Below are 545,187 nucleotides of genomic sequence, written 5' to 3'. Positions count from 1 at the left end.
TTGTATCCTTCAATTTGTTAATATGGTGTATCACATTGATTGATTTGCATATATTGAAGAATCCTTGCATTCCTGGGGTAAACCCCACTTGATCATGGTGTAGATCCTTTTAATGTGTTGTCAGATTCTATTTGTTAGTATTTTGTTGAGGATTTTTGCATCTATGTTCATCAGTGATATTGGCCTGTGGTATTCTTTTTTTGTGACATCTTTGTCTGGTTTTGATATCAGGGTGATGGTGGCCTCATAGAATGAGTTTGGGAGTGTTCCCCCCTTTGCTATATTTTAGAAGACTTTGAGAAGGATAGGTGTTAGCTCTTCTCTAAATGTTTGATATAATTCGCCTTTGAAGCCATCTGGTCCTGGGCTTTTTTTTGTTGGAAGAATTTTAATCATAGTGTAAATTTCAGTGCTTGTGTTTGTCTGTTTATATTTTCTATTTCTTCCTGGTTCAGTCTCAGAAAGTTGTGCTTTTCTAAGACTTTGTCCATTTCTTCCAGGTTGTCCATTTTATTGGCATATAGTTGCTTGTAATAATCTCTCATGATCCTTTGTTTCTCTGCAGTGTCAGAAAGTTCTCATTTTTCATTTCTAATTCTGTTGATTTGAGTCTTCTCCCTTTTCTTCTTGATGTGTCTGGCTAATGGTTTATCAATTTTTTTTATCTTCTCAGAGAACCACCTTTTAGTTTTATTGATCTTTGCTATTGTTTTCTTTACTTCTTTTTATTTCTTTCTGCTCTGATCTTTATGATTTCTTTCCTTCTGCTAGGTTTGGATTTTTTTTCTTCTTCTTCTTTCCCTAATTGCTTTAGGTATAAGGTTAGGTTGCTTATTTGAGATTTTTTTTGTTTCTTGAGGTAGGATTCTATAGCTATAAACTTACCCCTTAGAACTGCTTTTGCTGCATCTCACAGGTTTTGTGTCATCGTGTTTTCATTGTCATTTGTTTCTAGGTATTTTTTTGATTTCCTCTTTGATTTATTCAGTGATTTCTCAGTTATTCAGGAGAGTATTGTTTAGCCTCCATGTGTTTGTATTTTTTACATTTTTTTCCTTTAATTGAGATCTAGTCTGATAGCATTGTGGTCAGGAAAGCTCGTTGATATGAGTTCAATTTTCTTAAATTTACCAAGGCTTGATTTGTGACCCAAGATATGATCTATACTGGAGAATGTTCTATGAGCACTTGAGAAGAAAGTGTATTCTGTTGTTTTTGGATGGAATGTCCTATAGATATCAATTAAGTCTACCTTGTTTAATGTGTCATTTAATGCTGTGTTTCCTTATTTACTTTCATTTTTGTAGATCTGTCCATTGGTGAGTGTGGGGTGTTAACATCCCCTACTATTATTGCGATAGTTTGATTTCCCCTTTTGTGGTCGTTTGCATTTGCCTTATGTAATGAGGTGCTCCTATGTTGGGTGCATAAATATTTACAATTGTTGTATCTTCTTCTTGGATGATCCCTTGATCATTTTGTAGTGTCCTTCTTTGTCTCTTGTAGTAGTCATTATTTTAATGTCTATTTTGTCTGATATGAGAATTGCTGCTCCAGCTTTCTTTTGGTTTCCAAAAGAAATGGAATATCTATCCCATCACTTTCAGTCTCTATGTGTCCCTAGGCCTGAGGTTCGTCTCTTGTAGACAGCATGTATATGGGTCTTGTTTTTGTATCCATTCAGACAGTCTATGTCTTTTGGTGGGAACATTTCATTCATTTATATCTAAGGTAATTATCAATATGTATCTTCCTATTACCATTTTCTTAATTGTTTTGGGTTTGTTTTCATAGGCCTTTTCCTTCTCTTGTTTTTCCTTCCTAGAGAAATTCCTTTAGCTTTTGTTGTAAAGCTGGTTTGGTGGTGCTGAGTTGTCTTAACTTTTTCTTCTCTGTAAAGGTATTCATTTCTCCATATAATCTAAATGAGATCCTTGCTGGATAGAATAATCTTGGTTTAGGTTTTTCCCTTTCATCACTTTAAATATTTCTTGCCACTCCCTTCTGGCTTGCAGAGTTTCTGCTGAAAATTTAGCTGTTAACCTAATGCGGATTCCCTTGTATGTTATTTGTTGCTTTTCCTTTGCTGCTTTTAATATATTTTCTGTATATTTAATTTTTGATAGTTTGATTAATATGTATCTTGTCATGTTCCTCCTTGGATTTATCCTATATGGGAGTCTCTGTGCTTCCTAGACTTGATTGACTATTTCTTTTCCCATGTTAGGGAAGTTTTCAAACTACTTTAAATATTTTCTCAGACACTTTCTTTTTCTCCTTTTCTTCTGGGACCCCTATAACTTGATTGTTGGTGTGTTTAATGTTGTCCCAGAAGTCTCTTAGACTGTTCTCAGTTTTTCCATTCTTTTTTCTTTATTCTACTCTGCAGTAGTTATTTCCACTATTTTGTCTTAAGGTCACTTATATGTTTTTCTGCCTCAGTTATTCTGCTATTGATTCCTTCTAGAGAATATTTAATTTCATTTATTTTGTTGTTCATCATTGTTTGTTTGCTCTTTATTTCTTCTAGGTCCCTGTTAAACATTTCTTCTATTTACGCCATTCTATTTCCAAGATTTTGGATGATCTTTACTATCATTACTCTGAATTCTTTTTCAGGTAGACTGCCTATTTCCTCTTCATTTGTTTGTCTGGTGGGTTTTTACCTTGCTCCTTCATCAGTTGCATATTTCTCTGTCTCCTCATTTTTTTTAACATACTGTGTTTGGGGTCTGCTTTTCACAGGCTGCAGGTCCATAGTTTGCATTGTTTATGGTGTCTCCCACCAGTGGGTAAGATTTGTTCAGTTGCTTGTGTAGGCTTCCCAGTGGAGGGGACTGGTGCCTGTGTTCTGGTGAGTTGTTCTGGATCTTGTCTTTCTGGTGGGCAGGGCTGCATCCTGTGGTGTGTTTGGGGTGTCTGTTAGCTTAGTATGATTTTTGGCAGCCTCTCCACTAATCAGTGGTGTTGCGTTCCTGTCTTGCTAGTTATTTGGCATGGGGAATCCAGCACTGGAGCCTGCTGACCACTGAGTGGAGCAGGGTCTTAATGTTGAGATGGAGATCTCTGGGAGAGCTCTCACTGATTGGTATTACTTTGGGCTGGGAGGTCCTTGGTGGTGCAATGTTCTGAACTTGGCTCTCCCACCTCAGAGGCTCAGGCCTGGCACCAGGCCAGATCACCAAGACCTTGTCAACCACATGGCTCAGAAGAAAAGGGAGAAAAAAAAGAAAGAGAAAAATATAATGGAACTTTAAAAAAAATACAATAAAATTTTTAAAATAAAAAATATTAAAATAAAAGAGTAATAAAAAAAAGAAGAGGGCTTCCAAACCAATAAACAAATTCACTAATGATAACAAGCACTAACAACTATACTAAGATAAACATAAAAAATCAGAAACAAGTCAGCCACAGACAGCAAACCCCAAGTCTGTAGTTGCTCCCAAAGTCTACCACCTCATTTTGGGTTGCTTCGTTGTCTATTCAGGTATTCCACAGATGCAAAGTACCTCAACTTGACTCTGGAGATTTAATCTGCTGCTCATGAGGCTGCTGGGAGAAATTTTCCTTTCTCTTCTTTGTTCGCACAGCTTCTGGGGTTCAACTTTAGATTTGACCCCGCCTCTGTATGTAGGTCGCCTGAGGGCATCTGTTCTTCACCCAGACAGGACGGATTTAAAGTAGCAGATGATTAGTGGGCTCTGGATCACTCAGGCCGGGGGGTGGGAGGGGTATGGAATGCAGGGTGAGCCTGCAGTGGCAGAGGTCGCCATGATGTTGCAACAGCCTGAAGTGCACTGTATATTCTCCCAGGGAAGTTGTCCTTGGATCACGGGACCCTGGCAGTGATGGGCTGCACAGTCAGCCTAAGCTCAAGCCCATCTCTGGAGCTCCTTTAAGTGGTGCTCTGAATCCCCTCTACTTGCTCACCCTGAAACAATTGTCTTTTGCCTCATAGGCAGGTCCAGAATTTTCCCGGACTCCCTCTCAGCTAGCTCTGGTGCACTAGCCCGCTTCAGGCTGTGTTCACGCAGCCAGCACTATTCCTCTCCCTGGGATCTGTCCTTCGAAGCCTGAGCCTCAGCTCCTAGCCCCCACGTGCCCCAGTGGGTGAGCAGACAAGCCTCTTGTGCTGGTGAGTGCTGGTCGGCACCAATTCTCTGTGCGGTGATCTTTCTGCTTTGCCGTCTGCACCTCTGTTGCTGTGCTCTCCTCTGTGGTTCTGAAGCTTCCCCCCACACACTCTTTTGTCTCCACCAGTGAAGGGACTTCCTAGTGTGTGGAAACTTTTCCTCCTTCACAGCTCTCTCCCATAGATGCAGGTTCCATCCCTATTCTTTTGTCTCTGTTTTTCCTTTTTATCTTTTGCCCTACCCAGGTAGGTGGGGAGTTTCTTGCCTTTTGGGAAGTACGAGGTCTCCTGCCATTGTTCAGTAGGTGGTCTGTAGGAGTTGTTCCACACGTAAATGTATTTTTGATGCATTTGTTGGGAAGAAGGTGATCTCCACGTTTTACTCCTCTGTCATCTTTAAGGTCCCGTTCTACACTATTATCGTTTTTACCAGCTTTATAATTCTAAAAATTGCCTAACATTATAAAAACTGAAGCTAATGTTCACATTTGTGTATAGACTTGGAGGGCTGCAAAATAGTTGAATTTTGTGACACAAAGGAAAAATTCTTAAAGGGATTGTTTGAAATGATCCACTTTGTTCAATTGTTACCAAAAAAGTAGTCATCACACACATCATGCACACTTTACAAAACCCAAAGTAAAGAACGTGACAATACACCAGTTTGGATCCTCAGTACTCTGAGTATTTTCAATTTGGGATTTTGTTTTCCAGGCTATTAGCTTGGAAAGTTTAGATATCAGAAATCAGAATTTTTATGAAATTATACTAAAAAAATCCCTTTGGAACCTTGTTTTAAATGGGACATGATGTTACGTGAAAAGTATTAAACTCTTGACATACACCAGATTTTCTGATATATTTACAATTTCTACTCTAAATCCTTTATATTTCTTTGTTTTTATCATTTGATATGTATGTAGCTTAAGAAGACTTGAGTCTCTCACATTCCTCAGTTTTGTGTGAGCTTGTAATGAGCATTTGGAATTTTCTTAGAAGGAAATCATAGGCAGTTCAATGTTGGGCTCATAGCTTGATTGTTGAGTCTTTACTTTCCTATATATGACTCATGTGTTTTTGAGCAATTTGTGTAACTGTTCTGAGCTTCAACTTTCTTTATCTTTAGAATTCAGGTCATAACTTTCCTTTACATAACTCTTCGCAAGATTAAAGTTATCTATTAGTGTCTAGTTAGGATTTTGCAGTACAAAGGGAGTGTAGTACATCAAAGAGTGGTGACTCAATGCAGAAGATACTGAGTTTGTATTTTTTTTGTCTGAATGACACTGAGAGAGGCAGTTTAATTAGGACATTGACACTCTATGTTTAAATTTGGTTTCTATCACCTACTATTTGTAAGAAATCTGTTGGCCCAGTCTCCTCACTTGTAAAATAGATTACTTATAGTACCTTCCTTATAAGATTATTGTCAATATTAATTATTTAATATATAGGAAGATCCTAGAACACAGTTTCTCACATATAAAAAAGCTATATAAGTCTATATTCATTCTGGCACATTCTAGGTACTCAATAAATGTATTACTATATAATTGTCTTATTGTCAGAGACAGCTCTGACTCTTGAGTGGAAGTGACAGTTTGGGGGAAAGTAAAAAAAGACATTTGAATTTCCCTAGGATACCAAAATATATTGGGTAATGAGAAGCCAAAAAAATGGATTGGAAGGGTGAGTAAGTGTTATCAAAATTATGGAAATAATCCAACTTTCATTTTCCATAAATGTACATAAAATGTACATAAAATGCATTTTGTATCTATTTTATGAGTTTTTTCTTATAAAACTTGCAAGATATTCAGGACAGACATTACTCTCCCTCTTTTAAAAGTGAGAAAACTGGAGTCAAAGGTTTTGGTGACCAATGAGGGACCTAGAGCAAACTTCTCTTCTTCACCTGAACTCTGCAAGCATCCAGAGCTTGGTACTAGCAGAGGCCTTAGTGTCCATCTGTCTCTTTGGAAAGTTCAGATGAATTTGGATGAGTCTCTCCTGGCTCTCAGATCTCCTGTTATTGACTGATGATCCTAAGTTTTATTCAGTGATGTTAAACTTCTCCCTGGAGGAGTAGGTTTTCCTTGAAACTTAGTTTCAAGAAGAGGTATATGTGGAATATCTTCAGTTGAAAGACATGGGAAGATTTTGCTCAGTTTACACACTGGGTGGGTTATCCTCAGTTGAAAAACTGGGAAGGCTTTGCTCAGTTGAAAGGCACTGAGTAAGGTTGGACTTGGTAATTGGGTGGAAGATTAGCCTGTCATTTTTCCTTGAATTTCCCACTTTAATAGAGTTTGTTAGAATAAAAGTGAAGATACCTCATGAGAACTTTCAGCTCCAAAGAAGGGACATCTTCTCCTCATCAGCAACAGATTTCTCAGGTAACTGAGAAACTTGCAGGAGTGGTGGAGGCAAGTCCTCACACTGTGCAGCCATCCCTATAGGGAAACCTATTCATTTTAATCAAAAACTTGCTCTGCTAGGGACACGCATAAGAGCTGGCCACTCTATGATCCAACCATCCATGTTAGTCTTAGGCCATCAAAGGGAGAAACTGAGACATGTAAGATGGCTGAAACAACTCTAGGGTGAAACCTAGAGGAGTTAAGTTCACAAACAGCACATTGGCCTACCACACAATCATCACAAGAAATTTTCTCTCAACAAACCAACCTCAGAATGGGAAACAAAGCTTTCAAAGCAAAAGAAAAAGGAACAACAGATTGACAGCCTCCAACTAATACCCTAGCCAGATTTATGTACGTACAAAACTTATACTTACAAGTACTTACTTAATTGGGAATTAAAGGAAATCTCACCCTGAAAATAACTTTAAAAAGTGAGAAAAGTGAACTGTGAAGAAGTTGAATTGACTTGCCCAGAAATATGGAACAGAAAAGAGCCACAAAATTTGTGTCTTTACCTCCTAATTTTGGTTATTTTTATCATTACATCACATTATCTCCATATGAAATGATGTTGGTAAACGACCATAAGTATTTTCTGGGTTTTCTGAAATGTTTATTTAACTTCACTGTTTAATTCTTTCCCAAAGGAATTTTCTTCAGGTGAAATTAACATTTTAATATGTACAACCTACATTAGTTCTTCAAAGTCATAGCTTTAAATTTTGAAGAACTTAGGAGCATTTTTATCACATGAAGTTTTTTGGAAGCAAAGCTCATGAATATGTGTTTTTTAAATATATATAATCTTAAGATAACGGGAATATTAGTGCATTCTAGATGTTTCTAAAAATCTGTTTTAAATTACAATGGTTATTGTGTCCTCTGAAGCAACATTGGCTTCAAGGATAATGATGTTTTTCTTTTGTATAGCATTGAGAATGGCTTAGTTTTCACCTTTATTTGAGAATGTTAGGTATGCACAAATTGTATTAGTATTCTCACCTTCATGGAGAAAGTCATTAAACAATTTTATTGATAGGATTCCCTCTTTAAGTTTCAAGATCTTTAGACTTATACTCTTTCAGTGTACATAATATCTTAAAATCAGATATTTAGTAGATTGCCTGTGTAGTGTTCTAATTTGGGCATAATTTCAGAATATTGTTGAATTTATTTTATTTACTTTAAGTTTCTTTAGTTATCAGTATCTATATCATAAAATATTTGACTGCTTTAATCTGAACTCTCAACGTCTGTCCTGTGTACAGTCAGACAGCAGGAGTTCCCTGAACTTTTTTTGCTATTTGAGTTAGAAATAAGGTCTTGTCTCATACAAACAGCAGTTTATAATTTGTTAAAAGGATGCACTTCAGTTGATAAGTCATTGCTCAGAAAACACATGAGCACAGAAACACTGGGGACTTGGGTAAACGGATTTTCAAATAACCCAGATTCTATTTCCTACAATTTAGAGTTATTTCAGTTTAATCACATCTGCTGCTTTCCCCTACATGCTTCTTCAGGAGATGGGTAAGCCCATCTTTACAGAAGGTTTAAGAGTCTTCCTATTAATCCTTTCTGTTTATTGCTAAATGGATCATACAGTTATTTTTGGACCCAGAAAATCAAGTTTTTGGTTTAGAAAAGCCTTAGGGTTAAGGCCAGTTATTTTATCCAATGTGGCTCTTTGCAGTTCAGCCTGTTACTTGAACAAAACAAAAGCATGTGATGTTTTTGTTGGAGCCCATTTTAATTCACTGTAAATTTTAAGGCCACGCAAAGAATGCTCATCAGTCTTTCAATGCAGGTGTCACAACGCAAATGCTTATGGGGCAGGGCTGCTAAAATAAACAAGTAGATTGAGTGGTGGGGACTGTGGCTAACTGGAGAGTAAACACTTCTGTCAAGGATAGGAGGATGGAGTGGGCCAGGAAGACTGTTTTCATGAATGGGATACAATATCAGTTATTTTTATTATTCTTTTAGGCATATGAGTTTCTCATTTTTTCTGAATGTCACCAGTCTCCAGAACCTTATTACTTTTCCTAGGTATGTTCCCACCTGGGAACAAATGGCTCTGTTACTGATCTTTGGTGTTTTTGTTGATATGGTGCAGAGATGTTGAAAAATCAATCCACCTGGTTGTTCTCACTGAAGTATCCACCTAGTCACTCTGTTGCTGGCCCCAGAGCTCAGTATATAACTGATTTATGTTCAGGACATGCTTAGAGACATTTCCACTTTTTGCAAGAGATTTCTACTGTGTTCTTTCTTGTTTAGTCAAATACCTCTGCTTTCTCTCTTTCTAGGATTCTCTTTGGTTGACATTGAAGAGTACCTCTTGTAGTTTTCCAATTGATAAACTGAATTTTATTAAAAAAATCTTTTTTTAATGTTTAGAGACTTGAGGTGGGAGATAGAGTTTGCAGGAAGTGTGACATTTTGAATTAAAGCTCACCTACTTTTCATAACTTTTAATTTCATATAGGAGTATAGTTGATTAGCAATGTTGTGATAGTTTCAGGTGTACAGCAAAGTCAGTTATACATATACATGTATCTACTCTTTTTCAAATTCTTTTCCCATTTAGGTTGTTACATAATATTGAACAGAGTTCCCTGTGCTGTACAGTACTCTTGTTGGTTATACATTTTAGATATAGCAGTGTATACATGTCAATCTTGAAAATATTTGCAAATGATGTGACTGACAAGGGATTAGTCTCCAAAATTTACAAACAGCTCATATGGCTTAGTATCATCAAAACAAACAACCAAATCAAGAAATGGGCAGAAGAACTAAATAGACATTTCTCCAAAGAAGACATACAGATGGCCAAGAGGTAAATGAAAAGATGTTCATCATTGCTAATTATTAGAGAACTGCAAATCCAAACTACAATGCAATATCACCTCACAGTCAGAATAGCTGCCATCAAAATATCTACAAACAATAAATGCTGGAGAGGGTGTGGAGAGAAGGGAACCCTCCTACACTGTTGGTGGGAATGTAAATTGGTACAGCCACTATGGAGAACAGTATGGAGGTTCCTTAAAAAACTAAAAATAGAGCTACCACATGATCCAGCAATCCCACTCTTGGGCCTATATCCAGAGAAAAACATGGTCTGAAAGAATACATGTTCCCCAATGTTCATTGCAACACTGTTTACAATAGCCATGATGTGGAAACAATCTAAATGTCCATCAACAGAGGAATGGATAAAGAAGTTGTGGTACATATATACAATGGAATATTACTCAACTATTAAAAAGGATGAAATAATGCCATTTGCAGCAACATGGATGGACCTAGAGATTGTCATACTGAGTGAAGTAAGTCAGATAGAGAAAGAGAAATATGTGAAACCACTTATATGCAGAGTATAAAAAGAAATGATACACATGAACTTATTTACAAAACAGAAACAGATTTGCAGAGTTAGGAAAGCTCATCTATTTTTATTTTATAGAAGATAGTCAAATTATAAAAGAATAAAATGTGCTGAGTATGGAGCTAGCCTCTGTTTTGTTTTCTGTTTTTAAATAATCATTAGTACTTTTTCTTAGATAATGCCTATAGAACATTTTGCTTTGGTATAGCACACCAAAAAATTTACTTATAAGAAGTATTTTTCTAATGACCTTTTCCTTTAATTCATCTGTCTAGCATTGCATATCTTACAATGTCTCTTGGCAATTTATTTTTAATTTTTTTCCCCTTAAGCTTATTCTAGTGGGACTTCCAGTGGGACTTACCAGGAGCCATCAGAAGCTAAGATAAGGCAAGGAAGGATTTCTCCCAGAGCCTTCAAAGAAAACATTGCCCTGCCGACATCTTGATTTCAGACTTCTGGCCTCCAGAACTCATCATGTAAGACAGTTCAACTGGTTGGTAGTAGCAGCCCTCACAAAGGCAGAGTGGAATTTTTCCATGATGACCAGTGGAAAATGCATGGTGGACTGGTCACCTGTAGGAATTTGGGATACCAAGGTGTTCAAAATGTGCATAAGGGAGTTTACTTTGGACAAGGTACTGGTCCAATGTGGCTGAATGAAGTATTTTGTTTTGGGAGACAATCATCTATTGAAGAGTGTAAAATCAGACAGTGGGGTGTGAGAGTCTGTTCAAATGCTGAAGATGCTGGGGTCACTTGCACTACATAATGTATCATATTTTCATTCACATTTATAAAATTGTTGCAAAATGATTTTTATTACTTTTCTCCATTAAAATCAGTTTAATGGATTTTTTTTAAACCTGAGGTCTGTTAGCAGTAGAATGTGAGACTAATATTTTTAAATTAATTTATGCCTACATGCTGATGCAAAAGAGTTGAGTGACTAATCTGAAAACTCATATATACAAAAAAAGTAGAGATTAAGAGGGTAGCATACAAGCAAAATTCAAAAGTTGTATGAAGGAAGGTGACAAATCAGTACACAGAGCAGCTCTAGCTATTTGCCTTTCTTTAATTATCACCTTTAGAACTCTAAGATCATGAAGAACATAGATATAATCATCTGATGTTCACAGTTCACTATTTTATTTTTTTGATGCAGACCATATTTAAAGTCTTTATTGAATTTGTTACACTATTGTTTGTGTTTTATGTTTTGGTTTTTTGGACCTGAGGCATGTGGGAATCTTAGCTCCCCGACCAGGGATCAAAACCACACCCTCTGCATTGGAAGGCAAAGTCTTAACCCCTGGACTGCCAAGGAAGTCCCTACAGTTCACTCTTTGTCTTATTTTTATTTGTTCTCCCAGAGTTCATTACAGCTGCTGGTATGCAGTTGGTGCTCAAATAACGGTCATGGAAAAAGTGATGATGGACTATCACCTCTTTCACAGATTTAAATGATTTGAACATAGGGAAGCCTACAAATAAATATAATTATTAGAATAGCTGATATTTATTGAGCACTGAATGTGCCATGCATGGTTAATTGCTTTTCTGTATTATCTTTCTTTCATTCTCACCGTGACCTCATTTTACAGATAAGGACTAACTGATGCATAGAGAAGTGAGGACAAAAAAGTAATAAGTGGCAGAGCAAGGATTTGAATCCAGGGCTGCTTGACTCTGGGATACATACTTGTAACCAGTCTACTTTTCAGCCAGATGGAGGAATTCAAAGCCAAACTTGTCAACATACAAGCCAACAAATAACAAAGTTGTTCACCTAGGTAAAATATCTGGTTTCCTCGGAAATACCCATTTTAGTTTTATACATTAGAGAAGAATTCTAAGCTTAGGAAGCACTGGCTGTTTTAACACAATGAATAGTTCCTTTCCATTCCTTGTTTTTCAAATTTTTATAAAAGTAATATATGAGTATAATAATAAAAGTCAAAATTGTATACATTTGCTAAAATTAATAGATAAAAGGTTATCCTCCTTACCTCTAGCCTCCCTCTGCTAAGGGAGGCACTTTTTAAACATTTCTGCTTGTATTTCAAGTGATTGTTTTCATACCACTAGAAAATATTTTTGTAAAGTGCTTCTTCAGTACTAGGCTCTATTCTATGTGTGAATTATATAGGAATAACCAATAATTAAAGTCATTCTCCTTGTGGAGATGAATTTCTAGTGAGACAGTCAATAGACAAATGAATAAGCAAGCTGGGCAATTTGAGAGTGGTAAGTGCCTTGAAGAGAATGATATGGAGTAATGTATGAAATTGTGTGGAAAGAAAGAGAAGGAAATTCAATCGATTTCCTTGTTCATCTTGGCATTATAGGTCTCCTCCTTCTTATTGTTAGATTCTCTCAAATATCTTGTGACATTTTCATGACTTATTTATGAATGAAGGATCAGCTGGATTATTAGAGATGTCCTCCTCTATTTCTCTCTGAGAGGATCAGACCTGGGCTTTGGGAATATTGGTAGGACAGGTCAACAGACAGGTAGGCCAGCTTCACTTTAGGGTCTGCTGTTGCCAAGCAGGAGTCAGCTGTCCTCTCCTCACCATCAGGCCAAAATGGGGAGGGATTTTCTCTGAGGTGGCTGTCAAAAGAAGAAATACCCTTAAGGGGCTATATGAGACTTGCAGGTAAGACAAATAAGTAAAACTTCCTGGTAAGAAAATTTTGCCTCTAATCAGCTCCACTGGATTGTTTCTAGAATAGAATGTGGCTATAATATGAATAGATATTCTTTTTTATTCCAAGAACAATGCAAAATCCAGATATTTATATACAATTTCCTGATTACAAAACAGTGAGTCAATCTTTTAAAAATTCTTCATAGTGAAATGAAACATGCTTTAGGGCCATGAGTATGTGACTTCTACTTTAACACAGTGCCCCATATATATTGGCATAACACATGTAGAAAATAATACTTGCTGGCACATTGTGGTAAACAGACTGAGACTACTCAGCCTGGCCTGAGGCCTTTGGCCCCACTCAGCTTCCCCAAGAGCTGAGAGGATCAGTATCTCAAGACACACATAGCTAGAGTGACTGTATTCATGGGTTTGTCCTCAATAGTCCCAGTTTATACCTATTGTCCCAGTGATCTGTTTTGAATGATAGTCATATTGTTACCCTACCCATAACCCAATCAAGGCACACAATGGTTGGGGAATCCTGAGAGTTTGTTTCCTGGGGGCTAGTTCCATTTCTTTAGAGAGAAGTTCTATGTTGGCTTTGTGTAAACTCTGTTGCTGAACATGAAGGGAAAATGGGGCAGGCACAGCTAAAATTGAGTGACTTTTTCATGAACTGTTCTTAATTAAATAGTTTGATTTCTGTTCCACCACACTTCTCCATTTCCATAACTGCCTACCCTGAGATTAAATTGCTAAGAACTCAGCCAGAAGAAAATCTCTCAACCCTACTGCATCATTTTTCTGTGTACTTTCTGGGTGATACCTTCCTTAACTCCGATCATTCACAAATAAAATCCCATCTGCTTTCTCTATCACATAAATGTTTTAAATCATGAGCTTGCTGATCTGTTACTCATGTCTCAGCACCTATAGTGAATAGATTTCTTCTTGAATTTTTTACTGTAATTTTAATGGAATTTGAGTATGGAGGGAAGAGAAATGTGGATGCTCAATTCAACCTCTTGATCCTAAAGCTTTTACTACTCTTTCTTATTGACCCAATTGAAATTGGAAAAATAGTCCCTGTATTCTCTTTTCTGCCTTGTTCTTTTGGTACTATTTTGCATGTTTAATAAAGGCAGAACTTCTGACTGTATAGTTGTTATCTGTTTGAAATTGAGCCAAGCTTTATCAAGATTATGTTCAAATGCAGTCAGAGATCTCATCTGATCTTGTCATGTGGCAGAGAAGTTATCCTGCCAGTCAGATCCAAAGAGTTGCCAGGCTATCCAGATAAATTAGATAACAGCAGAAGTCACATATCTATCATCTGTGTAATGTAACTTCTATGCTGTTTAATGTCAGTTCTCTCCTTGAATCCTGGCCAGAGATAATTTTGAGACTGTGTAACTGAGTAGGACCCTATGGAGCCTTCCTGGGACAGACTCTTTCCCTCATGTCTTCTGCTTTAGCTCCTCTCTGAAGTACCTAGATAACAGTATATGATGCACATTTCCTAAGTTGTTTTATAGATGCTAAAACCCCCACCAAATAGAAGAAGTTAACTACTTGATGACCACGAGCACACAGCCTCCAGACATATAGGACCCTGAGGACTGATAATGTTAACCCCTGTGACACCACATTGTTACCTCACCATCAACCAATCAGACTTTTGCACGAGCTGATCACACACCCCTCATCTTCTCTCCCTCACCTGGCCTTTAAAAATACCTCCCTGAAACCCACCAAGGAGTATGGGTCTTTTGAGTATTAGCTGTCCGAGACTCCTTGTCTGGCACCTTACAATAAATGCTGTGCTTTCCCCTTCACCACAACATGGTGTCAGTAGATTGGCTTTACTGTGAGCGGGCAAGCAAACCCAAGTTTGGTTTAGAGTACCAACTAGATCTATTAATTAGCCTGCTCTTTTTATTTGCCTTTCAAGGTAGATTTTAAATAAAATATTTTTTTATGAAACTTATATAAGGAATTTACTGCCTTATAAAGTAATCTCAAAAACAACAACAAAAAAGGAAGAATATTAAAGTATATATGGCAAAACAAAATATTAAAAGCTCTATATCAATTGAGACTATTTTTAAAAGTTAGTAGTGCCCCTACCCTGAAATGCTTTAAAGTGGGAGGCCTAAATAGACATTATTGAATAGATTAACAGCAAAGTGTCAGTGATATTTTATAATCAGTGCTTGCCAGTGCTTTTGAAATTAGGAGTGAGACAAGAGGAAAGGCTTAGAAAACTCTAATTTAAGCAACAAGCCTTTGCCCATCTCTAATAAGCTGCTTCCTTTCTTGCCTGGGAGTTTCCTAGGAAATAAGCTGCCTGTGACGCAGTCCGGGCAACATCAGTGGCTTTATCTTTTTGCCTCCTGCTTCAGTGAACAGGCAGCACACAAACCTGTGATACTAGTCAATAATTTAATTTTGTTATCTAGATTGGGGAGTTTACCCTGTGAAACTAAACTAAATCCTTTAAAAGACCATATCATTAATCACCTACAGACACTGCAGAACAACCAAGTGCATGGCCAGGGGAAAATCAGACTTAGGGGGTAAAGCAGGAAGAGTACATTTTGTTTCAATTTTTAGAGGACAGTTACTATGGAGGTGATTTTAAGTGTCTTCTTGCTCAGCTGTTGAAAGATATATTTTTATTGTTCCTTCCCTGAATCAAAATTATCACTGGGTTTAACACTGCAGCATCACACACTATATATAATTGTGTCTTCTGTGAATGGATGGAAAGTGATGCCACGCAAAGGGGAGGAAGATGCCCAGAAGGACTTTGTATTTTTGGTTACTATTTAATCTTTTATTTTTTAATTAAGAAAGATGATTGAACCCTGGATATAACACATTATTCAAAGACATAAAGCAAGGCACACATATGAGTGGATATTAAAAGACATATTCTCAACAAATCATTTTTGGGAATTTACTCAGAGGGAATCAGTTGGAGTCCCACCTCTGCATTTTACTGATAGCATGAACTTGGCTCTGTCAACCCTTGTTGGGTTTAGACTTCCCATATGCAGACAGGGATGGTGATACCAGCCCTGCCAAGTCACAGACTTCCTGTGAGCAACTCATAAGAAAATAAATTTTAAAATCCTCTGGAAATCACTGAGGTACCATTGAATATGAGACAGTAGTATTAATAATTTTATACATTTTGTCTTAAAACTTGACAGCTAAAAAGTGTGTTAATCCTGTGTCAGATAAGCTGTTAACGTATGGGTGTTTTCCTTTGCAATTTAAGCTGGTTGATCTGTTATCTCAGCTGAAACTGAACACAGATGTCTGTAAGAAATTGATTCTCTAATCCAAATTTCTTCTATAATTGATCAGTTGGATTGCATAAGATTAGTGGAGCTGGGAAATATTTAATAATAGAATTCTGATATTGGTAGGAGTTGAGTTCTTTGGTTATATCATATTTTAGTCTGAAAAGTCTTGGTTTTTTTTTTTTTTTTTTTACTTGCATGTGGTTTTTTTCCTTATAGATGGTTTTCTGGCTCAAAGGAAATTACAAACTAATTTTCTGTCTTCTACCAACATTCTGGTCCCCTTTTAGTTTGACTCCTACACTTTGAACTTGTGAAGCTATAGTTTGCATCATATGATGAGAAAGCAATTGGCCTCGAGTTATCTGCTGTGTCCAGTTATGACAAATGTGTAGTGTTGCATCAAGCTTCTAGGTAATTTAGGTTTCCTGTGACTAACCAATACAACTACTGCAACTAACTTTAAAACGTTTCTCCCAATTTATTACTACATTTATTACTAAGAAAAAAATTTAGGTAACTATCACAACATCTCGAGTCATGAGGTATGTGTCTCATTAGAAGTCCTTGAATTTCAAAGGAAACTTCAGGGTAAATCCATACATACAATTCTTCCTGAAGCTTATCAGGCTGAAAAAGTAAAAACCACTTACTCAGCTTTTGAGTTTTGCATTTCCACTTCCACAGTCTACACACAATTGGTATGAGGTTAACTGTAGAAATCATAAAGAGGAATACAGTGGGACTCCTGTCCAGCCTCTTTGCTGATTTAATGAGAAGATGGAGCTCTGGAGAGATAAACTGGCTTTCTTAAAGTTACACAGCTGGCCCTTGGGTGCAGAGCTGGGGTCAGAATGCAGGTCTTCAGTACAGAGAAATGCCTTTTCCACTACTTCATGGAGCCTACCTAAATTCTTTACTGCTTCATGTACCTCACTATAAGAAAGCTCAGAAAATGCAAGAATTTTGCCTGTTTGAGTACTTCATTTCCTGAAAAAGTCTGTTTGACTACTATGGAAATGATCAGTGGAGATGTAACAAAATATGCTTCCTGCTGTAAAATTTAGGCTTTCTTTGAAGTCCAAACACAAATGGAAAATCATAATGAAACTTTTCTAACTGTTACCAAATTGAATTATAGGAAAAGAAAACTTTTCCACCTCAATGAACAACTATGTGGAAGTGTCAGCTTGAAAATAAATTTGTTAATTTTTGAAAAGCAAATTAATTTTTCCTGCTTCTCAGAACTGACTTCTTTAACCTCTGTGTTAAGTGCCTCTTATTGTTGGGTAGAATAAAGAATGTGATGATTTGTTTAAGAGTAAGGAGAATTACCCATGACCTTGCTTAGTACATAAGTTCTTGCTTAGAACTAATGAGGTTTTGGCTAACAAGGACTTTTTTCCTTTCTAATTAATATATTTACAATTATGAGAGCAAAATAGACCTCAGTCAGTGGAAAGTGGTGAATAACTCCTGAGCAGTGAAGTCTTTAATAGTCCTCAGCTTTTTATTTACCATTTAGTTATGGATCAGGCCCACAGAAATTTGGGCATAAGAATTTTTCTAAATATATTGAAGGATTATTTGGAAGGTAATTTTTACTTCTAATTCTCTAGAAAGGATAGATTAATAATGTGGGAATGCTTTTCTAGTTTAAAGATTAATATTAAGAGGTTACTTGAAGCTAACTGCAATAAATTTGAAATCACAGAATAATCTCATGTGATGAAAGCATCATAGTACAGTGGAAAGAGTAATGAATTTGGAATCAAAGCAACTGATTCAACCTCTCATTGATTGAGAGATCAAGGGAAAGTTATATAAGGTTCTCATTTGTTCAAACTGAGGTAAAAATTCTTATCTGCTGAGTTGTTCAGACAATTGCATAGAGTTTTTTTTATGAAAAGAAATAACAGGGCCTAGTGCATAGGCAATCAATAAATGAAAAATTATTCTAATATAAAAAATTTAATTAAATGTAAGATAAATTAAGGAAAGATCAAGGGTTAAGATAAAGTATGTAGTGATGACAAACATTCAACTTTATTTTTTATTCCTCAGGATATTTTAACATTCTGTTTTAATGAAGTTCTACTAGGGTTAAAACTAATAATGTGATTATTTTTCATTAACCAACTTAGTGTCTATTAAATTTTGTCTTTAATTAATGTTCTAGCCTGTAGGAGTGCTATAAGAGTGCTGACTCAAGCAGATCAAAAGGAAAAGATTCAGAGCTGAAGTAAGAAATGAAGGTCATTTAACCTATGTCATGTTCAGGTATACATAATTGGTAACAATGATCAAATGTCTAAAATCTTTCTTCAAAAGAAACCTAAAATAGTTATCTAGAAATAAAATGTCAAAAAATTCTTCTTTAAAAAATATGAAAATTAAAGCTCAGAAAATTAAGAGAAATTTAAAAGAAAATTAAGCTCAGAAAAAATAAAACCAACATTGGTACAACTCAGTTAACATCAAAAACTGATCTGCCATTATCCAAGGTGCCTTTTGGGCAGAGTTCCTTTGCAACAAAAGCATGTTGAATGCAGTGAACCTGATAGCTGACCCCATATGGGTTGCATATGCTCCAGCAGTAGAATTTGTAATGGCCTCTGTCCTTAATAGATCAATTCTAAACATGTATGCTTAAATACCACACCTCCAATACAAATTTACCTTTTATTATTTCCAGCATAAATTCTTTACTCCTATCAAGACTGCCTTCTGGCATGAATCTCATTCATTCCTACCTGTTCCTCTTTGCACAATTCTCTTTGTTACCTGTCTACCTAAGAACATTTATACTTTCCAGCTCTTCTATGATATTTTTTGGCTTACTCCAGGTTTTTCTAATCTTCTCTTTTAGCCCCAGTCCTATAGCACTTTCTATCTGTTACAGACATTTTGGTACATGATTATCTTCTGACCAAACAATTTAATATTTGTGTGTGTGTGTATATATATATATATATATATATATAATCTTTACTCACCATCAAACACATTGAGGGCAGGAATCCATTTCATATATTTTACCAATACTTACTAAATTATTTTTATTGAACTGAATAAACAATTGTATCTCAAAAGGTTGTATATTTATTATTATTATTATTATTAATTTATTTACTTAGGCTGCTCCGGGTCCTCGTTGCAGCATGTGGGATCTTTGTTATGGCATGAGGGTATCTTTTTTTGTCTCTGAATCTATATACAAAGGAGATATGCAGATTCGATGATTTCGGAATGCTGGCCCTCTTGTTCAAATATTAGGAACATCGCCATGACTCATGCTTTCCCAGCAGCAGAATTATTGGAGGTGTATCACTTGTAACCAAACATTCCTTTTAACCCCTTTCACTGCAAGGGTCAAATGGGTATGTTTGACCAGTTGTCACAACTTTTGTCTCAATACTGCATGAGGGCTAAATGCTGCATGGCTTAGAGCATATAACATACCATTTTCACTGTGATCTTTTGCCAGTCTCTCTTTTCCCATATTGCAGGTTTTTATACCAATACTGCTTCAGAGAACTAGTAAGAATATATGACAAGAAAGATCTTCATATTTTAGGACCTTGTGTTTCAGTAGGATGCTATTAATGTCATTAAGATCACAGAAACTATGATTTAGTTATGTATAATCAAATCCACACCTAATTCATTTATTCCAGGTATTTAACACAGTGATAGAGAGTGAGGAGTTAGTATGAAGATTAGCTGAATGGCAACTTCAGAAAAGTACAACAGTTGGGGAGACTGAACATATACTAAGAAAATAAAATACTAAACTACAGGCAATAGGATTAAGTACCAGAGGGAATAGTAAATCTTTGTATGTTTAGCAAATGATTTTGAAAGAAGCTTTGCTGAATGTAAAGATATTTCTTTTCACTTGAGATGAGTACTCCCCAACTCAGAAAGATGGCAACCATAAGCTATTTTCAATTGCCCTATAATTGCTACTATCCTAGCAGTAGAATTACTTAGAACACTTGCTACATGGATTAGTTCTCTATTGCTGGCATAACAAATTACCACAAATTTAGTGGCTGAAAAACAAACACAAATTTATCTTACAGTTTTCTGTATGTTAGAAATCTCACATGGCATGAGGCTCATTGGGATTAAAAACCAAGGTTTTGGCAGAACTGTGTTCCTTTCTAGCTTCCAAATACTTACCCACATTTCATGGCTCATGGCCCCTTTTGTCCATCTTCAAAGACAGTGATGTTGCATCTGTCTCTGACTCTTCTTGCATTTTCACATCTTTCTGAACACAGCTGGGAAATGTTCACTCCTTTTAAGGAGCATATCATTACATTGGACTCACCTGGATAATTCAGGCTAATCTTCCTATCACAAGGTCCTTAATTTTAATCACATTTGCAAAGTCCCTTTTGACATAATCACAAATTCCAAGGATTAGGATATGGACAATTTGGGGGACTGTTATTATTCCTACCTCTTCATGACCCCAATTTTTATTACTATCTGGTCTTTTTTTTTTTTTTGCTAATATTTAGATTCAGTTGACTTCCTCCTTACTTTAGTACCAAATTGTGCACAAATCTATTCTCACCCAAATTATTACATTTTGGACTTGATCATTTTTGCAGAACCCCTCCTCAGTCTTTTCCTACTAACTTTCTTACACATCAAGGTCTCTGGATTTCATAAGATTCCATCCTAATGTAAGTATGGCTGTATAGGAAGTATTGCATTACTTTATTTCCTTTCAAACAAATCAATTATGTTTCTTAATCCCCATCCTAACAATCCCAGGTGGAAAATCTTTCTCAGTCATTACTAGAATACTCTTTACTTTTTGTGTGATAGAAAAATCTTAATAGTCTTAGGCAGAGAAGGGTTATTTGAGGAAGACCTTCTAATCTTTGTTTTCTGCTGCAATGCAAGCCCAATTGTTGAAGTCCAATGTCTGCCTGAACTCTGGTCTTTTAGGTTTTTTCTTTGCATGCATGTAGGTGATCTTTGCAGAGCTTAGGAACCATGGATTCTACAAATCCAGATAGCCTGCTGAGGTGCTCCACATACCTATTTCCCTTCAAAAGTCCTTTCTCCTCTCTAGGGTACCGTTAGAGCATGGTTCAAAAGCAAAGCACCAAATCTCTGTCCCTTTCCCAGTGCTTTTAAAATTAGTACCTCCTAGTACGCAAACACCTCTTTCTCTTACCCTTTCACATAATTTCCTTAAAAGGAAAGGAAAGAGATGTCTGGAGGCAAAACTTGGAAATAAATTTGCTGAAAACTACTGCTTTTCAGAAAGCCTTCATAAACATCTGTTTAAATATTAGAGACATCTTGAAACATCCTGAAACAACACAGAGAAAAATATTGCTAGAATGAAACATAAGTAAGTAACTTGATTCCTCCATGCTACACTTTACATGTTATCATAAATCTCTGTCATTCCAGGGTTGATCTTATTAGTTGTTTAGCTAGATGTGCACATAAATGCCTTGAAATTAGACACCAAAATTTTAGGCTAAACAAATAAACATAAGGTCATACTAGGAATGTTGAGACTATACTTAAAGTGTCTAAATTATACAAGGAGAACATGTAAAATAGAAAATATTTTTATTTCATATGAAGTAATATCAGTTAGTAGTCTTTATTATTAATATAAATATTGGTAATGTTTATTAGTAACAATACATAATTAAAATATTAAGTAAGAATAATATAAAAGACCTATAATTTATAATAATAATATATATATAACCATTTAATTCTCACAACATACCAATGAAATAAGAATTACTATTAATTTTAAAATCTGTTAAACATTTCTATTGTGTTGCACAGTGTTCTAAGGTTTGGTAATGATCTTAGAACAATGAAATAAGGAAAACGTTTTGCTGTCACAAAGCTTATAAAAAATTGCTATTCCCATCTTTCAGATGAAGAAACTGAAGCTCCTTGCTCAAAGTCACAGGGTTAGAAAACGACAGCGCCAGGATTTGAGCCCAGGTCTATCTGATTCCAGCTCTGAGTTCTTTTACCACCATGCTATGCTGCTTGTAGTGAAAATGCACACACCAGACAATTTCTCTCCAGAGGTCCAAGCTGAGCAGGACTGTCGCATAGCAGGAAGAGTTTAGGTTCGAAGCTGGCCCTAGAAACTGAGTTTTCACCTCTGATTGGAGTTTGTTTGACAGAATTCAATCCAAGCAGGCAGACAGGTACACATAACTATGTCAGTCTTGCTCATTTCTATAATTTCTTGTCAGTTTAAAAATCTCTTAAATTCATTGCCATTTTACTCAAATAATACAGAAGATTAGAAAACAGGACAAAAAGGCAAATCCTTTACGTACCTTCCTTTGTATTATAGTAACTATTATTGGATTAATATTCCATATAGCCCAAGGCATAGAAAAAATTTTAAATTGAAGAGAAATGTTTTCCTTCAAGATTAGATAAAATGATAAAAATTGCTAGATTTAAAAAATAGAACCTTCTTTTTACAAGTGCTTTGAGAGTCTCTCCTTACAAAGTATATTTTTAAATAACCTTTCTGAGTTATTCTCCTACTTTTTTAGAAAGAATTTATTTACTTATTTTGGGCTGTGTTGGGTCTTCACTGCTGCATGCAGGCTTTATCTAGTTGCAGTGAGCAGGGGCTACTCTTTGTTGTGGTGCTGGGCTTCTCATTGCAGTGGCTTCTCTTGTTGCAGAGTACAGGCTCTAGGCACACAGAATTCAGTAGTTGTGGTGCACAGGCTCAGTAGTTGTGGCTTGTGGGCTCTAGAGCACAGGCTCAGTAGTTGTGGCGCATGGGCCTAGTTGCTCTGCGACATATGGGATCTTCCTGGACCAAGGCTTGAACCCATGTCCCTTGCATTGGCAGGTGGATTCTCAATTACTGCACCACCAGGGAAGCCTCTCTCCTACTTTTTAAATTTCAGATTTTATGCAGCAAATTTTTCTTTATTGATCTTCAATTATGTAATCCAAATATACTTCAGAGATAAGTATTCTTTGTCAGTTGATATACTATGACAAAAATATGTATTTGGCAGGTGCCTACAGGGTACTATTATTGATTAGGTACATCTCTTTCAGCTATGAAAGAAATGGATAAAGTTTCAGTTATATAAAATATACAAGTTTAATGATCTGCTCTACAACATAGTGCCTGTAGTTAACAATACTATATTGTGCCCTTAAGAAATTTTTAAAAATATTTATTTATTTATTTATTTTTGGCTGTGTCAGGTCTTAGTTGTGGCATGCAGAATCTTTCGTTGCAGTATATGGGCTCTTTGTTGCAGCCCACGGGTTTCTCTCTAGTTGTGATGTGCAAGCTCCAGAGTGCATGTGCTCTGTAGTTGTGGTGCCTGAGCTCTCTAGTTGTGGCACTTGGGCTCAGTAGTTGCAGCACATGGGCTTAGTTTCCCCACGTCATGTGGGATCTTAGTTCCCTGACCAGAGGTCAAACCCGTGTCCCCTGCATTGGAAGGCAGATTCTTAAGTACTGGACAACCAGGGAAGTCCTAAGAAATTTTTTTAAGAAGATAAATCTCATGTTAACTGTTCTCACCAAAAAAGGACATGAGAAAACTTTCAGAGGTGATGGATATGTTTGATTGTGGTGATGATTTTACATGCATATGTCCAAAGTCATCAAATTGTATGCTTTAGATACTGCAGTTTTTTTATTTATCAATTATACCTCAATAAAGTTGTTTAAAAAAAGAAATGAAAAAACAGAATATGGTGGCATAATACTTCCTGTGAACAGCTTTTAGAAAACAAGGCTTAATCTCCAGTTCCTGCTCTACAAAAACTCAACTCTGACTCTATAATATTTGTTTCAACAGTTTAATGAACTTGGAGGGAAGAGTCCCTTTCTGTCCTGATCTCCCCTTTCCAGAAAGCTTGACTTTCTACATTAGTTTGTGAAAGCTTTCCTTCTGCCTACATGCAGAGACAAAGACTTTTAAAGAAGGTAGAGAATATTAGCAGTACCTAGTATTTTTCCTACTTAGCTATGACAATGCCTAAATTTTCTTACATAATTGTAAAGTCTTCTGTTTTCTAAAAATCTTCAGGAAGAAAGTCATTATTTGGTTTGGTAACTTTTCCTTATACTTAACAAACTTTTTATACTTTAAACCTATGTCCTCTTGTTCAATTTTTTTGTAGAAATGGTATGTAATTTCCTAGTTATGCTTTGTATGAAAATCCTTTATAGTCTTGATTAAGGATCTATTGCTAGCTATTATGCACAGTACAAGATACTAGACAACCACCATCTGCTCTATTTGTCCATGGGGTCCCTACAAAGCTCACAGTTGTGCTGAAGGTGACCAACATGTAAGCATAAAGTCAAGTACAATCAGACACTTCCAGGTAATTATAACAAAATTCTGTAGCTTTCTACATCCAGAATTACCCATCCCCAGTAATTAATAAAATTGGGGGAAACTGTAAAAACCAAAACAAAGAAGGAAAGAAAATTCAGTCTTAGGCCATTAACTTCAAAGTTGACAGAGGATGTGCTAGCTTAGAGTTTCTAGAAAACAGAGACTGAGGCAAAATTTATCTGGTAAAAATGCTTTTTTGGGGAGTGGGAAGGGGAAGCAGTACTGAGGCAGGAAGGGTAAGGAAAAAAAAGGGAAATGAGTCAGGGAAAGAAAGAAAGTAAATGCAAGGCAGTATTTGACCAGAGCTTCACAAGAAAACACAATCAGTTGCTCAGTCGTCATAATTTTTGCCAATCTGGTCAGTGTAAAATGTCAATTCATTATGTATTTACTTTACATATCTCTGGGGTTATGCAATTTTCATCTCCATTGTATTTTCAGGTTTTATTGATCTCTTCAATGATTTGGTTAACCTTATTTCTAGTTTGTCTGCATTTTTCTTACTATTTTAAACTCTTTAAACATTTCTTTTGTATTCGTTGCTGATTCATAGAATGTAACTGGTCAAGTTTTGTATCTTGATTTTTATCCAGAAAACTATACTATGCTGTCATATTAATTCTTATAATTTATCCTTTTATTCTTTAGGATTTTCTATGTAGACATTCACATCATGTATGAATTATGCATAGCATTGGTTCTAATCTTTTCACCTTTGTTCTATTTTTCTTGCCTTATTACGCTGGGTAATAATTCCAGGACAGAACTGAACAGAGTTGGTAATAGTTGACACCCTTCTTATTCCCAATCTCAATGAAATGTTTTTTACTTTTTTCCCAGCTGATCCCACCCCTGACCCCACCTTCCCCCCTTGGTGTCCATACATTTTTTCTCTACATCTGTGTCTCTATTTCTCCCTTGCAAATAATTTCATCTCCACTATTTTTCTAAATTCCACATATAAGCAATATTTTACAATATTTATTTTTCTCTTTCTGACTTACTTCAATCTGTATGGCAATCTCGAGCTCCATCCACATCTCTGCAAATGGCACTATTTTGTTCCTTTTTTATGGCTGAGTAATATTCCATTGTATATATGTACCACATCCTCCTTATCCATTCCTCTGTCAATGGACACTTGTGTTGCTCCCATGTCCTGGCTATTGTAAATAGTGTTGCAATGAATATTGGGGTGTATGTATCCTTTCAAATTATGGTTTTCTCTGGATATATGCCTAGGAGTGGGATTGCTGGGTCATATTATAGCTCTGTTTTTAGTTTTTTAAGGATCAATGAAATTTTTTTAATATTTCAGAATTATGTATGAATTTGACTATAGGTATTTTTGTAGACTATCTTAATAAGGTTAAGGAAGTTTCATTTTATTACTATTTTACTGAGAAATTTTGTCATGAATGAAGTTGAATTTTATCAAACACTTTTAAAACATCTGTTGAGATTATTATTTGCTTCTTTTTTTAATATATTAATATGTGAATTATATTGATTGATTTTTTAATATTAAGTTAACTTTGTACTCTGAGACAAATCCAATTTAGTCTTGATATTAATACCCACCTGTGTCTCATAAATTCAAAATACTATTAAATTTTTCTTATGTAATTGTAACACTGTTGTCACTAATGAAAAGAACTTTAATGTTCTCAAGAAGCTCATAGACTAGCAGGGGCAGCCTATATGTAAAAAAGACAAACAAATTACAATAAGGATATTTAAACTATGCTAGGAATGTATATTTATTCTATTTCATCCTTAGATATCACAGGTGGACCTTTGGCTGAGAAAATGTTATGCCCCAATTCCAAGATTTATCTGAGATATCATTATGATACACATTCCTTGTTTGGCTGGTCACTAGCAAAACTTACTTTCTCTTGAATAATTTGTAAACTCTTGAAATGTTTGTTAATAAACAGAAATTATTACTGAAGTATACATTAAGAAATAGGAAAAAATCTGTTTAAGCTAGATGTTACATGCTAATATTTTTAAAGTAATATTCTTCTTCTAAGGTTTTATCTTGCTGATTTATTATTTTTATTAAATGTTCTCATTAATTTTACAAATATTTTTAACAACCTTTTGCAGTAGCACAAAAGCAGATCAGAATGGCCTTAGCAGAAGCATAAAAACTTGTCTAAGACAACTACAGCTAAAATCTTTGATGTCAGATAAATGTAAACTATTTGGGGACAATTTTACAATGCAGGAAGTAGTTTTTAATAAACTCTACAGTTTTTAGGGGGCATTGTACTAATACTGCCTTTACTTTATTATCACCTTTAAATAGAGCCATTTTAAGACTGGTTAAATATAGTAAATAAAGTCCTTACCATGTTTTTGGTTTTTGTTTTTGCTTTTGTTTTTGTTCCTCTAGATGAGGGTTTGCTGTGTTACACCATTTCTCTCTTTTCCTGTGTGTGTCTACTAGAAGACTCTCCTAGACTGCATTCATAGAATCAGGTTCATGGATTCAGATATAGAACACTGCATTACCATTTATTGCATCACTATCTGTCTAAAGCAGGTTTTCACTTTAATTTGGGTTTATTATAGTACTTTCACAATTTTTTTCATAAATATGGGCAAAATATATATGACTCTTATAGAGTCAGCTTCTTTGATTTATCTGTGTAAAGTGAACTCTCAGAAATACTGTTTTTAATATATGAGGATCAAGAGAGAACTGATTATTTTGGTCATATACAAACAAATTCTATTTTTATGTTTTGAAACACAGCCATTTTCCTAGAGCTATGAGTTCAAAGAACTTAATGAAATTTGTTTGGTGAACATGATAGAGAATTATAGAGCTGAAGAAGAACATAAGTGTAATTTAACCAGGGTCTCTCTTACCTACTCCTGAAAAATATTTAGGTCTTGATTTGACTGAAAATGTAATGAATAAACATATAGTGAACTTGATAGACAATGTTCTGAATATGTATTTTTAAAATATGGCTAATTAAGTATATATGCCAATAAATTATTATTGACTAATAAGAAAGAAGTAACCTTTAAACAGCAATACTTAAAAACAAAAAAGAATCATATGTCACTGATATAAAACAGGAATAGGCTAAGTGGCTTACAACTATTTGAGATTTATTTATCCTATTTTAATAAGCCATTTCAAATTTCTATTGAAAAGGCAAGGAATCAGTTCTTTAGATTTTAGAATGTACCACTCACACCTAGGTTATCCAAGAAACTGCTAAATGTGTTTAACTCAGAAAAGAATTTAGGCAAGAAAATAATTAGGAAGAAGGAGGAGGAAGAGAAGGAAAATAAAAATTAAACCTATATTCCTCTTAGGTGTTAAAAATTATATTTCTGAAAACTTTTCATATCTCAGGAATAAAATGAACATGCCTTCCAAATTCTGAACTTAATGAAATTCAAACAATAAAAATTACTTCCCAGAAGGCATAAAAGTAGTTTTAAGTGGCAGCATTAACAAGATTCACCTCAGTAAGACATAAAGAGTGTTTACTGAATATATTATTAGAACTTCTGTCATTCAAGTTAACCTATCAATTCAATTTTCTTTCCCCTCATTATTTTACTTACCCCTGAGAGGCAAAATTATTAGTCCTGAAGTTCTAGGTGAATAATGGCTAAAACTGAGATTCAAGATGTCTAACTAAGGTGAAGCAAATCTGGGGAGGTAACTACTAGGCACAGTTTACAAAGTGCAGGAAGGAAATGAGCCTTACCAAGCATTTATGTGCTAGCTGTTGTGAGAGATACTATGTATTTAAAAAAAATTTTTTTTTTACTTAAATGTTACAGCACTGTGGGGTTAAGCATTATTAGCCCCATTTTATAGTAGTTAAGTTACGTACTCAAAGTTACATATACATTTGGCCCTTGAACAACACGGGTTTGAAATGCCTGGGCTCACTTATAATGGGATTTTTTCAGTAAATATACAGTTAGCCCTCTTTATCAGTGAGTTCCACATCTGCAGATTCAACCAAACCCGGATCATATATTGTGTTTACGATCTATGTTTGGTTGAATCTGTGGATGTGAAATTAACTGATACAGAAGGCCGTCTATGGAAATTGAGCATCTGCAGATTTTGGTATCCACTTCAGGTGGTGGAATCAATCCCCTGAGGATACTGAAGGATGAATGTCAGAGTTTAAACTAGATCTGTTTGATAGCAATACTTATTTCAATTAATTCTTAATTTATAGGTTTCATTTAAAGATGGTTAAAAATGTAAGTTAAATTTAAACAAAAGAATAACCAAAGCAAAATCTTATAATAATGTTGCTAAAAATCTACACAAATATTTTTTCATATACATGTAAGGTTTTATTAAGGAAATATAATCAATTTTTCAAAAAAATTACTGGCATTTTCAACATTAATATAAAAGCTATCATAGCCGTATATTAGAATCTATTTAAAGCTCTCAGAATTTTCTAATGTACAGCCATGAGAAACCCTGCACTATCTTCACTATATGGTGGACCCTTGAACAAGGGGGAGGTGAGGGACACTGACTTTCTGTGCAGTGGAAAATCGCATATAACTTTACCGTTAGTGCTCTGGATCCCTAGTTCCAAATCTGCAGATTCAAGCAACCACATCATGTAGTACAGAAGTACATATTTATTGAAAAACATCTGTGTGCAGGTGGACAAGTGCAGTTCAAACTCATGTTGTTCAATGATCAACTGTAGTATAATTCATGAGAAGACTTTGGTTTAAGAAAATTTGACTTGTATGTTTAGCATTGGATTTAACATTTTTTTCATGAAATGTATAAAATAGTTTTATATACAATAATTTCTATTTTTTCTTCATTCTTTCCATTTCATGTTCACATAGGTTTATACTTTTGACAGAATACTTTAGTTATGTGAATTGGGAATTGTTCATATACTTTAATATCATGTGGATTTTTTGGGTGGGAAGAATCTTTTTAGAATAATACTAAAGAAAGTTGTTTTTATTTATGTTTACCCTAATGTTTCTCAGAATGCTACAAGAAAGTAAACATTTGTTTTGAGTCCTTCAACAGTTTTTGGAAGCAGGAAATACACTGGCGATTGGCTGGGTGACAACTTTTCACATTGGAGAGATATGCATATATCAATCATTGGAATGCTAAAATTTAACCTCGGGAATTCCATATGCAACTTTTAAAATTGAACAATTAATTATATTAAAGCCTATATGTCAATCACTATTATCTGAGAGTGCAAAACCTAGTTCTATGTAGATAAAACACAGTTGACTTGTTTTCAGAACATTAAAAATAATATACGTAGCCACTATAGAGTTGTCTTCAACCTATGCAGATCTCAAGAGAACCACATATTTCTTAATTATTATTTTTTTCTCTTTGTTTTATGTCTCTAACATACTTGGTCATGGTAAAGCTGGAGTAGTTTATTGCCTCTGTCATTTACCTCTACCCTTATTCCATCCACAACTCTTCTACAACCTATTATTATGAGCTTTACAGATAAGGGGGAGAAAAGAAAGGACAGACAATTTGGAATAAGGGATAGAAAGTTCACTCAGAGAGGTGTCTGTATCATTTGTGGAGGGAGGAAGTGAAATGAAAACAGCAAAATACTCCAAACAGAAGCAAAATATTTCCTCTTATCTGAGCCCTAGTTATAAAGAAAAAAAAAAAGCTGTTAAAGAATGTGCTGCTGTGTTAACAATTTCTAAAGTTTTATTGTAGTAAATTCTCCATATCCCAAGGACTTTTTATGAGAAAAAAATAGAGACCATTATTTGTCTTATTTGCACATAAAATTGCTGTAAACTCTCAAATTTAGTGAGAATTGCATTTGTTGTTCAGTGATGGATTAGGTACTTTCAAAGAAGAATTGCTAAATAAATATTGAAAAGGAAGTGTAGCTTCAAGTTTTGTCTGCACCAGAAACTGAGTCAAAATTTATAACATAAGCAGGCTCGGAGAGGAAGGGAGCATAACTTGGTCTCTCTCCACCAAAGATTTTATAATTTTAGGAGAGTATAGAGCACAACCTCCATGGTTTGGAAAACTAACATTTTTATTACAACTGTCACATTTTATGAGCCCATGCTTTAATTCTTCATGACATTTTGACCTACAAACTTTGAAATTAATTGAAGTTTGGGGGTTAAAGATTATATTTCTGAGAGAACAAGAGGGACTCTAGAATAAAACAATTTGAAGACTGAGCAAGTCCTTCATTAGATGTCAGGAATCAAAGTATCTAATTTTATATGATAAAAAAGGAAAGCATAGTCAGGTGCAATAATCTTGGGGCATTTTTTCCAGCCTTAGTGGTTAGCAATTAAGGCTCTTGGATTAGCTAAATGTTCTGTGTCATTAACTTCTCATATTGCAGCAGAAAATTTACAGACTGCACTTGAAAAAAAAATTCTAAGATATATTGGATTACTCAAAAGACCCCTTGCTTACACTATGGTAACTCATAGTTTTCATTTAATCAAGACTGTACATGAGGGACTGGTCACTATTTTATTTCACATGCTCTCTTCAAATAGCATTTTTATACTTCCAGATCCCTCAGCATGCAAATATTATTTTTGTGGTCTTAAACATGTTTGACATTAAAAATAATGTAACCTGAAATTTTTCAGTGAAGATTTTATGGCAAAATCAATGTGAAATATTTTGAAATCATGAAAATATTTCCCAGATTGGAGTTGATATATATGGGTTTAATGAAGAGACAACTTAGGAACTGTGATGGCATTGGATGCAAGTTGGGGTTTTTTACCCCTTTTGCAGAAACCATAATTCAATCCGTAATAAGGTGCATGAGAATTAACTAAAAATGATAACTGCATTATTCAGTATTAACCTGTAAATATGAACTACATATAATATATATATATAATGATAAATACATAAATCAAAAATCACACTGTTTTTAAAAATAGCTGTGAAAATATGTGACTGGGTCTTTGAAAATTTTACATGGTATAAATTTTATTAAGAACTGTGAGGGAATTACCAGAAATAAATGTTGGAGAAATAGCTTTTCTAAAATTGCTCTTGAAAATAAATTGTTCATGAGCTGCAGCCAAGATGGTGAAGTAGGAAGACCTGAATTTACCTCCTTCCAAGGGCATACTAAAATTACAAATATTTACAGAGCAACTCTCTATAAGAGTGATCTGAAAACTAGCAGAAGATTTTCCACAACTAAAGATATAAAGAAGGAACTACAATAAGACAAGTAGGAGGGACAGAGACATGGTAAAGTCAAGATCAACAGCTCTGTGTAGGAGACCCACAAGTGGGAAAATAATCACAACTGCAGAGATTTTCCCCAAGGAGCAAGGGGTCTGAATGCCACATTGGACTCCCCAGCCTGGGGATCCTTCACAAGGAAGATTAGACCTGTCTTTAATGGTTAGTGGAGCTTATGTACTGCAGAACTGGAGAGCTGTAGGAAAGAAAGACTCTACTCTTAAAGGGCATGCACAAATCCTCACACAGTACATGTCCCAGTGCAGAGACAGTAATTTAAAAGGAACCTGAGTCAGACGTGCAGAGGCAGTAATTTAAAAGGAACCTGAGTCAGACACATTTGCTGAGCTTGGAGAGCATCTTGGAGAGGCAGGAGACAACTGGGACTCCCCTTTGGGACATCATAGATATAAGTAGAATTTATTTTTGAGTATTAATTCCACCACAAGAACACTGGAGCTGGCAGACACCATTTTGGAGTCTTCCCTATAGCTTATTAGCACCAGGTGCTTACTCACCCACCAGCAGGCTGGCACCAGCCTTGGGAAACACAGGGACCCACAGGCAGTCAGCCTGGAACCCATCCCCTCCCACCAGGGACCACCTAAGCCATGCTGTCAACCATGCCAGGACCCAAGAACATGTACCACTGGGCTGGCTGCAACTCACAAGTCAGGATCTGGTAGCCAACTGGGCCAGAGACCAGCTCACCTACCAGTGTACCCACAGTAGTTGTCAAAACACAGCAGAAGAGCCCACACAGACCACATAGCGGCACCTCTAGAACATATAGTTCTGGTAACCAGAGTGAAGGGTGTTTCTGGGCTCCATAGTATGTCTTCTACATAAGATCAATTATCCAAGATTGGGAAACATAACTGACCTACCTAACACATAAAAATAAACACAGAGAATTAGGCAAAATGAGGAGAGGGAGGAACAAGACAAAACCTCAGAAAAAGAATTAAACAAAGTGGAGATAAGCAATGTACCCAATAAGGAGTTCAATGTAATAATCATAAGCAAGATCAATGAACTCAGAAAAGAAAGAACAAGCACAATGAGAAATTTAACAAAGAGTTAAAAACATAAAGAAGAACCAAACAGACTTTCAGAACACAATAACTGAAATTTAAAAATACACTAAGAGGTATCAACAGTAGATTAGATGATACAGATGAATGGAGCAGTGAACTACAAGATAGAGTAGTAGGAGTCACACAAGATAAAATGAAAAAAATTTTTAATGGGGATAGTTTAAGAGGCCTCTGGGACAACATCAAGTGTACTAATATTTGCAGTATAGGGGTCTAAGAAGGAGAAAAGGGAGATAAAGGGCAGATAACTTATTTGAAGAAATAAAAGCTAAATAATTCCCTAACTAGGGAAAGAAAACAGACATTCAGCTCTAGAAAACAAAGGGATACCAAACAAGATAAACTCAAAGAAGATCACAAAAAGACACACTATAATTAAAATGGTAAAAAATAAAGACAGAGAGAGAATCTTAAAGGTGCCAAAGGAAAATCAACTAGTTATGTACAAGGCAACTGCCATAAGACTATAAGCTGAATTTTCAGCAGAAATATTGCAAGTCAGAAGGGAGTGGCATGAATACTCAAAGCGATGAAAGGAAAAAAACTCCAACTAAGAATACTCTACTCAAAAGGCTATCATTCAGATTTAAAGGTCAGATAAATAATTTTACAGACAAGAAAATGTTGAAGGTGTTCAGCACCACTAAACAATCTTTATGAGAAATGTTAAAGGGATTTCTCTAAGTGGAAAAGAAAATACCACAACCAGAAATATGAAAATTATGAAAGAAAAAATGTCATTGGTAATGGTGAACATACAGTAAAGATAGTAGATCAACCACTTATAAAGTTAGTAGGGAGTTTAAACAAAAGTAGTAAAAGTATCTTTATCCACAATAAGTAGGTAATGAACACAAAAACAGAAAGATGTAACATATGATATTAGAAATATTAAACATGGGGTAGGGGGAAATAAATATGCAAGGTTGTTAGAATGTGTTCAAACTTAAGAGATCATCTACTTAAAATAACCGTGTGTGTGTGTGTGTGTGTGTGTGTGTGTGTGTTCTTATATATGAACTTTATATTTAAGAACCAAAATTCTATAATGGATACACACAAAAAAGGAGAAAGGAATACAAACATGACACTAAGGATATTTTTCAAATCAGAAGAGAGAAAAAGAAGGAAGAAACAATAAACCACCATAAAATAATCCAAAAAATTAAATTGCAACACTGGTGGTGATCGGCCAAGACGGCTGAGTAGAAAGACCCTGACCTTACCTTCTCTCAGGAGCACACCAAAATCAAAACTATATGCAGAACAACCATTAATGAAAAAGACTGGAACTTACCAGAAAAGATCTTCTATAACCAAAGACATAAATAAGGAACTAAGGTAAGATGGGCAGGAGGGGTGGAGAACTCTCAATATAATCATGTCACATACCCCTGTGGTGAGCAATCCACAAACAAAATAATAATTATATTGCAGAGGTTTTCCTACAAGAGTGAGAGTTCTGAGCTCAATGTCAGTATCCCCAGCCTAGGGGTCTTGCACAGGGAAGATGAGCTCCTGGAGTGTTTGGCCTTGAAGTTCAGAGGGGCATAATTTTACAAGTCCCAAAGGACTAGGGGAAATAGAGACTTCGCTCTTAAAGGTCGTACACAAAATCTCACATGCACCAGGATCCAGGGCAAAATCATTAATTTGATAGGAGCTCTGGACCAGACCTACTTGCTAGTCTTGGAGTTTCCAGGAACAGCAGGGTGTGTGTGTGTGGGGGGGGGCGTGGCTGTGACTCACCCTGGGGAAATAGAAAGTTAGCAAGCATTCTTGGGAGTTCCTTCTACTGTATATACACTGGTTGTGGGGAGCACCTTTGTGAAATCCTCCCTCTAGCTCATTAGCACCAAGACCTGGACCCACCCAATAGCCTGTGGGCAACAGTGCTGGGAATCCTCAGGCCAAGCAATTAACTGGGTGGGGGCACAGCCTCACACATCAGCAGAGAGCCTGGCTAGAGACTTCCTGAGCACATAGTTGCCTCTAGACATTCCTCTAGAAGTGGCCTTGCCCACCAAAGAGCACAGGACCCTGCTTCACCCACCTGTAGGGATCCACTGACTCCACATTCCAGTAAGCCTACTCTAGCCCCTGGACAAAGCTTATACCCCAGCAAGCAGACACCAGAGGTTAGAAAATTAAAATCCTGTAGCCTGCCAACATGGCTTGCTCACAGCAGGCCAGAAACTGCCCTGGGACAGCTGGGCTCTGGCCCTGCCACTAGCAGGCCAACACAAGCTTCAGGACATCCTAGATCCTAAATCTAACTAAGTAGGAAACTGCTTCCAAGCACCAGTGATCTGACACCAGCTATGGGATCCCAGAGCCCTGCAGCCAGACTTCAGGACATGGTTATGCTGGCCAGTAGTCCAGCACCAATCCCAGAAACTGGTTTCATCCAACAGTGGGTGGGCAAAAGACCCAGAATCTTCTGAACACTGACTCCACCTACCAGTGAGTCAGCACTAACCACAATGCCTCCTGGAGCTCTGCAGTCAGCCACCTCATGACCAGGCCTTGCCAACCAGCAGCCAACAGTCTCCACACAAGGCAGGACCTGGCAGTCAACTGGAACAGGAACAAAACAAGTCTATCATACTGCCCACATAGTCAGCTTGCCCAACAGAAAGACCTATGCAGCTCTCTTAGTGGGAACCCCTAGAGCACACAGCTTGGGTGACAAAAGAGGAGTGTGCTGCTGGGATACATAGGCCATCTCCTACAAATAGGTCACTTCACCAAGGTCAGGAAATATTACTAAGCTACTAGATACATAAAAAATACAAACAGCAACTTGGGAAAAATGAGGCAACAGAGGAATATGTTCAAGATGAAGTAACAAGATAAAACCCCAGAAGTAGAACTAAGTAAAGTGGAGATAGGAAATCTACCTGAGAAACAGTTCAGGGTATGATCATAAAGATGATCAAGGAACTTGGGAGAAGAATGGCTGAAAAGAGTGAGAAGTTAAAAGTTTTTAACAAAGTGTTAGAAAACATAAAGAATAACCAAAGAGAAGTGAAGTATACAATAACTAAAATGAAAAATATATTAGAAGGAGTAAACAGTAGACAAAATGATGTAAAGGAATGAATCAACAAACTGAAAGATGGGTAGTTAATAACTCCGATGCAGAAAAGAAAAAGAAAAAAGAATGAAAAGAAAGGACAGCTTAAGAGACCTCTGGGACAACATTAAGCACACTATTATTTGCATTATAGATGTCCCAGAAGGAGAAGAGAGAGAGAAAGAGGCTGAGAACATATATGAAGATATAATAGCTGAAAACTTCCCTAACCTGGGAAAGGAAAGAGTTACCCAAATCCAGGAAGCTCAGAGAGTCCCATACAGGATGAACCCAAAGAGAAACACAACAAGATACACTGTAATTAAAATGAACGTTAAAATCAACAAGGGAAAAGCAACAAATAACATACAAAAGAACTCCCATAAGGCTATCAGCTGATTACTCAGGCCAGAAGGGAGTGACATGATGTATTTTAGGTGATGAAAGAGAAAAGCCTATGATCAATAATACTCTACATCAAAACTCTTGTTCAGATTTGATGGAGACATCAAAAGCTTTATGGCCAAGCAAAAGCTAAAAGAGATCGGCACCATGAAACCAGCTTTACAACAAATGTTAAAGGAACTTCTCTAGGTGAAAAAGAAAAAGCCATGAAATCAAGAAATTATGAAATTAAAAAATCTTATCAGTAAAGGCAAACATACAATAAAGGTAGGATATCATCCACAAACAAAACTAGTAGGAAGGTTAAAAGAAAAAATTAGTAAAATCCTCTATATCCACAATAAGCAATTAAGGTATACAAAAAAATTAGGTGTAAAATATGATATCAAAAACAGTCATTGTGAGGGGAGGAGAGTACAAAGGCAAGGTTTTTAAATGCATTTGAAATTAAGACCACAGCAACTTAATACAATAATGTACATAGATAGATAAATTCCCATATAAAAAGCCATAGTAAACAAAAACAAAAAACATAACAAATACACACAAAAAAAGAAAAAGGAATTCAAACATAACAGTAAAAATGTTCATCAAATCAGAAGAAAAGAGTGAAAAAAAAGAAAAGAAAGGAAAAGACTTACAAAAACAATGCCCCAAATAATTAGCAAAATGGAAACAAGAACATATATATAAATGATTGCCTTAAATGTAAATGCATTTGAGGTTCAAATTAAAAAGCATAGAATAGCTGAATAGCTAAAAAAGCAAGACCTGTATATATGCTGTCTACAAGAGGCTCACTTCAGGTCTGGAGACACACAAAGACTAAAAGTGAGGAAATGAGAAAACTTATTCCATGCAAATGGAAATCAAAAGAATCCCAAATTAGCAATATTTATATCAGACACAATAAACTTTTAAATAGACTGTTATAGAAGACAAAGAAAGACACTACATAATGACCAAGGGAACAACTGAAGAAGATATAACAATTTTAAATATATATGCACCTAACATTGGCAAACCCAAATATATAAGGGAAATGTTAATGAACATAAAAGGAGAAATTAGTAACACAATAATATTTGGGGACTTTAACCCTGAACTTACATCAGTGGACAGATCATCCAGACAGAAATTCAACAAATGACAATTAGATCTAATGGACTTAATTGATATATATGGGGCATTCCGTCTGAAAGCAGGAGAATACACATTCTTTTCAGGTGCACGTGGAATATCCCCCAGGATACACCACAGACTAGGTCACAAAACAAACCTCAGTAAATTTAGTAAGATTGAAATCATATCAATTATCTTTTTTGGCCACAACACTATGAGACTAGAAATGTTCTAGTTTTTTACAAGAAAAAAATTGCAAAACACATACACATGGAGGTTAAATGATATACTACTAAACAACCAATGAATCACTGAGGAAGTTAAAAACCTAAAGACAACTCAGAACAAAAATACAATACAAAACATATGGGAATAAGCAAAAGCTCTTCTAAAATAAAGCTTATATTGATACAGGCTTACCTCAGGAAACAAGAAGGGTCTCAAACAACCTAATATTGCACCTAAAAGAACCAAAGAATGAGAAACAAACAAAACCCGAAGTTATGAGAAGGAAAAAACTAAACAAAATCTGAGTAGAAATAAATGAAATAAAGACTAATAAAAGAAAAATAGAGAAGATCAAAGAAACTAAAATCTGGTTCTTTGAAAAGCTTTTAAAAATTGATAAACTTTTAGACAGACTCATCAAGAGAACAATGGAGAGGGCCCACATACATAAAAACAGAAATGAAAGAGAAGTTACAACTGACACCACAAATATACAAAGAATCATAAAAGATGACCACGAACAACTATATGCCAATAAAATGGACAAACTAGAAGAAATGGTCAAATTCCTAGAAGAAATCTACAATCTCTGAATGCTGAACAAGGAAGAAAGAGAAAACATGAACAGACCAACTACCAGTAATGAAATTGAATCAGTAATAGAAAAACTCCCAATAAACAAAAGTCCAATGCCAGGTGGCTTCACAGGCATATTCTACCAAACATTTACAGAAGAGTTAAAACCCATACTCCTCAAACTCTTCCAAGAAATTGCAGAGGAAGGAACACTTCCAAACTCATCCTACAAGGCCAGCATCACCCTCATACCAAAAGCAGAGAAAGAAATCACACAAAAAAGAAATTTACATGTCAATATCACTGATGAACAGATGCAAAGATCTTTAACAAAATGTTAGCAAACGAAACCCAACAATACATCAGAAGAATCATAAACCATGATCAAGTGGGATTTATTAGAGAGATGCAAGAACTTTTCAATATCTGCAAATCACTCAGTCTGAAATTGAAGAATAACAAATTGAAGTAACAAATTGAAAAATAAAAACCATATGGTTGGGCTTCCCTGCTGGCGCAGTGGTTGAGAGTCCACCTGCCAATGCAGGGGATACGGGTTCGTGCCTCGGTCCGGGAAGATCCCACATGCCATGGAGTGGCTGGGCCTGTGAGCCATGGCTGCTGAGCCTGCGCATCCAGAGCCTGTGCTCCGCAATGGGAGAGGCCACAGCAGTGAGAGGCCCGCGTACCGCAAAAAAAAACCCCAACAAACAATAAGGTCATCTCAATAGATACAGAAAAAGCTTTTGACCAAATTCAACATCGATTTATGATAAAAACTCTCCTAAAAATGGACATAGAGAAAGCATACCTCAACATAATAAAGGCCAGATGTGACAAACCCACAGCTAACATCATACTTAATTCTGAAAAACTTAAATTATTCCCTCTAAGACCAGAAACAGGACAAGGATGCCCACTCTCATGACTTTCATCAACATAGTTTTGGAAGTCCTAGCCACAGCAATCAGATAAGAAAAATAAATTAAAGGAATCCTAATTTGAATGGAAGAAGTAAAACTATTATTATTTGCAGATGACCTGATATTTTATGTAGAAAACCCTAAACTCTTCATCCCAAAATTTTTAGAACTAATAAATGAACTTAGCAAAGTTATAGGATCCAAGAGCAATATACAGAAATCTGTTGCATTTTATACACTAATAATGAACTCTCAGAAAGAGAAAATAAAAAACAATCCCATTTAAAATCACATCAAAAAGCATAAACGAGGAGGTGAAAGACCTATATAATGAAAGCTATAAAATGTTGCTGAAGGAAATCAAAGATGATACAAAGAAATGTAATGATATCCCATGCTCTTGGATTGGAAGAATTAATATTGTTAAAATGACCATACTGCCCAAAGCAATCAACAGATTTAATGTGATCCCTATCATAATAAACATGACATTTTTCACAGAATTTGAACATATAATCCTAAAATTCATATGAACCACAAAAGACCCTGAATCACCAAAGCAATCTTGAAAACAAAGAACAAAGCTGGAGGTATAAAGTGCCCAGTCTTCAGACTATACTGCAAAGCTGGAGTAATCAAAACAACATGGTACTGACACAATTACAAATACATAGATCAATGGAACAGAATAGAGAGCCCAGAAGAAAACTCATGCACCTATGGTCAATTAATCTATGAAAGAGGAAGCAAGGATATGCAATGGAGAAAAGACAGCCCCTTCAATAAGTGGACAGCCACGTGTAAAACAATGAAATTAGAACATTTCCTCACACAATATACAAAAGTATACTCAAAATGAATTAAAGACTTAAATGTAAGACCTGAAACCATAAAACTCTTAGAAGAGAACATAGGCAGAACACTCTTTGACATAAATTGCAGCAATATTTTTTTTGGATCTGTCTCATAATGCAAAAGAAAAAAAGGCAAAAGTAAGCAAATGCGACTTATTTAAACTTAAAAGATTTTGCACAGTAAAGGAAACCATCTAGAAAACGAAAAGACAACCTATGGAATGGGAGAAAATATTTGCAAATAATATGACCCTAACCCTAACACTAAGGGGTTAATAGCCAAAATATATAAACAGCTCACAGAGCTCAATATCAAAAATAAATAAATAAATAAATAAAAACAGCCCAATCAAAAATGTGCAGAAGACCTGAATAGACATTTTTCCAAAGAAAACATACAGATGGCTAACAGGTGCATGAAAAGATGCTCAACATCACTAATTACTAGAGAAATGCAAATTAAAACACCAATGAGGTATCGCCTCACACTTGCCAAACCACTATTATCAAAACATCTACAAATAACAGTTTTTGGAGAGGATGTGGAGAAAAGGGAGCAATTGTACTCTGTTGGCGGAAATATAAATTTATGCAGCCACTATGGAGTATACTATGGAGGTCCCTAAGAAAACTAAAAATAGAACTACCATATGATCCATCAGTTCCACTCCTGGGTATTTATCTGGAAAAAAATGAAAACACTAATTTGAAAAGATACACGCACCCTAGTGTTTATAGCAGCACTATTTACAATACCCAAGATATGGAAGCAACCCACATTCCCATCAACAGGTGAATGGATAAAGAAGATGTGTCATATATATATATACACACACACACACACACACAGTGGAATATTATTCAGCTATAAAAAAGAAGGAATTCTGCCATTTGCAGCAATCTGGATGGACCTAGAGAATATTATGCTTAGTAAATAACAGAGAAAGACAAATGCTATATGATATCACTTATATGTGTATTTAAAAAAAGAATACAAATAAGTATATATGCAGAACAGAAACATACTCACAGATATAGAAAACAAACTAGTGTTTACTGAAGGTGATAAAAAAGGGAGGGGACAAATTAGGAGTATGGGGTTGAGAGACATAAACTTCTATGTAAACAATAGATAAGCAACAAGGATATATTGAATATCACAGGGAATTATAGCCATTTTCTTGTAATATCTTTTAATGAAGTGTAATCTGTAAAAATACTGAATCATTATGCTGTATACCTGAAACTAACATAGTATTGTAAATCAACTAGACTTCATAAAAAACATAAATCATACCGTTGTACACCTGAAACTAATATAATATTGTAAGTCAATTATACTTTAATAATAAATAAATAAATATAATTTTAAAAAGGAAAACACATTACTTATAATTCTAAAAGAGAAAGAGCACATTGCATCATTTAAAATACCTGTTAAAAGTTTTGCCTTTAAAAAGTTAGCAGCAGACAAACTTATGATATATTTAGTTATTTTTCCTTAGTAGCTCAGTAATTACCAAATGTCAAGTTTTTGTTTTGATGTTAGGCAGATATTATATTATGATTTGATATAAGATTCTCTCTTCAGTCGGAAGGCAAAAATCATTCCTCAGTGAAATGGCTGTGAATTTTCCCTCTCTCTTAAGGAGAAGGTCTGGTAATGATCTTTCATCTAGAAGATTTGAAACTTTGCTCTTAGTTGGGTATATAAACTATATACTACACAGTATAATATGTAAACTTTATAGAGTGTATTTAATTGAGAAACAACTCTGCAATAATCTGGCGAAAGGCTTTCAGGTATAAAGAAATAATATTTTTAAATGTTCTGCTTCTCTCTAACCCCCCCAAGAGAAAAAAAATAACACTCCCAACTCAGGTCTATTGAAATGTTTGTGTTTTATAGGAATAAGACCCTGGAGCATTTGGAGAAGAGTTTGCTGCAATTTTCTGTTCTGCCTTAAGGAATGGATATTTATTTCTGCCTTACTTATATACCCTCTTCTACTATTCTCAGGTCACTGGAAATACAGTATTCTAAGGATTTATGCATGAGTAAATAACTTTTAATAATGATTCTAGTCTTCATTTTCTACCAAAGAGATCATGGAAGCCTGGATTCTCCTAGTAAGGCAATTATTTGGGGGATTAAAAAAGAAGAAAACTTGTTTTCCCCATCTGACGGTGATTAGAAATAATTTACAAGTTTGAAGAATTAAGAAAACACTTTCAATCAATTAACAAAGAGCAAAGGCTGAGTATTTCTGTCTAAATAGTATGGAGTATAGAAAAAGAATGAAGCATGGTCTCTGCCCACACAGTACTGGGAAGATCACAACTAACAGATTTGAAACTGTAACGTAGAACATGATATATTTGTATCCTGATTGTGTGGCATAGGCTATAAAGTGCTGTAAAAATTCAAAGAAAGGCAAATCATTGTGAAATGAAATGGAAACAGCTTTGTGAATTAGGTAAGTTTGATGCTGTATCCTTGAAGGCTGTTTAGAATGCAAAAAGGAAAAACAACAAAAACTCAAGACAATTTAATTACTTGGCACTATTTTGACCTTAGCTTTAATATTCATTTATCTTTTCATCAGGAAATAAAACTGATCCAATTGCTTCATTTGAGGGTTAAATTTTTATTCCTAAACACATAAGCATATTATACCCTAAACTGTATTCCGTTTTAATCTTTTTGGTTTTCTGGGTGTTGATCACCATGAATCTGAGGTGGTTGAGTAAGACTAGTTATTTATACAAAGATGTTCACTTGATTAAATTAATGGTTTTCCATCCTAAAAATCTAGATTTACATTAGATCCTCAGGCTCATGAAATTGATAGAGCATTCTTTTGGGGTCAGCTTTCATGATTGCTCCATTTCTTGAAGAGGTAAGTACTAGATTTTTATATCAGTACAATACAGTTGTTTACAGCAGTTTAAATTGGTACGATTTGATACTTGCAACCAATCCGGGCTTGCCATAATCTCCTATTTTTCTTACATCGTTTTCATTCTTATATTTGAAAACAGTGTATTTATATGTTAATTTTACCTTACATAAATTACACCTTATGCTAAGTAAATCAGAACAAAACTAAAATATATTTCTGCTACTCAGAAATTCTGAAATCAGTCTCAAAATAATTTGCATATGTATGCTATAGATCCCCCCAATATATACTATAATAAAAAGAACAAAGTTCTTTTTTCACATATGTCAATGTAATAGAAAGGAAGTGTATTCTGAGAACATCAGTTGCTTCATTAGCTTTTTGTAAAAGAAAAAAAAACCAAATTCCTTATTCAAATATATTTTTCCTTTACCTCAGGATTCCAGATAGCAGTCTTACCCATATTTTATTCACAAGTGGAAAGAATAATATGAATATAATCTGGGAGAACTGGGGGTGAAAGCTACTCATGCAGGCAAGTGGGCATGATGGATGTCATGAGGATGATTTACCAACAAATTTGTATTTACTTCCAGGACAAAATATTACAATTTCCAGAGGTAGGAAAAAAACTTTCAAGGTTTCCTATTTATTATGTCAAATTTCTCTAGCTTTGGTGAACTTCTCACAGCTACACATGAACTGAAATTGGGCCTATATGGATTCTTCAAAGCAAATATTTTCTATATTTCTGGATGCTATTGACCTCGCCACAGGATTAACATATATATATATATATATATATATATATATATATATATATATATACACATACACATAAATGGCCTGAACTTAGTAAGAACTCAAAAAAATTTTTAAATAAAAAATAAATGTTTAATATATTACATTTTTCATAACTATATGACAATGGCTATTGAGTTAAAATGATACAAAGTAATTGCATAGTTAATAATAGAATATATGTACATTTTAGTAAGACATTAATATTTTAAAATACAGCAAACCCAATTAGACTATTTAGAAAACATGAACAGTGAAAACTGAAATTCCATAATGTAGATGTGAAATATATTTTCTGATAGGTCATGCATGTTTCATGAAGATTCTCTAGCTCTACTGCATAGTCATGTATAAGCTGACTAGCACGTGGTATTAATGATAAATAATATGGGATTCAATATCCAGAGAGTCAAATCTTATTTAACTGGAATAAGTTAACTAAACAAAATATTTTGAAAAGTCAAATGTTTTCTTTTTTCCAAAGGGAAAAACATCTTGTATGTGTATTTTCCTGAAGCATCCTGTTTCAATTTTATCCAGTAAAATGTGTAGAACAGATAACATAAATCCATAACTCAAAGATTTATATGGTATTTTTTTCACTGTTTCTATATGACTTCTAGAGTCTTGGACAATATTATTCTGGCTTGATTCCTTGTGAAAGCCTTTGTTTAGAATTGTTTGCTCTTCTCAAAATAGTAGAATTGGGTCATACATACATTGGTAAATATTTAAGGTGAGATAAATTTTTATTTTTAGAAGCAGAATAGACTTATTTTATGCAGACATTTAAATTCTTTAAAGCAAACGATTCTCAACGATGATGTTTCTATATAGCAGAATGTCATAGAGATTATAATTCATGAATCAGGTACTTTTTCTTGCAAGGAATCCAGTCAAGTTAGCTCAAGTATGGGGTTTATTATAGGGATGCACATGAACTGACAAAGGAAATCTAATGGAAATCTGAGCACAGCAAATTTAATAGCTCTGAATTTCGTGGAGAACTCAGGATTCAGTTGCAAAAGTTTGTGAAATTTCAGCACAGTGTGCCATTATCATGGCTCAGCATTCCATGGGACCATTTTTTTCCAACAACTGTCTTCCAAAGGGCCTCAGCTTGTAATGGGCTCTTTGGCCTCAGCAAGAGACATATTTTTTATACATCCTTTGTGTTTCTGTGACCAGTGGTGAGCTCTTTTCATGTTTTATAGTTCAGTTTCCTAAGAAATATAATATCATTGATCTAACTCATGTTTTCCATCCAGCCACATCTAGTCTCCTAGGCAGCGAGAGCGTTGGTTTCAATGGTGGGGGAGATTGGTAAAATATGAGGGGAACCAATGTGACAGCTCTACTAGAGCTGAATTCACTTCTCCCATTCTTCCAGTATGTTTTGATGAGCATTGGCTAATCTTGCTCCATTTTCAAGAAATCCTTATGGGAATAAATTTTGACTAATTCCCAACTAGAAAAAAGAATATGCAATCTATTTTTAAATTATGTTAGCTCTGATTGGGAAGTGTTATTAAAAATTCTCCATTCTTGTGGTCAGATAATTATACGGTATTAAACAATTAAATCAATGATTTTCAAACTATATTCAGTAGAGGTACTTCATAAATTTCTGTAAATATTTGCCTTAAATTTCATGTCTTAATAAAATCAAACTTTTAAAAAGAGTATAATAAAAATGCTCACAAAAAGTGTTATTATATCAAATTTTAACACTTTAGAACCCAACGTCATCATCTTAACTTGTATTATTTTGTTTGACATTTTAGTAAGCAAATGTGGTTACAAAATTGAACTTCTGAAATAAATATATACTAAAGAATTCTGCTTTTATGCATTTTACAAATTGATCCTTGTGCACTTTTTTCTTTTATTAACACTGAATTAGGCATTTAATTCACCCTTCTTGTTACTGAATTCAACAGATGTTTTGTTGAATTTAAATGGAAGTTTGGATTTCAACTTCCTGTGTCTCCTGAATGTTACTTGTTCCCAGTTACATAACTGGAGTGATTAACTCTGGCTTTTTCTGTGCTAGAGGAGTCAAGTACCACCTTCCTGGCAGAAGTTTGTTGAAATTCCTGTTCCACAGGATATAATTACTCTTTTCATTCGTGGAGGATATATTCTGCCAACAGAGTTTTCAGACAGAAAAACAGTGTTGAGGTAACAGGCACTTCCTCCCAGGAGACTGAGCTAGGAACTCGGTCTTCTTGTTATGGTCAAGTTTCCTGCTTGGGGAGTATCTGAGGAGGGTTGTTTGTGAGTAGGAAGGCAGCTAATTCTCACCAATATACCACCAATACTCTTTTTGAGTAGGATGGTGAGATGTGATAGGAGAGTAACTCAGTCAGTGTGCAATTACTGGTCTACATGTATGTTTGTATATTTGCATGTGTGTGTCAGTGTGTGTGTGTGTATGTGTGTGTATGTGTATGTGTATGACAGAGGGAGGTAGCAGAGAGGGAGGAAGGGAAAAAAGAGAAGGAAGGGAAGAAAAAGGAGTGAAAGAGATTAGTAGATGATATTATGCTTGAGCATTTGAGCCAGTTCCAAGATATCCTGCCATAAATATTTTCCTATTATTGTTTTTAAGACAGCTAATGATTTCTGGTTCACAAATTTCCTCCTAGGTTTTAGATGAAGGGTCAGAGCCCTCAGAGCCCTCAAGCTTTTATCAATTTAGATTATATTTAATTAGTCATTTTTCTCCACAGACATCATGTAATCAAAGATCTTGTTTAGCAGAGAAAGAGGTTTTTAAGCAGTAATAATTAGTTTATATTTCTATTTTACATCAAAGATTCATAATAACAAATCAAAATTTTTAATAAAAATTAAGATCAGCTACTGTGTGAACACCAGATTAAACCCCCATGACTGGCTTGGTTATCTCAGCTCCTGCAGAACATCTGAATGGACAACAAGTGCTCCTGCAACTGAGATGGGTCTAGCTTTGGCAGCTATGGACTTTGTGGCACACACATATGGGGGTTGAGCCAGGACAGAGTCTGAGTTGTCCCCATAGCACCCACAGTGGGTCCAGATCCATGATTACTGCAATCCTGGAACCTGCTTTCAGTGGATTTACACTGGTGGCCTGGTGAAAGCAATGCCTGAGAGACACCAGGGACAACTGCCAGCATACCCATGGTTAAGGTGGGGCCAAGAGCAGTGCCAACAAGAGAGTAACTTGTGAGCTCACACAACAGGTAAAAGGTGACACAACAGAGCATGCTCACAGGTGAAAACTCCAGAGGAGGAATACTCAGTGGCTTCTCTCCCAGGGGGAGCACTCCAAACCTGCCTACCTCACATGGCAGATCAGAAACACAGCTAAGAAACAGATCTGGTGGTGTCTACTCCAACAACTAGGGAGAAGACCCCACCCCTGACATGGCAGAGACAACCAAAGAACAAAGGGGAGGCCAAGCTCAATATCCAGGGCACACTCTGGCCACCACAACACTAGTCTAACCCCCTATCAAGGTGATAACAGACCAATAGACACTGAGGAAAGAAGTGGCAGACATCTATACTAAAAACAGCTGTCATAACACAATAATAATAATACTATAAAATCCATGCAGGCTACACAGGGATGTTCCAACATAAAAATAATCCTCCAAGACAGTCTAAGTGTCTGGCATCAGGAGGAAGAGCCCCCAGAACATCTGACTTTGAAGGTCAATGGGGCTTGAGTGTAGGAGCTCCAAAGAGCTGGGGGAAACAGAGTCTCCACTCTTGGAGGGTACACCCAAGGTCTCACATGAACTGGGACACTGCAAATACAGTACCTCCATAGAAACCTGGGCTAGAACTATCTAGGGGTATTGGAGGATCTCCTGGAAAGATGGGGGTTGGCTGTAGCTCACCATGATGTCAAGGAGTCTGGTAGCAGAGACCCCAGGGAATATTAATTGGGTGAGCTCTCCCAAAGGTCCCCATTTTGCACCAAGACCTGGCCCCACCCAACAGCTTGCAGGCTCCAGTACTGGAATGCCTCAGGCCAAACAACTAACAAGACAGTAACATAGCATGACCTATCAGCAGATAAGCTGCCTAAAGTCATACAAAGATCACATCCACACCAAAACAGACCCCCTAACATGGCTCTGCCAACCAGAGGAACAAGACCAGCTCCACCCACCAGAGGGCAGAAACCAATCCTGCCCACCAGGAAGCCTGCACAAGCCCCTGGACCAACCTCACCAAACATGGGGCAGACAACAGAAGCAGGAGGAATTACGAGCCTGCAGTCTGTGGAAAAGAGACCACAAACACAGTAAGTTAGACAAAATGAGATGACAGAGAAATATGTTGCAGTTGAAGGAGGAAGATAAAATCCTACAAAAAAAACTAAATGAAGAGGATATAGGCAATCTACATGAAAAAAGAATTCATAGTAATGATAGTAAAGAAGATCCAAAATCTTAGAAAAAGAATGGAGGCACACATTGAGAAGATACAAGACATGTTTAGCAAAGACCTAGAAGAACTAAGAACAAACAGAGAAGAACAATACAATAACTGAAATGAAAAATACCCTAGCAGGAATCAATAGCAGAATAACTGTGTCAGAAGAACTGATAAGTGATCTGGAAAACAGAATGGTGGGAATCACTACCACAGAACAGAATAAAGAAAAAGAATGAAAATAAATCAGGCAGTCTCAGAGACTGCTGGGACAATATTAAATGCAACAATATTCACATTATAGGAGTCCTAGAAGGAGACGAGAAAGAGAAAGGACTACAGAAAATATTTGAAGAGATAATAGCTGAAAACTTCCCTGTCATGGGAAAGGAACCATTTACCCAAGTACAGGAAGTGCAGAGATTCACAGGCGGGATAAACACAAGGAGGAAAACACCGAGACACATAGTAATCAAATTGAGAAAAATTAAAGATAAAGAAAAATATTAAAGTAACACGGGAAAATGAACAAATAACATACAAGGGAACTCTCATAAAGTTATCAGCTGATTTATCAGTCGAAACCCTGCAGGCCAGAAGGCAGTGGCACAATATATTTAAATTGAGGAAAGGGAAGAACCTACAACCAAGAAGCTCTACACAGCAAGGCTCTCATTCAGATTCAATGGAGAAATCAAAAGCTTTAGAGACAAGCAAAAGCTAAGAGAATGCAACACCAACAAACCAGCTTTACAACAAATACTAAAGGAAATTCTCTAGGCAGGGAAAACAAATTAGGCCAAAACTAGAAACAAAAAAATGAGAAATGGGAAACTTCTAAAGGAAAAGCTACAGTAAAAGCAGGAAATCATCCACACAAAAATATAATATCAAAACTAGCAACCATGAGAAGAGAAGAGTACAAATGCAGGAACTGAGAATCACATTTAAAATTAAGAGACCAGGAGTAGTGAGGAAGATGGTGGAAGAGTAAGACATGGAGATCACCTTCCTCCCCACAGATACATCAGAAATATATCTAAACGTGGAACAACTCCTACAGAACACCTACTGAACGATGGCAGAAGACCTCAGACCTCTCAAAGGCAAGAAAGTCCCCCCGTACCTGGGTAGGGCAAAAGAAAAAAGAATAAACAGAGACAAAAGAATAGGGGTGGGACCTGCACCAGTGGGAGGGAGCTGTGAAGGAGGAAAGGTTTCCACACACTAGGAAGCCCCTTCAAGGGTGGAGATTGTGGGTGGCGGAGGGGGTAAGTTTTGGAGCCATGGAGGAGAGCACAGCAACAGGGGTGCGGAGGGCAAAGCAGAGAGATTCCCACACAGAGGCTTGGTGCCAAACGGCACTCACCAGCCCGAGAGGTTTGTCTGCTCACCAGCCAGGGCGGGTGGGGCTGGGAGCTGAGGCTCGGGTCGGTTGGAGCGCAGGGAGAGGACTGGGGTTGGCGGCGTGAACACAGCCTGCAGGGGGTTAGTGCACCACGGCTAGCCGGGATGGAGTCCGGGAAAAAGTCTGGAGCTGCCGAAGAGGCAGGAGACTTCTTCTTCCCTCTTTGTTTCCTGGTGCTCGAGGAGAGGGGATTAAGAACACTACTAAAAGGAGCTCCAGAGACGGGCGCAAGCTGCGGCTAAAACATGGACCCCAAAGACGGGCAGGAGACGCTAAGGCTGCTGCTGCCATCACCAGGAAGCCTGTGTGCGAGCACAGGTCACTATCCACACCCCCCTTCCAGGGAGCCTGTGCAGCCCTTCACTGCCAGGGTCCCGAGATCCAGGGACAACTTCCCCAGGAGAATGCACGGCGCGCCTCAGGGTGGTGCAACGTCATGCTGGCCTCTGCCACCTCAGGCTGGCCCCGCATTCCGTACCCCTCCTTACCTCCGGCCTGAGTGAGCCAGAGTCCCCGAAGCAGCTGCTCCTTTAACCCTGTCCTGTCTGAGCGAAGAAGAGACACCCTCTGGTGACCTACACGCAGAGACAGGGTCAAATCCAAAGCTGAGCTCCGGGAGCTGTGAGAACAAAGAAGAGAAAGGGAAATCTCTCCCAGCAGCCTCAGAAGCAGCAGATTAAAACTCCACAATCAACTTGATGTACCCTGCATCTATGGAATACATGAACAGACAACGAACCATCCCAAATTGAGGAGGTGGACTTTGAGAGCAAGATTTAGGATTTTTACACATTTTCCTCTTTTTGTAAGTGTGTATGTGTATGCTTCTGTGTGAGATTTTGTCTGTATAGCTTTGCTTCCACCATTTGTCCTAGGGTTCTACCCATCCGTTTTCTTTTTCTTTTTTTTTCCTTTTGTTTTTTTCTTTTTCTTAAAAAATTTTTTTTCTTAATAATTATTTTTTATTTTAATAACTTTATTTTATTTTATCTTTATTTTATCTTCTTTCCTTCCCTCCTTCCCGCCTTCCTTCCTTCCTTCCTACCTTTCTTTCTTTCTTTCTTTCCTTCTTTCTTTCTTTCTTCCTTTCTTCCTTTCTACATTTTCTCCCTTTTATTCTGAGACATGTGAATGAAAGCCTCCTGGTGCTACAGCCAGGAGTCAGTGCTGTGCCTCTGAAGAGGAGGAGCCAACTTCAGGACACTGGTCAACAAGAGACCTCCCAGCTCCACATAATATCAAATGGTGAAAATCTCCCAGAGATCTCCATCTCAATGCCAGCACCCAGCTTCACTCAACGACCAGCAAGCTACACTGCTGGACACCCTATGCCAAACAACTAGCAAAACAGGAACACAACCCGACCAATTAGCAGAGAGGCTGCCTAAAATCATAAGAAGTTCACAGACACCCCAAAACACACCACCAGATGTGGACCTGCCCACCAGACAGACAAGATCCAGCCTCATCCACCAGAACACAGGCACTAGTCTCCTCCACCACGAAGCCTACACAACCCACTGAAAAAACTTTAGCCACTGGGGACAGACACCAAAAACAATGGGAACTACGAACCTGCAGCCTGCAAAAAGGAGGCCCCAAACAGAGTAAGATAAGCAAAATGAGAAGACAGAAAAACACACAGCAGATGAAGGAGCAAGATAAAAACCCACCAGACCTAACAAATGAAGAGGAAATAGGCAGTCTACCTGAAAAAGAATTCAGAATAATGATAGTAAAGATGATCCAAAATCTTGGAAATAAAATAGACAAAATGCAAGAAACATTTAACAAGGCCCTAGAAGACCTAAAGATGAAACAAGGAACAATGAACAACACAATAAATGAAATTAAAAATACTCTAGATGGGATCAATAACTGAGGCAGAAAAATGGATAAGTGACCTGGAAGACAAAACAGTGGAAATAGCTACTGCAGAGCAGAATAAAGAAAAAAGAATGAAAAGAACTGAGGACAGTCTCAGAGCCCTCTGGGACAACATTAAGGGCACCAACATTCGAATTATAGGGGTTCCAGAAGCAGAAGAGAAAAGGAAAGGGACTGAGAAAATATTTGAAGAGATTAAAGTTGAAAACTTCCCTAATATGGGAAAGGGAATAGTTAATCAAGTCCAGGAAGCACAGAGAGTCCCATACAGGATAAATCCAAGGAGAAATACCCCAAGACACATATTAATCAAACTGTCAAAAATTAAATACAAAGAAAACATATTAAAAGCAGCAAGGGAAAAACAACAAATAACACACAAGGGAATCCCCATAAGGTTAACAGCTGATATTTCAGCAGAAACTCTGCAAGGGACCAGCAGGACATATTTAAAGTGATGAAAGGGAAAAACCTACAATCAAGATTACTCTACCAAGCCAGGATCCCATTCAGATTTGATGGAGAAATTAAAACATTTACAGACAAACAAGAGCTGAGCAAGTTCAGCACCAGGAAACCAGCTTTTCAACAAATGCTAAAAGAACATCTCTAGGAAGGAAACACAAGAGAAGGAAAAGACCTACAGTAACGAACCCAAAACAATTAAGAAAATGGGAATAGGAACATACATATCGATAATTACCTTAAATGTAAATGGACTAAATGCTCCCACCAAAAGACACAAACTGGTCGAATGGGTACAAAAACAAGATCCATACATATGCTGTCTACAAGAGACCCACTTCAGACCTAGAGACACATACAGACTGAAAGTAAGGGGATGGAAAAAGATATTCCATGCAAATGGAACCCAAAAGAAAGCTGGAGTAGCAATTCTCATATCAGACAAAATAGACTTTAAAATAAAGACTATTAGAAGAGACAAAGAAGGACACTACATAATGATCAAGGGATTGATCCAAGAAGAAGATATAACAATTGTAAATATTTATGCACCCAACATAGGAGCACCCCAATATATAAGGCCAGTACTAACAGCCATAAAAGGGGAAATAAAAAGTAACACTTTCATAGTAGGGGACTTCACACCCCACTTTCACCAATGGAAGGATCAAGCAAATGAAAATAAATAAGGAAACACAAGCTTTAAATGATACATTAAACAAGATGGACTTAATTGATATTTATAGAACATTCCATCCAAAAACAACAGAATACACATTTTTCTCAAGTGCTAATGGAAAATTCTACACGATAGATCATATCTTGGGTCACAAAGCAAGCCTTGGTAAATTTAAGAGAATTGAAATTGTATCAGGTATCTTTCCCGACCAAAATGCTATGAGCCTAGATATCAATTACAGAAAAAGATCTGTAAAAAATACAAACACATGGAGGCTAGACAATACACTACTAAATAACGAAGTGATCACTGAAGAAATCAAAGAGCAAATTAAAAAAACCTAGAAACAAATGACAATGGAGACATGATGACCCAAAATCTATGGGATGCAGCAAAAGCAGTTCTAAGAGAGAAGTTTATAGCAATACAATCCTACCTTAAGAAACAGGAAACATCTCAAATAAACAACCTAATCTTCACTTAAAGCAATTAGAGAAAGAAGAACCAAAAACTCCCAATGTTAGCAGAAGGAAAGAAATCATAAAAATCAGATCAGAAATAAATGAAAAAGAAATGAAAGCAAAGATCAGTAAAACTAAAAGCTGATTCTTTGAGAAGATAAACAAAATTGATAAACCATTAGCCAGACTCATCAAGAAAAAAAGGGAGAAGTCTCAAATCAGTAGAATTAGAAATGAAAAAGGAGAAGTAACAACTGACACTGCAGAAATACAAAAGATCATGAGAGATCACTACAAGCAACTCTATGCCAATAAAATGGACAACCTGGAAGAAATGGACAAATGCTTAGAAATGCACAACATGCCAAGACTGAATAAGGAAGAAATAGAAAATATGAATAGACCAATCTCAAGCACTGAAATTGAAACTGTGATTAAAAATCTTCCAACAAACCAAAGCCCAGGACCAGATTGCTTCATAGGCGAATTCTATCAAACATTTAGAGAAGAGTTAACACCTATGCTTTTCAAACTCTTGCAAAATATAGCAGAGGGAGGAACACTCCCAAACTTATTCTATGAGGCCACCATCACCTTGATACCAAAACCAGACAAGGATGTCACAAAGAAAGAAAACTACAGGCCAATATCACTGATGAACATAGATGCAAAAATCCTCAACAAAATACTAGCAAACAGAATCCAACTGCACATTAAAATGATCATACACCATGATCAAGTGGGGTTTATTCCAGAAATGCAAGGATTCTTCAATATACGCAAATCAATCAATGTGATATACCATATTAACAAATTGAAGGAGAAAAACAATATGATCATCTCAATAGATGCAGAGAAAACTCTCAGCAAAATTCAACACCCATTTATGATAAAAACCATCCAGAAAGTTGGCATATAGGGAACTTTCCTCAACATAATAAAGGCCATAAATGACAAACCCACAGCCAACATCGTCCTCAACAGTGAAAAATTGAAAGCGTTTCCACTAAGATCAGGAACAAGACAAGGTTGCCCACTCTCACCACTCTTATTCAACATAGTTTTGGAAGTTTTAGCCACAGCAATCAGAGAAGAAGAGTAAAGGAAAGGAATCCAAATTGGAAAAGAAGAAGTAAAGTTGTCACTGTTTGCAGATGACATGATACTATACATAGGGAATCCTAAAGATGCTACCAGAAAACTGCTAGAGCTAATCAATGGATTTGTTAAAGTAGCAGGATACAAAATTAATGCACAGAAATCTCTGGCATTCCTATACACTAATGATGAAAAATCTGAAAGTGAAATCAAGAAAACACTCCCATTTATCATTGCAACAAAAAGAATAAAATATCTAGGAATAAACCTACCTAAGGAGACCTAAGACCTGTATGCAGAAAATTATAAGACACTGATGAAAGCAATTAAAGATGATACAAATAGATGGAGAGATATACCATGTTCTTGGATTGGAAGAATCAACATTGTGAAAATGACTCTACTACCCAAAGCAATCTACAGGTTCAATGCAATCCCTATCAAACTACCACTGGCATTTTTCACAGAACTAGAACAAAAAATTTCACAATTTGTATGGAAACACAAAAGACCCCGAATAGCCAAAGCAATCTTGAGAATGAAAAATGGAGCTGGAGGAATCAGGGTCCCTGACTTCAGACTATACTACAAAACTACAGTAATCAAGACAGTATGGTACTGGCATGGAAATAGAAAGATAGATCAATGGAACAGGATAGAAAGCCCAGAGATAAACGCACACACATACGGTCACCTTATCTTTGATAAGGGAGGCAGGAATGTACAGTGGAGAAAGGACAGCCTCTTCAATAAGTGGTGCTGGGAAAACTGGACAGGTACATGTAAAAGTATGAGATTAGATCACACCTTAACACCATACACAAAAATAAACTCAAAATCGATTAAAGACCTTAATGTAAGGCTAGAAACTATCAAACCCTGAGAGGAAAACATTGGCAGGACACTCTATGACATAAATCACAGCAAGATCCTTTTTGACCCACCTCCTAGAGAAATGGAAATAAAAATAAACAAATGGGACCTAATGAAATTTCAAAGCTTTTGCACAGCAAAGGAAACCATAAACAAGACCAAAAGACAACCCTCAGAATGGGAGAAAATATTTGCAAATGAAGCAACTGACAAAGGATTAATTTCCATAATTTATAAGCAGCTCATGCAGCTCAGTAACAAAAAACAAACAACCCAATCCAAAAATGGGCAGAAGACCTAAATAGACATTTCTCCAAAGAAGATACACAGACTGCCAACAAACACATGAAAGAATGCTCAACATCATTAATCATTACAGAAACGCCAATCAAAACTCCAATGAGATATCATCTCACACCAGTCAGAATGGCCATCATCAAAAAATCTAGAAACAGTAAATGCTGGAGAGGTTGTGGAGAAAAGGGAACACTCCTGCACTGCTGGTGGGAATGTGAATTGGTACAGCCACTATGGAGAACAGTATGGAGGTTCCTTAAAAGACTAAAAATAGAACTACCATAAGACCCAGCAATCCCACTACTGGGCATATACCCTGAGAAAACCACAATTCAAAAAGAATCATGTACCAAATGTTTATTGCTGCTCTTTTTACAATAGCCCAGAGATGGAAGCCACCTAAGTGTCCATCATCGGATGAATGGATAAAGAAGATGTGGCACATATATACAATGGAATATTACTCAGCTATAAAAAGAAACGAAATTGAGCTATTTGTAACGAGGTGGATGGACCTAGAGTCTGTCATACAGAGTGAAGTTAGTCAGCAATAGAAAGACAATTACTGTATGCTAACACATATATATGGAATTTTAGCAAAAAAATGTCATGAAGATCCTAGGGGTAAGACAGTAATAAAGACACAGAGCTACTAGAGAATGGACTTGATGATATGGGGAGGGGGAAGGGTAAGCTGTGACAAAGTGAGAGCGCGCCATGGACATATATACACTACCAAACGTAAAATCGATAGCTAGTGGGAAGTAGCTGCATAGCACAGGGAGATCAGCTCAGTGGTTTGTGACCACCTAGAGGGGTGGGATAGGGAGGGTGGGAGGGAGGGAGATGCAAGAGGGAAGAGATATGGGAACATATATATATGTATAACTGATTCTCTTTGTTTTAAAGCAGAAACTAACACACCATTGTTAAGCAATTATTCTCCAATAAAGATGTAAAATAAATATAAATAAAACTGCCTCGAACAAATGAAAAAAAAATAAAAACATAAAGTAAAATTAAGAGACCAGAAACTTAAAATAACCTGTATGTATATGGACTGCTATATCAAAACATCATGGGAAATGCAAACCAAAGAACTAGATAGATACACACACACAAAAGGAAAAGCAAACCAAATACAACACTAAATATGGTCATCAAACCACAAGAGAAGAGAAGAGAAGAGGAAAGGGAGAAAAAAGACGTACAAAACAGACAGAAAACAATTAAGAAAATGGGAATGAGAGCATACATATCAATAATTACCTTAGGAATTTCCGTTATGGTCCAGTGGTTAAGAATCCTCCTACCAATGCAGGGGACATGGGTTCGAGCCCTGGTCTGGGAAGATCCCACATGCCACACAGCAACTAGGCCCATGGCCCATAACTACTAAGCCTGTGTGCTGCAACTACTGAAGCCCACGCACCTAGAGCCCATGCTCTACAACAAGAGCAGCCACTGCAATGAGAAGCCCATGCACCATAATGAAGAGTAGCCCACACTTGCCGTAACTAGAGGAAGCCTGCGCACAGCAGCAAAGACTGAACACAGCCAAAAAATAATTAATTCATTTAAAAAATAATTACCTGAAATGTAAATGGATTGAATGCTCCAACCAAAAGACACAGACTGGCTGAATGGATACAAAAATAAGATGCATATATATGCGGTCTACAAGAAACCCATTTCAGACCTAAGGACACATACAAACTGAAAGTGAGGGGATGTAAAAAGATATTCCAGGCAAAAGAAATCTGGAATAGCAATATTCATATAAGACAAAATAGACTTTAAAATAAAGACTATTACAAGAGACAAGGAAGCACATTACATAATGATCAAGGGATCAATCCATGAAGAACTTATAACAATTGTAAATATTTATGTACCCAACATAGGAACACCTCAATATATAAGGCAAATACTAACATCCATACAAGGAGAAATTGACAGTAATACAATAATAATGGGGGACTTTAACACCCCACTTACATTAATTGACAGATCTTCCAGACAGAAAATAAATAAGGAAAAACTAGCCTTAAAAGACATATTATACCAGATATACTTAATTGATAGCTATAGGACATTCTATCCGAAAGCAGCAGAATACACTTTCTTCTCAAGTGCACACAGAGGTTTCTCCAGAATAGATCACATCTTAGGTCACAAATCAAGCCTTGGTAAATTTAAGAAAATTGAAATCATAACAAGCACCTTTTCCAACCACAATGCTATGAGATTAGAAACCAATTATAGGAAAGAACCCACAAATATATGAAGGGTAAACAATATGATACTAAACAACCAATGGATCACTGAAGAACTCAAAGGGGAAACTACAAAATTCCTAGACACAAATGACAATGAAAACACAAAAATCCAAAACCTATGAGACACAGCAAAGGCAGTTCTAAGAGGGAAGTTTATAGCAATACAATCTTACCTCAGAAAACAAGAAAAATCTCATATAAACAACATAAAATTACACCTAAAGCAATTAGAGAAAGAAGAACAAACAAAAGCCAAAGTTAGCAGATGGAAAGAAATTATAATGATCAAAGCAGAAATAAATGAAATAGAGATGATGAAAACATTAGCAAAGATCAATGAAACTAAAAGCTGGTTCATTGAGAAGATAAACAAAATTGATAAACCTTTAGCCAGACTCATCAAGAAAAAAAAAGGGAGAGGACTCACATCAATAAAATTAGAAATGAAAAAGGAGAAGTTACCATTGACGTCGCACAAATTCAAAGGATCATAAGAGACTACTACCGGCAACTATATGACAATAAAATGGATAACCTAGAAGAAGTAGTTATTGTTAGAAAGGTACAATTCTTCCAAGACGGAACCAGAAAGAAATAGAAAATATGAAAAGACTAATCACAAGTACTGAAATTGAAACTGTGATTTAAAACATCCAACAAACAAAAGTCTAGGACAAGATGACATCACAGGGAAATTCTAACAAATTCTATCAAACATTTAGAGAAGAGTTAACACTTGTCCTTCTGAAACTCTTACAAAAAATTGCATAAAAAGGAACATTCCCAAGCTAATTCTACAAGGCCACCATCAACTTAATACCAAAACCAGACAAAGATATTACAAAAAAGAAAATTACAGGCCAATATAACTGATAAACATAAATGCAAAAATCCTCAACAAAATAATAGCAAACTGAATCCAACAACACAGTAAAAGGATCATACGCCATTGTCTAGTAGATTTATCCCAGAGATGCAAGGTTTCTTCAATACATGCAAATCAATCAATGTGATACACCACATTAACAAACTGAAGAATAAAAACCATATGATCATCTCAATCGATGCAGAAAAAGCTTTAGACAAAATTCAACACCCATTTATGATAAAAACTCTCCAGAAAGTGGGCATATAGGGAACCTACCTCAACATAATAAAGGCCATATACGACAAAGCCACAGCAAACATCATTCTCAATGGTGAAAAAGTGGAAGTATCCTTTAAGATCAGGAACAAGACAAGGATGTCCACTCTCTCCACTTTTATCCAACATAGTTTTGGAAGTCCTAAACACAGCAATCAGAGAAGAAATTTGAAAAAAGGAATCCAAATTGGAAAATAAGAAGTAAAACTTCAGTTTGCAGATGACATGATACTATACATAGAAAATCCTAAAGATGCTGCAATAAAACTACTAGAGCTCATCAATGAATTTGGTAAAATTGCTGGATACAAAATTAATACACAGAAATCTCTTGCATTCCTATGCACTAATAATGAAAAATCACTAAGAGAAATTATGGAAACAATGCCATATACAACTGCATCAAAAAATAATAAAATATCTAGGAATAAACATACCTAAATAGGCAAAATACTTGTACTCAGAAATCTATGATTCTGTTGAAAGAAATCAAAGATGACACAAACAGATGGAGAGATATACCATGTTCTTGGGTTGGAAGAATCAATATTGTGAAAATGTCTATACTACAGAAAGCAATCTGCAGATTCAATGCACTCCCTATCCAATTAGCAATGGCATTTTTCACAGAATTAGAACAAAAAATTTTATGATTTGTATGGAAATACAAAAGACCATGAAGAGCTAAAGCAATCTTGAGAAAGAAAAGAAGAGCTGGAGTAATCAGGCTCCCTGACTTCAGACTATACTACAAAGCTACAGTAATCAAGACAATATGGTACTGGCACCAAAACAGAAATATAGATCAATGGAACAGGATGGAAAGTCCAGAGGTAAAACCATACACCTATGGTCACCTAATCTATGACAAAGGAGGCAAGAATTTACAATGGAGAAAAGACTGTCTCTTCAATAAGTGGTGCTGGGGAAACTGGACAGCTACATGTAAAGGAATGAAATTAGAACACTCCCTAACACCATACACAAAAATAAACTCAAAATGGATTGAAGACTGAAATGTAAGGCTGGACACCGTAAAACTCTTAGAGGAAAACATAGGCAGAACACGCTCTGACATAAATTGCAGCAAGACCTTTTTTTTTTAAAAACATCTTTATTGGAGTATAATTGCTTTACAATGGTGTGTTAGTTTCTGTTTTATAACAAAGTGAATCAGCTATACATATACATATATCTCAATACCTCTTCTCTCTTGCATCTCCCTCCCACCGTCCCTATCCCACCTCTCTAGGTGGTCACAAAGCACCATGCTGATCTCCTTGTTCTATGTGGCTTCCTCCCACTAGCTATCTATTTTACATTTGGTGGTATATATAAGTCCATGCCACTCTCTCACTTTGTCCCAGCTTACCTTTCCCCCTCCCTGTGTCCTCAAGTCCATTCTCTACGTCTGCATCTTTATTCCTGTCCTGCCCCTAGGTTCTTCAGAACATTTTATTTATTTATATTTTAGATTCCATATATATGTGTTAGCATACAGTATCTGTTTTTCTCTTTCTGACTTACTTCACTCTGTATGACAGACTCTAGGTCCATCCACCTCACAGCAAGACCTATTATGATCTACCTCCTAGAATAGTGAAAATAAAAACAAAATAAACAGGTGGAACCTAATGAAATTTAAAAGCTTTTGCACAACAAAGGAAACCAAAAACAAAATGAAAAGACAACCCACAGAATGGGAGAAAACATTTGTAAATGAAGTGACTGACAAGGGGTTAGTCTCCAAAATATACAATCAGCTCATGCAGCTCAATGTCAAAAAACAATGAAACCAATCAAAAAATGGGCAGAAGACCCAAACAAACATCTCTGTGGAGAAGACATACAGATGGCCAAAAAGCACATGAAAAGATGCTCAACATCACTAATTATTAGAGAAATGCAAATCAAAACTTCAATGAAGTATCACCTCACACCAGTCAGAATGGCCAGCATCAAAAAATCTACAAACAGTATAATGCTGGAGAGGGTGTGGAGAAAAGGGAACACTCTTAAAACTGTTGGTGGGAATGTAAGTTGGCACAGGCCCTTTGGAGAACAGTATGGAGGTTCCTTCAAAAACTAAAATTAGAGCTACCATATGATCCTGCAATTTTACTCCTGGGCATATATCCAGAGAAAACCATAATTCAAAGCAATACATGCACCCACATATTCATTGCAGCACTATTTACAATAAGCAGGACATGGAAGCATCCTAAATGTCCATCAACAGAGGAATGAATAAAGAAGATATGGTAAATATATACAATGGAATATTACTCAGCCATAAAAAAGTAATGAAATAATTACATTTTGCAGCAACATGGATGGACCTAGAGATTGTCATACTGAGTCAGACAGAAAGATAAATATCATATAATATCGCATATGTGGATTTTTTAAAAAAATAGTACAAATGAATTTATTTACAAAACAGAAATAGAGTCACAGATGTAGAAAACAACTTATGGTTACCAGGGGGGAAAGCGGTGGGCGGGGGGGTGTGCAGGGATAAATTGGGAGATTGGGATTGACATATATACAACACTATATATAAAATAGATAACTAATAAGGACTTAATTTATAGCACAGTGAACTCTTCTGAAAACTTGTAATGACCTATATGGAAAAGAATCTAAAAAGGGTGGGTATATGTATATATATAAATGATTCATTTTCCTGTATGGCAAAAATGAAAACAACATTGTAAATCCACTATAGTGCAATCAAAATCTAAAAACAAAGAATTAAAATCAGCTAAAATATAAAGTAAAATCAGCTAAAATATACATCATTATCAGAGAGAAGTTTTAACTGGACATTTCTGAAACATTGAAAAGTACCTGAGGACCCCATCAACCTAGATTCTAGATCCATACTTTCCAAACACTAACTTGAATAATAGCTCTAGTCGAATTTCTAGTTAGTGTATTGTTCATTGCCATGAATGAAGAGAGGATCTCATGCCTAACTTTTCATTTCAAATAGAAAAATTTAATGAAAAAAGTGTATTTCATATGAAGCCAAAATATTTCCCTTAAAGAAATTCTCACTAATTCAACTGCAAAAGTAAGTTTATCACTTACATTGTGTAGTTCTTTTTTTGTTAAGCAATTTTCTCTTGTCGAGTGATTAGAATCAAATCTTTGAGTCCTGTCTCCACAGTGGAATCACAAAAATGGAGCACATGGATTCTGTCATCCTTGCTCCTGAGATATTAATACAATTTCCAGTGTAGAGCAGACTCTCCAAATTACTGTTCAAGCTTCATTTTCCTGGAATCCCATTGGTCATACTTTGACATCAGCTTCCAGGTTTCCAGACCCAATGACTTTGGCAATTTTGTCATAACATTCTCTTGGTTGTAGATAAGCCAAAGAAACTGAGAGGTGCATCTTCAATTAGAAAGGAATAATAATTATTTTATAACGTTACTAATTATGAAAACCTTCACATTTTTCTCCAGTGGAAGGCAGTTGAGAGGTCTGTGCTATTGCTATCATTTTTCCCCCCTAAATTGAGCTGTTGAGAGTAGAAATAGTTTGCTTAAGGATGTTTAAATTTTCCTGATATTGGAGGTATCCAAGGATAAACAAAGTGGACATTTGGCAAAGATGATTAAGAAAGGATTTAACATTTTTCTAGATAGTTCTATTAAATGGTCAGAGTTAGATCCTTCTAACTCTGAAAATGCAATTTTACATTTTTTCTATAGCCATCTGAATCCTTTTGGCCTCATAATTGCTCTAGATGAACAGGGCTCCTTTTTCTGGGGTGATGGTGACACTGTTGGTAAGTAGACCAATGACAGTTGAAATGTTCTAGATTTCAATGTGACTTTACTTAAAATTAAAGACTGGAGACATAGACCAACAAACTAAGTATGATATAATAGACACCGTGGCAAGATTCTGTTTTCCCCAATATTACTGTCCAGGAATCTGAAATTTTCCTTATATCTGGATACTCTTATGGGTTAAGAAACAGATTAGATCATTATCTCCGGAAAGGTGTTAACAAAATACATTATATTTATATATTATCTTCAGGAGGGTGTTAATAGAATACACTACAGTTAACTGAGGGAGGAGGGCATTTATTTTGTCAGTATGCTAAAAGATCTTTTTCTTATTAATTTATTCCCACTTTAGAAGGAATATAGATTCCAGTTTTAAGGAATCAAACTTTCAAAGGAAATTTGTAAGAAACTGGCTGTATGGAATAGTTGTAGGCCAGAGGAAGGAAAAACCACTGAGATTCTCTTGTGAGGAGAAATAGATCATAGTTTGAAGAATGATATATAGCAGAGGAGGAGGCATAGCTTGAACTAAGAAAACAGTTCAAGACGTAGCTGGCTGAGGTACAATATGAATGGCTTTGTTCATTCATTTTTCTCTTATTATACTCATTTTATCCTTCAGTCAGATCTCATAGATCAGCAAACTATAGAAAAATCTTTCCTTAGAACAATAGAAATGACTTCTATGTTAAGAAGATAAATATTCACTATATGCACTGATAAATATATTCAAAGCAGCCACATTTTAAAAATCAAAAATGGGTATTCAAGAAACAGACACTATACCATAGATGCCTGTGAGGTTACTGCTAAGAACATTTCTTCTGTCCCCATATTAGTTGACTTTATATTTTCACTCCTTGACCCTCTTTCATAAAGAAGAGAGTTAAGAGGGTGAATCATTTTCATAAGAAAGATGAAGAGGTAGAAAAAGAGAATGTGAAAAAGAGAATGTATAGGGAGATACACTTCCAATCTTACATATGGACAATAGGGCTCGTTGCTTCTGTGGTAGATCTTAAGAGAAGATACAGAAGTTTCCAATGCCTATATTTTCATAATAACCAGAATTCTTTTCTGTCCTTTTTCATTTTTTTTTCAGTGAATTACCTCAGGAGACACTAATTAAATATCTCACACTTGAAAGAAATTGGTTTTAAAATTTAAAGACCACGGATTGAAATCAATATAATATTGGGACTCAGGGAAAAAGATAAATAATGTCCATCTGTGATTGTGTGTTTGTGTATATAGATAATAAGACAAATGTGGGAAATGATTGTCTACAAAGTTATTACGCTATATCCCTCTTTACTCAATTAAATTCTTGAAAACATGTCTAAAACAAAGATCCTTCCTCTCTATTTTTCCATGTAAGGTAAGAATGGAAAATGAGGGAAAAGTAGGAAGCATGGGAAGAAGATGAGGCATACTTCATCAAGTTACCTGTTTTTTTATTTTCCAAATAGCATCATGAAAAATGTAAGTTGAAGCCAATGATTATTCAATTATTTTTTGCCCAGTAATTGCTAGGTAATTTAGAGGATTCTAAGTACAAGGCTTAGGCCAAGAACTTGTGAACTTGGAGCTTAGTTGGTCAGAATTTAAATTAACAAAGGAACTTATCTACAAAACAGAAATAGAGTCACAGACTTATGGTTACCAAGGGGGAAAAGGGAGAAGGGATAAATTGGGAGATTGGGATTGACATATACACACTACTATATATAAAATAGATAACTAATAAGAACCTACTGTATAGCACAGGGAACTCTACTCAATACTCTGTAATGACCTATATGGCAAAAGAATCTAAAAAAGAGTGGAGATATATATATATATATATATATATATATATAAACACATATATATTTATGTATACACACATATATATATATAACAAACTCACTTTGCTGTAGAGCAGGAACTAACACAACATTGTAAATAACTATACTCCAGTAAAAATTAATTTAAAAAATATTTTAAAAAGTAAAAGATGAAATTGAAGCATATGTTAATGCTTATTTTGCAGATTCTGTTGAAAGGGAAGAGTATTCTATGTCAAATTCAAATTCAGTAAAATTTTAAAAATATTTATTTAAATTACTTTAAAAATATTTTTAAAATTAACATAATTTTACTGACTTGTTATCAATAATGATAATGTAAGATCCTCTCTGACAATTGAGAAATTTTCTTACTTTGCAACACTTATTAAATTAGCTAGAAAAAAAAGTAAAACTGAAAAGTATTTTCAGTGCCACAGGAAGTATAAGCAAAGTTATGATGTTTCATTTTAGAAAAGATTCATTCAGATCAGAGTAAATTAAAGTATGTTAATATTCTCATTCCAACCCAGTAATTCAAATTAGTTCATATTTATAAATATCTGATTTATTTTTCTCCTTTTTTGACTGGTGGTTGATTTTACGGCTCAAACTTTTAGCAATTATGTCAATATTAGTCATAATAAATGACTCAAATTGTATAAAATTTTAGTTATTTGTAATCATTATAGAAAATATATGACTTTTTTTTTTTTTGCCACACTGCACAGCATGTGGAATTTTAGTTCCCCTACCAGGGGTCGAACCTGGCCCTCTCAGTGAAAGCGTTGAATCCTAACCACTGGACTGCCAGGAAATTCCCAAGACATTTCTATTTTGAAATGAGAGTAATACTGTCATAGTTTTGTGTTTATAATAAATAAAATTGGAGTAACCTAAGTATCTAATAAATCATTAAGGAAAATGTGAGATAAATATATGTAATTTATATATATGGTATTAACTTTTACTTAATAATATTAAATACTTCAATTATATGTAGTGAATAGCAACTTTTCTAAAATATTGCTTTTACATAATCTCATGAATATTTTTTATATTATTTCTTTTAAAAAAGTATATTCTATTTACAGTCATTATGAAATAATGGCTATATTCCCTGTGTTGTATAATATATCCTTGTAGTTTATTTATTTTTTACATAGTAGTTTGTACTTTTTAATCTACCCTATCTTTGACCTCCCATCTTCCTTCTACCCATTGGTAACCAGTAGTTTGCTTTCTATATCTGTGAGTCTCTTTTCTCTTGTATTCACTAATTTCATTTTTTAGATTTCACATATAACTAATATCATACAGAATTTCTTTCTCTGTCTTATTTGACTTAGCATAATACTTGCCAAGTTCATCCACTTTGTTGCAAATGGCAAAATTGCACTCCTTTTATGGCTAAGTAGTATTCCATTGTATATACATAGCACTTCTATATCCTTCAATTTTTTTTTTTTGGTGGTACGCAGGCCTCTCACTGCTGTGGCCTCTCCCATTGCGGAGCACAGGCTCTGGATGTGCAGGCGCAGCAGCCATGGCTCACGGGCCCAGCCGCTCCGCGGCACGTGGGATCCTCCCGGACTGGGGCACAAACCCGCGTCCCCTGCATCGGCAGGCGGACTCTCAACCACTGTGCCACCAGGGAAGCCCCTCCTTCAATTTTTTGATGGACAATTAAGTTGCTTCCATATCTTGGCTACTGTAAATAATGCTACTGTGAACACTGGGGTGCATGTAACTTTTTGAATTAATGTTTTTGTTTTTTCCAGATATATATCCAGGAGTGGAATGGAAGGGTCATATGGTGATTCTGTTTTTCGTTTTCTGAGGAATCTCCACTGTTTTCCATGGTGGCTTCACCAACTTAAATTCCCACCAACAGTGTATAAGGGTTTCCTTTTCTCCACATCTTCACCCACAGATGTTATTTGCAGTCTTTATGATGATAACCATTCTGACAGGTGTGCAGTAATATCTCATTGAGGTTTTGATTTGCATTTCTTTGATGATTAACAATGTTGACCATATTTTCATGTGCCTATGGGACACCTGTACGTCTTCTTTGGAAAAATGTCTATTCAAATCTTCTGCTCAATTTTAATTGGTTTTTTGTTTGTTTGTTTGGCATTGAGTTGTAGGAGCTCTTCTTATATTTTGAATATTAACCCTTTATTGATCATATCATTTGCAAATATTCCTCCCATTCCATAGTGTGTCGTTTTGTTTTGTTGATGGTTTCCTTTGTTGTGAAAAAGGTTGTAAGTTTAATTAGGTCTCATTTGTTTATTTTTGCTTTTGTTTCCTTTCCCTTGGGAGACAGATCCAAAAAAAGTGTTGCAGCAATTTATGTCAAAGGTTGTTCTGCCTATGTTTTCTTCTAAGAGTTTTTTGGTTTGCAATTTTAAATTTAGATCTTTAATCCATTTTCTGTTTATTTTTGTAGAGAATTTCATTTCTTTATGTGTAGCTGTACAGTTTTCCCAGCACCATTTATTGAAGAGATTGTCTTTTCTCTACTGTATATTGTTGCCTCCTTTGTTGTAGATTAATTGATCATAAGTACATGGGTTTATTCCTGAATTCTCTCTCTTTATTGATCTATGTGACTTTATTGTGTCAGTATTGTACTCTTTTGATGACCAGCTTTGCATTATAGTTTGAAGTCAGGTAGTGTAATTCCTCCACCTCTGTTCTTATTTCTAAAGATTATTTTGGCTCTTCAGGGTCTTTTTTGTCTCCATACAATTTTTAAAATTATTTGTTCTAGTTCAGTGAAAAATACCATTGGTATTTTGAAAGGAACTGCATTGAATCTGTAGATTTCCTTTGGTAGTATGGTCATTTTAACAATATTTAATTCTTCCAACCCATGAACATGGTATACATTTCCATCTATTTGTGTTGTCTTCAGTTTATTTCATGTATCTTATAGTTTTCTCAGTACAGGTCTTTAACTTCCTTTAGGTAGGTTTATTCCTGGGTATTTTATTCTTTTTGCTGTGATTGTAAATAAGATTGCTTTCTTAATACTCTTTTTGATAGTTTGTTGTTAGTGTATAGAAATGCAACTGACTTCTGTATATTAATTTTGTATCCTGCAACTCTACCAAATTCACTGGAAGAGGTCTAGTAGTTTTTTGGTCGTTTCTTTATGATTTTCTATGTATGGTATTATGTCATCTGCACACAGTAACAGTTTTACTTCTTCTTTTCGTCTTTGGATTCTTTTTATTTCTTTTTCTTGTCTGATTGTTGTAGCTAGGACCTCCAATACTGTGTTAAATAAAAGTGGTGAGTGAATATCCTCATGTTGTTCTTGATCTTAGAGGAAATGCTTTCAGCTTTTCACCATTGAGTATGATGTTACCTGTGGGTTTGTCACATCTGGCCTTTATTATAAGTTATATTCCCTCTATGCCCACATTCTGGACAGTTTTCACTATAAACAGGTGTTGAATTTTATCAAAAGCTTTTCCTCCATCTATTAAGATGATTTATCACTTAAATTTGTTATTCTTTAATTACACTTTGATTGATTTGCAGATATTGAAAAATTCTTGTCTCCCCCTGTAATAAATCTCACTTGATTACACTTGATCACGGTGTATGACCCTTCTGATGCATTGTTAGGTTTGGTTTGCTAGTATTTTGTTAAGGATTTTTGCATCTCTGTTCATCAGTGATATTGATATGTAATTTTCTTTTTTTGTGATAACTTTGTCTGATTTTGATATCAGGGTGATGCTGGCCTTGTAGAATCAGTTTGGAAGTGTTTCTTCCTGTTCAATTTCTTGGAAGAGTTTGAGGGGGATAAGGATTAACTCTTCTCTAAATGTTTAGTAGAACTCACCTGTGGAGCCATTTGGTCTGGGACTTTTGTTTATTGAGAGTTTTTCTATTACTGATTCAATTTCATTACTGGTAGTTGGTCTGTTCATATTTTCTATTTCTTCATGGTTCAGTATTGGGAGATTGTACATTTCTAGGAAATTGACCATTTCTTCTAGTTTGTCTATTATTGGCATATAGCTGTTTGTATTGGTCTTTTATGATCCTTGTATTTTTGTGGTGTTTGTTGCAACTTCTCCTTTTTCATTTCTGCTTTTATCGATTTGCATCCTCACCCTTTATTTGCTGATAAGTTTGGATACAAGTTTATTAATTTTGTTTATATTTTCCAAGAACCAGCTCTTAGTTTCATTGATGTTTTCAATTATTTTTTCAGTCTCCATTTCTTTTTTTTTTTTTTTCCTGCTTTGATCTTTATAAATTCTTTCCTTGTTCTAACTCTGGGTTTGGTTTGTTCTTCTTTTTCTAGTTCCTTCAAGTGTAAATTTAGGTTGTTTATTTGAGATTTTTCTTGTTTCCTGAGGTAAGCTGTATCACTCTAAACTTCCCTCTTAGAACTACTTTTGATGCATCACATAGATTTTTGCTTCATTGTGTTTCTGTTTTCCTTGCCTCCAAGTGTTTTTTTTTATTTCCTGTTTGATTTCTTCAGTTTGCCATTTCAATTACAAGGCATCTGTTGTGTTCCCTTTAGGGTTATTCTTGTATGGGATTCTCTGCACTCCCTGGACTTGGCTGTCCATTTCCTTTACCAGGTTAGGGAAGTTTTCAGGTATTATATCTTCAATTATGTTCTCAGCCCCTTTCTCTCTCCTCCTTCTGCAACCCTTATAGTGTCCTTGATGGTGTCCCCAATGTCTCTTAAACTATCCTCATTTCTTTTTTTCCCCTTTTTTTCTGGTCAGCATCAGTAATTTCCACTACCATGTTCCAGCTCACTGATCTGTTCTTCTGTATCATTTAGTGCAGTGTTGATTCCTTCTAGTGTATTTTGCATTTCTGTTATTCATCTATACTTGTTCTTCTTTATATTTTCTAACTCTTTGTGAAAAACTTCTAATTTCTTGCTCTGTGCATTGATTCTTCTCCTGAGTTCTTTTATCATCTTTACAATCACTATCCTGAACTATTTATCAGGTAGATTGTCTATATCTACTTCAATAAGTTCTTCTGTTGCTTTATCTTTTGCCTTCATTTGGAAAATATTTCTCTATTGACTTATTTTGCCAAACTTGTTGTTTCTATTTTTATGTATCTAGTAGGTTGGTTATCCTTATGCATTTTGGAGAAGTGACCTTTTGTAGGAGACATTCTATATGTCCCAGCAGTGCACTCCCTTCTTGTCATCAGAGCTATATGCTCTATAAATTGCTCCTACAAGGGCTGCTTGGGTCTTTCTGTTGTGGTGTGCTGACTATGTGGGTGTTTTTTTCTTTTTTTGGCCTTGTTGACTCCCAGTTCAGTTGGTTGCCATGTCATGCTTTGTGTGGAGACTGTCAGCTGCTGGTTAGGGGTACTGGGTCATGAGACAGCTGATTATGGGGCCCTGGGAGTCCCTCAGGCTATTTCTGGATTACTGGTTGGTGACATCAAGTCCAAGAGACCCCAGGGCTCTTACCCACCCACAGGTGAAGCCAGGTTTTGGGACTGGTGCCAACCTACAGTTGGGCAGAGCTGGATCCTGGGATCTGGTTGCAAGGCCCAGGGATCTCAGAGTTGGTGTCAGATTGCTTATGGGTGGAGCTGGTTACTAACCAGTTGGCTTTGGGACCAAGTTGTTTTGAAGCTTGTGGTGACATGCTAATGAGTGGGCCCAAAGCTCAGCTAGTCCTAGGGCAGGATCTAGCCTGCTTGTGGGTGGGCCAGTATCACAGGTCATGGTGCTGTGGTTTTCTTGTGGCTTGTATCTGCCCCCTGGTGGGTGAGGCTCCTCCAGAGGCTACAGTAGCCTCACTGATGGATGTGGCTGTGGCCCAAGTGGCCTCTGAGTCTGATCTGCTGGTAGGCAGGCCAGTTCCTCAGGCTGTGGGACTGCAGTTTTTTGCAACTGGCTTCTATCTGCTCATGGGTGAAGCTGGGCCTGAGGTTAGAGAAGACTTGCTGTTGAGTGAGACTAGGGCCCAGTCAGTCCCAGTGTACCATCTGGCCTGCTGGTCAATGGACTGGATCTGTAGAATATGGGTCTGCAGTTTTCTTGCTGCTGGTTTTCTTCCCCTGGTAGGTGGGGCTGGGCCAAATGTTAAAGCAGTCACCCTGGATGGGAGAAAAAGGGCCCAGAGTATTCTGGGGTTGGTGTCTACCCACTGGTGGGTGCAGCTGGGTTCAAGGGTTTCCAGCTGAATGGTTCTGGGGGGTCTCATGTCTAAGGCCCACATACTCATGTGTGGAGCTGGGTCTTGGCTCTCTAATGGGCAGATGCAACTGTGCGCTCAGGAATTCTAATGGCAGCCTGTCTGCTGGTGAGTGGGACTGTGTCCCTGCCTAGTTAGTTTCCTGACTTGATGCATCCCAGCAAGGAGCTTGCCAGCACCAGTGCCCATGTGGTAGAAGGAGCTCCCAAAAATGTCTGCCACCATTGTCTATGTCCCCAAGGTGAGCTACAGTTGCTTCCTGCCTCTCTGGAAGAGTCTTCAAGATTAGCAGGTAGGTCTGACCCAGGCGCCTATGAAATTACTTCTTGGTCCTGGTGTCCCAGACTGTGTGAGATTTTGTGTGCACCCTTTAAGAGTGAAGTCTCTATTTCCTCCAACTCTCTCGGACTCTCAAAAGTAAGACCTACTGGTCTTCAAAGCCAAAAGTCCTGTCACTCCTTTGGGTGAACCTCTGCAATCGAAATTGTTCTCCCACTTGTAAGTGGTCCACCCAGGGGTATAGGACTTGACTATATAGTGACTCCACCACTCCTATGCATCTTGTTAAATCTCTTCTTTATACCTTTGGTTGTAGAAGATCTTTTCTGGTAGGTTCTGGTCTTTTCCATTGATGGCTGTTCTGCAAATAGTTGTAATTTTGGTGGCCTGTGAGAATAGGTGAGCTCAGGGCCTTTCTACTCCACCATCTTGGCCAATCCACCTCAGTAATATAAGTTTAAACATCTAGTAATTCTTATGTCATGATACTTCATTTTTATGAAGTAAATGTGTCCCAAGGGATTTTTTTAAAATAAGAAGTATTTCAAAGTATTGGAAATTCTGAAAAGCACAAACTTCCATGTACTGCTATCATTGTTTAATTTTTTTTCTCTCCTCCATAACAACAGAGTCTTCTGAAAGCAACTGTGATTAAAAACGGCTACCATGGAATTGCTACTGTGGCATATGGCACTATACAGATCCTTGATTTCACTTAAAACCCAAATGTTATTTTTATGAATGAGAAGCCATCCCAAGCAACAGAATACAGTATAATTACACTAGGGCAAGGTTTAAGTACTATTGACTTAAAAGGCAAATTTTCCTTTGTTATATCTCAAGTGCAATTAATTGAATTTTCCCGGAATCTTGCTTCCTTGAAAAAATCACAGGTAACATTCTTAAAATAACAGCCTGCTTGGTTTGGAAGCATGAGGAAGAAAAATTAGCATAGAGTTATATTTCTACATAAAAACATGTCCATGTCATTGCTGGGAACTTTGTTGGATTACATGTCACAGATCCTATCATCTACTGCTATTGTTTTTCTGGGCAAAAGTAACATAAAGGAAGAATAATTGGGTGGCTAAAAAAGTGAGAATAAAGTTTATAGGAAAATGGAAGTGGAAGGTACTGGTGATATTCTATTACTTTTCTTCTATTTGACATGAGAAAATTGGGTGTCAAAGGAGGTGAAGTTGCTTATCAAAGTCATGTACTTTAATAATTGACAAAACCAAGTCTTGACCTTGAAACACTTGACATTTGACAAATCCCTCCTTCTACTGTGTTCCATTTAAAATTAAAACCTTTATTTATTAAGCTCCTCATAACAGCTTAAAAGTGTGTATTTGCTACAAAAACATGGTTATGGATATAAGACATGATCCACCCCTGAAGAATTTAAAGCAGTTGGGGTAGACAGCAAAGCACTACAATAAAAGGAAGGATCTAAAGACTTCAGAGTCACTGAAGCCCTCACCTCATTTTTAATAACTTATCACAAAATACAACATAATTGACTTTTATTTTCTATTGATTTACAAAAGTTACAATACTTTGCTAGACTCAGATATAAAAGAGTGATTCAATATATTAACAGATTATAAATTAAAAGTAATTACAAAATAAAGACTATATTCCACAATGCTATAGAATATATCATTGTTGTATATATATGTACAATTACATATATTTTATATTATGATATATATATCATATATGGTATACAATATATATTATAATCTATAACTGCATATCATATATATTATATTAATTAAAATGGTTTATAATAAATATATTTTTAAATAATATAAAATTATAATAATTAATTACATTATATTATAATATAATTATATATAATATAATAATTATATATAACATATACTTAACATGATTATGTAATTATATGAGCAATTAATTATATTATATAATATAATAATAAGAAATACATATTATTATGTTACATTATATATGATATTTTATATTATATGTATTAAGTATATCACATATTATTATATATTAATTATGATTAATATATTATGTGTATTATATATTATATAAAACATAATAGTATAATAATATATTATATTAAAAATATTATATCATATAAACTATATAAATACTATTTTATATAGTATATAATTTATATAACATTATTATTATACAGTTATACTACATTATATAATGTATATATTATTTATATTATATAAATATAAAAATATATATAATATACATTAAATAATTATATATTGTATACTATAAACAAAAATAATATATATTATGATATATAATATATAATGTATACATTACATTATTTATATTCTATTATATAAATATATTAATATATATAAATATGTATACTTATATATAAATACATATAATGATATAAATATTCATATATATTATATACATTATAATATATAATTACTTTATGTTATAATTATACTAATAATATATTATATATACCATGTACATCATAATATATAATATATACTATATATTATATAGTAATATATAATATATAATATGTATTATATTCATTTAATAATATATGTGAATTAACATATGTATTATATATAATATATTAATGTATATATTATATATGTATATTAATAAAATAAACATGATATATAATATACATAATACAATATAATATACACAATATTATATATAGTAATATCATAATATAGTATATAAAATAAACAATACACACTATATTGGTTTGTAATATATAATAATGTATAGAATATATGTTATATGTTCCATTCTATATAATATATTATATAGAATATTTATAATATATGTATAATTATAAATAATATATAAACATATTATATATAATATATAATATATATTATAACGTGATTAATGTATAATTATATCATTATTTTATATATAATATAAAATAAGTATATTACATAGTTTATAATAATATGTAATATTTAACACATTACATACTACATAAATATTTTATATAAATTATATATCAATATATGCTACATTATATATTATAATGTTTATTGTATATTATAATGTATATTATATCTTACAATATAATATATAATATTATATACAAATTTTAATATTATATATACTATTATTACATTTTATATATAAAGTATATAATATATACTGTATTATATATTATATGTATTATATCAATATTTTATATTATATATATGTATCATGTAATATTATATGTATTAATATATAACATAAATATTACATATATTATACATAATATATTAATATATTATAAATAATAAATATACTTCACATAATATATTAAATGTATTATAATATAAAATTATAATAATTTTATAATATATAAAGTATAATTATATGTTATGAATATTTATTTTTATATATAATTACTAATATATAAAATATAATATTTATTATATATATATATGGCACATTTTCTTTATCTGTCAATATGCACTTAGGTTCCTTTCAAATATCCATATATTGGCAATTGTAAATAGTGGTGCTATGAACATTGGGGTGTGTGTATTTTTTGACAATAATGTTTTCATTTTCTTCCAATATATACCCAGCAGTGGAAATTCTGGATCATACTGTAGTTCTATTTTTACTTTTTGAGGAAGGTCCCAATGTTTTGTATAGTGGCTGCATCAATTTACAATGCCACCAAAAATGTACTAGGGATCCCTTTTGTCTACATACTCCACAACAATTTTATATGTAGACTTTTTGATCATACCCATTTGACAGGTGTGAGGTGATGCCTCATTGTTGTTTTGATTTGCATTTATGTGATGATTCACCATGTCTTACATTTTTTCACATTCCTGTTAGCATTCTGTATGTTTTTATTTTTGGGGGGAAAAATAATCTATCAGGTCTTCTGCCCATGTTTAATTTTTTGTTTTCTTTAATTGGAATATAGTTGATTTACAATATTATGTTAGTTTCAAGTGACAGCAGTGATTGAGTTATATATATATATATTTCTCAGTTTATTTTCCATTACAGATTACTACAAGATATGACTATAGTTCCATGTGCTCTACAGTAAATTCTGGTTGTTTAGGAATTTTATATATGGTACTGTGTTTCTGTTAACCCCAAACTCCTAATGTATTCTTCCCTCCCATTCCCCTTTTGTAACTCTAAGTTTGTTTTCTATGTCTGTGAGTCTGTTTCTGTTTTCTAAGTAAATTCATTTGTATTAATCTGTGTATTCCACATATACGTGATATCATACAGTATTTGTCTTTCTCTGTTGGACATACTTCACTTAGTATGATGTTCTCTGGGTCCATCCATGTTGCTGCAAATGCCAGTGTTTCATTCTTTTTATGGCTGAGTAATATTACATTGTATATGTACCACATCTTTATCCATTTATCTGTTGATGAGCACTTAGGTTTCTTCCATGTCTTTGCTATTGTAAATAGTGCTGCTATGAACATTGGGCTGCATGTATCTTTTCTAATTAGAGTTTTCATCTTTTCTGGATATATTCCTTGGAGTGAGATTGCTGGATCCTATGGTAGCTCTGGTTTTAGTTTCTTAAGGAAACTCTATATTGTTTTCCATAGTAGCTGCACTGATTACTTTCCTATCAGCAGCACACAATGGTTTCATTTTCTTCACACCCTTTCCAACATTTATTATTTGTAGACTTTTTGATGATGGTCATTCTGACTGGTTTCAGGTGATACTTCATCGTAGTTTTGATTTGCATTTCTCTAATAATTGGTGGTGTTGAGCATCTTTTCATGTGCCTCTTGGCCATTTGCATCTCTTCTTTGGAGAAATGTCTATTTAGGCCTTCTCTCTCTTTTCTTATTGTTTTTTTTTGGATGTTTGTTATTGAGTTGTATGAGCTGTTTTTATATTTTGGAAATTAAACCTTTGTCAGTCACAGGGCTTGCAAATATTTTCTCCCAGTCCTTAGATAGTATTTTTATTTTGTTTATGATTTCCTTTGCTGTGCAAAGGCTTATACGTTTTATTAGATCTCATTTGTTTATTTTTGCTTTTGTATCTATTTCCTTGGGAGACTGACCTAAGAAAATATTGCTATTATTTATGTCAGAGAATGTTTTGCCTATGTTCTCTACTAGGAGTTTTACGGTGTCTTGTCTTATATTTAAATCTTTAAGCCATTTTGAGTTTTTTGATGTGTGTGGTGCGAGAGAGTCCTCTAACTTCATTGATTTACATGCAGCTGTCCAGCTTCCCCAACACCACTTGCTGAAGAGACTATTTTTTTCTCCATTGTATATTCTTATCTTTTTGAAAAAATTTAATTGACCTTAGGTATGTGGGTTTATTTCTGGGCTCTCTATATTGTTCCATTCCAGCCATTTGTCTGTTTTTGTGCCAATACAATGCTGTTTTGATACTGTAGCTTTGTAGTATTGTCTGAAGTCTGGGAATGTTTTGTCTCCATCTTTGTTCTTTTTCCTCAGGATTGCTTTAGCAATTCTGGGTCTTTAAGTTTCCATATAAATTTTGGGATTATTTTTTCTTGTTCTATGAAAAATGTCATATATAATTTGAAAGGGAATACATTAAATCTGTATATTGCTTTGGGTAGTATGGCCATTTTAACAGTATTAATTCTTCCAGTACTAGAGCATGGAATTTATTTCCATTTCTTTAAGTCATCTTCAGTTTCCTTTATCAGTGTTTTATAGTTCTCAGCATACAACTCTTTCACCTCCTTGTTCAGGTTTATTCCTAAATATTCCTAAATATTTTATTTCTTTGAAATGACTTAAAAAATGATTGTTTTACTCTCCTTTTTGATATTTCATTGTTACTGTAAAGAAATGCAACAGACTTCTGTATGTCAATCTTGCATCCTGTTCCCTTGCTGAATTTATTTATCAGCTCTAAGTAGTTTTTATTTGGACTCTTTAGGATTTTCTACATATAGTATCATGTCATCTACATGTAGTGATGATTTTACCTCTTCCCTTCCAATTTGGATAAATTTTATTCTTTTTCTTGTCTGATTTCTGTGGATGAGACTTCACATACCATGTTGAAAAGACGTGGTGAGAGTGGGCATCATTTTCTTCTTCCTTATTTTAGTGGGAAGGCTTTCAGCTTTTCACCATTGAGTATTACGTTGACTGTGCATTTTTCATAAATAGCTTTCATTATGTTGAACCCTCTATACACAATTTGGTAAGAGTTTTTATCATGAATGAATGTTGAATTTTATCAAATGCTTTTTCTGCATCTATTGAGATGATCATGTGGTCTTTGTCTTTTCTTTTGTTGATGTGGTGTATCACATTGATTGATTTGCATATGGTGAACTCTCCGTGTGACACTGAGATAAATCCAACCTGATCATGATGTATGATCTTTTTTATGTGTTGTTGGATTCAGTTTGCTAATATTTTGTTCAGAATTTACATCTATATTCATGAAAGATATTGGCCTGTAATTTTTTTGGTAGTGTCTTTGTCTGGTTTTGGTATCAGGGTGATGGTGGCTTCATAGAATGAACTTGGAAGTGTTCAATCCTTTCAGTATCTTGGAAGAGTTTGAAAAGGATTAGTATAAGTTCTTCTTTGTATGTTTGGTAGATTTCCCCAGTGAAGCCATTTGATCCTGGACATTTGTTTGCAGAGAATTTTTAAAATTATTATTACAGATTCTATTTCACTTCTAGCGATTGGTCTGTTCAAATTATCGATTTCATCTTGATTCTGTTTTGGTGGGCTGTATGTTTCTAAGATCTTGTCCATTTCTTCTAGGTAGTCCAATTTGTTGCCATATAATTGTTTTTTAGGCTTTTCTTATGGTTTCCTGTACTTCTGTGGTATCCATTGTTATTTTTCCCCTTTTATTTCTTGTTTATTCACATCCTTTCTTTTTCTCTTGATGAGCCTTGTCAGAGGTTTGTCAATTTTGTTTACCCTTTCAAAGAACCAGATCTTGGTTTTATTAATTTGTTCTATTGGTTTTTTTAACCTCTATCTTATGTATTTCCTCTCTAATCTTTATTATTTTCTTCCTTCCACTGAGTTTAGGTTGTATTTGTTCTTTTTCTAATTTATCTATGTGGTAGGTTAGGTTGTTTATTTGAGATTTCTTTTTTCTTTTCTTTTTGAGGAAGGGCTTTATGGCTATCAACTTCCATCTTAGGACTGCTTTTGTGGGCATCCCATAGATTTTGTATGGTTGTGTTTTCATTGTCATTTGTCTCAGGTAATTTTTAATTTCCTTTTTGATTTCATTAGTGACCCATTGGTTTTGCAGTAACATGTTGTTTAGTCTCCATGTAATCTTTTGTTTCCTCATTTCTCTTTCTGTTCTTGATTGCTAGTTTCATGATGTTGTGGTCAGAAAAAGTGCTTGAAATAATTTCTATCTTCTTAAATTTTTTGAGGCTTGTTTTCGTCCTAGTATTTCATCTATCCTAGAGAGTGTCCATGTGCACTTGAAAAGAATATGTATTCTGGTTATTTTGGATGTAATGTCCTGAAAATATCAATTAAGTCTAACTGGTCTATTATGACACTTAGAATCTCTTTTGCTTTCTTGATTTTCTGTCTGGAAGAGCTGTCCATTGATATCTGAGGGGTATTAAAATATCTTACTAGTATTGTATTCCCATCAATTTTTCCCTTTATATCTGTTAGTATTTGTTTTGTGTAGTTAGATGCTCCTACACTGGGTGCATATATATTAATGAGGGTAATATCCTGTTCTTGTATTGATCCTTTTATCATTATATAGTGTCCTTCTTTATCTTTCTTTATTACCTTTGTTTTAAAGTCTATTTTATCTAATATGAGTATTACTTCCCCCACTTTCTTAGCATTTCCTTTTGCATGAAGTATCTTTTTTCATCCCCTCACTTTCAATCTATGTGTGTCTTTGCCCTAAAGTAAGTCTCTTGTATGCATCATATTTTAGGCTCCTCTTTATTATCCAATCTGCCACTGTATGTCTTTTTATTGGAGCATTTAGCCAATTGACATTTAAGGTAATTATTAATAGATATGTATTTATTGCCTTTTTAAACCTTGTTTTCCAGTTGATTTTGTATTTCTTTTTTGTTCCTTTCTTTTACTTTTCGTTTTTCCTTTTGTGGTTTGACAGTTTTCTTTTGTATTTTGTTTGTGTCCTCCTCTTGGTTTTTGTGAATCTATTATATGCTTTTGATTTGTGGTTACCCTATTTGTCAAGTATGTTAACCCATTGCTATATCTACTTTCCTTAGACTGGTAGTCATATAGGATCAAACACATTCTAAGAAAATCTACATTTTCTTACTTCCCTCCCCCAAATTTTATGATTTTGATATCCTCTTTTATATCTCAATGCTTATTCTTTTGCTGTTCATTGTAGTTATCATCACTATCATAAAATTAAAAAAATTTTTTTTCTTAATCTGTGTACTGGCTTATTTAAGTGATTTACTTTCCAAAGAGATAATTTGCTCTTCCCTATAGATTCTTACTTCTTTTCTATTTAAAGAAGACCTTTCAATATTTCTTTTAGGATAGGCTTAGTATTGCTGTATTTTTTTAGTATTTGCTTGCCTGAGAAATTCTTTATCTCTCCTTCTATTCTAAATTATAATCTTGCTGGATAGAGTATTCTAAGTTGCAGGTTTTTCCCTTTCAGGACTTTGAATATATCTTGTCACTCCCTTCTGGCCTATAACATTTTTGTAGAGAAATTAGCTGATAGCCTTGTTGAGGTACCCTTGTAAATAGCTCTTTGTTTTTCTTTTGCTCCCTTTAGAATCCTCTCTTTGTCTTTAACATTTGTCATTTTAAATATTAATTTGTCTTGCTGTAGCTCTGTTTGGGTTCATCATGTTTGGGACCATCTGTGCTTGTTGTGCAGGGATATCTGTTTCCTTCCTTAGGTTTGGGAAGTTTTCAGCCATAATTTCTTCATATATACTTTCAATCCCCTTTTCTCTTTCTTCTCCTTCTGGAATCTCTATTATGCATAGATTGGTGCCCTTGATATTATCCTATGGGTCTTGTATATTGCTTTCATTTTTATTTCTGTCTGCTGTTCTGATTGGGTGATTTCCATTAGTCTGTCTTCCAGATCACTTATTTGTTATTCTACATTATTCAGTTTGCTATTTATTACCTTTAGCTCAGCTTTCTTCTTGGCAAATGAGTTTTATAATTTTATTTGACTATGCTTTATATTTTCTGGTTCATTTTTACAGTAATCTGCATTTGTATAAATAGCCTTTCTTAATTCCTTCAGTAGTTTTATTACTTCGTTTTTGAACTCAGTGTTTAGTAGACTGGAGTGGTCTGTTTCATTGTTTGTTCTTTCAGGGGAATTCTCTTGATCTTTAATTGGGAATGGTTCCTCTTCTTCATTTTACTTATATTTCTCTGTCTCTATGAGTTTAGACAGTTATCTATTGTGGTCTCGAAATGTTGTTTTTATGTAAGAGCAGAGCATCACTGTGTCTCCTGTGTGAGCCTAATTTTTTGGTGTGAGGGCTGTTTTTAATATGGATACCTGCCACATCTTTCCTCAGTGTGTGACGGCTGTTATGTCCTTGATAGGGGGTGTGATTGGTGTTGTGGTAACCAGTGCCTGAGCTAGATATTGAACAGGGTCTCCTCTTTGCTCTGTCATAGTCACAGCACTGTTAGGGGCAGGGTCTTCTCCCCAGTTGTTAGAGTAGAAGCTCCCAGTTCTGTTTCTGAGCTGCAGTGTTAGGTAGGCAGGATTGGATCCCTCCCCCTGAGAGAGGAACCACTAAGTATTCCTTCACAGAAGATGTCCACCAGGAAGTGCACTCTATGGTGTTGCCTGTCACCTGTTGTTCAGGCTCACAAAGTATGCTGTTGTTTACACTGCTCTCTACCTCACCTCATCCATCAGAATGCAGGCAATTGGCCCAGGTCTCCCTCAAGTACTGTGTTCATAAACCACCAGCAAGAGATCTGTAGGCACAGATCCACCAAAGTAGGCACTGGGACTACAGTAGTCACACACTTGGACCCACTGTGCAAGCTACAGAATCAGCCTAGACCCTGGCCCTGACTCTACAAACATGTAGGCAAAGCCTGCAGCTGCTAACCATGGACCCACCCCAACCATGGGAGCACCAGTAATCTGCTGAGATGTCTTTCACTTGCTGAGCTCACAAAGCCACTGTTGACATGTAAATCCATGGATCACACAGCCTCTGGGACATGCCTCAGATTTTAGCCCTAATTCCAAAGTGGCATGGCCCCTGGGGATTGGCTCAGATTTCAGCCCAGCCTCCACATGTGGGCAACACACCAGTGTTTGTATGCTCCCATAGCATATAGAAGCAGAGCTGCACCCTCTATGAGCATGCTGACCGTGAGGTTGCTATAGTAGTACCCGACTCTTCCCTTTGTGCATGTGCCAACAATGGGGCTTTCATGGCAGACCCAGGCTCTGTCATGAGCACAACACCAGCAGTGGCCCAGACCACACTCCAGCCCCTTCAGGCCCTCCTTGCACAGCCAACCTCAGTCCTCTCCCCAGGTCCATCCACTTAACTTTGAGTCTCAGCACCCAGCCCTCGCATGCACCAGCAGATGCACATCTCATGCTGGAGAGTGCAGCTAGGTGGTCAGGACCTTCTGTGCTGGTCTCTGTCAGTTCTGCCCTCTGCAAGCCAGCTGCTGCACTCTCCTCTAAGCCTCCAAATCTCCCACTCTGTACCGGCTGATCTCCCAGTCAGCCAAGTGAGTTACCAGGGTGAGGGAACCTCTCCTCCTCCAAAGCTCCCTCCAAGGTGCACAAGTCCTGTCTTGATCCCCTTCTTTTTTTCTTTCTTCTTACCCAGCCATGGGGTGATCCCTCTGTAACTTTAATTCTATGTGATATTGTGTTGGTGTTCAGCAGGCACCCAGTGAGAACTGTTCCACATGAAGAAGCATCTCTGATGTTTTAGTGGGAGGTGGAATGCTCCATGTCCCCCCACTCTGCCATCTTGATTTCCTCCATTAATGGCCTTTATTATGCTGATATCTGTTCTCTCTATACAAACTTTGATGAGAGTTTTTATTATGAAAAAATGTTGAATTTTTCAACTGCTGTTTCAGAGTCCACTAAGGTGATTATATGATTTTTATCCTTCTTTTTTTCAAAGTGGTGTATCACATTAGTTGATTTGCAAATGTTGTACTATCATTGTATCCTTCAAATAAATCCAGCCTGATCATGGTGTATGATCTTTTTCATATATAATTGACTTCAATTTACTAAAATTTTGTTGAGGATTTTTGCATCTATATTTATCAGAAATATTGGCCCGTAATTTTTTTTGGTAATGTCTTTGTCTGGTTTTGGTATCAGGGTAATGGCAGCACTGGGAAAGAATCTGAGAGTGTTTCATCCTCTTCTATTTTTTCGAATAGTTTGATGATAGGTATTAACTCTTTTTATGTTTGGTTGAAATCCCATGTGAAGCCAACCAGTGTTGAACTATTGTTTGCTGGCAGTTTTTTTTACAAATTCAATTCCACTACTAGTGATCAGTCTGTTCCGATTGTCTGTTTCTTCTTGATTCAGTCTTGGAAGGTTGTATGTTTCTAGAAATTATCAGTTTCTTCTTGGTTGTGCAATTTATTGACATAACCAATAAATAACTGTTCATAGTTTTCCCTTCATGATTTTTTGTATCTGGTATTTCTCCTGTTTTATTTCTTGCCTTATTGATTTTCTGTCTGGATGATCTGTAGATTGATGTAAGTGGGGTGTTAAAGTCCCCTTCTATTATTGTATTGTTTTCAATTTCTCCCTTTATGTTTGTTAATATTTGCTTTATATATTTGGGTGCTCCTTTCCGGGTCCATATATGTTAACCAGTAAAATATTCTCTTCTGGTATTGATCCCTTCATCATTATATAATACCCCTCTTTGTCTTTTGCTAAAGACTTTGTTTTAAAGTCTACTTTGTCTGATATGAGTATTGCTAACCCCAGTTTCTTGTCATTTCCATTTTCACATAATGGCTTTTTCCATTCTCTCACTTTCAGTCTCCGTGAGTCTTTAGTTCTCAGGTGAATCTCTTGTAAGCAACGTATAGATGGATCTTGTTTTTCACCCAATCAGTCATCCTATATCTTTTGCTTGGAGATTTTAGTCCATTGACATTTAAAGTAATTATTGATAGGTATGTACTCATTGCCATTTTATTACTTGTTTTCTGTTTGTTTTGTAGTTCTCTGTTCATTTCTTCTTCATTATGTTTCTTCCCGGTGGTTTGATGATTTTCTTTGGTAGTATGCTTGTATTCCTTTCTTTCTAATTTTTGCATATCTAGTGTGGGGTTTTGATTTGTGATTACCATGCGGTTCATTATGTTGACCTATAACTAGATCTATTTGTTTTAAACACGTAGTCCTTTAGGTTCAAACACATTCCAAAAGATCTACATTTTTACTCCCTTCCCCCACATGTTGTTTTTGCTTTTACATTGTCATGTTTATCCCTTTACTGATTATTGCAGTTATACTTGATTTTACATTTCTTGTCTTTAAACTTCATACCAGTTTAAGTATGAAACTAATCCTCAACCTTTGCTATATATTTGCCTTTCATAGTGAAATTTTTCTTTTCCTGTAGATATTTACTCATTATAGCCTTTTCTATTCCACTTAGAGAAGACCATTTAACATTTCTTTTAAGGTTAGTTTAGTATTTACGACCTCTTAGTTTTTGCTTGTCTGAGATGTTCCCTAGCTCTTCAGTTCTAAGTGGTAATCTTGTTTGGTAGAGTATTCTTAGTCAGAGGTTTCCCCCCCGTCAGCACTTTAAATGTATTATGCCACTCCTTTCTCGCCTGCAGATTTTCTGTGGAAAAATCAGCTGATAGCCTTATGGGGATTCCCTTGTATATGACTCTTTGTTTTTCTCTTGCTGTCTGTAGAAATCTCTATACTTATCATTTGCCATTTTAATTATGATATGTATTAGTGTGGGTCTGTTTGAGTTCACCTTGTTTGGGACCCTCTGTGCTTTCTGTACCTGGATATCTGTTTCCTTCTTCAGGTTTGGGAAGTTTTCAGCCATAATTTCATTACATTTTTTGATTCTCTTCTCTCTCTCCTTCTAGAAGCCCTATAATGCAAATGTTTGTTCACTTCCTGTTATCCCAAATATCCTTTAAACTCTTATCATTTTTTAAATTTGCTTTTCTTTTTTGCTGTTCTGTTTGGGTGATTTCCATTATTCAAACTTCCAGATCATTTGTGTGTTCTTCTGTATCACCTACTCTGCTGTTCATTCCTTTTACTGTGTTTTTCATTTAAGTTACTATATTCTTCAGTTCTGAGTCATTCTTTTTATGTTTGTTTTTCATTTCTTGTTAAAATTCTCACTGTGTTTATATATTCTTTTCCCTAATTCAGTTAGCATTCTTCTTACTAATGCTTTGAATTCTTTAATTTAAATATTGTTTATTTCTGTTTCATTAGTTTTTTTCTTCAGGAATTTTCTCTTGCTCTTTCAGTTGAGAGCAGTTCCTCTCTCTTTTCATTTTGCTTAACATTTTCTGTCTCTGTGAATATAAGTGAAACAGTTACCTTTATCACTATTGAAGGGATTTTCATATGTGGCAGCATCCTTATGCAGTCTGCAGGTGCTCAGTGGTTTTGTTGGGAGAGCTGGATTTTACATGAACAGAAGTCACATCTTTCTTCAGTGTATGCTGGAAGCTATTACCTTTGTGAGAGATAGGACTGGAGATGGAGTGGCTAAATCTGAGTCAGATGTAAGATGGTGCTTCTTCTCAAAACAGTGACAATAATTGCCCTATTAGGGGTGGAATCGAGTTCCAAGGTTTTGGGGCAGAAGCCCTGAAGTTCAGTTTGGAGTTGGCTCATTTCCCTTTAAGGTGTGTTATTCACCCTCCAAGCACCAGCACCCTTGTTCTGAGGGGAGCAATGGTGGAGCAGGAAAGCCTTTGTGGATATTTGGCAATGTTTCAGGCACATGATGTGGCAGTCTGATTGCCATCAATGATCTGGACAGCTTCTGGTGTGCACCTGTGCAATAGCCAGTAATGGCTCCACCCTCCTTGCTAAGATGCAGCTTAGTGTTTGAGCTACCTTTGTGTCTCATGGCCAAGCTTTTTTCTTAGTCAGAAGTCCTTGCTCCAATGTGGCTGGAGCATTTGCTTGGCTCAGGCTGGGGCACACACAGGGCAGTCATGGGAAACAAGTTAGCCACCCACACAGTTTTAATCCACCCTCTCTTCCATACTTCTGGCACAAGGAAGCATTTGTGTATGTCACATGAGTGGAGTCCAGGCTTTCCACAGCCCTCAGTCCCACCAGCCTTCCAATAGAGTGGTCTCATCTTCCTTTTGTCAGACCCCAGTGCTGGAGCACCCAATATGTTGCTCATCATTCACTCCTGAGGGAGGGTCTCTGCCAGTGTAATTCTTTTCTTCTGTGTCACCTCCCAGAGGTACAAGTCCTGACCTGATTGCTTCTCTTCCCTTCATACCCGATTCCATGTGAATTTTCCTTATACCCTTAGTTGTACAGGAGTCTTTCTCCTAGTCTCCAGTTAGTTTTTGGTGAGAAATTTTCCACATGTAGATGCATTTTTGTTGAGTTCATGGTGAGGAGATGAGTTCCACATCCTCCTATTTTCCCATCTTGAATTGAGTCCCACAACATAATGATCTTTAATACAAATATGAAGCAGTGACACAGAGCTCAAGATATTGAACTTTCATTTCCTTTTTAAATAATTGATAAATAATTGACAACAAGGTCATTTGAATAATATCCAATCAAAATTTACCCCTTTCTAATTGAATTAATTTTCTCTCTGGGGAATTTTGTTGAGTAAGTTGTTCGATATCTTAATTATAATAGTGATTCTTTACTTGAATTTTTATCATTTACAAAGCAATTTTAACAACATGATTCTACTTAATTCTCATAACTCTCCTGGGAACAGATCGATATAGTCAATATTATAATCCAGACTTTAGAGAGGAAGAAGCAATCTCTTTGAATAATCTTAGTAAGGAAGTGGTAGAAAACCCAATCTGCCATTACTTTTCCCTGTCTGCTCTTTCTTTTTGCTAAGTTCCTGGATAAACAAAAGTGATAATTAGGTCAAGAAAGCAAAACCACCTTCTTTGGGAAATTAGTTTCACAAATTTTGGTTTCATGTATGTGTGTGGCTGATCTTGAACAAGAGGAGAAAAAACCCAGAAGAACTTGATAAAGCTCTGTAGGATACAAAGATCTCTTTTGAATAAAATATGTTTAATTGGAGGGTTCTACAGAGATATATTGTTAGCCTGTGAATCACTTAGTAATTGTAGATATATTGTTAAACTGTGAATCACTTAGTAATTGTAATTTACTCCAACCTATGTACATATATATGCCTATATATATATGTCTTATGCATATAATATATATTATTACATGTAAATATGTAAAAGTTACCCCCAACACTTGATAATATCTCATTATCTTTCTAGTATCATAAGTTAATTGCAATGACTTCAATTTTAACTAAATTTCTTTACATTGATTTATTTTTGCTAATTTATCTCCTCTCTCATGTGTACAGAAAATCACTTTATAGATCTCTGCAACTCTTTCCCAGGATCTGACTATTCTATTTGAGTACTGAAGAATATTTTTAAAATAACAACCAAAATGACAGTAGTGAAAAGTTATTTACAATAGTTAAAAATTTTTTAACAATATGGAAATTGTAGTTTAATTTGAAGAGTAATATAATTTAAATATTCAATCTTGTGTGTTGTCTGTGCAATACTACTCAAATTTTCTGACAGTGTCTCTTACAAAAGCTGGACAACATACTACATAAAACTTCCTCCACCTTATAAGGACTGATGTATGTTGAAATGATGAGCAGATAAATAAGGTTACATTTGCTGCTCCTCAAAACAAGCCTTTGAAAAACCCATTTTGAAGTCTCTAGTTGAGTAGAAGGTTTGTGGAGCCCAATGAAACTCAGTTTCTAGCAAAAGGTAACTTTTTGTAAATCCTGTCAGCAGAAAAATGTTTGTTTGTTCGTTTTAATTAGGAACATATATTTGATTTCCATTTTAGATTACCTAATTTTTTTCTTAGGAGTAAAATAATAATATAAAATTTTTAGTTTTTCTGACTTGAAGAAATCTCTGTGCACAAATTTACTAGTGGGAGTCGGGTATTTCAAGAAACTAACTTTTCAAAGCACTGGCATAATAATTTATTTAATCAAGTTAATTATTCAGTGGTGACTAGGGTATTGATGTAAGAGTAAACCAAGAGAGAGTGTAAAGTCCCAAGAGTCAAGTGAAGAAAGTCTTTCATGACTCTCATAAAGTATTCCTCTAGATAAAATGTGGGGATAAATTGATTGGGCACTGGGAAGTGACCATTGTGTTGGTCAAGGTGGATGTTGTTGGTTAACATAGCAAGAGGGAATCAGGTGGACTAGAGTAGGTCCAAGAGAGTATGTGAAAGAGGAGTGAGTATACACAAATATTTAGAGAAACTCAGTTGTAAGGGGCAGCCAAGATCAGGCAGCAGTTAGAGGAAATGTGGGTACAGGGTTGTTTTCTTGCTTACTTTTTAATATGGGAGCTTTTCCAGCATAACTGATAAGAAAAATATGATATATAAAATAGACAAAAATTAATAACAAAGATAAAAGAAGGAAAACTTTGGGAGCTAAGTCCTTAAATAAGTGTGAGTAGTTGAAATCTAACAGTCAAGTGGAGAATTTGGAATTAGATAGGAGCACAGAGGGTTCATTCATCCCAATAGGATGGAAGACAGCAAGTGTGTTGGTGGAGATATAGGTTGATTTGTGGATATGGTGGTGAAAAAATATGGAAGTTATTTTTTAATAGTTTCTGTTTTCTCAGTTAAATAAGAAGCATGCCATCAGCTGAGAATGATAGGAAAAGAAGCATTAGAAATTTGAGGAGAGAAGAGAAGGGGGGAGAGAGAGAAACAATAAATTGATGGAGGTATAATTGGATTGCTGCTTATCACTAAGATCCCACTTAAAGTTAGACTAGTCAGCATGGTTGGTGATTCCTCCAGCCAAATTCAGCTTCTTGGATGCAGGTGGGAACTAGCAAGAGAGTAGAATTTAACCGAGGTGGTGACTTTGCCAGGGGAATAAAAATGAGGGAGAGAGGGGCAAAGAAGCTGAAGGATACAAGAGAATGATTATAGTGATGGATCATGGAGTCCAGTTTGGTAAGAAAAGCAATGAGGACATGCAGAATGTGAGGTATAAAAAAAATGAGTAGGGTCAATAGATCAGAAGTCCCAGTGAGCTGGAGGAATTGTCGGAGAGAAGGGGGTTGGGAAGTTGCCAGTGGGAGAGTGGATTCTTGAATTTAACTTTATGTGGGCAGTGTCTATTAAATGAATACTGGTCACAAATCTGCTCTGTATGTGTATTTCTTTGTGTGATTTAAAAATAAACAGTAGACAATAATTTGGTGATGTCTAAAAATCTGTGTTTAGATGTATTCTCTGTTTGAACTTAAGACTGAGTCAAAAACAAATACAAACAACAAAACCCACTACACACCTATTAGAATGGCTAAAATCTTCTAAAAACTGCTAATACGAATTTCTGGTGAGGATACAGAGCAACAAGAACCCTTATTCAGGACTGCAAAGTGGTAAAGCCGCTTTGGAAGACAGTTTAGCATTTTCTTATAAAACTAAACATAGACTTACCATGTGACTCAACACTTATGCTCCCAGATATTTACTCAACTGATTTGAAAATTTCTGTCCACATTAAAAACCTGCATGAAAATATTCATAACAGTTTTATTCACAATCATCAAACTGGAAGCAAGCAATATATTCTTTAGTAGGTGACTATATACAGCAATAACAACCAGGAGCAATGGGCATATCCAAGACTCAGATCTTGGTTTCTAATAATCTTAAATAAAAGGAACAAAGTATCCTTGGAAAAAATAGTTGTTTCTAGGGCTGGGACAGAAAATATACAAGAAAATCTGAAGTATAATATAATGTCAAAACGTAAAGAAGTTCTGAAAAAAGCAACATGATTAGAGTATTTCAGAAAGACATGGAGTCAACTTAAAGAGTTACCAAAGGATGAAGCTGGAACAATTTGAACAAAAAATTAATAACATAGTGCTGGATATTAACCCTTAAAATAAATATCCATAGGTCCATAGTGATATAACTAAATGATTGAATAAATAAATGTTGCAGAAGAAACATATCTCTCAGAGAGAAGGATTCCAGATAACTTATGAGGAAACTTCCCCTCATTTGTGGACTATGCTTAGTGACTTACTTCCAAAGAGTATATTAAGGAAAAGGGAGAAAATGAAAAGGTAACCATCCAAGAAAAAACCTGACAAACACTACCTCAGCCCAGTGATCAAGGTTAATACCATCAGTGATAAGTGATGTTGACAGTATGTTCTCTAGATATCTTGTGTTGAAAATGACACTCTACTCTCTGTTACCTTCCTTCCCCAAACCTTTAATCCCAGTCTAACTATGAGAAAAACCCAACTTGAGAGATATTCTACAAAATACCTGACCAGCACTCTTCAAAAACTGTTAAGATCATTAAAATTAAGAAAAGTCTGAGAAACTGACCCAGTCCAGAAAAAAGAATGATGACAAATGTCATGTGATATGTTGGATAGGCTCCTGGAAGAGAAAAAGATGGTTGGTAAAAACAATGAAATCTGATAATGAATCGAGTCTAGTTATTAACAATGTATCAACATAGATTAATTATGACAAGTGTACCATAGTGATATAATACTCTACCAATAGGAGAAACGGGGTGCAGAATATATGGAAACTGTCTGTAGTATCATTAGGACTTTTCTATAAGACTTTTCTATATAATTATTCTGAAATAAAAAATTTTATGAAAAAGAAAACATATTAAGATTCACAGGAGTTTACATATTTGCTCGAAATTTGATGTCACCTTCCCAGTAGGAGTCACTGTAGTCACTATTAAATTATCTCTTCAGGTTATAACCATTTCAGCTTCCCATTCATTATGACTTCCTCCAATGCTGCTGTGACATCAATATGACATTTGTAACAAAGGAGCTGGTTACCTTAAGTTTGTACACGGTGTACAAAATATATGAAAATATAATTATCTTTTTAAGTTCAGAAGCTTCCAACTATTTACACTATTTTAATAAAACTTTATTGAAATCCAGATTGCTCTAGTATTAAATTTATGTTTTGCCCAGGATTACAAAGATATAATAAATACAGTGTGGATATACTTAATGATAGTTTCTGTCTCTTAGTATTGCCAGCATGGGATAAATCAACTCACTTATTTATGAGGTCTGTGTCATGGGCCTCCTGTGTGACAAGCATTTTGCTAACTGCTAGGGATACAAGGGGGAAAAACATCGTCTCAGACCTCTAGTTTATGACATTTATATCCTCTTTAAGAAACCATGTCAGGGCCTACTAGAAAAGACAGCAAAGACCAAGCATCTTGCCAAATCCTTTAAAAGTCTCAGATGCTGGTACTGAGTCCAGATCCCCAGGTCCAAAGGCCTTGGGACAGAAAAAAATTTCCCAAAGCCCCTTGTAGGGACTCCTGCGTGTCAGGAGAGACAGTGAGGGATTAAAAAAAACTATTCTATCTTTGATGAACAAGGGGAAAACCATCAAATATTTATCATTGTTGAGGAACATTTTACCCTATAAACTTACCCCCAGAGATATTTGAAACTTTCAAGAATAACTTTTAAAGAATTACATTAAACAAATATTTTTCAGAAGAGACAGAGCACACCACCTGGCAGCATGTAACATCCCATCAAAATGTCACATCATGACTGCCTACCTGAACAAGCCTCTTCTGCTGCAAGAATGCTTCAAGTAATTCCACTGAATTCTTAGCAGTTTGAGAACATCAAAGTTCTCTCATGCTACACTTTTCAAAACAAATGTGATTTTACAAAGAGAATAATTTTAAAACATATTGAAATGAATCAATTATTACCTTTAAAATGTTCCTTGAACTGTTCTCTGCCATTTTTTTAAACCAATCTCCCTGAACTTTTAAAAACCTGAGGTCACTTAGAACTAAGTCACAAAATCCTTTATGCACCATCCATTAATAAAGGTTTTTGTGGTTTCTTTGTTTCTACATGGTATATAAGCTTAGTGTATTTATTTTACTAGAAACAAACAACATTAAACAAAAACAAAATTCAATGAAAATATTATGGTTGTCAAGCCTAACCACACCAGGAAACATGGAATTAATTTATTTTCAAACATATTCTCAAGACTAATTACTGCCTATTCCAAACCCACAGAAAATGTGAATTTCAACAAAGCATATGTAATAATATTACCTAGGTCCACCTCCAATCCCAGAACTTGTCATCACATGTGGTGGGCAAGAAATTTATTTGCTAGCAAAACAGGGTCTTCTGCTTATTTTCCTCAGTGAATTTATACAGAAAGCAAACTCACTCTGCTTTTCCACACCAAGGAAAACAAATGATACTGCAATTGGAAGGAAATTAGTACCAATTAAGACAATTGTGCAGCTGTAAAAGAGGGCATGTTTATACTTAGATTACGGCCATGATGGTATAATTAATAATAGCAAATCTAACAGTATGATATATAAATCAGGTTTATAATTTCCAACAAAGTTTTAACTTTTATTTGACAAATGGTGCTATTTTTATTCTGGCTCACAAATTGGAACTGATGTGTGTAAACTATTTTAACTGCATGCTGGAGTGTTCATTGTACTGTCACATTTTTCCACTTACATTCCCCATTCCATCTGTCATTTTTTTCCTCAGAGAATTCTGTACATGTTAAAATAGATCACTTATTGTGGTGTTAATTATGTACAAGAAAAGACCCAACTGTGAATGGATTGGCATCATCAAGGGCTTTATAGTTTTACCTTTTAAGTGTTTTCTTATATGTGGTGGTAAAGTATTCAGAGCTAGGCAGACACAATAATGTCAGTAGCACATTCTACATTCTCAGACAGTTTGTAGATGAATTTGTGGGCAACTTACGGACATACAAGCAGAAAGGATCCCAAACACTGAAAAAAAATATATATACATACACACACACACACGCACACACACACACACAAACACACACACACATATAATTAAATGCTCATATTGCATAGAAGTATAGCATAAACTAGGTTTTTGAGTAAACATGATAGCATTTGTAGGAACCCATATTAAGATAAAGTGGCTCCTCTGGTTGGTAAAAGATTTTGTACATGAGAAAGAATTCAGGTTTCAAAAGAAGAAAGAAAGTGATCTTATTAAACCTGAGGAAGGAATTTGGAGGGAACACAAAGTAGAAGACAGAAAGCACTTTCAAAGTAGAAAATGTTGCAAAGCTTTCTAAAAAGAGGGAAAGTAGCTTACAGGGAAGAAAAAAGACATGAGTGCATCTAGGATATCTTGGAAATGGTTTTAAATCAGATGAAGAAAATGTTATACACCATTTAAAAGAAAACGGGAAAAATTCTAAACTGACAAGTGTGGATGAGTTACATTTCTTGGTTACAAAACACTGTGATGCTGAGCAAGATGAAGGATCATGGAGAACTGAGGTACAGACAGAACGAACACCTCATAATGTAGACAGTTAATAAGCAAAAAAATCATTTTAGGTGGATAAACATCACTATGTATTGCATGTCATTGTTCATGGTCCCAGGATGAATAACTATGTTTGTCTTTGTGTGTATGTAGGGGTGTTGAGATACACAGAAAACAATTCACTTCCCCTCCCACATAGACACATGCAAATGCAGGTATTCAGTGATAAGTCTGGGACTAAATAAATATTGTGTACTTTTAACTTGTGGATTCTCTAAAAAAGAAAATGAAGGTATGAACAAATAAATAAAGCACAAAGAAAAGTATTATGGAATATATAAATTAGGGAGATAACAAAGGTGCCCTCTTGTTATGCTCAAAGCAGCATTTTGGTGAAGAACTATAGCACAGAATAAGTCTATGAATGTAGTAATGTAGTAACGTAGTCATTTGATCCTGATAAATGTTGCCTCTGAGGAGGTTATTTTAAATCAGATTACAATTGCACTGAAGGCATTCCTCTTTACTGAAAGTTAATGAAAAAGAATACTGCATACTTTTGGACATGAGGGGTTACTGGATTTACTCTCCCACCTTTAACAACTGGAAAAAACAGACAAAATATATGAAACAGCAGTTTTCAGGCAGTGGACAACAGACATTTCAGGATGGTGATCCTTGAGAGACAGAAAACAAAGGAGGTAAGCTTTAGGAGTACTCCAGCTTCCTGCCAGGACAGAGCTTCCAGGCCATGGCTCATAGAAGGAACTCAGGCACAGCCCAGATGACTGCCCAACTCAGGAGACAGAGCTTGGAACCCAGAGGCCAAGCAGCTAGAATTTGTAAGGCACAGAACCAAAGAGCCTTATACTTCTATGAAAGGAGTCTAAAATTGTCAAAGAAATCAAATATCATTTTTAAAATTGAGTTCTAACTTACTAATCTATAAATCTAATACACTAATGAGTTCTAATCATATTCTAAAATACTCCCAGTACTATTAAAAGGTACAATTTCTAATCCACAATAGTTTTTCCTAAAATCCAATTCTGTCACACCCTGCAGCTGAACTGGGGTTATAATTTGTTTAATTCTTCACTTCCTTCTTCAACTCTTCCTTCAAACCCCAGCAAGAGGCAGGAGTGGTCCTGGCTTTTGCTCTACTGCTCCCTTCTTCTCCTTCGCCATCACCCAGTCATCTAGATTTTCTCTACCCATTCTTCGTATTCTACATTACCAAAGCCCAGCAGCTGGTTATCTTCTAAAACTCTCCTTTAATGGAGGGGAAGCTGAGTGGGCTAAGATAGACCTGAGCAGTATTTGTAGAGGAGAGAGGGCAGGAAACACCTGCAGGTGAATAAATCCTGTCCCTTTCCTAGAAAGATAAACTGTCATAGATATTTCTCATCCTTTTTTTTTTTTTGCATAGAACTAAACAACCTCTTCAGTGGGCTATATTAAGATCAAAATAACTGAATTTTGGATATTCAGCAGAAAGACCCGTGCTGAATTTGCAGTTCATTATATTTAAGATTGAATGCTGGGCCAAACAATTAACTTAATTCACATATTCCCAGCCTTCCTTTGGGAAAAACAAATTGCTGGAAGGCATTTTTGGACAATTTTCTGGCAAAGCCTAAATATATTGAATTTATTTGAAGGAAACAAATTTAGCAGCTGCAATAACATTTCAAGGTTATATTTTTTCTTGAAAAACAGGTCATTTATATTAATCAGATTCCACACACATATACACAAAGGTGCTAGATTCTTCCCACACAGATTTTATTAGTAAATAGTGAACTTTCAAATAGCTCTCATAACCAATGCTAGCTGAAATGTACAAAGGTGATACTGAGCAGATAGAATTATTGATATGATGATAACTTATGAAAATTTGTTAATCTCTATTGAAAAGATGGATAATCAAGTGAGATAATTGCATGTTCATGTACTCTAGCTGCCAAGTTCTGAGTAAAATTCCTTGATTGCAATATTTGAAGCATAAATTTTAAGCTAAGTGTTATAACTGATGACAACTTAATCAGAATTTTCTTGAGGAAAAAAATTATTAAAAAAGAAATACATGACCACATTCATATTTAAATTCTTTGATTTAAATGATACCAGCCAAAGACTCTCATGGGATCAGAATAATCTATCAGTAAAAACTTTTTCTCTTCAAAGCCTTGATTTTTTTCTTAGCTACAAACAAATTTTGCTGCCACATTTAAGTTTGGATGAACTGCATGAGCAGTATCTTATTGCAGAGATAATAAAGGTAATTTATTTACATCTTCTTAGACAAAATTAGTAACATGACAGAAATAGGACTCGTCAAATGGAGGATGCAAAGATGAACATAAATGGGGACAATCTGCTTACCTATAGCAGTGAACAGTGTATGTCCTAAGCCTCATGTAATGGTTCACATCTGTACTGGGAGAAGTCATGAAAACTTCGGGAGGAAAGGAGGTCAATAAAGGCACTACTGGAACTAAATAGAGACAGGAGAAAGGAGCTGCTAAGGTGTCCAGGATTCACCATGCAGGAACTGTCTATTATCCGCATTCTCTGGTAGTATTCCCAAATGAAAAGAAGGAAAAGAAAATGTGGTCCCATGTTGTAGTCCCTCTGCAAAAGACGCAATGCCATCTTTCTGGCACTATAAACTCCTCCTCATTATTTTCATATCACATAATTATATTCCATGATTACCCTAGAGAATTCTCTGAAAACATTAGGATTACTAGAAATCCATTAGCATGACTAGAAAAGTATGTTGTATATAAATATGCAAAAGTTACCAATTATTCTATGTATCGTAATAACCAGTGAAAACACCTACTCATAAACAACTTAAAACTAAGGATAAGTTAATCACAAAACATCTAGAAATTAATTTAAATTAAGAAAGAGAATTGTACAAAAAAACAAACATTCTTATTACTTGATATGGAAGAAGGATTTAATAAATGAAGAGAAATATGGAACTCTTTGGTGGTATAACTTAATGATACAAATATTTAAATTCTTTCTAAATTAAAGCTTTAATACAACATTTGTCAAATTCCAAAGCAAGAATAAAGTCTCAGAAAAATGAAATGTGAAGCAAGAGGTGAGGAATAAATCATCAAATCATCTAAGAAGAGAGGAAACCCAGGTCTGGGTGGGTTAAAGAGGCATTAGAACAACAACAACAAAAATCCCATAATTCAAAGTGGGTTTAGTTATTTCATTCAAAGTCCATTTATTCTAGCATAATAAAAGTTTAAATTTTGTGTACATTTCTATCACAAAGCAGGTTAATGAATACATTTTTCTCAGATCAACAGATTTTTTCAATAATCCCAGTATTTTAATGTAAGGAATTCAAAGGCAGAGTATTAAATGTTCTTTTTATTATATATGAATATGATATTACCAGCCTAAAATCATGTTAGGAAAAATTCTAATGGGCTGTGGTTTTTGTTATTCAGCACCCACTCCTTCCCTCTCACACTCCCTCATTTTTGGTAATAATACTGTTATTTTCCTTTGGGGACAGACCTCTACTCCATTATCATTCCATGTGTTTTGATGCATTGACTGTTCTCGTGTTCAAGAGTGTGCATGAAATGGGGAGTGGGGACTGGGGAGTGGGGCATGACTAACTAGTAAGAGCCTCACACCCCCTGGCCAATGTGATTGAATCAAGGTTCTGCATGGGTCCCAATCCAACCCAATGAAATATAATGTGGAAGATTTTTACCAGGATCACTGAAAGAGTCAAGTTTTCTTCTCTAGCATAACATTTGCTATTCAAAATTACGTGAGACTACAACTGACAAGGAGTATGATAATGCAGAAAATAGAGGGTAAGGAGAGAACCATGTGAAATCCTGGGTCAAGATCACATTTTAAAATATTATTTAAAATATGATTACTTAGATTTTTCAGTTTTTGATTCCATAAATTATCTTTCTATTCAAATCACTTGACTGAGTGTCCTCTTACTGGCAGTTAAGGAGTCATAATGGATTCAACCAACTATTTAAAAGTGAAAAAGGTCAATACATTATTTTGTAAAGGAAAGGGAAGGATTTTACATGTTGCTGTAACATACAAAATATGAATGTAATACAAAACAACTTCAGTGAGAGTTATGTTTAAAAGCTTTTAAATTCAATTCATAAAATACCTATAGCTTCTGTTCAGAGACAAACAGTCCTCTTTTTTTAACACCTCTATTGGAGTATAATTGCTTTACAACTGTGTGTTAGTTTCTGCTTTATAACAAAGTGAATCAGCTATACGTATACATATATCCTCATATCTCCTCCCTCTTGCGTCTCCCTCCCACCCTCCCTATCCCACCCTTCTAGGTGGTCACAAAGCATCGAGCTGATGTCACTGTGCTATCTGGCTGCTATCCACTAGCTATCTATTTTACATTTGGTAGTGTATATATGTCTCTGCCACTCTCTTACTTCATCCCAACTTACCCTTCCCCCTCCCCGTGTCCTGATGTCCATTCTCTACATCTGCATCTTTATTCCTGTCTTGCCACTAGGTTCGTCAGAACTATTTTCTTTTTTTTTTTTTTAGATTGTACATATATGTGTTAGCATACAGTATTTGTTTTTCTCTTTCTGACTTACTTCACTCTGTATGACAGACTCTAGGCCCATCCACCTCACTACAAATAACTCAATTTCTTTTCTTTTTATGGCTGAGTAATATTCTGTTGTATATATGTGCCACATGTTCTTTACCCATTGATCTGTTGATGGACACATAGGTCGCTTCGATGACCTGGCTATTGTAAATAGTGTTTCAATGAACATTGTGGTACATGACTCTTTTGAATTATGGTTTTCTCAGGGTATATGTCCAGTAGTGGGATTGCTGGGTCATATGGTAGTTCTATTTTTAGGTTTTTAAGGAACCTCCATACTGTTCTCCATAGTGGCTGTACCAAATTACATTCCCACCAACAGTGCAAGAGAGTTCCCTTTTCTTCACACCCTCTCCAGCATTTACTATTTGTAGATTTTTTGAAGATAGCCATTCTGACTGGTGTGAGGTGATAACTCATTGTAGTTTTGATTTGCATTTCTCTAATGATTAGTGATGTTCAGCATCTTTTCTTATGTTTGTTGGCAATCTGCATGTCTTCTTTGGAGAAATGTCTATTTAGGTCTGTTGCCCATTTTTGGATTGGATTATTTGTTTTTTTGATATTGAGCTGCCTGTAAATTTGAGAGATTAATCCTTTGTCAGTTGCTTCACTTGCAAATATTTTCTCCCATTCTGAGTGTGTCTTTCCTTCTTGTTTATGGTTTCCTTTGCTGTGCAAAAGCTTTTAAGTCACATTACGTCCCATTTGTTTATTTTTGTTTTAATTTCCATTTCTCTAGGAGGTGGGTCAAAAAGGATCATGCTGTGATTTACGTCATAGAGTGCTCTGCCTCTGTTTTCCTCAGAGTTTTATAGTGTCTAGTCTTACATCCCAGTCTTTAATCCATTTTGAGTTTATTTTTGTGTATGGTGTTAAGGAGTGCTCTCTTTTCATTCTTTTACATGTAGCTGTCCAGTTTTTCCAGCACCAGTTATTGAAAAGGCAGCCTTTTCTCCATTGTATACTCTTGCCTCCTTTATCAAAGATAAGGTGACCATATGTGCATGGGTTTACCTCTGGGCTTAGTATCCTGTTCCATTGATCTATATTTCTGTTTTTGTGCCAGTACTATCCTGTCTTGACTACTATAGCTTTGTAGTACGGTTGAAGTCTGGAGCCTGATTCCTCCAGCTCCATTGTTCTTTCTCAAGATTGCTTTGGCTATTCGGGGTCTTTTGCTTTTCCATACAAATTGTGAAATTCTGTGTTCTAGTTCTGTGAAAAGTGCCATTGGTAGTTTGATAGGGATTGCAATTAATCTGTAGATTGCTTTGGGTAGTACAGTCATTTTCACAATGTTGATTCTTCCAATCCAAGAACATGGTATATCTCTCCATCTGTTTGTATCCTCTTTAATTTCTTTCATCAGTGTCTTATAGTTTTCTGCATACAGGTCTTTTGTCTCTTTAGGTAGTTTTTTTTTTTTTTAACACCTTTATTGGGGTATAATTGCTTTACAATGGTGTGTTAGTTTCTGCTTTATAACAAAGTGAATCAGTTATACATATACATATGTTCCCATATCTCCTCCCTCTTGTGTCTCCCTCCCTCCCACCATCCCTATCCCACCCCTCCAGGCGGTCACAAAGCACCGAGCTGATCTCCCTGTGCTATGCGGCTGCTTCCCACTAGCTATCTACCTTACGTTTGGTAGTGTATATATGTCCATGCCTCTCTCTCGCTTTATCACAACTCACCTTCCCCCCCCCATATCCTCAAGTCCATTCTCTAGTAGGCCTTTGTCTTTATTCCTGTCATACCCCTAGGTTCTTCATGACATTTTTCTTTCTTAAATTCCATATATATGTGTTAGCATACGGTATTTTTCTTTCTATTCCTGACTTACTTCACTCTGTATGACAGACTCTAGGTCTATCCACCTCATTACAAATAGCTCAATTTCATTTCTTTTGATGGCTGAGTAATATTCCATTGTATATATGTGCCACATCTTCTTTATCCATTCATCCAATGATGGGCAATTAGGTTGTTTCCATCTCCGGGCTATTGTAAATAGAGCTGCAATGAACATTTTGGTACATGACTCTTTTTGAATTATGGTTATCTCAGGGTATATGCCCAGTAGTGGGATTGTTGGGTCATATGGTAGTTTTATCTGTAGTTTATTAAAGAACCTCCATACTGTTCTCCATGGTGGCTGTACCAATTAACAGTCCCACCAGCAGTGCAAGAGTGTTCCCTTTTCTCCACACCCTCTCCAGTATTTATTGTTTCTAGATTTTTAGATGATGGCCATTCTGACCAGTGTGAGATGATATCTCATTGTAGTTTTGATTTGCATTTCTCTAATGATTAATGATGTTGAGCATTCTTTCATGTGCTTGTTGGCAGTCTGTATATCTTCTTTGGAGAAATGTCTATTTAGGTCTTCTGCCCATTTTTGGATTGGGTTGTTTGTTTTTTTTGTTATTGAGCTGCATGAGCTGCCTGTAAATTGTGGACATTAATCCTTTGTCAGTTGCTTCATTTGCAAATATTTTCTCCCATTCTGAGGCTTGTCTTTTGGTCTTGTTTATGGTTTCCTCTGTTGTTCAAAAGCTTTGAAGTTTCATTAGGTCCCATTTGTTTATTTTTGTTTTTATTTCCATTTCTTTTGGAAGTGGGCCATAAAGGATCTTGCTGTGATTTATGTCATAGAGTGTCCTGCCTATGTTTTCCTCTAAGAGTTTGACAGTTTCTGGCCTTACATTTATGTCTTTAATCCATTTTGAGCTTATTTTCGTGTATGGTGTTAGGGAGTGCTCTAATCTCATACTTTTACATATACCTATCCAGTTTTCCTAGCACCACATATTGAAGAGGCTGTCCTTTCTCCACTCTACATTCCTGCCTCCTTTATCAAAGATAAGGTGACCGTATGTGTGTGCGTTTATCTCTGGGATTTCTATCCTGTTCCATTTATCTATATTTCTGTTTTTGTGCCAGTACCATACTGTCTTGATTAGTGTAGCTTTGTAGTATAGTCTGAACTCAGGGAAACTGATTCCTCCAGCTCCGTTTTTCATTCTCAACATTGCTTTGGCAATTCGGGGTCTTTTGTGTTTCCATACAAATTGTGAAATTTTTTGTTCTAGTTCTGTGAAGAATGCCAGTGGTAGTTTGATAGGGATTGCATTGAATCTGTAGATTGCTTTGGGTAGTAGAGTCATTTTCACAATGTTGATTCTTCCAATCCAAGAACATGGTATATCTCTCCATCTATTTGTATCATTTTAAATTTCTTTCATCAGTGTCTTATAATTTTCTGCATACAGGTCTTAGGTCTCCTTAGGTAGGTTTATTCCTAGATATTTTATTCATTTTGTTGCAATGGTAAATGGGAGTGTTTTCTTGATTTCACTTTCAGATTTTTCATCATTAGTGTATAGGAATGTCAGAGATTACTGTGCATTAATTTTGTATCCTGCAACTTTACCAAATTCTTTGATTAGCTATAGTAGTTTTCTGGTAGCATCTTTAGGATTCTCTATGTATAGTATCATGTCATCTGCAAACAGTTACAGCTTTACTTCTTCTTTTCTGATTTGGATTCCTCTTATTTCCTTTTCTTCTCTGATTGCTGTTGCTAAAACTTCCAAAACTATGTTGAATAAGAGTGGTGAGAGTGGGTAACCTTGTCTTGTGCCTGATCTTAGTGGAAATGCTTTCAGTTTTTCACAGTTGAGGACGATGTTGGCTGTGGGTTTGTCATTTATGGCCTTTATTATGTTGAGGTAGGTTCCCTCTATGCCTACTTTCTGGAGGGTTTTTATCATAAATGGGTGTTGAATTTTGTCAAAAGCTTTCTCTGCATCTATTGAGATGATCATATTGTTTTTCTCCTTCAATTTGTTAATATGGTTTATCACATTGATTGATTTGCGTATATTGAAGAATCCTTGCATTCCTGGAATAAACCCCACTTGATCATGGTGTATGATCCTTTTAATGTGCAGTTGGATTCTGTTTGCTAGTATTTTGTTGAGGATTTTTGCATCTATGTTCATCAGTGATATTGGCCTGTAGTTTTCTTTCTTTGTGACATCCTTGTCTGGTTTTGGTATTAAGGTTATGATGGCCTCATAGAATGAATTTGGGAGTGTTCCTCCCTCTCCTATATTTTGGAAGAGTTCGAGAAGGATAGGTGTTAGCTCTTCTCTAAATGTTTGATAGAACTCGTCTGGGTAGCCATCTGGTCGTGGGCTTTTTTTGTTGGAAGATATTTAATCACAGTTTCAAGTTCAGTGCTTGTGATTGGTCTGTTCATATTTTCTATTTCTTCCCGATGCAGTCTTGGCAGGTTGTGCATTTCTAAGCATTTGTCCATTTCTTCCAGGTTGTCCATCTTATTGGCATAGAGTTGCTTGTAGTAATCTCTCGTGTTCTTTTGTATTTCTACACTGTCAGTTGTTACTTCTCCTTTTTCATTTCTAATTCTATTGATTTGAGTCTTCTCCCTTTTTTTCTTGATGAGTCTGGCTAATGGTTTATCTATTTTGTTTATCTTCTCAAAGAATCAGCTTTTAGTTTTACTGATCTTTGCTATCATTTCCTTCATTTCTTTTTCATTCATTTCTGATTTGATTTTTATGATTTCTTTCCCTCGCTAACTTTGGGGTTTTTGTTCTTCTTTCTCTAATTGCTTTAGGTGCAAGGTTAGGTTGTTTATTCGAGTTGTTTCCTGTTTCTTAAGGTGGGCTTGTATTGCTATAAGCTTTCCCCTTAGAACTGCTTTTGCTGCATCCCATAGGTTTGGGTCGTCGTGTTTCCATTGTCATTTGTTTCTAGGTATTTTTTGATTTCCTCTTTGATTTCTTCAGTGATCACTTGGTTATTAAGTAGTGTATTGTTTAGCCTCCATGTGTTTGTATTTTTTACAGATCTTTTCCTGTAATTGATATCTAGTCTCATAGCATTGTTGTCGGAAAAGATACTTGATACAATTTCAATTTTCTTAAATTTACCAAGGCTTGATTTGTGCTCCGAGATATGATCTATCCTGGAGAATGTTCCATGAGCACTTGAGAAAAATGTGTATTCTGTTGTTTTTGGATGGAGTGTCCTATAAATATCTATTAAGTCCATCTTGTTTAATGTATCATTTAAAGCTTGTGTTTCTTTATTTATTTTCATTTTGGATGATGTGTCCATTGGTGAAAGTGGGGTGTTAAATTCCCCTAGTATGAATGTGTTACTGTCGATTTCCCCTTTTATGGCAGTCAGTACTTGCCTTATGTATTGAGGTGCTCCTATGTTGGGTGCATAAATATTTACAATTGTTATATCTTCTTCGGGGATCGATCCATTGATCATTATGTAGTGTCCTTCTTTGTCTCTTCTAATAGTCTTTATTTAAAAGTCTATTTTGTCTGATATGAGAATTGTTACTCCAGCTTTCTTTTGGCTTCCATTTGCATGCAGTATGTTTTTCCATCCCCTTACTTTCAGTCTGTATGTGTCTCTAAGTCTGAAGTGGGTCTCTTTTAGACAGCATATATATGGGTCTTCTCTTTGTATCCATTCATCCAATCTGTGTCTTTTGGTGGTAGCATTTAGTCCATTTACATTTAAGGTAATTATCGATATGTATGTTCCAATTCCCATTTTCTAAATTGCTTTGGTTTCATTATTGTAGGTCTTTTCCTTCTCTTGTGTTTCTTGCCGAGAGAAGTTCCTTTAGCATTTGCTGTAATGCTGGTTTTGTGGTGCTGAACTCTCTCAGCTTTTCCTTGTCTGTAAAGGTTTTAATTTCTCCATCAAATCTGAATGAGATCCTTGCTGGGTAGAGTAATCTTGGTTGCAGCTTTTTCTCCTTCATCACTTTAAATATGTCCTGCCACTCCCTTCTGGCTTGCAGAGGTTCTGCTGAAAGATCAGCTGTTAACCTTATGGGGATTCCCTTGTGTGTTATTTGTTGTTTTTCCCTTGCTGCTTTTAATATGCTTTCTTTGTATTTAATTTTTGACAGTTTGATTAATATGTGTCTTGGCGTATTTCTCCTTGGATTTATCCTGTATGGGACTCTCTGTGATTCCTGGACTTGATTAACTCTTTCCTTTCCCATATTAGGGAAGTTTTCAACTATAATCTCTTCAAATATTTTCTCAGTCCATTTCCTTTTCTCTTCTGCTTCTGGAACCCCTATAATTCAAATGTTGGTGCATTTAATGTTTTCCCAGAGGTCTCTGAGACTGTCTTCAGTTCTTTTCATTCTTTTTTCTTTATTCTGCTCTGCAGTCGTTATTTCCACTATTTTATCTTCCAGGACACTTATCCATTCTTCTTCCTCAGTTATTCTGCTATTGATCCCATCTAGAGTATTTTTAATTTCATTTATTGTGCTGTTCATCATTGCTTGTTTCATCTTTATTTCTTGCAGGTCCTTGTTAAATGTTTCTACCATTTTGTCTATTCTATTTCCAAGATTTTGGATCATCTTTACTATCATTGTTCTGAATTCTTTTTCAGGTAGACTGCCTCTTTCCTCTTCATTTGTTAGGTCTGGTGGGTTTTTATATTGCTCTTTCAACTGCTGTGTCTTCTTCTGTCTTCTCATTTTGCTTATCTTACTGTGTTTGGGGTCTCCTTTTTGCAGGCTGCAGGTTCGTAGTTCCCGTTGTTTTTGGTGTTTGTCCCCAGTGGCTAAAGTTGGTTCAGTGGGTTGTGTAGGCTTCCTGGTGGAGGAGACTAGTGCCTGTGTTCTGGTGGATGAGGCTGGATCTTGTCTTTCTGGTGGGCAAGTCCACGTCTGTTGGTGTGTTTTGGGGTGTCTGTGGACTTATTATGATGTTAAGCAGCCTCTCTGCTAATGGGTGGGTTTGTGTTCTTGTTTTGCTAGTTATTTGGCATAGGGTGTCCAGCACTGTAGCTTGCTTGTCGTTGATTGAAGCTGGCTGCTGGTGTTGAGATGGAGATCTCTGGGAGATTTTCGCCATTTGATATTATGTGGAGCTGGGAGGTCTCTTGTTGACCAGTGTCCTGAAGTTGGCTCTCCCACCTCAGAGGCACAGCACTGACTCCTGGCTGCAGCACCAAGATCCTTTCACCCACATGACTCAGAATAAAAGGGAGAAAAAGTAGAGAGAAAAAATTAGTAGGAAGTAGGAAGAAATAAAGAAAGGAAGGAAGGAAGGAAGGAAGAAAGAAAGAAGGAAAGAAGGAAAGAAGTAAAGAAGGAAAGAAATAAAGAAAGGAGGGAGGGAGGGAGGGATGGTGGGAGGAAGGAGGGAAGGAAGGAAAAAAGAAAGAAAGAGAGAAGATAAAGTAAAATATAATAAAGTTATTAAATTAAAAAATAATTATTAAGAAAAAAATTAAAAACAAAAACAAAAAATGGACGGATAGAACCTTAGGACAAATGGTGGAAGCAAAGCTATACAGACAAAATCTCACACAGAACCATACACATACACACTCACAAAAGAGGAAAAGGGGAAAAAATCTTAAATCTTGCTCTCAAAGTCCACCTCCTCAATTTGGGACAATTCATTGTCTATTCATGTATTCCACAGATGCAGGGTACATCAAGTTGATTGTGGAGCTTTAATCCGCTTCTTCTGAGGCTGCTGGGAGAGGTTTCCCTTTCTCTTCTTCATTCTCACAGCTCCCAGATTTGACCTCGCCTCTGTGTGTAGGTCACCAAAGGGCATCTGTTTTTCGCTCAGACAGGACGGGGTTAAAAGAGCCACTGATTGGGGGGCTCCGGCTCACTCAGGCCGAGGGGAGGGAGGGGCACGGAGTGCAGGGCAAGCCTGCGGCGGCAGAGGCTGGCGTGACGTTGCCCCAGCCTGAGGCTCACCGTGCGTTCTCCCGGGGAAGTTGTCCCTGGATCCCAGGAACCTGGCAGTGGCGGGTTGCACATGCTCCCCGGAAGGGAGGTGTGGATAGTGACCTGTGCTCGCACTCAGGCTTCTTGGTGGATGTAGCAGCAACCTTAGCGTCTCATGCCCGTCTTTGGGGTCCGCGCTTTTAGCCGCGGCTCGTGACCGTCTCTGGAGCTGCTTTAAGCAACGTTCTTAATCCCCTCTCCTCACGCACCAGGAAACAAAGAGGGAAGAAAAAGTCTCTTGCCTCTTCGGCAGCTCCAGACATTTTCTCGGACTCCCTCCCGGCTAGCCGTGGTGCACTAACCCCTTCAGGCTGTGTTCACGCCGCCAACCCCAGTCCTCTCCCTGCACTCCTACCAGCCGTGGGTGGGCGGACAAGCCTCTCGGGCTAGTGAGTGCCGGTCAGCACCGATTCTCTGTGCGGGAATCTCCCCGCTTTGCCCTCCACACCCCTGTTGCTGCGTTCTCTTCCACGGCTCCAAAGCTCCCCACCTCCGCCACCCACAGTCTCCGTACACAAAGGGGCTTCCTAGTGTGTGGAAACATTTCCTCCTTCACAGCTCCCTCCCACTGGTGCAGGTCCCGTCCCTATCCTTTTGTCTCTGTTTATTCTTTTTTCTTTTGCCCTACCCAGGTACGTGGGGAGTTTCTTGCCTTTTGGGAGGTCTGAGGTCTTCTGCCAGCATTCAGTAGGTGTTCTGTAGGAGTTGTTTCACGTGTAGATGTATTTCTGGTGTATCTGTGGGGAGGAAGGTGATCTCTGCGTCTTACTCTTCTGCCATCTTCCCCTCTCCTTAGGTAGTTTTATTCCTAGGTATTTTATTCTTTTTCTTGCAGTTGTAAATGTGAGTGTTTCCTTAATTTCTGTTTCACATTTTTCATCATTAGTGTACAGGAATGCAAGAGATTTCTGTGCATTAATTTTGGATCCTGCTACTTTACCAAATTCATTGATTAGTTCTAGTAGTTTTCTGGTAGCATCTTTAGGCTTCTCTATGTATAGTATCATGTCAACTACAAACAGTGAGAGCTTTACTTCTTTTCCAATTTGGATTCTTTTTATTTCTTTTTCTTCTCTGATTGCTGTGGTTAATACTTCCAAAACGATGTTGAATAATAGTGCTGAGAGTGGACCACCTTGTCTTGTTCCTGATGTTAGAGGAAATGGTTTCAGTTTTTCACCATTGAGAATGATGTGGGCTGTGGGTTTGTCATATGTGGCCTTCATTATATTGAGGTAAGTTCCCTCTATGCCTACTTTCTGGTGAGTTTTTATCATAAATGGGTGCTGAATTTTGTCAAAAGCTTTTCTGCAAAAAGTGAGATGATCAAATGTTTTTTCTCCTTCAGTTTGTTAATATGGTGTATCACATTGATTGATTTGCAAATATTGAAGAATCCTAGCATCCCTGGGATAAACCCCACATGATCACGGTGTACGATCTTCTTAATATGCTGTTGAATTATGTTTGTTAGTATTTTGTTGAGGATTTTTGCATCTATGTTCATCAGTGATATAGGCCTGTAGTTTTCTTTCTTTGTGACATCTTTGTCTGGTTTGGTATCAGGGTGATGGTGTCCTCATAAAATGAATTTGGGAGTGTTCCTCCCTCTGTAATATTTTGAAAGAGTTTGAGAAGGATAAGTGTTAGCTGTCCTATAAATGTTTGATAGAGTTTGCCTGTGAAGCCATCTGGTCCTGGGTTTTTGTTTGTTGGAAGATTTTTAATCAGTGTCTCAATTTCAGTACTTGTGACTGGTCTGTTTATACTTTCTATTTCTTCCTGGTTCAGTCTTGGAAGATTCTACCTTTTAAAGAATTTTTCCCTTTGTTGCAGGTTGTCCATTTTATTGGCATAGAGTTGCTTGTAGGAATCTCTCATGATCCTTTGTATTTCTGCAGTGTCAGTTTTTACTTCTTTTTCATTTCTAATTCTATTGATTTGAGTCTTCTTCCTTTTTTCTTGGTGAGTCTGCCTAATGGTTTATCAATTTTGTTTATCCTCTCAGAGAACCAGCTATTAGTTTTAATGATCTTTGCTATCTTTTCCTTCATTTCTTTTTCATTTATTTCTGGTCTGATCTTTATGATTTCTTTCCTTCTGCTAACTTTGTATTATTTGTGTTCTTCTTTCCCTAATTGCTTTTGGTGTAAGGTTAGGTTGTTAATTTGAGATGTTTCTTGTTTGTTGAGGTAGGATTTTATTGCTATGAACTTCCCTCTTAGAACTGCTTTTGCTACATCCCATAGGTTTTGGAATGTCGTGTTTTCATTGTCATTTGTTTCTATGTATTTTTTGATATCCTCTTGATTTCCTCAGTGATCTCTTGAGTATTTAGTAGCGTATTGTGTAGCCTCAATGTGTTTGTAATTTTTACAGATTTTTTCCAGTAATTGGTATCTAGTCTCATAGCGTTGTGTCAGAAAAGATACTTGATATGAATTCAATTTTCGTATATTTACCAATGCTTGATTTGTGACCCAAGAAATGGTCTATCCTGGAGAGTGTTCCATTAGCACTTGAGAAGAAAGTGTGTTCTGTTTTTTTGGATGTAATGTCCTGTAAATATCAATTAAGTCTGCCTTGTTTAATGTGTCATTTAATGCTTGTGTTTCCTTATATATTTTCATTTTGGTTGATCTGTCCATTGGTGAAAGTGTGGTGTTAAAGTCCCCTACTATGATATTGTTACTGTTAATTTCCCCTTTTAAGGCTGTTAGCATTTGCCTTATGTATGGAGGTGCTCCTATGTTGGGTACATAAATATTTACAATTTTTATATATTCTTCTTGGATTGATCCCTTGATCATTAAGTAGTGTCCTTCCTTGTCTCTTGTAATAGTGTTTATTTTACCTTCTATTTTGTCTGATATGAGAATTGCTACTCCAGCTTTCTTTTGGATTCCATTTGCATGGTATAAGTTTTTCCATCCCCTCACTTTCAGTCTGTATGTGTCACTATGTCTCATGTTGGTCTCTTGTAGACAGCATATATATGGGTCTTGTTTCTGTATCCATTCAGCCAGTCTGTGTCATTTGGTTGGAGCATTTAATCCATTTACATTTAATGTAGTTATCGATATGTATGTTACTATTACCATTTTTTAAATTTTGCGGGGATTGTTATAGTAGGTCTTTTCCTTCTTTTGTGTTTTCTGCCTAGAGAAGTTCCTTTGGCATTTGTTGTAAAGCTGGTTTGGTGGTGCTGAATTCTCTTAGCACTTGCTTGTCTGTAAAGTTTTAATTTCTCTGTCGAATCTGAATGAGATCCTTCCTGGGTCGAGTAATCTTGGTTGTACATTTTTCCCTTTCATCACTTTAAATATGTCCCGCCACTCCCTTCTTGCTTGCAGAGTTTCTGTTGAAAGATCAGCTGTTAACCTTATGGGGCTTCCCTTGTATGTTATTTGCTGTTTTTCCCTTGGTGCTTTTAATAATTTTACCCTGTATTTAATTTTTGATAGTTTGATTAATATGTGTCTTGGCATGTTTCTACTTGGATATTTCCTGTATGGGACTCTGCATTCCTGGACTTGATTGACTATTTCCTCTCTCATATTAGGGAAGATTTCAACTATAATCTCTTCAAATATTTTCTCAGTCCCTTTCTTTTTCTCTTCTCCTTCTGGGACACCTATAAGTTGAATGTTGGTGCATTTAATGTTGTCCCAGAGGTCTCTGAGACTGTCCTCAATTCTTTTCATTCTTTTTTCTTTAGTCTGCTCTGTGATAGTTATTTTCAGTCTTTTATCTTCCAGGTCACTTATCCATTCTTTTATCTCAGTTATTCTGCTATTGTTTCCTTCTAGAGAATTTTTAATTTGATTTATTTTTTTGTTTGTCATTGTTTCTTTGCTCTTGGTTCTTCTAGGTCCTTTTTAAACGTTTCTTTTATTTTCTGCATTTTATTTCCACGATTTTGGTTCATCTTTACTATCATTACTCTGAATTCTTTTTCAGGTAGACTGCCTATTTCCTCTTCATTTGTTTGATCTGGTGGGTTTTTACCTTGCTCTTTCATCTGCTGTGTATTTCTCTATCTTCTGATTTTGCTTAACTTACTATGTTTGGAGTCCCCTTTGCACAGGATGAAGGTTTGTAGTCCTAATTGTTTTTGGTGTCTGTCCCCAGTAGGTAATTGGTTTCAGTGGGTTATTTGGTTCAGTGGGTTGTGTAGGCTTCCTGGTGGAGGGGACTGATGCCTGTGTTCTGGTGGATGAGACTGGATCTTGCCTTTCTTGTGGGTAGGACCACATGATGGTGTGTTTTGGGGTGTCTGTGACCTTATTATGATTTTAGGCAGCCTCTCTGCTAATGGCTGGGGTTCTGTTCCTCTCTTGCTAGTTGTTTAGCGTAGGGTGTCCAGCACTGTAGCTTGCTGGTTTTTGAGTGGAGTTGGGTCTTTGTGTTGAGATGGAGGTCCCTGGGGGAGCTTTCACCGTTTGATATTACATGGAGCTGGGGTGTCTCTGTTGGACCAGTGTCCTGAACTCTGCTCTCCCACCTCACAGGCACAGGCCTGACACCCACTCAGAGCTCTGAGACCCTGTCTGCCACACAGCTCAGAAGAAAAGGGAGAAGAAAAGAAAGAAAGAAAAATAAATAACTTAAAATAAAATAGAGTAAAATAAAATAAAGTTATTAAAATAAAAAATAAAAATTATTATTGAAAATAAAGTTTTAAAGTAAGAAAAGAAAGAAAGAAAAGAGCAACCAACCCAAAAAACAAATCCACCAATGGTAACAAGCCCTAAAAACTATACAAAAAAACAAAAACAAAAACAGACAGAACCCTAGGACAAATGGTAAAAGCAATGCTATACAGACAAGATCACACAAAGGAGAATACACCTACACACTCACAAAAAGAGAAAAAGAAAAACATATATCTATATATAACAAAAAGAAAGAGGGCAACCAAATCAATAAACAAATCTACCAATGATAATAAACTTTAAATACTAAACTAAGGTAAACATAAAACCAGAAACAACTTAGATGCAGAAAGCAAACCCCAAGTCTACAGTTGTTTCCAAAGTCCACCACCCCAATTTTGGGATGATTCATTGTCTATTCAGGTATTCCACATATGCAGCATACATCAAGTTGATTATGGAGATTTAATCTGCTGCTCCTGAGGCTGTTGGGAGAAATTTCTCTCTCTCTTCTTTGTTCACAGAGCTCCTGGGTTTCAGCTTTTGATTTGGCCCCTCTGAATGTAGGTCACATGAGGGCATCCATTCTTCACTCAGACAGGACGGGGTTAAGGTAGCAGCTGATTAGGGGGCTCTGGCTTACTCAGGCCAGTGGGAAGGAGGAGTACAGAATGCGGGGAAAGCCTGTGGCCCCAGAAACTGGCATGACATTGCAACAGCCTGAGGCATGCCGTGTGTTCTCCTGGGGAAGTTGTCCCTGGATCACGGGACCCTGGCAGCGACAGGCTGCACAGGCTCCCAGGAAGGGAGGTGTGGATAGTGACCTCTGCTTGCACACAGGATTCTTGCTGGCTGCAGCAGCAGCCTTAGCGTTTCAAACCCTTCAGTGGTGTCCGTACTGATAGTCATGGCTCGTGCCCATCTCTGGAGCTCATTTAGTCGGTGCTCTGTATCCCCTTTCCTTGCACACCAGTAAATAATGGTCTTTTGCCTCTTAGGCAGTTCCAGACTTTTCCCCCGACTTCCTCCTGGCTAGCTGTGGTGCACTAGCGCCCTTCAGGCTGTGTTCATGCAGCTAACCCCAGTCCTCTCCCTGGGATCTGACCTCCGAAGCCAGAGCCTCAGTTCCCAGCCCCCACCTGCCCCAGTGGGTGAGCAGACAAGCCTCTCAGGCTGGTGAGTGCTGGTCAGTACCAATCCTCTGTGCGGGAATCTCTCCGCTTTGCCCTCTGCACCCCTATTGCTGCACTCTCCTCTGTGGCTCTGAAGCTTCCCCCCTGCCACCCACCATCTCCACTAGTGAAGGGGTTTCCTAGGCTGTGGAAACTTTTCCTCCTTCACAGTTCCCTCCCAGAGATGCAGGTCCTGTCCCTATAATTTTGTCTCTGTTTTCTTTTGCCCTAGCCAGGTACGTGGGGAGTTTCTTGCCTTTTGGGAAGTCTGAGGTCTTCTGCCAGCGTTCAGTAGGTGTTCTGTAGGAAGTGTTCCACATGTAGATGTATTTCTGATGTATTTGTGGGGAGGAAGGTGATCTCCATGTCTTACTCCTCCACCATCTTGAAGGTCTCTCAAGCAGTCCTTTGAGAGTCACTTGCTCTTGTATGAAAATTTCCTTAATGATTAATGCTTAAAGAACTCCATCTGAGGAACTCCATAGGAAGATGTGTAATAAATCATACTCAAGGTAAATATGTACTCATATTTATTAATTCTGAACAAAAGCCTGAATCATTTGTAGGAGGAAAATACAAAGTGTATGAGAGCCAACAAAATTTAGCTTGACTACTAAACTACTGAAACAATAACACACTGAGATATAAAATTCTTCTTCCCTTCTTTATTACTGTCTTTTATATAGTTCCCTGCCACTGTTCACATACCTGATAACTTTTGTCCAGTTTGGGAAACCTCAACATGCCTGTGGTTACCCTTTCAAAACCTGGGTGTTCAGTTCTTGATCTCCTTATTTCCTGCTTGGGATTTTAGACAGTAAATATTCATCAAGCTCCTGGTCTTCACACGCAGTGAACTAAAAATCTTCCACCCTTAAAGAGTTTACATTTCACTGGAAAAGGCTTGAAATATAATAAATAACTATGTAATATAATGTCAGGTATTTAAATGATGTGAAATGAAATATTACAAAGACAAAAAGAATGCTACTTTAGATAGAGTGGTCAGGAAAGGACTCTGAGGAGTGACATTTAAGCAAAGTTTTCAGTGATCTAAGGGGTGATCAACATCTTGGGAGGGAACCAACGGAACAGCAAGAGTATCGTACCTGAAGCAGTACTTGCTTATGTTGTAGAGAGAGCAAGAAGCCCACTCTTGGAACAGAGGGAAAGAGTGACAGAATGAAATTGGAGAGGTAGCCAGAAGACAGATACATATGACCTTACAGGTGGAAGCAATTTTGAACTTATTCTAAGAAGTCTTTGGAGGGTTTTTATCAAGAGACATATAAGATGATTTACATTTTAAAAGGATTACTCTGGTTGAAGTGTAGAATATAGATTATTCTATGATAAGAGGAATAAAGTATTATATGTGTAGAAGTAAGGAGAATAGCTAGAGTGCTTCATTAATCCAGGAGAGAAAAGGTGAAGTTTTAGATGAGATGTGACAGGAGCAGAGGAGTTGGTCCTCTTGTTCACACATTCTTGAAGTCATACTCATTACCTTGTCATCATTAAGACATTTTTTTTTTTCTGTATGAGGGCCTCTCACTGTTGTTTTTCATCTTTGTATCCCCAGAATATTGAACTTTACAGTATTCAATAAATATCGGATAAATGATGAAATGTCCTAGCAGAACTAGAACCACAACTGTTTTTTTTGTTTGTTTTTTGTTTGTTTGTTTGTTTTGCGGTATGCGGGCCTCTCACTGTTGTGGCCTCTCCTGTTGCAGAGCACAGGCTCCGGACGCGCAGGCTCAGCGGCCATGGCTCACTGGCCCAGCCGCTCCGCGGCACGTGGGATCTTCCCAGGCCGGGGCACGAACCCGTGTCCCCTGCATCGGCAGGCAGACTCTCAACAATTGCACCACCAGGGAAGCCCCAAGACTTTTGCTCTTCAAAGAAAGTTCATAGTATTCCAGCTTGCTTGATCAGTTTGTCCAGTTATGATATTTCTTTGGTATCACAAGGGCCTCCAAGCCATTGAGTCCTGAGCTCATTCCTAACCCATCAGCTTTCTCCCTTCTTTTCTGTCTTCCTTATCCAGCTTACATTCCATGGTTCCTAATTAAGTAAGAGTCATGCTAATATCTGTAACATCCTTGTTCTTTAGCTTGTTCAACTCACCAATCTGGCAAAAATGCAAATCTAATTGAGCCCATTATCTGCTTTCTTTATGTTTTTATTGAAGTATAATTTACTTACAACATTACATTAGTTTCAGATGTATAATACAGTGATTTGATATTTTATACATCAAAAATGGTCATTGTGATAAGTTTAGATACCATCTGTCATAGCACAAAAAACTTATTACAATATTTTTGATTATATTCCCTATGCTGTACATTACATCCCCATTACATTTTTACTATATAACAGGACATTTATACCTGTTAATCTCCCTCAACTATTTCACTCATCCCCCACCCGCTCCCTTCTGGCAATAACTAGCTTGTTCTCTGTATCTATTTCTGTTTCGTTATAATTTTTTGTTTTGCTTTCTAGATTTTTTATATAAGTGAAATCATATGGTATTTGTCTTTCTCTGTCTGACTTATTTCACATAGCATAAAATTCTCTAGGTCCATCCATGTTGTTGCAAGTGGAAAGATTTCATTCGTTTTGTATGGCTGAATAATATTGTGTGTGTGTGTGTGTGTGTGTGTGTGTGTGTGTATCACATCTTTTTATCCATTCATCTATCTGTGGGCATTTAGGTTTTTTCCATATCTCAGCTATTGTAAATAATGCTGCAATGAACAGAGAGGTGCATATGTCTTTTTGAATTAGTATTTTTTTTTCTTAAGAAAAATACCCAGAAATAGAATTCCTGGATCATATGGTAGTTCTATTTTTAATTTTTTGAGGAACTTTCATACTTTTTTTTTCTATAGTGGCTGTACCAATTTACATTCCCACCAACATTGCACAAATGTTCCCTTTTCTCCACATCCTTGCCAACACTTGTTATTTGTTGTCTTTTTGATGATAGTCATTCTAACAGATGTGAGATGAAATCTCATTGTGATTTCGATTTGCATTTCCCTGATGATTAGTAAAGTTGAGCATCTTTTCATATGTCTTTTGGCCATCTGTGTGTCTTTTTTGGAAAAATGTCTATGCAGGTCCTCTGCCCATTTTTTAATTGCACTGTTTGTTTTTTTAATGTTGATTTGTATGACTTCTTGGTATATTTAGATATAAACCCTTTTATCAGATATATTGTTTATAAATATCTTCTCCCATTTAATGGGGTGTCTTTTAGTTTTGCTGATAGTTTCCTTGCTGTGGATATAGATGATTTTACTACTTTTGTCTTTTAACATTCCTAATAGCTTTATAAATGGTGAATCTACTACTCTTACTCTATGCTTGCCTTTACTAATGAGATTTTTCCTTTAATAATTTTCATATTTCTACTTGTGGTCTTTTATTTTTCACTTAGAGAAGTCCATTGAACATTTCTTGTAAGTCTGCCTTAATGGTGCTGAACTCTTAGTTTTTGCTTGTCTGTAAAACACTTGCTCTCTCCCTCAAACCTGAATGATAGCCTTTTAAGATAGAGTATTCTTGGTTGTAAGTTTTCCTTTCATCAGTTTGAATATATTGTGACACTTCCTTCTGGCCTACTTACGTATAGGAGTTTCCTCATATGTAACTAGTTACTTTTCTCTTGCTGTTTTTAAGATTCTCTCTTTATCTTTAATTTTTGCCATTTTAATTTTAATGTGTCTTGTTAGGACCTCTTTGGATTCATCTTGTTTGGGAATCTCTGTGCTTCTTGGACCTGAATTTCTGCTTCCTTGTCCAGGTTAGGGAAGTTTCTAGCTATTATTTCTTCAAATAAGTTCTCTGCCCCTTTCTCTTTCTCTTCTCCACCTGGCACCCCTATAATGCAAGTCAGTACATGATGTTTTCCCAGAAGTCTCTTAAATTATCTTTAAATTTTTTTTCTCTTTTTTATTCTGCTTGTGTGATTTCCACTACCCTATCTTCCAGTTCATTGATACATTTATCTGCATCATCTAATCTACTGTTGATTCCTTCTAATGTCTTTTTTTTTAGTTTCATTTATTGTGTTCTTCAGGTCTGTTTGGTTCTTCTTTATATTTTCTAACTCTCTGTTAAACTTCTCACTGTGTTCATCATTCTTCTTCCAAATTTGTTGAGTATCTTTGTGATCATTACTTTCAACTCTTTATCAAGTAGATTGCTTATCTTTGTCTTGCTTAGTTCTTCTTCTGAAGTTTTGTCTTGTTCCTTCATTTGGAACATATTCCTTGTCTCCTCATTTTGCCTAATTCTCTATGTTTATTTCTATATAATTGTTAGGTCAGTTATGTTTCCTAATCTTGGAGAAGTGGCCTAATGTAGGAGGTGTCCTATGGAGCCAGCAGCATACTCTCCTCTAGTATCAGAGCTATATGCTCTAGAGATGCCCCTACATGGGTTGCATGGGCCTTTCTGTTGTGGTGGGGCTGACTACTGGTAGGTGGGGCTGGGCCCTGACCCAGTTGGCTACCAGGCCCTGCCTTGTGTGGTAGCTGCCAGTCCACTTGTGCTTGGGGGCCAGGTTCCAGCATGGCTGGCTGCACAATCTGGGGGACCTGGGGCTGGTGCCCACCTGCAGATGGAGAGTGTGGATGCCAATGTGGCTAACCATGGGACCCAGTTGTTCCCAGGGCTGGTACCAGCCTGCTGGTGGGCAGGTAAGGACCTGGTCTAGGTGGCTACAGGGTGGACTCCTAAATGGCATTTGCCAGCTTTAGTGTTCTCTTGGTAAAATGAATTCCCAAAAATGAATGTTGCCAGTATCTATGTCCAAAGGGAGAGTCCCAGTTGCCTTCTGACTCTCTGGGAAGCTCTCTAAGATCAGCAAATGGGTCTGACTCAGGCTCTTGTCAAATCACTGCCTCTGCACTAGGACTAGGAGTGTGTGAGGTTTTGTGAGTATCCTTTAAAAGCAGAGTCTCTGTTTCTTATAGCCATCCATCTTTCTGGTAGGCAAGCCCTGCTGACTTTCAAAGCCAGGCCTCCTGGGAACTCAACTTCCTGGTGCAGGACCCCATGGCTGGGGAGCCCAATGTGGAGCTTGAATCCCTTGCTCCTTGGTGAGAACCTCTGCAGTTGTGATAATCCTCCTATTTATAGGTCTTCTACCCAGTGGCATGGGTTTTGATTATACCATATCTCTGCTCCTCCTACCCATCTTATTTTGGTTCCTTCTTTGTATCTTTACTTATGGAAAATATTTTCAGCTACTCTTCAGGTAATTCTATTAAATAGTTGCTCTGTAAATAGTTGTAATTTTGGTGTGCCTGTGGGAGGAGGTGAGCTCAGCCTTTTCCTATTCCTCCATCTTGGCCACACTCCTTCTTTATCTATTTTTGTACCACAACTTTGTAGCATCACACAACACACAGAAAAAGAAAACCTGGATATCAATCCTTAATAATGCTTCCACCTTATCTCTGATACCCATTTTCAATATATCACCAATTCTCTCTATCTAGTATCCTAAATATCCCTCAAATCAATCCAGCTCTTTATGTGTAAGCAACCCTTTTGTCAAAGTCATTTTCAACTCTTGCCTGAACTTCTTCAAGAACCACTAACTAGTCCTCCAAAATCTTGTACCCTATACAACACAATCCAATTGTTGAAGCCAGAATGATTTTTTTTTTTTTACAATCAAGTTTGATCATGCTACTTCTTTGGTTAAACATTTTCAGTTGTTCTTGGGATAAATTTTGTAGGATGGCCTATAAATAGGGTAAATAAGGGTACTATATAGCTAATAAGTGTCCAAAATGGGACACTTTTTAAAGTGAAAGGGGGAACTATTAATAGATATGTTAGAAATACATAAACCTGGAATAATCAGTGAAAACTGGGATATATAGTCAGACAACATAATGCCTGATTGATCCTGTCACTCTCTAACTCTCCAGTTTCATCTCATATTCCATCCCATAATTTAAAAATACTCCAGCCACCATCACATGATTCCTTTTTGTGGATCTAGGACTTTTGCCCAGTGTTTTTATGCTCACTGGAATGCACTTTCTGTTCCCTCACCATATTATCTGTTTAACTCATCCGTCATCCTTCAACTCAGATTTTACTTTCTCCTCCCCTTTACAGGAAACTTTTGAAAAGAGATGTTTATTTTTCCTTATTTTCTGTTCACTGCACAACCTGTGCCAATTTGGCTTCCCTCTTATACAAGAAAACAGTCTCTGATCCTCCAGTCTAGGTCAAGTTCTCCAGTATATTCTCTTATAACGTCGTTTGCCTCTCCTTATAATTTAAGGATTATCTCTGTGGTTGTTTGGCTGTTTTACTTTCTAGATTATTAATTTTGTTTATTATTTATGTAAATCTCCTGGCAAAATATCTACTACAATAGTAGACACCCGATACCTGTTTGTTAGGTAAGTTACTGAATAAATAAATGAAAATTTAAAGCAAAAATGAAAAGACAGTAATCATACTTGTCACTCTCTTCTGATGAATGGTAGATCTGATACTCTATGTGTTAATTCCAACATAATTTAATTGGAAGTAATATAATTTATTTTTTTACTAGTATATCCCAAATATTTGTTATTGGTCTTTAGAGGATCTATAACTTTGCTCTGTCCTTCATTGAAGCCACACTGAGATAGACACAGTTGTAGGATATTTTTCTTCCTTTTGTTTTATCTTATTACTTACATTTATTGTTGTGACTGATACACATGGTTTAAAGGGATGTAAGAATAAGCACATACATATGCTTACCACATATTACCACAGGTAATAATTAATTACCTGTGCATCTTTTCTTCCATATAAGACAGAATATACCTGTTCCCCCTGCTCCTACCACCACCCCACCAGCAAATTAGTTTGGGGATAAGCATAAAATTCCTTATACCTAAATAAATGCAAAAAATATTTTTTCTAAAAGAAAAATAACTGTGTGTATGGAGGAATAGAGTGAGAGTGTGGTAATAATATTTTTGGTATTTTAGTGAGATGGATGGAGTTGTTTAGGTTCATCTTGGTTCTACTATTCACACATCTGAGTCATAGATGTTTCCACAGTAAAATGGAGAGACTAGTACTAAGCCGTCAACTTGTGAAAACAAATTTTACAACATAAAACCTTAAATTTTTTCAGGACTGTACATGTCTAAGAGTCTAGGCAGTGAACCTGAATGGAGACTCAGATCGCAAGGTAGACAACAAGAAACTATGTAGCTCCTGATAGCAGCAAGTAATACCATGTATATAGTAATTTTTCCAAACAATTGAATCTGAATCTTATCAAGCCTTTAGGTCTAACCATCAATTTACAGGAAATATAAGGAACAGAGAAGCTTAGTAATTGACACAACAGATATGTCATCAATAAAATTCAGACTGTGGTAAACTTATAAGACAAACAGCATAGTTTCTACCATAAGTAAGTTGCGAGTGTGGGAGGAGGATGATTGAGGGAAGGGAATCTACGTTAAAATAAATTTAATAGATATACCAAAAAACTGCCATCTGTGGTCTTTATTTTGATCTGATTCAATCAAATAAACATAAAAAATTGTGAAAAACAAAATTGTCAGGGAAATGTGAACTCTGATTGGATATTTAATAATAATGAGAGATGTGATTAACTTTTTAGGTGAGATGTTGGTTTTGTGATTATGATTTTATACTTGATTCATCATTTAAATCTACATGCTGAAGTATTTATAGATGCAATGGTATGATGTCTGGGATCTGCTTCAAAATAATCTAGAGGAAGATTGGAAGGGAATTAGATACTAATGAAACAAAATTGGCTTTGAGTAGGTAAATACATAAGATAGGTGATGGGTACGTGGGGTTTTATTATACTATTCTTCATGTATTTTATATTTTAAAATTTTATAATAAACTCCAAATTAAAAAAAAATCTCTAAGGGAAAAAAGCAATTCTTTTTCTTCCTCCTCTTCTTTCTCTTCTTTTTCCTCCTCCCTCTCCTCCTCCTTCTCCTTCTTTTATCTCTCTCTCTGCCTCTCTTTGTTTATCTTACTATTGAGAAAATGGAAGCTAGGAGAAATTAAGTGACTTGTCCAAGGCACAGTAATTTCCATACTAGCAGTTTCTAGAATGGAGATCATTGAACTCATATCTCAGCAAGAAATATCTGTGTGTGTGTGTGTGTGTGTGTGTGTCCCTTTGTATTTTTCTCCTTGGAAAAAAGATATTTTCTTTTCCTTGGACTCTCAAAAGAATCTGATGTGGATGCAGATCTCTTTCAGAGTAAATATGGGCGCAGAGTGCAGAATCTTATGAGGCCATATAACATACTCTATTTCTTTTACTTTCTAATTTTCAGTAAATAATTACTTTTGGGCATCCAGATAATGTTTGATTACTATAAATCATAAAGCATACATCTTCTTCCTTCAGTCCTAGCCAAACTGAAGCTGTAAAATAATTGAAAACTTCATCTCAAAGCAATTTTATCATGAGGAAATATTTCTTTTTCTAATTACTCAAGATGCATACTACTTGTGAAGAAAAAACTCTGTAAGTATAAAGAGCTAAAAAGGAAATCCTACTTCTCCATAAACTATTCTTCTTGGAAATATCCACTGTATACAGTTTAGTGTGTATCCATTCAGATTTTTCTATGGGTTTATATCTATATGAGTATTCACACATATATACACTTTTAAAAAGTACTTAACTGGGAGCATTCTATATATTTTTCCAGTGGCTTGCTTTTTCTCCTTAACAGTAATGATTAGCATATAATTCTCTGCAGGCTGCTATAGATTTCCTTGCTCTATTTAACCACATATTTTAATAAATAGTATGGATGCACTATAATTTAGTTATTCCCTTACTGTCAGATATTTAAGTTGTTTTCAGTGTTTGTATGGCAAACAGTATTATGGTACATATGCTGTACATGTAACTTTGTTGCATGTAGGTTACATGCCTATATCTATAGGATAAATTCCCAAACGTGGAATTATTCAGTCAATGATTTTCTCTAAAGTTGTATTCAGTACTACTATATTTCTCTCAAAAAGGCTATACAAATTACTGTCTCACTGGCAATGAGTTTCAGGGCCCATTTCCCCATATTCATGGTGATAATAGTTATTATCAACCCACTGAATTTAATTCAATTTTATGTATAAAAGGTAATAACTCATTTATTTCTCTACTTCCTAGATAGTCTAAATGTCATTTACAGATTTATGGACCATATCTATTTATTTTGTAATTTGTTCTCTCTATTCTTTTTTTTTTTTTTTTTTTGCAGTACATGGGCCTCTCACTATTGTGGCCTCTCCTGTTGCGGAACACGGGCTCCGGACACGCAGGCTCAGTGGCCATGGCTCACAGGCTTAGCCGTCCACGGCATGTGGGATCTTCCCGGACTGGGGCACAAACCCATGTCCCCTGCATCGGCAGGCAGACTCTCAACCATTGCACCACCAGGGAAGCCCTCTCTCTATTCTTTTATATTTAAAATAAATTTTTTTGTAGACAATATACAACTGATATTATTTTTTCTATTATATTAATTTCAGATATTATCTTTCAGTCATTTGCTTGTCTTTAATTTTGATTATAAAATCCATTGACATAGAGAAGTTTTGATTTTTGTGTAACTTTCTAGTGTATATAATATTGTTTCTTGCTAGGAAAGCCCCCCGAACATCAGCATTAAAAAAATGTATATGTATACTTTGATTTTTAAAATGTTTTCTTCTAGTAGTGTTATACACTTGTTTTATATATTTTGACTTGTAATCCATTTGAAATTTTTTTGAATATGGTGTGAGGTAGGGATTATTTATTCCAACTTGATTGTTAATTCCATTAGGAGCATTTAATAGATAAATTAGATAAACTATGCTTTTCCCATTGATTTGAATTTTCAATTTTATCATAAAGCTGTATTTCCATTAAAACATTTTTTCCTTTTTACTAATTCTTCTGGCAAAACAGTGATATTTTTGTTTGCATTTAATTAGTAAAGACTTTCATATATTTTAACATATATTATTGGTACATATCAAATATATATAATTTGTAATATATGATACAATCATATGTATAATATACATTTTTTGAACAATTTTCCAAAGATTTGGCTATTGATGCACATTTCCTGTTCTTTTAAACTTTAGAATTCCAAGTTCCTGCTGGCATATTACATAGTTGCTTTGAATTTACACAGTAATTTCATAAATTTGGTTTTAATTTATTGGCAAAAGTAAAATATATCTATTTAGTTGAGGTTCCTTTTGTACTTTTCAGTCAAACTCGATAGTTTTACTCCCAGAGCTTTTAGATAGTTTTTATCATGTTTATTCTAGTTCTGGAACAAGGAAATGTATAAGATGAACCTAAAACATCTTTTCATACCACAAAGCAAGAAGCTATCAAAGAGTCATGTGAAAAAAGCACTCAGGAGCCATGTTGAATAGTCTCATAGACCAAAGATGAGAAAAAGTTGTTACCAACAAAAGTAGTATCTTCAAATGGCTTTAAACAAGAATATGTTTAAATCTATATGCTCATAATAGTACCAAAAAATCATTTGTTAACTTTGAGATTACTAAGGAAATCATTGTTTAGAAGCCGACAAAGGGAAAAATGTTATCATGCCTTTCTTATACAAACTGTACCTCAGAGTAACCAAATATTTAATGAGGGAATGAGCCACTAATCTAACTACCAATTTCTAAGAAATACAGGGGATAGAAGATTATGTTAATAGGCAAAACAGAGATGTACTCAGCAAAATAATGACTGAAATAAACTCTTCAGGACAAACAACACAGTTCTTTAAAACACAATAACACCTCTCCAGAAAATAAATCACAAGGAAAAATAGGGAAGAGAAAACTTGAGAATAAAACAGACCTAAGAGGTTTATCAAATAACTAAAATATATGCCTGTTTTGTTTCCTGATCCACTAAAGAAACTAAAGAAAACACTAAAAGACAATGGTTAAATGTAAACTAACTGTATATAAAATAATACAAGATATTTGTTACTTTTTAAATGGTATAACAAAACTGAAGTTATGTTTTAAACTTCACTCTGAGGGAATACCTTTACCTTGTAGTTAATAATGTAATCTTTAGCTACATTTATACTGCTATTATGTCCATTTGCTAAATTTTTAATTTTTTTTTTTTTGTGGTACACGGGCCTCTCACTGTTGTGGCCTCTCCTGTTGAGGAGCACAGGCTCCGGACGTGCAGGCTCAGCGGCCATGGCTCACGGACCCAGCCGCTCCACGGCACGTGGAATCTTCCCAGACCAGGGCACGAACCCGTGCCCCCTGCATCGGCAGATGGACTCTCAACCACTGTGCCACCAGGGAAGCCCTAAATTTTTAATATTTTAACAATCACTTTTTACATTTCCGCAAACTCATTTTCCTGAAATTCCATTAATGTGTTATGGATATAATTTTCTTTCAGTACATTATTTTTAGCTTAATGTGTTTTAAAGTAGTATTCTGCTCATTCTTCCCCATCTCCCAGATGTTATTTGTATTGTTGACTGAATGCAGTGATTTCACAATGTTGATTTTCCCGAAACTTTTACAACTCTTTTTTTTAATATCTTCATATTTTTAAATAAGTGTGATTTCTAAGGTGAAATCTGACATACAGGTGAGAATTAGCTAGATAAGACAAGGAGTATAGCAGAAAGAGTGATTAAATGAGAAAAACTCAGGACTAGTATGAAAATGTACATTGTTTAGTATGGCTGAAATAAAATTGTTAAAGGGGTGTGGTTATGATACAGTAGGCCAGAGAGTTAAAAAAAATGCTTTATATGTAATGCTAAGACATTTTGGACTGTATTCTACAATCAATGGGGAGTAATAACTGTGGCTTACAAAAATTACTTTGAGTAGGTGGTTTTCAAGAAAATGTAATGCATTCCTTTAAGAGAATGAGATTCAAAGATATAGGCTTGGTTTGATAGCTGGCTTCACAACTTACAAACTTCACACAGTAAGGCAAGTTATATTATCAACCTTGCTAAATTTCAGTGCCTTTCAGAAATTGCAGCTAATAATACCCACCTCATGTGTTGTGTAAGAATTAAGTTAGTCTTACATTACACTTACTCAATAATGTAGTAAATGCTCAAGGAATTAGGATTTTTATCATGCTGGTAAATCTTCCTTTAGACATCTTCAGTTGGAATTGCTATAAGTTATTACAGTAAGTCCCCTGCTTTCGAATCTTCAAGTTGTTAACTTTCAAAGATAGGAACATGCATTCGTATGCTCAATTATGTAAGTTAGTTCACATGTCTGGCATACATTGTCATGTGTGTGCATCCTCTACAAGTGGTTGTGCTTTTGTGTACTTTACTGTAGAGTACTGTATAGAGTACATTAGTATAGTATCTTTATTTCAAGCCTAGGATGTCCAGAACAGGTGTAAAAGCAGCAGTGATGTAGCTGGTACTGCTGAGAAGTGCCAAGCAATAACAATAGAAACAAAAATGAAAATAATTGAAAGAGTGGAGCGAGGTGAACACACAGTAGACGTTGCTCATTCTTATAACATAAATAGTTCAACCATCAGCATGATTCAAAAGAATAAGGACAAGATCATGGAACATGTGAAGTCTGCTGTGCAAATGATGTTGACAATAATATCGAAGAAGTGTGGAAAAGTGATGGAGGAAATGGAGAAACTTCTCAGTGTGTGGATGCAGGATCAGCATCAGCATCGAGTCCCCCTCAGCATAATGATGATCCAAGAGAAAGTTAAAAGGCTTTATGAAGACTTGAAGAAGAAACATGGTGAAGAATCAGAGGGTACATCTTTTAATGCCAGACATGGCTGGTTTCATCGGTTCAAGGTAGAGCCAACCTTCACAATGTAATAGTAAGTGGCGAGGCAGCAAGTGCAGATGCGGTAGCTGCCCGGGAATTTCCTGAAACCCTTCGAGAAATTATTGATGAAGGCACGTATTTACCCAACAAGGTTTTTTAATGTGGGTGAGACAGGACTGTACAGAAAGAGGATGCCAGACCGAAGTTATATCAGTAAGGAGGAAACGTTGATGCCAGGCTATAAAGCAGCAAAGGATAGGCTAACTCTGTTGTTTGGTGGCAATGCATCTGGCGATATGAAGCTGAAGTTTCTCTTAGTTTTTCATTCAGAGAACCCAAGAGCCCTTAAAGACATAGCCAAGAGCTCTCTTCCTTTGTATGGAAGAGTAACCCCAAAGCCTGGGTTACACAGGCCATTTTCTAAGACTGGTTTTTCTACTACTCTCTCCTGAAGGTAAAGAAATATTGCTTCAAGAAGGACATCCTATTCAACATTCTTTTGCTGCTTGACAATGTACCGGGTAACCCTCCATTCATGGATGACTTTCATCTCAATGCCACCGAATACTAAGTCACTCATCTAACCTATGAGCCAGGGAGTTATAGGAACTTTCAAGAAATATTATTTACATCATACTTTTTGTCAGACAGTAAAGGTGAGTGATGAGTCAGGAACAACCTTGCAACAATTTTGGAAGAACTATACCATCTATAATGCCATAAAAAACATTGACTTTTCTTGGCATGAGGTTACGGCCATCACCATGAATGGGGTTTGGAAGAACTTTTGCTTGCAGTTTGTTCACAATTTTTATGGATTTGAGAAGGTGGATGAAGAGAGAGTACAAAGAGGTCTTCAGCAACTTCAGAAGCTGGAGCTAGATCTGTGAGGACGACTTCATTGAACTCCTTGCTGTGCAGCATGAGGAGCTTACTAATGAAGACCTGATGGAATTGGAGGCCCAGAGAAAGGATGAAGAGAGACAAGAGGAAAAAGAAGTATCTGAAGAACCGAAGAGATTCATGATGAGGAAACTGCAAGGGGATTGTCTTGAAAGAATGCATGATAATTATTATGTAAGATGTAAAAATATAGTGTTGGAAGAGCTGAGAGTACATTTAAAAGATGTGTTTGTGTCTAGTTCTATATTAGACACTGGGGAAGATATGGAGGAAGTTGCATGTGAGATGGGAGATAAAACAATGATAGGATTTTGATAGATGGACATAGGCAATTCAGGTGAAGGAAATGGTACAAACCAAAGGAGAGTAGAGATAGATATTGAACTTGCACTGAAGGTAATCTAATAGCTAATATTTGTAAAAAATTGCCTACAAGTTTTAGGCAGAAGTTTCCTAAATATAGGTCTCCAGCTTTGATCTTGTCCTCAAGATCCTGTTACAAAGACAAATATTAGGGTTTTTGGTTTCATGTAGATATTCCCATAGTTGAACTTATCTATAATACCTTAGAAATACTTTTCGAAATTGGTAATTTCATGATTAAAGAAGTAATACTTTTTCTGCTAATATTATAGGCTGATTTTTGTCATAAATTTATAATGTTGTAATGGCAAGACAAATTTATTATTTGTTTAGATTTTTTTCCCGTAAATGGATGGATTACTAATTCTTCTTGCTATGACAATTGTTCGATTTTCCTAGCCCTTCCACCAAATAATAGTTTTGGGGACTCTCCTTAGATTCTGAGTCATGAAAGTTCTCTAAGATGTGTTAATTAATGACTTCCAATGGAAACAAAGAGAGAGGTTGTGGAGGAGTGATTGATATTTACATCCTGTGGTACTTGAGTTCATTTATACCATTGAAACCTAGAAAAATGCAATGCTTTAAAGACCAACTTCTTGTATTCTTAAATGTTCTGTGTCTACTTATTCTGGAGAATTGTAGCTGCTTATGGGCTCTGGGGGGAAAACACCTTTGTGTCTTAAGGTAGGTGAGGACTCAGTATTTTGAGTCTATTATTTTTTATGATACCTCATCATCAACAGCTACCCCTATGGCACTTACACAATATTTCTCTAACTCCTGTTTAGTGCATTGCGATAGAAACACATGTTCATGTTTTGACTTAAAAATTAAGTTTAGCTCAATTTCCTCCTTATTTGTTAAATTCCTTGAATCAATTGCATGGAGTCCTCTAGAGCAAGTGTCATAACATGAAATATAATAGGAAATATATTTTTCTAAAGACATATTCTCCATGCAAACCCTCTGTATTAACATTTCCTGCTTTTCAGCTAGAGAAAATGTCCTGTGTTATTTCCTACAATTACTTGGTAGAAACTGTGTAAAAGGGCACAGTGAATAAAACTTTTCAAGTCACCATATTGCAAGAAAAGCAAGTCTTGGAACAAGGCTTTTTCTATCTAATTTTAGGCATAGTTACACAGTGATACTTAATACCAAAAATCAAAGTAAGAAGTAAGGAAGACATGAAGCGAGTGGTCCCTGGCTTCAGAATTTATGGGTCACTTGGGTACCATTTCAGAATACTTGTCTTGTGATATTAGCTTTTTCTGCCAAGTGGCCGATAAGGTTACATTTTCTGGTCTAAATTCCTGACTTAGAACAATGAGTAACTTAGAAACTGAGGAGAAAGGGAGTCTACTGACTTCTAGTTTAATTTTAGAAATGTTCTTAATTGTAGTCAGCTTAATTTTTTCGGAGTAAGTGTTTGTGTGTAAAATAATGGGGGAAATGGAACAGTTCATTACTGTTGACATTGCACAACTAACAGACTCAATCTGCTAATGTATTTCTTCCTTAATTTATTTATTCATTCATTAAGCACTGTTTAGTATTTATTTCTGAGCTAAGTTTACTATCAAAGGTGCTGAGAGGAAATAGAGAAGTGAATAAGACATGGTCCCTTGCCTCCAGAAATTAATTCAGTCTAGTGAGAGTTTAATATTGCCTTTGCACATACAGGGGGAGTTTTAATTGATGATCATTTAAATTTGGCATTTGCAACTGACTAAATATATAAGAGCATGATTGGAGGAGGTTTGTTAAGAAGGTATCATTCTAAACTGCTAATGCAGATAAGGGACAGATTTCTCACTCTATGAGACTCATATCCCCCTCAAACTGAGCTTACTCACAGTCTTAAGTCCCTATTCTAGCCAGTAGTGGAAGACTGTTCTTGAGTTTACCCTTTAGGGTAAGCTCAATCAATGTTTTGTATTCTCCTCCTGTCCTCTCTCCCTAGGTAAGCATTTAATTTTCTTGGGGCTTATATAGCATCATGAGAACACAAGTCCAAGATCCAAAAGTTTGAATTCATTCAGGTTTGATTCCTGTCCCTGTGTCTCTAGCCTCTACTTCATAATAATGAAGATACATTCCTTGGATAGAAACATGTTATATGGTATTCCATGACAGTAATTAAGGTTTAGCTGTGTTAGCACTTAAGGCAAGAATGCTTTCAACTAGTCAACACAGTAATTGTTCTGTTGAATTAGGATCTGTGTCTACCAGCAGGATGGATGATATTATCTTGCTTTTTGAGGCTATTCAGTCAATCAGTATTCATAAGATACATATTTGTGGTGCAATGAGCTGATTTGCCTGGGATTTCCTGGGTTTACCATATACTTTAACACTGAGAAGCAGTTTGTCTTATAAAACTGAGAAAACTCAGTTACGGCTGGGAGTCAAATTCTTATGACGTTGTAGTGCTCTCTTATAGGATGGCTTTAATGCTCTGAATTCATTGAATTATGCATTTTCTTTCATATTCATGGTATTTGCTTCTTATGTATACAACACTGCGCTCTTGTTCACAGGTTTGAATATATCCAGGGAAATTCTTTCATGGAGATACTATAACAGTTCCATTGAACTGAGATTTCTGCCTGGCAATTTTAGGCTCATATTGCCACTTAATGAGAGGTAAAAATACTCAACTGGCTTGGATAATTTAGCCTCTCAAAAGGAAAGAGATTTACTACTACACAAAGGAGACAGAAAGGAGTAGTAGATAGATGCCAGAAGGTCTCTGATACATCCATGTTCATTAAATGGAATAAAGAGCAATACCATAGAGGAAGGACTTCCAGGGTGTGGTTAAGATAAAAAACTTAGACAAAGAACCCAGGCCAGATTAGGTATTAGCTGAAGGATAGGGAATCAGTAAATGGGATGGTTAATGAGATATGGAGGTCATAAATACCAACTATAGCCTTATAACCAGTTGTAGATACAAAGAAGGGTATACTCATATTGTTCTTCTTGCAGGATTACATGTACACACACACACACACACACACACACACACTACAAACTAATTACCATTTTTCTTTCTTTTTCTCTCTCTCTCTGTATCTCTCATATTATTATATGTTAGTCTATATTTTAAAGATTATTGAGACAGAATTATGTTGGAATAAGAAAAGGCATGGGCATCCTCTAGAGATCTTGAAACAAGATGTGATAACTAATAAGTCTTTGTGGTGGTAATGAGTGTGTATTTGATGTGCAAGTCATAGTTGTTTTGTATTATATGTAATTATACATATAGATGTATGTGTCCAAATACATATTTAGAAGTTTTAGTAGGAGAAGAACTTCATTGAATATTTTTGACTGCTCAGTGCTATTATTCCTTTCTATATTTGTATTATTCTCATTTTGTGAGTTTTGGTGGGAAACATAGCTCATTTCTGAATAATGTATGCTCATTTTCCCAGCCTCCCTTTCATCTAGAAAATGAGGTCTTTCTCTTGACCCAGTTTCTCCAAGAAAAAGACAAATATTCTCTCCTTGCTAGTGATGGCAATGGTGTAAGTGGTATAGGTGGTGGTAGCAATGGTGAAGATGTAGCAATAGAGGTGGAAGAATTGCTGATAATGTTAGCAAAGGTAGCAAGTTTGACTATGGTGCTGCATGCAGATCAATTTTCCAGGAACAATAATCGAGCAGTACCAGGGGCAGTATTGATTAGCCTGTCTTAGTAATAGCAACACTACAAGGACAACATCTAATATTTATTGGTAGAAATGGTTTATGGGCATTGTTTCTAACTTCATTGCCTTTGAGACTGGTTCTCTTGTGCTCTTAGTGATTCTGGAAATTACTCAATATCGAACAAGTTAATTAATTTCCTGCTGGAATCAACCAAAGGCAGCTTTGGTTACTTCGAATTAAATAACGTGACATAAGATCTGTCAAGTTAAAGCTTTCCTCTGAGAGAGAAAGTTATGTGAGGCCAGGGAGAGGTTTTGTCAATTGTTCTGACAGCAAGGATTTCTTCATTTTTTCCTGATTGCATTCTTCCTTTGAGTTTGAGCTTTGAAATTTCCCTCCCATATCCAGATTAAACCTACAAAGAACATATCTCCAATAACATTAAGAAAATTATCATTTAGGGGTACTCAAACTTACTTCCCTAAAATGCGATTGGCTTTTTTTCTACCTTAAATATAAATTTTCTTGTATGCTATTTTTTTGGATTTCCTGTTGGAGGTCTTCTCAGTTTTTTGTTTTTTGTCCTAAGTGTGGTATTTTTAATCAAGATTTTGGCTCACTGTGAGAGAGCAAAAAACAAGAAAACTATTTAAATAAAACTGGAAAATAAAACATTTAATTAAATGTTGTGTGCTTAGAAATTTAGAGATAGCTAAATTTAACACCAATTTAAAAAGGTTAATCTACTGTGTATTTGTTACAGGAGACATCAGTAAGAATTACCCAAAGTTGGAAAATGCTAAATACTTCATGTTTCTTTAAATTTACTTGGTTCTAAAATAAAATCATTTAGTGAAAGTTAATAAAAAGTAATATTTTAAAGAAGTACTAGAAGTGTGGAAGAGAAAGTGTCCAAGTTATTTATGTTGATATAAGGATTTACAGTAATTTAAAGAAAATATGTCTATTGCTATATCAATTATTTTTTAGTTTATGTTCTCTTTGTCCTAGAGAATTTAATAATAAAAGTATACCTCTCCTTAGAAAAATCACTGCCCCAAACAATATTTTGTACATAATTTTATAGGATTCATTGACCCACTGAAGTCCATTCTTTCTTAGGGTTCTTGGCTATCAAATTTCTGTTCTATTTAAATAACCTACAAAAAGAAATTCAGTCAATTTTTCGGCAATTAATTTGTCAATTTACATGATCACATTAGAGATTTAACTCTTCTTTAGAATTTAAAATTAACTTGATTCAATTAACTTAATCTTATATGGAATAGTTTTACTATAGAGTTTAGGGAAACATAAAAGAAGGATAAGTATTAATTATTTTTAAAAACAATCTTATTTCTATTTGACTTAAGTAGATTTTAAGTAGAAGAAAGGGGAAAATAGCTTTAGGAAAACAAAAGTAATTTAAAAAGCTGAATCAGATCAGTCACAGCTGTTCACAATAGCAGGAAGAAAAGGCATTGGCAGACAATGTGGCTACTCATTATTTGTGCTCACTAGCAGGTAGGCATGTGCCATCTGCTGATCAGACAGTTTGATCTGGGCATATTCCCATTATGCAACAAGCATGAGTCAGAGCCTGAAAAATGGGAATATATCTTGACAAAGCAAAACCTCTTGGGAGTGGCCAATTTTTGTTTGTTCATTTGTTGGTTTTAGTGCCTTTTTTTCTGTTCTAAAAGGAGGTATTACATTGCATCATAAACCTCAAATCAGACTTTGAATACCTGTTGATTTAATTTGTAAAGCAATAACATGTTACATATTTGAACTGAAATCTACATTCTGCACAGACATAACCTCTAGCTTTGATGTTGTTGTTTTTCCTATTTACTGAATCTCCCTTTCCACCAAGGCAGATATATTAAAGAATTTTCAACTGAGTTATAGAAATAATCCTTGGGAGAAGACTCATCAATTTATCCTTATGGTCCAAGGTGGGATACAGACTAAATGTTCTATCAAGGGCTCTTATGATAATGTTCAAAGAGTTATGGACAACCCCTTGAAATGATAAACCCCTTCATAAAAGAAGTCTTCATAAATTCTAAACTGTTATCATATAATCCATGTCACCTGACAACACAGCAATTAAATTATTAATCAATACTAAAAAGGTTAAAAGAAAAACTCTTTGGAAAAACAAAGATAGGCTCCTAAATAATCAACTGATTATAGATGAATTGAAAATGATGTTTATAAAATATTTATATAATTTATAAAAGTACTATATACCCAAACTTGTGGGATGCAGCCAAAGCAGTGCTAAAGGGAAATGTATAGTTTTAAATAATTTATTATAATACAAAAAAAGATAAATAATAAACTAAGCATTAAAGTCAGAAAAATGTAAACAGAGCAAAGGCAAAAGAATATGACAAAGCACAATAAAAATGAGCATGGAAATTAACAAAATAGTAAACAGATAACATGACACACAAAACATGCAGCATCAGCAGAGCTAAATGATTATGAGCAGCAATGCTATGGGAGTTCAGAGGAGGAACGGATTAACTATGGGGGAAGGGAATATAATGTGCTACAGTGAGAAGAATCCAAACTTTGGAGTTATTTGATTGATGCCATCTGCTACTTACTCTAGATATATGATCTAGGTAAGTTACCGAGCCCCTCTAAGTCTCAACTTTCTTACCTGAAAAAAGGAATAAGTAATACTTATTTTAAATAATACCTACTTCACAAGGTTTTGGTGAAGATTAAATTATGTTAATTATTAACATTATTTAGTGTACCTCAGCTTTGGATCTCATTGCCTAAGGAGTGTTTTGATATAGTAAATTTCACTCAAGACTCTGAATTGCTTAATGTGTACATTCTAAAATGCCATTCAGGGACTTTCCTGGCGGCACAGTGGTTAAGAATCCTCCCACCAGGGCTTCCCTGGTGGCGCAGTGGTTGAGCATCCGTCTGCCGATGCAGGGGACATGGGTTCGTGCCCCGGTCCGGGAAGATCCCACATGCCGCAGAGTGGCTAGGACCGCGAGCCATGGCTGCTGAGCCTGCGCCTCCGGAGCCTGTGCTCCGCAACGGGAGAGGCCACAACAGTGAGAGGCCCGCGTACCACAAAAAAAAAAAAAAAAAAAAAGAAAAAAAAAGAATCCTCCCACCAATGCAGGGGACATGGGTTCGAGCCCTGGTCAGGGAAGATCCCACATGCTACTGAGCAACAAAGCCTCTGTGCCACAACTACTGAGCCTGCACTCTAGAGCCTGCAATCCACAACTACTGAGCCCACGTGCCACAACTACTGAAGTCCATGTGCCTAGAGCCTGTGCTCCACAACAAGAGAAGCCACTACAATGAGAAGCCTGTGCACCTCAATGAAATGTAGCCCCCACCCACCGCAACTAGAGAAAGCCCACATGCAGCAACAAAGACCCAATGCAGACAAAAATAAATAAATAAATAAATTTATAAAAAAATGAAATAAAATGCCACTCAGTAGCCTATAATACACATGTACGAAGGGAAACACACCTTTATGATTAAAATTCTAGATTTTGAAAACTCTCTGGATTAAAATATATTGCTTCCTAGTTTTTTTCCACAACAAAAAATGACCTCTCATTTGTAATTCATTCAATATATTTACCATAAATAATTGTGTGCCAAGTCCTGGGCTTAGCAATCAGATGCTTTGGGTGACTTTCAGCTGACTGATAGGCACAGTCTCTTGAAAACTGGCTTCATTATTTTTTTTGTCATCCATTTTGTTTTGGGTGAAGACATGTTTCATTCTTGCAATAATTGAAGGACAGGATACAGTTCAGTTTTAAAGAATAGGAAGAAGGCTCATTTGAACTTCTAAATGCTTAAAAACAAAATTTTCTCCCACTGGTTTGACTATGTGCATTGGAAAACATACAACTGTTTGCTTCCTTGAATGAATCTATCTATGTGGAATTTTACATGGTTGTTAACCATCTGGAAATTAAGCATTTACTTGCAGATGCTGGAGTCATGGAGACACCACTTGAATGAAAAAAAAAAGCAGGTTTTGAAAAGGGATTCACAATGGAGAAGTATCTAACATTCCCACTATTGCGATTACCTAATATCTTACTCTTTGGGGCTATAGCTATTATACAAACAAAGTGGCAGTTTGAAGTCCTTTGAAGAGAATAAGAAAATTGTGTCCTTCCAACCTGTAATTCTTTAAATGTTAGTACTTTTCTCAAGAAAGAAAATATACAAGAATTGTTAAAAATTTTATAAACCCAATGTAGTTGTCAATCTTAGTAATTAGAATAATTAACTGCCCAGCTAATATAATGAACTGTACTAGAAATGCTTCTCAAAACAAGCACACCAACACTACCACTACTGCCACCATAAACAGAAAACTAAGATTTAATGGAAAATGTTTTTAATGGCCCCTGTTAAAGGTAAGCCATTTTAAATATACATGGAATCAATTACTATACAAATTGAATGTTAATTTTTGTTTTATGTCTGTTGACATTGTTGAGATAAGCATGAATTTACTTGTATTAATTTAAAAATGTCCTAATAGAGATACATAAGGCTCTGCAATCCTATATATACAAGATAGAATAAGTAGGAATAATAGAGTCTCCTATGGAGAGCTACTACTACACCCCAAATAACAGAGTTTCATATGGGCTTTTTAAATTCCTGTGGCATAGAGGGACACTAATAATTTATGAAAAAGAAACAGAAGGAGGCAGAAAGAAAGGAATTGCTAGAAGCGAAGTTAGTGAACACTAACCTCCAAGCAACTTGCTTTTGTGGTCAGTGGAGTTGGAAAGGATGCCAGCCAAGAGTGGAAAATGTATGATAGTTGGTACAATCAATTTGCTTGAATATTTCCCCAAAGATCTAAGAAACATTTATTAAATATTTAAATAAAGAATTAAAAGTTTCAGCTAAATGTGTATATCATAAGAAAGATTTGGGGCTAAAAGCTGTCTTCCTTTAATTGAGTGACAAGGTCCAATAATAGTCATTATATCTAAGTTTTGGAGGATGTAATTTTCTGGTGCCATGAAATCTTCCTCCACTTTACTGAGTTTTGTGTTTTTGTTTGTTTTGTTTTTTTGCAGTACGCGGGCCTCTCACGGTTGTGACCTCTCCCGTTGCGGAGCACAGGCTCCGGAGGCGCAAGCTCAGTGACCATGGCTCACGGGCCTAGCCGCTCCGCCGCATGTGGCATCTTCCCGGACCGGGGCACGAACCCGTGTCCCCTGCATCGGCAGGCGGACTCTCAACCACTGTGCCACCAGGGAAGCCCCTAGCCTAAATCTTCTTGCTGTCTCTCTGTTATTGATGATGTCATTTATCCTCTTGGGTCTGCTATTTTATTTAGCTAGAGGCTATTTACATCAAAAGATTTGCTTAACTAGGTGAAAGTGCACAGGAAAAGTATCGCAAATATTTTTTAAAGCAATGTTAATCAAAGTTCTGCTAATTTTCAGCCCTTTGCATATTAGTAGTGGTATGCAATATAACAAGAAGTAAAATAATTTTAAAGGGAATAAAATGTAATGGCTAGATTGGGCATTATATCAAGGTGGATCTGAAAAAGTAATGAGCAGAATTCAAGGAAAGCCCAGAGAGTATATGGTGAAAAGTCTCTCATGCTTTTGTCTCCAAATCATCTACTTTCTGTGCTAGAGACAAATGACTAGTATCAATTTTATGTGGATCCTTCCATAGATTCTTTTTAAATATAAAAATATATGTACATGCAAATATAGTTTTAATTTTTTAAATACAAAAGTTAGCATGATATACACTGTTCTGCATCTGTTTTTTATTACTTGATATATTACAGATTATTCCATACTAGCAGAAAATGAACTTATTCTTTATTATGCCTTCCTAATATTCAATTGTGAAACATGATTTATCAAGTTCTTTACTGATGAACATTTAATTTGTTTTCAGTCTTTTGGTATTATTAACTATGGTGCAATAAATTACCTTGGGAAAATATAATTTCACACACTTGCAAATATTGCTGTAGAATAGAATGGATTTCTGAATTGGAACTGCCAGTGCAAATGGTATGTGCATTTTTAAAGCAGCTTTATTGAGGTATTTTTGACATACAATAAACTACACATAATTAAAGTGTTCAATTTGATATGTTTTGACATTTATATACAACCATGAAGCCATGACCACAATCAAGATTATGAACATACCCATCTCCTGTCAAAATATTTTTGTGCCCCTTTGAATTCTCTCCTTGTCTGTCCTTATTCCCAACCCATCTCCTGGTTCCTAGGCAACCAGTGATTTGCTGTATTTCACTGTGGGCTAGTTTATGTTTTCTAAAATTTTATATAAATAGAATCATGCAGTATGTAATCTTTTGTTCTGGCTTCTTTCACTAAGCATAATTATTTTGAGACTTATTCGAGTTGTTCCCTGTATCAATAATTCATTGCTTTTATTGTGTGCACCACAGGCTAACAAACAAATACCTTTGGTAACTTCTCAGCCACAATATGAACTAGAGCAAAAGAAAACATTCTGTCATTGGACAAAATCTTAAATAGACCAAAATTTAAAGAAAACAAACACCCAAGTCCAAAGCAATATTAAAGTAAAAACTACTGGGAAGAAAGAATTTCCATCCTATAAGCAACTTGAAATAAAAACTTCAGAATCATAATAGTTACTCTACCATAATTTTCTGTAATAAAACTTCTATTGTAACTGATATGGCAATACAATACAAGTCCTGTTGTTCAGAAAACAGTACTATAAGTGAACCAGGGAAATTAAAGAAATACTTGTGTCAGAATTGCATGTTTAATGGAACCACTGAAAATTATCCTTCCTAGAGTGAAAATAAGTCTTGTGGGTACAGAGGAACTCTTCAGTGACATCTAAAATGGAAAACAAGGTGGGTTTGTTCATATTTTTTGTGGCTGTTGTTGGCTAGTAAGTATCCCACTGTATGGATATACGATAATTTGTTTATTCATTCATCTTTTGTTTCTGATTTTTGGCTATTACAAATAAAGTTGCTATGAACATCACATATACATCTTTGTATGGATATGTGCTGTTTATATCATGGGAATATACCTAGTAGTAGAATGGTATATGGTAAGAGTATGTTTAACTTTAAAAAAAATTGATGGTCAAATTGTTTTTTCTCTATTTTACTATCTTATTAATATTTTTATATTGAAATATAATTGATTCACATAATTATATTAGTTTCAGGTGTACAGCATACTGATTCAATGGTATATAGATTATACTCCCCTTAAAATTCTTAGAAGATAATGGCTATATTTCCCTTTGCTATACAATACATCCTTGTTGCTTATCTATTTTATACACAATAGTTTGTATCCCTTAATCCCATGCCCCTATCTTGCTCCTCCCACCCCACCCCCACCCCATCCCCACTTGTATCTACTTGTTTGTTTTCTATATCTGTGAGTCTTTTTCTGTTTTGTTATATGCATTTGTTTGTTTTATTTTGTAGATTCCACATACAAGTGATAACATACAGTATCCTCTTTCTCTGAGTTATCTCACTAAGCATAATACTCTCTAGGTCCATCCACATTGTTGCAAATGGCAGAATTTCATTCTTTTTCATGGCCAAGTAATATTCCAGTGTGTGTCTGTGTTTGTGTGTGTGTGTGTGTGTGTGTGACATTTTCTTTACCTGTTGATGGGTACTTAGGTTGCTTACATATCTTGGCTATTATAACTAGTGCTACTATGAACACTGGGGTGCATGTATGTCTTTGAAATAGTGTTTTCATTTTCTTCCAATATATTCCCAGCAGTGGAAATGCTGGCTCATATGGTAGTTCTATTTTTAGCTTATCTTCCTATGTTTTCCTTACTGGCTGCACTAATTTATAATCTCACCAACAGTGTACTAGGGAATGCTTTTGTCCCTATTCTCACCAACATTAGTTATTTGTAGACATTTTGGTGCTAGCCATATTCACAGGTGTGAAGTGATACGTCATGGTTGTTTTGATTTGCATGTCTCTGATGATTAGTGATGTTTTACAATTTTCCATGTGCCTGTTAGCCATCTGTATATCTTCTTTGAAGAAATGTCTACTCAGGTCTTCTGCTCATTTCTTAATTGGGTTCTTTGGGGGGTTTTTTGCTATAAAGTTGTACAAGCTGTTAATGTATGTTGACTATTAACCACTTGTTGGTTATATGATTTGCAAATATTTTCTGCCATTCAGTTGGTTGCCTTTTCATTTTGTCAATGCATTCCTTTGATGTGCAAAATATTTTAAGTTTAAATTGGTCCCATTTGTTTATTTTTGCTTTTATTATTTTTTAAAATAAATTTATTTATTTATTTATTTGTGGCTGTGTTGCTGTGCATGGGCTCTCTTTAGTTGTAGCGAGCAGGGGCTACTCTTCCTTGTGGTGCACAGGTTTCTCATTGCAGTGGCTTCTCTTGTTGTGGAGCACAGGCTCTAGGTGCACAGGTTTCAGTAGTTGTGGCATGCAGCCTCAGTAGTTTTGGTGCATGGGCTTAGTTGCTCCATGGCATGTGAGATCTTCCTGGACCAGGGCTTGAACCTGTGTCCCCTGAATTGGCAGGTAGATTCTTAACCACTGTACCACCAGAGAAGTCCCTAATTTTTCTTTTATTTATTTTGCCTTAGGAGACAGATCCAAGAAAATATTGTAATGGTGACCTTATAGAAAGAATTTGAGAGTGTTTCATCCTCTTTATTTTTTTAAATTGTTTGATGATAGGTATTAGCTCTTCTTTATATGTTTGGTTGTATTCCCATGTGAAGCCAACCGGTGTTGAACTTTTGTTTGCTGGGAGTTTTTTGTTACAAATTCAATTCCACTACTAGTGATCAGTCTGTTCAGATTGTCTATTTCCTCCTGATTCAGTCTCGGAAGGTTGTATGTTTCTAGAAATTGTCAGTTTCTTCTTGGTTGTGCAATTTATTGGCATAACAAATAAATAACTGTTCATAGTTTCCCTTCATGATATTTTGTATCTCTCTGGTATTTCTCCTCTTTTATTTCTTGTTTTATTTGTCTGGGTCCCTTCTCTTTTCTTCTTGATGAGCCTGGTTAAGGTTTATCCAATTTGTTTATCTTTTCTAATAACCAGCTCTTAGTTTCATTGATCTTTTCTGTTATATTTTAGTCTCTGTTTTATTTATTCCTCTCTGATCTTTATTTTTTCCTTCCTTCTGCTGACTTTGGGCTTTGATTGTTCTTCTTTTCCTAATTCCTTTTGTTGGAAGGTTAGGTTGTATATTTGATTTTTTTTTGGTTTGAGGTAGGCATGTAATTGCTATAAACTTCCCTCTTTGAACTGCTTTTGCTGCATCCCATTTTCATTTGCTTCGAGGTATTTTCTGATTTTCTCTTCGCGTCTTCATTTGCCCTTTGGTTTTCTAGTAGCATGGTGTTTAGTCTCCATGCATTTGTGCTTTTCCATTTTCCTTCCTGTGATTGATTTCTAGTTTCATACACTGTGGTCAGAATAATTACTGCCCTCTCAAATTTGTTGAGATATGTTTTGTGGCATAACATGTTATCAATCCTGTAGAACGTTCCTTGTGCACTTGAAAAGAATGTGTATTCTGCTGGTTTGGATGGAATGTCCTATAGATATCTATTAAGTCCAACTGATCTATTGTGTCATCTAAGACTGCGGTTGCCTATTGATTTTCTGCCTGGATGATCTGTGGATTGATGTAAGTGGGGTGTTAAATCCCCTTCTATTACTTGTATTGTTTTCAATTTCTCCCTTTGTGTTTGCTAATATTTGCTTTATATATTTGGGTGCTCCTTTCTGGGTCCATATATGTTAACCAGTAAAATATCCTCTTCTGGTATTGATCCCTTTATCATTATATAACACCCCTCTTTGTCTTTTGTTAAAGACTTTGTTTTAAAGTCTACTTTGTCTGATATGAGTATTGCTAATCCCAGTTTCTTATCATTTCCATTTGAACATAATGGCTTTTTCCATTCTCTCCCTTTCAGTCTCTGTGAGTCTTTAGTTCTCACATGAGTCTTATAAGCAACATATAGATGGATTTTGTTTTTCACCCAATCAGTCATCCTATATCTTTTGTTTGGAGATTTTAGTCCATTGACATTTAAAGTAATTATTGATAGGTATGTATTCATTGCCATTTTATTACTTGTTTTCTGTTTGTTTTGTAGTTCTTCTCTGTTCATTTCTTCTTCATTATATTTCTGCCCTGTGGTTTGATGATTTTCTTTGGTAGTATGCTTGTGTTCCTTTCTTTCTAGCTTTTGCGTATACAGTGTAAGTTTTTGATTTGTGATTACCATGGGGTTCATTATGTTGACCTAGAACTAGATCTATTTGTTTTAAACATCCTTTAAAACATCCTAGTCCCTTAGGTTCAAACACATTCCAAAAGATCTATATTTTTACTCCCTTCCCCCACATTTTGTGTTTCTGATTTTACATTGTCATGTTTATCCCTTTACTGATTATTGCAGTTATACTTGATTCTACATTTCTTGTCTTTAAACTTCATACTACCTTAAGTGATCAATCCTCAGCCTTTGCTATATATTTGCCTTTCATAGTGAAAATTTTCTTTTCCTATAGATATTTACTTCTTGTTATAGCCTTTTCTTTTCCACTTAGAGAAGACCATTTAATATTTCTTTTAGGGTTAGCGTAGTATTTATGACCTCTTAGTTTTTGCTTGTCTGAGATGTTCTTTAGCTTTCCTTCAATTCTAAATGATAATCTTGATTGGTAGAATATCCTTAGTTGCAGGTTTTCCCCTGTCAGCACTTTAAATATATTATGCTACCCTCTTCTGGCCTGCAGATTTTCTGTGGAAAAATCAACTGATAGCCTTATGGAGATTCCCTTGTATATGACTCTTTGTTTTTCTCTTGCTGCCTGTAGAAATCTCTATATTTATCATTTGCCATTTTAATTATGATATGTATTAGTGTGGGTCTGTTTGAGTTCACCTTGTTTGGGACCCTCTGTTCTTCCTGTACCTGGATATCTGTTTCCTTCTTCAGGTTTGGGAAGTTTTCAGCCATAATTTCATTAAATACATTTTTGATTCCCTTCTCTCTCTCATTCCTTCTAGAAGCCCTATAATGCAAATGTTTGTTCACTTCCTGTTATCCCAAATATCCTTTAAACTCTTATCATTTTTTAAATTTGCTTTTCTTTTTTGCTGTTCTGTTTGGGTGATTTCCATTATTCAAACTTCCAGATCATTTGTGTGTTCTTCTGTATCACCTACTCTGCTGTTCATTCCTTTTATTGTGTTTTTCATTTAAGTTACTGTATTCTTCAGTTCTGAGTCATTCTTTTTTTGTTTGTTTTTCGTTCCTTGTTAAAATTCTCACTGTGCTTATCTATTCTTTTCCCTAATTCAGTTAGCATTCTTGTTAGTAATGCTTTGAATTCTTTAATTCAAATATTGTTTATTTGTTTCATTAGCTTTTTTTTTTCAGGGATTTTCTCTTGCTCTTTCAGTTGAGAGCAGTTCCCCTCTCTCCATTTTGCTTAACTTTTTCTGTCTCTTTGAATATAAGTAAAACAATTACCTTTATCACTATTGAAAGGATTTTCATATGTGGCAGCATCTCTATACAGTCTGCAGGTGCTCAGTGGCTTTGTTGGGAGAGCTGGATTTGACATGAACAAAAGTCACATCTTTCCTTAGGGCATGCTTGTAGCTATCACCTTGGTAGGGGGTGGGGCTAGAAATTGGCAGCCTAGGTCTAGTTAGATGTGACGTGGGTTTCCACTCCATTCAATGGCCATTACCACCCTCTCGGGGGCAGGTTTGGATACCAAGTTGATGGAACAAAAGCCCTCATTGTTGAGTCTGGGTTGGCTCTGTTCCTTTTAAGTATGTGCTCTTTCATATCATAGCACCAGTACCCTTAACCCAGAGGGTAGCAATGCTGCAGTAAGAGAGGTCCATGTGGGCTCTTGGCTTGTGACAGGGCATGAGCTGTCATGGGCTGGTCTCAGACAGAGGTCTGGTCTGCCTCTGTTGTGCAGCCTGTGCAACCACCAGCAATGCCAGACCCACTGTGTCTGAGTGTCCTTCGTTCCCCACAGTTTATGACCCCTTAGCCTCCACTGCCTCCACCCTTTCATGGAGCTGCTCTCCAGGGCAGGCAGGGCCTGTGTGGGCTCTCATCATGTATGTAGCATGGGCTCTGTCTGTCTGGATGCTATCAAATTGGGATCACCCATGAAACTCTGTCCATGCAAGCATCTGCAATGGCCACCCCCACTATGCTCAGATACTGTGCCAGGTCCAATTCACTTCTGTGTCCCATAGTTGAACTCTCTCTCACTCTGCTCAGATTTGGGCACACACAAGAAAGTCATAGGAAACCAGGTAGCCACTGGAGCAGTCCTCAGTCTTCCCTCTTTTCTCAGCCTTAGTAGCAAGCAAGTGCTTGTATGCTCCTCATGAGCAGAGCTCAGGATTCCCACAGCCCTCTTGTTAGTCCAAGTTGCCCTCTAACCAGCCAATGGGGCTGGTCTTCCCTGTGCCTGACTCCAGAAGTGGGGCACCCAACATGTGGCTTAAATAGCTCACTCCTCAGGGCAGATCTCCACACATGCATTCTCCCTTTTACTCTGAGCCCTCTCTGAAGGACGGAGGTCCCAACCTGACCACTTTTCTTCCTTTATTATCCAATCCTGTGTGGGTATTTCTTACAACCTTAGTTATACAGGAGTCTTTCTGCCAGTTTCCAGTTAGTTTCATTGAGAATTACTCCACACATAGACATAATTTTGATGCGTTCACAGGGGTAGTTGAGTTCTAGGTATGCCTACTCCACCATCTTGATTAACCAATGTATGTCTAACTTTTAAGACACTACCAAACTGTTTCCCAAAGTTATCTGTATCATTTTACATTCCCAGCAGCAGTATATGGTCTGGTTCCAGGTGTCCCAGACCATTGTCAATATTATGTATAGTAAATCCTTTTAATTTCAGCCATCCTAAAAAAGGTGTAGTGGTATCTCACTTTGGTTTTAATTTATACTTTTCTAATAATTAATGATGTTGAGCATTTTTAATGTACTTATTTGCTATTTGTAATCTTATTTGGTGAAGCTGTTAGTTCTTACAGAATTTTGACTGTTTTTTATGTATTCTGTATGCAAGTTATTCATTATATAAATGTTTTATAAAATATTCCCTTCAGTGGGTGCTTTGTCTTCTTCATAATCTTTCAAAGAATAGGACATTTAAATTTTGATGAAGTCCATTGTATCAGTTTGTTCTTTTTAAAAATCTATTTATTCAGTTATTTTTGGCTGCACTGGGTCTTCGTTGCTGCATGTGGGCTTTCACTAGTTGTGGCAAGCAGGGGTTACTCTTCGTTGTGGTGTGCAGGCTTTTTATTGCAGTGGCTTCTCTTGCTGTGGAGCATGGGCTCCAGGCACATGGGCTTCAGTAGATGCAGCACATGGGCTCAGTAGTTTTGGCTCAGGGGCTCTAGAGTGCAGGCTCAGTAGTTGTGGCACACTGGCTTAGTTGCTCTGCGGCATGTGCGATCTTCCCAGACCAGGGCTCAAACATATATCTCCTGCATTGGCAGGCAGAATTCTTAACCACTGCGGCACCAGGGAAGCCCTCAGTTTGTTCTTTCATAGATCATGATTTTGGTGTCATATCTATGAAATCTTTGCCTAAACTAACCTCATAAAAATTATCTCCTATGTTTTCTTCTAAAAGTTTAATAATATTATGCTTTATGTTGTAGTCTATGTTGGGTAATGTTTTATATGGTATAAGGTATGGATTAAAGTTTGTTTTTCAAATAGATATCCAATTGAACAATTTTTAACTTGGATAACTATTACCAGGTTGTCCTCTATAAAAGTCACACCATTTTACATTTCTGACAGAAATGCATGAGGGTGTCTCTCACAGACTTACAATACTTGAATACTAGGAAAAAAGTAGTACCTTCATCTATTGTTAAATTGCTTTTTTAAATTGTAAGTGAGGTTGAGCATGATTTTATATATTTTAGAGCTAATTCATTTCCTTTCTGTATACTGTTTATTTCTGCCCTCTGTTCATTATTTTCTACTGGGATGTTGGTCATTTTTCTTTTTGTTTAGGAAATTAAATTAAAATGCTGAATTCTCAGGCTTCCCTGGTGGTGCAGTTGTTAAGAATACACCTGCAAATGCAGGAGACACAGGTTCTAGCCCTGGTCCAGGAAGATCCCACATGCCATGGAGCAGCAAAGCCCATGTGCCACAACTACTTAGCCTGTGCTCTAGAGCCCATGAGCCACAACTACTGAGCCTGCATGCCTAGAGCCCATGCTCCTCAACCAGAGAAGCCACAGCAATGAGAAGCGCACAAACTGAAATGGAAGAGTAGCCCCCACTCATCACAACTAGAGAAAAAGGCCACATGCAGCAACGAAGACCCAACGCAGCCAAAAATCCATAAATAAAATAAATAAATTTTACAAAAAGATAGCCTCAAAGATGTATTGCACAAACCAGGGAATATAGCCAATATTTTTTTTTAAATGCTGAATTCTATCTGATTGCTTTTGCAAAAATAAAATAACTTTCAGAGTGTAACACATGAACACTGAATTTCTAAAAAGTACTTTTTAAAATTTTTAATTAATTAATTAGTGTCTTTTTTAACACCTTTATTGGAGTGTGATTGCTTTACACTGCAGTGTTAGCTTTTGCTGTAAAACAAAGTGAATCAGCTATATGCATACGTATATCCCCATATGCCCTCCCTCTTGCATCTCCCTTCCACCCTCCTTATCCCACCCTCTAGTAGGTCGCAAAGCACTAAGCTGATCTCCCTGTGCCATGAAGCTGCTTCTCACTAGCTATCTATTTTACACTTGGTAGTGTATATATGTCAATGCTAATCTCTTACTTCATCCCCGCTTACACTTCCACTGCCCTGTGTCCTCAAGTCCATTCTCTATGTCGGTGTCTTTACTCCTGTCCTACCCCTAGGTTCGTCAGAATCTTTTTTTTTTTTTTTTTAGATTCCATATATATGTGTTAGCATATGGTATTTGCTTTTCTCTTTCTGACTTACTTCACTCTGTATGACAGATTCTAGGTCAATCCACCTCACTACAAATAACTCAATTTCATTTCTTTCTACGGCTGCGTAATATTCCATTGTATATATGTGCCACATCTTATGTATCCATTCATCTGTCAATGGACACTTAGGTTGCTTCCACATCCTGGCTATTGTAAATAGTGCTGCAATGAACATTGCGGTCCATGACCCTTTTTCAGTTATGGTTTTCTCAGGGTATATGCCCAGTAGTGGGATTGCTGGGTCTTATGGTAGTTCTATTTTTAGTCTTTTAAGGAACCTCCATACTGTTCTCCATAGTGGCTGTACCGATTTACATTCCCAACAACAGTGCAAGAGGGTTCCCTTTTCTCCACACCCTCTCCAGCATTTACTGTTTGTAGGTTTTTTGATGATGGCCATTTTGATTGGTGTGAGGTGATACCTCATTGTAGTTTTGACTTGCATGTCTCTAATGATTAGTTATGTTGAGCATCTTTTCATGTGTTTGTTGGCAATCTGTATATCTTCTTTAGGAAAATGTCTGTTTAGGTCTTCTTCCCATTTTTGGATTGGGTTGTTTGTTTTTTTGATATTGAGCTGCATGAGCTGCTTGTATATTTTGGAGATTAATCTTTTGTCAGTTGATTCATTTCCAAATATTTTCTCCCATTCTGAGGGTTGCCTTTTTGTCTTGTTTATGGTTTCCTTTGCTGTGCAAAAGATTTAAAATTTCATTAGGTCTCATTTGTTTATTTTCGTTTTTATTTCCATTTCTCTAGGAGGTGGGTCAAAAAGGATCCTGCTGTGATTTATGTCATAGAGTGTTCTGCCTATGTTTTCCTCTAAGAGTCTGATAGTTTCTGGCCTTACATTTAGATCTTTACTCCTTTTTGAGCTTATCTTTGTGTATGGTGTTAGGGAGTGTTCTAATCTCATACTTTTACATGTAGCTGTCCAGTTTTCCCAGCACCACTTATTGAAGAGGCTGTCTTTTCTCCATTGTATACTCTTGCCTTCTTTATCAAAGATAAGGTGACCATATGTGTGTGGGTTTATCTCTGGGATTTCTATCCTGTTCCATTGATCTATCTTTCTGTTTTTGTGCCAGTACCATACTGTCTTGATTACTGTAGCTTTGTAATAAAGGTTGAAGTCTGGGAGCCTGATTCCTCCAGCTCCATTTTTATTTCTCAAGATTGTTTTGGCTATTTGGTGTATTTTGTGTTTCCATACAAATTGTGATTTTTTTGTTCTAGGTCTGTGAAAAATGCCATTGGTAGTTAGATAGGGATTGCATTGAATCTGTAGATTGCTTTGGGTAGTAGACTTATGTTCACAATGTTTATTCTTCCAATCCAAGAACATGGCATATTTCTCCATCTGTTTGTATCATCTTTAATTTCTTTCATCAGTGTCTTCTAGTTTTCTGTATACAGGTCTTTTGTCCCCTTAGGTAGGTTTATTCCTATGTATTTTATTCTTTTACTTGCAATGGTAAATGGGAGTATTTCCTTAATTTCTCTTTCAGATTTTTCATCATTAGCGTATAGGAATGCAAGAAATTTCTGTGCATTAATTTTGTATCCTGCTACTCTACCAAATTCATTGATTAGCTCTAGTAGTTTTCTGGTAGCATTTTTAGGTTTTTCTATATATTGTACCATGTCATCTGCAAACAGTGACAGCTTTACTTCTTTTCCAATTTGGATTCCTTTTATTTATTTTTCATCTCTGATTGCTATGGCTAAAATGTACAAAACTATGTTGAATAAAAGTGGTGAGAGTGGACAACCTTGTCTTGTTCCTGATCTTAGAGGAAATGGTTTCATTTTTTCACCATTGAGAACGATACTGGCTGTGGGTTTTTCATATATGGCCTTTATTATGTTGAGGTAGGTTCCCTCTATGCCTACTTTCTGGGGAGTTTTTATCATAAATGGGTGTTGAATTTTGTCAAAAGCTTTTTCTGCATCTATTGAGATGATCATATGGTTTTTATTCTTCAATTTGTTAATATGGTGCATCACATGGATTAATTTGCTTATTGAAGAATCCTTGCTTTCCTGGGATAAACCCCATTTGACCATGGTGTATGATCCTTTTAATGTGCTGTTGGATTCTGTTTGCTAGTATTTTGTTGAGGATTTTTGCATCGGTGTTCATCAGAGATATTGACCTCTAATTTTCTTTGTTTGTGACATCTTTGTCTGGTTTTGGTATCAGGGTGATGGTGGCCTCATAGAATGAGTTTGGGGGTGTTCCTCCCTCTGCTATATTTTGGAACAGTTTGAGAAAGATAGTTGTTTGCTCTTCTCTAAATGTTGGATAGAATTCGCCTGTGAAGCCATCTGGTCCTGGGCTTTTGTTTGTTGGATGATTTTTAATCACAGTTTCAATTTCAATGCTTGTGATTTGTCTGTTTTTATTTTTTATTTATTCCTGGTTCAGTCTCAGAAGGTTGTAGTTTTCTAAGAATTTGTCCATTTCTTCCAGGCTTTTCATTTTATTGGCATAGAGTTGCTTGTAGTAATCTCTCATGATCCTTTGTAATTCTGCAGTGTCAGTTGTTATTTCTCCATTTTCAATTCTAATTCTGTTGATTTGTATCATCTCCCTTTTTTTCCTGATGAGTCTGGTTAATGGTTTATCAATTTTGTTTATCTTCTCAAAGAAACAGCTTTTAGTTTTATTGACCTTTGCTATTGTATCCTTAATTTCTTTTTCATTTATTTCTGATCTGATCTTTATGACTTCTTTCCTTCTGCTAACCCTTGGGTTTTTATTGTTCTTCTTTCTCTAATTGCTTTAGGTGTAAGGTTAGGTTGTTTATTTGAGATTTTTCTTGTTTACTGAGGTAGGATTGTATTGCTATAAACTTCCCTCTAAGAACTGCTTTAGCTGCATCTCATAGGTTTTGGGTCATCATGTTTTCATTGTCATTTGTTTCTAGGTATATTTTGATTTCCTCAGGGATCTCTTGGTTATCTAGTAATGTATTCTTTAGCCTCCATTTGTTTGTAATTTTTACAGTTTTTTTCCTGTAATTGATATCTAGTCTCATAGTGTTGTGGTTGGAAAAGATACTTGATATGATTTCAATTTTCTTATATTTACCAAAGCTTGATTTGTGACCCAAGATATGGCTTATCCTGGAGAATGTTCCATGAGTACTTGAGAAGAAAGTGAATTCTGCTTTTCTTGGATGGAATGTCCTATAAGTATCAATTAAGTCCATCTTGTTTAATGTGTCATTTAAAGCTTGTGTTTCCTTATTTATTTTCATTTCGGATGATCTGTACATTGGTGAAAGTGGGGTGTTAAAGTTCCCTATTATTATTGTGTTACTGTCAATTTCCCCTTTTATGGCTGTTAATTTTTGCTTTATGTATTAATTTTCTCCTATGTTGGGTGCATAAATATTTACAATGGTTATATCTTCTTCTTGGACTGATCCCTTGATCATTATGTAGAGTCCTTCTTTGTGTCTTTTAATAGTCTTTATTTTAAAGTCTATTTTGTCTGATATGAGATTTGCTACTCCAGCTTTTTTTTGATTTCCATTTGCATGGAATATCATTTCCCATCCTCTCAGTTTTAGTCTGTCTGCGTCCCTAGGTCTGAAGTGGGTCTCTTGTAGACAGCATATGTATGGGTCTTGTTTTTGTGTCCATTCAGCCAGTCTATGTTTTGGTTGGAGCATTTAATCCGTTCATGATTAAGGTAACTATCAATATGTATGTTCCTATTTACATTCTCTTAATTGTTTTGGGTTTGTTATTGTAGGTCTTTTCCATCTCTCATGTTTCCTGCCTAGAGGAGTTCCTTTAGCAGTTGTTTTAAAGCTGGTTTGGTGCTGCTGAATTCTCTTAACTTTTGCTTGTGTGTAAAGGTTTTAATTTCTCTCTAAAATCTTAATGAGATCCTTCCTGGGTAGAGTAATCTTGGTATAGGTCTTTCCCTTTCATCACTTTAAATATGTCCCGCCACTCTCTTCTGGCTTATAGAGGTTGTGCTGAAAAATCAGCTGCTAACGTTATGGGGATTCCCTTGTATATTATTTATTGTTTTCCCCATGCTGCTTTCAATATTTTTTCTTTGTATTTAATTTTTGATAGTTTGATTAATATGTGTCTTGGCGTGTTTATCTTTGGGTTTATCCTGAATGTTACTCTCTGTGCTCCCTGCAGTTTATTGCCTATTTCCTTTCCCATGTTAGGGAACTTTTCCACTATAATCTCTTCAAATATTTTCTCAGACCGTTTCTTTTTTCCTTCTTCTGGGACCCCTGTAATTTGAATGTTCATGTGTTTAATGTTGTCCCAGAGGTCTCTGAGACTGTGCTCAATTATTTTCATTCTTTTTTCTTTATTCTGCTTTTAGTAGTTATTTCCGCCGTTTTATCTTCCAGCTCACTTATCTGTGCTTCTGCCTCAGTTATTCTGTTATTGATTTCTTCTAGAGTATTTTTAATTCCAGTAATTGTGTTGTTCATCACTGTTTGTTTGCTCTTTAGTTTTTCTAGATCCTTGTTAATTGTTTCTTTTATTTTATCCATTCTGTTTCTCAGAATTTGGATCATCTTTACTATCATTACTCTGAATTCTTTTTCAGGTAGGTTGCCTATTTTGTCTTCATTTATTTGGTCTTGTAGATTTTTACCTTGCTTCTTCATCTGTCACAATTTTTTTTGTCATTTCTTTTTTTGATGGGTGGTGCTGTATTCCTGTCCCAGTGGTTTTTTGGCCTGAGACATCCAGCACTGGAGTTTGCAGGCAGTTGGATAGAGCTGGGTCTTGGTGCTGAGATGAGGACATCTGGGAGGCCTCACCCTGATTGGTATTCCCTGGGGTCTGAGTTTCTCTGTTAGTCCAGCAGTTTGAACTTGGAGCTCCCACCACAGGTGCTTGGGCCCAACCTCTAGTCTGGGAACTAAGATGCTGCAAGCATTGTGGTGTGGTTAAAAAAAAAAAAAAGGAAGAAAGAAAAAAAGGAGGAGTACAACATCAAAGAATAGAAAACAAAATAAAATTAGAAAGATAAAAAATATATTAGGAAAAATAAAATATAATTGAAACAACTGCAACAATGTAAAATAAAACCAGAACAGAAAAAAGAAAAAGAAAAAAACGGGGGGATGGGGGTTAGGGGGAACAAGTGAAAAGGAGACATCACTAACAAAGTATAAAGAACAAAAAAAAATTAGAAAAATAAAAGATTTGTTAGGAAAAATAAAAATAGAATCAGCAACAATGAATCAACAAGGTAAAACAAAACCCCAGTCTAAAAGAGAAAAAAAAGAAAAGAAAAGAAAAAAAAGCCTTTGCTCTTGGCGTGTAGTTTAGGCAGGTGTGGGACTTAGGCAGGGGAGGGGTTTCGGGTGGGGTGGGACCTAGGCAGGTAGGGGTGGTGATGTTTGAGAATGGGGTGGGGTCTAGGCAGGGCGAAGTTCAAGCGTGGGGCAGGGCCTGTGCTTAGGACCTATGCAGAAAGGGAGAGGCAGCAGGTGGAAAGGAGGGCCTGTGGAGTGCAGAGCCCCCGAGTTTGGAGGTAGGGCCCTGGGTGAGGTTGTGTGGGTGGTGTTTAGGCCCAGCACATTGGAGGGGGTCTCCAAGTATAGAGGTAGGGCTCTGAGTGGTGGTGTAGGGGCGGGGCTTGGGCTCTGCATGGCAGGAGGGAGGCTCTGAGGGTGCAGGATTAGGCCCAGGAGCCCAACAGGCTTCCCAGTGGCTAAGTGGACAGGTAAAGCACTGGCCCCATTCCCTTCCATTCCTTCGTGCTCCTCCCTCACCGTCTCCTCCAGGATCTCCCCCGTCGCCACTGGACCCCTAACTGTGGGTGGGTCCCGCTGGGTGTATGAACTCCTCCCCTCCCCCAGCCGCCCCTCATGGGTGCCGGTCCCATAGGTCCGGCCTTTTCTTTTGCTCCCCCTTCCCTCCCTGCCACTCCCTCAGGACCCGGGCGGTGGAGGGGGCCTTGGTGGGCAGAAGATCAGGCCTGGGATCTCAGCAGGCTCCTGGGGGTCCAAGTGGGCAGGGGAAACCTGGCCATGCTCCCTTTTGATCCTCTGCCCTCCCAGTAGTTCCCCAATTTCCCCCTTCGGGGGTGGCATCCCTTCCCCTCTCCCAGCTGCCCCTCAGGGGCACCAGTCCTGTCCTGCCTCCACTTCTCCTCCCCCTTCACTCCCCCCAAGCCCCACATCCTACCTGGTTGCTGGGCGTTCCTCCCATCCCCTCAGGTGTCTGTTGCCCCCCCACCGGTGACAGGTGCCCTAGTTGTGAGGAGACGTGAATTCCCTGTCCTCCTAGTATGCCATCTTGACTCCTCAATATTTGAACTTTTAACACCCTAAAATAGTGTTTTTAAAGAAGTCTCAAATTACTTCATTAGTAAACTATTGCTGAGTTAAATGTAGGACTCTAAAATTCAAATCTCCTAATTCACCAAGATAATTTTCAGTGACATGGACTGATCAGAATACCATTTGAAAAGTCCAGAGACACAGTGACGTAAGTGGGCTTATGCTTTATTTTACTGTCTATATTTTCAAAACAAGACCACAAAATACAAAAACTTGACTCCAGTCATTAAGATGTGGGTCTCAACAGAATGCTTTCCTACTATGAATCTCTTTAGCAGCATCAATGCCATTTGGCAAAAGTATCTATGGGGGTTTGGTCCCTCAACGTCAATAGGCAAAAACAGGGACATGTTATGATGTTGAAACTTAAAGATAATTGTTCCTTGGACAGCTCTTGGTAGATGAATTTTAACTAAGGAGGAGCTTAATAAATGCCATAAGTTATCCTTCATTAAAGCAAAAACTAAACTGCAACAGTTTCATAGAATAAATAAAGTCCTTTTTAAAACAAGATTATCACTTTCAGTGTCTGTGGGAACTTTCCCTGAGCATCTAACAACTAAAACCCCATGTTTATTTCTATTAACCTTACAACATTCTAAGAGACTCACTTGAGAAACACGATGATTTAATTATTTGAACTTGAATAGAAAATACTCCATCGACTGTGACAAATCATGGTAAATTTAACAGCAATTATTAAGGTATGAAAAAGAGTTTTGTGAATTACAAAATTCTGACCAAATCTCTTGGGCAGTTAGGGAAAGTTTCAGCAAAATTTTAGCATTGTCTCATTGAAATATCTATTTTAAAATATATCAAAAGGCTGGGTTATCCCCCAAAATGTTAATTTCACTAAGTTATTAAATACTTAAGATTTATATACTTTTCTCTGTGTGTGTCTCTCCAGTTTCCAACAAAACTTTCATTTTTTTTGATGGTTGCACATTCTAATTGTCCATGCAGGAAAGAAACCAGAATAGACTCTGACCACATACTAATTAATGTTTATCTGCCCTGCTCTAGGAAAGGTCTAAATCAGGTTTGAAAATTAGGCATTAGTTCCTTACACATTATGGCCATAAAATGCCATTGTTTCTGTATGAGGTCCTCAGCAATGCAATTGCTTACTAGATACCTAGTTTTTGCACTGATGACTTCTGAAATAGGGTAGGCTTCAAGCTCAAGGCAGTAAAGTAGGGCTAAAGGTGAGCTTCCGGGAGCATTGCAGCTGAAGAGTCTGAAAAACAGACCTGGAATAATAACTGAAAATCTTTAGAGTATTCTGTAATACTGGTAATTGTCCAAGAAAGAGAATGAGGCAAGCCCACAGCCAGAAAAAGAAACAAGGCAGTAATGTGGCCTCTGCAGCACCTGCTGCAATGATCCTGTTGGTCTCTTTCTCCTTGAAAGCCTCTTCTTCCTTTTCCTTAGTATCTTTATCTTGGGTTTTTTTCTCTCCTATTTGTTCAAGTGCTTCTTCCCCACCCATTTCCTTGGTGGGACCCTTCCTTGTTTTCTTTTCTCCAGGGTGGATGCTCATCCTACTTGATTCTTATTTTTATTCCTTTTTCCTTTTTCCCTGGAGTGTCACTCATATGCTTGGCTCCAACTCTAACTCTAAGCTGTTGATTCCAACCTCAACAATCCTGTTTCCTCACCATAGCTCCTAATGCCTGTGGTACATTCCACCTGAGTGCTCAGCTCTCACTTTAACTCAATATATCAAAGCAAATTTTGATACTTTCAACAGTTGCTGGCCACACAGCACCTGACTCACATCAGTCAGTATGCTGGGCAGAGGAGATAATCAATGAAGACGATATGCTCCTTATGCTCTTGAAATCGAAAGTCTAGCAGGGGCAATAGGTATCAAGCAAGTTGTCACACAATAATTATTCTAATTATGATAGTTAAAGGTAAAAGGTATTGTACTACAATCTAGTCTATTTTGGGCATTTAGGAAGGCTCCTGTACAAGCAAAATATTTTAGACTTTATAATCCTTTTATAAGAATGTTTACTTTCCTATATTCTTTGAATAAGCTGGAGAATTCTTTAGGCCTGTCCTTTCTGATACATTCTTGAAAATGGATTTCTTACAGCAGCTTTGAAAAATCAAACTCTGAATTAGCAGATTTAGTGAAAAGCTACTTGAAGAAACTTTAGGTAAATTTGGCAGCTGAAAACATTTATAAAAATAATAATGTGGTTTCCCTGGTGGCGCAGTGGTTGAGAGTCCGCCTGCCGATGCAGGGGACACGGGTTCGTGCCCCGGTCCAGGAAGATCCCACATGCCGCGGAGCAGCTAGGCCCATGAGCCATGGCCGCTGAGCCTGCGTGTCCGGAGCCTGTGCTCCGCAATGGGAGAGGCCACAACAATGAGATGCCCGCGTACCGCAAAAAAATAAATAAATAAATAAATAAATTAATTAATTAAAAATTAAAAAAAACAATAATAATGCTTAGGGTGATAATAATAATTTGGTGATGATGGTTTAAATTCTCTAGCTCTATTTTCTCATGTAAGCTACCCAAAGTAGCATTCCAAGAAGTGCCACTTATCTGCCAAGTAATAATTTTAAATTACTTATATAGCTCATATTACTAAAGGGGATCCACATTCACTATAATTCAATTACATGGCCTTCCCTGAACCATTCTACCCTACTATGCACCTCTCCTCCTTGAAGCTTGAAAAAAAAAAATCAATATATATACACATCTTCTTTATTCCATCATTACTTAAACTCCTATTCATCCCTTATGGTCTATCTAAAATGTCACTTCCTCATGGAAATGTCCAATAAATACTTTGCACTGGTTTCAAATAACTAATCTGACAGGGCAACTTACTTTATGCACAAAGAAGAGTCAAAGATGAAATTCTTTTATCTAACAGGGAAAACGGCAGTTTACAACTCTTCTAGAGTTAGATGTTCATATGAATATGATTATCCAAAGATAACTAGTTAACATTAAGAACTTTCATAGAATAAACCCTACATTCCTTGAAATCCTTTAAATGTCTTTAGGAGAAATGCAAATCAAAACTACAATGAGGTGTCACCTCACACCGGTCAGAATGACCATCATCAAAAAACCTACAAACAGTAAATGCTGGAGAGGGTGTGGAGAAAAGGGAACCCTCTTGCACTGTTGTTGGGAATGTAAATTGGTACAGCCACCATGGAGAACAGTATGGAGGTTCCTTAAAAGACTAAAAATAGAACTACCATAAGACCCAGCAATCCCACTACTGGGCATATACCCTGAGAAAACCATAACTGAAAAAGGGTCATGGACCGCAATGTTCATTGCAGCACTATTTACAATAGCCAGGATGTGGAAGCAACCTAAGTGTCCATTGACAGATGAATGGATACATAAGATGTGGCACATATATACAATGGAATATTACTCAGCCATAAAAAGAAACAAAACTGAGTTATTTGTAGTGAGGTGGATGGACCTAGAGTCTGTCATACAGAGTGAAGTAAGTCAGAAAGAGAAAAACAAATACTGTATGTTAACATATATGGAATCTAAAAAAAAAAAAAAATTGTTCTGACGAACCTAGGGGCAGGACAGGAATAAAGACACAGACATAGAGAATGCACTTGAGGAAACAGGGAGGGGGAAGGGTAAGCTGGGACGAAGTGGGAGAGTGGCATTGACATATATACATTACCAAATGTAAAATAGATAGCTAGTGGGAAGCAGCTGCATCACACAGAGAGATCAGCTCGGTGCTGTGTGTCCACCTAGAGGGGTGGGATAGGGAGGGTGGGAGGGAGATGCACAGAAGGAGGGGATATGGGGGTATATGTATACAAATAGCTGATTCACTTTGTAATACAGCAGAAACTAACACATTGTAAAGCAAGTATACTCCAATAAAGATGTTTTAAAGTCTTTAAAAGGTGCCTTTCTTAAGAATTTTACAAGAACATATTGTAAACCCATCTAACACCTGTCAAGGGCCCCTATTAAGTCTCTTTCAGATACCCCAGAACTGGAAAATTACTGAAGACTGCAAGTCTATTCTCTGAAAAACCACATCCTACAGAGACACAGCCGGCCCGGGTACTGCTGTGGACCAGAATAGACATAAACCCACCCCCTTTTCCTGCACCTTGCCCTGTGAAGCCCAGTAAAAGGCTCAAACCTCCACCCTTCGGTGCCGATTCTACTCTATGAGTCTGGCTCCTTTCCTCCCTTGGAAAGTGAATAAAAACTTTGTTTTCTTCTCTTGCTGATATTTCTGTGAATTCTTTCACAATCCGCGTCGGCTCACCTAACACATATTTTCATGATTACTAGACACAGAATAGATCTTACTTTTATTTCTTCAGTAGGCTTCTATAAAATAAAAGTATGGTTAGCTTAAAAAACATACGTAGGTCTCTTCCCCTAAGCTAGTTTTGGACAGCATAACAGAAATGTCTGGAGTTTTAGGACATTTTCCAATAGGCAAAGGGAAACAGAAAACTCTAGACTAAAGTGTGACAAGTGGTGGGTGGGGAGATCAGGAAAGGAAACCAAGAATGAAACGTGGGAAGGATTTTTGGCAGCGCAAAGCCTCCAGACTGCACCCACACATCCTCACCAGCAACTCTATAGATTCTCTACGCAGGTGGCTCCAATTGTATTAAAATGTTACAACCAACGTAGGGTAGGTCCTCAAATCACGAAAACGGTTCCTCCCTGAGTTAGTCTTGCCAGCGGGCAACTCAGTGCTTTGGCGCTTTAAAGGAAGGTGGATACCCATAACCCTCCGTCCCTCTGTACCCCTTCTCCTGCTTCGCGTTACTCCGCGTCCTGATCTCTGTCTCCCCCTGGTGGTGAGCGTCCGGGGACCCTCAGGCGCTGGGGTGACGCTGGAGGGAAGGTGCCTGTAATAAATGTCGTTGTAATGGAGGGGAGCGGCGGGTACCTCCCGTGGCTTTTGCAGCTTCTGCATCCTGGCACAAGTCTGGCGGCCCCAGAATCCAGTTTCCAACACTGCGCTCACTCCGGCTCAGTTCTGCTTTCATCCGTCCAGGTTCATTCATGTCTTGCCGGGTGGGAGTCGGAGTGAGGGAGGTCGGTTTTGTGGTTGTGATTCAGGTTTTAGAGCGTAACTTCCATGCATTTGGAAACCAGGGGGTGCAGAAGAGCCCCGAAAGTAGAAGGATTGTCACCTTTAGACCCCCATGTTCCGAAGAACTCAAGGAAGAGGGAAACCAGATGGCTCCCTTAAATCCCATATAGTTTTTTCCCCCTCCACCTTAGGTCCACCCTGCTCTCATCTTGTTCCATATATTGATCTGTTACTTTACCACCGCATACATAAGGTTGGAGATCGTCCCCAAGTCCGTCTCATCCTCCCCAATCCTTAAGCGGCAGCGGGCGGACAGTTCAGAAGCGGGGACTCGGCTCGCCTGTCCTATGGCGTAGTGGGGGGGACCTCCGTGGACTCCGAGAGCGAGGTGAGGATCACCGCTGGATGGGAAGGGGTGGGCTTATGATGCGGAATTTAGGAACTGTCGTGGGTGTGAAGAGGCGGAGACAAAACCCTAACCGCGCTCCAAACCGGGCTGGGCTTGCTCTACTAGACGGTTGGGTTCTGGGTCTGCGGCCACCTATCCCGCCAGGCTGCCCGGTGGCTCCGCAGAGCCTGACGCTCAGAGCCGGGAAAGGATCGCGGAGTGTCCTCAGCCGGGGCTGCTGCCTGCAAGGAGGGGGCGGGGAAGCTGAGAGCCCGGTGCGCCACTTCCCCGGCAGCTTCAGCTTGTGCAGGCCTGGCTTGCTGCTGCCTCGTGGCTTTGCACTGAGGTCCGCCTCTCCCCTCCCTCCCACTTCCCGCGAGCTGCCTCTGCCTTCTTCCTCCTCAACCTCCAACCCCGACTGTCGGGAGCTGGGCTAGGAGCTCTCAGTCGGCCGGAGCTCTGGATGTGGGCGCCAGCCAAGCCCACGGCGCCTACCTCCAAGATGGACAGCCGCTACACCAGCACCGCCGGCCTCGGGGATTTAAACCAGCTGAGCGCGGCCATCCCGGCCACACGAGTGGAGGTGTCCGTGTCCTGCAGGTGAGGACGCAGCCCTCCCCCTCCCTCCTTCTGGCTCCCTTCTACCCTCCCATCTACCCGGTCGGTAGCGCTTGGCAAGCGCTCAGGGTACCCCGAGGCTTTGCGCGGGTGTGAAGTTGCGCAGTGAGTGGGAAATAGCCCGACTGTGGGTCTCGAGTCACCGCCGGGTCGAGTGACAGAGCGGAGAGCCGCAACTAGGAGCGAGTGTAGGCTACGGGACTGAGACTTAATTTCCTTTCTGGGAAATGCTGTAAAAGTTGGCTGGGCTGTGACTCAGCGGCGGGAACCCCTGGCCTCCGCCCACATTACAAGCCCTTTTTCACGTCGCACACCCGAGCTGTGGGGTTGGGTGATGACAGGAATCGAAGGGGACAGCATTGCCAAAAGCGCTTGTGAGCAATGCGCGCAGTGGCCCAGGACTCCCTCTGGTAGGCGTGTGCAAACCTGCTGTCTGCAAGGTTGGCTCCAAACCCGGCAGCTTCCTCCCCACCCACTTCCTGGAGCCATCCAGCTTGCTTCCCGCCCCCACCCCGGGCTCTTTGCCTTTGGCCTTCTAGGTGGAGATTTGGGCTGCAGCCTTACCTAAAGTGTGGGAAGTCAAGACATTTTGCCTGCAAGTGGATACATTTGAGTGTGTGTAACAACCTACACTCTGCTGTACGTTTCAGACTCCTTTGAGTGACGTTCTTTGGGTCAGTTTCCTTGTAAATAAAGCAGCATAATTGCTATATTGCAGAAGATTTTGAGAAACAGATGGACAGACTACACTAAATTTGTAATGGCAACAGAAGGAGAGAGAGAACTTGCAAATTATACTACTGACTGGAGCCCACTCCCTTGTTTGCATACTTTGATCTTTCTCAGTGGAAAGCTCTTCTCATCTGTCCACTTTTCGCTTGTTTTTAATGCCCTCAAATCCTCCCCTTCCTTTTTTTAGCAAAAAAAGGAAAAAATCTTGAAGAAATCTAATAAACAGGGGTAATCTTCGGTGTAAATAAGCCCCAAGGCATAAACTGCTATCAACCCAGTGGTGTTTAATTTTGCATTGTCACAAGACTAAGCTTAAAAGCCAAAGGAATGATTTATTATTATTTTTTTGGTGGAAACTCAAGCACCAACACTCCCCTCCCCCAAGGTATTAGGGGATAGGTGATAGATAGCTTTATAGCTTTCCCTGAAACTATATCCCATGATTGCTTGCTTCCTCTTAAGTGACCTCAGACCATAACAGTAATTCTGATAGTGGTTGCTAACATTAAGCTTTTGCCTTATTGTGGTCACTGCTTTAAATGCTGCCTGAGATTTCTGTCAATTGAACAAGTGAATCTGAATGGAAAATTCTCTTTAGACCTTAATTTCTAGGCCTTTTTCTTTTCTCTGAAGCTAGCTTTGCGTGCTAGAGGGAGGTTATTAATGTATACAGATAATGCATAGCCTAAAGTCCTACAATAACAGCATTTTCTAGAGTTCTTACTCTCTGCTGAACATCCTACAAGTCTGAATGGCATGTGGCCTGTACATGGAATGAATGCAAATGTAAATTAAATCTGAATTCCCCATAAGCTCTTTAGGGGTGATGGAGAAATTATACCTTAGCTGGTCTTTCTGCCCATAAGGTCCGTATTTAACTGCTTGTTTTGTTGTTGTTTTTTTCCTCCCTTTGATGCTTGTTTGCTATGGGTGTAGTACTGGGAATCCTGAAGTCAGTTGGCTTTAAGCCAGTTTCTTTCAGCTTGCTACCTCAGAACCTGGAGATCCCCTTGTTTCAGCCTTTTTTAATACCACTGATTTATGTATTGTTTTTAATTTTTAAATGTTCAAATAGAAAAATAAGTTCTGAAAGAGAACCCAAGTACTTTTAGAACTTATACTGTTCATAATTGGATCTTGTAATGGTAGATGGTGGTGTCTTTTGGGCTTTGGCATAAGAGACCTGGTTATATATTCTGGCTTTGTGACTTACTAGTGTTGTTGCCTTGGAGCAAGTCTTTAAGCTTTCTAATGTCTAAAATGAAGATAATTATGGTATTTATGTTATATAGGGTGTTACCAGAGTTTAATAAAATGATATCTGAAAAATACTAACGCGAGGTATGACACAAAAGAATGTTAAAAAATGTTAGTTATTATTATGATATTGGAAATAGTATTTATTGAATAAATGCATTATATATGATTCAGCTATGGAATTCTGTAAATAGTTCTTCTCTTTTGAACTTCAATAAATTGGTTAAAGGATACAAGGATAGAGATGGCCTTGAGATACCTGTTCCCTCTTTCTCTTTCTTCTTTGATATGTATAAAAAGCGTATTTCCTGGTTGCTTGTGGGGATTTTACTTAGCAACAAGGTGCAGCTGTAAGCCACTTAGCCTTACTATGGGCAAGCAGAGCAAGGAATTACCTTGCCTTTTCATATTGAAGACTTCTTATGATTTGCTGACAACCCTTTTGATAACCTCCTTTCACTGTGTCCAATCTAAGACTTTGTAAAAGTTTTATGATGTTTGCATCTTCATTTTGAGGGAGGTGAGAAAATCAGCAATTGAAGCTTTAAGCAAAACACAATTCATGGAAATCATTTCGTCTATTCACTTATGGAAGTGTTTGAGTGTCTTATATGTTTAGCCCTATGCCATGCTCCATGAGAAATGCAAGAGAAGTTCGCTGAAAACATAAAATCTGGTTGGGAGATAAATATAATATTAGATTATATAACACACAATAACATAGGACTAAATCCAAAGATGAGGTTCATGCACAGGTAGGGAGGAGATCATTGTGGAACAGAGTACTTGGAATATGCTGCAAAGAGGAGATGGGGCTCAAGTGGAGACAAGACAGATTGGCATTGTTGGTATGAGAGAAAGGGCAGTATATGTGGAGTTTCCGTAGTAGCTACAAAGTTGGTTGTTAGAGTGACAAGTACACTTTTCTAGCTATATTTATGTAGAGATAAGCTCCTACTCTTTGACCTAAGCTTCTACTCATTATTTAGCTCTTATTGCATTCATTTTAAAAATTATGTTAATTTTTTAACATTTAAGATTTTTAAGTTATTGGGTTACCTAATTAAAGTGTCTATAGCTGAAATGATACAACCTTAGAAACATAAAGTAACATTTATAACATTCCTGTTTTATTCTGAAAACAGATTAACATAGAATAATGTTAAAACCAATGGGAAAAATAATATGCAGTAATTAACTGTTTTCCCTGGAAACTTGGTTTGTTGCACTATTTCTCACACACTGTTTTGATGATTTTTGTCATTTTCTCTGATTGAGAAATTAGCTTATCAAGTATAAAAGCAGGGAGGGCAGTCTATATTTCTAGATTTTGTAGGTTAGGTATCACATGTAAATCCTTTCAAAGCAATAATCCTGTAATGGTGATAAAACTAATTTTAAAATCTAGTGTGGAAGGAAGAATACAAAGTGGAAAAGTAATTCCTACTTTGTACTAGGAATTCTAAAAAGCACTTCCTGACCTGGCCATAACTGTCTTGCCTAATCTCCCACCACTCCTTGCATGAACTCTATGACTGAACATAGTCTAACAAATATGTGCTTACTATATGCGAAAACTAGGGCCAGGTAAATGTGGCTACAGAACACTAATAAGAGGTACAGTCCCAAAGCATGTGCTGTTGTCCTATTGAGCCAAACTCTCTTTGCCTATGTGGCTGTACACATGCTGTTCTCTGCCCTGAACGTCCCTTCCTCTCTTCTCCTTCTTTTCTTGATTAGCTTGTTCTCCTTCTTCAAGGCTCAGGTCAAACATCATTTTCTCTCATGATCCCGACCCCTCTTCCAAGCTGGATTTTGCTGTATTCTCAAAGCAGCTGGTATGTACCAATATTATAGTTATAATTCTTGGTCTCTGTAGTCTCCTTGAGGACAAGTTTTCTCTCTTTCGTATCTACACATTCTGAACTTGGCATAGAATAAGTAGTCAGTAAATGCTGGATGATGTAATTCTCTGAATGAATCATCTGTCATGGGGAGAGGGGTTTGCCTGTTAAAATACAAACCCCTAGGCCCCACACCAGATCTACTGAATGAAAATCTCTGGGACTAAGGTCCAGGAATCTGTACTTTTAAAAAGTTTTCCATGTGCTGGTTATATACATTAAATTAAAAGAAAGATATTGTTGGAATGAACAATCTATGAATAAATCAACTCTGAACCTAGTATGTGAGTGGTAGTCAGAAATTTCTCTTTGCTTTAGATAGGGCCATTGGTGATTCATTCTCAACTTGCTGACAAGATGTTGTTACTCTGTCCTGGCACTGCTGACTTCTCAGACACCTCATATTACACAAGGCTTATGAACTGTCTTTTGGAAATTTTGTACCAGGCTTTTTTTTTTTACCATTTCCCTATACATTAAACATTTTAATTTACTTGTTTGATGAGCTAATGACTCTGACTGTAGTTACTTGGTTTGGATTAACAGTACCTGCCTCAGTGAGGTGCTAGGAGTATACTTTTCAATGGCATGCTGGAACTGGCTTAAATGGGATTGAAATAGGAATTCGTGTGCTAGTGGTTAAATACAGAGATTTTTAAAAATTTAAGTTATGTAAGTCTAAAATTAAATTATATCAAAGACAAAGTTAAGACATACTCAAAAATTATTACTTCCTAATTATTTTAGTAACTACATTTTATTATTATCTGGATTCTTTACTATCATCTATGCTCTGTTTCTTAAATCTGTGAGTTGAAAATATTATGCAATTATGTGCTACTGCTCATCTTATCTCAATCCATGTTCAGTGACATCACATTTGGCAGCTTGAAATTGACTGTGGTGGGAATATTTACATCATGGAAAGTGGCAAACACTACAAATCAGGGTTTGACATATTGTTTTATTGTTGTCTATGCTTAAGACATTCTGTGGGAATCAATTGGCTCTATAGAATTTACAATAAAAATATTATTTGTATATATTTTATTATTTGTAAATTGCTCAGCTACACATACTTTATATCAGTAAAATTTATAATAAATTATGTACATACAACACACACATACATTCAGTTTTTTGGGGGAAATCTGTTCTTAAACATACTTGCACATCACTGTTTATAGGCCTTTTGTAAAAGATAAAGCATGTACAAAGGAAAATTACTGCTGCTGTCAGGTTGTCACTATTAGAAATTGTAGTGTCAAGTTCGGCTCGGTCTCTGGTTTTACTTTTTTACTATAATAAGTGGGGTTGTGTGATCTTTTATAATCCATGAAAGGTTTTGGCAGCCTGCAAAACACTTCTTTTCTTCTTTTCATGTAGTCCTTTCCACATCTTTATTCTTCTTTTACTTTGAAGATTTTTTTTCATTTTTCCATCCACTAGTGGGATGTACTTTGCAAATTTATGTGTTACAGTTCCAACTCATTTAGTGATTAATTGAGCACTGGGGAAAGCAAATTCAATTCCAAGAGACAGAATCTGATTGGTCCAGTGGGAAGTGATACAGTTTGAAACAGATACTGATGCTGTTCCGAATATCTATGGTGAAAGAGAATCAAAGTGTTCGATTGGTGGCTCCACTCCAGTCCACATTGGTTTATCTCTTATACACACTTTACCCTTCTTTTGTCAGACAAAATATTTGACATTAGCCTGTAAATAGGTTTTCAAGTGATACTGATGAATTATAAAGTTACTATAAGCTAGGGAAATTAGAATACCTGTTATCCTGTTAATGAGGCATGTGACAGGCATGGCCATAACAGCCTATTCTCTGGCTCTGCAGTTCCTGAGGCCCTGTGGTTCAGAATTGTATTCACCCAATAGTGCTTTTTTGGGTTTGTCTTAACCCCAGAGTTTCAGGGAAATTTGTCCTAGGGGCATGTTTGGACAGTGCTTTTGAAGTCTCAATGGCGGAGTTGCCCAGGTATGTCTTAGCAGAGAAAAGCTTTACTCATGTTGTTGTTCTATCAATAGTTTGGTATGCCCTGCATTTTTTTTTTTAGCATTTGGAGTGTTTAAAACAGCCTTGTAATGTGGAGAATGTGAGTCTAGAAGCAATTCACAAAGCACGGCCCCATAGGAGAGGATGCTAAAGCTGTGCTCTTTTAGGTATGCTGTTTGTGGCATAATAGTCAGAAGCCTGAATTCCCTATTTGATTTTACTCAAGGCAGAGAAGAAAAACAATCCATCTCAAAGGGGTTTTATTCATTTGTTAGCCTGTTTTATAATAATAACACTTGCTTATTTGAGCCAGTTTGCTTAGCCTTGAGGAGCATGGGTGTGGAAGTAGACCAGTTCTAACACTTGCTAGCTATGAAAACTTGGAAAGTTACTTAATCTCTCTGTTCCTCAATTTTTTCATTTGTAGAGTGGGTATAACAATAGCCCCTACCTCTTATTTTGTTTTGAGGGTTACATAAGCTAATACATTTACATGAGTTAAAACACTGCTTGTCACATTAATTAAGCAATCAGTAATTACAAATAGATATAAGCACAAAATAAAAATCACCCACTGTTTCATCAAACTATATGCATTCAGTTCATTTCTTTATCTTGGGAGTCGGACATATTGAATAATATCCTGCGAACTGAGAAAGAACTTTGAGACTGAAAAATGAAGCAGACAACCCCATAAAGTGCAATTATAAAGTTTATTGTGGGTAACTTACATACAGGTAGGAAAGATCAGGCGAACAGAAGATCCAGAGGCATTCACAGCTGTGCTTTATACTGCCAAAAGGGGTATGGGGGATTTAAAGGTACCAAAGTTAAAAACAGAATCTGACTACCAAGTGAGAAGCACATCCACACAGACTGGAACCAGGGACACCCACCCCACTTCTGGGTCTCATGACCATTAACCATCTACCTCAGCAAAAGGCCCTCTTCCAGCTTTCATTTTAGATGAAGGCAAGGGTAAAAGTTGATAGGGAACTCATCTGGCTTGGGCGCATTCCTTTGTGAACTAGGCTAAAGCTCAGTCACCTGGAAAGGACTGCAGGCCTAAGATAGAGCTGACAAGATGGAGCCAGTATGGTTCAGCTCCACGCTGCACCCCTGACATCTATAAGGCCTGCACGATCTTATCCACCATTCTTCCGAGAATACCCTAGAGCCAGACATCAGGAGTTTACATGCTGGCCCCACCCATTGTCCCCGTGATGTAAGGCTGAAAGACAGTATACCCCTGGCATTACTTCAGAGCTAGACATTGGCAGCAATCTGCATACCCAGAAGTCAGAGTGGTTGTGGATGTCAACATAGGTGGTAGCCCAGGACAAGAATGCATTAGTGAAGGTAGGTGGCACTAATCTTAGAAGGAAAAGGCTAAGGATGATAAGTGTTTTAAAGGTACCAAGAAAGACAAATCTTCATTCAGAAACAACACTGTAGCAGTTTGATCTCCATGTGCCAGGATCACCCTGGGCTTTGATACTTTTCCAATAGGACAATACCAGACATTTTGTGCCTTTACATCGGAACTGGGCAGGGAGATATTATATGTGGGAGCTTCAGTAGGGGCTCATAAAAGAAGCCCTACTTCAGTCCCCCATTTGATTTCTATGGGGGTGATCACCTTGGTTATGGCTGGGCCTTCACTTAGAAAGATTGAGGAAATACTATGCCAGGGCCTAGCCCTTACCCCCAAGGTATAAGGATGCCAAGCCACCTGGGAGGGGTATACCATTTGTCTCCAATCTGTCTCCCCAGGTAGGAGGTTCTGTGACACTCTTAGGATAAGACCCACATCCCATCAGATGGGTCTCAGTGCTCCTTCTAACACTTGTACCTTTAAGGCCCTAGCTGGCAGAGCAGGCAGAGTCAGTCTCTCATAAGCAGACCTGTGGCCTGCTGTGGATTCAGTGTTTAGCAGCCACATGGCTTCTAATAGTGGTGGAGAACATCCTCTTAAAGACCCGTCTGGAGAAAGCTTCTTCAGTGTCTCTTTCAGTAACCTGTTCATTCTTTCTACCAGCCCTGTGGCTGTTGGGTTATATGGCAGATGGAAGGTCCGTAAAATCTTCTGGGCTTCAGCCCATTCTTTTACATCACGACCAGTGATATCGGTCCCTTGGTTGCTGTCTGTATGAATGGGGATCCAGTACATACTTTCCAACTTGGTCAAGCCCCTAATCATGGCTGTCCGATTTGCCCTCTTACTGGGAAAGGCTTGTATCAGTCAGGTACCTGTGTCCACACAGGTCAATGTGTACTTGTGTCCTTCTGATAAGGGCAGGGGGCTGATATAGTCCACTTACCACCTGGTCACTGGACTAGTGCTCGTCCGATGTGACCAGGAGTATGTCTCAGGGGTCGTCACCACAGGCTACAGTGGGGGCAGTCCCTGTCAACTGCCTGCCAGTCAGTGTATTTGATGGAGAGGTGTAACCTCTTGGCTATCTCCCAGGTGGTTGGGGCCTCAGTGTCTGTCCTGGTTTTCAGTGAAGCCACTTTGCCACGTCTGAGGGAGTCTGTAACTCTTCCAGGAGGACAGCTTCCTCCTTGGCTAGGGTGTCTGCTTTGTGGTTCCCAGGCAGTGTAGTTGGAGAATGTGCAGAGACGTGCCTTACCTTGATGGCAGTACTGGGTTGTGTGCACACATCCCAGATGTCCCTCTGTAGGTCAGCTCCCCACAGGTGCCGTCCCAAGATAGTCCAGCTTTCCTGATGACATTGTGACATCCACATGGTCAGTCCTTTTCACACAGCCCACTTGTCTGTGGCTGTATAGAGGGGCGTAGATTGATGAGTGATCTCAAGCTATACTGCCCCCAGTTCAGCCCGCTGACTGCTGTGCTTAGTGCCTTCTTCAAACCAAATGACATTGAAATCCAGGCGAACTGCTGAAGTGGGCCAGGTGGGGATATTGCCTTGACTGCTGCCATTGGTGAACTATGTCTCAGGAGGAATGGTCCCGATTCCGTCTTTGACTTGGCTGAGAGGGGAGCGATGGGTGGTATCTGAGGGGCCATGTCTAGATTCACATAAGACCCTGGCCCAAGGAGAGCATGTAATTTCTCAGACAGCAGGCTTGAATTGTACACATTACCTTGTTGAAGGTATGGGTGCCACTTTTGCAGTGTGCTTACCTGGGCACAGGCACTTTTTGGTTTAAGGAGCATGTTCTTAACCCATTCACTTACTGGGAGGGAAGTTTGAACAGACACTGTTAAGTCCATGGTGAGGCCTTCTGTTTTTGCTGCAGGGCCAGGTAGACTACAAGGAGCTGTTTTTCATTAGGGCTGTACCTCACCTGCTGTCCCTTCTACAACTGAGAATAAAATCCTAGTGGGATGCAATTCCTTTCCTGCCTTTGCCACAGGCCCTAGCCAGAACCTTTCAGGTATGAGTCAACATCTAATTCACAGGCAGCGTCCCACATAAGTACTCCCAGAGCCTGAACCTGTTTTACTACAATTTCAGCCTTTTCAAAAGCTTCCTGAAGGTGGATGTCCTAGTCCCATTTTTGTCCCTTTCTAACCAGAGAGTACTATAGGGGCCGTATTATTTGTGCCAAATGCGGTGTGAAAGGATGACAATAATCTAGTGACCACAGAAAGGATTGTAATTCCTTGACTGACTGGTCTGGCCAAGGCTTGGATTTTATCGATAACCGAGGCTGGGGTAACTTTTGTCTTACCTGACCAGATAACTCCCCAAAACTTTACTGACTGCCCAGGTCCCTGGATCTTGTCAGTGTTTATTACTTCCTATCCTCAGTTCTGTAAATGTGTCTGTAAAGAGGCAGTAGTTCGGGGCAGGAGTGACAAGGCATCAGAGGTCAACATAATGTCATCAATGTAATGAAATAATTCCAGCTCAGGGTGGGGCTTTCACCAGATTTCTAGGTCCTGAGCAACCAAACTATGACAAATGGCAGGACTGTAAATAACCTTGAGGCAAGACCTGAAAGGTCCATTGCCTCCTATCCCAGTTGAAGGCAAATTGATCTTGAGAGCTAGCACACAAAAGAATGTTGTAAAAGGGGTTACAGAGGTCAGTCACACAATAGAAAGTTTTCAGCGCAGAGGAAAGATGTTCTAAAATAGTAGCAATATTGGAGACCTCCACAGGGATGGGAGGAACCACCTTATTTAATTCTCTTTAGTCAACAGTCCCTTTAGGCCATTTTACTGGCTGCAATGGGTTATTTTAGGGGCTATGCATGGATCTAATGACTCCCACATTTTCTAGTTCTTTAAGTGTAGTAGTAATTTCTTCATAGCCCCCAGGCAGCCAATACTCTTTGACATTAACAATCTGGCAGGGTAAATGGACAAGGGTTCACTTTACATGGCCCACCAACATGGGTTTCACCACTCTGATGCGAAGGCAGAACTCTCCAGTAGTGGTGGTCAAATCTAGGTCTTGTGAAACATCAACGCCTAGTATATATTCTGGTATGTGGTCAATGTATATGAGGGACAGGCAGGGGACAAACAGCCAGTTTGGAGATATAAGCTGGTTTGTCTTACTCGAATAGTTTGGCCCCCTTATCTATCTATAGCCCGTATTCTCCCCCAAATTTAAAAAGGTTGTCATGCAGTAAGGTATACTCAGCTGTGGTATCTACCAGTGCTAAGACTGTTCGTGCAGGTCCAATAAATCATCAGTTCCACTTGGGGCTTCCAGTCACCTCCTACAACACAAAGTAGAGGGCAACGTTGTCCCAACCCCTAGTTCTCTGCATGTAGGGGATCCATCCTGGCGTTCTACTTCTAGTGATGGGACACTGGGACCCACTGCCACATGTTTATGGTCAGTAGGCAGAGGAGTGAACTGTCTTGTTAGGGCTTTCCACAAAGATAACAGGACTTAATTAGGTTGCTTATCAATGTCTTCCTTTGGAGTCCTTGCTACTCCTATATCCTGCCAAAGCTGTTTGCATGTCAACTGGGTTGGTCCTTTCTGTGTTTTCTCCATCCTTTCTTTGTTTCACCTTTATTTCTTTATTTTTGTTTGCCTTTCTGTTTCCTTCGTGGTGGACTCTTTCTGTTTCACTGAGATCTGCTATAATTGCAACTACCAGAGCTATTGCTTTACTGACCATAGGTGCCAGAACTGATATTAAGGTGCTATACTAGGCTCCAGGAGCAAGACTGTAAGAAGCAATCCTTCATACCTGTGGTAAATATTTCTTCATGGGTTGCCTGAGTCTTTGTTTGAATGAGTGGATGAGTCCTTGGGTCATCTTTCTCTTCAACAATTATATTTTCCTACTCAGAGGAATCATTACACCTTGGATCCTACCATTTGGGATTCCAGTCTTCCCGTGAGATGATGGTATTCACTTTGTTGGTGAATACAGGTGCCGCCTTTGCATTTTAGCAACTTTAGTCATTTTAGCTTGACCTCCAGGTGTTCTTGTTGTTGTAACTTTTTGGCTAGTAGATCCTAACTAGAGGAACAAGCCACTTGTAGATCTTATTCTAATGCCAGGGCCTCTTTAGATTTTTCTAGTTCCTACCTGAGTTGGAGCTCGTTTTCTGTATCAGTCTCAGGGCCCAATGCAGAGGCCATAGCATACCTATTTTCCCACCTTAGTTTCTTTTTCCTGTTGTTTCAGTTAGAACGTCCAGCAACCCTTTTGGTGTTTTCGGGGTGTCCCCAAACTCACGTGCCTGCCTGAAGCATTCCAAACTTGGCTAGATCTCCCCACGTGGAGGAAGCTGGCCATCCTGGGATTTCCACCACTGACAATGGGCTTTCCCCCAACACAGTTCCTTTACCCATGCCTGTTTCATTTTCTGTCTTCTGGCTAGCTTGCCAATTGTTGGGAGGCAGAGGTATTGAATAATATCCTCCAAAATGAGAAGGAACTTTGAGGCCAAAAAACAAAGTAGGCAGCTCCATAAAGTGCAGTGGATGGAAGGGAAGGGAGTAGGCCTGGGAGCTTAAGAAGGAGCTGACAAAATGGAACCAGTGTGGTTCAGCCACATACTCTCATGTATAACATCACATTTATACTCTCGTTGTCCCTCTATGTGTGTTTTTGTGTGTGTGTGTAAGTTCACACACATTGTATAATGGGATCATACTATATATTCTATACAATTTATCTTCTGCACTTTTCTAGTAATATTATATCATGAAGATGTCATTAGTTTTTGCAAATATAACCTTCCATGTCTCTGCTGTAGTCCATTATTTGGGTATACTATATTTATTTAATTTATCTCTTATTTTCCAAAATTTATTTCAATAAGTTACTGTTCATCTGCTTCATGTGAGCATTCTTATTTGCAAACACTTGAGTACACCTGTGATTCTTTTTTTCCTGGGAATAGTTTTCTAGAGCTGAAGTTATTGATAAGCTATCTTCTCAAGGAGATTTTAATAGCTTGTTTTGGTTATTTCCCCCTATTCCTCTTTAAATAAGCTGAGTGAAGTATAAACTTCTGGCTGCACCTTTCTAAATACTTTCATTCCCATGAGTAAGTTGCATTTAAAGATTAATGAGAATTTGGGGCAGCAAAGTATACCAGCAAGAAAATGGAATTGAGTCAGACGTCTTTAAATCCCATTTTTATCCCTTTTTGTAATGGTATTTTTGGTAACTTATTTCAACTTTTGGAATCTCATTTCCTAATCAGTAAAATGGAAATGACTTAAAAACCAAATTTATAGGATTATTGGGGAAGTAAATGAAGTAAAGGCTATAAAATACCCAGCACCATGCCTGTCACAAAAAAGGAGTTAATAACTGTTAGTCTTATCTCAGTTTATTATCAGTATATTGCCGTGTGGCACAGAAGCAATATAGGAGAGAAGGGTCTTTGTATTCTAATACTTTGGGATAATTACAATCAATTTGGGAAGTCATACAAACATGAAATGCAAAGTTGCAGTTACAAAAGGGAATGTTAAAGACCATACACTGTAGTCCAGGCATATACCTGGAGGAGATATAGAATAAAATAATGGTCACAAGAGTGTAGATTTGGAAATGCATACTCATGTTCTACAGATTTTACCCCACAGCTCCTCCACCGGAACACACATAATCAGACATGTGGACCTAATAGGATTTGACAAATAGGAGGTAGTGTTTAACAACAAAGTTTCAGAATCAAAGCACATTCTTGCATCTGACCAGTAAGATCAATGGGCTGATGTTTATTTAGAGAGGTCTTTTGTGTCAGACATGTGATAAAACAGATATCCAAGTAGATGACAAGACAGGCTGAAAATGGGTAAGCACTTATTGCCAGTGATAAAATGAAGTATATTTAAAAGCTGCCTTGCCTCAATGGCCAATGTTCACTGCCTGACATACAATACCTTAATACTTTCAAACTTGTGACAACTGTTAATGTTAATGTCTCTTCAGCCAGGGTCATTAACTATCAGGCCTTCTTTTTCAAGTTGTTAGACATTTTGTCAAGTTTATTCTGTAAAGAATAATACTCCAAACATTCTGAGGGAATTATCAGATAATTTCCTGAAGCTCTGAAGATACAAAATATCATTGAATAATCCCTGGGTAATATTTCTATTTATTAGACAGTAAAGCTATTCAAATATAAGCTGTACTAATGAGTCCAAGAAACTTGAAAGCTTTGGACATTTACATCGGTGTCCAAATCTAAATCTATGTGAGACAATGTGTAGAGCACTTAATATATGCTAATTTGCTCAATCCTTACAACAGTTATGTAAAACAGGTAATATTATGTCCTATTTTACAGGTGAAGAGATTGAAGTTCAGAGAACGTTCAAGTAATTTGGCCTAAGTTGCACATCTGGGGTGGTGGTGGTGGGGCGGCAAGGTATGTATGGAGATCCTGCTCTATACATATTTAATTCTTAGGTGTATGCTTCTGACCACTAGCCATATTCCGTTACTCTTCTGTAAGTTCTTGTTTTTTTTAAGAGTTTTATACTATTTTTTAAAAATTGAAGTACAGTTGATTTACAATGTTTTGTTAGTTTCAGGTATACAGCAAAGTGATTCAGTTATACATATATATATATATATATATATATATATATTCTTTTTCAGATTATTTTCCGTGATAGGTTATTATAAGAAATTAGGTATAGTTCCCTGTGCTGTACACTAGGTCCTTGCTGTTTATCTGTTTTATATATAGTAGTGTGTATGTGTTAATCCCAAACTCCTAATTTATCTCCCCCCCTTACCCTTTGGTGCCCATAAGTTTGCTTTCTATGTCTGAGACTCTATTTCTGTTTTTAAAGTAAGTTCATTTGTATCATATTTTTTTATTCCACATATAAGTGATATCATATAATATTTGTCTTTGAGTTACTTCACTTACTATGATAGTCTTTTAGTCCATCCATGTTGCTGCAAATGGCAATATTTCATACATTCTTATGGCTGAGTAATATTCCACTGTATATATATACCACATCTTCTTTATCCATTCAGTTGTTGACAGGCATTTAAGTTGCTTCCTTGTCTAGGCTATTGTATCAATAGGTAGTGCTGCTATGAACATTTGGGTGCATGTATCTTTTTGAATTAGAGTTTTCATCTTTTCCTGATATATGCTCAGGAGTGGGAGTGCTGGATCATGTGGTAACTCTATTTTTAGTTTTTTGAGGAACTTTCATATTGTACTCCATACTGGCTGTACTAATTTACATTCCCATCAACAGTGCAGAAGAGTTCCCTTTTCTCCACACCCTCTCCAGGATTTATTATTTGTAGACTTTTTGATGGCCATTCTGACCAGTGAGAGGTAATACCTCATTGTGGTTTTGATGTGCATTTCTCTAATAATTAGCAATGTTGAGCATCTTTTCATGTAGCTGTTGGCCATCTGTATGTCTACTTTGGAGAAATGTCTATTAAGGGTTTCTGCCCTTTTCTTGATTGTTCCTTTTAAAAAAAAATATTGAGCTGTATGAACTGTTTGTATATTTTAGAAAGTACGCCCTTGTCCGTAGCATTGTTTGCAAATATTTTCTCCCATTCCATATGTTCTTTTCATTTTGCTTATGTTTTCCTTTGCTGTGCAAAAGCTTTTAAATTTAATTAGGTTCGATTTGTTCATTTTGCTTTGTTTCCATTACTCTAGGAGATGGTTTTTAAAAAATATTGCTACCATTTATGTCAAAAAGTGTTCTGCCTGTTTTCCTCTTGGAGTTTTATAGTATCTGGTCTTACATTTAGATCTTTAATCCATTTTGAGTTTATTTTTGTATATGATGTTAGAAAATCTTCTAATTTATTTCTTTTACATGTAGGTGTTGAATTTTTGCAGCACCATTTATCAAAGAGACTGTCTTTTCTCCATTGTACATTCTTGCCTCCTTCATCACTGGTTAATTTACCATAGGTTTGTGGGTTTATTTCTGAGCTTTCTATCCTGTTCCATTGACCTATATTTCTGACTTTGCATCAGTACCATACTGTTTTGATTACTACAGCTTTGTAGTATAGTCTGAAGTCAGGGAGCCTGATTCCTCCAGCTCCGTTTTGTTTTCTCAAGATTGTTTTGACTCCTCAGAGTCCTTTCTGTTTCCATACAAATCTTAAATTTTTTTGTTCTAATTCTGTGAAAAATGCCACTGGTATTTTGTTAGGGATTGCATTGAGTCTGTAGATTGCCTTGGGTAGTATGGTCATTTTAACAATATTGATGCTTCCAATCCAAGAACATGGTTTATCTCTCCATTTGTTTTGTTGTCTTCAGTTTATTTCATCAGCATCTTATAGGTTTTGGAGTACAGGTCATTTGCCTCCTTAGATAGGATTTTCCTAGGTATTTTATTCTTTTTGATGCAATGGTAAATGGGATTGTTTCCTTAATTTCCCTTTCTGATATTTTGTTGTTAGTATATAGAAATGCAACAGATTTCTGTATATTAATTTTGTATCCTGCAACTTTACTGAATTTATTGATGAACTGTATTAGTTTTCTGGTGGCATCTTTAGTATTTTCTATGTATAGTATCATGTCATCTGCAAACAGTGACAGGTTTACTTCTTCCTTTCCAATTTGGCTTCATTTTATTTGTTTTTCTTGTCTGATTGCTGTGGCTAGGACTTCCACAACTATGTTGAGTAAATGAGGTGAATAAAAGTTTTCTTGTCTTGTTCCTGATCTTAGAGGGAATGCTTTCAGCTTTTCACCATTGAGTATTGATGTTAGTTGTGGGTTTTTCATATATGGGCTTTATTATGTTGACATGTGTTGTTTTTATTCCCACATTCTGAAGAGTTTTTTTAATCATAAATTGATATTCAATTTTATGAAAACCTTTTTCTGTGTCTATTGAGATGATCATATGGTTTTTATTCAGTTTGTTAATAGGGTGTATCACATTGATTGATTTGTGGACATTGTAAAATCCTTGCATCTCTGGGATAAATCCCATTGATAATGGTGTATAATCCTTTTAATGTATTGTTGGAGTTGGTTTGCTAATATTTGGCTGAGGATTTTTGCATCAATGTTCATCAGTGATATTAATCTGTAAATTTCTTCTTTTGTGATATCTTTGTCTGGTTTTTGCATCAATGTGATGGTGGCCTTATTGAGTGAGTTCTCAAGTATTCCTTTCTCTGCATTTTTTGGGAATTGTTTGAGAAAGATAGGTCATAAGTCTTTTCTAAATGTTTGGTAGAATTCATCTGGTCCTGGACTATTGTTTGTTGGGAGTATTTTTTTTTTTTTTTGTGGTACACGTGCCTCTCACTGTTGTGGCCTCTCCCATTGTGGAGCACAGGCTCCAGACATGCAGACTCAGCGGCCATGGCTCACGGGCCCAGCCGCTCCGCGGCATGTGGGATCTTCCTGGACCGGGGCACGAACCTGTGTCCCCTGCATCAGCAGGCAGACTCTCAACCACTGCGCCACCAGGGAAGCCCCTGTTGGGAATATTTTAATTACTGATTCAATTTCAGTACTGGCAATTGGTCTGCTCATATTTTCTATTTCTTCCTGCTTCAGTCTTGGGAGATTGTACATTTCTAAGAATTTGTCCATTTCTTCTAGGTTGTCCATTTTATTGTTATAGTTGCTAATAGTAGTCTCTTATGACTTTTGTATTTCTGTGGTGTTGGATGTAACTTCTCCTGTTTCATTTCTGATTTTAATGATTTGGACACTCTCCCTTTTTTTTTTCTTGATGAGTCTGGCTGAAGGTTTATTGATTTTGTTTATCTTTTCAGAGAACCAGCTCTTAGTTTCATTGATCTTTTCTAATTTTTTTAAGCCTCTACTTCATTTATTTCTGCTCTGAGCTTTATGATCGATCTCTTTCCTTCTACTATGTTTTTTTTTTTTTTCTCTAGTTGCTTTAGGTGTAAGGTTAGGTTGTTTATTTGAGATTTTTCTTGCTTCCTGTGGTAAGATTGTATTGCTGTAAACTTTCCTCTTAGAATTGCTTTTGCTACATCCCATGTGTTTTAGATTGTCATGTTTTTATTGTCATTTGTCTCTAGGTATTTTTTGATTTCATCTTTGATTTCTTTAGTGATCCATTGGTTGTTTAGTAGCATAATGTTTATTGTCCAAGTGTTTGTGTTTTTTGCATTTCTTTTCTTGTAACTGATTTCTAGTCTCATACTATAATGGTCAGAAAACATGCTTCACATGATTTCAATTTAAATTTACCATGGCTTGTTTTGTGGCCTAGCATATGATCTATACTGGAGAATGTTCCATGTGCACTTGAAAAGAATGTATATTTTGCTGCTTTCAGAGGTAATAGTCTATAAATATCAATTAAGTCCATTTGGTCTAATATGTCATTTAAGGCTTGTTTCCTTATTGATTTGTCTGTCTGGATGATTTGTCCATTGATGTAAGCGGGCTGTTAAAGTCCACTACTATTACTGTGTTACTGTCAATTTCTCCTTTTATGTCTGTTAACATTTTTCTTACATATTGAAGTGTTCCTGTGTTGGGTGCATATATATTTACAATTTTAATATCTTCTTGGATTGAATCCTTGATCATTATGTAGTGTCCTTCTTTGTCTCTTGTAACAATCTTTACTTTACTTTGTCTGATACAAGTATTGCTACTCTGGCTTTCTTTTAATTTCCATTTGTATGGAATATCTTTTGCCATCTCCTCACTTTTAGTCTGTATGTGTTTCTAGATCTGAAGTGAGTTTCTTGTAGGCAGCAAATATATGGGTCTTGCTTTTGTGTCAGTTCAGCCAGTCTGTGTCATTTGGTTGGAGCATTTAGTCCATTTACATTTAAGGCAGTTATCGATATGTATGTTCTTATTGCCATTTTGTTAATTGTTTTGGATTTGTCTTTGTTGGTCATTTTTCTTTTGTTTTCTTGTCTTGTGATTTGATGACTATATTCAGTGTTATGTTTAGAATCCATTTTCTTTTTGTGTGTATGTTTATTATAGATATTTGATTTGATGTTACCATGAGGTTTTCATATAGCAGTCTATATATAAAGGAGATTGTTTTAAGTTGCTGATCTCTTAATTTCAAATTCATTTTATTTATTTTTGCATATACATATTTTATTTATTTATTTATTTTATACAGCAGGTTTTTATTAGTTACCTATTTTATACATATTAGTGTATATATGTCAATCCCAATCTCCCAATTCATCCCATCACCCCCACCACTTATTCCCTTGGTGTCCATACGTTTATCCTCTACATCTGTGTCTCTACTTCTGCCTTGCAAACTGGTTCATCTGTACCATTTTTCTAGATTCCACATATATGTGTTAATATATGATATTTGTTTTTCTCTTTCTGACTTACTTCACTCTGTATGACAGTCTCTAGGCCCATCCAAATCTCTACAAATGACCCAATTTCGTTCCTTTTTATGTCTGAGTAATATTCCATTGTATTATATGTACCACATCTTCTTTATCCATTTGTCTGTTGATGGGCATTTAGGTTGCTTTCATGACCTGGCTATTGTAAATAGTGCTGCAATGAATTTTGAGGTGCATGTGTCTTTTTGATTTATGGTTTTCTCTGGGTACATGCCCAGTAGTTTGGGATTGCTGTGTCATATGGTAATTCTATTTTTAGTTTTTTAAGGAACCTCCATACTGTTCTCCATAGTGGCTGTATCAATTTACTTTCCCACCAATAGTGCAGGAGGGTTCCCTTTTCTTCACACCCTCTCCAACATTTGTTGCTTGTAGATTTTTTTTTCTTTATTTTTTTGCAGTACGCGGGCCTCTCACTGTTGTGGCCTCTCCTGTTGCAGAGCACAGGCTCCAGGTGTGCAGGCTCAGCGGCCATGGCCCGTGGGCCCAGCCGCTCTGCGGCATGTGGGATCTTCCCGGACTGGGGCACGAACCAGTGTCCCCTGTATTGGCAGGCGGACTCTCAACCACTGCGCCACCAGGGAAGCCCATAGATTTTTTTGATGATGGCCATTCTGACTGGTATGAGGTGATACCTCATTGTAGGTTTGACTTGAATTTCTCTAATAATTAGTGATGTTGAGCAGCTTTTCACGTGCCTCTTGGCCATCTATATGTCTTCTTTGGAGTAGTGTCTATTTAGATCTTCTGCCCATTTTTTGATTGGGTTGTTTGGTTTTTTAATATTGAGCTACATGAGCTGTTTATATATTTTGGAGATTAATCCTTTGTCTGTTGATTCATTTGCAAATATTTTCTCCCATTCTGAGGGTTGTCTTTACGTCTTGTTTATAGTTTCCTTTGCTGTGCAAAAGCTTTTAAGTTTCATTAGGTCCCATTTGTTTATTTTTGTTTTTATTTCCATTTCTCTAGGAGGTGGGTCAAAAAAGATGTTGCTGTGATTTATATCAAAGAGTGTTCTTCCTATGTTTTCCTCTAAGGGTTTTATAGTGTCTGGTCTTACATTTAGGTCTTTAATCCATTTTGAATTTATTTTTGTGTATGGTGTTAGGGAGTGTTTGTTTGTTTGTTTGTTTTGTGGTACATGGGCCTCCCACTGCTGTGGCCCCTCCCGCTGTGGAGCACAGGCATGAACCCGCGTCCCCCACATCGGCAGGCAGACTGTCAACCACTGTGCCACCAGGGAAGCCTGGGAGTGTTTTAATTTCATCCTTTTACATGTAGCTGTCTAATTTTTCCAGCACTGCTTATTGAAGAGGCTGTCTTTTCTCAGTTGTAGATCCTTGCGTCCTTTGTCATAGATTAGTTGACCATAGGTGCATGGGTTTATCTCTGGGCTTTCTATCTTGTTCCATTGATCTATATTTCTGTTTTTGTGCCAGTACCATACTGTCTTGATTACTGTAGCTTTGTAGTATAGTCTGCAGTCAGGGAGTCTGATTCCTCTAACTCCATTTTTTTCCCTCAAGATTGCTTTGGCTATTTGGGGTCCTTTGTGTCTCCATACAAATTTTAAGATTTTTTGTTCTACTTCTGTAAAAAATGCCATTGATAATTTGATAGGGATTGCATTGAATCTGTAGATTGCTTTGGGTAGTATAGTCATTTTCATGACATTGATTCTTCCAATCCAAGAACATGGTATATCTCTCCATTTGTGTCATCTTTGATTTCTTTCTTCAGTGTCTTATAGCTTCCTGAGTACAGGCCTCTTGCCTCCTTAGGTAGGTTTATTCCTAGGTATTTTATTTTTTCTGTTGCAACAGCTAATGGGATTGTTTACTTAATTTCTATTGCTTCAAATGCGTTTAAAATATCCTGCTTTGTACTTTCTGTCCCTCATGATTACTGTTTTTGATATATTTTACATCTAATTTTTTGTGTATCCCTTAACTTCTTATTGTGGATATGGGTGTTTTTACGACTTTTGTCTTTAACCTCCCTACTAGTTTAGTGTGTGGGTGATTTCCTACCTTTCTTGTATGTTTGGTTTTACCGGTGAGCTTTTACATTTCATTGTTTGCTTGTTTCTAGTTGTGACCTTTTCTTTTTCACCTGTAGAATTTCCTGTAACATTTCTTGTAAAGCTGGTTTGGTGGTACTGAATTCTTTTAGCTTTAGCTTATCTGTAACGCTTTTGACTTCTGCATCAAATTTGAATGAGAGCCTTTTTGGGTACACCATTCTTTGTTGTAGGTTTTTTTCTTTCTTCATTTAATTTTTTAAAAAAATTATTGAAATATAGTTGATTTATAATGTGTTAGTTTCAGATGTACAGCAAAGTGATTCAGCTTTATATATATTATATATGTATATAATATATATGTGACATAATATGATATTTGTCTTTCTCTGTCTGACTTCAGTTAGTATGATAATCTCTAGGTCCATCCATGTTGCTCAAATGGCATTATTTCATTCTTTTTTATGGCCGAGTAATATTCCATTGTGTATATATACCACATCTCTTAACCATTTATCCATTGATGGACACTTAGGTTGCTTCCATGTCTTGTCTAATGAATGGCCTGCAGAGTCTCTGCTTAAACATCGGTTGGTAGTCTTATGGTAGTTCACCTGTATGTGATTTGTTGCTTTTCCCTTGCTGCTTTTAGTATTCTCTCTTTATCTTTAATTTTTGTCATTTTGATTACAATGTGTCTTGTTGTATTCCTCTTTGAGTTAATCGTTTATGGGACTCTGTGCTTCTTGGACTGGGAGCCTGTTTCTTTTCCCCAGTTAGGGAATTTTTCAGCTATTATTGCTTCAAATATTTTCTTGGGCCATTTCTCTCTTTCTGGGTCCCCTATAATGCAAATATTAGTGTTCTTCATGTTGTTCCAGAGGTCTCTTAAACTTTCCTCATTTCTTTTCATTCTTTTTTATTTTTTCTTTTCAGTGGCAGTGATTACTACTGGTTTGTCTTCCAGCTTACTGATCCATTCTTGTCTACTTGTCTATCATTTAGTCTACTATTAATTCCTTCTAGTGTATTTTTCATTTCAGTTATTGTGTGCCTTATCTCTGTTTGTCCTTTATATTTTCTAACTCTTTGTTGAAAATTTCTAACTTCTAGCTAGAAATTTCTAAATTCTAGCTTCTAGCTAGAAACTTCTAGCTCTGTGCATCTACTCTTCTCCCAAGTTCTTTGAGCATTTTTAGGATCATTACTCTGAATTCTTTCTCAGGTAGACTGACTATTTCCACTTCATTTAGCTCTTTTTCTGAAATTGTATCTTGTTCCTTTGGCTGGAATGTATTCCTCTGCTGCCTATTTTGTCTAAATTGCTATTTTTATTTTTAAGTCTGTGGTATGTTATGTTTCTCGACCTTGGAGAAGTGGCCCTCTAGGAGATGTCTAGTGCGTTCCAGAATGCACTCCTCTCTTGTCACCCAAGCTATATGCTCTAGGGGTTCTCCCTGAGAATGCTATGTGGGTGCTTCTGTTGTGGCAGAATGACTATGTTGGTGGTCTGGTAGGCTTGGTTGGCCCGTAGTGTGGTTGGTTGCCAGGTCCTGCCATGTGTGGATGTTGTTGGCTGATGTTTAGCACAGCATGGTCATGAGGTGGCTGGTTGTGGAACCCTAGGAAGCCTCAGGGCTAGTGCTGGCTCACTGATGGGTGGAGTTAGTGTCACACACACTCTGGGGCTGTTGCCCACTCACTGGCAGTTGAAACCAGATCATGGAGTTAGTGCCAGTCTGCTGGCAGGCAGGGCCAGTTTCTGGAGTCTGGCTGCAGGGCCCAGGGATCCTAGAGCTCATTTCAGATCATTGGTAGGGGAAGGCCAGTTTCTGACACAGTTGGGTATGTGGTCTTGGGTACACCGAAGGTGGTGTTGGCCTGCTAGTGGGCAGGGCCAGGGCCCAGTTGGTCCTAGGCTAGGGTCTGTCTTGTGTTATGGGATTGTAGTTTTCTTGCTTCTTGTGTCTGCCCTTTGGGCTGGTCTAGAGGTTTGTGCAGGCTTCCTTGCAGGAGAGGCCAGTGCCTGCCTGCTGGTGGGTGGAGTTGGGGCTTGGCCCTCATGTAGGCAGGGTGTTGTCTAGGGGCATGTCTGTAGGCAGCTGTGGGCTCAGGAAGACTTTAGGCATCCTGTCTGCTGATGGGTAGGTCTGTGTTCCTGCCCAATGAGTTGTTTGGCCTGAGGTGTCTCAGCACTGGAGCCTACTGGCTATTGGGTGGGGTCAGGACTTGGTACTAATGATGCAATGTCAGCCTCCAGGAGTGTTCACCTGGTTGAATATTCCCCAATATGTGTGCCACCGGTGTCTGTGTCCCCCAATGAGCTGCAGCCACCCACTGCCTCTCTGGGAGACTCTGCAAGACCAGCAGGTAGGTCTGGCCCAGTCTCCTATCAAGATATTGCTTATGCTCTGGGTCCCAGTGCAAGTGAGATTTTGTGTGCACCCTTTAAGTGTGAAGTTTCTATTCCCCCAGTCCTGTGGGGCTTCTGAAATTAAAACCCCACTGGCCTTCAAAGCCAAATGTTCTAGGGCCTCGTCTTCCTGGTACTGGATCCCCAGGCAAGGGAGCCTAATGTGGCGCTCAGAACTCTCACTCCTGTGAGAGACCCTCTGCAACATAATTATTCTCCAGTTTGTGGGTTGCCTACCCATGGGGTATGGGATTTGATTATATCATGAGTCTGCCCCTCAAACCCATTTCGTTGTGTTTCCTTCTTTATGTCTTTAGTTCTAGAAGATCTTTTCTGCTAGTTTCCAGTTTTTTTTTTTAATCAATGTTTGTTCTGCAGGTAGTTGTGATTTTGGTGTGCTTGTGAGAGGAGGTGAGTCAGGGTCTTTCTACTCCACTACCTTGGCCACTCTCCCCATGACTCTTGCTTGATTTTTCATTTAAAAAGGTGTGTCCATAATTTCTTTATTTTAGGATATAAGGGTGGAGGTCTTTCCTATCAGAATCTAGGTGTTGGTGACTGAAGACAAATTACAAAGCTGGGAGAGATCATTAGATGATTACCAATACTATCACAAAGCGGTATATGGAATTCTTTTGTATTTTTTCTGTCACCAGTTGGTGAGACTGTGGGGAGAACAATTCAAATGTGTGACTTAAACTTTGACAATTTAATGTTTATTTTCCAAGTATTGATTCTTACCTTTTTTCACTGCTGAGTTACCTAATGAAGATATGGGAAATTGAGTAAGGAGAGGACTATTTAACTAGAAACCAAAAGGCAAGGTGATATGAAAGCTAAATGCTGGAGAAAGGGTGATGGACTTGGCAAATGAAAGGTGCAGGAAAATTAATTGAATTGTTCTTCAGAATTCTATGTAAATAAAATAATTACTTAGATATTGAAAATGTCACATAGTATTCTGAGTTGTGACATGAATTTATAGTCAATATTTTATACTTTGCTAATTAGCTGCTCTCTTTCTCTCTCTGTGTATATATATACATACACTATATATATATTAATATATATATATAAAAATACGTATATAATAATTAACAAGTGATGCATTAGATTTATTAAGAATGATCTTAGGGCTTCTCTGGTGACGCAGTGGCTGGGAATTTCCACATGCCATGGAGCGACTGAGTCTGTGCGCCACGACTGCTGAGCCAGCATGCCACAACTACTGAAGCCTGCATGCCTAGAGCCCATGCTCCACAACAAGAGAGGCCACCTCAATGAGTAGCCCGCACACTGCAATGAAGAGTAGCCCCTGCTCTCTGCAACTAGAGAAAAGCCTGTGTGCAGCAATGAAGACCCAACACAGCCAAAAATAAAATAAAATAAAATAATTTAAAAAAAGAGAATGATCTTAAATGTTAGAGAGTGTAATGAACCAGATATATTTATAGTTGTCATAACTGGTTAAAACCAACACATTTCTCAGCCTTAGTTAGCATAATAGTGGTTTTAGAATCATTTTGAGAAATTTGTTTCTCAATGTGTATAATTCTGTGGGCATTCTTTCAAACCTTTTTTTTTATGTAAATGAACTCCCATAAAGGGAGTATCATATTATCTGTGGTTTTCTAGGTAGTTGAAAAATCAATCATTCTTCTTTAATGTCTTCAATAGGTTTTCATGCTTCCCGGATATAGAGCAAAGAATATAAGAGAGAGAGAGAGCTAGTAGAGTGAGCACTATGGAGACTAAGTGATACTTGAGAACTGTATCAGAACAATAACTTTGTTTGCTAAGTATTTCTAAATTACCTACTATTTTGGACATAGCTTATTTTCTGATTTACCTTGATATCTCAACTTTCAAATTAATTGTGAAAGCAGAACTATTAAGAAAGTTGATTGCAATTGATTTTTATGCTGGTGGTTTCATCCAAAGGCTTTTGGTAGGCATTGGGAAAAGGAGGCATAATCAATATTAAGTTATTAGTGAATGCTTCTCTTAGTTGGTAAATTAAGTTAGTAAATTAAAAAATATATTTGGAGTGAAGCTTGAAATATACTAGCTAAAAGATTGATTTTCAACTCAATATTTGTCTCATAATTTAAATTAAGTCATTTTGTCATTTGAATGTCATTTATATGACTTCTTTCCTCACGGAATATGTCAGCAAGTATAGTGGAAATCCCTGAGCTTTCATTCTGTTTCTGACACTGGCTCTGTGACCTTTGACAACCTCATCACTTCTCCGGGCATTAGTTCCTATGGAAGGTTGAATCCTTTTTCTAGTTGACCTGGGATGTCACTTGGAACTTGGTAATTCTACGATGTTAGAAGCAGGACCTTGAAATAAAATGTAAACATGCTCTGATTTAAGGAAATGTTGTGATCATCAATGCACATTTGAAAACTTAGGCTCTAATTCTTGTCTGAGTTTTTAGAGGAATATTAAGGTAGACTTAGAATAATGCCAACTACTTCCTACTTCAAAGTCCTCATTACGCTTAATATACTCCCAAAGGGGTGTCAAGTTCTGTTGTTGCTGTTCTAGTTTTTCCTCTCAATAGGGATCTATAGCTAGTTTTCTTCATCCTGAAAATGAACATTTGATATTGTTAGATATCTGTACCTTTCTTGCAATTTACTTTTGTAATATGTTACCCCTCCCCCCACCATTTATATCTCTGTGGCAAATATAGGACTTATGGTGGAGAGGGCAAATGGGTTCAATCTTGTGTTACCTGGTTAGTTGTTAGTAAATGTTGGCTGCCTGAAATAGTACCTAGAAAGATTTTTTGGGAATATCCGGGCTTTGTGGGAAAGAGTGCAATAGTTGACTTCAGAAATATAGTAAATGTGGCATGTAAACTGTTACTTTTTTATTGTGTTAATCTTTGACTTACTGACTGATCAGTCACTGAAACTTGTCTATGCAGCAGTTCAGAGTATTGGTCGCTTCCCTTTCTATTCCTGCTGCCACCATTCTTGTTCAGGAAGCTGTCACTTTACCCCAGACTATTAAAATATTCTCTGAATTATTCTCTGTAACTCCAGAATTCATGACTTTGGTCTATTCTTCCCATGTTGTGTAGTTAGCTTCCCAAATGAAGGTTGAATTGTGTGATTTTCCTTTGCAGAAACTTTCATTGTTTCCCCTTTGCTACAGAATGGGTCCAAGCACATTAACATGGTGCTCAGGATCTTTCCTCATCCTGGCCACATATCTCCTTCCAGTCATGTCTCAGACATGGACTCTAGTCAAAGTGGAGTACTTGCTAATTGCCAAAACTCTTGTGTGTAACTTTCACTTCCCACCATTGTTGGTACTTCCCTTTGGGCTGAAATCTCCCCTTCTCCCCACCAATTTCTGTGCCTGTCCTTGTTTGTGAAGGTATAACAGTAACTCATGATGTTTTACTAGACTCCCACAACTGGAATTAATTGTTCCTTCTTTTGAGTTCCCACACCATGTTTCTTACACTTTTATTTTATTCTGACTTAAGATTGCTTAGGTTTTTGAATGTTCTGTCTCACCTACCAATTTTAAGAGTGCATATTTATTTTATTAGTGATTTTTCATAAAACCTGTGTGCTTTGCACATGGAAGGATTTCAATAAATATCTGCTGCCTGATGGACAGATTGGAAGAATGAATTGACACCGAGGAATTTTTGTGTACCTACACTCTTAAAAATATTAGTTTATATATATATATAAATATATATTATATATATAATATATATATGTTTTATATATATATAAGAACATTAAAATGATTCATTTTACTAGTACGATTTAGGAAAAGCATAATCAATCAATCTTAGTTTATATGAAACATGCTATAACGTTTTAAAGAAATGAGAAAAAAATAATTTCAAATGAACTTACCTTGTCTCCAAGCAGAGCAAAGCTATATAGTTTTAGAACTGGGCACTTAGTACTTTCTAAAGGTGGACAGATGATTTGCTTATTTAAATTGGGATAAAATAATAATAATTAAAAAAACCAGAGAAGTAGTAGAATTCATATGTATGATATTCTGTGTAACATATCTAAATAGGAAAATAAATGAGCATATCTTTGACCAAGGAAGATTTTGTCCTGGGGGAAGATGTTTCTAATACGATACTTGGTGAACCGATAAAGTGCAGTAGGACATAATGGTTTCACTTGGGTGTAATCCAGTGTAAGAACAGCTTTTTGGTGGCCTGGCCTCTTCAAGAAGCAGTAGATTTCCACCAATTTTAATTTTGTGTCAGAAAGTGGTAAAACCAAATTTTAGAAAAGTCTAAATTCAACGTAAAAATGTCGAAAATGTGGAGATGGAAGATGAAACAATGTTTTCTATGGGAAAAGGAAAAAAAAAAAACTAAAACCAGAACTTGTTTTCATGTGCACAAGTAAAAAATAAATGAGTATGTTTACTTAAGTCAAGTTGCTATACATCAATCACATCGTTTCTTACACTTGTCTGGTTATAAAATTTTGTTGGATTTCCTAAGTGCTTGTAACACAGCTGAAGCATCTAAGAGCTCAGTTGAGTATATTTAACCTAAAATGTTTAGGTTCTGCTTTTTTTTTTTACATCTTTATTGGAGTATAATTGCTTTACAGTTGTGTGTTAGTTTCTGCTTTACAACAAAATGAATCAGTTATATGTATACATATGTTCCCATATCGCTTCCCTCTTGCGTCTCCCTCCCTCCCACCCTCCCTATCCCACCCCTCCAGGCGGTCACAAAGCACCGAGCTGATCTCCCTGTGCTATGCGGCTGCTTCCCACTAGCTATCTACCTTACATTTGGTAGTGTATATATGGCCATGCCTCTCTCTCGCTTTGTCACAGCTTACCCTTCCCCCTCCCCATATCCTCAGGTCCATTCTCTAGTAGGTCTGTGTCTTTATTCCTGTCTTACCCCTAGGTTCTTCATGACATATTTTTTTTTTCTTAAAGGTCCTACTTTTTTTTTCAGAGACACTGACTGAGTAGTGGTCCTAAGTATAAATTAAAAAAAAAAATTATATAGCTACTTTATTTCAATGAGGACAATAAATGGATGAAATAGTTTTAACACATGGTGATGATGATGATGATTGATGAATATTTTCAGCACACATATAAAATGCTGTGATTTAAAAAACAAAATTATTATGTGGTTGTATCACTTTCATTTTGGGGGGGCATGGTCTAAACCCGCTATTCTATACGAGGGTTATAATCATCAGAAGTGCTTCAGAGATTTTCCAAATTACATATGGGCACTCCTGAGAATGCCAGTTTCCTTCCCTACAAGGGAATAAGTCCTCCACACCACTTTCTCTATGCCCCACTACCCTAGAAGAATTCCTGCCAGTTGAGCCTCCAGCCCTCACTTCCTGCCCCTTGTGCTTCTACATTATCTCTTTTTTTTTCTTTACATAACTAAACCTAAATTTTCACAACTATAAAATAAGACTGATAATAATACCTTTTTTTTAACATCTTTATTGGAGTATAATTGCTTTACAAAGGTGTGTTAGTTTCTGCTTTATAACAAAGTGATTCAGTTATACATATACATATGTTCCCATATCTCTTCCCTCTTTCATCTCCCTCCCTCCCACCATTCCCTATCCCACCCCTCTATGTGGTCACAAACCACCTAGCTCATCTCCCTGTGCTATGCAGCTACTTCCCACTAGCTATCTATTTTACGTTTGGTAGTGTATATATGTCCATGCCACTCTCTCACTTTGTCACAGCTTACCCTTCCCCCTCCCCATATCCTCAAGTCCATGCTTTTTTTTTTTTCCTTAAATTCCATATATATGTGTTAGCATACGGTATTTGTTTTTCTCTTTCTGACTTACTTCACTCTGTATGACAGACTCCAGGTCCATCCACCTCACTACAAATATCTCAATTTCATTTCTTTTTATGTCTGAGTAATATTCCATTGTATATATGTGCCACATCTTCTTTATCCATTCATCCGATGATGGACACTTAGGTTGCTTCCATGTCCTGGCTATTATCACTTTTACACGGCTGACAACTCTACTTCTGAGCAGTTTCAGGCCTGACTCCTGCACAAGTTCCTTGACTCTTCCAACCTCACACCTTGCTTTGGCCAACCTCCTCCTCCCTGCCGTGAATCCTTTACATTGGGCTGCTAGAGCCCTGTTCAAAATGGGCAGATATCATCATACTCTTACTCTTTTGCTTACAACCCTTTAATTGCCTGGGTAATGAGTACATCTGGATCTTGCAAACACCGACCTAGCTTTTCAGCTTCATTTCTTTCACTCCATGTCCAACCCCGTTCTTTCTCCCCACTTTCCTGTCTAAATTTTCTGCTAAACTCTAAGCCATTTCAGACCACTTGCATTTCCTGAAGGAACCATGATGCTCACACCTTAGTTATTTTGGGAATCATTCTGCCTCACTTTGTTATCTCACTCTATAGACTCTACTGATAGTTCACGCATCACTCTCACTATGAAGACTTTTCCTGATCTTTCAGAGATAATTGACCATTCCTCCTTTTCTATAATCTGTAATGAATATATTATACACATTCCACATTTTATTGCACATACTTGTTTTCAAATCTGTCCCCTCGATGGAATATAAATAACAAGGGCCTTGAGCTCACGTGTTCATATCACAATCTCCAACAACAAATCCTTTTTCTGTCACTTGGTAATTTGGTATTTGTTGAATAAACATTTGAAAGAATATCAGATGATTATTAATTATAAATTACTATAGGACAGGAATGTGTCTTATTCACCTTTTTCTTAGTATCTAGTACAGTGTATTATATATAGAAAGTGCTTGATAATTATTTATTCAATATAAAGTTGAAGAAAGGAAAGTCGAGAATCCCAGATGAATGGGAACCATGATTGGTAGGCACCAATGCAGGAAAGAATGTAACAGCATTTGATTTAAAAAAATCAGTTGTATAAAGTCTAGATGAAGAAGACATGGCTGAATAAGGAGATTTGTGCCTGTTTCACTCAGTTATTTTTAGGAATGGTAGCATGGGTTCATAGGTTACTATTGAGCTTTTCTTTTTTCTTTTCTAGAAGAGAATTTTTGAGTTGGGGCAAATTTCTGGTCTAATTATCTGTGACAAGGGTAACAAATGCATATTAGAAAATGATTTTCAGTCTCCCTATCTCAGCTGGCCATTTATGCTTACAAATAAATTTCCTTTTCAGATTAATTCCTTCTGTTTAAATTCTGATGTTGATTCTGCAAAGCTCAGATTGCTCTTAAAGACATTTGATTTGTTTAATAATCAATGATCCAAAGAAATTACAGAAGATATTACTTAAAATCTGGAGGACAAAACAAAATAAAATACTGCCAACCTAGTCTTACCTTTATAGGAATATTATTTTTCACATTGGAATTAGCCTATGTATTGATTGATAAATCTTAAAGAGAGCTTCCAAAAACAACTTTGCATATAGATAAATATTTTCTTTTGAAGTGTTGAGCCTGAAGACACATTACTTTTTCCCCACATAGAAACAATATATTGCTTAACAGCTAATAGACAAAGAAACAAAGAGTTGGAAAACCTAGGGATGTGACCAACATAATTTGGGAGTGGTTTTTGGAGGGCAGCAACGTCTGAGCTGATATTGGGCAGAGTAATGTTAGTCTACAGCTTTCTACTTGGTGGTGATTTGTGCATCTATCACAGTCATCAGCTCTTATTTTTTGGACAGGTGATTGTTACCTACAAGCATGCCTTGTGCATTGACTCTGGGAAAAGTAATAAACCCTGAAAGACTGCTAATCTAGCTAATTGTTTAAAATATGTTAAGCTCATTGCCCACCTAGCTGTTGGCAAGTGAGCTGAAAGTGGTTACTGCTTTTAGAATAGGCAGCAGGAGAGAGTGAGAAAAATGATGATACACAATCTCAAGTGTTGTAACATAATTAGGGAAATGGTGTAATGTACTGAGCACAGCACAAGTTTAGAGATGGAAAGATCTGGATTTAAACTGCAGGTCCATATATTACCAACCATGAGAGTTCAGATAAATTAGTTAATCTCTCTGTGCTTTGCATTATAAATGAGGATAGACATTCTCCATCTCTTAGCAAGAACTCTCATTTTTATAGTGGCATTCAACAGAAATAGTTGGAAAACAGTGGAACACATCATGAAGATAGTGGAGACTATAAAAACATCTATAATTTTTGAAAAAATGCTCATGCTCATTGTAAAAACACACACACAAAAACTGAATAGCATTGAAAACAACAAAGGAGAATGTACTCATCACCCCATATTTTACCCAGTGATAGTTCATACCAACCAGATATCTCTGTGCATTTCTTTAAATATATACATACATATGTATGACATGTATCCATTAATATCCATGTTATGATCATTTAGACAAGATGGAAGTCCAGTATTTTCCTGGGTTTTTCCACTCAAAATATTAATTCTTGAAACTTGCTTTCTCTCTGCAAGCGTGGTGCCCCCTGCCTGGAGAGGAGGAACTCAAGTGCACCTCTCTGAGTGAATGACCTCAGTTGCCATCCCAGTAAATCTTTCACTGCTGTCTACACAGACCCCTGACCAATATTGTTAAAAAGTTGCTGTTGACATACCCCTGGGAAGGCGCAGTAATATCATTTTTTAAAATACTGAAGTATAGTTGATTTACAGTCTTGTGTTTGTTTCAGGTATAGAGCATAGTCATTCAGTTTTCTTTTTTTTTTTGCAGGTAATATTCCATTGTAGGTCATTACAAGATATTAGGTACAGTTCCCATGCTATACAACAAATCCTTGTTGCTTATCTATTTTATGTATAGTACTCTGTTTCTGTTAATCCCATACTCCTAATTTGTCCCTCCCCCACTCCTTATCCTTTTTGGTAACCATAAGTTTGTTTTCTATGTCTGTGAGTGGATTTCTCTATTGTATAGAGATTCATTTGTATTATTTTTTAGATTCCACATAAAATTATATCAGATAGTATTTGTCTTTCTCTGTCTGACTTATTTCACTAAGTATAATATTCTCTAGGTCCATCTATGTTACTGCAAATGGCAATATTTTATTCTTTTTTATGGCTGAGTATATATATATATTCACATCTTCTTAAGTTAATTGTCTGTTGATGGGCATTTGGACTTGGGTTGCTTCCAAGTCTTGACTATTGGAAATAATGCTGCTGTGAACCCTGGGGTGCGTGTATCTTCTTGAATTAGAGTTTTCATTTTTTTCTGGATATATACCCAGGAGTGGAATTGCTCTATCATATGGTAGTTCTATTTTTAGTTTTTTAAGGAACTTCCATACTGTTCTCCATAGTGGCTCTACCAATTTACATTGCCACCCAACAGTGTATGAGGATTCTCCTCCACATCCTCTCTAGCATTTTTTATTTGTAGACTTTTTGATGATAGCCATTTTGACAGGTGTGAGGTGATACCTCATTAGGGTTTTGATTTGCATTTTTCTGATAATTTGCCATATTAAGCATCTTTTCATGTACCTGTTAGCCATCTGTATGTCTTCTTTGGAAAAATTTATATTTAGGTATTCTGCCCATTTTTTTTAATGAGTTGATGATTTTCTTTGATATTGAATTGTATGAGCTGCTTGTATATTTTGAATATAAATCCCTTGTCACTTGCACATTTGCAAATATTTTATCCCATTGCATAGGTTGTCTTTCTGTTTTGTTGATGGCTTCCTTTACTGTGCAAAAGCTTTTAAATTTGATTAGGTCCCATTTTTTAATTTTTGCTTTTGTTTCTTTTGCCTTAAGAGACAGATCTAAGAAAATAATGCTGTGATTTATGTCAGAGAATATTTTGCCTGTGTTCTCTTCTAAGTGTTATGTGGTGTCATGTCTTAAATTTAGGTCTTTAAACCATTTTGAGTTTACTTTTGTATATGGTATGAGGGAATATTCTAATTTCATTGTTTTAAATGTAGATGTCCAACTTTCCCTACACCACTTGTTGAAGAGACTGTCTTTTCCCTGTATATTCTTACCTCCTTTGTCTTAGATTAATGGATTATAGGTGCGTGGATTTATTTCTGGACTCTGCATTCTCTTCCCTTGATCTATATGTCATTTTTTTTTGCCAGTACCATGCTGTTTGGATTACTGTAGCTTTGTAGTACAATGTGAAGTCTGGAAAGGTTATATCTCCGGCTTTGTTCTTTTTTCTCAGGATTATTTTGGCAATTTGGGGCCTTTTGTAGTTCCATAGAAATTTTAGGATTATTTGTTCTAGTTCTGTGAAAAATGTCATGAGTATTTAGATAGGGACTGCATTAATTTGTAGATTGCTTTAAATTTGTAGTATAGCTATTTCAACAATATTAATTCTTCCAATCTAAGAGCATGGTGTATCTTTCCATTTTTTGAATCATCTCTAATTTCTTTTATCAATGTTTTATAGTTTTTCATGTTAGGTCTTTCAGTTCCTTGGTTAAATTTATTCATAAATTTTTTTGATGCAATTTTAAATGGGATTTTTTTACTTTCTCTTTCTGATATTTCTGTGTATTAATTTTGGATCTTGCTACCTTGCTGAAGTAATTTATTAGTTCTAATTGTTTTTGTGTGGACACTAGGGCTTTCTATATAGAGTATCATGTCATGTAAATAATGACAGTTTTACCTCTCCCCTTCTTATTTTGATACTTTTTTATTTCTTTTTCCTGTCTGATTGATGTGGCTAGGACTTTCAATCCTGTTTTAAATAGAAATGGTGAGAGTGGGCATCCTTGTTTTGTTCCTGAATTTAGTGGGCTTTCAGCTCTTCACTCTTGAGTATGATGTTGACTGTGGGTTTGTCATAAGTGGCATTTATCATGTTGAGATATGTTCCCTCTATAATCACTTTGATGAGAGTTTTTATCATGATTGGATTTTGAATTTTGTCAAATGCCTTTTCCGCATCTGTTGTGATGATCATGTAGTATTTGTCTTTCCTTTTGTTAATGTGGTGTATCATGTTGATTGATCTGCAAATGTAGAACCATCCTTATGATCCTGGAATGAATCCAACTTGATCATGGTGTATGATGCTTTTTATGTATTGTATTCGGTTTGCTAATTTTTTGAGGATTTTTGCATCTATATTCATCAAAAATATTGGCCTGTAATTTTCTTTTTTTGTAGTGGCTTTGTTTTGTTTTGGTGTCATGGTAATGGTGGCCTTGTAGAATAAATTTGGGAGTATACTTTCCTCTTCAATTTTTTGGGATGGTTTGAGAAAGATAGGTATAATCCTTCCTTATATGTTTGGTATAACTCCCCAGTGAAGCTATCTGGTCCTGAATTTTTGTTTGCAGGGAGTTTTGTTTGTTTGTTTTGCTTTGTTTTGTTAACTAAAGATTCTATTTCACTTCTAGTGATTGGTCTGTTCAGATTGTTTCTTTCTTCTTGACTCAGTCTTGGCAGGCTGTATATTTCTAGAAATTTGTCCATTTCTTCTAGGTTGTTCATTTTGTTGGCATATAGCTATTCATAGTGTTCTTGTCTTTTTTTTTTTTTTTGTATTTTTGTGGTATTGGTTACTGTTTTCCTCTTTCATTTCTTATTTTTTTAAATTTTTATTTTTTTAAAATTTGCATCCTCCCTTTTTTTAAAATTTGCATCCTCCCTTTCTTCTTGGTGAGCCTGGCTAGAGATCTGTCAGTTTTGTTTTTTTTTATCTTTTCGAAAAACCAGCTCTTGGTTTTATTGATCTTTTCTATGTTTTTTTTTTTTAATCTCTATTTCATTTATTTCCTCTCTGATCTTTATTATTTCTTTTCTTCTGCTGACTTTGTGCTTGTTCTTCTTTTTCTAATTCTTTTAGGTGGTAGGTTAGGTTGTTTATTTGAGATTTTTCTTGTTTCTTGAAGAAGACCTGTATCACTATGAACTTCCCTCTTAGAACTGCTTTTGCTACATTCCATAGATTTTGTAAAGTAGTGTTTTCATTTCATTTGTCTCTAGGCATTTTCTGATTTCTTTTTTGACTTCATCATTGACCCATTGATTTTTTTTTTAGTAGCATGTTGTTTAGTCTCCATGTGTTTGTTCTTTTCCCATTTTTCTTTCTATAGTTGATATCTAGTTTCATACCATTGTGGTCAGAAATGAGGCTTGATATTTCTATCCTCTTAAACTTGATGAGGCTTGTTTTGTGACCTAGTATATGGTCTGTACTGGAGAATGTTCCATACATGCTTGACAAGAATGTGTGCTCTGCTTTTTTTGGATGTAATATCCTATAGATATCATTAAGTCCAACCAGTCTACTGCATGATTTAGGACCTCTGTTGCCTGACTGATTTTTTGTCTTGATGATCTGTCCGCTGATGTCTGGGGTTAAATCTCCTACTTTTATTGTATTATTGTTGATTTCTCCTTTATGTCTGTTAGTATTTGCTTTATATATTTAGGTGCTCCTGTACTGGGTGCATATATGTTAATGAGTGTCATTTTCTCTTCTTCTATCAATCTTTTTATCATAATATAATGCTTTTTATAATATAATATAATAAATATAATATAATTATAATAATGTCTCTCTTTAGGGTATTTATTTCAAAGTCTTCTTTGTTTGATATAAGTATTGCTATTTCTGCTTTCTTTCATTTCCACTTCATTAAATACCTTTGTCTATCACGTCACTTTCATTCTGTGTGTGTCTTTTGCGCTGAATTGAATTTCTTGTAGGTAGCATATTGCAGGTTCCTTTTAAATTTATTTATCTAATAAGACACTGTGTTTTTTTGTTTGGAGCATTTAGTCCATTGACACTTAAAGTAATTATTGATAGGTATGTACTTATTGCCATTTTTATTTTTTGTTTTCCAGTTGTTTTTGGTTCTTCGTTCATTTCCTCTTCTTTTTGTTTTTCCCATTGTGGTTTCATGATTTTCTTTTGTAGTATGATTGAGTTCCTTTCTTTTTGGTTTTTGTGAATCTGTTGTAGGTTTTTGATTTGTGGTTACCATAGGGTTCATATATCTTGACCTATAATTATATGTATTTGCTTTAAACTGATAATCATTTAAGTTCAAACACATTCTAAAAGATCTACATTTTTTACTCCACTTCTCCATATTTCTTGTTTTTGATGTCATATTTTACATCTTTGCTTATCCCTTTACTGTTTATTGTAGCTATAGTTGCTTTTACAATTTTTATTTTTATTTTTTTTAATCTATGTACTGGTTTATTTTTTTTTCACATCTTTATTGGAGTATAACTGCTTTACAATATTGTGTTAGTTTCTGCTGTATAACAAAGTGAATCAGCTATATGTATACATATATCCCCATATCTCCTCCCTCTTGAGCCTCCCTCCTACCCTCCCTATCCCATCCCTCTAGGTTATCACAAAGCATTGAGTTGATCTCCTTGTGCTATGCAGCAGCTTCTCACTAGCCATCCATTTTACATGTGGTAGTGTATATATGTCAATGCTACTCTCTCACTTCGTCCCAGCTTCCCTTCCCTCCCTGTGCCCTCCAATTCCTATTATGTACTTGCCCCTTCCTGCTGGGATTTTCCCTTTCTTATAGATTCTTAGTTCTTTCCATTTAGAGAAGACCGTTCAACATTTCTTTTAGGGTATGCTTAGTATTGCTGAATTCTTTTAGTTTTTGCTTCTCTGAGAATTCTTTATCTCTCCTTCTTTTCTAAATGATAATCTTGTTGGGTAGAATATCCTAGGTTGCAGGCTTTTCCTTTTCAGGACTTTGACTATATTGTGCCACTCCCTCTTGGCCTGCCACGTTTCTGTAGAGAAATCAGCTGATTGCCTTATGGGGGTTCCCTTGTATATGAGTGGTTTTCTCTTGATTCCTTTATAATTCTCTATTTTAACTTTTGCAATTTTAATTATATGTCTTGGTATGGGTCTGTTTGGGTTCTTCTGGTTTGGGACCTTCTGGTTTGTGACCCTCTGTGGTTCCTGGACCTGGATATCTGTTTCCTTTAGGTTTGGGAAGTTTTCAGCCATAATTAATTCACATACATTTTTGATTGCTTTTGCTCTCTCTTCTCCTTCTGGAACCCCTATTATGTGTAGGTTGGCCTGTTTTATATTATTCCATAGATCTTGTATGTTGCTCTTGATTTTCTTCATTTGTCTATTTTCTGTTCTCATTGTGTGATTTCCATTATTCTGTCTTCCAAATCGCTTTTAAACTCTTCTGTGTCATTTAGTTGGCTATTCATTGCTTCTTATCTCAGAAATTGAAGTATCTATTTTTGATTGAGTCATCTTTATAGTTTCTAGTTCCTTGTTAAAATGATCTTCCTTTACATCAATAATCTTTCTTAATTCAGTTAGCATTTTTATTACTAAGTTTTTGAACTCATTATCTGGTGGACTGATTATCTCTGTTTCATTGTTTTTTTCAGGGGTTTTCTTTTGCTGTTTCAATTGAGAGTAGTTTCTCTGACTTTTCATTTTACTTAACTTTCTCTGTCTCTGTGAATTTAGGAGAAACAGTTATCTATCATGGTCTTGAAAGGGTGTTTTTATGTAGGAGCATCCCTGTGTAGACTGTGTGTGTTCAGTGCCTTTGTTGTGATGCCTGGTTTTATGGATGCCAGCCATGTCTTTCCTCAGGGTGTGCTGGCCACTGTTAACTCTATAGGATGTGTGGCTGGTGTTGGAGGATCTAGAGCCAGTGTAGCATGTGAGGTGGGACTTCTTCTCTGCTTCCTGTCACTGCCCTGTCAGAGGTGGGGTGTGCTCTTCAGTTGTTGGAGTAGAAGCCCTGAGGGTCAGGCTGGTCAGACTTTATTAACCTTGAGTGCCTGTCCTGTAACAAAGGAAGGGATTGCTGAAGCAAGTGAGGCCCATGCACTCACCCTCACCAAGGTCTGATGTGCTATGTAGACATCTGCAGCTCTGCTCAGATGGAACCCAAAGTCATGTCTCTTCTCTTATTGTGTTTTTCCTTGATCTAGTACAAGTCTATAGCATGGAGTGGGTGGGTCTAGAGCATTTGCTGGGCTGGGGTTGGGTGTCAGGGCATTGTGGCTGCAGGAATTGAGGTGGCCACGCTGCTACCAGATATCTGGGCTGCCACTGTGGCAGTCTTCTCCCAGGACTTTTCTGCTAAAGATCCAGTGTGAAGCTGTGGCTTGGAATGGGTAAGGCCATAGCACTGTCTTGGCTTGAAGAAGGACCACAGTGTGAGGGTTGTGGTGTCTCAGCAAGTGCTGACAATGGCCATTGGTACCCCACTAGGACCACACCCTAGGCCCACAGTGGCTGCTGCCACCCCACCAGGACCACACCACACTACACCTAGGCCTCTGGGTTCTTTCTCCATAGCTAGACTGAGTCTTTTCTCAGGGCTGTCTCAGATCTCATGCCAAGCTGTGGTGTGGAATGAGCAGAGCCTGAGTGTTCTTCTCATTTGGATTGGGGAGTATGGCAAGGTGGTGGCCACCAGTGTAAAGCCCTCTCTGCCCTGATCATTGGGCAGTCAGCACAGGTACACTCTTTGTGAGTAGAGTCTAGGCTTTTCTAGCTCTTCTATCTGTCCCAATGTTTCTTCCAGCAGCCAGGGGAGCTTGTCTCCTCCCTGAAGGACCCCAGGACTGGGATAGCTAATTTGTGGCTCGACCTGCTTGCTCCCCAAGTGAGAGTCCACCATGTGGACCTTCTCTTCCTTTCACATTCCTCTCAGGGCCAGAGGTCCCAACTTTATCCTTTTTTCTTCCTACCTTGTTATGTGGAAATCTTTCTTATAGCTTTGGTTGTATAGGAGTTCTGCCAGTTTCCAGTTAGTTTTCCATGTGAATTGTTCCGCATGTAAATGTATTTTTGGTGTGTTTGTGGGGGGTGGTGAGCTTCAGTCCTCCTATTCTTCTATCTTTATCTGCTCAGTAATGCCCTTTTGCTGCAGGGCCTGGCATGTGGTCTTGCTGCCTATTGTCCCTGTAGCCTTGCTTATTACCTTGTGATGCTGGTCTCTGCTGATTTACCAGGTCTTTGGGGGTTTGTCCTTGTTTTAGTTCTTTCCATTGGGTCAGTTATGTTCTTAAGTTACCTCCATAAAACATCTCCATACTTTCATTGTAAATTTCCCTGTTTTGTGTCACTTACAACTAAATGAGTTTTAATTCATGCAGCTAATATTTATCTATGTCACAGGACATTCTTATTTATTTAATTTTCATGTCATTGCTTACTATTGAGGATGAATTTCATGTAATATGTTCAATGACTAACTGTATTGCTTCTCTTGTAAAATGTCTATTCACTTATGTAGCCCATTTTTCTTTTGAAGTATTTATATTTTTCTCATTAATTTAGAGAATGTTTTGTATATTTATAGCTTTAACATTTTATCTATCATCTATTATATATGTAACAATATGTTTTAACTTTTATTATTATACCATTTTTGAATAGACGTTTAAAATGAGTTCATTATCAAATAAGTTAATATTTTCTCTGAGCTTTGTGTAAAGCGTAGAAAGTATTCTTCATGCCAAGGTTTTAAAAATAGTATCTTACATTTTCTTCCATTTTTCCCTAATTGATTCTGTTTGGTATTATATTTTCTATAATTTACTTTAAAATATTTCAATAGAGGCAGTGTGATTTAGATGTTTGTGTTAGATTATAGTGTTAAATCTGAAGTATCTTAATCAGTATCTTACATATTTAGGATGTGCTGTGTTAGTATTTGAAGTCTAACTGAGAGCCCACACTTAAGAAATGCCTACTCTGAAACTATTCTATGATTTTTATCCTTGATCAGCACCAGAGGGTTTTATAATTACTGTGTATGTCAGAAATGACTTTTTTTTTTTACTAGTGATGTGTATGGTGATCAGATATGTTAATTGACCACTTTACACCACTAGATGATTATAATAAAAAAGACAGTAATAAGTACTAGAGAGGATATGGAGAAATTGGAACCTTCATACATTGTTGGTAGGAATGTAACATGGTGCAACTACTTTGAAAAATAGTTTGGCAGTTTCTCAAAATGTTAAAAAGTGTTATTATATGAGCCAGAAATTCCACTTCTAGGTATATATCCAAGAGAACTGAAATTCTATGTTCACACAAAAACCTATATGCAGATGTTTAAGGCAGCATTATGGATGATAGCCAAAAGTGGAAACAACCCAAATGTATATCATTTAATGAACAAAATGGGATATATCCATACAATGGAATATTATTTGGATATAAAAAGTAAAGATACTGATACTTGCCATAACATGGATGAACCTTAAAAACATTATGCTAGGTAAAAGAAACTAGTCACAAAAGGCCATATATTGTGTAATTCCATTTATATGAAATATGCAGAATGGGCAAATGCATAGAGACAGAAAGTATATTGGTGGTTATCAAGGGTTGGAGGAGGTGGAATTGGGAGCGACTACTAATGGGTAGAGTTTTTGTGGGGGGTGGTGTTGGTGGTGGTGAAAATGTTCTAAAATTAGATAGTGGTGATGATTGCATAGCTCTTTGAATATACTATAAACCACTGAATTGTACATTTTTAAAGGGTGAATTGTATGGTCTGGGAATTATATCTGAGTAAAATTGTTATTAAAAATATATATATGCAGATTGGCTAGAAATATTGCACAAATGAACAGGGCATATGAACCTAGAGAATCCTGTGATTATGCCTTTTGGAGTGGTGCCCTAAACCTAGGGACTCCTTGGGTCATGGGCACAGAATGTTTAGAGGATTCTCTACCATGATTTGACCAGAGGTTAGATGAATCTTGTCAGCAGAAGATTGTCACATCTGCCTTAGGCTGCTGTTCTGAATGCCTGAAAGCACAGAGAGTTGGAACTTGATTAAACATAGAGCATATTGTGTGACTGTTTTGAGTCCCACTTATTAATGTATGTGCCTTTGGCAGAATTTGGTCTGAGACTTGCTTTCATGGTAACAGCATTTGGGAGTGAAGTGATAGTGTAAGAGAATTGCACAGCACTCACATACTTCAGCAATTGAAGGCAACAGATAACTACCAAAAAGTCCAAAGTGGATAGGACAGTTGTTAACAATTGGTACTCAGGAATATTACTGACCTTTATGTATTCATCATGCCTCTAACCACTTTACTGAATTATCCTGTTAATTTTGAAAGATTTTATTAATTAATTATCTTACTTTTTTCTGGGTACAAAATTAAATCTTTTGCACATAATGATAATTTTCCTCTTTCCTGTAGTGTGTCTTATTTTCATTTTATAATTTATTTGCTAGAGCTTGGAAAACAATGATGAGTGGTATGATAACACTGTTTGCAGTTCATTTCATTTTATACTTAATAATATGGACAAATAATATAACCAATACAAAAATTGAAAGTCAAAATCAAAATTATAAATCAGTCAAAAATTTACAAAAATGCACCTTAAGCATTTATTATTCTTGCAACTTTTTCCACATTATTTAACCTCTCTGAATTTTACTATCTCACCTGGAAAATGGATTTGGAAAATAATTGCTACTTATTAGGATTATGGTGAAGATTAAATAAAATGATTTATTTAAAGTGCTCATACCATGTTCTTGGATTGGAAGAATCAACATTGTGAAAATGACTCTACTACCCAAAGCAATCTACAGATTCAGTGCAATCCCTATCAAACTACCACTGGCATTTTCCACAGAACTAGAGCAAAAAATTTCACAATTTGTATGGAAATACAAAAGACCCCAAATAGCCAAAGCAATCTTGAGAAAGAAAAATGGAGGTGGAGGAATCAGGCTCCCAGACTTCAGACTATACTACAAAGCTACAGTAATTAAGAGAGTATGGTACTGGCACAAAAACAGAAATATAGATCAATGGAGCAGGATACAAAGCCCAGAGATAAACCTACGCACATATGGTCACCTTATCTTTGATAAAGGAGGCAAGAATATACAGTGGAGAAAAGACAGCCTCTTCAATAAGTGGTTCTTGGGAAACTGGACAGCTACATGTAAAAGAATGAAATTAGAACACTCCCTAACACCATACACAAAAATAAACTCAAAATGGATTAAAAACCTAAATGTAAGGCCAGACACTATAAAACTCTTAGAGGAAAACATAGGCAGAACACTCTATGACATAAATCACAGCAAGATCGTTTTTGACCCAGCTCCTAGAGAAATGGAAATAAAAACAAAAATAAACAAATGGGACCTAATGAAACTTCAAAGCTTTTGCACAGCAAAGGAAACAATAAACAAGATGAAAAGACAACCCTCAGAATGGGAGAAAATATTTGCAAATGAAGCAATGGACAAAGGATTAATCTCCAAAATTTACAAGCAGCTCATGCAGCTCAATAACAAAAAAACAAATAACCCAATCCAAAAATGGGCAGAAGACCTAAATAGACATTTCTCCAAAGATGATATACAGATTGCTAACAAACACATGAAAGAATGCTCAACATCATTAATCATTAGAGAAATGCAAATCAAAAGTACAATGAGATATCATCTCACACCAGTCAGAATGGCAATGTAGATCAAAAAATGTAGATCAAAAAATCTACAAACAATAAATGCTTGTGAGGGTGTGGAGAAAAAGGAATCCTCTTGCACTGTTTGTGGGAATGTAAATTGATACAGCTACTGTATTGAACAGTTGGAGGTTCCTTAAAAAACTAAAAATAGAACTACCACATGACCCATCAATCCCACTACTGGGCATATACCCTGAGAAAACCATAATTCAAAAAGCCATATACCACAATGTTCATTGCAGCTCTCTTTACAATAGCCAGGATATGGAAGCAACCTAAGTGTCCATCAACAGATGAATGGGTAAAGAAGATGTGTCACATATATACAATGGAATATTACTCAGCCATAAAAAGAAGTGAAATTGAGTTATTTGTAGTCAGGTGGGTAGACCTAGAGTATGTCATACAGAGTGAAGTTAGTCAGAAAGAGAAAAACAAATACCGTATGCTAACAGACATATATGGAATCTAAAAAACAACAAAAAAAGTGGTCATGAAGAACCTAGGGGCAAGACAGGAATAAAGACACAGACCTACTAGAGCATGGCCTTGAGGATACGAGGAGGGGAAAGGGTAAGCGGACAGAGTGAGAGAGTGGCATGGACATATATACACTGCTAAATGTAAAATAGATAGATAGTGGGAAGCAACTGCATAGCACAGGGAGATCAGCTCGGTTCTTCGTTACCACCTAGAGTGGTGGGATAGGGAGCGTGGGAGGGAGGGAGACGCAAGAGGGAAGAGATATGGGGATATGTGTATATGTATAACAGATTCACTTTGTTATAAAACAGAAACTAACACACCATTATAAAGCAATTATACTCCAATAAAGTTGTTGAAATAAATAAATAAAGTGCTCAGCACACAAAAAAGAAGCAAGTGGTAGCATTAGCCATGCCCCTATAAGAGGTAAGGCCTGCCAGTTTTTAAGTATGAAGATTGCAAAATTTTGAATACAATTTTAAATATTAAAAAAGATAAACTGTTCAGCACGGTGCCTGGCACCCAGCTAAGTAAATAAATAGTAAGTGAGGAATTTGTGACATAGGTTCATGTTGGGTATGATGGAGTAGACGGAGGGAATAATCATTTCTACCTTCTCAGGGGACACCACTGAGGAAAGGCTGAAAGAGGAATTCACATTTCCCAGCAGAAATGAGGTTGCTGAGGAAATTTTAGAGACAGGGTAAAATAATAGTACAGAAATATGAGGCAATTTTAGACTAAAGGACTGTAAAAAATCTGAAATGTCTGGAACAGAGTCTGTGATATGGAATATGGATAGAAGTGCAGCTAGAGATAAAGCCGGGATCAGAATGTGGCAGGTATGTAGTATTATTTTAAGGAGTTTGGAGTTTCTGTTGGTAATGGGTTTTATGCAGGGGAGCCATTTGGTCAGGTTTTACTGTAGAGAACTTTCTCTTGGAGACATCTTGGTGAATGAACTGGGAGACAGGAGGCAGGAAGACCAGTTAAGAGCTAGCTCTAAGGTCTGGGATGCAGTTGGGACTTGGAAGCAGAAGCCAAGGTGGGGGAAGCATTAGCAGAAGGAGATGGAGGGGAAGGATGATTGGAGTCTTGCTTGGAAGAGAGATGGGTTGAACCCTGTTGCTGTATTAGTTTCCTGTAGCTGTTGTAACAAATTATCACAAACTTGTTGACTTAAAACCACAGAAATTTTTTCTTACAGTTCTGGAAGCCAGAAGTGTAAATAGAGTGTCACTTGGCTGAAACCAAGATGTTGGTAGGGCTGCTTTCCCTCTGGGGGTTCTGGTGGAGAAGCCATTCCTTGCTCTTTTCCAGCTTCTTGTGGCTGCTGGCATGCCTTGGCTTGTGGCTGCATCATTTGGGTCTTCAAGGCTAGAGCCCACACATCTCTCTCTGCTCTGTTCACATCACTCTGTGTCAAATCTCCCTCTGCCTTCTTCTTATTAGGATATGTGATTGATTGCATTTAGGGCCCACCCAGATAATCCAGGATAAATGCCTCATCACAGAATCAATAATTTAGTCACATCTGCACAGACCTTTTTTCCCCTAAATAAGGGTCACATTAATAGGACCCAGAGATTAAGACCTGTTATGTTTGGGGGGCCATAATTCTGCCTTCCATTGTTGCCACTTACTGAGATAGGAAATAAAGAGGCTACAAGACTGCAGAAAATATAATGAAATTAGTTTTGTACATAAGTTTTAGGTTTTTAAGAAGACTCATATTCTGTTCTCAGTTTCTTTTATCCTTCCCATTTTTAACACAAATGTTTCTCTTCTTTGGCTGAAATCAGGGATTGGGTTTTGTAAAACCCATCTTTTTTTCTAAAAGCTTGTATCACCCTGAGTTAACCCTACATATTACTTCAAACCAAAGGGTTCTTCTGTTTACCTTAGCTCAGGCAAACAGAGCTCTGACATGTCAGATTGTGAAAAACCCTGAGTTTCCTTTAAGTAAATTTCAAGAATATCAATCATAGGTGAATACAGAAAAATTTTCACCATTAATTATCTTCCCCTCAAATTCTTTTAGTATATATACCAAATTCAACCCAGGCAAAGGTTGAAACTGTATATTTTATTACTGACCTTTTCAGCTCAACAGTACTAATAAATACTTTAAAACAACCATTTTCAGCAAAAACTGAAAAATAAAGTTTATTTTATTACTAGTTTTCATTGAGTAATATATATCATACACGATAAAGTTCTACTTGTATGCTCAGGCTATGAAAGGTGGCTGCTGCTGAGCTGAAATTTTAGTCTATTTGTACAACTTCAAACCTGAATGTCTATTCTTATTTTCTTGAAAGCTGGTAAACTTGTTAAGTACTTTCCAATGATCCTACCCTTTAGAATTACTTGGTGTCTTAGATTCTAGCTAATTCTGGCTTTTTAGTAAGCTTCAGTTTCAAAATACTTGATTTGTTTCATTTCTAAAGTTTTACTTTTTCAGTACAGTGTTTCTATTTGCCGTAGAAGTTTTAGGTTCAGGAAAAAATTTTTTTCCTTAAATTTGCATGCTAAATTTCCAGCTATAATATTTGTTCAAAGAATAAAAATAATGCATAAATGAGTCATAGAGAATTAAATATTGCATTCAAGTGACTTCCAAAGATTCGATGAATTTCCTTTCAGTTGCTCAAAACAAGTCTTGATTTCCCTGTCATTATTTAAAAAACTCAGAAAACCATTTTGTGTGTTATATGCATTAAATATATAATATATATATATAATATATATATATATGCATGCCAAGAACTTCTTAATTCCAGTCCTTAAGACAATATAATGTCCAAGGTAAGGGCCCTAGACATGACCCAGTGACATGGGGCATGTTTATAATTTCCTCACTCAGGTTTTATTCAGTTAATGAGTTACTTATTAGGGCAAAGGTCTAATATGCCACCTTCCTCTTCTACTCTTTTTTCCATAATAAAACACCTCATCATACCTATAGTGAAAAAGGTGATGCTTTTGATTGGATACTAAAACCGTTCATTCGTACAGACCTTTGCTTATGTGCCAACTAGGTTCTGTGGTTGCCTAAGCAATATTTAGTAAAGACCTTGCAGGCGGTCAGTTGATCCTGAGACTAAGTTGAATAACAGGTAAATAAAAGTCCTCTAATAATTTCCTAAATTTTAATTAAACCCAGAGTCATTCTGTTCATAGATACAGAACAGTTCTCAGAGGCAGTTATATTTATGCAGAGACGTGGTTCTCTGTCCACATGTAGAAAATTTATGCTGGACTGTGTTTGTAAAATGATAAAGCATTGTTTGGCTCTATTCATAGGCTATATTTTTGTTCATATGGAAAATTAAATAGAACAATTTTTTATTTGCCTCTATTATAAGCTATATTTTTGTTCTTATTAAAAATTAGATAGAACAATTCCACTCAGGTACAGCAGTGGAGCCTCGTTACATGTTGTCTAAGTTCTGCTGGCCACAAGTAGCTTTTTGGAATTCACTTCATACCTTCAGTTTGAAGATTTATTCCCTAAAACAAATATATTGTGTGCTTTTTTAAAATTAGCACTTTAAAAATTCACAAATAGTAAAATTGTCTTTACTGTGAAACTATTAACTTTAGAATTCATAATATATACAAGTAGATTTTCTTTTTCAAAATGCATCTGTGTTAGGATAATAATATTTGCTTCCCTTTTAAAGGAATCAAAAAATTCAATATTTACTACACTAAGAACAATACTTATTAGCTTATTTCATTTACTGAGTTGGAAAGAATTAGGAGCAGGCCTACAACTTGTAGGTTAACTCACTTACAAATATCCTTTACCTTAATAGATGGTGTTGTTATGCTCATTTTACATGTGAATAATTAGAAGTTTTAGTTTTCCACTAATAAACTCTCATTATATAATTGTAACAGAAAAGGATACTTAACCTTAAAAAAAAAGGTAATTATTTCAAGATATACATTTGTTTAGACTGTTTTTGTTATATAGACATACCTATAAATTGTTTTTTTTCTAGTATATTTAAAAAAATAATTTGGTTAAGAGCTAACTATTGTACCTGATGTTTTTTATTTGTAGTTGAATTAATTTTACTCTATTTTACTCTTCCTTCTCCCCATAATAAACTGTTATTTTATATACCATCCAATATTGCTATTTATTTCTGAGTTTGTCCTCTTAGTAAAGTTCAGGCATCTTGAGATTTGAGAACATGTTTAATTAGTGCTTAGTTAGGTCTTGGGCATAGAATATTTTCTTGAAAAATACTTGCAGAATTGCTCTGAAGTTTAAATGGAATTGCAATTTTCCTGTTAGAGAAAGATAAGTCTGAGATGTCATTTTAAGAGGTTAACTGGCTGTTCAGTATGGGTCTTGGAATGCCGGTTGAGTATAAAAACTATAATGGTCAAGAAAACTGTAATATTCATCTTGGCCACTAAGCACAGTTCTGTGCTAATAACTATATGAGAAGCCATCTTAAAATTGGAAGGTGGCTTGTTGAGCATAAAATCAGAGTAAGCAGCGTTGTCGGATGCGCTAATTGACTATTGTCATCGAGGGAAGGTAGCTTGATGCATCTGTCTGTTTTAAGAGATTAATATCAATGACGATTGAATTATAAAGGGGGAAGTCAGGGAACCTTTTCTCCTGGATGGTCCTGGAAAGGTGTTACTAACTTCTTCCTTATCTACCCCTATTGCAGGCTTCATGCAAAATATGCCTCTTCCATTAACCTAGTACTTCTTCATACAGGTTAGAGTTTAATTGATTGCGCTTTAGCTTTAGTTATGATATTTCAATCATACTCTTAAGTCCAGACATTTTAATTGGAATTTGAGATGAGTGGTTACTAGAGCAAATCATGCAATTCACAGATTAAATTTTTGGTTAGGTTATTTCTTCAGGTAAGTTTTCTGACTAATGCACTGTATTTCTCCATAATTTCTTTTCAGGAATTTGCTCTCTTCCTTGTTTAGCTACATCAAGGTTTATAGAATAGAAAGACCTGTTCAGGATTTTTATAATGTTCAAGTTCAATATTCCATTATAAAATTGTAGGCATAATGTTAAAGGCATCCTAACTCGAGCAAAAGGCAACCTCATGGAGGGAAGAGTAACCTTCCTATATAAAAGCTGGTGAGGGGTGGTGTGTGTGTGTTTTTTTAAAGTGCTTTATATAGAAAACAAAAATATTTTTCTGTGACTAAGTACAGTTATGTTTGGCCTCCTATCCTAGTTCTCTTTGTTCATAGCATAGGCGGCATCTCTCTTCACATTAGCCTATAAACAAGAATTTATTTTATGTCATACTCTAGTGGCTCAACGAGTAGGTATAATGGGAGGCCTTCTACATTTCCAACAGTCAGGAAAACAAGTTGTTTCTCCCTGACTTCTCCAGACAATGTAGCATTTTGTAAAGAACAGGGCAAAAGGTTGACTTCATTGGAATATTCTGTACTGGGCTGTGTGGTCTTATTCATTTACTCAGTTTCTCTGACCCTCAGCTTATTTTCTTTTTTTTATACAATAGCCTTCACAATAATACCTCTCTTTTAACTTAATGTGAAAGTGCTTTGTTTCTAATGGGATATTAGGGAGGAAAAAATCTTGCATTCCTGTCATCAGTCCTAACTTTATGATGCATTTTGATAATCACTGGTCTTTTGCAGTGATTCTTATCATGTAAGAATATTTGCCTTTTACAAACTTTTAAAATCATATAACTTTGAGTATAGTAGTCTTCGGGGAATTAAATCTAGTCAGAGATAGTTTATTCTATTTTATTCATATGATCAAATTATAGCTGAAATTTATTGTCAAACAGCAATGGGAAAGCTAAACTGCAAAGTTCAGGGACTAAGTTATGAAGAGTTTATGGAGTTTTTTCCCCCTCATATTATAAAGGGTCTAAGGTTTTTTGTTTGTTTTTGACCTTACCTACTGTATGTTATGGATCATAATCGCTAGAAGAAATAATGTGCAAGTAAAGTCTATGATTAAGAATATTTATCTTTATTGTTGATAGAAATCCATTATTTTGTATTTATGGTTAAAGATTGTAAGGTTTTTATTTTTTTTAAGATAAATAAGGCACCGAAATCACATTATTTGCTTTTAAATGTGTATAACATAGTTTTTGAGTCCCAAGCACACTGCAATATTTGCACTGTCATCTCTCCTCGACTTTAGTGAACTCTGAAAGAAAGAGCTGAATTACATTTTTTAGGACACTTAATGAGCAAAACTAGACACATAGGAAAGGCTGGAGAATTTCCATGTGAGCGGAGAGCTACCTTTTTAAATATATAACATAGTATATTCTCAAATGGAAATGTTTTAAATTTACTGTTTGCCAGTCATTGCTGGAGTCATAGTGACTGCTTAGGGGACAGAAGGATTATTTTAATATGATTTCTGACTAGTGGTCTTTGACTTAATTCCAAATATAAACATGTCTGATAGTTTCTTTCCGGGAATATTTGAAGGCGTAATCCCATTTTTTTTTTTTTTGTCTGTGCTGTTCTGTTGACTGTGTTTTTATTTTCTCAGTGTATAGTGATTCCATAGAAGGAGTAACTTTTAAGAACCTGAAATATGAAAGGCTATCAGGTTGATATGAAAAAAAGCCTTTTAAATAACAAGCACGGTACAGATAAATGCACATGAGTGGTAGTCCTGGTGAAAGAATACAACAGGGTAAACATGAGATTTTTATTATAAGTATTAAACATAAAAGTGTAATTTAACTATTATAAATTATTACCAATTAATGGAGGATGAATATGAAGCACAAATGTAACTTTTGGAACTTTCAAGTCATCATTCATGTATATATATATTTATATTTATATAAATATTTTGGTATTATATTTATCTACCATTTTCTCTTTTATTCAACAGAAATCTTCTTGACAGAGACACATTTTCTAAATCTGATCCAAGTAAGTACCTATTACTTGCTTTTTTTTTTTTTTTTTCGGTACACGGGCCTCTCACTGTTGTGGCCTCTCCCGTTGCGGAGCACAGGCTCGGGACGCGCAGGCTCAGCGGCCATGGCTCACGGGCCCAGCTGCTCCGCGGCATGTGGGATCTTCCCGGACCGGGGCACGAACCCGTGTCCCCTGCATCGGCAGGCGGGCTCTCAACCACTGCGCCACCAGGGAAGCCCTATTACTTGCTTTTTGAAATAGTCTACTTATTTTACTTGATTTTTCAAAAAGTTGTTTGAAAATCATAGTTCTTATTTAAATATTTGTTTTGAAGCCTAGAGAGCAAGATGGAGTATAGTCTTAGGCCCTGCATTCTCATCTACCTGGGCAGTACTCTGGCAAAAGAGAGGGAATTGCTTAGCATTTTGAGAATAAGATGACAATGCAGATGACTGCAATGTAGGACAGTTCGCTTTGAAATTAAACCTCATTGTATAGCCATATGGTAGAAATTATCTTTGAAAGACAACTGTAATGGGCCATAATTTTATGATCAAGTCAGAGTAATCATTTTCCTTTTTTTGTGAATAAATGCAGTATATAAAGGCATGTACAACCAAGTGAATTATATAATATCTTGAATGAGCTGAAGTTTTTGATTCCTAATTATATATATTGAAAATTGGAGATAAATTGTAAAATGAGACAGTTTAAATTAGAAAACAACAGAAATAATGTATAAATCAAATAGTGAGTCCAAATCTTGTAATATTTAGAAGCTGATATCCAGCAGCTCTCCATCTCTACAAATGTGTGAACCTGTGTGGTTTAACTACAGGAGAGAGGTTTTGTCAGTTGACAGAAGAATTCTTGAGGTAGTCACTGGAGAAAAGGCATTAAACTCTGTGGGTATTAAAAATTCCTGGGGCCCATTGACAAGTGGGTGGGATATTTTTATAAATTAATCTTTACCCCAAACTCTTAATCTCCCTTTTTTGCAACTTCCTTTTGTGGTTCATAGGATTTCTTACTTGTTTACAAACATTGAGGATAGGAGTTGCAAATATTAAATGTGGCATATGATTTGCTCCAGATATCCTGCCTATGATGGTTTTGAGCATTGTAAGTATCCTAGGAAGAGCTTGACTTATGACTGGTAACATACTGAAATATTTCAAACTGTTTAACCTTAGTTAAAAGATTTTTTTATCTATATCTGTAGCATAATGCAATTGAAGACATTAGCAAATAATTGTTATTTTTTTTTGTGCCTAGCTCTATACATGCTAAGTTCTAAAGACCTGATATTGTTTCTTGCTTTTTTATAAAAAATTTTCATCATGTGATGATTTATTAGCAATTTTCATGCCAGAGTAAGGCTAGGAACTAATTTTAATATAGCTTTTGTACAGCTGAAAAATAAATTGGATACATTTATATCTGATATTTATAAAAAACGTTTAGATATATTTATTTTTTCATCTTTTGTAGTTTGTGTCTTGTATGTACAAGGAGTTGGAAATAAAGAATGGAGAGAGGTAAGAATTTGAATTAAAAAAATTGTGCTGGAAGACATGGTATAAGTTATAATGTGATCAAGATGATACTTTCCTGTTTTTAGTTATTTTAGTAATTTTCTTATAGATTTATTTATTTTTATTTATTTATTTTTGGCTGCATTGTGTCTTTGTTTCTGCTCGCAGGCTTTCTCTAGTTGTGGCGAGCAGGGACTACTCTTTGTTGTGGTGCGTGGGCTTCTCATTGTGGTGGCTTCTCTTGTTGTGGAGCACCGCCTCTAGGCATGTGGGCTTCTGTAGTTGTGGCACACAGGCTCAGTAGTTGTGGCTTGCAGGCTCTAGATCTCAGGCTCAGTATTGTGGTGCATGGGCTTAGTTGCTTCACGGTTTGTGGGATCTTCCCGGACAAGGGCTCAAACCCATGTCCCCTGCATTGGCAGGCAGATTCTCAACCTCTGCACCACCAGGGAAGTCCTTCAACCCAAAGATTGAATTTCTTTTTTATTTTATTTCATTTTAATTTGATGAAAGCAATCTTTGTGTTTTGTTCTTAATAATCCTTAATGTTTAGCTCATTTATGATCTTTCTGTGGAATAATCTAGCCTTGAATTTGTATTTTCCTCAGTCTTACATAAATTTAATGTGATCCAATTCTTACATAATTGAAGTTTGTGGTTTTAGTCTCACTTTTTGAGGTCAACTGCTGATTTTATAAAATATTGCTTTAAAGCGTTTTAAAAGTGATATCAATTATCAACTGCTTTTTGACAGTTAATAACTTGTTATTTGAAAATAAAGTAGAAACTCAGTTTCCTAATACAAATACTTTGTGTAATGGAGTAAGAGCAAGGAGGCAGAATTACTTTTTTCATGGTTAATAATTTTATTTATTTATTTTAATTGCAGTATAGTTGATGTGTAATATGTTTCAGGTGTACAATATACTGATTCACAAATTTTAAGGGTTGTACTCCATTTATAGTTATTATAAAGTATTGGCTATATCCCCTGTGTTGTATAGTATATCTTTCTAGCTTGTTTTATACATAATAGTTTTTACCTCTTAGTCCCCTCCGCCTGTATTGCCCCTCCCCACTTTCCTCTCCCCATTGGGAACCACTAGTTTTGTTCTTTATATCTGTGAGTCTGTTTCCTTTTTGTTATACTCACTAGTTTGTTGTATTTTTTAGATTCCATGTATAAATAATATCATCCAGTATTTGTCGTTCTCTGTCTTATTTCACTTAGCATAATACCCTCCAAGTCCATTCATGTTGTTGCAAATGTAAAATTTCATTCTTTTTTATGGGTAATATGCCATTTTGTATATATGTGTGTGTGTGTATATATATATATTTATATCTCACATCTTCCAGTCCAAGAACATGGTATACCTTTCCATCTGTTTATGTCATCTTCAGTTTCTTTCATCAGCATCTTACAGTTTTTGGGATACAGGTCTTTTGCCTCCTCAGGTAGGTTTATTCCTAGTTATTTTATTCTTATTGATGCAATGATAAATGGGATTATCTTACTGGTATTTCATAGATAGTATAAAGAAATGCAACAGATTTCTGTATATTTGTATCCTGCAAAGTTACCAAATTCATTGATGAGCTCTACTAGTTTTATGGTGGCCGCTTTAGGTTTTTCTGTGGATAATATCATTTCAACTGCAAACAGTGACAGTTTTACTTCTTCCTTACCAATTTGGATTTCTTTTATTTTTTCTTGTGTAATTGCTATGTCTAGGACTTCCAATACAATGTTGAATAAAACTGGTGAGAGTGGGCAGCCTTGTCTTAGAGGAAATTCTTATAGATTTATACTGTTGAGTATGATATTAGCTGTGGGATTTTCATATATGGGATTTTCATATATGCCCTTTATTATGTTGAGGTATGTTTCTTTATGCTCACATTCTAGAGAGTTATAATAAATGGATGTTGAATTTTGGGGACTGTTAAAGGAACTGAGATAAATATCCATAATGTATAGGACCAGGCATCTTGGCCAATGAAAATCCTTAATGATGAGGCTTTCTTATTGCCTAAGCAATGAGATGTAAGTTTCTTATTTAATATACAGTGTTTTTCATAATAATAATGACTCTTGTTCTAAGCCCTTTAGAATACTGACTAATTTAGTTTGCACAACAACCTTAAGAGGTAGATGCCATTTGCATCCTTATTTTACACATGAAGAAATTAAAGAACAGAAAGCTTAAGTGACTTGACCAAAGTTAGCCAGTTGTAAATAATAGAATGGGGATTTCAACCCAGGCCATTTGGCTCTATAGTTCCTAATTTGCAGAATCCTTATCTGACTCCAACCTTGACGTTCTGGTTTTATTAATAGAAATTCTATAAATTGATCTTTGGGTCTTTAATAATCTTCTTCAGCTTGACTTTGGATGAAAAACAAGTAAGAGAAGAAGCCTACTATTTAGGTAAAATGGCATAATATTAAAATAAATCAGAAAACAATATTTTACTTATTTATTTTTTTCTCTTCGAAGGGGTAGAATGTATAAGAGGGAATAATATGCAAAATTGGTATAAAAACAAAGTAGAAATTGAGAATATGATGATAAATAGGACCCAGAATCATATAGAGTGGGTAGGGAAAAGATGGACGAAGATGGGGAGATACCAGTTAAGAGACAATTTCAATAGACAGCATTTCAAAAAAATTAAAAATGTTAAGAACTAGAGAATAGTCTGGAAGAATAGAAAAGGAAGTGTCAGATGCAGAGACAGCATTTTGTAGGTAAAATCCATTGTATATAGCATCTAATTGAACTAGCTGGATAAAGGAAAGGGGTGAAAAAAATGAAATACACTGTATATATTATTAAATCCCCACCAAATCATTTGAGAAAGTCAGTTTCTTTACATTGAGAGCCAGTATGGTATACAGTGGTTAAGGGAGTACACGTGACCTCTTAGTGACTGTTTCCTCATCTGAAATGTGGGGAATTATGCTAATGATTCTAGCTCACACAGTAGTTATGAGGATTAAACTAACCACTGGACCATGACTGGCACATAGTAACATAGTAAACACTATATGATTAAGGCTACCTTGGTTCTCTAAGAGATCAAAATACATTTTTAAGAATAACAAAACTAGTAAGTGACAGGTAAGTAAATTCCTGCATTATAATATTCTGTAAAATTCATTGTACAAGCCTAACAGTTGATGGGAAAATGACCTGTGGGATTTACTTGGCCTCAAACCTAATATGATGGTATGGTGTTGCATAACTGCTAAAAAGCTAATGCAATCTGAGGATGCATTGATGGGTGTGCAATGCTTACATTAAGGAAGATAATGCTGTTATATTGAGCTGTATTAAATTGTCATTTTTGTAGCTCAGAGTGGTTGAGTGTTGGCAATTTTATGTGATTCAATTAAATACTCTTGTATTTTGCTCTCGTAGGAGCAAATCTGGAATGTTTGTTTTCAGTTCTCCATTTGAGATCATTGAAATGCCATATATGAGGAGGGCTACCATCTTGAAGAAAGGGATAGACACTATGTCATATTAATGAAGGAATATTTAACCTGAAAAATGCAAAGACTCTGAGTAGTTATAATAATTGTCTTCAGATTCTTAAAAGTATTTTGATTTAGACATGGGGGTACAGTTACTTGAAGTTGAAACAAGAAAGGAGGAAAGAAAAAATTTGGCTCAAAGGATGAAGAGACAAAGGCATATTTTGTTCACTGTGGGTAAGACCTTTGTAACATTTAGAGTATTCCATGGTAGAATGGGTTTCCTAGAACAGTATCCTGGAGCTAGAACTATAGTGGATGTCCTGTCCTGTATTCAAACAGGGGTTGGACTAATTCATCAGGAAAAAAACTGGACTTAATTAGTTCTAATTACTTGCAACTCTGATTTTATGATGCTATAGAAGTCATAAAGAGTTTTGCACTCATATTATCAATTCTTCCCATTATCTTTTAAGTACTGAGCATATTTTACAAAATAATAACAAGAACCACTCTAATAATTATCCTCAGTGTATTTGGAATTAGACAAGTAAAACAATATTTTAGATATTTTAGTAAAAATTTAAAATATATTCATCCATTTATCAATTTGACCTGTATTTATTGGGTGCCTATCCTGTAGCTGCAGTGGTGGAAAAAATTTTAAATAGACAGTATTTTTACCTCAAGGAGCATAAAATATAGTTGAAGAGTTTTACCAGCAACTTCAGTGTGACTATACAATCCATTTACTGATTGAGGTATCAATACTGTGTCAGTAACATAGTGGTCATGTTTGTATTTGAATTTAGATGTGTTCTGGAAAAGTATGTATTCACTAGCCACATGATTTTATGTTCTGGGATGAATTACTTTTATACAGTAAGGAGAAATTAAAAAAAGAAAAAAAAATGGGCTTCCCTGGTGGCGCAGTGGTTGAGGGTCCACCTGCCGATGCGGGGGATGCCGGTTCGTGCCCTGGCACGGGAGGATCCCACATGCCGCGGAGCGGCTGGTCCCGTGGGCCATGGCCGCTGGGCTTGCGCGTCCGGAGCCTGTGCTCTGCGGCGGGAGAGGCCACAGCAGAGGGAGGCCCGCGTACTGCAAAAAAATAAATAAATAAAAAAAATTTTAAAAAGCTTAAAATATGTGGAAACAAATGCTCCAAATAAAGTGATAAAAAATTATTTAAAACTGTAGTGGTAATCTGCAGTTTAAAAATTATATCTGACACTATTACAATTACCTGCATACAAAAAATTCTATCTAATGATTGTGAATTGTCAAAGTAATTTATCTTTTAAAACTAAAACAATATTTCAGTGCATAATAATTTGGAGCTAGAAATGATAAAGTGCCATGAATTATGAAAATATGAAAACCTCTTAGTGGTGAATGGAAATAGCAAAGTCATGTCCCTAAGGATGCACACATACTTGGCTTTGAGAGGTTCTGAAAATGTTGCAATTAATTTCTTTGAGTTAAATTTTAGTTATCCATAGGTCATCTATTTTGTGAATTACTTTTAAACATTTAAAATTACAGAGTTGGTTCCCGATTCCATATGTTAGTTATATAATGAAATGAAGCAAGCTGAAGTTGTTTATAACTCACAGTGAGTGTACTTTGGAGGCAAATCTACTGCCAAATGCTGATTTCCATAGTTTGACATTGTCTCTGTTCTGCACTGTTCCATTGATATTGAGCTGTTTTAATATTTACTCATGTCCATGCTGAATAATATATGTATAATACGTAAACACACACATATTGAGAAAGGATAAGAAAATTTTTCATAGCTCAGCTTAAATGTTACTTTACGTGTTGACCTTTTCTAACCCTCACAACTAGAATTTCCTCCTTTCATCTTTTTGAAATCCCATGACTTAAATATCTTTCTTATGGTCCTTGTCACCTTCTACTTTATATCATTCAACAAACATTAAAGACTTTTTTGTGAACCTATTTTCTTCTGTGTCTTCACTTCTTAATTCAGTGCTCCTTAAAGGTCAAGCTCCTCCCTACAGCATTTAGGATAGGGCTTTTGTGCTTAGAAGATGCTCAGTTAATATTTGTTAACAGGAGGAATTTGAGGATACCCTCAAATATGGGCACACACTTAATGATTGTGGTTTCAGAATTTATGAGTTGCAAGCCTCCTTGTAGATAATTCGGTACAAAGGTCACATTTTTCATATGAGAACATTCACGTGGCATGCGAAGTACTTATGAGAGCTCAGTGCTTATTCTGCTGCTTTTTATCGTAACTTTTACTACATATTTAGGAAATTGAATTATAGCATTCATTGAAAAACATGCTTTTTACCTCTTAAAGCTTAGGGTGTACTCATTTCATTCTATCTTTTTTGTTCTGTGGAAATAATAGAGTGAAGCATCTATAAAGTTATTGATATAGGAAAGAGGAAACTCCCCATGGCCTTTAGGCAGTCACTGTTGCTAAACCACTGAGGGTCCAACTTGGTTATTGACACTATCTGCACTATTGGGTTCATGCTGCAGAGCAGCTGCGCGTTTTTGTTTGGTTTGGTTTTATTTTCTATTTTATAAAGGAGACTTTAATTACAATATACTGCTGAGAATTCAGTCTGTAGAGATTATATTCCTCTAGTAGACATTTGAAGGATTCTTACTATATGTATCCACTGTGATTGAGGGGATCATAACAGAAGAGAATTGAGGAGAAGTTGTTGTGTGGCATGTGGTTGAAAGAACTTTGTTAAACCAATATCTTCTACAGAAAGTATAGTCATTCTTAAGGCGTTACTGTTTTAGCAAAAATTTGTTGTGTGTCCCTCAGGAAAATACCATATTACACTCATTTGGGTTCCTAACATCAGCCATACCAGTTTTGGAAACAACTGTAGATTGGCTTTGAAATTTTTCTGTTTAGAAAAGGACATAAAATAGTTTTACAGATATTTCTGGTCATAGAGAATTAGATGTTCAGGCTTAATGTAATTGCCTCTGTTTATAAGGCTAAATTGAAGTCTTAGCTCTATCGATATTTTATGTCCAACTGAACAAGAATTATATTCTTTTTTTTTTAAATTTCACTATCATGTTATCTGTTTTTCTTAATAAATTTATTTATATTTTATTTATTTATTTTTGGCTGTGTTGGTTTTCATTGCTGTCCACAGACTTTCTATAGTTGCTGCGAGCGGGGGCTGTGCTTTGTTGCGGTACACGGGCTTCTCATTGCGGTGGCTTCTCTTGTTGTCGAGCACAGGCTCTAGGCACACGGGCTTCAGTAGTTGTGGCACGTGGTCTCAGTAGTTGTGGCTCGCGGGCTCTAGAGCACAGGCTCAGTAGTTGTGGTGCACGGGCTTAGTTGCTCCACGGCATGTGGAATCTTCCTGGACCAGGGATTGAACCCGTGTCCCCTGCATTGGCAGGTGGATTCTTAACCACTGTGCCACTAGGGAAGTCCAAGAATTATACTTCAACAGAACTTTTCTGATTGTTAGCTGAAAAACAAATCCAGAATAATTTTCTTCTCGAACTATTTTTTCCTGTTTGGCTTTTATTTATTTTTTATTTTTCCAGCTTTACTGAAAGGTAGTTGATATAGAACATTGTGTAAGCTTAAGGTGTACAACATACTGATTTGATATATGTGTACAGATATTCTTTCTTTGTGTGATGAGAACTTTTAAAATGTGCAGTATAGTATTGTTAATTATAGTCACTATGCTGTACATTACATCCCCAGAACTTACTTATCTTTATATTATAACTGGAGGTTTTTACCCTTTGACCAACTTCAGACATTTCTCCCACCCCCCATCCTTGGCAACCATCAATCTGTTCTGTTTCTATGACTGGCTTTCTTAGATTCCACACATAAGTGAGATCATACAGTATTTGTCTTTCTTTGTCATATTTCACTAGCCTAATGCCCTCAAGATTTATCCGTGTTATTGCAAATGGCATAATTTCCTACTTTTTAATGGCTGTGTTCCTGTTCTAATTTTAGTATACCTTTTTATTGAAATAAAACATACCCAGATAAAGGGTACACATCATACAGCACAGTGAATTTGTTAGGTGCAAATACATCCACGTGACCACCCCACATCTACAAATAGAATATTGCTAGCATCCAGGAATTCTCTTTGTGCACTTTCTTCCTCCCAGATTAAACTGCATCCTGACTTCTAGCACTATAAAATAATTTTGCCTATTTTTAAGCCTCATATAAGTAAAATCATATATTATATATGTATTTGTCTAGCTTGCTTCACTCAGAATTATGTGTGTGGAATCTATCCATGCATGTGGCAATAGTTTGTTCATATTTGTTGCGGTATGGTTTTCTATTTTATGAATATACCCCAATTTATTTATCCATTCTACTCTGGGTAGATTTTTGGATTGTTCGCAGTTGCTGAATATTATGATTAACTGGTTAGAACATTCCAGTACATGTCTTTTAGATCTTATATTTGTAAATTATTATTGTCTGCACATGTAGGAGTAAAATTTCTGAGGCACAGGGTATGCATATTTTCATATTCAGTAAATACTGATGAACTGTTTTCTAGAATTTTCCACGTGGCAGTACATCTTTGCCAGTGCTTTGTATTGTTAATTAAAAAAGCATATTTCCATTCTGCTTAGTATAAAGATATCTTGTTTGGACTTTAACTTCATGATGATTAATATGGCTGAGCACCCTTTGATAGGCCTAGTGGCCATTTGGCTATCCTCCTATGAAGTGCACATTCAGGTGTTTTGCCTATTTTCTTACTGATTTTTAGGAGTTATTTATGCCTTCAGGATAGGAATTTTTGTTGCTTATATGTCTTGCAAATATCTTCTCTCCTGTTGTAGCATGGCTTTTAACTCTTTGAACCATATATTTTGTTGAACAGAAGTTCGTAATTTTAATTTAGGTTGTAATATCAATTTATTCCTTTCTGATCTGTGCTTTTATTCTGTTCAAGGAATGTTTCTGTTTGAAGGCCACGATGATGTTATATTCTAGAAGTTTTATTGTTTTAACTTTCTTATTTAGACCTACAATTCCTCTGGGATTAATTTTTGTGTATGATTTGAGGTAAAATTTACTTTGATTCCATATGGTATTGAATTGACCCAGGAGCATTTGTTGAAGAGATTTTCTTTCTTTATTGTAAATCATATGACCTTTGACATAAATGAAATGATTAAATATGTGAGGACTTAATGATTAAATCCTTGTTGAGGATTCTATTGTGTTATACTATGCTATCTTAATAACTAGTTGTATGTACTTTGTAGTTGTTTTCTTTTACTTCAAGGTTTTCTAGGTCAGGGGTCAGCAATCTTTTTCTGTAAAGTACAAGATACAAATAGGGGCCAGGGGTAAATATTTTAGACTAGGTGGTCCCTATGTTCTCTGGGGCTATTGTAGCATAAAAGCAGCCATAGACAATACATGAATGGTTAATTAGGGCTATGTCCCAATGAACCTTAATTTACAAAACAAGTGGCAGGCCAGATTTGGCTTATGGACTGTTCTAGGATATTTGTAGCTTTTTACATCACCACAAAATTTTAGAATTTGTCAGTTTATACACATACACTTGCATACATGCATGTGTGCGTGCGCACACACACACACACACACACACACACACACTGTGAGATTTGAGTTTGGTTTGAGTCTGTAGATTAATTTCTGAGAATTGAAGTATGTAAAATCCATGAATATGGATACAATCCATGAATACCGATACTCCTCTATTTATTTAAATTTTCTTTAGTTTCTCTGAATAATATTTTATAGTTTTTGTGTAAGGGTCTTATACATCTTTAATTGTATTTGTCCCTAGTGATTAGATATTTTTTTGATGCCAATATAACTTGTCATGTCTCATTTTTATTTATTATTGTAGTATATAAAATGTCATTTTATTTTTTGGATAATTGAATTGACTTTGCTTAACTTACTAATAATAGTTTGGATTTTTAAAAATTTTCTTCATACACTCTGGTAATCTGCACATAATGTTTTATTTTTCCCTTTCTAATCATGATGTTTATTGTACTGACAACTTCCTCTGCACAGTGTTGAATAAAAGTGGTGATAGGAGACATCCTTGTCTTGTTCCTGATATTAAGACTAAAGTTTTCATATATTTGCATCTATGAGGTGTTTATATGATTTTTCTTTATTTTTGTAAATGTGGTAAATTACTTGATTTTCAGTATTAAAACAAATATATTTCTGGAATGATCCAACTGATTCATGATATATTATCTTTTAAATATATTGCTTACAGTGTTTTCCTAATATTTATTAGAATTTTGCATTATGTTATTTATGAGTGATATTGATCTATAAATTTCCTTCCTTGGCATAAATTCGTTGGTTTTTGTTCTTAAGGTTAAATAGGACTCATTAAATGTGTTTGAAAATATTTCCTCTTTTACTGTTCTCTGAAAGAATATGTGAAAGATTAACATTATGTCTGAGTTAAATGTTTGGAAAAATTTCCTGCTAAAGAATTCTGAGCCTGACTATTTCTTTGTGGGAAGTTTGAATTTCAAATTCATTTTTTTTTCTTTTATTAATTAATTTATTTTTGGTTGTGTTGGGTCTTCGTTTCTGTGTGAGGGCTTTCTCAAGTTGCGGCAAGCAGGGGCCACTCTTCATCGCGGTGCGCAGGCCTCTCAGTATTGTGACCTCTGTTGTTGCGGAGTACAGGCTCCAGACGCGCAGGCTCAGTAGTTGTGGCTCACAGACCTAATTGCTCCATGGCATGTGGGATCTTCCCAGACCAGGGCTCGAACCCATGTCCCCTGCATTGGCAGGCAGATTCTCAACCACTGCACCACCAGGGAAGCCCCACTTTCTTTCTTAACTACCTGTCTACTCACGATTTCGGTTTCCTGTCCTGACAATTTTGCATGCTGTGTTTTTCCAGGAATTTGTTGATTTCGCCCAAATTCTCAAATTTATTGGCATAAAGTTGCTCATAATATACTGTTAAGATATATATTTCTCTAAGATCTATAACGATACCCCGCTTTTTACTTTCAGATGTTGATAATTTGTATTTTTCTATTTTCTTCCTTTATCCATCTCAGCAGAGGTTTATCTGCACGTAGTCTTTTATTTTTTCCTCTCTAATAATGATATTTGTTGCACTGACAATTTTATTAGTCCTTTCTAAGAAGCCACTTTTGCCTTTGTTGGCTATCTCTAGTTTTTTAAGAATTTCATTGATTAGTGCAATTATCTTTATTTTTTCCTACTTTTTTGGTTTTAATTTGCTGTTCTGTTTCTAAGTTCTTGAGATAGATAACTTAATATTTATTTTCAATCATTTTTCTTTTCTACATATGCATTTTAGGCTATAAATTTCTCTTTAAAGGAGCTTTAAGTATATCCAACAAGTATTGTTATGTTATACTTTTATTTACATTCAGATTCAAAGAGTTAAAAAAATTTTTTTTAATTGATCTCAAATTTACTGAAAAGTTGTGAATATAGTGTAAAGATTTTTTTTCCTTTGAGCTATTTGAGAATAAGTTGCCAACATGATGCCCCAGGAGCTTGAATACTCTATTGCATAAAGCCCATTCTCCTAGAAAGCCATAATATAATAATCAGAATCAGGAAATTAGCACTGACATATTTTTACCATTTAATCTTAAGACCCCTTTCAATTTCACTTAATTGTCCCAATAATATCTTTTAGCAAATGGATCCCATTCAGAATTACCTATTCCGTGTACCTGTCTTTTCCTTTACTGTTTTTTTGTTGTTGTTGTCTCTTTGATCTTAGTTTCTCAGTCTTTTCTTAACTTGATGTCCTTGACAATTTTTGTGGATGGAATGCCAGCTACTTTGCAGAATTTGTCTTATTTTGACTTTGAGTGATTTTTTTTTTCTTCATGATGCATCTTTGGGTGGAATACCACAGAAGTGGTATGGTGCTCTTCTTATGCCTGGCATAAGATTTTGATTTGTCGCATTTCTGGATAGGTTAATTTTGATCACTTGATAAAAGTGGTGTCTGCTAGCCTTCTCTATCAAACAGTTACTTTTTCCATTTTGTGGTTAATATTACTTTTGGGACGGGAAGCTGGGAGTTATGATGGGAAGGTAGTTGATGAGTATTTGGGAAGATACTTTGAGAGTATATAAATATCTCTTTCCTCATTAAACGTTTTTTAATTAATTTAATTATTTTGTGAGTGTGGACTTATAGTTTCCTCTGTTTTTCAATGGATTTTCATATTATACTATCATTTATTTTGGTGCTCAAATTGTCCCAGATTTGTCCAATGGGAGCACCTTGAGGCTGGCTTCTGTGTCTGTTAAAAGTTGCCCCTGTCATTCTTTTAGCATGTCCTTATTTCCTAGGACAAGACGTTCAGGGTGTTTATTCTTTTCTGGAAATGTTTCTTGTCTTAAATTCTACTTTGCTTAGAAAGTGAATAGTTAGACTAGTTTACATTTGTTTAATTTTTATATGGTTTATCTTATCTCATGGATTTGCTTTTGACTTTCCTGTGTATTTATATTTGAAGTGTATCTCTTATAAGCAGCAGATAGTTGGGCTTAAAAATAAACTTACATTCTCTTTGTCATTTATATGGAGTGTTTAGATCATTTACAATTAACTTAATTATCAATATGTTTGGGTAAAACTTACCATTTCTTTTTATTTTATTCACATATTTTAAATTCTTTATCTTTCCTTTCTTTCCTTCCTGGATTTGGATATTTATCTATCATCTATCTTTCTTTCTTCCTATCTATCTATATCACTGTATATTTTCCCCAATATTAGCTTGTTAGTTTTGCTTTCTTTTATCATTATTTTAATAGTTACCTAAAGATTTCAACATATAGTCTGGATATTTTAGAATCTGTTATAAACTAGTTTTGTAACTTCTCCGAAAATGCTTGGTCTTTAAAACATTTAACTCAAGAGGGACTTTCAAGATGGTGGAGGAGTAAGACGTGGATATCACCTTCCTCCCCACAAATACATCAAAAATGCATCTACATGTGGAGCAACTCCTACAGAACACCTACTGAACGCTGGTAGAAGACCTCAGACTTCCTAAAGGGCAAGAAAATCCCCATCTACCTGCATAGGGAAAAAGAAAAAAGAAAAAACAGAGACAAAAGAATAGGGACAAGACCTGCACCTCTGGAGAGAGCTGTGAAGGAGGAAAAGTTTCCACACACTAGGAAGCCCCTTCACTGATGGAGACAGGGGTTGGGTTGTTGCAGGGGGAAGCTTTGGAGCCACAGAGGAGAGCACAGCAACAGGGTGCAGAGGGCAAAGCACAGAGATTCCTGCACAGAGGATCAGTGCTGACCAGCACTCACCAGCCTGAGAGGCTTGTCTGCTCACCTGTTAGGGCGGGTGGGGCCTGGGAGCTGAGGCTCTGGCTTCTGAAGTCAGATCCCAGGAAGAGGACTGGGGTTGAATGCATGAACATAGCCTGAAGGGGGCTAGTGTGCCACAGCTAGCCAGGAGGGAGTCCAGGAAAAATTCTGGACCTGCCTAAGAGGCAAGAGACCTTTGTTTCAGGGTACATGAGGAGAGGAGATTCCTTCCCCATCTGCCCACAGAAGGCAGAGCACTCCCTACACGAGCTCCAGAGACAGGCATGAGCCACAGCTATCAGCTCAGACTGCAAAGACGGGCATGAAATGCTAATGTTGCTGCTGCAGCCACCAAGAATCCTGTGTGCAAGCACAGGTCACTATCCATACCCCCCAGGGAGCCTGTGCAGCATGCCACTGCCAGGGTCCTGTGGTACAGGGACAACTTACCCAGGAGAACACATGGTGTGCCTCAGGCTGTTGCAACATCATGCCAGCCTCTGCCTCTGCAGGCTCGCCAGGCATTCCAATTATAACTACTGTACCTCTCCCACCCCCAGCCTGAATGAGAAAGAGCCACCTAATCAGCTGCTCCTTTAACCCCATCCTGTCTAGGTGGGAACAGATGCCTGAGGGTGACCTACATGCAGAGGTGGGGCCAAAACCAAAGTTGAACCCCAGGAGCTGTGAGAAAGAAGACAAAAGGAAATTTCTCCATGCAGCCTCAGGAGCAGCAGATTAAATTCCCACAATCAACTTGATAAACCATGCATCTGTGGAATACCTGAATAGACAACGAATTATCCCAAAATTGAGGCGGTGGACTTTGGGAGCAACTGAAGACTTGGGGTTTGCTTTCTGCATCTGATTTGTTTCTGGTTTTTATGTTTACCTTAGTATAGTTTTTAGCGCTTGTTATCATTGGTGGATTTGTTTATTGGTTTGGTTGCTGTCTTCTTTTTTTAATTATTATTTTTTTCATTTTAATAACATTTTTATGTTTTTTTTTAAAAACATAAAATTTAAAAACAAATTAAAAAAATTTTTTTTCTCCTTTCTTTTTTTTCTCAATTTCTTCGCAGCCATGTGGCTGACAGGGTCTTGGTGCTCTGGCCTGTTCTCAGGTCTGACCCTCTGAGGTGGGAGAGCTCAGTTCAGGACACTGGACCACCTGAGACCTCCCGGCCCCAAGTAATATCAATTGGTGAGATCTCTCTCAGTGATCTCCATCTCAATGCTAAGACCCAGCACCACCCAAAGGCCAGCAAACTATAGTGCTGGATGACCCATGCCAAGCAACTAGCAAGACAGGAACACAAACCCACCCATTAGCAGACAGGCTGCCTAAAATCATACTTCACAGACACCCCAAAACACACAACCAGATGTGGCCGTACCCACCAGAAAGACAAGATCCAGCCCCACCCAGCAGAACATAGGCACCAGTCCCCTCCACCAGGAAGCCTACACAACCCACTGAACCAACGTTACCCACTGGGGGTAGACACTGAAAACAATGGGAACTATGAACCTGCAGCCTATGTAAAGGAGACCCCAAACACAGTAAGTTAAACAAAATGAGAAGACAGAAAAATATGCAGCAGATGAAAGAGCAAGGTAAAAACCCACCAGACCAAACAAATGAAGAGGAAATAGGCAGTCTACCTGAAAAAGAATTTGGAGTAATGATAGTAAAGATGATCCCAAATCTTGAAACTAGAATGGAGAAAATACAAGAAAGGTCTAAAAAGGATATAGAACTAAAGAGCAAACAAACAATGCTGAACAACACAGTAAATGAAATGAAAAATTCTCTAGAAGGAATCAATAGCAGAATAACTGAGGCAGAAGAAATAGTGGAAATAACTACTGCAGAGCAGAATAAAGAAAAAAGAATGAAAAGAATTGAGGATGGTCTCAGAGACATCTGGGACACCATTACACACACCAACATTCAAATTATAGGCATCCCAGAAGAGGAAGAGAAAGAGAAAGGGTCTGAGAAAATATTTGAAGAGATTTTAGTAGAAAACTTCCCTAATATGGGAAAAGAAATTGTCAATCAAGTCCAGGAAGTGCAGAGAGTCCCATACAGAATAAATCTAAGGAGAAACACGCCAACACACATATTAATCAAACTATCAAAAGTTAAAGAAAAAATTTAAAAGCAGCAAGGGAAAACAACAAATAATATACAAGGGAATCCCCATAAGATTGGCAGCTGATCTTTCAACAGAAATTCTTCAAGCTAGAAGAGAGTGGCAGGACTTATTTAAAGTGATGAAAGGGTAAAATATACAACCAAGATTACCCAGCAAGGATCTCATTCACATCTGACAGAGAAATTAAAACTTTTACAGATGAGCAAAAGTTAAGCAAATTAAGCACCACCAAACCAGCTTTACAACAAATGCTAAAGGAACTTCTCTAGGCAAGAAACACAAGAGAAGGAAAAGACCTACAAAAACAAACCCAAAACAATTAAGAAAATGGTAATAGTAACATATGTCTCAATAATTACCTTAAATGTAAATGGATTAAATGCTCCAACCAAAAGACATAGACTGGCTGAGTGGATACAAAAACAAGACCCATATATATGCTGTCTACAAGAGACCCACTTCAGATCTAGGGACACATACAGACTAAAAGTGAGGGGATGAAAACAGATATTCCATGCAAATGGAAATCAAAAGAAAGCTGGAGTAGCAATTCTCATATCAGAAAAAATAGACTTTAAAATAAAGACTATTACAAGAGACAAAGACGGACACTGCATAATGATCAAGGGATCAATCCAAGAAGAAGATATAACAATTGTTAATTTTTATGCATCCAACATAGGAGCACCTTAATACATAAAGCAAATGCTAACAGCCATAAAAGGGGAAATCGACAGTGACACAAAAATAGTAGAGGATGTTCACAACCCACTTTCACCAATGGACAGATCATCCAAAATGAAAATAAATAAGGAAACACAAGCTTTAAATGATACATTAAACAAGATGATCTTAATTGATATTTATAGGACATTCCATCCCAAAACAACAAAATACACTTTCTTCTCAAGTACTCATGGAACATTGTCCAGGATAGATCATATCTTGGGTCACAAATCAAGCCTTGGTAAATCTGAGAAAATTGAAACTGTATCAAGTATCCTTTCTGACCACAGTGCTCTGAGATAGATATCAAATACAGGAAAAAACCTTTAAAAAATACAAACTTATAGAGGCTAAAACATATGCTACCTAATAACTAAGAGATCACTGAAGAAATCAAAGAGGAAATTAAAAAAAATACCTAGAAACAAATGACAATGAAAACACGACTACCCAAAAGCTATGGGATGCAGCAAAAGCAGATCTAAGAGGGAAGTTCATAGCAGTACAATCCTATTTCAAGAAACAGAAACATCTCAAATAAACAACCTAACCTTACACCTAAAGCAATTAGAGAAAGAACAAAAAACACCAAAGTTAGCAGAAGGAAAGAAATCATAAAGATCAGATCAGAAATAAATGAAAAAGAAGTAAAGGACACAATAGCAAAGATCATTAAAAATAAAAGCTGGTTCTTTGAGAAGATAAAAAAATTGATAAACCATTAGCCAGACTCATCAAGAAAAAAAGGGAGATGACTCAAATCAACAGAATTAGAAATGAAAAAGGAGAAGTAACAACTGACACTGTAGAAATACAAAGGATCTTGAGAGATTACTACAAGCAACTATATGCCAATGAAATGGACAACCTGGAAGAAATGGAAAAATTCTTAGAAAAGCACAACCTTCCGTGACTGAACCAGGAAAGAATAGAAAATATAAAGAGACCAATCACAAGCACTGAAAGTGAGACTGTGATGAAAAATCTTCCAACAAACGAAAATACATGAACAGATGGCTTCCTAGGTGACTTCTATCCAACATTTAGAGAAGTGCTAAGACCTTTCCTTCTCAAACTCTCAAAATACAGCAGAGGGAGGAACACTCCCAAACTCATTCTATGATGCCACCATCAACCTGATACCAAACCAGATAAAGATGGCACAAAGAAAGAAAATTACAGGCCAATATCATTGATGAACATAGATGCAAAAATCCTCAACAAAATATTAGCAAACAGAATCCAACAGCACATTAAAAGGATCATACAACATGATCAAGTGAGGTTTATCCCAGGAATGCAAGGATTGTTCAATATGCACAAATCAATCAATGTGATACACCATATTAACAAATAGAAGGATAAAAAGCATATGATAATCACAATGATGCAGAAAAAGCTTTTGACAAAATTCAGCACCCATTTATGATAAAAACTCTCCAGAAAGTAGCCATAGAGGGAACCTGTGTCAAAATAATAAAGGTCATATGTGACTAACCCACAGCCAACATCATTACCAATGATGAAAAACTGAAACCATTCCTCCTCTAAAATCCAGAACAGGACGAGGTTTCCCACTCTCTCTGCTGTTATTCAACATAGTTTGGAAGTTTTAGCCACTGCTAGGAATCAGAAAAGAATAAGAAATAAAAGGAATCCAAATTGGAAAAGAAGAAGTAAAACTGTCACTGTTGGCAGATGACATGATACTATACAGAGAGCATTCTAAAGATGCTCCCAGAAAACTACTAGATCCAATCAGTGGATTTGATAAGGTAGCAAGATACAAAGTTAATGTACAGAAATCTCTTGCAGTCCTATACACTAATGATGAAAAATCTGAAAGAGAAATTAAGGAAATAATCCCATTTACCATCACAACAAAAGAGGATAAAATACTTAGGAATAAACCTAGCTAAGGTGGCCAAAGACCTGTATGCAGAAAACTATAAGACACTGATGAAAGAAATTAAAGATGATACAAACAGATGAAGAGACATATCATGTTCTTGGACTGGAAGAATCAACATTGTGAAAATGACTCTACTACCCAAAGCAATCTACAGATTCAGGGCAATCTCTATCATACTACCAATGGCATTTTTAAAAGACCTAGAACAAAAATATTTCACTATTTGTATGGAAACATGAAAGACCCAGAAAAGCCAAAGCAGTCTTGAGAAAGAAAATCAGAGATGGAGGAATCAGGCTCTCTGACCTCAAACTATACCTCAAAGCTACAATAATCAAGACAGTATGGTACAGGGACAAAAATAGAAATATGGATGAATGGAACAGGATAGATATCCCAGTGATAAACCCATGCCATGCACATATGGTTACCTTATCTTTGATAAACGAGGCAAGAATATACAGTGGAGAAAAGACAGCCTCTTCAATAAGTGGTTCTTGGGAAACTGGACAGCTACATGTAAAAGAATGAAATTAGAACACTCCCTAACACCATACACAAAAATAAACTCAAAATGGATTAAAAACCTAAATGTAAGGCCAGACACTCTAAAACTCTTAGAGGAAAACATAGGCAGAACACTCTATGACATAAATCACAGCAAGATCGTTTTTGACCCAGCTCCTAGAGAAATGGAAATAAGAAGAAAAATAAACAAATGGGACCTAATGAAACTTAAAACTTTTGCATAACAAAGGAAACCATAAAGGAGATGAGAAGACAATCCTCCAAATGGGAGAAAATATTTGCAAATGAAACAATGGGCAAAGAATTAATCTCCAAAATACACAATAGCTCATGCAGCTCAATATCAAAAAAACAAACAACCCAATCCAAAAATGGGCAGAAGACCTAAACAGACATTTTGCCAAAGAAGATATACAGATTACCAAGAAACACATGAAAGGATGCTCAACATCACTAATCATTAGAGAAATGCAAATCAAAACTACAATGAGATATCACCTCAGACTGGTCAGAATGGCCGTCATCAAAAAATCTAGAAACAATAAATGCTGGAGAGGGTGTGGAGAAAAGGGGACCCTCTTGCACTGTTGGTGGGAATGTAAATCGATACAGCCACTATGGAGAACAGTATGGAGGTTCCTTAAAAAACTAAAAATAGAGCTACTGTATGACCCAGCGATCCCACTATTGGGCATATACCCTGAGAAAACTGTAAGTCTAAGAGTCATGTATCAAAATGCTCACTGTAGCACCATGTACAATAGCCAGGACCTGGAAGCAACCTAAGTGTCCACTGACAGATGAATGGATAAAGAAGATGTGGCGCATATTTACAATGGAATATTACTCAGCCATAAAAAGAAATGAAATTGAGTTATTTGTAGAGAGGTGGATGGACCTAGAGCCTGTCATACAGAGTGAAGTAAATCAGAAAAAGAAAAACAAATACCGTATGCTAACACGTATATATGGAATCTAAAAAAAAGAAGAAATTGGTTCTGATGAACCTTGGGGCAGGACAGGAATAAAGATACAGACATAGCGAATGGACTTGAGGACACAGGGAGGGGGAAGGGTAAGCTCAGACGAAGTGCGAGAGCAGCATTGACATATATACACTACCAAATGTAAAATAGAAAGCTAGTGGGAAGCAGCTTCATTGCACAGGGAGATCAGCTCGGTGCTTTGTGACCAACTAGACTTGTGTGATAGGGAGGGTGGGAAGGAGATGCAAGCGCTAGGGGATATGGGATTAATATGTATACATATAGCTGATCCACTTTGTTATATAGCAGAAACTAACACAACACTGTAAAAGCAATTATACTCCAATAAAGACGTTTAAAAAATTTTGTAACTCATTATCTCCGCTCCCGTCTTTGGCGTCATTATTATGAGTGTTAATTTTGCATATAATTTAAACACACAAGACATTTTATTATGTTTTATATCGTCAATAGTCTTTTATTTTCCATATATTTCCTATCACTTCCTCTTCATTTCTTGTTGCATTTGTATGTTTCCTTCAAGGATCATTTTTATTCCCAATGAATAAATCCCTTTAAAATTTCTGTTTGTGCAATTTTGCATTTATACAGCCAGAGTGAATTGTCTTAATTGTTTTTAATAGGGAAGTCTTTATTTTGAATTTTTTCTCTTTTTTATTGTAAATATAGAGAAAACAATACAAAAAGTGGAAAACTTAGTGAATTATTATAAGGCAAACATCTTTGTAACCATTAGCAAGGTCAAGAAATAGAACTTTGCCAGCCACCCAAAGTTTCCTGCCACATGCCCCTCTTAATCAGAGCTCTCTGTTTTCATGGAGTAATGATATGTGTGTGTGTGTGTGTGTGCGTGTGTGTGTGTGTGTGTGCCTGTGCATTTATGGTTTTTTCATCCAATTGTGAACCTCTCGACATTATAGTTTAGTCTTAAACACTTAAAAAAAAAAAAAAGAACTGGCGTACATTTTCTTTCTGTTTTCACCTACAACTTTCCCTGCATCCCTTTGGTTTTCTTTCAACTTGTCTCCTAGAGAATCTGGACCATTTGATCTATAGTTCCATAGTCAGGATCTTACTGACCATATGCTTATGGTTCAGTTCATCATGTTTTTCTGTTCTTTGTATATCTTCAGTTTGATAGGCTGACTCAAAAGGGTGATCAGACACAGGTTTAGTTATTTTAATAAATCTGTCGTTGGTCGTGTGAACTTTCATTAGGAGGCACTCTTTTTTGGTGTTAGTATCCATTGGTGTTTAGTGCCTAGATCACTGGGAATTTTCACTTGTTAGTTGGAATAATATTACCCTGTATCAACATTATCAAATCATATTGCCACTGCATACTCTCATTTAGCTCTAATTTAGTCTTAGTTCTATAACTAATTCTCACCACTACTCCATGTGTTCGACTTATGATTTTGTGACTTTACGATAGTGTGAATCGGCATTCAGTAGAAACTGTACTTTGAACTTTGAATTTTGATCTCTTCCAGAGCTAGAAATACTCTCTAGTGATGCTGGGCAGCAGCAGCAAGCCACAGCTCCCAGTCAGCCACACAATCATGAGGGTAAACAACTGAAACACTTAAAACCATTCTGTTCCTACAGGACCATTCTGGTTTTCACTTTCAGTACAGTATTTAATAAATTACATGAGATATTCCACACTTTAGTATAAAATGTTTATAATATATTTATTATAAAATAGGTTTTGTGCTAGATTATTTTGCCCAACTAGAGACTAGTGTTAAATGTTCTTAAAAGTGTTCTTAAAAGTAAGCACTTTTAAGGTAGGCTAAGGCTGAACTGAGATGTTCAGTAGGTTAGGTATATTAAATGCATTTTTGACTTAGGATATTTTCAACCTATGATGGGTTCATCAGGATGTAACCCCATTGTAAGTCAAGGAAAATCTATATCTCTCTAGGCATTGTGGTTATTGAAAGCACGATCTCTAGTGTAGATTCTTAAGAAAAGTTCATGGGAACAATATTCCCCTGGTTCTTCTATGTTGATAACAATCTGTGCCTTTTAAATATGAGGAATAGAAAATCTTTTGATCACACTTTCCTTAGGTATATTAAGTATGTTATTCCATTTTCTTTTGTCATAAAGCATTTCCATCAAAAAGTCTGGTGAAAATCTAATTTTATTTTTCTCTAAGTCATGTGCTAATGAATTTTGTTTTTAATATTTGTTTGTTCTTTGCTTTGATTTTCTTCATGTAATTTGCTACCTTCTCTCAACTCTTCATTTTTTTGATTCTTAAAAACAAAAATTTCCTTCCAACTTGTATTAAGGCATCATGTATTGCACTTATTTATTCTTGTGTCCTTACTAGTTTCTGTCATTTCTAAAATGTTTTATTTTATGTATATTTCTTCCTTGATTTCTATCACCTCATTTCTCAGTGTTTCTAATTCTGATTTATGCTGTTCATGTTTTCTATAATTTTCTTTATGTGTTTATCTCCATTTGAAATACTACATTACAGTTTTGATCTGGTTTTTAGTATATCTTTTGTCATGCTTTCATTTCCAGTAGGGGTATTATTCTGCCCTCTAATCTCCTTTTTTAATGGTAACTTTGTATGTAATTGGACCTTGATACCTTTAGTTTTCCTGAAATTTGAAAGGAATTTGGTTTCAGATAGCTTTTCTAACTTCACAAAACTCCTACCTCTGTTTAGTTATACAGTCCTCAAAAGTGTGGCAAATTGTTGCTGAGACTTCTGGCTTTGCTTCTCTTTCCATTTTTATCTGGACTTTCTCTTTTCTTTGTCACTGTTTGTTCCAAGCAAAAGTTGGGCTCACATTAATTTCCCTTTTCTCCAGCATTAGGCTTTTCAGCACTTGGCTGTCTTTGCATCTCTACAATAATATCAAATAATACGTTTTTGTATTTTATTTACCCTTTCTGGTTCTCAGAAGTATTTGTCTGTTATAAGTGACTCCATTTGAGCTGGAAGCAGAAGTTCTCATGCCTGATAATAATTGCTGGATATTGTATAGGAACAATTAGTGATAACTTGAGGCTTTGAGTGAATTTATATTTTTTCAGAGTGGGTTTACTGTTGCTTCTGGGGAGACAGCTAGGCTAGGAAAATACACTGTAATTCAGTTAAAGATTTGACTGACTAAGTTGAGCTTTATTCCTCCTGAGGATTAATTTTGTAATTCATCTTTACTCCTTGGTGTAGCCTTTTGAGATCCTAACCCCGTTGTTACTTTATTTTTAATCCCTATTTTATTTTATTTATTTTTTGCAGTACGCGGGCCTCTCACTGTTGTGGCCTCTCCCGTTGCGGAGCACAGGCTCCGGACGCGCAGGCTCAGCAGCCATGGCTCACGGGACTAGCCGCTCCGTGGCATGTGGGATCTTCCCGGATCGGGGCACGAACCCGTGTCCCCTGCATCGGCAGGTGGACTCTCAACCACTGCGCCACCAGGGAAGCCCCTATTTTTAATCCCTATTTTAAAAAGTTAAAAACATATCAAAATGTGTAAAGAAATATAGAATGAACATGCATGTATTTTTTTAAACTCCATTGTCTCTCCTAGGTGGATGGGACTGTGGAAATTTCTGCTCAGCTTGCTTCTCTTTTTCAAATACAGGATCCTGCCAGGCTCCTCTTTTTGCTTCTCTTTTTTCCAGGTTTTTGTTTCCACAATTTATAAATTTTTGTTAGCTCTCTTGTGCATGCAAAAAAATTGTTTTATGATTTCGTTTGACTTTTCTAGTTGTTCTCAGGGGAAAAGTTGGTCTGAAACAACCTAATTTGCCATAGGCAGAACTAAAAGTTTATTCTGACTGCTTTTGAATGAAAATAATTTGTAGACTTAGCTTTGCAGTGTTTCTACTTTCCTATAAAGTTCTGAACAAAAAATTAAAATGAATAAAACTCACAAAAATAAGCATTGAGAATTTAAGAATCTCCATGTTGAAACTATCCTAAAGATCTGTCTTATATACAGTAATTTCAGGAAGGGGAGGAAGAGTTGCATCATAAAGAAAGGCAGTAAGAGAATTTAATAATTCAAAAAAAAATCTAGGAATTATTGATTTGGAGGAATTTTAATATAATTGATTAAAAATTAGTTTTGAGAGCTTCCCTGGTGGCGCAGTGGTTGAGAATCTGCCTGCCAATGCAGGGGACACGGGTTCGAACCCTGGTCTGGGAAGATCCCACATACCACGGAGCAACTAGGCCCGTGAGCCACAATTACTGAGCCTGCGCGTCTGGAGCCTGTGCTCCGCAACAAGAGAGGCCGCGATAGTGAGAGGCCCGTGCAGTGAGAGGCCCGCACACCGCGATGAAGAGTGGCCCCCACTTGCCGCAACTAGAGAAAGCCCTCGCACAGAAACGAAGACCCAACACAGCCATAAATAAATAAATAAATAAAATTTTAAAAAAAATTAGTTTTGAGTATATGAAATTATTGCCTACTTTTTAGTGAATGCCAGTCAACATTTATTGCACGTGTCTATAGAACTGCTTTTAAATATTCAAAAATTTCAGAGTTGATGTGAATACATTTTTCAAGTTTATTTCAATTAAATTTAGGTAATCATCTAAATAAAATAATCTAATTTAGAATAATTGAGCAGATTAAAATAATAATCTGCCCAATTTGTTTAAAAATATTTTTCTCACATAAATGAAAATCCCACTGGTATGTGACAAAATTAACCCATATTCCCCAGTAAGGACCTCCTGGATAAATTGAGTCCATTTTTTTTCTCTTCACATGGTAAAACATGTCACTAATCACACAATTAATAGCCATGAATGACATAGTAAAAGCAGTTCCTTACATTATTGTTCTTTTTTAAAACATTATTTAATATTAAATGTTTTAAGTTTGAAAATGCTATAATCTATTTTTTTAATTGATGGAGTTTAGTCTTGTCTATATTTTATGTGTGATAATTACAGAGATATAATCAAGGTGTTCTTTTTTTGATGGTAATTGATTTAGGTTCATTCCTAAAAATAAAACATCCCAAAAAGTGAATGAAATTTCCTTATATAAAATATTCTGTCTTAACCAAGAATATTAGAAGGAAGTCAATTTACTTCTCTTTCTCTCTGTGTGTGTGTACATCTATAACTACATCTCATTCATCTATAATAATGTAAGATCTAGACAAAACCTTCAGATTTTCTACTTGCCTTCTTTTAATTAAGTGAATTTCAGATCACTGATTTGTAAAAAAAAAAAAAAAAAAGTCTTGGATAATGAGTTACATGACAGAACTCTTATCTTTTTCCCTCAGAGGAAAAGGTCCATGGATTCTCTGGTAATCCCAGTGTTTAACTCCCAGGAGGAAGTGTTTAAGAATGTAAATCTTCAATTTTGGTTGTATGTGTACGTGTATGTGAGTGTGTGTGTGTGTGCGCCTGCATGTGCACTTGTGCATGCTTACACTTGGCATCCTTTATGCAGGTTAGATATGTATAGCCCTAAATTGAGTGTTTTTATTTTACTTTGTCTTAATATTCTATCTGCACTATTCAGTTTATCTAGTCTTCTTGTCTAATCTCTGGAGACTGTCCTCTATATATCACTGCTACTAAGATTTAATTCTAATTTAATAACTGAAATAAAGATGTGCACTAGTCCACATGACCTTTTTTCTTCATCACTTTCATTTTAGTTGACAAATGAATGTGAGATTGGGTGATTGTTCTGAGCCTTCGCCATATATTAAACCTTCTTGAACATTATCTCATAACAGAGTTCATTTGCTTGGTGCAATAAATAGTTCAATGTTCTTTCCAGTACTGTTGTTCTGAAGGAGTTTAACAGTTAGTTGATTTAAAAATCAAAAGTATTTCCATTCTGTTATTTTCTGTAAGATTTGTTCCTAAATTGGAAAAGCAGGTATTTATCCGATTAGCTCAAGCATAAAACAAAGGAAATTTTTCAATGACTTGATTGTGAATTGTTTTTTATTTTTTGCTTAAAGTTTTACAAGAAACAGTGTTTTATTTTGTAACAAAATTAACAGTTTACATACTTTTTCAAATGACTGAGAACTTTCACACTTGGTTAGTAAAAAATTTTTTTTCTAACAGTTCAATTTATGAAATGGGGAAACTTAATACTGTGTAATTATGTTAAACTGCTCTGCTGTCCACATATTTAGATATGTTCATTGTGCCAGAGGTTATTGTAATCAGGTTTGTAGGTACTTCTGACAACCCAGTATTGTTGATATTCAGAAAAAGATGTTTTAGGATACAAATTACAATTCTTTCAAAAGTAGCTCTTTCTGGTGTATATGATTAACAAATATTTTAAATAATTGTCTTGCCTCAAAATTTTAACCCTCTCTGATCTGAACAGAATTATATGCAGCTGTACATTTTCCAAAGAATTAGAAAATCTTTATTTAGTGGTAGCATTAGCTAAGACTTAAATTTTATTTCAAGTCAAGAAGATTAATCACTTGGTTGATAGCTAATATATTCCATCCTCTGGGAAAGAACCAACATATTTCCCATGAGCTGAACTAATCATAATTTATCTGTGGATTTCTTATTATTGCCAGTTTTCACTTTTCATAATAGAATGACTTAAAAAACTGGAATACTGCTTAAAAGTTTTATGCTTCTTATTTTAAAAGTAAAATATACTGCAAGAAATTTGGAAAACCCACAAATACATAGTGAAAAACAATTAGAATATAGTTGATACATTCTGGTATACTTTCTTCTATGTTTCTTTGTATTTATATATATATATATATATATATATATATATATATACACACACAAACATATTTTAATCAAAATTGGTATTATACTATAAATTTTCCTTGATTTTTTTCCTCTGAACAATATATTGAAGATCACCTTAGTTAACCGTTTGTTTAATTTTGTACTTGTATGAACCAAACAGATATGTATATTCTGTGCCTAAATGGAGCTTATTGTTTAATAAGGGAAATAAAAAACAAAAGTATTAATATAATTCCAGAGTATAAGTTTTATGAGGGAAAACAAACAGGAACTATGAAGGAGAATAATAGTAGGGCTGGGGGACCTACTTTAGACTGGGTGTTTACAGCCAGAGGCTGAAAGGATAAAAAAAGTCAGCCATGCAAGCGTGGTGTTAAGAACATTCCAGGAAGAAGAAATAGCAAGTACAAGGGCCATCGGATGGGAAGTGTTTGGTGTGTAAAATGATGTAAAAGAAGGCCAGCTGTCTGGAGCAAAGAGAAAGAGGGGATACTGGCCCATAATGAAGTTTAAGAGGTAGAAAGGGGCAAGTCTTATAGACGAAAGAAAAGAGGTTTTATTTGAAGTACTGTGGGAAGCTGTTAAAGATTTTTAGGGTAGTGAAATTGCATGACTATGTTTACATTTTTCAAATGTTTACTCTGGCTGTTATGTGGAGGATGAATTGGAGGGGGAACAAGAGAGATAGGATGCTCTTGAGGTGGTCCATGAAAAGGAAGAAAATCTTGAATTAAACTGATGACAGGAGATAGGGAGAGAAGTGGACAACTGTGAGATATGTTTTGGAGTTGAAATTGACAACTTATGAGGTGGTGATGAGTAGGGTTGGTTGGTTAAAAAGGAGTTGAAAAGGATGACTCTCATTTATGGCCTAAGGAATCAAGTAGATGGTGATATCATTTATTGGCAAGGGGTTGACTCGGTAAGGACTAGGATTGGGGTGGTGCTTGTGGTATAAAATAAATATTTAAAATTTAAATGTTAATTATCAGGGTCGCATAAGACAACCACACGTATAAGTCTAGAAGATAGTAGTATGCATGAGTCTTTACTTAGAGGCCAATCTGGGCTGATGATGTACATTTGGAAGTTATCATCATGTAGATGGGATTTAAAGCCAAAGAATAGATTAAATAACCTAATAGAAAAGTGAAGATAGACAGATGAAGAGGGCCTGGAATTGTGCTCTGACAGTGAGAAATTGCATGTCTGAGAATCTAAGAAGAGAAAAACAGGGCACTGTGGTGTCAAAAAACCAGAAAAGCCTGCTTCAGAATGGAAGGAATGGACAGTTTTGTCAAATGCTGCTGAGTAGTCTGATGTGATGAAGGCCAAGAAGTGACCACTTGATTTAGCAATATGAAGATCACTGTTGACATCATCGAAAGCAATTTCAGGGCTATGTGTCAGAAGGCATATTATAGTAGATGTTCATAATTTATAGGTGATTAGCTGAAATTTTAATGGCTACATATTAATCTTCACTTGAGATGGCAGAGTATACTCAGCCACCCATATTGCTGACAAGCCATTTTTCCCTAAGACAAGCTTGTTTTAATGGCTTCTGGGCCCAAGTTGCTGGCTTTGCAACTCAGTGAACGTTACCCTGAGAATTCCACTCTAACTTCTTCCCTCTGAGTGAGGGTTTGGGTTAAAATCCACAAGAGGGATTGGGGTGCTGGGGGATATGGGTACTGCCTGAGTTTTTCTTTGAGAGTGTTGCACATTTGCTAGTTTGGTATTCTCTGCTCTGGTCTGGAAACCATTTGCCTCCAGGCAGTAGAAAGGCTGGGAGGGCCCAGGCTCTCTCTGGTTCAGATTTGTACTCCTTGACCTCTGCATTGCTTTTTTGGGGTGCATGTGTACTATCAGCCTGTGTTTTTTGGTACATGCTCTTACTCCCATTCCCTTAAAATTAGAAACCATGGATAGGCTTATTGTTGAATCTTCCCGAGGCCTAATATATTCTATGCTGAAATAGGGGAGAGTCCTAGAAAGAATGAATGTATATTTTATAGCCAAAGTGACTTAGGTTGGGACCCTCTACATCAATTTTCTCATCTTAAAGTAGGACTGCTAACACCTACCTTGTGGGGTTATGGTAAAGATTTAAAGTAATGTGTGAAAGTGCTTAGAACAAAGTAAAGTACTCAATGGTGGTTGTAATTATTATTATTGTTCAAATAAATGTTCAATATTTTTGAAATGTTGAATTAGTTACCTGGGTTATGATTTGCCTTTATGATTTTAGTCCAAGATATGAAACATTGCCTAATGCATAAGCCTCTGCAAACTAGTTCTTTTTCAGATACTTAGTAATAGCCATAATCTGGGACAAAGTGAGAGTGGCACGGACATATATACACTACCAAATGTAAAATAGGTAGCTAGTGGGAAGCAGCCGCATAGCACAGGGAGATCATCTCGGTGCTTAGTGACCACCTAGAGTGGTGGGATAGGGAGGGTGGGAGGGAGACCCAAGAAGGAGGGGATATGGAGATATATGTATATGTATAGCTGATTCACTTCGTTATACAGCAGAAACTAACACACCATTGTAAAGCAATTATACTCCAATAAAGATGTTAAAAAAATGTATGTATGTATGTATTTTTCGCTGCGTTGGGTCCTTCATTACTGCGCATGAGCTTTCTTCAGTTGTGGCGAGTGGGGGCTACTCTTCGTTGTGATGCGTGGGCTTCTCATTGTGGTGGCTTCTCTTGTTGCGGAGTGCGGGCTCTAGGCACGTGGCCTTCAGTAGTTGTGGCACACAGGCTCAGTAGTTGTGTCTCGTGGACTCTAGAGTGCAGGCTCAGTCATTGTGGCTCACGGGCTTAGTTGCTCCACAACATGTGGGATCTTCCTGAACCATGGCTCGAACCCGTGTCCCCTGCATTGGCAGGCGGATTCTTAACTACTGCACTACCAGGGAAGTCCCTGTCATCAAGATTTTGTTTCATAGCTTTATTATCACAGTATATGTGATAAGCTCGTGACCTTTACTTTATGGTGGATTAGTAGTTTTCTTATTCCTAATAAAAAGATAGTTTTGCCTTGAACTCCAATAAGAGTGCTCTGATAAGACAGCATGCATAATGCTGTTCAGAACTAAAGGTTAAAATTCCCTCTTTAGAATACCATGTTAGTAGGAGAGGAAGAATGTAAGCCAAATACAAAAAAAGAGATATAAAGTTTATATTTTTGCTCTACCTTTGGAAGCAGTGCCTGATAGCCTTCCTTCACATTGGGAGGAAGTAGTTCTGTTTATTGGTTTCCAATTCCCCTAAGATGGAGAAACTTATTTTTTCTAAGCAAAAGTATGATACAGTAGCTTAAAAGCATGCAAGAATCGTAGGTCTCATTTTGCCTATCTAGATACTATAAAAATTAAAGCAGAACAAAACAAAGAAATGATTGAATTGTGTAATAGATTATAAGACAGTTTTTCCCTGAATATGGCTAATAAACTATTCTGTGTAGAGGACTGCTTGATTTTGAACTGAATATGAACACATATTCTCATAACCAAGCCCTCCAGTTGTAAGAATATGTATTGGTTGGCCTAGTTATACACTAAGTTAGGAAGAATATTTGTGATAAATTTAAATTTAAGGTGGAAATAACTTCTCTTGATTGGAAAGGGATTTGGCTTTCAAGTGGGGATAAAAGTGGAGGAAGTGTTATTGTTGTTATAAGAATTTTCAGAATCTGCTTTTCCAATAAATGTGAATGAACTCAGGGCTCATTTTCTGAACTCCCTGAGCAAATAAGAGGGATGATTTGATCTCTAAAAGCTTTTCTGAGGGCTTTATTTTATCAAGTCATTTGGATATTCATTGCTTACGTTTTCAAGGAAATATAATAATAATCACTATACTGCAATATGTAACTGTGCAACGCTTGATTTTAACCTCTCTCTCTTTTCCTCAACAGTTTGGAAGGACTGAAGTAATTGATAATACTTTAAATCCTGATTTTGTAAGAAAATTTATTCTGGACTACTTTTTTGAAGAAAGAGAGAATCTTCGTTTTGACTTGTAAGTTCCAGTAAAACTTGCATTTTAAAAACTGATTTTTAAAGACTCCATCCATAACATAAGGTTGGGTCCTATGGATGTACTAAATACTAGATTATATTAGCAGGAAATCAGATTAATTCCATTTAGAGTGTGGCCTGAGCACCATCCCCAGCATTGCTTTGCATTTTATGGATTTTCTCTACCTGTTTATTGAAAATATAAGTGATTTAACCACGTAGAAATGCTGGGTGGTATATATGGACATAATTTCAAACCATCCTATCCCTCAGTAGTTTTCTTAAAATTTCTACTTATACTCCAAGGTGATCCTCATATATTCCCATGGCTGACATTTCCCAGATCTTGGTTTCTCTCAGCTGCTTCTTTGTATAGTACATGGATCTCTGCCTAACTATGGCTCCCTTTATCTCTTTGTGGACTCATATTTCCAAGACTCAGGATGCTAAAGCTAGAATTTTTTTTTAACATCTTTATTGGAGTATAATTGCTTTACAACGGTGTGTTAGTTACTGCTTTATAACAAAGTGAATGAGTTATACATATACACATGTTCCCATATCTCTTCCCTCTTGCATCTCCCTCCCTCCCACCCCTCTAGGTGGTCACAAACCACCTAGCTGATCTCCCTGTGCTATGTGGCTGCTTCCCACTAGCTATCTATTTTACGTTTAGTAGTGTATATATGTCCATGCCACTCTCTCACTTGGTCACAGCTTACCCTTCCCCCTCCCCATATCCTCAAGTCCATGCTCTAGTAGGTCTGTGTCTTTATTCCCGTCTTACCCCTACATTCTTCATGACATTTCTTTTCATAGATTCCATATATATGTGTTAGCATATGGTATTTGCTTTTCTACTTCTGGCTTACTTCACTCTGTATGACAGACTCTAGGTCTATCCACCTCACTACAAATAACTCAATTTCGTTTCTTTTTATGGCTGAGTAGTATTCCATTGTATATATGTGCCACATCTTCTTTATACATTTACCTGTTTAAGGACACTTAGGTTGCTTCCATGTCCTGACTATTGTAAATAGAGCTGCAATGAACAATTTTGGTACATGACTCTTTTTGAATTATGGTTTTCTCAGAGTATATGCTTAGTCGTGGGATTGCTGGGTCGTATGGTAGTTCTATTTGTAGTTTTTCAAGGAACCTCCATACTATTCTCCATAGTGGCTGTATCAATTTACACTCCCACCAACATGAAAGAGTGTTTCCTTTTCTCCACACCCTCTCCAACATTTATTGTTTCTAGATTTTTTGATGATGGCCATTCTGTCTGGTGTGAGATGATATCTCATTGTAGTTTTGATTTGCATTTCTCTAACGATTAATGATGTTGAGCATTCTTTCATGTGTTTGTTGGCAATCTGTATATCTTCCTTGGAGAAATGTCTATTTAGGTCTTCCGTCCATTTTTGGATTGGGTTGTTTGTTTTTTTGTTATTGAGCTGCATGAGCTGCTTGTATATTTTGGAGATTAACCCTGTGTCAGTTGCTTCATTTGTAAATATTTTCTCCCATTCTGAGTGTTGTCTTTTGGTCTTGTTTATGGTTTACTTTGCTGTGCAAAAGCTTTTAAGTTTCATTAGGTCCCATTTGTTTATTTTTGTTTTTATTTCCATTTCTCTAAGAGGTGGGTCAAAAACGATCTTGCTGTGATTTATGTCATAGAGTGTTCTGCCTATGTTTTCCTCTAAGAGTTTTATAGTGTCTGGCCTTACATTTAGGTTTTTAATCCATTTTGAGTTTATTTTTGTGTATGGTGTTAGGGAGTGTTCTAATTTCATACTTTTACATGTACCTTTCCAGTTTTCCCAGCACCACTTATTGAAGAGGCTGTCTTTTCTCCACTGTATATTCTTGCCTCCTTTATCAAAGATAAGGTGACCATATGTGCATCGGTTTATCTCTGGGCTTTCTATCCTGTCCCATTGATCTATCTTTCTGTTTTTGTGCCAGTACCATAGTGTCTTCATTACTGTAGCTTTGTAGTATAGTCTGAAGTCAAGAAGCCTGATTCCTCCACTTCCATATTTCGTTCTCAAGATTGCTTTGGCTATTCGGGGTCTTTTGTGTTTCCATACAAATTGTGAAATTTTTTTGTTCTAGTTCTGTGAAAAATGCCAGTGGTAGTTTCATAGGGATGGCATTGAATCTGTAGATTGCTTTGGGTAGTAGAGTCATTTTCACAGTGTTGATTCTTCCAATCCAAGAACATGGTATATCTCTCCATCTATTTGAATCATCCTTAATTTCTTTCATCAATGTCTTATAATTTTCTGCATACAGGTCTTTTGTCTCCTTAGGTAGGTTTATTCCTAGATATTTTATTGGTTTTGTTGCAGTGGTAAATGGGAGTGTTGTCTTAATTTCACTTTCAGATTTTTCATCATTAGTGTATAGGAATGCCAGAGATTTCTGTGCATTAATTTTGTATCCTGCCACTTTACCAAATTCATTGATTAGCTCTAGTAGTTTTCTGGTAGCATCTTTAGGATTCTCTATGTATAGTATCATGTCATCTGTAAACAGTGACAGCTTTACTTCTTCTTTTCCGATTTGGATCCCTTTTATTTATTTTTCTTCTCTGATTGCTGTGGCTAGATCTTCCAAAACTATGTTGAATAAGAGTGGTGAGAGTGGGCAACCTTGTCTTGTTCCTGATCTTAGTGGAAATGCTTTCAGTTTTTTGCCATTGAGGATGGTGTTGGCTCTGGGTTTGTCATATATGGCCTTTATTATGTTGAGGAAAGTTCTCTCTATGCCTATTTTCTGCAGGGTTTTTATCATAAATGGGTGTTGAATTTTGTCACAAGCTTTCTCTGCATCTATTGAGATGATCATATGGTTTTTCTCCTTCAATTTGTTAATATGGTGTATCACGTTGATTGATTTCCGTATATAGAAGAATCCTTGCATTCCTGGAATAAACCCAACTTGATCATGGTGTATGATCCTTTTAATGTGCTGTTGGATTCTGTTTGCTAGTATTTTGTTGAGGATTTTTGCATCTATGTTCATCAGTGATATCTGCCTGTAGTTTTCTTTCTTTGTGACATCTTTGTCTGGTTTTGTTCTTAGGGTGATGGTGGCCTCATAGAATGAGTTTGGGAGTGTTCCTCCCTTTGCTATATTTTAGAAGTGTATGAGAAGCATAGGTGTTAGCTCCTCACTAAATGTTTGATAGAATTTGCCTGTGAAGCCATCTGGTCGTGGGCTTTTGTTTGTTGGAAGATTTTTAATCACAGTTTCAATTTCAGTGCTTGTGATTGGTCTGTTCATATTTTCTATTTCTTCCTGGTTCAATCTCAGCAAGTTGTGCATTTCTAAGAATTTGTCCATTTCTTCCAGGTTGTCCATTTTATTGGCATAGAGTTGCTTGTAGTAATCTCTCATGATCTTTTGTATTTCTGCACTGTCAGTTGTTACGTCTCCTTTTTCATTTCTAATTCTATTGATTTCAGTCTTCTCCCTATTTTTCTTGATGAGTCTGGCTAATGGTTTATCAATTTTGTTTATCTTCTCGAAGAACCAGCTTTTAGTTTTATTGATCTTTGCTACCATTTCCTTCATTTCTTTTTCATTTATATCTGATCTGCTCCTTATGGTTTCTTTTCTTCTGCTAAATTTGGTCTTGTTTTGTTCTTCTTTCTCTAATTGCTTTAGGTGCAAGGTTAAGTTTTTTATTTGAGGTGTTTCCTGTTTCTTAAGGTAGGATTGCATTGCTATAATCTTCCCTCTTGTAACTGCTTTTGCTGCATCACATAGGATTTGGGTCGTCGTGTCTCCATTGTCATTTGCTTCTATGTATTTTTTGATTTCCTCTTTGATTTATTCAGTGATCACTTCGTTATTAAGTAGTGTATTGTTTAGCCTCCATGTGTTTGTATTTTTTACACATCATTCCTGTAATTGATATCTAGTCTCATAGCATTGTGGTCGGAAAAGTTACTTGATATTATTTCAGTTTTCTTAAATTTGCCAAGGCTAGATTGTGACCGAAGATATGATCTACCTGGAGAGTGTTCCATGAGCACTTGAGAAAAGTGTGTATTCTGTTGTTTTTGCATGGCATGTCATATAAATATCAATTAAGTCCATCTTGTTTAAGGTATCATTTAAAGCTTGTGTTTCCTTATTTATTTTCATTTTGGATGATCTGTCCATTGGTGAAAGTGGGGTGTTAAAGTCCCCTACTATGAATGTGTTACTGTTGATTTCCCCTTTTACGGCTGTTAGTATTTGCCTTATGTATTGAGGTGCTCCTATGTTGGGTGCATAAATATTTACAATTGTTATATCTTCTTCTTGGATTGATCCCTTGATCATTATGTGGTGTCCTTCTTTGTCTCTTGTAATAATCTTTACTTTAAAGTCTATTTTTTCTGATATGAGAATTGCTACTCCAGCTTTCTTCTGATTTCCATTTGCATGGAATATCTTTTTCCATCCCCTTACTTTCAGTCTGTATGTGTCTCTAGGTCTGAAGTGGGTCTCTTGTAGACAGCATCTATACAGGTATTGTTTTAGTATCCATTCAGCCAGTCTGTGTCTTTCGGTGGGAGCATTTAATCCATTTACATTTAAGGTAATTATCGATATGTATGTTCCTATTCCCATTTACTTAATTGTTTTTGTTTGTTATTGTAGGTCTTTTCCTTCTCTTGTGTTTCTTGCCTAGAGAAGTTCCTTTAGCATTTGTTGTAAAGCTGGTTTGGTGGTGCTGAACTCTCTCAGCTTTTGCTTGTCTGTAAAAGTTTTAATTTCTCCATCAAATCTGAATGAGATCCTTTCTGGTTAGAGTAATCATGATTGTAGGTTTTTCTCCTTCATCACTTTAAATATATCCTGCCATTCCCTTCTGGCTTGCAGAGATTCTGCGGAAAGATCAGCTGTTAACCGTATGGGGATTCCCTTCTGTGTTATTTGTTGTTTTTCCCTTGCTGCTTTTAATATGTTTTCTTTGTATTTAACTTTTTATAGTTTGATTAATATGTGTCTCGGTGTGTTTCTCCTTGGATTTATCCTGTTTGGGATTCTGTGTGCTTCCTGGACTTGATTAACTCTTTCCTTTCCCATATTAGGGAAGTTTTCAACTATAATCTCTTTAAATATTTTCTTGGTCCCTTTCTTTTTCTCTTCTTCTGGGACCCCTATAATTCGAATGTTGGTGTGTTTATTGTTCTCCCAGAGGTCTCTGAGACTGTCCTCAATTCTTTTCATTCTTTTCTCTTTATTATGCTCTGCAGTAGTTAGTTACACTATTTTATCTTCCAGGTCACTTATCCGTTCTTCTGCTTCAGTTATTCTACTATTGATACCTTCTAGAGTATTTTTAGTTTCATTTATTGTGTTGTTCATCATTGCTTGTTTGATCTTTAGTTCTTCTAGGTCCTTGTTAAATGTTTTTGCATTTTCTGTATTCTATTTCCAAGATTTTGGGTCATGTTTACTATCATTATTGTGAACTCTTTTTTAGGTAGACTGCCTATTTCCTCTTCATTTGTTAGGTCTGGTGGGTTTTTACCTTGCTCCTTCATCTGCTGTGTGTTTTTCTGTCTTTTCATTTTGCTTATCTTACTGTTTTGGGGTCTCCTTTTTGCAGACTGAAGGTTTGTAGTTCCTGTTGTTTTTCATGTCTGTCCCCAGTGGCTAAGGTTGCTTCAGTGGGTTGTGTAGGTTTCCTGGTGGAGGGGAGTAGTGCCTGTGTTCTGGTGAATGAGGCTGCATCTTGTCTTTTTGGTGGGCAGGTCCATGTCTGGTGGTGTGCTTTGGGGTGTCTGTGGCCTTATTATGATTTTAGGCAGCCTCTCTGCTAATGTATGGGACTGTGTTCCTGTCTTGCTCGTTGTTTTGTATAGGGTGTCCAGCAGTGTAGCTTGCTGGTTGTTGAGTGAAGCTGGGTGTTGGTGTTGAGATGGAGATCTCTGGGAGATTTTCACCATTTGATATTACGTGGAGCTGGGAGGCCTTTTGTGGACCAGTGTCCTGAAGTTGGCTCTCCCACTTCTGTGGCACAGCCCTGATGCCTGGCTGGAGCACCAGGAGCCTGTTCTCCACATGGCTCAGAATAAATGGGAGAAAAAATAAAAAGAAAGAAAGAGGATAAAATAAAATAAAGTAAGATAAAATAATTAAAATAAAAAATAATTATTAAAAAAATTTTTTTAAAGTAAAAAAAAAGAAAGAAGAAAACTGGACGGTCAGAACCCTAGGACAAATGGTGAAAGCAAAGCTATACAGACAAAATCTCACACAGAAGCATATACATACACACTCACAAAAAGAGGACAAGGGGAAAAAATAATATATCTTGCTCCCAAAGTCCACCTCCTCAATTTGGGATGATTCGTTGTCTATTCAGCTGTTCCACAGATGCAATGTACACCAAGTTGATTGTGGAGCTTTAATCAGCTGCTTCTGAGGCTGCTGAAATTTCCCTTTCTCTTCTTTGTTTGCACAACTCCTGGGGTTCAGCTTTGGATTTGGCCCCACCTCTGCGTGTAGGTCACCTGAGGGCACCTCTTCTTTGCTCAGACAGTATGGTGTTAAAGGAGCAGCTGATTTGGGTCCTCTGGCTCACTCAGGCTGGGGGGATGGAGGCGGATGGTTGCAGGGCGAGCCTGAGGCAGCACAGGCCGGCATGACTTTGCACCAGCCTGAGGTGCGCCGTGCGTTCTCCCGTGGAAGTTGTACCTAGGTCACGGGACTCTGGCAGTGGCGGGCTGCACAGGCTCTCAGGAGGGGCGGCATGGATAGTGACCTGTTCTGGCACACAGGCTTCTTGGTGGTGGCAGCAGCAGCTTTAGCGCCTCATGCCAGTCTCTGGGGTCTGCTCTGATAGCCGTGACTCACGCCCGTCTCTGGAGCTCCTTTAAGCACCGCTCTTAATCCCCTCTCCTCTTCAGCACAAAACAAAGAGGCAAGAAAAAGTCTCTTGTCTCTTCGGCGGCTCCAGACTTCTTCCGGACTCCCTCCCAGCTAGCTGTGGTGCACTAACCCCTTTAGGCTGTGTTCGCGCTGCCAACCCCAGTCCTCTCCAGGCATCCGACCGAAGTCCGAGCCTCAGCTCCCAGCCCCCGCCTGTCCCGGCGTGTGAGCAGACAAGCCTCTCGGGGTGGTGAGTGCTGGTCGGCACCGATCCTCTGTGCGGGAATTTCTCCGCTTTGCCCACCGCGCCCCTGTTGCTGTGCTTTCCTCTGTGGCTCTGAAGCTTCCCCCCTCCACCACCGGAGTCTCCGCCCGTGAAGGGGCTTCTGGTGTGTGGAAACCTTTCCTCCTTCACAGCTCCCTCCCACTGGTGCAGGTCCCGTCCCTATCCTTTTGTCTCTGTTTATTCTTTTTTCTTTTGCCTTACCCAGGTACGTGGGGACTTTCTTGCCTTTTGGGAGGTCTGAGGTCTTCTGCCAGCAATCAGTGGGTGTTCTATAGGAGCAGTTCTACGTGTAGATGTATTTCTGATATATCTGTGGAGAGGAAGGTGATCTCTGCGTCTTACTCTTCCGCCATCTTCTCCCTGGAATAAAGCTAGAATTTTTAATATTCTTTTTATTTTGATGCTGAATCAGACATATTAAAATATTATCTTTAAGTTCAACTCCCTATCCACAGAGAATCTGGCGTCAGTCTGTTTACAAGATATTATTAGTTATTGAGTTTTTGTTCCACAGAGGTGAACTGTGGTACTCACCCACTTTCCCACACTGTCGTCTAATTTTAGCCCTCCTTGTATTGGTTTCTTAAGTCCACGTCATTTCACATTCATAATTGTGGCTATTATAGAATTGCCCTAGTAGAAGGAAAGGAAGGAAAATGGTGCTCTAAAAAGTATGATAGCAATCACGTGTTAGTCAGTAGACCAGAGAGCAAAAATTAAGAGCTGGTCAGGTCATTCTGGAGAGAAGTAGGTAAAGAATGATTTACCTGTACATAGAGTGGTGGTCACGTGCTCATCTCTACTGAACATGAGACTAAGGAAGCTAATGGATTTTAAGGAGTGTGCAGGTAAGAAAATATAATTCCACTGAACTTGGTGTTGGTTAGTCATTTAAATATTATGTCTATTTTACCAAATGCCATTTCAAGAGTTACTTTGACAAACTAATGACTCAAATGAGAATATATTAGGTTCGTGAAGCACCTGATACTTATACCATGTTTGTCAAGCTCACCAGGTATGCTTGGCATGGACAAGGAAGACTTAAAGGTAGGAAGGAAGTTAGGCCATTGATAGAACAACGTATTTCTCTAATATTTTGTGATAAATCAGTAATATTGTACTGTATGTGATTCATGGAATTAAAAAAAAAACAAAACTTCAGCACGCTTACTGGTGGAAATATGGAAGAAAAGAATGATTAGATGGTTTAATATGTTTGTTACTAATATCTTCCAGTTTTTTATAAACTAAGTAAAATAACTATGGAAGCTCATACCGTTTGAGAGTAAGTTTTGTAAGTACAGACAAAAAGATGTGGTTCGTGATAGTAATACTACTGCTATTATTCACAGTTTGTAATAGAATCATTGCTATATGTAAACAGATTTAACCAATCCAATAAATTTCTGAGGCAGAGTTATCTCATATATATATATATATATTTATTTTAGTTTTTCAGTATGCGAGCCTCTCACAGCTGTGGCCTCTCCCGTTGCGGAGCACAGGCTCCAAACGCGCAGGCCCAGCAGCCATGGCTCACGGGCCAAGCCGCTCCGTGGCATGTGGGATCCTCCCGGATCGGGGCACAAACCCGTGTCCTGCATCGGCAGGCAGACTCTCAACCACTGCACCACCAGGGAAGCCCCAATCTCATTTTTTATAAATGAGAAAACTGAGGCCTGGATAGTTTAATTAACATGTTTATTGGATCTGTGCTTTCCAATACAGAATTAAATTTTGCATAAAATAGTTTATAATTTAATTGTACAAAGCCCGAATGTCTAAAATTTTATGAAGAGAATAAATAATGCCTGGACTGAGGAATTTTTATTTTTGTCTTGGTTATCTAATACTGATGAAAGTAAATGTTTGAAGTGTTCTACTGCACAGTGAATGTAGTAGTGGAATATATTTAATATAAGTAAGCAAAAGTAAGAATATATAGGAAATTAGTATGTTTGATTAGAATGGGAGCATGTTGTATTATTTTATCATAGTGTAACAAGAAGAAATAAAGTACCAAATTAATGTAGGTAAATGATATATTTTAACTTCTTCAGCTTTTTCCTTTTTTCTAAAATTTACAGGATTTCTCATAGAAATTATATCATGTTTGAAATGTGAAAGCATATTGCAAACTTGAGTTAAATAAGTTATCATTTAAACTTTTGAATGTATTTGGTTAATTTCAGAAATTTGAGTCAAATAATATTATTTCAATTTTATATGATCTCTAAAAAATTCAGGCAGTTAGGACCACAGAAGGGGATACCTGGAGAAGATTATCAAGAAAAGTAACAAGTATATTCTCTTAGTTTATGTACTATTTTTGATATCACTTTAAATAATTTCTTCTGATTTTGCACTTTTGTAAGTATCTCATATAACCTGGGAGAGCAGGCTTTCTTTCTTTTTTTTAAACGTTGTGATTTTCCCACCATACCTATCTAAATAAATGTGAAGAACAGTGTAATTGTTGTCTAGTTATGAGTACCTATTTATCCATTGTACCTAACTATGATTAGTTTTTTAATTTTGTCTTAGCAATGTATTAGTCCTAGGAGAAAATGTTCATTGTAGAAAATTTAGGAAATGAGAAAAGGATAAAGTAGTCAATAAAATCACCTGTAATCCCAATGTGCATCACTCAAAGCACTACCACAAATACTCCAACATGTTTACAGTAACATGTCCCTTTGAAGGAACAGCAGTGCTGAATAGTGCAGTAGTCTACATTGGCCAACAGATAGGTGTAAATGGTTTTCAGAATTGTGTTTTATTTAGTTAACCTGTGTATTGATTTTACAAAATTCTAGAAAACAATAAAAAAGAAGCTTTGGAAGTACAACATCTAAACAATTGCATATTATGGAAGGTTTGAGAAATGGCTTTGGGGAGGTATTTTTAGTTAACTTTCAATGCTGATAGAAAATTGTAATCAGAGAGAGAGAGAAAGAAAATGAATGAATATGTATTCCTGATTCCTGGCAGCAGTGGCCCAAATTTCTGTAAGTTCTTATTAATCCACAATTATTGTTATGGTGATTTGCCTGAGATATTTTTAAGATTAGTTTATCAGCTATGAGTTGTAAAATTCTCCTGCCTTTTTGATTTGATGTGTACTTACTCATTAAAGAGACATGGTTTCTGTCATCATGCTATGTATATATCACAGATAAAGTCATAAACTTTTATTTATTTTGTTATATAACTGTTACACCTATAATAGTATAGGTACTTTATAAATTACTTTGTTGTCATAGTTGAAAATTTTATTATTGGCAGAACAGCTGTACAGAAATGTCTTTGAGCAAGAAGTGTGGGTAGCTGTATCACTATGTAGTATGTGAGGAGAATGTAAGAAATCAGATATAATTCTTTTTGCTCTTGTTTTTCCATTTAGCCTAGAACAACAAGGGAGTTATAAGTGTAGGTTTGACTTACCTAGTAGATGATTTTCCTCCTTGATAAATCAGGTGGTGATAATTATGGAATGTATTATGTTATTACAATCTAGTTTTGAAGATTCTCAACACTTTGGGGGAAAATATGTTGCTTTATTTTTTCCAATAATTGTCCCAACACTGCCAATTCCAGTTTTTCCCATTGGTTAAGGGCTACCTTAACAATGCCAAGGTCTAACTGCATGACTTTTCAATCACTTTTGTTTATCAGAACCATCTCATTTTGTTAATAGTTATGTACTATTCATTTTAAAACTTTAATCTCAAACTTAATCCAAAACTCTTCACTTTCTCTCCCCTCATTTGGAGCTTCTATCATAACTACTTGCAGGAGAGAAGGGGAGTGGAAGAGCAGAAAGCTAGGGGAGTTGGGAGGCAGATATGTGAGTTCTACAAAGCCTAGACCTTAGAGGATACTGGCCACAGGGGTCACATATCAAGGGGACTAAAGAGCTGTGCAGTGGTGCTGAATCAAATCTCAGAGACAGAGTTTTGGGTGAAGTAGAAAAGAATAGCTTTATTGCTTTGCCAGGCAAAGGGAGACACAGCATGCTGCTGCCTTTGAAAGGTTGTGTCCCAACCTGGGAAGATTTGTTGATGAGTTTTATAGCAAGGATTCAAGGGTGGGGTTCCTGATAAGATTAGTGTGTGTTCAGGGCCTTCATTCCTCTAATCTGGTCTCAGGTAATCTATTGATGTGCTTCTCTGACTCCTTTAATCTGGCCTCAGGTGGTCTTCTCTGGAATGAATAATTCCAACATCTTCCATTTGTTGGAGGTTTTAATCCTATAAAGAGCTTAAAGATATTGTTATGTGTACTCCTTTAGGGTGAACCAGGGCCCTGCCCCAAGGCTGCACTATTGTTTCTCTGCTGCTCCTCCCTTGTCTCTGCATCCCCTCCCTTCCTTGATTAGCAACTGTTGTAATCTGCCCTTTGGAACTCAGGGAAGCTTATGGAGGCTGGAGTCTGTTCCCTACAAATGAGAAACGGGGAAAATGGAAAGGCTTCCATACCCAGGAGCCCCAGAGGGTCCTTCTTGCTTTCAAAAGGACATTGTTCCTTGTTCTTCAGCTCTTAGAAGGCACTTCCTAACACTGTCAGCTAACATTCTCTTCCATTGGCATCCTAGGATGGACCTATAGGCAGGTTCTTTAAGTGGCAGGGAAACCAGATGCTGTCCTCCTCTTCACACAATCACCCTAGGTTTTGGAGCTCCCCTTCACCTTGCTTTAGGGAGTGGAAAGAACCTCCTGATGTCCCCCCAGAAGTAAGGAATAGCCTGTCACTTCATGAGTAAGCTTTGTGGAGAAGGGTCTGACCCTAATGAGAGTGACTCAACGGGATCTGTGAGCTAAGCGTGAAGAGAAACTTAGTATCTTTTGTTTACAGCTTTGGCCTTAGTTGGAATTTTAGAAATACAGGAAAAATTCCAGTCAACATCTGTTACCCTCCACTAGAAAACAATCCTTAGGAGCCATTCAAATCAGTTACTGCCAATTCAGTACTCTACTAATAAGATTTCAACAACAGGATGAAATGGTTTACAAAATTGCTGTTAGTACATTTAGGCACAAGTGTACCATCCTGGGGGTAAACTACTGAACTTCTGCTTTGCAGTGTATTCTCTTTTACTTAAGGAGATTATGGCACTTATAAACATAGACAGACACCCACATTCACACAGCCCCACCCCCATGCACACAGATATATTTTTAGCTATTTAGGATGTTGTGTTTATGTTCTGACTTGTGAGGATTAAAACCAGTGATACTTTTAGAAAAGTTAGAAGGAAAATTCTCTTAGAAGAAAAATCATGGTAATTTCAAGTGCATTGTAATCCAGCATATTATTTAAAGCCTTCAGAGGTGTGCTGTAAATTACCTATTTTTGAGGTAATAGCATTAAAAGCTTTGTTAAAGACAATGAAGGAGGATTGTATGTGAGGATACTTAAACCCTTTGTGATGAAAACATAAATACTTTTCTTTTTGCTTTTTTAACTGAGCTGAATATACCATGTTATTTCTCCCTAGTCTACACTAAACCCTTTATAGAAAATGGTTTCCAGGGATGATACTTGAGAAGGAGCCAGCAGAGTTATGTTTTACCTTTGATATTGCTACAGTTGCTAATTTTAATTTTACACTTAGAAATTGTTTTGAACAAGAAAAATTTCTTGAATAAGAAAAATATTTTTTAACTAATATTTGTAGGTCTTCAGTAGATGTTGGCAATTTGTTGATTCAAAATTCTAGTTTACAGCTGTTGAGAGTGTCAAAATTCCCTGACGTGAAGAAGAGTAATTTGTAATTCTTCTGAAGCAGGTATTTGCATCACACAATTTTAAAGCCAGTTTGTGGTAAACATTCTTTGCTATGGAGTAAGTGCACCTCTGCCCAGAATCAGTACACTCAGTGAACTCTCTTTCTTTGCCTTTTTTTGACTAGTTGCTTCATTTCTCTGTGAAACATTTTTGTTATGTGAGAGGGAAGACTTAAACCTTAAAAAAAAGGCAGTTAATTTTTGGTAGGAAGCTATGCACAAAGAATGTGAAAGGAATATGATTTGGGAGAAAGACTGGAACCAGTACAAATATTTTCCTATTTAAGAATTCAGTAAATTGAGATTGTTTTGGTTACTAACAGCCTTTCTGTTTCTAAAAATTTTTTTAAAACAAGGGGCTAAAGTGACAGTAGGTGATGTTTTTCCAGGATCTCCTTAAGAAATCATTTATTTCCAGTACTAAGTGATCAAAAACAGGACATATAATAATCCTATATAAATACATTTCTTTTTCCATAAAATACATGGTTTCCCCAAGTTCTGTGATTGGGGAAATATAATATGTCATTACTTTGGCCAAATTTCAAAATTAATGAGAACATTTATGATATTAAATAAGAATTATGATATAATATAATATATTTATATATAATTATATAATGTAATTATAATTATAACAAATGATAGCCTGTTATCCGCACTTGTTTTAAAAGGGAAATTTCAGTTTTTACGGATATTAGGAATCTATTGATTCACAGAAAAGGGAAATTTTAAACTTGTCTTATCGAGCAGAAGAATTCATGACTGTGAAAATATTAGGACTTCTACTTAAGTTGTAGAAATAAAAGCACCCAGGGATTGTGAATTCTACCTTTGGTATGTAGGCCACAGATCATGAGAAATTTCTAAATTTGCTAAGTTTTTCTCCCTATTCATACAATTTTGATTCATTTTTTATTTATGTTTTGGGGGATATACTGACATTTTTCTCTAACTTTATTTTGTGGAAATAATTTAAATTTTATATTTTAACCTTTTAGGTATGATGTTGATTCGAAGAGTCCCAACTTGTCAAAACATGTAAGTTCATATTTTTATGTTCTTTATGATGGTTGCAAATATAAATTATAATATCATGATTTGATTGATATTTATGTTGATTGATTAATATTGATTGATTAATATTAAGGTTATATGTCCACAACTTATGTAATAAATGCATTGAAAATAAATAACATTTTTAAAGAACCCTAGAATAACATTTGGAGAAGCTTATTGAAAGAAAGATATCTTCAGTATGTGAAATGGATTAATCTTACTTATTTGTTATATTTGGTTTTTTTTAAAGAAATGATGTCAGTTCCCTATAATGTTCAAAGTTGGATCAGGTTAAGAAGATGAAATAGTAAGATTATGTCTTTTTGGGAGTCTTCACTTTTGAGAGAATGGAAAGTACTAGGGTGTAGGCAGAGTGATTTGCTGTTCTGCTGTCCCTGTAGTTCATTTGTTCAACAGTATTTTCTAAGTACCTCCTCATGCCAGGTACCATGGCAGTTTCTGAGTGTACAAGATGAGTAACACAGACATGGAGTCCATCCACAAGTCACGTACTATCTTTTTTTCCTTTCTGGGCTCTGATCTTCCCATTCCTTTTCCTTAAGAGATTTACTCACCAGGCAACAACTGTTATCTGGGGAGTTTCCAGGTTCAGGAGCAGCAACAGTGTCAGAGTTAGGCAGAAAAAGAGGAGGTGGTGGGAAGTGAGGGATGAGAGTGATATTCTTTGGCTAAGCACTGGTGGTTTTATCAATGGAATATTGGCCAGTTTGGAATTAGGCCATATCTAATAGGAAGGGCTGGATGGGGGTGAAAAGAGTATTCTGAAAGGGGTTTAACTAGGTTTTAAGTGAAATCTGAGTATACAAATGTAAAATTGGTAGCTGTGCCAGTGTTGCGAGGTCAGCCAGACTAATGTTCATGCCCACAGGCTCAGAAGGTGAGATTTTTCTATTTTTGTAGGCTATTAGCTAGAATAGGTGGAGATCTATCTATCTATCTATCTATCTATCTATCTATCTATCTATCTAGATAGATACGTATAATTTCCTGTGTAGTTTGCAGACAGGGAATGTCATAGTTCAGAGAAGAGAGAGGGGATGTAGGGGGTGATCCCAAGGTGATTTGGGAAAACTGGAAGCCTGGTCATGGTGGTAAAAAAATCACAATTTACTGATCTTTTCCTTCATTAAAGGAGGTATGATATTTATTTCTGTTATGGAGCATAGAGCAGAATCATTTGAAGAAAGATTCAAAGGTTAGTCTTTGTACAATTTGAAAAGAATGCTGTAACAAGCTCATTACTTCCCATAAGTAAAGTTCATTGCAGTTGCCATGACACCCTTCTACTCCTTAAGATAAGACTTATAGCATGTAGTTAGACATTTAAAACTTATTTGCATAGCTTTGTATTGGAAGTTTTCGAAACTTCATTGGAAGAATCAGAAAAGGAACCACATTTTCTAGTCAAAATTATCTAGTTGCAAGGAACAAAAATGCATTAACTTATCTCACATGGAGGGGGTTTATTGAAGGGATTTAGGAGCATCTCATAAATGTGACATGTAACTTGCTGTATGGGAATTGCAGCTAGAAACAGGCATGGTGGGTTGGACTGAGACAGCTATTTTCTCTGTTTCTCTCTGTCTCTCTCTCAGTCAATAAAGCCACATATTCTTTTCACTATGGCTTTTCTCTGAGCTTCTGTTTCTCTCTGAAGACCAAGTTTCTCTGTTTATTTATCCTGTGTACATAGGGAAAATGACCTCCCTAACACTGACTGGGCATAGACTTTCAAGTGCCCACTCTCTCTGAATATAATTTCTCAGTGTTTCTCAGTTTAGACTAGTCTTCAGAGGGCATAATAACTGAGAAGTTAAGGACATTTTCATGGGGTTGTATATATTGAGGGTGAGTGTGAGGATTACTACTACTAACATGTAGTCCTTACCATTGATGTTCAGGACATAGTAATATGGGATAGGAAGGTACCTCAAACATGAATAACTATGTCTTCCTTTAATAATCAGTAATGACTAAATATTTTTATGTAAGAGATATGTCTTATAGAAGCCATCAATGTACATATCTTTTCAAATATTTTTCTTTTGTGGAATAGCTTTTTTTTCATAAGTAAATATCCTGACTCTGTTTTACCATCATGATATCTCTTTTACTATCTTCTCATCACCATACTTCTTTACCAAACAGCCTGGGTTTCTATCATAACTTCCTTTTCATTCTCCCTTCAATTTCTTTACTGTATTCTCATGTTCATTTCTGCTTAAACTATTCTGACATAGGTTAGATCAAAATGTAGTGGCCTCCCTTCATTCTTTACTTTACTTGATCTCCCCATTATTTTGGACACGATTGACTACTGTATTCTTGAAATACTTACCTCCCTTGACTTCCATGGAAATTTTTCCCTTGCTTCTTTTCCTACCTCTCTGTTTATTCAGTACCTATTATTTTTTAGTTTCTCTTTCTCCTCCTATTCCTTAGTATTAGTGCTTCTTATGGCTTTATTTTCAATTTTCATCTCATCTCATTGTATAAACTCTCTTTGGGAGAGTTCAGTCATTTACCTGTCTTATCTTGATGATTCATGTACCCTCTGTACACCCCAGAAAATCTAAGTTTCCAACTGCTTGTCAGATATTCCTTGGTAGATATTCTGCAGAAGTCTAAAATTCAAATATATCAAAAATGTATTTTTGATGACCTTTTCCATCCCAATTTTGCTCCTCTGCCTGTATTATCTTCATGAGAATAATCATCAACACAGTGTACTTATTTAGAAAACTTTCATATAATTTTCCCGATCCTTGTTATGACAAAAACATTTCAAGTTTCTGAAATGATTCTCTCTTTTTTTTTTTTGTGGTACGTGGGCCTGTCACTGTTGTGGCCTCTCCCATTGCAGAGCACAGGCTCCGGGCGCTCAGGCCCAGCGGCCATGGCTCACGGGCCCAGCCGCTCCGCGGCATGTGGGATCTTCCCGGACCGGGGCACGAACCCATGTCCCCTGCATCGGCAGGCGGACTCTCAACCACTGTGCCACCAGGGAAGCCCTGAAATGATTCTTTAAAAGAAGACACACTTAGCTCTTGAATGACTGAGAATAAAAATAAATAATTAACAGCACACATAATATTGGCTTGTTTAATACCATAACACAGTGCTTTAGAGACCCTTTAAAAAGGAACTGAGAAACAAATTGTGTTTAACTTTAAACACATTAAATCTACTTCCATCAAAGACAGGAGCTCTGAGATATTCCACCTGGCCTATTGCACTCAAAGCTGTAGTTATACCTTTAGAGAGCAGTGATAACCCCTACCCAGAGGAGGTCTTGGAAAGCTCTGACAGCCCTGAGTCAATCACAGAAAGTCACCCCTTTAGAACTAATGTTTCTTGTTCAGTTTTCACTTCTTTATGAATCTTACCCCATTTCCTTTCCTGAATGGAAACTGAGCACTAACTCTCCCAAGTAGAATTGCTTAACATCTCCTTCCCCTTATATTTCAGGGTCAGTCTTCCTTAACCTCTTCCTGTCTCACATCTAGTGAGTCACCAAATCCTGCTTATTCTAACAAAGAATTGCTTCTCTTCTGTCTTATTTCCTTACCGTTACTGCCTTAGTTCACATTTTCATCACTTTTCTGCTGGAGTATTGCATAGCTTTTTATAGTTCCTGTAGTTTATATTATCTCACATTTTAATGTATTCTCACATTATTCTCTGTTATATTTCTCAAATATATATAGTAAGCAACACAAATTACTTAATAGTGCCTGAGCTAAGAGTGGATGAAGCGTGTCAAAAGAAGGAGGAAATGTGTTTTTGAATTGTTACAGGAATTGTTAGAGATAACTGCTTTGAATTTCTGCTAGATATTAGCAACAACAAAAACCCATCTTTATTTGAAAGCAAACAAGTACAGATTTTAGGTAAAAGAGCATATAACTCATTCAACCCAAAAGGAATTCAGGAGGCATTTGAAAGACCAGAGAAACCAATAAATAAACTAGGTTTATTCCCTGAAGATGCAGTTCTTTAAAAGTGTGGTTGTCTACACCTTCCAATTTTGCAAAGGGAAAGAAAAACTAAAACCTTTTAGGAAATACTGCTAAGTGCCTGTGCTTGCATGTGGAGTACAGGCACCTATCTTTTACAAAAGGGATTTGGTAGCAAGAGAGACTCCTTGAGTTAACTATAATAAATTTTTTCTCTTTCTCATTTCTGATAATTTTGAAAGATCCCACTTTCAGGATGATTTTATTTGGTTTCTAGTACTTAGGGGTCTTAAGTACCAGTCTTAAATTTTTGGTACTAATAAGGAAAATGGAGATATAATATAGAACTGTACCTTAGATTTCTAACATTGCAAATGAATACAGGTGAATAGATGAAGAATCAGTATAACTTTAATTGATTTTATTGGTGGTGGACAAGTTTTTAGTGAAGAAACGTTATGTTCACAGCTGACTTATGGAATCCAGGGATGTATTCCTTTAGATGATTTATCCATTTTATGATTCTCTAAGGAAATTGCTTTACATATTTCCATTTGCATAATTTAATTGCATCATAGTGAAAAGATTATTAACAGGCCCATAATTGGTGTATCTAGGATTCTTTTTGGTGTTCTGGAGCAGATAACATTGAAACTGTACTTTGTGTACTAAGTTTTCATACCTACCAGGCAATCCAAAATGCATTTATCCATTTGGTTGGTCTTGGAAGGTACCCACTACAGTTTTTGTTTTAGATAGTTAATTGCTCACTGGATTATTTCAGCCACAAAATACCAACCTTCAGTGAAGATGTGCGTGTTCTTCAATATATTTTCTAAATATTATATATATAAACTTCCACATATAGATCAGTTGTATTTGAAAATTTTATATGAAAGTTAATTAACTGTTCAGATCATGAAATGCATTTTTCATAGGAATAGATTTATAAGTGGGGAAAGTTTTTCATTAGAATATGTCAGTTTAACCCATATATAACTGAATTGAATTCTAATATATATTCACACAACCAGGTAAGCAATAAATATATTCCAGGCACTCTTGTAATGCTGAGAAATATAGCAATGAATAAGACAAACAAGATCCTTGTCCTAAAACAGCTTACAGTTTAGAGTTGGGGAAGTGGCGTATATAGATTTATTCAATAAAAACAAATGCAAATAAATGGCTAAGATAACTTACTTTTTTATAACATTTATATTAATAAGATTTTGATACTGAGAGAGGGTGACTCATGAAGCTAGTTAGCTAGAAGCTTATATTTCCCTCAACCAGGCAGTATGATTCTGTACCAGTTCTTATCCTGGGTATACTTATTAAAGAGAAGGAGGGAACTATTGAAAATCTAGGGGAAGAGCATTTAAGGCAAAAGGAACAGTAGTGCAAAGACCTTGAGTCAGGAAGTAATTTAGTATGTTGGTGTGACTGAAAGATAGCTACCCTATATAGACTGAATGGTAAGGAAAGAAGAATGGAATAATTTGGAAAGGTGGATAGAATTCAGATGGTGTGGAGATTTGTAGGCCAAAGTTTAAAGAATTTGGATTTTTTTTTTTATGGATTTCACTGGAAGATGATGTGATCTGATTTATAGGTTTAAATAACAACTGGCAGCTGAAGTGGATAATGGGGTTGGGAAGCCCCAGTGTACAGGGGCCAGTTTCAGGTTTTACCCAGGGAACTTCTGCTCTTGTGAACCAACAGAGACCAGTTATAAAACTGCTGTTAATTTAGCTAGGTAAACGATATTTGGTAAGTGTAGACCTTGAAGTGGTAAAAAGTGGCAGATTTGGAATATATTTTGGTGATATGGTTGATGATGATGTAGATATTAGGTCTGAAAATAAGAGATGAAAATAGAATGATTCCTAGGTTATTGGAAACTGGATAAATGAAGATACAGTTTATTGCCATGGGGTACATTGGGGAGAAAGAGACTGAGGTGGTGGGGATGAGAATAGAGAAATCAGTGGTCAGAGCAGGTTTATATTGTTTGAGACTCCAGTAAGCATCTAACTGGAGATATTGACTAGGCCATTTCTGGAGACTTGAGAACTGTCAGCCTATAGAGTTGGAACTCAATAAAATTATATAAAAAAGTATAAATGGAGAAGAGAATAGGATAGAACCTTGGGGGAACTTTAGCATTTACAAACTTGGTGGGAAATGATTAGCCAGAATTATCATTTAAAAAGGCTAGTCAGGACATATCACTTTCTAGTTCAAATTAATTTTCCAGTGGCTTCCCTCCACACTTGAGACAGAATTCACAGTCCATCATGGGCCCTTGGCTCCGTCCTCTCCTTCCATTCTCTTCCTTGCTCATTCTACTCTAACCTCACTGGCCCTCTTGCTTTTCCTTAAACACCCCAAGTATCTTCTTGTCTCAGGGACTTTGTTCTTGCTTTTTGTCCTACCTACCTATTGTCTCAAATGTTCACATGATTCTTTCTGTTATATTATTGAAATTTCTACTTAGTTGTCATCTACTTAGAGGCTTGCCTGACTGCCCTGTGTAAAAGAGCTCTCCGTGCTATCCTCTGATGCCTTTTCAATAGTAACTTTCTTTTTTTTTTATGTAGCAAGCTTTCTGGTCTTTATCAGCTAATGAGAGCTAGCCTTATAAGCATATTCAAATTAAAGAATTTATGACTGATGCTCAATAAATGGATTATGTTTCTATTTGCATTTTCAACATGGTCTTGTAGAATCTTAGACTTTGAGACAGAATTAGGGACAGTGCTTGAGGTAGGTTTGATGACAGTGTCTTTGGCACTCATTATGTTATATTAAGTGAGATTGTTTGCATGTAAAACTGGCCCTTACTCAGGGCTTAGTATTTAATGACATTGTGTGATAGTATTATATTTATTATTTAATAATGCTATAATATATATCATATTATTTAATAGTACTATATAGTAAGTTTTCTAGTTATTTAGCCTGTTGACTGTATCATCATGTTTGACAGCAGTAAGAATATTTACTTAACATTTTTTGTTAGCATATTACATTTCTCACATCTTTACTGATGAGAACTAACATCTAGACAAAAAATGATGTGCCTCTAGAAGGTAAATATTTTCCATAGATTTGTTATAGTATTTGTGAATAGAGTAGCTTTATTCTTAATCTATAAGTAGTATGGTTCACAATTTAAATATGTATGTTGTTGATAATTTTAGAAAATTGGTTCATTTTGATCAATAACTACTCATGCATTGAAAGATTAACTTTCATTCAGTGTCTTATTTAACTGCCTTCATTTGGACTCTTATCAAGCAAGAATTATTTTGAAAATCAACAACTGTGCTGAGGGAAAATAAATTCAACTTTAGAGTATAATTTTGAAATTATATTTGCAATTTAGCTACTGATGTCTAAGTTTAGAACTATTAATAATAATGTGTGAGAAATTCTCTCATTTGTGGAAAGCATTATATGAAGAAACACACTGCACATGGACACACACACACACATATATATATGTATGCATATTCTTGAAAATTATAGGGAACATTTTATGATATTTTGATGATACTGGTAATATGTGTGTAGTAAGAATTAGTCCTGAAATAGGTGGAGGAATTATTTTTCTTTGTATATACTTTTTACTATTTATATTATCTCTGTGCATTTAAAAAATAAATTTCAAGAGTGGGTGGGGAAAAAAAAGAAATTTGTGTTAATTTCTTGGAGGTAGGATTAGCATTTTTGCTTTGTAGATGGATCCATTCATTAAAAAGACAAATCCTTGATTTAAAAAATGGTGTATTATTATAATGTTAAAATGGGACAAATTATTTTTCTTAAAATATTAAATCGAATTGCTTCATGTTGAGTTTCCTTTATACCCCAAACAGCACAACCATTAAGAAAGCAGGGGCTTCCCTGGTGGTGCAGTGGTTGGGAATCTGCCTGTCAATGCAGGGTACATGGGTTCGAGCCCTGGTCTGGGAAAATTCCACATGCCGCTGAGCAACTAAGCCCGTGTGGTATAACTACTGAGCCTGCGCTCTAGAGCCCGCAAACCACAACTACTGAGCCCAAGTGCCACAACTACAGAAACCCACGTGCCTAGAGCCCGTGCTCTGCAACAGGAGAGGCCACCTCAATGAGAGCCCTGCACCTAGCAATGAAGAGTGTCCCCCCCACCACAACTAGAGAAAACCCACTTGCAGCAACGAAGACCCAACACAACCAAAAATAAAATAAATTTATTTTTAAAAAAGGAAAATAGGAAAGATTATTGAGCAAAGAAGCACCGTTCTTGATTATTATAAATGATTGTCATATTAGTATATAGCACATAATATAACTGTGACTCCTCAATCTCTATAGTTGCTGTGATTACTATGAATTCATTAAATATAGAGGAATTCAGCAATATTAGCAGGGATTACCAACAGTAAAATATTAGTAAATAATGCCGACAATAAAATTTCACAAGTTATACAAACTTTCCTTACCAATTTTTTTCCACAATGGTTAAAATTTTATAAAAGTGAGAAATTTTGTATCATTTATTTTCTCTTGCTTTTACTGGCTTAGTGTGCATGTGCTTAAAAATGCTAAATGATCACAAAATGGGTAAAAGCAATAAGTGGAGGCAAATCATGACTCTGTCTTATCAAGAATGAATGATTAGGGCTTCTGGGAAGATGGCAGAAGAGTAAGACACGGAGATCAAGTTCCTCCCCACAGATTCACCAGAAATACATCTACACGTGGAACAACTCCTACAGAACACCTACTGAATGCTGGCAGAAGACCTCAGACCTCCCAAAAGGCAAGAAAGTCCCCACGTACCTGGGTAGGGCAAAAGAAAAAAGAATAAACAGAGACAAAAGGATAGGGACAGGACCTGCACCGGTGGGAGGGAGCTGTGAAGGAGGAAAGGTTTCCACACAATAGGAAGCCCCTTCGCGGGCAGAGATGGTGGGTGGCAGAGGGGTAACCTTCGGAGCCGCAGAGGAGAGCACAGCAACAGGGGTGCGGGGGACAAAGCAGAGAGATTCCCGCACAGAGGATCGGTGCCGACAGGCACTCACCAGCCCGAGAGGCTTGTCTGTTCCCCCGCCGGGGCGAGCGGGGCTGGGAGCTGAGGCTCGGGCTTCGGTCAGAGCGCAGGGAGAGGACTGGGGTTGGTGTCGTGAACACAGACTGCAGGGGTTAGTGTGCCATGGCTGGCCGGGAGGGAGTCCAGGGAAAAGTCTGGACCTGCCGAAGAGGAAAGAGAATTTTTCTTGCCTCTTTGTTTCCTGGTGCGCAAGGAGAGGGGATTAAGAACGCTGCTTAAAGGAGCTCCAGAGACGGGTGCGAGCTGCCGCTAAAAGCGCGGACCCCAGAGACAGGCATGAGATGCTAAGGCTGCTGCTGCTGCCATCAATAACCCTGTGTGCAACCACAAGTCATATCCACACCTCCCTTCCAGGGAGCCTGTGCAGCCCGGCACTGCCAGGGTCCTGGGATCCAGGGAAAACTCCCCCGGGAGAACACACGGTGCGCCTCAGGCTGCTGCAACGTCACACTGGCCTCTGCCGCAGCAGGCTCGCCCCGCAATCCGTGCCCCTCCCTCCCCCCGGCCTGAGTGAGCCAGAGCCCCCGAAACAGTGGTTCCTTTAACCCCGTCCTGTCTGAGCGAAGAACAGACACCCTCCGGCGACCTACAAGCAGAGGCGGGGCCAAATACAAAGCTGAGCCCCTGGGAGCTGTGAAAACAAAGAAGAGAAAGTGAAATCTCTCCCAGCAGCCTCAGAAGCAGTGGATTAAAGCTCCAAAATCAACTTGATGTACCCTGCATCTGTGGAATACATGAATAGACAATGAATCATCCCAAATTAAGGAGTCTGAGCCGTGTGGATGAAAGGCTCTTGGTGCTGCAGCCAGGAGTCAGTGCTGTGCCTCTGAGGTGGGATAGCCAACTTCAGGGCATTGGTCCACAAGAGACCTCCCAGCTCCACATAATATCAAATGGCGAAAATCTCCCAGAGATCTCCATCTCAACACCAGCACCCAGCTTCACTCAACGACCAACAAGCTACAGTGCTGGACATCCTATGCCAAACAACTAGCAAGACAGGAAAACAACCCCACCCATTAGCAGAGAGGCTGCCTAAAATCATAATAAGGCCACAGACACCCCAAAACACACCACCAGACGTGGATATGCCCACCAGAAAGACAAGATCCAGCCTCATCCACCAGAACACAGGCACTAGTCCCCTCCACAGAAGCCTACACAACCCACTGAACCAACCTTAGCCACTGGGGACAGACACCAAAAACAACGGGAACTACAAACCTGCAGGCTGCAAAAAGGAGACCCCAAACACAGTAAGATAAGCAAAATAAGAAGACAGAAAGACACACAGCCAATGAAGGAGCAAGATAAAAACACACCAGACCTAACAAATAAACAGGAAATAGGCAGTCTACCTGAAAAGGAATGCAGAGTAGTGAGAGTAAAGATGATCCAAAATCTTGGAAATAGAATAGACAAAATGCAAGAAACACTTAACAAGGACCTAGAATAACTAAAGATGGAACAAACAATGATTAACAACACAATAAATGAAATTAAAAATACTCTAGATAGGATCAATAGCAGAATAACTGAGGAAGAAGAACGGATAAATGACCTGGAAGATAAAATAGTGGAAATAACTACTGCAGAGCAGAGTAAAGAAAAAAGAATGAAAAGAACTGAGGACAGTCTCAGAGACCTCTGGGACAACATTAAATGCACCGACATTCGAATTATAGGGGTTCCAGAAGAAGAAGAGAAAAAGAAAGGGACTGAGAAAATATTTGAAGAGATTATAGTTGAAAACTTCCCTAATATGGGAAAGGAAATAGTTAATCAAGCCAAGGAAGCACAGAGAGTCCAATACAGGATAAATCCAAGGAGAAATACGCCAAGACACATATTAATCAAACAGTCAAAAATTAAATACAAAGAAAACATATTAAAAGCAGCAAGGGAAAAACAACAAATAACACACAAGGGAATCCCCATAAGGTTAACAGCTGATCTTTCAGCAGAAACTCTGCAAGCCAGAAGGGACTGGCAGGACATATTGAAAGTGATGAAGGAGAAAAACCTGCAACCAAGATTACTCTACCCAGCAAGGATCTCATTCAGATTTGATGGAGAAATTAAAACTTTTACAGACAAGCAAAAGCTGAGAGAGTTCAGCACCATGAAACCAGCTCTACAACAACTGCTAAAGGAACTTTTCTAGACAAGAAACCCAAGAGAAGGAAAAGACCTAGAATAACGAACCCAAAATAATTAAGAAAATGGGAATAGGAATATACATATCGATAATTACCTTAAAAGTAAATGGACTAAATGCTCCCACCAAGAGACACAGATTGGCTGAATGGATAGAAAAACAAGACCCATATATTTGCTGTCTACAAGAGACCCACTTCAGACCTAGAGGCACATACAGACTGAAAGTAAGTGGATGGAAAAAGATATTTCATGCAAATGGAAACCCAAGAAAGCTGGCATAGCAATTCTCATATCAGACAAAATAGACCTAAAAATAAAGACTATTAGAAGGGACAAAGAAGGACACTACATAATGATCAAGGGATCGATCCAAGAAGAAGATATAACAATTGTAAATATTTATGCACCCAACATAGGAGCACCTCAATACATAAGGCAAATACTAACAGGCATAAAAGGGGAAATCGACAGTAACACATTCATAGTAGGGGACTTTAACACCCCACTTTCACCAATGGACAGATCATCCAAAATGAAAATAAATAAGGAAACACAAGCTTTAAATGACATATTAAACAAGATGGACTTAATTTATATTTATAGGACATTCCATCCAAAAACAACAGCATACACATTTTTCTCAAGTGCTCATGGAACATTCTCCAGGATAGATCATATCTTGGGTCACAAATCAAGCCTTGGTAGATTTAAGAATATTGAAATTGTATCAAGTATCTTTACTAACCACAACGCTATGAGACTAGATATCAATTATAGGAAAAGATCTGTAAAAAATACAAACACATGGAGGCTAAACAATGCACTACTTAATAACGAAGTGATCACTGAAGAAATCAAAGAGGAAATCAAAAACTACATAGAAACAAATGACAATGGAGACACGAAGACCCAAAATCTATGGGATGCAGAAAAAGCATTTCTAAGAGGGAAGTTTATAGCAATACAATCCTACCTTAAGAAACAGGAAACATCTCGAATAAACAACCTAACCTTCAACCTAAAGCAATTAGAGAAAGAAGAAAAAAAAAACCCCAAAGTTAGCAGAAGGAAAGAAATCATAAACATCAGATCAGAAATAAATGAAAAAGAAATGAAGGAAACAATAGCAAAGATCAATAAAACTAAAAGCTCATACTTTGAGAAGATAAACAATATTGATAAACCATTAGCCAGACTCATCAAGAAAAAAAGGGAGAAGTCTCAAATCAATAGAATTAGAAATGAAAAAGGAGACATAACAGCTGACACTGCAGAAATAAAAAAGATCATGAGAGATTACTACAAGCAACTCTGTGCCAATAAAATGGGCAACCTGGAAGAAATGGACAAATTCTTAGAAATGCACAACCTGCCAAGACTGAATCAGGAAGAAATAGAAAATATGAACAGACCAATCACAAGCACTGAAATTGAACTGTGATTAAAAATCTTCCAACAAACAAAAGCCCAGGACCAGATGGGTTCACAGGCGAATTCTATCAAACATTTAGAGAAGAGCTAACACCTATCCTTCTCAAACTCTTCCAAAATATAGCAAAGGGAGGAACACTCCGAAACTGATTCTACAAGGCCACCTTCACCCTGATACCAAAACCAGACAAGGATGTCACAAAGAAAGTAAACTACAGGCCAATATCACTGATGAACATAGATGCAAGAATCCTCAACAAAATACTAACAAACAGAATCGAACAGCACATTAAACGGATCATTCACCATGATCAAGTGGAGTTTATTTCAGGAATGCAAGACTTCTTCAATATACGCAAATCAATCAATGTGATACACCATATTAACAAATTGAAGGAGAAAAACCATATGATCATCTCAATAGATGCAGAGAAAGCTTTCGACAAAATTCAACACCCATTTATGATAAAAACCCTGCAGAAAGTAGGCATAGAGGGAACTTTCCTCAACATAATAAAGACCATATATGACAAACCCACAGCCAACATCGTCCTCAATGGTGAAAAACTGAAAGCATTTCCACCAAGATCAGGAAGAAGATAAGGTTGCCCACTCTCACCACTCTTATTCAACAGAGTTTTGGAAGTTTTAGCCACAGCAATCACAGAAGAAAAGGAAATAAAAGGAATCCAAATTGGAAAAGAAGTAAAGCTGTCACTGTTTGCAGATAACATGATTCTATACATAGAGAATCCTAAAGATTCTACCAGAAAACTACTAGAGCTACCAGAAAACTACTAGAGCTAATCAATGAATTTGTTAAAGTAGCAGGATACAAAATTAATGCACAGAAATCTCTGGCATTCCTATACACTAATGATGAAAAATCTGAAAGTGAAGTCAAGAAAACACTCCCATTTACCAATGCAACAAAAGGAATAAAATATCTAGGAATAAGCCTACATAAGGAGACAAAAGACCTGTATGCAGAAAATTATAAGACACTGATGAATGAAATTAAAGATGATACAAATAGATGGAGAGATATACCATGTTTTTGGATTGAAAGAATCAACATTGTGAACATGACTCTACTATCCAAAGCTATCTACAGATTCAATGCAATCCCTATCAAACTACCACTGGCATTTTTCACAGAACTAGAACAAAAAATTTCACAATTTGTATGGAAACACAAAAGACCCCGAATAGCCAAAGCAATTTTGAGAATGAAAAACGGAGCTGGAGGAATCAGGCTCCTTGACTTCAGACTATTCTACAAAGCTACAGTAATCAAGACAGTATGGTACTGGCACAACAACAGAAAGATAGATCAATGGAACAGGATAGAAAGCCCAGAGATAAACCCATGCACATATGGTCACCTTATGTTTGATAAAGGAGGCAGGAATATACAGTGGAGAAAGGACAGCCTCTTAAATAAGTGGTGCTGGGAAAACTGGACAGCTACATGTAAAAGTATGAGATTAGATCACTCCCTAACACTATACACAAAAATAAGCTCAAAATGGATTAAAAACCTAAATGTAAGGCCAGAAACTATCAAACTCTTATAGGAAAATATAGGCAGGGCACTCTATGACATAAATCACAGCAAGATCATTTTTGACCCACCTCCTAGAGAAATGGAAATAAAAACAAAAATAAACAAATGGGACCTAATGAAACTTCAAAGCTTTTGCACAGCAAAGGAAACCATAAACACAACCAAAAGATAACCCTCAGAATGGGAGAAAATATTTGCAAATGAAGCAACTGACAAAGGATTAATCTCCAAAATTTATAAGCAGCTTATGCAGCTCAGTATTAAGAAAACAAACAACCCAATCCAAAAATGGGCAGAAGACCTAAATAGACATTTCTCCAAAGAAGATATACAGACTGCCAACAAACACATGAAAGAATGCTCAACATCACTAATCAATAGAGAAATGCAAATCAAAACTACAATGAGATATCATCTCACACCACCAGTGTGAATGGCCATCATCAAAAAATCTGTAAACAATAAATGCTGGAGAGGGTGTGGAGAAAAGGGAACCCTCTTGCACTGTTGGTGGGAATGTAAATTGATACAGCCACTGTGGAGAACAGTATGGAGTTTCCTTAAAGAACTGCAAATAGAACTACCATATGACCCAGCAATCCCACTACTGGGCATATACCGTGAGAAAACCATAATTCAAAAACAGTCATGTACCAAAATGTTCATTGCAGGTCTATTTACAATAGCCCGGAGATGGAAACAACCTAAGTGTCCATCATAGTATGAATGGATAAAGAAGATGTGGCACATATATACAATGGAATATTACTCTGCCATAAAAAGAAACGAAATTGAGCTATCTGTAGTGAGGTGGATAGACCTAGAGTCTGTCCTACAGAGTGAAGTAAGTCAGAAAGTGAGAGACAAATACCGTATGCTAGCCTATATATATGGAATTTAAGAAAAAAAAATGTCATGAAGAACCTAGGGGTAAGACAGGAATAAAGACACAGACCTACTAGAGAAGGGACTTGAGGATATGGCGAGGGGGAAGGGTAAGCTATGAGAAAGTGAGAGAGAGGCATGGACATATATACACTTCCAAACTTAAGGTAGATAGCTAGTGGGAAGCAGCCGCACAGCACAGGGAGATCAGCTCCGTGCATTGTGACCTCCTGGAGGGGTGGGATAGGGACGGTCGGAGAGAGCGAGACGCAAGAGGGAAGAGATATGGGAACATATGTATATATATAACTGATTCATTTTGTTTTAAAGCAGAAACTAACACACCATTGTAAAGCAATTATACTCCAGTAAAAATGTTAAAAAAAAAAACCCAGAAGAATGAATGATTAACTCCTGAACAGTTGACTGTACTCAATTACTATGCTGTGTTAAAACTTAGCTATCAATAACCCATTTGTCTTTTAATTTGAATTATCTATTAATTAGAAGTATTTTCTGTGCTTATTGGTCATTTTATAAAACAGGAACGCCATTTAAAGATTATCTTTGTAGTTCTTTTAGGAAAAAGATGCCACACTATTGAATGCTTATAAAATTGTTTATTATGATGCTGATGGTAATCTACATTCATTGGTTAGCTTTGTAATAGTATAGAAATTAGAAATTTTATTTACCAGTTAATATGAAACCACACCTCCTGGTTCATTATACTATTGTTTTAAAAATGTCATGCTTTACATAGATATATTTGTATGTATACTTGTTAACATTTAAGATAAGACACTTCTGGGTTTTATTATGACACTCAAAATGAGCATCTGTATTGACCATGAGTGTAAAGTGGTTTTGGAAAAGAAAATGTATTATTTTATTCAGATATTTATAGTATCTCCAGTACTGGAATCTAGTGGCAAGTGGAAAGTTTTGTGTATGTTGTAATATTCTTTAACCCAGGAAAGTAGGGAGGAGAGAGGAGGCATATATTTATTAGATACTTACTATGTTCCCAGCATTTATTTTAAGTGTTTTGCCTACGTTATCTTACTTAGACCTCCCAACAATTTAATTGGCAAGTATTATTTACAAAGTGTATTTTATAGATTAGGATACAGAGGTGTAGAGGCATTAGTAAATGTTTCAGCCAAAATACAAACACAGGCAGTCTAGCCTCTTATACTTCTCACTCCTGAGGAGTATGTCATTCTGCTTTCCTAAATAAATAAATAAATGTATGCATGTAAAAAATATTTTATAAAGAATATATAGGAGTCATTAATAGTAGTACCTAGCAAGCAAGCATACAAACCAACACAAAACCAGTTAATTTAATGCAAAGTAAATTACCTTTTTATTTGTGTGGAATTATTAGAGCACATAGCATCAGTGTAATTTTCATGAGTATAGATAAGTTTCTTGCTATAATATATAAAATGTAGATGGATGGAATTCATTAGTAAAGATTGGTACAAATGAAATAATAATGTAATAATGACAGGAGAGTAATGCATCTTAAGGACAATGAAAACTTCCATTTGGAACCCTCCTGGATTCTTCCCTGTGTGTCTTTCCATGGCTAACTTTAATGTATCCTTTCCCTGTAATAAATGTAAATGTGGGTATAATAATAAAAAAAAAGTCTGAAGAAATTAGGATATTATGCTCACGCATACAATTAAAGTAGACATTCCTCTGAATATTAACAAAAAAGAGAAGAGAAATATAAATGTAGAGTAATCAGCTGGAATCTGATAGTACAGCAATGTTCCCTTGGATTTTGAGTTGTGTTATGCTAGTAATAAAACTAGATTTAGATTGTTATGGAAATAATCCAAACACTTCCTCTGATTTGCTAAGTTCTTTAAAAACTACCTATGAATGTGAAACATATTATTATTATGATGCTTTGTGTTGCTATACTCTCAGTTTTGTTTTTTTTTTTCTTGTCTCCTCTACTGCTCAGTGATAAGCCTTCCAGTTTTATTACTAGCATATTGGATTTAGGGTAATATTTGGATACTTTTAAAGAGTGGCAGAATGCATCTTATATTGTTATATTGTTATATACTAACAATATGGTTTATAGTCATTTAAACAGATTTCAAAACTAAGTTCTATCTGTGTATTACTTAGATTATAAAATAATAATGAATATATTTAACAAGTATTCATGGTCAGTTTTTGGAAAGCCCAGTAGTTAATATGATTGAATAAATTGATACATTTCTCAATTACCAGCCACTGTAAAGTGGATTTGGTCTATGTGTGTGTTAGAATTGTAGAAAAGTGCTTGGATTTATACTGGAAATTCTATTATGACCTAACTATGGTGGCTCATCAACTGGAATACAACACTATAATAAGAAACAGTAAAGCAGTTTCTATTATAGCTAGTTTTCATTTCTTTCTTTAACTACAGAACACATACCTAAAAATATCCATTAAGGGGCACTAATTATATTACTAGTATTGTGTAAAATTCATAGGAAATGTGGACCATTGAGATGACAAAAAATGTATTCACTAGTTTTCCAACACAAGAAGAAGTAGACAAATATTAAATATTATGTGCTAATTTTTGCATTCTGAGTAGTAAATGTGTTGCTAAATTGGGAATACACAAACATAGGCAGATGTAAAATAATTACATAGATACCATAAATATTTAGGGGCAAAGAGTGCAATAACTATAATGTGTGCAGATGCACACTATATCTTTTTGGAGCACATTTTATTGACTTTATTATTTTTATTTCCTTTTTTGTTCAGCAATGATGATATGTGTGTGTTCTCTATTTGCTAATATGTGTCTACTCTAATATGGACTGCTCAATATATCTGTTCTGTTTTCTTGAGTCATTACAGCAATGAACAGCTTTTACTGAGACTTGTTACTCCATTGGGCAAATCCATTTAATATGTAGTATGAGCAGCTGTCCATCAATATCAGTATCCTTAGGAAAGAGTTCCAGAATCCCCATGTATTTTTTGCTGCTGACTTACGAGACCAATGACATATTCCAAATCTTTAGTATTAAGTATTAGTATTAAGCTCCCTCTATGTGTCATGAGACTTAGAAAAAGTTACGTTTGTTTTAAAAAACCCATAAACATATTTGTAAAGTCTTTTATGAAGTTGGGAAAGACATATTATTTTTAAGGATATTTAATTTAAATATGTCAAGGCTTTACCTTAAGTAGTTTTTGCTTACTCGAAAGCAAAATTTAAAATGATTTGCAATTTTATTAAGTTATTCCCATTCTGTCAGCCATCAAGTTCCAAATCCAGATTTATTTTCTGTTTCTCTTTCCCTCTCTCCATTGCCCTACCCCCCACCATGTGCAGGTACAGCTTACACCAAATCCTGCCATTTTTCTGTGCACTGTTCCCAAGCATTTGCTACAACTTTAGCTTGGGCCTTAACACTTTGCTTCTTATTAACTACTGTGGCCTTCTGATTGATCTGGCTTCCAGATTTTTCTTCAGTCCTCAGTCCATTCTGCAAATTGGTATCTGAGTAATCCTCTAAATGCACTGTTCTAATGGTGTCCCTGAATTGCTGAAACGTTGCCAGTTGCTTCTCATTAATCTAAGGCAATGTTGTTTTTGTTGTTGCTTGGCCAAGAGGGCCCTCCACAGTTTTGATTCTTTATCTCTGTTTCTGTCCTTTATTTGAGGTCTGCTCTTTTCTCATTACATTCTTGCCTGATACTCTGATTTGTTCTCTAGGACTCAAATGTTCCAGCTGTCTTCTATCCATGATCTGATTCCTACCTGGTTCTCAAGGCTTACTTACTTTGGGAAAATATTCCCTCGACTATCCTAGTCTACAGTGTTTTTTTTCCTCTCATGGGACTTATAGCAACTTACCCTGAATAACACAGTTTTTACTTTTATGGCTTGTCAGGCATTTAAAATTTTTATTTAGTGAAACTTAAAACTTTTTACTTGCTGTCATTCCTCTGCCCATCCTTCTTAGGGCTTTTCCTGGGCCAGTTAACAGTACAATTTAGGGAGATCTCCCACTTTCTCCTTTAGGACAGCTTGGATTCTTACACAGGCTATGCTAGAGAGAGTGCCTCTCCCTGAACCACCTCTATATTTTCTTGACCCACATATCCAGATGGTGTTGGAGCCCTTATTTTATTGACATGGGAAGTTGCATTGTATTTATGATATGTACATCCTTAGGCAGTATTTCAATCTTGAATCAGAATATCTGGGTTAGTTCTGACTCTGCTATTTACTGACTGCTTAAAACATGAAAGAAATAACCTCCTACATGATTAGTTTCTTTATACATGAAATTTAGTATTAGGAACAGACCTCTCATTTTGCAAGGTTATTCTGAGTCTTGAAAATAACAATCATCTAGTGGTACATTAATAACTTTATAATGTATTATACTTAACCCATTTTTAGGCACTTAATATATGCTAATATTATCTCATGCAATAACTCATTGAAACCTCAAAATAGCTCTGTAAGGGGGCGACTACATGTTAGAGGAAACTGGAGAGTTTATTAACTGCCACAGTCACAAATGGTCAGTGGTGGTACTGGAACAGACATCTGGCAGTGTGGCTCTGGATCCTAGTTGTAGCCATGATGTCACACTGCTTCTTTGTAAGTATCACGGTTAGTGCTGACCACCACTGCTCTGTGCTTTCATGATTTGCCTTCTCAGCCAAAAGTTTAGAAGTTTCAGAGACATCTCAAGTGAACCCAATTGTGGATTCAAATCATGGAACTTTTTTCCATTTTCATTTTAATTTAAAAAAGAGAAAGAAAATAAACACAATGTCTAAACACTCTTAATAACAAGCCAGCTTAGTGATTAAAGGACAAAAGGCTGTGCAAACTTAGGGGACAATCACATGCTAAAATTAGTGCATTTTCAGCTTATTTTGTTTATTCTTGGAAGTTAGAGAATTCAATATTTTAGCAATGAAAACAGTGCAGATATGATGTACAAAATACATAGTGTAAAGACAGTTTGGGAACTTAAGAGCTTTAATCCTTTTATCTATTTTAGGACTTTCTGGGACAAGTGTTTTGTACATTGGGGGAGATTGTTGGTTCACAGGGAAGTCGCCTGGAAAAGTCCATAGTGTAAGTATTTTTTAATTTAGACAATGAAATGTTTACTCTTTATTTTCTGTTTTGGCAGTTTTAAATTGATGAATATGTGGTTGTAGACCAAAAGTGTGTTTTAAAATCTTGAGTATTTTTCTTCCAACAAATCATTTTGACATTTTTGTAAAGGATAATTTATATTTCAGCTGTCATATGCCATGCTACAAAATCGTCACAAAATGAAATGAGCAGATTTAAGCCAGAAAATTTGTTGTTTTCCTTTTGGTTATACTATTAATTCTTAGATGTAGTACTTTTTTTTTTTTTAATAAACTTATTTATTTATTTTTGGCTGTGTTGGGTCTTTGTTTCTGTGCAAGGGCTTTCTCTAGTTGTGGCAAGCGGGGGCCACTCTTCATCATGGTGCGCGGGCCTCTCACTGTCGTGGCCTCTCTTGCTGCAGAGCACAGGCTCCAGACGTGCAGGCTCAGTAGTTGTGGCTCACGGGCCAAGTCGCTGCGCGGCATGTGGGATCTTCCCGGACCAGGGCTCAAACCTGTGTCTGCTGCATTGGCAGGCAGACTCTCAACCACTGCGCCACCAGGGAAGCCCCAGATGTAGTACTTTTTGAAGAAGAGATTTTACTTCTTTGGACCAGGGACTGTATGTAGTACCACCTTTTATGTTTAATCAATGCATTTTTAGTGATTGAGGTTTAATAATATTTTTTACTAAAAAATTAGTCTGAAAAGAAGGCAGTAAGTATGAAAATGTTAATAGAAGGTGGTCACTAAGAATTATATTTTCCATATTCACCTTCAATTATGGCTATCATGCTTAATTTTCAGATCAATTGCATAAGATGATCCTATTTTCTCTAATTCCATACAAGGCAGAAAACAAACTCTAGACATTTTCTCTAATACTTTCCTCTCCTTGTCCTCCTTCTTCCCCCATCCCTAATTTTGATTTTTTTGATTCACTTAACTGCTTTTAAAAATCAAAAGATCTAGGAGGGTCTAAGGCTATTGCAGAACAAACCACAATGTCTAAAGATTTGGGGAGTTCTGAAGTCTCTATCTTCACCAATTTTTTAAGAATCTCAAACTCATAAAATAATTATGTCAAAACTTTACAAATCTATTCACCTTTGACATCAAACACTTGAAATGGTTAAAGCATCATTTTCACCTTCCCTGTATAAAATGGAACTTTATACTTAGTATCTTCTTCTTAGGCTAATAAGAAGTCTATGAATTCTAACTTCTTTTATTTAACTTTGATTATCTTAGAAAATCATTGCTGAATGTCAGTTTGAAAACTTTTGCATACCAATGATCTTTTGAACGTTCTTTTCACATGTAATTTGTTTTTACATCATTGTAAAATGGAAGGATTTGTAAGATTATGGTTTAAATATATTTATGCTCACTTTAATAAGTCAATGATAAGTAATCTATAAAACAAATATAGATATTTTTATTAAGTGTACATAATTCTTATTGCATTGTCTAGTCTAGTAACGTAGGCCCATAAGCATTCTTAGATTAGTAAAACACCCTTTCTTTTGGTGAAAAAATAATCAATATTATCTATACAATGCTACCATAAATATGCCTTTAATATTCTTTGAGAGAAAAAAGCAGTTAAAATGTAGAATTTTTATTTTAGAGCAACAGAATAGAGATTTTTACAGAACTTGCACTCATATTTTTAAATTGATCATTTTATTAAACAGTTTTACCTGATGTTATTTTCTCCATAAAACAAAATCATAACTCATTTCAGAAAGCTCTTAAATGCCATAGAATTTTTCCCAGTGGAAAATCAGCATTATATTAGTATTAAAACATGTTAAAAAGTTGATATTATATTGGCTCGGTTATGTGGTAAATAGAATGTAGTGTAAGATGTAGTCCTTGTTCAGTTAATTCAACAAGTCCAAGTCCCACTGGACAAGACCAACGGAAGCAAATTCAGGCTACAGGGTGAAGATTCCTACAGTAATGATTGGCAGAATACGCCAATGTAGGGAGTATTGGCCAGCAGTTGAGCCATAATCATTTTACATAATCCGAAATGGTGAAATGCTCCTTAGATTTTTCTAAGCTTCTGCTGAGGTTAGGGTAGCACAAATGAGGCAAAACCTTGGAAACCTTTTCAGACAACATGGAGCTATTATAACTACATACTTTACTTCATCTATAGGGTATTTTGTAATTTAGGCAAGTTTATTATAAGTGTTGATATTATATCTATCTTATTGAAAAAGATATAATTTATTCAATTTTTAAAAGTACATGTAACTAATCTTATATTCAAAGTCTCCCCCTGACTTTATTGGGCAATCTTACCAGGTAAATAAACATTAAGAAAAGGGTTTAAAGGTGGGCTTATTGTTTAAGCAGTGGGAAGTTTTTTGATTTTCAAAGTAAGTTTAGCTAGGCAAGTGTTATTACTAAATGGGTAATGAAGTGTAGAGTTTGAGCGTAGCAAAGAGATAGGCTACAAAAGAAAGAAGCAAAGAAACTAAGAATTGCAGAATGGGGCCTATTACATGAGGGAATTAAATTAGATACTTGAGATAAAGAGAACAGAGGAAAGAGTTGAGAGGGTTCTTAGGAGATTAATCAAAAATAGGACAGTAAAATTGAATAGATTTAGCTTGCTAGTGGAAGGATATTTTGGATTTATTAATCAAAAAATCAGGTGATAATAATCATGTTCTCTCACCTGGGAAGTTACTCCAACCCAGGTGGACACTGGATTATATCAAACAAATACACAAATATTTTGTAGTCACCCACCCTCTTGCTTGAGAAAATATTGGCTTTTGTTAAAAACTCTAGCTATGAGGGGGGACCTTCAAGACGGCGGAAGAGTAAGACATGGAGATCACCTTCCTCCCCACAAATACAGCAGAAATACATCTACATGTGGAACAACTCCTACAGAACACTTACTGAAAGCTGGAAGAAGACCTCAGACCTCCCAAAAGGCAAGAAACTCCCCACGTACCTGGGTAGGGGAAAAGAAAAAAAGAAAAAATGGAGACAAAATAATAGGAACGGGACCTGCACTAGTGGGAGGGAGATGTGAAGAAGGAAAGGTTTCCACACACTAGGAAGCCCCTTTGCGGTCAGAGACTGCAGGTGGCGGAGGAGGGAAGCTTTGGAGCAATGGAGGAGAGCACAGCAATAGGGGTACAGAGGGCAAAGCTGAGAGATTCCCGCACAGAGGACTGGTGCCGACCAGCAGTCACCAGCCCGAGGGGCTTGTCTGCTCACGCGCTGGGACAGTGGGGGCTAGGAGCTGAGGCTTGGGCTTCGGAGGTCAGACTCTGGGGAGAGGAATGGGGTTGGCTGCATGAACACAGCCTGAACGGGCTAGTGTGCCACAGCTAGCAGGGAGGGAGTCCGGGAAAAAGTCTGGAACTGCTGAAGAGGTCAGAGACTTTTTCTTGCCCCTTTGTTTCCTGGTGCGCAAGGAGAGGGGATTAAGAGCGCTGCTTAAAGGAGCTCCAGAAACGGGCGTGAGTCATGGCTATCAGCGCAGACACAAGACACAGGCATGAAACTGTAACACTGCTGCTACAGCAACCAAGAAGCCTGTGTGCAAGCACAGGTCACTATCCACACCTCCCCTCCTGGGAAACTGTGAAGCCCGACACTGCCATGGTCCCATGATCCAGGAACAACCTTCCCGGGAGAACACACAGTACGCCTCAGGCTTGTGCAATGTCATGTTGGCCTCTGCTGCCTCAGGCTCACCCCGCACTCCGTACCCCTTCGTACCCCTGGCCTGAGGGAGCCAGAGCCCCCAAATCAGCTGCTCCTTTAACCCCATCCTGTCTGAGTGAAGAGGAGACGCCCTCAGGTGACCTACACATAGAGGCGGGTCCAAATACAAAGCTGAAACCCAGGAGATGTGCAAACAAATAAGAGAAAGGGAAATTTCTCCCAGCAGCCTCAAGAGCAGTGGATTAAATCTCCACAATCAACTTGATGTGTCCTGCATCTGTGGAATACCTGAATAGACAACGAGTCATCCCAAATTGAAGGAGGTGGACTTTGGGAGCAATGATATAAATTTTTTTTCCTCTTTTTCTTTTTGTGAGTGTGTATCTGTATGCTCCTCTGCATGATTTTCTCTGTATAGCTTTGCTTTTACCATTGGTTCTAGGGTTCTGTCTGTCCGTTTTTGTTTGTTTGTTTTTTTTAGTATACCTTTTAGGACTTGTTACCATTGGTGGATATGTTTTCTACTTCGGTTGCTTTCTTCTTTCTTTCTTTATTGCTTAAAAAAATTTGTAACAATTATTATTTATTTTAATAATTTTATTTTATTTTACTTTATTTTATTTCATTTTATCTTATTTTATCTTCTTCCTTCTTTCATTCCTTCTTTTTTTTTCTCCCTTTTATTCTGAGCCATGTGGATGAAAGGCTCTTGGTGCTCCAGCCAGGAGTCAGTGCTGTGCCTCTGAGGTGGGAGAGCCAAGTTCAGGACACTGGCCACAAGAGACCTCCCAGCTCCACATAATATCAAATGGCAAAAATCTCCCAGAGATCTTCGTCTCAACACCAAGATCCAGCTCCACTCAACGACCAGCAAGCTACAGTGCTGGACATCATATGCCAAACAACTAGCAAGACAGGAACACAACCCCACCCATTAGCAGAGAGGCTGCCTAAAATCATAATAAGTCCACAGACACCCCAAAACACACCACCGGGCGTGGATATGCCCACCAGAAAGACAAGATCCAGCCTCATCCACCAGAACACAGGCACTAGTCCCCTCCACCAGGAAGCCTACACAACCCACTGAACCAACCTTAGCCACTGGGGACAGGCACCAAAAACAACGGGAGTTACAATCCTGCAGCCTGTGAAAAGGAGACCCCAAACACAGTACGTTAAGCAAAATGAGAAGACAGAGAAACACACAGCAGATGAAGGAGCAAGGCAAAAACCCACCAGACCTAACAAATGAAGAGGAAATAGGCAGTCTACCTGAAAAGGAATGCAGAGTAGTGAGAGTAAAAATGATACAAAATCTTGGAAATAGAACGGAGAAAATACAAGAAACGTTTAACAAGGACCTAGAAGAACTAAAGAGCAAACAAACAGTGATGAACAACACAATAAATGAAATTTAAAATTCTCTAGAAGGGATCAATAGCAGAATAACAGAGGCAGAAAAACAGTTAAGTGACCTGGAAAATAAAACAGTGGAAATAACTATGGCACAGCAGAATAAAGGAAAAAGAATGAAAAGAATTGAGAATGGTCTCGGAGACCTCTGGGCTAACATTAAATGCAACAACATTCGAATTATAGGGGTCCCAGAAGAAGAAGAGAAAAAGAAAGGGACTGAGAAAATATTTGAAGAGATTATAGTTGAAAACTTCCCTAATATGGGAAAGGAAATAGTTGATCAAGTCCAGGAAACACAGAGTCCCATAGAGGATAAATCAAAGGAGAAACACGTCAAGACACATATTAATCAAACTATCAAAAATTAAATGCAAAGAAAAACTATTGAAAGCAGCAAGGGAGGGCTTCCCTGGTGGCACAATGGTTGAGAGTCCACCTGCCGATGAAGGGGACACAGGTTCATGCCCTGGTCTGGGAAGATCCCACATGCCGCGGAGTGGCTAGGCCCGTGAGCCATGGCCGCTGAGCCTTCGCGTCTGGAACCTGTGCTCTGCAATGGGAGAGGCCACAACAGTGAGAGGCCAGTGTACCACAAAATAAAAAACAGAAAAAAAAGCAGCAAGGGAAAGGCAAAAAATAACATACAAGGGAATCCCCATGAGGTTAACAGCTGAACTTTCAGCAGAAACTCTGCAAGCCATAAGGGAGTGGCAGGACATATTTAAAGTGATAAAGGAGAAAAATCTACAAACAAGATTACTTTACCCAGCAAGGATCTCTTTCACATTTGATGGAGAAATTAAAACATTTACAGACAAGCAAACGCTAGGAGACCTCAGCACCACCAAAGCAGCTTTACAACAAATGCTAAAGGAACATCTCTAGGCAGGAAACACAATAGAAGGAAAAGACCTACAATAACAAACCCAAAACAATTATGAAAATGGTAATAGGAACATACATATTTATAATTACTTTAAATATAAATGGATTAAATACTCCAACTAAAAGACATAGACTGCCTGAATGGATACAGAACAAGACCTGTATATATGCTGTCTACAAGACACCCACTGCAGACCTAGGGACACATACAGACTGAAAGTGAGGCGATGGAAAAAGATATTCCATGCAAATGGAAATCAGAAGAAAGCTGGAGTAGCAATTCTCATATCCGACAAAATAGATGTTAAAATAAAGACTATTGCAAGAGACAAAGAAGGACACTACATAATGATCAAGGGATCAATCCAAAACATATAGCAATTTTGAATATTTATGCACCCAACATAGGAGCACCTCAATACATAAGGCAAATACTAACAGCCGTAAAAGGGGACATCAACAGTAACACAATCATAGTAGGGGACTTTAACACCCCACTTTCACCAATGGAGAGAACATCCAAAATGAAAATAAATAAGGAAACACAAGCTTTAAATGATACAGTAAAGATGATTGACTTAATTGATATTTATAGGAAATGTACCCAGAAACAACAGAATACACTTTCTTCTCAAGTGCTCATGGAACATTCTCCAGGATAGATCATATCTTGGGTCACAAATCAGCCTTGGTAAATTTTTAAATATGAAATCATATCAAGTATCTTTTCAGACCATAATGCTATGAGACTAGATATCAATTACAGGAAAAAATCTGTAAAAAATACAAACACATGGAGGCTAAATTATACACTACTTAATAACCAAGAGATCACTGAATAAATCAAGGAGGAAATCAAAAAAATACCAAGAAACAAATGACAATGAACACAGGATGACCCAAATCCTATAGGAGGCAGCAAAAGCAGTTCTAAGAGGGACGTTTATAGCAATACAATCTCACCTTAAGAAACAAGAAACAACTCAAATAAACAACCTAACCTTACAGCTAAAGCAATCAGAGAAAGAAAAACAAAAAAACCCAAAGTTAGAGGAAGGAAAGAAATCATAAAAATCAGATCAGAAATAAATGAAAGAAATGAATGAAAAGATAACAAAGATCAATATAATTAAAATCTGGTTCTTTGAGAAGATAAACAAAACTGATAAACCATTAGCCAGACTCATAAGGAAAAAAAGGGAGAAGATTCAAATCAATAGAATTAGAAATAAAAATGGAGAAGTAAAAACTAACACTGCAGAAATACAAAGGATCATGAGACTACTACAAGGAACTGTGTGCCAATAAGATGGACAACCTGAAAGAAATGGACAAATTCTTAGAAATGCACAACCTTCCGAGACTGAAACAGGAAGAAATAGATAATATGAACAGACCAATCACAAGCACTGAAATAGAAAGTGTGATTAAAAATCGTCCAAATAACAAAAGTCCAGGACCAGATGCCTTCACAGGTGATTTCTGTCAAACATTTAGGGAAGAGCTAAAACCTATCCTTCTCAAAATCTTCCGAAATACAGCAGAGAGAGGAACAGTCCCAAACTCATTCTGTGGGGCTACCATCACCCTGTTACCAAAACCAGACAAAGATTTCACAAAGAAAGAAAACTACAGGACAATATCACTGATGAACAAAGATGCAAAAATCCTCAACAAAATACTAGCAAACAGAATCCAACAGCACATTAAAAGGATCATACACCATGATCAAGTGGGGTTTATCACAGGAATACAAGGATTCTTCAATACATGCAAATCAGTCAATGTGATACACCATATTAACAAATTGAATAGAAAAACCATATGATCATTTCAATAGATGTAGAAAAAGCTTTTGACAAAATTCAACACCGATTTATGATAAAAACCCTCCAGAAAGTAGTTATAGAGGGAACTTTCCTCAACATAATAAAGGCCATATATGAGAAACCCATAGCCAACCTCTTTATCAATGATGAAAAACTGAAACCGTTTCCTCCAAGAACAGGAGCAAGACAAGGTTGCCCACACTCTCCACTATTATTCAACATAGTTTGGAAGTTTTAGCCATAGCAGTCAAAGAAAAAAATAAAAGGAATCCAAAATGGAAAAGAAGAAGTAAAACTGTCACTGTTGGCAGATGACATGATACTATACAGTGAGTATTCCAAAGATGCTACCAGAAAACTACTAGAGCCAGTCAGTGGATTTGGTAAGGTAGCAAGATACAAAATTAATGTACAGAAATCTCTTGCATTCCTATACACTAATGATCAAAAACCTGAAAGAGAAATTAAGGAAATAATCCCATTTACCATCACAACAAAAAAGAATAAAATACCTAGGAATAAACTTACCTAAAGAGACCAAAGACATATGCAGAAAACTATAAGACACCGATGAAAAAAATTAAAGATGATACAAACAGATGGAGAGATATATCATGTTCTTGGACTGGAAGAATCAACATTGTGAAAATGTCTGTACTACCCAAAGCAATCTACAGATTCAGTGCAATCCCTGTTATACTACCAATGGCATTTTTAACAGAACTAGAACAAAAAATTTTACAGTTTGTATGGAAACACAAAACACTCCAATAGCCAAGGCAATCTTGAGAAAGTAAAACGGAGCTGGAGGAATCAGGCTCCCTGACTTCAGACCATACTACAAAGCTACAGTAATCAAGACAGTATGGTAGTGGCACAAAAACAGAAATATAGATCAATGGAAAGGATGGAAACCCCAGAGATATAAGGTCACCTTATCTTTGATAAAGGAGGAAAGAATATACAGTGCAGAAAAGACAGCCTCTTCAATAAGTGGTGCTGGGAAAACTGGACAGCTACATGTAAAAGAATGGAATTAGAACACTCCCTAATACCATACACAAAAATAAACTGAAAATGGATTAAAGACCTAAATGTAAGGGCAGACACTATAAAACTCTTAGAGGAAAACATAGGCAGAACACTCTAAACACATAAATCACAGCAAGATCCTTTTTGACCTACCTCCTAGGGAAATGGAAATAAAAAGAAAAATAAACAGATGGGACCTAATGAAACTTAAAAGCTTTTGCACAGCAAAGGAAACCATAAACCAGAGTAAAAGGCAACCCTCAGAATTGGAGAAAATATTTGCAAATGAAGCAACTGACAAAGCATTCATCTCCAAAATTTACAAGCAGTTCATGCAGCTGAATATCAAAAAAACAAACAACCCAATCCAAAAATGGGCAGAAGACCTAAATAGTCATTTCTCCAAAGAAGATATACAGATTGCCAACAAACACATGAAAGATTGCTCAACATTATTAATCATTAGAGAAATGCAAATCAAAGTTACAATGAGATATCATTTCACACTTGTCAGAATGGCCATCATCAAAAAATCTAGAAACAATAAATGCTGGAGAGGGTGTGGAGAAAAGGGAACCCTCTTGCACTGTTGCTGGCAATGTAAATTGATAGAGCCACTATGGAGAATGGTATGGAGGTTACCTAAAAGACTACAAATAGAACTACCATACGACCCAGCAATCCCACTACTGGGCATATACCCTGAGAAAACCATAATTCAAAAAGAGTCATGTACGAAAATGTTCATTGCAGCTCTATTTACATTAGCCAGGACATGGAAGCAACCTAAGTGTCCATCATCGTATGAATGGATAAAGAAGATGTGGCACATATATACAATGGAATATTACTTAGCCATAAAAGGAAACAAAATTGAGTTATTTGTAATGAGGTGGATGGATCTAGAGTCTGTCATACAGAGTGAAGTAAGTCAGAAAGAGAAAAACAAATCTAAAAAACAAATCTAAAAAAAAATAAAATTGTCATGAAGAACCTAGGGGCAAGACGGGAATAAAGACATAGACCTACTAGAGAATGTATTTGAGGATACAGGGAGGGGGAAGCGTAAGCTGGCACAAAGTGAGAGAGTGGCATGTACATATATACACTACCAAACGTAAAATAGCTAGCTAGTTGGAAGCAGCTGCATAGCACAGGGAGTTCAGCTTGGTGCTTTGTGACCACCTAGAGGGGTGGAATAGGGAGGGTGGTAGGGCAGGAGACACAAGGGGGAAGAGATACGGGGATATATGTATATGTATAACTGATTCACTTTGTTATAAAGCAGAAACTAACACACCATTGTAAAGCAATTGTACTCCAATAAAGATGTTTAAAAAAAGAAACAAAACTCTAGCTATGAGAGAGGCATGTGTCTACAGAAAGGGGAACATGTGAAATAAAAAACTGGGTCCACTGGGGTAAGCATTCTCTCTTGGGCTCTTGGAAGTTCAAGTGCTTTAAGAGAAGATGCATTTTCTATTCAAATAGTATTTCACCTCCTTACTTCAACTTCAAATGAAAAGCAATCTAAGCTATTCATACTGTTTTGTTTGAAAAAGCATGGTTTGGTTGAGGAAGAGAGTGAAATGTTGCTGGCATGGAAGCTGTATCTGCCCATAATGTTGAAGTAGCTCTTCATAGCTGGTCCACTCCATGGGTGCTTTCAGATTCCATACTTATTCCTGCTAACCCCTGCTCAGTGGTATCTTTTTCTGTGAACTTGATTATTTTGAACCAATCTGATGAACAGACGGTGGAGAGAGATGGGAAGTTTGGAAGTTATGATATTTCAGTGGAGGAGGGAATGGGTTTGGAAGAAAGGATGGAGCCAGGTTGGGTACTGGAGGTGATGCAAGGTCAGGGAAATTTTTCTTCTCTGACAGGAAGCTTGATGACAAACACAACTTCTAAAGATTTCTTGTTTTATCACATAATATATAAAAGTAGTGGAATATATGAAAGCCTGGCAGAAATGATGAAGGTATTCATACTTGGCAAATAATATATATTTAAACATGCAGATTGCACATCTATTTCTCATAGTCCCTTTTGCTTTCTCCCACACCTCTCCTCCCTTGTGAACCTGCCCTGGCCAGGGCTTAGCTATCTAGGGCAAAGATAATATTGTAGGATGGTCAGTAAACATATTTTTCATGGTATGTTCCTCATGGCTGAAGATAGAAATATAATTTGTACACTCTCCTGCAGCCATTACCTTTGGCAATTTTGTTAAAGAGTTAGGGATTTTTTTTCTATCTGGATAGATATAGATTTAAGAATTGTAGCTCAGGATATTACCTCCTGAGGCAGATAATCCACCCGTAATTAACAAAATTGACTCGTTGTGAATTTTGTCTTCCTGTGTCCCAAATGTTATTTATCTTAAATAGCATTCCAAATGATTTAGTGTTTTAGATTAGAGATTTGTTTTCCAATTAGTGTCCCATTTATATTCTAAGTTATTCAAAATATTCCCTTGTTTTCTTCTCTTTAAATGGCCTAGTTCGAATTATTTTTTGTAAGGTATTTAGAAGAATGTCTGCTAGCTTCTTAGTTGCAATTGTATTATAATATATTCTCAGAGGTGGTCTTGTTAAAATGATGTTAAATATAAAATCTGGAGATTTATAGCAGATATACTAGAGCTTTAAATTATTTATTATTAATCAAGCCTTTGAAAATTAAGTTATATTTATTACAAAGGAAAAGTGGTTTCTTGTACATTGCCTCATACCCTATTAAATAATCAGAATTTGAATTTCAATTCATCTTTTTATTTTCTGGGCTTTAGTTATTGCTGTCACTTTTAAAAATAGATTTTCTCATTTTTATGAGAATAAAATTATTTTTTAACATTCTGTAGGAAATTTTATGTGGAATTTTTTGAAACTGATGTTCAAGAATTTTTAATTTACTTTTTAATAGCAGCTCAAGATTTTCAGTTTCCAACAGTGTTTTCTGTTGGATTCAAGTTTTAAGGAAACACATCTGTCATATTTTAATGCCATCCTACATTTTGGTCTTTTCCCTGAACTCCTAAAGTGAGTCTTGTGCTACTTAATTTGTCTGCAACACTTACTGTGTCTTCCGATGACTCATCAGCTTCTCTCTTTAGGTCATCCATTATTATTTAGCATTATACCCACTCAGCAGTGTGTATTCTCATGCTGTGAGCTTATACCTAATATTCTTCCTGATGCTGTCAGAGAATCTTCTATCTTTAGAGATCTCAGTGATGGATTCACCAAAGCCTTCCAAAATGCTAGAATCAGCACCAGTTTAATAAAGATTGCCATTCTCTCCTCTGGGAGGAATGCATTTATTATATTCATAATGTAACATACCTCTTTGTTCCTTTTAGTCTCATCCAGGCTTGACTGATTCCAAATAAGAGGATTGGGCAAGGAGGTAGGGATTGGTTGTGATTAGAAAGAAGATTCTTACTCTGGGGAGGACTGGAAAGTCTAGGGGTAATTGACCCAACAGCTGTTTTAGCTAGGGGAAAAGGTTATGTTCTTTGTAGGCTGACTATAGCAGCTTGTGATCTAGGCAATAAGAAATGGGTAGAAAATAAAGGGAGGGATTCAAGAGGGATTAGTGAGTGTCCTGACAGGTGTGAAGAGTACAAGGACAGGAACTTGGAGGCAGGTGATAATTGGAAGAGCAGCTTGTAGTTGTCTGATGGATATGGGAATCTCATCTCTGACATAGGGTCCAAGGGTAGAGCCCAATGGATGCTGAAGTTCAACACGAGAAATGTGGGGGGAGGAATAAAGTAGAAAGGGAGCTTGGGAATAAGGCAGAAGAACCAAGTAGAAGAATAGGGCTTAAGAGAGACCTGAGGCAGAACCTTAAATGGTTGGCTTAGAGTTCTGACTCAAATGTGGCCTTGTCTTGAAATCTATGCTGTGGCTGTGAGCGCATGTGAAGATCAAGAGTCAGCTTGAGGATGAAGAGAAGCAGAAAGGAGGATAGGAGAATGGTTAGTCTTAAAGGTGAGAAACATACAAATTTACAATAAAGCAGTGCATGTCTTTATTGTGAAACTTTTGCGTGTGAAAATATAGTCAACTTTGGAGGAAATTTTGACTTTATTAAATTCTCTGAAAATTAGACTGATACAGTTATTTTGTCTGGTTTATTTTGTTCGAAAGAATATTGGGCAGGGAATCAGATGAAGTTTAAAGTCCCAACTTTGCTAATAACTTGCTATGTAATATTAAAAATTTGTACATCTATATTTATATATATTTATATCTATGGGTCACATTCTTAATATGAAGAATTTAGTCTACAGATAAGTAAATAGCCACTGTAATGAAGTTGATAATACATAGACTTTGGGGACAGTCAGGCCTGGGTTTCATAATTTGTTAGGTATATAATTTGAGCAAATTACTTAAAATTCCTGAGCTCCAGTTTCCTCATCTGAAACATATGAATAATACACTTTCAAAAGGATTGTTGTAAGAAGTAGCAGTACTTAATATAGTACATTTGTCATAGAGAACACTGGAGTTTAATAAACATTCAGTGGTGGTTATTAATATTTTTGTTGTTATTAAATATAGTCAATATCTTTTAGGAAAGACCTCTTAAATCGAATCACCCAATAATATCCCTCCCCCATTGCCTCATGGAGTTTACCATCTATTCATTAAATGAATAATGAATGTTTACGATCTATTCATTAAATGAATAACCACAAATAAATAAAATTACATACTGATATAAGCTATGAAAATTAGAGTACGGACTTAGAATAGAAAATAGGCCATTTTTGTAATTTGAATTTTATCATAGATGCAGTGGGAAAATTCATATTTGTTCAAAGACAAAATTCATTCACTGCTGTGGGGAAAATGGTTGTGGGCTGTTAACAGAATTATCAGCATTTAATTATTCATGAGATATTCTAGTTTGGAGAACACAAGTAGTTCAGACTAAGAAGATGAGGAGAAGTGAATAGATTAAAAAAGTATTTTGAAAGTTGATTTTTTAAAAATTTTGTATCATATAGTTTTAATATAAAAGATGTATACATAATATTATTTAAAACAAATAAGATATACCAGTATATAAGCTGCTTTTGTCACTTAAATTTGTCTTACATTTTTCCATACTATAGATATATGTAGAAATAATTCCTTTGAATATAGCTACATAAAAACTATCATTTTCCATAATTTTAAATAATTTGCCTTTGTTGGAGTTATGTATTCAGTTTAATTTGTTTTATTTTTCTGTTATTGTCTGTTTGATTTTTGTTGGCTCTTAGAAACATGATTACAATGAACACTCTATACCTACCTTTGTGTATCCTTGTCAGGTTTGTAGATGTGGGTGAACTTATCTTTATGATAAACTCCTAACAGTAGAATTGCTAGGATAAAGAAAGTATTAATTTTTCAGAAATGTACTAAAATGAAGAGGATTGCTAAAGTCAAGAAAACATTTGCCTAACTCGTATTGAAAATGAAATCTTAATGAAACAGCATAACAAAATGATATGAAAGAAATAACAAATATTAAAATTTTACTTTGGTGGTGAAAACTTTTGGAGGACTATATAACAACCTAATATATTATTGCTTACATCTTTTTAAAATAATTTTTTACATCTTTATTGGAGTATAATTGCTTTACAGTGTTGTTTAGTTTCTGTTGTATAACAAAGTGAATCAGCTATATGTATTCATATATCCCCATATCCCCTCCTTCTTGAGCCTCCCTCCCACCATCCCTATCCCATCACTCTAGGTTGTCATGAAGCACTGAGCTGACCTCCCTGTGCTATGCAGCTGCTTCCCACTAGCTATTTTACATTTGATAGTGTATATATGTCAATGGTGCTCTTTAACTTCGTCCCAGCTTCCCCTCCCCTGGCCACCATATCCTCAAGTCCATTCTCTATGTCTGCAGCTTTATTCCTGTACTGCCACTAGATTCATCAGAACCATTATTATTATATATTTTTAGAATACATATATATGTATTAGCATACGGTATTTGTTTCTCTTTCTGACTTACTTCACGCTGTATGACAGACTCCAGGTCCATCCACCTCACTACAAATAACTCAGTTTCGTTTCTTTTAATGACTGAGTAATATTCCATTGTATATATGTGCCACATCTTCTTTATCCATTCATCTGTCAATGGACATTTAGGTTGCTTCCATGTCCTGGCTATTGTAAATAGTGCTGCAGTGAACATTGTGGTACATGTCTGTTTTTGAATTATGGTTTTCTCAAGGTATATGCCCAGTAGTGGGAATGCTGGGTCATATGGTAGTTCTATTTTTAGTTTTTTAAGGAACCTCCATACTGTTCTCCATAGTGGCTGTATCCATTTACAGCCACAGTATACCACCAACAGGGCAAGAGGGTTCCCTTTTCTCCACACCCTCACCAACATTTATTGTTTGTAGATTTTTTGATGATGGCCATTCTGACCAGTGTGAGGTGATACCTCATTGTGGTTTTGATTTGCATTTCTTTAATGATTAGTGCTGTTGAGCATCGTTTCATGTGTTTGTTGAAAATCTGTATATCTTCTTTTCAGATGTGTCTGTTTAGGTCTTCTACACACTTTTGGATTGAGATGTTTGTGTTTTTGATATTGAGCTGCATGAGCTGCTTTTATATTTTGGAGATTAATCCTTTGTCGGTTGCTTCATTTGCAAATATTTTCTCCCGTTTGGAGGGCTGTCTTTTTATCCTGTTTATGGTTTCCTTTCCTGTGCAAAAGCTTTTAAGTTTCATTAGTTTCCCATTTGTTTATTTTTGTTTTTATTTCCGTTACTCAAGGAGGTGGGTCAAAAAGGATCTTGCTGTGATTTATGTCATAGAGTGTTCTGCCTATGTTTTCCTCTAAGAGTTTTATAGTGTCTGGCATTACATTTAGGTCTTTAATCCATTTTGAGTTTATTTTTGTGTGTTAGGAAGTATTCTAACTCATTCTTTTACATGTAGCTGTCCAGTTTTCCCAGCACCACTTATTGAAGAGGCTGTCTTTCTCCATTGTATAGTCTTGCCTCCTTTATCAAAGATAAGGGAACATATGTGCATGGGTTTATCTCTGGGCTTTCTATCCTGTTCCATTTATCTATATTTCTATTTTTTTGCCAGTACCATACCTTCTTGATTACCGTAGCTTTGTAATATAGTCTGAAGTCCAGGAGACTGATTCCTCCACCTCTGTTTTTCTTTCTCATGATTGCTTTGCCTATTCGGTGTCTTTTGTGTTTCCATACAAATTGTAAAATTTTTTGTTCTAGTAATGTGAAAAATGTCATTGGTAGCTTTATAGGGTTTGCACTGAATCTGTAGATTGCTTTGGGTAGTATAGTCATATTCACAATGTTGATTCTTCCAGTCCGAGAACATGGTATATCTCTCCATCTGTTTGTATTTGATTTGTTTCATCAGTGTCTTATAGTTTTCTGCATACAGGTCTCTTGTCTCCTTATGTAAGTTTATTCTTAGGTATTTTATTCTTTTTGTTGTAATGGTGAATAGGAGGATTTCCTTAGTTACTCTTTCAGATATTTTGTTGTTAGTGTGTGGGAATGCAAGAGATATCTGTACATTAATTTTGTATCCTGCTACTTTACCAAATTCATGGATTAGTTGTATTAGTTTTCTGGTAGAATCTTTAGGATTCTCTTTGTATAGTATCATGTCATCTGCAAACAGTGACAGCTTTAGTTCTTCTTTTCCGATTTGGATCCCTTTTATTTCTTTCTCTTCTCTGATTGCTGTGGCTAAAATTTCCAAATCTATGTTGAATAATAGTGGTGAGTGTGGGCACCCTTGTCTTGTTCCTGATCTTAGAGGAAACGCTTTCAGCTTTTCACCATTGAAAATTATGTTGGCTGTGGGTTTGTCATATATGGGCTTTATTATGTTGAGGTAGTTTCCCTCTATGCCCACTTTCTGGAGAGTTTTTATCATAAATGGGTGTTGTATTTTGTCTCAAGATTTTTCTGCAGCTATTGAGATTATCATATGGTTTTTCTCCTTCAATTTATTAATATGGTATTGATTTGTGTATATTGAAGAATCTTTGCAGTCTTGGGGTAAACCCCACTTGATCATGGTGTATGATCCTTTTAATGTGCTGTTGGATTCTGTTTGCTATTATTTGGGTGAGGATTTTTATATTAAAAAATGTTCATCAGTGATATCGGCCTGCAAATTTCCTTTTTTGTGACATCTTTGGTTTTTATATCAGGTTGATGGTGGCCTCATAGAATGAGTTTGGGAGTGGTCCTCCCTCTTCTATATTTTGGAAGAGTTTGAGGAGGATAGATGTTAGCTCTTCTCTAAATGTGTCATAGAATTCTCCTCTGAAGCCATCTCATCCTGGGCTTTTCTTGTGGATGATTTTTAATCAATCACAGTGTAAATTTCATTAGTTGTCATTGGTCTGTTCATATTTTCTGTTTCTTCCTTTTTCAGTCTTGGAAGGTTGTAGTTTTCTAAGAATTTGTCCATTTCTTCCAGGTTGTCCATTTTATTGGCATATATTTGCTTGTAGTAGTCTAAAGATGACACAATCAGATGGAGAGATATGGCATATTCTTGGATTGGAAGAATTAATATTGTGAAAATTATTCTACTACCCAAAGTAATCTACAGATTCAATGCAATCCCTATCCAAGTACCAATGACAATTTTCACAGAATTAGAAAAAAAAAATTTACAGTTTGTATGGAAACACAAAAGACCCTGAATATCCAAAGCAATCTTGAGAAAGAAAAACAGAGCTGGAGGAGTCAGGCTCCCTGATTCCTCCAGGTGGTTGGATCAGACTATACTATAAAGCTACAGTAATCAAAACAGTATGGTACTGGCATAAAAACAGAAAAATAGTTCAATGGAATAGGATAGAAAATCCAGAGGTAAAACCATGCTCCTATGGTCACCTAATCTGTGACAAAGGAGGCAAGAGTATACAATGGAGAAAAGACAGTCTTCAATACATAGTGCTGGGAAAACTAGACAGCTACCTGTAAACAAATGAAATTATAACACTCCCTAACACCATATACATAGTAAACTTGAAATGGATTGAAGACCTAATTGTAGGACTGGATACTATAAAACTCTTAGGGGAAAACATAGGCCGAATACTCTTTGTGATAAATCACAGCAAGGTCTTTTTTGATCCACGTCCTAGAATACTGAAAATAAAAACATATATAAACAAATGGGACCCAATTAAACTTAAAAGCTTTTGCATAGCAAAGGAAACCATAAACAAAACGAAAAGACACACCTCAGTATGGGATAAAATATTTGTTAATAAATCAACTGACAAGGGATTAATCTCCAAAATATACAAACAGTTCATGCCACTCAATATCTAAAAAAACAAACAACCCAATCAAAAAATGGGCAGAAGACCTAAACAGACATTTCTCCCAAGAAGACATACAGTTGGCCAGAAAACACATTAAAAGTTGCTTAACATCACTAATTATTAGAGAAATGCAAATCAAAACTACAATGAGGTATCAACTCACACTGGTTGGAATGGCCATCATCAAAAAATCTACAAACGATAAATGCTGGAGAGGGTGTGGAGAAAAGGGTACCCTCCTAGACTGTTGGTGGGAATGTAAATTGGTAAAATCACTATGGAGAACATTATGGATATTCCTTAAAATAACTGAAAATAGAGCTAACATGTGATCCAAGAATCCCAATCCTGGGCATGTATCCAGAGAAAACCATAATTTTAAAAGATACATGCACCCCAGTGTTCATTGCAGCACTATTTACAGTATCCAGGACATGGAAGCAACCTAAATGTCCTTTGGCAGAGGAATGGATAAAGAAGATTGGGTAAATATACACAATGGAATATCACTCAGCCTTAAATAAAATGAAATAACGCTACTTGCAGCAACATGGATGCACGTAGAGGTTGTTATACTGAGTGAAGTAAGTCAGACAGAGAAAGACTAATATAATATGATATCACTTACATTTGGAATCTAAGAAAGGGTCCAATGAACTTATCTACAAAAGTAAAATAAGCTTACAGATGTAGAAAACAACCTTATGGTTACCAGAGGGTTGGGGAGAGGGATAAATTGGGAGATTGGGATTGACATAAATACTACTATATATAAAATAGATAACTAATAAGCACCTGCTCAATACTCTGTAATGGCCTATATGGGAAAAAAATCTAAAAAAAGAGTTGATATATGTACATGCATAACTGATTCACTTTGCTGTATACCTGAAACTAACACAATATTGTAAATCAGCTATATTCCAATAAGTTTTTTTTAAATGATAGGGAGGTTATCATGAATTATTTAGGAGGTTTCATTGTAATTACATGAGCCCTGAAAAACAGAAGAGAAAGACAGAATAGAAAGTGAGAAAGATCCAACATATGGGGAAGTCACAGTGGTTTAAAGCATGAGAAGGACCTGACTCACCTTTACTGGCTTGAAGATGTAGGGGACCACATGGAAATCATGAATGGAAATTAATTCTGCCAAAAACCTGAAGGAGCTTGGAAGTTAATTTTCTCGCAGATCCTGTAGAAAGTAGGACCCAGGCTAGTTGACACTTTGATGTCAGCCTTGTGCAACCCTAAGCACAGTAACCAGCTGAGCCTGTTAAGATTTTGACTTACAGAACTGTCAGACAATGAATGGGTGTTGTTTTAAGCCACTGAGTTTATGGTAATTTGTTATGGAAGGAATAGTTAACTAATACAGTTGACCCTTAAATAATATAGGGATTAGGGGTACCAACACTCTGAAGAGTTGAAAATCCGCATGTAACTTTGCAGTCAGCCCTTCATTTCCAAGTTTCTGCATCCTCGGATTCAACCAACTGTGGATCATGTAGTACTGTAGTATGTATTTATTGAAAAAAAATCCTCGTAGAAATGGACCTGCACAGTTCAAATCTGTGTTTTCCAAGGTCATCTATACTAATTTTGGTAGCTAGAAGTGAGGTGCAGCCATAAGAAACTCCTAAAAGTGTAGGGTGGCTTTAAAATTATGGAATGGGTAGAGATGGGAGAATTTTGAAGAACATATAGGAAGAACTTAGATTGCTTTATACAATCTTGATGAGCTGAAAAACCATCCACTTACTCAAATGGCAAAATACTCTGAAATGAAGAAGGTCAGTGTACTCTAGAGAAAAGGTTGAGGATGTGACTCTGTAATTTGTGCTAAAACTTCAGAGTGATCTAAAAATCAAAATATTCAGTTGTAGGAAAGGCTCTTTGAAGATATTAAGTGTGTGGCCCGTAGGTCGCCTCAGTTATCTTAGCAGAAGTCAGAAATAGAGATAGGGTGCTCTAACAATGATCTGCGGAGGAGCTTCTCGTCTCATGAAGTGAATCCCCATGACATACACAAGAGACCCACAAAGATCTTGAGCAAAACGCTGCAAGCTTAGACTGAAAGAAAAAGTGTGAATGAACTAAAAGAAGGCTGTTGGACCATCTCTGCAATTCTACTGGCAGGAAACAGGCTGATAAAATACCCAACAACAGTCTCTTGCTACATTTCATAAAAGGAGGGAAATGATCCAGAGGTTAGAGCTGCAAATCATGGAAAACTAATAAAGTTTGCACAGATGGATTTCAAAATTTCTTTGGACTGGTGACTCCATTTTACCTTACATTTTCCCCCTTTTTGATCCAGAATGTCTATAACTATGTCTGACAGTATTGTATGGCTAGGACAGATAATTTGGTGTTTTACAGACGTCCCTGATAGGAAGAACTGTGATCCATGGTACATTACATCCTGAGCCTTAACCACACCTGATTTAGATGATGAGAATTGGAAATTTGGAGTTGATAAGATTTAGACATACTTAAATATAATACATTGGTTACCAGGCACTGAAGTAGATGCTGAGAGTACTTAGATGAATTTATCATCTTTCTTACCTTCAAGTATGTTATAAAAGCTGAGCTTTTAAGTATTCTATATATACCACATCTTCTTTATCCACATGTCTATCTACAGGACAGTTAGGTTGCTTCCTTATCTTGGACTTTGTAAATAATTATACAATTTGAGCATATATCTTTTTGAATTAGTGATTTTGTGTTCTTTGGATAAAACCACAAGTGAAATTTCTGGATCATTTGGTAGTTCTATTTTTAATTTTTGAGGAACCTCCACACAGTTTGCATAGTGGCTTCACCAAATTACAGTCCCAGCAACAGTGCAGAAGATTTCCCTTTTCTCACATCCCCATCAACAATTCTTATTTGTTGTCTTTTTAATGATAGCCATTCTGACAGGTGTGAGGTGGTATCTCACTGAGTTTTAGATTTGCACTTCCTTAATGATTAATGATGTTGAGTGTGTTTTCATGTGCTTATTGGCCATCTGTATGTCTTCTTTAGAAAAATGTCTGTTCATGTCCTCCACCCATTTTTTGACCAGGCTGTTTGCTTTTATTGATGTTGAGTTGTATGACTTCTTTATATATTTTGTATATTAAGGTCTTATGAGGTATATTGTGTGCTAATATTTTCTCCCATTCAGTAGGCTGTCTTTTTATTTGATGACAGTTTATGTTGCCATGCAAAAGCTTTTCAGTTTCATGTAGTCCCACCTGTTTATTTTTGCTTTTGTTTCCCTTGCCTGAGGAGACAGGTCCAAAAAAAAATGTTGTTAAGATGGGTGTCAAAGATTGTACTGCCTATGTTTTCTTCTATAAGGTTTATGGTTTCAGGTTTTAAATTTCAGTCTTTATTCCATTTGAGTGTATTTTTGTTAATGGTGTGACTAAGTAGTCCAGATTTATTCTTTTGCTGTCTAGTTTTCTCAACACTTTTATTGAAGAATCTGTATTTTCCCCATTGTGTGTTCTTGCCTCCTTTGTCATAGATTAATTGAGCATATAAATATGGGTTTATTTCTGGGCTTGCTATTTATTTCCATTGATCTATGTTCTGTTCCATTGATCTGTTTTTGTGCCAGTACTACTGTTTTATTTACTGTAGCTTTGTAGTGTATTTGAAATCAGGGAGCATGATACCTCTGCTTTGTTCTTACTTCTCAAGGTTGTTTTGGCTATTTGGGATCTTTTGTTTGTCCATATAAATTTTGGCGTTATTTATTTTAGTTCTCTGAAAAATGCCATTGGTATTTTGATAGGGATTGCAATGAATCTGTAGATTGCCTTGGGAAGTATGGTCAGTCACTTTAGCAATATAAATTCTTCCAAACCATGAGCACAGTATATCTTTCCATTTGTTTGCATCATCTTCAGTTTCTTTCCTCAGTGTCTTATAGTTTTCAGAGCACAAGTCTTTTACCTCCTTGGTTAGTTTTATCCCTAGGTATTTTTGTTTTTGATGCACTTGTCAGTGTGATTGTTTTCTTAATTTCTTTTTCTAATAGTTTGTTCTGCATATTAATTTTATATCTTGCAGTTTTACTGAATTCATTTATTAGTTCTAGCAGATTTCTGATGGCATCTTTAGGATTTTCTATATACAATATCATGTCATCTACAACAGAGGTAGTTTTACTTCTTCCTTTCCAGTTTGGATTACTTTATTTGTTTCCTTCTCTGGTTGCTATGGCTAAGAACTTCCAATACTGTGTTGAATAAAAGTGGCAAAGTGAGCATCCTCGTCTTGTTCCTAATATTGAAGAAATTGCTTTTAGTTTTTACCACTATGTATTATGTTGGCTGTGTGTTTGTCATATATGGCCTTTATTATTTTGAGTTATATTGCCTCTATACCCATTTGTTGAGAGTTTTTTTTTATCATAAATGGATGTTTTTCTCTGGTCAGATGCTTTTTCTTTATCTATTGAGATGATCACATGATTTTTATTCTTCAATTTGTTAATGTGGTGTGCCACATTGGTTGATTTGCAGATATTGAACCATCCTTGCATCCTTGGGGTAAATCCTGATCAAGGGGTATGATCCTTTTAATGTATTTTTGAATTAGCTTTCCTAATATTTTGTTGAGGATTTTGGTTCATCAGTGATATTGGCATGTAATTTTCTTTTTTTGTGGTGTCTTTGTCTGACTTTGGAATCAGGGTGATGCCAGACTCAAAGATGGATTTTGAAGTATGCTTTCCTGTTCAATTTTTGGAATAGATTGAGAGATAGGTGTTAACTTCTCTAAATGTTTGGTAGAATTCACCTGTGAAGCCATCTCATCTTAGACATTTGTTTGTTGGGGATTTTTTTGATTACTGATTCAATTTCATTACTGGTAATCAGTCTGTCCATTTCTTCTATTTTTCCTGATTTAGTCTAGGGAGGTTTTACATTTCTAGAAATTTATCTATCTCTTCTAGGTTGGCCATGTTATTGGTATACAAGTGTTTTGGTAATATTCCCATATGATCCTTTGTATTTCTGTGCTGTTGGTTGTAACTTGTCTTCTTTCATTTCTCAACTTACGTATTTACGCTGTCTCTCTTTTTTTCTTGATGAGTGTGGTTAAAAGTTTATCAATTTTATCTTTTCATAGATCCAGGCTTTAACTTCATTGACCTTTCCATTATTTTTTTAATCTCTATTTCATTTATTTTTTCTCTGATCTTTATTTATTTTTCCTTCTATGAACTCTGGGTTTTGTTTGCTCTTTGTTTTATAGTTGCTTACATGTAAAGTTAGATTGTTTATTTGAGATTTTTCTTGTTTTATGAGGTAGGCTTGTATCACTGTAAACTTCCTTCTTACAACTGCTTTTACTGGGTCCCATAGATTTTGGAATGTTGTGTTCCCATTTTTATTTATCTCCAGGTGCTTTTTGATTAACTCTTTTGTGTCTTCAGTGAACCATTGGTTGTTTAGTAGCATGATGTTTAGACTCCACATGTTTATGTTTTTTCCAGGTTTTTTTTTGTAGTTGATTTCTAGTTTCATGACCTGGTAGTTGGAGAAGATGCTTGATATAATTTCAGTCTTCTTAAATTTGTGTTCCATCCTGGTTAATGTGCACCTAAAAAGAACACATATTCTGTTACTTTGGATGTAATGATCTATATATATCTATTTAGTCAATTGGGTCCAGTGTGTCATTTAAGGATAATATTTCCTTTTTCATTTTCTATCTGGATTTTCTTTCCATTATTGTAAGTGGGGTGTTAAAGTCCCCTACCATCATTGTGTTACTTGCAGTTTTTCCCTTTATGTCTGTTAATATTTGTTTATTGTATGTAGGTGCTCCTATGTTTGGTACATATATATTTCCAATTATTATATCTTCTTGATGTATTTATTTCTTTATCATTATGTAATATCTTTCTTTGTCTCTTGTTACTGTTTTGTTTTAAATTCTATTTTGTCTGATATAAGTATTTAACCCCAGCTTTTTTTTTAAATGTCCATTTGCATGGAATACCTATTTCCATTCCATCACTTTCAATCTCTATGTGTTTAGATCTGAAGTGAGTCTCTTGTAGGTAGCGCATATATATATATATATATATATATATATATATATATATATATATATATAGGTTTTTTTTATCCATTCAGCCTTTCTGTCTTTTGATGGGAGCATTCAGTCCATTTCAATTTAATTTAATTATTTTTTCTTCCAGTTTTATTGAGATATAATTGACATACAGCACTATATAAGTTTAAGGTGTACAGCGTAATGATTTGACTTATATACATCATGAAATGATTATCGCAATAAATTTCATGAATATCCAACATCATTATAGGTATAAAATTAAAGAAATGGAAAAAATAGTGTTTTTATTGTGATAAGAACTCAGGATTTTCTCTCTTAACAAGTTTCATATATAACATAGAGCAGTGTTAATTATATTCATCACATTGTATATTAAATCGCTAGTAGTTATTTATCCTGTACCTGGAAGTTTTGATTGCTTTCATTCAAGTCCCCATTCCCTCATTCCTCACCTCTGGTAACCACAATTCTGACCTCTTTTTCTATGAGTTTGTTTGTTTTTGAAGTATAACTGACTTACAACATTATGTTAGTTCCTGTTATACAACATAGTTTTTTGGTATTTCTATACATTTCAAAATGATCCCCTTGAAAAGTCTAGTTATGATATATCACTATACATAGCTATTTACTATATTCACTACAGTGTACACAGTAATTTATATATTTATGTGGTAATTTTAAGTTGCTGATCTCTTAAGTTCAAACACATTTTAACAAGGCTGCATTTTTACTCCCTGCCAAAAGTTTACTGTTTTGGACATCATAGTTTACATCTTTTTGTTTTATCTCTTTAACTACTTGCTGCAGTTAAGATGATTTTACTACGTTTGTCTTTTAACCTTCCTACTAGCTTTGTACATAGCTGATTTACAACCTTTACTATATGTTTCCCTTTGCCAATGAGATTTCTCCTTTCATAATTTTCATGTTTCCAGTTGTGGCCTTTTCTTTTTCGCTTAGAGAAGTCCCTTAACATTTCTTGTAAATCTGGTGTGGTGGTGCTGAAATCTTTTAGCTTTTGCTTCTCTGTAAGACTTTTGATCTCTCCATCAAATCTGAATGAAAGCCTTGCCCCGTAGAGTATTCTTGGTCGTAGGTTTTTCCCGTTCATCACTTTAAACATAGTGTGCCACTCCCTTGTGGCCTGCAGAGTTTCTGCCGAAAAGTTAGCTGATAGCCTATGGGAGTTCCCTTGTAAGTAACTTGTTGCTTTTCCCTTGCTTCTCCTAAGATTCTCTCTTTATCTTTAATTTTTGCCATTTTATTTACTGTGTGTCTCAGTGTGGTCCTTTTTGTGTTAATCCTGTTTGAGACTCTGTGCTTCCTATTCCTGGACATCTGTTTCCTTTTCCAGGTTAGAGAAGTTTTCAGCTAGTATGTCTTCATATATGTTCTCTGCCCCTTTCTTTCTCTCTTCTCCTTCTGGGACTCCTATATTGTGAATGTTAGTATGCTTAGTGTTGTTTCAGAGGTATCTTAAACTATCCTTATTTTCTCATTTTTAAATTCTTTTTTATTTTAATCTGTTATTCCCACTATTCCGTCTTCCAGTTTGCTGATCCATTCCTCTGTATCATGTAATCTACTGTTGATTACTTCTAGTGTATTTTTTATTTCAGTTATTGTTTTCTTCATCTCTGTTTGACTCTTCTTTATATTTTCTCTTTGTTTAAAACTTCTAAATTCTCACTCTGTTCATCCAGTCTTCTCCCTAGTTCTTTGAACATCTTTATAATTATTACCTTGAATACTCTATAAGGTAGATTGCCTATCTCTACTTCACTAAGTTCTTCTTTCGGAGTTTTTATCTTGTTCCTTCATTTGGAAGATATTCCTCTATTCCTCGTTTTGTTTAATTTGATAGTTTTATTTTTTTGTATCTAGTAAGTTGGTTACCTTTCCCAACCTTGGAGATGTGGCCTTTTATAGTAGATGTCCTTTGTGTCCCAGCATCACTCTCTCCCCTCTGGTCACCAGAGCTATATGCTTTAGAGATGCCCATTATTTGGTCTGTGTGGGTCCTTCTGGAGTAGAAGACTGATTACTGTGGGTGGTCTGGTAGGTGCTGGTGATCCCTGGTCTGGTTGATTGCCAGGCCCTGCCTTGTGTGGATGCTGCCAGCCACTGGCTGGTATTGCTGGGTCACAAGACTGCAGGTTGCTGGGCCCTGAAGGGTCCCTGGGCTATTGTTGGCCCACTGGTGGGTGTGGCCATTTCCTGATACGGCTGCCTGTGGGGCCCGGGGTCCCTCAAGCTGGTGTTATTATGCTGGTGAGTGGGGCTTGATTCTGGGACAACTGGCTGAGGGGTCCATGGTGTCTCAGAGCTGGTTTTGGCCTGATGGATCTGGTTTTGGGTGGTGCTGGAGCCCAGGGGTTCCCAGGACTAGTTCCAACTCACAGGTGTGTGGGGCCGGGTTCTCTGTTCTCTCACTGCAGGTGTCTGGGGGGGTCTCAGAGCTGGAGTTGTCCTGCTGGTGAGCAAGGCTGGGGCCCATGGTGTCCCGGGGCTGGTGCCCGCCTGTTGGTGTATAGGCTGTCCGGTACTGGAGGTTACATGGCTTTGGTAGTCCTAGGGCTGGTTTCTTCCTGCTCCTGCTTGGGTCTGAGAGCCAAGAATCCCAGGGCTGGTGCCTGCCCACTGGTGGGTGATGTCAGGTCCTGCAGCAAATGCTACTCCACTGGTGGGCAGAACTGAGTCACAGCATCTTTGGCTGCAGGGCCCTGGAGGGATCCAGTATTGTTATTTCAGTACACTGGTTGGTGGGGCTGGGGCACAGGGCATCCTGAGTCTGGTGCCTACTCACTGCTGGGTGAGGCTGGTCCCAGGACTAGTGCTGGCCTACTGGTGGGCAGAATTGGCTCCCAGTGTCTCTGGCTTACAGGGCCGTGGGGTTCCCAGGGCTAGGGTCAGTGCACTGATGTTTGTGGATGAGCCTTAGACCCTCTGATGGACAGAGCCATATCCCAAGGCAGCTGTGGACTCAGGAGGGTCTTAATGCAGCCTGCCTGCTTCTGAGTGTCTGCCTGGGCAGTTACTTGCCCCAAGGCATCCCAGTACTGGTGCCTAAAGGCTGGTAGCCCAGCCAGGTGCCAGCACTAAGAAGCTTGAGGGAGGATTCCAAAATTGTCCTTGCCAGCACCAGTGTCTACACGGTAGAATGAGCTCCCCAAAACGGCTGTCACTAATGTTCATATCCTCAAGTTGATCTCCTACCGCCTCCTGCCTCTCTGGGAGGCTCTCCAACATCAGCAGGTGGGTCTGACCCAGGCTCCTTTGAAATTACTCCTTCTGCCTGGGGTCCCAGAGCATGTGAGATCTTATATGTGCCCCTCAAGAGTGGATTCTCTGTTTCCCCCAGCCCTCCAGCTCTCCTGAAAGCAAGCCTCACTGGCCTTCAAGTCACAGCATTTTGGGGACTCATCTTCCCATGCAGGACCCTGGGCTCTAGAGCCCAATGTGGGGTTCACTAGCTCCTTGAGGAGAAATTCTGTGATTACAATTATCCTCCCTTTTGTGGTTTGCCAACCTGGGGCTATGGATCCTGACAATACCACATCTTTACCATCCCACCCATTTCTCTGTGGTTCCCTCCTAACATCTCTGGTTTTAGAAGGTCTCCTCTGCCAGTCTTCTGGCCATTCTCATCAATAGCCACTCTGCAAATTGTTGCAACCTTGGTGTACCCATGGGAGGATTTGAGCTCAGCATCTTTATACTTAGCCATCTTGGCCACTCCCACATTTAAAGTAATTATTTAAATAATTACTTTAAATAATTATTTATTTAAAATAAATAAGTTATTTACTGATAGGTATGAAACTCTTGCCATTTTGTTTCTTGCTTTCTGGTTGTTTCTATCCTTTTTTTGTTCCTTCCTTCTTCTTTTGCTCACTTCCCTTCTGATTTGATGACTATGCTTAAGGTTATATTTGGATTCATTTCTGTTATTTGTGTATGTATTTATCATAATCTTTCAGTTTTTAGTTACCGTGAAGTTCATGTATAACTCTCTCTCTCTCCCCTTCTCCCTCTCTCTATATGATATTTTAGGTTGATAACCTCTTAAGTTTGAACATGTCCTAATAAATCTGCATATTTACTCCTTCACACACACACCCATGTTTAATGTTTTTGGAGTCATATTTTACATCACTTTGTTTTGTGTATCCTTTAACTACTTCTTGTGGATATAGATGATTATACTTTTTTTGTTTTTTAACCTTCCTACTAACTTTATAAATGCTTGATCTCCTTACTAGTGTCTGTGTCCCCAGGGTGAGTTGCATTTGCCCGCTGCCTCTCTGGGAGGGTCTCCAAGATCAGCAAATGGATCTGACCTAGGCTCCTTTCAAATTATTGCCTTTGTGCTGGGACTTGGACCTTGTGAGATTTTGCACTTACCCTTTAAGAGTCTCTTGTTTCCTACAGCCCTCTGACTCTCCCATATTCTAGCCCTGTTGGCCTTCAAAGCCAGACATTCTGGGAGCTTGTCTTCCCAGTGTACGACCCCTGGGTTGGGAGCCTTATGTAGGGGTTAGACCACTCACTCCTTGGGAAGAACCTCTGCAGTTGTGATTATTTTCCCATCTGTGGGTCACATGCACAGTGGTATGTGTCTTGACTATGCTATGTCTTTGCCCTTCATATCCATCTTATTGTGGTTCTTTCTTTATACCTTTAGTTGTGGAAAATCATTTTTGCTAGTATCAGGTTATTCTCGTAGATAGTTGCTTTGTAAATAGTTGTAATTTTGGTGTGCCCATGGGAGGAGGTGAGCTCAGGGTCTTCCTACTCTGCCATCTTGGCCACACTTCTCCATTTTCCCCCTTTTGAATCAGGGTATGTTATTTTTTTCCATTGGGTTGTAGACTTGTTTATATTAACCTTTATCACATACCCTGGATATTAATCCTTTATTAGATGTATGATTTGCAAATACATCATTCCATCCCATAGGTTGCCTTTTTCACTCTATTTATTATGTTCTATGAGTTACAAAGCTTCTTAGGTTTGATGTAATCCCATTTGTCTATTTTTGGTGTACTTTTGTGTCATGTCCAAGAAATCAGTCAAGACCAATGTCATGAAGTTTTTCCCCTATGTTTTTCTCTGTGTTTTATAATTTTAGGCCTTTTGTTTGTCTTTAATCTATTTTGAGTTGATTTTTATGCATGGTGTAAAATAAAGGTCCAACTTCATTCTTTTCTATGAGGTTATACAGTTTTCCCCACACTACTTGTTGTAGAAAGTGTACTTCCCTCATTGAATGTCATTGGTTGGGATACTTTTAGAAGATCACTTGACCATATATGTTAGGGTTTATTTCTCAGATTTCTGTTGTATTTCATATGCCTATTTGTCAGTTGTTATGCCAGTACCATATTGTTTTGATTACTATAGTTTTGTAATATGTTTTGGAATCAGGAAATGTGAGTCCTCTAACTTTGTTCTTTTTCAAAATTGTTTTGGCTATTCAAAGTCCCTTGAGATTTCATGAATTTTTGGATGAATTTTACAGTTTATTTCTTTAAAAATTTTCCAGTGGGATTTTGATAGAGATTATATTGAATCTATAGATTGCTTTGGTTGTATGAAAATCTTAACATGTCTCTTGCAAGCCATGAACACAGAATATATTTCTGTTTATGTGTCTTCCTTAATTTCTTCCAGCAATGTTTTATAGTTTTCAGTGTAAAAGTCTTTCACCTCCTTGGTAACTTTTATTCTTAATTTTTAAATTATTTTAATGCTATTGTAAATTGAATTTTTCTTCATTTGTTTTTTGGTTTGTTCATTATTAGTATATAGAGACACAACTTATTTTTTTCTTTTTTTTTTTAAACACAACTTATTTTTATGTTCACTTTTTATCCTGCAACTTTGCTGTAGTTGTTTATTAGTTCTAACAGATTTTTTTTAAATGTGTACTCTTTGTGCATATAAGATTATGTCATTTGCAAACAGAAGTAGTTTTACTTCTTCCTTTTCAATTTGGATGCCTTTTACTTTTTTTTTTTTTTTCCCTAATTGCTCTGGCTAGAACTTCCATTGTGGTGTTGAATAGAGGTAGCCAGGGTGGGTATCTTTCCTTTTCATGATCTTAGAGGAAAAGCTTTCAATCTTTTATCATTGTGTATGAAGTTACTTGTGTGCTTTTTGTAAATGGTTATTATTATGTTGATGTAATTACCTTTTATTCCTAGTTTGCTGAGTGTTTTTATCATGAAAGGGTGTTGAATCTTGTCAAATGCTTTTTCTGCATCAATTGAGATAATCACATGGTTTTGTTTTTATTCTGTTACTGTGATATATTAAATTTATTTTAATGCCTGAGCCATCCTGGCATTCCAGGAATAAATCGCACTTGGTCATGGTGTATAATCCTATTGATGTGCTGTTGAATTCAGTTTGCTTGTGTTTTGCTTAGGATTTTTGCATTAATATTCATCAGGGATATTGGTCTGTAGTTTTCTTGTGTTGTCTTTGTCTGATTTTGGTATCAGGATAATGCTGGCTTTATAGAATGAACTTGGAAATGCCCCCCCCCCAAACCCTTTTCAATTTATTGGAAGAGTTTTAGGAAAATTAATGTTAATTCATCTTTAAACGTTTGAGAGAATTCTTCAGTGAAGCCATTTGGTCCTAGGCCTTTTTTTGCTGACAGGTGTTTGGTTACTGATTTAGTCTCCTTACTAGTTATTGGTCTGTTCAGATTTTGCATTTCTTCATGATTCAGTCTTGGCAAATCATGTGTTTCTAGGAATTTATACATTTATTCTGGGCTATCCAGTTTGTTGGCCTAAAATTATTCATAGTATTCTCTTAAAATCTTTTTTTATATCTGTGGCATTCGTTGTAATGGCCCTTCTTTTGTTTCTGATTTTATTTATTTGAGTTTTCTCTTTTTTTCTTAGTCTCATGAAGGGTTTTCCAATTTTGTTGATCTCTTTAAAAAGTCAACTCTTTTATTGAATTTTTGGTATTTTTATATTCTCTGTTTCCTTTATTTCTGCTCCAATCTTTATTATTTATTTCCTTCTGCTAGCTTTGAGTTTACTTTTTTCTTGTGCTTTTCTGGGTTTTTTGTTTTTGTTTTTTTAGTTCTTTGAGGTATAAAGTTAGGTTGTTGATTTATAGTCTTTTTTTACTTTTTTTTATACATGCATTTTCAACTGTAAACTTCCCTCTTGATACTGCTTTCACTGCATCCCATATGTTTTGGTATGTTGTGTTTTCATTTTCATTTGTTTCAAGGTATTTTCTAATTTCTCTTGTGACTTTTTCTTTGACCCATTGGTTGTTTAAGAGTGTGCTATTTAATTTCTACATAATTTGTATATTTTCTAATTTTCCTTCCACTAGTTATTTCTAAGTTTTTTCCAGTGTTATTGGAAAATATACTTTATAGAATTTCAAGCTTCTTAAATTTGTTAAGATTTGTTTTGTGGTTTAACATGTGGCCTCTCCTGGAGAATGTTCTGTGTACACTTGAGAAGAATGTGTGTTCTGTGGTTGTTGAGTGGACTGTGCTGTAAATGTCTGTTAGGTGCAGTTGGTCTGTAGTATTGTTCAAGTCCTCTATTTCTTTATTGATCTTCTGTTTAGTTCTATATTGTGAAAGTAGAGTATTGATGTTTCCTACTATTATTGTATTGATATATTATCTTTTTTATTACACTGCTGGATTTTTGTTTAATACCATTTTGTTCATATATTTGCATATAAAATAATAAACTAATACCATCCGATTAGTGAGGGAAGTAAGATCCCAGAAGCCTTGTGGCACTCCCTCCCCCACAAAAAAAAAAAGTAGACATCACTGAGACGAAAGATGGTCCTTGACTTGTTGGTAGAGTGAGTTTTACAGGTGAAGTCAGAGTGAAATAAAACATCTGTTATGATTTCAGGATCTAAAAGGGTGGCCCTATTGATAAGTGGCAGAAATGATGAAATAAGAGACTTAACAGTGGCTGCATTTTATGATGATTATTGTGTTGTAATTAATGTTTGAAATTATTGTAGGACCTATATAGAGCCACTAGAAAATGGAAGGCTTCATGACTGGAATTCATAATCAGATCAATTTCTATTAATGGAGAGCATAAATTAAGGGCATAGCAGCCTGAGATCAGTTAGGAATAAGAAAACTGCAGTAAGCCAAGCAACAGTGTAAAAATATGAAGTTACTAAAGGCAGTGGAGAAGTGGTAATTGAGAAGTAGTAAGAGATATGTAAAAATATTACAGTTAGGAAAAAACTCAACTGTAACAATCAACAAAAGGCAAAACAAACCAAATCAAAGCAAAACAAACCACCCAGTCTCTCAGAGGCCATTTTTTCTTCATGTGCTCAGTTCTGGAAAGGATTACTCATTTCTAATAATACTCGAATAATATCTTTGTTTGGGAGATGGGTTCTATTATTCTTTCTCTGTGCCACAAAAATAGGAGAATACAATTATAGGAAACTTTTCAAAATTGGTTTGAGGGGTAAATTTCTATTTTGATATAATTTCAATTGTACAGAATATTTACTAGATTATTACCAGAAACTCTTTTATGCCCTTTACCCAGAACGTTTACTTTCGACAGATGTTAACTTTGTCATATTGCTTTATCACTTTTTTTTTTTTTTTTTGCGGTTCGTGGGCCTCTCACTGTTGTGGCCTCTCCTGTTGCGGAGCACAGGCTCCAGACGCGCAGGCTCAGCGGCCATGGCTCACGGGCCCAGCCGCTCCGCGGCATGTGGGATCTTCCCGGACCGGGGCACGAACCCGTGTCCCCTGCATCGGCAGGCGGACTCTCAACCACTGCGCCACCAGGGAAGCCCTGCTTTATCATTTTTTTTCCCACTTCCCTCCCTCTCATCCACCACTCTCATATTCCAGTTTTATATTTTTTTTCAGAGCCATCTGAGAGTAATTTGGAAACATTGTCAGAGACATTGTGCCCCCTTTCCTCTACATACTTGAGTGTGTATTTCTTTTTTAAACATTAATTTTTATTGGAGTATAGTTGATTTACAACATTGTGTTAGTTTCTGCTGTACAGCAAAGTGAATCAATTAAGTGTATATATATATATATGTATATATATATATATATACATATATATATATATCTCCGCTCATTTTTAGATTCTTTTCCCATATACATTTCCATTACAGAGTATTGAGTAGAGTTCCCTGTGCTATACAGCAGGTTCTTAATAGTTGTGTTATATATACAGTAGTGTGCATATGTCAATCCCAATCTACCAATTTATTCCTACCCCGTTTTTCCCCCTTCATAACCATATGCTTTTTTCTACATATTTGACTCTATTTCTGTTTTATAAATAAGTCCATTTGTACCATTTTTTTATATTCCACATATAGGTGATATTATGATATTTGTCTTTGTCTGACCTACTTCACTCAGTATGACAACCTGTAGGTCCATCCATGGTGCTGCAAATAGCATTATTTCATTCTTTTTTATGGCTAATATTCCACTGTATATAGGTACCACACCTTCTTTATCCACTCATCCATCGATGGACATTTAGGTTGCTTCCATGTCTTGGCTATTATAAATAGTCCTGCAATGAACATTGGGGTGCATGTATCTTTTCAAATTATGGTCTTCTCCAGATATATGCTCAAGGACTGGGATTGTTGGATCATATGGTAGCTCTATTTTTACTTTTTTAAGGAACCTCCATACTGTTCTCCAGAGTGACTCTACCAATTTGCATTCCTACCAACAATGTAAGAGGGTTTCCTTTTCTCCACACACTCTCTAGCATTTATTGTTTATAGATTTTTTGGTGGTGGCCATTCTAACTGGTGTGAGGTGATACCTAACTGTAATTTTGATTTGCATTTCTCTAATAATTAGTGATGTAGAGCATCTTTTCATGTGCTTTTTGGCCATCTGTATGTCCTCTTTGGAGAAATGTGTAGATCTTCCACCCAATTTTTTTTTTTTTTTTTCTGTATGCGGGCCTCTCACTGTTGTGACCTCTCCCGTTGTGGAGCACAGGCTCCGGACGAGCAGACTCAGTGGCCATGGCTCACAGGCCTAGCCGCTCCAAGGCATGTGGGATCTTCCCGGACCGGGGCACGAACCTGTGTCCCCTGCATCGGCAGGCGGACTCTCAACCACTGCACCACCAGGGAAGCCCCTCCACCTAATTTTGATTGGGCTGTTTGTTTATTTGATATTGAGCTGCATGAGCTGTTTGTGTATTTGGAGATTAATCTCTTGTCAGTCACTTCATTTTCTTTCTTTGATACACCTCTTAGAGCAGCCATCCCCAACCTTTTTGGCACCAGGTGCCAGTTTCCTGGAAGACAGTTTTTCCATGGACAGTGGGGGTGATGGTTCAGGCTCTAATGCAAGCAATGGGGAGTGATGGGTAGGGCAGATGAAGCTTCAGTCTCTCACCCACTACTCTCCCCTTGCTGTGGGGCCCGGTTCCTAACAGGCCACGGGCCAGTACCAGCCCACAGCCTGGGGGTTGGAGACCCCTGTCCTAGAGTAATGAAAATAAAAGTAAACAAATGGGACCTAATTAGACTTTAAAGCTTTTGAACAGCAAAGGAAACCATAAACAAAGTGAGTGTGTATTTCTTAATAAGGGTGTTCTCTTACAGAATCACAATATGATAATCAAAATTAGGAAACTTTACATTGAAGTTATCTAATCCACATTCCATATTCAAATTTCAAAAGTTGTCGCAATTTTTGTAGCTCTATATCCCCAGTCTAAAACTTAATCAAAAATTTTACATTGAATTTAGTTGTCCTAATTTTTAGTCTCTTTTAACCTAGAACAGTTACTCATCTTTTCTTTGTCTTTTTATGCCTTGCCTTGTTTTTAATAAGAACTTTAGATTTACAGAAAAATTGTGAAAATCCTACAGAGAATTTTGTATATCCCTCACCCAGTTTCCTCTAACATTAATATCTTAGGTTAACATGGTATACTTGAAAAAACTAGTATAACAATGTTGATACAACTACTAAACTACAGACTTTACTTGAATTTCACTTGTTTTTCCACTACTGTCATTTTTCTATATCAGAATTCACTTCAGGATACCTCTTTGCATTTAGTCATCCTATCTTCTAGTATCCTCTGTTATGTGACAATTTTTAAGTCCTTCCATGATTTGGATGACTTTGGCCGTTTTGAGAAGTACTAGTCAGATATTTTGTAGAATGTTCTTCAAATTGGGGTTGTTTGATATTTTTCTCATGCTTAGATTGGTTTTACAGGTTTGGAGGGGAAGACTACAGTGGTGAAATGCCCTTCTTATTACATCATATCAGTGGTACATGATATCAATGTGACTTATCACTGGTGATTGTTAACATTGATCACTGACCAATGTGGTACTTACCAGGTTAAAATTGCTCAACATAATGATGTATCTGTCCTTTTGTTGTATGGTTAGTTCTTTATATATTTTGGAACTACAATGTTAGATGCATATAGTATTGAGATTATTGTATCTTCCTAATTAATTGAACCTTTATTATTACACAGTAATGATTTCTGGCAGTCTTTTTTAAATTTAAAATTTACATGTTTGCTATTAATGTAGGTACACTGGTTTTCATTAGGGTTAGTTTTTTTTTTTTTCCTTTAGTGTATCTTTCCATTCTTTTCTTTTGAATATTCTAAATTCTTAAATTCTAATGTCTGTTGTAAATAGCTATGTATGAATTTTATTTTTTATACAGAATGACAGTCTTTGTTTCTAATCTGTAGCGTTTAGTTCATTAACATGTACTTTTGTAACTGTTGCTCTGGATTTATTTCAATCACTTATTTAGTGCTTCTCATGTGCTTCACACTTTTTTTTCTTTAGTTTCTTTTGAATTGGTTATATTTTTAAAACACCATTTCACAATCTTTCTTTTTTAACCTTTAGATTACAAAGTCCTTAAAAATTGTAGTTTCCTAGGAATTTCTGAATTTACCTAATTTATCAAATTCTATTTACTTTAAAGAATCTTTTACTTTCCTCCTTAAAATCTTTAAGATTTTAACTTAAATCCTCACCCTCCTGATCAATGCTATCATTATTATTTGTATTTTTTATTTTAGTTTATAACATTACTATTATTGATTTTCTTATCAATAATATTCATTAAGATTTTAAGTCAATATTTATTAAGGTTTTTCGTATTTACCACTTCCCTTATTTTTTTTCATTCATCTCATGTTTGATCATTCTCCTTAAGTTTGAAGTCCATCCTTTAGAAATTCCTCAAGAAAATGTGCTTGGCTGTAAATTCACTCAATTCTATTTTGTTTTAAAATACCTGTAGTTCATACTTGTTCTTAAAAGAGATATACTATATAAAATCCTAGAGTGATAGTTACTTTCTTTCAAAATCATTCAAGATATTTTTTCAATTGTCTTATAGCTTCCAATGTTCCTTCTGAGTAGTCAGCTCTTAATTTAACATTCTTATCTTTGTAGGTTATCTGTCTTTTCTCTCTGGCTCCTTTGAAAATATGCCATTTTAGCTCTGGTGTTTTGACATGTCCTTAATATGTGTATAGGTATAAATGTACTTTTATTTATGCTGCTTGAAATTCATTGGACTTTTTGAATCTGGAAATTGATGTTTCTCAACAGTTCTAGCAGTTTCCTGGCCATTCTCTCTTCAAATATTGCATCTCCTCTATTCATTTTTTCTTCTCCTTCTGGACCTCTGCTTAGATGTACATTAAAACTTTTATCTTTTCCCTCCATGTCACTAAACCTCTTTGCAATTTTTCCCATATCAGCCTCTCCATGCTGCATTAGTGATAAATTCTTTATATCCATCTTTCAGTTCACTAATTCTTCTGCTGTGTATAATCTGCTGTTAAATCCATCTACAGTCTCTACATTATTTCTAGAAGTCCTATTTTTTTCTCCATATATTCTTGATTATTTTATAGTTCTTTGCTAGTTCCTCATATTTCCATTCTTCTCTATATATTATGTATATTATGCATACTTACATTGTGTATATTATGCATAATATTTTTAGGGTTCTACATCTGTGTTAGATTCTGCAGCCTGCTTTTTCTGGAGACTTTAAAACATGGTACATTTTTTCTTTAGGGTTTTGAGATATTTTAGAATAAGCTCATACATATTTTTAAACTTTTAATGTGATAGTATTTTGAGATTTAGTTTGAAGGCAAATTCTTCCAGAGAGATTTTGTACTTACCAACTAACTGTGATCACTTGAATTAAGCTGAATTCTTGGTTTGAAGTTTGTAATTGCCTAGGTAGTTAAAATTAAGGCAGCAAGCCTGGTTAAGGTCTGAATTATTAGGATACATTTTTTCTCTTTCATTAATCACCACATTTTAAGGCATGGATTTATTTTGTGGCTCCCTCCAAAGTAAATGTTTATATCTAATTTATGCTACATTCAGGCAATATAGTCATTGTGATCTAAGCTTTATGCTATGAGTTGTTTATTTATTGAATTCTCCACCTTGTGAGTACTCCCTCACATTTTTTTTTTTTTGGTCTCTCATCTTTATGCTCTAAGGATCCATAAATTAATACAACCATTATGGAGAACAGTATGGAAGTTCCTTAAACAGCTAAAAATAGAACTACCATATGATCCAGCAATCCCACTACTGGGCATATACCATGAGAAAACCATAATTCAAAGAGGGACATGTACCACAATGTTCGCTGCAGCTCTATTTACAATAGCCAGGACATGGAACCAACCTAAACGTACATTGACAGATGAATGGATAAGGAAGATGTGGCACATATATGCAATGGAATATTACTCAGCCATAAAAAGAAACAAAACTGAGTTATTTGTAGTGAGGTGGATGGACCTGGAGTCTGTCATACAGAGTGAAGTCAGAAAGAGAAAAACAAGTACCGTATGCTAACACACACATATATAGAATCTAAAAAACAAACCAAAAAAATGGTACTGATGAACCTAGTGGCAGGGCAGGAATAAAGATGTAGACATAGAGAAAGAACTTGGGAACACAGTAGGTGGAGGGGGAAGCTGCAGTGAAGTGAGAGTAGCATTGACATATATACACTACTGAATGTAAAATGGTTAGCTAGTGGGAAGCAGCAGCATAGCACAGGGAGATCAGCTTGGTGCTTTGCAATGACCTAGAGATGTGGGATAGGGATGGTGGGAGGACGGCTCAAGTGGGAGGGGTTATGAGGATATATGTATCCATATGGCTGATTCACTTTGTTGTACAACAGAAACTAACGCAGTATTGTGAAGCAATTATACTCCAATAAAAACCTATTAAAAAAAAAAGCCCAAGATTAAACTCTCCAGGGTTTACCTCTGTTTGTCTTTCTGGCTTTCCATCTTCAGTTTCTAATTGGTTCTTACTTTTCTTGCCAGGTTATTGGAGCATTTATAAATACGTTTTGCAAATTTTATTCAGTATTTTAAATTATTTTCAGGTAGATGCTCAGTCAGGGTGTTTTAGCTTGCTGTAATGCTGAGAGTGTAAATCTTGTGATTCACAAATAGAAAAAAAGAAGAAAAAAGTACAGCTGGATTAGAAAAATTAACTGATTACTGACAATGGAGGGATGCTAAAAATGATGTATGTATTTTCTTCAAATGACAGTTATTATCTGCATTGCCACCTGCAGTTGGTGCATATGCAAGTTCTCCCAACACAACCGGTACTGGAGAGCGTCATCTCTTTCAATGACTGATAACTTAAGACGTGTAAAATTGCACCCCATTGTTATTTCAGTAAGAATCTTCTTTTTTATTGTGACCAGTCTACTAAATGCTTATCCACTTATTAAATTTTGTTTTGCATTAAGAAAAAGATGTGTTTAATATTCTATGAAAAAACATGCAAAGATAAATTAATTGATCTCTTAGTCATAAAGACCTGGAGAAAATGTCACATACAAACTGGCATAGATTATTGGAGTTGAATCATATTCTTAAGGACAAAAACACTTGTTTGGCTCTAATTCCACAATTTGTAGTTCCTAGGAAAAACAGAAGAGTCTGAGCTATGATTAGTGATAGGACAAAAGAAGCATGAAGTATACCTTTAGAGCATTAGGATTACTCTTTGGAAGCTTCTCTTGGACTTGTCTCTGTATTCCCTCAGGTAAAGCAGGAAACCATGCACATACCTTGCATTATCCTAGTGCACTTTGCTCTTGGTGTCAGCTGGAAGCTATATGAGCATAAATATTGCATAGACGTTTAGAAAGAAAATTGGGTGGAAGTTTTGCTTTGCTTAATTTTGCTTACGTATTATATGTTTTCCTAATATATTGAGTGCCTGTTATGTATAGATATTTAAATCTGTCGGTTTACAAGAGGTTTATAACATGAATTTTGCTCTTATAGAGCTTATAATCAACTTGGGGAAAGAAGGGTAAAAAATATGTGCTTGTAACAATTTAGTAATAATTAAATGCTAAACCTGTGGTACTGACTTTAATGTCAATAGGAGCACAGAAAAGGCCAAGTTTTGTGTAAGGTTGACTGGGATAAGTGTTCCTGGAACAAGTAAAACTTCCTCTGGGGATGTAGAAAGTTTGGGGCAGAATAGGGAAGAGTTTAACACACTATGGTATGCCAAGTTGTGGGAATTGGCACAGAGCAAAAATAAGCCCAAATAAATAACCATGTTGAAGGAAGAAAGAAATATTGAAAACCAAGATTAGGAATACGTTTTAATCACATAATAGAAATCTTAGAAGTCATGGGAGAATATTTTATATTATAGATACTACATTATATTATATTAATTATATATGATAGACAGTGTGAAGCTATTGAAGATTCTTGGGCAAAGGACTGACATGTTGAAAGTGCTCAAAGTTTAGCTTTATCAATAAATGTGGATCTATAGGATAAACTCAAATTTGAAACTAGGAATATATTTTGTTAGAGCCCACCTATTAGTAGTATGCTTTTTGTTTGGTTATATAAAAATAAAATATGTATTTAATATTCATTTATATTATATACTATTAATATAAAATATCATTGTATTTAAGTATGCTTTTTGTTGTTTTAGAGGAATTCCAGGGAAGAAATGTGGTACAATCATCCTTACAGCAGAGGAATTAAACTGTTGCAGAGTAAGTAAATATTTCTTTGAATGAAAAAGTATTTCCAATACTTCTTTGAAATGATAATTCTCAAACTATACTTAAATGATTTTTCTTGAGTAGTTTTAGCAAAAGATAATTAAAACTACATTATATAATTCTAAATTCATAAAATATCATTTTAGATACTTAGTACTTTAACCAGAGAGACTACATTCTATAGTCCAAATAGGATAATCAGTTATTTTAACAGTCTTTTTAATGAATAGAAATTATTAAAATAAAACCTAATGGTAGTATCATTTGGGGGGGCATTAATTTAAGGAATTGTCAATTGTGTCAACCAATTCAGTTCTTGCAAAAATTTGAAGATTTTATGTGTGATCCTGAAGGAATATTTCTAGTCACTTGACTGTAACCATTTTGTGTAACATACTTGTTTTTCTGTATTTCTAATTGAATAAATTCAATATTCATATATGGTCTCATGTTTTCTTAGCTTGGGAAGCTCACATTTGTAGAAATAACCAGCTACCACTCCAGCTAAGAGTATAGTGACATAGAGTGCATATTCATTAATCTTAGAAAACTGCTATTTTTAGTTATGATTTGGTGATCTAATCATCTTTCATACTTCTCGTCTCTGAATTTGTATATGTATATGGTAATCTGTGTTTGTATAATGAGGGAGGAAAGAGAAAAAGAAGTTCAAGGTCAGTAAGATGCATGTTCTTTATTGTGACATTAACATGCTATTCTGTCAAAATCTTGATATTAAGATTATTTTGTATACATATGCTAATGAAGAAATTATTATGAGTTCTAATTCAAAATAGAACCAAGATATCAAGGTCATAGATTGAGTATTGCCAGGCTGCATCTTAAACATCTTCTGCTTTCAATTCTGTTGTTTTGCCTGGAGGAACAAGAAAATTATAAAGCTTCCATGCAAATGAAGTAGAATATGTTACTTAGTGATCCAGAGGCATTTTCACTATTCTTTATACTAATAAAGTTTTAAAAACATCTGGAATTATCTTTTAATATTACTTATTAATAGTATTAATATTATTTACATATTTCTCACACTTAGAAATTATATATCTAATATTTTTAAATTGTTTAGAATCTTGATCTAACTTCAATTATGTATCCTACGTTCTGATTCTTAGCTACAGACACTGATAATCAACATCATTAAAATAATCATTGAAATAATATTATTATGCTAATATAGTAGAAGAGACAAGTGTGTTCAAAGCAATGATCATAGTTAACTTCAGACAATGCCTTTTAAATGTGCATTTTATGGTACTTTAAAAATATCATGCATTATCACTTAGAATTTGGAATGAAGTAATTTTATTTCAATTTGACATTATACAAATTGACACTTATTTTCTTGAAAACACATTACCATTTGTTAGCTTGAGCATAAACTTTGGAATCAGGACACCTAAATTTCAGTATTATCTCTTTCACTATTCAGCTGAGTGAAATTTTTTGGAGCTTTAATTTCTGCATTTGTCAACAGCTAAAAGTTTTTATACAGGCATACCTCATTTTATTGTGCTTCACATATATTGCATGTTTTACAAATTGAAGGCCTGTGGCAGCCCTCTGGTGAAGAAGCCTATCAGCACCATTTTTCCAACAGCATTGCTCACTTCTAGTCTCTGTGTCACATTTTGCTAATTTTTGTACACTATCAAATTTTTTCATTATTATTACATTTGTTATGGTGATCTGTGATCAGTGATCTTTCATGTTACTATTGCAATTGTGTTTGGGCACCACAAAATTAATAAATGTGTGTGTGCTGACTGTTGCACCAACTAGCCATTCCCCTGTCTCTTTCCCTCTGCTCAGACATCCTTATCCTCTGAAATGCAGCAATATAGAAATTAGGCCAATTAATATCTCTATAATGGCCTCTAAGCATTTAAGTGAAAGGAATATTCACACATCTCTCACTTTAAATCAAAAGCTAGAAACGATTAAGCTTACTGAGAAAGGCATGTCGAAAGCCAAGCTGAGATAGGCTGAAAGCTAGGCCTCTTGGGCCAAACAGTTAGTCAAGGTTGTGAAGGCAAAGGAAAAGTTCTTGAAGAAAATTTCACATTCTACTCCAGTGGACACACATATGATAAGAAAGCAAAACATCCTTATTGCTGATATGGAGAAAGTTGTAATGGTCAGGATAGAAGATCAAACCCGCCACAACATTCCCTTAAGCCAAAGCCTAATCCAGAGGAGGGCCCTAGCTCTCTTAAATCCTATGAAGGCTAAGAGAGGTGAGGAAGCTGCAGAAGAAATGTTCAAAGCTAGCAGAGGTTGGTTCATGAGGTTTAAGGAAAGAAACTCTGTCCATAACATAAAAGTAGTACAGGTGAATCTGCAGGTGCTTATATATAGAGAAGTTGCAGCAAGTTATCCAGATGTGCCAACTAAGATAATTAGTAAAGGTCACTGCACTAAATAACAGGTTTTCAATGTACATGGAATAGCCTTATATTGGAAGGAGACACAATCTAGGACTTTCATGGCTAGAGAGGAGAAATCAGAGCCTTGCTTCAAAGTTTCAAAGGGCAGGCAGACTCTCTTTGCTTGCAGCTAGTGACTTTAAGGTGAAGCCAATGTTTATTTACCATTTAGAAAATCCTTGGGCCGCTGAGAATTCTGTTAAATTTGCTCTGCCTGTGCTGTATAAATGGAACAACAAAGCCTGGATTATATCACATGTTTACAGCATGGTTTACTGAATATTTTAAGCCCACTGGTGAGACCTACTGCTCAGAGAAAAATGATTCCTTTCAAAATATTACTACAAAGCTACAGTAAACAAGACTGTATGGTACTGGCACAGTAACAGAAATATAGATCAATGGTACAGGATAGAAAGCCCAGAGATAAGCCCACGCACATATGGTCACCTAATTTATGACAAAGGAGGCAAGAACATACAATGGAGAAAAGACAGCTTCTTTAATAAGCAGTGCTGGGAAAAGTGGACAGCTACATGTAAAAGAATGAAATTAGAACACTACCTAACAGCATACACAAAAATAAACTCGAAATGGATTAAAGACCTAAATGTAAGACTGGACACTATAAAACACTTAGAGGAAAATCACTCTTTGACATAAACCACAGCGAGATCTTTTTTGACCCACCTCCTAGAGTAATGAAAATAAAAACAAAAACAAATGGGACCTAATTAAACTTAAAAGCTTTTGCACAGAAAAGGAAACCATAAACAAGACGAAAAGGCAACCCTCAGAGTGGGAGAAAATATTTACAAACAAAGCAACAGACAAAGGATTAATCTCCAAAATATACAAACAGCTCGTGGAGTTCAATATCAAAAAAACAAACAACCCAATTAAAAATTAGGCAGAAGACCTAAATAGACATTTCACCAAAGAAGACATACAGATGGCCAAGAGGAACATGAAAAGATGCTCATCACTGATTATTATTAGGGAAATGCAAATCAAAACTACAATGAGGTATTACACTGGTCAGAATGGCCATCATCAAAAAATCTAGAAGTAATATATGCTGGAGAGGGTGTGGAGAAAAGGGAACCCTCCTGCACTGTTGGTGAGAATGTAAATTGATACAGCCACTATGAAGAACAGTATGGAGGCTCCTTAGAAAACTACAAATAGAACTACCATATGACCCAGCAATCCCACTACTGGGCATATACCCTGAGAAAACCATAATTCAAATAGAGACATCTACCCCAGTGTTCACTGCAGCACTATTTACAATAGCCAGGACATGGAAACAACCTAAATGTCCAACAACAGATGAATGGGTAAAGAAGATGCAGCACATATATACAATAGAATATTACTCAGCCATAAAAAGGAATTAAATCAGGTCATTTGTAGAGACATAGATGGACCTAGAGTCTGTCATACAGAGTGAAGTAAGCCAGAAAAAAACCCCAAATATCATATATTAACACATATATGTGGAATCTAGAAAAATGGTACAGCTGAACCTATTTGCAGGGCAGGAACAGAGACATAGACGTAGAGAACAGACATGTGGACATGGGGGGAAGGGGAGGATGGGACCAATTGGGAGACTAGGATTGACATATATGCACTACCATGTGTAAAGTAGATAGCTAGAGAGAACATGCTGTAAAGCACAGGAAGCTCAGCTCAGTGCTCTGTGACGACCTAGATGGGTGGGATGGGGGTGGGGCGTGGGAGGGAGGTCCAAGAATGACAGGATATAGGTATACATATAGTTGATTCACTTTATTGTACAGCAGAAACTAACACAACATTGCAAAGCAATTATACTCCAATACAAAAATAAGTTAAAAACACAAAACAAAACAAAAACATTATTGCTCATTGACAATGCACCTGGTCACACAAGAGCTCTGATGGAGATGTACAAGATTGATGTTGCTTTCATGCTTGCTAACACAACACTCATTCTTCAACCTGAGGCTCAAGGAGTAAATTCGACTTTCAAATCTTGTTATTTAAGAAATAATACATTTCCTAAAGCCACAGCTGCCACAGATAGTGATTTCTCTGATGTATCTGGGCAACGTCAATTGAAAACCTTCTGGAAAGGATTCACCATTCTAGATGACGTTAAGAACATTCGTAGGGAGAAGCCCAAATATCGACATTAACAGGAGTTTGGAAGAAGTTGATTCCAACCCTCACAGATGGATGACTTTGAGGGGTTTAAGACTCCAGTGGAGGAAGTAACTGCTGATGTTGTGGAAATGGCAATAGAATTAGAAGAGTAAGTGGAGCCTGAAGATGTGACTGAATTGCTGCAATCTCATGATAAGACTTAAACGGATGACAGGCTGCATCTTATGGATGAGTAATGAAAGTGGTTTCTTGAGATGGAATCTACTGGTGAGGATGTTGTGAAGATTGTTGAAAGGACAACAAAGGATTTAGAGTATTACATAAGCTTAGTTGACAAAGCCACAGCAGGGTTTGAGTGGGTCGACTCTGATTTTGAAAGAAGTTCTAACTATGGGTTAAATGCTATCAAACAGCATTGCATGCTACAGAGAAATCAATCCTGAAAGGACAAAGCAATTGATGGGGCAAATTTCATTGTCTTATTTTAAGAAATCGCTACAGCCACCCCAACCTTCAACAACCACCACCCTGATCAGTCAGCAGCCGTCAACATCGAGGCAAGACTCTCCACCAACAAAAAGATTGTGACTCACTGAAGGCTCAAATGATAGTTAGCATTTTTAGCAGTTGAGTATTTTTAAATTAAAGTATGTACATTGCTTTCTTAGACATAATGCTATGCACACTTAATAGACAACAGTATTATCTCCTCTAGATGGTTACTTTGCAGAATTAAAAATGGGCCATATTTGAGAAATGACTAAATTATAAATTTATACAAATGTGTATTTTCAGTGTGGTAATCTTAATTATCTCAACCACAGTTTATTTCAAATGCAAGTTTTGTGATATATCTTGTCAAATTCTAGAGTAAGAATTAAAGTAATTTTGAAGTCATATTGGAAATGTTTCTTCACTCAGTATTTTTAAGGTAGCTTGAAATTGTCCGCAAAGAATATTTTTCATTCTGATTGATTGATTCAAAAATATTCACAAAATGTATAACGTGCTAGTCCCTGGAAAGGAAGCTTGGAATACAATGGCAAGAAAAACCAACAACAAGCAGCCCTTGTCCTTTTCTCTAAAAAACATGTAGTTTGTGGAAAAGACGGGCATTAATCAGATGACTGTATAGGTAAATATTTCAAGATGTGTTCTAAGTGATAAATATGAGAGCGTACCATGGAGAATCATAATTTATATTGGGTGGAGGTAACTCCGGGACTCTTTGAGAAAATCGCATTTTAGCTTAGACCCAAGTAATGGTTTGTCAGCCAAAGGGTAAGATTTCCAACAGAGCACACAGCTTGTATAGGGCCCAAAGAGGGAAAGAGTGTGCCTGGTGTGTGTTAGTTAGCAAGGGGATGGGAGTGGGGGAATGATTGAGCTAAAACTTTGCCAGATAATGGTGGAAAAGGCTGCTCAGAGTTTGTTTGGTGTTGGGCTTTTGTAGACAATGTTAAAGATTCTGTGTTTATCCTAAATGCAAGGGAAAGCCTTGAGTAATTTTAAGTTATGAACAAAATTAATTTCTTTGATGTTTTAAGTCCATTACTCTCTCTGCTGAATGGAGAATCGATTGGATAGGTCCAAGAAGGTGGATCTATGGATTGGATAGGTGGAAGAGGGAGAAAGGAATAAATGCCAATGTGCATGTCCAGGTGAGAGAAGAGGTTGGCTTGGACTAAGATGGTGCCTGTGTAGCTGGATTGAAGATTTGAGAAATTTTTTAGAGATAGAATTATGCAGCTTGATGATTGATTGGATAAAAGGTCAGGAAATGGAAGAGTCAAGGACAACTTCCTTGAGCACTTTGGGTGGATGATGAGTCACTTATTGAGTTGGGAAAAATTACTGGAGAAACAAGTTTGATTTGAACTTGTTAGAAATGCCTCTGAACATTTAAGTGGATTTCTTCAATAGGAAGTTTGTTGCACTGGTGTGGAGTATTAAAGAAAGGTCTTAAAATTCTCTCAGGGTGTCATTAAGCATAAGAGTTAAAAAAAAACAAAAAAAAAACCAAATGTAATGATGCTTGTATATTTCTAGAAGTAGTAAATGCTTGTTTTTTCCCCAGAAATTAGACTTGTTTTGTGTTTGATAGAGGTGGAATCTCTCCTAAGTTATTAACCTGAGTAATTACAAAAAACATTTTCCCCAAGTTTATATCACTTGGTTCATTGAAAGAAATTTTTTCTCTTGAGTCAGTTATTCATTTTGCAAGCCTTATGAAATATAATTTGAAAAACTACAATTTGGTGTTACATTTACCAGTGATCATATGAAAATTCATGTTTAAATAATATTTAGTCTCTTTGAAGTTTTAGTCAGCATTTATTTGAAATATACACATTTCAGGATTCTACTATGTATTTTAAGTACCTCAGAATGTTTTATGGTAATTTGTGTTTTGTTTTAGGTGCTTTGGAAAAATGTCTTAAAGGAGTGATTTATTTCTGTGGCAAGAACAATAAAAAAAATTTGCACTTAAAAAAAAAAGAACAATGTCTTTGTCCCATGTTCTTGGAAAACCACATTCTCCTAAGGGCATTTTAATATATGTGAAGATGCTTAATAAGTATTTCTGAACTCTGGAAAATGAAGTGGTGAATTAACATTTTCACTAAGTAATATTTAAAACACTGACTTCTTGATTTAATGTGAATTACTTTGAACCTCCACCTGCTTCAAAAATTGTTAACATCTCCTTTCAGTTAAAAAAACGAAACAAATCTAAAATACTGATTTTAATTTTTAAATTACTATATAATTTATACTCTTTAAATATTGCTTATCCTCATTGAATAATGTTTAACTTCCTTGATTTATGATACCTCATCTTGTTTACCTTTAAGGTAAATCATGTAGGTTATGAGTGCTTCAGTCTATAAATTGATAAAAATGATTGGTTTGACAAAATAATATATAAATAAGTGATTTAAATTACAGGTGAAAATGAAAGTGATTTACTTTACTTCAAGCAATATATAATATGTTATTTTGAAATGTAGTTATTTAGAAATTGTGGTACACTTTTATATAATTAAGAAGGAACCTTTATTTCCCTTTAGATAGCAAACTGTATTGCCAGTCTGGATCTGTCTTTTGCTTCATCTAATCATCTAATGAATCTCAACATCTAATACATGGTAGATACATAGTAAATGCTTAGTAAATATTTCCTTAGGAAATTAAAAAAAACTTTCTAAAACTATGCACCTGAATAACTGAAGATACAAATAAACATCTTGTATTAAAATATTGGGTACATAGAATTAACCAGTTTAATAGTACTTTTCTTGGGCAGGAAATGTTGAACGGTTTTAACAAGTAATGATTCTGTGACTAGAACAAAAACTTCCAGGAGTCAATTTTTTAGTCTTATAGTCCTTTAAAAACAATTTTATGTTGTCTGGAATTCTCCCACATTTGGCCATTTGTATTAAAATGGAAAAATTTGTTTTCTTGTCAAGACTTGCTTGTGATCTGCAGTTTCTAGTTATTTTTCACCTGTTATTATTTTTAACATCTTTATTGGAGTATAATTGCTTTACAATGGTGTGTTAGTTTCTGCTTTATAACAAAGTGAATCAGTTATACATATACATATATTCCCATATCGCTTCCCTCTTGCGTCTCCCTCCCTCCCACCCTCCCTATCCCACCTCTCTAGGTGGTCACAAAGCACCGAGCTGATCTCCCTGTGCCATGCGGCTGCTTCCCACTAGCTATCTATTTTACATTTGGTAGTATATATATGTCCATGCCACTTTCTTACTTTGTCACAGCTTACCCTTCCCTCTCCCCATATCCTCAAGTCCATTCTCTAGTAGCTCTGTGTCTTTATTCCCATCTTACCCCTAGGATCTTCATGAACTTTTTTTTCCCCCTTAGATTCCATATATATCTGTTAGCAGATATATATCTCTTCCTGACTTACTTCACTCTGTATGACAGACTCTAGGTCCATCCAACTCACGACAATTCAATTCCGTTTCTTTTTATGGTGGAGTAATATTCCATTGTATATATGGGCCACATCTTCTTGATCCATTCATCCGATGAAGGACACTTAGGTTGCTTCCATGTCCTGGCTATTGTAAACAGAGCTGCAATGAACATTTTGGTACATGAGTCTTTTTGAATTATGGTTTTCTCAGGGTATATGCCCAGTACTGAGATTACTGGGTCGTATGGTAGTTCTATTTGTAGTTTTTTAAGGAACCTTCATACTGTTTTCCATAGTGGCTGTATAAATTTACATTCCCACCAGCAGTGCAAGAGTGTTCCCTTTTCTCCACACCCTCTCCAGCATTTATTGTTTCTAGATTTTTTGATGATGGCCATTCTGACTGGTGTGAGATGATATCTCATTGTAGTTTTGATTTGAATTTCTCTAATGATTAATGATGTTGAGCATTCTTTCATGTGTTTGTTGGCACTCTGTATATTCTCCTTGGAGAAATGTCTATTTAGGTCTTCTGCCCATTTTTGGATTGGGTTGCTTTTTTGTTATTGAGCTGCTTGTAAAGTTTGGATATTAGTCCTTTTGTCAGTTGCTTCATTTGCAAATATTTTCTCCCATTCTGAGGGTTGTCTTTTGGTCTTGTTTATGGTTTCCTTTGCTATGCAAAATCTTTTAAGTTTCATTAGGTCCCATTTGTTTATTTTTGTTTTTATTTCCATTTCTCTAGGAGGTGGGTAAAAAAGGATCTTACTGTGATTTGTGTCATAGAGTGTTCTGCCTATGTTTTCCACTAAGAGTTTGATAGTGTCTGGCCTTACATTATGTCTTTATCCATTTTGAGCTTATGTTTGTGTATGGTGTTAGGGAGTGTTCTAATCTCATACTTTTACATATACCTGTCCAGTTTTCCCAGCACCACTTATTGAAGAGGCTGTCCTTTTGCCACTGTATATTCCTGCCTCCTTTATCAAAGATAAGGTGACCATATGTGCGTGGGTTAATCTCTGGGCTTTCTACCCTGTTCCATTGATCTATCTTTCTGTTTTTGTGCCAGTACCATACTGTCTTGATTACTGTAGCTTTGTAGTTTAGTCTGAAGTCAGGGAGCCTGATTCCTCCAGCTCCGTTTTTCATTCTCAAGATTGCTTTGGCTATTCGGGGTCTTTTGTGTTCCATACAAATTGTGAAATTTTTTGTTCTAGTTCTGTGAAAAATGCCAGTGGTAGTTTGGTAGGGATTGCATTGAATCTGTAGATTGTTTTGGGTAGTCGAGTCATTTTCACAATGTGGATTCTTCCAATCCAAGAACATGGTATATCTCTCCATCTATTTGTATCATCTTTCATCAGTGTCTTATAATTTTCTGCATACAGGTCTATTGTCTCCTTAGGTAGGTTTATTCCTAGATATTTTATTCTTTTTGTTGCAGTGGTAAATGGGAGTGATATCTTAATTTCACTTTCAGATTTTTCATCATTAGTGTTTAGGAATGCCAGAGATTTCTGTTCATTAATTTTGTATCCTGCTACTTTAACAAATTCATTGATTAGCTCGAGTAGTTTTCTGGTAGCATCATTGGGATTCTTTATGTATAGTATCATGTCATCTGCAAACAGTGTCAGCTTTACTTTTACTTTTCCGATTTGGATTCCTTTTATTTCTTTTTCTTCTCTGATTGCTGTGGCTGAAACTTCCAAAACTATGTTGAATAAGAGTGGTGAGAGTGGGCAACCTGGTCTTGTTCCTGACCTTAGTGGAAATGCTTTCAGTTTTTCACCATTGAGGACGATGTTGGCTGTGGGTTTGTCATATATGGCCTTTACTATGTTGAGGAAAGTTCCCTCTATGCCTACTTTCTGCAGGGATTTTATCGTAAATGGGTGTTGAATTTTGTCACAAGCTTTCTCTGCATTTATTGAGTTAATCATATGGTTTTTCTCCTTCAATTTGTTAATATGGTGTATCACGTTGATTGATTTGCGTATATTGAAGAATCCTTGCATTCCTGGAATAAACCCCACTTGATCATGGTTTATGATCCTTTAAATGTGCTTTTGGATTCTGTTTGCTAGTATTTTGTTGAGGATTTTTGCATCTATGTTCATCAGTGATATTGGCCTGTAGTTTTCTTTCTTTGTGACATCTTTGTCTGGTTTTCGTATCAGGGTTATGGTGGCCTCGTAGAATGAGTTTGGGAGGTTTCTTCCCTCTGCTATATTTTGGAAGAGTTTGAGAAGGACAGGTGATAGCCCTTCTCTAAATGTTTGACAGAATTCGCTTGTGAAGCCATCTGGTCCTGGGCTTTTGTTTCTTGGAAGATTTTTAATCACAGTCTCAATTTCAGTGCTTGTGATCAGTCTGTTCGTATTTTCTGTTTCTTCCTGGTTCAGTATTGGCAGGTTGTGCATTTCTAAGAATTGTTCATTTCTTCCAGTTTGTCCATTTTATTGGCACAGAGTTGCTTGTAGTAATCTCTTATGATCTTTTGAATTTCTGCAATGTCAGTTGTTACTTCTCCTTTTTCATTTCCAATCCTATTCACTTGACTCTTCCCCCATTTTTTCTGGATGAGTCTGGCTAATGGTTTATTAATTTTATTTATCTTCTCAAGGAACCAGCTTTTAGTTTTATTGATCTTTGCTATCATTTCCTTCATTTCTTTTTTCATTTATTTCTGAACTTATCTTTATGATTTCTTCTGCTAACTTTGGTTTTTTTTTTTTCTTCTTTCTCTAATTGCTTTTGGTGCAAGGTTAAGTTGTTTATTTTAGATGTTTCCTGTTTCTTAAGGTAGGATTGTATTGCTATAATCTTCCCTCTTACAACTGCTTTTGCTGCATACTATAGGTTTTGGGTTGTTGTGTCTCCACTGTCATTTGTTTTTACATATTTTTTGATTTCCTCTTTGATTTCTTCAGTGATCACTTCGTTATTAAGTAATGTATTGTTTAGCCTCCATGTGTTTGTATTTTTTACAGATCTTTTCCTATAATTGATATCTAGTCTCATAGCATTGTGGTCAGAAAAGATACTTGATATGATTTCAATTTTCTTAAGTTTACCAAGGCTTGATTTGTGACCCAAGATATGATCTGTCCTGGAGAATGTTCCATGAGCCCTTGAGAAAAAAGTGTATTCTGTTGTTTTTGGATGGAATGTCCTATAAATATCAATTAAGTCCATCTTGTTTAATGTATCACTTAAAGCTTGTGTTTCCTTGTTTATTTTCATTGTGGATGATCTGTCTGTTGGTGATAGTGGGGTGGTAAAGTCCCCTAATATGATTTTGTTACTGTCGATTTCCCCTTTTATGGCTGTTAGCATTTGCCTTATGTATTGAGGTGCTCCTATGTTGGGTGCATAAATATTTACAATTGTTATGTATTCTTCTTGGATCAATCCCTTGATCATTATGTAGTGTCCTTCTTTGTCTCTTCTAATAGTCTTTATTTTACAGTCTATTTTGTCTGATATGAGAATTGCTACTCCATCTTTTTTTTTTTCCTGTACGCACACCTCTCACTGTTGTGGCCTCTCCTGTTGCAAAGCAAAGGCTCCGGACGCACAGGCTCGGCGGCCATGGCTCATGGGCCCAGCCACTCCACAGCATGTGGGTTCTTCCCAGCCCGGGGCACGAGCCCATGTCCCCTGCATTGGCAGGCATACTCTCAACCACTGCACTACCACAGAAGCCCTCCAGCTTTCTTCTTATTTCCATTTGCATGGAATATCTTTTTCCATCCCCTCACTTTCAGTCTGTATGTGTCCCTAGGTCTAAAGTGGGTCTCTTGTAGACAGCATATATATGGGTCTTGTTTTTGTATCCATTCAGCCAATCTGTGTCTTTTGGTGGGAGCATTTAATCCATTTATGTTTAAAGTAATTATCGATATGTATGTTCCTATTCCCATTTTCTTAAGTGTTTTGGGCTTATTATTGTAGGTCTTTTCCTTCTCTTGTGTTTCCTGTCTAGAGATGTTCCTTTAGCATTTGTTGTAAAGGTGGTTTGGTGGTGCTGAACTCTCTCAGCTTTTGCTTGTCTGTAAAGGTTATTATTTCTCCCTCAAATCTGAATGAGATCCTTGCTGGGTAGAGAAATCTTGGTTTTAGATTTTTGTCCTTAAATATGTCCTGCCAGTCCCTTCTGGCTTGCAGAGTTTCTGCTGAAAGATCAGCTGTTAACCTTATGGAGATTCCCTTGTGTGTTATTTGTTGTTTTTACCTTGCTACTTTTTTCCTGTATGCGGGCCTCTCAGTGTTGTGGACTCTCCCATGCATAACACAGGCTCCGGATGCCCAGTCTCAGCAGCCAGGGCTCACGGGCCCAGCCAGTCCGCAGAATGTGGGATCCTCCCAGACTGGGGCACGAATCCGTGTCCCCTGCATTGGCAGGCGGACTCTCAACCACTGCGCCACCAGGGAAGCCCTACCTTGCTGCTTTTAATATGTTTTCTTTGTATTTAATTTTTGACAGTTTGCTTAATATGTGTCTTGGCATGTTTCTCCTTGGATTTATCCTGTATGGGACTCTCTGTGCTTCCTGGACTTGATTAACTATTTTCTTTCCCATATTAGGGAAGTTTTCAACTGTAATCTCTTCACATATTTTCTCAGTCCCTTTCTTTTTCTCTTCTTCATCTGGGACCCCTACAATTCGAATGTTGGTGCATTTAATGTTGTCCTAGAGATCTCTGAGACAGTCCTCAGGTCTTTTCACTCTTTTTTTTAATTCTGCTCTGCAGTAGTTATTCCATTATTTTATCTTCGAGGTCTCTTATCCATTCTTTTGCCTCAGTTATTCTGCTTTTGATCCCTTCTAGCCTGTTTTCAATTTCACTTATTGTGTTGTTCATCATTGCTTGTTTCCTCTTTAGTTCTAGGTCCTTGTTAAATGTTTCTTTTATTTTCTCCATTCTGTTTCCAAGATTTTGGATCATCTTTACTAGCATTATTCTGAATTCTTTTTCAGGTAGACTGCCTCTTTCCTCTTCATTTTTTAGGTCTGGTGGGTTTTTATTTTGCTCCTTCATTGGCTGTGTGTTTTTCTGTCTTCTCCTTTTGCTTATCATACTGTGTTTGTGGTCTCCTTTTTGCAGGCTGCAGGTTCATAGTTCCTGTTGTTTTTGGTGTCTGTCCCCAGTGGCTAAAGTTGGTTCAGTGGGTTGTGTGGGCTTCCTGGTGGAGAGGCCTAGTGCCTGTGTTCTGGTGGATGAGGCTGGATCTTGTCTTTCTGGTGGGCCAATCCACATCTAGTCATGTGTTTTGGGGTGTCTGTGGCTTTATTATGATTTTTGGCAGCCTTTCTGCTTATTGGTGGCATTGTGTTCCTGTGTTGCTGGTAGTTTGGCATAGGGTGTGCAGCACTGTAGCTTGCTGGTTGTTGAGTGAAGCTGGGCATTGGTGTTGAGATGGACATTTCTGGGAGACTCTCGCTGTTTGATATCATGTGGAGTTGGGAGATCTCTTGTGGACCAGTGTCCTGAAGTTGGCTCCTCCTCCTCAGAGGCACAGCACTGACTCCTGGGTACAGCACCAAGAGCCTTTCATCCACGCGGCTCAGAATAAAAGGGAGAAATTAGAAAGTATGAAAAAAGAGAATAAAATAAAATAAGGTAATATAAAATAAAATAAAGTTATTAAAATAAAAAATAATTATTAAGAAAAAAAATTTTTTTAAGTAAAAACAACAATAAAAAAAGGACAGACAGAACCCTAGGACAAATGGTGAAAGCAAAGCTATACAGACAAAATCTCACACAGAAGTATACACATACACACTCACAAAAAGAGGAAAAGGGGAAAAAGTAATATATTTTGCTCCCAAAGTCCACCTCATCAGTTTGGGATGATTCATTGTCTATACAGGTGTTCCACAGATGCAGGGCACATCAAGTTGATTGTGGAGATTTAATCCGTTGCTCCTGAGGCTGCTGGGAGAAATTTCCCTTTCTCTTCTTTGTTCACACATCTCCCAGGGTTCAGCTTTGGATTTTTCCCCGCCTCTGCGTGTAGGTCACCGGAGGGCGTCTGTTCTTCACTCAGACAGGACAGGGTTAAAGGAGCAGCGATTCAGGGGTCTGGCTCACTCGGGCCAGGGGGAGGGAGGGGCACAGAGTGCGGGGCAAGCCTGCGGCGGCAGAGGCCATCATGACCTTGCACCAGCCTGAGGCATGCATGTGTTCTCCCGGGGAAGTTTTCTCTGGATCACGGGCCCCTGGCAGGGGCGGGCTGCACGGGTTCCCGGTAGGGGAGGTGTGGAAAGTGACCTGTGCTTGCACACAGGCTTTTTGGTGGTAGCAGCAGCGGCCTTAGCATTTCATGCCCATCTCTGGGGTCTGCGCTGTTACCCATGGCTCGCGCCCATTTCTGGAGCTCCTTTAAGCAGCGCTCTTAATCCCCTGTCTTCCCGCACTAGGAAACAAAGAGGGAAGAAAAGTCTCTTGCCTCTTCGGCAGGTCCAGACTTTTTCCTGGACTCCCTCCCGGCTAGCCGTGGTGCACTAACCCTTTCAGGCTGTGTTGCCGCCACCAGTCCTCTCCCTGCCATCTGACCGAAGCCCGAGCCTCAGCTCCCAGCCCCCGCCCACCCCAGTGGTGAGCAGACAAGCCTCTCGGGCTGGTGAGTGCTGGTCGGCTCCGATCCTCTGTGCGGAAATCTCTCCGCTTTTCTCTCTGCACCCTTGTTGCTGTGCTCTCCTCCGTGGCTCCGAAGCTTCCCCCCTCCACCACCCGCAGTCTCCACCCGGGAAGGGGCTTCCTAGTGTGTGGAAACCTTTCCTCCTTCACAGCTCCCTTCCACTGGTGCATGACCTGTCCCTACTCTTTTTTTGTGTGTGTGTGATACGTGGGCCTCTCACTGTTGTGGCCTCTCCAGTTGCGGAGCACAGGCTCCGGACTCACAGGCTCAGCAGCCATGGCTCACGGGACTAGCCACTCCGCAGCATGTGGGATCTTCCCAGACCAGGGCATGAACCCGTGTCCCCTGCATTGGCAGGCAGACTCTCAACCACTGCGCCACCAGGGAAGCCCCTGTCCCTACTCTTTTGTCTCTGTTTATTCTTTTTTCTTTTGCCCTACCCATGTACGTGGGGAGTTTCTTGCCTTTTGGGAGGTCTGAGGTCTTCTGCCAGTGTTCATTGGGTGTTCTGTAGGAGTTGTTTCACATGTAGATGTATTTCTGATGTATCTGTGGGGAGAAAGGTTATCTCCACGTCTTACTCTTCCGCCATCTTCTCCCTCTCCTTCACCCAGGTTTTGAGCTGTTTTATTAATTTTGTTTGTAGGATGCTGTTCTGATGCAATTTTGTGCGAACAAATTGGACAAGAAGGACTTCTTTGGAAAATCAGATCCTTTTCTTGTATTTTATCGAAGTAATGAAGATGGCAGGTAGATTTATCTTTTATGAATTTTAAGGCTATTATAACTATGACTTTATCAGTTTTTCTCAGATATTCATATTAAATTGATAAACAGTTAAATATTTTGGTAATCAAAAAATTGATTTGATTTTTTATTCTCAATAATAATGTGTAACTTTATAGGCATTTAATGTTTTTTTGATATTTATAATGAATGATTTTCAGCTTCATAGAAACATTTCCTCTTTACTTTTCCTAAAATTATATTATTGCCTTAATAGAATGGATGATTTATATGTTTGTGGAAAGCTAAAATTATGAAACTAAAGTATTTTGTTATAGAATTGAACGCTTAAGCCAATTTCTTGGAGAAGAATATGGAGTTTAGGGGTTGCTTTTTATTCTACAGGGTTTTTTCAATGATATCTAACATTCAGGAAAATTTTTCATTACCCTCTAGTAATTTGAATATTTTACCAGTTATGATTAGACTGGTTTCTTTGTGATTTGAAAATGTATTATAGAGTTATAATTTATTTTATTTTTTTATTGAAGTATAGTTAATATACAATATTATATGAGTTACAGGTGTACAATATAGTGATTCACAAGTTTTAAAGATTACACTTCATTTATAATTATTTTACAATATTGGCTACATTCCTTGTATCGTACTATATCCTTGTAGCTTATTTTATACAAAATAGTTTGTACGTCTTATTTCCCTACCCCAACATTGCTCCTCCTCTCTCCTCTTTCATCACTGGTAACCAATAGTTTGTTCTCTATATCCATGAGTCTGCTTCTTTTTTCTGATATTCACTAGTTAGTTGTAGTTTTTAGATTCCACATATAAGTAATATCATACAGTATATGTCTTTCTCTGTCTGACTTATTTCTCGTAGCATAGTATCCTCTAAGTCCATCCATCTTATTGCAAATGGCAAAGTTTTCATTCTTTTTTATTGTCTGAGTAGTATTCCATTGTACAGAGTATAATACATATGGCTCTACCATGAAATACATTTTATTGTTATCTTCTATGATTCTTATTGTATTGTCAGTAGTAATGAAAAAGTTTAGTGGTTAAATTTATGAGCTAAATGAGGTCCTGCTGCCTAGGTGTAAACCGTGACCCTGCTACTTAATAGCTGTGGGACCATAGGCAAGTTTTTAAACTCATATGACACTCAGTTTCCTCATCTGTAAAATGGGCTATGATCATAGTTATCTCCCAGGGCTGTTGAGAGTATCAAATGAGTTACTACACAAAAATCATCTAGAAGCTTCCCTAACATAAGAATTATGTTAGCTGTTATTATTATTATTATCTTATGGTATAATGTTTCCTCTTCTGTTTTCCTTAACTGTGCATAATAAAATATTAGCTAAAGAGAAAATGTCATTTGGAGATTAAAATTAGGGGAATAGAATATAAAAAAAAATGTAACCTACTTCACTTATATATGAAATTATACAACATGTTAATGTTATGTAATAAGTATAAAATGGTACATAAAAATAGAAAGTTTGCTATTTAAAGTGATTATACTGAGCAATATAAAATGAAGCTTAACATAGTGTATGAATTTTGCTGATGCAGCTACTGGGCAACTGTTGGTTATTTTTGTTGTGGTATCATATGGTTGGATTTTGCATGCTTCTTTTCTATTTTGGTGGTAAAAATGTTAGAGTAGCATTTGTATCTGAACACTAATTTACCCATGTGAAAAATATTGGACAGTGGATAAAATAATCATATTTTCCAGTCATTTAACAGTTAGGAAAAAAGCTAAAGAATTGTTCAAATTTTCTTGAATTAAAAAGTTCTTATGTTTCCTCCTGTTTGAATGACTTATTTCCTGAATTTTCTATTTTATTCTTACTAGTTTTCTTAGAAATATTTGTTGTACAATTATAGAATTTCAGTCTATCATACATTTAATGCTCCTTGTAAGAGATATATTACAAAATTTATTATGCTTATAAAAATGGTATTAACTTGTTGATTAAATAAAATATAAATATTGAGTGCAACTTATCCAAAAATCTCAAATCATTTAAAAATAACTATTGCTAAAATTTTGTGAATCTCATTTCAGAAAACTTTCCACTTGCATATACACACAGAAAATAGTTTGCCAGCTAGATCCAAATATATATATTATATGTATTAATGTATTAATATACATATGTTTTGTTCTGATGAGTTTTTAATGAATAAAAATGCTTTTACTCCTCAATTTTTATGTGTGTCTTTGTAACTGCAAAGACTTTATCTTCATTTTTAAGATGTATTTGAACACGGAGCTACTTCAGAAATTGCTTGTTGCCTAGTGGTTGAGGCTCATATTACAAGAAAGAGTAAAAATTTCTACTGTAAGCATTAATGAAAATCCATTATAATATATGATTACAAATTCTTATTTTCTTGCTTTCACATTATTTAGTAATTTGACTTGTACTCATAATTAGGTAATAATTTTCCTTTGGAATAACTGTTTTATGGTAATTGGCTTCATTTAAAGTATTTTAACAGGTTATTTAATAAAAATATTTTTCTTATAATACTATGTGTAATACATATATACATACACATTTATATTTATATAGCAATACTCCTGAATAGTAGAAAGAGCTACCTCAGACTCCTGTTAGAATTTTCACTAATTACACTAGTGCTGGAATACTAGAGATTTTGGTGTCTATTTCACATCTAATGCTTTACAAATGAGAATGATTAATAGAAGACAGATGACTACCTCACTTACAAGTAGCTCACTAAGAAGGTGAGTCACTTTATTAAGAGAAGAAGTTTCAATGTATTTCATTTCTATTGCTGATAATACTAGGAATATGACAGAAATTTTGATTTAACTGTAAGCAAAAAGGCCTAGAAGTCAGTAGATTATTGAGCATGTTAGTTTGAAGATGGTTCATTGGTTGCTTTATTTCTATCTATCTCTCTATCGATTTAATCTACTATCTATCTATCATCCATCTATCATCTATCTATCTTCTACCTACCTATCTAGATACCTATATAGCAAGGTATCTATATCTATCACCATACCAAAGATTGGTATATATTAGAATATGATATAGGAGAAGAAGAGAAAGTCCCTTTGTAAATCTTTAAGAATATGTAGTGTTATGAAGATTGGCAGATGCCTGTTTATGATAACAATATACATACTTTTGTCCCTATGAATTTTTCTTAACCATTTTTGTGTACTTTTGCTTATTCTCATTTGATTCCCTCTGTTTTTCTCCTGCCTATTTCTCCCTTATCTCCCTTAATTTTCTTCCTTTTGCTTTAGATATTTTGATTAACCTTTTATTTTTTTATTTTATTTTTTATAACATCTTTATTGGAGTATAATTGCTATACAATGGTGTGTTAGTTTCTGCTTTATAACAAAGCGAATCAGTTATACATATACATATGTTCCCATATATCTTCCCTCTTGTATCTCCCTCCCTCCCACCCTCCCTATCCCCCTCTAGGTGGTCACAAACCACCAAGCTGATCTCCCAGTGCTATGCGGCTGCTTCCCACTAGCTATCTATTTTAAGTTTGGTAGTGTATATATGTCCGTGCCACTCTCTAACTTTGTCAGAGCTTACCCTTCCCCCTCCCCATATCCTCAAGTCCATTCTCTAGTAGCTCTGTGTCTTTATTCCCATCTTACCCCTAGGTTCTTCATGACCTTTTTTTTTCTTAGATTCCATATATATGTGTTAGCATACGGTATTTGTTTTTCTCTTTCTGACATACTTCACTCTGTATGACAGACTCTAGGTCCATCCACCTCACTACAAATAACTCAATTTCATTTCTTTTCATGGCTGAGTAATATTCCATTGTGTATATGTGCCACATCTTCTTTATCCATTCATCTGTTGATGGACACTTAGGTTGCTTCCATGTCCTGGTTATTGTAAATAGAGCTGCAATGGACATTTTGGTACATGACTCTTTTTGAATTATGGTTTTCTCAGGGTATATGCCCAGTAGTGGGATTGCTGGGTCACATGGTAGTTCTATTTGTAGTTTTTTAAGAAACCTCTATACTGTTCTCCATAGTGGCTGTATCAATTTACATTCCCACCAACAGTGCAGGAGTGTTCACTTTTCTCCACACCCTCTCCAGCATTTATTGTTTCTAGATTTTTTGATGATGGCCATTCTGACTGGTGTGAGATGATATCTCATTGTAGTTTTGATTTGCATTTCTCTAATGATTAATGATGTTGAGCATTCTTTCATGTGTTTGTTGGCAGTCTGTATATCTTCTTTGGAGAAATGTCTGTTTAGGTCTTCTGCCCATTTTTGGATTGGGTTGTTTGTGTTTTTGTTATTGAGCTGCATGAGCTGCTTGTAAATTTTGGAGATTAATCCTTTGTCAGTTGCTTCATTTGCAAATATTTTCTCCCATTCTGAGGCTTGTCTTTTGGTCTTGTTTATTGTCCTTTGCTGTGCAAAAACTTTGAAGTTTCATTAGGTCCCATTTGGTTTTATTTCCATTTCTGTAGGAGGTGGGTCAGAAAGGATCTTGCTGTGATTTATGTCATAGAGTGTTCTGCCTATGTTTTCCACTAAGGGTTTGATAGTGTCTGCCCTTACATTTAGGTCTTTAATCCATTTTGAGTTGTTTTTTTTTAGTTTATTTTTGTGTATGGTGTTAGGGAGTGTTCTAATTTCATACTTTTACATCTACCTGTCCAGTTTTCCCAGCACCACTTATTGAAGAGGCTGTCTTTTCTCCACTGTATATTCTTGCCTCCTTTATCAAAGATAAGTTGACCATATGTGCGTGGGTTTATCTCTGGGCTTTCTATCCTGTTCCATTGATCTATCTTTCTGTTTTTGTGCCAGTACCATACTGTCTTGATTACTGTAGCTTTGTAGTATACTCTGAAGTCAGGGAGCCTGATTCCTCCAGCTCCGTTTTTCATTCTCAAGATTGCTTTGGCTATTCGGGGTCTTTTGTGTTTCCATACAAATTGTGAAATTTTTTGTTCTAGTTCTGTGAAAAATGCCAGTGGTAGTTTGATAGGGATTGCATTGAATCTGTGATTGCTTTGGGTAGTAGAGTCATTTTCACAATGTGGATTCTTCCAATCCAAGAACATGCTATATCTCTCCATCTATTTGTATCATCTTTAATTCCTTTCATCAGTATTTTATAATTTTCTGCATACAGGTCTTTTGTCTCCTTACGTAGGTTTATTCCTAGATATTTTATTCTTCTTGTTGCAATGGTAAATGAGAGTGTTTTCTTAATTTCATTTTCAGATTTTTCATCATTAGTGTTTAGGAATGCCAGAGATTTCTGTGCATTAATTTTGTATCTTGCTACTTTACCAAATTCATTGATTAGCTCTCATAATTTTCTTGTAGCATCTTGAGGTTTCTCTATGTATAGTATCATGTCATCTGCAAGCAGTTACAGCTTTACTTCTTCTTTTCTGATTTGGATTCCTTTTATTTCTTTTTCTTCTCTGATTGCTGTGGCTAAAACTTCCAAAACTATGTTGGATAATAGTGGTGAGAGTGGGCTACTTTGTCTTGTTCCTGATCTTAGTGAAAATGGTTTCAGTTTTTCACCATTGAGGACGTTGGCTGTTGATTAACGTTTTAGAGTCTTTTCTATCCTCTTTCTTTCTTTTAATGTCTTTTGCCCCCAGTGATTCCTACATTGCTCTGGGTGACTCAACTTTGAGAGCATTTGACCACATTATATACACACATATTCTCTTGAGCTCTGTCAATTTAGTAACATGATTTTCTTTAGATAGGTGAGGATACTACCAGGAAGAGTATGGCACTAATGCCATAAATATTAAATTGAATACATTATCCATTTATGTTATGTTTCTATTTTATCTCTTAATGCAGAGAGACGCTTTCTTGCCTGTGAAGCAGAAAATTGACTCAAGGCCATTTCAAAATGAGATTATTTTCTTATGAGGTTTAGTTACAGTATGTTCACTATGGTAGTTATGTAATAACTCTTATGTTAATGACTATTAGAGGGATCCCTTGAATTTAGAACAATTGATGACTAAGATTTTAGTGAAGATTGTGTTTAGGTATTGTTCTAACCAAGATTATTTAAAACATTTTATAGCTCAGTAACTGCTGCATAAATTTGCATTTAGGCAAAAACATTTCCAGAACCTGATTGATGTCTGGAGATTGAATGATTTGGTGGAAACAATACTGGAATTTGAATCAAAAAGCCTAGTTTAAGGCTCCATGTATTCTACCCCTTATTTTATATTGTTGAATTGCTATCTTTCTTCCGTCTAGGGATTCTTTAGCTATATAGAGTCAACAGTTTAAAGAAAGAAAGAACCACATACTGAGTGGTCTTACTATAAATTTATTATGCTAATCTTAAATAGGCCCTTAGCCCTCCCCAGAAATCTTACTCCCTTTCCTTAATCCATCAGTGTTCCCTCCCTCCCAGACACTTTAGCAGTTTTGCCCTCTTCCTTCTCTGCTTGTTATCTTGCTTTCTATTTAATAAGAAAATGGAAGCAATTGGAGAACTTCCTCAAGATCCCATCACAGCATCTACCCCTGTGCTCGACCTTCCTGAATGCTCTGCAAAGTGACTATCTGTGCTCCCAAGGCCAACCCTTCCATTGATTTCCTCTATCCCATCCACTTGCATCTTATTCAGGACATTGCTCTATCTTTTATCCCCTTTCTTTCATGCATCACAGATTGTTTTCTCTCTAATGTACTTTTTCCTTTAGCATACAACCTTGCTGTTATTTCTTTCATCTTGAAAAAAATTAAAAAGTAACAAAAAACAAACCTTTCACTTGACTAATCTTTCCCCTTTAAGCTATCCCCAATTTCTCTTTTTCTCTTTACAGCTAAACTGCTCAAAAGTGTTGTTTATACACTCTACCTCATTTTCTCTTCTCTTTCTTAAACCCATTCCAACCAGATTTTTGTCTCCAGCACTCCAGCAAAACTGCCCTTCTCAGGGTTACTGATGACCTTCATATTCTTAGTGACCCATGGATACTTTTCACTGTATCAATTTGTCACCACAATTTTTATAGAGAGTATTTACAATGCAGCTTTAGGATTTATTGAACTTGCAGATCATTTTTAGTAAACTCATTGTGAAATCTCATTGCTGTATGTTATGATGAGCTAATCTTTAAAGTTTTAAAACTGCAAATCTCTTTTTATTGACTGATATAGCAGCAACAGAGGGACTGGTAACATGTATTCTGCACAAAAAGAAACAGAAGAATGACTACTAAAACAATATATTATAACTGAATCATGAAAATAACTGAAAACATTTTTTTACAGTTTTACAATTTGTCATAAAACAGAAGTTGTCAAAAACACTCTGAATCCTATTTGGCAAGCATTCAAGATCTCAGTCAGAGCTTTATGTAATGGCGATTATGACAGGTAAAATAAATGACAACTTTTCTGAGAGTTTTGAATATTCACTATAGTTTTTGTATCCAATAATCTAAGTTGAATTTTAAAAATTAAGTTGGCTCCTTTACCAATGTAAATGTGTATTTACAAAAGCATAGTTGATTTATTCAGAATTTTTTAAATAACTTTTTTTTTTAATCCACAATGATTTGGGGAGGAGGGATAATATGAGAAATTAAAATTTGGTTTAACTAATTTTCAAGAAAAAAATGTGCAAAGTGTTAAAAATATATTGAATATTTGTTTAACATATTCAAAAGTCATCTCAGAATTTTCATTTCCTCAAGATATTCATTTGGTATTATCTTTCTAGAGAGGAATAAGTAAATATACAAGATACATAAGATTATGACTACATATGTTATAAACCCTGATTTACTCCTGAGAATCCTATTTGACATCACTGCTCCCATGGTTGCTGAATTATAAAGGTTCTAGAGATGTAGAACAAGGAAATTCTGGTGTTTTACAAATAGGTGGGTGAGGTGGCCCTGAAGAACTTCCCACAATATAGCTGAAGATTTTTAGTATCAAAGTTGTTTTCTTTTTCTTATGAAAGTTGATTGTAAGATTATAATACAAAACCCCCTATTCACCCCAAAAGATATTTTTTAATCTTATTACTCGTATATTAGAAAAATGAAGATTTATTATATTAACAAATATCATAGAAAGAACTATTGATTGGTATATTGGTATATGTCATTAAATTTACTTTAAAATTTATTATGCTATTTGACTGTCACTTTATTTAATAGTATCATAACTCTATTTAATTGGACTCATTCTAAGAAGGTATTCTTATAATATGGTTCCTAGTTAGCAGCATCAGCAGCAACTGATGAAACTTGCAGAAATTAAAGTCTTGGGCCCAACCCAGGCCTACTGAACTGGGAACACTGGGCATGAGGTCCAACAATTCACGTTTTGACAAGCCCTCCATGTGATTCTGATCCATGCTGAGTTTGAGAAATACTTCTCTAAGATAATGGTTTTGAAGGGTGGAGGAGTAACTCTATACCTCTCTTTCAAGAAGCTATGTCAAACTATAAATGCTTTTCCCATATACTTTCTTACTCTGTTTAAAGAATTAAAAATCTGTATGATTTTAGAAACCTATTTTAAGATATAAATTGAAGAATAGTATTAAAATTAGCAAAATCAACTTTAAACTATTTTGTAAAACCTGAAAGCATATTTTATCTAAGAAAATCTATAACTTATTTTTTAACATTCAAGCATATGTTAATTTGATCTTACTAAGTAACTTCACTCTGTGTGTATGTTTTCCCCATGGACAGAACAGTCAAGGTAGAGGTGTATGACTGGGATCGAGATGGAAGGTAAGGCATTGTCTTTTCTTTTGTTTTTGCTCTTAAAACTTATAATGCTTTAAGAAGCAAATATGCTGAAATGACCACATTTTCAAATTTTAATTTTATATTGAATATTTTTGTCTTGTTTTTCTAAGCATTACTGAGGTGTTCACATGAGATTTTAAGAATGATTGTATCAAACTTGTGAAATAAAATAGAGGTCGTCCTTCTTTCTAGTAATATAGTAAAGATTTTCAACTTGGACTTGATGAGTTCTCATTATGCACAATTTATAGATTCTAGTTTTATATCTAGAGTAGTGATTCTCAAATTTCTGTATCTCATAATCTCTCTGAAGATTCCTATAACCTTTCTACACCTATCATCCATGGGAACACACCTGAGCTCCCCCTCCAAAAAGAAAAAAAAGACACACACCTCACAAACAAACAGCAAAACAAAACTCTGGAATTATGTCTGGTGATTGCCAATAAAAATAGTTAAGCAGAGCTCCAAAATCATGGTCTCCCTCTGCATACCCCAGCATGTTAATGAGTAAAAGAGTGGAACACACTACTTTTTCCTCTTTCTTTTTTAAGTATTTTCCCACTGTTTCTACTGTTTTAAGTAGGACTGATATTGAGTTGTTTTTAAATGATGTTAAACCGAGGGACCCAGACATGCTCAAATCTCACCTTGCTCTAGATAACTGTTTCTTTAGGTGGTTCCTGAAGGGACTGAATATACAGATACCAAAGGAGAATGACAAGTGGGAAATCAAAGCCACTTAATTTTACTTGGCTAGTGTTCTCCATTCCAGCCTAGAGCTCACTGGTGAACGGAGCTGAAGCATTAGGTTAAAGCTCAAGATCTAAGCAAGGCCATTCTCTCTGTGATTTATATAAGCCAGCAGCCAAGCCCCAAAAGATGAAAATGTCTAGATACCCAAGCACTACTGTTAATACAGGAACAAATTTGATTGAAAAAGTGGCCTGTCCTGAGGAAGCACCTCCCCTTATTTCTTCTGCTTACATGGGTAGAAAAATTCATCAAGGCAAGGCCCTCCACCAGCAGAAAGATTGTGACTTGCCAAAGGCTCAGATGATGATTAGCATTTTTAGTGATTAAGTATTTTCTAATTAAGGTATGCACATTGTTTCTTTTAGACATAATGCTATTGCAAACTTAATAGACAACAGTACAGTGTGAACATAACATTTTAAAATGAAATAGAGTTGGCATACAATATTGTTAGTTTCAGGTGTACTACAAAGTATTTTAACATTTGCATAGATTATAAAATTATCACCAGGATAAATCTTATAACCATCTATCATCATAGAAAGTTATTACATTATTGAACATATTGCTTATGTTGTGTAGTATGCCATGACTTAATTATTATATAATTGCAGGTTTGTACCTCTTAACCGCCTACACCTATTTCACATACCCACTACCTGCCTACGTTCTGGCACCCACCCAGTAGTTCTCTGTATCTATGAGTCTGTTTTCATTTTATTTGTTAGTTTTGTTTGTTTGTTTGTTTTACATTATACATATAAGTGAAATCATGAGGTATTTGTCTTTTTCTGTCTGACTTACTTCACTTATTATAATACCCTCTAGATTCATCCATGTCGCAAATGGTAAGATTTCAATTTTTTTAAATTTCTAAGTAATATTCCATTGTGTGTGTGTGTGTATCATCTTCCTCATCTATCAAATGAAACTTGGGTTCCTTCCGTATATTGGCTATTGTAAATAATGCTGCAATGAACATTGGTGTGCATATATCTTTTCAAATTAGTATTTTTGTTTTCTTTGGGAAAATACCCAGAAGTGAAATTGCTGGATCATATGGCGGTTCTTTAATTTTCTGAGAATTTGTCTTACTGTGTTCCATAGTAGCTTCACCAATTTACAATCCCACCAACGATACATGAGGATTCCCTTTGCTCCATATTCTCACCAACACTTGTTATTTGTTGTCTTTTTTGATAGTCATTCTGAACATGTGTAAAGTAATATCTCATTGAGGTTTTGATTTGAAATTTGCCTGATGATTAGTGATGTTGAGCATCTTTTCATGTACCTGGTGTATGTGCCATCTGTATGTCTTCTTCGGAAAAGTGTCTATTTAGGTCCTCTCCCATTTCTTATTCTGTTTGTTTGTTTTTATTGTTGTTGAGTTGTATCAGTTCCTTCCACATTTTTGATATTAACCCCTTTTCAGATATATTGTTTCATTCTTCTTCTTCTTCTTCTTCTTATTATTATTCATTCATATCTTCTTTCATTCAGTAAGCTGTGTTTTTATTTCTTGATAGTTTCTTCTGATGTACAAAAGCTTTTTGGTTTGATATAGTCCTGTTTGTTCACTTTTTCTTTTGTTTCCTTTGCCTGTGGAGACAGATCCAAAAAAATATTGCTAAGATGAATGTAAGAGAGTATACTGCCTACTTTTTCTTTTAGGCATTTTATAGTTTCAGTTCTTACACTTAAGTCTTAATCCATTTTGAGTTTATTTTTGTGTATGGTGTGAATAAGTAGCCCAGGTTAATTCCTGTGAATATAGCTGTCCAATTTTCCCAACATTATTTATTGAACAACCTGTCTTTTGTCCATTTTATATTCTTCTCTCCTTTGTTGTAGATTAATTGACCATGTAAATGTGGATTTATTTCTGGGTTCTCCATTCTGTTCCACTGATGTATGGTTCTGTTTCTGTTCTAGTACCATAATATTTGGATTACAGTAGCTTTGTAGTACACTTTAAAATCAGGTAGAGTGATACCTGAATCTTTCTTCTCCTCTCTCAAGATTGTTTTGTCTATCAGAGATTTCCATACAAATTTGGGAGTTATTGATCCTAGTTCTGTGAAAAATGCCATTGGTATTTTGATAGGGATGATTTTGAATCTGTAGATTGCCTTGGATTGTATGGTCACTTTAACAATATAAATCCTTCCAGTCTGTGAGCATAGTATGTCATTCCATTTTTTTTGCTTCATCTTCAGTTTCTTTCAACAATGTATTATAGTATTCTGAGTATAAATCTTTTACCTCCTTGGTTAAATTTATTCCTATGTATTTTATTTTTTTGATGCAGTTGTAACTTGGATTGTTTTCTTAATTTCTCTTTCTGATAGTTTGTTTTTAGTGTATAGGAATGCAACATATTTCTGTATATTAATTTTGTATCCTGATACTTACTGAATGTATTTGTTAGTTCTAATAGTTTTCTGATAGCATTTTTAGAATTTCATATATATATATATATAGTATCATGTCATCTGCAAAGCGTGACACTTTACTTCTTCCTTTCCAGTTTGGATTCCTTTTAATTTTTTTTCTCATCTGATTTCTGTGGTTGGGACCTTTAATACTTTGTTGAATGCAAGTGTCAGGAGTGGGCATCTTCTTCTTGTTCCTGCTCTTAGAGGAAATGCTTTGAGGCTTTCTGCATTGAATGTGATGTTGACTGTGGGCTTGTCATGTATAGCCTTTATTATGTTGATGTATGTTTCCTATATATCCACTTTGTTAAGAGTTTTTATCATAAATGGATGTTGAATTTGACAGTAGATTTTTCTGCATCTATTGAGATGATCACATGCTTTTTAACCTTTGGTTTGTTAATGTGGTGTACTGCATTTATTGATTTGCAGATATTGAACCATTCTTGCATCCTTGGGTTAAATACTACGTGATCATGGTCTATGATCCTTTAAATGTATTTTGAATTCTGTCTGCTAATATTTTGTTGAGGATTTTTGCATGTCTGCTCATCAGTGATATTTGCCTGTAATTTTCTTTTTTGTGGCATCTTGTCTGGTTTTGGTATCATAGTGATTCTGGCATACCTTCCTCTTCAACTTTTTGGAATAGGTTTGAGAAGGATAGGTGTTAAATGATTGTGTTAAATGTTAAATGATTAAATGATGGTTAAATGTCTAAGTGATTTAAATGATGGTAGAATTGACCTGTGAATCCATCTGGTCCTGAACTTTTGTTTGTTGAGTTTTTTGATTACTAATTCGATGTAATTACTGGAATTGGTCTTTTTTAAAATGTCCTCTTGATTTTGTCTTGGGAGAGTGTACATTTCTAGGAATTTATCTATTTCTTCTTAGTTGTCTATTTTATGTTAGGTTGTTCGTTTTGTTGGTGTATAATTTTTAGTATTCTCTTATGATCTTTTGTATTTCTGTGGTATCAGTTGTAACTTGTCCCTTTGTTTCTGATTTTATTTATTTGGGCTCTTTTTTTATTGATGAGCATGGCTAAATGTTTATCAATATGTTTATTATTTCAGAGAACTAGCTTCTGATTCATTGGTCTTTTCTGTTTTTACTCTCTGTTTCATATATTTCTGCTCTGATACTTATTATTTCTCTCCTTCTACTATCTTTGGGTTTTATTTGTTCTTCATTTTTTAGTTCCTTTATGTGTAAGGTTTGATTCTTTGAGAGTTTCTTGTTTCCTGAGGTAGGCTTGTATCACTGTAAACTTCCCTCTTAGAACTGCTTTTGCTGCATCCCGTAACTTTTGGATCACTGTGTTTCCATTTTTATTTGTCTTCAGGTCTTTTTTAATGTCCTCTTTGGTTTTTTCAGTGACCCATTGATTGTTTAGTAGCATATTGTTTAGCCTTAACATTTTGTGGTTTTGCAGTGTTTTCTGTGTTTATTTCTAGTCTCATACTGTTGTGGTCACAGAAGATGCTTGATATGATTGCAATCTTCTTAAATTTATAGAGACTTGTTTTGTGGCCAGCATGTGATCTATTTGGAGAATGAACATAACTTTTATATGCACTGCAAAACCAAAAAATTCATGTGACTCAATTTATTGTGATATTTACTTTACTGTGGTGGTCTGGCACCAAACTAACAATACCTCCAAGGTATTCCTGTACCTTGCTTTCAATATGATGTAAAAAATGGATGACTCATTCTTAGGTAAAAGTCTTATGTGACAAGAAGTTTGGTAATTTGGTAGAGATGAATGAGTGTATATTTTGAAAGAATCCTAAGAGACATCAAACAGGCTAGTGAAATGTATAAAAGAGCTGTCTCATATTATGTGAATTAGAATGAGAGCAAAGGTAAGTCAAAGAGAGTAGGGATAGATTGAAAAGTAGAGTTAGAGAAAGACATCATTTATGAAATGTAGTTCAAAGAAGTAAAGCATTTGATTCATTAGCTTTAGGAACTTTTTTCAATTAAAAATGATGCTTGGAGACATGAATTTAGCAGCAAAGAAAATATTTGGATACGTGGTTTTATAAGTTTGTGTTGTCATTGGATTATCAATTATTTGGGAGAAAGATTGGCAGGTGGTAGATATGCCATCATGAACAGCACATTCAAAAGAAGCCTGAGGAGTTCAAGACTGTCTGACAATAAAAGGGTGAAGTTGGGAGGGAAAAGATTGTTAGGGGAACTTTAAATATTTCTTCAAAATGAATTTTACAATTAGTAGAATAATGAGAGGAATGCATTTTAATTATGTAAGTGGCCTAATAACTTTTGAATGTTGGGGTAAAAATGCTTTCTTTAATGTGAAATATATCTCTATATTTGAATATAAAATATTTTAATGTGGAATTCTGTATAATCCATGTACACTAAAGCAGGTTTTTTTTTTTTAGGTTTTTTTTTAATGTAAGCAAAATTATCATTTGGTGAATGACTTATAAAAAGCAAAATTAAAATCATCATTAAATGAATTTGATAATCCTTTCAGCTAAATAATATATGAAATTTGAAAAGCAATTTAGTCTCCGATAAAAATGATGCTTAAAAGTTATAAAATAATGCAGATATAAGTTTTATAATACAATAAAATAGTCACTGTGTAGATTGTGATACAAGTTGATATTCCACCTGGTGGTTACATGTGGTATATTAACATATTGCTATTACATTTTTGCATTCATTTTTATATATTTGGCATAATTTTTCAATGTAGTTGTTCTTTTCTTAAATCAGAGTGAACATATGATACTCGTGTTTTATGATACAATGTAATTATCAGCAGAGACTGTTTTCTGTTCTTTGTCTTCCTGCCATCTTTAATATTTGTCATAAATCCTATATGTGTATCATTATTTAAATTCTATAAGTGTATATCTGAGTGCTTTTGATTCTTCTTTTTAGAAAACAGTATCTGCTTGGTGGCTTCCATCCTTTTTTTTTTTTCTTTTTGACAGCTAGACTAGCTTTGTTCAGTAGAAATATAATGTGAGTCATATGTGTATTTCAAATTTTCTAGTGGCAACATTAACAAGTAAAACTAAGCCAGTGAAATTGATGTAATAATAATTTTTAAAATTTAATCTTATACATGCAAAATGTTATTTTATTATGGAATCAATATAAAATTATTAAGGAGAAAATTGAAAATTTTTTATACTAAGTCTTTGAAATCTGGTATGTATTTCATGCTTACAGCACATCTCAATTGAGACTGGCTATATTTCAAGTGCCCTGTAGCAACATCTGGTTGGCAGTTATCATATTGGACAGCACTGTGTAAAGTTTAATGAAATTGTTGACCTGAAACAAATAAACTGCCAGATATTTCTCCAGCAAAGATGGCTTTATTTAGGATCAGTGGAGAATCTCAATTCAGAGTCTGTAACCAGGGCAAGCCACATGCAAGTCCCTGCAGGGCAAGGGAAGGGGCTGCTTTTATAAAGAAGAAAAAGAAGTTGGGAGAGCTACAGTAAAGAAAGAATCTGTATTTTTTTTCTCTTTCTGATTTACTTCACTCTGTATGACAGACTCTAGGTCCATCCACCTCACTACAAATAACTCAATTTCGTTTCTTTTTATGGCTGAGTAATATTCCATTGTATATATGTGCTACATCTTCTTTATCCATTCATCTGTTGATGGACACTTAGGTTGCTTCCATGTCCTGGCTATTGTAAATAGAGCTGCAATGAACATTGTGGTGCATGACTGTTTTTGAATTATGATATCCTCAGGGTATATGCCCAGTAGTGGGATTGCTGGGTCATATGGTAGCTCTATTTTTAGTTTTTTAAGGAATCTCCATACTGTTCTCCATAGTGGCTATATCAATTTACAGAACCTAGGGTCAGAATGGGAATAAAGATGTAGACCTACTAGAGAATGGACTTGAGGACACGGGGAGGGGGAAGGGTAAGCTGGGACAAAGTAAGAGACTGGCATGGACATATATACAGTACCAAATGTGAAATTGATAGCTAGTGGGAAGCAGCCTCATAGCACAGGGAGGTCAGCTTGGCGCTTTGTGACCACCTAGAGGGGTGGGATATGGAGGGCGGGAGGAAGACCCAAGAGGGAAGAGATATGGGGATATATGTATATGTATATGTATAGCTGATTCACTTTGTTATAAAGTAGAAACTAACACACCATTGTAAAGCAATTGTACTCCAATAAAGATGTTAAAAAAAAAAAAAAAAGAAAGAAAGACTATGTGGCTTTTCATTGTCTGAGTCCTTGCCAGGAAGGAAGATGAGTCTTTCTTCTCCTTTGGACTCTGCTATTGTTGCAGTGTGAGAGAGCTTCCTCTGCTGATCTCCTGGCTGTATTTAATTGAGGTTTCTGTTTATTATGTTTTTAACAAAGACCATATAATATGCATATAAATAACTTTATATCAATTGTTTTATTTTTAGATCAGTTTTATTTGTCTGTATTGGATACAAGTTTAGAGTTGTCCCCTTACAAAGTGGAGAAAAGTTGGTCAGTCATCTATATTATTTAGTCTATAAATTTAACCATAGGAAACCAATAGAGTAATCTGATGTTTCAATCTAGAGAGTATTTCAGTCAAAATTTCAAGTGAAAAATGGTTGACAGTGTTACATGCTTATATTGTGTTTTATTTGCTAGGGTACATGAGATAATTGAGGTGATAATGGTATTTACAGATTAGGAACTTCAGGAATTGGTGTGATCTTAGGTTAGAAATCTGATGGTATGTCTGACTCAATTCATCAACTTGAAATTAATTCTGTAGCAAACATCTTGTGCATCTATGAGATATACAAAAATGTGGTAATGCTGTTGAGCAAGCAACCAGCTGACATTAAAATGGGTATCCTGAGCTACTTTAAAATAAAAGAAATATAGTCATATGTACTTTTTAAAAATTTTAACACATTAACAGTGATTTGAGAGTGCAGAGACATCGCTTCACCTTGGTATGAATAATTGGTTTAAATGTACTTATGTACTTAATTTCAACAAGTTACACCACTTTTCTAAAATCATTCCCATAATTCCTACCATTTCATCAAGTGATGTGAAGGAAGAATATTTAAATCTCGTTTTAACAATTGAAAAGCTGAAGTGCTAAGAAACTGACTAGTCTGGGTTACAAAAACAATCAGTGGTAGTGTCCTTGGAAAGCTTCAAATTCTTCAGCTGACTTAGTAGCTTAATTTAAAATTCAAGGAGCATTAATGGAACAGCTCTGCATTAAAACCAAGTGGTTCTAATGTGGGGCTGATTGTAAAAGGGCCACTGAGTAAATTTCTGTCTCCCAGAAAATGATGATTTGATGAAGTGGCTGAGCTAGTGAACTGCCAGTCATAAAATCCTGGCTTGTGGTGTCCTCTGAACATAGAGTAAAAATTTCATTATCACTCTGAATTTTTCAAATGTAGTCATTTAAAATAGTGATACTCATTATAAGTAAGTAAATGTATCTGTGAAATGTTGTACAAATGTTATCATTTTCTAATATATCACCTTTGAAAATAATATTTGATAAATGCATTTGGTGTTTTATTTACATGATTATATGTCATCATGATATAAAATAACTGATTCCTGGTTCAGTGCTTCGCTCAAGAACTTAACATTGTCTGAGACATTATAACTCATTTACAAGGAGGCTTTTATATAAACCTTTAATTTTTCTGATTATTTTAATTTCCTCACTTATTCTAATTAATCTTTCTCTAACAATAGCCCTCTATTTACTTGCAATTAACCTTCAATGTCCTAAACATGTATTCAATAGATAAGAGTCAGCATCTTTTCTTATTCCATTACCTATTACTTCTTTGAAACTTTAAAAAAATGCTGATAAACAGAATTTCATAATCTACATTTTATTTACATACTATTTTTTCTTCCACCTACTAAAAGTTTAAGTAATGATTTTTCTCACATTTAGCTTGTGTTGTCCTCTTTTCCCCTTCAATCTATTACTCTTGCTTTCATGAAAGAATGATTTAATTAGTATATATTTGAAAACTGAAGTGGCAATCAATTTTTTACTTCCCTATGTTTTTATTTATTTATCACCCAATAGAAATTCTGTTAATTAATTTTGGAAGAAATTGCTATTGAACATGTACTATGTGCCAGACAGCTTGCCACATGATGTGACTTAATGAAAATCTCCAATCTTTATACAATATTTTAATTTTTCTTAATATTTTTATATTCTTTTGCTCACTTTGAATGATTTTGGGTTCTCTCAGATCTGTATTTCAAGGAAAAAAGATTTTTCTTATTTTCAATAAGATTTTGAAGAAAATTATATAAACATTTCAAACTGGTGTTTAACTAAAAGATATATGCAGGATAGATTTTGGGAAGTGCTATTCTAAGCCACTATCAATTATGCAGTTTCAGAGTTTGCCCTGCTCTCTTCTATCACCATATATTTGCTTAGATAGCCTCAACACATGGAAAACTTCTTCTGTGTTTATTTTTGCCTGTTGGTTTTCTATTCCGGCTCAATTTAAATGCTGTGAATTGTCTGAAAGATTTCTTTATATGTCTAAATTCATTTAATCCTTCTCTCTTGTGTGTTGCACTTGCCATTTAGGAATATTTATTAGCATATCTAACATAGTATGTCTTATATTGAAATTATTTCTTTCTGCTTTATCTCTCATATTAAATTGTAAACTCCTTGAGGTTAAGGACTGTGTTTTGTCTTATTATTCCTCACAGTACAGATTATAATGCCTTTAATGTATTGGGATGGCCAAAAAGTTCATTTGATGTTACAGAAAAACCCGAACTATCTTTTTGGCCAACCCAATAGTAGATTCTTGCTGTGTTGTTTCATTGTTATAGAAAATAGTATTTAAAATAACCATGTTGTCTATCTAATAGTCTCTCAGTTCTCCATCAGTGTTTGTTATCTCCTCATTTCCACCCTTTACTTGAAATTGTTAAATTATCTTGAATACTATTAGAGCTTTTATTGTCTCTAGTGAAACTTCGGGCATTTAGTAATTAATTCAGCTGTCATTTGCTTATTCTCTTTTTAATTTATAGACATCTTAGATTTTATATTCACATATCTATGATCTTCTTGTCATACAGCTTAATTAACTTTATGCTTTATTCCATGTTCAAATTCTGATGCGGTTTACCAACTTCATGTAGAATTATCAAATTCAAATTAAAAAAATACATTTATAGTGTAAATTTTTATTTTTGATCACCTTACTATTCATTTGCTTCCATTACAGTGTCATCAATCAAGTTTGGAAAATAAGTTAACTTCTAATTTTTGTAATAAGGTAATATTAGAGTCCTTAGAGCTGAAGGGACCTTTAGAGTTAACTCTTTATTTTACAAATAGGAGACTGAGCCCTAATATTTGCTTATGTTCAATTTTGAATTAATCATCAATTTTACCCTTAAATCTGCCATTCCTCTCATGAGTTTTATTCCATTGTAAGATTACCAGGGGTAAGATTTCAAAGGTTTGTCACCTGTCAAGATAGATGAGAGCAATGGGAGTAGGGTCCTGGAAGTTCTTTTCTTTTCCAAGGTCAACCTTTTAATTGCTGGATTGTGGGGTGGCCTTGAGAGCCTAGGGGAAGTTTCTCAGAAGCTGGGGTTATTAGGAAGGGGCACAAGAGACTCTGAACAATGGCTAATTATTAATAGGTGAGTAGACAAATGTTTTTGTATTTTTATATTTACTTTGACTCTATTGATTTACACTCCTTGAATATCATCTCTAGGCATTATAATAATCCCAGGCTTGCACACGTGAAAGGTCATAATCATATTGATACCTCCCTTGCTCTCATCCACCACTTTAATTGCCAACTCCTGCATCTGTAAGCAATAAGCAATGAATGGATGCCATTATTGTCATTAGAATGAATTTTCTAAAGTTAATTCTGTAATTATTTGCAGTTTTCATTAGGTTAAAATATGGAACAAATATGGGTATTTATGGAAAAAAATTATAAATATTTGTTACTAGGCTGAAATTGGTTTTTTTTTACAACAGTATCATAATTTGTACAATAATGTAATGGGGATAAGTTTTTTAAAAGTAAACTGATACTGAAAGAATAGTAAAGAGAGCAACAGAGCAGTAGAAAATACTTTATACAATGTAGCTTAGGAAAAGAGAAAAGAAATCAAAACTAAAGAAAGCCTGAATCATAGAAATGGAAGAAAGAGAATTTATAGAGTCATGGAATTTATATATTTATAGAAACAGAAGAAAGGGAATTTACAGGGAAGAACTGTTGAGAATGGGACAAAACATTCTAGTAGGCTCAGGAATTAGGGCAAAGGAATGGAGCTGAGGTTTTATAAATGTGTGTTAGAAAAGATGTGGGTTATAAGTCCACCTTTCCAAAATAAATCATTTTATATCTCTAGTGTCACCATTGCTGAATTAGGATTAACTTCTTGGCATAGGAAAAAACTCAAGTTATCTGCAAATGTTACTTTTAATTTGGTCTGTAGACAATATTTAATATTAAAATCTATCTCCCAAATCCAACATTATACATTAACTCAGGTTGGCACCCACTAAAGAGGTAGCTGTTTATTCAAGAACAACAAAGTTTCTACTTTTGAATGTAAATAAGAATGATAAATTGAAATATAACAGATACTTTCATATGACTTGAAATAATTTATATATAAGATTCAAACTTAAAAATTAAAATTCATATCATTGACTGAAATAATTTTCACATAAGTAGAAAGAAAACAACATAAAGAAAAGAAAATAGACGACTATGAAATAATCTCTCAGTTTGGAAGGGGTTTCTAAACGTAAGAGATGTAATTAAGGGTCCATTTTAAAAATAAACTTTGTAAGTCAAAGTGTACAGATCTTATGTATACAGCGCAATTGATTTTCACAAATTGAATATACTCTATAACAAACCCCTGCATCAAGAAACAGGTTTACCAGCACCGCAGAAGCCATTCTCTTCCCTTTCCCATTCACTATTCACCGTCCTGCAAAGTAATCACTTTTCTGACATCTATTACCATAGTTTAGTGCTGCCTGGTTTTGAATTTTATATAAACAAAATCACATAGTAGTTTTGTGTCTGGCCTTCTTCAGCATTATTTGTGAGATTTGTTCACACATGCCTCCAGTTGAGACCACGCTGTAATGGTCCACACAGTTTCTAACACGTTTTTTAGATGCCAGGTGTTTGCATTTTTTCCATCTGCCTCCCTTCCTCTCTGCCTCCCTTCCTTCCCCCTCCCCCCTCCCTCCCTTCCTTTCCCCCCTCTCCCTCCCTCCATCACTTCCTCCCTCCCTCTGTCCCTCCTTCTTTCTTTCTTTTTTTCTTTCTCTCTTTCACAGTTGATTTCTAATCTCATAGTTTTGTGGCTGGAAAAGATGCTTGATACGATTGCTATTGTCTTCAATTTTTTGAGACTTGTTTTACAGCATACCATGTGATCTATCCTAAAGAATGTTCCATGGACACTTGAAAAGAGTATGCATTCTACTGCTTTTGGATGGAACATTCTATATGTATCTATTAATCCATCTGCTCTAATGTGTCCTATGGCTGGTGTTTTCTCTTTGATTTTCTCCCTGGATAATCTGTCCATTGATGTAAATTGTGTGTAAAGTCTCCTACTATTATTGTGTTACTGTCAATTTTTCCCATTATTTTTGTTAATATGTGCTTTATTATGTGCTCCTAGATGGGGTGCATATATATTTACAATTGTTATATCTTCTTGTTGGATCAATCCCTGTAATCATGTAGTGTTCTTTGTCTCTTGTTATTATTTTGCTTTAAAGTCTCTTTTGTCTTACTGGCACCCTATTTTTTTGTTTCCATTCGCATGGAGTACCATTTTCTGTCCCCTCAACTTTCAGTCTATGTGTGTCTTTAGATCTGAAGTGAGTCTCTTGCAGGCAGCATATGTATAGGTCTTGTTATTTAATTCCTTAATCTACTCTATATCTTTTTATTGGGGGGTGGTATCAGCTTACATCTTTTTCTCTGAGATATAGTTGATGTACAATATAAGTTACAGTAGTACAACATAGTGATTCACAATTTTTAAAGGTTGTACTTCATTTATAGTTATTATAAAATATTGGCTGTACTACATGTATTGCACAATATATCCTTTCAGCTTACTTATTTTATACATGATTGTTTGTACCTCATAACCTCCTACCCCAATACTGCCCCCCTACCACTAATTAGTTCTCTATGTCTGTGAGTCTGTTTCCTTTTTGTTGAATTCCCTACTTATTTTGTTTTTTAGGATTCCGCATGTATGTGATATCATACAGTATTTGTCTTTCTCTGTCTGACTTATTTCACTTAGCATAATATACTCCAACTTCATCCATGTTTTTGCAAATGGCAAATTTTCGCTGCTTTTTATGGCTGGGTAGTATTCCATTATAGACAGAACCGCATTTTCTTTATCCATTCATCTGTTGATGAACACTTAGGTTGCTTCTATATCTTGACAATTGTAAATAACGCTGCTATGAACATTGGGGCACATGTATCTTTTCAAATTAGTGATTTTGTTTTTCCTTAGGATATATACCCAGGAGTGGAATTGTTGGATCATATAGTAGTTCTATTTTTAGTTTTCTGAGAAAACTCCATACTGTTTTCCACCATGGCTGCACCAATTTACATTCTCACCAACAGTGTAAGAGGGTTCCTTTTTCTCCACATCCTTGCCAACATTTGTTATTTGTGTTCTTCTTTGATGATACCCAATTCTGACAGATGAGAGGTGGTATCTCACTGTGGTTTTAACTTGTATTTCTCTGAAGAATAGCAATGTTGAGCATTTTTCATGTGCCTGTTGGCCATCTGTCTGTCTTCTTTGGAAAAGAGGTCTATTCAGTTCTTTTGTCCGTGTTTTAATTGGATTGTTTGGGGTTTTTTGATATTGAGTTGTATGAGCTGTTTATATATTTTGGATATTAAGCCCTAATCAGTCATACTATTAGCAAATATTTTCTCCCATTTTGTAGGTTGTCTTTTCATTTTGTCAGTGATTTTCTTTGCTGTGCAGAAGTTTTTAAAGTCTAACTAGGTCCTATTTATTTATTTTTGCTTTTATTTCCTTTGCTTTAGGAGACAAATCCAAAAACATAATTGCTATGATTTTTGTCAAAGAGTATTCTGCCCATGTTTTCTTCTAGAATATTTATGGTTTCTGGTCTTACATTTAGGTCTTTATTTCATTTGGGGTTTATTTTGTATATGGAGTGAGGAAATGTTCTAGTCTCATTGTTTGACATGTAACTTTCCAGTTTTACCAGCATCACTTATTGAAGATACAGTCTTTTCTCCATTGTATATTCTTGCATCCTTTGTTGTAGATTAATTGATCATAAGTGTGTGGGTTTACTTCTGGGCTATTCTGTTCTATTGATCTATGTGTCTTTTTTTGTGAAAATACCATACTACTTTGATTACTGTAGCTTCATAGTATAGTCTGAAGTCAGGGAGTATGATTCCTCCAGCTCTATTCTTCTTTCACAATATTGTTTTGGTTACTCAGGGTCTTTTTTGTCTCCACACAAATTTTAAAATTATTTGTTCTACTTCTGTAAAAGTACCACGGGTATTTTGATAGGGGTTGCATTGAATCTGTAGATTGCTATAGGCAGTATTGTCATTTAAACAATATTAATTCTTCCAGTTCATGAATGTGATAAATCTTTCTATCTGTTGGTGTCATCTTCGGTTAATTTCATCAGTGCCTGATAGTCTTCCAAGTACAGGTCTCTTGCCTCCTTAGGTAAATCTATTCCTAGGTATTTTATTCTTTTTTGATGCCATGGGAAATGAGATGGTTCCTCAATTTCTCTTTCTGATAGTTCATTGTTAGTGTATAGAAATGCAACAAATTTCTGTATATTAATTTTGTATCCTTCAACTTTACCAGATTCATTGCTGAGCTCTTAACAGTTTTCTGGTGGTGTATTTAGTATTTTCTATGTATTATATTATCTATGTGTATTTCTATGTATTCATATTATCTGCAAACAGTGTCACATTTACTTCTTACTTTGCAATTTGGATTCTTTTTTTACCTTTTCTTATCTGATTGCTGTGGCCAGGACTTCCAAAACTATATTGAATAAAAGTGGTGAGAGTGGGTATCCTTCTCTTGTTTCTGATCTTAGAGAAAATGCTTTCAGCTTTTCACTGTTGAGTATGATGTTATCTGTGGGTTTGACATATATGGCATTTACTGCAAACAACTGTATGCCAATAAAATGGACAACATAGAAGAAATGGAAAACTTCTTAGAAATTACTTTCTCCCATCACTAAACCAGGAAGAAGTAGTAAATATGAACAGACCACTGATCAGTATGAAATTGGATCAGTAATCAAAAAACTCCCAACAAACAAAAGTCCAGGACCAGAAGTCTTTACAGCTGAAGTCTACAAAACATTTACAGAAAACTTAACACCTATCCTTCTCAAACTATTTCAAAATATTTCAGAGGAAGGACTGCTTCCAAACTCATCTATGAGGACAATTTCACCCTGATGCCAAAACTAGACAAAGAAAGATATCACAATAAAAGAAAACTATATGCCAATATCAGGGATGAATATAGATGCACAAATCCTCAACAAAATATTAGCAAACCAAATCCAACAGTACATAAAAAGGATCATACACCATGATCAATGGAATTTATCCCGGGGATGCAAGGATTTTTCAATATCAGCAAAGCAATCAATGTGATATACCACATTAACAAATTGAAGAATAAAAGCCATATGCTCATCTCAACAGATGCAGAAGAAAGCTTTTGATTACTTCAACCTCCATTTATGATCCAAGCTCTCCACAAAGTAGGCATAGAGGTAACATACTCTATATCTTTTGATGGGAGCATTTAGTTCATTTACATTTAAAGTAATTATTTGTAGGTATGTACTTATTGCCATTTTATTGTTTTCTCGTTGTTTTTGTTTTTCTTTTTTGCTCCTTTTTCTTTTGCTCTGTTTTGTTGTGATTTCATGACTGTCTTTAGCGTTGTATTTGGATTCCTTTCTCTTTTTTGTGTGCATATTATGTTTTTTGTTCATGATTTTATATATATATGTGTGTGTGTGTGTGTATATATATATGACTATTTTAAATTGATAGTCTCAAGTTCAAATGCTTTCTAACAACCACATTCATTTTACTCCTCCCCCTGCCACGTTTAATATTTTTGACATCATACTTTACATCTTTGTGTTTTGTGTGTCTCTTAAGTGCTTGTTGGTATAGTTGATTTCACTACTTTTGTCCTTTAAACTTCCTACTAATTTTATAAGTGCTTTATCTAACTACCTTCACCATATGTATGCCTTTACCAATGAGAATTTTCCTTTCATAATTTTCATATTTCTAGTTGTGGTCTTTTCTTTTCCACTTAGCAAGTTTCCTTTAACATTTTTTGTAAAAACTTTTTAGTTGTGCTGAACTCTTTTTTATCTTTGCTTGCCTGTAAAGCTCTTTATCTCTCCTTGAAATCTGAATGATAGCCTTGCCAGGTAGAGTATACTTGGTTATAATTTTCTTCCTTTCATCACTTTATATATATCATTCCACTCCCTCCTGGTCTGCCAAGTTTCTGCTGAAAAGTCAGTTGATGGTCTTCTGGAGTTCCCTTGTATGCAACTAGTTGCTTTCCTCTTGCTGCTTTTAAGATTCTCTCCTTATCTTTAATTTTTGCCATTTAAAAAATTTTTATTTGATATTGGAGTAATGTAGATTAACAATGTTGTGTTAGTTTCAGGTGTACAGCAAAGTGACTTATATACACTGCATGTATCTATTGTTATACATATATATGTATGTATTCTTTTTCAAATTCGTTTCACTTTTAGGTTATTAGAGAATATTCCACAGATTTCCCTGTGCTATACAGTAGGTCCCTGTTGGTTAGCTATTTTATATATAGCAGTGTATACATGTCAATTCCAAACTCCCAATCTCTCTCTCCCTGATACCCTTCCCCCCAGGAACCATACGTTCATTCTCTAAGTCTGTGTTTCTGTTTTGTAAATAAGTTCACTTTTATCATTTTTTTAGGTCCCACATATAAGTGATATCATATGATATTTGTCTTTCTCAATTGGACTTACTTCACTTAGTATGATAATCTCAAGGTCCATTTATGTTGTTGCAAATGGCATTATTTCATTCTTTTGAATGACTGAGTAATATTTCATTGTATATATGTACCACATCTTCTTTATTCATTCATCTGTCAATGGACATTTGGGTTGCTTCCATGCTGTGGCTATCATAAACAGTGCCGTGATGAACATTGGGGTGCATGTACCTTTCAAACCATGTTTTTATCCAGATATATGCCCAGGAGTGGGATTGCTGAATCATATGGTAGCTCTGTTGTTATTTTTTTGAGGAACCTCCATACTGTTCTCCATAGTGGCTGTACCAATTTACATTCCCACCAGGGAGCCCAGAGGGTTCCCTTTTCTCCATACCCTGTCCAGCATTTATTGCTTATAGATTTTTTTGATGATGGCCATTCTGACTCATGTGAGGTGATATCTTATTGTAGGTTTGATTTGCATTTCTCTAATAATTTGTGATTTTGAGCATTCTTTCATGTGCCTCTTGCACATCTGTATGTCTTTTTTGGAGAAATGTCTATTTAGGTCTTCTCATTTTTGATTGCCTTTTTTGTTTTTTTGATATTGAGTTGCATGAGCTGTTTGTAAACTTTGGAGACTAATCCGTTGTCGGTCGCTTTGTTTGCAAATATTTTTCCCCATTCTGTGGTTGTCTTTTCATTTTGTTTGTGGTTTCCTTTGGTGTGCAAAAGGTTTTGAGTTTAATTAGGTACCATTTGTTTATTTTTGTTTTTATTTTCATTACTCTAGGAGGTGGATCAAAAAGACATTGCTGTGATTTATGTGAAAGAGTGTTCTACCTATGTTTTCCTCTAAGAGTTTTATAGTGTCCAGTCTTACATTTAGGTCTTTAACCCATTTTGAGTTATTTGGAGTATGGTGTTAAAAGAGTTCTATTTTCATTTTTTTTACATGTAGCTGTCCAGTTTTCCCAGCACCACTTATTGAAGAGACAGTCTTTCCTCTGTTCTATAGTCTTACCTACTTTGTCATAGATTAATAGACCATAGATGCGTGAGTGTATTTCTGGGCTTTCTATCCTGTTCCATTGATCTATATTTCTGTTTTTGTGCCATTACCATAGTGTTTTGATGAACGTAGCTTTATATTATAGATTGACGTCAGGGAGCTTGAGTCCTTCAGCTCTGTTTTTCTTTCTCAAGATTGCTTTGGCTATTCAGTGTCTTTTGTGTCTCCATACAAATTTTAAGATTTTTTGTTCTAGTTCTGTGAAAAATGCCATTGGTAATTTGATAGGGATTGCACTGAATCTGTAGATTGACTTGGGTAGTATAGTCCTTTTAACAATGTTGTTTCTTCCAATACAAGAACATAGTATGTATTGTATTTCCATCTGTTTATGTCATCTTCAATTTCTTTCATCAGCATCTTATAGTTTTTGGTGTACAGATCTTTTGTCTCCTTAGGTAGGTTTATACCTAGGTATTTTATTCTTTTTGATGTGATGGTAAATGGTACTGTTTCTCTAATTCCTCTTTCTGTTGGCTCATTGTTACTGTATAGAAAGGCAAGAGATTTCTTTTTTTTTTTTATGGCCTTTACTATGTTGAGGTAGGTTCCCTCTATGCCCACTTTCTGGAGAGTTTTTATCATAAGTGGATGTTGAATTTTATTGAAAGCTTTTTCTGCATCTATTGAGATGATCATATGGTTTTTATTCTTCAATTTGTTAATATGGTGTATCACATTGATTGATTTGAGTATACTGAAGAATCCTTGCATCCTTGGGATAAATCCCACTTGACCATGGTGTATGATCCTTTTAATGTGTTGTTGGACTCTGTTTGCTAGTATTTTGTTGAGGAATTTTGCATCTATATTTATCAGTGATATTGGTCTGTAATTTTCTTTTTTTGTAGTATCTTTGTCTTGTTTTGGTATCAGGGTGATGGTGGCCTCGTAGAATGAGTTTGGGAGTATTCCTTCCTCTGCAAATTTTTGGAAGAGTTTGAGAAGGATTGGTGTTAGCTCTTCTCTAAATGTTTAATAGAATTCACTTGTGAGGCCATCCAGCCCGGGACTTTTGTTTGTTGGAAGAGTTTTAATCAGAGTTTCAATTTCATTACTTGTGATTGGTCTGTTCATATTTTCTATTTCTTCCTGGTTCTGTCTTGGAAGGTTATACCTTTCTAAGAATTTGTCCATTTCTTCCAGGTTGTCCATTTCATTGGCATAGAGTTGCTTGTAGTAGTCTCTTAAGATACTTTGTACTTCTGCAGTGTCTGTTGTAACTTCTCCTTTTTCATTTCTAGTTTTATTGATTTGAGTCCTCTCCCTCTTTTTCTTGATGAGTCTGGCTGATGGTTTATCAATTTTGTTTATCTTCTCAAAGAACCAGCTTTTAGTTTTATTGATCTTTGCTATTTTCTTTGTTTCTATTTCATTGATTTCTGCTCTGATCTTTATGATTTCTTTCCTTCTGCTAACTTTGGGTTTTGTTTCTTCTTCTTTTTCTAGTTCTTTAGGTGTAAGGTTAGATTGTTTATCTGAGATATTTCTTGTTTCTTGAGGTAGGTTTGTATTGCTATAAACTTCCCTCTTAGAACTGCTTTTACTGCATCCCATAAGTTTTGGATTGTCATGTTATTGTTGTAGTTTGTCCCTAGGTATTTTTTGATTTCCTCTTTGATTTCTTCAGTGATCTCTTGGATATTTAGTAGTGTATTGTTTAGCCTCCATGTTTTTGTGTTTTTTACGGTTTTTTCCCTGTAATTGATTTCTAATCTTATAGTGTTGTGGTCAGAAAAGATGCTTGATATGATTTCAATTTTCTTAAATTTACTGAGGCTTGATTTGTGACCAAAGTTCTGATCTATCCTGTAGAATGTTCCATGTGCACTTGAGAAGAAAGTATAATCTGCTGTTTTTGGATGGAATATCCTATAAATATCAATTAAATCTGTGTGGTCTACTGTGTCATTTAAAACTTGTGTTTCCTTATTAATTTTCATTTTGGATGATCTGTCCACTGGTGTAAGTGATGTGTTAAAGTCCGCGACTATTATTGTGTTACTGTTGATTTCCTCTTTTATAGCTGTTAGCATTTGCCTTATGTATTGAGGTGCTCCTATATTGGGTGCATATATATTTGTAATTGTTATGTCTTCTCGGATTGATCCCTTGATCATTATTTAGTGTCCTTCATTGTCTCTTGTAACATAGTTTATTTTAAAGTCTATTTTATCTGATATGAGTATTGCTACTCTGGCTTTCTTTTCATTTACATTTGCATGGAATATCTTTTACCATCCCTCACTTTCAGTCTGTATGTGTCCCTGGGTCTGAAGTTGGTCTCTTGTAGACAGCATATATATGGGTCTTGTTTTTGTATCCATTCAATGAGCCTATGTCTTTTGGCTGGAGCATTTAATCCATTCACATTTAAGGTAATTATCAATATGTATGCTCCTATTACCATTTTCTTTATTGTAATGGGTTTGCTTTTGTAGGTCCTTTTCTTCTCTTGTGTTTCCCACTTAGAGAAGTTCCTTTAGCATTTGTTCTACAGCTGGTTTGATGGTGCTGAATTCACTAGCTTTTGCTTGTCTGTAAAGCTTTTGATTTCTCCATCAAATCTGAATGAGATCCTTGCCAGGTAGTGTAATCTTGGTTGTAGGTTCTTCCCTTTCATCACTTTAAATATGTCATGCCACTCCCTTCTGGCTTGTAGAGTTTCTGCTGAGAAATCAGCTGTTAACCTTATGGGAGCTCCTTTGTATATTATTTGTTTTTCCCTTGTTGCTTTTAATAATGTTTCTTTGTTTTTAATTTTGTCAATTTGATGACTATGTGTCTTGGCATGTTTCTCTTTGGGTTTCTCCTGCCTGGGATTCTTTGCACTTCCTGGACTTGGATGGCTATTTCCTTTCCCATGTTAGGGAAGTTTTTGACTATAATCTCTTCAAATACTTTCTCTGGCCCTTTCTCTCTCTCATCTCCTTCTGGGACCCCTATAATGTGAATGTTGTTGCATTTAATGTTGTCCCAGAGGTCTCTTAGGCTGTCTTCATTTCTTTTCTTTCTTTTTTCTTTATTCTGTTCCACTGTAGTGAATTCCACCATCCTGTCTTCCAGGTCACTTATCTGTTCTTCTGCCTCAGTTATTCTGCTATTGATTCCTTCTAGGGTATTTTTTCATTCCAGTTATTTTATTGTTCATCTCTGTTTGTTTGTTCTTTAATACTTCTAGGTCTTTGTTAAACAGTCCTGACATCTTCTCGATCTTTGGCTCCATTCTTTTTCTGAGGTCCTGGATCATCTACACTATCATTATTCTGAATTCTTTTTCTGGAAGGTTGCCTATTTCCACTTCATTTAGTTGTTTTTCTGAGGTTTTATCTTGTTCCTGCATCTGATACATAGCCCTTTGCCTTTTCATTTTGCCTATCTTTCTGTGAATGTGGTTTTTTTTTCTACAGGCTGCAGGATTGTAGTTCTTTTTGCTTCTGCTCTCTGCCCTCTAAGGCAAGAGATTTCTGTATATTAATTTTGTATCCTGCATAATTACCAAGTTCATTGATGAGCTCTAGTTTATTTCTGGAAGAATCTTTATGGTTTTCTATGTATAGTATCATGTCATCTGCAAACAATTACAGTTTTACGTCTTCCTTTCCAATTTGGATCCATTTTATTTGTTTTTCTTGTCTGGATGCCATGGCTAACACTTCCAAAACTATGTTGAATAAAAGTGGTGAAACTGGACATCCTGTCTGGTTCTTGATCTTAGAGGAAATGCGTTCACCCTTTCACTATTGAGTGTGATTGTGATGTTGTAGGCTTGTCATGTATGGCCTTTATTATGTTGAGGTATGTTCCCTCTCTGCACACCTTCTGGAGATTTTTTGTCATAAATGGGTGTTGAATTTTGTCAGAAGGTTTTTCCGCATTTATTTAGATGATTATATGGGTTTTTTTTTTTTGCGCGGTACCCGGGCCTCTCACCGCTGTGGCCTCTCCCATTGCGGAACACAGGCTCCGGACGCGCAGGCTCAGCGGCCATGGCTCACGGGACTAGCCGCTCCGCAGCATGTGGGATCTTCCCATGGCTCACAGGCCTAGCCGCTCCGTGGCATGTGGGATCTTCCCAGACCAGGGCACGAACTCGTGGCCCCTGCATCGGCAGGCAGACTCTCAACCACTGCACCACCAGGGAAGCCCGATTTTTATTCTTTAATTTATTAATGTGGTGTATCACACTGATAGATTTGTGGAAAATGAAAAATCCTTGCATTCCTGGGATCAATCCAACTAAATCATGGTGAATGATCCTTTTAATGTGTTGCTGGATTCAGATTGCTAGTATTTTGTTGAGGATTTTTGCACCTATGTTCATCAGTGATATTGGCCTGTAATTTTTTTTGTGTGTGGTATCTGCCTGGTTTTGGTATCATGGTGATGGTGGTCTCATAGAATGAGTATGGGACTGTTTCTTCCTCTGCATTTTTTTTGGAGTAGTTTCAGAAGGATAGGTGTTAACTCTTCTCTAAATGTTTGATAGAATTCACCTGTGAAGCCATCTGGCCCTGGATTTTTTCTTTGTTGGGCGTTTTTTAATCACAGTTTCAACTGCAGTACTTGTTCTTGGCCTGTTCGTATTTTCTATTTCTTCCTGGTTCAGTCATGGGAGATTGTACAATAACTTTCTAAGAATTTGTACATTTCTTCCATGTTGTCCGTTTTATTGGCCTATAGTTGTCTGTAGTAGTCTCTTTGACCTTTGCATTTCTGTGGTGCTTGTTGTAACTTCTCCTTATTCATTTGTAATTTTACTGATTTGAGCTCTCTCCCTTTTTCTCTTGATGAATCTGGCTAAAGGTTTATCAATTTTGTTTATCTTTTTCAAAGAACCAACTTTTAGTTTCATTGTTCTCTGCTATGGTTGTCTTCATGTCTATTTCACTTATTTCTGCTCTGATCTTTATGATTTCTTTCCATCTACTAACTTTGGGTTTTGTTTGTTCTTCTTTCTCTAGTTGCTTTAGGTGTAAGGTTAAGTTATTTGTGATTTTTCTTGTTGCCTGATGTAAGATTGTATTGATATGAACTTCCCTCTTAGAACTACTTTTGCTCTGTCCCATACGTTTTGGATTGTAATGCTTTCATTTTCATTTCTCTCTAGATATTGTTAGATTTCCTCTTTGATTTCTTCAGCAATACATTGGATCTTTAGCATAATGTTTAGCTTCCATGTGTTTGTGTTTCTTACAGTTATTTTCTTGTAGTTGATTTCTAATTTCATACCGTTGTGGTGGGGAAAAAATGCTTGTGTTTTCACTTTTAAGAAATTGTGTTTTCAATTTTATTAAATTTACTGAGGCTCACTTTGTGGACCAGCATGTGATCACTCCTGGAGAATGTTCCATATCCACTTGAGAAGAATGTGTATGCTGCTTCTTTTGGATGGAATGCTCTATAAATATCAATCAAGGCCATCTGGCCTAATGTGTCATTTAAAGCTTGTGTTTCCTTATCGATTTTCTATCTGGATGATCTATCCATTGATGAAAGTGGGGTGTTAATGTCCCACACTATTGTGTTACTGTCAATTTCTCCTTTTATGGCTGTTAGTATTTGCCTTTATATTGAGGTGCTCCTGTGTTGGGTGCATATATATTTATAATTGTTGTGTCTTCTTGGATTGATTCCTTGATCATTATATAGTGTCCTTTCTTGTCTCTTCTAAGAGTCTTTATTTTAAAGTCTATTTTCTCTGATATTTGTATTGCTAATCCAGCTTTCTTTTGATTTCCATTTGCGTGGAAAATCTTTTTCCATCCCCTCACTTTCAGTCTGTGTGTGTCCCTATATCTGAAGTGGGTCTTTTGTGGACAATATATATGCAGGTTTTGTTTTTGTATCCATTCAGCCAGTCTGTATCTTTTGGTTGGAGCATTTAATCAGTTTATGTTTAAGGTAATTATTGTATGTGTGTTCTTATTGCCATTTTGTTAATTGTTTCAGATTTGTTTTTATTGGTCTTTTTTTCTTACCTTCCTCTTTTGTTCTGTTCTCTTGTGATTTGTTGACTAACTTCAGCATTGTGTTTGGATTCCTTTTTCTTCTTTGTGTGTGTTTCTATTGCCGATTTTCAGTTTGTGGTTACCATGAGGTTTTGATATGGCAGCCTATAGACAAACAAGATTGTTTTATGTTGCTGGTCTTTTAATTTCGAATGCATTCCCAAGATTGTCCATTTGTGCTCTCCCCCAGTTGCTGCTTTTGGTATCATATTTGTGTACAGATGATTTACTACCTTTACCATATATTTGCCTTTACCGGTGAGCTTTTCCATTTGCAACTTACTTTTTTGTATTAGTGGACTTGGCTTTTCCACTTAGAGAAGTTTTGTTAGCATTTATTGCAAAGCTGGTCTCTTGGTGCTGAATTCTATTACCTTTTGCTTCTATGTAAAGCTTTTGATTTCACTGTTGAATCTGAATGAGAGCCTGGGTGGGTAGAGTATTTTTGGTTGTAGGTTCTTCCATTTCATCACTTTAAATATATCATGCCACTCTTTTCTGGTCTGCAGAGTATCTGCTGAGAAATCAGCTGATAACCTTATGGGAGTTCCCTTGTCCATTATTTGTTGCTTTTTCATTGTTGCTTTTAATATTTTTTCTTTCCTTTAATTTTTGTCAACTTGATTACTCCATGTCTCAGCACGTTATTCCTTGGGTTTATCCTGCCTGGGACTCTCTGCACTTCCTAGACTTGGGTGACTGTTTCTTCCCCTTGTTAGGGAAGTTTTCAGCTATTATGTCTTCAAATTATTTTCTCAAGTCCTTTCTCTCTCTTCTCATTCTGGGACCAATATAATGTGAATGTTGGTGCATTTAATGTTGTTTCAGAGGAGTCATATACTGTCTTCATTTCTTTTCATTCTTTTTTCTTTATTCTGTTCCACAGCCATGTTTTCCACCATTCTGTCATCCAGCTCACTTACCCATTCCTCTGCCTCAGTCATTCTGCTATTGATTCCTTCTAGTGTATTTTTCATTTCAGTTATTGTATTGTTCATCTCTGTTTGTTTTTTACTTCTTCTGGGTATTTGTTAAGCATTTCTTCTATCTTCTCAATTTTGTGCCTCCATTCCTTTTCCGAGATCTTGGATTATCTTCACTATCATTACTTATGTTGTTCCTTCATCTGGGACATATTCCTCTGCTATCGCACTGCCACAGTCTGCAGGATTGTAGTTCTTCTTGCTTCTGCTGTCTGTGTCCTAGTGGATGAGGCTGTCTAAGAGGCTTGTGTAGGCTTCCTGGTGGGAGAGACTGGTTCCTGCCCACTGGTGTATGGAGCTGAGTCTTGTCCCTCTGATGGTCATGGCTGAGCTCACAAAAAATTTAGCCTGTCTGCTGATGGGTGTGGCTGTGCTCCCTCCCTGTTAGTTGTTTGAACTGAGGTGTCCCAGCACTGGGTCCTACAGATTCTTGGGTGTGACTAGGTCTTGGGGAAGAAATGGCAGCCTCCAGGAGGCCTCATGCCAATGAGTACTCCCCAGAAGTACCGCTGTTAGTGTCCCTGGAGTGAGCTGCAGCCACCCCCAACCTCCACAGGAGACCCTCCAATATTAGAAGGTTACTTTGGCCTAATCTCTTATGAGGTCACTGCTCTTTTTTTCTGGACCCTGTTGTGCACAAGACCTTGTGTGTGCCCTCAAAGAGTGGAGTTTCTGTTTACCCCAGTCCTGTGGAATTCCTGCAATTAAACCCTTCCGTTCTTCAAAACCAGATGCTCTGGGGGTTCCTTCTCCCATGGCCAGACCCCCAGGCTGGGAAGCCTGAAGTGGGGCTCAGGACATTCACTCCTGTGGGAGAACTACTATGGTATAATTATTTTCCAGTTTGTGGGTCGCCCACCCGGCGTGTGTGGGATTTGATTTTATCTCAGTTGTGCCCCGGATACTGTCTCACTGTGGCTTCTTCTTCTTCTTTGGATGTAATGTATCCTTTTGGTAGGTTCCAGAATTTTTTCTCAGTGGTTGTTCAGCACTTAGTTGTGATTTTCATGTTTTCATAAGAAGAGGTAAGCTCATGTCCTTCTACACCACCATCTTGAGCTAAGTTTTGCCATTTTAATTACAGTGTGTCTTGCTGTGGACCCCTTTGGCTTCATCTTGTTTCAGACTCTCTGTGCTTTTAGGTCCTGGATATCTGTTTCCTTTCTACATTAGGGAAGTTTGGGGCTATTATTTCTTCATTGAATTTCTCTGCCTGTTTATTTCTCTCCTTTTCGTCTAGAACCCCTCTAGTGTAAACGTTAGTGCACTTCGTGTTGTCCCAGAAATCCCTTAAATTGTCCTCATTTTTAAAAATCCTTTTCTTTTCTTTTTTTCTTTTCAGCTTGGATGATTTTCACTATCCTGTCTACTAGTTTCCTGATTTTTTCCTATTTACCATCTAATCTACCATCGAATCCTTCTAGTGACTTTTTTTTTATTGGAGTATAATTGCTTTACAATGGTGTGTTAGTTTCTGCTTTATAACAAAGTGAATCAGTTATACATAAACATATGTTCCCATATCTCTTCCCTCTTGCGTCTACCTCCCTCCCACCCTCGCTATCCCACCCCTCTAGGTGGTAACAAAGCACCAAGCTGATCTCCCTGTGCTATGCGGCTGCTTCCCACTAGCTATCTATTTTACGTTTGGTAGTGTATATATGTCCATGCCACTCTCTCACTTTGTCACAGCTTACCCTTCCCCCTCCCCATATCCTCAAGTCCATTCTCTACTAGGCCTGTGTCTTTCTTCCCATCTTACCCCTAGGTTCTTCATGACCTTTTTTTTTTTTCTTAAATTCCATATATATGTGTTAGCATATGGTATTTGTTTTTCTCTTTCAGACTTACTTCACTCTGTATGACAGATTCTAGGTCCATCCACCTCACTACAAATAACTCAATTTCATTTCTTTTTATGTCTGAGTAATATTCCATTGTATATATGTGCCACATCTTCTTTATCTATTCATCCGATGATGGACACTTAGGTTGCTTCCATCTCCTGGCTATTGTAAATAGAGTGCAATGAACATTTTTGTACATGACTCTTTTTGAATTATAGTTTTCTCAGGGTATATGCCCAGTAGTGGGATTGCTGGTTGGTATGGTAGTTCTATTTGTAGTTTTTTAAGGAACCTCCATAGAGTTCTCCATAGTGGCTGTATCAATGTACATTACCACCAGCACTGCAAGAGTGTTCCCTTTTCTCCACACGCTCTCCAGCATTTATTGTTTCTAGAATTTTTGATGATGGCCATTCTGCCCGGTGTGAAATAATATCTCATTGTAATTTTGATTTGCATTTCTCTCATGATTAATGACATTGAGCATTCTTTCATGTGTTTGTTGGCAATCTGTATATCTTCTTTGAAGAAATCTCTATTTAGGTCTTCTGCCCATTTTTGGATTGGGTTGTTTGTTTTTTGTTATTGAGCTGCATGAGCTGCTTGTAAATTTTGGAGATTAATCCTTTGTCAGTTGCTTCATTTGCAAATATTTTCTCCCATTCTGAGGGTTGTCTTTTGGTCTTGTTTACGGTTTCCTTTGCTGTGCAAAAACTTTGAAGTTTCATTAGGTCCCATTTGTTTTTATTTCCATTTCTCTAGGAGGTGGGTCAAAAAGGATCTTGCTGTGGTTTATATGATAGAGTGTTCTGCCTATGTTTTCCTATAAGAGTTTGATAGTGTCTAGCCTTACTTTTAGGTCTTTAATCCATTTTGAGTTAATTTTTGTGGATGGTGTTAGGGAATGTTCTAATTTCATTCTTTTACATCTACCTGTCCAGTTTTCCAAGCACCACTTATTGTAGAGGCTGTCTTTTCTCTACTGTATATTCTTGCCTCCTTTATCAAAGATAAGGTGACCATATGTGTGTGGGTTTATCTTGGGCTTTCTATCCTATTCCATTGATCTATATTTCTGTTTTTGTGCCAGTACCATACTGTCTTGATTAGTGTAGATTTGTAGTATAGTTCTTAGGTAGGTTTATTCCTAGATTTTTTATTCTTTATGTTGCAGTGGTAAATGGGAGTGTTTTTTAAATTTCATTTTCAGATTTTTCATCACTAGTGTATAGGAATGCCAGAGATTTCTGTGCATTAATTTTGTATCCTGCTACTTTACCAAATTCATTGATTAGCTCTGGTAGCTTTCTGGTAGCATCTTTAGGATTCTCTGTGTATAGTATCATGTCATCTGCAAACAGTGAGAACTTTACTTCTTCTTTTCCGATTTGAATTCCTTTTATTTCCTTTTCTTCTGTTATTGTTGTGGCTAAAACTTCTAAAACTATGTTGAATAATAGTGGTGAGAGTGGGCAACCTTGTCTTCTTCCTGATCTTAGTGGAAATGCTTTCAGTTTTTCACCATTGAGGATGATGTTGGCTGTGGGTTTGTGCCTTTATTATGTTGAGGAAAGTTACCTCTGCAGGGTTTTAATCGTGAATGGGTGTTGAATTTTGTTGAAAGCTTTCTCTGCATCTATTGAGATGACCATATGGTTTTTCTCCTTCAATTTGTTAATATGCTGTATCACGTTGATTGATTTGCATATTTTGAAGAATCCTTGCATTCCTGGAATTAACCCCACTTGATCATGGTGTATGATCCTTTTAATGTTATGTTTCTGTTTGCTAGTATTTTGTTGAGGATTTTTGCATCTATGTTCAGTGATATTGGCCTGTAGTTTGCTTTCTTTGTGACATCTTTGTCTAGTTTTGGTATCAGGGTGATGGTGGCCTCTTAGAATGAGTTTGGGAGTGTTCCTCTCTCTGCTATATTTTGGAAGAGTTTGAGAAGGATAGGTGTTAGCTCTTCTCTAAATGTTTGATAGAATTTGCCTGTGAAGCCATCTGGTCCTGGGCTTTTGTTTGTTGGAAGATTTTTAATCACAGTTTCAATTTTAGTGCTTGTGAGTGGTCTGTTCATATTTTCTATTTCTTCCTGGTTCAGTCTTGGCAGGTTGTGCATTTCTAAGAATGTGTCCATTTCTTCCAGGTTGTCCGTTTTATTGGCATAGAGTTACTTGTAGTAATCTCTCATGATCTTTTGTATCTCTGCAGTGTCAGTTGTTACTTCTCCCTTTTCATTTCTAATTCTATTGATTTCAGTCTTCTTCCTTTTTCTCTTGATGAGTCTGGCTAATGGTTTATCAGTTTTGTTTCTCTCTTAAAAGAACCAGCTTTTAGTTTTATTGATCTTTGGTATCATTTCCTTCATTTCTTTTTCATTTATTTCTGACCTGATCTTTATGATTTCTTTCCTTCTGCTAACTTTGGGGGTTTTTGTTCTTCCTCCTCTAATTGCTTTATGTGCAAAGTTAGGTTGTTTATTTGAGATGATTCCTGTTTGTTAAGGTAGGATTGTATTGCTATAAACTTCCCTCTTAACTGCTTTTGGTGCATCCCATAGGTTTTGGGTCATCGTTTCTCCACTGTCATTTGTTTCTAGGTATTTTTTGATTTCCTCTTTAATTTCTTCAGTGATCACTTCGTTATTAAGTAGTGTATTGTATAGCCTCCATGTGTTTGTATTTTTTACAGATCTTTTCCTGTAATTAATATCTAGTCTCATAGCGTTGTGGTCGGAAAGATACTTGATACGATTTCAATTTTCTTAAACTTACCTAAGCTTGATTTGTGACTGAAGATATGATCTATCCTGGAGAATGTTCCATGAGCAGTTGAGAAAAATGTGTATTCTTTTGTTTTTGGACGGAATGTCCTATAGATATAAATTAAGTTCATATTGTTTAATGTATCATTTAAAGCTTGTGTTTCCATATTTATTTTTCATTTTGGATGATCTGTCCATTGGTGAAGCTGGGGTGTTAAATTCCCTTACTATGAATGTGTTACTGTCGATTTCCCCTTTTATGGCTGTTAATATTTGCCTTATGTATTGAGGTGCTCCTATGTTGGGTGCATAAATATTTACAATTGTTATATCTTCTTGGATCGATTCCTTGATCATTATGTAGTGTCCTTCTTTGTCTCTTCTAATAGTTTTTATTTTTAAGTCTATCTTGTCTGATATGAGAATTGCTACTCCAGCTTTCTTTTGGTTTCCATTTGCCTGGAATATCTTTTTCAATCCCCTCACTTTCAGTCTGTATGTGTTCCTAGGTCTGAAGTTGGTCTGTTGTCAACAGCATATATATGGGTCTTGTTTTTGTATCCATTCAGCCAGTCTTTGTCTTTTGGTGGGAGCATATAATCCATTTACATTTAAGGTAATTATTGATATGTATGTTCCTATATCCATTTTCTTAATTGTTTTGGGTTTGTTATTGTACGTCTTTTCCTTCTTTTGTGTTTCTTACCTAGAGATGTTCCTTTAGCATTTGTTGTAAAGCTGGTTTGGTGGTGCTGAACTCTCTCAATTTTGCTTGTCTGTAAAGGTTTTAATTTCTCCCTCAAATCTGAATGAGATCCTTGCTGGGTAGAGTAATCTTGGTTGTAGGTTTTTCTCCTTCATCACTTTAAATATGTCCTGCCAGTCCCTTCTGGCTTGCAGAGTTTCTGCTGAAAGATCAGCTGTAAACTTTATGGGGATTCCCTTCGGTGTTATTTGGTTTTTTTCCCTTGATGCTTTTAATATGTTTTCTTTGTATTTAATTTTTGACAGTTTGCTTAATATCTGTCTTGGCATGTTTCTCTTTGGATTTATCCTGTATCAGTCTCTCTGTGCTTCCTGGACTTGATTAACTATTTCCTTTCCCATATTAGGGAAGTTTGCAACTATAATCTCTTCAAGTATTTTCTCAGTCCCTTTCTTTTTCTCTTCTTCTTCTGGAACCCCTATAATGAGAATGTTGGTGCATTTAATGTTGTCCCAGAGGTCTCTGAGACTGTCCTCTGTTCTTTTCATTCTTTTTCTTTATTCTGTTCTGCAGTAGTTATTTCCACTATTTTATCTTTCAGGTCACTTATCCGTTCTTCTGCCTCAGTTATTCTGCTATTGATCCCATCTAGAGTATTTTTTATTTCAATTATTGTGTTGTTCATCATTGCTTGTTTCCTCTTTGGTTCTTCTAGGTCCTTGTTAAGTGTTTCTTGCATTTTCTCTATTCTATTTCCAAGATTTTGGATCATCTTTACTGTCATTATTCTGAATTCTTTTTCAGGTAGACTGCCTCTTTCCTCTTCATTTGTTAGGTCTGGTGGGTTTTTATCTTGCTCCTTCATCTGCTTGGGTTTTTCTCTCTTCTCATTTTGCTTATCCTACTGTGTTTGGGGTCTCCTTTTTGCAGGCTGCAGGTTCGTAGTTCCCGTTGTTTTTGGTGTCTGTCCCCAGTGGCTAAATTTGGTTCAGTGGGTTGTATAGGCTTCCTGGTGGAGGGGACTAGTGCCTGTGTTCTGGTGGATAAGGCTGCATCTTGGCTTTCTCTTGAGCAGGTCCATGTCTGGTGGTGTGTTTTGGGGTGTCTGTGGCCTTATTATGATTTTATGCAGCCTCTCTGCTAATGGGTGGGGTTGTGTTCCTGTCTTGCTAGTTGTTTGGCATAGGGTGTGCAGCACTGTAGCTTGCTTGTTGTTGAGTGAAGCCGGGTCTTGATGTTGAGATGGAGATCACTGGGAGATTTTCCCCGCTTGATATTACATGGTGTTGGGGGGGTCTCTTGTGGACCTGTGTCCTGAAGTTGGCTCTCCCACCTCAGAGGCACAGCACTGACTCCTGGCTGGAACATCTAGAGGCTTTCATCCACACGGCTCAGAATAACAGGGAGAAAAATTAGAAAGAAATAAAGAAAGAAAGAGGATAAAATAAAAGTAAGATAAAATAAATTTATTAAAATACAAAATAATTGGGCTTCCCTGGTGGCGTAGTGGTTGCAAGTCCGCCTGCCAATGCAGGGGACACAGGTTCGTGCCCTGGTCCAGGAAGATCCCACATGCTGCTGAGCAGCTAGGCCCGTGAGCCATGGCCACTGAGCCTGCATGTCTGGAGCCTGTGCTCCGCAACGGGAGAGGCCACAGCAGTGAGACGCCCGTGTTCCACAAAAAAAAAAGAAAAACCTTATTAAGAAAAAACAAAAATTTTTTTAAGTAAAAACAAAAACGTACGGACAGAACCCTAGGACAGATGGTGAAAGCAAAGCTATAGAGACAAAATTCACACAGAAGCATACACATACATACTCACAAAAAGAGGAAAAGGGTAAATAATAATATATCCTGCTCTCAAAGTCCACCTGCTCAATTTTGGATGATTCGTTGTCTATGCAGGTATTCCACAGATGCAGGGTACATCAAGTTGATTGTGGAGATTCAATGCACTGCTCCTGAGGCTGCTCGGAGTGATTTCCTTTTCTCTTCTTTGTTTGCCCAGCTCCAGGGGCTCAGCTTTAGATTTGGACCCGCCTCTGCGTGTAGGTCGCCTGAGGGCACCTGTTCTTCGCTCAGACAATGCATGGTTAAAGGAGCAGCTGATTCAGGGGCTCTGGCTCAGGCCGGTTTGGAGGGAGGGGTACCGATGTGGGGTGAGCCTGGGGTGGCAGAGGCCGGTGTGACGTTGCGCCAGCCTGAGGCACTCCGTGGGTTCTCCCAGGGAAGTTGTCTCTGGATCTTGGGACCCTGGCAGTGGTGGGCTGCACAGGCTCCCAGCAGGGCAGGTGTGGATAGTGACCTGTGCTCACACACAGCCTTATTGGTGGTGGCAGCAGCAGCCTTAGCACCTCATGCCCGTCTCTGGGGCCCGCTCTGATAGCCGCGGCTCGCGCCCGTCTCTGGAGCTCCCTTAAGCAGCGCTTTTAATCCCCTCTCTTCGCACACGAGGAAACAAAGAGGGAAGAAAAAGTCTCTTGCCTCTTTGGCAGGTCCAGACTTTTTCCCGGACTCCCTCCTGGCTGGCCGTGGTGCACTAACCCCTTCAGGCTGTGTTCATGCCGCCAGTCCTCTCCCTATGATAGGACCGAAGCCGGAGCCTCAGCTCCCAGCCCCCACCCATCCCAGCGGGTGAGCAGACAAGCCTCTCGGGCTGGTGAGTGCTGGCCGGCACCGGTCCTCTGTGCGGGAATCTCTCCGCCTTGCCCTCCGCACCCCTGTTGCTGCTCTCTCCTCTGCGGCTCCAAAGCTTCCCCCCTCTGCCATGCGCAGTCTCTGCCCGCGAAGAGGCTTCCTAGTGTGTGGAAACCTTTCCTCCTTCACAGCTCCCTCCCACTGTTGCAGGTCTTGTCCCTATCCTTTTGTCTCTGTTTTTTCTTTTGCCCTACCCAGGTACGTGGGGAGTTTCTTGCCTTTTGCGGGGTCTGAGGTCTTCTGCCAGCGTTCAGTGGGTGTTCTATAGGAGCAGTTCCACGTGTATGTGTATTTCTCATGTATCTGTGGGGAGGAAGGTGATCTCCATGTCTTACTCTTCCGCCATCTTCCTCAACCAAGCCCTTCTAGTGATTTTTAAATTTCAGTTATTATATTCTTCAGCTTTGTTTTGTTCTTCTTTATATTTTCCAGTTCTTTATAACCTTCTTACTGTGTTCATACATTCTTCTCCCAAATTTGTTGAGCATCTTTACGATCATTACCTTGAACTCTCCTTGGTAATATTCCTTATTTCCAGTTCATTTATTTCTTTTTCTGAGGTTTTATCTTATTCCTTCATTTTTAATATATTCTTCTGTCTGTTCATTTTGTCTAATTCTCTATGTTTATTTCTATGTTTAGGTAGGTTGCTTATGTTTCTCAGTCTTGGAGAAGTGGCTTTATGTTGGAGACATCCTATTGAGCCGAGCAGCATACTTCCCTCTGGTCACCAGACATATCACTCTAGTTGAGCCCCCTGTATGGGCAGTGTAGGCCCTTCTCTTTTGTCAGTGCTGGCTACTATGGGATGCTGGTAAACGTGGCTGACTCTTGCCCTTGTTGTCTGCCAGACCCTGCCTTGTGTCTTTACTGGTGGCCTGCTGGTAGGTGCAGTGGGGTTCCAATGCTGGTGGCTGTGTGGCCTGGGAGTTCTCAGGGTTGGTGCTAGCTGCTGGTGGTTGGTAGATGTCCTGGTCCACTGGCTGATGAACCTGGGAAGGTTCAGTTCAAACCCAGGCAGGTTTGGGCCCACTGATTGGAGGGGCAAGTCCCAGAGTGTCTAATTGCAGGACCCTGGCAGGGGGAGGGGTCATTACAGTGGAGGGCTCCTGTCTGCCCACTAGGGGGCAGGGCTGAGTTTGAGGCAGCTGCCTGCAAGGCCCAGAGAGCCCAAGATTGGTGCCAGTCTACTAGTAGGCTACTCCAGCGTATTGGTAGCCACGTTTTCAAGTAATCAATGGCTACGTTTCACTAATGTCTCCTTTATTGTACAGTGCAGCTTTATACACTGTATCTGGAATATGTTCTTAAAATATGTAAATAGAAAAGGTATACTAACCATTAGCAAGGTTATCTATGGATAGTGTGATTAAATACCCTTTTATTTACTTTTTTATGCATTACCTTATCCTCAAGAATTTTACCATGAGCTCTTAAGAAAAGATGTCAATCAAATGTATAGAAATACCAAGATTATAAATAAATCAATTTGACATACCAACTCGCCACTTCTACAGCGTGACTAGATATTCCTAATCCAATTCATACCTTTTTATCTCTGGGGTTGAGAGATAGATGATTACGTCAACAAGCAGAGATTTTACCTCTGGGACCGATATACAATGGAGGATACGTAACAAAGGATTCTATCTAGGAAATCTTTAGCAATAAATACAAATATTGGTAATAGTAGTTTGATTAGCTGTTAATAGAAAATGTGGTGTCTTTTTACTGAGCTAGAATCTATTATTTTCTTTAAATTAAATCCAGAAAAATTCTGGTTGCTTCAGATGAGCTTGGGAAGAGCGGATGAGTGGAATTCTATATTCCAAGTATAGATGCTTAATTAAGGGTGAGTGAGCTGGCAGAAGTTAAACTGGCTCCCAGATCACTCATTTGTTCCAAATTTCAAATTCATCTTTATAGAGAATATATATTAAATTTTTTCTTACTCATTTAATTAATATAATTTGTATGCTCATTGATCTTTTTCTGTAATCAGGATCAAAATATATTGAAATTTTCTTATTGCCAGAAACATTGTGGACCATTTACAGCAGTGGTCTCAATTGAAGGCTTGCATGAGAATCCCCTGGAGAGCTTTTCTGAAAATAGGATCTTTGCAGATTCTACTTCAGAAGGCTTGGGGTGCAGTCTAAAGGTTTGTTTTTGAAAAAACTCCCCAGGTCATGCTGATGCATATTTGGGTTGAGAACCAGTTTAGAAAATCATTCTGGAATAGGATAATAAAAAACCTCCGATGGTGAAACTGTTATTTTTTTTTTTTTTTGAGATTTGGAACAGAAGATCAATACAATTAAACCATGTTTATGGATATAATGGACTTGGTTTTGGACTTGGTGAATTTAAAATTCTAATATTAGCTTTTGCTTAGTCTTGATGATACTCCAAATGTAAACCTATTTTATAGTCTCAATCAGATAATACTAAAACTCTCCTGATGATCTCATGCCAGAGGAATGAAAACATTTCAGATGACGTCAACCTATTTCTGTTGTGCTTTCTTACACATGGCTCAGCTCTCTCTTCCTAACAGATTCAGATATTTCCAAGTCCTGGCTAGGTTTTACCCAGTTTCTCTTTATCTCTCCCAAGAATGTGCTGCTAAAGATTTTGCCATTTACAGTATTTCCTTTTCTCTTTCCCACCCCCAATTCCTGTTTTCAAAATTATATATCACAGTGGAGATGTATATCAGGCTATTAGAGCTATGAGACTAGGGAATTGGAGAGATGTCGGAATATAAATTAAAGGTATAAATTGGAGAACCTTCTACTTTAAAAATTTATTTGGAACAATTTAAGTATATGTGATTGCTTCATGAGAGTCTTAGGAGAAAATTCTGCAGAGCTGGCCATAAAGGTCTTACAGTTAAATGAAACTTCTGGTTGTGAGTATGAAGACTTTTTGCTAGTAATGATGCTTGTCCTTCTTTTTTAGATATGAAAATTAAGGCTCAGAATGTGGAAGTGACTTGTCTATTTTATATGACTATTAGGTAGTCATAGCTTTCAAAGCAAACTACTGTTTATTTCTCTGACATAACTGCCTTTCTAAGTGCTGCTTTTATCTCCCATCATCTTAGTGTAGGAAAAATGGAACATGATATTCAGACGTCCAGAATCTTTCCTTTGAAGCACAGGTTCTTCCTTTTAGCATTTGATGGTAACTATAGCAGACATAACCCGAAAGAATTAAAACAAGACAAAAATAAGATTTTAGCCACTTATTCATGTTATAGTCAAATCACACTTAAAAGGCAAATTGTATTGATCTGAAGGAAAACTAAGACACAGAATATTGTCACTACCAGTGAAAACTTAGCTTTGGTAAATGTTCAGATATATTTGAGAATTTGGTGTTATTTATTTATTTTAAAAAGTTTTTAACCAAATGACTGAGCTGAGCTACCTAAAAGATAGATACTTAATGTCCTGAAGTTTGATTCATTGCTCTCCTACATCAAGCATTTCTACTCTGTTTTTGATATTTAAACTCTGATGTTCAGTTATGATATTCTTAGTTCCAACCTGCTTGGGTGCATAGTTTTGGTACTCACAATTTCTAATTTGTGCCTATACATGCAAGTTGAAGATGGGAAAACAAAAACTGAAGAATAGGTTTTATTTAAAGTATACAGATAATAGTGTATTTATATTATCTAAGTAATTGCTTCAATTATCCACTTCATTAGAAATGGAAGGCACAACTTTCTCTTGTATGTACGTTTTATAATGTTTAGAATCATTTCTGCATTATAGTTTAAGCCATGTATTATAGCCCACATTAAGATTTATGTTACTAAAAATTAGCCACATCTTAATATTATGCTAGCACCACATAAAATTTCCATCTTTGGCATTGCACTCAATTTGGCACAATCAAGGAATATCTGAGAATAAGCCATTCTCTTGCATTTTTCTTATTTATTCTGTGTGCATATTTAAACAGATTAAATGTAATTGTTTGGCATTAAGATTCAGTTAGAGGGAGTACTCAGTAACTATATTGTGAGTAGTAAATAAGGTCCTTAAAAAGAACTAAATTTGGTATCACAATTTCTCCTATATATAATATGTATTATGTAATGTTTCTAAGGAAGTCAAAGTAATCTGGACTATTAACTTTCGAATTTCAGGTTAATTATATATATGGCATGTATTACGGTCATATATGCAACACTAAGGGGTGTTGCAGAATTATTTGCAACCTTTTTCAGAAGCAAATCTTCTAAATCTTGAGCTTGATACACACTTGAAATAAAATTTTATCAACATATGAAAATATATGTCTATTTAATGATCATGCTACTTAAGTTGCTTGATTTACTAGAATTATTCTATGATTATGACTCTGGAATAGAGATACAATACTTGTTAACTCATATTTTTTGGCCTTAATTTGTGATTTTATCTGTAGAACAGAATAAACATACAAACTAGAGAAGAATTTTTGATGTGCAGTTTTCCCTATGATTTATGTTTAAAGTGAATTCAAAATTGGAATATTTATTTAGATCTATATAAAAATATTCTTATATTTAAATCTTCACACATTCACAATGCCCATTTGAAGCCATTACTCTCTAAATAGTTCTTTATTGTTATTTTACTAACTGTATAGAATAAGATATTTAATATGTAAAAAGAGTTGAGCATATATTCACTTTATATTACATGCTAATATATTTGTATATAGAGAGCGTATTTTAAACAAGCAAGCCAATGGAATGTATGTATTGTAAATTTATATTTTAACCTCTCAAATTAATTTTAACATATATTGAGGTTATGCATTTATGGCCATTTTCTAATATAGTACATTTCTTCCAAGAACCCAAAACATATTTCTGGTGTTCTGTTCAGAACAACTCAAGTTAATCAATTAAACTTTTTTTCTCAAGTGGATGAGAAAGTATATTTTATGATTTTGAGGGGTGAAAACTTTTACTAAGAAGCCTAATGACTTAACCAGAGTCAGTAGAACCCAAAGGTAGAACCAACAGGAAAACATTATCTTTACTGAGTTGCATGGATAGTTCTTTGATTTCCACTAGAAAATTCACAGATGTTTAGGTTGGGTTTTAAGCACAAGTTTCCTACTATGCTTAGTATTAAAGAAGAGGAGCTTCTACAAATAGGGATTATCCATCTAAAAGTACTCACTCAGTACTTTTAATGTTGATTAATGTCTTAGATCTGTATCTCTCGAAAACTCAGGTATTCTGAAATTTTGCTTCATAGTCTTCTGGAACCTCATATAGTTAAAAATATATTAATTTATTCAAGCTTCTAACCAAAAAAAGAACTTTTATGTTATCTTATTTCCATATCCTAATACTTTGAAGATATTTACACTGTTAAACCCATTATCATAAAAATTACACTGCTCAAAAACATAAAGAATTATTAGAGCCACCCAAAATACCTCAAAAGTTTGTTTCTCCATAAGTAGTACAAGAAAATAATATTCATTTAGAGAAGTGGAAAGAATAGTTATATAGGTATTCAAAAAGATCTTATAAATCTGAATGGTGATAAGTAGTTATTATTTTTATATTAATGTGAAGTATATTAATATAAAAATAAGCACACAACTCCCTGTAGCTGAAAGTCTTTGAAATCTGCAAGTTCTGAGCTGCCACATGAGATCTATGCCAAGGATTACAGTAAACTCTGTCAGCTTTAAATGTGAAATTTCACCAAAGTGAGATGATCATTTTTTAAATTTATAGCATGTACATTTTTTACTACCAATGCCTGATCTACACAGCACAAAATAAAAGTAAATTTTGTGAATTACTTGGTTTTATTTGAGATAAATATTCTAGGCAATTTGGATGACTGCTTTCAGACTTGAATTACCTGAATTATCTATACATGTTAATTAGAAACTACAACAACAATAATTCATATTTTTCTACTGTGTAAACACACTTTTTTTTAGCTTGTAAGTCTGTTAAATCTGAAACCTTGACACTGATCAAAGAAAGCTCTCCAAAATGCATTTTTCCCCATAGGTTTGAAAGAACTTCAATAGCAAATTTACTTTAATTTCCTCATCTTTGTGACTTACCACTGGCAGTTGATCTCTCTTGTCTCTTCTGGAGTACCTCAGTCTGTCAGGAAGGTAATGGACAGTATGGAGACCGGTGGCCAGAGAGAGCATCCTTCCACAAGTAAGGATGGCAGTGGAGCTAAAACACTTATGATGTTTGTTGGCAACTCTGGCACCACTGTAGGAAAAAGTGTCCCTACACATAGAATAGAGAAAATATGCCAGAGGCGAAGAAGGGATTGTTCGCCACTGAAAAGACCTTAACCATAGGGAGCAGTGGACTGTAGTATGCAACTTGCCAGCTTTTGCTATTTCAGGCTGGGAATTGTGTGGTGTGTGTGTGTGTGTGTGTGTGTGTGTGTGGGTATTACTCCTGTCAGGTTTTTTCGCTTGCACTTTCCTATCAGTACAAGCCTTGGTTAGAGAAATGATAGCATCCCTGTGTTCCAGTCTTAAACATTGTGAGAAAGCAAGACAAGTTAAGATGATATCATTATCTCTTAAAGACATTACAGTAGTAGTCAATGCTTACAGAGAATAAACAAAGCTAGCAATATTATAGCAAATCTAGATAGATGAACAAATAGATTTATCTATGAACTCAGGCAAGTTTGAGTGAAAAAAGTAATACATAAATTAAGTACTAATTTATGAGCACTAGCCCAGAAATATACCAGTGTGTTAGCAATCAATTTATAAAAGCATATGATACATAGCTAAAATAAAATTTTTTAAACTATGAATTGAGCCTACCTTCTTATGACTGGTGTTTGTGTGCTTTTTTTTTTAGTCTTGAATAAAGGTTACAGTAAGTTTCCTAAGTACAAATGAGTTCCATTACAAGAGCGCGTTCATAAGTCCAATTTGTAGTAAGTCCAACAACTTTAGCCTAGGTACCCAACTAACACAATCGGCTATATAGTACCGTACTGTAATAGGTTTATAATACTTTTCACACAAATAATACATAAAGAACAAACAAACACAAAGAAATAAAGAAAACATTTTTAATCTTACAGTACAGTAAGTTGAAGAACGGCAGTTGACAAAGGAAACTAAAAATTCCCATGCATTTCAAGAGATCTATGACAAAATTGACCTGAGAATTATTCACTTATCCACCCAGATTCTTCAGATGTATTCTTGAGACAAAGTACCTTATGTCTAGGCTTGGCTATTTCATTGCTGTTGCCACTTATGTTTATGACCTTTTGACAAATCATCAATTCTTGATCATCCATTTCTCTGTATCTGAATAGATGCAATGATGTGTTTTCTGTATGTCACAGAAATCTTGTCTTGGAGCATGAAATGTAATTTGTGACTCAATACATTTTCTCCTCTACAGCACAAGGATGGCATTGCATTTGTATGACATGCAAATTAAGTGTTTTATGCAAAATAATCATCTTTAACAAGATTCAGAAGGGGGAACAAGTATTTTATTCATTCTTTATTTATGTTCTGTCTTATTCTGAAAAGATCCAAGGAAGCTTATAATAGGACATAGTGAACTAAACTGTGAGGAAATTGAAGCAAAGGGAAAATAAGAGTAAGATATCTGAAAAGGTTGCTGAGGATTCCTAGCACATCATGAAAACATATCGTGCTAGAGATGTGCCACAAATTTGGCTTAAGCTCTTTTAACAACCAACTTCAGAGGCAAAAATCTTGTTTCATGATAAACAGGGTCTTTTCAGAATAGGACACAAGTGAGCAGCACAGATTCCTAGCACTGAGACCAAAGAGAACTGTACCCCTTTGTTAATCACTCAACTCTGCAGGGTAACAAATTTAACAAGAACAAAACAGATCTAAATGTTCAAAAACTGCTTCTTAGAAAGTTTCACCATGACTTCAGCATGGCATGTCAGTGTGCAGTTGAGGAAACCTGACCATTGCACTTGGGTCCAGATTTGCCACTCTGTTGGACAGGTTTTATCCAGATGGATGTATTACATGTTCTTGAGATGTGATTGAGTAATTGCATAATTAATCTCAACTGAGTAATGGAAACCAGTAACTATTGCTTCTCTCACCCAAGTTCTTGATTAGTATTGAGTGGCAGGAGGCCTAAACATTGAATTTAAACAATGAACCAAACAGGGGTAGAATTTACACAGTCAGAAAACTACCATGAGAGAGTAAATGATCCAGCCATTTTCTAAGGCTTCAATATTAGGTTCCTACCACAAGTGTGGTGAGCTCTGGTTATACAAGGCTTGTCCACACTTACCAATATCAAAGTGTTGTGTTTAAAGTGCTTTAATAGAACATTTTCTCGGTGACTATTACTTAAGTTATATAAAACACACATAGCAATGGAAGAGGATAGGTTCTAAGCAGAATTTCCATAACTCAGAATTTTTAAGATTTCTGTGAGAGATATCACAGTTATAAGCTTGCACTTCTAAAAGTCAAAGAGAATTATTTTATTTATAAGAAATATGTAGCACGAAAGTACTGTTTTGTAATTTTCCCTGTGTAAATTGAAAGAGTGGATACTGGAGGTTTGGATTCACAAATGCAAAAATGCAAATATATTTGGTTACAGTCTTCAATGGTCTTTCCTTTTATCATTTTCATGTGTGTAGATCTGCTTTTGAAAGTTAAATCTAAAAAAGGTCAAGGTGCTACTGGTGTAAAGAGGAATGCCTTGTATAGACTATTGTCATAAATGTAAAAGATCTTTAAGATAAGGGAGAACTGGGAGGCTGGATATCTGAGTTTTATCTTAATTAAAAAAAATTTTTTTTTTTTATTACAAAAATGCTACTTAAATTAATGGCAGCAAGTTTTCCTTTGAAATCCCAGCTTTACCAATCAGTAGTTTGGTTGGCTAGCCACAATTTGCTTGTTGCTTGTTACTGGTCATCAGGTCTATGGGAGGTTTATGGATTTTAGTGAATCACAGTTAAACATAAACCTGCCTGGAGTTTGGGGAAAATATCCATTTTTATGGTAATAAACACCTCACATTTGCAAGCAAATGGGCCAAGCTTAAACTCTTATGATACAAATAGCAGTGACAACACCCCCTATGTTTGTTATACTACTTCAGCTCCTACAGTCTTTATCTTCTTCCTCTGATGCATTACATTTCACCACTGCACCAAATACCAGCATTTTATGTTTATTTCTCAGCAGTGTGTGTTCAACCTAGTGTTGACCATTAAATTAGTGCAGAGTAGTAGAATACACCTCCCTTCTAAACTGGTGCATGCATAAGATCTGTTTTACAGTTGCATAAGCCAGCCTCAGTAATCACATTGGTAAGGATTTTATATTGAGAACTAACATATGCTTTCTCAATCCTTACCCTTCCACACCTAAACTGAGAAGGCACCTGTAGAAGTTCTGCTTTCTGAGAAGGCAGTGATGATTGCTTTAAGGTAAAGAAGTTTAGAATAACCATGTTTTGTATTAACAATGTACTTTAAAATTATTAGTTTAAGGCTTGGTGAATATTCTCCATGTTAATGTTTAAAAATAGTGTCCCTTTGGGGCTTCCCTGGTGGCGCAGCGGTTGAGAGTCCGCCTGCCGATGCAGGGGACACGGGTTCATGCCCCGGTCCGGGAGGATCCCGCGTGCCGTGGAGCGGCTGGGCCCGTGAGCCATGGCCACTGGGCCTGCGCGTCCGGAGCCTGTGCTCCGCAGCGGGAGAGGCCACAAAAGTGAGAGGCCCGCGTACCGCAAAAAAAAAAAAAAAAATAATAATAATAATAATAATAATAATAATAATGTCCCTTTTAAAACTAGTGTCCTATTACATCCTGGTCATAGAAGAGTTTGAAGATTTTGTATATTATATTTGTGATTATTGATATGGATAATAATAAATTTTTGAGTGTCTTAAACTTTCATCCTAATTAATAGTTAATCATTTGGATAGCATAGATGATGAAATGCTTTTGAGATATGAGTTATTAAACTTAATATACCTATTTGAAATATTAGCATTGGTGGGATAAATTAAATATTTTTTGAATACTAGCAAAATGTAATTTTGGGTATGCGTAACAATTAAAGAACAATGAAATTATGTATCAGTGTGTTTTAAATTATCACGTTGTTATGTTCATAATAATATCAAGCATTTTTCATGATTAAACTATATTTTTTAAAGCTTTAAAACATAATTAACAAATGTATGAAAACTAATACTATGTATATTTTTCCCCTTAATTTTAGTCATGATTTCATTGGAGAATTTACAACAAGCTATAGGGAACTTTCTAGAGGGCAATCACAGTTCAATATATATGAGGTAAGAGGAATTTTATTTTATTATTATTTTTCTCTGGAATAAGTATATATATTCTTTTAAAGTATAGGTTTTTACAAAAGATAATTGCCAAAGGTTACCAATATGTGTAAGAATCTTTAAACTTATTGAGCAGATTGGTTTTTGAGATTAAACAATAGTATTTCTCTTCAAATCACGTGGTCTTTCAAATCTACTTTGAGTGATTTAAAAATTCTTGCCTATGAAACCTTTGTTTATTTTAAAAACATTCAATATAGATACAAGTTTATTCTCCCTTGAGCTTCAGCCTTTATGTTTTGCCTTCCTAAGCTCTTCCTCAATCCTTTTTTAATAAAAATAGAAAAATTTTCTGTGTCGGCATGGTGTTAACATAACAAGTCGTTTTTTTGCTTAGTATGTTTGAACATCTTAGTTGTTATTTAGATGAAAACTGAAGGAAATGAGAAAGTAGGATTCAGTCATTAAAGAAATCCAAGTTATTAAAGCAAACACACTAGTTATTTCTGCCTTAAACCTATCTTGCCAGTTAACTACCAGGTACGTGTTGAGCATAAAGTATGTTCTAGCACTGTTAATCCTTGAGCTTTGTTATCTGTACATTCTCTGTGACTTTTTTTAAAGACATTTTTGATGTGGACCATTTTTAAAATCTTTATTGAATTTGTTACAATATTGCTTCTGTTTTATGTTTTGGTTTTTTGGCTCTGAGGCATGTAGGATCTTAGCTCCCCAACCAGGGATCAAACCCGCACCCCTTGCATTGGAAGGTGAACTCTTAACCACTGGACCACCAGGAAGTTCCCTCTGTGATTTTTTAAATTTAATATACATCATTAGCAAAGGAGAATATCTCAGTACTTAGTCAATAATGATAACTCTTTCCTGCCAGATTGGCACTATTTGACACTAAAATTGACCTCCTTTAAGTTAAGAGTGGAGGAATCTCCTTCTCCTATCACCTTCTTACTAGGCTAAAGCAGTTGTATTCCATGCATTCATTCATTTATTAGTTTATGAATAAAATATTTATGACATGACTTCTATATTCCACACTCTATATTAGGCCCCAAGGATACAGCAATGAATGAAAATTTCACTGTCTAATGGGAGAGACAAACACGTAAAATGCATTTAGATTATCTGATAGGTGCTATGTATACCTAGTTGACTATGAGATATCTAGAGTGGGGTGCAGCAAACTTATCCCAAGAAAGCTACCCAGGCAAAGACAAAGTTGGAGTAATGGATCAATTTTTCTATCTGGGTCTTTCGGAGACAGAATATTAAGGCTCTAAATAGACAGTAGAAGTAATATAAGACAGGTTGTACTTGTATGGATGCCTGTTTTTTTCTCCAAACCCTCAAGGCTGAGGAGAAACAACACATGCATACTAGTCCTCCTTGTACTTAGAATTCATTTACTGCCAGTCACATAATGCTCCAAAGATCAATTATTTTGAGTTTTCTTAGCTTTAAAATGTCTTCTTCTCTTTGGATCTCTCTTATCCAACAAAGCTTGCTTAATGAGATTGGTGTCACATCTGATGTTATGACAAAGAAGCTTAGTAACAATTATTCCTTATTAAATACCTGCATGAATATTTGTGCCATAACTTCAAATAAAAATGTGTTCTTATTATTCATATTATCAATAGAAGAGATCAGTCTGAAGAAAATCTGGAGGAACATTATATGTTTTGTCTAAGTAGTTTTAGAATTTCGATGGACAGCTAGCTCTTGGTCCAATACACTGGAAACTTCATTTTCTGCACACATGTAAGCGATTCAGTTTTGTTGAGGCAACCATGGAAATTTTCAACAATTATTCCTTCAAATATTCTTTCTGCCCCTTTCACTCTCCCTTCTCCTTTTGGTACTCCATGTATATATATATATATATATATATATATATGTTATGCTTGATCATATCTCACAAGTTCATATTTTTTTCTTTTTCTTTCTTAAACTAGAAAATCTCAACTGACCCATCTTCAATATCACTCATTATTTCTTCTGCCAGCTCAAATGTTCTATTTAGCTCCTCTAGCAAATTTTTCATTTGTTACTGTGCTTTTTAAGTTGAGAATTTCTACTTGGTTCTTTTTTTATAATTTTGACCTACTTATTGATTTTTCTATTTGGTGAGACATTGTTTCATACTTTATTTCTTTATATATAGCTTCTTTAGTTTTTTAAACATATTTATAGTAGCTGATTTGAAGAATTTATTAAATAAATCCCATATCTACAAGTTCCCAGGGGCAGTTTCTATTGATTGCTTTTTTCCTCTGTATGGGCCATACTTTCTTGTTTCTATGCATGTCCTGTATTTTTGGTTGTTGTTGAATGTTGGAAAGTTTTAAAAAATATAATATAGTAACACTGGAGATCAGATCCCCTGCTTTTCCGGGATTTGTTGTTGTTGCTGTTTGTTTGTTTAGTTACTTTCCTGGAGTAATTATGTAAAGTCTGTTTTCTTTGCCGAGTGGGTCATTTCAGTCTGTGCCTTGGTAGCTAGTGGTCAACACATGATTTGACAGAGATTTGTGTATGTTGGTGCACTTCTTATATGCTCCAATTATAAAATTCTGCCTTGGCTTTCACTTGCTGTTTCAACAGAGACTCAAAGTCAGTCAGAGTTGAAGGATTAGGGCTTCCTTAAGGTCTTCCCTGGCCATGCATACAGTCCTGCATAAGCATTTGGTCTTCTTGATCCCCAGCAATATGCCTGAGCTTTTAAAAACCCCCTACTTGAGATCGGATTAAGAAGGTGGAGGAGTAGGACATGGAGCTTACCTTCTCTCACAAATTACATCAAAAATACATCTACATGTGGAGCAATTCTCATAGAACATCTACTGAATTCTGGCAGAAGACCTCAGACTTCCAAAAAGGCAAGAAAAATCTCTGGATAAGGCAAAAGAAAAAAGAGGAAAAAAAAGAGAGAGAGAGAAAGGAATCAGGACAGGACCTGTGCTCCTGGGAAGGAGCTGTGAAAGGGTAAAGTTTTCCACACACTGGGAAGTCCCCTTACTGGCAAGGAGATCAGTAAGGACAGAGAGGGAGCTTTGGAGCCTCTGAGGAGAGCACAGCAACCAGTTTACAGAGGGCAAAGCACAGAGAGACCTGCACACATGGTCAGTGCCACCCACCCAGCACTCCTCAACCTGAGACACTCATCGCTGGTGCAGGTGGGGGCTGTGTGCTGAAGCGCTTGGACTTTGCTGGTCAGACCCGGGGGAGAGGACTGGGGTTGGCTGCATGAAGACAGCCTGAGGGGGGTAGAGTGTGGTGTGAGAGGAGGCCTGGGCCCACCAGACAGGGAGGGTGCTATTGTTGGGGGACATGTGAGGAGAGGGGTGGGCCCACCATAGGAGCTTCTTTCTCCACACACACTCTCAGGTGGCAGGGCATCATCTATATGAGCTCCAGAGGTAGGTACAAGCTGCCACTGCCATCTCGGACTCCAGAGGCAGGTGCAGAACACTGCCAAGGGTCCTGTGACGGGGAGCCAACCACAGCTCCTGCTTTCCTGGGAGCATGCACAGCCTGCCACCACCAGAGAGGGTTCTGTGACTGGGCACCAACAGCTGCCCCAGATTCCCTGGGAAGGTGCATGACCCACCATGGCTGCCAAGGGTCCTACAACCCAGAGCCAACCTCTGCCTCCACCTTCCTGGGAGCCCACATGAGCCACGTGCCTGCACACCCCTTATCAAGGGGAAAATGGCCAGCACACACTGAGGAAAGAGATGGCAATCATCCAAACCAAAAACAGCCCTCATGACAAAAAAATATTAAACCCGTACAAGCTATGCAGGGAGGCTCCTGTATATAAATAGCCCTCCAATACTACAGTAGATAGCTGTTTCCCCTAAACTCACAGAGAAAGAGACATATAAGCAAAATGAAGAAGCAGAGGAACCACTTCCATTAAAAGCCCAAGAGAATTCCCCTGAAGGAACAAACAATGAAACAGATCTCTTCAGTCTAATAGACACCAAGTTCAAAAAGGAGGTAATGAAAATACTGAAGCAATTAAGAAAGGCTATGGACAGAAATGCAGATTACTGTAAAAAGGACTAGAAACTATAAGGAGGAGCCAAGAAAATTTAGAAAATTAATTTGCTGAGATGAAAGCTGAGCTAAAGGCAGTGAGTAGCAGAATGAATAATGCAGAAGAAAGAATAAGTAATCTTGAAGATAGAATAATGGAAATTACCCAATCAGAGCAACAGATAGAATGTCAAATGCAAAAAAAAAAAAAAAAATGAAAGCAATATGAGACTAATGGAATAATATAAAATGTGCCAATCTATGCATAATAGGGATTCCAGAAGGAGAAGAACGAGAAAAGGGGATTGAAAATGTATTTGAAGAAATCATGGCTGAAAACTTCCCAAACCTAAAGAAGGAAGCAGATATCCAGTTACGGGAAGCACAGAGAGTCCCAAACAAGATGAATCCAAACAGACCTACATCAAGACATATTGTAATAAAAATGACAAAAGTTAAAGACAAAGAGAAGATTCTAAAGGATCAAAAGAAAAACAAAGAGTTCTTTACAAGGGAACCCCCATAAAGCCGTCAGCTGATTTCTCTACAGAAACACTGCAGGCTAGAAGGGAGTGGCAAAACATATTCAACGTCTTGAAAGGGAAAAATCTACAACCTAGAATATTCTACCCAGCAAGATTATCATTTAGAATAGGAGGAGAAATAAAGAATTTCTCAGACAAGGAAAAACTAAAAGAATACAGCAATACTAAACCTATCCTAGAAGAAATATTGAAATATTTTCTCTAAACAGAAAAAGAGCAAGAAGACATAGGAAAGAGGAAATCATAATTTGAAAGTAAATCACTTAAATTAGCCAGTACACAGATCAAAAAGATTAAAAAAAAAACCTATTTGTGAAAGTGATGATAAATACAAGGAACAGCAAAAGGATAAACATGAAGATGTAAAAAAAGGACATCAAAATCATAAAATGTGGGGAAGGAGAGTAAGAAAATGCAGATTCTTGGTGTTGTTTAGAATGTGTTTCCATCTATATGACTATCAGTCTAAAGCAAGCAGATATAGGAAGAGGATAATGTACTTGAAAAACAGGGCAACCACAAATCAAAAACATACAAGAGATTCACAAAAACCAAAAAGAAGAGAACGCAAGCATAAAATAAAAGGAAATGATCCAATGACAAAAGAAAAGCAAAAAGAAAGGAACAAAGAAGAAACAAAGAATCAACTGGAAAACAAGGTCTAATATGGCAATAAATACATATGTATCAATAATTACCTTAAATGTCAAGGGACAGAATGCTCCAATCAAAAGGCATAGAGTGGTAGCCTGGATAAAAAACAAGAGCTTACAATATGCTGCCTGCAAGAGAAAGAAACCCCCCCTTAGGGCAAAGGATATACATAGATTGAAAGCAGCGAGGGGATGGAAAAGATATTTCATGCAAACGGAAATGAAAAGAAAGAGGGTGTTGCAATACTCATATCAGACAAAATAGACTTTAAAGCAAAGGTGATAAAGGACACGATATAATGAAGAAAAGATCAATACATGAGAGGATTTCACACTCATCAACATATATGCACCTAATATAGAAACACCCAAATACATAAAATAAATACTAACAGACATAAAGGGAGAAATTGATGGGAATACATTAACAGTAGGAGACTTTAATACCCCAATCACATCAATGGACATATCTTCTAGACAGAAAATCAATAAGGCAACAGAAATCCTAAATTATACAATAGAACAGTTAGACTTAATTGATATTTTTCAGGATATTACATCCAAAAAAAAAAAAAAAAACAGAATACACATTCTTTTCAAGTGCATATCAAACATTTTCTAGGATTGACCACATACTAGGGCACAAAGCTAACCTCAACAAATTTAAGAGTATAGAAATTATTTCAAACATCTTCTCTGACTACAACAGCATGAAGCTAGAAATCAACCACAAGAAAAGAAATGAGGAAAAAAATGATTCCATGGAGACTGAACAACATGCTACTAAAAAACCAATGGGTCAAAGAGGAAATCAAAAAGGAAATTAACAAATACCTTGAGACAAATGACAATGAAAACACAACCATACAAAATCTATAAGATGCAGCAAAAGCAGTTCTTAGAGGGAAGTTCATAGCAATACAGGCCTTCCTCAAAAAGCAAGAAAAATCTCAAATAAACAACCTAACCTACCACTTAAAAGAATTATAAAGAGAAGAACCAACAAAACCTAAAGCCAAAAGAAGGAAGGAAATAATAAAGATCAGGGAGGAAATGAATAAAACAGAGATTATCAAAACAGTGAAAAACAAAAAATCAATAAAACCAAGAGCTGGTTCTTTGAGAGGATAAGCAAAGATGACATACCTCTGACCAGGCTCACCAAAAAGAAAAGAAAGCGAACCCCAAAAAACAAAATAAGAAATGAAAAAGGAGAAATCTCAACTTATACCACAGAAACATGAAAACATACCATGAACAATTATACACCAACAAATTTGACAACCTAGAAGAAATGGACAACTTTCTAGAAACATACAGCCCACCAAAATTGAATCAAGAAGAAAGAGATAACTGAGCAGACTGATCACTAGAAGTGAAATAAAATCTGTAGTAAAAAAAATAATAAAAATCTCGCTACAAACAAAAGGACCAGATGGCTTCACAGTTGAATTCTACCAAACATACAAAGAAGAACTTATACCTATTTTTCTCAAACTCTTCCAAAAGATTGAAGAAGAGGGAACACTCCCAAAGACATCTATGAAGCCACCATCACCCTGTACCAAAACCAGACAAAGATACCATCAACAAAGAAAATTACAGACCAATATCTTTGGTGAATATAGATGCAAAAATTCTCAATAAAATATTAGCAAACTGAATCCAACAGCACATAAAAATATCATACACCATGACCAAGTGGTATTCATTCCAAGCTCACAAGGATGGCTCAACATACACAAATCAATCAATGCAATACACCACATTAAAGAAAAGTCAAAAACTACATGATCATCTCAACAGATGCAGAAAAAGCATTTGACAAAATTCAACATCCATTCATGATAAAAAAAACTCTTACCAAAGTGGGAATAGAGGGAATATATCTCAACATAATAAAAGCCATTTATGACGGACCCACAGCCAATATAATACTCAATAGTGAATACTCAATGGTGAAATACTCAATGGTAAAAGCCTTCCCATTAAAATCTGGAACAAGACAAGGATTCCCACTCTCACCACGTGTATTCAAGATAGAATTGGAAGTCCAGCCACAGGAATCAGACAAGACAAAGAAAGGCATCCAAATTGGAAGGGAAGAGGTAAAATTGTCACTATATGCAGATGACATGATACTATACATAGAAAACCGTAAGGACTCCACACAAAAACTTCTAGATCTAATAAATGAATTTAGCAAAGTAGCAGGATACAAGATTAACATTCAGAAATTGGTTTCATTTCCTTACACTAACAATGAAATATCAGAAAGGGAATGTAAAACAAAACAATACCTTTCAAAATTGCACCAAAAAAATAAAATGCTTAGGAATAAACCTGACCAAGGAGGCGAAAGACTTATATGCTGAGAACTATAAAATACTCTAAAACATTAATAAAGGAAATTAAAGAGGATTCAAAGACATGGAAATATATCACGTGCTCTTGGATTGGAAGAATTGGTATTGTTAAAATGGCAATACTACCCAAAGCCATCTACAGATTTAATGCAATCCCTATCAAATTGCCTATGACATTTTCACAGAACTAGAACAAATAATCCAGAATTTTATATGGAACCATAAAACACCCAGAATTGCCAACCCTGAGGAACAAAAACAAAGCAGGAGGTATAACTCTCCCAGACTTCAGACAGTACTACAAAGCTACAATAAATAAAGTGGTGTTGGTACAAAAACAGACATACGGATCAATGGAACAAAATAGAGAGCCCAGAAATAAATCTACACACCTATGGTAAATTAATCTTTAACAAAGGAGGCAAGAATATAAAATAAGAAACAGACAGTCTCTTCAGCAAGTTTTGCTGGGAACGTTGGACAGCTGCATGTAAATCAGTGAAGTTAGAACACACCCTCACACCATGCACAAAAATAAACTCAAAATGGCTTAATGACTTAAACATAAGATATGACACCATAAAACTCCTAGATGAGAGCACAGGCAAAACATTCTCTGACATAAATTGTACCAATGTTTTCTTTGGTTCATCTCCCAAGGCAATAGGAATAAAAACAAAAATAAATAAATGGTACCTAATCAAACTTACAAGCTTTTGCATAGCAAAGGAAACCATAAAATAAGCAAAAAGACAACCTACGGAAGGGGAGAAAAATATTTGCAAATGATGCAACCAACAGGGGCTTAATCTCCAAAATATACCAACAGCTCATACAACTCAACAGCAACAAAAAAAACAAAGAACCCAATCAAAAAATGGGCAGAAGCCCTTAATAGACATTTCTCCAAAGAAGACATATAGATGGCCAAAAAGCACATGAAAAGATGCTCAAAATCACTAATTATTAGAGAAATGCAAATCAAAACTACAATGTGGTACCACCTCACACCAGTCAAAATGGCTATCATTTAAAAAATCTACAAAGAACAAATGTTGGAGAGGGTGTGGAGAAAAGAGAACCCTCCTACACTGTTGGTGGCAATGTAAGTTGGTGCAGCCACTATGGAAAACAGTATGGAGGTTCCTCAGAAAACTAAAAATAGAATTACCATATGATCCAGCAATCCCACTCCTGGGTGTATACCCAAACAAAACTATAATTCAAAAAGATGCATGCATCCCTATATTCATAGCAGCACTATTCACAATAGCCAAAACATGGAAACAACCTAAATGTCCATTGACAGATGAATGGATAAAGAAGATGTGGTACATATATACAGTGGAATACTACTCAGTCATAAAAAAGAACAAAATAATGCCATTTGCAGCAACATGGATGCAACTTAGAGATTATCATACTAAGTCAGAAAGAGAAAGACAAATACTATATGATATCACTTATATGTAGAATCTAAAATATGGCACAAATGAACCTATCTACAAAACAGAAACAGACTCACAGACATAGAGATCAGACTTGTGGTTGCCAAGGGGGTGGGGGGAGAGGGATGGACTGGGAATTTGGGATTCGTAGATGCAAACCATTACATTTAGAGTGGATAGACAACAAGGTCGTACTGTATAGCACAGGGAACTATATCCAATCTCCCGAGATAAACCATAATGGAAAAGAATATTAAATAAAGAATGTATATATATGTAAAGCTGAGTCACTTTGCTGTTCAGCAGAGATTGGCATAACATTGTAAATCAACTACACTTCAATAAAAAATAAATTTAAAAAATAAAAAGGACAAAATTGAAAAAAATTATAAAATAAAACAAAACGAAATGTTAAAAACAAAACCAGAAACAACCCAAGCAGCAGGAGCATCTAAGGAACGGAAACAATTAGCAACTGTGGGAGCTGGGATGTAATTAGATTGGGGTTCTTGTTGTTTTTGACTCCAATAATGGCTAAAATCTTTTTCTACATTTATTCTTTTAAAGGCTTTGTGCAAAAAAGAAAACACACAAGTTACTTTTATATTCTTGTAAAGAGTCTTTATAACTGCTGATAAGATGAGACAAAGAGGAGGTGGTCCCTATGGATGTTTTCTTAGCTTCACTACCTTGTAGGGTATGATTCTCAGCCAGGCAGAATTAAATGGGATGATGAAAAGCCCATGGATAATAACTTAAAATTAAAATTAAATAAAATCCAACTTAAAATTAAATAAAATCCTAAAATGAAAACAAATAAGTAAATAAATAAACACCTCCTACTGCTTTACAGATCATTTTGGCAGGTAAAGACCTTCTCCTGGTGGTTCCCCAGGCTTATGGGACTACCTTCAGAATTGCAGTTGTGCTGGTTTGGAGCTAGTTTTAAGGCTGTTGCTAGGTCTACTGTGGGATCTGCAGTCGGTATGCTTGTTACTAGGGGCTCAGGTGAGTGTGGATTATGTCTGGTGGTGGGTGGATGAGACTGGCTCCAGTACTTTTGTTGAGTAGGGTGGTCCTGGGCCATGGTTCCTTTTCAGGGTGTACAGTTGGGTCCTCAGTCAGTCAGCCTATTTCTAAGTTTGTGAACCGGTGTGACTCCCACTGGGACTCCCACAAGTACTCCAAACTTTTACACGTTATTATGTATCTGATGGAAATTATTACCATTAAAAGCAATAAGTAGAGCCCATAAATATTCACATATTTGGGTGATTTGTCATGTTAGTGCATTTAATCAAATCAAATGTATTATGTCTCTTGGATATATTTTATTTATTAGAGAAACCCATAGTTTTTCTACAAAGCAATCACTATTATTTGGGACCTTGAATATTAAAAATCTCTCTCACATCAAGAAGATGTAAATGGGTAGGGTCATCAATGCATAAAGTTACTGAGAAGAATATTACTGAAAGAATATTACTGAAAATATATTTTGATATAAGATGATCACTAGTAGCTTTTGCAGAGAAGTTTTGGCTGATAGACTATCTAGCAGTCATACTAAAGGCATTTGTAAGGGAATAAATAAATGCCTTCATGACAAGAAGTGAAAGGCACCAGGTTGGACTACACATTTTTAAAATATTTCAGTATAAAACCTGACATTGTAATTGTTTTATCTGCTCTTTAAGGTGATAAATCCCAAAAAGAAAGGAAAAAAGAAGAAATATACTAATTCAGGAACAGTAAGTCAAATTTTATGTTATTCATTAAGGATTCAAATAAATGAATAAAAAATATATATAACATTTTGTATTGAATAAAAGCTACTAAAAACTGCGCTGTTTCACTTAGAGTTTTAATGTGAATGTATATAATAAAAAATTAACTTGCTATGGGAATTGTAATGGAGAACACATTATAGGAGGTAGTGACCCAGCTTCCTGCAAGTTGTCCTAGGGGTTGAATGGCCTCTGAGAGATGAAATTTTATTATGAATTCTTCAATAAAATCACACTAGAGAAAATCAAGTAGAAGTGAAAAAGTGTAAGTTGTAATAAGAAATATACTCTTTATAGGCTATACTTAAGACTTGTTTTATAAGATGTGAAAGTATTTGTTTATAGTGCATTAAAATTGACAACTCTGTGGAAATGCTGGACTAAATCAGTACAGGAAGGTGCAAAGATGAAAGTATGTTAAAATTGTGAAAAATCAAAATCATCCTATTTTGATAAAAAATATACTGAAAATTTTATCCTATGATTAACTGTCCTTGGGAGAAGAAAATATAAGTTCCCTCCAAGTTTCCTTTTAAAAGATTTTTATAAAGCAAGGCATTTAAAATATTAGATGGCCTCATTACAGGTCCCTGACAAAAACACCCATTTCTTTTTATATGGTTTAGCTCACTGATTTTGATTTTTTAGTTTTAACCATTTTATAGCTTCCTTTCATCTTTCCTTTATATCTAAAATGGGAAGTAACACAGTGTCCTTGTAGATAATTTGCATGTTCTTCAAAGGAAGTAAACTGGTCATAGAAAGGAGTCATTTAATTTTTTGGCCCCTTTTCTTCTGATAATTTTAAATGTAAGAAAAATCAGTCCTAGTAAATTTTAATAAAGAATAATATCTTTATTAATTTTCAAAATACTAGGAAACATGATTTACTCTCTAACAGAAAAAAAGTCCATTTGGGGATGCAATTAGTACTAGCAGGTAATTCTGCCTCCTTTTTCTTTTCTTTTTTCAGGTCACGTTACTTTCTTTCGTGGTAGAAACAGAAGTTTCATTCCTTGACTATATTAAGGGAGGGTAAGTCATTCTCTGAAATTGTTTCACTGCTTAAGAAATGGTGAGAGGCAAGTTTGAATGTGTTTAGAAACTTCATGACAACAGCAGTCAGAGACATCACGTATATAAGCCTCTTACTAATTATAATTAAGCAGGGTTTTGGGGGGTTTTTTGTTTTGTTTTGTTTTGCCAATACTGATTTATTGCTAGAGTGTTGTCAAGCCAAAGAAGGATTGAGAGAATGAGGGGGGCCAAAGGAACAAAGACAGTTTCCCCCAAAACAGAGAGCTTACCCCCTTTTGCTCTTTGTTAAGAAAACAAAACAAACAAAAGCTGTACTTGCCCAAATGGGGAACCTCTGCTATATATGGGCATCTTGAAACCTGCCACCTGGATACATAGACTAAGAAGCTACAGGGTGATTGTTTCAATAAATTTAAAAGAAAACGTACTAAGTAGGAAAAAATGTTTGCCAACTCTCCTTAGTATTTCGATGTTTGTGTATATTTTTGTCTTTAGAAGATGGGAAAATAGAAAGTTGAATTTGTCATAAAAAATAGATTCCTGTATAAATAAACTCCTTGGTAGCTGTAGCTAATAGTTGATTAAAAAGATGGACATTTCTTAGCATGCTCTTTATAAACTTAAAAAAAGTGCTTGATAGATCTGGCTATAATTTGCATGTTGAAATGATGATTTGAAGTTTTAAAATACTAAAAATTCCTTTTAGTTTTTGTTTTGTTTGTCTTTTGGCTTTGCTTTGTGATCATGTGAAGTGGGTAATGTGTGTGTGTGTGTGTGAAAAATATCCAATAAGTATTGTCAGTAGTACAAATCAAGTGATACTTTGATGTGAATCTAACAGTAAAAGAAATTTTCAGAATCTATTACCAATAAATCACTTTTATTGGTTGTGCACATTCTCCTTTTGAGGATTCTTAGGGCTAATTAGAGCAAATGGGTTTCTACAATACTTAAGCAATAACAGTATTGACAACTGTCATTTTTATGCTTCTTATCACCTCCAAGATTTTTTTTTTTTTTTTGGTTTACACACATCCTACTTATATAGCACTGCCTGTGCTGGAAGAAATGCTAGTGACCTTTTACTGACAGAAGTCAGTGTATAAATGGAGCCCCAACCTATGAGGTACACTTTGTTCTAATCCTGGCTTCCCAAATGTTTTATAAAAACCCATTTTTTTATTTACAAATGGGATATGGAGCAATAGAGTTTGAAATTTACTACATAGTTAATCTAACAGGACTTATATTAATTTTTATATAATATTATCTAAAAAGGACATGAGAAATATCTGCATATAATTCATTTGTATATGAAGATGTATATAATAAATTTTTTAAATATACTACAATTACATGTTTACCTATTATTCATCACTATTTCTAATACTTATTATATAGATATTGTCCCTTTGATAATGGAATCCGAATTGAGAAGCAATATAATTATTGTATTCTGTGTCTTTATGTGTCTTTGCTCTTAAGGACTTGTTATAAGCAATTGGGCATAAAATTTTAATTCCGACTTTATTAATAATATAGTGAGGAGACCTGGCTTTATCATGACCCTCCTTATCACTTCAATTTCCTGTAGTTTACATGAGTCGCCTTAGTTTCTTTCATGACCTTAATGATATTTAATTTCCCTCTGAAGTTATTGCTTATATTCCTACAAAAAACTTACTCTCACCTATCAATTTACTATACAGTGTAATTTGCGTATAATAATAGCTAACATCTGCTGACAGCTAAGTGCCTCAAGTTTATTAACTCTACCCATCTCTCTGTTGGTCCCTTTCCCTTTCTGCTCACCTCCTTTCTCCTTCTCCTGCTCACCTCCTTTCTCCTTCTCCCTCTTTCTCTCATGAGTAATATTCATGTTGATAATTCTGTTTTCTAAAAAAGTAATGAAGTTTATTTACTTGATGTACTGTTAACTTTCAGTCTTCATATAATTAATATTTTCTATCTCATTGCTGCTAGTCAAAAATACAGTTTAATTTACATAGCCTAAGGGAAAATGATGCTTTGGCATGCAGGATATCTAAGAATTTTACCATCAGATATTTGTGAAGATTTAAACTTATTTAACTGTGAGTTATGGGTATTTATTATGATGGTTACTTCATAGAATTCCTGACTCTAATTATAGGAAATGAGGAATAGAGTTTTATGTTCTAATCTTTCTTAAAAATCTCTATTGGTATGAAAATAACAAATTGTAGCAATTTGAAATGGAGAACATGAAAGCCAGTGTGGAAATGTAGCTGCATTTATTCCAAATATTGCAGCAAATTACTTTTATTTTTCTTCACAGATTTCCTATTGATTTTTTTAGACATTTTATGGGATTTCCCTGACGGTCCAGCAGTCAAGACTCTGTGCTTCCACTGCAGGGAGCACAGGTTCGATTCCTTGTTGGGGAACTAAGATCCCATCTGCTGTGCAGTTTGGCCAAACAAACAAACAAAAAAAGATAGACATTGTAAACTTTCTTCCCTTGCTATTAAGAAATCTCAACCTCCAAGTAGATAAATGCACCGCCATGATGGAAAATTATATTAAGACCAGACACATAATTACACAAACTTTCTGAATAATAGCAAAATAGAATATAATGAACTACATTCATTTCAAATTAGAATTAATTATAATAATTGACAGTTAATTATTATAGTTTCAATAATGGCTATTGACTCTCTTGTGAATAATATCAGTCAGAATTTCTAGTCTCTTGCAACTAAAAAAATACTGTAAACTGTTAAACAACTCAGTAATATTTGGTACTCTTCAGAGTAACTTTTTTCTGAAACCACAGAAACTTTTTTTTTAGTGTTTTATTTTCAGTTTTGAGGAAAAGGAGTATTATATCTTCCAAATTTTAAACATAAATATCTATATTTGTGTTTCACATTGTAAACATGAAATGTGAAATGGTAAAAAAAAGTAATGTAAAATGAAAATAATTTATTATGAAACTAGAATCCCCTGTAGTCATACTCTCTAGAGATAATCACTGTTAGAAATGTATTTATTCCCAAACACACATCATTATTTTTAATGAGTGGGATAGCACTGTGCACAATAGTCTAATGTATATTTTCTTCATTAAATATACTGTGTATATATGTTTCTGTGTCAGTACTTATAGATCTACCATATTTTAATAGTTTTCCATCATATGGATGTACATAATTTAGTTTAAAAATCTCCTGTTGATACACACTTTAGTTGTATCCATTTTATTTTCATATTATAAACAAGGCTGCAATGTAAACCCTGGTACATAGCTTTTTTGTACACTTCATTAAGCATTTCTGCAAGGTCACATCCTAGAAATAGTATTGTTGGTTTAAATGGTATGCATATTTTACAATTTGTCAGGTATTTCTAAATTATTGTGTTAACAAAAGGGTAATAATAATAATTTATACTTCTAACATCTGTGTATGCAAGTTTACCATATACTTACCCTTACTGAATAGCATCACTACTTTTTCAACTTTGCTAATTTAATAGATAAATATTATAACTCATTGTCAGTTTTTATCTGTGAAACCTATTTATTAGCCGTTGTGACGTCCTTTGTGAAAGCCCATATTTAACCAGCCGTATCTTTGGAAACACAGGTTTCAGAACCTTCTGTTTTTGCTTTTCCCCTGCTCCCTCCTCCCTAGTCCCACCAAAAAAGTTTGAGTATTTTCAACTGAAAACACAAGACCAAATGTAGTAGGGAGCTACATCCTTCAGTACAGTAAACACTTCAGATAAACTTCCCCAATATTCACATCTTGGTCTTTGACACCACTTCTCTTCTGCACATATCTAAAGAGACTCTTTTTAATCTGGCCTTGCCTTTTGCCCTGTGATTACATTGAAGAAAAACAATAAAATTAACTAACACTTTGGGCTGCAATCAACGAAGCAATCCAAAATAGTATTTTGGAGGTCATAACTATTTGCAGATTTGTGGAGTTATCAAGGTTAGTTCTTTTGAAGAGATGTCCCACCATATTTCTAAATAAGTATGATATTTCAGAAGTGATTGGAACCAAGTGTTGAATTCAGTTTTGTTTTTATAAAAAATTATAGTAACTACTCATTTTTAACTTAAAATACCAAGATATCAGCATTTGTTACTGGTATTTGTGTATTGTTTTCTTGTTAACTTGGGTGAGCATCATTATTGCTAATTTGGGTGGCATCAATTCAGGAATGTACTCACCATATTCTAGTCTAGCAGAAACTATTGTTGAGTTTTGCTTATGCTGAATCTTAATTGACAAGTAAAACTAGATGTTTTCAAAAAAGGTGGAAGATCATCATATAAAATATTAGTAACAGCAGTTATATTGGTACTCTGGCTAGCTGTGGGTTATCCAAAATAACATTAGTTTAGGTTTTCCTGTATTCATTTTGTTCTCTACATTAATTGTATAAACTATTTTCCTTATACTGGACAACATGTGGGAGCATGAGAATAGACAAAGAGGGCAAAACAGGTGACTCGTGTGGAACATGTAGGACTAACAGATTGTGATTAAACTCTTAGAAGGAAATTCTTGAATCACACTTTAAAATGTAATCTCTCTTCTTGTTTCATCTTACAAAAAATAATTGAATAGAAAGTTATGAAAATATTGTTTTCTCATGAATACAAGTAGAAATTATGTATAGTTAAGAATGAACACATTTAAATATTAAAATTGTTCTCAATAGACCTTTAATATCTTCCCCTTCAAAGGAACTTCTTTATATGTCTAATTCTTAGTATTGAGTATTCTAGGCTTCCACTACTATAGTCATTATTGATGTAGATATTTACCTGATTGATTGATTGTTTGTGAAACCATGTTGTTAGTGTGTTACTTTTCATTCATTGTCTCAGTTCCTAACACACTGTGTTTAGCTGCAGTAGACAGGTTTATGGATTGAGGTACACAGTGAGCAGATGAGACAGATGCATTCTCAATCAGACAAGGTCCAATTTTTATGGAAATATTCTGTGAAAGAAAATTTTAATTTTTAGATCTTCTTTTTTTCCTTTTTTTTTTTTTTTTTTTGCTAAGCAGAACCATGCTTTCCCTGGAGCATAAGATACAATTTATGACTTGAGGTAGCAAAGAGTTTTATTTTCTAAATACAATAATATCCACAAAGGAGGTCTTACTGTAGAGTAAAAAAAAATGGATTGCCTCTTCTGGGTTGTTGACATTGGAGTTATTATTTTTAATCATGCTCTGTATGTTTTTCCTGTGGTTATTTTATTTCTCTTTACTTACTAAAAATGATTTTAATACTAAAATTCTGATACAATTGGAAAGCAAAGATGTTTACTCAGTAATCCTTAATGTATGACATTGAATATCCCAATTATCATTGATAAGGACAATGTCAGATTCATTGAAAATCAGAGACAGTTCTGAAATCTAAATACTCCTTTAGGGTAACATCATCATTTTTATAATAATTGTTATTTGTGAAATGGGTTTATTGACCTCTACAGACAACAGCTCACATTATGAGTATCTGAGGACAGAATCATGTTTCAATTTGGTTTTGTCTGCCTTTCAGTCCTCTATTTCTCTCACGTCTTCATGAAACTCCACTCCACCACTAACAGGACCAAGGAACAAATATATATAAAGTTTTTCACATTTCTTTGACTGGCAGATGAATGGGGAAAACAGATCTCAAATTCTCGTGCGCACTGAGTACCCCTAAGCAACCAGAATGTCATGTCAACCTGAAACCCTAATCTACACTTTTATCAGAAAATTGAGTGTATTAGAAACTTGCAGGCCTACAGACTGTCATTTACTTCCTCTGAAGAAAGCCCAAAATGTCATCCACCTGGTCCCAAATGAGCTTCACAACCACTTATATACAGTGGTTGCTAGCTTCCCTGGTTACCATTTTAATTGTTCATTCTCAAAATATTTTTATAGAGCTGAACATAGAGTAGCCACTGAATAAATATAGATTAATTAGAAAGCCACTTTAAGCCTGACTTTCCACTCTTTTTCCCCAAATCTCTTAGCATAATGAAACATTAAAAACAAATAGGAATTTTAAATGAAGAGTGTGACAATTTAGTTAACTGGATTACAAACCCCCATGTCTGTCTAGCTCAGATTTTATCATCTTGTGACCTTCCTTTTTCCATGCCTCATATCATAATCACCAAACAAAACAGATGGACCAGGCTTATCGGGATAAGAAAAAAATGCTTTTGTGTTGCCTCTGCCAGAAATCATCTCAACTCTGTATCTGGGTTTTAGTGACTTGGAAGAAGGCAAGATCAAGATAAGAAGCATGAACTGCTTATTTTCCTCACATATTAACGGAAAGGGAGCATGAGAGAAGATAATAGGGGAGACCCTAAGTGGGCAAGTTCTGGGAAAGAATCAAAATAGGGGGTAAATGTTTGGCAAAAAATCAAGTCGGTTAAATAAGTGGTTGCTGAAGGCAATGCATAATAGTGGCCAAGAATTTGGGTTCTGGCACTAACTGCCTGGTTCAAATCCTAGATTTGTCTTTTGTTGGCATAACCTGTTTCTGTTTCTATGAAATAGAAAAAATAATAATAATGCCTATCTCACAGAGTGACTGTGGATTAAATGGCATATACCCTCGATAAATGCTAGCTATCATTTTTCTGAATAATCTGAATTTGTTTAAAGTTCTAATATGTCTTTTCTCATTGTTGGTGGTAAATGTCCTAATTAACAGAGACATGGAGAGAAAAAGACATATTCAACTTTATAAAGTCAATAACAGTCTCTCTTTTTTTTAGTTCAATTCTCTTTGGAGGATCATGCCAGGTTATTCCTTCCATTGTAGTCAATCACAACCCAAACTCTTGACACTGAATCTAAAACTTGTCTGAAATTATATGCAAAAGGTTTATATCCCACTCCAAGTAAAAAGTCTTAGGAGAAAAATTAAAGCTATCTACCTATTATAGACTCATTGTAGAGGCTAAAAGTGGACTTCTTAATATGCTTATTTTAAAGGTGAGTTGAATATAAGTAAGTGCCATTATTAACGAGCTCCATAAGGATTTTTTAAAAATACTTGAAGCAAGTGCAATGATGCTATAAAATATTTGCCTTGGTTTTATACAGTTGGTGGCATTATATTAGATATGTCGTCTCAGGGAGCACATCTTGCCAGAACATACAACACGAGTTTTTTTCCTAGTCCAGTTTCTTTTTGAAAACTGAATATACATAACTAAGATTTTTTTATAGTGCTTCTTGTTGTGGCACCCAAGTGTTTTGCATTCATCAGATAAGTCGAGAGCTAAACCCTGCAGTGCTGAATGGGTATAAATATAATAGAAGTAAAGCCATTCTGCCTTCTAGAAATACATTCACCTAAAACATTATCATATCTAAACTAAACTCATCTAAAATGTGATTTAGAAAAGAAACTTATGGAAGTATTAAGAAGACTCATAAACACTGTTTTGGTTAATGCTTGATTCTAATTTTTATATATACAAAATGCATGCTTGAGAATTCTAAAGATGTCCAGTTATAGCCTTTAAGATTGTGATTTAATTGCCAGCTTATGTTATTTTCAAATGATTTTTTCAGAACTATATATTTCAGAGTCAAAGGAAATTGCATGTATGTTTCATCATCAGAACCAGTGCTAATTTAGCCAAAATATTGACAATCTATTTTGTACCAGGCAGTTTCGTAGTTACATTTCATTATCAGAGTGTGTACTTTTAGCCACACTGTCTAAAATAGTTTCTTTCTGGTGGGAACTGAAAGCTTGGCAGCCAGGGGAAAGGGAAACAGAGTTAAGCAAATAAGAGTGGTTTACCAAGGGCAGGTTGTGGAAGGGTGGGAAAATTTATCACTGACATTGCTTAGAACTGCTAGTGTATGGTGATATTAAAATGTAGACTGTGTATTAGTAGATTACATTATTGTTTTTAAGGTATCTGCAGACAATGTACCTTCTACTGCCTACACCCTTGGGGGCTCATTACCCCAGCTGTGATACACAACTTACCTTCACTATGGGAAGAATTAATGAAAAAAGAAATATATATATGTTAATGTAAAGAGAGAAGTGTTTCATCTGCCTCAACAGAGGAAAGGATTAATATGAATAAGGAAAGGATGACATGGTTGCTCAAGAGATTGGTCCTCCAGCACGCAGAATATTTATTATATGCAGGTACTTCAAGATTTTATTTCTGATAAGCAGAGGGCTTCTTCAAAGTAGCTGGTACCTTTTTATCATAGGAGAAAATTGAGATTCAGGGACATGGTAATTTTGCAAATGAGTCACATCTAGCTAGCTAGTTGTAATTCTGAAATTCAAACTCCAATCTATAATTTAAAAGTTCATAGCTCTCCTGCTAGGCATCCTGCCTCTTCAGCAACTACCTCATTTAAAATGGGACTCTAGGGAATCCCCTGGCGGTCCAGTGCTTAAGACTCAGTGCTTTCACTGCTGTGGGCCCAGGTTCAATCTCTAATTGGGGAACTAAGATTCTGCAAGCTGCAGTGTGGCCAAAAAAAAAAAAAAAAAAAAAAAGGGATTCTATTGGATACTGCTTCTCTTTTTGGTTAGAAGTTGATATGTTTTGTTGTTTTCTTTATGTCATTTATGAGATATTTTCTAAACTAATGATTTGAAAAAAGGTTGGCCATCTTGCATACGTACCTTGATAAGGAGTTCTTGAACTACAGGATGATCAGCTTACCTACTTGCAAAGTTGTATTTTGGAACACTTTAATTGTGTTAAAAATAATACTGAAATTAATCTTCAAAACCTGGAGAATGTACAAAGGTTTGTTAATTTATGAAAACTAGATTTAATAAGGACCAAAACTATTAGCATAAAAAGTTTAGGAATCATATCACTTGTCTCCAGTTTTTTTTTATTCTTACTTTTGACATTTCACTGATCCTACAGAAATACAAAATTTTAGGAAGGATAGGAAGGAAAATAAAGCTAGGATCAAAGCTTATAATTACTTCCTTCAGGGGGATTTTGTTTTAGGAAGTACCCAGATGACACCTTCTAACAAAATTAGATCCTTTATGGTGCTATTTTGGTTTGGGTAGATTGGGACCTGAGAAGCCAGTGTGAAGGAAAGGAAATCTGACAAGGGAGGATCAGGTTGTAGAAAAAACCTGAAACTCTGATAGCTCTAGAAATTGGATAAATATTACACCAGTTTTCAAAGAAATATGCTAAACTTGGGTTCTAAAAAACTAGCTTCAATATGGTGATAATCATAACAGCTACTTCTTGAGTGCCTGCTATAAAAGACAGGTGCTTTTCTTGTCCTTACAGCAACAATCCAAGAAAGATTTTGTTAACCCTAGCTTATGACAAATTAGGTGCTGAGAGGTTAAATAGCCTTTCAAAGATCATATTGCAGGTAGGTGAAAGTATTTTAATTTGCATTTCTGTATCTCAAAGCCTGCCCTCGTTCTAGCAGACCTCACTTGTCAAGGGCAAATAATCCTGTCAGTAGTTTATGGGCACAGGAATCCGGAATTTTGAAGATGTAGCAAAATTTAGAGTCAGGCAGCTGTCTGTGTTGTCATTCAGGTAGTTGAACTGCTTTTAAGAAAGAGGGGAGGGCTTCCCTGGTGGCGCAGTGGTTGAGAGTCCGCCTGCCCATGCAGGGGACATGGGTTCATGCCCCAGTCTGGGAAGATCCCACATGCCGCGGAGCAGCTGGGCCCGTGAGCCATGGCCGCTGAGCCTGTGCATCCGGAGCCTGTGTTCCGCAACAAGAGAGGCCACAACAGTGAGAGGCCTGCGTACCGCAAAGAAAAAAAAAAGAAAAAAAGAGGGAAAGGCAAGGCAGAAAAGTTCAAGGTTTAACCCATGGTGAGCTAGGGTCAAGAAGGATTAGGCTGGATAATAGTCCCTGAGGAAGTGAACCTGAGTTCAGGGCAGGTTCCAGAACCCAAGGGTGAGCTAGAGTGCATCTCAGTAAATCAAGGCAGAAGCATAGTCTCGGTATCGGCAAGGCAAGAATGAAAAGAATATTAGAGTCGGGTGGGCATCTCAACTTCATTTACAGTTCTAGATTCCAATAGATAGTTGGTCTGAATCAGCCTTTGTCAAGATTAATTTAAAGAAAGGTGGAGAAATTTCATCTTTCATGTTGGATAATGTTCAGTTTGTTCAATTGAACAGAATTTGAATTTGGGAAGAAAGTGAAACAATCCTTCTGCACATCCCCATCACAGTTGTTAGTTCTTGATTATTAATTCATAACAGCTGTAGAAAAGTTATCTAAGATGGTATCACTCTGTGTGTGTGCATACATGTGTGTATGTGTAGCTTTCTTTGACATGCACATATGTTTTCTATGTATCTTTGATGTGCTAGTTAAGATTTCCACATTAACATCTGATTTATCTGTCATTCACAACTTTCAGAAAGGTGGCAGAATGAAATAAGGACATTTTCCAAGAATATATTTCAGTAGTACTAGGGCATATGCATTGGGAAGTGTCATGAGATGTTACTACTAACTCATGAAAATTTATAGCTGTGCCTTTTTTATACTATCTGGGTTTCTTGAAATCCTGTTCTTTTTTGTCTACTTCTAAAACATAAAATGAGAGCTACAGTAACACTTCCTAAGCAAAATGTCTCAAGGATTTATATGTGATAGCTTTATGAATACTCTGTCAAGAGAAATTTCATGTGAATTCAGTTGTGTTGTTGTTGTTGTTTTTTAACTTTGACTCATGGTTGCTTCTTTTTTCTCTAACATTAGGTTTCAAAAACTATTAAAGGTAAAGTAAATAAATTTAAAAAAATAAAAAGGTAACAATTACTGATGAAGATTTATTTTAATTTTATGACAAATCATTTATCAGAGTCTTCAAGAAATCTGTTTTAGCCTAAAGTTGTAGTATTGCTAGCAACTTTCTTTAAAACTTTTATTAGCTAATATTTTCAAAATACATAGAATGTGGCCCTTGGCATAATAAGTATACATTATAATATGAATGAGAACGTTTAAGAATCATGGGAATGAACAAGCTGTTATCCACAGTAAATGCACAGCTGTGTTTTAAGTTAGGCTATTGATTGTGAATTACATGATAATCTGCTGTGCTGTTTTGTCATTGTTTTTAATTGTGGAAAGTTGAAATTGAGCTCTATGAGTTCAATGATAGTGTTTGCTTTGCTCCCATTTTCTGTTTATCACTTAACACAGTGCTTGACAATCAGAAGATTCTCAATAAATAATTGTTGAATTGTAGTTTTTTAGATGGAAAAATCCAAATGGTGTGATAATAGGTTAAGGGACTATCACAACCATGAAATGATTTGTGAGCCATCATATTTCCCTTCTGATTAGAATACTGTTGATTCAACACAGTAAAGGAGTGAGATTCTTTCTGATATGCAGAATGAAACAAGGAAGTAATCAAATCTTGAAATCAATTAACCACCAAATATGCATCAACGATTGTTTTACTTGTTGAGATTTTCTGTTGCACCATGATTATCAAATGGTCTTAGTTATCATTTAGTGCTAAATGCACCTGCCTTTTGTATTGTTTTGGAATGTCCCAAGCTTCAAGCTTCATAGGTACTCTTGGTACAGACTGGCTCCCCACCTTCTTCCCTCCTTTCTTTCTTTATTTCTTTTTTCCTTCTTTCTTTCCTCCCTCCCTTCCTTCCTTCCCCCCTCCCTTCCTTCCTCCCTTCCTGCCTTCCTTCCTTCCTCCCTTGCTCCTCTGTCCCTTCTTTCCTTTTTCCTTCCTCTTCCTTTCATTTCTTTCTAAATTTTCTCTTTTTTTCTTTTTACACTTTTTGTTGTACCTAATCTACTTGGTTTTATAATTTGTTGTTTAGCTAGCTAAAAATTTCAGTAAATAAATACTTTTCTCTCATTTTTTATTCTTATATATAGTATACTTCTTCAGTTAGTAGCCATATCTTTTCTTTGCAGCTTTGCTAGGTACAACTGGCTTTGAAATGACCTTTGTATCTCTGATTATTGAAGGTTTTTTTATCTACAACTAATGCTTCTAAGGAGTTGGTATTTATGCTACACATCCTGGGCTACCTTGGAAAATATATTAGAAACAGTCATAAAATGAACACATTCATCCAACAAACACAGTGATGTTCCAATATGTAGAAAGTAGACACTGCTATAAGAGAGAGTTGAGCCAAAACAAGGTGTCTATCCCTAAAACCTAAGGAAGATTGAACCAGACACAACTGCTATATTGACTTTTATAATGTGCTAAAAGCCATGTTCTTGAAGCTTAGAGTTATTTTTCATTCCTAAGGAAGTGTCATTTGAGTAAAAGAACATAAAAAGGCATTTATAACAATTATCTTGTGATTTATGTATATAACATAAGTGATAGAAGAAGGACAGATTTGCCCAAGCATGAGACTATGCCCTGGCATCTTTATCGTTAAGGATATCTGTATAGTATCATTTTTCAGTTTGTAACATAATGATCACTATCCTTTATTGTGGTTTTATTATAACCAGACAGTTCACAAATATTTAATTGTACAATTAGAGTAGCATAGAGTTTATAAATATGGTCTTGGAGGTTATATGTGAATTTGAATTCCAGTACTGGCATTTATTACTTATGTGGAAAGTTAAGTTTTATGAGCATAGATTTCCTCATCTATAAAAGGAGAATACTAGTACCTTCCTTTAAAAATTATTATGAGGTTAATTGATAAAAGCTATATAAAAACACATTCTATATGTATATGTTTTATATATATATGTATGTCTGTATGTATATATATATACATATATGTATATATATATACACACACACACACACAAAGATAATGTTTCATGTAGTTTTTCTGTCCGTCCTTGCTTAATTGTTATGTGCCAGGTACCTGCCTTCTGAGAGTTCTAAAACTTGGCTAATGTCAGCAACTGGGTTGCTGAAATTCAAACCCCGTCCTTTCAGACTCAAAAGCTAATAAACCCGTTCTAATATACCATACTATACCCTATATTATAGTCACTTTCTCTCTAGCAGCAGAATGAAAGAGCAATGTCCTGATGGTGACTGTTCTTTTCAGTTCCTCAAAGGGATTTATTATCTCAAAATATTCTCCCAAATGTTTCACTGATTCTTTTTCTAAAAGTTTTATGTGCTAAAAGTGTTATGCTCCAAATTAGCCTATATTCTTAGCCTCTAAACCTAATTTCTACTCTGAGAAAAAAATTACCATATAGCTATAAAGAGAATCTATATTAGTTTTTATTAATGTAAAGCAACAAAGGTTGTTTATTCTTTAGGGAAAAAACGTGAATTTGTTTCAACACCTGAGCAGTATTAAGGGTTTTTCAGCTGAATTTTTATAGAAAGAAGGAAATGTTACTATACTTTATACTAAGAGAACTACAAGGGACCCTATAGTGCCATACCCATCATCATCACCATCCTCTTCATCATCACACCACCATTTAAATAACAGCTCAAACTTTGAAGTGTTAAGTCAGTTGTACAGTGTATCAAAATTAATTTGTTATTTAAAATAGTCTAAGCAACCATGTTTTCAAATTATTTACTTTTTAAATTAAAAATTATTTTGTAAATTAGATATGACAACAGGTTATCCCAGTAATTATATCATTGTCACTTATCTGTGTTTTTATGCCTTCTTTGGTGAGAAAGTGGAATTACATATAGAAAGGCTTAGAGGTATATCCAAAAGAGTGAATTTTTAATGCGAATGCCACCTCCTTGGTTTCTACCAGAAAAAAAAAGAAAAAAAAAACCCACTAATACAGTAAAATAATTTTGGGTAACTACCATGTGCTGAAATTTTTAAGTATATATAACAATTTCATCTATATAAATATTTATCCATATCTATAAATACACGCAAGTACACAGGAATGCTCTGAGCACTGAGCACTGATCAGTATTCGAAATACTTGAGTTCCGAAGAAAGCAAAAGAAAATCCTGTGTTTTCAGGATTGTTGGAATTAGTTTAAGGAACGATATTATTAGACATTATTTTAGCAATGCCATACTTTTAAGGACATAATAATTTCACATCGACTACAGAATAGTTTTGAAAAGAAATTAATAATAAATGTTGACATTGGAGACTGGCAAATAATTATTTATAGTTTGACTTCATTATGAGCTCCTCACTTAGTTATTGTGCTTTCAACTAGGAGCTATTTTTATTCCTGATGCTTTATTTTGTATTTTACAGTTGCATGATCGTAAAGGTATTTTGCCAGGTTCTTAGCTTGTAAAACTGCCTAACTGATACTATTCAGTGTGTGCTGTAACATAGTTGCTAGTTTAAGAAAATTAGTGATGTTAAAAATGTAACAAAAATGGAAATCAAACTTCTTTTTATGAGGTTATTCAGTTATTAATGATTCTAATTTACTTATATTTTAGAACACAAATCAATTTCACAGTGGCTATTGATTTTACTGCATCAAATGGTGAGTATTATGACTATCCCGTAATAAAAATTATCAGCAATTACATTAAAAAATAAATATTTATTTTCATGAGGTTTAGATGTTTTCTTTCCATGAATACGTACTTCTGAAGTGTTTCCTACAAACTTCAGATAACTTTTCTTTTTTCAATATTATGAAATAGTTCAGGTATACAAAAGACTATAAGAAATACAACAAAAGTGCATAATAGTCCCATTCAAATTTATTAAATATTGAAATATTGTCTTTTTTGTTTTACATATTTTTAAAAGGAAAATTTTAGACCTAGTTAAGCTCGTTGTGTACCCTGCCCCATTTTTTCTACACTCCCTTCTTCTCCATGCATAACTACAGTTCTGAAGTGTGTCTAACTATAATCCTCATTTTTATAGTACTTTTCTGTGTATTAATTTATACAAATGTAATTCAAATACATGTACAGTAGCAGCTTACTTTACTTTTACTCAGTTATTTTTAAGAATTACTTATGTTAACACATTTATATTTAATGAATTCAGATGGACCATCATATAACACCCCATGTATGGATATTCCTAATTTGTATATCAAACATTTTAAGAAAGGAAAGAGAGTGGACTTTTAACTATATTTTGAAGTGACTTTATTTCAAACAGAACAGTCATTTAAAATCAGTTATTATATATCATAAGAACATGAGTCTCATTATTATTTTATTTTTACTAGATCTCTACTGGCGTATAATTGCTTCACAATACTATGTTCGTTTCTGTTGTACACAAAAGTGAATCAGCCATATGCATACGTATGTCCCCATATCCCCTCCCTCGTGAGCCTCCCTCCCATCCTCCCTATCCCACCCCTCTAGGTCATCACAAAACACCGAGCTGATCTCCCTATGCTATGCTGCTGCTTCCTAGCTATTTTACATTCGGTAGTGTATATATGTCGATGCTACTCTCACTTCGCCCCAGCTTCCCCCTCCCACCCTGTGTTCTCCAGTCCATTCTCTATGTCTATATCTTTATTCCTGCCCTGCAACTAGGTTCATCAGTACCATTTTTTTTTTAGATTCCATATATATGTGTTAGCATATGGTATTTGTTTTTCTCTTTCTAAATTACTTAACTCTGTATGACAGACTGTAGGTATATCCACTTCACTACAAATAACTCAATTTCATTTCTTTTTATGGCTGAGTAATATTCCATTGTATATATATGCCATACCTTCTTTTTTTTTAACATCTTTATTGGAATATAATTGCTTTACAATGGTGTGTTAGTTTCTGCTTTATAACAAAGTAAATCAGTTATACATATGTTCCCATATCTCTTCCCTCTTGCATCTCCCTCCCTCCCACCCTCCCTATCCCACCCCTCTACGTGGTCACAAACCACCGAGCTGATCTCCCTGTGCTATGCAGCTGCTTCCCACTAGTTATCTATTTTACATTTGGTAGTGTATATATGTCCATGCCCCTCTCTCACTTTGTCACAGCTTACCCTCCCCCCTCCCCGTATCCTCAAGTCCATTCTCTAGTAGGTCTGTGTCTTTATTTCCATCTTACCCCTAGGCTCTTCATGACCTTTTGGGTTTTTTTTTTGTTTTTTTTAGATTCCATATATAGGTGTTAGCATACAGTATTTGTTTTGCTCTTTCTGACTTACTTCACTCTGTATGACACACTCTAGGCCCATCCAATTCACTACAAATAGTTCAATTTCATTTCCTTTTATGGCTGAGTAATATTCCATTGTATATATGTGCCACATCTTCTTTATCCATTCATCTGTCGATGGATATTTAGGTTGCTTCCATGTCCTGGCTATTGTAAATAGTGCTGCAGTGAACATTGTGGTACATGGCTCTTTGAATTATGGTTTTCTCAGGGTATATGCCCAGTAGTGGGATTGCTGTGTAATATGGTAGTTCTATTTTTAGATTTTTAAGGAACCTCCATAGTGTTTTCCATAGTGGCTGTTTCCATTTACATTCCCACCAACAGTGCAGGAGGTTTCCCTTTTCACCACACCCTTGAGTTTCATTTTTTAACTTTTACCAGAAGTTGCCATTAGTTTATATATTTATCTAGTTTTCTTTTCAAATTGTTTACTGTGCTCTAACTCTCACATTAAATTCACTTCACATTTCTCTCACATTCACTCACATTTCACAAAATAATAGAATTTTTAGGTAAGAGATCACTTACTCCAACCATCATCCTTTTTTTTTTTTTTGCCGTACACGGGCCTCTCACCATTGTGGCCTCTCCCGTTGCGGAGCAAGGCTCCGGACATGCAGGCTCAGCAGCCATGGCTCACCAGCCCAGCCACTCCACGGCACGTGGGATCCTCCCAGACCAGGGCACGAACCCGCATCCTCTGCGTCGGCAGGCGGACTCAACATTTTGACTTGTTAGCAGTAGAGATACAGATAGAGATGAGGAGACCAAATTCTAATTTAGCTTATCTTTGACTACATGATAAATTTATTCTCCAATATTGTGGCTTCAAGTTAATGATTTTTGCACGTGTTTTATTTAGTAATATAGGAAACATATACACCAAAATCCAACTGGATTAAAATGTTAGCTTTCATTTATTGATGAACATTAGCACCACTAGAAGGGCGAGAATTTTTATTCAATACAATGATACAAACTACTGAAACTGACTTAAGAAAATAGACAATCTGAACAGACCCATAAAAACTATCCACAAAGTTTATGTGGGCCCAGGTATAGAAAGCTTCACTGATGAACTCTATTTAAAGAGGAATTAATGCCAATTCTTCACAAATTGGAAGAGGAAGAGGAAGGAACACTTTCCAAAAGTGGAAGAGGAAGGAACACTTTCCAACTCATTTTAAGAGGTATTACCTTGATACCAAAACCAGACAAAAGCATCGTAAGAAAAACTAAAGAACAATATCTTTTATGGATATAAAAACTCTTAACAAAATACTAACAAACTGAATCCAACAACATATGTAGAGAATTATATACCCTGACCAATTAAAATTTATCCCAGGAATGCAAGGTTGACTTAATATTCAAAAATCAAATAATGTGATACACTGTACCAATAGAAGAAAGTGTAAAAAACACATGGTCACTTCAATTGATATAGAAAAAGAATTTGACAAAGTCCAACATACTTTTATAATGAAACCACGTAAACTAGGAATAGAAAGTGACTTACTAACCTTATGAAGGGAAAATATAAAAACTTATAGCCAACATCATACTTAAGGGTGAAAAGCTTGATGCTTTCACCTTAAGATGAGGAAAAAGACAAGGATGTCTGCTCTTGCTACTTCTATTTTACATTGTACTGGCGGCCAGGGCAATTAGGCAAGAAAAAAAATAAAAGACATCCAGATTGGAAAGGAAGAGGTAAAACTATTTTTATTTGCAGGTGATATAATATTTTATGTAGAAAATCCTAAGGAATCCACTAAAAATCTATTAGAACTATTAAATGAGTTCAGCAAGATTGAAGGATGGAAGATCCATATATAAAAATCAATTCTTTCTCTATACACTTCCAATGAACAATATGAAAATGAAATTAAGAAAACAGTTCTATTTACAGTAGTATCAAAAGGCATACAGTACTTAGGAATAAATTTAACAAAGTGAGTGCAAAACTTATACCCTAAAATTATATTCTGAAAAAATTTTGTAAGAAATTAAAGATCTAAATTAGTTGAAAAATATGCCACATTCATTGATTAGGAAATTCAACATTGTTAATATGGCAATATTTTCCAAAGAGATTGACAGATTCACTGTAATTTCTATCAAAATCTGAAAGGTCTTTTTTGAAGAAATGGATAACTGACCCAAAAATTCATTTGGAATTTAAAGGGGCCCAGAAGAACCAAAGCAAATTTGAAAAAAATAGAACAAAGTAGGAAGATTCATACTCATTTTTGAAACTTAGTACAAAGCAACAGTAATCAAGGCAGTGTAGGTCTGGCATAAAGATAGATATATCGATCAATGAAATAGAATTGAGATTCCACAAATAAACCCATGCATCTAAGGTTAACTGATCTTGAGAAGGGTACCAAGATAATTCAATGGGGGAAGAATAGTCTCTTCAACAAATGGTACTGGGACAACTGGATAGCCACAGGCAAAATAATGAAGTTGGACCCTTAATAGATCAAAAATCTAAATGTAATGGTTAAAATTATAAAGCTATTAGAAGAAAACATAGGGATATATCTTTATGACCTTGGGTTTGACAATTGATTCTTAGATATGACACCAAACACATGAGCGACAAGAGTAAATAAACAAATAAACTGAACTCCATCAAAATTAAAACTTCTTTATGCACCATAGAACATAATTAACAAAGTGAAAAGACAAACCCCAGAATGGGATAAAATATTAGCAAATCAAATATCTCATAGAAGACTTGTATCTAGAATATATAAAGAACTCTTATAACTCGAAAACAGACAACTCAATTAAAAGTGGTATTCCAGTTATTCAGAAAAGCTATACAAATGACCGGTAAGCACATGAAAAGGTACTTGGCATACTTACATATCAGGAAACACAAATCAAAATAATAATGAGATACTATTTCGCACCCACTAGGATGACTATAATCCAAAAGTCAGAAAACAATAAGCGTTGTGAGCATGTGAAGAAGTTGGAACCCTCATATACTGCTGATGAGAATGTAAAATGGTGCAGCCACTTTGGAAGACTCTGGCAGTTCTTCAAGTTGTTAAATGTAGAGTTACCATATGACCCAGCAGTTCCACCCTTGATATATATGCAAGAGACATGGAAACCTATATCCACACAGAAATTTGTACATGAATGTTTATAGCAGCATAATAGCCAAAATGTGGAAACAACCCAAATGTCCATCAGCTGATAAACTGATTTTAAAATGTGGTATATTCATACAATGGAATATTATTTGGCAATAAACAGGAATGAAATATGAAGTGCCAAAACATGCTACAACACAGATGAACCTTGAAATCACTATACTAAGTGAAACCTAGTCACAAATGACCATATACTGTGTAATTCTATTTACATGAAATGTCCAGAATAGGCAAATTAAAGAGACAGAAAGTAGATTAGTCATTGTTTAGTGCTGGGCTGGATGGAGTAATAAGGGAATGATTGTAAATAAGTACATTTTTTTGAGGTGATGAAAATGTTCTAAAATTGACTGTATTGATGGTTCTGCTTATTTGTAAATATACTTAAAATAATTGAATTGTACATTTTAAAGGGGTTAACTATAAGTTATATGAATTATATCTCAATGAAGCTTTTTAAAAGAGCCTATTCAAGGGCTTCCCTGGTGGCGCAGTGGTTGAGAGTCCACCTGCTGATGCAGGGGACACGAGTTTGTGCCCCTGTCCGGGAAGATGCCACATGCCGCGGAGCTGCTGGGCCCGTGAACCATGGCCGCTGAGCCTGCGTGTCCGGAGCCTGTGCTCCGCAACGAGAGAGGCCACGACAGTGAGAGGCCCGCGTACCGCAAAAAAAAAAAAAAAAGAGAGCCTATTCAAGTGTTTTTTTTCTTTTTTTTTTTTTTTTACAAAGGCGTAGTGTACATTTAAAACAAAATCAGATATGTTTGAAAATATTCAGGGTTTAAAATATTTCAAAATCCTTAAGCAGAGTTATAACTAAGAGTAAGGGCTATGGAATCTGCCTAGATTCATATTCTAGTTTGACCAATTATTACTGTGTGATTTGGTCAAGTTATTTAATCTGAAAGTTATTTGATCTGAAAAATAGGTGTAATAAAAGTACCCATGTCATAGGTTTGTTGAAAAGGGATTAAGTGAGATATGAAGTAAGTTCATGTTACATTCCATGCTATTATTATTGTTTTTAGCTAATAACTCAATGTTACCAACCTACTACAAGTTCATTTTTCTATATGCATTGCTGCTGTTACAGAGCTGGTACAAATATGGTCCCAGATTCAAGGAATTGCCAAATTTTGTGGTACAGAACACAAGGGCATAAGAGTAGGAGAGGAAAGACAATAAGGGCTGGAATAAATAAGGAAGGTTGTCTTATGCATGTGAGGAGGAGGAGGAGAAAGTGAATTTCAGGATAGGGTGGCAAAGTGAGAGGTAAGGATGGAAAAGAAAACATCATTAGTGGTATAGTGAAGAGATTGGTCTGGATGAAGATGCTACAAAGAGATAGGAAACATCTTTGAATGGGTAGGATTGGGCACTGCTATGCATGATAGGCTAAGATGTTTAGTTATGCTGGGGTATTAATAGCATTTTTATTTTAGCTTTAAGTTGTGGTTTTCTTAGAGAAATAGAATTAGTTGCATATTGCAACTAATGGGTAACAATTCTTCTTATATTTGAGAGTTGTGTTAAATAACAACTTGGTAGTGGTATCGTTTAGTTGTGGCTCTGGTAGGCTTTTGAACAAGAGGCAAAATCCCTGCTTTAGAAAGAACTGTCAAAGAAAAATTGCACCAGATGAGTTAAACAGGCAATGAAGACTTGTTTCAGAATTTTTGCAATAGAAATCAAAGCTATTGCAATGAAAGAAATTGAACTCAATTCCTCCAAAGCAAAAGGTGAGAGGGTTTTTAAGTGCTGTGATGAACTAGCGGTTAAGTACTGAGAGATTGGAGGGGAAATTGGTCTGTGTGATTAGGCCATCTGTGTTTACTAATTAGCACTTACTGAAGGTAGGGTCCTGCTCTCCCATAGAGACTAGGCAACAGAGGTGATATTTTTCTTGGTGATTACATTTCAAAGAGATGGCTCCCACGTCCCTGAGGAAGACATTCCTGGATTGTAGAGGATTTACGTCTCAAAGGAACAGAGAAGGAATTCACAATTCCAAGTTTTCTAAAGTAAATGTTCTAAGAGACAGGAGGTCAGGGACAACCTTTCTTAAGTTTAGGCAAGCTGAGGGGAACATTAGGGCCCATCTTGGACAGAAGACACTTTTTTAGAAATTTTGTCATTTGGCTCTTGAATGCTGATAACTCTTTGGAAAAATAAATGCATGTACACAATGAATTATCTTGAAACCAAAATTGGTCTGGGTATTATTATATGCATTATAAACCAAAGGGAGATCTTTATTTTGTTTCTCTCTGGATCTCAAGTGGTTATTATTATTTTTTCCCTATCAGAAAAGAACTATGCCTTGAGGCATTTCTTCTTTGGACAATGTTTTAATGTAGAATTGAGCTTTATGAGCTGTTACAAGTCCCATTTAATTTCCATTTTCACTTAAGAAACTAAAGGGACTTTCAGGCTGCCTTTGTGCTGATAATTAGGGCAACTGAATGTGAATCTCAATGTGTTTGAGTGGTAGCCCATATATTACTTTCTGTCTCATACTCATCTTATTCAAATGAAACATCCTACATTTGTGGATGACCCAGACAATAATAACAGTAGTAGTTAAACTTTACATTTCTATGGTACTTTATAATTTTTAATCACTTCCACACACATAATCTTATTTTGTCCTCCCAGTAAATACTGTGGTAGGCTTTATAATGGGAATTATATAGTTGTCCTGCAAATGGCAAGACCCGACTTCAAGCCTTTTGGCTCCTAGCTAAAAGTTTAGTTAGAAACTCTGAATAATTTTTCAGCTCTAGATATTTAATTAGCATGAATTTGAAAATCTCTACACTCTCCTCTTTTCAAGTGATTAAATTGAGATATGTCTCAAATATTCAACTTATGTTTGTGATACAACTTTAGGAAGGCCTCATAATTATTGAAGCCTATTACATCAGTTGGGTCCTCTGATTATAGCATAAGGATTCAAACTAAAGGCACACAATTTTTAAAAATAAAGATTACAATAAAATACGATTAACAAAAATACTTTTATGCTTCTTCTGTGACTAAAACTCAAGAATAGCCTATGACATTGACAATGAGAAATAATTTTTGAAAAACTCTGCATATGCTTTAGCATATCTTGGGGAAACTTTCTACGTATCTGATCTAATTTAATAAATATCTCTATGTCAATATCCAAAAGAAGATATTTAACATACTATGAATGTAGGCAGAAAACACAATTTTTAATATTTAACCTGAAATAGATATCAAGAAATAAGTCCAAAAAATTATATCTTTAGCCTGATCACTCATGTTTGAAATATTTTTTTCTGTCATCAGGCAACCCTACCCAGCCCACTTCTCTCCACTACATGAATCCTTATCAACTGAATGCCTATGGTATGGCACTGAAAGCAGTGGGAGAAATCATTCAAGATTATGACAGTGATAAAATGTTCCCAGCTTTAGGTTTTGGTGCAAAACTGCCTCCAGATGGAAGGATATCTCATGAGTTTGCTTTGGTAAGAATACATTGAAAGAATTGATATTTTGAAAAAAATAATGTGTTGGATCTTTTCATTGGCTTGCTGCTTATGCTCTAATTACTCATGTAGCAACTTCTTATGACTATACACTCAGCTTAATTTTGGTGAATGATTGATTTAGGAGTGTGATACTAATGGGAAAAAAGACAGTTAAGTAGATTAGCAGTAAATTTACCTAAAGTGCATCTGATCTATAAATAGGAGCTCTATTCTGGTTATCTATTGCTGCATAACACCTTCTGTTATATTCGTGATATGTGGGTCAGAAATTTGAGCAGAATACAATGGGGGATGGTACATTCTTCAGGATGTCTGGGGCCTCACCTGGGATGCCGGGATTGGCTAGAGATGGCTGGAATTGTTCTACTAGAGCCATATATCTGGGTTTTATTTTGGCTGTTGGTTAGATTCCTCAGTTCTTCTCCATGTCATATCTCCTGGAGCTAGTATGTCCCCTAAGATGGGTCATTAGCTTATGTCTGATGCCTGAGCTAGGGTGGCTGAAATAGCTGGGTTGTCTAGGCATCTTTCCTTCATTCTACATACAACTTGTCCATATGGTTATCACAGACTTCATCATAGTGTAGCGGTCTCAAGGTAGTCATATTTCTTACACAGCAACCAGCTTTCCCAGAGTGAGTATTCTAAAAGGCTGGGGCAGAAACTGCAGGGCCTTGGAAGTCCCAGAAAGCTATTTCTCCTACATTCTCTTGGTCAGGCAAGTCACTAAGTTCATCCCAGTTTCAAGGTAGGGGAAACACCTCTCAATGGGAGGGGTATCAAAGAATGTGTAGCTATCCTTAATCTTCCATCTTCTAAAATGTCATTTCTTTTCAACTATAAAGGATTAGTTATGACTGGAATTTTTTTTTTCAAATGTGAAGCAATAATTATGGCTACAATTAATTATGGTTTCAATATAATGGAGTAAGTATGACTGGAATAAATATTTTTCTTTTTAATGTTTAATTTACATAAATCTACTCCTGCTGTATTATTACAAGTAAGCAATGTACTACATTCTACCTTTAAAATAAATTTCACACAGATGGTGCTTATACACCTAATCAGTCTTATTCTCACTTGCACTTTCTAATGAAATAATGGGAAACTCAATGGAGGAATGGTTAGATATCATTTTGGAAAAAATTTAGATTTTCCTAACAGAAATGCCTCCCTACCCTACCCTATATATTGTAAAAGTAAACTCTTCCATGCCCAATATTTTTGTAGATCTTTTTTCATTGTTTTTATTCTTGTTACAAAGTAATATATATATTTTTTAAGTTCTGCAAGAAAAATAGAAATAAACAATAATGCAATCATTTATTAAGTAATTACTGAGTATCAAGCCAGGTACTTTATACTCATTTCTTATATAATCTTCATAAAATTCTTATCGGATAGGTATATAACAACTGTCACATCACACTAGTCTATGAAGAGCCACTCATATTAAATACAGTGAAAAGAGTACCCCCAGGAGTTGTATAATTTAGCTCAGAGTCACAGAAGTTAATCAGGTTTACAGAGGACAGGACTTGAACCCAGGTCAGTCTTATTTTAGAATCCACATTCTTAACCACTACTAAACCACTTTTTATAAAAGCATCTGTAACAATCCCACGTCTTAGATATGTCCTTTATGAACACCATTATGTATGTGTGTGTATATATATATATGTATATATATATATATATATATACACACACACACACACATACACACACATACCCCCCCAGAAGCTTTCATATGATTACACTTCATCTTCCTTAAATATATTTTAAGAGCTATATTTTAACTTTTTTCCCTATACTTATTCTTGCTTTTTCTATTCCACACAATTTCGGGGAAGGTTGCTCAAGGTTTTAATTCTTCCTCTGTGAAATAGGCCACATGCCACAACCACCAATGTCATATAAAAATGAATATCTGTTGAGATTTTGTTGTGCCTTAGAGAATTAAATTCTCCCAGAAACTTATAAGACCATGAAAATCACTCATGTGCTCCTGAGTCTTAAGTGCCTCAGGAAAAAGATCATGAACTATTTTAAGGCTTAAGAAAAGGAATAATTATGTTAAACTAAATGATATTGATTAATTTTCCTTCCATAAGTTTCTTCTTACCTTTGTGTATGATTGTTTTTTCCTTTTTCTCTCCCTCTAATTTTCTGCTTTTCCTACCTCCACATTCATTCCTTGTAACCAAACCTATGCAAAGGAGGGACTTTTTTATTAGTTGCATCCTAAAAGATTCTTTGAAACCAACTCAAATATTTATAGGATGGAGATCATAACCCTTTAAATTCATGAAAAATAGTTTCTAAAATTGATGAAGCAACAATGATGATGTTGATGATGATGATAATGCCTCACCTTTAATGTTACCTAATAATTATATGACTTTAATTTTTTTCAAAGCACTTTTGTTTTCTTGAATAAGTAAGAAAGACAAAGGTTAAGTAGGTCTTCAGAGAGATAGTGCTCCATTTGATTTTTGTGTTAACTTCAGCCTAAATAACTGCAATGTATATCTGTAGGTGCTGAAAATGGCAAATAGAAAAACTTCAGTCCATGTCAATCTGGCAATTAGTGTACTACCTAATATTACCAAACCCTCATATTTCCATGGTAAGAATTTGTGATATGTATTCACAGTCATTAATCTGTTTATCACCCCAAATTCAAATAATCTTTCAGATAGCAAGGGAGGCCTTTAAAAAAAATTTAAAATCCCTAATTGTGATTTTGAGGCTAGCACAGATGTTGAAATTGAGCTTTACTCAATCAAAAGGATTTAAGGTAAGCCCCAGCTTTTCATTTGAAATATGTGTAAGAATAGATATAGTGGAAAAAGAAAAGGGAATAGAAAAAGAAAGGAAAAATATACTAATGTCACCACATTAGCACTTTTGGTTGTGGAAAGAATGTCATGTCTCGTGATGATTCTTGATGACTCCTTATAGTGTAAGGCTTTAGAGGAAGTATATCTAATGGGCATGTAGCCAGTGACCCTTAAAAGAAGGTCTTCTGTGTTGATCAATAGAGAGAAATGCTACATCTGTCCAAGTGATTTCTCCTACCAAATATCTAAAATCACTGGCATACTTTTCACTTATTTTGGCAATTATAGAAATCGAGCAATTTAATATTTATATGTACACATTTTCTTCCAACTAAATTCAACAGTATAATCACCAAAGGTCTTTAACACTGCATGCAGAAAATAGAAGCTCAATAGGTATTTGTTTATTGAATAAAAGGAAAAATTCTCTCAACTTTCCCCTGTAGTAAGCAGTCAGTCTCTGGGCAGCTACAGATACATTTCAAAGAGTAAAGCAACAGCTCCTAACAGCTCTCTTCAGCATTTTGCAGCATGTTAGCCCCACTGAAAATTGTTATAGGCTATAGGTAGCAACAGAGACTTTGAGCTTCACTTCCAGAACTGAATCTAAATCTCCAGTACAATCCCTCAGGGAGCCAAATGAAAGGAAAAAACTGGTGAGAGCTGGACACTCCTCACTTAAGTCTGTGTGTGGGATTATTGCTCATTTTGAATTTTGTTCTTTATACTTTCTGTATGTTCTACAAATTAACATTCATTATTTCAGAAGTGGAAAAGTTTGTTAATTAAAAAGGAAATATAAAATAGGGCATCCACTGCCCTCTTCATTAATAAACAACAAAATTGAATGTACTTATTTTCAAGAACATTCTGTTTTACTTTTGTGTTAGAGCCACACATAATCTTATTTTTATTTGTCATAACAAGCAAAAACTAATTCTCCACATAATTATTTTAAGAAATGTTTTTTTTTAAGATTTATAAAATCTTTCTAATCAAGATAAATGAAATGGTGGGGAAAATGGTGACTTTATTATTTCCAGAGGAATAAAGGAAATGCATAATTTTATAGAAATGTAAATCCCTCCAGTCAAAATGTTAAAATGCTGATCAAAAAGTAACTCAGAACTATCCTGGTTTGTAATTGTTCCCTTAAGGCAGATATATAATACATTTTTATATGCCGAAAATCAGTAATGAGTTTTAATTTTAATTAGCTTTATACCTTATCAAGAGATAGAAGACCATAAAATTTTATTAAAAGGAAGGCTAATTAAAGGTCAGCTCAGATTAACATCAAAACCAACCAGTCACTGCTTTGTGCTAAATATTAAACTTTCACATTTTAATTTCAATCAATTCCTGTAGGCAATTTTATAATATAAAGAGTTCTTTTATTATTTTTATGTTTTAAAAAAATTTACATGAGGTAAAAATAAAAAGTTTGAATAAAAAGACAAAATTAAAAGGACAATGGTTATAAATCCTTCTTTCACAAATGACAAAATTGAAATGGTTGGTAACATCTGACTTAGTTCCCTAAGATCCTCAGTCTTTCAAAATGCTAGGATTTTGTAATATGGTGGTGTACTGCTGGTTAAGAGATGGGGCTCTGGAAATGTTTTCTCTGTTACCGGTTTTGCGTGACTTTGGGCACAATATCTAAGCTCTCAGTGCCTCATCTGTAAAGTGAGAATAATAATAGCATTCTATCTACTTTTTTAGATTGTTATACTATAAAAATTATATAATGTATGTAAATATTTTAATATAAAGCTTAGTATATAGAATTCAACAAATTTAAGTTATAAATTACTAGTCACTTTTGATTGTTCAGGTAAAAACATACATGCTAAAATTACTGCTGACTATGTTTAAGCATGGTTACTGTCCCTAGTGTTTTAAAACAGAGCTACAAATTTTTTTATATTACCCACTTCCAGAGGTGGAACCTAATTCCTCTTCCCTTGAGTATGGGCTACACTTAGTGACTCATTTCTAACAAATAGATGAAAGTAGAAGTAATGCTATGCAACTTATAAGACTAGGAGCTTATTGGAGCTTCCTCCTTGCTCTCTCTCTCTCTCTCTCGGATCACTCATTTTGGGGAAGTTAGCTGCCATGTTGTTGGAACACTAAAGCAGCCCTATGCAGAGTTTGTGTTGACCTACTGCCAGCAAACCATGTAAGTGAGCCTTCTTAGAAGCAGATCCTCCAACTCTGGTCAGGCTTTCAGATGACTGCAGCCCAGGTTGGCTTCTTGATTGCAAGCTCTTGAGAGATCCTGAGCAAGAATCACCTGGCTAAGCTGCTTCTGGATTCTTGACACCTAAAAAAATGTATGGGATTATAAATGCCTACTGTTTTAAGACACTAACTTTTGGGATAATTTGCTACATAGCAATAGATAACACTGCCTTATTTGTGTTATTTGTGGAAGCTGGACTAGGAGAATTAAACCTAATAGAGCATTCAAAGTATGAGAAAGCTAGACTAGGTCTCCAGGTTTAAAGTTGCCCTTCTGGGTTACTATCTGCAGAATAAGAACTCCGGTGGTAAGCTCCAATTCCCTTGAACAATATGGATATGTTTCTTTGATTCTTTTCTCTTTACCTTGTTTTGATGCTACTCACACCAAATTACATTCCCTCTGATCACTTCTTTAGTTGGGGTTATTAATTGTGGCCTGAAAATGTGCATATGGCAGATAGTTTACATTTTTGCTTCTATAAAGTAAAACTGTTTGAATTGATAGAATTTTTTTCTCTGATTTGAATACATGTCACTGCAGAAAACTTGGAAAATATAGAATAGTCTAAACAATGAAATAAAAATCAACAATTTATAACTACTCAGAGATAACAAATATTAACATTTTGTTTCCTTCTTTTTAGATTTTTATATGTTTATCTCTGTATGTACACAGACCTGTGTATAAATAAGACATCATTAATTGTAAAATGTCACGATATTCAGCTTCTCAAGATTATTTAGAATTTCCTCCTGCCCTTTAATTGAAAAGTATCCATTTTTAATGATTGCACATTACCTCATATCACAATCTATGTAAATGTAATCTATGTTGATCACTTAATTTATTATTATGTTTTACTATTATAAATCTATAACTGAGTTTTCATCCAAAAAACTTTATGAGTATGAACCTGTATCATTCTCTTTTTTAATTGAGCCTTACAGATACTATTCATTCTTTACTTTTTTTTTGCCTGTAACTTTCTACAGAATGGGAACCCTCAAAACCCCTACTGTGATGGCATTGAGGGTGTCATGGAGGCTTATTATAGGAGTCTGAAATCTGTACAACTGTATGGGCCAACCAACTTTGCTCCTGTAATTAATCATGTAGCAAGGTAAGTGGGAGTAGGTAAGTTATTTATTCTAGTGTACTGGACCAGAGTGAAATCATAACATTATTGTTGGCCTGCCTCCACAAATGAAAGTTGTTTTCTTCTAATTTACCTCCAAGAAAGTGAGGGAAAAGATATAAAGTAAAAAAATCTCCATTGAGCTATCATGATATTTCAATAAGAACTTTACATCAGAATCTCAAATGAAGAAACATACACTGGCTTATGTTAGGACCTATATTTGTTCGACTGAGGAAAAAATTTTTATTCATTGAAGAGGCATCCATGAGAGCAATATCAATCATAATCTCAATTATGTAAATCATTCATATCTAATGTATATTCTATAGTAGCTCAGAAGTAATAAGGGACTGAATTCTATGAAGACAACCGAAGCCTTTCAGTGATATATAGGGCACACTATTTTAACCTCTCTGAAATTAATATATTAGCTAATTTTATAAATTCTCAGAGTTCTACCTGTATATAATACATGGTATTGAGATCAGGATATAATTGCTGATGATTCCAAATACATGTTCTAGAAAAAAATGTTTAATGTAAAGCTCTATATACTCTTGCTTATCATTTTTTACTAATGCATAAGTAAATTAGACACCACTTTTAAAATCACTAAAAAGTTTGTCTTGACTCAGTTGCAAATCCTATGAAACCCTGCCTTATTTTTAGATAATCAGAAAAGTATAGCTCTCATATCTTTCCCAATATGTAGCCAAAACTTGAAAAAGTACTGCACTTGGATCAGTTTATCAATGTTCAAGGGCAGTATGAAACCTCAGTTCTCTATTCGAAGGTTCTGGTACTTTACCATCTCCCTACTAGACATTGTTAGCAAAATGTGTTCTACTTTTCATTATCTGAGACATAGACAAAATGCTAAAATACCCCTGGACTCAGGGCTGACCCCAGTGGACTCTCCTGTGGAACTCCACCTCAGGTTGACAGATACATTGATGACCATTTTCTGAGTGTGACCCTTTAGCTCAGGTTTTTCAAGCATTTTCATCCACAGTCTGTACTAAGTTATGAATTTTATATCTCATCTCTGGACACACACAACTATATAAAAGATTATGAATAATACTTATCCTTATCTCATATTTTCTGTTTATTACTATGGTATCCTATTCTTCTGTATTACTTTTTTTTAAATGCAGGTCTTGACCCACAAAATTGATTTCAGAATTCACTAATGGGTCATTATCTGTAATTTGAAAATCAAATCCTAGCTCATTGTGTTAGCCTATATAAGTAGTGTTATCTATACTTTCTTTTCCTAGTTTTTTGATGGCTCTCATTAATTTTGTAGATTTTGTACTGGTATATCTCTACTATAAAAGTTAAACTTTTAGATATAAAATTCCTAGGTGCATTTCTATATACCAACTAAAACTACAGGCTCCACACTGTTATATTGCAGTTTTTTATATTTTGTCCAGCATTTAAAAAATTCTCAAATATAGGGGTAGTTGCCAGTTAACTCTTTCAGACTACTTTAAAATCTGTGATCTAATAATTATTGTTATTTTTAATAAAAGAAAATAAGAAATACAAAAATCTATGACTTTTGGAGAATCATCTTTTCCTTCCAATACAATTTGAAATTCCATGTATCTGTGTCTTCCTATGAATCTATCTAAGAAATACCTTTCTCCTTTTTTTCTAATCTCTGAGAGTTATGTTTAATTTTATTTTTAATCTATTATTAAGAAAGACAATTTCTGTCTGACCCAAAATTATCATCTAAAAAATTTGTCAACTAAAAGACAAGCTACATTTTTCAAGAACAAATATATTTAGAACAAACAGTTCAAGACAACTGTTTGTTTCTAAATCAAGAGACGAGCCTTTATTCCAATGTATATGGCCTTTATTTAAATAAAGCTCCTGGTGTCTTTTGTAACTCTTAAATACATTTCAACAGTATTTCACCATGTACTAAACAAGTGTCTAGTAAGTGAATTCTATATATGTTATGATATTTGTCATTAAAAATAATTTTTGTAAAGTCAAAAGTAAATACCCATTTTTATTTATTTGCTTAATTTTTCCTCTTAAAAAGTGGTTTTCTATATTGGTAAAAGCTTAGTTATTTGTAATAGTTTTCTATAAGCATCTTGAAGAAAGTTTATTCTTATTCTTTTTAAGAATAATCATTTTAAGCACTTGCTCACTTTTAGAACTAATATCTATGTGATAAGACTTTAGAAATAATATTGAGATGGCAATATTATGAAATAGTCAAGACCCAAGCCATCAAGTTTACAAAAGTTGAAGTCTTTATGTGCTGTTCTGAGGCTTTCCAACCCCTAACTCTAATTTCCTGCCTTCCCAGTTCTAATTTTATAATGCTGTCCAGAGAACAGTATTTCAAATGATATAAAACTCCTACTCAACAGCCATTTATGTCTTGTCACAAATTTAAGTTCCAACATTCTAGTTTGGTATTCAAGAACTTCCAATATCCAACTACCACTCAGCCATCCAATCTCATTTCCCTCCACATTCTCCAAAGTGTACTGCACTTCAGTCACAGAGAATCACTACTCCTACTCTGTAATGTCATTCAATGTATACCTCTATCACAGCACTTACTAATTTGATTCCACTCCATTGTTACATATGGATCTTTTCCACATTGAAAAAAAGAAAGTTTCACTATTTTTTTCACTAGACTTCAATAATATTCATTGTTTCCCAGCTATTATTCATTTGTTCACTATGCCTAACCAGTCACTTGTTTTAAGACTGTCACATTTCAGTACTTAAGAGGGACCTATCAATTCCAACTATTAGCTAGACCATTGTTATCTTTTCTATTCTTTTCTTCTGATGTTAAGAAATTTCCAGGATCCAGAAAACCAGATAAAATTAATTTTCCTTTAGCATTTGTTGTAAAGCTGGTTTGGTGGTGCTGAACTCTCTCAGCTTTTGCTTGTCTGTAAAGGTTTTATTTTCTCCAACAAATCTGAATGAGATCCTTGCTGGGGAGAGTAATCTTGATTGCAGGTTCTTCTCCTTCATCATCTTAAATATGTCCTGCCAGTCCCTTCTGCCTTGCAGAGTTTCTGCTGAAAGATCACCTGTTAACCTTATGGGGATTCCCTTGTGTGTTATTTATTGTTTTTCCCTTGCTGCTTTTAATATGTTTTCTTTGTATTTAATTTTTGACAGTTTGATTAATACATGTCTTGGCATATTTCTCCTTGGATTTATCCTGTATGGGACTCTCTGTGCTTCCTGGACTTGATTAACTATTTCCTTTCACATATTAGGGAAGTTTTCAACTATAATCCCACCAAAAGACACAGATTGCCTGAATGGGTACAAAAACAAGACCCATATATGTGCTGTCTACAAGAGAACCACTTCAGACCTAGAGACACATATAGACTGAAAGTAAGGGGATGGAAAAAGATATTCCATGCAAATGGAAACCAAAAGAAAGCTGGAGTGGCAATTCTCATATCAGACAAAATAGACTTTCAATTAAAGACTATTAGAAGAGACAAAGAAGGACACTACATGATGATCAAGGGATAAATCCAAGAAGAAGATATAACAACTGTAAATATTTATGCACCCAACATAGGAGCACCTCAATACATAAGGCAAATACTAACAGGCATAAAAGGGGAAATCGACAGTAACACATTCATAATAGGGGAATTTAAGACCCCACTTTCACAAATGGTCAGATCATCCAAAATGAAAATAAAAAAGGAAACACAAGCTTTAAATGATACATTAAACAAGATGGACTTAATTGATATTTGTAGAACATTCCATCAAAAACAACACAATACACATTTTTCTGAAGTGCTCATGGAACATTCTCCAGGATAGATCATATCTTAGGTCACAAATCAAGACTTGGTAAATTTAAGAAAATTGAAATTGTATCAAGTATCTTTTCCGACCACAACACTATGAGACTAGACACCAATTAGAGGAAAAGATCTGTAAAAAATACAAACACATGGAGGCTAAACAATACACTACTTAATAACGAAGTGGTCACTGAAGAAATCAAACAGGAAATCAAAAAATACCTAGAAACAAATGACAATGGAGACACGATGACCCAAAACCTATGGGATGCAGCAAAAGCAGTTCTAAGAGGGAAGTTTATAGCAATACAAGCCCACCTTAAGAAACAGGAAGCATTTCGAATAAACAACCTAACCTTGCACCTAAAGTAGTTAGAGAAAGAAGAACAAAAAAACCCACAGTTAACAGAGGGAAAGAAATCATAAAAATCAGATCAGAAATAAATGAAAAAAAATGAAGTAAACGATAGCAAAGATCAGTGAAACTAAAAGCTGGTTCTTTGAGAAGATAAACAAAATAGATAAACCATTAGCCAGACTCATCAAGAAAAAAAGGGAGAAGACTCAAATCAATAGAATTAGAAATGAAAAAGGAGAAGTAACAACTGACACTGCAGAAATACAAAAGATCATGAGAGATTACTACAAGCAACTCTATGCCAATAAAATGGACAACCTGGAAGAAATGGACAAATTCTTAGAAATGCACCACCTGCCAAGACTGAATCAGGAAGAAATAGAAAATATGAACAGACCAATCACAAGCACTGAAATTAAAACTGTGATTAAAAATCTTCCAACAAACAAAAGCCCAGGACCAGATGGCTTCACAGGTGAATTCTATCAAACATTTAGAGAAGAGCTAACACCTATCCTTCTCAAATTCTTCCAAAATATAGCAGAGGGAGGAACACTCCAAAATTCATTCTATTAGGCCACCATCACCTTGATACCAAAACCAGACAAGGATGTCACAAAGAAAGAAAACTACAGGCCAATATCACTGATGAACGTAGATGCAAAAATCCTCAACAAAATACTAGCAAACAGAATCCAACATAACATTAAAAGGATCATGCATGATGATCAAGTGAGGTTTATTCCAGGAATGCAAGGATTCTCCAATGTATGCAAATCAATCAATGTGATAAACCATATTAACAAACTGAAGGAGAAAAACCATATGATCATCTCAATAGATGTAGAGAAAGCTTTCAACAAAATTCAACACCCATTTATGATAAAAATCCTGCAGAGAGTAGGCATAGAGGGAACTTTCCTCAACATAATAAAGGCAATATAGGACAAACACACAGCCAACGTCGTCCTCAAGGGTGAAAAACTGAAAGCATTTCCACTAAGATCAGGAACAAGAAAAGGTTGCCCACTCTCACCACTCTTATTCAACAGAGTTTTGGAAGTTTTAGCCACAGCAATCAGATAAGAAAAGAAATTAAAGGAATCCAAATCGGGAAACAAGAAGTAAAGCTGTCATTGTTTGCAGATGACATGATACTATACATAGAGAATCCTAAAGATGCTACCAGAAAACTACTAGAGCTAATCAATGAATTTTTTAAAGTAGCAGGATACAAAATTAATGCACAGAAATCTCCTGCATTCCTATACACTAATGATGAAAAGTCTGAAAGTGAAATCAAGAAAACACTCCTATTTACCATTGCAACAAAAAGAATAAAATATCTAGGAATAAACCTACCTCAAGAGACAAAAGACCTGTATGCAGAAAATTATAAGACACTGATGAAAGAAATTAAAGATGATACAAATAGATGGAGAGATATACCATGTTTTTGGATTGGAAGAATCGACATTGTGAAAATGACTCTACTACCCAAAGCAATCTACAGATTCAATGCAATCCCTATCAAACTACCACTGGCATTTTTCACAGAGCTACAACAAAATATTTCACAATTTGTATGGAAACACAAAAGACCCCGAATAGCCAAAGCAATCTAGAGAATGAAAAACGGAGCTGGAGGAATCAGGCTCCCTGACTTCAGACTATACTACAAAGCTACAGTAATCAAGACAGTATGGTACTGGCACAAAAACAGAAAGATAGATCAATGGAACAGGATAGAAAGCCCAGAGATAAACCCACGCACATATGATCACCTTATCTTTGATAAAGGAGGCAGGAATATACAGTGGCAAAAGGACAGCCTCTTCAATAAGTGGTGCTGGAAAAACTGGACAGGTACATGGAAAAGTATGAGATTAGATCACTCCCTAACACCATACACAAAAATAAGCTCAAAATGGATTAAAGACCTAAATGTAAGGCCAGAAACTATCAAACTCTTAGAGGAAAACATAGGCAGAACATTCTATGACATAAATCACAGCAAGATCGTTTTTGACCCACCTCCTAGAGAAGTGGAAATAAAAACAAAAATAAACAAATGGGACCTAATGAAACTTCAAAGCTTTTGCACAGCAAAGGAAACCATAAACAAGACCAAAAGACAACCCTCAGAATGGGAGAAAATATTTGCAAATGAAGCAACTGTCAAAGGATTAATCTCCAAAATTTACAAGCAGCTCATGCAGCTCAATATCAAAAAAACAAACAACCGAATCCAAAAATGGGCAGAAGACCTAAATAGACATCTCTCCAAAGAAGATATACAGATTGCCAACAAACACATGAAAGAATGCTCAACATCAGCGATCATTAGAGAAATGCAAATCAAAACTACAATTAGGTATCACCTCACACCAGTCAGAATGGCCATCATCAAAAAATGTACAAACAATAAATGCTGGAGAGGGTGTGGAGAAAAGGGAACCCTCTTGCACTGTTGGTGGAAATGTGAATTGGTACAGCTACTATGGAGAACAGTATGGAGGTTCCTTAAAAAACTACAAATAGAAGTACCATATGACCCAGCAATCCCACTACTGGGCATATACTCTGAGAAAACCATAATTCAAAAAGAGTCATGTACCAAAATATTCATTGTAGCTCTATTTACAATAGCCCAGAGATGGAAACAACCTAAGTGTCCATCATCAGATGAATGGATAAAGAAGATGTGGCACATATATACAATGGAATTTTACTCAGCCATAAAAAGAAATGAAATCGAGCTATTTGTAATGAGGTGGATAGACCTAGAGTCTGTCATACAGAGTGAAGTAAGTCAGAAAGAGAAAGACAAATACCGTATGCTAACACATATGTATGGAATTTAAGAAAAAGTAATGTCATGAAGAACCTAGGGGTAAGTCAGGAATAAAGACACAGACCTACTAGAGAATGGACTTGAGGATATGGGGAGGGGGAATGGTAAGCTGTGACAAAATGAGAGAGAGGCATAGACATATATACACTACCAAACGTAAGGTAGATAGCTACTGGGAAGCAGCCACATAGCACAGGGAGATCAGCTCGGTGCTTTGTGACCCCCTGGAGGGGTGGGATAGGGAGGTTCGGAGGGAGGGAGATGCAAGAGGGAAGAGATATGGGAACATATGTATATATATAACTGCTTCACTTTGTTATAGAGCAGAAACTAACACACCATTTTAAAGCAATTATACTCCAATAAAGATGTAAAAATAAATAAATAATAAAATTAAATTAATTTTCATTTTTCAGGTAATAATATTTGTTGTTTTGGAATCTTTATGACTAATTTTCAAATTAATCTAAAGAATGTATTATGTTTTTTCTCTTCCATCTGTATGATCAATAATAATAAACTCAAAACAATCATTATTGAATCCATAATCTATTTTAGGGAATATGCTCAGGGCTATAATATGGATTACTTCCTTTACGAGGTGACAATAGTGTTATTGTTTATGTTTTACTGATGATATAAGGGATACATACAGTGGCCATTTGTGGTGGAGCTAAAATTCCAAACAAAATAATCTGATTCCAATTCACTGCGTTATGATACCTTGTATACTTTTTATCTCTACTAGAGAGGTAAAGAGTCACAAAAGAAAGTGTATGAAAATGACCTTTCATTGTGGATACTGTTGGTCACTTCAGTACACTGTCAAAAGTAGTTTGGGTAATAACATAGTAACATAAAAATTGCTGTGTTACTTTGAAATATTTAAATGTATCCCTTATTGAGAAGATTTAATTCATTGTGTATATCAAAATTAAACTACTCAAATAAAACATTTCTGAGTCAGTTTCTTACGTTTTCTTGTTGCCCTCTCTCATCCTATATACTAATAATGAGCTGAAAGTATATTCCAGAAATCTGAACCAACGATTTATGAACTTTTATAAAAACAATCAAAGAAATTTACTTGACAAAGACGCCAAAGAAATGTGTTTGAATTGCAAAACCCTGACAAAGTTAACGTCTCCGTAAGATTTGTCATAGTAATATTAAAATATAGATTATAGATTGCCTATATTTGAAGAAAGACAGAAGAATCAAGCTTCTTTAGTAAATTTAAAATATAATCTGATTCTGTAAGTCTATATATACGTGTTACCTCCTTGAAGGAGAGTTAGGATGTGATCAGACTCTTTCTACTTCATATATTTCTGAAGCACTTTAATTATTTTATCATAAATATATAACACTTTAAAAAGATAAATTAGAAGAAATGGTAGCACAAAAGACTATTTTCTTTGAAATTTAGATTTCGTTGCAAAGTGCAAAAATATGCCAATGTGTAGAGCATATACCATAGAAATAATAATTTTACGGGTTTTTTTAACATCTTTATTGGAGTATAATTGCTTTACAATGGTGTGTTAGTTTCTGCTGTATAAAAAAGTGAATCAGCTATACATATACATATATACCCATATCTTTTCCCTCTTACATCTCCCTCTCACCCTCCCTATCCCACCCCTCTAGGTGTTCACAAAGCACTGAGCTGATCTCCTTGTGCTATGTGGCTGCTTCCCACTAACTAGCTATTTTACATTTGGTAGTGTATATATGTACATGCCACTCTCTCACTTCGTCCCAGCTTAACCTTCTGCCTCCCCCTATCCTCAAGTCCATTCTCTACATCTGCATCTTTATTCCTGTCCTGCCCCTAGGCTCTTCAGAACCTTTTTTATTTTATTATTTTTTAGATTCCATACATATGTGTTAGCATACAGTATTTGTTTTTCTCTTTCTAGAGTCTGTATTGCAGACTCTAGGGCCATCCACCTCACTACAAATAATTCAATTTTGTTTCTTTTTATGGCTGAGTAATATTCCATTGTATATATGTGCCACATCTTCTTTATCCATTCATCTGTCCGCGGACATTAAGGTTGCTTCCATGTCCTGGCTATTGTAAATAGTGCTACAATGAACATTGTGGTACATAAATCTTTTTGAATTATGGTTTTCTCAGGGTATATGCCCAGTAGTAGGTTTGCTGGGTCATATGGTAGTTCTATTTTTAGTTTTTCAAGAAGTCTCCATACTGTTCTCCATAGTGACTGTATCAATTTACATTCCCACCAACAGTGCAAGAGGGTTCCCTTTTGTCCACACCCTGTCCAGAATTTATTGTTTGTAGATTTTTTTAATGATGGCCATTCTGAATGCTGTAAGCTGATACCTTATTGCAGTTTTGATTTGCATTTCTCTAATGATTAATGATGTTGAGCATTCTTTCATGTGTTTGTTGGCAGTCTGTATATCTTCTTTGGAGAAATGTCTATTCAGGTCTTCTGCCATTTTTGGATTGGGTTGTTTGTTTTTTTGATATTGAGCTGCATGAGCTGCTTGTATATTTTGGAGATTAATCCTTTGACAGTTGCTTCATTTGCAAATATTTTCTCCCATTCTGAGGGTTGTCTTTTGGTCTTATTTATGGTTTCCTTTGCTGTGCAAAAGCTTTGAAGTTTCATTAGGTCCCATTTGTTTATTTTTGTTTTTATTTCCACTTCACTAGGAGGTGAGTCAAAACGAGTCTTGCTGTGATTTATGTCATAGAGTGTTCTGCCTGTTTTCCTCTAAGAGTTTTATAGTGTCTGGCCTTACATTTAGATCTTTAATCCATTTTGAGTTTATTTTTATGTAGGGTGTCAGGGAATGTTCTAATTTCATTCTTTTACATGTAGCTGTCCAGTTTTCCCAGCACCATTTGTTGATGAGGCTGTCTTTTATCCACTGTATACTCTTGCCTCATTTATCAAAAATAAGATGACCATATGTACATGGGATTATCTCTGGACTTTCTTTCCTGTTCCATTGATCTATATTTCTGTTTTTGTGCCAGTACCATACTGTCTTGATTACTGTAGCTTTGTAGTATAGTCTGAAGTCCAGGAGTCTAATTCCTCCAGCTCTGGTTTTCTTTCTCAATATTTCTTTGGCTATTCAGATTCTATTGTGTTTCCATACAAATTGTGAAATTTCTTGTTCTAGTTCTGTGAAAAATGCCAGTGGTAGTTTGACAGGGATTGCATTGAATCTGTAGATTGTTTTCGGTAATAGAGTCCTTTTCACAGTGTTGATTCTTCCAATCCAAGAACATGGTATATCTCTCCATCTGTTTATATCATCTTTAATTTCTTTCATCAGTATCTTATAGTTTTCAGCATACAGGTCTTTTGTCTCCTTAGGTAGGTTTATTCCTAAGCATTTTATTCTTTTTCTTGCAGTGGTAAATGGGACTGTTTCCTTAATTTCTCTTTCAGATTTTTCATCATCAGTGTACAGGAATGTGAGAGATTACTGTGCATTAATTTTGTATCCTGCTACTTTACCAAATTCATTGTTTAGCTCTAGTAGTTTTCTGGTAGCATCTTTAGGATTCTCTATGTATAGTATCATGTCATCTGCAAACAGTGACAGCTTTACTTCTTCTTTTCCAATTTGGATTTCTTTTGCTTCTCTGATTGCTCTGGCCAAAACTCCCAAAACTATGTTGAATAATAGTGGTGAGAGTGGGCAACCTTGTCTTGTTCGTAATCTTACAGGAAATGGTTTCAGTTTTTCACCATTGAGAATGATGTTGGCTGTGTGTTTATCATATATGGCCTTTATTATGATGAGATAAGTTCCCTCTATGCCTACTTTCTGGAAGGTTTTTATCATAAAACAGGGTAGAATTTTGTCAAAAGCTCTTTCTGCATCTATTGAGATGATTGTATGTTTTTTCTCCTTCAATTTGTTCATATGGTTTATCACATTGATTGATTTTTGTATGTGGAAGAATCCTTGCATTCCTGGGATAAGCCCCACTTGATTATGGTGTCTGAACCTTTTAATGTGCTGTTGGATTCTGTTTGTTAGTATTTTCTTGAGGATTTTTGCATCTATGTTCATCAGTGATATTGGCCTGAAGGTTTCTTTCTTTGTGACATCTTTTTCTGGTTTTGATATCAGGGTGATGATGGCCTCATGGAATGAGTCTGGGAATGTTCCTCCCTCTGCTATATTTGGAAGAGTTTGAGAAGGATACGTGTTAGCTCTTCTCTAAACGTTTGATAGAATTCGCCTTTGAAGCCATCTGGTCATGAGCTTTTGTTTGCTGGAAGATTTTTAATCACAGTCTCAATTTTAGTGCTTGTAATTCATCTGTTTATATTTTCTATTTCTTCCTGCTTCAGTCTTGGAATGTTGTGCTTTTCTAATAATTTGTCCATTTCTTCCATGTTGTCCATTTTTTGGGCATATAGTTGCTTGTAGTAATCTCTCATGATCCTTTGTATTTCTGCAGTGTCAGTTGTTACTTCTCCTTTGTCATTTCTAATTCTATTGATTTGACACTTCTCCCGTTTTTCTTGATGAGTCTGGCTAATGGTTTATCAATTTTGTGTATCTTCTCAAAGAACCAGATTTTAGTTTTATTGACCTTTGCTATTGTTTCCTTCAGTGCTTTTTCATTTATTTCTGATCTGATCTTTATTATTTCTTTCCTTCAGATAACTTTGGGGAGGGGTTGTTCTTCTTTCACTAATTGCTTTAGGTGTAAGTTTAGATTGTTTTTTTGAGATATTTCTTGTTTGTTGAGGTAGGATTGTATTGCTATAAACTTCCTTCTTAGAAATGCTTTTGCTGCATCCAATAGGTTTTGGGTCGTCGTGTTTTCATTGTCATTTCTTGCTAGGTATTTTTTGATTTCCTTTTGATTTCTTCAGCGATCTCTTGGTTATTTAGTAGTGTATTGTTTAGCCTCCATGTGTTTGTATTTGTTACAGATTTTCTCCTGTAGTTGATATCTAGTCTCATAGCATTGTAGTTGGAAAAGATACTTGATACATATTCAATTGTCTTAAATTTACCAAGTCTTGATTTGTGACCCAAGATATGATCTATCTAGGAGAATATTCCATGAGCCCTTGAGAAGAAAGTGTATTCTGTTGTTTTGGGATGAAGTGTCCTATAAATATCAATTAAGTCCATGTTGTTTAATGTATCATTTAAAGCTTGTGTTTCCTTATTTATTTTCATTCTGGATGATCTGACGATTTGTGAAAGTGGGGTGTTAAAATCCCCTACTCTGATTGTGTTACTGTTGATTTCCCCTTTTATGGCTGTTAGCATGTGCCTTATGTATTGAGGTGCTCCTATGTTGGGTGCATAAATATTTACAGTTGTTATATCTTCTTCTTGGATTGATCCCTTGATCATTATGTGGTGTACTTCTTTGTGTCTTGTAATAGTCTTTGTTTTAAAGTCTATTTTGTCTGATATGAGAATTGCTATTCCAGCTTTCTTTTGATTTCCATTTGCATGGAATATCGTTTTCCATCCCCTCACTTTCAGTCTTTCTGTGTCCCTAGGTCTGAAATGGGTCTGTTGTAGAGAGCATATATATAGATCTTGTTTTTTTTATCCATTCAGCCAATCTATGTCTTTTACTTGGAGTATTGAATCCATTTACATTAAGGTTCTTATTGATATGTGTGTTCCTATTACAATTTTCTTAATTATTTTCATTTGTTATTGTAGGTCTTTTCCTTCTCTTGTGTTTCCTGCCTAGAGAAGTTCCTTTAGCATTTGCTGTAAAGCTGGTTTTGTAGTGCTGAATTCTCTTAACTTTTGCTTGTCTGTAAAAGTTTATATTTCTCCATCGAATCTGAATGAGATCCTTGCTGGGTAGAGTAATCTTTATTATAGCTTTTTCCCTTTCATCACTTTAAATATGTCCTGTCACTCCCTTCTGGCTTGCAGAGTTCCTGCTGAAAGATCAGCTGTTAAGCTTATGGGGATTCCCTTATATGTTATTTGTTGCTTTCTCCCTGCTGCTTTTAATATTTTTTCTTTGTATTTAATTTTTGATGGTTTGATTAATATGTGTCTTGGTTTGTTTCTCCTTGGATTTATCCTGTATGTGGCTCTCTGTGCTTCCTGGACTTGATTGACTATTTCCTTTCCCATATTAAGGAAGTTTTCAACTATAGTCTCTTCAAATATTTTCTCAGTCCCTTTCTTTTTCTCTTCTGTTTCTGAGACCCCTATAATTTGAATCTTGGTGTGTTTAATGTTGTCCCAGAAGTCTCTAAGCCTGTCCTCAGTTCTTTTCATTCTTTTTCATTATCTGCTCTGTAGAAGTTATTTCCACTATTTTATCTTCCAGGTCATTTATCCGTTCTTCTGCCTCAGTTATTCTGCTTTTGTTTCCTTCTAGAGAATTTTTAATTTCATTTATTGTGTTGTTCATCATTGTTTGCTCTTTAGTTCTTCTAGATCCTTGTTAAACGTTTCTTGTATTTTTTCTGTTCTATTTCCAAGATTTTGGATCATCTTTACTATCATTACTCTGAATTCTTTTTCAGGTAGACTGCCTATTTCCTGTTTACTTGTTTGGTCTGGTGGGATTTTACCTTGCTCCTACAACTACTGTGTGTTTCTCTGTCTTCTCATTTTGATTAACTTACTGGCTGCAAGTTTGTAGTTCCTGCTGTTTTTGGTGTCTTCCCCCAGTGCCTAAGGTTGCTTCAGGGGGTTGCGTGGGCTTCCTGGTGGGGGGGCCTAGTGCCTGTGTTCTAGTGGATGAGGCTGGATCTTGTCTTTCTAGTGGGCATGTCTATGTCTGGTGGTGTGTTTTGGGGTGTCTGTGACCTTATTATGATTTTAGGCAGCCTCTCTGGTAATGGGTGGCTTCTCTGCTAATGGGTGAGGTTGTGTTCCTGTCTTGCTAGTTGTTTGGCATAGGGTGTTTAGCACTGTAGCTTGCTGATCTTTGAGTGGAGCTGGGTCTTAGCATTGAGCTGGAGATCTCTGGGAGAGCTTTCAATGTTTGATATTATGTGGAGCCAGTAGGTCTCTGGTGGGCCAATGTCCTGAACTTGGCTTTCCCACCTCAGAGGCACAGGCCTGACTCCCAGCCGGAGCACCAAGACCCAGTCACATGGCTCAGATGAAAAGGGACAAAGAAAGAAATAAAGAAAAGAAAATAGTATAGAATAGAAAAAAATAAAATAAAAAGTAAAATATTGTTAAAACAAAAAAAAGTTTTTAATTATTACAAAAAATTTATAAAATAATAAAAGAAAAAAAAAAGGACAGACAAAACCCTAGTACAAATGGTAAAAACAAAACTATACAGACAATATCACACAAAGAGGCATACACATACACACTCACAAAAAGACGATAAGGAAAAAGAAAAAAATATATATATATATACACATATATATGTATAAAGAAAAAGGAAGAGAGCAACCAAATCAATAAACAAATCTACCAATGATAAATTCTAAATACTAAACTAAGATAAACATAAAACCAGAAACAAATTAGATGCAGAATGTAAACCCCAAGTCTACAGCTCCTCCCAAAGTCCACTGCTTAAATTTTGGGATGATTTGTTGTCTCTTCAGGTATTCCAGAGATGGAGGGTACATCAAGTTGATTTTGGAGTTTTTATTCCCTGCTCCTAAGGCTGCTGGGAGAAATTTCCCTTTCGCTGCTTTGTTCGCACAGCTCCTGGGGTTCAACTTTGGACTTAACCCTGCCTCTGCGTGTAGGTCCCCTGAGTGTGCCTGTTCTTTGCTCAGACAGGACAGGGTTAAAGTAGCAGCTGATTAGGGGGCTCTGGCTTACTCAGTCCAGGGCGAGGGAGGGGTACAGAAAGTGGGACAACCCTGCAGCTGCAGGGGCCATCATAACGTTGCAACAGCCTGAGGCGTGCTGTGTGTTCTCCCAGGGAAGTTGTCCCTGGATCACGGGGCCCTGGCAGTGGTGGGCTGCAGAGGCTACCAGGAGGGGAGGTGTGGATAGTGGATAGCTTGAGCACAGGCTTCTTGGTGGCTGCAGCAGCAGCCTTAGCATTTCATGCCAGTCTCTGGTGTCAGTGCTGATAGCCACAGCTCACGGCCGTCTTTGGATCTCGTTTAGGCAGTGCTCTGAATCCCCTCCCCTCACACACCCCAAAACAATGGTCTCTTGCCTCTTAGGCAGTTCCAGACTTTTTCCGGCACTCCCTCCCGGCTAGCTGTGGTGCACTAGCCCCCTTCAGGCACTGTTTGCGCAGCCAACCCCTGTTATCTCCCTGGGTCTGACCTCCGAAGCCTGAGCCTCAGCTCCCAGCCCCCACCCACACTGGCAGGTGAGCAGTCGAGCCTCTCAGGCTGTTGAGTGCCGGTCAGCACCGATCCTCTGTGTGGGCATCTCTCTGCTTTGCCCTCTGCACCCCTGTTGCTGTGCTCTCCTCCATGGCTCCAAAGCTTCCCCCCTGCCACCCCCATCTCCACCAGTGAAGGGGCTTCTTAATGTGTGGAAACTTTTCCTCCTTCACAGCTCCCTCGCAGAGGTGCAGGTCCTCTCCCTATTGTTTTGTCTCTGTTTTTTCTTTTTCTTTTGCCGTACCCAGGTACATGGGGAGTTTCTTGCCTTTTGGGAAGTCTTAGGTCTTATGCCGGCGTTCAGTAAGTGTTGTGTAGGAGTTGTTCCACATGTAGATGTATTTCGGATGTATTTGTGTGGAGGAAGGTGATCTCCACGTCTTACTCATCCACCATCTTGAAGGTCTCTGAGATAATAGTTTTAAAGGATTATTCTATGCTACTGATGGTGACAAGACTAAAATGGATTGAATAGTTCTTATATAAAGTACATTGTATTTTCAAATTAGTGTATCTAGCAGGAGTGAGAGTCACACAATACACTTACGATTTTTTCTACACCATTAATTTTCCTCAAAATTAAAACATAAAGCATTAATAGAAGCACAAATTTATTATAAAGTAAAATGCAAAATTTCTATGAATTTTTAAGATAAAACAACAAACTTCAAAGAAAATCCAAGTTTACTGTATCTGCTTCAGGCTCTATCTTTAACTCGCTTGATGGTTGAGTATATCTCCCCTTCTCTTAGGTATATTTTATGGTGAATCAAAAGAAAGCCAAAATAGAAGTGGATTAAATTCATCAATCAAAAGACATAAAGTAGGTGAATAGATTTTTTTTAAAAAGACCAAATTTTATGCTGTCTATGAGAGACTCAACTTCGAATTAAGGACGTACATAGGTTGAAAATGAAGGAATGGATAGAAAGATACTCCATGAAAATGGTAACCAAAAGAGAGAAGGCAAGGGCAGCTATACCTAGACAAAATAAACTTTAAGTCAAAAATGTCATAACAGGGCTTCCCTGGTGGCTCAGTGGTTGAGAGTCCACCTGCCGATTCAGGGGACACGGGTTTGTGCCCCAGTCCGGGAAGATCCCACATGCCACGGAGCAGCTAGGCCCGTGAGCCATGGCTGCTGAGCCTGCACGTCTGGAGCCTGTGCTCCGCAACGGGAGAGGCCACAACAGTGAGAGGCCTGCGTACCGCAAACAAAAAGTCACAACAGACAAAGGTCATTACATAATAAAAGGGTCAATTTATGTGATATATATCATTTTATATAATTATATATATATATATATATTTTTTAGCTTGTCATTTGCAACATTGATGAACCTGAAGGATGTTATGCTAGGTGAAATAAGCCACACACAGAAAGAGAAAAACTATATCATCTCACTTATATGTAGAATTTTTAATGCTGAATACATAGAAGCAGAGTTTTAGAACAGTGGTTAACAGAAGTGGAGAGGTAAAAGAAATGGGGAGATATTATTGGTCACAGGGTACAAAGTTGCATTACATAGGATGAATATGTGTAGAGATCTCATATATTGTATGATGACTATAATAAATACTTCACTGAATGCTGGAAATTTGCTAAAAGGGTAAATTTCAAGTGCACTGATCACACCCCAAAAAATATGGTAACTATGTGACATCATGATATGCTATCATGCTTGACTGTAGTAATTATTTCACTGTGTATATGTGTATCAAATCATCATGTTGTACACCTTAAATACAATTTTTATTAAAAAGAACAAAAAATTTAAAGGGTCAATACAACAGGATGACATAATAATTATAAATATGTATAGACCAAGCATCAAAGAACCTAAGCATTTTTTTTTTTTTTTTTTTTGTGGTACGCGGGCCTCTCACTGTTGTGGCCTCTCCTGTTGTGGAGCACAGGCTCTGGACACGCAGGCCCAGCAGCCATGGCTCACGGGCCCAGTCACTCCGTGGCATGTGGGATCTTCCTGGACCAGGGCACGAACCCATGTCCCCTGCATCGGCAGGCAGACTCTCAACCACTGTGCCACCAGGGAAGCCCCCTAAGCATATTTTTTTAATTGACATATCTGAAGGGAGAAATAGACATCAATACAATAGTATTAGAAGGCTTCACTACCCACTTTCAATAATGAATAGATCACCCAGGCCGAAAATAAATAAGGAAACAGCAAATTTGAGTAATGCTCTAGACCAAATGGAACCTAATTGACATATACAGAACATTCCATTCAATAGCAACAGAATATATATTCTTTTCAAGCATACATGGAACATTCTCTAGGATAGATCACATGCTGAGTCACAAAACAAGTCTCATTAAATGTAAGAAGATTGACATCATTCTGAGTATCTTTTCTGAACACAATGGAAAAAAATCAATAACAAAAATAAATCACAAACCTCACAAACAAATGGAAATGAACACACTCTTGAGTGATCATTGGGTCAAAGAAATCAAAAAGGAAATTAGAAAATATCATGAGAAAAATGAAAACACAATATACCAAAAGTTATGGTATATTGTAAACTACTGTACTATTTTTTGGGGGTGTGATCAGTACTAAGAGGGAAAATTATAATGATAAGACAACATTTTTAAAAAGAAGAAAAATCTCAAATGACCTAGGTTTATACCTCAAGAAACTAGGAAAAGAACAACAAGCTAAGCACAAGTTAATGGAAGGAAGGAAATAATAATTAAAATTAAACAAAAATTAGAGCAGAAATAAATGGAATAGAGACTAGGAATACAATAGAAAGAAACTGGCAAAGCTAAGAGTTGGGTTTTTTTAAATATAAATAAAATCGACAAAACGTTAGCTAGACTAAGCAGAAAAATGACTCAAGTAAATAAAATCAGAAATGAAAGAGCAGACATTACAACTGAAGTCACAGAAATAAAAAATATTATAAGGGGCTATTACAAACAATTGGACTCCAACAAATTGGACAACTTAGAATAAATGAATAAACTCCTAGAAAGTTACAACCTACCAAGAATGAATCAGGAAGACATAGAAAGCCTGCACAGAACAATAACAAATAAGGCGATTGAATCACACACACACACACACACACACACAGAAAGGGACACAGGGAAATGGGGCTAATGGATATGTTTATTACCTTGATTGTTTTGATGGTAAAATGAGTATATACATATGTTGAAACACAGCAAATTGCTTATATTAATTATGTGCAGTTTTTTGTATACCAATTATACCTCAGTAAAGCTGCAGGGAAAAAGACATAGTAACAACAACTGAGACTTTCTCAAGAGGTAACAAGAAGTGTTGAAAGAGAAATAAAAAGTAAATGCCCCCAGGTGGAAAACTCACTTCTCTCCCCACTCGCACAGTGGAGCAGTGCCTTGCCCCAGAGGCCATCGAAGAGGCTGAAGGCTTACTTGTATCAAAGTGGGCTTCTGGAGCTGAACCTGTGGCCCCAACCTGACTCTGCCAAGATGGTGGAGAAGTAGGAGGACATGGAGTTCATCTCTCCTCACAAATACATCAAGAATACATCTAAAAATGGAACAGTTCTCACGGAACACCACATGAACACTGGCAGAGGACCTCAAACACCTAAAAGGACAAGAAAGATCCCCATGTAACTGGGTAGGACGAAATAAGAGAAAAGGAAGAGGAGAGGAAGTGGAAAGGGACCTGCAGCCCTGGGCAGGGAGCTGAAGGAGAGGAGAGGTCCCTGCATCCAGGGAAGCCCCCTCACTGGAGGGGAGATCAGTTGGAACAGATGGGAAGCTTCAGGGACTACCGGAGGAAAGTGCAGCAACGAGTCTGTGACAAACAGGACACAGTGAGACCTACACAGATAGTCTGTGCTACAGCCCTGCATGCCCCAGGCTGAGACGTGCATCCACCAGTGCAGAAGGGGGCTGGGTACTGGAACTTGGGATTTGGAGAGCAAACCTGGGGAGAAGAATGCTGTTGGCCGCAACGAGACAGCCTGAGGGAATGGGAGTGAGGAAATCCACAACTGGGAATGCTTGTAGAGGAAACCCAGACTGCAATATAAGTGAAGTGCCATTGTTGAATGACACAAAAGGGGTGGGGCTACCATTGCATCCTCTCTCCCCGCATGCCGGCTCCTGCCTCCCCAGGCATTAGGAAGGGCTCCTGCCAGGGTTGACTCTCTTGCACTGTTGGCCACCATACCCTAGCATACCCACCCCAGCATACCCTGTTCCCATCAGGGCCAGCTCTTTCATACCCGAGGCCACCAGCTGGCTCTCTCACTCCCATGGCTGCCGGCTCCCTTGCATGACCCATTCCCATATGGGCTCCCACAACCCCATCTGCTGCCTCCTCTGCACCCTCTCTTCACCGGGTGGACTCATGTGCTCCGGAAAGCCTCAGGAGCAGACGCCTGTGAGTGGCCCGCACAGATAGGTGGTGCTGAAACCACAGCTAAGCCCCAGGGGCCATGCAATTAAGGAAAAAAAGCTGAAATCTCTCCTGGCAGCTGTGCAAACTGTGAATTGACACCCCTGCAACTGGCTTTGTAAACTCAGTGCCTACAGAACATCTGAATGGACAACAAGTGCTCCCACAGCAAAGACGGGTCTAGCTTTAGCAGCTGTAGACTTTGTGGGAACATACATTCCAGGGTTGTACCAGGCTAGAGTCTGAGCTGACCACAGGGTGTCCAGACCCATGATTACTGCAATCCTGGGACCTGACTTCAGTGGGCCCACAATGATGGCCTGGTGAAAACATATGAAAGACACCAGGGCCAATTGTAGGCATACCCACAGTTAAGGAAAGGCCGAGAGCAGTGCCAACAACAGTGTAATCTGAGAACTTGCACAAAGGGTGAAAAGTGACATGACAGAGCACACCCACAGGTGAACAACTCCAGAGGAATATTCAGTGGCTTTCCTCCCAGTGGGAGTGATCCAATCCTGCCTACCTCACACTGCAGATCAGAAACACAGCTAAGAAACAGATCTTGGGGCCTCTACTCCAACAAATGTGGAGCAAATCCCACCTCTAACACGGCAGTGACAACCACAGAGCAAAAGGGAGGCCCTGCTCAATATCCAGTGCAGGCTCTGGTCACCACATCAGTCACATCTCCTATCAAGGGGATAATGGCCAGCATACACTGAGGGAAAAGGTGGCAGTCATCTATACTAAAAACCATGCTTGCACCCAAAAATATTAAACCTGCACAGGCTACACAGGGATGTTCCCACATAAAAATAACCCTCCCAAGACAGTCTGAGGGTCTTGAATCGAGAGGAAGAACCCCCAGAGCATTCAGACTTGAAAGCCAGTGGGGCTTGAGTGCAAGAGCTCTACAGGGCTGGGGGAAACAGAGACTCCAATCTTGAGGGTGTACAAAGGTCTCACGTGCACTGGGACCCAGCACAAAGTACCTCCATAGGAACCTGGGCTACCCCTACTTAGGGGTCTTGGAGGGCATCCTGGGGTGCAAAGTGTTGACTATAGCTCACTATAAGGGCAAGGACACTGGTAGCAGAAGCCCCAGGGAATATTGATCAGAGTGAGCTCTCCAGGAGGCCAAAATTTCAGCACCAAGACACAACCCTTCCCAATAACCTGCAAGCTCCAGTGCTGGAAAGCCTCAGGCCAAACAACCAACAAAATAGGAAGCCAGCCTCATCCAACAGAAGACAGGCTACCTAAAGTTGTACTGAGCTCACAGCCATCTCAAAACACACCCTTTGACATGGCCCCACCTCCACCCACCAGAGGGCAGACACCAGTCCATCCCACCAAGAAGCCTGCAAAAGTCCCTGGACCAACCTCACCCACCAAGGGGCAGACACCAGAAGCAAGAGGAACTATTATCCTGCAGCCTGTGGAAAGGAGACCACAAACGCAGTAAGTTAGATGAAATGAGATGACAGAGAAATTGGTACAAATGAAGGAAAAAGATAGAAACCCACAAGAACAACTAAATGAAGAGGAGATAGGCAATCTACCTGAAAAAGAATTAATAGTAATGATAGTAAAGATTATGCAAGATCTCAGAAAAAGAATGGAGTCACAGATCGAGATAATGCAAGAAATGTTTAAGAAGGAGTGTGATTTAAAGGACAAACAGAGATGAATAATACAGTAACTGAAATACACTAGGAAGAATCAGTATAAGAAAAAATGTAGGAGAACAATGAATAAGTGAGCTGGAAGACAAAGTGATGGAAATCACTGCCACAGAACGGAATAAAGAAAAAAGAACGTATAAACAACAAGGTCCTAATGTATAGCACAGGGAACTATATTCAATATCCTGTGATAAACCATAATAGAAAAGAATATAAAAGAATGTATATATGTGTATAACTGAGTCACTTTGCTGTACAGCAGAGATTGGCACAACATTGTAAATCAAATATACTTCAATCTAAAAAAAATTTTTTTTAAGAAAAAAAGAATGAAATGAGGACAGTGTCAGACACTTCTGGGACAATATTAAACATGCCAACATTCACATTATAGGGGTTCCAGAAGGAGAAAAGAAAGAGAAAGGGCCTGAGAATATATTTGAAGATATTATGGCCGAAAAATTCCCTAACATGAGAAACACTTACTCAAGTCCAGGAAGCATAGAGAGTCCCAGAGAGGATGAACCCAAGGAAGAACATGCTGAGACACATATTAATCAAACTAACAAAAATTAAAGACAAAGAAAAAATATTAAAAACAACAAGGGAAAAGCAACAAATAACATACAAGGGAATCCCCATGAGGTTATCAACAGGTTTTTCAGCAGAAATTCTGCAGGCCAGAAAGGTGTGGCACAATATACTTCAAGTGATGAAAAGGAAAAACCTACAACCAAGAATGCTCTACCCAAAAAGTCTCTCATTTAGATTTTTTAAACACATTTATTGGAGTATAATTGCTTTACAATGGTGTGTTAGTTTCTGCTTTATAACAAAGTGAATCAGTTATACATGTACATATGTTCCCATATCTCTTCCCTTTTGCGTCTCCCTCCCTCCCGCCCTCCCTATCCCACCCCTCCAGGTGGCCACAAACCACCGAGCTGATTTGATGGAGAAATCAAAAGCTTTACAGACAAGCAAAAGCTAAGAGAATTCAGAACCACCAAACCAGCTTTACAACAAATGCTAAATGAACTTCTCTAGGTGGGAAAGACACCAGCATCTTAAAACAACCTTGTACCTATACAGATTTCTATATCCAAACTTCATGGGAACAGTAAACTAAAAAACTACAAGACATACACACACAAAAAAGAGAAAGCATTCCAAACACAACACTAAAGATGGTCATAAAACCACAAGAGAAGAGAACAAAAGAGGAAGATAAGAAAAAAGACCTACAAAAACAAATCCAAAACAAGTAAGAAAATGACAATAGGAACATACATATCGATAAATACCTTAAATGTAAATGGATTAAATGCTCTAACCAAAAGAAATAGATTGGATGAATAGATATACAAACAAGACCCATATTATGCTGTCTACAAGAGACCCACTTCAGACCTAGGGACACATAAAGACTGAAAGTGAGAGGATGGAAAAAGATTTTCCATGAAAATAGAAATCAAAGCTGGAGTAGCAATACTCATATCAGACAAAATAAACTTTAAAATACTGTTACAAGAGACAAGGAAGGACACTACATAATGATCAAGGGATCAATCCAAAAAGAAGATATAGCAATTGTAAATATATATATGCACCCAACATAGGAGAACCTCAATATATAGGGCAAATGCTAGCATCCATAAAAGGGGAAATCAACAGTAACACAATAATAGTGGGGGACTTTAACACCCCACTTACACCAATGGACAGATTATCCAGACAGGAAATTAATAAGGAAACCCAAGCCTTAAATGACACATTAGACCATATAGACTTAATTGATATCTATATGACATTCCATCCTAAAGCAGCAGAATATACTTTCTTCTCAAGTGCACATGGAACATTCTCCAAGAAAGATCACATCTTGGGCGACAAATCAAGCCTTGGTAAATTTAAAAATTCAGAATCATAAAGCATTTTTCTGACCACAACACTATGAGAGTAGAAATCACCTACAGGGAAAAAAGGTAAAAAAACACAAACACATGGAGGCTAAACAATATGTTACTAAACAACCAATGGATTACTGAAGAAATCAAAGAGGAAATCAAAAAATACCTAGGGAAAATTGACAATGAAAACATGATGATCCAAAATGTATGGGACTTGGAAAAAGCAGTTCTTGGACGTTTATAGCAATACAATCTTACCTCAGGAAACAAAAATCTCAAATTAACAACCTATACTTACACATAAAGCAACAAGAGAAAGAAGAACAAACAAAACCTAAAGTTAGTAGAAGAAAAGAAATTATAAAGAACAGAAATAAATAGAGATGGAGAAAACAATACAAAGATAAATGAAACTAAAAGCTGGTTCTTTGAGAAGATAAACAAAATTGATAAAACTTTAGCCAGACGCATCAAGAAAAAGGGAGAGGACTCAAATCAATAAAATTAGAAATGAAAAAGGAGAAGTTGCAATGGACACCACAGAAATACAAAGGATCATAAGAAACTACTACAAGCAACTCTATGCCAATAAAATGGACGACTTCTTAGAAATGCACAACCTACCAAGACTGAATCAGGAAGAAATAGAAAATATAAACACACCAATCACAAATATGGAAATTGAAATTGTGCTTTAAAAACTTCCAATAAGCAAAAGTCTAGGACCAGATGGCTTCACAGGTGAATTCTGTCACACATTTAGAAAAGAGTTAACACCTATCCTTCTGAAACAATTCTAAAAAATTGCAGAGGAAGGAACACTCACAAGCTCATTATACACGGCCACCATCAACCTGATACAAAACCAAAGGTATCACAAAAAAGAATATTACAGGCTCAAATATCACTGATGAACATAGACACAGAAATCCTCAACAAAATACTAGCAAGCCAAATCAAAAAACACATTAAAGGAGTCATGCACTATGATCAGGTGGGATTTATCCAGAGATGCAAAGATTCTTCAATAAACACAAATAATGTGATACACCACATTAACAAACTGAAGAATAAAATTCATATGATCATCTCAGTAGATGCAGAAAAAACTTTCAACAAAATTTAACACCCATTTATGATGAAAACACTCCAGAAAGTGGGCATAGAGGGAACCTAACTCAAGATAATTAAGTCCATATATGACAAACCCACAGCAAACATTATTCTCAATGGTAAAAAAACTGAAAGCATTTCCTCTAAGATAAGGAACAAGATAAGGATGTCCATCTTGCCACTTTTATTCAACATAGTTTAGGAGGCCCTAGCCAAGGCAACCAGAAAAGAAAAAGAAATACAAGAAATCCAAATTGGAAAAGAAGAAGTAAAACCATCACTGTTTTCAGATGACATGATACTATACATAGAAAATCCTAAAGATGCTACCAGAACATTACTAGAGCTTATCAATGAGTGTGGTAAACTTACAGGATACAAAATTAATACACAGAAATCTCTTGCATTCCTATACACTAACAATGAATTATTAGAAAGAGAAATTAAGGAAACAATCCCATTTATCATCCCATCAAAAAGAATAAAATACCTGGGAATAAACCTAAGGAGGAAAAAGACCTGTACTCAGAAAACTATAAGATACTGATGAAAGAAATCAAAGATCACACAAACAGATGGAGAGATATACCATGTTCTTGGATTGGAAGAATCAATATTGTCAACATAACTATACTACCCAAGGCAGTCTACAGATTCATTGCAATCCCTACCAAATTACCAATAGCATTTTTCACAGAATTAGAACAAAAAAATTTACAATTTGTATGGAGACACAAAAGACCCCAAATTGCCAAAGCAATCTTGAGAAAGAAAAACGGAGCTGGAAGAATCAGGCTCCCTGACTTCAGACTATACTACAAAGCTACATTAATCAAAACAGTGTGGTTCTGCCACAAAACAGAAATATAGATCAATGGAACAGGATAGAAAGTCTAGAGATAAACCCACATACCTATGGTCACCTAATCTGTGACAAAGGAGGCAAGAATATACAATGGAGAAAAACAGTCTCTTCAGTAAGTGGTACTGGAAAAACTGGACAGCTACATGTAAACCAATGAAATTAGAATATTCTCTAACCCCATACAGAAAAAGAAACTCAAGATGGATTAAAGACCTAAATGTAAGACCGGATACTATAATTCTTAGAGGAAAACATATGTAGAACACACTTTGAAATAAATCGCAGCAAGATCTTTTTGACCCACCTCCTAGGGTAATGAAAAGAAAAACAAAAATAAACAAATGGGACCTAATTAAACTTAAAAGCTTTTGCACAGCAATGGAAACCATAACCAAAATGAAAGATAACCCACAGATAGGGAGAAAATATCTATGGAAAAACCCGAATGAACTTTTTGGCCAGCACAACATCTGCAAATGAAGTGACCGACCAGGGATTAGTCGCCAAAATATATAAATAGCTCATGCAGCTCAATATCAAAAAACAAACAACCCAATCAAAAAATGGGCACAAGATCTAATAAGACGTTTCTGTAAAAAAGACATACAGATGGCCAAAAGGCACATGAAAAAATGCTCAACATCATTAATTATTAGAGAAATGCAAATCAGACTACAATGAGGTATCACCTGACACCATTCAGAATGGCCGTCATCCAAAAAAATCTACAAACAATAAATTCTGGAGAAGGTGTGGAGAAATGGGAACCCTCCTACATTGTTGATGAGAATGTAAATTGGTACAGCCACTATGGAGAACACTATAGAGATTCCTTAAAAAATTAAAAATAGAGTTACCATATGATCCAGCAATCCCACTCCTGGGCATATATCCCAAGAAAACCATAATTCAAAAAGATACATGCAACCCAATGATTATTGCAGCACTATTTACAATAACCAGGACATGGAAGCAACCTAAATGTTCATTGATGGAAGAATGGAGAAAGAAGATGTGGAACATATATACAATGGAATATTACTCAGCCGTAAAAAAGAATGAAATAATGTTATTGGCAGCAACATGGATGGACCTAGAGATTGTCATTCTGAGTGAAGTAAGTCAGGCAGAGAAAAACAAATATATGATATTTCTTATATGTTGCATCTAAAAAAATAGTACAAATGGACTTATTTACAAAGCAGAAATAGTCACAGATGTAGAAAATAAACTTACGGTTACCAAGGGGGAAAGGTGAGGGAGAGAAAAAATTGTGAGATTGGGGTTGACACATACACACTACTATATATAAAATATATAACTAATAAGAAGCTACTGTAGGGACTTCCCTGGTGGCACAGTGGTTAAGAATCCACCTGCCAGTGCAGGGGACACGGGTTCGAGCCCTGGTCCAGGATGATCCCACATGCCATGGAACAGCTAAGCCCATGCACCACAGCTACTGAGCCTGGGCTGTAGAGCCTGCAAGCCACAGCTACTGAGCCTGAGTGCCACAACTACTGAAGCCCACACGCCTAGAGCCCATGCTCTGCAACAAGAGAAACCACCCAATGAGAAGGCTGCCCACCGCAATGAAGAGTAGCCCCTGCTCACCACAACTAGAGAAAAGCCCAAGCACAGCAACAAAGACCCAAGGCAGCCAAAACTAAAAATTAATTAATTAATTTTAAAAAAAAAGAATCTACTGTATAGCACAGGGAACTCAACACAATAGTGTGTAATGGCCTACATGGAAAAAGAATCTAAAAATGAATGGATATATATATATATATATATATATATATGTATAATTGATTCACTTTGCTGTACAGCAGAAACTAACACAGCATTGTAATTCAACTCTACTCCTATAAAAATTAATTTTAAAAAAGTAAACATCCCCCCCAGAAAAAGGATCAGTTAAGCCACTTGAAGTGATATTCATAAGATTGCATAATGCTCAACTTTCCATCTTCTCACCATTTTCAACACATCATTTGGTATGAAAAGCATAAAAGCCATAGAGTTGTACTCATAGAAGTTTTTCTCACTATTTATAACCTCCTGTTAATCACATGAAATATAATCCATATGTTTTTGAAGCATAGTCAGTAAAAAATGCTTTTTAAAAATAATGGGTATTTAAAAATTAAAAAATGAATTCCTGAGGGAGATTATCCTACATCTTTTCTTAAGAAAAAATATTTAAGCATAAAATAGGAGAGTAGGTTCATACCTGCTTTGGATTTTTTCATTGCTGTGTTACCATCAAATTAATAAAAATTCCTTAGTGTCGAAGATCAATTGTTCAACATTGTGAGAGCATTTTTGACTATATGTTGGAGAACAAGTTCAATGCTATTTTTAACTGGCTCCTCAGTGTATGAACATATCCCTTGCTGTATTATCTTCATCAATCTATAAAATTACCAATCATTTTATTAACAGCATGAGCAATTAGTTTCTCTTGTCTATGGCAAAGTTGTAAATATTTTCTTGTTCATATAGTTATAAATTCTGCTTTACAAGAAATGTTTTTCCCTGTCATATTATGCTATTGGTTTTTCCCCAAACTGTTAAAAATTTATTATTTAGAGTCCATCAGGTACTGAAAAATTTTCATTGGTAATCAAAAGAAGTTTCTTGAAATCAATTTTTCTGTGATTTACTTGATGATTTTTTATGAAAGTAGACCAAAGTCTTCTTGTTAACTATTTATCTCCTACAAGCACCACAGTGCTTGCTCATTACTAGATATGACCGGCATACTAGTTATGTACTAAAAATCATAAAAGTCATTCTATTGAGAATATAATCTAGATACCCATAATGGTAGAACACAATGAAAAAAAAGAGATAAAATATAGTCATAAAATTTTCCTCTAAATGTCTGAGTATTATTTGGTGAGAATTCAGTACTAGAATATGTTCTTATTACATACCTAATTTTTGTCTTTGTTTGCTATAATTCTCCTTCCCATCTTTCACCAATTTAACACGTATTAAGAATTGGAACTATAGCTATGTCAAAAAGTGTTTCTTCTGTTGCATTTTTTTTATTAAGGTGAAATTCACGACATAAAACCAACAATTTTAAAGTTTACAGTTCAGTGACATTCAGCATATTCACAATGTTGGGCAATCATCACTGCTATATAGTTCCAAAACAAAAATCATAATCACTTATATAATCTACCATATATAAAATCTACCAGTTATATAACTGTATAAATATTTACTACCATACATGAAATTTCTTTATTAACAATACAAAGTTGCATTATCTTGATTTTAAAGATGAGAAAATAAAGTTCAGATAGCTTATGTAATGTTATACTGAAGATCATACACATAATATGTTGCTTAGCCATTGTCTATTTCCAAAAGCTGTAGCCATTCCTCTGTGCTAACATACCATCCAGCTCACCTTTTATTAGTGAATGAATTTCTAAGGCAGCCAGGCATTTCTTTGTGCTAGCATGCAGTAATGTTGCTGTTATTCTAGTGTGCTATTTCAGAAAAAAATGCATATTTGAGAGTTTTCATATACAGGCTCTTAAGATATGTTTAAATATTTTCTTGAGATGTTTGTTGGCTATTCCAAGTTATATTTAGCAACTATCATGTCGAGAGGAAATGTTTTATTTTGTGGCATTCTTTACCTTTTCTTTGCCTTTCAGATATGCTTCTTCTGTAAAGGATGGCTCCCAGTATTTTGTGCTACTGATTGTGACAGACGGCGTTATCTCAGATATGGCTCAAACTAAAGAGTCCATAGTTAATGTAAGTAGGAGTCATTCAGTCTTGGGCTGGCTAACTGAATGCATGGTGCTACTTAGGTTGACTAACTAGAGTCTAGTTAGTTGACTTAAGAGTGAAACAAAATGCCCATGCCTTTGCAGCCAATTGCGTTATCCAGAAAACTCACACACATTGTGGCATTCATCCATAGGGACCAAACTAAGAGGTGTGAATAATTGGGTTGTAACAAAATTATTTCCAAAAAATTAAAATAAAATAAATAATAGCATCACCTTCATGTGCATGACTGTGTTTATCTTGATTAGTTTGATGTGCTTGTATATAGTTTGTACAATTTGTACAGAATATTTCTTTAACATTTACATTTACAGTAATAGTCACAGGAGAACTGTGCTAATTTCTATATTTATAGAACTGGATAAGGACTAGCACTGATTCAAAATCCATTTTTCTCATTGTTCCTAATTATGTGTTATATTTATGATTCATTTTCTTCTTTATTAGACTATAATTTATAACATCTATATTTACTAGACTGCAACCTCTAAAATTATATCTGTTTTTACTTACCTTTCTATACTCAGGTTTAGCAATGTTTGACACAAAATAGACATTTGTAAAAATGGACTGTGTGAAAGAATTGTTTATCATACTTCATAATTATTAATAGCATAGGGAAAATATAATTAGCTTTTTGTGTGAGAAAAAAATAGTTACATGTGGGAAAAAATCAAATGTTTATAGACATACACTTAGGAAAACCAAACACAAAAAGGAAGAGAGGTAGAATCTTGCACATTTACTTGTTTATTTGGTTTTGACTAGACACACTGGGTTGGATTTGTCCTGATTTCCTTTATGTTCTGATCAGTGGCCTTAGCATGCTCTTTAAAGTATGGACTTAGTAACTTAGGTTTAAACTAACAGGACATGCACTGAGGAACAGTTATTCATAATTCAGTGACCTTCACAGCTGAAGATGTGGTTGCTATACTGTTCTACCTACCTGTTGGTGGATCTTATATTCTTACCATAAAATTATTTTATCATACTAATAATAACTTTCTATAATTATCATTTGTATGCATTCATTTACTATGAAAATTGCTTTTCCTAACCATAGCTATAAATGAAATAGAGTACTACTTTTTCACAAATATGGTACCTTTTTTTCCCTTTTAGCAACTGAAACATTTTTGAGTGGAGAGAGAACATGGAAAAAGAGACCAAAGGTACCCAGAATCAGCTTAGGAATATTTTGTCTGAGGATAGCAAGTGAAAGCAGATGCTCAGTACCTTTAAAAAAAAAATATTATCCAAGACTGGTCATTCCTGAAGAACATCCCACTGAATTAGCACATGTACAGAGTTCAGAAAGGATAAGAGTGGAATCAAGTATATTATTCTGTGTTAATTTAAATATGTTCAAAATATGAACATCTGTGAAAAACATCAAAGCTCAGGATATTTTTTTCTTCTTAATTCTTAGTTGTTTTCTCAATTCAGTTTCTTAATTGTGAACTAACTGTGTGTTCTCTTTGAAGGCTTCAAAACTTCCAATGTCAATAATTATAGTAGGTGTTGGGCCAGCAGAATTTGATGGTGAGTAATAAAATTTCAATAGTATTCCTTGGGAGTTTATTTAATCTGACTCATTATGCACCTAGGTTTCTATCACTCATTTTTTGCATATAAGGATGTGAGTGTGCATATGGATTTGTATACAGTGTCCATGTACATATAGACATAAATATAGATATTACATGATGGAGTCTATTAAGGTGAGTAAATTAAAAGGATGTCTTCTGAGTAGGACATTATCTCTGTAGTATAGGATGATTCAACATGTAGCTTTCTGTTTTATTAGAGATGGTGTGTACCTGAAAATATTTCTTAAGACCGAGTGATAAATTGAATTTTTGTTCCCAAGGCAAAATACACTCTGGATTCCCTAAAAACTTTTAAGGATGAGCACTAAATTAATAAACCACTAGGTTGTAAAATAGAAATATTAACACAAGCATAATAATGGATTTTCAGACCTTGGCTAGTTGATAGACATTATCTTTATAAATATTTAAGTTCTGTCATATGAAAGAGCAAAGTAAAATGAAAATGGAATTGACCATCTGAAATTTAATGAGACTTTATACAATTATGCTAAATTCACTTACTGGGTACTTTTCTGTTTGGGCTCACTCCATCTTCAAATGCCAGTTAGTGTGACGGGTGTTTGTGTGACTACTGATCTGGGTAGACTTCTCTAAGGATAGCCTATTCCTCATCACCTGATGAATTCCTTTAAGAGAACTCTATGCTAGACATCAACTGCATAACCACAGAACATTCACCTTGCTCAGGTGTTTTTACATTAATGATGACAGTATTTAGCTTGGAACTTTAGAAATGAGAATAATTTTAGAATATTTGGAACAACTTTTGGTTGTTACAGGTTAATTTAGGCACATAGGTGGTTAATTTTTGTATGATCATCACTAGGATGATTCTTGTTTAACCACCAGTGCCTCCTCCATAAGGATAGTATAGATCTCTCAGTCTCAGGTAAAACAACACAAGCAGTTATATTGCTGATCCTGAAAATTCTTTCCTTTGATTCCATGCTTGGCTGGTCACACTTTATATCATTATAATCTTCCAGTTTCTGAAGCAGAAGTCATTTTAGCTCCTGCTAATATTTTCTGTGTCTCTGAATATTTACATCTGTTTACATTGTCCATCAGGCATGAATCTGAGATACCACTATGGAGTCAGGAAAGCTAAGACACATCTTTCTTGTTAACACTTTGTGTACTTGGTCATCTGCATTAAGCAGTGACAGACTGTGGTTCACAAACTTCACTGATTGCTAGGTTAAAATAACTCATGATTTCTTCTTCAGTTACTAATTTGCTTTTGCCTCTCAAGTATGCACTTCTCGTTGGGTAAATTCCAGGTCTCCCAGACTCCTATGGAAGGCCGTTGTTAGGTGTAAGCCCTGTCACTTGTTCCCCAACAGCTCCCACGCATAATGTGTAAATAGAGAGCCACTGACTCTTCCTATGTATATTTCTGGTCATAAATTTCTATTCAAAGCAGTAGGCACAGCTATTTGGGTACTACCTTCTTACAACTGCCACACCTATTTATTTTCCTCAATTTTTTTGTTCCCAGTGAATTATTTATCAGGGTTTTGAGGTATGAAAATTCATCATTTCCCTCTCTGACTTCTTGAATTAACGAAAAAAAAAAAAAACATGCAGGAGTCACTCAGAGATCAGAATATATTTTATTAATAGTAGTGTAGAATTGGAGAATTTGGGTTGCCCTGTGCACAGAATCAGACGTCTTGCTACTTTTTTCCCCAAAGATTAAATGACCTCACCTTTATCTCCAGGCCTTCTCTGTACAGGGGCAGATCCTTGCCTATTAAGCATGCCACAGGGAGAAATTGTCTTCAACTTGAGGATAGGCTGCTCCAAAAGAGAGAGATTCAAGATCGTTCCATCTCCCAATCTTAGTTATCTTGTGAATCACTCCTCTTTTCATGAGGAAAAGTGAGCAAAGATTATAGACAAAGAGGGAAGTTGCCATCCCATAGAATTCCCTCCTGGGAATTAAAGTGAAACTGTCCTCTGGCAAACCTGTGAACAGGGAAGTAAGGTCCTGAAACACCTGATTTCTGCTTTCACCCTGCTGGAAGAAAATTTCTGACTTATATTCAAGTTGCTGCTATCCTATCAGAAGAGCGTTTTTCTAGGCACTTCCAAATCTACCATAAGTAAGTTTAAATAGCACGCATAAATTGACATAAAGACTGAAATAAAACTTGCAGATTTTATCAGTTAACCACATAAATCCAACATCTACACGTAACTTAACCAGGAGGTTTGCACAGGCAAGAAATGCAGCATTTTGCCATTCATTATTTGAAGGTAGAGGAAATATAAATAAACTACTAGATTCATGAGTATTTAAATGTCTTGTTTCTTTATTTCAATAAGAACAATTTAAAACTTTCTGTATAATTTCTCAAAGCAGGATTTCTTTATCCTTAAAAGGCAAAAAGTCAAATTAAAGTAGCATCTGGTTAACTGCTTTGATACAAGTTAGGAAAGGGAGAGAACTATAAGGGATTCTAACATGATTTTGTCTCCCAAGGCTAGAAAGAAATACAGGTCTGTATCTTATACATCTTTTTTCCAGAGACGGGTACTGATGGGGAACCTCTGCTTACAATTTCAGGCTCCTTGAGGACTAGATGATCTGAAAAACTGAAGGGTGAACGTTTCCCTTCCACCACTTATATGCCATTTCTTTTCTCCTTGTTCTCAAAAGTGTAGCCTCCAATTCTGCTACCCATAGCCTTTTAACTCAAAGGACATACTGAAAAGTGGGAGATATTTTATAGGATCTCATTCTATTACACTATTGCCTGAATAACTGTCACTTTCTTTAATTGAAGTAGAACACTTACAAAGGCCAATGGAGATTGTAGAGGATTGTAGAAGGTGAGGCCCAGATTATCATCTAATTTTTGTTTCCCATTTTAGAGTGAGTATAGGGTAATTGTTAGGAGTTATTAGCAAACTAGATAATAAAGGAGAAAATTCTCCAATTGCTGGCCTGTCACAATCAGTGTACATTTATGTCTCAAAGTAATATGAAAATTTTGAAAACAAACTTAGACCAAAAAAAGGAATTAACTATTGAAAATATCTGAGTATAATGAATTTTCCTATTTAAATCCCTAATAAGTAGGAGAGAAAAAAAATAGCTCTTTTATATTTTGAATGTTAATTACCTTATTATTGGTAATTTACATGTTACTAAGTTATGACATATATATCTAAGGAGATTATTGGATGATGGCTCACTAACAGTTAGGTGTACTGGCAATGTTTCAGCCCAGACATTGATCCCTGAACATGTGTAGAAAAGTAAAACTCAAAACCTGTTTTTTAAAAAAAACAAGCTTATAGATATAGAAAACAGATTGGTGGTTGCCAAAGGCTTGCCAGCACTGGAGGTGGGTGAAGTGGGTGAAGGAAGTCAAAAGGTACAAACTTCCAGTTTTAAAATAAGTATATCGCACGAATGTAATGTACAGTGTGGTTAGTATAGTTAATACTGTATTGCATATATGAAGGTTGCTAAGAGAATAGATATTAAAAGTTCTCATGAGAAGAAAAAAATTTTTAATTATGTATGGTCAACTAGACTTATTTGGTGATCATTTCACAATATATACAAGTAGCGAATCATTATGGTATATAGCTAAAAATAATATAATGTTATTTGTCAATTATACCTCAATCAAAAAAAATAAAATAGGAAAAAAGAGTAAAATGTCTTTAACCCAAATGCATTATCCAAGCACTGAGGAAAATAGTGAAAAGGTGAGGATTGTATTCTAATATATTTTAGAAGGCGACAAAGCAAACATAATTGCAAGTGGCTCTCTGGAGTCTGGTGAATATCATGTGCATACAAAATGGATTATTAGTACGAGAATATACTTTAAGTACAACTTAGCATTCCTCGTGTAATTAGTTATTTAGAGAATTCTCACTGAAACATTAAACTCTGGAAAATGTTCTTAATTGCAGCGTAACATTATTGTATACCAGCTGTCCCGTTATATCACAGCATTCCCAAATACCAGTTGACCTATGTAATGTTGAAATTACTTTTAATCAACAAAAAAATCATACTTCAGAAATTTCATGCTTTATCCAATCACTATAAGAGCAGAGAAAATGCCTTTTTGTTTTTAAATCTATTCATAAAAAGATTACAGACAATATGATTATATAGCTTTGTGTAGTTTCAAAGAGAATAAAGTTCAAATTGTTATTGGAAGTTCTATAATGATTAGTGCCTAGTTTCTTAAATTAGAAAGAAAAAATTAAAATTGAATGAATTAGCATCACTTGCTGAATCAGTCATGTAAGCATGTAATCCAGAGTTAAGGATCTATAGAATGGGGAGATGTACCTAAAGACTTCTACACTGCACAGGCTCTCCTCATCTTTCTAAGGGTCACATGAGGTCTTAGCTTGCTTTCTCCACTTGTAAAATTTGCACTCAGTTAAGTTTTGTGGAAGAAATCACCGAGGAGATGAAAGGATCAAAAAGCTTCCTGCCTTTGGCATAGGACATATTGCTACTTCATACATCTTGATTTCATTATTGCCTACATTTGTTATAGTATTTAGCTAAAATGCACTGAATAAATGATCCTATTTTATTTTCAAGCAATGGTTGAATTGGATGGAGATGATGTAAGAGTTTCCTCCAGAGGAAAATATGCTGAAAGGGACATTGTGCAGGTAAGAAATTTAATGAAAATTATTTATTTTGTTCATTGTGAAGAGCCCATGTCAGCTCTGATTTGTAAATGAAGAGTTTAAATTGAAATCAAGCATCTCAGGTTCTGTTTAATTTAGGCAGTTGATTCTCTATAAAATGCATGTTAAGTAATGGCTTAGAATAAGCACCAAATTACTTTCACCCATACTTCATGTTCACCATATATAAAATAGAATTGTTAATAAGTGTCTTTTCCTACTTTATTATTACCAGAAAATATCATTGAGATCTTTAGTAAAATTAAAACCTAGAAATATAACAGGCTTTTAATGATGCTTATTTATTACTTAGACCTCAATAAAGATTAAATATATTTTAAGACAGCTGATACATATTCAGTGTAAGTAAACTTAGTAGAAACAAACCAAAAATGTAGATTTTGTTCTATTTCTCCCATAGGTTATGGTTAGAAAAGTGGAAAAATAGATCTCATATATAAATATAAAAATTATATAAAATATATAAATAATAATATTAATATAATACACGGTAACATAATAATATGTATAACACTATAATAAAATATAACATAACAATAGATTATATATCTCTATATATAGATATATAGACATATATATGATTCATAATTCTATTAGAATCAAGAAAAATACTTAACTAAAGCCTACTATTCTGGGAGCGAATAGAAAGAAAAAAGGCAGTTAAAATTTATAATTGAAACAAAGGAATTAAATCAACTAAATTTCTGCATACTTTAGAGTCTTCATATCTTTTAGGAAGTCAGAAGCAAAAAAAGACTGTGAAGGGAAGACTAAATGGAAAGGAAAGTTCTCAGTACAATTTGAGCACTTAAAGGAGCAAACAATGGAATTCAATATTATCTCCTAAATAATAACCTATATATTCACCCATAATACAGTCATTAAGATAATCTAATTTGGAATCCAAGAGAATTTGGTTCAAATCCTGGATTGTCCACTGTGATAACTTGGATAAGCTTTCTAAACTTCAGTGTTCTGGCATTGTTTAAAGATTTTATCAGATAGTATATATAAAATACATTACATTACTGAAATAGAACTCGGTAAAATACAACAAAAGTAATTTTAAAAATTAGAGAGGGAGAATAATGTAAAATAATCTGTAAATATATTATAAAGATTAATCTTGACAAAGATAAAAAAGCATTCTTCTTCATCAGTCAGCAAAATTAAGTTTTAAAATAGAAACATCTGTATAACAGTTTTTTAAGAAGATAATTAAATATGATTTAAACCTAATGTTTAAATATTAACATTAAAATGTTAACATTTTAACCTAATGTTCTTGGTAGCATAAAAAGCACGCACACATGAATAATTCATTTAAAAGCAGCTGAGAAAGGGAACATGGTGATGTGGTCATCTATTTAAGAATCCCACTATGTTTTGTTGTTTTTAAGTAGACCCGCGATTATTCACCTTATGCTGATTAGCATAATTATAAGTCCAAGTAATTACACTTTTTCTAAAAATCTCTCCATAATGTCTAGTTCACAGTAACCAAAAAATCAAATTACTGCATGGAAGTATGAATTTGAAGTCCTTTAAAATGTATTATGTTGCTGTTGTAATGCATTTTTACAAAGTTAAAAGAGACAACTTTATATCTCATAGTATCATTTAAATGCTGCTTAAGGGAAACTGGTATTACTCTCTCCCTTAGAAGATAGTTAAGATTGCTCACATCATTAAGATTTACTTTAAGAGGATTAACATGTTATGTTAGTGACAACCAACAGTTGTTGGTTATTTTATTTATAAAACAAAAATTCCCTTGATCATGAAAGTATTTCATCTCTAATTGGATATGCTACATTGGACAGAACAGTGAGATAGGACTCAGATCTATGATCTTGAACAAGTCAGTAAATCTCCCTTGAGCCTTTCATTCATTACCTCCAGACTCTCCATTCTTTTATCTTCGCTCTTTCCATGATGTGGTGAGTCTCAGAGGAAGTAACAGACATGAAAATACTTTGTTACTTATCAGTATAAGATACATAAACACACACACACACATACACATATATATATATAAAATTATATATTTCCTCTCATTGAAAGTCAAAATCTTGAGACTAATCTATCACCATTAAGTGACACTGAGATCACCAAAGATTTTGAAGACACCTGACGATATAGCTAAACACTCAAGGGATTCTACCATGTAAAGTTGAACTGAAAGAGTCATGAGATCTCACAGATACTGAACAGAAACTAAAATCTTCCCAGAGAATTAGTAGCCTCCTGAATGACAGTGACACCTTGACTTACATGTCTATATTTAGTTAAGGATATCTGATGCACTCTTTTCTAATTTCATGGAAAAGTTGCTAAATGGTATTTGGTCTATTAAAAATAGTTCCCACTGGGCTTCCCTGGTGGCGCAGTGGTTGAGAGTCCGCCTGCCGATGGAGGGGACACAGGTTCGTGCCCCAGTCTGGGAAGATCCCACATGCCGCAGAGCGGCTAGGCCCGTGAGCAATGGCCACTGAGCCTGTGCGTCCGGAGCCTGTGTTCCGCAACGGGAGAGGCACAACAGTGAAAGGCCCGCATACAGCAAAAAAAAAAAAAAAAAAAAGTTCCCAGGGTAAACATTTATATATCACATTGTGTCCAAGAATTAACATTTTTTCTCTCACCTTGAATAAAATTTTAAAACCTTCCACCATTACAGGTTTCCTGGTCCTACCATTCACTAAAACATTTTTTAAATGAGTTATTTTTAAGAATAGAAATATTCTTGAATATTTACAATATTGGGGTTGCAAGGGCACACCAAGAATAATATTGTCAATCTTCCTACCACCAGGAAATATCTAAGCCATCATAATCAATGCTATAAACACTGCTGGCTAAAATAATATCAGAAAATAGGGTCTATTTAGGCTCTCTTACCTTTTTGTTTTGTAATAAACTGAATAAGATATTGTACTAAATCACTTGAAGCCCTCTCACCTACCAGTTGCTCAATAAATGCATTAATATCAGTTTCAGTTATTATTATTAGTTAGTATTTTGGCATAGTCCAGTGGGAAGGCATTTTTATGTCACTGTTTCATAGTAACTGTACCTTGACATATGACACTGTAGTCAGTCTTATGTGTGATTATGTTCATTGCCTCAAGATTCACTCTCATATGACTATAATATAAACAGTATGCAGGAAGAGATTCTATGGTTGTTATTCTAAAACTTAAATGAATTATTTTCTTAAATCAATATATGTAAAGGCTTTCCATTTGTTTCTTTGCTTGCTTGTGCTGTGGATTGGCCATTGTATATAATGCAATATCATTTCTCCTGGCTGCATTCAGCTGCTGTCCAGCCTATCACTCCCTTAAAAATTATATTTAAATCATATCTTTCATTAAAAGGAGAATAATTACCTTGAAGGCTTAGACTTGAAAATCACTAATGGAGCTCTGCAAAGTAGGAACAATCAAATAAAATTGAGCAGAACCACAACTAAAAGCTCATTTGCCCAAACTGATTCAAACTTTTTTCACAAATAGGCAGAGCTAGCTGTTAGAGCAACCACATAGAACATTTTCCTTGTACAGGATAGATGCTAAAAGAAAGATGTAGTGTGTCAAGGAAATGGTATATTTCAACTGAACAGAATGCATTTATTTGTATTCTTCATATGAATGGGATAAATGAGTGCAAAGTAAAAATTGATTTGTTCCTCTAACCTGAACAGTTTAAGGGTCCAAGTTAATTTGTGGTAATAGTCAGTGATCAACATACATTCACAAATGTGTGAGTGTTATTTTGAACAGGAGGTCCCCAGGTACAGTGATCAGAAATTAGTGATTAAAAGGGACAATAAACAGAGGGGTCTGAGAAGTTGAGTGGAAAATTGTTACTGTAGAAGGATATCAGCAATAGTCCAAAAAGAAAGAGAATATATTTTTGTCATCAAAAGTGTAAGGTTTAACATTAATAAGAGGTAAAGGAAACAGAGACACTTGTCATTTTCATCTCTCACTTAGGGAAGTACCTCATGACTTGACTGAAGAGATGAATATTCCTTTGGAAAAGGATTAGATAATTTAGGTTATTGAGTAGAAGATTCTCAACATCTTTTTCTCTGCTCCCAACACACATGTGGGATAAGAGATGCTCCTGTTGATAATATCACTTGCTATAACAGTTACGCTTAACCCAGGGGCAAGGTCCCTTAATACTCAAGGGACGTATCAGAATCTGTGCCTGCATTTAGCAAACGTAAGTTAAATGAGATATATACTTCCCTCCTCAGCTGAAAATTAAGATTTCTTTCTTACCCATTGTTTATGAACATGTTTTAAAGATGAGTAGAAGTGTATGTATTATGAGAACAGTGATTATGAATCTTAGTTTTGACATTCCAGAGTATCATAACATTCTTAAAAATGAATTTATATTTACTTCAATAAAAAATTTAGCACATCCTATAGCATTTGCTGGAAAGGTGAAACAGCAGGTGTTTTAAAATAACAAAAAGGTCAGGAATTACAGTTTTAGATTATAATACTAGTACCTGAGTTTGAAAGAGATAAAAAATTGGTAAAAATAGTTAAAGTTTGATATGAATGTAAATAAAAGACTAGAAAGAAAAGTCTCATATTTATATTGCACATAATTTATAAATTAATGAATAGTAATAATAATGACTATCATACTATACATATTATGAGTTGAACACTATTTTATGCACTTATGTGTTGACTTATTTAATACAGCAACCTAATGAAGTAGGCATTATTATTATTATCCTCATTTTATAGAAGAGGAAACTAAGTCAGAGAGAATACCAAGACCACACAGCTAATAAGCAGCAGAACCAGCATCTGAACCTGGGAAGTCTAATTCCAGAGTTTCTGAGAATAGGGAGTAAAAAGATAATTGAATTTAATTACCATGGTCTAAGAGAAGAGTAAAGACCAAAGTAAAAGTAAATATAAGAGCAAAGTTGAGGTAAAGGAAAAACACAGCAGGTATAATATCCCCCTTCCCTAGAGAAGTATCAACTATCTGCTAGAGTGTTGCCATTTCCCTGAAATGTAGGTATTAGCTATAGATTCTTCAAAAACTGATCTCCTAACAAATAGTTTAAAAGATAATTATGTATATGTATAGCTGATTCACTTTGTTATAAAGCAGAAACTAACACACCATTGTAAAGCAATTATACTCCAATAAAGATGTTAAAAAATAAATAAAATGAAAAAAGGTAATTATGTATATACTAACCATATCATTACTAAATTTTTTTAAAATACTATGCCTTTTAAAATAAGAATGAAATAAGCTATAGCTGAAATTAGAGATCTTTTTCTTATTAATCCCACACTATGTTGATTCTTATTTTCTTACCTTTCTAATTATAGTTTCAGAGAGAAAAATAAACCTAAATTTGTTTGCACCTCTTTGTCAGGTCTTGTCCAAGTCAGATAATATGACTTCACAAATGTTCATATCCTCCTATTTCTCTTCTCAGCTGAATGTTATATTCACTGTTAGTTTTTCCTTACCCTTACTTAGCTACCTTTAGGGTAAGAGAAAGATTTGTCACCTTTCTATCACACTTTTCTAAAAGTTGTGCTGAGTTTTCCACCTGGTATCAAGACAGGGTAAAATTATGGTCATATGTGTATGCTTCTGTCTATAAGGTACCTTATTTTAAAAAGAAAGGAGTACTTTTCTGCTCTTCCTTAAAAGAGACTGCTTTCACTTCATAAATGGTATTACATTTGCTATTTGATTTCTTAACATTTTAACCTGCTTTATCTGTCGCAACCTGAGTGGTTTAAAGTCTGCTTCCTAATAAAAGTTAATTTTCTGAAGGCACATCTTGGGTAACTGCTTAAATCAAAAGTAAATTTTTCAAAATAAATTTAAAACAGTTACATTACACTATGAGATGAAAGTGTGAACACTCTCTGTTTCTCTGGAGGAAAAACTGATTTAATATAAACTTTAAAATATTATATTTGAAAATTGTTCAACCTCCTGAAATGTCTTCGCTGTGCCTTTTCTCCAAGACCTAAAATTACTGTGTCCCCAAACTATCACAACATTAACAGTTACAATCATTCCCAGTTGCTTTCAAGAATCATGATGTCTGTAAGGGGAAATTGAACTAATGCCAACAAACAGCACAGTGTTTATTAAGTAACCATTATAAATGAGAATGGAATCAGCCAATCTATTGCCAGAGTATTCAGTGATAATTATTCTCACATGATTGTTTATATAAAGATAGAACAATCATTTTTATGTAATGTAAAAATAAGAATATTGATATTTGATGATATTTCAATGAGAAGTATACCAAAATCTTATACTGAGGGTTTTTGGTTGTTTATTTTTTGCCTTTCCAAATAACAGATATAAAAAACAAACATTTGGGGCATGATTCAATGTACTGAATATTTTGGGTACCTACTAATGTGAACTGTGTAAATTTTGTATTCATTGTCTATGTGATTTGATGGTCTAGTAATATAATTAAAAATACTTTACATGTGTTTAGGACTCTTTAACAATATACATTATTTTTAACCCTGATTTGAGTAATACTTCTACATTGAAAGCTGAATTAAGCATGCATTAATTCCATTTGACAAGAAACTGAGCCCTGAAGAGGATAATGCTCCATCCAATTAGGTGTAGAACTCAAAACTGCAGAATACATGTAGCAACATGATGGGTGTATCAGGACCCGGAGACAAGAGTTATTGTGGGGAAAAACATAGGTAAAGATTACATCCCTTTTTAGATAAAGTATATATTAGAAAGTTGTGGTCACTGTTAGAGCTATTTGTAATAAATCAAATATCTTTAAAATGCATAGTTATTATCATGCATCTCACCATTACTCCAGGCTTCTCTGATTCTCCTACAGCCAAATGTTTACATATGTTGGTTTTTGTGTCTATTTTTTTATTTATTTAAATAGCATGCTAAGGTCTGTTAAATAACTTTCTTTCACCTCTGATTTAGTTTGTGCCATTCAGAGATTATATTGACAGAAGCGGAAACCACATACTCAGCATGGCTAGATTAGCTAAAGATGTCCTAGCGGAGATCCCAGAGCAGTTTCTCTCCTACATGAGGACCAGAGGAATCAAGCCATCACCTGCACCTCCCCCGTACACCCCACCTACACATGTGTTACATACTCAAATATGACTGTGCTCCAAAATGCTAATGTAACTACACTTCAGTTAGAACTGCTGAGTCCATGCTTTTCTCCTGGTGCTCTATAAGGAACCAGGGAATGAGATACTTTTCTCAGTTTGGTTTCAGCAGTATTGGTTTGTATGCTTTCTTGGATCCAAAATTTATTATCTTCCTAAACCAAAACTGTAAATACGGTTGTTGCATGAGCAACAGAAAAATTGTTTAAATGCTTGAAGCAAAATATGGATGTATTCTCTGAATCTTTAAATGTTTTCTAGACAGAAACAGTTAATTTCCAATGTACTGTTGGGAAAAAGGACAACCTGTGTTTTTAACTCAGATATTGTCCTTGACTGCTATGTATATAGGAAAGCGGTCTCTCTATATCAATGTTTACATGTTACTACTTTTTAGATTCCAATACTTTTATAACTGTTCTTAAGAATACAAGTTTTGAATATTGAATCCTTTGTCTTCTAAATTGCAATAGCTATAATCACAAGAGCAATATCTCTGAATGACTGTATGGAGAAATGCAATTGCAAGCAAGGGAAGGTAAATATACTTCCATATTTCTCAGTAAGTGAATTGTCTTATGAAGCTGTATCTGCTTAGTAATCAGTTCCTCTGTGCCATTTGCCAAGTATGGGAGTTTACACTTAGCAGATGTGTATTCTGAAAGAACATGCATTTTTCATGAAGTTTGGGTTCTAAATTTAGACTGCAATTTGTTTATGTTTTGTAATGCTAAGTAGAAATAATAAGTCAAACATCGTGAACTGTAAATGCACAGAAAATACTTGGTGTAAAAAGTAGCATCTTTATATTACAATACTATGTAGAAAGACTAAAATCCAGAATATTTGACTGTCAACCATGTAGCAGATGTTTTAAACTTTCTATTTCATTGTACCTTGTCTAGATATTTTAAGTCAAATGGATACTGGCTCTCTTGATTTGAATTCCTTTCCAAGTTGCCACGCAGGGTGCACAGGCTGGAAGTTTTTTGCGAAATTCCCAGTTAAATATACACAACCATGTGACGTAGTGCACAACACATTTGTGAAATAACCCACTCCTATATACTGACTGATCTGCCTATCCACAATTAATTGTAAAGAGTTTTTGCATGTACAGTTTTTATGAGAATTGCAGTTTTGTGACAAGAATGACAGTTGTGTCTAAATTAAAACATATCTTTAGAACAAATGGCCTTAAATTCTCACAGAATTCCTGGAAATGACTGTGAATTACCTTTAAGTAATAGAAAAGTGAATTTATTTTTTTTCTTTTGTGTCAACAATGTAACTGCTTTATAATATTTTCCTTACTTATACCCTATTTACTACTTGGTTTATTTCTACTGTATGTTGTTCTCTTTGTCCCACGTTGACTAAGGGTGACTTTTATAAGCATGAAACTATTTTACGGAAAACAAAAATATATACATTCACATATCTAACAGAATCGATGTTATATAATTATGTACTCCTAAATTGTCCATTTTGGAGTATATATTAAAATCTTTTAAATATTAACTATTTGCTCTGTAAACTTTATGTATAAATGACATGGAATCTGATGATTTCCTTTACTGGTCTCAAATATTTATGTCAGTATAGTTTATTAGCCTACAATTGTATTATTTGCCTTCATTCATCAGTTCTAAAGAACGAAAATAAATAAGATCAATATTATTTCCTTCTTGTCAAACATGTTATTTTTATTTGAATTGATCAGAAAAAATGAAAGATGTACACTTCTTTATTTAAATAGTAGTGTGCCCAAACCTAGTGGGGGCAAATGGTTAAGAAACAGTCCCAGTTACAAGCCTTATCCTTTGTATGGCTGAGAATAACCATAAGAAATGTATGTGATGTTAGTTCTATACATAAGATTAGAAAATACCTAGACTTGTCTCTTTGTTGCATAAATGAAAAAATCAAGACTGAAGGGGTTAGGTGATTTATCCAAGACTATGTAACTAGAGTAGAGCTCATTACCATTGTGAAAGTACTTAAATTTTGTGAGTTGCTGTTAGGAGAGGTACAATGAATAATACCAGAGACATATTCCGTAAATGCAAACACATTCCAATAGTTGCACATACAATCTGGGTATCAGGGATATGAACATGAGGTAATGAGCAATGAGAAAGATATGTATCGAGAGAAGAGTGATAGCTCCAAATCATCAAACCTGCTGCAGAAAACAGCAGGACTATAACTGGGCACCCTCAAGACCCCCAAGAGCTTTGGATGCTGTTCTCTCTCTCTAATCCCATTCCCCTTCCTCTCTGATGAAAACCATTTTAACTACAGGATGAACCCTCAGCCTTCTATTCAATCATCTCCATCATCTGGTTTTAGCCGGTTATATAATATCAATTTCCATTGCTTCCCAAATGAATATTAAAACTATCCAGTCTTGTCTCAATCACTCTTCCCCAACCAATTTGAGTTCATTTGGAGACTCAAGCATAGTTCATAATTTTTCCTTCCATCAAGCTCTCTCCTTAGGCCTCCACCTAGGATATTATTTGAATGTTCTAACTCAAGCCCCAACTCCACCTATGTTCTTTTAAAACTTCAGCTAACAATAATCACTACCTTCTATGAACTCACTTTTGCTTTGCATTTTAACATATTAATCACCTCATATTATATATAAACTATTTTACTTTGTTTGGGGCATCTTGTCTCCCCAACACCAGAAAATATGATTTAATGGCACCTGGAATAAGTAAATTTTCAAAGCTTTCCAGGTTACTGTAATGTGTAACTAGGGAGTATAACTGTTGCAATTAAAGAACATCAGATGATTCAACCACTACTTTTAAAATTCTCTCTCCCAGCATGTAACACGGGGAGGAAAGAAACGGTAGATAAAACACTGAATAGTGTTGGGGGGGCAGCAGTGACAGTAAGTATGTAGCATAGGCTATTTTGTTCTTTAGACTTAGTGAAGACAATTAGGGGGACTCATGTACTTTTTTTTTTTTAAACTGTGGCTTATCATCAGTTTAGAACATAAAGAGGTTTCTCTCAAAAGGATGAGGTCGATGTGGTTGTGGTTTTTTTAAATACATATTTATTGGAGTAAAATTACTTCACAATACTGTGTTAGTTTCTGTTGTACAACAAAGTGAATCAGCCATATGCACACATATATCCCCATATCCCCTCCCTCTTGAGCCTCCCTCCCACGCTCCCTATACCACCCTTCTAGTTCGTTGCAAAGCACCGAACTGATCTCCCTGTGCTATGCTGCTGCTTCCCACTAGCTATCTATTTTATATTTGGTAGTGTATATATGTCCATGCCACTCTCTCACTTCGTCCCAGCTTACACTTCCCCCTCCCCGTGTCCTCAAGTCCATTCTCTATATCTGCGTCTTTATTCCTGTCCTGCCCCTAGGTTCATCAGAACCAATTTTTTTTTTTTTTTAGATTCCATATATATGCGTTAGCATATGGTATTTGTTTTCCTATTTCTGACTTACTTCACTCTGTATAACAGTTTCTAGGTCCATCCACCTAACTACAAAAAACTCAATTGCGTTTCCTTTTATGGCTGAGTAATATTCCATTGTATATATGTGCCACATCTTATTTATCCATTCATCTGTCAATGGACATTTAGCTTGGTTCCATGTCCTGGCTATTGGAAATAGTGCTGCAATGAACATTGTGGTACCTGACTCTTTTTGAATTATGATTTTCTCAGGGTATATGCCCAATAGTGGGATTGCTGGGTCATATGGTAGTTTTAGTTTTTTAAGGAACCTCCATACTGTCCTCCATAATGATTGTATCAATTTACATTCCCACCACCCTGCAGGAGGGCTCCCTTCTCACCAACACTTTCCAACATTTATTGTTTCTACATTTTTTATAATGGCCATTCTGAACATGTAAGGTGATACCTCATTGTAGTTTTGATTTTCATTGCTCTAATAATTAGTGATGTTGAACATCTTTTCATGTACCTCTTGGCCACCTGTATGTCTTCTTTGGAGAAATGTCTATTTAGATCTTCTGCCCACTTTTTTTTTGGGGGGGGTTGTTTGTTTAATGTTGAGCTCCATGAGCTGTTTGTATATTTTGGAGATTAATCCTTTGTCCGTTGTTTCATTTGCAAATATTTTCTCCCATTTTGAGGGTTGTCTTTTTGTCCTGTTTGTAGTTTCCTTTGCTGGGCAAAAGCCTTTAAGTTTAATTAGGTCCCATTTGTTTATTTTTGTTTTTATCTTCATTACTCTAGGAGGTGAGTCAAAAAAGATCTTGCTGTGGTTTATGTCAGAGTGTTTTTCCTGTATTTTTCTCTAAGAGTTTGATAGTGTCTGGTCTTACATTTAGGTCTTTAATCCGTATGGAGTTTATTTTTGTGTATGGTGTTATGTATTGTTCTAATTTCATTCTTTTACATGTAGCTGTCCAGTTTTCCCAGCACCACTTATTGAAGAGGCTCTCTTTTCTCCATTGTATGTATGTTCTTGTCTCCTTTGTCATAAATTAGGTGACTATATGTGCGTGTGTTTATCTCTGGGCTTTCTATCCTGTTCCATTGATCTATCTTTCTGTTTTTGTGCCAGTACCATACTGTCTTGATTACTGTAGCTTAGTTTGAATTCAGGGAGCCTGAATTCCTCCAGCTCCATTTTTCTTTCTCAAGATTGCTTTGGCTATTCAGGGTCTTTTGTGTTCCTATACGAATTATAAAATTTTTTGTTCTGACTCTGTGAAGAATGCCATTGGTAGTTTGATAGGGATAGCACTGAATCTGTACATTGCTTTGGGTGGTATAGTCATTTTCACCATATTGATTCTTCCAATCCACGAACATAGTATATTTCTCTATCTGTTTATGTCATATTTGATTTCTTTTATCAGTGTTTTATAGTTTTCTGAGTACACGTCTTTCACCTCCTTAGGTAGGTTTATTCCTAGGTATTTTATTCTTTTTGTTGTGATGGTAAATGGGGTTGTTTCCTTAATTTCTCTTTCTGATATTTCATTGTTAGTGTATAGGAATGCAAGAGATTTCTGTGCATTAATTTTGTATCCTGCAACTTTACCAAATTCATTGTTGAGTTCTAATAGTTTTCTGGTGGCATCTTCAGGATTTTCTATGTTTAGTATCATGTCATCTGCAGTGACAGTTTTAGTTCTTCTTTTCCAATTTGTATTCTTTTTATTTCTTTTTCTTCTCTGATTGCCATGGCTAGGAACTTCCAAAATTATGTTGAATAAGAGTGGCAAGAGTAGACATCCTTGTCTTGTTCCTGATTTTAGTGGAAATGCTTTCAGTTTTTCACCATTGAGTATGATGCTTGCTGTGAGTTTGTCATATATGGCTTTTATTATATTGAGGTAGGTTCCCTCTATGCTCATTTTCTGGAGAGTTTTTATCATAAATGGGTGTTGAATTTTCTCAAAAGATTTTCTGCATCTATTCAGATGATCATATGGCTTTTATTACTTAATTTGTTAATATGGTGTATCTCATTGATTGATTTGCATATATTGAAGAATCCTTGCAATCTCTGGGATAAATCCCACTTGATCATGGTGTATGATACTTTCAATATGTTGTTGGATTCTGTTTGCTAGTATTTTGTTCAGGATTTTTGCATCTATGTTCATTAGTGATATTGGTCTATAATTTTCTTTTTTGTGTGATATCATTTTCTGGTTTTGGTATCAGGGTGATGGTGGCTTTGTAGAATGAATTTGGGAGTGTACCTCCCTCTGCAATATTGTTTGATGAGTTTGAGAAGGATCGGTGTTAGCTCTTCTCTAAATGTTTGATAGAATTCACCGACGTACTTGTTTCATAGAGGATCAGCAACTGCCAAAGATTTTACTGAAGAGCATGCCTTGTCCTTTCAGCTTGTGTTTAGTTTAACTATTTTATGCCATTGTGTTACCTATATATGTAATTGACACAAAAATGAGAAGATACTTAATAAAAATTCACTAAAGATTAATTTCTGTCATTAGCACAAGTAGGATACACTTCCTAATAAAGAAACAGAGCTGAGGATCAAATTAGTTTCCTTTGGGTGCACGTGGTATAACTTACTAAAGATCAAAAGAACGGAAATCTACTTGTAAAAAGTTACACTTGAGGAGCTTCAAGATGGCGGAAGAGTAAGACGTGGAGATCACCTTCCTCTCCACAAATACATCAGAAATACATCTACATGTGGAACTGCTCCTATAAAACACCTACTGAATGCTGACAGAGGACCTCAAACCTCCCAAAAGGCAAGAAACCCCCCACGAACCTGGGTAGGGCAAAAGAAAAAAGAATAAACAGAGACAAAAGAATAGGGACAGGACCGGCACCGGTGGAAGGGAGCTGTGAAGGAGGAAAGGTTTCCACACACTAGGAAGCCCCTTTGCGGGTGGAGACTGCGGGTCGCAGCCGGGGGGGAACTTCGGAGCCATGGAGGAGAGCACAGCAACAGGGGTGCGGAGGGCAAAGTGGAGAGATTCCTGCACAGAGGATTGGTGCTGACCAGCAGTCAAGAGCCCGAGAGGCTTGTCTGCTCACCCACCGGGGAGGGGGGTGGGGTTGGGAGCTGAGGCTCGGGCTTTGGTCAGATCACAGGGAGAGGACTGGGGTGAGCAGTGTGAACACACCCTGAAGGGGCTAGTGCACCACAGCTAGCAGGGAGGGAGTCTGGGAAAAAGTCTGAACAGGCCAAATAGGCAAGAGACTTTTTCTTCCCTCTTTGTTTCCTCCTGCGTGAGGAGAGGGGATTTAGAATGATGCTTTTTTTTTTTACATCTCTACTGGAGTATAATTGCTTCACAATGGTGTGTTAGTTTCTACTTGATAATAAAGTGAATCAGTTATACATAAACATATGTTCCCATATCTCTTCCCTCTTGCGTCTCCCTCCCTCCCACCCTCCCTATCCCACCCCTCCAGGCGGTCACAAAGCACCGAGCTGATCTCCCTGTGCTATGAGGCTGCTTCCCAGTAGCTATCTACCTTACGTTTGGTAGTTTATATATGTCCATACCTCTCTCTCGCTTTGTCACAGCTCACCCTTCCCCCTCACCATATCCTCAAGTCCGTTCTCTAGTAGGCCTGTGTCTTTATTCCTGTCTTAACCCTAGGTCCTTCCTGATATTTTTTTTTCTTAAATTCCATATATGTGTGTTAGCATACGGTATTTGTCTTTCTCTTCCTTTTTTTTTTTAAACATCTTTATTGGGGTATAATTGCTTTACAGTGGTGTGTTACTTTCTGCTTTATAACAAAGTGAATCAGTTATACATATACATATGTTCCCATATCTCTTCCCTCTTGCGTCTCCCTCCCTCCCATCCTCCCTATCCCACCCCTCCAGGCGGTCACAAACCACCAAGCTGATCTCCCTGTGCTACGCGGCTGCTTCCCACTAGTTATCTACCTTACGTTTAGTAGTGTATATATGTCCATGCCTCTCTCTCGCTTTGTCACACCTCACCCTTCCCGCTCACCATATCCTGAAGTCCGCTCTCTAGTAGGTCTGTGTCTTTATTCCTGTCTTACCCCTAGCTTCTTCATGACATTTTTTCCCCTTAAATTCCATATATACCTGTTAGCATACGGTATTTGTGTTTCTCTTTCTGACTTACTTCACTCTGTATGACAGACTCTAGGTCCAACCACCTCATTACAAATAGCTCAATTTCGTTTCTTTTTATGGCTAACTAATATTCCATGTATATATGTGCCACATCTTCTTTATCCATTCATTCGATGATGGACACTCAGGATGTTTCCATCTCCGGGATATTGTAAATAGAGCTGCAATGAACATTTTGGTACATGACTCTTTTTGAATTATGGTTTTCTCAGGGTATACGCCCAGTAGTGGGATTGCTGGGTCATATGGTAGTTCTATTTGTAGGTTTTTAAAGAACATCCATACTGTTCTCCATAGTGGCTGTACCAATTCACATTCCCACCAGCAGTGCAAGAGTGTTCCCTTTTCTCCACACCATTACCAGCATTTATTGTTTCCAGATTTTTTGATGATGGCCATTCTGACCAGTGTGAGATGATATCTCATTGTAGTTTTGATTTTCATTTCTCTAATGATTAATGATGTTGAGCATTCTTTCATGTGTTTGTTGGCAGTCTGTATATCTTTTTTGGAGAAATGTCTATTTATGTCTTCTGTCCATTTTTGGATTTGGTTGTTTCTTTTTTTGATATTGAGCTGCATGAGCTGCTTGTTAATTTTGGAAATTAATCCTTTGTCAGCTGCTTCATTTGCAAATATTTTCTCCCATTCTGAGGGTTGTCTTTTCATCTTGTTTATGGTTTCCTTTGCTGTGCAAAAGCTTTGAAGTTTCATTAGATCCCATTTGTTTATTTTTGTTTTTATTTCCATTTCTCTAGGAGGTGGGTCAAAAAGGATATTGCTGTGATTTATGTCATAGAGTGTTCTACCTATATTTTCCTCTAAGAGTTTAATAGTTTCTGGCCTTACATTTAGGTCTTTAATCCATTTTGAGCTTATTTTTGTGTATTGTGTTAGGAAGTGATCTAATCTCATACTTTTCCATGTACCTGTCCAGTTTTCCCAGCACCACTTATTGTAGAGGCTGTCTTTTCTCCACTGTACATTCCTGCCACCTTCATCAAAGATAAGGTGTCCATATGTGCATGTGTTTATCTCTGGGCTTTCTATCCTGTTCCATTGATCTATCTTTCTGTTTTTGTTCCAGTACCATACTGTCTTGATTACTGTAGCTTTGTTGTATAGTCTGAAGTCAGGGAGCCTGATTCCTCCCACTCCATTTTTCATTCTCTAGATTGCTTTGGCTATTCGGGGTCTTTTGTGTTTCCACACAAATTGTGAAATTTTTTGTTCTAGTTTTGTGAAAAATGCCAGTCGTAGTTTGATAGGGATTGCATTGAATCTGTAGATTGCTTTGGGTAGCAGACTCATTTTCACAATGTTGATTCTTCCAGTCCAAAAGCATAGTATATCTCTCCATCTATTTGTATCATCTTTAATTTCTTTCATCAGTGTCTTATAATTTTCTTCATACAGGTCTTTTGTCTACTTAGGTAGGTTTATTCCTAGATATTTTATTCTTTTTGTTACAATGGTAAATGGGAGTGTTTTCTTGATTTCACTTTCATATTTTTCATCATTAGTGTATAGGAATGCAAGAGATTAATGTGCATTAATTTTGTATCCTGCTACTTTACCAAATTCGTTGATTAGCTCTAGTAGTTTTCTGGTAGCATCTTTAGGATTCTCTATATATAGTATCATGTCATCTGCAAACAGTGACAGCTTTACTTCTTCTTTTCCTATTTGGATTCCTTTTATTTCCTTTTCTTCTCTGATTGCTGTGCCTAAAACTTCCAAAACTCTGTTGAATAAGAGTGGTGAGAGTGTGCAACCTTGTCTTGTTCCTGATCTTAGCGGAAATGCTTTCAGTTTTTCACCCTTGAGGACGATGTTGGCTGTGGGTTTGTCCTATATTGCAGTTATTATGTTGAGGAATGTTCCCTCTATGCCTACTTTCCGCCGGGTTTCTATCATAAATGGGTGTTGAATTTTGTCGAAAGTTTCTCTGCATCTATTAAGATGATCACATGGTTTTTATCCTTCAATTTGTTAATATGGTTTATCACATTGATTGATTTGCATATATTGAAGACTTCTTGCATTCCTGGAATAAACCCCGATTGATCATGGTGTATGATCCTTTTAATATGCTGTTGGATCCTGTTTGCTAGCATTTTGTTGAGGATTTTTTCATCTATGTTCATCAGTGATTTTGGCCTGTAGTTTTCTTTCTTTGTGACATCCTTGTCTGGTTTTGGTATCAAGGTGATGGTGGCCTAATAGAATGATTTTGGGAGTGTTCCTCCCTCTGCTATATTTTGGAAGAGTTTGAGAAGGACAGGTGTTAGCTCTTCTCTAAATGTTTGATAGAATTCACCTGTGAAGCCCTCTGGTCCTGGGCTTTTGTTTGTTGGAAGACTTTTAATCACAGTTTAAATTTCAGTGCTTGTGATTTGTCTGTTCATATTTTCTATTTCTTCCTGATTCAGTCTTGGCTGGTGGTGCATTTCTAAGAATTTGTCCATTTCTTCCAGGTTGTTCATTTGATTGGCATAGAGTTGCTTGTAGTAATCTCTCATGATCTTTTGTATTTCTGCAGTGTCAGTTGTTACTTCTCCTTTTTCATTTCTAATTCTATTGATTTGAGTCTTCTCCCTTTTTTTCTTGATGAGTCTGGCTAATGCTTTATCTATTTTGTTTATCTTCTCAAAGAACCATCTTTTAGTTTTATTGATCTTTGCTATCATTACATTCATTTTTTTTTCATTTATTTCTGATCTGATTTTTATGATTTCTTTCCTTCTGCTAACTTTGGGGTTTTCTTGTTCTTCTCTCTCTAATTGTTTTAGGTGCAAGGTTAGGTTGTTTATTCGAAATGTTTCCTGTTTCTTAAGGTTGGCTTCTATTGCTATAAACTTCCCTCTTAGAACTTCTTTTGCTGCATCCCATAGGTTTTGGGTTGTCTTGACTCCATTGTCATTTGTTTCTGGGTATTTTCTTATTTCCTCTTTGATTTCTTCAGTGATCACTTCGTTATTAAGTTGTTTATTGTTTAGCCTCCATGTGTTTGTATTTTTTACAGATCTTTTCCTATAATTGATATCTAGTCTCATAGCGTTGTGGTCGGAAAAGATACTTGATACAATTTCAATTTTCTTAAATTTACCAAGGCTTGATGTGTGACCCAAGATATGATCTATCCTTGAGATTGTTCCATGAGCACTTGAAAAAAATGTGTATTGTGTTGTGTTTGGATTGAATGTCCTATAAATATCAATTAAGCCCATCTTGTTTAATGTATCATTTAAAGCTTGTGTTTTCTTTTTTATTTTCATTTTAGATGATCTGTCCATTGGTGAAAGTGCGGTGTTAAAGTCCCCTATGATGAATGTGTTACTGTTGATTTTCCCTTTTATTGCTGTTAGCATTTGCCTTATGTATTGAGGTGCTCCTATGTTGGGTTCATAAATATTTACAATTGTTATATCTTCTTCTTGGATCGATCACTTGATCATTATGTACTGAACTTCTTTGTCTCCTCTAATAGTCTTTATTTTAAAGTCGATTTTGTCTGATATGGGAATTGCTACTCCAGCTTTCTTTTGATTTCCATTTGCATGGAATATCTTTTTCCATCCCCTTACTTTCAGTCTGTATGTGTCTCTAGGTCTGAAGTGGGTCTCTAGTAGACAGCATATATATGGGTCTTGTTCTTGTATCCATTCAGCCAATCTGTGTCTTTTGGTGGGAGCATTTAGTCCATTTACATTTAAGGTAATTATCGATATGTATGTATGTATTCCCATTTTCTAAATTGTTTTGGGTTCGTTATTGTTAGTCTTTTCCTTCTCTTGTGTTTCTTGGCTAGAGAAGTTGCTTTAGCATTTGTTGTAAAGCTGGTTTGCTGGTTCTCAACTCTCTCAGCTTTTGCTGGTCTGTAAATGTTTTAATTTCTCCCTCAAATCTGAATGTGATCCTTTCTGGGTAGAGTAATCTTGTTTGCAGGTGTTTCTCCTTCATCACTTTAAATATGTCCTGCCACTCCCTTCTGGCTTGCAGAGTTTCTGCTGAAAGATCAGCTGTTAACCTTATGGGGATTCCCTTGTTTTTATTTGTGGTTTTTCCCTTGCTGCCTTTAATATGTTTTCTTTGTATTTAATTTTTGACATTTTGATTAATATGTTTCTTGGTGCATTTCTCCTTGGATTTATCCTGTATGGGACTCTCTGTGCTTCCTGCACTTGATTAACTCTTTCCTTTCCCATATTAGGGAATTTTCAACTATAATCTCTTCAAATATTTTCTCAGTCCCTTTCTTTTTCTGTTCTTCTGGAACCCCTGTAATTCGAATGTTGGTGTATTTAATGTTGTGTCAGAGGTCTCTGAGTCTGTCCTCAGTTCTTTTCATTCTTGTTTCTTTACTCTGCTCTGCAGTAGTTATTTCCACTCTTTTATCTTCCAGGTCACTTATTCGTTCTTCTGCCTCAGTTATTCTGCTATTGATCCCATCTAGAGTATTTTTAATTTCATTTATTGTGTTGTTCATTGTTGTGTGTTTCATTTTTAGTTCTTCTAGGTCCTTGTTAATTGTTCCTTGCATTTTGTCTATACTATTTCCAAGATTTTGGATCATCTTTACTATCATTATTCTGAATTCTTTTTCAGGTAGACGGCCTTTTTCCTCTTCATTTGTTAGGTCTGGTGGGTTTTTATCTTGCTCCTTCATCTGCTGTATTTTTTCTGTCTTCTCATTTTGCTTATCTTACTGTGTTTGGGGTCTACTTTTTGCAGGCTGCAAGTTCGTAGTTCCCATTGTTTTTGGTGTCTGTCCATAGTGGCTAAGTTTGGTTCAATGGGTTATGTAGGCTCCCTGGTGGAGGGGACTAGTGCCTGTGTTCTGGTGGATGAGGCTGGATCTTGTCTTTCTGGTGGGCAGGTCCCTGTCTGGTGGTGTGTTTTGGGGTGTCTGTGGACTTATTATGATTTTAGACAGCCTCTCTGCTAATGGGTGGGGTTGTGTTCCTGTTTTGCTAGTTGTTTGGTATAGGGTGTCCAGCACTGTAGCTTGCTAGTCATAGAGTGAACCTGGGTGCTGGCGTTGAGATGGAGATCTCTGGGAGATTTTCGCCATTTGATATTATGTGGAGCTGGGAGGTCTCTTGTTGACCAGTGTCCTGAAGTTGGCTATCCCACCTCAGAGGCACAGCACTGACTCCTGGCTGCAGCACCAAGAGCCTTTCATCCACACGGCTCAGAATAAAAGGGAGAAAATGTAGAAAGAAAGAATTAGTAGAAGTAGAAAGAAAGAAAGAAAGAAAGAAGAAAAGAAGGAAAGAAAGAAAGGAGGGAAGGAGGGAGGGAGGAAGGAAGGAAGGAAGGAGGGAAGGAAGGAAAAAAGAAAGAATGTATATAAAGTAAAATAAAATAAAATATAATAAAGTTATTAAAATAAAAAGCAATTATTAAGAAAAAAATTTTTAAAAAAACGGATGGATAGAACCCTAGGACAAATGGTGGAAGCAAAGCTATACAGACAAAATCTCACATAGAAGCATACACATGCACACTCACAAAAAGAGGAAAAGGAGAAAAATCATAAATCTTGCTCTCAAAGTCCACCTCCTCAATTTGGGATGATTTGTGGTCTATTCATGTATTCCACAGATGCAGGGTACATCAAGTTGATTGTGGAGCTTTAATCCACTGCTTCTGAGGCTGCTGGGAGAAATTTCCCTTTCTCTTCTTTGTTCTCACAGTTCCCAGGGGCTCAGCTTTGGATTTGGCCCCGCCTGTGCATGTAGGTCGCCAGAGGGCTTCTGTTTTTCGCTCAGACAGGACAAGGTTAAAGGAGCCGCTGCTTCGGGGACTCTGGCTCACTCAGGTGGGGGGAGCGAGGGGCATGGAGTGCAGGGGAAACCTGTGGCAGCAGAGGCCGAAGTGCTGTTGCACCAGCCTGAGGCGTGCCGTGCGTTCTCCCAGGGAAGTTGTCCTTGGGTCCTGGAACTCTGGCAGTGGCGGGCTGCTCAGGCTCCCCGAAAGGGAGTTGTGGATAGTGATGGGTGCTCGCACACAGGCTTCTTGGTGACGGCAGCAGCAGCCTTAGCGTCTCCTGCCCATCTCTGGGATACGCGCTTTTAGCCGTGGCTCACGCCCATCTCTGGAGCTCCTTTAAGCAGCGCTCTTAATCCCCTCTCCTGGCGCACCAGGAAACAAAGAGGGAAGAAAAAGTCTCTTGCCTCTTCGGTAGCTCCAGACCTTTTCCCAGACTCCCTCCCGGCTAGCCGTCTTGTACTAACCCCTTCAGGCTGTGTTCACACCACTAACACGAGTCCTCTCCCTGCACTCCAACCAAAGCCCAAGCCTCAGCTCGCAGCCCCGCCCACCCCAGTGGTGAGCAGACAAGCCTCTCGGGCTGGTGAGTGCTGGTCGGCACCGATCCCCTGTGCGGGAATCTCCCTATTTTGCCCTTATCACCCCTGTTGCTGTGCTCTCCTCTGCGGCTCTGAAGCTCCCCCCCTCCGCCACCCACCGTCTCCTCCTGCAAAGGGGCTTCCTAGTGTGTGGAAACCTTTCCTCCTTCACAGCTCCCTCCCACTGGTGCAGGTCCCATCCCTATTATTTTGTCTCTGTTTTTTCTTTTTTCTTCTGCCCTACCCAGGTTCGTGGGGAGATTTTTGCCTTTTGGGAGGTCTGAGGTCTTCTGCCAGCGTTCAGTAGGTGTCCTGTAGGAGTTGTTCCACGTGTAGATGTATTTCTGGTGTATTGTTAGAAGGTGCCTGAATTTCAGTGACACGTTACTTTAGGATCTGGGTGGCAACTTCAGGAACATTCCTCTCTAGCTCCAAACACAGTTTTAAGTTTCTGCTGTCAGATGTCCCTCCGGGTGAGACGGTTCTTAGGGCATAATTTCCACCATATTCTTGGTCTGCTGGCTTTCTGGATGAAGTCGCTATTCTAGAGTGCTGCTTAAAGGAGCTCCAGAGACGGCCATGAGCCGGGGCTATCAGCACGGACCCCAGAGACGGGCATGAGACACTAAGGCTGCTGCTACCACCAAGAAGCCTGTGAGCAAGCACAGCTCACTACCCACACCACCCTCCTGGGAGCCTGTGCAGCCCATCACTACCAGGGTCCCGTGATGCAGGGACAACTTCCCCGGGAGAATGCATGGCATACCTCAGGCTGATGCACTGTCCTGCTGGCCTCTGCTGCCGCAGGCTTGCCCCACATCTGTACCCCTCCCTGCCTCCAGCCTGAGTGAGCTAGAGCCCCTGAAGGAGCTGCTCCTCTAACCCTGTCCTGTCTGAGCAAAGAACAGAAACCCCCAGGTGACCTACATGCAGAGGCGAGTCCAAATCTAAAGCTGAACCCCGGGAGCTGTGTGAACAAAGAAGAGAAAGGGAAATTTCTCCCAGCAGCTTCAGAAGCAGTGGATTAAAGCTCCACAATCAACTTGATGTACGCTGCATCTGTGGTATACCTGAATAGAAAATGAATCATCCCAAATTGAGGAGGTGGACTTTGGGAGCAAAGATAAATTATTTTTTCCCCTTTTTCTCTTTTTGTGAGTGTGTATGTCTATGCTTCTGTGTGTGATTTTGTCTGTACAGCTTTGCTGTCACCATTTGTCCTAGGGTTCTGTCCAACAATTTTTTGTCTTTTTTTTTAACTTTTAAAAATTGTTTTCTTAATACTTATTTTTTATATTAATAACTTTATTTTATTTTATATTTTCTTTCTTTCTTTCTTTCTTTCTTTCATTTCTTTATTTTTTCTCCCTTTTATTCTGAGCCATGTGGATGAAGGGTTCTTGCTGCTCAAGCCAGGAGTCAATGCTGTGCCTCTGAGCTGAGAGAGCCAATGTCAGGACACTGATCCACAAGAGACCTTCCAGCTCCACATAATATAAAATGGTGAAAGTCTCCCAGAGATCCCCGTCTCAAAAACAACACCCAGCTTCACTCAACAACCAGCAAGCTACAGTGCTGGACACACTTTGCCAAACAACAAGGAAGACAAGAACACAAACCCATCCATTAGCAGAGAGGCTGCCTAAAATCATAATAAGGCCACAGACACCGCAAAACACAGCACCAGACATGAACCTTCCCACCACAAATACATGATCCAGCCTCATCCACCAGAACACAGGCAGTAGTCCACTCCATCAGGAACCCTACACAACACACTGAACCAAACTTAACCACTAGGGACAGACACCAAACACAATTGGAACTATGAACCTGCAACCTGCGAAAGGAGACCCCAAACACAGTAAGATAAGCAAAATAAGAAGACAGAAAAACACACAGCAGATGAAGGAGCAAAATAAAAACCCACCAGACCTAACAAATGAAGAGGAAAAAGGCAGTCTACCTGAAAAAGAATTCAGAATAATGATAGTAAAGATGACCCAAAATCTTGGAAATAGAATACAGAAAATACAAGAAACATTTAACAAGGACCTAGAAGAACTAAAGAGCAAACAAGCAATGATAAACAACACAATAAATGAAATTAAAAATCCTCTAGAAAGGATCAATTGCACAATAACTGAGGAGGAAGATCAGATAAGTGACCTGGAAGATAAAATAGTGGAAATAAATACTGCAGAGAAAAATAAAGAGAAAAGAATGAAAAGAACTGAAGATAGTCTCAGAAGCCACTGACACAACATTAAATGCACCAAAATTAGAATTATAGGGGTCACAGAAGAAGAAGAGAAAAAGGAAGGGACTGAGAAAATATTTCAAGAGATTATAGTTGAAAACTTCCCTAATATGGGAAAGGAAATTGTAAATCAAGTCCAGGAAGCACAGAGAGGCCCATACAGGATAAATCCAAGGAAAAACATGCCAAGACACATATTAATCAAACTATCAAAAATTAAATACAAAGAAAACATATTAAAAGCAGCAAGGGGAAAACAACAAATAACACACAAGGGAATCTGCATAAGGTTAACAGCTGATCTTTCAGCAGAAACTCTGCAAGCCAGAAGGGAGTGGCAGGACATATTTAAAGTGATAAAGGAGAAAAACCTACAACCAAGATTACTCTACCCAGCAAAGATCTCATTCAGATTGGATAGAGAAATTAAAAGCTTTACAGACAAGCAAAAGTTGAGAGAGATCAGCACCACAAAACCAGCTTTACAACAAATGCTAAAGGAACTTCTCTAGGCAGGAATCACAAGAGAAGGAAAAGACCTACAATAACAAACCCAAAACAATTAAGAAAATGCGGATAGGAATATACATATCAATAGTTACTTTAAATGTAAATGGATTAAATGTGCCCACCAAAAGACAGAGACTGGCTGAATGGATAAAAAAACAAGACCCATATATATGGTGTCTACAAGAGACCCACTTCAGACCTAGGAACACAGACACACTGAAAGTGAGGGGATGCAAAAAGATATTCCATGCAAATGGAAATCAAAAGAAAGCTGGAGTAGCAATTCCCATATCAGACAAAATCGACTTTAAAATAAAGACTATTAGAGGAGACAAAGAAGTTCAGTACATAATGATCAAGTGATCGATCCAAGAAGAAGATATAAGAATTGTAAATATTTATGCACCCAACATAGGAGCACCTCAATACATAAGGCAAATACTAACAGCCATAAAAGGGGAAATCGACAGTAACAAAATAATAGTAGGGGACTTTAACACCCCACTTTCACCAATGGACAGATCATCCAAAATGAAAAATATGGAAACACAAGCTTTAAATGATACATTAAAAAAGATGGACTTAATTGATAGATATAGGGCATTCCATCCAAAAACAACAGAATACACATTCTTCTCAAGTGCTCATGGATCATTCTCCAGGATAGACCATATCTTGGGTCACAAATCAAGCCTGGTAAATTTAAGAAAATTGAAATCATATCAAGTATATTTTCTGACCTCAGTGCTATGAGAGTAGATATCAATTACAGGAAAAGATCTGTAAAAAATACAAACACATGGAGGCTAAACAATACACTACTTAATAACCAAGTGATCACTGAAGAAATCAAAGAGGAAATCAAAAATTACCTATAAACAAATGACAGTGGAGATACGATGCTCCAGAACCTATGGGATGCAGCAAAAGCAGTTCTAAGAGGGAATTTTATAGCAAAACAGTCCTACCTTAAGAAACAGGAAAATCTCAAATAAACAACCTAACCTTGCACTTAAAACAATTAGAGAAAGAAGAACAAAAAAAACCCATTTTAGCAGAAGGAAAGAAATCATAAAGATCAGTTCAGAAATAAATGAAACAGAAATGGAAACGATAGCAAATTTCAATAAAACTAAAAGCTGGTTCTTTGAGAAAATGAACAAAATTGATAAACCATTAGCCAGACTCATCAAGAAAAAAAGGGAGAAGACTCAAATCAACATAATTAGAAATGAAAAAGGAGAAGTAACAACTGACACTGCAGAAATACAAAGGATTATGAGGGACTACTACAAGCAACTCTATGCCAATAAAATGGACAACCTGGAAGAAATGAACAAATTCTTAGAAGTGTAGAACCTGGCATGACTGAACCAGGAAGAAATAGAAAATATGAACAGACCAATCACAAGCACTGATATTGAAACTGTGATTAAAAATCTTCCAACAAACAAAAGCCCAGGACCAGTTTGCTTCACAGGCGAATTCTATCAAACATTTAGAGAAGAGCTAACACCTATCCTTCTCAAACTCTTCCAAAATAGAGCAGTGTTAGAAACATGCCCAAACTCTTTCTATTAGACCACCATCACCCTGATACCAAAACCAGACAAATATGTCACAAAGAAAGCAACTACAGGCCAATATCACTGATGAACATAGATGCAAAAATCCTCAACAAAATATTAGCAAACAGAATCCAACAGCACATTAAAGGATCATACACCATTACCAAGTGGGGTTTATTCCAGGTATGCAAGGAGTCTTCAATGTACGCAAATCAATCAATGTGATAAACCATATTAACAAATTGAAGGAGAAAATCCATATGATCATCTCAGTAGACATAGAGAAAGCTTTTGACAAAATTCAACACCCATTTATGATATAAACCCTGCAGAAAGTAGCCATAGAGGGAACTTCCCCTAAGATAATAAAGGCCATATATGACAAACCCACAGCCAACATCATCCTCAGTGGTGAAATACTGAAACCATTTCCACTAAGATCAGGAAGAAGACAAGGTTGCCCACTCTCACCACTCTTATTCATCATAGTTTTGGAAATTTTAGCCACAGCAAACAAAGAAGAAAAGGAAATAAAAGGAATCCAAATCGTAAAAGAAGAAGTAAAGCTGTCACTGTTTGCAGATGACATGATACTATACATAGAGAATCCTAAAGATGCTACCAGAAAACTACTAGAGCTAATCAATGAATTTGGTAAAGTAGCAGGATACAAAATTAATGCACAGTAATCTCTGGCATTCCTATACATTAATGATGAAAAATCTGAAAGTGAAATTAGGAAAACACTCCCATTTACCATTGCTACAAAAAGAATAAAATATCTAGGAATAAACCTACCTAAGGAGACAAAAACCTGTATGCAGAAAATTATAAGACAGTGATGAAAGAAATTAAAGATGATACAAATAGATGGAGAGATATACCATATTCTTGGACTGGAAAAATCAACATTGTGAAAATGACTCTACTACCCAAAGCAATCTACAGATTCAATGCAATCCCTATCAAACTACGACTGGCATTTTTCACAGAACTAGAACAAAAAATTTCATAATTTGTATGGAAACACAAAAGACCCCGAATAGCCAAAGCAATCTTGAGAACGAAAAATGGAGCTGGAGGAATCAGGCTCGCCCTCCTCAGAATATACCACGAAGCTACAGTAATCAAGAGAGTATGATACTGGCACAAAAACAGAAAGATAGATGAATGGAACAGGATAGAAAGTCCAGAGATAATCCCACGCATATATGGTCACCTTATCTTTGATAAATGAGGCAAGGATTTACAGTGGAGAAAAGACAGCCCTTTTAATAAGTGGTGCTGGGAAAACTGGACAGGTACATGTAAAAGTATTAAATTAGAACACTCCCTAACACCATATACAAAAATAAACTCGAAATGGATTAAAGACCTAAATATAAGGCCAGATACTATAAAACTCTTAGAGGAAAACATAGGCAGAACACTCTATCACATAAATCACAACAAGATCCTTTATGACCCACCTCCTAGAGAAATGGAAATAAAAACAAAAATAAACAAATGGGATCTAATGAAACTTCAATGCTTTGTCAGAGCAAAGGAAACCATAAACAAGATGAAAAGACAACCCTCAGAATGGGAGAAAATATTTGCAAATGAAGCAGCTGACAAAGGATTAATTTCCAAAATTTACAAGCAGCTCATGCAGCTCAATATCAAAAAAGCAAACAACCCAATCCAAAAATGGACAGAAGACCTAAGTAGACATTTCTCCAAAGAAGATATATAAATTGCCAACAAACACATGAAAGAATGCTCAACATCATTAATCGTTAGAGAAATGCAAATCAAAACTACAATGAGATATCATCTCACACTGGTCAGAATGGCCATCATCAAGAAATCTAGAAAAAATAAATGCCGGACAAAGTGTGGAGAAAAGGGAACACTCTTGCACTGTTGGTGGGAATGTAAGTTGATACAGCCACTGTGGAGAACAGTATGGAAGTTCCTTAAAAAACTAAGAATAGAACTACCATACGACCCAGCAATCCCACTACTGGGCATATCCCCTGAGAAAACCATAATTCAAAAAGAGTCATGTACCAAAATGTTCATTGCAGCTCTATTTACGATAGCCATGACATGGAAGCAACCTAAGTGTCCATCAACAGATGAATGGATAAAGAAGATGTGGGACATATATGCAATGGAATATTACTCAGCCATAAAAAAAACGAAATTGAGTTATTTGTAGTGAGGGGGATGGACCTAGCATCTGTCATACAGAGTGAAGTCAGAAAGGGAAAAACAAATACCCTATGCTAACACATATATATGGAATCTAAGAAAAACAAGTCATGAAGAACCTGGGGCGAGACGGGAATAAAGACACAGATCTTCTAGAGAATGGACTTGGGGATATGGGGAGGGGTAAGGGTAACCTGTGACAAAGTGAGAGAGTGGCATGGACATATATACACTACCAAATGTAAAATAGATAGCTAGTGGTAAGCAGCTGCATAGCACAGGGAGATCAGCTCGGTGGTTTGTGACCACCTAGATAGGGAGGTTGGGAGGGAGGGAGTTGCAAGAGGGAAGAGATATGGGAACATATGTATATGTATAACTGATTCACTTTGTTATAAAGCAGAAACTAACACACCATTGTAAAGCAATTATACTCCAATAAACATGTTTAAAAAAAAATTACGCTTGTGCAGAGCTTTCCCATCAATGTGTCTCAGGTAGCTTACAGGTGTATGCCTTGCAGATGTGCTACCTTGGGATAGTAGGGACTCCAAGCCTTCAGCATCCTTATTGGCTAACCTGAATAAATTTTACAATATTCCTTTTTTTTAATCTTGACTTTAATGGCAGGAAAGTATATCTTGACTTAAAAAGGTAGAAAAGCCTTGCATTACGAAGATTATTTCTCACATAATCTTTGCTTAAAACAAGTTCTGTCTTTGATTATTTTCTACTTATATTCCCTAATATATTTATACTATAATTAAATTCAAATGTTTCACATGTAACTCCATGATAAATCTATTGCGGAAGCAACATCCAGAAGAATTAGCTCTGAGAGTCCTCATGAGAAGCTCAAGTTTACATTAATCAAGTACATCTTTTTACATTGAGTTATAGAATTTCTGAGAAAGAATTCTTGCCTTTTCAATCATCAAACAAACACTCTACCACTCTCAGAAAAAGTGAGTTCCTTAATCTGTGTATCACCAGATGACCCACAGGACACTGAAGCACAAAATCAAAGGGATTCAAAATTGTTTTTTTTCCCCTAAAATGAACACAATTCTAAATGCCTTGCCCTCATCACCATTACTGTGCCCCTCACCCACACCTTCCCACTAAATATTCCTTTGTTTGCTCTGCTGAAAGTCATTTAACAATAAGCAAAGCCTTTCATTATACAAAATATAGGGAGGTCTGGTGATGAAAGACATGGGACTTTAAGAATTAATAAGCACATTTTATAAACCTACTGACATAACTGTTTGTACCAAGAATTTCTTTTTTTTCTGGAAGGCTTTACTTCATCAGATCTTTTCTTAAGATATGATTTTTATGAGGGAAGACTTGGTACATCATGATCATGCAAATGCTGAAAAGGACTTCCTTTGAATATATGAAAGGGGAAACAAGAGATTAAACAAATACAAGCCTGAGCTATGTTTATCACTGTTTTCATAGATGATCATTCTAGCAACATACACAGCTCAGATTTCAAGTTTCACAACCAGAGTAAGGAGCCACTAAATAGAAGGATTTGCCAAATAGAGAGTAGGAAAAACGCTCCATAACCAAATCATTTTTTTTTAAATCAATATGACCTCCAACAACTATTCTACTTAATGGAAATATTTATTTTTAATCAAAGTATACTAACATAATACACAGATATCTCATAACATAATGATTGTACTAAGATTATTACTAAAGAGATACTTGTTTTGATTCCCATCACAGACTTCTGAATAGTTTTAGAGGAAACACCTTCAAATGTCAAAAGATAAGGTGGTTGCTTGCTTTATACCTTATTAAACCACCTTCAACTCCATCATCTGCCATTGTTCTTACTTCCCCGGGCTTGGAGATGCTCTGAGATCTGAAAATCTAATGTCTGAAATCTAAGAGAAATATGACTACTGAACTCTTACCATGGAAAGAACAAAAGCAAACTGAGCTAAAGATTCAATCATTTAGTTTTAAAGCAACAGTGGCCATAACATAAGGATTTTCTCATCACACAAGTTATTCACTAATTTAATTCCCATGAAACATGAATGTTGGACATTCCTAATGTATTTAGATAAGTTGATTTCATATAGATAAGATTTCCTATTAGTTAAAGAGTTAGTTGTCATTGACCTACAAATTAAGAGAAAGGTAGAAGGAAGAAATATGGTTAGGGTTGGCTTGAAAATAGCTCCTCTTGGGAGTTCCCTGGTTGCCTAATGGTTAGGATTCTGGGCTTTCTCTGCCATGGCCCAGGTTCAGTCCCTGGTCAGGGAACTAAGATCCTACAAGCCTCGCAGCACAGCCAAAAATAAATAAATAAACAAACAAACAAATAAATAAACTTCCCTTTCAGAGATCTTCCTCATCTTATAAAATAAGTTAATTAATAAAAGTTTTAAGAATGGTTCAGTAATTTTGACAGAGAACAACCAGTTTGATAACTCTTAAAATTTCCACATGAAAGTTCTAAGATACACTAAATAAAATATCTATCAATTATTTTTTTAAAAATATTTAAATTTGAATTTACCTAAAATTAACAAAATTATTTCGCTATTTTATCATTTCCAACAGTAGCAAAAGGCATGCTCTATAATTTGAAATGGGCAAATTTGGCATATGGACCTTAGATAACAATTCTGCACCAGAAGATTTAAAAGAAAGTGGCGAAGCCCTGGGAATACAAAGCAGCAATTACTAGAAACCCTTTTGGGTTCATCAAGAAAAAACTTTCACGTTCCTGAACATACGGACCTAACCAAAAAAAAAAAAAAATCTATGATAACAGTTTTCAAATTCTGAGTTAGGTCGTCAAATGGCAGTCTGGAAAGCTACAGAATAATAGGCACTCTTAATTGTTTTGTTTTGTTTTGTTTTGCGGTACGCGGGCCTCTCACTGCTGTGGCCTCTCCCGTTGCGGAGCACAGGCTCCGGACGCGCAGGCTCAGCGACCATGGCTCACGGGCCCAGCCACTCCGCAGCATGTGGGATCTTCCCGGACCGGGTCACGAGCCTGTGTCCCCTGCATCGGCAGGCGGACTCCCTGGGAAGCCCTTAATTGTTTATTTATTTTCTGATGATAGTAGTTTTAAATAAGTGATTTGAAATCTAAGTCCCAAGGATTGTATATGTGCTTGGTCTCTTGTATAGGCTTATAAAGTTGCTGGAAGCTTCACCAGAAGGAACATAACTCATTAGATCTGAGGTTCTATCTCGGCTGTGCGATTTCAGAAGAAATACCACTTAAATATCTAATTCTAATTTTTATCATCCAAATAAAATGGGTGATATTTACAAGGGTCCTTAAAACACTATTCTTCTGTAGTCTTCTCAGCAATGTAAGTTACTTTAATTGGAACACACCCTGAAGCTTAACACACCCTTTAATAGCCTGGTGGGAGGAGGTTATTGAATGAACTTTATGTACCGAGCTATCAAAGAGCCTCTGAGAGATTGATCAGCAAGTGAAAAATCTCACCTTCTTATTTAAAAAGGCAAGTTATGGGCTTCCCTGGTGGCGCAGTGGTTGAGAGTCCGCCTGCCGATGCAGGGGACACGGGTTCGTGCCCCGGTCCGGGAAGATCCCATATGCCGTGGAGCGGCTGGGCCCGTGAGCCATGGCCGCTGAGCCTGAGCGTCTGGAGCCTGTGCTCCGCAATGGGAGAGGCCACAGCAGTGAGAGGCCTGTGTACCACAAAAAATAAAAATAAATAAATAAATAAAAATAAAAAGGCAAGTTATTAGTTTAGCCATTACTTCAAGTCAGTCACATATTCTCAACATTCTCCTCTTTGCCTGAGAACACAGATAATACAGGAAAATTGAGGGAAAAAGCCCAAGTCCCATTGCTTTGTGAATGTCTTTGAGCTTATTTGTATGTGCCCTCATGCCTATGTCCCTGCTCTTATCCTCCTGTCATTTATCAAATTTAATTGCTTATTTGTTGTCTGTATTTCAGGTATGTCCACAAATTCCATGATAGCAGAAAGCTGACAAGTCTTGTTCACTCTTCTATCTCTAACATATAGCACAGGTCCTAGATCTTAGTAGGTAATCAATTGAATTATTGAAAGTGAATTGACAAAAGATTGATCCTTAAGAATGTTACATTAGTAACTTGGTATTTTAAGGTAAGCCTGATTCACAATGTATCTATGCTGAGAGAGATCAGTAAGATCTTCAAACAACACCAAGCCTCACTTTTCCAATATTTATTTATCATTCCTCTAAGCCAGAACTATGAAAGGGAATGAAAGGCCATCAACAGCTTCTCTCTCTCCACCTGCATTCAGGGCTAACTATCAGTGAAATGATCAAAAAGCAGTCAGGCAGCAGGAGAGAAGAGACTAATGAAGCTTTGACACAATCTAATAGCCACAGGTCCTGACTCAGGATAGTTTGAAGAGAGTATTCACAAGATGCCAGTCATATTATTTCTGCTCTGAAATTTCCTTTGACCAAGCATGCTAAACAAAACAAAAGAAAACAAAATTAAAGATTTTACATTCTACCTTAAAAATGAAAAAGCAAGAATTTATATTTTAGGTATTGAAAAACTATACTGGGCTTCCGTGGTGGCACATTGGTTGAGAGTCCGCCTGCTGATGCAGGGGACTATGGGTTCGTGCCCCAGTCCGGGAGGATCCCACATGCCACGGAGCTGCTGGGCCCATAAGCCATGGCCGCGGAGCCTGTGCTCCGCAACGGGAGAGGCCACAACATTGAGGGCCCCGCGTACCGCAAAAAAAAAACCCCAAAACAAACAAAAAAACCTATACTGTATCCTTACCTTTGTGTTTTACATGTGCTTTGTGTATTTCCAAGTGGATTGTGCATGTGTGTGTTGCAGAGGGTGAATATATGCCTTCACTCACATGCATATACCTGCATATATGTGTAGGCAACAGTAAATGTGGGGACAGTAAACAAGGGCTTGTGGTACAGAAGAAATGACAGTGCTTTACAAGCTTTACTGCCTTTCCTAGTATTGTTTATATACCCTGGGGGAAGTATTTCCAACCTGTACAGGATGTGGACAAGAAAATAGAAGGTTAGAGCTTTGCAAATGCATTTGTAATAGGACAAGTAGACTTGCAAACCCTATGCTAACATTTATGATTTTTAATGTATTCTTGCATTTTCTGCTTTTCAACAAGGGAGAAAGATTTAATGAATATGGATTTGTTGTAGGGAAGAAACGTGGAGTACAGTAGTTATTACATATTGGCATTTCAGCCCAGAATTCCACCTACTATTTGATTAGACTGAATTCCATTTAACTTTCTAAGAAGGAACAAATAAATACTCAAAGTCCTACCTGCAGGGACTTCCCTGGTGGCGCAGTTGTTAAGAATCCACCTGCCAATACAGGGGACACGGGTTTGAGCCCTGGTCCGGGAAGATCCCACATGCCGCGGAGCAACTAAGCCCATGCGCCATAACTAGTGAGCCTGTGCTGTAGAGCCCGCGAGCCACAACTACTGAGCCTGTGTGCCACAACTACTGAAGCCCACGTGCCTACAGCCCGTGCTCCACAACAAGAGAAGCCACCACAATGAGAAGCCCGTTCACCACAACAAAGAGTAACCCCGCTTGCCGCAACTAGAGAATGCCCGCGCGCAGCAATGAAGACCAAATGCAGCCAAAAATAAACAACAAATAAATAAATTTAGTAAAAAAAAAAAATCCTACCTACATCCTCCATTAGATAATCCATTTTCTGTAACTATTTCCTAAACCATAGTAATGACTTAGTAATGGTTTAGCATTTAATCACTTAGAAAGCGCTATCTGACATGAAACCTCTGTCCACACCTGTCAAAACTCTGCTCACCTACCAAGCCTCAGCTCAAGTTCTGCTTTTCAGCCTTGCTTTCCTGCATTCCCTAGATTGCTAGGAATTAATGCCTCTTTTTCTCCAGCCTGTATATGGGTATTCTGCTCTCCCTCTCTAAGAGCAGGCTACGTTTGCAGTGGCTGGGGGGTGAGGGGGCGGGGTCTTATTGCTGTAACACTGCTAGGGAGCAATCTAAGTCTGAAGTTAATTAACAGGAAGCCCATCTGTGTAAAGATGTGAGTCACATTCTTGAATATACCCCTTATCAGAAATAAAGGTAATGCTTTACCTCCCATCTACTTTATTCCTTTGTCCTATTTCTAATTTCTTTAGAGAAAAATGGGGTGTGATGTATCCAGTCTTTAAAAGACCCCAACTGACTCGCAATGAGCTCCTGCCTGCAGTTACTCAATCTCCCCGATGACTCTGCACAGCCACTCCAGACTGCGATTCCTCCTACCTTGCAGGATAGAATCCACAATTCTCAGTTTGTGTTTTCCCCTTAAGCAGAACCCAAGAAAAAGACTGGGGTGTATGCAGTTTATTAGGGAGGTAATCTCCCAGAGTGGGAGTGAGGTATTTGTGAGAAAGACAGAAAAAGAGAAATCCATTATAAGAGTATGTTATCAAAGTCACTGAAGGCAACACAGCTTCCTCATGCCCCCAGGCTTTTGAGAATCATATAGGATGCTTTGCCCACCTGAGAATTAACTAGAAGTGTTTATCTGTGAGCTCACATCTCCTATTAGTTAGAGAGACCTACACTTCTGGGCTGTTCACACATGCTTGTGGAATGGACTTTTCAGCATCTGTGGCATTGGAGCCACAGGGTGAAAAGCTAAAGTCATGCAGTACATGCTTGAGGTAAGACATTGTCTGCATAATGTGAGTTGAAACCTGCATCATCAGCCATGGCTGAAATCAGAATTGAGGCTAAGAGAATGAGTTGAGTCATCAGAGGTATATGAAACACATTGTCTTCAAGACACACATTGAGCTGGCATTGCCTATATTTCCAGCCTCATATCCTGCCACTTCTCCTTCCCACATGAAAGGCAACTAGGATTAAACTGCATGCAGTTCTAAGAATACATCATTCTATTTCATACTCCATGCTTTTCCACATATCAATCATTTCTCATTCTCAAGCCTACTCATCTTCCAAAGCTCTGTTTTGGTATTTCTGCATAAGCTAATGGAGCCAGGAAGCCCCAAAGGGGGAGCTCCCATGCACTACTACTCACCTTTGCTTGTAGATCCCAGCAGGAAACAGTTTCATTTACACACCCCAGCAGGAGGAAAACAGATTTTCTCCTTGCCCAGCAACAGCCAGCCAGTGAGAAACTGCCATTCAGCCAATGAGAGCCGCCACCATCCTGAACTCCCGCTCTTCTCTAGTGAACTTTGTTCAGAACAGCTCCTCTCAACTTCCTCCTCTTTCCTCTATGAAAGAAAGCTCCTCTCCTTTGTTCTCTGGACTTGCCTATGGTTCATCATAGTTTCCTAGTCCCAAATTGTAATCCCCAAATAAACTCATTTTGTTGGCAACAAAAACAAAAAAACTGGCTATTTTATTTTTAAGGTTGACCCTTTTTATTTAGTACATTAAATATCATAAGGTATGCTTCATGTAACTTTTTATTGAAGTATAATATAGTTTAAAGTGCAAAATCATAAGCACATTTCTTGATGAATTTTCATGAGAGGAACACATTTATTTAGCCACCATGCAGATAAAAAATATAATACTACTAGCAGCCCTCTCTTTGCCCCATCATAAATTACAAACTGCTCCTCAAAGTAACTATCTTGACTTTTATCTCTATATGTTATTTTTGTCTTTTTGTGGATTTTATATAAATGGAATTACACAATTTGTATTCATTTGTCTTATTACTTTCATCCAATATCTTGTTTGTGAGATTTTATCCAAGTACACGTGCATGGCAATTTTTTCTCACTTCTGTATAGTATTCCATTAATATATCACAATTTGTTTTTTTTAATTGATGAGCATTGAGTTATTTTAAGCTTTAGGATATTATGAAGAAAGCTTTATGACTAATACTGTATATGACTTTTGATATAAATATGCATGTATTTCTATTGGGTATATACATAAGAATGCTTCCTGTTTTAAAGGTAACTTGGTCTGAAATTAGTATAGCTAAGCTAGGCTTCTTTTGCTTAGTGTTCTCATGGTTTACATTCTTTTGCATTCTATTACTTTCAATCTTTCTTATCCTTGTATTTAAGTTTTCTCTTTTAATATCAGCATTTACTTGGGTTTAAATTTGTGCTTCACCAGATACAGGCTTTGAATTTGCAAAAGGGAGGCCTGCCTGGGCTAGTGTTGTGGATGGGTAATTCTTTCTAACTCTGAGGTTCAGTATTAGGGAGCCCTTCTGCCAGAAGTCACATTCTCTAGTGGGACCAATAACTTTATCAGTGATAAGGGTGCACCTTGAGTTGCCAGGTAAATACATCATGCTCAGTGAATTTTGAATTTCAGTTATAAAACAAATAATGTTTTAGTATAAGTATGTTCCAAATATTGCATGGGACATATTTATACTAAAGCATTATTTGTTGTTTATCTGAAATTCAAATTTAAGTGGGTGTCCTGTATTTTTACTTGATAAATCTGACAACCTTAGGTATTCAGTCTGATAATCAAATGTCAGTATTTTGTTCATAACAAACTATTGTAATTATTGATATATTTAGGTTAATAGCTACCATCTTACTACTTTTCAACATTTGCACCACTCATAAATTTCTGTTTTTCTCCTTACTTGATTTTGATTAATAAAGTATTATTCTTATTATTTCATAATAAAATTACCAATCTATTAGCCTCATAGTTACATATTATTTTACTATTCTCTTAGCGTTACTAGAGATTATAATATGTATCCTGATTTATTACATTTTAGAGAAATTAGTATATATATATGATATCCCAGGTAATGTCAGAAATATAGACTCTCTTAGCTCTGAACTTTTGTGATTTAGTTGGAATGCATTATGTCTACATATATGTTAAACTCCACAATATACCGTGATTATTTTGTACAATTAATATTACTTTATACTTACCCACAAATCTTTTCCATTTATCTTCATTATTTTATGCATTTCAGCGTTTCCATCTGGGTCAATTTACCTTTTGCTTAAGTACTCTTTTTTTTTTAACATCTTTATTGGAGTATAATTGCTTTACAATGGTGTGTTAGTTTCTGCTTTACAACAAAATGAATCAGTTATATATATACATATGTTCCCATATCTCTTCCCTCTTGCATCTCCCTCCCTCCCACCCTCCCTATCCCACCCTTTCAGGTGGTCACAAAGCACTGAGCTGATCTCCCTGTGTTATGCGGCTGCTTCCCACTAGCTATCGATTTTACATTTGGTAGTGTATATATGTCCATGCCTCTCTCTCATTTTGTCACAGCTTACCATTCCCCCTCCCCATATCCTCAAGTCCATTCTCTAGTAGGTCTGTGTCTTTATTCCTGTCTTACCCCTAGGTTCTTCATGACATTTTTTTTCTTAAATTCCATATATATGTGTTAGCATACGGTATTTGTCTCTCTCTTTCTGACTTACTTCACTCTGTATGACAGACTCTAGGTCTATCCACCTCATTACAAATAGCTCAATTTCATTTCTTTTGATGGCTGAGTAATATTCCATTGTATATATGTGCCACATCTTCTTTATCCGTTCATCCGATGATGGACACTTAGGCTGTTTCTTACTCCGGGCTATTGTAAATAGAGCTGCAACGAACATTTTGGTACATGACTCTTTTTTTTTTTTTCTTCTGGGAATTTAACATCTTTATTGGGGTATAATTGCTTTACAATGGTGTGCTAGTTTCTGCTTTATAACAAAGTGAATCAGTTATATATATACATATGTTCCCATATCTCTTCCCTCTTGCATCTCCCTCCCTCCCACCCTCCCTATCTCACCCCTCTAGGCAGTCACAAAGCACCGAGCTGATCTCCCTGTGCTATGCGGCTGCTTCCCACTAGCTATCTACCTTACGTTTGGTAGTTTATATATGTCCATGCCTCTCTCTCGCTTTGTCACACCTCACCCTTCCCCCTCCCCATACCCTCAAGTCCGTTCTCTAGTAGGTCTGTGTCTTTATTCCTGTCTTACCCCTAGGTTCTTCATGACATTTTTTTTCTTAAATTCCATATATATGTGTTAGCATACGGTATTTTTCTATCTCTTTCTGACTTACTTCACTCTGTATGACAGACTCTAGGTCTATCCACCTCATTACAAATAGTTCAATTTCGTTTCTTTTTATGGCTGAATAATATTCCATTGTATATATGTGCTACATCTTCTTTACCCATTCATCTGATGATGGGCACTTAGTTTGTTTCCATCTCCGGGCTATTGTAAATAGAGCTGCAATGAACATTTTCTACATGACTGTTTTTGAATTATGGTTTTCTCAGGGTATACGCCCAGTAGTGGGATTGCTGGGTCATATGGTAGTTCTATTTGTAGTTTTTTAAGGAACCTCCATACTGTTCTCCACAGTAGCTGTATCAATTTACATTCCCACCAGCAGTGCAAGAGGGTTCCCTTTTCTCCACACCCTCTCCAGCATTTATTGTTTCTAGATTTTTTGATGATGGCCATTCTGACTGGTGTGACATGATACCTCATTGTAGTTTTGATTTGCATTTCTCTAATGATTAGTGATGTTGAGCATTCTCTCATGTGTTTGTTGGCAGTCTGTATATCTTCTTTGGAGAAATGTCTATTTAGGTCTTCTGTCCATTTTTGGATTCGGTTGTTTGTTTTTTTGTTATTAAGTTGCATGAGCTGCTTATAAATTTTGGAGATTAATCCTTTGTCAGTTGCTTCATTTGCAAATATTTTCTCCCATTCTGAGTGTTGTCTTTTGGTCTTGTTTATGGTTTCGTTTGCTGTGCAAAAGCTTTGAAGTTTCATTAGGTCCCATTTGTTTGTTTTTATTTCCATTTCTCTAGGAGGTGGGTCAAAAAGGATATTGCTGTGATTTATGTCATAGAGTGTCCTGCCTATGTTTTCCTCTAAGAGTTTGATAGTTTCTGGACTCACATTTAGGTCTTTAATCCACTTTTAGCTTATTTTTGTATATGGTGTTAGGGAGTGATCTAATCTCATAATTTTCCATGTACCTGTCCAGTTTTCCCAGCACCACTTATTGAAGAGGCTGTTCTTTCTCCACTGTACATTCCTGCCACCTTTATCAAAGATAAGGTGACCATATGTGTGTGGGTTTATCTCTGGGCTCTCTATCCTGTTCCATTGATCTATCTTTCTGTTTTTGTGCCAGTACCATACTGTCTTGATTACTGTAGCTTTGTAGTATAGTCTGAAGTCAGGGAAACTGATTCCTCCAGCCCCGTTTTTCGTTCTCAAGATTGCTTTGACTATTCGGGGTCTTTTTTGTTTCCAAACAAATTGTGAAATTTTTTGTTCTAGTTCTGTGAAAAATGCCAGTCGTAGTTTGATAGGGATTGCATTGAATCTGTAGATTGCTTTGGGTAGTAGAGTCATTTTCACAATGTTGATTCTTCCAATCCAAGAACATGGTATATCTCTCCATCTATTTGTATCATTTTAAATTTCTTTCATCAGTGTCTTATAATTTTCTGCATACAGGTCTTTTGTCTCCTTAGGTAGGTTTATTCCTAGATATTTTATTCATTTTGTTGCAATGGTAAATGGGAGTGTTTTCTTGATTTCACTTTCAGATTTTTCATCATTAGTGTATAGGAATGTCAGAGATTACTGTGCATTAATTTTGTATCCTGCTCTACTTTACCAAATTCATTGATCAGCTCTAGTAGTTTTCTGGTAACATCTTTAGGATTCTCTATGTATAGTATCATGTCATCTGCAACACGTTCTCTCTCAGAAATGAAATACACCATGACTGTCTTCACTCTGCAAACACCACATAGGACTTGCACCACTTGATTGACTCAGTCTTTACGAAGGCAGCTCACACCAAACCTTGTGGATGGGAAACTCTGGGGCTTCCCATGAGGTTTGGGGTCATGTTCTCTTCCCCCTCTTGCTAGGGCGGGTCATCGGATGACCTCCTACCATGCAATGGAGACCTCAAGGCTTCTTACGAGCAAGCTCACTTTTCTTCACAGAGGCATTCCTAGAAGTGACTTAAAGATGTGAAACATGAGTGTTTTTCAGGCAACCTTGAGTCCTCCATTGTCTAGATTTGAAATGGGGAAATACAACCTTTTGCAGTCTTACTATTTGCCCAGTGGATCTCACTGCACCTTTTCTGATCTTTTCTGACCAGCTAGAGCAACCACTTTGAGCACGCTTCACCCTTCCACGATGACACTTTTTGCCGCGGTGTGCTCTGCGCGTGGTGCATTTCATAACCGTCTGAATGCGCTCGGTAAGTGTAGGTGTCTTTGGAGGTTCCAAAGGCATAGCAATTCTCAGCATATATCTCTGCTTACTTTTGGGTGGGACCCCTAGCCATGTTTCTGCTTCAATTAATGGACGTCGTGCATGAGCTCCCCAAGTGAATGGGAAGCCCGCGGGTTTCTTGCAGTGTGGCTCATGTATCCTCAGTTTGCCAGACCCAAATTAAAAGAAAGCCTCCCTACAAACGACTTCCTGAGTTTGTATGAAAGCTGCAGAATGCTAGCCATCGTAAGGAGAAACCCAATCCTGGCTCCTCCAACTGCACAGAAAGGATTGCACCGAGAGGAGTTTTTCCCTTCATGGTGCTCACGAGGCTTTTGGGATACAGTGTACCACCGCAAAGAAGGTCACAGACGAGACTGCTGTGCCATGAGAGGCATACTAGAGCTAAAGCAGTCCTGTGACCTAGCCTTCCAGCAAACGGAGGCACCCCTCTCTCTGGTGATCGGGAAAGGTCCACCATCCTTCGAAACAAAAGGTCACTTTGGATGGTATTGTAGCTGCAGATTGCAGTGGGATGAGCCCATAGGAATGAATGGCAAGCACCTGGATTCTTTTGGGAAAACTCGGTGTTCCTGATAGAGGCTTTTGGGGAATGAAGACAAATGGGCAACGTGTTTTTCAGGCAGCAGGAGCAGTAAACCAAGGCGCTTTCGAATTCCCAACTTGATCCCGTAGTGCACTTACCAGCACTCTCTCACTGATGTACTGGGGACTTTGGGAACACACAGGGCCCTTCCAAGATGGCACAATGGACTCCGGAGTTCAGCATGTGAACCATAGCATTGCCCTATAATGACACAGTCAGGCTTAGGGGACTTCGGAAGGTCCAAATGCCTCAAATTCTTTCCGGGAGTTGGGTTCTTTCTTCTAGCTGGGCCGAAAGACTACCTTCCCTTCATGGTAGAGATACCGAAGGTATAAACACCCAGGATGTACCTTATTCACTGGCATTATTTCAGTGCAACACAGGCGGTGGCACAAAGGAGTGCCACGTGAACATAAGACTGGCTAGAATTGCTTCCCCGAGCCTGCTGTAAAGCTCTAGAAAGCAAGCTGTGCATGCAAGAAAACAGTTCATTACCTTTCTACCTGCATAGATAGAGGTGATACCATCAGTCGGGTTCCCGTTCTGTTACTTGAAAGCCACACTAGGGAATCACAGGACAGACGTTCTCTCTGGGAAATGATTTCATACACGACTGTCATTAGCCTATAAAAAGCATACAGGAGTTACAGCACTGGATGGACTCAGTGTTTCTTGAGCAGGCTGCACCCAAAGGTCTGCTGATGGGAAACTCTGCGGCTTCCCTGCAGGCTTGTGGTCACCTTCTCTTCGCACTCTAGGTAGGGAGGCGCATCAGAGGAGCCCTCAAGAAGCACTGGAGACTTCATGGCTTCTTCCCAGGAAACTCACTCTTCTTCACTGAGGCATTCCTGGAGGTGAATAAAAGCTGTGCAACAGGAATGTTTTTCAAGCAGCCTTGGTGCCTCCACTATCTAGTTTTGGAATGGGTATTACTGCCTTTCCCTGGCTCACCTTGTGCCTAGTGGATCACACTGCACATTTTCATCCCTTTTCTGACCAGCTACTGGAGACACTGTGGACAAACTTCACCCTTCCCCGATGACACTTTTGGAGCAGCATTCTCTCAGTGTGGTGCATTGCATAATCATCTAAGTGCCCGCATTAGACCTAGGTGTGTTGGAAGTTCCACGGCCTAGCATGGCTCCGAGTATATCTCTGCTCACTTTTGTGTTGGACCCGTAGCCAGGTTTCCGCTTCCACCAGAGAGATGTCAGGCATGAGGTTCGCAACTGAATTGGAAGCCCCGTGGCTTTTTGCCGTGCAGCTCAGCTCTCCGCCCTTGAAAGAAAGCCTCCTAGATCCGTCTTCCTGAGGTTGTTTGAAGGGTGAGAAACGCTACCCATCCAAAGTAGAAAGCCACTCCTTGTTCTTCAAACTGCAGAGAGAGGGTTGTTCCCAGAGCTGCTTGTCCCTCGATGGTGCTCAGCACACTTCTGGTATACAGCACGCTTCTGGTATCCAGTGAAAGACATGATAGACGAGAGGTCCTAGGCCACGTGAGGCATACTAGAGCTAAAGCAGTCCATTGACTAAGGCTTCCAGGACACTGGTGCACCCCCAATTTGGGAGATGGGAAAAAGTGCACCTTACCCCGAGACCAGAGGTTAGGTACTCTTGGAATTTACCTACGGAATGCTGTGGGATGGGCTCGCGGTAAAGAATCGCCACCACCTGGTTTCGTTCCGGAACACTCACTGTCCCTCACAAAGGAATTTGTGGAGTGAAGCCGAATGGGCAGTGTGTTTTTCAGCCAGCTTTGAAGCAGCAACCAAGTCACTTCCTAAGAGAGGAAAAGCGGCTTTTCCCGACATTTTCTAATTACCACCTTGACCCCACAGCGCCATTACCAGCACTCTCTGACTTATTCCTGGAGACTTTGGGACACACTGGGCCTTTCCATAATGACACATTGGACATCTGACTATTGCATGCGGGACAGAGCATCACCATGTAATCACCTAGCCAGGCCTAGGGTACTTAGGCACGCCAAATTCTTCCCACTGTTACCGGTATTTCTGTACCTTTTCTTACGCTGGGCCAGAAGTCTACTTCCCCTACCTTGTGGACATACAACAGGAATGAGTACCCGTGATGTATCTTAGTCTCAGGGAATGTGTCAGTTCAACTCCTTGGCCTTTACCAAGGTAGAGCCGCGCTGAAAGTGACTGTCCACTACTGTGTCCCCTGGGCTGTTATAAAGCTGTAGAAAAAGAGGTACGCCAAGAAGGGACACACTTCAGCTCCCTTCCCTCTTCGTAGAAAGAGTTGAGGCCTACTTTCTCTTTCACTTTTTGTTACTTAGAAGACACACTAGGGACTCACGGGACACACGTTCTCTCTCGGAAATGAAATTCAACGCAAGTGTCTTCAGCCTGCAAATACCATATAGGACTTGCACCCCTTGATCTACTCAGTCTTTACGGAGGCGGCTCACACCACACTTTGCAGATGGGAACCTCTGGGGTTTCCCATGAGGCTTGGGGTCACGTTCTCTTCCCCCTCTTGCTAGGGAGGGTCGTCGGATGACCTCCTACCATGCAATGGAGACCTCAAGGCTTCTTACGAGCAAGCTCACTTTTCTTCACAGAGGCATTCCTAGAAGTGACTTAAAGATGTGAAACATGAATGTTTTTCAGGCAGCCTTGAGGCCTCCACTCTCTAGATTTGAAATGTGGAAACACAGCCCTTTGCAGTCTAGAACTAAAGCACTCCATTGACTCAGGCTTCATGGAAACAGCTGCACACCAAACTTTGCTGATTAGAAAACCTGGACCTTACCTTGAGGGTAGAGGTCAAGTTTAGTTTGCCCATTAACTAAAGTGTGCTTTGGGAGGAGCTAGTAGGAAGGAATTGAGACCACCCTGTCTCTTTTTTCTTTTTTTTTTGCCTTACAATGGTGTGTTAGTTTCTGCTTTATAACAAAGTGAATCAGTTATACATATACATATGATCCCATATCTCTTCCCTCTTTCATCTCCCTCCCTCCCACCCTCCCTATCCCACTCCTCCAGGCGGTCACAAAGTGCTGCTCTGATCTCCCTGTGCTATGCGGCTGCTTCCCACTAGCTATCTACCTTATGTTTGGTAGTGTATATATGTCCATGCCTCTCTCTCATTTTGTCACAGCTTACCATTCCCCCTCCCCATATCCTCAAGTCCATTCTCTAGTAGGTCTGTGTCTTTATTCCTGTCTTACCCCTAGGTTCTTCATGACATTGTTTTTCTTAAATTCCATATATATGTGTTAGCATACGGTATTTGTCTTTCTCTTTCTGACTTACTTTACTCTGTATGACAGACTCTAGGTCCATCCACCTCATTACAAATAACTAAATTTTGTTTCTTTTTATGGCTAAGTGATATTCTGTTGTATATATGTGCCTCATCTTCTTTATCCATTCACCTGTTGATGGACACTTAGGTTGCTTCCATGTCATGGCTGTTGTAAATAGAGCTGAAATGAATATTTTGGTACATGATTCTTTTTGAATTATGGTTTTCTCAGGGTATACGCCCAGTAGTGGGATTGCTGGGTCATATGGTAGTTCTATTTGTAGTTTTTTTAGGAACCTCCATACTGTTCTCCATAGTGGCTGTATCAATTTACATTCCCACCAACAGTGCAAGAGGGTTCCCTTTTCTCCACACCCTCTCCAGCATTTATTGTTTCTAGATTTTTTGATGATGGCCATTCTGACTGGTGTGACATGATATCTCATTGTAGTTTTGATTTGCATTTCTCTAATGATTAATGATGTTGAGCATTCTTTCATATGTTTGTTGGCAGTCTGTATAAAATGTCTATTTATGTCTTCTGCCCATTCAGGATTGTGTTGTTTGTTATTTTGTTATTGAGCTGCATGAGCTGCTTGTAAATTTTGGAGATTAATCCTTTGTCAGTTGCTTCATTTGCAAATATTTTCTCCCATTCTGAGTGTTGTCTTTTGGTCTTGTTTATGGTTTCGTTTGCTGTGCAAAAGCTTTGAAGTTTCATTAAGTCCCATTTGTTTATTTTTGTTTTTATTTCCATTTCTCTAGGAGGTGGGTCAAAAAGGATCTTGCTGTGATTTATGTTATAGAGGTTCTGCCTATGTTTTCCTCTAAGAGTCTGATAGTGTCTGGCCTTACATTTAGGTCTTTAATCCATTTTGAGTTTATTTTTGTGTATGGTGTTAGGGAGTGTTCTAATTTCATTCTTTTACATGTGCCTGTCCAGTTTTCCCAGCACCACTTATTGAAAAGGCTGTCTTTTCTCCACTGTATATTCTTGCCTCCTTTATCAAAGATAAGGTGACCATATGTGCATGGGTTTATCTCTGGGTTCATATGCTGAAAGCCCAGTCTTTAAGAAACTTTGTTCCTCTGGTGTGTAGGACTCATATTCACTTTCCGTATGGGAAAGAAAACTTCACCTGGATTTGAAAGGCCTTCACAATAGATATGCTGTTGGAACACAGAGCTTTGCTTAGCTTTCAAAATACCTCCCCAAAGAGCAGTCTCACAGGTCTCTTACACACACAGTGATACTCCCTTCTTCGCACTTCAAGGACGCCTTCCACCGAGTGAAAAGACTCAGCGTGGAGTCGTTTTTTCTTAAGTATGGCAAGAAATAATGGGCCACATTCCTCACATGAGAAACATGCTTAACGATGCCGTCCTCATGTCTTTGCCTTCTAATAGATTTGGGCGCGCCTGGTTTAGCTCCACAGAGCATGGAAAATACAAAGGCTAGATTAACATGTCTTGGGAGCCAATCACTACATACGGCACACAAAAGGGATAAATTCCCTTCCCAGAAGGAGCACTGTTAGAGAAAATTTGTGCTGGTGTGAACGATCGCCTGCTGACTAAGGGGATACTTTTCCTTGTATACGTTTAGGGAGGACTTTGCTACTGTTACAGAGTCCAAGCTCGCGTTGCTCGCCGCACAACATGCCAATAAATTGTAGACGAGGCGTTGAGGCCAGGAATACGACTTTATTCAGAAAGCTGGCAGAGTGAGAAGCTTGCAGACTAATGTCTCAAAGTAACCATCTTGTCAGGGTTTGGATTCCAGTTTTTATTATAGCCCAGAGAGTGGGAGGAAATGAGGAAGTAAAGTAAAATGGCCTTAAGTTTTGCAAATATCCCCTGGAATGGCCAGCCTCGGGGAGGGGATGTGTTAATTTCTTTCTTGTAGCCATCCACAGGTGGACAGGGTCTGGATGTTTCCCTGAACATAGGCACTTTGGTTTAACATTCAGGCAGAGGGGCAGGGTTCCGCAAGACAGGCTATTATGTATAAACAGTGTCTTTTTAGTGAACAACAGCAGTGGGAAGTAAATCTTAAAGTAAAATAAACAGATCCTACATGTAGTCAGATTTGGCTCTTCCCTGTTACACTACTATTCTCCATGAGGGATGTGTTCTTGAAGAAAGCCTCAACATCACCTACCCCAACTCTAGTGGTTCTAGTCTGTGAAGCAAACCCCTCCCTGCTTCAGGCACTTCGGTTAAGTTCCAGGCATGGAAACCACCCTGTGCTCTCACCCAGCTTGTGAGCAACACAACCATTTCCTAAATGGGAGCCCAGCCTTTCCATGCAGTAGGGCAGGCCATTCCCTCCTATTTGGCTGTGGAACACAGAGCCTCCATCCAGCATTCCACTCGACGTGAGAACTCTTATTTGTTCATGGCTCTCTCACACTGCATGAGGTACTCTAAATCCTCTGTCAATATCCCATTCCCTGAGAGCATCAGGGAGGTGACTCGTCCAGCATAGAAGAAACATGTACTTTTTCCTTATGGGAAAGAAGTCTTAGCCTGTACTTGAAATGCTTTCAATCTGCTTCACCTTTACAACTCAGAGCTTAACGTCCCTGGAAAGTACATGTAGAAACAGCAGTATGACAGAGCTCTAAAACAAGATACCACAAGCTTCACCCTTCATGTACCTACCTCTTCCACTCAGTGAAAGAACAGATTCCATCCTTGTCCTATCTTATGTGAATAAACAACTGGTTAAATTTCGTAGGTGAGAAACATGTTTCAATGGGCCCTCTCAAAGGCTTCGCCACCCAATTCCATGGAGTACCTTCGGCATAAGATCACCATCACATAAGAACGGCCAAAGCTAGGTTTAAAATTTTGCCGTACACATTGCTACTGACTATGGTTCACACACCAGTCCTCCTTTCCCTTCACAGAGAGAACCCTGTTAGAAACCTCGTGTGCCAGTTACTTTGTGGCAAAGAGATCTGATGGCAAAGGGGAAACTCGTCATTTTGTACGGGTTACTGGGTACATTGCTTGGATTCACTCGTGTGTACCTGTTTGGAAGAGTGACGCAGAGGCACCTGTACAAACACTCGTGTTACTAGCCTAAGAAATAAAACCTTAGGGGTTTCAGAGGGTGAAGTCCAGGGCATTGCAACTTTGCTGTAGAGAAAAGTGCTCCCATGTAGCTTGTGAGATACATGTGTTTCCTAAATGGGAAACAAGCCTTCCCATACACTCTGAGAGGCTTTACTAATCTTGAGCTTTGGCACACAGTAGCTTTCCATGAACTGTCAGAAAGATTCCTTTTGCATGTCCCTCCCCCATTACCCTAGATACTCCTAACCCCTTGGGACAAGTTCCCCAGCTGCACGAACAATCAGTCCCTAGAAACCCACATCCCTCTACCTTGCAAGAAGCACATACATTTGCTGTTGGGGAAGGAAGTCTCATCGTTAGCTGAAAGACCAGGAATCCCTTTCACCTTTAGAAGACAGGGGCTAACCTACCATCAGGACCCTCTGGAAAGAGCAATATGCCAGAGCTCCTCAACAATATACCCCATGCTGCCACTTCCAGCACATCTTCCCTTGAGTGAAATCAGGCCGTAAGAGTCGTTTCCTGAGGTAAGCAACAACGGTGTCCATTATCTATCTTGAAACATGTTTAACCATGCCATTGCAAAGGCTTTCCCTTCGAGTTGAAGGGAGCACACCTCGTTTAACTCATCACCACATGGGATGGTTCATGCTTGATTTACAGGTTAATGGACAGGTCATGCTACCTCTATATAGATGACACTCAAGTGAGAACTTCCTGTCACACAAAGAACACTGTTTGAAAGGCTCTGCGCTGGTGACTTGTTAAAAAGATCTTCTGGTGCATGTGGACAATCTTCATGGTATACAGGTGACAGAGGCCTGATTGCTTCCATTCTCATGTGGTTGTTTCTCCAACAGGTTTCAAAGCAGCCTATGCCAGCCCTAGTGGTACTAGTCTGTGAAATGGTTATTGGGCCACTTAGAGTGCTCAGGTTGAAGACAGGGAGACATTCCAGACAGGGAAACAATCCCATGCCTAAAAGTTGTCTCATCCCAGCTTGTGAGAAACAGAACCATTTTCTAAACGTGATACTAGACTTTCCATGTCCTCTGATAAGGCTTCACTTCTCTCCATCCTCCAACCCGGAGAGAGCTCCACAGAGCTACTGGTAGTATATACAATGGTAAGGGTGTGGGTCTCTCCCCCATTTAATGAGCTCCTTCACCTCTTTGGTATGTGACAAGTTCCATGCCCTGAAAGCCCAATCTCTTTGAAACTTTGTTCCTCTGGCTTGTAGGACACACATACATTTTCTCTATGTGAAAAAAAGCCTTAACCTGTACTTGAAAGGCTTTCACATCCAATTCACCTTTCAAACACAGAGCTTCACTTGGCTTTCAAATACCTCTACAAAATGCAGTATCAGAGATCTCTTAAAGATACTGTAATATTTCCTGCTTCACACTTCATGGACACCTTCCACTTAGTGAATGGACATACTGTGGAGTAGTTTTTTTCTTATGTACCATAAGAAACATTCCTTACAGGAGACGGATGCTTAGCAATACCATCTACAAATCTTTAACTTCCAGTGGTTGTTGGCTCACGTTATTTAGCTCAACAGCACACTGGTAGTACAAGTGTCAGATTTACAGCTTTTGGGATCAAATCACTTCATACATCATAGAAAATGTTTAAATTCCCTTCACAAAAGGAACACTATTAGAGAAACTTTGTGTTTGTGGTATGTTGAAAGATCTTCTGCTGACTAACGGGAAACTATTGTATACATTTTTTTTTTGATGTGGACCATTTTTAGTCTTTATTGAATTTGTTACAATATTGCTTCTGTTTTTTATGTTTTGGGTTTTGGGCTGTGAGGCATGTGAGATCTTAGCTCTCCATCCAGGGATTGAATCTGTACCCCCTGCATTGTAAGACAAAGTCTTAACCACCGGACTGCCAGGGAAGTCCCTCGTTGTATACATTTTAATGAGGACTTTGCTACTACTATCCGTTAGCGACTGATTCTTGAAAAAAGACTCAACGTAGCTTACCCCAACTCTAGTGGTACTAGTCTGTGAAGTAACCCACGACCTGCTTCAGGTCCTTGGGTTAAGTCCCAGACATGGAAACAACCCTGTGCTCTCATCCATCTTGTGATAAACACTTTCATTTCCTAAAAGGGAAACCAGCCTTTCCATGCACTCTAACAGGCCATTCCCTCCTATTTGGCCGTTGAACACAGAGCAACCATCCATCATTCCAATTGACGTGGGAAAGCTTTTTTTCCCAAAGCCTTCTCAGTTGGAAGGTGAGCTCTTCTTGCCTGGAAGTCTGTTTCTTTTGTATTTCTTGATAACATTTTCACATAAGAGACCCTTAAAAGGTCATTGGATTTAATTACAAATACTATGATTTACTATATTAGAGGACCATATTAGAAGTCAATATTCTAAAAACTTACTGCCCCCACCTAAACTTATTTTAGGAACGCTTTTTTAGCTCTTCAAAAGTAACAACCCCAACTTCCTATACATAAACAGAGAGACTATACAACTATAATCAAGATGATTCCTAGGCAGGTAATGGCAGAGGAACTTTTATCATATTAACTGTTCCACAGATTGTTTAACTTAAAAAGAAAAAAAAAGGGCTTCCCTGGTGGCGCAGTGGTTGGGAGTCCACCTGCCGATGCAGGGGACACGGGTTCGTGCCCTGGTCCGGGAGGATCCCACATGCCGCGGAGCGCCTGGGCCCGTGGTCCATGGCCGCTGAGCCTGCGCGTCCGGAGCCTGTGCTCCGCAACGGGAGGGGCTGCGACAGTGAGAGGCCCGCATACCACAAAAAAAAAAAAAAAAAAAAAAGTCTATTTAAAGGCACTGAAGAACAAACAAAAGGAGTCAAGAACTGGACAGGATTTGATCACTGAAAGATCTCACTGGGTGCTATCCGCATGTATAATGACTTTTCCCCTGAGGACACACCCTAGTCAGAAAACTGCAATATCATTGATTTGAGGTGTGAGAGAATGCAGTTTAGGGCTGTTAGAGTAGTTATAAATTAAGAAGGGAAATCCCAAGAAGGAGGGAGTCAAAGAGGAGAAACTCCCAAATCTGTGTGTAAGTCCTCAGCTGATCTCTGAGATGCATATAAGCAGCGGAAACTCCAAGAAGCCCCGTGGAAAGCAAGAGCTGGAAGTCTGAAAACAGAGCAGGGATCTCTTCTCCTTAACAGAAGGGATCAAAATTTGGGATTTCAGTCCTGCCAAGTTAAAAGTGTTTGGCAAACACTTTGAGCTTTCTACAGACCTGGACTAGAAGAAACACAAGCCTCCACATGTTCAAGATGCTCAGCCAGTAATTTAACTGCCTTCCACTATTATTAGAATGAAGATAGTCTTCCAGGTTAATGATGGGCACTTATTATACTTAAAAATATTATTCAGTTCTATTACTTCAAGAAGACTTATAAAGCGTGAAAAGAATCTAAAAAAGAATGAATATATGTATAACTGAATCATTTTTCTGTACATCTGAAACTAACACACATGGTAAATCAAGTATACACCAATACAATTTAAAAAAAAAAAAAAGAAGACTTACAAAGCATAGAATTGGTAGGTGGTAGACAGGGTAAAATGGCTACTAGCACAGAGTGAATGAAAGAAAAAAGCCACTGGCACCCAGTCTAGAGTAAGAGGATGTGTTAAACAGACATAATAAGTTATAAAATATTATAAAACATGAATTTATTTACAAACAAAATGAAACTATAATATTTGAACAAACTTTTTAAAAAGGCCTATCTTTCATTCTTATAAAGAACAGGATTACTTAAAAATCAGTTTTAAATGACATGAACCACAACATAATTTTAGAAGTAAAAAACATTTTACAGAATGGTATCTGACAAAAACAAAACTTAAAAGCATCTAGAATATATATTGATAGATTTTTTTAAAAGATCAAACTTTTCCAGCCAAATTGTTTTGAAAAATTCCGAAGTATGCCATGTTTAACCAACAGTTTGCTTCCAAATAGGAGTCTCCTTGGAGAAACTAAGTATCAATTTTCAAACAACTATGCTCCCCCATTTGGTTGCTGGAATCATTCCGATTAAAACACAGATCTTTACTTCAGTGTAAATTAATATGGCTAAAGACGCCAATCCTGAGTTTTCTTTTTTCTCCATTAAATTCACTAGTACACATACATATCACTTTGAAGCACCATCAAAAAGAGAAATGGAAGACACGATAGCAGATGGAAGATTATCTGCCTCTGGAAGAGCCAAAATTAACGTAGACTTCATTTTCCTGATCTATAAAGGAGTATAACCACATCCTCCATGATTATTTCTCTTTCTAAAATGCTACATATTTGAAGGCAGACTTTGTGCCCTTCCTCCTGTCCCCTACATCCCCCCACCAATTGATAGTAATTAACATGGATTCTGGAGTCGGCTTGCCCAGGTTTGAATCCCAGCTCAGCCAGTTATTTTGTGATCTTGGACAAAATACTTAAACTCTACTCGGTTTCCTAATGTGTAGAGTGGGGCTATTAACAACAGTACTGATCCACAGAGTTGTTATGAGGCATAAACAAGATAATGTGGGTAAAGCACTTAAAACAGTGACTGATACAATGTATATAAGTTTTCAAATCTGTCATCACCATCATTCACTGCTTATGGGAAGAGATCTTGACTACGCCATATGAGGAAAAGAATGTCATATGGGAAGATATATTAGGTTAAATCACCAAATATATGAATACAAAACACAAAAATTACTTTTTAAACATTTACCTTAGCTTCATACAATTCGGGAAACATTTAAAAAAATATTTTAATAAACAGACATGGATGGTATAAAATACTTTGTGGACCAAAACTTAAAACTCTAGAGAAAAGTTAACTCAGACAATAAGTTTAAGTACAAAAACACCTGGAAATGTAGCACAGTATCACCACCTAGTGGATACTGCATTAAAAAATCTTACAGATGGTGCTTGCCCTACTTATTTGTAAGGCGAAAAGCCTTTTCAAATAAAAGCACATTCTGTTCACAAATGTAACGGGCATTACAAAATAGAAAATAAATTATTTTAATAGCAGTACTGTCCAGCACTTTAGCTAAAATACCTCATACTAAGTCTGTATCTCGAATTTGTTTCTAAAACAAGGGAACAGAGTTAAAAGTTTTTTTTCCAGAAATTTAAAATGTCAGTCACCGTACAAGCCACCAGATATACTTCACCATGACTTCGCAATTAATGCAGAAAATATTACCCATTAAAAAACTTAGGAATTTCAAACCACAGTGTTGTAAGGTATCTTAAAAAGCCATTTTATTCTACCTACTTGCTATCTGAATCTCTTCTGAAGCATCCTTGATAAATAGAATCTTGGCTCCAGAAAGTATAGGTAAACTTACTTTTTTTCTGGGCCCGTTCCCCTGCAGAGACTAAACAATTAGAAAATGTATGTTTTTCATGAGTTGAAATCTGTTGGCCTTTGATTTACAGGTGTGAATAGTCCAATCGTTCCAAAGAATTATTCCTCAACTATGAGATCTTACAAAGTTATGGGATCTCTGCTCTTCCAAGTTAAACATCTATATATCCTTTTAGCTATTTCTCTTCAACAGAACTATAAACACTCATCATCTGTTCATGCTCCTTTAAACAGTTCTATCATTTCTAAAAATGACTGCATCCAATATAAAAAATAATATGCCATGAATGGGCTGGCTATTGAAGAGCAAGGACAGATTACCACCTCTCTCTCCATATTCTACTTCTCTTAAGGAAAAACTTTCATGGTGAGGCAGAGTAGCAGCCAAAAACTCAAGGCTCGGAAGTCAGACCAATCTGTTATTAAGTAGTTGACTGATGCAAGTTACCTGATGTGTTTGACTTTTAGTTTCTCCAGCAGTCAAACAGAAATCAACATCTGCCTCATATAAATAAGATCAAATGAGACAGTATTTGTAAATCAGCCAGTATAATGCCTAGCACACTATAGGTGCTCAATAAATAACAGCAATTATTATTTTTCCTCCCTCTTCTTCATTTAGCATATGCCATACACACACATATATGGTTCAACTGAACTGAAATGACTTACGTTTCAGTGAAAAATCAATGCAATGTGTAATATTTTTCTCATCAGAAAAATACAGTATCTCTATTGGTATGATGGTGGTGCAGAGTTCAAATTAAAGTAATATTAAATTCATCAAATGCTCATTTTTTAAAAAGCACAATATAAGAATATTTTGGATTATTTCACTGTGACAAAATTTCTTATCCTAGAAATAATTTCCAAATAGTAAAGAATTTAGTGTTGGATTTAGGAATACGTGTTAACAAATATATCCTCCATTTATCCATTTTTTATAATTTTCTCAGCTATATAGGTTTTAGTATATTGGACATGTTGTCTTGTTGTCAACATTTAAATACATTAAAAAGTACCCTAAATAACAGTTATCCCTAAAGTAGCAAAATTCAGCATAAGTAAAACAACATAAACTATTCATAATTGGTTGAAATCTCTTTGCCCTTAAAAGTTTGATAATGATCAAGAATTTTGCTGCTATTATAATGGTCGATAGTAACTTATTTTTCTTATTTTAAATAAACAGCAATAGTTTTGAAATCACTTCCTATTAGAAAAACAACACATATTTTCAAGTAAATACATGTGTAAGTATAAAACACTAGAGTAAATTAAAAATTTTAAAACTAGGTCAGGAAACTTAGGCACAAAAGGGTTAGAATGTCTCATTATCAAATATGTGATTTATTTCCTGAAATTAGTTTATGGTTATATATCATACTTCTTCTAGGATGTTCACTTCATTCCATACTAAAAAAACTTCATTCAGCATACATTTACTCAATATTTATTATATGACATATTTATGAACTTTATGGATATACAGCAGGGGTTGAGTTCTTTTTGAAATAAGGCTAGATGGCACTGACTTAAGACAAATACTATTCTCATTTGAAAGGAGGACCAAAGGTTAAACCACTTGCTTTATCGATTCCAAAACCACAATAAATACAGAACTCCTATGCTTTTTCTAGTCCATGGTTAAGTCATATTTAAATTTCCATTAAAAAAAACTTATTCATATTATTTGCATGATGCTTCTTTCTTGTTTTACTTTTTAACGCAATTCTAATTATTTTTAAAATAATAAATGCTCTCTAACCTAATGAACTTGAATTGACTTCTTTATAGAAATATTTTACTTGAGAGTGAGCCTAAAGTAATAGTCCACTATTTAAAGGGTACAGATAAAAATTGAGTATCTCTTTTCTTTTCCTTTCCTGGTCGTCAGACAATTATAAAGAAAAAAAAATGTCAAGCCCAGTGGCAGTTGAATTCAAACTAGAAATACACTACATTATTTATTTATTAGAAATAAACTGAATTAAGCCATTTTTATTAAGGTACGTTGTGACAGGTTAAGCACATTCCTGAAATAACTCTAAGAAGAAGGAGGAAGAGACCAGAAAGCTAACATAATTTCTCTTGCCAAAATGACATGCTATGCTTAAACTGAGGAATGACTGTATCAATATTTCCAAATAATTTACATACATAGATGCATTAGAAAAGATTTCTAGGTATCCACTAAAAGAAAATATAAATGTGAGGAAACACAACACATTGGAACCTTACTAATGCTATATAAAGATAATACTCTGTATCTACAGAATTTCATACAAGGTAGAAAAAGTCCAAAAAGATATATTACTGGGCCTAAAAAACTTACAGACCAAATCTTTTTATGATATTCTTTAAAATAACCCCATTTAGGGCTTCCCTGGTGGCGCAGTGGTTGAGAGTTCGCCTGCCGATGCAGGGAACACGGGTTCATGCCCCGGTCCGGGAAGATCCCACATGCCGCGGAGCAGCTGGGCCCGTGAGCCATGGCCGCTGAGCCTGTGCGTCCGGTGCCTGTGCTCCGCAACGGGGGAGGCCACAACAGTGAGAGGCCCGCGTACCGCAAAAAACAAAAAAACCCCAAAAACCTATTTACAGACTTTAATAACAATAACTGCAAGGCCCCACAGGGTCTCTAGCTTATCAATACTTTTTTTTTTAAGAATTACCTCCTAATCATTAAGTCTAATTTTTTAAAAAATAATATCAAACATATCTATTTGGTAACTCTTGAAAAATATTCAAAACACATATAACTTCAGGATGTTTCTAAAAGCAGCTCTGTAGAGCACCTTTTAATTCACAGCATTCCAAAAGATCTCTTAAAAGGGCAGGGTCTCAACACTTAAAAATGAATTAGAACAATGATTCCTTTAATACATGGAGTAGAATAGTTTCCTCCTTCTTGCCAGACTAGAGAGAAAAAGGTTTTTTTTGTCTCAGAAATATGCCTAAAAAACAAAAGCCTTGCACCAATGGCATCAGATAAGAAATCTGTTTTTCCTAAATTGCACATTTGGGGGAGAATTTTGACTTCATATCTCCATTATAAAATAATTATTTGAGTGTGCTTTCTTGTCTAATTAAAAAAAAGTTTCGGTAAAAACATTTGTCCTACAGTTACTGTTATAACTAAAGAGTCAATCTACTTTCTAAGCACTAAATAGAGTACAGCTTGGTCCCAAAGAGTGTGTAAAACCAAAGACTTTGCATTTATTACTCAAGACTACACTTGTATTTTTACCTGTGCATAATTTTATATTTGCAAATGAACAGTACCTTCCAAATCCACTCATTATTTAAAACCCAGAGAAAGCATAATCCAACACTTAAGACAGTTCACACAGTTACTGAAAAGTTTACAAATGTAAAACTGGATTAAAAAATGAATTCTAGTTACAGTTCCAAGTTTACATGTCAATGTTAGCATATCCAAATAATACTTCTCTGTAAGGGAATGACAACCCAATGAATGTACTCCAAATAGCAGACACAGAATCCAAAATTAATCCCCCCAAATCCTACCCAAGCATTTGTTCCCTAATCTACAAAATAAGACTAGATCAAATAATTTCTAAACTTCCTTTAAATTCTAACTTTTTTGGATAATGGAAGCAAATACCAGTTACTTTTAGTTTTATAATTATGTGACCCTGCAAGTCACTTGTTTTTAACCTCTCTGAAAAGATGCAATTTTATTTAAAATATCTCATCAAAAATTTATTTCCTACAAGTTTTATGAAATTTATTGTAAAATCTCCTTTGGTAACTTTGGTGGGTTAAAAAGTGCCCCACAAAAAGATAGGTCAACTTGGAACCTGTAAATATGACCTTATATGGAAAAAGAGCCTTTGTAGACATAATTAAGTTAAAGATCTGGACACGCAATTATCCTGGATTAGGGTGGGCCCTAAATCCACAGACATTGTCCTTGTAAGAGAAGGAAGATGGGAGGAAGGCCATGTGAAGACAAAGGCAGATACTGGAGTGATACATCTATAAACCAAGGAACACCATGGACTGCAGAAGGTAGGAGAGAAGCATGGAATGGATTCTCTTTTACAGCCTCCAAAAGCAACTAACACTGCTGACATCTTACTTTTAGGCTTCCAGCCTCCAGAGTTCTGAAATTTTTTTTAAGCCACCAAACTTGTGGTAATTTGTTACGGCAGCCAAAGGAAACTGATAAAGTAGTGTATTTCAGACAGAAAAGCCCTTTTAAAAGGTATTATTATCAACACAATTTATCTTTGCCCATGATATATTTCATATTAGGAACGGTGAAAGGACTTCATAATTTCTAGATTTTTAATAAAAATCAACAACTTGATTCCTAGATAAACACAGAAGAGCCTCTATTTTATAACATTTACTATCTATATGAGTCTATTTTACCTTATGATTGAAATTATATTTACTAAAATGTTAAACAACTTTTCAATCAATAATATTACCTAATCATTTGTAAATATTTTTAAAGACTTTGCTACTTTTTCTGAAGAGAATTAATAAATAAACTTGTATACCAAAGTTTCCAAGCTTTTTGAGTGGCCAACAGTATCAAAGAAATATCATGAGATAGCTATGAATAATTTTACTTTCCCATCATTATTCAGGCTTATGGAGCAAGTCTTAAACTTTTCTCAGTTCTTTACCATTTAACTTCCTTGGGTCATAGATAGATATACATATATATATGTATATATATATATACATATTTCACATATATATATTTAAAATACATATTTCTGATATTTAAAGCACAAAAAATCTGATGTGATCTGCGGATCACCATGGTGCCTAAAAGAAATTTAAAAATTTCTACGTAGTTTTCATTATGGAAATAGTCTAAATAATAAGTCTATTTTTAGAGTTCAAGATGTTTCTGATATTACCACATAAACCTCTGAATGTCCTGACTATTTGGCCACTGAAAAGTCTTATTCAGAAAGATATAAAAAGTTAGGAAATTCACAACTGCATAGCAACCCAGCTCACAAACAAGTCTGGATGTAGGTGGCAGAGGTATGTTAAGCCTATAAATAACATAGGGTAAAATGAAGTAACGAAATTCTAGCAGTTTCTGAGGTACTATAACGGTGAATAAGCATATGAAAAACATTAAATTCCAGAATATCGACTTTGATTTCAATGAGTCAGCGATACTCCAACCGGCAAATATATAAACTGGAACTAACAAATATTTCACAATTTCATATCTTTGAAAAACTCTTTTCCACACATAGAATGTATAATGTCTATTATCTGCTAGCAAGTATTTATGAGCATAAGTAAATTTCCAAACTAAAAATATGGAGACTAAAGTAATCACAAAAAACTGAATTCTCCGTTTCCAAACTAAGCAAAGAAAAGACCTGATTTTCTTAAGAGACAGTAGGTGAGGAAAGGAAAAAAAGAGAGTAAAAGAGAAAAAGTAGAATAGCTGAGGAAAGTGTAGGCAGGCTTCATGACTACTCCGGTCACCAATAACAATTCCACCATTAACTACCACAAAAGCACAAAACAGAAACATTAGAAGGATGTAGGGCCAAGTCAAAAGGAAAAGCATACTCAAGTTCTTAAAGGACATGGAATAAGCCAAAAGGAACTGAAGAATTTTCCTGAATTCTGAAAATGGTCCTTTAATAGAGGGAAGCTTCTCTTCTTTCTTCTTTTGTAGCTCGGTTTTCCAAGCTTCAGTCAACTTTTGTGCAATGACGTTTCCTGCGCAGAAGATAGCCCAGATGATATTTGTTTGACGAAACATGAAGCCACAAAATCCAAGCAAGGCTGAAGTTTTATGATTTCCATAAAGACACATCAAGTAGGCAAAAAGAGTAAAAAACATGGATCCTGCTTCTGTATAATAAAGGAAGTTAAAAAAATAGAGTGTGGGAAATACTGCTAATGTTAATGTTGACAAGATTCTCTGGATACTTGAGGCAGCCTACAAGAAGAGAAAACACAGTTCACAATAAAACAAATAGGCTGTTTCTGCTGAGCTAATGAACTAAAAAACAAAAAACTACCTGACTCTTACTTAAAAAAATTATTCAACATTAATGTTATTTCTGGCTTTGCAAAAACACAGTATGTATTTATAAGGGCACTTTCTGATACTTTTTAGTTACACCTAGCAGTTTGGAAAGCAGTAAGACAATACATGTGTGTGTCAAAGCCTACAATACTTTGAATCATTCAACAAATAGTTAAGGAGTTATTGTGTGCAAGACAATGACCTCAGTTCTATGGGGAACACGGAGACAAATGGGACACAGTGCAGGTGGTTCCATTTCAGTGAGCTTATCTTCGTGCCTTCCATAAGCATTCACTTAGCCATCATCACCAATTTCTTTTAAAGATATCCCTTCAAAACTGTGCACTAGAGAGAATATAAATATGTATATAACATTTATACCACCATACACAATGATCTTACTATTTTATGATGAAATTACAGGGATCTTCCTGAAAATAGTGGGCCTAGTCTAAAGTTTTAAACATCTTCTTTTGGGCTGATAGTCTCAGGTAGAATTTGAAAGTATTCTTATCTCCTTGAATTCTATCATCCAGTTAATCTAAATCACCAAGCCAGACCATGCCATTACCTTGATTAAAATTAAGGGCTGTCCATCACCTATTAGATAAAGTTTAAAATGCTTTCCATGGCATAAAAATATATTCGTGACTTCTCCCCTACCTTCCTCTACAGACTTCTGCAGCCTCACGTCCCTGTACTTTATAATCTTATAATTCCAAATAGCAATTCCCTGCATCTTGTTGTTTAATGCCTTTCTACTTTTGCTTATGCTGTTAATCCTGTCAGGATTCATTCCCATCCTACAGTCCTATCTGTCATCAAGATTCAGCTCAGGTACCATCTTCTCTGTGAAGCCTTATCCAATGCCACCCACACCTCTCCCTCCCAGTCAGAGTGCAACAAGTGCTCCTCTGCTCCTTCTCTGTATCCTCATAGCGTTTTATAGCTATTGCTCTCTCATAATTTACACTATTGAAATCATCTCTTTAAGCTAAAAGTAACTATTATAATTAATATTTATTGATTCCTTACTATATACCAGGCAATATTCTAAGCACCTTCCATTTATTAAGCTCTTCTACTCTTTAGAACAGTCCTTTGAGGTACAGTCTATATTTTTCCCATTTAACTGACGAAAACAAGGAGTCACTAAGGGGTAACCTGCAAAGTATCACAATTAGTAAGTGGATAGAATTCAAACCCAGGTAATCCACCTCCAAGGCCTGCATTCTTAAATCATAAAAAACTGTTTGGGGGCTTCCCTGGTGGCGCAGTGGTTGAGAGTCCGCCTGCCGATGCAGGGGACACGGGTTCGTGCCCCGGTCTGGGAAGATCCCACATGCCGCGGAGCGGCTGGGCCCGTGAGCCATGGCCGCTGAGCCTGCGTGTCCGGAGTCTGTGCTCCGCAACGGGAGAGGCCACAACAGTGAGAGGCCTGCGTATCGCAAAAAAAAAAAAAAAAAAAATTGCTTGGTAACCTCTGTTTCCCCTAATGAAGATATAAGTTTTATAAGAAAAAGACTGTGTCATTTACCTCTGTAATCTCAGCGCTTAGCATACTGAGATATTTACTGAACTGGTTTAATTCATGAAAATTTATAGATTTTATAAATAAATAAGAGTAATTCAAGTATTTAAACACAAGTATCTTCTAAAATGGGGGTAGGGGACTTGCTTTATCTTTACAAAAGATACACAAATATTAAATGTTAAATACATTTTTCACCAAATTTCATAAAACAAATTCACCATAATTGTGGAATTGACTGTACATGAACTTAAATATAATAAATTATTTTGAAAACAAACCTTGTGCCTGGGTTGCACCTTGTGGAGAAGCAAATATAGTAAATAGAAGTTGCCAACACTGAAGAGAAGATTAACAAATCTGAGCATTCCAATGGAGCAGACAACGTGTTCTGACCATCCGAAGATCCAACTGGCAGGTTTGACCACTCCAACTGACAGCAGGTATAAGCCAGGTAATGTAGTAATCATGGGGTCCCACTTAAAAAAAAAGGTCAACAATGAAGCAAAAGCAAGAGGTAATACTGATAGGACTGACACAGAGATGTCATCTTTACCAATAATCAGGCATTTTGGGAAGTTATCCTAAGTCACAGTTAAATGAGCAAATCAGATGCCTCCTCTAAAGAAAAGTTTATCTTATGTTTTGTCCCTGTACCTGCTTTGTGATTGTTAAGGTACAAGCAACCAGCAGACAACAACTTAAACTCAGTTTCTATTTTCCAAGATATACTCTTTGGAGGGCCTGTAATTTGGTGATTGAATTGCAAATGCCCCAGTTTTAAAAAGCCTGGAATCATCCTCTGGAATTCGGATGGATTTAGAGAAAAAAATGTTTAAAGAGATTAAAGCACAGGATCCATAATGACAACTACAATGTAGAGAGCCATGAATTGTGCTAAATCCTCTGTATATAATCCTGCAACAAGCCCTATAGTAGATACAATTTTACTGTCATTTTCAGATGAGTAACCTGAAACTCAGAAAATTTCCAAGCGACATGACTAGTAAATAACTGCCAAGATCTAAAATCAGGTCTTCTCTAACTATAGACTTTATATTTCTAACCACTACTCTACAATGACTTCACCAGAAGAGAAGGATATGTCTGTTTTTGTACCCATATCTACACAACTATGTAGCCAAATATATACTCAAACATGCTGGCACTTCACTGGTTGCCAGTTTATCTAGTTAACAGAAGGTTGCTAAAAACACCAAGGATGGAATGAATGTAACTTGTCACTTCTTAGTAGCTGAATATTCCCCCCTCCCCCTCCTATCCGACTCCCAAAATACACAGTGAGATGCTTGACAGGTGAGCTAAAGTGAAATTTTCTGACATTTCCTAGAAGCAATCCAATGCCTCTAATCCCGGGACTGGCAAAGAAAAACTAGGATAGCTTTCATCATTAGCCAAAAAGAGGGGCAGTAACTCAGTTCCCCATTAGTTAATCTCCCAGAGCTTTTCTTGCTAGGAGACAGATCTGCTGTTTATTCATTCATTTAGCAAATATTTTACAGATCTCAGAGACAGGAACAAAAGATTACCCAGTTCCTTTCCTGTTTGGAGTGGAGGGAGCTAAGGATAAAGGTAGGAGAAATTAGAACTGGGGCCAGCTCTTCCCTTTCTAGCCTGTCCGAGGGTGCAGACAGGTTGGGGATCCCACCTGCGAGAGGGAGAAATGGCCCTCACAGTAGCGTTGTGCCTGCGGCAGGTGGAAGATCTCGTCCATGTAGGGCTCTCGCAGCGCCCGGCTGAAAGCAGAAAAAAGGAGGCAGGACACTAAAAAGGTACAGCTCAGGGCTGCCGAGAAATAGTAACCCTCCAGCTGCGCCATTCCTGCCCGCAAAGCCAAGAATCTAGTCCTGGAAAATATGTGCGGGATTCTCAGGTCCCCAAAGTCGAGCTTGACATTCGGGCTCGAAATGGGCGCGCAACGAGGGACTGGCCGGAGGGAACTGAGCATAGCCGGAAGGCAAAGGATGCTGGGAAGAGCGGACCCTGAGCTTCCGGAAGGGTCGGGTCACTGTTTTCCGAGCGAGGAGTTTAGGTAACGCACCGGACCGTTGCCCTGTCAATCACGTTGCGCAGGGCGCACTGAGTGGTCAGAGCAGCCGGAAGGGGCAGACCTCGGGGGGTCTGTGGGCGCTGGAGTTGCGCAGCTTGTTGCTTTGAAATGAAAGCAGCTGCTTATCCTGAAGGTCTTTGTTGGCTTTTTTACTGCTGTTCCCATTTCTTACCAGAAGGTGGCGGCATTTCCACACTTTTGCAATCTCCAAGCTCTAAAAATTTGCACATTCCCCCGCCCAGGTTATTTTTTTCTCTCAAGTGATCTGGATTACTAAAACATTCAGTTCCAAGGCATTTGATTTCATCAACTTTGGAGGGTGGGAGGGGGAGCGTTGGTTGTGGAAGTTTCAGATTAAAACTTGAAGGTCCAGAGAGACCCTTTACTGATGAATGAACTTTACTAAGTCATTTTTAGATTAAAAGAGAGCTCTTTCAAAATGTCGGTACTCTGAACGAGGATTTATTTACATCATCACTCATAGTGCATTCGGATAGGCAGATCACAGTACTCTACGGGAGTTGAGGAAAGCAGTATTTTAGAAATTGGTGTGTTTTAGTTAAGGAAGGCGTCTCTGTGCCTGTAAGTTTGATTGTTCTTAACATCTCTATTGCAGCGTTCTGTTTTTCCTACTAAATAATAAGCATGAGCATCTTAATGGTTGGCACTATGTATCATTTATGTTTGTAGTCCCCAGAATGGCTTTCATATATTAGACACTTAAATTCGAAGACTTTTATAGTTTGTGTTGACTTCCCACAATTCCAATATTGGGGGTTGGAGGCTGGAAGTGAGAGAAAGTATTTGAAGAATGCTGGAGATAAATTATGTTTTGTAATTTTACCTTGTGCTAGCAGGCAATGTTTTGTAGAAAAATGATCTCTTGGATAACCTCAGTCACTGTTGTCTTTGGTGGGAATAAATAAAAAATGAGTCAGGGTATTTTTAGAGTTGCAAACCTCAGGGTTTTCAGTTCAACTCTTTCTCTGGGTCAAAGTTAATTCACACTCTCCAATTTAAGCAACTTTCTCAAATTAAGCTGACTGCCTCTCTATTCAGTCTCTGCAATTTCCTTATTAATAAGAGGGCTATGAAGTGAATATGTGGTGGAATAAGAACATGTATAAACCACTGGAATAAAATCATGTCAGGATCCTACTGTGATACATAGTTTTGTTTCCCCTATTCTCTCCCATTTTATTATTTAGTCCATGCTGTACTTACTCTATTTGAAATCATGTTCAGATGATCTAGGCTTCAAGAGGTTGATATGATCTACAAGTAACTGACTCCAGAACCCATGACTTTCTCAATTATGATATACATACTGTAGGGGCAGAAAAATATCTTTTTCCTCTACTCTTGTTACTGAACTCAGGTCTGGCTGCTTGCAGACCCCAAATCAATACTTGAGAGAAGACAAACGCTGGTAGAAAGGAAAGCTGTTTTTAATCAGAATGGTGGCAGTCTGGGGAGATGGTGGCCTCAGTGTCCCCCCAAAAGAATCTCCAAAGATTCTGCTTGGCCATTAAAGTTTTTAGAGGGAAAAAGGAAGTAAACTCATTTATCATTGAGATAGGGGGTCAGAGTCATCACCATCCCCCGCTGTGTGCAGGTTAAGGTGCAGGCTTGTCGACTTCTTGTGATTTTTCTTTAAATGCTATCTTGTTCACACAGTTAATTCACGAGTTTACTAAAGGGGAAGCTAGGGAAGAGAGCTGGTCATCTGTTAATTACTTATTCTTCATTTCCACTTCTTTGATCTATGGAAAGAACCAACATCTTAGCAAGGTATTGTGTGATCAAAAGATTTGAAAGGTGTGCTAGGGCCAGAGATGAGTAAAACATGGGGGTGCCTGCTTTATAGTTAGTGTCAAGACAAAAGGGGGCTCCTGCAGAGAGCTCCTTCCTGCCAAAAGCTGCTTACACTCTTCTAAGTTCTCAACTGGGACATCTGTAACAAAAGACAGATTGAGAAGAAAAAAGCATACAAATTTATTTAATATGTTTTATGTGATATGGGAGCCTTCATAAAGTAGTGAAGGTCTCAAGGAATAGTTTAAACCTGAACATTTTTGTGCTAGACTTGATGGAGAGCAGAAAATCATGGAAGGATATGATAGGGCAAAAAATATGAGGTAAGTGTATTAAGCTGAAGGAAACAGCAATGCCAGCTGATTCAGATTCCTCTGGGTCCCTTTGATAGGGACAGAGTAAAGGGACAAAGTGGGTGATTAAATAGTTAATCCCACTAGGGGATCGTAAGTAGAGAAAAAAGTATGGGATACCCCTGTAAGTTAATGTTCACTCGAGAAAGCAGGTTTAGCAACAAAACCATGCAACAGAAGCATGAGACATGCCCCCAAATAATAAAACAATGGTGGCAGTAGACTAATATTCTGCCCAATGAGTTCAGTAAGTTAATGATTCCTAGTACATGCTCCTCCGGGCAAACAAAAATATAAGGAAAGGGTGACATTATACTGAAACCTGAGATGATTTACCATTTTTAGTGTATGTTACTGCCTTTTTGTTCATTTCCATTGTGCCAGGACAGTCCTGGCTTGACCATGTAGGGACAAGAAAACTCACCCACCTGACGTGGAGAAGGAACTGATGATGGAAGCGTGACGCCTACCCAAGAATGAGAAAGAAGGTGGTCTTTTCCCCCACCTCACTTTTCCTTTGATTACAAAACTGTAGTTCACTAAGTTCTTGGGGCGTGGCACCCTCTCCCCTGCCCACTTGTAAGCCTCACAAGCATCCTATTCTAATAAATCACTTCTTATTTATCACTTTGCCTCTTTCTGTGCTGAGACATAAAGAACTGGAGTTCCTCAGAGCCCCCCGAGGTGCATTTCTGCAGTTTCACCTTCGTCTTCAGAAATAACGATGCTTCTTTCTTCTGAGTATAGGAAGGTCACCTCTCATATGAGAGTTTTATGACCTACTTCAGGGGAAGGTAAGAATGTCCTTCCTAGGTTTTATTATCTGCTTCATTGGAAGGTCAGATAGTCCTTCCTGCACATCTATTTCTCAAATTCCTTACACTTGAAATATTCAATATGCCAAAGTGCCACATTTTGGACTAGCGTGTCCTGATTCCCTGTCAATACCTGAAAGACTACTGACTTTCCCCTGAAACAGTGGACATTCTTTGAAGGTAGTAGAACAAGGCCAGCCATTCATGCCATGTGTTTCTCTCTGTACTGATTGCCACAAAGACCTTACATTAAATATCTGATCCCACACATCCTTTTAAGATAATTGGAAAGTTTTAAGGAAATAAGGGGTTTTAGAAGTGTTAGTTTCATTAATAATTTACTTGCCTTCATTTTACAGAAGCTGAAGTTAAAATAAGTGGTTTACCTGAAATCATGTAGGAAGTTAGTGGCAGAGCCATGAAATTAGAACATCAGACCAAAAGTAATAAAATAACATCATAGACTTATGGCTTAAAATAATCTTCAATTTATACTGAACTGAATGTTTCATTAGTCCCATTAACCTTTTATTTACATTCTATTCCTTTGTGTTTCCATTCACCAAGTGAAAAATACAGGTTTCATTTTTTAAAAAAATTTCCATGGTGAAGACTAATTGCATCAAAATCTGCTGAGGAGCTTTGTGAAAAACTAGGTTCCAGGGTACTATCTCACACCTCTAAATAATAATTTTCACATAACAATCATCAGTGAAAAACATATTACTTAAGAATGCTAAGAAACACTAAAGGCCCAATAGAAGTCTTCATAGAATACTGCACTAGTTTGTTGGTGAATTACTTTTACTGTCTGCAAATTGATGAAGTTGTTGTCACTTGTCTACTTCGGGATTATGACATCTCTCATAACCTATTAATGCTTTTCCAAGGTCTGCCACTAAATCAAGACCTCACATTAACATAGCCATTTCTAGGGATTTTAATGAAGTAAGTTATGTTTTAGTAGATCTACATTTTAAAACTGATCACCATTAACATTCACCTTATGTTCTCCATTTTCCATATGTCTTTATTTTGTGAAAAAGAGTCATCATTAGAATGTGTGGTCCTATCATCGTAGACCCTCAATTAAACTTTTTATTTTGTCCTTGTCTTGAATTATGATATAACAAGTTATGGCAAAACGGGCAATTTCTTTTGGAGTTCTAAGGATAGGTAGTGTGTATAAGAAATAAATCTTTGTTGGTTTAAGCTATTAAGATTTTGCATTTATTACTGCCACGAAAATTCCCTAACAGTGAGTTTCCCCAAATGTTGTAATTCTAATAACTGAAAAATTTATGTAAGTACTATCACTTTGAAGTGATAGTCCAAGTACTATTCTTCTTCTTATTGAGAAGGATAGTACTTTTCCACTTTTTACTGAACTAAAATACTGACCACTTGATAGTCACAGTGATGGTTTACTCACTTTTTGGTGCCAATTTGTTCTAGCTATAGCTGTACCTTGGGCCAAAATCATAGATGGTAACCTCCAAAATGCAAGTATCCTTGAGGTCAATCTCAACATTCCAATTTTAAATAATGTTTAAAATTCATCAATTAATTAAAAAGAAAACACAGCACAAAATTTTGGTACTAAAGCTTTAGCCAATATTTTAGCTCTTTACTGAAAATATCTTGGAGATAAGCTGTAAGGTGACCAATCTTCCTGGCTTGCTGGAGACTTCCCAGTTTTAACTTTACAAGTTACGGGAAATCCTTTGGTCTCAGACAAACAGGGTTGAGTCATCATCTGGAAAGTTATACCACACAACCCAAAGCAAAACTTCCTAAATATTCCTTATAATACTGGTTCTTAAAGTGTGGTCTCTGGCATCACCTGGGAACCTGTTAGAAGTGCAAATTATTAAGCCCTGTCTTAGACTACTTAAACAGAAGCTCTGGGGAGTGGAGCCTGGCAATCTGTGTTTTAATATTAATTTAATAATCAATTTATGATTCGCTTAAATTCCCAGGTGAACTTGATGCACATTAAAGTTTGAGAACACTGCAGTCCTCTCCTCTGCATTGTCCTTGCTTTTCTGTCCACCCATACTGCATCATCCCCTCTCTAGGATTTTTTCTTTGTATTTTTTCATCCTTTTTCCTCATGGAGAAAATTTTGGCCTCTCCAATTCTTCACATCCAGGATTCCCCCTATGAAAAACACAATGTTCATTGCCAAGCAACATAGAGACTCCTTACTCCTCGGCAGTTGGAGTGAAGAAATTTAAATATTTACAATTTAATATTTTTCTATCATATATATTCATACTCAGAAACATGTAGTTTTTATTTTTAAAAATCTCTATGTGAAGAGGAACTGTCTTTTGTGAAAAAATGAGTAGCTGGAACAATTGTCCTATAGCTTTTGATGCCAGTTAAATGAGAAACATTCCAAGGAAAAGAAATTTCACAAAGGCCTTTGCCCATAAACTATATATAATTTAAGGTCATCATAAATTAATTATTAAAGGAATTGGGTTATTATATCAATAAAATTGCAGTATCATTAAATCAACCAAAGTGAAAAGTTAGAAAGGAAGACATTCACTTAATTTATAATATTAAACTTTTTTTTTTTTTTTTTGTGGTACGCGGGTCTCTCACTGTTGTGGCCTCTCCCGCTGTGGAGCACAGGCTCCGGACGCGCAGGCTCAGCGGCCATGGCTCACGGGCCTAGCCGCTCCGCGGCATGTAGGATCTTCCCGGACCGGGGCACGAACCCGTGTCCCATGCATCGGCAGGCGGACCCTCAACCACTGCGCCACTAGGGAAGTCCAATATTAAACTTTTAATAAACACAATAATATGATTTTACTAATTTTAAAATTTCAGAGTTTGGACTGAGATTTATGATACAAATGTCGTTATTGAAGAGATGCTCATCCAAGTTAATGTGAAATATTGAAGAGGGTTTCACTTTGCTTATTGGTTTTAGATTAGAGTGAGAGAAAGGCATGAGGGCTACCTTATGCTGACCATTTGATGCCCTGCACCAATTGGTAGTTTGGCATATGTTCAATATATTATTCCTCAATTATTTGCATAATATTAATTTAGTGAGAACAGAAAAATCTGAAATTTCATTAAGAAAATTTAAATACAGAAATGCTCATTTAATTCATTTTTACTAGGAAAAGCAAAGATATTGTAGGTAGGGGTAGTTCCTGTTCTGTGGTCCCAGTTTTGCTTTCAGGGTTTTTTTTTGTTTTTATTTTTTTTTTGGGTTCTTGTTTTGTTTTGTATTGCTTTTCTGAATGAGACAACAAACTATATGAAAGGATTTATAATTATTTAATACATTAAAATGAAATACTACATTGTTTATTACTGTCTCCAAATTTTAGTTTCTGTAACTGCCACATTTTGATGACTGATAATGCATCTGTGCAAACATATTTGAGGTAAGCCTATTTCAATAAGGAAGTGGTTTTTCAAAGGTTCTTCTTTCCACTAGAGGGTGCTGACAACTTCAGCAAAATCAGGACCAATTTGTTACCTTTCCTAAATTGATTCCAGTAATGTTTTAGCCCTCTTTATTGATTAGCACTCAAATATACGCCTAACAAAACTGTCACTCAGGATGGCTGTGTTTGTAGTTTTTAAAGTTCATTATTTTCAATACTAATTCATTACTATTATTTTTGTTTTGAAGATATCTTACAATAATCATATGATCATGCAAGAAGTATTGGGGGCATGTGAGAGACTGGAGAGAGCTTGACAGAAATGCATGTGTGCAGAAGTTGATTGGCTGCCACTTGGGGACAAACAAAAAAAATCACACACTTTCCTGGACGCTTCAATTGAGTGAAGTGAAAGCCTTAGTCCTCAGGGGGAAGGTGAGGAGATGTTTGCATTCCAGAACCCAGGCAAAGCTCCATTGCTTCTGGGAAAGGGAGAAAAGGAAAAACTTGTTGCTGATGGAGGGGGAAGAAGGACTTTGGGACCAATATCCTGCACTAATTCAAAGAAGAGGTCTGTTGCCACTAGGGGAGAGGCAGGAAACTCTCCTTCCCTCGAGGGCTACCACAAATTCAAGGCTACCATAACATGGAGGAACAGGAACAATGTGAAAGCTCACCCATAAGGCTATACAGGGCCTGCTTAACACTGAAGATGGATCGGGAATACTGAACTTACCTCCTCACTTCCCCCATGAGACTAGCACTGAGTGACAAAGCAGTCTGCTGCTGCAATGGGGCAAAGGCATGGAGAGAGGAGCCTCTGAAGTGCAGGTTTGCAAAGACTGCTGAAAGTTGAGGGTAGAGCAGGAATATTGAGAGAAAACCTTTGACACCCATGGTCCAATACTTAGCACAAGGTAAAAGCAGACCTCTACTAGGATTGTAATTGCTGGTTCATAAATCTGCATATTTTATAGTTTAAATATTGAAAAAGTGTTTTCTAAAGTAGTCATACCAATTTATACTTCTTTAAGCAGTATTTAAGAGCTTTTCTTATTTCATAGTCTTGTCAAAACTTGTCATTTTAAAAATTTTACCAAGTGATGCATATGTAATGGTATCTCATTGCAGTCAGTTTAAATTTGCATTTCCCTAATGACTAATGAAAGTGATTATGTTTTCATATGTTTATTGGTCATTTGAGTATTCTTATTTATGAAGATTTACTCAAGTCAATTGTCCATTTTTCTAAGTTGTGTGTCTTTTAATTTTTTATTTATAGTGAACCCTTTGTTGTTTGTATGGTTTGAAAATGTCTTTTCTCACTCTCTGTGACTTTTTTCTCTACTTATAAAAATAGTGAAAACTACTAAATTAAAAAAAAATACTTTATTTATTTGGTTGCACCAGGTCTTAGTTGTGGCATGAGAACCCTTAGTTGTGGCATGTGGGATCTAGTTCCCTGACCAGGGATCAAACTTTGGCTCCCTGCATTGAGAGCATGGAGTCTTAACCACTGTACCACCAGGGAAGTCCCAAAACTACTAAATTTATGTATTCAGATTTAGCAGTCTTTTCCTTTATAGTAATTTCCATTTACGCAGTTTCCATATATTCTGAGGTCAGGTCTTCTATAATATTTTATAGAATCTCAATTATTTGCCCTTCAAACTTAGATCTACAATCCACCTATAATGGATTCTAGTGCATTATGCAAGATGTGAACCTAGTTGGTTTCCATAAAAATAAAAAATTGTCTTAGCAACATTTTAAAAGGCCATTTTATGTAAAATAGATAGCTAGTGGGAAGCAGCCGCATAGCACTGGGAGATCAGTTCGGTGTTTTGTGACCACCTAGAGGGATGGGATAGGGAGGGTGGGAGGGAGACGCGAGAGGGAGGAGATATGGGGATATATGTATACATATAGCTGATTCACTTTGTTATACAGCAGAAACTAGCACAACATTGTAAAGCAATTATACTCCAATAAAGATGTTAATAAATAAATAAAAATAAAATGCCATTTTATTGCCACTTCTCTACAGTGACACTTATGTCAAATGAAGAAAAGAAAGGTCCATATTTGCATGTGTCTCTCTCTAAACTCTCATTGCTGTATTTGTCTGTCATTATAATATTACACTATTTTACTACATCTTTAAAATATATCTTAGTAACTGGTAGAGCATTTTTTCCCACTATGTTCTTCTTTTTTGAGAGTATCTTGAATACTCTTGGATATTACATATCCATTTATATTTTATTAATTCCCACAAAAAGCCAGTTGCTGGGGACTTCCCTCGTGGTGCAGTGGTTAAGAATCCACCTGCCAATGCAGGGGACACGGGTTAGAGCCCTGATCCAGAAAGATCCCACATGCTGCAGAGCCGCTAAGCCTGTGCACCACAACTACTGAGCCTGTGCTCTAGAGCTCATGAGCCACAGCTACTGAGCCCACGTGCCACAACAACTGAAACCCACGTGCCTAGAACCCGTGCTCTGCAACAAGAGAAACCACCACAATGAGAAGCCCGTGCACTGCAAGGAAGAGTAGCCCATGCGCAACAATGAAGACCCAACGCAGTGAAAAACAAACAAACAAATAAATAAATATTTTTAAAAACCAGCGGCTGTTTTAATTAGTATTGTATTGAATCTATTCAGCTATTTTGGGCAAAGAATTGACATTTTTACTGTATAAAGTAGTTCATTACGCTTTTAGTTTTTTTTTTTTTTTTTTTGCGGTATGCGGGCCTCTCACTGTTGTGGCCTCTCCCGTTGCGGAGCACAGGCTCTGGACGCACAGGCTCAGCAGCCATGGCTCATGGGCCCAGCCACTCCGCGGCATGCGGGATCTTCCCGGACCGGGGCGCGAACCCGTGTGCCCCGCATCGGCAGGCGGACTCTCAACCACTGTGCCACCAGGGAAGCCCTGCTTTTAGTTTTTGATACTTGTTGTTATCCTCTTTTCAGTACGTCAGTCAGAGTCTTGCTTTTAAACAGTTCCATACATTTAAACAAAAATTCTGGTAGACCTCTACTTGGAGGATGTGGGAAGAATATATAAGTGAAGGATGCAAGTAAACTATATCCTCATATTTCATAGTATCAAGTCAACTGAGAATGTCTAATATTGAAAAATCAAGAAGTAGTAATATAAGCATTTTATTTCAGTTTATAGAGCTAAATGTCAAAAGGAGCAGCTTGAAGAGTGGAAGATGGTTAAATCAGAGGAACAGGAATTAGGTTGGTAAGGATAGTGCCCATTTTTAAGGAAAATTTATAAGCGTTTGAACTTATTTTATTTTGAAAAACTCTTTGTACTTAAAAATGTGGTCTATCAACTGATGCCTGCCTGGGTCCCCATACAACTGGATTATGACCAGATAAGTACAGAAATAGAAATAAATATTTAGAAATTTTTTAGTGGTGTCACAAAGTAACTGTATGTCTGTGGAGTACTGAAAAAGAAGACATATGTCTTTTTTTCTTTCATTTCACTTTTCTAGTTTTTCATTTTTATTGTGTTTTATAAAATTATCAATTCATGATGGATTGGGATTCTTTTAAAAATGGATTTTTATCATATGTAGTTTGAGAAACACTCTATTACATTTTGACAAATGATTATTTAACTCAAAAATTTAAAAAAACAAAAATTTTGTTCTATGTCCAGAAGATACATAAGGTGACTTGTTTTCAACCTGGCAAATCAAGAAATTTAATGTAATAGATATCTAAATACACTGTTTCCATCTGTCCAACATCATTTAATATAATGTTCAACACTCAGTCTAAAAATTTCCCTTTCTTTTATTTCTGATACTTTAGTGATCTGTGAGTAAAAGGTTATTTATGAACCTAGCCTAAACTAATTTGGCTTTTCGGTAAGTAGCAGAATTTTTTTGTCATGTGTATAGGTACTCTGCAATTGTAGGGAGAGGCTGGTGAGAGTTCTAGTTCTCCACCTCTGCAAACTCATCATCAGATGGGTCATTGCAGTGAAAGCAAGCTCTGACCAAATTTCTCAGAAAATGGGCATCTACTAGCTCTAATGAGGCAGAAGCAGCCATAAAATCTGTTTGCAGATTGAAGGAGTTCCTTCTCTCTGCCATTTGGTATACTGGCCAGCACTTTCATGCATGTCTGATTCGCAAGCAGATATGGTGCTATTCTTACAATATAATGGGCAAACCTTGTAACCAGCTTTTAGGCAGGATTTGTTTTTTAATGGATCATTATTCTGGACTTCTAATGCCATGGGACCAGTTATGTCAGTCCCAACTATTCACTTAATTTAACAACAATAATACTGGCAATCAATGAACTGTTTTATAAGACTTAACGTTAATTACTACAATCTAAAAATCTATGCAAATATAGAATCTTTTTTTGAAAATAAATCAGGTTTATTGAGATATAATTTATGCACAATGAAATTCACTCCTTTTAAGTGTATAGGTCTATGCATAATCCTTTGTGAGCATACGTGCCTGTCTCTCAGATAGCCGCTTCATAGCCAGATAGTCACTTTGGCTAATTGGCCAAACTCAAATAGTTGAATTAAAGATAATTAACATGCTAAATGGTTGATCAAAATATTTTGCTTCAGCTTACCATATTCATAAACATATTATTTCTCAATCTTATATAAAATATAACATTGTTATTAAATATTACGCTTTTTCCATAATGTAAAACGTTCAACTATCACAAATGTGTTTGTGTCAATTGCTTGTGCAACTTTGTAATCAGTTTACATTCAGTGCCACTGAGATAAACAAGAAGCTCTGGAAATCTGAGAATTTTTGTGGAAGGATATTAGGTTTCCAACCTGGTTGTTCTTAGTTTCACTACTAGTTGTCCTTTTTTTTCTGAATGTCTTCCATGAGTATAAGGCAGAGGTTGACAGACAGACATTTTTTGAAGATCCAGATAGTAACTATTTTCAGTGTTGTGGTACATATGGTCTCTTTTGTAACTAAACTCTGCCATTGTAGTGTGAGAGCAGCCACAGACAATACTTAAAGAAAAAAGCATGGCTGTATTCAGTAAAAAATTATCTATAAAACAAGTGTCAGGCAGCATTTGTTTCACAGATTATAATGCCAACTAAAGAATTTCACTGACCATCTGGTTCTACAAGAATTAAGTCAATAGCCACTGCAGTTGTTGACCTTGAACACACCCTGAAAGAAATTCAGAGTGGAGATCAGGAATGAGGCACTCTGTGCTCTGGGAAAACTGGCAGAACAGGCCTTCAGATAGTTAGATGTTTTCAGAAGAAAATTTTATGAACCAATTTCTTGCATCTTCCCATACTTAGAAAAGCATTAAAAGCATGAACTAAGATATCTGTGCTTTGTGACAGCAGTAGCCTTCTATGGAGATATGTGCTTGATTGCACATACTTCTTCTCCAAAATCACATATATGCTGACCTTCCCCCTCACCTCTTCAGAGCAATTCCACAGAGCTATCTGAGAGTCTGTCTCCTGGGCTATTAGTTTTCAGTAAGTCCTCAAATAAAATTGAAACTCACAGCTCTCATTTTGTGTGTTTTTATTTCAGTTGACTGACATTTCTGGCAACCATGAATGGACCCAGAGCAGACTATTCTCCTTCACCTGAACTCTATGAGGATCTGGAGCCTTGGTAACAGCAGGGCCCCTTATGCCCATCTGCCTACTCATGAGTCCAGAAGAATTTTATTAAGCCTCTCGTGGTTCTTGTATTTCCTGATTATTGGTGATGATTCTGAGTTTTATTTGGCAGTGTATAACAGGTACCTGACCCTCACAGTTGAAAGATACTGGGGGAAGCCTAGTTGAAAGACACTGGGATTTGCTCAGTTGAAAGGCACTGAGAGGTCTGGACTGGGTGATTAGGTGGGAGGCTGGCTTAATGTCTTTTCTAAGTGAGGGGCATGGGAAAGCCACCCTCCAACTAACACCCAAGCCCATTTTTGTATGTACAAAAATTATACTTATAAGTATTTACTTGGGAATTAAAGGAAATATTCTTCTGAAATTAGCTGAGATAGGGATCTTTTATTGCATATACACTTAGGTTAGAAGAAAGCTGGCTTGATAAAAAATGTTTTCATAATTCTGACCCAAAAGGTCCTTCTAGGATGAGCTTGCTTTTATCTCCATGTGTGTTTGAGATGTAAGTGTTCTATCAGGACTTTCAGGAGCTTATTTTACTCTTATCTAGACCATCTCCAATTCCTGAGACTGAGAGAAAAAAAGGGAAAAGAGACCTTTTTACCCTTAGCTTATTCTGTTATTTATAAACTAGTGAGTTCTGTATTGTAATACCTGATTCATGACTAAGTTTTAAAAATGAAGCTATGAGATCTCTAGTTGTGTCTGTCTATATATCTGTGTGTACTTTATAGATATGATATATCTCAACCTGTGGATGGTATTACCAAAAATTAATTTGTAAATGAATTCTATTTAATTGACTTAAAAAAAAATCAAGTGTTTATATAAATTCCCAGAAATATGAAAGAAACTAACCCAAATGAATTTCAGGTTCAAATGATCTGGGAAATATATAGTATTAAATTATCATTTGGTTTGAAAGTTAGTTTAAGTTTGTTGGTTTAATTAATACAGACATGTCTTTAAAGTCGTCAGCATTAACTATAATACTTTAATTGTACCTAGGTTTACTAGAAGTCAAATAAGAAGTTGTAAAATTTGTCAGCAAGAAAAATAACTTGGAATGATAAAAATTTTATAAGCAAATTAAATGTAGCTGAGATATGGCTTTTAGGTAAACTCTTTAGGAATAATTATGTTTTAGGAATGTCTACTTAAAAAATAGGCTCTCCAGATATTTGGTAACTTGAAACTTTAGAGTTTTGTTAAATTACGTTAAATGATGGCAGTTTATTAAATATCTAGTTCATTCCCAAATAAAATAAGATAGGGAACATTAATTACTGAACATAGGCTTCCTTTTACAGGGAAACTAGAGATATTTAGGACTATTAATAAATATGTTTGATGCCACATCAAGCCATTTTCTTTAAGAAAGCACATGCTTTTTAGAAATTATAAGTAGTATTTATAAGTTTGCCAATCTACAGAATGATAATGTAAGAGGCAAGTCATAATTACTTACTTCTTAGTTGTTGCTAGAAGTTATGTCATCTAACTAATATATGTAATTAAAACTACTAAGCTAATAAGCAAAATATTTTTGTATTCAAGAAAAAAAGAAGGTATAAGAAATAGAAATGCATTTTATTAAGCATAAAGAAGGTAATTTTGTCCTAAAGCAAGTTATTTCTAAATGGGAAAGAAAATAAGGGACAAATTAATATGGATATAGAATGTTGTCGAAGATTTGTGAGAAAAAAAAATCTTTAGAGAGGAATTCTATGTGTGGTCAGGACTAAGATTAAAATAAATTTGAGCAAATTAATTTCAACATTAAATGTAAAGTGGTACAAAAGCTGAATTGGGTTTTCTCTCTGTTAAGAGGACAAGGTTTTCCTAGAATATTGATTTGCTTTTTTCACAGGTTGTAAACTTTCTTTACCTTTTAAATCATTTTAAGTCTTTTGTCATTCATAGACAGTTATTGTTTTACTCCAATGCCTTTGAAAAAATGCTTTATCTTCAAGAAGATTTATAGACAGAACTTTTTGACAAGTACAGGTTTCTGATAAATTTCAGGTCATACCACTAAACTGGGTAAGAAATTAAAGAATTCTAATGGAAATCTTGGTGGCTTCATACAGCTGTTAACAAAAGTTCAAGTATTAGTTACATAGGACTGAGTGAACTGATGAATTTGTTTATAAATTTTATGTGCTTCTTTTTTCAGTTTGAAATATTACTGGCTTTTAATCTGTGTTTTCCAGATGTAAGGAAAACTTCTCCCTGAAACTAATTATGACATACAGCAATTTGGTAAGCAGAATTGAAATATTTAACTTTTCTCTCTACCTAATTGGAAGAGAAATTGGAAACTTTCAGGTTACCAGAAAGCAGACTCCTAACAGGTGCAGGAATCTAAAGATACTTTTGGACCTAGAGAAGAGAGGAACTCACCTAAATCTTTAGATATCACAGGTGGGATCTGATGGCAAGTCCTTGCTGTGGCCTTCTGGCCTTGAGAGGCCTTTTAAAAATTAAATCTGAAATTCCTTATAAAATTTCCAGCAAAGCCAATTTAAAAACATCTTATATGTTCAATCATACTTATGTAAATAATCTGGCCAAGTTTATTGAAGCCACATTTATTTCTGCAAACAAATTACTCTTGATTTGGCTGTATTTGATAGAAATGAAGGTAATTTTAGAGAGAAAAATTATGTTTCAGTGGATATTAAATTCTAGTTGTTAACTGAGGTCTGTATTTACTGCCTAAAACTCACTTCCTAGATAGCTCCTTGTTATTATTTTACATTATTGTAAATTTTAATTGAATTATTAAAAGGACACTCTGAGTTTGTTTCTGAAGCTTATCATAGTAATCTACCTTGAATGAAGATCAGATGCCCCATGACCTACAATTAGGATATTATGCATACTGGAAAAAGCATCATTTAAAGGACTATCTTCAACGTAGATGGAAGAAAACTTATCAGGTACTCTTAACCAGCTCATGCACAGAAAAACTGAAGGAAATTGACTTTTAGATTCATATTTACCACTTAGATAGGGTGCTGCACTGGACTGGTCTATAGAGAGGACTGCTGACCTCAAACTCCCCTTAAAACAATGCTCAGAGGAGAAACTACACTCACACCAGGACAAGAAGAAGAAAACAACAGAAGTAAACAGACCTGCCAAGATGCCGGAACTGAACTGTATGATTATTAATGTTTTTTTTAATATCTTGGACTTTTGCAAGAAAATCAATGTTTTTCTATCATGGGCACAAATTCTATGCAGAGTTTAAAAATTAATTCAGTAGTTGGGTTTATGGTCATTACCTCTCTACCTTTATGGATTTCTCCTCCTTAAGGCTCTAACTGGATAGTCTTAGGAAATTTATCCTAGACTAAAGAAGTTACAGTTCTGTTTAGGCCACTACTGATATTACGAGATGAGACACCCTCACTTAGCCAATGAATCATACTTGCTCTGACCATGCCATAAATATGAATTTTCTTTTAAAGTTACTCAAGCTCAATCAGAACAATGAGCTAAATTTTGGTTAAAGAATATAACCTCCCTCAACTTGGGGCTGGATTCATATGGCTAATACCAGGTCATTTAAGTTTAAAGGCCCTTATGTTGGGAACAATTAAATCATACTAAGGATAATCAACCTAATAACATTAAGAAGTTCAACGTAATAACACTAAGAAATTGTGCTGGGTGCCTTATGAACAATACCAATATATAATTACCTTTAAGATAGCGATAAGACAGGGCCAGATGAGTTTGAGGTATACTCGGCCATACCTAATGGAAATATGTATATAATTACTTTTAAGATAGTGACAGACAGGGCCAGATGAGTTTGAGGTATACTCGGCCATACCTAATGGAAATTCTTGGCTTAAATATTTACTTATAATACTATTATTAATGCTAGCTATAGTACTTATATTCTGCCTATTTTACAAGATTGTTGTTTCTTGAGGTGCCAAACATGTGACTGGGCTGCCAATAAAAATAATTGTAGCTAGGTGGCTTGAAATGATTGACCAAATATATAGTTCCAAATGAGATCAGTGATTGTAACAGTGTAAGTCTAGATATGGGAAGAAGCAACCAGAGGGAATCTTCTCCTCGACCATAACAGACTAGTAAGACAGGTGGTCCAGGAACTTCTGCTATCAATTAATAGGGCCTACTCTGGTAATAGCACATTGAGTAGCCTATCAACAAAATCCTGGCCTAAGAATGAGCATTCCTAGTACAATGGGACAAATGGTCATGTAATATCTTTCAAACCATTGTTGAGTTTTTGACTCATGAGGGGGCACAACTAACAAAGAATGTCACTTGCCATCTGGTTCTGCAAGAATTAAGTCACTAGCCAGCACAGTTGCTGACCTTCAATACACCCTGAAGGAGTTCAGAGTGGAGATCAGGAATAAGGCACTCTGTGCTCTGGGAAAACTTGTAGAACAGGCCTTCAGATAGTTACATGCTTTCAGGAGAAAATTTTATAAACCAATTTCTTGCATCTTAAAATCATTAACTAAGATATCTGTGCCTTGTGACAGCAGTAACCTTCTACAAAAATGTGTGCTTTATTGCACATACCTCTTCTCCAAAGTCACATATATGCTTACCTCCCCTTTCATCCCTTCAGAGAGATTCCTCAGAGCTATCCGAGAGGCTGTCTCCTGGGCTATAGTCCTAAGGAAGTCCTCACATAAAACTGAAACTCACAGCTCTCATGTTGTGTGCTTTTATTTCAGTTGACAATAATTTGACAATCTCTGGTATAAGCAATCAGTAATAAACCTAATGGCTTTCAACTTACTCTTGGCTTGTATTAAGATATCAAAAAAAGTTTATAACACTGATATCAACAATAAAAAGATTACCAGGGCAGCATTGAAAACCTAAATATCCCATGAATACCAATGGTATCATTTCAACTAAAATTAGCTTCTTTTTAAAAAGATTTTTGGCCACAATGCCTGGCATGTGGGATCTTAGTTCTCTGACCAGGGGTCGAACCTTCACACCTGCAGTGGAAATGTGGAGTCTTAACCACTGGACTGCCGGGGAAGTCCCAACTACTATTTATAGCCTGAGATAACATAAACTCATCTATTCTTCCCTCCGTCCCAGCAAGACCTCTATAACTATGCTACCTTAGGACAGTGAATCTACTGAGAGATAGTTTAAGGGCACCAATAATTCATCAATTCATTAAACCTCTCAATTACAGTTCTGTTTTAGAGAACAAGTTTCTCGAAGTCACTGAATCTCTGGGTATTTTTTATTCAGAGGGAAAGGGCTGTTGCCTCTAAAAATAGATATTATGGCTCATACTTTTCAAAAGGAGATACAGCATGAAAAATAATCTTGCAGATGACAAAGTTTCTGCAGGTCAGGAGGATGTGCAAAAACTTAAAAAAAATACCCGCTAACTCTTACATAGGAGAAGGCTATGTGGAAGAGCAGATTTCCAATGATGGTGACGCTGACTTATTTTACAAGGATTTTGGCAAACATACATAATTCAAATGGCATTTTGGTTGTCAAAAATGCTGTGACCAGAGGCTTGCAGGTCCCCTTGAAACAATAGTTCAGTAAGTGCTAACTCAGCATTCATGGTGACTTTGTAGAATGTAACTACTGGGAATAATGAGAATAATGAGAGTCACAGTAGCCAAACCACAACTACCTACAGGTAATATGAATGAAAGATAAATGTTTGAGGTTGTTATTGCTGTAAAGCTATGTAATATAGTGCACTTACCGTGTTGCTAAAATTATTTATCAGTGAAAATTTATCATGTAAGTACTAGATATCAGGTAACATGTTCTGTGAATGGATGAATGAATAAATAAAAGATAACTGGGATTTATCATAGGATATAACTTAAGTTTGTCTGAGAAGGAGAAAAGTAAAGTGATTGAGGCTCTATGTGCTGCTTTTTTCAACAGGCAGCCACATCTTTCTGCATGTCAAGCCATGACCCTGAGACACAATGATGAAGGTTGGAGTAAATGGATTTGACCAATAGGGCACCTGGTCACCAGGGCACTTTTAACTCTGGCAAAGTGAATATTGCTTGCCATCCGTGGCCCCTTCATTACCTCAATTACATATTCTACATGTTCTAGTATGATTCCACCCATGGCAATTTCAGTGGTAGAGTCAAGGCTGAGAACTGGAAGCATGTCTTCAATGGAAATATAACCTCCATCTTCCAAGAACAAGATTCTGCCAACATCAAATGAAGTGATTCTGGTGCTGATTATGTTGTAGAGTCCACTGGTGTCTTCACTAGCTTGGAGAAAACTAGGGCTCACGATGACCCTAGGAGTCATCACCTCTGCTTCTTCTGCTAATGCCCCCATGTTTGTGATGGGCATGAACCACGGGAAGTATGACAGCTCTCTCAAGATTGTCAACAATGCCTCCTGCATCACAAACTCCTTGGCCTTCTTGGTCAAAGTCATTTATGACAACTTTGGCATTGTGGAGGGATGCATGATCACAGTCCTTGCCATCACTGCTTTCCAGAAGAATGTAGATGGTACCTCTGAGAAACTGTGGCGTCATGACTGTGGGGAAGCCCAGAACATCATCCTTGCTTCTATTGGTGCTGCTGAGGCTGTGGGAAAGGTCTTCCTGAGCTGACTGGGAAGCTCACTGGCATGGCCTTCTGTGTCCCTTCCCCTAATGTTTCAGTGCTGGATCTGCTCTGCAGTGTGCAGAAAGCTTCTAAATATGATGACATCAAGAAGGCGCTGAAGCAGGCATTGGAGGAACCCCTAAAGGATACCCTGGGCTACACTGAGGACTAGGTTGTTTCCTGCGACTTTAAAGGTGACACCCACTCTCCCACCTTTGTTGCTGGGACTGGTATTGCCTTCCATGACCACTTTGTCAAGCTCATTTTATGACAATGTATTTGGCTACAGCAATAAAGTGGTGGACCTTATGGTCCACATGACCTCTAAGGAGTGAGTCCCCTGGAACACCAGCCCCAGTGAGAACAGGAGAGGAATAAAGAGGTGCTTACCACTGGGGAGTCCTTGCCCCAACTCAATCTTTGACCCAACTGGAGGATCTCCAGTTCTTGACACAGTTTCCATCCCAGACCCCTGAAGAAGAGGAAGGACTTAAGAAACTCTACCTTATCACTTGCCATCAATAAAGTGCACAGTACCCAGTCAAAAATAAATAAATAAAGTCATCAGGGACTGCTTGAAGAGATGGGAATAGATTGTGTTCTAGGAAATGTTGTGAAGTCATTTGCCCAACTCTGTGCAAGAACATTTGCCCAAGAATCTATAACTAATTCAGTCTAGAAAACAGGTAGTTTAGCAAAGCTTGAGTAATAGGTCTTGTGCTTGACATGCTCCCAGTAAATATTTAATAGCTATCTGTTGATTGCAAAGCCATGTTAAACAATATTTCATTAAAATATATTCTGTCATTAAAATATTGAATGCAGGGATACTCTGTCAAAGATTATAATACATCTTTGATTAGCAAATGAGTGATTAAAAATTCCTTGCTATACTAAATCAAGGGCACAGCCACACAAATTTACATTATTCATTTATTTTGAAGAATAAAATTTAGCTTTAGTTATTTATGACAGTTTTAAGTATGACCGCAAGTTTATTGCCTTATTTAGAAAGTATAATTACATCTCTGAGAGATTTATTAATGTATAAGAACAAATCTGAAAACACATTGTGAAAATGGGAACACTAATAGCTTAGTGTGTAGAATCATTTATTCCTAGTGTTAGAGAGAGCTTCCCAAAAGATGCTCAGGCTTAAAATAAAGAACAATATAGTTTTGTTAGATGTCAAAAACAAAGGGTGTGGGAGGAGGGAGAATATTCCACTTAGATATAGCAGCTTGTGAGAAAGTATGTACGAAAGTATGTATGAGAGCATGAATTTTGAAGCAGTGCATTTAAATTCTATTTTCAGAAGAAAACTATAGAGAAATACAAATATATTTATTTATTTGTTTGTTTATTAATTAATTATGGGCCATTTCAATTCCCATGGTAGCCAGAAATCTGCTTTAATATATCACTTTCTGCAAGGACATCAACATTAGTCCAGGCCCAAGACGAGTGAGAGGCATACCAGCTCTTTAAGAGTCATTGGTTCTCAAAAGTGTTTATATATTCCACATTTTGTTGTCCACAGTCATGCCCACTCTGATCTTTCAAGGTAATTTACATCAAACTATATCTGGCGAAAATTGATATAGTTAACAGAAATATACCCATTTCTTATATACATTTTGGAAGAACTTGCCCCCTATATAAGAAAAATTGAAACTTCTAAAAGAAGAGGACTGATTACTTCCAAGTCAACACTTAATTTTGTTTTTGAAAGTAAATCTGTGCTAATGGAAAACATCATTTTCCAGCATGAATTAAATTATTGTGTTCTATATTTCCTGCTGGGGAGAGTAGGTTCCTGGCAATATGGTGTTACATTTGCATTTTGATAGCACACAGCTTTGGGCTGTTCCCCTCAAATTCAGAGGAGCACAAATGTATTATATAAGATTATTCTCAAGAGAAGTAAAAGTATTTCATTATGTTTCACAAGGCACATTCATGAGACTTCCAATAAAATCTGTAACTTTTGTAAATCAGTCAAATAATAAAATATTTTCCATAAATTTCCCTACTTTAGTAGGATACGTGTATTTATTTCATCGTTGATAAACTAATTTCACTTTTCCAGCAAGGACACCAATAATCTATCAGTTGTTTCTATCACAGGAGGATTTCTAAACGCCAACATGTGAAGCTTATACAATAAAATAAAGGTGAAATGTTTAGACTGTTGTTGATGTAGTCTTAAGAATAAACATTAAAAACAACATAAATTTACAGCACAAACAACATGGGATAACTTTTCAAATTACGTAATGATTTCACTCTGAAAAGAAAAGAACTACAACAATAAAACAGAGTTAGAGTTTCTTTATATAACAAATACCCTAGCTTAATTAAAGAAGCCTTCAATTTTAAAAATTTCAATCTGTATATAACTTTTCAGAAATACATTGATTTGATGAGGATAGTAGTTATGCAAAGACATCCACATTAGTAACAAACATGTTTTGAACCCTTGATACTGTCCTAGGTTTCGAGAAGTTTGTTATTGTGACAGTGCCCATTCATTGAGAATAATAAATCAAAATAATCCTAAACTAATAATCGATGGTCATAACTCATAGCATACCAATAATTAAAATTTTATTTTCTTTCAAATTTACATAGTGATTTCTTGTATAGTCTATAGTCCCTTTTAACAGTAATGTGAGATATGATGTCACAAATAAGAGTGGAGTTTGGAGATATTAACTCAGTTACACAAAACAGCAGACTTTCTAACTTTAGCATTATTTATAATAAACATGGTGGAATGAGCTAATGTGAAAAGTACTAATCTTTAATACATTAATGTAAAGTTTGATAAACAAAAGATATATATTATATAGCTGGATAGATTGATAGATCTGATCTCTTATCAGTATATTTACTCCAGCACACAACTTACTAGTTTTTTCTTCCAGTTTTATTGATATAATTACATACAGCACTGTGTAAGTTTAAGGTCTGTAGCATAATGATTTGACTTACATACATCATGAAATGATTATCACAATAGGTTTAGTGAACATCCATCATCTCATATAAATACAAAAGTAAAGAAATAGAAATTTGTTTTCCTTGCGATGAGAATTCAGGATTTATTCTCTTAACAATTTTCATAAATAACATACAGCAGTGTTAACTATATTTATCATGTTGTACATTACATCACTAGTACTCATTTCTGCTATAACTGGAAGTTTGTACTTTTGACTGTCTTCATCCAATTTTCCATTCCTTCACACTCCACCTCTGTTAACCAAAAATCTGTTCTCTTTTTCTGAGTCTGTTTGTTTTTGAAGTATAATTGATTGTGTTAGTTCCTGGTATACAACACAGTGCTTCCATATTTCTATACATTTCAGATGGCCAACACAGTAAGTCTAGTTATGATACATCAGCATACAGATATTACATAAATATTGGCTATGTTCCCTACACTGTATATTTCATACCCATGACTCATTTATTTTGTAACTGGAAGTTTATATTAATACCTCTTAATCTCCCTCACCTATTTACTTTCTTCTGCCACCTCCCCTCCCCTATGGCAACCACCTGTTTGTTCTCTGTATCTATAACTCTGTTTGTCTGTTTTATTGTTTTTTCACTTGTTTTGTTTTCTAGATTCCAAATATAAGTGAAACCATGTGGTATTTGTCTCTGTCTGACTTACTTCACTTAGTATAATATCCTCTAGGTCCATCTATGTTGTTGCAAATGGAAAGATTTTATTCTTTCTATGGCTGAGTAATATTCCATTATATATATATATATATAGTCACATCTTCTTTATTCATTTATCTATCAATGGGCACTTGAATTGCTTCCATATCATGACTCTTGTAAATAATGCTGCAATGAACACAGGGGAGCATATATTTGCTAATCTCTTAAGTCCAAATGCATTTTGACAACGCTGAATTTTTACTCCTCTACCAAACATTTACTGGTTTACTGACATCTTTTTGTTTTGCGTATCCCTTACCTACATATAGATGATTTTACTACTTTTGTCTTTTAACCTTCTTACTAGCTTTATATGCAAATGATTTATGCCTTTATTGTATATTTTTCTTTACTGATGAGATTTTTCCTTCCATAATTTTCACGTTTCTAGTTGTGGCCTTTTATTTTTCACTTAGAGAAGTCCCTGTAACATTTCTTGTAAAGCAGGTTTGGTGTTTTTTAACTCTTTTACCTTTTGCTTGTCTGTAAAACATTTGATCTCTCTATCAAATCTGAAAGAAAGCTTTGCCAGGTAGAGTATCTTGGTTGTAGGTTTTTCCCTTTCATTGCTTTAAGTATGTTGTGCTTGCAGATTTTCTGCTGAAAAGTTAGCTGATAGCCTTATGGGAGTTCCCCTCTACGTAACTTGTTGCTTTTTCCATTCTGCTTTCAATACTCTCTCTTTATCCTTAATTTTTGCCTTTTTAATGATAACGTGCCTTGGTGTGGCCCTCTTTGGGTTAATCCAGTTCAGGACTCTGTGATTTCAGGACTCTGTGATTTCTGGACCTGGATGTCTGTTTCCTTTCCCAGGTTAGGGAAGTTTTCAGCTATTCTTTCTTCAAATATGTTTCCTGCCCCTTTCTCTCTCTCTTCTCCTTCTGAGATTCCTATAATGTGAATGTTAGTAGGCTTGATATTTTCCTAGGGTCTCTTAAATGGTCCTCATTCCTTTTTTTTCTGTTCAGTTTCAGTGATTTCCACTACTCTGTCTTCCAGCTGGCTGATCTGTTCCTCTGTATCATCTAATCTATTGTTGATTCCTTCTAGGTATTTTTTTTTTTTTTTTTTTTTTTTGCGGTACGCGGGCGTCTCACTGTTGTGGCCCCTCCCATTGTGGAGCACAGGCTCCGGATGCACAGGCTCAGTGGCCATGGCTCACGGGCCCAGCTGCTCTGTGGCATGTGGGATCCTCCCAGACCGGGGCACGAACCTGTGTCCCCTGCATCGGCAGGCAGACTCTCAACCACTGCGCCACCAGGGAAGCCCCCTTGTAGGTATTTTCATTTGCTATTATTATTTAAATTGAAGTATACTTGATTTACAATGTTGTGTTAGTTTCTGGTGTACAGCAATGTGAATCAGTGAAACTGATTCAGATTCTTTTCCAAAATAGGTTATTACAAGGTAGTAAATATAGTTTCCTGTATTTTTTAATTTCAGTTATTGTATTCTTCATCTCTGTTTGATTTTTCTTTGTACTTTCTAGCACTTTGTTGAAAACTTCCAACTTCTTACTCTGTTCATCTAATCTTCTCTAAGTGTGTTTTTGTTTTTTAAAGTAGACAAATCTGCACCACTCAAAAGAGAATTCTGAGAATCCCCAACTTGAGATGGATTTTTTGTTGCTCTATCATTGCTGAAAGTTCTCCACTCAGATCCCACATTGATAACCCGGTCAACTACAACCAGACCACATTTAGGACAGATCATATCACCAGCTCTGTAGTCCTCCACTAGGATTGCATCTGGATGGTTTGGACTTGTGACTATTGGAAGAGCATCCAAATGGCTGGTAGATGCCATCCTCATGGCCACTGCAGTTCCAGCAACAAGCAATTGCAGAAGAACCATGAACAGGAAGAGATTGGGGCCCCAAGTTCTTTGAACATCTTTAAGTCATTACATTGAACTCTTTATGGGGTAGATTGCCTATCTCCACTTAGTTCTTCTGGGGATTTATCTTGTTCCTTTATTTGGAACATATTCCTCAGTCTACTCATTTTGCCTAATTTGCCATTTTTATGTCTATGTATTTGGTAAATTGGTTATGTTTCTCAGCCTGGGACAAGTGGCTTTTTACAGGTTATATCCTATGTGTCCCACCAGTGCATAGCACACTGGACACCAAAGCTTTATACTCTTTATACCCTCAGTTTGGGTTGCTTAAGTCCTTTTGTTGTGGTGGGCTGACTACTGTGGGTGGTCAGATAGGCATGGTTGGTCTCTGATCTGGTTGGTCACTAGGCCCTACCTTGTGTGGGGCTGGTGGTTGCTGGTTGGCAGGGCCAAGTCACAAGGCTGATGGCTACAGGGGCCCAGGGGTGTCCTGGGGTTAGTGCTGGCTCACTGGTGGGTGGAGCCATGTTCTGGAGTGGGTGGTTGTGGGGCTGGGGATCCCAGATCTAGTGTCGGTGTCCTGGTGGGTGAAACTGGTTCCTGACATGACTGGCTGTGGGGTCCACAGTGTCTCAAAATTGGTGTTGACCCACTGGTGCAGGGGGCTGGATCCTGGGACAGCTGGCTGGGGGTCCAATGTGTCTTGGAACTGGTATTGTTCTACTGAAAGGTGGGGCTGGGGCCCAGAGCTTCCCAGGGCTAGTGCTGGCTCACTGGCAAATGGAAATTTGTTCCTGGGTCTCTGGCTGCAATATTCTTGGGGTCCTAGAGCTGGTGTTGGCTTGCTCGTGGGTAGGCTGCGTACTGATATGGCAGGCTGGTTGGGCTGCAGTGGTCCTGGGTCTGGTATCTGCTACTGGTGGTTAAGACTGGGGTCCACAGATCTCAGGTCTGGTTCCTGTCCACTGGTGGGTGAGACAGAGTCCGTGGACTAGTGCCAGCCCAATATGGTGGGTAGATCTAGGTCCTGGGATCTCTGGCTTCAGGACCCAGGAGTCCCAAGGCTGATATCAGCCCATTGGTGGGTGAGGTTGCGTCCTGGAACTAATAAGCTACAGGGATGATTCCAAAATGTTGCTTGCCACACTAAGTCCTCGTGGTAGAATGAGTCCCCAGAATGGCTGTTGCCATGCCTATGTCCCTAAAGTTATCTCCAGTTGCCTCATGCTTCTCTCCAAAATCAGAAGGTGGGGCTGACCCAGGGTCCTTTCAAATTACTGCTTCTTCTCTGGGTCCCAAAGGATGTGAAATTGTGTATGCATCCTTTAAAAGTGGTCTCTATTTCTCTCAGCCTTTTGGCTCTCCTGAAAGTAAGACCCGCTGGCATTCAAAGCCAAACATTCTGAGGACTCGTCTTTCCAGCGCAGGATGCCCAGACTGGGGAGCCCAATGTATGCTCAACTACCTTCCCCCCCACCCCCCCACACTGCTCCTTGGGAGAACTTCTGCAATTGTCATTATCCTCCCATTTGTGTGTCACCCACCTAGGAATGTGAGTCTTGACTATGCTGCATCTCTGCCCCTCCTAACCATCTTGTTGTAGTTCTTTTTTTTATATCTTTCTTTCTCTCTTTCTTTCTTTCTTCCTTTCTTTCTTTTTCTTTCTTCCTTTCTTTTTCTTTCTTTCTTTCTTTCTTTCTTTCTTTCTTTCTTTCTTTCTTT

General features: G+C 36.4%; 3 protein-coding genes and 1 pseudogene across 5 annotated transcripts; 3 read left to right on the top strand and 1 right to left on the bottom strand.

Annotated features, from left to right (window-relative positions):
- Positions 1-123,148: 123,148 nt before the first annotated feature.
- LOC114886136 (CENPB DNA-binding domain-containing protein 1-like) lies at positions 123,149-123,535 on the top strand. The gene has a single exon (XM_029206698.1). The coding sequence runs from the start codon at positions 123,149-123,151 to the stop codon at positions 123,533-123,535; it is 387 nt and encodes a 128-aa protein (XP_029062531.1).
- A 31,954-nt stretch (positions 123,536-155,489) lies between these two features.
- Positions 155,490-466,071, top strand: CPNE8 (copine 8). Of its 3 annotated transcripts, none has more exons than XM_029205052.1 (20): positions 155,490-155,942; positions 205,986-206,026; positions 207,506-207,552; positions 237,399-237,502; positions 251,460-251,499; positions 271,693-271,769; positions 312,157-312,220; positions 328,074-328,177; positions 335,492-335,596; positions 336,931-336,972; positions 380,669-380,744; positions 391,510-391,563; positions 392,573-392,634; positions 407,060-407,106; positions 415,258-415,439; positions 421,553-421,680; positions 450,739-450,841; positions 452,365-452,422; positions 457,076-457,149; positions 464,179-466,071. In XM_029205052.1, exons 1-20 carry the CDS (start codon positions 155,806-155,808, stop codon positions 464,365-464,367), a joined length of 1,734 nt encoding a protein of 577 aa, XP_029060885.1. In that variant the 5' UTR covers positions 155,490-155,805; the 3' UTR covers positions 464,368-466,071. The 3 variants fall into 3 exon arrangements, with proteins under 3 accessions (XP_029060885.1, XP_029060886.1, XP_029060887.1); XM_029205053.1 differs by having other exon boundaries at positions 415,381-415,439; positions 464,179-465,984; XM_029205054.1 differs by lacking the exons at positions 452,365-452,422; positions 457,076-457,149; positions 464,179-466,071 and adding an exon at positions 452,003-452,172.
- Positions 466,072-514,276: 48,205 nt separating this feature from the next.
- Positions 514,277-519,109, bottom strand: LOC114886056 (dol-P-Glc:Glc(2)Man(9)GlcNAc(2)-PP-Dol alpha-1,2-glucosyltransferase). Its single transcript, XM_029206561.1, has 3 exons — positions 518,798-519,109; positions 517,410-517,607; positions 514,277-515,507 (listed from the first exon to the last, which is right to left on the bottom strand). The coding sequence occupies exons 1-3, from the start codon at positions 519,095-519,097 to the stop codon at positions 514,452-514,454; spliced, it is 1,554 nt and encodes a 517-aa protein (XP_029062394.1). The 5' UTR covers positions 519,098-519,109; the 3' UTR covers positions 514,277-514,451.
- An 18,131-nt stretch (positions 519,110-537,240) lies between these two features.
- LOC114885482 lies at positions 537,241-538,226 on the top strand (annotated as a pseudogene).
- Positions 538,227-545,187: the final 6,961 nt, after the last annotated feature.

Source organism: Monodon monoceros, unplaced genomic scaffold (assembly GCF_005190385.1).
Source record: "Monodon monoceros isolate NGI ecotype Baffin Bay Population unplaced genomic scaffold, NGI_Narwhal_1 Super_Scaffold_6, whole genome shotgun sequence".
In the NCBI taxonomy this organism is placed as follows: Eukaryota; Metazoa; Chordata; class Mammalia; order Artiodactyla; family Monodontidae; genus Monodon; species Monodon monoceros.
The sequence above is the reverse complement of the archived record's forward strand: the minus strand, read 5'-3'. Positions and strand labels throughout refer to the sequence as shown.

Bases quoted from the DNA above. Each gene is read 5' to 3' on its own strand.
- LOC114886136 (XM_029206698.1), top strand. From the start codon at position 123,149: ATGAAAATAATTGAAAGAGTGGAGCGAGGTGAACACACAGTAGACGTT.
- CPNE8 (XM_029205052.1), top strand. From the start codon at position 155,806: ATGTGGGCGCCAGCCAAGCCCACGGCGCCTACCTCCAAGATGGACAGC. The intron at 335,597-336,930 runs GTAAAATAAATG...CCCCATGGACAG, and splicing joins TGTAATGGCGATTATGACAG to AACAGTCAAGGTAGAGGTGT. The intron at 392,635-407,059 runs GTAAGTCATTCT...CTTATATTTTAG, and splicing joins CTTGACTATATTAAGGGAGG to AACACAAATCAATTTCACAG.
- LOC114886056 (XM_029206561.1), bottom strand. From the start codon at position 519,097: ATGCTCAGTTCCCTCCGGCCAGTCCCTCGTTGCGCGCCCATTTCGAGC. The intron at 517,608-518,797 runs GTGGGATCCCCA...TTTTTTTTTAAG, and splicing joins GCCATTTCTCCCTCTCGCAG to TGGGACCCCATGATTACTAC. The intron at 515,508-517,409 runs GTTTGTTTTCAA...CTCTTCTTGTAG, and splicing joins AGGTGCAACCCAGGCACAAG to GCTGCCTCAAGTATCCAGAG.